Source organism: Tamandua tetradactyla, chromosome 26, assembly GCF_023851605.1.
Source record: "Tamandua tetradactyla isolate mTamTet1 chromosome 26, mTamTet1.pri, whole genome shotgun sequence".
NCBI lineage: Eukaryota > Metazoa > Chordata > Mammalia > Pilosa > Myrmecophagidae > Tamandua > Tamandua tetradactyla.
Genome location: NC_135352.1, coordinates 13,876,326 through 14,413,656, shown reverse-complemented (window position 1 = coordinate 14,413,656; position 537,331 = coordinate 13,876,326). Strand labels below are relative to the sequence as shown.

General features: G+C 40.6%; 5 long non-coding RNA genes, 1 other non-coding gene and 3 pseudogenes across 23 annotated transcripts; 4 read left to right on the top strand and 5 right to left on the bottom strand.

Moving 5' to 3' along the window:
- The first annotated feature begins 1,943 nt into the window (after window positions 1-1,943).
- LOC143670016 (nuclear receptor coactivator 4 pseudogene) lies at window positions 1,944-3,876 on the top strand (annotated as a pseudogene).
- A 46,486-nt stretch (window positions 3,877-50,362) lies between these two features.
- On the top strand, window positions 50,363-80,015 carry LOC143669989 (uncharacterized). Its single transcript, XR_013169198.1, has 3 exons — window positions 50,363-50,464; window positions 79,485-79,836; window positions 79,946-80,015. It is a non-coding gene; the product is annotated as an uncharacterized LOC143669989 (long non-coding RNA).
- A 12,652-nt stretch (window positions 80,016-92,667) lies between these two features.
- Window positions 92,668-317,152, top strand: LOC143669987 (uncharacterized). 15 transcript variants are annotated; one of them, XR_013169184.1, is made up of 6 exons: window positions 92,670-93,005; window positions 93,165-93,343; window positions 97,009-97,214; window positions 236,524-236,669; window positions 316,138-316,297; window positions 317,042-317,152. It is a non-coding gene; the product is annotated as an uncharacterized LOC143669987 (long non-coding RNA). The 15 variants fall into 15 exon arrangements; XR_013169182.1 differs by lacking the exons at window positions 316,138-316,297; window positions 317,042-317,152 and adding exons at window positions 265,086-265,208; window positions 278,288-278,868 and having other exon boundaries at window positions 92,674-93,005; XR_013169183.1 differs by lacking the exons at window positions 236,524-236,669; window positions 316,138-316,297; window positions 317,042-317,152 and adding exons at window positions 166,568-166,886; window positions 167,493-168,260 and having other exon boundaries at window positions 92,668-93,005.
- On the top strand, window positions 95,140-96,441 carry LOC143669569 (elongation factor 1-gamma pseudogene; annotated as a pseudogene).
- On the bottom strand, window positions 159,594-179,338 carry LOC143669986 (uncharacterized). Its single transcript, XR_013169180.1, has 4 exons — window positions 179,121-179,338; window positions 176,564-176,783; window positions 160,398-160,464; window positions 159,594-159,785 (listed from the first exon to the last, which is right to left on the bottom strand). It is a non-coding gene; the product is annotated as an uncharacterized LOC143669986 (long non-coding RNA).
- TRNAG-UCC (transfer RNA glycine (anticodon UCC)) lies at window positions 259,067-259,138 on the bottom strand. The gene has a single exon. It is a non-coding gene; the product is annotated as a tRNA-Gly (tRNA).
- LOC143669988 (uncharacterized) lies at window positions 259,232-266,385 on the bottom strand. Of its 2 annotated transcripts, none has more exons than XR_013169196.1 (5): window positions 266,270-266,385; window positions 265,063-265,192; window positions 264,260-264,381; window positions 259,500-259,552; window positions 259,232-259,313 (listed from the first exon to the last, which is right to left on the bottom strand). It is a non-coding gene; the product is annotated as an uncharacterized LOC143669988 (long non-coding RNA). The 2 variants fall into 2 exon arrangements; XR_013169197.1 differs by having other exon boundaries at window positions 265,063-265,189.
- LOC143669568 (transient receptor potential cation channel subfamily V member 5 pseudogene) lies at window positions 300,518-302,541 on the bottom strand (annotated as a pseudogene).
- A 65,702-nt stretch (window positions 317,153-382,854) lies between the features above and the next one.
- Window positions 382,855-411,819, bottom strand: LOC143669726 (uncharacterized). 3 transcript variants are annotated; one of them, XR_013169018.1, is made up of 4 exons: window positions 411,767-411,819; window positions 410,798-411,070; window positions 394,438-394,635; window positions 382,855-383,412 (listed from the first exon to the last, which is right to left on the bottom strand). It is a non-coding gene; the product is annotated as an uncharacterized LOC143669726 (long non-coding RNA). The 3 variants fall into 3 exon arrangements; XR_013169017.1 differs by lacking the exons at window positions 410,798-411,070; window positions 411,767-411,819 and adding an exon at window positions 408,926-409,116; XR_013169019.1 differs by lacking the exons at window positions 410,798-411,070; window positions 411,767-411,819 and adding an exon at window positions 400,906-401,014.
- Window positions 411,820-537,331: the final 125,512 nt, after the last annotated feature.

Genomic DNA, 537,331 nt, shown 5'->3' with positions numbered 1-537,331 from the left:
TGGCCATAGGGATTGGTAATTCAAATTCAGAAGGGCAGACTGCAAGTTGGAAAATCAGTGAAGGCGACAATGCATTCCCCAGGTCCACTAAAGCAGAGATAGAAATTCTTCTCTCTGACTGGTGAAATCATCAGTTCTCCCTTTAAGGACACTAAATGTTTAGATGAGAAGACTTCCCTCATTGCTGAAAGCAACCTCATTTATTGACTGTAAATGTAATCATCCATAGATGCAATCAGTGGAACTAATAATGATTTAGATTCACAGACTATCCTCTCAGTAACAATCAGCCCAGTGCCTGCTTGACCAGACAACTGAGCACCCTAACTTAACCAAGTTGACACATTAAATTAACCATTAATATATGACCCAACAATCTCCCTTCTATGTATTTACCTCCAAAATTAAAACATATGTCTATCCTAAGACCTGTATGCAATCATTTATCACAGCTTTATTCATAATATCCCCCAAATGGAAACAATGCAATTGTCCTTCAACTGGAAAATGAATGAAAAATTTGTGGTACATCCATATGATGAAATAGCTCTCAACAGCATGGATGAATCTAAAAGCATTATGCTAAGTGAAAGAAACCAGATCCAAGAGGCTATGTATTGTGATTCCATTTATATGACATTTTGGAAAAGGCAGAGCTAAAGGGACAGGAAACAGGAGACTGTTTGGGGAAAGGATTGATTGCAAAGGGGCACAAGGAAATGTTTTAAGGCGATGGATATGTTTTATATCTTGATTGTGGTGGTGGTTAGGTGATTACATAATTGTATACATTGTCAAAATTCATGAAACTACACATTTAAAAAGGATGAATTTTGTTCCATGCAAATTATTTCTCAATAAACTTGATTTTTTTAAAGAAGAGTTAAGTAGTTCCACATGCCTTCTTTCATAAACCAGTAGGTTCCAAAATTCCCACTTATTTCTCCCTCCCAGAAGTAGACACTTTCAAATGAACCAATTGTACTCCATATCACCAAATCATCTTAGAGTATCCCAACACCACAATGTTGTATTTCTGATTTTTAGTTGTGGGTTGTGGGCGTTATCAATTAAGTCCCCACTATGTAAGATGACCTCTTAGCTCTCTTTTGACTCCTGTCTCCAATTCGCTCCAGACATTTCCTGCCTCCCACCTTCTCTTAATAGTTACACATGATTTTGGTTAAGTTAGTATTCAGTGCTTACATTTATGTATCTAATGGATATTTGCTCATTCCTGAACCATGTAGGTTGCTCAATTACTTTTTCTTTCACGTGCAGTAATTCTCCTTGGAATTACCTTTTCTGTTTGCTCCATAATTTTCTATGTATTCACCAAACCCAAACTCCTTGCCACTTTTTGAAATATATACTCAATACCTGTTCAGAAGCATCAGGGATTTTATCACTTTTGCATTCCTGAATACATTTCTTTCAGTCTTCCAAATGCCTTCAGAATGGAGTGGCTGCCCTGTGTATTGGTCAAAACTGTTATCCTGAGTCTAGCTTCACCTCCATTAGAGAATTCCCTTACTTCTCTCCCTGGTTGGATTTTTTTTTTAAGTGAAAAAGTTTCTTTAATTAAAAAAAAAACCTATTATTAATCTAACACTTAAGGTACAGGTATAGGAGTATTCCAATTAAACTCAGGTGGAAATCAACCATAGCCATATAAACATTTGTGTTGATATTTTACTGGTGATCCTAGCCAAATCAACTAAAAGATTTGGAAAGAAAGAGCTAATTTATTCTTGTTCTCAAATTATACTTTTGTCTATCCAGGAAAACAAAATAATCTACAAATTGTAAACTAATAAAAGAGTGCGTGGATTTGCTGTATAAAATACAACATGGGAAACAACAACATGCCCTATACAAGCAGTAACAGCTTAGAACAAAATTATCCTACCTTTTCATATTAAAAAAACTATATAGAGCCCTAGAGGTGCTGTCAGGTGTCCTTGGAGGACACATCGAGCTGGAACAGTGAGCAGGATGAGTACACCCCAGGACCAGAGTGGCTGCTCCAGTAACAGAGAACCCCTTTTGAGGTGTTGTGATGCACGGAGGGATCTGGAGTTTGCTATTGGTGGAGTTCTCCAGGCTGAACAGCAAATTAAAGATAACTCACAAGAGGTCAAAGCTCAGATTCACAGCTGCATAAGCCATCACCTGGAATGCCTTCGAAGCCGCGAGGTGTGGCTATATGAGCAGGTTGATCTCATCTATCAGCTTAAAGAGGAGACACTTCAGCAGCAAGCCCAGCAGCTCTACTGGTTATTGGGTCTTATTCATCAGCTGGAGCGCACCCAAAATAAAGAGTTAGCCAATCAAGTTTCTGTGTGCCTGGAGAGATTAGGCAGTTTGACCCTCAAACCTGAAGACTCCACTGTCCTGCTCTTTGACGCAGATACAACTGCTCTGCGCCAGACCATCACCACATTTGGGTCCCTCAAGACCATCCAAATCCCTGAGTACTTGATGGCTCATGCTAGTTCATCAAATACTGGGCCTTTCCTGGAGAAAAGAGGTCATATCCCATTGCCAGAACAGAAGTCGTCGTCCAGCACCACAGCTGTCCCTCTCGGCGAGTGGCTCCTTGGAAGCAAACCTGTCAGTGATCACCAGGCTCCTCATGTGCCCAGCGCCAACCCCCAGGACTGGCTCTTCCCAAAGCGGACCTTGGAGCATAGTCAAACTGCCCCCAGAGCCTGCAATTTCTTCAGTAATGTCTGGGGCAACTTAAAGGGCTTGGAAAACTGGCTCCTCAAAAGTCAGCAGCAAGAAGTTCCTGAGAAACCAAGTAACCAAAAGTATAACAGCTATTCTACTGCCAGTTCTTTCTCCACTGAAGTTGAAAAGATCAGCGATCTAGAGCTTCTTGAAGATGAGATGGATCTTTCTGATTGGCTTGTGACTCCACAGGAATCCCATAAGCCGGAGAAGCCTGAGAGTGGCAGCTGTGAAACCAGTGAGAAGTTTAAGTTCTTGTTCCAGATTTTCCAGGAGTCCTATAGTGTGAGTGATTGACTTGTCAAACCAGATTCCTGTACCAATTGTCGGGGCAATCAGCCCAAGGTTGTGGAGATTGAAAACCTGGGCAATCTGAAGTGCCTGAATGACCACTTAGAGGCCAAGAAACCACTGTTCACCCCCAGCAAGATTACTGAGGATTGGCTTGTCCAGACACATCCAGAACCATATAAAGTAGCAGAAGTATGCAAAGCCAATGAGCCCTGCACAAGTTTTTCAGAGTGTGTGTGTGATGAAAATTGTGAGAAGGAAGCTCTGTGTAAGTGGCTTCTGAAGAAAGAAGGAAGGGATAAAAATGGAATGCCTGTGGATCCAAAATCTGAGTCTGAGAAGCTTAAAGATTCCCTGAATATGTGGCTCTGTCCTTCCAGAAAAGAGGCAACAGAACAGGCGAAGGCACCAAAAGCAATGGAACCTTCTAGAATCGATTCCTTCCAGGTCATAAGGAACAGTCCCTTGTCAGAATGGCTCATTAGATCTTCTTGCAAAGAAGGGAGTCCCAAGGAAGTGCCTGGTACCGAGGACAGAGCTGCCCAGGAAGCCGTATCCCCAAGCAAACAAATGTTTGTGAGCCCCACAACCACTTTCTGGTATCCTTTTAATACAGCTGGCTGGGTCATGCCAGGAGAGAAAACAGGAAATCTCAGCCAGTTCTCCTCTGGAGAAGACAAGTGGCTACTTCGAAAGAAAGCCCAGGAAGTATTACTTACTTCTCCCCTTCAGGAGGAACATAAGTTTTCCCCCGATTGTTATGGCCTTCCAGCAGTTTGTGATCTCTTTGCCTGTATGCAGCTTAAAGTTGATAAAGAAAAGTGGTTGTATCGGACTCCCCTACAAATGTGAAACATGGAATACTAAGAGTCTAGCAACTTTTCTACAAATTATTGCACATCCATGAGCCCAGTGACTGCGGCTTGCCAAATGATTGTTTCTGGGTTTGACCAGTCAGCTTTTTTCCTTTCCTGCCTAATTTTGAACCAGTGAAGTCTTCAATTATGAGTTACTGTATAAAAGAAAAAGGCTGTTTGTTAAATTGATGCTGAGGTGATTGTCCCTTCTTACAGAAGTATTCTTTAATTTACTCCTATAGTAGAAACACAGCATCTTGTTGGATAGGTGTTTTTCCTAAGCCTTCTTAGATTGGGTTGTTACTAGAAGTACATTAAAGCACTGTAGTTTTAAAAATGAAGTATTTCTGTGGAAAAGTATGTTGATGTATCATAAAACTACTAAGCTTTCCTTTCCAATGACCTTCTTTAGATGCTTCCATTGCTGTGGGTTTTCTTTCATTAGTGATCTGAAATGTTATGTTTTCACACAAATAATTAGCCTGGCTAATACAAGAAGGATTTTCTTCCTTACCAAAATGTGTATCAATAATCTTGGAAGTTTTTGACATTAATTACAAAGTATTTTAGCCTATTTGTCAATTTTACATTACTACAAAATTTCTCTTTATTCCGTTTTTAAAGTGTTTATTAAAGCGTCCAGTGAGTGCTTGGAAGGGTTCTGTATTATTTCAAGACCATATTCAATGTAGTCCTAGCCTCTTTCAAAATATTCTGCACATTTACAGGCAAAAGGGCCTTAATGTTAACTTAGCAAAAAAGTAAAGACATGGGAAATGTAGTACTTGAACTATTCACTCTTACAGGAATGGTTGGTGCATTCTGAGTAAATGGAAGACAAGTGCTGAGTATCACACCTGACGCTTTAACTAGGAATGCATTACATGTCCTCACTGCAAGCACAAAATGCACCTCCAAAAGTTTAAGGCAGTGATGTTGTTGTGAATAGGCTGTTTTAAACACTTGGGCCTTGGAGTATTTATTGAAGTTTTATGAAAACTACTGATGTGTTTTCTCCATCATCTTAAAGTCATGTCCATGCTTTTTAGCTTCTCTATAGGAGAGAAATAGGACTTGTTTTAAAATTCTCAAAAATGAGAAGATTCAGTTCTTTGCCAGGCTTTGAAACTATGAAGCCTCTCACCTGCCTCTGTATTTTGGAAATACTGTTAGATTTGTGTTGTGGTCATCTAGATTCTAGGCCTTCTGGGAAACTTTGTAATTCCCAGTGTTGTTGCCATGTAGCTACCCTACAATTGTTTGGACCACAGCTAAAAACAACCTCCTATTTTTTATCCCCTACCGCCACCCTGATATACCATTTGTGAACTATAATATAAAAGGTGTTTGGTAAAAATTTACAGAGCCTTTCTAATATCTTGAAGTGCAGGAAACTTTATGTAGTTTCTTTCTTTCTGCTCTATTTGTAAATTTACACCAATTGCTATGCTAATGAATATGTAGAACATTCTTCTGCATCGATGCATACTTTACATCCCCCTCGATTAAAAGCATAACAGTCAAAAAAAAAAAAAACTGAGAAAAAAATTATTTAAAAGATTATTGCAGTATCCCAAGGATAAAATGAATAAATGAGATAGTCCACATTCATGAATGAGAGAAATGTTAATTCTGATAAAATCAATGACCATGGTAAAAACAATGACAAAACAATAATACGAAGGCTATCATTTTTGTTGAACACTCTATGTGGCAAGCTCCGTTCCAAGTACTTTGCAAAAATTATCTCAATTGTTTTTTTTTGTTTTTTTTTTGCATGGGCAGACACCGGGAATCAAACCCAGGTCTCTGGCATGGGAGGTGAGAACTCTGCCTGCTGAGCCACCATGGCCTGCCCTCAATTCTTTTTTTATAGTTTCAAATTTTACTATTTTTTTTGCCTCTTTAATAAAATATTTGCTTCCCATATCAGGCATGTTCTGAGTAATATTTATTCTTTTTTTTCCTTCCCATAGCTTTTCTTTAAATGCAATTTTATTGAGATATATTCACATATCATATGATCATCAAAGTGTACAATCCGTGGTTCACAATATCATCATGAAGTTGTGCATTCATCACCACAATATATTTTTGAACATTTTTAATTTCTCCAAAATAAAAATAAAAATAAAAAAGAACACCCAGAACACTTGATACCCTTTATTCCTATCCCATCATTTATTTATTTTTGTCTTTATTTTCTACTCATCTGTCCTCAAGGTTTTCACAATCCCATGGTCACACTGTGAAAGCTATATAGTTATACAATTATCTTCAAGAATCAAGAATACTGGACTACAGTTCAACAGTTTCAGACACTTCCTTCTAGCTATACTAATATACTAAAATCAAAAAGGGATATCTATATAACGCATTAGAACAACCTCCAAAATGACCCCTCAGCTCTATATGAAATCTCAGAGCCACTAAAACTTTATTTTGTTTCATTTCTCTTCCCCCTTTTGCCCAGGAAGGCTTTCTCAATCCCACAATGTCAGGTCCAGGTTCAACTCTGGGAGTCATGCCTACATAAGGGGGGAGGGCAGCGAGTTTATCTGCAGAATTGGCTTAGAGAGAGAGGTCACAACTGAGCAACAAAAGAGGTTCTCTAGGGGTGACACTTAGGCATAATTATAATTAGGCTTAGCTTCTCCTTTTTTTTTAAATTTTTTTATTAATCAAAAAAAAGAAAAGAAATTAACACAACATTTAGAAATCATTCCATTCTACACATGCACTCAGTAATTCTTAGTATCATCACATAGATGTATGATCATCATTTCTTAGTACATTTGCATCGATTTAGGTAAAGAACTAGCAAAACAGCAGAAAAAGATATAGAATGTTAATATAGAGAAGAGAATTAAAATAATAATACTAATAAAAAATGTATATATAAAGGAAAAAGAAAAAACAAAAACAAAAGATACAAACAAACAAACAAAAAACTATATTTCAGGTGCAGCTTCATTCAGTGTTCCAACATAGTTATTTACACTTAGGTATTATTGTGCTGTCCATTTTTGAGTTTTTGTATCTAGTCCTGTTGCACAGTCTGTATCCCTTCAGCTCCAATTACCCATTATCTTACCCTGTTTCTGACTCCTGCTGGTCTCTGTTACCAATGATATATTCCAAGTTGATTCTCGAATGTCGGTTCACATCAGTGGGACCATATAGTATTTGTCCTTTAGTTTTTGGCTAGACTCACTCAGCATAATGTTCTCTAGGTCCATCCATGTTATTACATGCTTCATAAGTTTAGTCTGTCTTAAAGCTGCATAATATTCCATCGTAGGTATACGCCACAGTTTGTTTAGCCACTCGTCTGTTGATGGACATTTTGGCTGTTTCCATCTCTTTGCAATTGTAGATAATGCTGCTGTAAACACTGGTGTGCAAATGTCTGTCTGTGTCTTTGCCCTTAAGTCCTTTGAGTAGATACCTAGCAGTGGTATTGCTGGGTCGTAATCCATTCTGCCAGTCTATGTCTTTTGATTGGGAAATTCAGTCCATTAACTTTTAGTGTTATTACTGTTTGGATAATATTTTCCTCTACCATTTTGGCTTTTGTATTATATATATCATATCTGATTTTCCTTCTTTCTACACTTTACTCCATACCTCTCTCTTCTGTCTTTTTGTATCTGACTCTAGTGCTCCCTTTAGCATTTCTTGCAGAGCTGGTCTCTTGGTCACAAATTCAGTGACTTTTTGTCTATAAATGTTTTAATTTCTCCTTCATTTTTGAAGGACAATTTTGCTGGATATAGAAGTCTTGGTTGGCAGTTTTTCTCTTTTAGTAATTTAAATATATCATCCCACTGTCTTCTAGCTTCCATGGTTTCTGCTGAGAAATCTACACATAGTCTTATTGGGTTTCCCTTGTATGTGACAGATTGTTTTTCTCTTGCTGCTTTCAAGATCCTCTCTTTCTCTTTGACCTCTGACATTCTAACTAGTAAGTGTCTTGGAGAACGCCTATTTGGGTCTATTCTCTTTGGGGTGCGCTGCACTTCTTGGATCTGTAAATTTAGGTCTTTCATAAGAGTTGGGAAATTTTCAGTGACAATTTCTTCCATTAGTTTTTCTCCTCCTTTTCCCTTCTCTTCTCCTTCTGGGACACCCACAACACGTATATTTGTGCGCTTCATATCGTCATTCAGTTCCCTGATCCCCTGCTCAAGTTTTTCCATTGTTTTCCCTATAGTTTCTGTTTCTTTTTGGAATTCAGATGTTCCATCCTCCAGTTCACTAATTGTAGCTTCTGTCTCTTTAGATCTACCATTGTAGGTATCCATTGTTTTTTCCATTTTTTCTTCTTTGTCCTTTACTCCCATAAGTTCTGTGATTTGTTTTTTCAGATTTCCTATTTCTTCTTTTTGTTCAGCCCATGTCTTCTTCATGTCCTCCCTCAATTTATTGATTTGGTTTTTGAAGAGTTTTTCCATTTCTGTTCGTATATTCAGCATTAGTTGTCTCAGCTCCTGTATCTCACTTGAACTATTGGTTTGTTCCTTTGACTGGGCCATATCTTCAATTTTCCGAGCGTCATCCATTATTTTCTGCTGGTGTCTGGGTATTTGATCAGATTTCCCTGGGTGTGGGACCCGGCTGGTTGAAAGGTTTTTCTGTGAAATCTCTGGGCTCTGTTTTTCTTTTCCTGCCCAGTAGGTGGCGCTCATGGCGCTCGTCTGTCTGCAGGTCCCACCAGTAAAAGATGCTGTGGCTCCTTTAACTTGCCAATCCGAATCTCGCAGTCAGCCCAGGAAACCGTGTGGGGGGGGGTCGCCGGCCGCCGCGGCTTGGGGGAGTGCCTGTCCAAATTGCCCAGCTGGCCCGAGACGCCAAGCGTGGCGGGAGGGCCCCGCTATCCAACGTTCCCAGTCAGACCGGGGAGCCACGTGCATGGAGGGGACCCCAGTCGCCAGCCGCCCCGGCCGGGAAAACACGCACCCCTTGGGTGTCTCACCGCAGCGGATTCTCCCTGCCCGTTCAGCCATTCCAGAATGGGGTACGCTGTCTTTTTGGTCTCTGTCTTGGCTCCGGGAGCTGTTTCGTATTGTTTCTGTTTCTTTAGTTGCTGTTCTGGAGGAGGAACTAAGACCCGCGCGTCTTACTAAGCCACCATCTTCTCCGGAAGTCTCTTAGCTTCTCCTTTGAAGGAGCAAGTTTCTTAAGGGCAAGCTCCAAGATTGAGGGCTTGGTCTATTAAATTGGTAGTCCCCAATGCTTGTGAGAATATCAGGAATTCCCCAGGTGGGGAAGTTTAATATTTCCACATTTCCCCCATCCTTCAGTGGGACTTTGCAAATACTTTTTTATTTTCTGTCCAGATGACTTTAGGATGTATTGAAGTATCACCCTAATGTATACAAACCACCAAGATTTCACTCCCTATTCATGGATCCATGTAATTATGTTGTATCAATAAACTGACCATACAAGCTAATTTAGATAGTGCGCTGCAGAAAATATAAATTTGCACCAAATAAACATCTTTGGTCTTACACAGAAGTTGAAGTTTAAAACACAGTCAATATAATCCTTCACCTTTTAGTCTGATTTATTTTAGTCCTGACCAGATTAGCTTCATTCATATCTGTAATTGAAGTTTGATCTCTTTTTCAGCTTTTTAAACAGTTGCTGTGTGGGGTAATGCTGACTTATGCTGTTGCAGAACTCTGCTCTGAGTCTCAGGAGTCACACAGATAACTGAAGTTCCAGGGAACGACCAGGTTATACACAAAGAGCTCAGCATCTTAGAATTTAGAAATAACTCCTACAACTCAGGAAAGACTGACATCTTTCCCTGATGTTTTTTAATTCAATTCTCAAAGTTTGCACATTATAGTTAGTCTGTATTAGTGAGGTGCTATAATATTTGTCTTTTCATTTCTGGGTTATTTCACTCAACATACTGTTCTCAAGCTTCATTCACCTAGTTGCATGCCTCCCAATATGATTTCTTCTTGCAGCCACTCAATAAATAGTCCATCATGTGCATGTCTATCCATCTGCTGATGTACCGTTAGGCCACCACCATTCATTGCAAATTGTCGATAATGGCACCATAAACACCAGTGTACAAATATCCATTCATGTCCCTGCTTTCAGTTCTTCCAAGTATATACCTATACTTGGTTTCAGTTCTTCCAAGTATATAACCAGATTGCAGGATCATATGGCAACCCTATATGTAGCGTCCTTTGAAACTGTCCCACTGCTCTCCAGAAGTTTCCCTACTGTTCTAGTTTGCTAGCTGTCAGAATGCAACACAACAGAGGTGGATTGGCTTTTAATAAAAGGGTATTTATTTCATTAGTTCTTCAGAGGAAAGGCAGCTAACTTTCAACTGAGGTTCTTTCTTACATGGGAAGGCACAGGGTGATCTCTGCTGGCCTTCTCTCCAGGCCTCTGGGTTCCAGAAACTTTCCCTGGGATGATTCCTTTCTGCATCTCCAAAGACCTGGGCTGAGCTGCAAGTGCTGAAATGAGGTATGCTGAGCTGCTTGGGCTGTGCTATGTTGAGTCTCTCATTTAAGCACCAGCCAATTAAGTTAAATGTCATTCATTACAGCAGGCACACCTCCTAGCGGACTGCAGATGTAATGAGCAACAGGTGAGGTTCATGTACCATTAACTGATGGCCATAGCAACACAACTAGGTGCCTTCACCTGGCCAAGTTGACAGCTGAATCTAACTACCACACCTACCAACAGTGATTAGGTGTCTCTCTCTCTCTCTCCCCACATTTTCTCCAGTACTTGTATCTTTCTGTATGTTTTTTTAAACAGTTTTATTCATACACCATGCAATCCATCCTAAGGAAATAATTAGTGGCTCTGTGTATAATCACATAGTTATGCATTCATTACCACAATCTATATGAGAACTTTTCCAGTTCTTCCACAAAGAAAGAAGAGGAGAAAAAAGAATAATAAAAAATAAAATAAAAAGAAGAAATAACAATAAAAACACCAAGAATCCCATACCCCTCCCTTATATCCCCCTCTTATTGACATTTAGTTTGGTTTAAGGCCTTTGCTACATTTAATGGAAGCATAATACAATGTTACTGTTAACTATAGACTCTAGTTTGCATTGATTGCATTTTCTTCATATATCATTCCATTTTCAGCACCTTGCAATGTAGACATTCATTTGTTCTCCCTCCTGCAAAAACCTTATTATATTTGTACATTTAATCATCATCATTGTTCACTCTAGGCTTTGCTAAGTTATACATTCCCAGTCTTTATCTTCTATCTTTCCTTCTGGTGTCATACATGTCCCAAGACTTATTTCGACCATACTCACAATTCAGCCTTGTTCAGTGTATGTACAATATCGTGCTACCATCAGATGGTATTTTGCTATCCATTTCCGGATCTTTATAGTCAATCCTGTTGAACATTCTGTACTCTTTCAGCATCAAATGCCCAATTTTTACCCTCTTTCTATCTCCTGATAACCTGTGTTCTCAACTTTAACTCTCAAAGTTCATTCATTAATGTTAATTCACATAACTGAGATCATACAGTGTTTGTCCTTTTGTTTTTGGCTGACTTCACTCAACATAATGTTCTCAAGTTTCATCCATGTTACATGCATCATGATTTTATTCTGTCTTACAGCTGTATAATATTCCACCATATGTATATACCACAGGTTATCCACTCATCCATTCATAGACATTTGGGCTATTTTCATCTCTTGGCAATTGTGAATAATGCTACTATAAATATCAGTGTGTATTGTCCATTCATGTCTGTCTTCAGTTCCTCTGAATATGGGATTGCTGGATTACATTATACATATAGCTTCCTGAGGAATCACCAAGCTACCTTCCAGAGTGGTTGCATGATTTTAAATTTCTACCAACAGTGAATAAGTGTGTTTTTCTCCACATCCTCTCCAGAACTTGTACTTTTTTGCTTTCTTGATAATGGCCATTCTAGTAGGTGTGAGATGATATCTCATGGTGGTTTTAGTTTGCATTTTCCTAATAGCCAGTGAAGTTGAGCATCTTTTCATATGTCTTAAGCCATTTGTATTTCCTCTTTGGAAAACTTTTTGATGACTGATTTAATCTCTTTAGTTTTGACTGGTTTGTTGAGGTCACTTATTTCCTCTGGAGTCAACGTTGGTTGTTCATGCTTTTCTAGGAAGTTGTCCATTTCATCTATGTTGTCTAGTTTATTAGCATATAGTTGCTCAGCATATCTTCTAATTATTTCCCTTATTTCTGTGTAGTCAATAATAATGTCCCCTCTCCCATTACTGATTTTATTTATTTGCATCATTTTCTCTCTCTCTTTCTGTCAGCCTAGCCAAACTTTCATCAATTTCATTAAATTTCTCGAAGAACCAACTTCTGGTTATATTGAATCTCTCTATTGCTTTCAAGTTCTTATTTTCACTTATTTCTGCTCTAAACTTTGATATTTCTTTCTTCTTATTTGCTTTGGAGTTCGTTTGCCGTTCTTTCTCTAGTTCCTCCAGGGGAACGCTTAATTCCTCAATTTTTGCTCTTTTTTCTTTTTAAATTACTATTATTATTATTATTATTTCGCATGGGCAGGCACCGGGAATCGAACCCTGGTCTCTGGCATGGCAGGCAAGAATTCTGCCTGCTGAACCACCATCTCACTGCCCTCTTCTTTTTTAATGTAGGCATTTAAGGCAATAAATTTCTCTCTTAGCACCATCTTTGTTGCATCCCATAAGTTTTGATATGTTGTGCTTTCATTTTCATTTGCCTCAAGATATCTACTGATTTCTTTTGTAATTTCTTCCTTTACCCACTGATTGATTAAGAGTATGTTGTTTGGCCTCCACAAATTTGTGAATTTTCTAGTCTTTACCTGTTAACTGATTTTTAATTTTTGCCATTATGATCTGAGGAAGTGTTTTTTATAATTTCAGTCTTTTTAAAACTTATTGAGACTTGCTTTGTGACTCAACATGTGATCTATCCTGGAGAATGATCCATGAGCACTTAAGAAAAACCTGTATCTTGCTGCTGTGGGGTGTAATGTTCTGTAAAATATCTATTAACTCTAGTTCATTTATCATAGTATTCAAAACCTCTGTGTCCTTGTTGATTCTGTCTATATGTCCTATCCATTGATGAGAGTGGTAAACTGAAGGTTCAAACTATTATTGTAGTGTTATCTACTTCTCTTTTCAGTGTTGTCAGTGTGTACCTCATGAGTTTTGGGGCATTCTTGCTTGGTGTATAATATATATGCTTGTTATGTCTTCTTGATGAGTTGCCTCTTTTATTAATGATAATGTCCTTTGTTTTCCAGCACCCGGGGTCTGAATTCTCTGAATGAAGGCCACCACTTGAGCTGGGCCCCATTATCCTTTTTTGGGGGAAGATATGCCCTTTGGGGAGTTACCTCGTTCACTTGACTCATTACTTTGTGTCTCAGACCTATCTTAACTTCACCCTTGCCTGGGTCAGCACTGAGAATTGAAAATACCTGAAGCTTTATCTAATGAGCTGCTTAGAATAGTTTTATAAAGGAAAAAAGAAAAAAGAAATTCATTTTCTGAGCCAGTCCCCAGGCCTCAGGTTTCATAAGTCAAGAGCCAGAGTTCTTACCTGTATTCTGAGCTTGGCTGACTCCAAAAGCCTCTGCTTCTTTTGTTTGTTTGCATTTCCCATCAGCCCTGCCTCCTCTCAGTCTGGTGAGATCTCAGAGTTTCTTTCCTGCATGCTCTGGGTTTATTGAGGCTCGGAGCTTGTATTTATTAATTGAATTAATTATTAATTGAATTAATTATTAATTGAATTAATTATTAATTGAATTAATTATTAATTAAATTAATTTATTAATTAAACGAAAGTCCAAATTTGTTAATTAAAACTGCAATTGGAGTCAATGCAAGGGATGGGTAAGGGATATGGGATGTAATGGTTTTTTCTTTTGTCTTTTTATTTCTTTTTCTGGAGTGATGCAATTGTCCTAAAAATGATCATGATAATGAATACACGACTATGGGATAATATTGTGAGCCATTGCTTGTATACTTTGGGTGGACTGTGTGATGTGTAAAGATATTTCAATAAAAATATATTTTTTAAAAACTGTAAATTGGAACTTGGTTGAGCTATCTTCCCTTGCTCCTAGTGGAGACTACTTCTTTTCCTCCCAGGGAAGTGTCTCCAATAAAGCCTGCTGTGCCAGTGAGGAAGGGGTACCAGCCTCCATAGTTTGGGGCTTTACTTAGAGTTCTGTGCTTTGATCTCGGCCCTTCCACCCAACCCAGATGGTGTATGATGTGTGTTCAGTTATGAATGTCCCCCAAACGGTTGTTCCAGACAGTTCCTTGTTATTTACTAGCTATTCTAGGGAACTAACTAAGTTTCACACCTCTCATGATACCATCTTGTCCTACCTCTCTCAGGTTGGATCTTGCATTTCATTGATCTCATATTTTCTTTCCAGATTCACTGGCAAGTTTTGGTGGAGCATATTTTGAGAAAGGATGACTATAAGGTAGATTTTTAGAGACTTTGCATGTTTGAAAGTATTTTTATTCCACCTTCAAGTTTGAAAGTTAGGCTAAGTGAAAAATTACTGATTATAAATAGTTTTCTTTTAGAATTATGAAGGCATTTCTCCATTGTCTTCCAATTTTAGTGTTGCTCTATATTCTGATTCATGATCCTTTATATATAGCCTGTTTCATTATGGAAATTTTTTCCCCATCTCTACTTTATGTTTTTATATTCAGGAAAATTTTAGGGTCTTCTTTGTGCTCCAGATTTTACAACAATGGTCTGGGTATTTTCTCACCCCTTGTACTAGGCATTCCATGGGCCCCTTCAAACTATAAACTCATGTGTTTCATTTCTGGGAAGTTTTGTTGAAGTATTTCTTCACTTCCCCTGTGCCATATGTTTTTTTTTCCATATTCTTTCAGTAACACTGACTATTCAAAACTGGCCATCTGATTTTCTTATCTTTTTTCTCCTATTGTTCACTTCTTTGTGTTTTAGCTTTACTTTTTTGGGGGAAAGTTGCTCATTTTTAACTTCCTAACTTTCTGTTGACTTTTTCTTATCTGCTCACATGTTTTTAATTTCTAAGGGATCATTTTGTTCTCTGTGTGTTTTAGTTTACTAAAGCTGCTGGAATGCAATGTACCAGAAATAGATTGACTTTTATAAAAGGGATTTATTAAACTACAAGTTTATAGTTCAAAGGCCATAAAAATGTCCAAACTGAGGCATCCAGCTAAAGATACCTTGACTCAAGAAAGGCCGATGATGTCCAGAATGCCTCTGCCATCTAGGAATGTACATGGCTAGCAACTTCTGGTCCTTTTTCTTCTGGTTTCAGACTGCTTCCCCAGGAGCATTTTCTTTCTACATCTGCAAATATCTCTGTTGTGTTGGCTCTGAGCTTTTCCCAAAATTGTTCCCTCTGAAAGGTCTCCAGTAAGGATTAAGACCCACCATGAATGGGTGAAGACATAGCCCCATGGAAACCATCTAATCAAAAGTTCTCACTCATAACTGGGTGGGTCATATCTCCATGGAAACAACTTAATCAAAATTTCCATCCTACAATATTGAATCAGGAGTGAAATAACATGGCTTTTCTGGGGTACATCACAATTTCAAGCCAGCACACTATGTATTCTTTTTTTTAGTAGCATCTCTTTGTTTGGGTTTTATAGATGACATATTTCCTCATATTGCTTTGAAGTTATTAACAACTGTTAATTTTTCTTCTAATAGCAAAATCTCTGTTTCCAATGAATTATTTTTTATTAATTTTCCCTAATTGTTTTGGCCTTTATTGTATCAGAGGGTATGAACCATTTCATATGAGGAAGTACACAGACTTCGTACCATTTGTTATCAAGGGATACACTCACCTAGAATAATTTCCTATCAGGGGTACACTGACCTTGAGCCATTTCTTTTAGGGGTGCATTTCATACCAGGGGTGCACTGACATAACTTCCCTTGAGGCTCCCCTTAATGCCAACTCTTGAGCTCAGTTTCCCCAATTTTCAAAGCACTCAAGACTTTGTTACTTTGTGGCAATGCTAACTTAAGATACACATAGGTGCCTTCAGGGCAACTTCTCTCAATCCTTCTTCTAGTATGCATATATTACTTGTACTCAAAACTTGAGACTTAGATCTCTGGTTTTCTTCTGCTATTATTATTTTTTCGTGGAGAATTCCTTAACTTGCTTTTATGCCTTGAATACATTAGTATCATAACATTTTTTTTTTTACATGAAGGAATGAATTGTATCTTTGGGGATAGAGTTTAGAATATTTAGTCATCATATTGCTGCAGTCATCAATTTTTTTGTCCATCCACCTTCTTCTGTCATTTTGATTTAACTCTACTTCTTGTAAAACATATCTGGGTATACTGGTTTGAGACTGTTATGTACTTCAAAAAAGCCATATTCTCCTAATCCAATCTTGTGGGTGTAGACCTATTGTGAGTGAGACCTTTTGCTTAGGTTGTTTCCATGGAGATATGACCCACCCAATTCAAGATGGATCTTCATCCTTTTACTGGAGTTGTCTAAGAAGACAATAAAAGACAGAAAACATAGAGATAGCTCAGAACGATGCTTGGAGATAGAAAATGCCCCAAGATATACTAAGCTAAGAGATGAAATCCAGAGTTTGCCCCCAGAGAAGCTAAGAGAGGACCCACAGACACTGAGAAAGGAAAAGTACCCCAGGAGAGGCCAAAAGGACCCACAGGAGCTGAGAGAGCCATTTTGGAAACCAACCCAGGAGAGAAGGGCCAGCAGATATCACCTTGTGCCTTCCCATGGCATTTCTTGAGTAAAGGTATCCTCTTGTTGATGCCTTAATTCAGACTTTTTCATGGCCTTAGAGCTGTAAATTTGTAACCTAATAAATCCCCTTCTGTAAAAGCCAATCCCTTTCCAGTATATTGCATTCTGGCAGCTTTAGCACACCAAAAAACACTGGGTTTTTGTTTTAGCCTTTTTTTTTAATTTTTAATTTTTTTTAGAGTTTTTACTTTTAGTGAGTGAATTGATTCCATGATGATTGATGCTTTCTATTTTGTTCTGTATGGTGCTAAGAGGATGGCTCTTACCTTTTATTTTTCTGCTATGCTCAGACCTTTTTTTTCCTAAAAATGTGAACAAGTACAAATAGACATAAATATTGGCAGGTAATTAAATAGTCTTCTCAGTTTTCGGACAAAATTTGTCATAGGTGTGAGAAAACAATGCAGCTCTGAGAGTGAAAAGTATAATGCTTGTGAGACAGAGTCCTGAGCACTTGGCTGGGAAATAGGAAGACTTTGGCTCAGATTTGTCCCAATCAGCTGTAGAACCTGGAGCCAGTCACTTAGATTATAAAATGTACATAACCATATCTACTTCATAGTGATGCTTGAGGATTAATGGAGGCACAGTATTGCTCAATAAAGGGTAACATTATCATTTTACATTTCAGTGAAGGATCCCAAACACAACATATCTGCTTCAATAGAAATAAAGAGCTATGTTCTGGAATTTGCTCCCAATGGTCTCAACATTCCAGATTTCTGGTGGCAAAGCCCTTTTTCAACCATGTGCAGAATGTCCCTATACAGAATTAATTTGCTGTTGGTAAATGTGTTATTTTTTTATTTAAAAATCCATTTAGAATGATAATGCCCTTTTTACTTAAACGGATCTCCATGGAAAGCCCACCCTCAGTTTGGTGAAATTGTCCTGAGAGGAAAGAGACCTAGTGGGATTCATCACTCCTAATGGAACAATTAATAGAAGGTGTTTAAGACTAAGAGTGGGATGATTAAGAAAATTTTTTATCCAAATTACTGAAGATCAAATTTAAGTTTTCCAGAGAAGTGTCTGAGCTAAACTTCAGATTTTTAGTATTACATTATCAGTCTTTAGCAGGTGGAAGGGAGGGTGAGCAAAAAAGAAAGCAGGAACGAGGGCATGGTAAGACATGACAGGAAAACGCTAGAGAAAAGTCCATTTGAAAACAGAGGATGAAGAGTTAACTGACACTGATTTTCCTCTTTAAAAGGAAAACCAGGTGCCCTGATCCCCCAAGAATCAAAATATTAGGACTTTTCTACACAGAGTGGGATAAAAGGCAGGAATGGACATGACAAGGCACTTTCCACATGACTAATTCTTCCTTTGAAACTGGGAGTTCCCAGACAGTAGTTTTCCAGAAGGTCAGTTCTAAGTGGACATGCTAGGTCCCAAGGATTTGGAGAAGGAAGTCACTAGAGTTTGGAGAACTTGTTCAAGAGAGAAACAGATAATAAGTACAAAGGAATTATTCGTAATTTTGTTGAGTGTGATAATGGCACTATGGGTATGGTTTTGTTAAGTGAAATAACACTAACCAGGTCAGGACTTTTTGCAGATTTATGGTATGCAAGTAATGCCCACAATTTTAAGTGATGCACAGAAATATAAAACATCATAATGTCTTGGATTTGTTCTAAAAAATATGAAATAGACCAAATTTTAGAAGTCATTTTGCATTAACTGTGTGATTAGAAGTGATCCATCTATAGTCAGAAATATAAAAATAATTCATAAACAAGTATGTTATATGTTAGCGAATGAAAAACAAACTTATTTGCAAAACTGAAAAATGTATAAATATATATTTATAAGTATATTTTACATATATTATATATATATATATAAATGTACAGGATAAGGTGTTTCTCTTGGCTATATTGTTATCTAAGTGAAAGAAGAAAACATTTGATTGGGTAGTGTGATGGCTTTAAGCTATATGTACCCCCAAAAAATCATGTTCTTAAAGCTAATCCATTCCTGTATGGTATGGACCCATCATAAGTAGGGTCTTTTAGTGAGTAGGATCCTAAATTAAGTTGAGATGTGACTCATCTCACTTAGGGTGGGTCTTAATCCTCTTACTGGAGTCCTTTATAAGAGGATAAGAAACAGAGAAGACACAGAAGAAGCCACAGAGAAGCTGAGAGAGAAGGACACACAGAAAACAGAGAGAAGCCTGGGAGAGAAGGATCAGAGACACCAGCCATGTGCCTTGCCATGTGACAGAGGAGTCCCAGATCACCAGTAGCTGGTCTTTGGGTAGAAAGCATCATCTGTTGATGCTCTGATTTGGACATTTTTTATGGCCTAAGAATTCTAAGCTTGTAAGTTGACAAATCCCCATTGTAAAACCAACCATTTACGGTATATTGCATTTTGGCAACTTTAGCAAGCTAAACAGGTGGAGAGACATTTTTCTGTATTCTGCCTGCCAATTCAGAAGGAAAGAAGCTGATGCTGTGCAGGTGCATCAATAAGACCATAAAGGGGAATCCTGCATGCTGGTCGCAGGGCCTGGTTATTGTTAAGGGAAGCATTTGCTGCATAATGGGTTTCCCATCCTTCCCTTTTTCCTTACACTACTGCAGCCTTTGGACACGGGCATTCAGAGAATTCAGGGGGTACCCATTCTTTCCACAAATCACCATGCCGGGTGCAGAAGATGCAAAGATTCATTCATTTTGCAAACACTTAGTTTTTTAAGAATGAGCTCTGGGCATTTTCTTTTTGCACTGAGCCTTCAAAACTATGTAGCAAGTCCTGAGTGATGAAAAAAGCTGACATGAATCCTTGACCTCATGTAGCTTTTTTACTACCTTTGGGGCCTACCTTAGGGAATGTACAGTTCTATGGGAGGAGATGCAGGTATGTAAGCAAGTCCAGCAGACAGGAAGGGGGAGAAGGGGAGAAGAGGAGGGAAGAGCAAACACTCCCTGAAGGCTGGAGCAAATTTAACCTTAAATAAGATATAAATGTTTTCTATCAGAAGCCAGAGTGGGTAAGAGAAGATCAGAGCTTCTGGGGAAAGTGACACCATGAGTAGGCGCATGAGATGTAGGTGGGAAGCGTGTTGACTTGTGTTTGATAAGTTCGAACTCACAGTTACAGATGCAATGAGGTGAGGGATAAGACCCCATGAGGAGGCTCAGTCCTGGAGGAACTCACCTGCCATATAAAGGGTTAGAAGTTTATTTTTGGGTCGGTGGTTCTCAGCCCAGCTACTCATTAAAATCACGTGGGAAACTTAAACAGTATGCCAACCCCCTAATTCCAGTTTAATCAGAATTTCAGAGGTTAGGACTAAGGCACTGATATTTTCAAAAGCAACCCAGGAGATGTTAATATTTAGCCAGGATTAAGAATAGCAGACCTAGACAGTGGGGAGGCAAGATGCAGGTTATTATACTAATAAAGTCATACAAGTGTATGCAGGTTTGAAACTGTCATGTACCCAAGAAAAGCCATGCTCTTTAATCTGCATCCATACTGCTGGGTGGGATCTTTTTTTATTGTTTCCATGGAGATGTGACCCACCCAATTGTGAGTTGTAACTTTTGATTAGATGGTTTCCGTGGAGATGTGTCTCCATCCATTCAAGGTGGGGCTGTTTACTGGAGCCCTTTAAGAGGGGGCTATTTTTCAGAGTGCCGACAGAGCCCACACAGCCAGAGACCTTTGGAGATGTAGAAGGAAAACGCCCCCAGTGAAGCCTTATGAAATAAGAGAAAGCTAGCAAAATCACCAAATGTCTTTCCAGCTGACAGAGGTGTTCTGGACCCATCAGTTTTTTTTTGAAGATATCTTTCTCTGGATGTCTTAGTTTGGACATTTTCATGGGCTTAGAACAGTAAACTTTACTTAGAACAGTAAATTTCTCTTTTTAAAAGCTATTCCATTTCTAGTATATTGCATTCTGTCAGCTTTTACAAACTAAAACAAGGTGCAACTTGATAATAGCTCTATTTTAGATCTGAAGGAGTTGGAGGACGAGTTAAGGGTTGCTATCAGAAGGGAGTATCAGCAGTTCTCAAACTTTAATGTGTTTCTGAATCAACTGGGGATCTTATTAAAGTGTTCACTCTGGCATCTCAGGCTTGAGACAGGACCCAAAAGTCTACATTTCTAAGAAGCTCCCAGGTGAGGCTGATGCTGCTGGTCCGTAGACCACACTTTGATAGCAAGAAGCTGGGAGATGATCTTAGTTGTGGCAAGAGAGAATCAGGACTGATAAAAGGCCATATGCGTGTGTATGTGTGTGTGTGTGTGTGTGTGTGTGTGTGTGTTGGGGTGGGGGGAAGGAGAGGAGGGATGGGCAGGAAAAAGGTGAGGGAGGCAGAATCTAAGCCTTGGGGCCTGAGTATGTGGGAGAGGAAGTGGGGGAGACCTCCATGATAATTTCCAGATTTCTTGCTTGGGTGGTTGAGTAGAAGATGTAAAAGGAAATTTTTTCACTTACAGAAGCTCTTGCCCAGGAGATATCAAGACTGAGTGTTGCATTTCTTCGCTACTGATTCTGAGCAGAGGAAGCTGATTAGGGCCATGTACTTTGACTGACCCCATGAACCAGACCTTTAATCTCCTTACTGATTGCTAAATAATGAGTCTTGTTTCTAACCACTATTTACAGTCCTATTGACTGATTCCATCCAATCCAGAGTGGTCATTTTCAATCCTGAATGAAAACAATCATCATAATTTCCCCTTTAAAAAAGTTTTTTCCAGGAACCACTTTTTTTTTTCTTAAAACCCTAGTGATCTTCCTTTTTTCTTTTATCCTTTGAAAATACGGTGCCACTGAGTAGGAGGAAGAAAGAACACATTGTTGGGGCTAAAGCTGACAGAATGCAATATACCAGAAATGGAATGGCTTTTAAAAAGGAATTTATTAAGTTGCAAGTTTACAGTTCTAAGGCTATAAAAATGTCAAAACTAAGGCACAAGGGAGGGCAGTAGGTCTGGAACACCTCTGTCAGCTGGGAAGGCACATGGCTGGCATCTCCTAGGATCTTTGGTTTCTCATTTCAAATGGCTTCCTTGAGGACATTTTTTCCCTGTATCTCCAAATATCTCTGCCTGTGTCATTTCTGAAGCTTTTTGCCAAAGTGATTTCCTCTTAAAGGACTCTGTAAGTGGATTAAGACCAACACTGAATGGGTGGAGATACATCTTCATGGAAACCTCCTAATCAAAATGTCCCATCCACAATTGGGTAGGTCACATTTCCATGGAAACAATAAAAAGGATCCTTCCCAGCAATATTGAATTAGGATTAAACAACATGACTTCTCTGGGGTTCACGACAGTTTCAAACTGGTACAGTGGGGCAAGATGGGAGAATGTGGGAGGCGCCTAAGAACATAAGTTTGTTGTGCAATCTGCTAAAATTTGTGTTGCCCTTTGAATGTACAGATTTCATAAACAGTTGGATATGCACACGGGATGTACAAAGGACAGGTCTAGGATGGAGAAATGGATTTGGGAGCCATCAGGAGCATTGAAGACGTGAGAACAAAAGAGCCCTGCTGGTGGGGTGAGGTGGGAAGACCACGGAGAGGAGTAAGTGATCTCAACACCTAAGAAATGGGCTGAAGATGAAGAGCCAGCAAAGGACACCAACAGCTGCAGCTGAACCTAACTGCCCTTTTCTTTTATTTTTCTTTTTAAAAGCTGTTTTCACTGTTTTCAAAAAATGTTTTTACTGAGAAATATATACACACATATAGTCCAACCATATTATACAATCAATGGCACATAATATCATCATATAGTTGTATATTCGTCATCATGATCATCTGGAGAATATTTGTATCACTCTAAAAGAAGAAATTAAAAAAAAAAATCTCATACATCCCCTACCCCTTGCCCTTACCTCTCATCGATCCACAGTAGTTCAATCTACCCAATTTTTACCTTTTATCTCCCCCTATTATTTATTTGTTTCATATCCATATATATATATATATATATACATGTATTTACTAATCTGTCATTTCATTGGATCAAAGGAGCATCAGACACAAGTTTTGCACAATCACAGTCACGTTGTAAAAGTTATATCATTGTACAGTCTTCTTTAAGAATCAACCTACTAGAATACAACAGTTTCAGGTACTTCCCTCTAGCCACTCCAATATACCATAAACTAAAAAGAGATATCAATATAGTGCATAAGAATAACCTCCAGAATAACCTCTCGACTGTTCGAAATCTCTCAGTCACTGAGTCTTTATCTTGTCTCATTTCTCTCTTCCCCTTTTTGGTCAAGAAGCAGTTCTTATTCTCATTTATGATGCTAGGTCCCAGCTCAACCCCAGGAGTCAGGTCCCATGTTGCAAGGAGATTTACACCCCTTGGAATCATGTCCCATGTAGGGGGATGCCTAACTTCCCTTTTCTAAGGAGGTTTGGGAATGGTTTTTCTCCTTTTGCTCTGTGATCTCAGTTGGCCCATTTTCCCTGCATGGTCTTCTCCTCAGTGGAGAATGCCTGGAAGCCCAGGGGTGGCAGGACCAGGTCAGTTCCTCCTACCATTAGGCACTGTCTTCTTCCCTTAAGTTGTATTTTCTCTCACACACCTAAAATCATCCTTTTGGCTTCTGTCTGCTCCCCTCATCCCCAGTTGGGTAGTCTCTAAATGTGACTGAAAATGTCTGAGCCCTAAAGAATCCTAGCTCCCCTGCAAATCAGTGGAGGCAAGTGTGTAAATCCACATGCGAGGTGCATACAATCTTAGCTTCACCCCGTCTGGAATCCCCACTGCACAGTAAACCACTGAAGACCTCAACCCTGTGTGAAATGGCCGGGGAACGGGGACAATGGCCATGGACGAGTAGATCCCTTTAAGGCGATCCGGATTTTCTGGGAGGTGGGGAGCACAGGAAAGGAAGGAAATCAGGCCAGAAGAAGAGGGACTGAACTAGTGGTCACTGAACTGCCCCCAGAGTCATTCAAAAAGTGAAAATTATGGGAGAAAAACCCAAAGCAACAGCAATAAATGACAACACCTTCCCATCCTTACCAACATCATTAACAGCAACAAAACTCCAAGGACAGCATGGTTTCCCGGGTCATTAGAGTAGCTTTCATTTCAGATTCCGGTGGAAGCAGTGTTTGTTTTCATGATCTTCGAAACCTTCACAGCAGCTGTCTCTGGACCTTAGCAGTCGCTGGGTGAAGAAAGATCTAAGAAAATTGTAATCTTTTTTTTTTTTTTTTCCATGGGCAAGCACCAGGAACCGAACCCGGGTTCCCTGGCATGGCAGGCAAGCATCTTTGCCTGCTGAGCCACCGTGGCCCGCCCGGAAAATTAAAATCTTATACCTCATTATAGAATTCTCTGATCCTCACAGGCTCATCATGCTTTGGTGGGCACTTATGAATATATTTGATTAGTAGAATATAGGAAAAGTAAATTAGGGATGAATGCAGTTTTCTTAGAAACTCTTGAGAAATATGGTTTCCATGATGGAGGTGGGGGAGGCAAAAGTTTTGCGGGAGCACAGTTTGGAGGCCTCAGTATTGGACACCCAGTGTTCTAGAACCATATTTAACAGGTGTTAAATGTGATACCACATGCATTTTATGCTGATAGCATTTAATATTAAAAATCAGTCATGAACATTTTTAGCACTTCCATATATAGTCAAGGAAGATGTAGTTTCATCAAATTCTTTTTTTAAAAAAAAGTGAGTTGCACTTCTTCAGGGTTTGATTGAAGCCCCTCACTTCATGAATGACTCCTTTGAGGAAACACCAAGGTAGGCAAAGGAGAAGAAAAATTGCAGATTTAGAGTTTATTTGTTTTAAAATATTGTAACTTAAGAGTAATGATACCATACAATCCCCTTCACCTCATCTTAGGTATAAGGAGGGAATGAGTGACTGAGGAAAGCAAATATTCATTCACAAGCACATGAGTAACATTTCCTTGTCTTTTGTTTTTTAAACTCAAGACAAATTGATCAGTGTGTGTCTATATATATTCCATAACCTCTGGATGGTTATGTTATGAAAATTATGCTTATATAGGGATTATTTTATGAATTTTGTGTCAGTGTATGTCTTGGGTTTAATAAAACAACCACCCCTTAGAGAGAGCTGGGACCATATGATCAGACCAGAGCCAATGTGTGGTTTCCTACAGGTAATGACTTGTCTTTCATTTTATGAGAAATATTTAAAAAAATTAAATAGTTAATATTTTAAATATCCATTAGTACATACTGATTTTTAACAAAATGCTAACCATTTATTTGGTTAAAAATGTAAACATCGAATTTCTAACAGATTAAATTTAGATACATTTAACCTTAAAGGAAAGTCTTTTACAAAAGAAGCACTGGTATATACGTAGAATGATGGAATGATAGCTTAATGTTTTGTTGTTAATTTTTTTTAATTAATAAAAAGTAAAAAAAATTTTAAAAAAAAGAAGCACTGGGAAAATAAATGGTAAAAGAAAAAAAAAGAAGCACTGGGAAAATAAATGGTAAAAGAATTGTTGGGTACAAAGTTTTGAGTCATTCTTGCTGAGCTCTCATCAGCAATGAGGTTGGAAAATTTTTAACTCTGTCTTTATTTGAACTCAGATTTTACTATTACCTCTTCTCCTTTATGTAAACAGGGTTGACGAATCCCTTTCCTAACTTAATATATTGTTTGTAAAGAATGTTTAGTGTCTTTTCAGGCCAAGTGATATTTTACATAGTGGGGCTGGGACATTCTGAGAAGCTTTGCATCTCTAGATGATTAAAATTTGCTCATTAAACATTAAACATATGACCCAGAAATTACACTTCTAGTTAGATAGCCAAAAGAATTGAAAGCAAAGACTCAACTTTTTTTGCTCCCTGATGTTCATAGCAGCTTTATTCAAGCTAGCCAAAAGAAGAAAGCAACCTATGTTCATCAATTGATGAGTGGATAAAGAAAAGGTGTTTTTTTTCAAATATAAAAAAGGATGAAGTTCTGATGCATGTGACAAAATGAATGAACCTGGAAGGCATCACATTGTGTGAAATAAGCCAGTCACAAAAGGACAAATATTGTATAATTTCACTCATATGGAATAACCAGAATAGGCAAATTCATAGAGACAGAAAGTAGATTGCAGGTCATTAGGGTTGGTGAGAGAAGGAATGGGAGTTAATGCTTCATGGGTATAGAGTTTCTGTTTGGGGTAATTAAGTTTTGGTAATGGATGGTGATGATGATAGCACAAGGTCATGAATATGATTAAAACCACTGAACTGTACACATAAAAATGGCTAAAATGGGAAATTTGTATTTATGTGTGTTACCACAATAATTTTAAAAAAGCAAAACACCACAAATGTGCTCAGGGTTTTAGAGACAATGATTCTGCAGAACCAGGAAAGCATTTAGAGATGAATCAGTAAGCTGACTTTCTTACTTTGGAGGATAAAGAAAGGCTAAATGAACTAGAATTATTTAATGCTAAGAAGATTAGACTTTCAATAAAACAAATAGCCATTCATATTTTAAAACAGTAACAATCTCCCTCAGGCTATGTGTATTTTACTGGAGGTATGAAGACTTTCCAAATAATTATAGTAGAAATAAAAAAAAAAAAAGAGTCAAGTGTATGGGTGCTGGTGTGGGATATTATATTATGATCTGCTGAAAAATAAAAATCAGGTAAACTTACCAATAAAGGGAGGACTTCTTACCCTCTCAGTTGTCATGATGTCAAAACTGGCTATTACCCTGATAAATTACCACCCACATTGATTAACTGTCCAGTCTTACTAAATGTGGAGGTGGTTTCCAGGCAGAAAGGGCACCCTAGGGCTAATTGAGAAAATGTACTGTTTATAAAGAGGTCTTCAAAGAGGAGGAAGTAAGGTTTGTTTTCCCTATCATATCCTTCTTAGGAGGGTGGAATCAGTGGGACTCCTCAGATAAAAATAGCCCAGTATAGCAGGATTTGCTATGTTTTTAGGAAATGATAGTCCTTAAAAAGCTTGCCTGCTGAGAGCATTTCTTACCTATTAGTGTCTGTGTATAAAGTGATTCTTTCTCAGAAGCACACTTGTGTCTAAGAAATAAGTAGAGACTTGGAGGTATCAAGTCTGCCCATTGCCAGAAGAACTGGCAAGGTACCGAATCAAGTTAGTGTCCCTTAGCTGTCACCTTACCTCCATCGTGGATTCATCCAGCATTCTGTTCGAAAGAAAAAAATTTCAGTTGAGGGGATTTAAACTTTTACTGAATTAAAATAAAAATATACCAAATACTATGCTAAGAGAAATATATTCGTGCTTTCGTTTTCCTGATAGAAGCACTAGGCTAGTAACCAGTGATGATAGCAAGATGTTTCAAGCAGCCTCCAGAGGGGACTTTTTCCCCCTATCACATCCTAAATTATATTCTCTATCAGAGTAGAAGAAAATACTTTAAATAACCCTAGTATCCAATCAAATGAATGAGCCAATGTGGTGCAATTTTGCAGGCACTTCATGCTTCAGCTTGGTTCTCATCTGCCAAGAGGCAATCCATTGTTAGGTCAGTAGTGGATCTGAGAGCCTGTGTTATTCTTCTTAACATTGGTGAATGATATTCATTATGTGTACGATGGTTATGAGTATTGAGGTAAAAGTAGTTTTCCAGCTCATTTTGAAGGTTACTCCTGAAGACACATCTGAAAGTCCAATTTTCCAGCCTTTTTACCACTTCTCTAATTAAATCCCTTTATATTTAAAATATATAAAGTGGATTATATAAATAAGTGGATTGTTTTTTATGTCATTAAACGCCAAAGGCTTTTCAAATCTCTCTGAAGACAATGGTTTCTTAGAAAACCAATTGGCATCTACTTGAGGGGCAGAGAACATAGTAAACTTCCTATAGCAAGAGGATTGTCTGTCCTTTATGTGAAATCCCAGGAAGAGGAGCAGAAAACTATTTCTTTTGAGGGGGCTGCATGGTCCTGGAATCAAACCCGTGTGTCCCACGTGGAAGGCAAGCATTCTACCACTGAACCACTCGTGTAACTGAAAACTATTTTTATGTGCTCAGTTGACTGAGAGCCCACAGTCTGGGGACAGAGTCAACAACTGTCAGGTGGTCAGATAAGTGTTGCCATGGCTGACCTTGGCATTACACAAACCCGTGTTTGATCGCCAGCTCTCTATTTATTATTGTATGTCCTTGGGAAAATTACTTCCCTGGCCCCGTTTTTTCATCTAGAAAATTGGAGTAATAATAGTGTCTAATTCATGGGGGGTGTTATAAGCATGAAATAAAATAATGTTGAAAATGAGTTTAAGAAAGCCTGCATGTGCTATTGTGAAACATTCTAAATAACACTATTGGCAGGTGGTGGGGAGTGACCAGTTAGGATTCATGGGCAGGATTTGGTCAATAGGTACTCAGTGTTCATCCTCACCTCCTTCTAGCATGCCTTTCCTACTTCAGTGGGTAGAAAGCCAAAACCAACCATACTTTCCAGGATCTCTTTCAGCTAGAAAATTGCTTCCTTTAATTAGATATTCTTATCTTATATCTGCAAGGAGGAAATGACCATTTCATGCTGCTTTTGGCTATTTTCTGCAGGCAGGCTGGGTTATGGGATCCTAATATCTTCTGGATATTAGGATCTAGTTCGTAGGTGCTGAGAAGCAATGGCTTTCTAATCTTGGCTTCCAGATCCTAAATTGCATCTACGATATGTTCTTGAACTTAGTAGTTTTGGGAGCTACCTCCTGATTCCTCACTTTTCTTATTTTAGCAGAGAGAGTAGTTTCCCCTTGGTCAGGTCTATGGCATTTGGGGGGCTACTCCTTAAGGCACGTCTGAGAGTCCACTTTTCCAGCCTTTTTTTTTTTTTTAATCGCTTCTCTAATTAAATCCCTTTTGTGTTTAAAATAGAGTGGATTCTGTTTTGAGCATCGAATCTGAACTTAACTGGTAAGCAAGTCCCATGAGGAGAATGAAGAAAGGGAGAAGATAAAAGGGAAGGGTGTAGTGGGAAGTAGGAGGTGTGAGAGGCAAAGAGAAGAAAGAAATACCTTTAATTGAGTAATAAGGTAACATCCACAACTGATGACAGTCCAGATGGAATGTGAAAATCTCAAATGGAAGGAGCAAACTTGCCATGAGGTTTAGGTTCCATTAGTAGGTGGACACCAAGAATCACATTATTTATTCTGACAGGAACTTGGACAAACTCGAGAAGTTTGGTCAGCAGATTTATGTAAAGTCACCTAAAGGATTCAGTGTGGAGGGACCAAGTCTTTGATTAAATTCTTTGCATGGTATAAAAAGTTGTTCTACTGGCTTCTTTCTCAAGGAAATATAAAAAAAACAGCTAGCCCTCTTCAAAGAATTATTCCATAAACTGTTTGAATTTTATAGGTTGTCAGGAAATGGTTACTTTGGTGTCTGTCTTGATTAGACTTGAAATACATTGACTATATAAGCGTCACAGGATTGGGAAATCATTACTTGTTGGTGCTCTCCTACCTGAAGCTTGATGATTAAGCTACTCTCATCCCTGGGGCAGTGTTCCTATTTCAGAGGCTAATCCATCACAAATTTAAAGGGATTAAGTATTACAGAAGCATTCTAGGCTATTAAGCATAACACACTCTTGTGATGATGTTTGCATTCAACTGTAGCTTGGAATAATCACGGATATAAGAGCCCTTAAAAAACCCCTCTCATTAGCACATTTATCCACAGGTGTCTAGAACTAACAACTCTTAGTGAAATGTCGGCACGCTTCTTGGTCTTCTGCTAATGCTGGTTGATGAGCAAGGGCCCTGTGAAAAGGCACTTGAGTCTGAAGAAAGCAACCATTTCCCTAGCAATCTGTCATGGGTAGCAAATTGGGACCATTTTGCCTGCTCTTCACACAAGGTACTGGCAGGGAGCTTTGGAAAATGTTTGATGTGCCTGACCTCAGCAACAACCAGGGATGAAGTAATAAAGCTGCAGCTGCCTTACTGAAGTTGGAATCTTCTTTGGGAAAGATTTCAACTCCCATCCTGTTGAAAAGACTATAGGTAGAAGACTAAGCATCAGTAGAAGGAATGATTAAGTCGAATGGATTTTACTGAGGTGGTAGATTAAAAACGGCCACAAATTTTTTTGCAGCTCCTCCCATCAAAATATAAAATTTGTTTCCCAATTCCTTCAGGCTGGGCTGGTCTTGTGACTTGTTTTCACAATTAGAATGTTGGAGAAGTGAGGTTGTATGATTTGCAAACCAAGGCTACAAGAGGCTTTGCAAGTTTTATTCTCATCCCTGCCATTGTGTGAAAATGCTCAGGCTAGCCCACTAGAGAATGAAACTATGTGGAACAGAGATGAGCCATCCTTGCTTAGACTCCCTTCATCATCCAACCCCCAGCTGACCCATCAGAAATATAGCTTCATAAGTGTCTCCAGGTAATACTTGCAGAAGACACCCACAAAGCTGATCTCAACTCAAATTACTGACCCACAAAATTATGAGCAAAGAAAATGGTTTTTATTTTAAACCACTAAATTTTAGGGTGTTTTATGCAGTAATAGATATCAGACACATTGGTTACTAAAAAAATTAGTTACCCCTGTTTCATGTTGCATACACATCTGATGAGCACTTTGCATTTCAGTCATTAACTGTGAAACAGACAGGTCTTAATATAGAGTCAGCAGTGACAAACCTATTCATCTCTAATATGGATGAAACTTTTCATATTAAGTACTAAGCTACTATCTCAATACTTCTGAGTTTCGTGGTATGGAATTTAAGTGGTAATGGAAGGTAGAGAGGAAGAAGAATGATGGGACATTGTATTAGTTTTCTATGCTGTGTAACAAATTACCACAGACTTGGTGATTTAAAAACAATACATATTTAATATTATGAAGTTTCTATGAGTTGGGAGCTTAAGTATGACTTAGCTGGATTCTTTGCTCAGTTTCTCCCAAGATTGCAACCAAATTGTTGACCTGGCTGCATTTTTATCAGGAGGCTTGATTGGGGAAGAATCTGCATAGAACCTCATTTAAGTTGTTGGCAAAATTCATTTCCTTGTGACTATATGACTGAGGGCCCTAAGACCACTGCAGGTCTAGATGTCATATGCACTTCCCTGCACAAGTCATCAAGTCAGCAAAGAAAATTTCTTTAGTGTATGCTAACAAGATGGAGCTTTATATAAGTATAGTGTAAAGTAATTATGGATGTGATAACCCATCACCTTTGTCACATTCTGTTTGTTATAAGCAAGGCACAGTTTTCATCCATCTTCAAGAGAAGGGGATTATAGAGGACATGGACATGAGGGCCATGTCAGAGTCTGTCTGTGATGGGCGGGGTTTTCAGGAAATGCTTACACAGGATATCATTTTATCCTTTTGAAAGATGGAAAATAATGAGAGGCAAATGTGAGAGAAAGCATGAAAGCAAGAATGAACTTGGTAAGGGACATTCTGAATGAGAATGGAGAACAAGTTTGATAATGGTGAGAAATGATATTGGCTGATCTGTTTAAGACTGTTCCCTGGGAAATAATAGCACAGTTTCAAGTGCTGGCTTAACTAAATGGTGAGTTGGAACTGATGTATACATGTTCATAAGAGCTGATTGTTGAATTTTCAGGAATTTTACAAGCCAGTTGTTAAATATAGCCAATATCGGAAATTAAACAGTATAGATGTACAAAAAATGAACTATATTTAAAAAGGTAATAAATACCAAAAACCTCATCACTTTCTAATTATTTTACTATTATTTATGCTCTAAAGTTATTTATATCTCTTGTATCAGTATGACTGGCATACTATAAAATGGTGTGATATTGCACATTGCATCTCATTTTTTTATTCAATGATGTCATATTGGTGCTTGAAATCAGTCATAGTGGAAAAGTTTACACCAGAGAAAATAGAAAATGCAAAAACAGGGCTTTTCCCCCGGAAGAGCTGGCAGTTAATATTTGTCACTGCTTGAACTCAACAAATTTGTTTACTTTGATTTCTCATGCACCATGACACATGGGAAGCAGTAGTGGCTACTGCTGGTTCAGTTGCCCAAGGACATCAGGGATGAGGCCTCTGCAATCTCTTTTCTTCATGATTCCAAGGGGCCTCTGCAGTTATTAACATCCTGTTCAACCTCTAGGCAGGAAGAAGGAATGAACAAGGCAAAAGAGACAGTAGACATATTCAGAAAATCAGAATTTCCAAGATGTCTCCAGCAGACTTCTGAAATGCAAGGAGAGGTAGGAGATACAGTTTTTTAGTTAAGGACAATGTCTTCTCCTCTCCCAAATTGGGTCTCTGCTGGTAAATAAAAGAGAGAGATTTTAGGTAGCGATACCTGTCAATCTCTGCCTCTTGACGGATGGATAGATCATACCTCACAATTGTTTAGTGCTTTATCGTTCACATGTGCATATACATTACATCATTGTATTAATCACAGTTCTACAAAGTGGAACAGACCTTACTATCATCCAGTCTACACCAGAACAAATTGAGGCTTACAGAGAGTTTAGAGGTCACAGAGATATTATTTATTATAAAGTAACTTTATCAATAAGTAAAGTCAGTAATAAAACAAGTCTTCCCACATCAAGTCCAAACATTTGCCATTTTACCACATACCCTCAGACTTATATTATGAAGGATTTAGAAAACCAGCAACAAAGTTTATAATGAGTTTTTCTAAAAATTTAACAAAATTTGGAAGGACAGACAAAATATTAAAAATGTTAGGGCAGCAAAATGAAGTCTGGAGGAGATGTGTTAACACTTTGCTCTATTTTTGGCCCAAACACTTCATATTTGTAGCATCCTCTCTCACAGTTTCTTTCTGCTGGTAGAATTTGTTCTAGGTAGTTCAAGGGAATTATCTGGGTCTTTTTTCTATGTTACCTTTCTCAAGTTCTTTTTGATTCAGTTGATTTACTAATCTGATAGGTAAAAAAATGGTATTTGAATGTTATTTTAAATTATATTTCTTTTGCTATGAATGCAATTGAGCATATTTTCGTATAAGAGCCAGTGACATTTCCTTTTCTTATTTGCCAATTTTTTTTTCTATTGGATTGGATATTAAGCTCTACATGATGAATAATCCATGGATGTAAGGGGGGAAAATCACAAAGAAAGTTAGAAATATGTGAACAGATTGTTTTAATTGTACCCTTTAACTGGGTGATTTTTTTTATTTTTAATATTTTTTTGGCAGATTTTCACACACATACATGCCATACACGGTGTACAATCAGTGCCTCACAATGTCATCGCATAGATGTGTATTCATTACCATGATCATTTTTTAGAACATTTGCATTATTCCAGGAAAAGAAAAAGAAAAAAGAAAAAAACTCATACATCCCATACCCCTTACCCTCCCGTCTCGTTGACCACTTGTATTTTGATATACCCAATTTATTTTACCCCTTATCCCCCATTATTTATTTTTCATCCATGTTTTTTTTTTATTCATCTGTCCATACCCTGGTTAAAAGGATCATCAGACACAATCACACTGTCACACTGTAAATGTTATATCTTTATACAATTGTCCTCAAGAATCAAAACTGCTGGAACACAGCTCAACAGTTTCAGGTACTTCCCTCCAGCCACTCCAATACATCATAAACTAAAAGGGATATCCATATAATGCATAAGAATAACCTCCAGGATAAGCTCTCAACTCTGTTTGAAATCTCTCAGCCACTGAAACTTTATTTTGTTTCATTCCTCTCTTCCCCCTTTTGGTCAAGAAGACCTTCTCAATCCCTTGATGCACGGTCTAACTCATCCTGGGTGTTCTGTCCCATGTTGCTAGGGAGATTTACATCCCTGGGAGTCATGTCCCATGTAGGGGGTAGGGCAGTGAGTTCACCTGTTGCATTGGCTTAGAGAGAGAGGCTACATCTGAGCAACAAAAGAGGTTCTCTGGAGTGTCTCTTAGACCTTAATTGGGGAATTTTATGGCATGTGAGTTATATTTCAATAAAGCTGTTAAAACAAAGCAAAAACATCTTCTGACCAGTCCACTGCCCTATAACAAGCCCAGACTCCTCAGTTGTCCTTTGGGTCTCCCAGTTTGGAGCCCACCATGCTGATGGCCACCTCTTCTTCAGCACTTCCCACCTGGAGCCACCCTCTGTGGTGATAGAGACCTTGCCCAGGTTTTGTGAAGAGATTTATAATTCAAATGTATCAAAACTTGTAGGGTACCAAAAAGCAGTGTTTAGAAGAAAGTGTACAGCTTTAAATGCATATATTATCTGCAAGTCCAAGATCTAAGTTTGCATCTCACAAAGTTAGAAAAATAGCAGCAAATTTAAACCAAAGAAAGTAGGGAAAAGGAAATAATAAAGATAAGAGCAGAAATTAGTGAACAAGAAAACAGTATACAATACAGAGGATCAAGAAAGCCAGGAGAAGGGCCTTTAGAAAATACCAATAATATTAATTATTCCCTTGGCGAGACTGATCAAGAAAAAGAGAAGAGAAGGCCAAGATAAGTGTAGAGAATTTTTAAAAGGAAGTTATCGTATCATAAAGATTAAAAACTAAGAGAGAACATTATGAACAACTGTGTGCCAAAGCTTTAAGAAATATGTATGAAATGAATATTCCCAGAGAAACACTACTTATTAAAATGTACAGAAAAAAAGAGGATACACCTGTTAACTTGATACCAAAACCTTATAGGCATCTAACCAAAAAAAAAAGAAAAAGAAAAAAATGGAAAAAATATTGACCCATATCTCTCATGAATGTGAAAATAAATGCAAAAATCCCAAAATATATCAGAATTTACAAATCAAATTCACAAATATATAGTAAGGCTAATATGTCATGACCAAGTTGGATTTATTCTATGAGAGCAAAGAAAAATCAAGCAATATAATTAACCACATTACAGGAGAAAAATCATATGATCATCTTAATAGTTACAGGGAAAGCATTTGATAAAATTCAGTATCTACTTGAAATCAGAGTAACAATAGGAAGTGGATTAGTTATCTATTACTATACAGCAAAATATCCCAAAATGTAGTGGCTCAAAGCAACAATGAACATTATCTTTACATTTTCTTCAAATCAGGAATTTGGAAGCAGCCTAGCTGAGCAGTTCTGGCCCTGGAACTTATGTGAGGTTGTAATTAATTTGTTGGCTGGGACTGCAACTACATGAAGCCTTGACCTGGAGGTGCTGCTTGCAAGGGGGCTCATTCACCTGGCTAAGTTGATGTTGGTGGTTGGCAGTACGCATTATTCCTTCATATGTGGACCTCTTTAGAGTGCTGCTTGGGTGTTCTGTGACATGGTGGCTGACTTCTCCCAGGGTAGGTGATCCAAGAGAGAGTAAGGCAAAAATGCAAATGCCTGTTTGGAAATAACCCTGAAAGTCACACACCATCAATTCTGCCATATTCTATGGGACGCACAGGCCAGCCACGATTCAGTACAGGAGAGGCTGCAAAAAGACTGGAATACCAGGAGGCAAGAATCATTAGGGATCATTTTAGAATTTTAGTTCTAGGGCAGGGCACTTCCTTAATCTTATAAGGTATGGAGAAGGGAACTTTCTTAATCTTATATGATATATCTGTAAAAATCTTACAGCAAGCACGATATTGGATAGTGAAATACAGAAATTTGCCTTCGAAATTCAGACTGAGACAAAAATGCTCCGTGACATAATTTTTATTCAACATTGTACTGAAGTCTTAGCTGAGTGCAGCAAGCCAAAAAAAAAGAAAGAAAAATTAATATGAATAAATAAGAGGTATTAGGATTAGACAGGAAGGAAAAAATGTCTTCATTCATAGATGCCATTACATAGAAACTCCAAAAGAATCCTTAGATATACTTTTAAAAATATATTTTTATTGTAAATTATAACAATAAGCATACAAACATTCTACATATTATGTACAATAATGGCTCACAATATCATCACATAGTTGTGTATTCATCACCATGATCATTTTTTTGAACATTTGCATCACTCCAGCAAAAGAAATAAAAAAGAAAAAAGAAAAAACTCATACATACCATACCCCTTACCTCTCCCTCTCATTGAGCATTAGTATTTCAATTGTAGATATACTTTTAACCTTAGTGAATGAATTAAGCAAAGTCACTAGATACAAGATTCATATATAAACATTAATATATCCAAATACCAGCAATAAGTAATTAAAATGAAATTATAAAAATTAACATTTACAATAATATCAGAAAGCATCTACCTAGGAATAGATCTAATGGAAGATATGTAAAATATCCACACATCTCAACAACATTATTGAGAGAAATTAAAGAAGACCTAAATAAGTGGCAGGAAGACTAATATTGTAAAGATGTTGATTCTCCTCAAATTGTTATCTAGATTCAGTGTAACCCAACAGATTTATTTTGTGTGCATGAAAATTGTCAAGCTGATTCTAAAATTTATATGGAAATTCAATGGAATGAGAAGAGTCAAGAAAATTTGAAAAAAGAGAAAAGAAATTGGAAAACTTATACTAATGATGTCAAGACTTTGTATAGCTACATTAATTAATACAGCTTACCAGTGTGGTATGGATAAATAAGCCGATGTAATGAACTGTGTCCAAAAAGAACCACACATATACAAACACTAGATTTATGACAAAGAAACATTGCAGAACAAGGGAGAAATGAGAGACTTTTTAATAAACGATACTGGGTTAATTGGATATCCATACAGAAAAATTGAAATTTGACTCCTATCTCATATGCATAAAATAACTTTATGTGGATTGCATCTTTAAATGGGAATTGCGATTCAATACATCGTGTGGAATATAGCAGAATATCTTCATGACCTTGGAATAAGGATTTCTTAAGCAAGACACAAAGCGAACATTAAGCACGAAGATCTTATATTCATCACAGATACATTTCTGGGAGGGGAAGGGGCATTGACATTGCAGAAGAAGATATTTACAACACATATAACTGACAAATGACTCATATCCAGGACACAAATTATTGCTGACAAGTTGATTACAGAAGAAAGATAACCTAGTAGTTAAATGAGCAAAAGACTTAAAAAGTCACTTTATAGTAAAGAATAGCCAAATAACCAATTATATATACGAAAAGTTGTTCAGTTTCATCAGTTATCAGGCAAATGCTGACAATGTTTTATATATTGACTTGGTTGATGCTTACATGGATATGTTAACTTTGGGACAGTTTATCAAGATATATACTATGATTTGTGCCCCTTTCCATATTTTTGTGATACTAGAATACACATTATTTTAAAAATCCCCTATTCATCTGAATTCATCTTGGTGGACTTCGGTCATTTGCAATGCAAGGTGTACAGGACCATATATCTTCTACAGTGAAAGGAGTCATACACATATGACTGGAAAGTTAGGATTTAAGGGGTGATTTGGATTGTTGCATCATTATATAGATATTCCTTTTTGCTTTCTGGTATGTTGGAGTAGACAGAGGGAAATACCCGAAGTCTCTAAATTGTAATCCAGCTGCCTTGATCTGTGATAATGACTGTATAGCCTTTATCTTCTGCCTCTGTGATTATAAAAACCTTGTAACACCTTCATTTGTACCCAGTTATCCAGTTTTTCAACTTTAGACAGCCCCTAATGTTTATTAATGAAGGATCCTGGGTCAGCCCAGAACTAACCCATCCCAAGTCCAAAATTATCTTGGTAACTGAGACTGGATCTAACCAAAGTGGGCTCACCTGACATGTGCAGCCACTTAGACTTTACTTATACACGTTCTGTGACTAAGCATGTAAGCAATCTGCATATGCTCAATAATCAGATCATCTCTAATTTCATCAATTGGGGCCCATGTGCTCATTATCCTAAGCCCTGCTGTGGTACTTGGAGTTTGCAGAGTGAGAACCATGGAAGCTTGGGTCTGAAGCCTAGAAATAGCCAGGAGAGTGGACCCACCTATATACATGGAGAGGGTGAGTTTGCCCTGAAGGGTGAGGATGAGTCTCCCACCTCGTTGCAGTGGAAGAGTTGTGCAGCCTCAGGCCTTGAAGAAGGTACAGCATGCTTCTTGGGGAACTGGAGAGAGACTGGCTGCTGGGGAGAGCCTGGCTGCTATGACATGGAGGGGTTGAGCATGTGCCCCCCAGATGGCAGAGAGCCCAGGTGTGGCTCCAATACCTGGAGAGAGTGGAGCTGAGAAAAAGGTGGTCTCCTCAATGTCCCCCGAGGTTGATTTGGAAAGAGGCAGGCCACTGGATAGGCCCTTGGAAAGGTGGGACTGCTACTTTCTAAAGCCAAAGGATAAATGACTTTCAGACTTTGAAATCCAATGGTATTTTCCCTGCAGGTTTTACATCTGTGTTCCTTCCAATTCCTCCCTATGGAAATGAAAACCTGTATCCTGTGAATACCCTCCTTTGCATATTGGCACCGATATCTTGTTTTGAGATTCATAGGTCCCCAGCTAGAAGAGAATTTTTGTACCTTAATATTGTTTAAGGTGATGTGTGTAGCTGCCACATTGACAAGGGATGGACATGTGGTAGTTATATTCAGTTGTCAACTTGGCCAGGTGAAGGTGCCTAGATCTATTGCTGTGGACATGAGCCAAAGGCTTGTGAACCTCATCTGTTGCTGATTATATCTGCAGTCGGCTAGGAGGCATGCCTGCTGCAATGAATGATGTTTGATTTAATTGGCTGGTGCTTAAATGAGAGAGGTCAATGTGGCACAGACCAAGCAGCTCAGCATACTTCATCTCAGCACTCGCAGCTCAGCCCAGGCCTTTGGAGATGCAGAAAGAAATCATCCTGGGAAAAGTTGTTGGAACCCAGAGGCCTAGAGAAAAGGCCAGCAGAGATCACCCTGTGCCTTCCCATGTAAGAAAGAACCTCAGTTGAAAGTTAGCTGCCTTTCCTCTGAAGAACTAATGAAACAAATCCTCTTTTATTAAAAGCCAATCCATGTCTGGTGTGTTACATTCTGGCAGCTAGCAAACGAGAACACCTGCCTATCTTTTTGTTTGATAAAACTATCAGAATTACTGCAGTTCAGAGAGAGACAGATTTTGGGCCTATAGGTCATCTGACCTCATGCTTCGCATCTAGTAATAAACTTTGTCTCTTTTGAAACCCTGATGTCTCAGGAATTAGTCATTTGAGTGCATCGAGCAAAAGAATCCACCACCTTTCCCAGTAACACACAAGTCAGTGGTGTGTACTGATTAACTTGTCTTTCTGTAGGAGTGGGGACGAGCAATGCCAAGAGCCTTGGTTCTTTCCCGTGATAGATTTCTGAGGCTTTTATGGAAATACAGTGCATCCTCAGGCCAGAAATTCCACTAGACTCTCAGGAGGGGAAATTATTATCCCACTGGGAGCCCACAGGAAGCTCACCTAGCTGCTAGTTTCAACCAGCTGGAGTTTTGCTTCAGGATGATTGGCATTAAATTCAGCGAACTCCAAATCAGTTTCATTGTTCAGGCTTTGTAGATTGCAAACTCTCTTCTCCACCTCACAGGGATGATTTCAAAACTTTTTGGATCTTGGACATCTTTGGAAATCTGATGAGCTTTCTTGGCCCTTTCTCAAGGGGAAAAAATGCATATAGATGCTTTAAAAACAAAATTTTGCTTGCAGTTTGGAAGATGGGGATGGGAGGTGGGGCAGTAGAGTTAGATCCCAGGAAATTAAAATGGCAGGATTCCTGTAATTGGTTTCTCTCCTAGTCAGAGCTCAGTAGGGATTCCCTTTCTAAATTCTTTCCATCCTTTTTTTTTAAAAAAATCTTTTGGGTTGTAAATTAAGCAGTTATCAGTCAAGTTAGGCAACACAAAGAAAGCTTAATACTGTCATTAAAATGCAAACCCAAACCCCTAGTGTGTCCTGCTTAAAACTTTTAAATAAAATGGGAAATGGCTACTTGTGGCTGTTGGAAGCACTTTTCCATTAATCCAGAAATTAGAACAAAGAAAGAGCCCTGAGGCCTTTGTTTTTGTACTGGTCTCTAAAATTGGTATATTCTTGGGAAAACTCAAGTTTAATAGGGAGGAGTAGGAGATTTAAGAACTCAGATCGCCCCTTCTATAAATCCATGGTAGGCTCTCTTTGGAGACCAGTTCTGGTTTTACTAAACTACCGAGCCAAGGACCAGGGGTTCCTCTGCAACCTTGGCAGCTTGGAGTGGGCTGAGAAACCAACGCTGCCCCTCTTCCACCTGCTAGCTGAAGGGGAGATGAGGAATTTATTTGCCTGGAAAATTTGTATTTACATTTGACAACCAGTCTTTTTTTTTTTTCTACACAGCTTATGAGGAATTTTAGGAAAGGCAAACAAACAAAAAAACTTTTCAAATGATTTAAGGTAATACAGTAATCACATTTATCTTCCCTGAACTAACTTGTTTTGGGTGGTTTATACTTAAGAGCTGAATTTTAGAAACTACTTTTTCCCACCTCCCTGTTGGAGAGTGAATTATTACCTATGTCTAATATCTTAAAATTAAAATACCTGGAGAGAGTCAGTCACGGAGCAAACTGACAATTCTTGACACTGATTATAGCATATTTGGTTTCAAATTGTGTTTTGGTTTACCAGCTGTTGAAGCAAATGCCACACAATGGGATATGGGATGGCTTAAACAAGGGAATGTGTGGGTTCATGGTGCTGAGGCTAGGAAAAGTCCAAGGAGTCAGCAAGGCAATGCATTCTCCCTGAAGGCTTGGAGTTTTGCAGCTGGCTGCTGACAATACTTGGGGTTCCTTGGCTTTTCTGTCACATGGCAACGCACATGGCAGTGTCTTCTTTCTCTTCTGGGTTTTGTTGACTTCCTGCTTCTGGCTGCCCTGGTGGCTTCTCTCTCTGCAGCCTTCTTTATGAGACCTTCAGTAAAAGAATTAAGACCCATCCAGATTCATCTGGGCCACACCTTACCTGAAGTAACCTCATCAGAACATCCTATTTACCATGGGGTCACAGGAATGGATTAAAAATAACTTTTTTTCTGGGGTACAGGGCTCCCAGCCACCATGAATAGTGACTGTCATTATAAGCAGGTTCTCTACCTGAGGCTGAGGAAAGAGGCACTTGGACAATTAAGACACAAATCAGGTCTTAAAATATATAGGATGTTTCCAGTTTGTTTAGCCTTTCGCTGGCACTTCTCTTTCCTGGATACATGTCAATATTTGTACATCTAAAAAATCCAAAGAATCTTGAAATCCAAAGGCATCCTTCCTATGATGGTTAGGTTTTGGTGTCAACTTGGCCAAATGATTATGCCCAGTTGTCTGGTCAGGTAAGCTCTGATTTCTCTGCTGCTGCAAGGATATTTCATGGCTGGTTGATAAATGGGAAGGCTGCTGTATTAAATCATCAGTCAGGTGATTGCATCTGTAGCTGATTATATCTGGGATCAACTAAGGTGTGCCCCATGCAATGAAATAACTCAATCAATTGAGGTCTTTTAAGGAAGATGAGAGACTCTTTCACTACTTCTTCAGAGGCTTCTTCCAGCAAGCCTCTCTTGTGGAGCCTCTTCATTGGAAGAAGCTTGTGGACCCTTCGTTGGAGCTGCCAGCTTCACAGCCTGCCCTACAGATTTTGGACTCTTCCATTCCCATGGTTGCATGAGACACATTTATAAATCTCATATTTACAGATCTCTCTTATTCGTTCTGTTTCTCTAGAGAACCCTAACACATTTCCAAATTGATTTTAGGCTCCCAAAGACTTGAAGAAAATGCTTTTAAAAAAATCTTAGAAATGTTCTAAGACTGAGATAGACTTCTTTATATCTGCATTTTAGGATCAGAATAATATCATTTGCATGAGATCTCAGGTACATAGGAAGTGACTGACAAAGATTATGAAAATGAACAGTAACAACAACCAGACAAAAAATCTTTAATCACCAAAAAACATCCTCTGTCAGAATGACTTAGAGTCTTTCAGTCATACTAGTCATTATCATTCTCACAGAGAATAATTTTTTTGTTTGTTTTTCTTTGATTTGTAAATTACATAAGCTAAATAGATACCAATTTAGATATGGTAGAAATGCAAAGGACTTTGTTCTTAGTCACTCATTTGACTTAAAAAAAAAAAGTTATTTTCTCTATTTCTGTGACAAAGAGTCCAAGAAGAATTGATGACATGGTGAGAGCTCTCTTTTTAAACCTTTTAAACTGAACATTCATTCTGCTGCTCTTTGTGCATTATAGAACCAAACCCAAGTAATCCTGCGAAGTGCATTCTCGGCTTAGCATGAGGCCTCTCCTCTTCTTGCTCATGGTTCAAGCCAATGCAAATGAATTTCTCAGCTGCCAGGACCAATCCTTAACTCCTCTGAGTTGATAAAATAAAAATTTTCCATGCAGTTTAGGATCTCTCAGTTTTATCAAGTAATTCATGATGGGCAGCACACCATTCAAAAAGGAGAGGAGAGCCCCAGAAGGAGGTGGGAATAGGGATGTTCATTCTGGGCAAGCATGGAAGTGAGTAAGGAAATGCTCTGATTGATTGACATTGAGTTTCCATTTTACACAGTGGGGGCTATCTTAAAGAGCTCCAGGAAGAGGATCAAGACCCACTTGAGTGGGCGGGTTCACATCTCCACGGAAACAACTTCATCAATAGGTCCCACCCAAGCTGGTCTGCACTCACAAGAATTGGATTGAAAGAGCATGGCTTTTCTGGGGTACATAACGGTTTCAAACCAGTGTAGGGGGTCTTACAAAGTGGAGAGCAGATAGACATCGATTAGTATGGTATGTTTGTCCACTCTGAAAAGCAACTAGTTTTATCCCCAGGTGTTGCTTATTAACACCCCTGAAAGGTGTGTTTGGTTTTCTCCGAAAACCCTTACAGGTCAATTGTCTTTTGTTTACTGGACAAGCCCTTCTTGGAAAGAAGATCTTTTTTTCCTGGCAATGCCTGGGGCAAGTGGCCATTTTATTTCACTTAGCAGGGTGATGCCCAGTGTAACATGGAGGTTACAGAAAAGGAGCAAGGAAATTCCTCTTGAGCCAAGAATACAGGCTGAGAACCTCACTTTTCAAAGTGCGTTTGGAATTTGTGGTGTGGAGCCAATCCAGCTGCCTGAGACTCCAGGTGGAGTCGCATCAAAGTGTTTGTCCAGGACAGCCAAGAAAGGAAGAGGGCAAGATGGAGCAAGGATTTGTGTGTGATAGAGGCGAGGTGGAGGGCTCTAGCTGTAAACAATTGTATTTCAATCCTGATTCACATGCCTCCCTGTAGTGACCTTGTATGAGTCAGTTAAGCTCTCAGAGTCTCAGTTTCCTCGCCTGAACAACTAAGATGTTGATGATTGCCACACAGGATGGTTGTGATGAACAGAAGCGACAACGTCTAAGAAATACTGCTGTAGAAATAATAGGACTAGCAATTTAGTTTTTGTTTGTATTTCGGTAGGGAGGTAGAAAAGAGTCAGGGAGATGGATATGGATAGATTTTGTCTGTAAACATGTGCTTGTGAAATATGCATCAATGTAATTAAATGAGATAACTTGTTCTGTAAAATGTTTGTTTATTAGTAACTGGAAGTAATCTCTATTCCTCCTTTCTGTCAGTAATTAGATTGTGGGGCCAGATGTCTGTTTAGAGTATAACTAGGAATGTGCTTTATATACAAATAAGTATATAATGACCTGAAGTTATTTTTAGTTTTATAGGAAAATTCTTTCTCACCCATCCAACCCCTTTCCCTCAGTTTTGCCCAATTTTTCCTAACACCAGTCTTCACATAGTTGACCTTATTCTGGTATCTGGTAGATGATGTTGATTTATAGGAGAAAAATCTTGAGCCAAACCATCATGGAGTAAATAATAATACAAGTTGTAACTTTCGTTTTTCAGTCCCTTTAGCTAATACATGTGGATGAATCACTTAAGTTAAACTCTATGAAATTGGGGTGAATATTTTCATCTTGTTTATAGAATACATGATGGAATGGTCTCTGAAATCTACTTTAGACTTTGCCCAGCTATGTTTTTCATTGTCATTTGAATAAAGAATTATTTTTCTCAGATGAACTGACATATCAGGAATAGTGACTAGTTTATTGTCAGTGAAATAGGAACCTGGGGAGTTTGTAGGTGTTACCATTTGGTACATTTTCCCTTTTCTCATCTGAATCCAGTGTAATGAGAAAGACATGCAAGATGCGAGGTACAAATGCTTGGAGGTACAGATGTTGTGTGTGGATGAGACCATTCTCCAAATAAACCCCAAAGCCTTGATGTGTGTGCAGATTTCCATGGTGTAAATACTTCCATGATGGCCAGTTTCAAGCTCCCGTCAAGTTAATAATCGACTCTCCTGGACAGGGTTAAGCTGGCTCGAACACACCAATGAGGTCATAAGATTGAGTCAGACACCACTTTCATAAAAGGAAAGGCCAGCTGAAGAGGAGTGGGGACACTGGCTGTCTTTGATCTGGTTCTACATGCTAGAAGGATACATACGTAAGTCTTCACATTAATTCCAATAAATACTGCAGGGAAGGTCAGTGTAGGACCCTTTCTCCCATTTGTTCATTTCTTTTCTTCTTCATTATATCTTTTTAATCCTCAAAGAAATTAAAAAAAACACACAATTGTTTATTGGTCTGTATTTAATATTAATTATAAAGAGGTAATTTATCTTAATTTTTTTTAAACAGACTGTGTCATGTAGAGTGTATTTACCCCCTAGAAGAAGAGTTTGCAAATTTATTCTGTGAAGGGTCGGATGGTAAATATTTTAGGCTTTATAAGCCACATAGGTCTCTATTATATCTTCTCTTCTTCTCCCTTCTGCTTTCTCCTCCTTTTTCTACTTTTTCTTAAGTAATCTCTCAAACTGTAAAACCATTTTTATTTTGCCATCTGGGTTTAGAAGAAAGCAGTGGTTTACCAACACCTGCCCTAGAGACTTCCCCCTTTTATTTCTACCCCATCTACATTTTGTCCCTTTTATCTCTACATCTATCTATATTTTGAAGTGGGCATTTGTGATTCTTAACTCTTTCCATGCATTTTCCCTTAGAGTTTGCCATACTTACAAATAAGGCCATTTTGAAAACATAGGGTTGGGATTGAATCAGGTCTTCCACAAAAGGAATGTTTAGGTGCCAAGCTCTGGTCCTGTAGGTATGAACCCATTTGTTTTTAAATAGGACCTTTGAAGATGTTATTAGTACAGGTGTGCCCAAATGCAAGGAGGGTGGGCTTTCATCCAATATGGCTAAAATCCTTAAAAGCAAAGGAAATTGAACTCAGAAAGCAGCCATGGGGAGCAGCCAGAAGCTGGAAGTCAATGCAACCTGAAAGAGAAAGGAGAAGATGCCTCCAGGTGCACTGCCATGTGAGGAAGAAGCCAAGGAGCCCCAAAGATTGTCCACAGGCCAGAAGATACGACCCCAGGAAGAAACAAGCCTTCTAGCCTATGAAACCACGAGCCAACAAATTCTTGTTATTAAGCCAATCCATTGTATGATATTTGTTTTGGCACCTAGTAAACTATAAAACACATAGTAAGAAGAATGAAGAGGCAAGAATGAACTCATTTGCTGAGATAAAGGAAAGGGTGTTTATTGTTCTCAGGTCTTCACCTCCTCTTACCAAGACTCTGGAGATTCATCAATGAGAAAAAATATATTATAAATATTGGATTCTCCCAGTCCATGCTGAGAATACCTTATTCAAAAAAAAGTTTTTCATTAAAGTTATTTTCGTAGAAGCATTATAAAAAAAGATTAAAGAAAAATTTAGCAAAAATTGTGAAAAGATAGTTCCATACCCCTGAAAAAGTTTGTGTTGCATAATAATTTCATATTATATGCACATGCATATTTTTCCCATAGTGTATGTATTTCCTTGTATTCTGTTAGTTTTTACTTACTATTTACCATGCAAAAAGTTTCACATTTTTATGTAGTCATTTAAAAAATTATTTACTTTAATACATATTCTGTCATATTGAAATGTCATACTACATTAAGCAATTACCCTACTTTAGGCTTATTTACTGCTGTCATGAACATCCTCCTAACCATGTCCTTTTGTTCAGCTGAATAACTTTCTTAGAATAAATTCTTAGAAGTAGAAAAACCATATTAAATATGATTATAGTTACACTTCACTTTATATGTTTCCATTTTCCATAATGAACACTGTAATTTTTGGCTAATAAATTTAATATTAAATTTAGGAAAATGGTTGAGTATAAACTTAAGAATTTTCTCTGAGAATCATTTCTTTTTTTTAAATTTAAATGCAAGTATCTATTGAATGCTTGTCATGTACCAAAGATAAACAATGCTTATCTCTGCTCTCACAGTGGGAAGCAGGGCTGAGACTAGGATGCAAAATTTAAAGGACTCCAAAAAACTGCGTAATTAAAATTGATATTTTAATGCAATATTGAAAATCATGAAATGGGCCAACAACGGCTCCTGAGCCATCTGTTTCAGTAAATAAAGTTTGATTGGAGCCAGGACCGAGATTAGGAAGGGCTGAGTCAGGCAAGGTTGAGCAAGTGAATGGTTAGATCTTGTTGTTATTTGGTAATTTGACATTTGTTCATCATGGATTAAAAAAAAATTTTTTTTTGACAAACCTTCACATACATACAGTTTACACATGGTGCACAATCAATGGCTCACAATGTTATCACATGGTGTGTATTCATCACCATAATCATTTTTAGAACGTTTGCATCACTCCAGAAAAAGAAATAAAAAGAAAAAAGAAAAAACTCATATATCCTATACCCCTTACTGACCTTCTCATTGAACACTAGTATTTCAATCTACCCAATTTATTTTATTCTTTATCCCCCTCTGCTGTTTTGAGAGGATGTATGTACCCTAGAAAAGCCATGTTTTAATCTAAGTCCCATTTTGTAAAGGCAGAATAATCCTTATTCAATACTGTATGTTTGAAACTGTAATTAGATCATTTCCCTGGAGATGTAACCCAATCAAGAGTGGTTGTTAAGCTGGATTAGGTAACTACATGTCTCCATCCATTTGGGTAAGTCTTGATTAGTTTCTGAAGTCCTGTAAAAGAGGAAACATTTTGGAGAATGAAGGAGATCCAGAGAGAGCAGAACAACATAACCATGAGAAGCACAGTCTATCAGCCAGCGACCTTTGGAAATGAAGAAGAAAAAAGCCTCTTGGGGAGCTTCATGAACAGGAAGCCAGGAGAAGAAGCTAGCAGATGATGTCATATTCACCATGTGCCCTTCCAGATGAGAGAGGAACCCTGACTGTGTTCACCATGTGCCTTTCCACTTGAGAGAGAAACCCTAAACTTCATTAGCTTTCTTGAACCAAGGTACCTTTCCCTGGATGCCTTTGATTGGACATTTCTATAGACTTGCTTTAATTGAGACATTTTCTCAGCCTTAGAGCTGTAAACTAGCAACTTATTAAACTTCCCCTATTTAAAAGCCATTCTGTTTCTGGTATATTGCATTCTGGCAGCTAGCAAACTAGAACACCCCCCTATTATTTATTTATTTATTTTTTCCATATATATATATATATATATATTTTTATTCATCTGTCCATACCCTGGATAAAAGGAGCAACTGGCACAAGGTTTTCACAATCCCACAGTCACATTGTATAAGCTATATCATTATACAATTGTCTTCAAGAATCAAGACTACCAGAACACAGCTCAACAGTTTCAGATACTTCCCTCCAGCCACTCCAATACACCATAACCTAAATAGGAATCTCTATATAGTGCATAAGAATAACCTCCAGGATAACCTCTCAACTCTGTTTGAAATCTCTCAACCACTGGAACTTTATTTTGACTCATTTCTCTCTTTCCCCTTTTGGTCAAGCAGGCTTCCTCAATCTCATGATGCTGGGTCCTGAACCCTGGGAGTTCTGTCTCGCATTGCCAGGGAGATTTATACCCCTGAGAGTCATGTCCCACTTAGAGGGAGGGGGAGGGCCGTGAGTTCACCTGTTCAGTTGCTTTAGAGAGCAACAAAAGAGGCTCTCTGGGGGTGACTCTTAGGCATCATCATAAGTAGACTTTGCTTACTTCATGGATTTTTTTGCATTAAATTTGTTTTTTAAATATTATATTAAAATATTATTTATCTTGATTGTTGAAAAATTTGGCACCCTCTTAAATTTTGTGCCAAGGTGAATGCTTCACCCACTTACCTTAGTCCAGCCCTTGTGGGGGAAATAAGCCTAAACAGATCGTTGGAACTGCATTTAAAGAGATGACAGTGGATATTATGAAATGTGAATCTTTATTTTTATCCAGTGGTGATGGTTTGTATTTCATCACCCACAAGGACCGTGGTGCTAAGCAACATGTAATATTAGACACCCGCAGGTGAGATGTTGCATAGTCTAGAGTCACTGGAAAGGGCTCCAGGTCTCCTGAACATAGACTGACTGCAACCATGCTTACTTCTCTGTAGGAACAATTATGTACATTGAAAATCTAGGGCAGCTATTCTCATTTAGCAAGACCCATTCGTACTTTTTGATTGACTAGTTTGTATAATCTTTATTGTTCCTTAATGCATTAAACATATTATTATGTCTTTTAAAAGAAATACAATAGTGGGAATGACTCATGCTGAGTGTGCTTTTAAGAAGCTAGGTCAATAAAGTACTTGTAAGGCTTATCCTGTCCAAGATTACTGCCTGCCAAAGTATAATAAGAAAATCCTTTCTCTTGTCTAAAAATTGGTTTTGGAAATGGTTTCCAGATCAGCTAGAAAAATGAGCAATCTTTTTCAAAGTCCAGATATGGCAGACTCTAGGTTGGGTGATGACAGATATCTTGTCCTTCTTTAAATGCATTTCCCTTTCTAATTCTCACTTAATTTATGGTAAAATCAATGATAGGAAGTGCTGAAAAAAAATCATAAGTATAGCTGCTATTTCATTTTTTCTGACAGTCATGGGAGCATAAGACTATTAATAGCTAAGATGTTTCTAGAAAGACCTCAGCATTAACACATATTTTTAGGTCAATGTTCTAGAACTAAAACAATATTTAGTAATTGGATTATTGTTATTTTTCAGGTGTGTGGGATGGGTTTCTCAAAATCTGATAAACTCAATAAATGCATGACATTTGGGGCATAAGTCTGAGAGACGGAAATTGACACAGGCAAAAAACCCCATATCATCATCATAACGAAATACCTTTATTAAAGAAATACCCTAATTGCTTGAACAGATGTAAAAGAAAGTCATTTCAGAACTATTTTAAGATTTAGTCACATTTATATTACATTGGTGTAAATTCTTGCTGGGAAAGTGACTTCCCCCTTCGTGTTTCAGATGCCTGTATACTTTCAGCTGGCTCATAGAGGCTTGACTTGAATGGATGTAGTTGAATTAGAATGTCTATGGAGGGAGGTTCAGCTTTCCCCTTCCCCAGACAGGAAGTGGCAAGGAGATTAAAGATGCAGCAGTGTGGTTGCTGGGCTTCCCCCCAGGCTATCAAAACAAATAGAAGGCATCATTAATATTCTTCCTATAACTTGTGAAAGCCTTTAGGCAGAACATCGGTACTCATTTTACTTTCTATATTCAGGCTGCTTTTGACACATGATATTGATGCTAGACCACCCCAGGAGTTCTCTGAAAAATCAAGACTTCAACCAAGAGCTGGTGCATGAGGGTTCTTGACTCAGTCATAGGAAGGAATTCAAGGACTAGTCAATGTGTACAGCCAAAAAGTTTAATAAGCTCAATGCCGCAGAGCCCTGGGAGTTCTAGGCTGGATGCCTCAGAGCTCTAGGAATTCTCTGCTGGATGCTGGAGAGCCCTGGGAATTTTGGGTGAAATCAAGACCTTGACCAGGGACTAATGCCATGAAGGTTCTTGACTCAACCAAGAGCTAGTCAGTGTGTACAGCCAAAGAATTTAAAGAATAGCCAGGGTGTACAGCTCAAAACTCTAATGCTTCGGGAAAATGCACACTTGAAGGGAGATGAGTGTGGGCATTTTCCAAAGGTGGGAAAGCCCTCAGAGGCTGGGATCCTTGCACTATAAGGACTTGGAGGGGCCCTTCCCCCTCTGGCTATGCTAATAAGGAATTGATGAGCTGCACTTTTCATTGGTTCTTTTTAGGCTCCAACTTGAGTGAGGGCTAGGTGTGTGCAGGCCAGATGTGTGGGGGCCAAAGGGAACTTTTTTATGAGTCTTAGGGTCACTTCCCCATCCCTTCTCCCCAGTCTAATCTGTTTCAATATTTTGAGAAAGAGGGGGATCATCTGGGATCATTTGTAAACAATGTGAGTTTTCTAACAGGGAGAGAGTAAGTTGAGATTGTTCACAGTTTGGGCCAACCTGCTAATCCATAGGGATGTGATGAAAGGATCAGGGGTGGTGATTATTGGTGGAAGTAGGAAGGTGGTACTGGGAAAGGGAGGTCACTCAGGGGTGGTAGCCCACCAACTGTCCCCTCTATTCATAGCAGTTCAATGAATATCTTTTCTGCACTTACTGCAAGCCAAGTTCTTTGCTAGTATGGGGTGCAGAGACAAATAACACATGAACACTGCTAGGTTTATAACCTGATATATGCAGATAAGAAGGAAAAGAGTTTTCAGAGATCAGTTACAGCAGATTTCTGGAGCAACAGCCAAACCACCAAACTCAGACTTGCAAAGCGTATCCTGGCCTGCTTCATGGCACATCCAACTGTCAGTTCTGCCAGACTGAAGAAGTTTGTGGGTGGTGAGTCAAGCCCTATTCCTTCTAATTGTGTGTGCTCTGTAAATGTAAGAGGGAAAGGCACAGGTTTGACTTACCCCAAGGTTAAGTCAAGGTTAGTAAGCCATCGGAACCACTTTCCTGGTTCTGATTATTTCCTGGCTTTGTTAATGGAAGAGTAAACTATGACCTAAGTCCAGTTAGTGTTCACTTGCCAGCTCCTCCCACCCAACAGCTCTTTTTTCTTATACAATGATGAAGCATTAGCCTGGGCTGAACATTTCATCCTATTTACATTTTATGAAGGAAGTAGATTAACATAAGGGTATAACACTTATGCATAGTTTCCCCACATGTGTGTCTAAAGGATTAAGTAACATGTTAACAAAGTACTTTGCAGTTAGAATTAAGAAACTGGTTTCTGTGGTTTACTAGGGGAGACTTTAGGTCTTTTTGCTTCCTCTTTGCATTTGTAAGGTAAGAACAATAACAAAGAACAATATCCAGAAGCCTCATGAGTCCTTTCTTAGGTGGGTGGGGAAAGACCTCTCTGGTTCTTTTTGGCTGATCAGCAGTTGCTTCAGAATTCTGCAGTGTCTAGTTGTGTTATGGTGGACAGTGTCTATTTGATTTCAGAGTGGACTTAATTAGGTAGGCATATTAAGAATGTGTGTGTTTATTGGCATTCATCCTAGTAGATGATGCTAGATCAAGTTCCTAATATATGAGTCCCTTCATAGATTCAAGTCCCTTCTACCTCTAAAACTTGGTGAGCCTCTAATTCTATATGGGTTCCATAACATGCTCAACTTTTTTGGTGTGTGTGTGTGTGTGTGTGTGTGTGTGTGTAGGGGTGTTAAGTAAATATAAACAAAATTTAAGGGTTTACTATTTACCATCAGGAAACTTATTAAGTTGAAAAGGATAAACACATGTGAAACAACTATAACAGTACAAGTAGTTTATAATTGAATTGAGAATTGTTTAGAAGTTGTAAGAATTTCAGAGAATAAAGTATCCAGGGTATCTGGTGGTGACTGGGTGGCATTTTGTAGAGGACATGATCAGTGTATTAGTTACAGTTCTCCAGAGAAACGGAATCAACACGGAACACTCACAAATATAAAATTTATAAAAGTGTCTCACGTGACAGCAGGAACGCATAGTCCAAAATCTGCAGGGCAGGCTGTGAAGCCAACAACTCTGATGGAGGGTCTAGATGAACTCCAGAGGAGAGGCTCTTCAGCTGAAGCAGGAAGGAAGACAGCCTGTCTCTTCTGAATTCTCCTTAAAAGACTTCCAGTGATTAAATTGAACTTCACTCATTGCAGAAGACACTCCCTTTGGCTGATTACAAATGGAATCAGCTGTGGATGTAGCTGATGTGATCATGATTTAATTCTATGAAATGTCCTCATTGCAACAGACAAGCCAGCACTTGCCCAACCAGACAAACAGGTACCACCACCTGGCCAAGTTGACACATGAACCTGACCATGACAGTCAGGTAGGACTTTACTTGGGCAGAGAAGACTTGGATAGATGAATATTTGGCCATTCCAAATAAATAAATAAATAGATGGTACATATAAATATATATGAAAAATAATTATATGCATAATTTTTATATTTATTCATTTGGCTACTAGTCACTTATCTGTATATTTATATGAGGAGATACCAATGGCATATCATTTTTTATTAGAGAAGTATGCTTACAGAAAAATCATGCAGACAGTATAGAATTTCCATATTCCCTCCCCCCACACACATACAGTTTTCCCTATTAAAATTTTGCATTCATGTGGTAACTTTACTACAACTGATGAGACAATATTATTGTAATTATCTGCAAATGCTATGCCATTTGCAGAATTTTCTCTTTGGCACATTTAGGTTCACAACATGAATAAAAAAAATGGTGTAAATGTTGCAAGAAACATACAGAGCATATCCTGAAATGCAATGAATGGTTTAGGACTGTTTGTTACCTTTAGGACTGGAAAGAATGAAAAAACTTTTTTAATCTGCTGGGGAAAATTCCAAGACTTTGGTATAAAATGTTTCCTGTTGCGACTGTCTTTTCATCTTTACCACTTATCCTGATGATACTAGTCAAAAGTGGTAGGTTTTCACAAATATCCCTCAAGATTGGGAGAAGAATTAAAAGGGAGAGAGTGAAGTTGTAACAAAGAAGATAGAATTTAACAAATGATTGTGACTACTGAATTATTATTCATACTTCTCCATAAGACCAAACCAAAGCCTGCATGGGAGTGTCAAATTGGGACAGATTTTCTTGAGTGCATAAATTCAGACTTCATTTTAACTCAATCTTTAACTCTACATATGGAGGTAAGAAGCAGTAGCCACAGAGGTGGCTATGATCTCAGAGCCTGTTCAAATCAAATGTCTCCTGTTAAATAAAAGTGGCACACACTTACTGGCTGATACGTGGAAACTGAGACATACCAGTCGAAAGTGGTGGGTTTTCACAAATATCCCTCAAGATTGAGAGAAGAGTCAAAACAGAAAGAAGAGTTATAAGAGAGAAGATAGAATTTAACAAATGACTGTGACTACTGAATCATTATATTGATATTTCTTGTTAGTCTCTAGTATATTAGAGCAGCTAGAAGGAAATACCTGAAATTATGGAATTGAAGCCATACCACACTTTGAAATTTGCTCTATAACTACTTATTAAACTGTACTTTGAAAATTTTCACTGTTCTGCGTATGCTATATTTCACAATAAAAAATATATAAAAAAAGAAAAAGTAGTGGGTTCTCTGTCTGATGCACTCAAATGACTTATTCCTGAGACCAGTTTCAAAGAGAGAAAGAGTTTATGCTAAGCATGAAGCAGGAGAACAGATGGCCCATCAGCCTAAAACTCTGTCTCTCTGAATTCCAGTAACTGAGTTTTATAGTATTAAAAGATGGTAAGGGTTTAAGAAAATGAGCACAATGTCTCAAGATCAAGGTTAGATATGATCTAATTATTGAGCATGTGCAGGTTAATTACATGTTTAGTATGTAAGTAAGTGGTGGCTTTAATATGATGACAGGCATGATTTTTAGTATTATGATGAGGCACAGGTCACTTCTAAGTTAGAGTTTAAGCTACTGCACATGTCAGGTGAGCCCATTTTGGTTACAGCCAGCTTTCTCTAGCAAGACAGTTTTGGAATTGGAGCAGGTTAGTTTTGGGATGACCCAAGGCCCTTCATTAATAAACATCAGGGGCTGTCTTTAGTGATCATAAGATGCTAAAAAGTTGAAAAACAGGATAAGAGGGTGTAAGTGAGAGTCAGTCCCAAGGATTTTACAATCACAAGATGTAGACTGTACAATCATTAACAGAGATCAAGGCAGCTAGATTACAGTTCAGAAATTCCAGGCATTTCCCTCTGTCCAGTTTAATATATGTGAAAGTAAAAAGGAATATCTATATAATGATTCAGTAATCATAATCATCTCCTAAATCCTAACTTTTCAGTTATAAGACTTAACTGGGGTATAGAGAATGCTGCTAGGTTTTACAGAATGATTCATGAATAGGACACTCACTAGATGAAATGCGACACATTTCATGGCATGGAATACCATGCAGATGTTAAAAAGAATTAAGTAGTGGAGGAAGACTGTAGGAAGATGGGAGGGTAGGAAGCCCCAGGAATCAATCGCTCTACCAAAACAACTGACCTGAAACACCTGAATTAACTATTTGAGACTCTGGAGTCTAGTGGAATACTGTGTAGCATCCAAGGAAGAGCTGAAGTAAGACACTGGTAAGCAGCATTAAACATTGGTAAATTTCACCCTCCATACAGTGGCTACCATACCCCATCCCATAACCATGGGGCAGGCAGCTGTGAAGAGTGCAGTTTGAGCTCCTGGTTGCAATTGCTTGTGCTAGATTAGGCTCCAAAGACTTAGTCCTCCAAAACCCGTGTGTGTATGTGGTCTGATTGCTGATCATTGTGTTGGATTAGCTCTATCAGGTTACTGGGGGTTCTGCTCTGAGGTCGGCCATTGTACTAACCTCCCTCAGGCAGAAGTAGCAAAAGGGTCTTAAAGAGGCTATACCTCTGTTCTTCTCTTTTCTTTTTTTTATTCCCTCATTGGAGCAAAAATAGTCTGTAAAAGTCAGAAATTGATAGTCTCAGCCCCCAATAACAACTACAATAAAACCTAGTAATTTCTGCAGAGGAGTAAGAGAACTAGATTCCCACGGTTATGAAAACATAATCCTCAGAATGCCCAGTTCTCAATGAAAGTTTACAAAACAGCAAAGAAAGAGGAGAGTATGATTCACTCACAGGAAGAAAGAATTTGCCAGAAAGCATCCCTGATGAAACTCCCACCTTGGAGCTATTAGTCAAAGATTTTAAATCAACTCTCATAAATGTGTTCAATGAACTAAAGGAATACATATGCAAAGAACTAAAGAAAATTAGGAAAGCATTTGAACAAAATAAAGAAGGGGAAATTATAAAAAGGGATCAAGGGATGCTTGGGTTGTTCAATGGTAGAATGGTTACCTTTCATGCGGGAGACCCGGGTTCCATTCCCAGATCATGCACCTCCTCCCACCAAAAAAACAAAAAGAAAAAGAACCAAACCCAAACAGAAATTTTGGAGCTGCAAAGCACCAATGAAATTGATATGAAAAACTCATTGGATGGATTTAACAGCAGATTTGAACAAGCAGAATAAAGGATCAGTGAAGGCAAGACAGTCCAGGGTGAGAAATAGAAAGAAAAAATAATGAAGAAATAAGAACAGAGCCTGAAAGACCTATGAAACACCATTAACGTATCAAAATGTGCATCATTGGAATCCCAGAAGGATAAGAGAGAGAGAAAGGGGAGGAAAAACTACTGGAAGAAATAATGGCTGAAAGCTCCCCAAATCTGGGGAAAACCATGAATATACACATCCAGAAATCTCAATGAACTCCAAGCAAGATAGATTCTAAGAAACGACCAGCACATATTATGGCAAAATTGTCAAAATCTAAAGACAAAGAGAGAGTTTTGAAAGCAGCGAGAGAGAAGTGACTTGTCACATTGAAGGGATCACTGATTAGTGAATTTCTCATCAGAAGCCATGTAGGCCAGAAGACAGTGGAATGACATATTTAAAGTTCTTAAAAAATCTGACAATCAAGAATTCTATACCCAGAAAAATTATCTTTCAAAAAATGAAGGGCAAATTAAGACATTTACAGATAAACAAAAGCTGAGAGAGTTTATTACTGAACACCTGTCTGACAAGAAATGCTAGAAGGGATACTTTAGACTGAAACAAAGCCATGAGAAGAAATAAAGAACCTTGGTAAATGTAACTACATAGGTAAATATAAAATCCTGTATCATTGAAATTTTGGTTTGTAACTGCTTTCTCCTTTCCCCTTAAGACATCACAGGCAAATATGTAAAAAAATATTTAAAATCTATGTTAATAGGCATACAATGTATAAAGATAGAGACAATAAAAATTTAAAGGGGAAGGGAAGGAGATATATAGGAATAGAGAGCTTGTATACTACTGAAACTAGGCTGGTACTAGTCAAATGAGGTTGTTGTTATTGGTTTAAAATGTTAATTTAAATTACAAAAGTAACTATTAAAAATAATTTTTAAAATATAGAGAAAAAGAAAGAAGAAGGGAATCAAAATGGTACACTGCAAAAAAACAATGAAACACAAAAGAAGCCGTAATGAAGAAATTGCAATGGATTTTTAGATTTTACAGAAAAAGTACAAGCCACAAAAGAAAAAACAGATAAAATGAACTTCAAAAAAATTAAAAACATTTTCCAGTGGTTTTATTGAGATATATTTACATAACATACTATCTGTCCAGAGTGTACAATCAATGGTCCACAGTTAAAATGTGAAACCTTCATGCATTAAAAGATACTGTCTATAGTTAATAGTATAGTTAGAAAAATGTGCTTTCATCAGTTGTAACAAATATACCACACTAATACAAAGCTTTAATAATAAGGTGGCATATGGGAATCCTGTATTTTAAGACTGATTGTTCTGCAAGCATGCAACTTCTCTAGTAAAAAAAAAAAAGGGCACTGTTAAGAAAGTGAAAAGGTAATCTACAGAGTGGGAGAAAATATTTGGAAACTGTATACCTGATAAGAGTTTAATATCCAGAATTTCTATAACTCAACCACAAAAAGACAAACAACCCAATTGAAATATGGGATATGGATTTGAATAGACATTTCCCCAAAGATGATAATGAAATTGCCAATAAGTATATGAAAGGATGTTCAACATCGTTAACCATTAAAGAAATACAAATTAAAACTATAATGAGATACCACTCCACACCTACTAAGAAGGTTATTATTAAAACAAAAACCTGAAAATAACCAGTATGGCAAGGATGTTTAGAAATAGGTACCTTTGTACATTGTTGGCAGGAACATAAAATAGTGCAACCACTGTGGAAAACAGTTTGGCGGTTCCTCCGAAAGTTAACAGTATTACCGTATGACCCAGCAATCCCACTCTTAGGTATATACCACGGAGAACTGAAAGCAGAGACTTGGAAAAATATTTGTACACCAATTTTCATCACAGCATTATTCAAAATAGCCAGAAGCAGCTTAAGTGTCCATCAACAGATGAATGGATGAACAAAATGTGGCATATCCAGACAAAGAATATTATTCAACTGCAAAAGAAAAAGTGAAGTGCTACAGCATGGATGAGCTTTGAAGACACGTTGAGTGAAACAAGACTGACACAACAGGATAATAATACATGATTTCTCTTATATGTAATCATTAAGGTCACAGTGGCTCAGCAGGCAGAGTTCTCGTCTGCCATGCTGGAGAACCGGGTTCGATTCCTGGTGCTTGCCCACGCAAAAAAAATAAGCAAATTCATAGAGACAGAAAACAGCATAATAGTTGCCAGTGGTGGAGAATGGAGAGAACTGGGCTTTACTGCTAAATGAGTAGGGATTTTGGTTTGGGTTAATGAAAATAGCAGTGTAAGTTGCAGTGTAATAGCAGTGTCAATGTAGTATTGACAATGTGCTTGATATCAAAGAGTGGTCCACTTAAAATGGCTAAAATTATTTTTGTGTTGTGCCTATTTTAACCACAATTTAAAAAATAGACAAATATGCTATATGCGCTGATGTGTTAAGATAGCTAATTCCATTGTCAAGTGAAAAAAAATGTGTTTGCATAGGCGTAAAAATCTAGAGGCACTCGTGATCATTTGCAAGCAATGTTGCTCCCAGAAAATAGGATTGTGTGTTATATTACTGGAAGTTTTTCAGCATTTATTAACTTAAAACTACAAAGACCAGCCTTTACAAATAGGATATACTACTGGACTTTTTCTTTTAACCAGTAAGAACTTAATTTACATTTAAAAAGTGAGCCAATTAGAGAAAATTAGCTTATCCACAAGTCATCAGGACTGAATAAAGTGAAGCTCCCTGCACTTTGCAGTGAGTAATGTGTAGGAAGTAATGACCAAGGGGTCAGCTCCATCCTACAGCTTGGCTGGCAACAGGTGGATGGGGACCTCGGTTCTAATCCTGCTCATTTTGGGGAATAGTTACACAAGGACACCAGGATTGGCTTCTCCTTTGTAGAATTGGCTTCTCCTTTGATCAGTTCACAGATAATAGAATACAGACCAAGAGACTCTCACTCTCATTATCTGAGATAATGAGATAATAGTAGGGTACGGTAGACACAGTCTGAATTTCAGGGCCAGACAGGCTCAGATTTGAATCCCAGTTCTGCCACCTGCTAGCTATGGACCACAGAAATGCTTTAATCTTTTTGAGCCTCAATTTTCATTATTGTGTAATTTATACTACTTACCTGGTACTTCTAAGCAAAAATCAGATCTAAGGTAAACAAAATGCTTAATGAGTTCCTGGCATAGAAGTACTCAATAAATTGTAGTAACGATTAAAGCTATAGCTACAACCACATATTAATACTATAATTTTCTTAATTGTGAAAAGACTAATAAGAATAACAATAGCAAACACAAATAGCTCGATGTTTGAAGCACTAAGTTCTTTACATCTCTTAACTGGTTGACTCCTTATACTAATCCTATGAGGCACAGACTTTTAATACTATTTTCATGTTACAGATGAAACATCTGAGGCAAGTTAAGCAACTTGCGCATAATCGCATGGATAGTAAGGGAAAGAACTGGAATTTGAATCCAAGCAATCTAATCCAAGGTCTGTATTCTAAACCACTCCACTAAAAGACGTTTAATGGTGAATGTCCCAACTTCTGTTGATTCCATTGGAGTCCTTTTCTGTCTTTAATAATGTGCTTTGTATTCAGAGAAAAGGCTGCTGGTCCTGTTGCAGGGCAGGGTCTAGCAGCTGCTTTTCTCTCTGTGTGGACAGGACGGTGTGTCACCTGCTGTCCCTCATCAAGGAGTGTCTTCTATTACCCTGCAGTGAAGCCAAATAGACACTGTGGCCCCAGAACCTGCTGTCAACCCACAACCAGGCAAAACCCCTGGTGACCCTCAAAGCATCAGAGGTAAAGTCTTGCCCATGGGACATGTTCTTAATTTTAACAAATGCCACCTATAATTTAGCCATCACAATCAGCATTTTGTCATTTTCCTATCTAGTCTCTTCTCTCTGCATTTCCCTCTTCCTGTTCTCTTATTATTGAAATTTTAATATATAAGTAGTTTGAAATACTCCTCTTTTGTTTAACATATCACAAGCATTTTCCTTTGGTATTATAAATTATTCATAAACATAATTAAATTTTTTTTTACAAATAAAAGAACGGCAAGCCCATGGAAAATATTTCAAATAGTATGAAAGATATTTTGATGCATATACCAGCATATTCATGAGTGAATGTTTTCTGGTGTAAAAAATGGATCATATGCTATACAGTATTCCATGTCTTGCTTTTCTCTCTCTTTAGGTCCCTCTCAAAGCCTAGAGAAACATACTAATTTGCAAGTAACGTTTTTCTTTTCATCCAGTTTCTTTTATTGATGTTTTTCAATACAAAAGTAATGCTTGCTGTTGGTGGCTTGGAGCTTTGTAACCCAGAAAATCATGTTTTTAAACTCAGTCTGTTCCTGTGGGTGTGAACCCATTGTAGACAGGACCTTTTGATGAGGTTAGTACAGGTAAGGTGTGACTCAGCTCAATTAGGATGGGTCTCAATCCTATTACTAGAGTCTTTTATAAGCAGAATGAAATCCAGAGATAGAGTGAAAGCCACTGAGGGGACAGCCAGAAGTCAAAAGCCAACAGAACATAAATTAGAGAGGAGAAGTCAGGAGAGGATGCCATGTGCATTGCCATGTGACAGAAAAGTCAAGAACCAAGGATGACCAGCTGCCAAGCTCAGAATGCCACAGTCATCTGGGGAAAGCATCACCTTGATGACACCTTGATTTGGACTTCTAGCCTCAAAATTATGAGCTAATAATTTCCTGTAGCTTAAGGTAACCCATTTTATGGTATTTGTTTTAGCAGCCAGGATATTAAAACATATGCTTATGGTAACAATTGAAAGACATAAAGTACAAAGACATATAAAGTCAAAGGAAATCATCTGTGGCCCAATTTCAGTCCCACTCACTTGAGCTACCCGGGCAAACACTTGCTATGTACTTTCCATGCTTTTCCCCCTGCTCATTTAAATAGATGCAAATATGAATTTACATAGAGACAGATTCCTTTTTGGTTTGTTTGCAATCAAATATCAATAAACCCCTTAGTCTGTGTTCAGGTTCATGCGTCAACTTGGCCAGGTGGTGGTGCCATTTGTGTTGACGGGCAAGTGCTGGCCTGTTTGTTGCTATGAGGACATTTCATGGACTTAAATCATGATTACATTGGCTGCATCCACAGCTGATTGCATTTGTAATCAAGTAAGGGGAGCGTCTTCTGCAATAAGGGATGCTTAATCTAATCGCTGGAAGGCTTTTAAGGAGGATTCAGAAGAGACAGGCTCTTTTCCTACTTCAGCCGGCGAGCCTCTCCTGTGGAGTTTGTCCAGACCCTTCATCGGTGTCATCAGCTTCACAGCCTGCCCTACAGACCTTGGACCTTTACATTCCTTCAGTAACCCAGCCAGCCGCTCCTAAGAGTTCATTGTGGACCTTAATCAGAGTTACCAGCTTGCGGCTTGCCGTACAGACTTTGACTGTACATTCCCATGGTTGCATGAGACACTTTTATAAATTTTATATCTATGGATATTTCCTGCTGATTCTGTTTCACTAGAGAACCCTAGCTAATACAGTCTGCAACTTGTTTTTTTTCATTTCTCTCTATTGTCAGTATATCGGGTATAATCCTAACATTTCAATAGGTATGGCTCAATTATATGTTCCTTCTCTTCTAACTTCTCTCACTGTGTATGTGTACATACACATACACTTACACATATACACACACATACACACACTTACACACACACTTATGCATGCACATGCATACACATAGACACACATAAACACACACACACATGCACACACACTCTCACACATATACACTTACACACATGTACACACATACACTGACTCTTATACATACATATGCACACATACACTTGCAATACACACACTTACACATACACACACATACACATACACATAGATGGCCTGATGGTTTTTATTTGCAGTTGGCTTTGTTAGTTCCTCAGTGCCTTCTCCTTGTTAACACTCTGCTGATATTCCAGGTTGTTCTGAACTCTTAATTCTATGAGTTGTGGTAAATGGGGCCTTACCTAACTGATGCTTGAGAGAACCCCTTGCACCTGACCCCAGCCCCATGAAGGAAAAGAGAACAGGGGTCCTGTTGATCAGCAGCTTCTGCTCATTGAACACCACTGAGCACTTCTCAGATGAATAACTGGATCCAACTCTTTTCTCTCGAGCTTTTTAACCCAGTTTTTTAATGGGAAGGTTGTGGTTTAAAGATGATTAATGAAACCCATTTATTCTGTGCGTTCTGCATCAATCAAGAGAAAGAAATAGGAAGTAGAGGAAAATATCACCTATCTGATAAACAGGATTGAAGATGCAGCTTAGGACTCTTAGCACAATTGGCCTGAAAGACTTAATTCGCCCATCTAGAGCTGAGAAGTCTCCAGCCAGTTCATTCAGGGTATGGAGCTGCTGAGAAGGTGAGCTTTAGGGAACACAGCTCTCAAACCAGAGCTGTTCTAAGACAGAGAGCTAGGCTGGTTGGTCTTTCTTTCAGTCTCTCCACTCAGATAAACCAGGCTTCCTCTTTGGTGAGGAGTTCTCTTCCTCTCACTTCCAAAAGGAGCAAGTTCCGACTTTTATGACTGAGGTGGGAGGACAGTGTTGTGAGAGGGGGCCTCCCTACAGACTATATTAGTCAGGGGTCTCTAAAGAAACAGAACCAATGGGAGATATCTGTAAATATGAGATTTATAAAGGTGTCTTACACAGCTGTGGTAATGGAAGAATCCAAAATCTGCAGGAAAGGCTATGAAGCTGGCGGCTCTGATGAAGGCTCTGGATGAACTCCACAGGAGAGGATTGCTGGTTGAAGAAGTGAAAATTCTCCCTTCTTCCTTAAATGTCTTCAACTGATTGGATCAAATCCAACTGATTGGATGCTCTTCTTTGGGGAAAACACATCCTTAGTTGATGGTAGATGTAATTAGCCATAGCTGCAATCACCTGAATAACAATTTAATAAACCAGTCTTCTGGTTTATCAACCAGCCATGAAACATTCTTGCAGCAACAGTTTGGCCATTGTTCACCTGACCAGACAACGGGGCACCATCACCTAGCCAAGTTGACACCAGAACCTAACCATCATACAGATGGAACACCAAACAGTGAGCCATGCCTCAGGAGGTCCATTTATATTTGGATTTTTTGTTCACCAAATATATTTTCATCCTTTTGGTTCTCTAGAGCAGGTATTATGTTTTCACACCAAGATAACACGTTTTGAGAATACCTCTTATAGCCTTGGTGGCAGCTGTCCCTCCTCCAATAACATGTTTTTCCCTCTGAGGTTTCACTGGAAAGACCCAGAAGTTCTGGGTAACTGATGCACACTTATACCTCACAGAAGGATGGGTACAGGATGATGCATGGGTACAGAGAGCATCCACCCACAGATTAATTGACTCTTCTGTCAGAAGAGGAGGTTGAATTAAATAATCATTCTAAGGACCCTATTGGGCCAGCCCTCTGTGATTCTGAAAGACTGCCTCCTCCATAACTGCTGAAGACCACTGTGTCCATAAATAAAACTGGTGGGAGCTGTGCAAACTTGCTGCATTTCCAGGGACAGAGAGTACCAGAGAGTTCTGTCAGTCACGATTGAAGCCCAGGATTCTATTTGTAAGCCAGTAGACAACATTGGGACGCCTCCAGACCTGCAACAGTGACATCCTCTGTAGCTATAAAAGCCGCTTCTCTGGGAGTGTAAATTGGTGCTAGATTTTGAAAGTATTCATCAAAATTAAAAACTGACATAAACCCATTGATTCTGCAATTTTACTTCAAAGAATTTTCCTTATAAAAATAAATCACACAAGAGTTCAAGGATATATGTACAAAATACTTATTGCAGCATTATTTGTGATAGCAAAAAAACTGGAAATAACTTAAATGTCTATTAATAAAGGATGGATTAAATAGATTATGGTTCCTATGTAGGGTGGAATAATATGCAGCTATTAAAAAATAATAAGGCAAATCTTTAAGTGCTGACATAGAAAGTTGTCCAACCCAGAATACTGACTGAAAATAATAAAATGCCTACAGTGTGTTTGGTTTCATTAAAAAATTGTGTGCGTATGTGTGTGTGCATGTTCTTGAATGTACTTAGAAAATGGAAACATGTACCATTAACTCTTAACATGTCAATCTGGGAATGTCTTGATTGCCTGCTTCAAGGTGTGGGCTGTTGGAAAAACAGGGGACTTTTAATTTCTACTCTTTTACATTTCTATACTCTTAATTATTTTAAACAATAATCATTTATGATCTTCACAGCTTGTAAAAGAAAGCCTCCTTGAAGCCTAGCCTACATATAGGTATGCCTAAGAGTTACTTCTGGGGACCTCTTTTGTTGTCAGATGTGGCCTCCCTCTCTCTCTCTCTAAGCCCAACTCTGTAAGTGAATTCATTGCCCTCCCCCTACATGGGACATGACATCCAGTGGTGAAAATCTTTCTGGCGGTGTGGGAGATGACTCCTAGGGATGAGTCTGGCCCTGGTATCATGGGATCAACAATTCCATCCTGACCAAAATGTAGAAAAGAAGCATAATTAACAAAGTGTCATTGGCTGAGAGAGTTGAAATAGAATCAAGAGGCTATTCTGGAGATCACTCCTATACAAGCTTTAGTTAGACATTACTACCTATCATAACTTGACAAACCCCAATGAAAACCATTCCAGCCAATCTTAAAGAATACCTAGGATGTTATATAAGATTCTACAAAGGTTCCATGCACTAGAGTAACTTTCCAGAAACCTACAACTTCCAGATGGATCGTGACCAAATAAGTCTTAAACCCTAGAGGGGCCAGCCTCTCTAGAGCAACAGAGAGTTCCATCTCCCTACCCCATATTACTGACAGCTTCTTCCAACATGAAGAAGTTAGAATGAGCATAGCTGAAATACCCATAAAGAGTGGGAGAAACATCAAAGGTGATGGTGGAGTTATACACAGAAGGTCGGGTTTAACAAACGAGTATGATTGCTGAGTCATTATATTGATATTTCTTTTAGTCTCCAGTATGTTAGAGCAGCTAGAAATAAAAACCTAAAATTGTGGGATACCTATACCAAACTCTGAAATTTGTTCTACAACTAATTGTGATGTGCTTTGAATTATAATGCTTTTTTGTATAAATGTTATTTTTCACACAAAAATACCCTAAATGCTATGTAACACTTAAAATTTTTTTAAAAAGCAAAGTCATTGAAATATCAAAATAATAATAATAATAAAAGCCTCCTCCAACCTCAGAGCCTAGTTGAGGATGAAGAGTTAGCCAAACTGCTTTCATGTCACAGAATGTAGGACAGTGTTTGACTGACTCGGTGGAAGGAAATGCATTAAATCTAAAGCCATTAAAGCAGCAGCGTCTTGTGAAAAGACGTCAAGACAATCCTTGGATCACTGAGAGAACACAGATCTGTTCCAGGCTCCTGGGATTTGGGTGACCTGGAGGCCAGAGTCAATTCCAAAAGAGCTGGGTCCACACACATAAAAGTGCTGCTCCACTTAATGAGAGGAACCCCAAAATAGCAAATACCTTGTACTCCACATAGCCACAGAAGATGGTTATTTCAATCCCATGGCAGGATTCTGACTGAGCATCACTATTGCAGCAAACTACATTTTCTATGATGCCCTTGTTTAATGCTTGCTTGGGTTTACTTCTTTTATGGCTGTATTTGTGCCAAATCATGCATGGTGGTTCACAAAGGGAACTAAGGGACCCTCCCTTCTGTGAATGGTTGAGAAGCTATGCATTTAGTTTTTTGTGAGTGGACTTGACATTACCTGACTCCCTTAACCTCAAGAGAAAACAGATCACACTGCTATCCAGACCTGAATTTTGCTAGTTCTTTCCACCTTCCTGTCTTCAGGGCTCTAGATTCCTTCCGAGACCCATCTTTCCTCTCTCCTCCAGAATGCCAGAGTGTTCCCTGGAGGTCATTTTTAATGTAGACCATTTTCTTTGGCAGTTTCTTGTTCCACCTTCTTGCACTGGTCTTTTGACAATGGACCCTTTGGGATGCTCCACTGCCCCGTGGCATGAGCCACTGTTGGCTGCTCTCTGGGAGCTGCTACTTCCTGGTGCCCTGTCCACTCTGGCACCACTGCTGCTATTCTCCTGCTCTGTCCTGGGTCTGCCACTCCACTTGCACATGTTTACCTTTCAGAGCTACCCGTGGGCAATGCTCAAGGCTCTTTCTGCAGCTGAGCCCCAGATGGCTGGAATTTCTTGTTCTGCAAAATATACAGAGGCCTGGCTGACCTGCCTCTGTTCCACACAAGCTGTTGGGGTGACTGAACAAGGTCCCAAGAATAGTCCATTTGTTGTGCCAGGGACCACCGTCTCTTCAGCCTTATCTCTGAGTTTATTTTGTTAGTCTGTTGCTACCTTCCTGAAGTTTCTGCTCCTGTCGTTTTCAGTTTGGTTTCTGATAAATTCCTCAGGCCTCATCAACTTGCTGGACATACCTGTGGTTATCTGAACCTTATTCATGGACACATTTTAAATGGTTTTATATAATGCCTTTTAAAGGATATTCTCATCACAAAGAGGGGGTAAGAGTATGTAGCGAAAAAGCTGAACATTCAGCCACAAATTTTCACCCTACTCCCCCTTGTTTTGGCCACAGAGACCCAAGAATTCTTCTCTCTGGACTCATACATCCTTTCCTGGCAGCAGGCAGTTCCCACGGTGTGTTCTTGTCCCCTTTAGAACTGCTCTACGAGATGTGAGATGGAACCTGGTGACTTCTTCGTTCAAGAATTTGCAGACCGGCCTCCACTGCTGCACATTTCTAGACAAGAGCACTGTTTTAGTTTGCTGAAGCTGCTACAAATGCAATATATCAGAAATAGGTTGGCTTTTATCAAGGGGGTGTGCCAGTTTGAATCTGTTGTGGACCCCAAAAAGCCATGTCCTTTAATCCTCAATCAATATTGCTGGGTAGGAGCTTTTTGATCATTCCCATGGAGATGTGACCCACCCAATTGTGTGTGGTAACTTTTGTTTAGCTGGTGTCCATGGAGATGTGTCTCCACCCATTCAAGGTGGGGTTGCTTACTGGAGCCCTTTAAGAGGCAATCATTTTGGAAAAAGTTTTAGAGTCCACACAGCCAGAGACCTTTGGAAGTGAAACAGGAAAACACCCCAGGGAAATGTCAAGAAAGCTAACAGAGATCTCCATTTTGCTATGTGCCTTTTCAGCTGAGAGAGAAACCCCGAACTTCATTGGTCTTTCTTGAGTGAAGTTAACCACTTGTTGGTGCCTTAATTTGGACATTTTCATAGCCTTGCTCTAATTGGGGCATTTTCACAGCCTTAGAACTTTAAGTTGCAACTTAATAAATTCCCCTCTTTAAAAGCCATTCTGACTTACATGTCCCACTGACTCATACTAGAAATATGAATGAGTTCTTGTAAGAATTACTTCAAAGATATGATTCTTGTATAAAGAGTGTTTAAGTCCAGGGTACAGGGGGAAAACTGCTATTGCATGCTATGAGCTATGTTCAAAAGGAAACCATCAGCACTATCACAGCAACAGCAGAAGTAAATAATGGGGTGAGGGACAAGAGTTAAGAGGAGGTTTAGATCTCCTATTTGGTGAGGGTGTGTTTTCTGTCTCTTGGGAACAATGAAATTTTATAAAATTGAGAATTTTGATGGAATGTGGACTTTGGACCATCTACATGACGCCTGATGAATGCAGGTGGCTAAAAGATGCACTGATGGAGAAGTAGATTAACGAACGATAGTGTGTACTGATGAATGAAACCTATGCTATTGCAAAAAGAAACAATGTCACAAGGCATACAACTGTGTGAATGAATATGTGGGACATTTGGTGAGACAAAATAAGTCAGAAGCAAAAAAAGCAACAACAATGGTATGGTCACCTTTAGAAAATGCTTATAAGAAAACAGGGGCCTAGATTGTAAGCTTTTAGAGCAGCCACATTAAGTCTGGAGTGGTGATTATTATTTCTGGATTTTGAGAGGCTGTTATATATCTATAACCTGATATTTAGAGATAAGAATGAAGCCGAAGAGTCTGGAGTTAAAGTTATTCAAGACATAGGGTTAAGGAAGACAGTGTCTGTATTTTAGAACCACACATACTCTTTGGGACCAATGGAAGAAAGGTTTATTTGATCTGGAACTGAAACTTTCTTTAGCGCATAATTTAATTCAGCCTATCTGTATAGCTCATTTGAACAACTGAAACACAGAGAGCACAGTATGAGAAAGAGGTCCTTTAATCCTTTATAGAGTATTGTAATGCCTGGAAACATCCTAGAATATATTAACCAAATAATCAAAGAGTATTGACAAAGTCCCCTGAGGGAGGGAAGAAAGACTATGAAACTGTTTAATCTTACCATCAGGGAGTCCCCTGATACTCAAACTTTAGGGACACCCAAATCAATAGGCAATGCTCTCCATCATGAAGCTTACTCTTGTGAAACTTATGTAGGTAGCATAGAAGCTTAGGCTACCTATAGGTATGCCTAAGAGTTACTTCTGGAGGACCTCTGTTACTCAGATTCTCTCTAAGCCCAACTCTGCAAAGTGAAATCATTGCCCTCCCCCCTACATGGGACATGACATCCAAGGGTGAAAGTCTCTCTGGCAATGTGGGAGAGGACTCCCAGGGATGAATCCAGACCTGGAACCTTGGGATCAACAATTCCATCCTGACCAAACGGGGGAAAAGAAGTGTAATTAATAAAGTATCAGTGGCAGAGAGAGTTTAAATAGAGTCGAGAGGCTACTCTGGAGGTTGCTGTTATGCAATCTTCAGGTAGACCTTGCTACCTATCATAACCGGCCAACCCCCAACCAGGACCATTCCCGCCAATCCTAAAGAACACTTAAGGCAATTTATAAGATTCTACAGGGGTTCCAGGTACTAGAGTAACTTGACAGAAACCTAAAACCTCCAGATGGGTCCCTGGTCCAGATAAGTCCTGAAGCCTAGCCCAGCCTCTCCACAACATCAGATAGCTCCATCTCCCTACCCCATATTAGTGACAGGCCCTTCCAATATAAAAAATTAAGAAGTGCCATAGCCCAAACAACCCCAATGAGAGATATGGAAAGGTCAAAGGTAATGGTGGAACTATTCATAGAAGAAAATAAGACTTCACAAATGAATATGAATGCTGAATCATTAAATCGATGTCACTTTTAGGCTCCAGTATTTTAGAGCAGCTAGAAGTAAAAACCTAAAATTGTGAAATTGTAGCCCATATTAAAGTCTGAAATATGTTCTACAACTAATTGTGGTGCTGTGCTTGGAAATTTATAGCTTTTTTGTATATATGTTATTGTTCACAAAAGAAAAAACAAGGAAAAAAAGTCCATTGTGATGATAAAAATGTATTTAAGCCCTCTACCCTCCTATATTCTGGAGCAGCTAGAAGGAAAAATGTGAGAGGAGCATATGATAGTCCATGATGAACTTTGGGATCTATTCTATAACCACTTGTTGAAGAGTGCTTTGAAAACTATTGCTTTTTTATTTCTTTGCTTTGTATATATGCTATACATACAATAAAAAAAAGTTTTTTAAAAAAGCCATTCTGTTTCTGGTATACAGTGTTCCAGGAACTTGCAAACTAGAACGGGGGGCTATTAAGTTATAAGTCTACAGTTCTAAGTCCATAAAAATATCCAAACTAAGGCACCCAGAAAAAGATACCTTGACTCAAAGAAAGCCTATTCTGGGAAGGCACGTGGCTGGTGTCTGCTGGCCGTTTGGTTTCAAACAGCTTCCCTGGGGGCATTTTCTTTCTGCATCTCCAAATGTCTGTCTGAGCTTTTTCCAAAATGTTTCCCTCTTAAAGGACTCCAGTAAGCAGATTAAGACCCACCTTATATGAGCAGAGACACATCACCATGGAAATGACCTAATCTAAAGGTTCTACTCACAATTAAATGGGTCACATCTCCATGGAAACAACTTAATCAAAAAGACCCCCACAAAGAATAGGTGTGACCTCGCAGTATGGATTAGGATTGAAAGAACATAGCTTTTCTGAGATACAAAACAGTCTCAAACCAGCACAAGCACTAATTCCTAGCAACCCTGAGAAGTTGGACTTTAGCCTCTTCTTGAGTGGGGCTTTTATTCATAGAAAATGTTTTTGTAGGAAACCTGGGTTAGATGAAATTATTTAGCAATGATTCCATTACACCCTGAATTCTCTTCTCCACCAATGGCTTTTTGGCCAATGATCTCTGTAAGGCTCTTTATGAGAGGTTTCTAATAGGCCATGTACGCCATTCACTGGGCGGGGTGGTCTGCTCACATGCAGTCACAGTACTGGACTGCAGGTCCTATTTCTAGCATGCAGGGCAGATGAACCCACCCCTCTGGCATTTTGAGGGTCAGGGGCCATCTCATTTTCTGCTTGAAGCAGTGGCTTTCTTTCTTGTGATAACGTCCTCTTTGATTCCACTGAGTCCAGGTACATGGACAGATTCTGGAAGAACCAAGAGGAATTTGCTTTCACTTTACTTGTAGAAGAATTGCAAGGGCTAAATGCATTAACTTGTGAAAATTACATTGAAGAAAAATTGTTATAAAGGGAGCACTCAATAAATCTTAACATTAATACTGTCATTAATACCATAGACTATTGAATACCAATGACCCAAAGTTGGAAAGTAACAAAATTTAAAGAAAGGCCCCAGATATCATAATCTAAACTTAGAAAATGGGAAAACTGAGGCCCAGAGAGGAGATAAGACTTGCCTGAGGGCACAGAATTCACTAGTAGCATAAGTGGAAGTAGAATACAGGTAAACACTATTGAGTTAGACATTCTAGATCATTGAAGCTAGCTAATGTTTCCTGAAAATTTTTGAGACAATAAAATGGCAAGATAATTCCATGTCCCCCAGAGAAATTTTGGAGAAGTTCTCTCCCTCCCTCATGGCTTCTTTTCCCTTTGGCTTTTAAGATTCCTTTCACAAGACCCCAAGGAGACTATTTATTCTGGCTTTTGTGTCTTCAGAGACAGTTGGGCTAGAGCTGTATCTCAGGTTTATGGACAGCTGGGAATTCTTGTCACCATTGGGAGGGAGGAAGGTCTTTTATTGCAAGCTGGATCCCTCAGGTTGTAGAAGGCAATGTTTTTTCTTAATTTTTTTCATGAATTCTTCCTTTTCACAGTGACACTATTTCATAGAGGGATGGGATGATTTAGACAAGTAAGGACTCTGTGTTTCATTTATCTTGGAGTGTACTGGAGCCTAGCACAAGGCATGGCACACAGTGCTCTTAGAACATTCATTGAACTAATGAGCACACAGTTATCCTCATCGAATTTTACTGGGAGCTTCCAGATTAGCTTTTCATGAGGCATTAATTTCCCCCTGCCCCAAGATGTTGACTATCCTTGATGATACGGGAATGAGAAGAATCAGTAATCCCCAGTCCTTGGGGTAGCCAATTTAACGTCAGTGTCTTGCCACATGGGCATTTTCAGTCATGCTATTCCCATTAGTAAAACTGGCTGCCATTGACTTTTGTTGGTCCTGCCCTTGTGCCCAGCAGAAGGGACACTGTGCAAAGAATTGGTTTGAAAGCAGTGTCAGGGGAAAGAGGAAAAAGTGCCTGAATAACTGAGCTGGCTGCCCGCCTTGACTTCCTGTCTTGGGAATTCTCTTCCGCCTTTAACTTCTGTTGATAGCAGGGTAGGCTGACACATAAGCATCTGTGTGGCACTGGCCATGGAAAAGCTGCCCAGGCAGACAGGGAAGTTCTACAAATGTTTTAGTGACTGGGGAAAAGCCAGTTCTTAGGTATCGATGTCCCATCTGCAGGAATAGTAACTCCTTACAAATTAAACCTGGACCCAGAGGCCCAAGTAGTAAATCTGCTGTCAGTCCTTTATATTTCCCATTAGAATCATTCATGCACATAAACAACAGATGGAAGAGATTAATGAGACAAGTTATATGCAAGTAGAATATATTGCTCTGAAACGTGAATGTAGCACACTCATTTGGCAGCGTGCAGTATCGGCTGTAATGGAAGACTGCAGCTCGCTTCAAGGTGGCGTGGGCAGTTGTGGCAAAACTTTCTACAATCAGTGAGAGAGACTCAAGCTGGAAGGAAACCCATTTCAAACACCCGTACAGTTTCCACAAAATGCTAGAGCATCCAAACCACGCTCTTCAAGTTGTTTAAAAAACAGATGACTCCAAAGAAAGCAAAAGAGCCCATGACACAGGACCTACTCACTTGTTTATTTTTACACGGTTTGCTCAGTTGTGTTTTGAAGTGGGTGTGTTGGCCTGTGAGTGTGTGACTACATGGCCTTCTGGACTAAAACTAGGGAACAGATTTGGAGCCCCTTGGTTCTTCTGTTTGACTGGAAATTAATTTCCTCCTTGGACTCTAATTTGCAACGTTTAATGAAATAGAAACTATTGGGAGCTTGTTGATAGTTCATGTTAGAGAGGCTGCAGTAGGTGTCACAACAGCTCTTTGCCCAATCACTGGTTACCTACAGTAAATGGAGATGGACCACAGCATCTAGGCCCTTAGGTACAAGCCTTGGAGGCTCAGATGGAGGCCAAGACTCTGATGAATCTGAACGACCAGACCTTCCATACCTTAGAAGTAGACTCAAGGCCAGCACCACGGGGAAGACAAGGGACAGGACTCAGGATGCATCTGGGTATCTGTGCCTTTCTGATAAGCCCTGGAAAGCTTGGCTCTGTGCATCTTAAGGTCACTGTCCACTTCAGAGGACAGGGTAGTTGTTTGTCTCATGATGAATGTGTATTGCCAGGGCTGCCCTGCAATTAGGATGGGACTACGAACCGGACAGCACTTGTCTCTGGCCAGAACTTAAACCCTTTGTGGACTCCAAGTTGCCCCTGGGCAGGTGCCACTGATTAGGAGGATGTTCCATGAGTGGCTGGCCTGCTCCACTGCTTGTACAGTTTCAAATCATCTTTGATTCCTGGCTAAATATCCCAGGTGCTTCCCTCTGTTTCTTTTCTGACCTAGTTTGTGTCCACTGGCAGATCCTGTTCGCTGTTCACTAGTGTATCTGTGGTCACAACACGAATGTGGCACTTCACATGGAATCCAGCTCAGTTCCAGAGTCTTATTTTCCCACCCCTTCTGGTGCCATATTTCTGTGAATGCCCTTAAAGATCTTATTAGGTTAAAAAAATTTTATTATGAAAAATTTTTAGGTATAGAAGAGTACAAAGAATAATACAATAAACACTTATGTTCCTATTTAACAACTCTATCGAAATCTTTTTTTTTTGTGGGGGGCATAAGAGATACATAGGGTATCTCCTGGGCACTCCCATTTTCATGTCCTTCCCCCCACCCCTTGCATCCTCCCTCCTTTCTTCTCTCTCTCCCAAGAGGTGACCATTCCCTTGAGTATGGTGTTTTCAATCGCATGCATGTTTTTTTTAATACTATCACTGTATGTCTTTTAAATATATATCATTGTTTTGCACATTTAAAAACTTTATAGACATGCCATCATTCTGTATTATCCTTCCACAACTTGATTTTTATTCAATGCTTTGCTTTTGAATTTTTATCCATGTTGTTTCATTTTTTACAATACTGCTGTGTAGCATTCTATTTTATGACTATACCTTAATTTATTTACCTGCTATTAATTGATATTTCTCTCCCCCTCCTTTTTTGGTGCACTGTGGCAGTTTAAAGTTGTTACGTTCCCCAGAAGGTCATATTTTTTAATCCATACTTGTGAGTTTAGACCTATTGTGGGTGGGACCTTTTTTTTTTTAAACTTTTTTTATTGTATAGTATAACATACATATAAAGCAAAGAAATAAAAAAGCAATAGTTTTCAAACATTCTTCAACAAGTGGTTACAGGACAGATCCCAGAGTTTGTCATGGGCTACCATACGATCCTCTCATATATTTCCTTCTGGGTGCTCCAGAATGTAGGAGGCTAGAGGGCTTAAATACTTTTTTATCATCACAATAGACTTTTTTCCTTTTTTTTTTGTGAACAATAACATATATACAAAAAACGCTATAAATTTCCAAGCACAGCACCACAATTAGTTTTAGAATGTATTTTAGACTTTGATATGGGCTGCAATTTCACAATTTTAGGTTTTTACTTCTGGCTGCTCTGAAATACTGGAGACTAAAAGAGATATCAGTTTAATGATTCAGCATTCATATTCTTTTGTGAGGTCTTATCTTCTATGTATAATTCCACCATCACCTTTGATCTTTCCATGCCTCTCATTGGGGTTGTTTGGGCTATGGCAATTCTAAATTTTTGATATTGGAAGGGCCTGTCACTAATATGGGGTAGGCAGATGGAACTATCTGATCTTCTGGAGAGGCTGGGCTAGGTTTCAGGACCCATCTGGAGGTTATAGGTTTCTGGCAAGTTACTCTAGTACCTGGAACCCTTGTGGAGTCTTGTAAATTGCCCTAGGTGTTCTTAAGTTTGGCTGGAATGGTGGGTGGGACCTTTTTTAAAAATATTTTTATTGATAAATCTTTGCACTTCTACATTCCATACATGGTGTACAATAAATGACTCACAATATCATCACATAGTTGTGCATTCATCACCATGATCATTTTTAAGAGTATTTGCATCACTCCAGAAAAAGAAATAAAAAGAAAAACTCATACATACCATATCCTTTATCCCTCCTTCTCATTGACCACTAGTATTTCCATCTATCCAATTGATTTTGGGGTGGAACCTTTTGATTTGTTTATTTCAGTTGAGATGTGACCCACCCCATTCAAATGGGTCTTAATCCTCTTACTGTAGTGCTTTATAAGAGGATAGAGGACACATAGAAGAAGTCCAGGGAGCTCAGAGAAGCTAAGAGATGAATTTAAGAGACCTCATAGAGAAAATCCCTGGAGAAGCTATGAGAGGACCCACAAAAGCTCAAAGAGGAATCCACTGGAACCAGACGCTGACAGCAATGCAACCTGGAGTGACGGACCAACAGACACCAGCCATGTGCCTTCTCATGTGACAGAGATGTTCTGGATGTCAGCAGCCTGTCTTCAAATGCCTTGAGTTGGACATTTTAACAGTCTAAGAACTGTGAATTTTAAGCTAAAGTTTAAGTTAATAAATCTCCATTGCAAAAGTCAATCCATTTCTATTATATTGCATTCCAACAGCTTTAACAAACCAAAACAGACATTAATAAGTATTCTAGTACATGTATCCTAGTGTGCAGGTGTAAGTTTTTTTTTCTAAGGTGTACACCTGGAAGTAGAATTGCTAAGACTACTTATTCTGCCAAATTGCTGCCCAATATAGACACCTACCAACAGCATATGTGAGAATTGTTTCTCCACCTCCTCCCCACCTGTTGGTGATATCACATTAACATTTTTCACCAATCTAAGAGTGAAATTTGCATTTGTCTAATTGTGAGTGCTTTGAATGTGTTTTGCATATGCGTATTTTCCATGTTCCTCTTCTGTGGTTTGCCTTTTTCTATACTTTGTCTCTTTCCCTATAGATATGCTTTTGTCTTTTCCTTATTCATTTTCAGTCATTCTTTATAAATTTTGGACATAATCTTTCTCAGTTCTAAGTGTTGCCTTTTTCATGTGCTTTTATTTGCTTTCTAACTTTGTTTAAGTGTGTTTTGGTGAACAAAAGATTTATATTTTCATGTATGGAACATGGAGTCAGGAGACTGGGTCTATGCCTGGCTCTGTCACTAATCAGTCACTTCTGGCACTTCTTTGAGGTCTCAAGAAGCCCATCTTTAATTTAAAGGAAACACATTGGTTGTCCCTAAGGACTCTTCTAAGAGATCAGTGACCATTCTAGCATCATGTGAATGAAGTATGCTTTAGAACAGACTGAAGATCCAGGATGAGAGAAAGGGTTGTCTTTGGTTGCTTCTCCTCAACAAGGGCAGTAATGCCTGGACAAGATCAATGCTAGAGGAGGCTGTGAAATACAGAGAAAGGAGGATAGCAAGACAATTTCGGTCATAGTCAGCACTTTAGTTCAATCCCTCGAAAGCTCCTGAAAGAGTGAGTGGGTCTACTTAGTCAACCTAAACTTAATTCCATGAATATTAAATAAAAGGGAAAGGGTGAGGCCAAAAATATACTCAATCATTTTCTAGAAATGTCCTGTCCATTTGAGACCTGGAGGAGAAGATTAGCACAGAACCATGTTTGACAAGTCGGATGGGTTTCTGGGCTCGGGCTCTTCTTGATGAGCAGTGGGAGACTACCTCTCTGGAGCTGTCACTATTCACCATTTGGCTGAGTCTTCAGAAGCACAATCATTCACCATCCTGTTCCTTGCCTCATGGGAAACACCACGTATTGTTGGCAAGGCAAAGACAACATCAAGAGTGTTCAAATGAAAAAGGGAGGGAAATCCCAAAATAAAACAGAAGTGGGCACAATGACCTTTTCACTGCCCTTTAGCCCTGGCAAAACAACAGCTGCCTTGTTCTGAGCCCATCTAATCCTTCAGAATTTATGTTCCTTAATTCTCCTAGTTGGCCTCAATGCAGACAGAGAATGTCTATGGCCTTTGCCAAATCAGGCTTTACTATCCTGCCAATTAGTGGGCCTGACTCAACAAACAGAAGGCTCCAGTTCCTTCAGGCAGCTGCCCTATTACCTACTTGGGCACTTTGGACTCAGGCAGCAGGTAGGTTAAAAGTAAGTCTGTTTGGGAAAGTGGCACTTTCTTGAAGGTCTCAAGAGCTGGAAATTTCTCTTCTTAGGAGTCACTTGGATCCCTTGGCCTGACTAAAATTTCCTTCCACAGAATTAAAACACACAGACTATCTGATGCTCTAAGAAGTACTGTACAAATGTCTGCTGAAAGCAGCAGAAAGGCCACCCAAGCTTGTGTCAGAGAAAACTGGGAAGAAGATTCTCTCCCTGGGAGGTTAACCTGAACTACTCCACCAGCCCTGAAGCACCTCCAAAGATGGATACAGTGTTAAGCAACTCAGAACCTGTGAGCCCTCATTTAGGAGCATGTGGTCCAGAAAGGGTGCAGACTGGGTTGGGGTCATCTGGATACACTGTGAAGCAAACCTGACCCAGAAGCAGGTAATATACAAATGATCAGCATGCATCCTGAGCTGAATTTAAATAAATCACATCAAAGTGGCTGTTCTCTGGAGAACATAATGCTGAGTGAAATTAGTCAGACATGAAAGGACAGATATTATACAATGTCACTATAGGAACTAACTAGAGTATGTAAAGTTATAGTCATAAAACATAGAATATAGGTTACCTAGATATTGACAGTAGCTAGAGAATGGGGAGTGGTTTCTTAATATGTACAGATTTTTTTTTAATGAAGTTTAACTTAAATGTTTGGGAATAGATAGAGGTGAGGGCAGCTCGTTATTGGGATTATAAGTAATAGTGCTGAATTGCAGATGAATTTGGTTGAAAGGGGTTGTTTAGAACCATGTAAGTCACTGATGGACACTAAGAATAGTCTTAAGTTCGTGAATGAACAAGTACAAATGTATAATGACATCTGTGCAAAGAGTTAATAATAAGAGGTCTATGGAGAAAAATTACCTATTGCAAATTACAGTAATACCTAAGTATTCTTTCATCAACAGTAACAGGTGTACCAATGCTAGGGGTCAGTAAAAGGGGAATAATAAGGGGTAAGGTTTATTTTGGGCTTATTTGCTATTTTTTCTGTTTGAATTAATGACAACGGTCTAAATCGAGTGTGATGATGAGTACACAGCTAGTTATTGATACTGTGAAGTATTGCTTGTATGCTTTGGATGGATTATATGGTATGTGAATACATATCAATAAAATGTGCAGCTAAAAAATGTGCTGTTCTTCTGAGTGCTGAGTCTGTGTATTCTTTGGCCACCTCGGTGGAGTCCCACTAAGCTACTCGAGACCCCAAGGTCCAGGAATGTTAGGTGCAGAGTTTAAGAATTTCAGTGGGGGAGCAACTAAAGAGAAGCAAATTACTTCTCCTGAATGCCCAGACTTCTTGAACAAAGGGAATTCACTTTGTATAAATCAACACAGAATTGATAAGAGGGAACATATTTCTAAATCCTCCACCATTTTTGCTTTAAAATGATCATGTGATACCCCAATAAATCCCAGGGTAATTTGGGCAGTGAATAAAGAAGTATTTGCAAAGTGCCCTTGGGGGAATGGATTAAAAAAAAAAAAAAAAAAACCTCTAACAAACACTTCTGTATCCCAGAAAGAGAATCTGTTCCCAAATTCTTATTGGGTCCCGTATGTAATGCATGAGAGAGAGAGCCACTGGAATAATCTGGTCACTCAAATAATATTGACTCTTCCTTCCTCTGTACTCCTAACTCTCAAAATGTCTTGTTATTTAAACAATGCATTTTAATTAACAGCTAACGTATATTACTAGGTGATTGGGATACAATAACTAAACTGTTTTAAATCATGTTTTTAATAGATGAGCTTTGCTTAAGGATAATCTGAGCACCCATGGGTGAGGATGGAGGTATCCCTGGGACTCTCTCAGAGGACTTTTTAGGTCCTCCCTTCTGCAGCTACATATTCTTCATAGAATTCAACCCAAACAACATGTTGGAGCACATTGAATGAAAAAGCAGATATATGAATACTGTACTATAATATGTCTTATATTAAAGAGATTGGCAAAACTGTAAACAATGGCAATCTGCTCACACTTTTTTGGTTTTTGAAAATATAGTCACTGCAAACAAAACATATGCTATTTATTTTAATATGCAATGGGTTTATTATTTTTAAATGAGTTAATAATGAAATATCATTGAATATCTCAGTTTTAACTTCTAATATAATAAATGGAATATATTGTGATCCACCAAAAAAAAAAATAAACAGAGCTATGGAGAGAAAAAGTCACTTGTCCATAGTCACAGAGCAGGTTAGTAGCAGGTTCCTGGGCCCCAGGCCAAGCTCTTTCAGTTTCCCTTGCTAATGTGCAGCTTCAGGCTCAGAGTCAGGCCAGGGGTACGTTTTCAGCTTTGTTTATTAAAAAAAATAACATTTGTTTCCTTTTTTCTACCTATGAAAGGTGATTACTCTTAGTAGGAATTCCGAAAGAAACAGAAAAGCATGAAGAAGAAAATTTATGTTTACTACCACCCAGAGGAAACTATTATTAAAATCTGTCATATTTGCTGTCGTGCTTTTCCTATGCACACTAGACTATAAGACCCATGGTGGAAGGGATTGAATTAATCTTGTTTGTTTTATCCTCAGCCTGTAGCACTGTGTCTGGCATATAAACGACAATCAATCCATACTTTGAATAAATGAATACAAAAATATACATGCACATATATATTATATTGCATATGTTCATATTTACATAAATTTTAAAGTTGAAGTTATCCCATTATTCACAGTTCACTTAATGTTCTGTTTTACTTAATATTATATCAAGATTTTGCCATGTCAGTAAATATCTTCTTATGACAAGATCTTTAATAGTTCCTATAATATTACATTATATGGCTGAGCTATAATTTATGTACCCATCTCCAACCAAAGGACACTTAGGTTGTATCCAAATTATTTTGAATTATAAATAGTACTGTGATAAATATCTCTGGGCATGAATCCCTGTAAGACTCGATCTGTTGGAGGAATTGAGCCTTTACCTTCATTAGTTGGAGAACTTTGGTCAGTAAAGCAGTAGCAAGTTGATTACTTGGGATCATCTTATCAGCCCTAAATAGATCATTTAACTCAGCTTCCCTTACTAACCTACAAGGCTCAGGTCAGAACTTTCAGTCTTTGGTGGGAGGAGTTAGATTATTGACTTAATTTTATCTCAGTTATATCTTAACCTGAAAAAGTCATGCCATGAGGGTGATAAAGGTACCTTAACCAAAGGGCAATTTACAGGTGATTTCATCAGTCTCATTCTTAGCCAAAGAACACTGGAAAGAGAAGAGAGAAAGAAAGGGGGGGGGGGGGGAGAGAAAGAAAGGAGGAAGGGAGGGAATGACCTTCATTCCCCTAAACAAGTTCAAGTACTTATTCTACTAGGAAATTGACTGTAAACTCAAGAAAAATTGAATAGATCACCATATCTGAACCCAAGCAGCAAATTTGATTCTCTAATGAATCTTCATATATGTGTTTCCTGCACCACCCACACCAGGTTGAACAGTTTTTACAATTGTATATTACACACCCTCTGACTCAATAATGTAGGAGTTCAAGCTGCCCAATTAATTTTCCCTTTCAGCTACGGCAAAGAAGACCAAAACAGATACTTGTGTGGCCAGAAGTTCCTGTTCTCAGAAGCAAAAGAAATCTTCATGGCATCATTTAGTTCTACCCAGAGCACCAAGGGGGCAAAAGCAGCCAAGGAAGAAGCAGGCAGAGAAAGTTCCTTTCTCACCAACATCACGTGCTCTACTCTCCTGCAGTCCAAACTCTGCATAGCTCCTGGCCTGGGGAGAGGACACCTGATTCCAGGATTGGGTTGTTGTACAAAGCAAAGAAAGTAACACGCTTACTGTGACACGTGTTGGCATGGAGGTTCTGGATATAACTTCAGAATGCAAGCTGTTTAAGAACTGCTCAGATCCACCATGGTGTGCATTGTGGCCTTATGAGCCAAATTATGGCAAGATATGTAATGATTCTCTCAAATAAACCCCTAATAGGAATCCAACTAATGCTTGATACTGTGTTTCTTTTCAGTTCCCATCTTATAACACTGCTGAAGATTGAAGAAAGACCAACACAATAGCATATGCTTGTTCAGCTAGAGCCTCAATTTCTCCAATTGAAAAATAAAGCAGTTAGTTGGACAAGGGGAGCAAACATTTTTCATTTCATGAGCTAGTTCTTATAGAGCAGTAGTCACTTTCTGTAGTACTATCTGAGGGACGTCAGGCCTTGACCAGGGCTTAGAAGAAAAAAGCTTCAGAATCACAGAGCAGTGGGGTCTTGAAAGAAAATCTAGCATACCCAAACTCAAGTCCTGTGAACCCTGAGAGCAAGCATTAATCTGATTTGTCTTGTGACACTGGGTACATTATTCAAAGAATAAGTAAATACTAAAATCTGACCACAGGGTTTACTTTTCTTTAAGTTGTTGCCATTGGGCATAAAAGAAAGGAAATCACCCAATACAGGGAGAAGAAATAATTTAAACATATTGCCAATGCTTCAGAGACCAAAATTAATCCTAAAATGAAAACCACTCATCAGAGACAACTGAGGAGTCACAGGAGAGTGGAGATGTTTTTCCTTCTGGTGCTCAGCTAACAAGATGCTGAGAGTGGTCAACAGACAAAACCTGTGTCCCATTCCTGCTAGTGACAACAACCCTGAAGTTCACCAGCTGGAAGAAACAAGGACAACAGCACTGATGGTATTATCATCCTAGCCTTCTCCTTCCCAGCCCCTTTTATTCTGGTAGAGAACAACCTCATTTTAGAAGTCTGAAATGTTAGATTCTTAGGTTTACAGTCTCTCCCACAGTCAGAGCTTAAACATATGAGTGAATCTAGAGAGGCCTCCTCTCCAGTCAAGCACTGTTGTGTCCACAGATGAAGGCTGGAACTGTGGCCACCATCTTTCACCATGAGGGGGCTGTGCTGGTTTGAAAGGATGTATGTTCCCTAGGAAAGCCATGTTTTAATCTAAATTCCATTTTGCAAAGGTAGAATAATAATCCTTATTCAATACTGTATGTTTGAAACGCTAATCAGATCATCTCTCTGGAGATGTGATTTAATCAAGAATGGTTGTTAAGCTGCCTTAGGTGATGACATATCTCCACTCATTTGGGTGGGTCTTGATAAGTTTTTGGAGTCCTGTAAAAGAGGAAACATTTTGGAGAATGAAAGAGATTCAGAAAGAGCAGAGAATGCTGTAGCACCATGAAGCAGAGTCCACCAGCCAGCAACCCTTAGAGATGAATAAGGAAAATGCCTCCTGGGGAACTTCATGAAACAGGAAGCCAGGAGAGAAAATTAGCAGATGATGCCGTGTTCGCCATGTGCCCTTCCAGCTGAGAGAGAAACCTTGACTGTGTTCACTGTGAACCTTCTCACTTGAGAGAGAGAGACCCTGAACTTCATCAGCCTTCTTGAACCAAGGTATCTTTCCTTGGATGCCTTAGATTGGACATTTCTATAGACTTGCTTTAACTGGGCCATTTTCTCAGCCTTAGAACTGTACACTAGCAATTTATTAAATTCCCCCTTTTAAAAGCCATTCTGTTTCTTGTATATTGCATTCTGGCAGCTGGCAAACTAGAACAGGGGCCAACACAAAGATCCAGCCAACACAAAGAAGAAGATAGGGGAGGAAAATGGAGAAAACCACCTGGGTCCTTGTTAATATTGTTGAAGGTAGACATGATCTTGGAATGGCCTAATTAAGCACATTTTTTGTTAGGTCTTATTTTTAAATCTTATTTAATCTTATTATTTAGTGGGTTTGTTTGTTGCTGACTCTAAAAATGTCCTATTGGATACCCAAGTTTTATATCTGCAGAAAGGCTCTGATAGGAGTGACTCTAGGGTGGTATATGAAAACCTTGGATTTTATGGATAATTTTTCTACAAACCCACAACTTCTCTAATAAAAAAATACTCTAAATGAAGATTTTTCCTTAGAAGCAATTGCTACGCTTTCAGATTGGCTGGAGCAGTAAATTTCAGATTTTGAACGTAAAAGCCAGGATGAGGGAAGAAAATAGTTCTGGAGAGAAATCATCTATAAAAAAACTGGAGAAGAAATTTAAATTTGCATACCTCTCTATTTCCTGCTTTCTAGGAGACTTTTCTTGAGGCTATACAAAAATGAAAGTTCACCAAAGTAAAACAGAGTGCCTCTGCTCTATTTATAGCTTATAGGTGGCACCCTGTCAGCAATACCATTCTCATCTTTATTGTCTTTTCTAGCTACTATTTTTCTGAGTGAGTATTGTAACACAGTAAGTCGTCAGCAATTCCCATAGGCAAATGTGAAAACATTTCAGTGGAGAATAAAGACAAATTAGAAAAGCAGCAAAACAGTCAGTCTACAAAAGTAATGATGAAGGAAGGAAGGAAGGAGGAAAGAAGGGATGGAGGGAAGAAAAAGAAGGGGGAGGGAAAGGATCCCTTATTGTATTAGGCATTTTAGAACTAGAATGGGAAAATAAGGCTGGTGCCCCTGTCTAGTATTTGTGGTGCCCCCAGAATGATTTGATCATCAAAAAGACCAAATCACTCCATCTGAAGGAGGAAATGTGATATACTGGAAAGAGCACAGACTTTGAAGAGAGAACATACAGATGTGAGTCCCAGCTCTGCTGTTACTACTTGTGAAAATTTATCTTTGAGAATGATCCATGAGCACTTGAGAAAAAGGTATATCCTGCTGTTGTGGGTGTAATGTCCTATAAATGTCTGTTAAGTCTAGCTCATTTATTGTAATATTCAAATTCTCTGTTTCTTTATTGATCCTCTGTCTAGATGTTCTGTCCATTGATGAGAGTGGCAAATTGAAGTCTCCAACTATTATGGTAGATGTGTCTATTTCCCTTTTCAGTATTTGTAGTGTATTCCTCATGTATTTTGGGGAATTCTGATTTGGTGTGTAAATATTTATGATTTTTATGTCTTCTTGTTTAATTGTTCCTTTTATTAGTAGATAGTATCCTTCTTTGTCTCTTTTAACTGTTTTACATTTGAAGTTTAATTTGTTGGATATTAGTATAGTTACTTCTGCTCTTTTCTGGTTGTTATTTGCATGAAATATCTTTTCACAACCTTTCACTTTCAACCTATGTTTATCTTTGGGTCTAAAGATGTGTTTCCTGTAGACAGCATATAGAAGGATCCTGTTTTTTAATCCATTCTGCCAGTCTATGTCTTTTGATTGGGGAATTCAGTTCATTAACATTTAGTGTTATTACTGTTTGCGTAATACTTTCCTCTACCATTTTGCCTTTTGTATTATATATATCATATCTAATTTTCCTTCTTTCTACACTCTTCTCCACACCTCTCTCTTCTGTCTTTTCGTATCTGACTCTAGTGCTCCCTTTAGTATTTCTTGCAGAGCTGGTCTCTTGGTCACAAATTCTCTCAGTGACTTTTTGTCTGAAAATGTTTTAATTTCTCCCTCATTTTTTGAAAGACAATTTTGCTGGATATAGAATTCTTGGTTGGCAGTTTTTCTCTTTTAGTAATTTAAATATATCATCCCAATGTCTTCTTGCCTCCATGGTTTCTGCTGAGAAATCTACACATAGTCTTATTGGGTTTCCCTTGTATGTGATGGATTGTTTTTCTCTTGCTGCTTTCAAGATCCTCTCTTTCTCTTTGACCTCTGACATTCTAACTAGTAAGTGTCTTGGAGAACGCCTATTTGGGTCTCTTCTCTTTGGGGTGCGCTGCACTTCTTGGATCTGTAATTTTAGGTCTTTCATAAGAGTTGGGAAATTTTCAGTGATAATTTATTCCATTAGTTTTTCTCCTCCTTTTCCCTTCTCTTCTCCTTCTGGGATACCCACAACACGTATATTTGTGCACTTCATATTATCATTCAATTCCCTGATCCCCTGCTCATATTTTTCCGTTCTTTTCCATATAGTTTCTGTTTCTTTTTGGATTTCAGATGTTCCATCCTCCAGTTCACTAATTCTAGCCTCTGTCTCTTGAAATCTACCATTGTAGGTTTCCATTGTTTTTTTCATCTCTTCTACTGTATCTTTCATTCCCATAAGTTCTGTGATTTGTTTTTTCAGACTTTCCATTTCTTCTTTTTGTTCATCCCTTGCCTTCTTCATGTCCTCCCTCAATTGATTGATTTGGTTTTTGAAGAGGTTTTCCACTTCTGTTCTTATATTCAGAATTAGTTGTCTCAGCTCCTGTATCTCATTTGAACTATTGGTTTGTTCCTTTGACTGGGCCATATCTTCAATTTTCCTGGTGTGATTTGTTATTTTTTTCTGGTGTCTGGACATTTAATCAGATTTCCCTGAGTGTGAGACCCAGCAGGTTGAAAGACTTTCCTGTGAAGTCTCTGGGCTCTGTATTTTTATCCTGCCCATTATGTGGTGCTTGTCTGTCTGCGGGTCCCACCAGCAACAGACGTTGTGACTCCTTTATTAATGCCACTATTGGTGTTTGGTTGAACCTAGTCCCTGCCACTGTCGGAGACTCCCTCCTCTCCCTCTGGGCAGCTGCCTGTGGGGGAGGGGCGCTGGCTGCTGGCCACCATGGCTTGGGGAACTCGCTGATCCGAGACTCACCACCAGACCAGGAAGCCACCTGTGGGGGAGGGGCACCAGTCGCTGGCCGCCGCGGCTTGGGGAACTCACTGATCCGAGACTCGCCGCCGGACTGGGAAGCCGCCTGTGGGGGAGGGGCGCTGGCCACCAGCCGCTGCGGCTTAGGGAACTCGCTGATCCGAGACTCGCCGCCAGACCGGGAAGCCGCCTGTTGGGGAGGGGCACCGGTTGCCGGCCGCCGCAGCTTGGGGAACTTGCCTCTCCAACACTCTAAGCTGCTCTGGGAAGGAGGGAGGGAGAGGTGGTAGCCACCAGCTGCCACGGCCCAGGGAAGCGCGGAATCTCGCAGCCGATCCAGCCAGTCCAGACTGGGGTACGCTGTGTGTCCGGTCCCTGCCGTGGCCCCAGGAGCTGTTCTGCACTGTTTCTGATCACCTAGTAGTTGCTCTGGAGGAGGAACTAAGACGCGTGTACCTTACTGAGCCGCCATCTTGGCCCCTAGTTGTGAAAATTTAGACTAGAGGCCAGCAAACTACAGCCTACAGGTCAGTCACCTGTATCTGTACATAAAGTTTAATTGGAACACAGTCATGGTCATTTATTTGTGTACTATCTATGTAGGTTTTGAGATACAATGACAGAGTTGAGTAGTTGTGATAGAGATGGTATGAAGTGCAAACCTAAAATATTTACCATCTGGCTGTTTAAGTAATAATTTGCCTTCTAGAATTGCCTAACCTCTTTTGGACTGTTTCACCATCTGTAAAATAGAATAGAAATCAACAGCAGATTTGAAGAAATGATCAGTGACCTAAAGAAATTTCAATAGAAATTTTCAAACCTGAAAAACATTAAGTAAGCAAGATAAAAAAAAATGAACAGAGTCTCCCAGAGACCTGAGCAAAATATCAAGCAAACCAACAGACATGTCCTAGAAGTCCCAGAAAAAGAAGAGAGAGGAAGGGTCAAAATAAAGGTGTTCCAAACAAACAATAATTGAAAATTCCCCAAACTTAAAGAAAAGACATTACAAATCCAAGGAGCTCAAAGAACCCCAACAAAGAGATCCATAGTCAAACTGTTGAGGGCCAAAGAAAAGAGAAAATCTTATAAACAACAAGAGTAAGGGGATGTAAGGATATTTCAGTGGTAGAATTCTCACATGTGATGTGAGAGATCTGGGTTTGGTTCCCAGCCCAGCACTCCCCCAACAAAAAAATCAACAATTGGTGCTGCAATAATGGAATAGTCACAGGGAAAAAGAATGAAATGTGACCCCCACCATACAGCATACAAAACAACAACAAGAGTAATGCAAAATAATTAATGGCTAACTTCATGTAACAAAAAATGGAGGTCAGAAGGCAATGGACAACATATTCAAAGTGCTGAAAGAAAAAACTTTCAACCAATCATTTTATATCCAGAAAGACTATCCTTGAAAAATGAAGGCAAAGTAAAAATGTTTGCAGATAAACAAAAGCTGAAAGAACTGGTGTTTGCTGTTCTTCAGGCTAAAAAATATAATACCAAACAGTAATACCTTCCTGAATTTACAGGAAGGGCTAGAAAGCATCAGAAATAGTTAAGATATGGTAAATATAAAAAAATGTATAAAAGTCCTTTTTTTCTTTTATCTCCTAATTTCTTTTTAAAAACCTAAGAGTGTATAAAGCAATAATTATAATACTTTATTGTTGGGTGTATTACACATATAGATGTAATAATACAATTATAATAAACCATAATAGCACAGGCAGGGGTTGGGGGGAGTTATACCAGAGTAAAGTCACTAAATTTTACAAGAATTAAGTCAACATTAATCTGAAATAGATTGTGATTAGTTAAGAAAAAAGAAGAAAATAATTTTTAAAAATGGATCTTAAAAAGCCATCAAAAGAATTAAAAGGTATACTAAAAATATTTACCATGAAAGAAGGCAGTAAAGGAGGCACAAAAGAATAAAAAATGAGACATATGGAAAACAGAGAAGAAGATGACAGACATAAATCCAACTATATTAATGATTGCTTAAATGTGAATGGATTAAATATTCCAAAATGCAGAGATTGTCAGACTAGATAAAAATTAAATTCTCAGTTTATAGGGTTGGTGAGAGTTTTACAGTTCATGTTATCTATTATAATGTCTGATTCAGATCAATATGCTCCAAAAAATCTTAATACCTTTCTTTCTCACTTCTCCAACTGGTTTTGGAAGTAAGAGACCTTTCCCAGAATCAAAAACTGGTTACTGGTCTTGAAGCCTAATATATAGTTAGAAATTAAGAATATAGCTCTTCCTTCACAGATGTTTCTTCTTCATTACAGTGGGGTAGGACCTGTTTTTGTATCTACCACCATCATCCCACTCTCCAGAGTTTTGTTTTGTTTTTTCGTTTGTTTATTTCCAGAGTTTTTGATGAACTGCTTTCCATTTTTCAGATTTATGTTATTGACAAATTAATCTGTCAGAAACTAAAGAAAGCTACAAGGAGCACTACCACCATGAGCTTAATTTTGACCCATCTGTTCACTCGTGAAATGGAAGCAAAGAAAACTTTGGAAGAAATTTACCATATTATTTTAAATGTCATGATAAAGAAGACCGGATATTGTCTTTCAAACACCTAGAATTCAGGAAGGTGGGTTTTTAAAAGATGGGAGTGATCAGCCAACATGTAGAAGCCCCATAACTTAGTTGTTATACACAAATTCTGAAACCAGCCTATCTGTACTTGAAGCCTACCTCTTAGCACCAGTGTCACTTTAGCCAGGTTACTTCAAATCTCTGTGCTAAGAGGCTTAGTTCAGCACAGCTAGATCATCTGTAAAATGAGGTGCTAATAAGAGTATTAAATGAGTTAATATAGGTAAAGCTCTTAGAACATCATTGGCAGATAGGAGTGTCTTTGTTGTTGTCAGACATCACTGGAAAAGAGCTTACCTAGGAAGCTCTAGAGATTGCAAATCACAAGGTGTGGAAAGCTGTGAAGGGATCAGCAGCTATCAAAAGGAAACTGTGTGGTCACTCAAACAGAAACCTCTCTGGTAACCTCAGAATTCTTAAGAAAATGTAGCAATTGTTAGAGGAAGAAGAAAGAAGGAATGGAGAGGTCAAGGTGCTCAATCTAGAATAAACGACACCTGAAAGGTGCCTTGGAGTTTTGATTCAGAGAGACAACTTGCAGGAAGGTTTCAGATTCAACAAAAGCAGGCAGATTGGAGACAGAGCAGCCAGATAAGAGGTGACATGGAACTATCTGAGACGTGTCCTGAAAACAGAAGGACAGAGGGTGTGGAAGCCAAAGAAGCATGGGGTTTCAGAAGGGAGGAAGCTGCAAAGTTGGCAGGAAATTGGGCCTGGCAATTAAAAGCTCATGAATGACCTTCATGACCTTTGTCACATGGTTATAGTGGAGTAATGGGGGCGAGAAGTAGAAAAGGGTGATAAAGAAGAGGGGGCAACGAAAATAGGAGGGAACTGAAGCTTGAAGCTGATGATGTCAAGCTAACAAATGACAAAGCCAAAGACGACCTCCAAATATTGTTGATTTGCTTCTGCCTTCTGAGTGAACAGACGTTGATGTACTTGATGATAACTATGCAAAAGCTTTTCACATCAATTCTTTTATTCAAAACCCAGAAAAGAAAAAATTATCATGTCCTCTTGTAGAGATGGAGAAACTGAGCCAATAGGAGGAGTTGTGTATTCCTGAGGACACACAGTAGTGAGCAGCAGTCAAGATTACAGTCTTTTTTATTCTGCCATATGACAACTACTATCTCGGTCAAGTAAAAAGATCTTTGGTCGAAAACTGGAAATGTTAAGAGGGAGCTGAGGCTGAGGAAAATGGCTCAAAGGGAGCAGGGAAAAGCCCTGCCTGAATACAGCCTCCTGGCCCCAGTGAATTCTACCCAAAGGCCAGGAGAGGACACTACCCTGGAGAAGAAGACACTACAGGCTGGAGACGAGGTGGTGTCATTCTCATTTTATTCCCCTGGCTTTCTTCCCTCTGCTTCCAGAGCCCACTCAGGGCAGACTGACCTTGGCACATCTTCTGACTGATGTGACCCTGATCTTCACTTGACTGCGTTACCAGTGGGGTGGACTATTGGGTCTCAGAAGCAGGAAACAGGCTCTACCCTGTCAGCCTCACTTCATAGATGGGCAGGGAGGGCCACAATGCAACTTTGGCTAACTCCTCCCATGCACGATACATGGAGGCATGTCCTCCTCTTTGGGAAGAGAGAAACCCACCATTTTCCAATGTCTTTGCCTGAAGCTGGTGGAATAAGTTCAATTTCAAACGGGACACAGAAAACTCTACTACATTTTCAAATCAGTCTTTACTGAGTGATAATGGATCATTGCAAATAAACTGCTACTTTCATCAAGTCTTGGCTTTTTGTGTTTCCTACAGCATAAAGGGGAGAAAGCATCAGCCCTCTGAAGCTGTTCCCCCAGGAGATCTTTTAGATTCTACTTCATCACCCCTATCACCCCTGTGATATTCAATGACAGTGATGAATAACCATCCCAAATATGTCTCAAAATGTTTGCACATATGTTGCTTTATTTTATTCCTACAGGCAAATCAGTAGGATTTATACACAGCATACAGATTTTAAAAAGTGAAAACTTAGAAAGGATACTTTGTACAAGATCATACAGGCAGTGAGTAGCACAATGGGATCGAAAATCAAGTTCCTTGGATCCTAAAATCCATGCTCTTTCCAAGATACTGCCTCTCGTTGTTTCCCCAGATCTTGGTAAAGGTCTGCTAGCTACAACACCCATCAAATAAGAAAAATTCATTAGATACCATGGAATAGGACAGTATGTTGCCATGTAGTCTATCATAAGAAACTTTGTTCAATGTCTTAGGCTAGATGCTATCATAGTAGAAGGGAACACAACTGGCTGAGTGATCAAACTCCCCAGATGCTAACCTATGGACTGCTGAGTAAGCATCTAAAAAAAGTCACCTCAACTGTCTTAATACCTCTCCTATGTATCCTTGTTTCCCCATCTCCAGTCTTCTGCCTCCCCTTCTCTGGTTCCTAACCAGTCATCAGCCCTTCAGTCCTGCCTGCTATCCCTCTGCCTTTGGAGGATGGGATAGGAATGGGTGAGGCCAGGGATGGGGAGAACAGTTCACAAACCACTAGGCTTGAGACACAGCTGTAGAGTGAGTATAGAGAGGAGTGAAAGGTGCCAGAGAGCTTAAGGAGGTAGAATTGACCAGATTTCATGAGAAAGTGGATGTAAGGAAAGAAGGAAAGAGAGGGTTTAAGCTGATCTGGAGTTTCTCACTCACATGGCGATGGGGAGGCTAGGAGGGCAGCATTCTCCAGATAGTGAATGCAGAGGGTGTAGAGGTTTGTGGAGAGGGACCAGCACCCTCGCTCAAATGGGGTACACCTCACGTGGAGGTGCCTGGAAGCTGACCTCCTGGATGCCTGGTGGACAGTGGGCCACAAGGGAGAGTGCTCAGAGTTGGTGATTCGGATGTGGGCATCACTTGCAGGTAAATGAAGGGAAGCTTGTTACACAGATGAGAATGTCATGGAAGAGTGTGTAGGATAAGAGGAGAAAGAGGACCAAGGCCAGACAAGAGCAGGCAGGGTGGAGGCAGAGCAGCCAGATAAGAGGTGACATGGAACTATCTGAGACATGTCCTGAAAACAGAAGGACAGAGGGTGTGGAAGCCAAAGAAGCATGGGGTTTTAGAAGGGAGGAAGCCACAAAGATGGCAGGAAATTGGGCCTGGCAATTAAAAGTTCATGAATGACCTTCATGACTTTTGTCACGTGGTTATAGTGGAGCAATGGGGGCTGAGAAGTAGAAAAGGCTGATAAAGAAGAGGGGGCACTGAGTAAAGACTGCTCTCTTGAGAAGGCTGCTCCATAATGGAAAGGGACAAGTAGGGTGGTAGCCAGAAGGAGTGCTAGGTGTGAGGAGACTTCTTTTTTAAAAGGAGAGATACTTTGCCATGATAATATGATGAAATTTTAAAACCAGCAGTAAAATATAGGTTGCGTATATAGAGATGAAGGAGAAATTGATGAAATTGTTGAGGTGTTGACCAAGAGTAAGAATTAAGGAAGTTTGGGGCATGAGCTTTAGACAAACAGGAGGGACAGTAATTTCCTTGAGACAAAAGGTAGTAAGGGATGAGTGTGGGCACAGTTTAAAAGCATAAAGGGAACTGCAGGAGTTTAACCTGATGGCCCAGTCATAGAGATAGTGGTAATGACTGCACTCTTCTTATTAGAATTTTCTATGATGTAGAGGCCAGATCGTGGGCTGAGACCACAGGAGAGGAAGCCAGCCAGGCTTCTGCACAGATGCAGCAGGTCCTGCTGAGGCTAGAGACCTCGAATTTGCAGCCACACCCATCTGCATTTCCCCCAGCTAGGCTACCCCAAGAAGCAATCATTGTAACTGCCAGTATTTGCACCCAAAAACCACCATTCAAGTACAGGACGTTGGATATATTATTTTAGCAGCAGCCTGTGAGAAAAGGATATCAGAGTTTTTAACTGAGTGTCTTCCCATCTAAGTGAATGGTCTGGGCAAGATGGTGCCAAAAGTTCATGCTTCATCACATCCCCTCTATTCCTAAGACAAAAATATGAGAGAGAAAATATCAAAAGAGAAACCCAATAAAACATAGCTGGGCTCTGAAACCAGTTCAGCATCTCTGAGGACCAGAAACAGATGGAAATGAAAGCCATGGGTGGAACTGAAGCCTTCAGCCTGCTGGGCTTTGAGGCCAGTAACCTACAGTGGTGGCCAAGAGGTCCGCTGCTTCGAATAACAGGGACTAAAAGTGCCCCTGCTCGAGTCATAGAGAGCTGAGCTCATTTCTGGTTGCCCTCATACAAGGTAGCTGGGTAAAAAATGGCAGCCGCCTGCTACTGGGGCTGTGAGTTTTTGGAAAGCTGAGGCTTGAATGCCCAGAGAGGAAAAGACTCCTAACTGAGCCAGGAATGGAATCCGCTGCTGACTGAGAGGGAATCTGGGCCTGCTATAACCCAAATTCCCTTCAGAGCAGGAGGGAAGTCCCACCTGAAAAGCTCCCAACACAGGTGGAGGCCTCTCAACGCAACTCAACAGAGATGAGGGGACCACGGCAAATTGGGGGGTCTGCCTGCTTGAGTACAGAAGGGGCCCAGAGTGGAGGGAGCAGAGAAAATACGGGGGAGAGTGGCAGGGGATGAGGTTCAGAAGAAACAGGACCAGGTGTTGAAACTTTTGCTGAGGTTGTGACACCAATACAAATAATGAGAATTTGGGTCGGGTGGGGATGGTTTGTGGCCAAGGGAGGTGGGTCTAGACAAGCTGATGATGAAGTTAATATGGAAAAGCTCTAGAGCCAGGTGTATTTTGAAAATAGAGAACCAAAGGGGAGAATTAGCCCCCACTAAATTTTAAAATACAGAGGCATAAGAAATAAAACAAAACGATGTAATATGAATACCCAAATAAACAGACAGATGAAGATAAGACCAGAAATAAACTTAAATACATTTTTTAAAATTTAGTGTATAGCAAAGTGGCTATTAAATCAAGGGGAAAGGTATTTGCGGTTCATACCACACACAGAGGCTAACTTTACTAATACATAAAGAAAAACCAACAATTCAAAGGCAAGTAGGCAAACAGCATCATCGTTTCAACAGAAAGAGAAACCCAAGTGGATTTTAAATACATGAAAAGATATTCAAAGGAAATTAAAAAATAGAAACATATTGATAGGTCTTTTTTTTTTTTTTTGTCACCAGTTTGGCAAAAATATCAAAGCATTGGATGACACACCATATTAGGGACCTTGCAAGTCTTTGCTTATTTTGCTGTACAATCCATGTACAACTGTTTTCTGCCCTGGTGGGTACCAGACACCCTACCACCAAGAAACATCTGGTGGAACAGCCCACCAGGGGCTCAGTTATGCTCTAGCTGGGAGACCCACGCCCTGTGAGGTTGGGGTGCTGACCTGATGGGATGTAGAACATCCTTTGAACCAGGAACTATTTCTCCCACAGGCAGAGTACACTGGTCTTGGAATGAAAGTTAGAATAGTGACTTCTTTCACTGCATCTAATGACCCATTCACAGAGTTTTTGCTTCCAAGCCCTGCAACCTTGGGCCCTGATGTACTAGAAGATCTGATACACAAAAGAGGAATGCTTCCACCAAGGATGCAACTATGATTTCACAGAATTGCAAGTTGAGAACTCCATCTGGCTACTTTGGGCTTCTCATGCCACTGAAGGAATGGGCAGAAAAAAGAAGTTATCCTATTGGCTAAAGAGAATAATGACAATTACCCAAGGAACATTGGATTTATGACACACAATGAGGCAAGTAATCTCTCTCTGGAGCTGAAAAGATCACCGGGAATGCCTCTTAGTATATCATGACCAGTTATGGAAGTTAATGGAAGGTACTTCACCCAGTAAAGGCAGAACTATTAAGAAATCAGTCCCTTTGGGAAAACAGGTTGAGTCATTGTTGCAGGTAATGACTCCTAAATAGCCAAGTGTTGGCAGAGGTAGAAGAAGAAAATGATAAATAACCAAAGACGTGAAGACTGAACAGCTATGCCTAATTTTATATGTATATATTAATAAATTTTTTCCCTTTTTCTGTCTTATTCCTTGACTATTTTGTATAAAGGATATTGATGGTACTTAAATTTACAATCAGAAGAACCACATTCAAATTTGAAGGGGAGAACCACATATCACAACCAGGAGATCCTGTATTATTGAGATGCATATGGTGAATGACGGGACTTTATGTGACCCTACGTGGGAGAAATAGCTCGAGTGCCTGCAGCCTGCGGCTGTACAAAGGTCAGTTGTATTCTGTCAGGCAGAAAGCATGATGTTATTGTTCTATGGCAGTTAAATATGGGTAGAAGGGCGAGGATGGAGCTGAGTCATTGACTGTTTTACTCTAAGGTCCATTCCCACCCTTTTCAGCCATGGTATGTGTCATAGGGAAGTGTCTCTCCCAGGCTCTCTTGCTGCATTCAGGTAGTTTCCAGAAACAGGAGGCACTAGTAGAAAAAGGGAAGGCAAAATAAAGGGAGAATCAGGGTATTTCTTCCCCTTCCCTCTCTGTCTCATGGGTATCGCTGTCAGCAGCTGCTTCTCCTCCAGCTCCCTCTTCACAGCCCCTGCCTGGTCCTCTGGGGTTCCAGCATCCACTGGTGGCCCTGACCCCTGGGATCTAGTAACATGGTGGCTTTGGCCCTCCACCCTGGATGAAAGCACCTTCCAGCTAGCTCTTGCTCTGACTTGCCTCCATTCCTGGTTTGACTCCTCTTGCCCACCATCACCTCCCTAGTCAGTTCCCAGTTTTGAGTCCCCACTACCTAGAAACATACCTAGAGATGTTTCCGTTGTTTTTTTCTTGACTGGCCCCTGGCTGAAAAGATAAGAAAGTATGAAAACAAGTGGGTGGGAGTGTGAATTCAAACATACTTTGCTGGTGGGAGTGTAAACTGGGAAAGCTCTAAGGTGGGTGAATGGACAATATTTACACTGAATTAACCACCAGAATTACAAAAGCTACTGCCCTTTGTCCCAGCAATGTCACTTCTAAAAATTCATCCTATAGATATATTTGCACCTGTTTAGATAATGTTTGTAAAAATTGTTCATTGTGGCATTGTTTGTAATTGCAAAAGATTGGAAACTACCTAAAAATCCACTAAAGGGGATGGATTAAATAGATCAGGGTACATTCATAAAACAAACAAATATGCAGTCACACGCAAAAATGAGGAAGTTCTTTATGTATAGTTAAGGATAAATCCCTAAGAGATGATAAAAGCAAGATAGAGTACAGTGTATGTCAGACTACTATAAAGGACACATTTCTTTATATTCACAACGATTATCTTTAACCAGAAATTGACAATATTGGCTGCCTCTGGAAAGAGAGACAGAGAAGATGGGGAAAGAAGAATGAAGGAAATTTTCCACTATTACTCTTTCGCATCTATAGAATTTATTAATATGTGATTACATATAATCATATGCAGATATAAAATTTAAATGTAAAGAAATGTAGCCCTTGGTGGTCTCGAAAGACAAACCTGGAACACACATATGTGGGGAGAGAGAAAGGTTGGAAATAAATGGATGAATAATACAAAGAAAAACTAGTAAGATGCAACAGAATCCTGGGGAAGAAATATTAACCAGAAAAAAATATGAAGGAAGACAAAAACACAAAAGGAAACATTAAATTAAAAAATGAAAAAACTACTAATCATGAGGAGGTATATACCTAACAACATAGTTTCAAAGTATATAAAGTGAAAACTAAAATAATCACAGGGAAGAAACTGAATGTGCAAATAAAAAATTAAGAACATAGTTGACCATACAATAAAATCAGCATGCCTGATCTAATAGATATACAGAAAATTTTGCACCAAGAAATGGGGACTCTCCATCCTTTTGGAGCACATAAAAAATTGACTGTGGATTAAGAGACAAAAGAAACCTCAACACATTTCAAAGAATCCATGTCATTCAGGCCATGTACTCTGACTGCATGCAATTAAATTAGAAATCAATGATAGACTTCCTTGCAGAATGACCACAGCAGATGGGACACTGTGCACATATCCTATAAGATGCTCATCACTGCTGAGCTCCGTGGGAATCAAGTCTGTGAGCTCAGCATAGAACTCCATTTCCACTTTGGCCAAACCAACCACGCTCCTGAATTTCTCCACAGATTTCCTGCCAGCAAGGTCCCAGCACTTGGAGGTGACGATGGATTCCAGATGTTTGAAAGCAATGCCATGACCTACCATGTGAATACTCCAGAGGCAGCAGCCCAGTGGTAGAGTGGGTGAGCTTTGGTGACAGCAATATAGTACCCCAGCCAGTGTTTCCCACCTCGGGCATCACTTACCACAATAAGTAGGCCACAGAGTACACAAAGGAGGAAGTGAAGCAAATTCTAGGGCTTTGGATGTTCATATGAAGGCAAAGACTTTTTTGATGAGTGAGCCCATGACACTGACTGGCATCACAATTATCTGCACCCTGTTGTGGTTCAACAAATAGGTCCTAGAGTCTTCTTTCTGCCAGGCCTCCCCAATAGCAATCGCTGATTCCTTACTTCCATTAGTCAGTACCAGGTCTGGGCTGTGTTGGGGGAAATGAAACTTTGTGAGAAGATGGCCCAGTTTGAAGCTAAAAAGTCCGCAGAGAGCCAGCCTAAAAATAACAGTTCAGAGAAAAGCTCCACTGAACAGAAAGAGGAGGGATAGGCGGCTGCCCCTGCTCCTGAGTCGAAGATGGATGAATTATTATTTTTGAATGTAGTGCTGGGTGCTAAGCTGAATTCCAAAGACCCCTTTGCTCACCTGCCCAAGGGTACCTGTGTGTTGGATGAATTTAAGCACAGAGTCCAGTAAGGACACATATTCTGCGGCACTGCCTTATTTGGGGGAGCGTTTTGAAAAGGATGGTTACTCCCTGTGGTACTCTCAGTACTACCTCCTGAAGAGCTCACCCAAACCTTCATGAGATACAACCTCATCCCTGGAATGTTCCAACAATTGGACAAGTGGAGGAAGAATGCCTTTGCCAATGCCATCTTCTTTGGAAACAACAATGGTAGCTCCATTTCTGGAGTGCATGTCATCCAAAGCCAGGAGCTTGCTTTCTCACTGGCCAATTGGCAGGTGGGCTCTAAGTCATATGCATGACAAAAAATGACACTGGCAGTGGGGACACCCAGACACTGTCTCAAGTGTACTTTTCCTGAGAAGGGCCCTTCAAATACATGGGGGAAACCTTCAATCAGGGCAAGATCTTCAAGTGAATATCTTTTGCCATCACATAGCTGCCTGCACCTGCCCTTTAGGGAGATGGGAGAGGGAGTCATTGATGGCAACTAAATGTTGATTAAAAAAAAAACAACAATAAAGACATATTGTCTGGGAATTTAAAAATTCATTCTTTTTTTTTTTTTACAAATAACTTCTTTGTACTTTACTTATAGATGCAAAATATTGGAAATTAGCTGTCCAAAAGCAGGTTTACACAATGTAACACAATATAGTCCTGATATTTTCAGACACTTTAAAATATTGTCAAAAGGTCATATTACAAAATATACAATATGATCATAACTATACAAAAATACAAAATAAAAAGAAATATACTAATGGATAACTCTTTCAAATAGTGTGGGTTTAGGTAATGAAAAAATTCATTCTTAAGTAGCTCATGAACTTAAGTAGACATCACAGTGGAAATTACAAAATATTTGGAACCCAACATGGAAGAATTGTACATCAAAATCTGTGGAAAGACTATTTAGTGAGAAACTGATAACTTTGAATGTGTATATTATTTTAAAGAGATAAAGACTGAAACTAGATAAATAAACCATTCACCTCTCAAAAATAATAGTTTATAGAAAATGGAAGAAGGGATTTTAGGTTAGGATGCCAATTTGAACACATGCATCTAATTTCTCCCTCTAGAGACTCCACTAAAACAACAGTAAAGGAATTACTTGAAGGGGTGTAAATGCAAAAGCACAGAGAGAGCAGAACAGGAGAAAACAGCAATGAAATATGGAAGCTGGAATGCAGATGGATGAGTTATAACTGACTTGGCAGACCTGGGATAGCCAAATCCTAAGCCACATAGAGGCAACCTCAAAGACCCCAGACACTGGCAGAATCAGGTACCTCTGAAATTGGAAGGGAAGGGGGTACTAAATTAAGGAGGATTTAGTGAAAGCAGTTTGGGAAACAGTTAATCCTTAGAGACTTCCTGTACTCCACACACTATATATGGAGTATGTAAGTACCATCTCCCGCTCTGGTAGAACATCAGAGGGTCTTCTGGATTGGGGGAGAACTGGCCCAGTGGAGGGCGTGGGGATCCTGTCTGAGAGAGGGCGACTGGTGTCATAGGCAACTGGATGCTGAGAGCCTAGTCCTCTTCTTCCCCTTGGCTACAACAGAAGATTGATAGATTTTTCTCCAGAGAATCTGATAGCCCAAGAGGAAAAATCTAAACAGAATGACACTGGGAGTCTTCCCAAATAACAGCCCACCCAGATCGCTCTATATTGGAGAAAAGTGTTGACTATTTTCACCCATTCTCTCAATTCTTCCAACTAGCTTTTTAGTCTCCTACTTCTAAACCTCAGCAATTAATGAAGGGTTGCTTTCTCCAAAGGAGTTCTTACAAATTTTGAAGAAAGTTGAAGCCACACCATGACTAGAAGACTGTTTAGCTTATTTCCTCTGGCAGCGGAAATATTGCTCTTTCCTTACACAGCTAGGTTTGGGCTGGTATGCAATTTTCCAGAACTAAACCATGTACCTATTAGGGATATATACACAGGTTATAAATAAACTGGATGATGCATCTCTGGGAAAAGGATGGATGCAATGAGGTGGCTACATGCTGTGGGGAACTGGGTTGACTGCTCTCCATTTCACCCCATGCAGGTTCATTCTCTATCCCTCACTGCCATACTCTGACCCTACTCTGGGCCACAGGGAGGCCGACCCAACAAACTGCCTGACCAGGACCCCCTTATCTTCTGGCTTTTTTTTAGTTTGCCCAGTGGGAAATAACAGCAAAAGAATGGTAGGCAGAAGAGAGAGGTCAAGATATTTTTCACCAACATGAGGGTATTTCCATGGGGGGCTATGTCCATCTATGACTATAATTCCTATAGACAGCCTCCCTTCCTCAGTTTCCACCAACACCATCCCCTTCTACTGCCCCTAAGTCAGAACTGGGTCAAGATGGGAAAATGAGATTATGCAAAAAATGATCTCCGGTAACTGGTATTCTTTATGAAAATTCAGTAAAATTAGATCCCTACATCACACAAGACACACAAATCAATTTCAGGTCAACTAAAAATCTAAACTGGAGAAATTTTAGGTTGCATATGTATGTTACTAGAATAAAATTTTTTTTTAATGACCATTGGACTGTATGTGATGAATAAGGAACCCTAATGTAAACCATGGACTTTACTTAATAGTACAATTATAAGAATATTCCTTCATCAATTGTAACAAATGTACAGACAAATGCAAGGTGTTAGTAGGAGGAATATATATGAAGTCTATATTTTCTGTTTGACTTTCAGTAAACTTACAACTTTTCTTAAAAAATAAAAAAATAATTTGGGGTTAGCAGATGCTATAAAACTTACAGGAGAAAATATAGAATAATAGATTTATGACCTTTGGCTAGAAGCACAAAGATTTCCTTAAAAAGACAAAAAGTACAGTAAAACAATGACAAACCATGAAACTACCTTCTAGCAAGGCTCTTTCCATAGCATAGTCAAGTCTCGCCAATGCTGTTCCAGGGGAGTCTCCGGGGCCAGGGATGGAAGGTGCCAGAGGCATTAGGAGCCAGGATCCTGAAGTTCTATGTTTCTTAATAGCATTGTGAAGAATGTAGGTCAGATTTTACCTTCCTGGAAAAACAGCCGAGTATAGGAAGTCTATGGAAGGATGACGAGCAGCTTTTCCTCTTCTTGGAAAGCTTCCCTTGACACCCTGCAGAGCTGCCTGCTGTGGGGGCCTCTGCCCTCCCAGAAGCTTGTCATGACTTCCATCGACTGGTAGCTGCTCTTTGGCCTGTGAAAGTGGCCAGTATCTCTGAGCTGCTGAATGAGCAGCTGGGTAAGGTTCTTACTTTGTCTCAGAAGGAGGAGGCAAGAGGAGAGGAAACAGCATAATGAAATCTAAGACCTGAGAAAATTCTCCAGTTCATTTGACCCTTTAAGGCACTAGCACAGCACAGAGCCTATGTACAGATTGCTCTGCCTGAATGTTCATGGAGAGAATTGTTGATTCAGGCTACACAGGACCCTCATGGGTCAGGGCCGGTGGAGACTCTGCGAATATGTGTAAATGTGCAGGTGTGCACCAGAGAGCAAACGGAAATAGCAAAAGATTCCTAGTCCTGGCCTGAGTGGATAGGTGCATGTCAGCTTCATTGTTTGCAGTCTCAGCAAGGTGGCAGGAGGAAAAATGACTCTGGAGAGGAAAAACCCTGTTCTATTCAGGAGAGTTACCAGAGGAACTACCTGCGCATTCTGCCTTAATGAATCCCTGGTAGAATTCCACTGGCATCATTTAAACTTGTGTTAATGCATTGTGATGGTTGCAGGCTTTATGGACCCCACAAAATTATGTTCTTACAGTTAATCCACTCCTGTGGATGTGAACCTATTGAGGGTAGGACCTTTTGATTACGTTATTTCAGTTGAGGCATGCCCCAGGTAGGTCTTAATTCTTCTACTGGAGTCTTGTACAAGCAAGATGAAAAGAGAAAGACAGTGAAGAGCACAGAAGCTGAGGGAAAAAGCCACAGAAACAGAGAGGAAGTCACTGAAGCCAGAAGCTGGAAGCAATGAAATCTGGAACAGAATGGGGAGACTAACAGATGCTGCCTGTGCTTTGCCAGGTATCGTCTTGACAATGCCTTGCTCTTCACAGCCTCAGAACTGTGAGCATGTAAACTAATAAATTCCTATTGCTGAAAGCCAGTTCACTTCTGGTATATTGCATTTCAGCAGGGTTAAGTGAACTAAAACATGCATGACCTGTGTTACAGGATCAGGTAATATAGTATGTATTGGTCAGGTATGGACACAAAAGTTTAAATGGCTACTATGGATATTGACAGGCATTATGGAAATTCAAAATTTTGCCCTGGTTTTTCAAATGCCATGAATTTACCCAGCATACTGCTATATTGTGTCAATAAGGCCAAAGGATCAGAGCCCTACCTGATCTTGTTCTCTTAGTGATTTTAGAACACTTTTTGAAGCTTGGAACAATTCGAGTGAAGGAAGGTTGGACATGGGAGGCCACAAATGTCTGCCAGAACAGTGACAAGGTTAAATCCTCCCTGAGGAGACCAGGCAGACATGCAAGGGGAGGGTGTACTGGGCTCAGGGCTGTGCTTGTCTTTCCTTAATTCTAGGTGTGCAGAGCATTCATGGCCAACTGTTTTCTGTCCTCCAGGAAAGTTCAGTCCTGGGTTCAGTGAAGGTTATCCCCCTGTAAAATCTGAAATGCATTTATTAAATAGAAAGCACTCCTAATACCTCCCCAGTTTCTAAAGCTTAAATTGTATGATTGTGTTTGAAAATCATCTCCTGTGCGGCTCTGGATAAACCCTGTGTGGGTCTGGATAAAGGATTACCAGAAGGCTTTTATTTAGCTGGGGTTCACTCAAGGGATGAGATGCGATGGCTGACATAATTATTTCACTTAAATAACTAATATATAAGTAATTACCACAACGGCAATACTGATGATAGGAAAATCCATCATAGCAACTAATACCTATTTTGCCCTTACTATGTGCCAGAGACATTGTGCTAAATGATTTACAAACCTTATTTCACTTAGTCCTTGAGATGCATCAAGTGATTATCTGAGCAAAGAGGCAGCCAAAGAGCTCTCACCTCTGATATTTTTGACTTCTTAGCCCAATTGGTATAATTTTAAATCATGTACTCTAATGAGGTCAATATGTTAAGTCTCTCATCACTCTTTTCTCAATGGAAGAAATTGCTTGATTCCTCTGGAAGGCCATTGAAATCCATATTTCCCATTATCCATATTTTGGGTAATATCCATATTACCCAAAAGGATAAAAAGGCATTCAAAGACTGGCCCTACATTCATCATTTCTTGAACAAACATTTATTATGCATCTACTGTGTCAGGAACTTGTTTTGGGTGTTAGCACACTGCTGCTTAAATGCCTAGTTCAGAGATTTGGAGCTTTGTTAGGTTCTAGGATCTTCATCTTGAATCAAGGTAAATAATACTTAATAGAATGCTTCAGCTTCCTGGTTGCTAAAACAAATAGCATACAATGGGATAACTTAAGCAATGGGAATTTATTGACTCTTGGGTTTGAGGCTAGGAGAAGTCCAAAGTGGAGGCATCAGCATGGCAATGCTTTCTCCCTAAAGACTGCATTTCTGGGGCTGGCTGCAGGCGATCCTTGGTTGTTAGCTTTTCTGTCACTGGCAGTGAACATGGTGGCATCTTCTCCTTTTTCTTTTGAGTTCTGTTGACTTCCAGCTTCTGACTGTTCCCCATGTCTCCTCTCTCTGCAATTTTCTCTATGAGGTTTAAGACCCATCTTGTTTTACTTGGGTCACACCTTAACTGAAGTAACCTCACCAAAACGTCCTATTTACAATGGTTTCACACCAGAGGTATAGGGGTTGGGACCTGGACATGCCTTTTGTGGAGGACATCATTCAATCCCCAATGTGGAGTTTAACAGAAGAGGCTAAAAGCTATGGAAAAGAAGATGGCAAAATGGGCTCAGAGTCCCCCTTTTTCCATGAAGGATGTGTTGTTAAAGATGTACCACTGCTATCCTCCAAAGCTTGTCATCCTTCTTAGAAAATGTCTCTTAAGCACAGCCCAGATCCTTATAGAAGGCAAGGCAGTCATGATGGGTGGAATAATAGGACACAAAGGGCAGATATGTGGAAAAGTTGCAGATGGATACTCAGTCACAGTCACATTGTCTAAAACTCACTTAATTCAGCTTAACACATTTGTTGGGTTTCTACAGTTGATTTCTATTTTGCTCCCTGGCTTTCCATTTTCCTTTCCTTTCTGTCCCACATAAAATTTTTTCCTCAGTTTTCTTGTTCAATGAAGAAGGAAGATCTGTTCTGGCTGGTTTGCTCAAGCCTCACCTCAGAGGCCATTCTGCAACCCAAATGTGCTGAATCATAGGTGTTTCTTGGTCTCCACTGAGACAGTTCACTGAATGAGTCTTTCCTTACTGGGTTTTTGTCTCTGACCATTTTTTTTGAGTTGTTACTAATTTTTATCTTTATATTCCACTGCATCCTATGGCTAGAAAAATGGAATCATATACTTCTGTCTTTCGCAGTTTTCTGAAAAACTGCTTTACCACCTTTTTTTTTTTTTTTTTTAACCCTGTGCCTTTTGAGGCTGTTCAGGTGGTATGGTATGGTGACCCAATTTTTTTAAGGGACATGGATGGATTTTCAAAAATAATAACCTATCGGGATTTCTTAGCTAAGTTTCTAGAAAAAAAGAGCTTAATGCATAGCTGAAGTGCTAATGCCCTATAAAGAGGCATAATTCCCAGGTGGCCAGAATGAGGGGAAAGGAAAATAAGGCAGAGAAGGTGCATTACTAAACTGCCACTGCTTCATAAGAAACCCAGCAAGTTGCTTGTCTACATGGGATGATTTTAATCAGGACACAGAGAAATATCATGCTTCAGAGTAGTCCAGATGAAGGAGGAGAGGAGGAGTTTATTGGATGGCTGTCCTCCACCTTTTATCTCCCAGAGGGCAGAGCCTGTCCCATGGAGAGTTAAGTTCTTACACTCCCAGATTGCATATTTCCGCCTTGGGAAAGCTGGATTTTATACCCTGTGGTTTCGTGCTTCATCCCAATCCAGCAATGGAGGGAACAGCCAGAGGCTCCCAAGATTAGTCTAACATGGAACAAGAGGCTGACAATCTTGAGGCAGGTGAGGCCAATTAAATCTGACCTCCTAATTCTGGCATGGTCGCTGCCCAGTCTGAGGAGATGGGCAAGGTCTCGGTGAAGTGGCAGGGGAAAAAAACCGATTGAACTTCTTATGGTGGTCCAAAAAAGGTTTTAGGAGACAAAATTAGCTTTGTCATCTGAACCCCTTAGAGCAGGGGTCAACACATTTTTTTATTTTAAGGGCCAGATGGTGAATATTTTAGCCTTTGGAGATTATAGGGCAAAGAGGCAAAAATCAAGGCCATTATGTAGGTACTAATATGACCATTTAAAATACAACATTTAAAAATATAAAAATCACTCTCAACTCATGAGCTATAAAAAGACAAGCAGCTAGTCAAATTTGGCCCTAGGTGTGTCAATTTGCTAACTCTTGTGTTAGAGAACAGGGATCAAACTAGGAGTTCAACTTAGCTTCTGATAGGCACCAAACAATTGTTATCATTTAGAACTTTTGTAGGAGACAGGTCTTAGAGAGTGGGGATCATTTAGAATTGGTTGGTGGCCCAGTGAGGTTTGGACTCTGCCCTAGAGTTTTTTATTTATTTAAGTTTGCATGGACCTCTTCAATGGGGTGCTGGAGCTGGCTTGCACTGGCTTGCCAAAACTGATTCTGCACATCTCTTCCCAACTCCATATTCATTGATGTCACATCAGTAGCTTACCTTGGCCATAGTGGGAATATTTACACCATGGAAACTGGCAAATACTGCAAAGCAGGTCTTTGTGTTTTTTTTTTTGAGGGGGGTGGTGTAAGCAATTGTAAAACACTTACCAATATACCCCTGGCCATTTGCCTCGTTGCATTAACTTTTCCTAGTGAATTTTCCAGTGACAGTTATTTGTCACTTGGGGAGAAATATAAAGAGGTGATAAGAGAGCCAATTAACTGGGCTGGGAGTTTGGCCTGACAGGAGAGAAGGGAAATGGCCTGAAGGAGTTCCTGGCCTATTGGTCACTTGCCTACATGACAACTCCATTTGGATGTCAGAGGCTCCACAAACTTAACAGATCCAAGATGGCCCTAGAATCTTCCTTTGGGAGTCATTTGGCTCTCTCTCTCTTATTTACCCCTTCCTACTAAATAAAATCAACCCTCATGTCATGCTGACAAACCCTTCTGAATATCTGCAGGCTATGTTAATTCCTCTCTGTCTACAAAATTCCCATGCTCTCATCCTCACTGCCATTCTCACCTGCCTGACCTCCTAACTGGCCTCCTACTGCTGGGTCTACCCCCTTTCAATCCAGTCTCTGAATCAGAAAAATCTTTCTAGAATGAAAATTTTCTACTTAAAACCCCTCAGTTGTATGCTCTGGCCTCTAGAATAAGGCCTAAATTCTGTGGTTTACAAGGCTCATTTCTATCAGCTGAGGCTTTCCCTCTCCAACGTTATCTCTAACTCCGGAGCTTTCTCACCACCTTTTGACCATGTTGCATTTTATATTTTCAGGAATGACTATGTCCCTTCTCACATGCTGGCCTCTTCACCTAGAAACCCCACCTTCAGTTTTGTCTGGGGAATTCTTACTCATCCTTCACTTATTACTCTACTCACCCTTCCTTTCTTTGAGACATTTCCCTCACTTCCCTGCTTAGGCAGCAGAGCGGGTTGCATTATCTCCAGGGAGAAGCTGCCAGAATCTCCTCTGCCCCTTAGAGGAAGGGGCTGTTGGAGTCCATGGCATGTTTGCTCCAGAGCCTTATCTGTTGAGTTTATAGGACCCTATAAGCTTACAACCCAGCCCTGTCTATGGGACGCCTGTTTTTCTATCCTTCTGTGAACACCAAATATATACTATAAACTCTTTAAGCAGCACTACCATAAGACATCAAAAAACAAAACAAAACAACTTCTGCAATACCTAGTGGATCCCAGAGTGGAGTAGCAGGTAGATGCAGCTCTAGTTTTAGGAGATCCCTGGCTTCGAAACACAGTCTTCAGATTACTGTAACTGAAAGAATAACAAAGATGTACCATTTTTTTCCTGTCATTTTATGGCCATGGGAAATGGTGTCTGTCTTCTCCCAGCAGTCTGTGCATTGGGGGCTTACGGCTCAGGCCTTGTATGGAAATTGGTGATGATTATGATGATGAGTTTCTGAACATGGAACTTTGGGGTATTAATGTTGAATTTAGTGGTTATAAAAAGGATAACATTTGAGACTCATCTTTTTAAAGGATTAAGCTTGGATTGAAATGAGAATTCCAGTTCAGGTATAGCCAGAGAGCAGTTGTGCCAAAGAAACCTTGCAGCATTTCCCAGAACAGAGAAGAGGTGGGGCTGGATTAAGGACCGGGTGGGATTGTCAGAGCAGGCAGCCCCCCTACCTGGTGCTGCACTCTTCATCTGTCACCTCACAGTCCTCCCTCTAGTATTTAAGCCATTTCCAGTTGCAATCTCTTAAAATCAGGCAGAATATATTCACATCTGGTGACTTTCATGTCCCGGTTTATGCTTCGCTTTGGCCTTTACTTTAAAAAAAAAAACCCACTATTCTGTGGCTACATTGTGTTGGTCTGGAAGGGCTCTGGAACAAGTGCATGTGACTCTCTTTGATTGCATTGTGATTGCTTTTGCAAATACAGAATAAAGAGGAAATCTGAAGTCTGCTTTTTTTGTTCTGCGTCGGTGGGTACCGGCCCTGGCTACACATCAAAATCATCCGAGGAATTTTTCTTAAATACAGATTTCCGAGCCCTGCCCCAGACCTCCTGAACAGACTTCCTATGCATGGAGCTGGGCACTGATTTAAAAAAATTCCCCAGGTGATTCTGATGTGCAGCCAGGCACGCTAAGCCATCGGCCCCGGTGATTTGCAAACGTATCAGAAATTGTCAGTGTGGTCTATCTCGCACGAAGAAGTGTTTCTTCTGTGCTGGAAGCTGAAAATTTCTTTTTGAGTAGTAATAATGTTGAATTTACCATCTGAACCTCAAGAAGAACGGCCTGACAATATCAGTGTTTAAAGGGACTCCGTGGAGCAAAGTACAGTTATCGCTTCTGCATTGCAACTTTCCCCATCGTGGTTTTGATATCTTGCAGGTCAGCATAAGAAATTAAATTGGAATTCTCTGGGAGTTTTGCAGACAACATGCACAGGCCAGCAGATGACATGGAAATACTTTAGAAACTCAGAATGGCAGTAGGATGCCATTATTTGGTGAAGTCTGGCCTTTCCTGATTCTATGTGAAGCTTCTCCCGGATGCACCGACCACCCCCACACCCAGCCCTCTTCTCCTCTGGGCCCCCATTGCTCTCCTCCGAAGGGGTGCAAAAGGCTCTCAGGGAGTAGCTTGGCCAGTGGCCTTGGTATCTTCCAGGATTTTCTGCCTTCTAGCAGCTGCTAGAAGTTGGCAGCTGGACATGCTGCTGCTGGCAAACACTGATGACACAGTGTTTTCAGGCATGGCTTAGAAATGGCAGGACACTGTTTGCAGTCTGTCCTAGTGACAAGGCTTTAACTTCACAAAAAATGTCTTTGGTATTTGCTTGATTTCCCTGTTCATGGGCTGCCTCTTGAAAATAAAGGAACAAGAGTCTTTAACCCAAATTTTAAAATAAGATATGGTAAACACCCCATAAAAGAGAAAGAAAAGAATTCAGACTTCTCTTCTGGTACAAAGGAGGGCTAAAAAATGTTGCATGGATTTTTCACCTCGCTGGGGTCGCATCAATCACCCCTGTGATGTGAAAGTATAACTATATTTAATTGATTCATTTATATTGGTTCCTAAAAGTAGGAATAAGCAGGCTTCCTATTGGAAGTCTGTATGTTGACTTCTCTGTTCCAGTCAAAAAGGGAAGGGAATATATCAACTTTACAATTAGGCAGAGCTAGCTTTGAGTCCTGGCTCTACGAACTTCTTAGCTGGTATAACCTTAGCTTCCATAACTGTAAAATAGGCATAAAAATATTTTTGTTGCCAGGTTACAGTAATTTTTACATGCATGAGTCATGCCTGGCACATGATAGTTTAGGGTTACCCCTACTAGGTTCTGCATTTTACTAGTCCAGTTTTCCCATTTGATATTTTCCCCAAGCATTTCGAGATGGAAACAAAACACTTTTATCTTCTGGACAGTAACCACTCCCAGACAGTGTGGTTAACACACGTGAGTTTAACCAAAGCAAGCTTTAGGGTGAGGCTCTATTCTCCTCCCTCTCCTCTATACATAAAGTTAATCTTAGTTTTCTAGACTAGTCGGCACTGCCTCCCATACCTTCTGATCCTAATACAAACCTTTCTTCCCTCACCTATCTGACTCTTCAAATAAAATGATCAGTCAGTTCTCTCCTCTTCTTGCCTCAGCTCCCAGGCTTATTTTAACCATGTTTCTGAACTTAGGGAACGTTCTCTAACACAAAAGCCTTTTGAACAAAGCTCCTACTTTGCAAGAATTCTTACAGGAAAGGTATTACACACCTCTGCAGCTAAGTGAATTAAGTGTCTTGATTTTCTTTCCTTTGGCAGGGTAAAATCCCCCTCTGAGGAGGAGGGAAAAGTCTCCACTGATTAGCACATTCCCAATCGCGCATGAATTTACATTCATGAGTTATCATGTTAAACCATTTTTCTGGATCTTATTCAGAAAAGCTGCTACCTGGAATTATTCACATACCCCCACCACCCTAGCGTAAAGTGCATACTTGTTAGAGCGGTTGTGACGATGTCGCGGGCAGATGGAAATTTTGGAAGATAAGAGGCGTTTACCAGATGGGGTAGGTTGGAGGGGAGTGGGTGTATGGGGGAAAAAAAAATCTCCCCATGAGAACATTTTGGGTAGAATGTTAAAAATGTGGATGAAATTAACAAAAGCAAAGGGGGAAAAAGTCAGAGATCAGTAGGGCAGGAACAATCGTGGGCCTTGAAGTCACGGGTAGCTGACCATGGTTTGACCTGAGAACAGAGCCGTAAGCTGTATCAGAAAAGGGAAGTTTATTAAACCTGAGACTGCTTGGCCAGAGAGTGTTAGAGCATAAAGAATGAGGTGGTTTAAGAAGAGGAAGAACCCAAGAACCTGCTAGGGAAGGGAATTTACCTCTTCCAAAGGTAATTCCACAAAGGTGGATGTGACATAACACATTGGAATGAATTTTTGAAGAAGAGAAGAAATAATGAGTGAGACAGAAGAAGGAAGGGAGATAGAGATAGATACATAAATAGATAGAAATAAACAGAGAGATGTGAGTTTATGGATACTGCATTTCATTAAAAAATAAACAACTAAAAATATTGAAATACAGTGTTTGGGGAAATTTAGAGAGAAATCCAGAAAGAAGTTTTTACTGACACTCAATTGCATATCCAGATAACATATACATACTGTTTATATCACAGCCAGGAAATCTGTCTTCTCTGTGATGCTGTAGGAATAATAGAACCATCTGTCAGAAAGGAAGTGGGCACAGTCCTACTTGGTTGCAAAGAGATGATGAGATGAGTGGCAGTCAAGCACAGTAGAAAAACTCTGACTTACATCTCAGCTTTTCTGTAAATTCAAGTGCCTTTTTGTTTAGCAGGGATGGATGTACTTCCTACCTCCAAGGACTGCCGGGAAGGTGGACATGGATAAGAAGTGACTTGGCACTTGAGAGGCCCCAGGGTCTCACTCTGTATGCAAAGATATGTCCCTCAAACTGTCTCCAGGGTGAACCCACTGCACTCTCCCCCAAATGGGCACCAGATATTTGTCATATTTTCAACGTCCAGTTGTAGTGGGATTGCGGTTTTGCTATGAGCAAGCCCTTGCCAAAAAAAGATCTTCTGTTTACTGGGATATGTGAGAACTTTGCCTCCTGAGCTGTCAAGATGGTAAACACTTTCCAGCAGTGACTCAGAGTTGAAGGAGGTGGAGACCGGAATCGAGTAAATACTGTAAAAACCATGGACTCTTTAAAAAACAATGCGAAATGTTTGCAACGGTTGATAACGTGCTTCATGTTGGTTTATGTCGTTCTTTTTTGATGTTGCATCAAACGGTTTTATCAGAAAAGTGTAGAGACCTATGGCATAGCCAGTGCACAGTGATGGGAACCTTTTGACTTCACGGGGTTCCTCCCAATCTACCTAGATCAAAAATCATTTGGAACCCTGCATTCTGCTTTTGGTTTTCATTAACAACCTACGTAGCCAGAAAGCCCGCAGTGAGTTTTCCTGCCCTGAATCACTGTTATACTTAGCTTCTTTGCCTTTGACCTAGCACTTAGCGTTTATTGGGGGTGTTTTCAAGATATTTTCATGCTTGTTAGTCTACAGGACCTGCTGTTCAGCTTTGACTTTTCATTTTGCTTAGTTTGTGTGGGAGGCAGAATAATCAACCCCTTCCTTTCCCCCCCGCTGTACCCCCAGCGGTATTTATGTTCTAATCCCTGGAATCTATGAATGCTGTGTTACATGGCAAGGGGGAATTAAGGTTGCAGTTGCAATTAAATGTGCTAACCAGTTGGCCTTCAAATACAGAGATTGTCCTGGATTATGTGAGCCTAATCACAAGGGTTCTTAAAAGGGGAAGAGGGAGGCAGAAGATTAAGTGGCCAGAGTGTTCAGTGTGAGAAGGACTCCGTCTGCCCTTGCTGGTTTTGAAGATGGAGGAAAGGATCACGAACCGAGGGATGTGGACAGCTTCTAGAAGGTGGGAAAGACAAGGAAACAGATTTTTCCCTTCATGTTTCCAGAGAAATGCCACCCTGCTGACACCTGGATTTTAGCTCTGTGAGACCCATGCCAGACCTCCCAAATTGTAAGATAATACATTTGTATTGTTTAAGCCACTAAATTTGCAGTCATTTGTTGCAGAGGCCATCAGGAACTAATGAAATCTGCATTTCCCACAATGTGGGAATCAAGCGGAGGCAGTAAGCATGGGAATGAGCCTCTGCGGTCACAGTACCAGCTGGCCACTTGATGCCAGGACTGTCAGAGGTCATGGGTTGATGGGGAGAGGACCAAGCTTCCCCATGGAAACTTCCTCATCCTTCCACAGCATCCAGCACATTCTCTTCGACTGTCATGGCCTCACTTCCTGTTTTGGTCTTTTATTTTCTCCATTTCTGAGAACAGGTCCACTTGACCATACTGGAAAGAAGCCGTTCTGAAAATGTGTACCAGTGTTTCATTTTGAAAATTTTAATGTGAGAGCCGACGTGGGAAACCTGAGTTTACTAATGGTTTATGGCACTAAGTAAGTGTGAAATGTCCCAAGGGTACACTTTGCTTTCCAGAAACCAGTTTTTAAAATATCCCATCTAGTCTTCTCTCTAACAATGGAAGAGTAAATTATTTTGAAAAATTTTTATTGGCTTAAAACCTACTGTTCAGTGATATTTTTCCTTCTCGGACTCATTTTCATAGAAATGTTCTTCCTTAGTACCCTGTACCTGGTAGCTTTCCCTGCAGTTTATATTTGAAATGCTGAATCTTTCTGCCTTAAGGTTACTGAAGTGCAATCAACTGTGTGGGGGGGTTGTTCCTTTTAACTTATCAATTGCATCAGCTGGAGAGACCAATGGAAAAAGGCATTTCTAGGACCAGATCTAAGTGTGTAAAGGGGGATCCCAGCTTGTCCCTTAAAAAGGGTGCTGCCTGCTCATCTTTGGAGACTGGCAAGGGGGCATGACAAGAAATAGCCTTCAGGGTGCCTTAGCTTTCGGGTGAGTTGTTAAGTGGTAGACTTCAGTAAAAGCAGAATTTGAAAAAAGGTTAATATAACAAATAGAAGCCTGAAATGCATTCTAGATACTGGAGTGTATGGTAAGGGGAGGGACAGCTATCACAAAAGCCACTGTAATACAGTGATATAAATGCTATGATGTGAGAAATACAGCTTGCTTCCTCCCTCCCCCTCTCTCTCACTTTCTCTCTCTATTTCTCTCTCCTCTTCCCTTTGTCCCAATTTTGTTTCTATCCCACAGGGACCAAAAGCTGCTTGAGGACAAATGATGCATTTCACTTTCTTCCCTCCCTCCATCCCCATCAGTTTCTTGCCTTTTGCATACTCCATATATCTTTATTCTTTTATTCACAGCTGCTTGTATTTTAAGAAAGTATTTTGTTTTCTTCTTTGCATTGGGGGCAGGGTAACTACTTCACATGTTAGAAGGATTCCTGGAAACAGGGAAATACGTCTTTCGTTGGGGAATATTACGCACGCTAGCAGGTAAAGGGAGAGATTTGAGGGCCAGCCTTTGGGTCTCCTCCGATTACAACACCTAAGCTTATTTGTAAAGCCAGTGACAACATTTCCCAAGGCACAGAGAAGAATGCGAGACTTAAAAAGAAAGCCCTTTTCAGGTGTGTATTATGCGTCATAGTGAAAAAAAAAAAAGACAACATCTCAAAAGGAAGGCTTGGAAGTTAAGAACTATTTTGTTCCCTAGTGGAAAGCATTTCTTTTTTCTTATTGCTGGGAGCAGTAGCAGGCGCCACCAGGCAGTACAGGAAACATCCTTTGCTTGGAAAGCAGGATGTTACGATGCCAGCTTCACCAAGGAAAGAAACAATGGCTGTTTAATTTGTTTTTTATAGTAGAGCCCCTTGGAGGAGAAGGCAGACAGGAGGAGCTCAGAAGGGCTTCCTTTCCCTCAGGGGTGGCCCATCTGCTCCACTGAGCGGAGTGGGGGCCCGGTTCAGGAAGCTTTGCCAGCCAAGGGGGTTTACTCTGCCTTGGGCAAGACTCACTGGGATGCTGGCGCATGTGACCACTGCATAATTGTCATGCTCAGGGTACAGGGAGGCTTGTTAGGGTCTCCTTCCTGCGAGAGAAACAACTGACTTCTGTCCAGGGATTACTGAGACATATGTTCCGTGACCATCATAAATATCTTTCTCTAACAAAGCCTCTTTTGTTGGCTATTGTTGGGGGGAAAGAGAGTCAGTGAATGGTAAGGTAACTGAGGCTCACCCCCTTCAAGTGAAGAAACATTAATTTTTTTTTAATTAAAATATTTCAAAATGTCATCTTTTCTGCCTTTTAAAACAGAAAACAGGGGCAAAATACAAACATCCGTGAATGCCTTTGTGTCCTTAATAGGAGTATCAATTTTTAAATATAATGAATTAAGTCATCATAGCTATTTATTCATTTTGGTGTTTTAAATACCATTTTGAGGCTTGAAGCATGAGCCCAGCCAGCTATGAGCTGCTCTGCTTTTTTGAGCTCATGAGTCTTATTTTTCATCACGTTTCTGTTCTTTTTCTTGCTGCTTTGACATCTTTTTGGAATGAGTCTGGAAGTCCTTCCTTCTTTATCTTCCCTCCTTTTTACTGAAGTGATTAATTACTTTGTTCTAGTCATATGTAAAGGAAGAAGAAACAAGTTTTGGAAAGAACCTAATGAATGTCCTGTGACCTGAAGTGATGGCCCCTTAGGCTGCTCTAAGACCAACTTTTGTTTTATTCTTCCATCCTGGTTCCTGCTTATTCTGTTGAGGCTATCACGGCAGGGACCCTTAGATGATAAGGAAGACAGCTGTGACTTTGCAAGAGGATGAGACAGGGGTCTTTTCTGAATGTCTCTGATTAGGTTGAGGGTTTGAGGGCACAGGGAGGATCTAGATCAGAGAGGGGCCTCTCGGTGGGGCATGTGGTCAGTGAAGTTGGCCACACTGGAAGTTGTTGCTCTCTTCACTCCAAGGTGGCCTCATGTGTGGAGGTCACCTCCTCAAGGGAGGGACAAAAGCACTCAAGGTTCCCTAACATCTCCTCCTATTTTCACTCAGATGCAATGCACACACATCCAAGTGAATCTCTCTGCAAGATAAGGCTCTTTTCAATACCTTTGATGACATCATTTGTGAATTTGTTGAGTGACTACCAATCTTACAACTGTTGTTGACAAAGAAGAGATAGCAGAGTGAAAATATTTGTCATATGAGCCTCACTATTTTTCTTAATCATCTATGCTCTAACATGGTTGTGGAAGTAAAGTGTCCTCTTATGACTGTTTCAGACATTAGAGATGGAAAATTCGTAAGTCATTTAGTTTACCTTTTAAGACTCTTGTAGGTGCGTGGACTTCTACTGGTACTCTGGGTTGACTTCATCTCTACATGATTCTTTTTCAGGAGATGCAAAGCGATGGATGAATATTTCAGTATTGGAGAGATGTTTTCAAAGAGTAATGCCAGCTTGTGCCATTCCTATCTCATCTGGTTATACATCTTTAGTGGGTTGAGTCCTACCTAGGCTGCTGGACACTGCTTTTGGCTCTGATTCTCCTTGGAGCCTAGAGTAGGTCACTTAAAATTACTCTTGCTACTTTGGATGGTTTGTATGGTGTGTGAATATATCTCAATAAAATTGCTTTAAAAATATTCTTGTGCTTCGATTTTCCTTCTTTATCATGCCTTCCAATAGAAACAAATGTGGGCCCCATATGCAATTTCAAATGTCTTAGCACTTTTATTAAAATGTTCTAGGAGTTTCCATTTGAAAAGATAAATGAAAATTAATTTTAATAACACATTTTATGTAACCCAGTTTATTCAAATTGTCATTTCAAGACGTAATCAATTTAAAAATTAGTAATGAGATATTTTACATTCTTATTCTTCATACCAACTCTTTTAAAACTTGTGTGTTTTTTTCTACACTTATTATGTTTCATAATTCAGACTAGCCACATTTCAAATGCTCAATAGCTCTGCATGGCCAGTGCCTGGAGCACCTTTCTTTAATGGAGTATATGTTTATTGCTTTTTTGGTGACGAATGAATATCTGATTTGAACGATTTAATAGACACAGCTAAGGAATCATAATGGTATCAAGAAAAAATATGAACATTCTCTCTTCCCTGCATAGGCTGGAGATTCAGGTAAACTTCACAAGATCAGATTGGGGTCCTCTGAATCAGGACAAGACACTATTGAGGTGAGGACAACAGTAGGTCAGAACAGTCAGATATGGAAAATAGGTCCCTTAGCAAAATCAGCATGCCTTAGGACAGAAAAACCACGAGCCCATCCTACCACTTTGAGCCCACCCATTCTACTTTGAGAGATATTTTATCGATGAGACCAAGTAGCCCTTAGAAATTACAAAGAAGTACAGAAGTCTTACGAAGTGTCACGGTGATCGAGCTCGGTATTTAGAAACTGAGGCATGTTAGCAAAGATGTTGAAATGAAGAAAGGGTTTGTTATAATGACAAGTGCAAACAAGAAGGTGGTGGCTTGAAGGAGAGTTGACAAATCTATTATCTTTCTAGTTTCATCCAGGGTGGAGGGAATTCTCGCCAGATGATATGCTTGTCCCAGGCAGTTTGGTAGGTAGAAGCTTTTGGTGAAGAAGGGGGTGGGGGATGCTCAACCAGCAGCCTCAGCAAGTAAAAGCTCCTTCAGGGTGATACCATGCCCTTTGCTCAGACTGTGTAAGGAAAATACCTAGCCCTTGTCAAATACCTGCTATGCATTGAGCTCGTCAATGATTCTGGTGTAAAAGACATATTTCCCATCTTACAGATGAGAAAACTGAGGCCCAGCGAGGTCAAGTGAGTTGTTTCTGGCTCAAGAAGCCAGATAAAACTAGAATTTGGATTTTGATTCAGTATTCTTTATACTATGACTGCTTTGTCTCTTGAAACAAGATGATGTAATCCAGATATCACAGCCTAAGTCATTTAGGAAGGTAAGGTTTTCTCATTGCCTGCTAGGCTACCTGGGTGCTTCATGGAGGAGGTTGGAGGTGGGTGGGATGGGTGTCAGTGGAAGCAGCTTGCTTAGGAATTGGAATCAGGGATCTGGGGGTGAGTTTTGGCTCCATCCTGTGCTAGGAGTTTTTTCCAGGGTCAAGACCCACCCCCTCGAAGCTTATTTTGACTCATACTTATTAAGCATGAGATATCTGGCACTAAGTATATATTATCTCATTGCATATACTATTAATATATCCACTCTACAGTTGAGGAAAAGAGGCCAGAAAGGTTAAGTGACTAATCGATGGTCACACAGCCAAAAAGGACTAGAGGCAGAACTCAAACCCAGCTCTGTGGATTCCAAAACCTGTACCATTAACCATTACCCAAACCTAGGAATGGGACCTAGGATTACAAATCTTTTGCTTTTTTTTTGAGAGGCAAAAAGTGTGGATTTTGATGTTTTAAATGTTGACCAATTCACATTTCTTAAAAGCACTTAAGCAACCCACACAAAATACATGAGGGAACCTCAGGTTTATACTTTTAAGCCTCTTCCTTATGAATAAGGTTTTATGAGACAAGCCCAGAGATCCTTGTGTGTCCTACTAGTTTATGATTCTGATGCCATTTTGAATTTATGAAATAGATGTTAGTGGATGTGGTAGGGCCAGGAATGCTTTGGGGTCTAAGTGATTGGATTTGAATTGGGACCTTGAAACTCTGTAGCCATAAGAAGAGGCAAATTTCTTCACCTTGATGAGTCCCATTTTTCTTGTTTGTAAACTGGGAATTGTATTATCTACATTGCATGTTGATACAAAATTGAGATAACGCTTGCAAAGTGCCTGGTAGGTACCCGGTAGGTGTTGAGAAAATGGCAGCTCTATGACACATCTTTTCAAGTGGTCGTGGGTGTATGAATAGTGGGCCTGGGAGGCAATTTGAGGAGATGTAGGCAGAGCTCCCATCCTCACAGCTGGGATCTCTGACAGTTTGTTTTAAAACCTGCCAACCTCCCCCTTGGGAGGAATTGGTAATCGCTGATATTGGTGAATACCTTAGCAGGAATTAGTTGGCATTTATTCATTCAACAATTCACTTAGTGAATTCCTAACATGGCAAAAGAGAAATGCTTCCAACTCAAATCTGCATAGGAAATGCCTGGGGAGCTTGTTTTATAATAAAGGTCCTGAGATGCCACACCAGAGATTCCAATTTAGTCGGAGGGGGATGGGGCCTGGGAATCTGTATTTCACAGCTCTCTTGGGGATAAAGATGCAGGAGGTCCAGGGACTGTATATTGAGGATCCATGCAACTTCACTGCATGGAATGGCTCCCTAGAAGTGACCTCCCAAAGTGACCTAGCCCCTCGCAGGAGAAGTCTTTCATACAGGTACACACCTTGCCACACCTGGGCAAGCTACCACTTCAGGGTGGGCTTTGGGGGTCAGCCAGGCTTTTGGGGCAGAGCATGGGAGGAAGGCAGGAAGGAGAGTCTGTCTCAACTAAGGCCAAAGCCGAATCCCTTGCAGTGGAACCAGCCAGTTCATTCTTAGTAACTCTCAGTAATAAAACAGGACCATTTCAGTGTCCTAAAATGAGCAATAATTGCCAAGACAGGAATGTGATCTGCACGGACCTCCACACCCCCCGGTTATCATCTGCACACAGAGCCCACTGCACTAAGGCTGTCGCAGATGGGTCTTTTTGCTCACGGGAGGCCATCGGGAGGCGGGATACTTTGCCCGTAATGAAGTCTTTAGATTAAATGTGGCTGTGACGGGCCCAGCCGCAGGCAGTCATTTCTCGTCTCCCCACCCACGCGCCTCGGTGCAGCGGATATGTAGGTATCCCCTCTTCATTGCAGAATAAAGTCGCTCAAAGCTTCAAAGAGAGGATGTGGCGTAAAGCCGAAGCTGCCCCTGCGGCCCGGTACCTGGTTGGTTCAGAGAAACTGCTGCGCCCCTGTGCGGGAGCAGGGTGAGTGGGGTGGGGTGGGGGGTACCGAGCCGGCATGTGCGCTCTGACATTTGCTGCCCAGGTTTTTTTTTCCAGCAGCATCTGGAAGCGACTCTGGGAGGGTCAAAACAAACCACATGGTGTTTGCTGGGGGCTGAGCTGCAGCGTGGGCGGAAACAGCCTCAGGTTTCTCTCCTTTCCTCCTGCCTGAAACAGTCATCGAGCATACCACATTTCCCCCCTGCAGCGGTTAGACAAATGCGTGTCCTTCTCTCTACCCCAACACTCTCCCACCCCCCAGCCAAAGGAAGTGCTGGAGGAAGTAATGCATTAAAAGGATGGGGAGAGCGGCACTCCAAAGAAACTATAAGGTCAGGAGGAGGGAATCTTCTTTGCAGTTTTCCCCTTGGACTGAAGCCCTTGCAACCTTCTGCTCTAGCTGTTAACCCACGAGAGGCTGTGACTCAGTGGCACACCCACTTGGGGTTCATTATTTATCTCAGAAAACGGGTCTCTTGAAATATGAGCTACAAACGGATCAGCTGCAGTTTGTTTAACAAGTCAGCTCCAACTCCCTGGGGACACCAGCAACTCACAGGGCGGTTGCTCCTAATATTGAAAACACGAGAACTCTGCCAGCAGGGCACAGAGCAATGCTGACTGGAAGCCCTGGCAGTGATCCTTGTAATGAAGGATAAGAGGACAGAGGAGGTTCTGGGCTGGACCTTTCCTTTTACCTGGGGCGCACGACTGAGCTTGTCTTTGATGCTTTAATTGGTCCTGCACTCTTTTCTTTCCTCCATAAACCCAGTGAAATGATACATATGTAAGAGTTAGTCAAAACCTCAAATTAGACTATCTTTAGAAATGAGCCACTACAAAGAAAGCAATTAAATTATTGGCATGAAATAACAGGACATTGGAGGGTACTGCATGAGGAAACCAGCAGTAAAAGTGAAAGGCAACTACTTATGAGGATACCTGTGCTACAGTAACCTCAACTATGTATCTGTATATTTTCAAGCTTGAAAATACAGATCTGTGTATGTCATCAGGTGGGTTTCCCCAGACCCTTAGGTCCTCTGTATGTTCTGCCTCTGTTTGGCCTGGGTCATGGGGCTACCAAGGCACATCTTCACTTGGCTTTCCAGAAGGATCTTACTTGTGCCGAGCTTGTGTGTTTTAGTAGAACTTACTCAAAGTTTAGGGTATGCATGGAATGGGGTCTCCTTATGCAGCACTGGGACTTCTGCCATCCTCTGCTTCCTCTGGACCTCCCTTCTCTAATCTCTGGTCCTTGTTGGCTCCTCCTGAATTGACCCCTATTTGCTCCAAATTCTTTTTCCTGCTTTATTGCAGAGTAGGTGCCCCTTCCCCCAAGGGCTTGCTACAAGATGCTGACATCCTTTGGGGGCTCCGCTTCGGTCCCAACTTGTTTCCACAAACCCATTAAGAGCTTGGTAAAGTAAATGTCCTCCCTTTACCACCCTCTGCCCTTGTGAGAGTGCCCTTGGGAAGATGAAAAGCAAAATGTTCTCTACTGTTTATATAACCCATGGATCCCCCAAATTTTCTATGTCCCACTGCCATAGTCTGAACCCTCTCTTATGACTTTGTGGCAAATTCAGCCCCATCTCCTCATATTTTTGAAGTTCCCTCAAGGAGGGCTAAAAGGTGACAGCCACTCATTGTCTTGTTCCAGAAGGCCATTGGTGAGGACCTCTTGCTGGTCAGCTCTGCCCGTTTTGCAGTGGCCAGTATGTGCTGCTTGGCTCCCTCCAATCTGCTTCTTTCTGCAAGGACGGGCATGGGAACTCTCTCCCCATTTCCCAAAGAAGGCTCTTGTGTTTAATGTAAACCTCAGGCCCCGGAGGATAACCCAGGAGAATTATAATAGAAAATGTGCAGTATCCCTGCTTTTTGAGCCCTTCATTTGTGCCACCTCCTGATCACCCACTCCTGACCGCCTCCTACCATCGCGCTCGCTTGCCCCTGTCTTGGTCAGATCAGCTTGCTTCCTGGCCCAGAGTCTTTCCTCTGCATGTCCCTTACTCCTCCCTGTCTCCTAGCCCTAGCCAAAGGAAGCAAACATGCCTTGCTGCGTAAATAATGTTTTGATTTGCTAAAGCTGTGGAATGTAATATACCAGAAATGGATTGTCTGTTATAAAGGGCATTTATTAGGTTGCAAATGTACAATTCTAAGGTCATGAAATAATGTCCACATTAAGGCATCAACAAGAGGATACCTTGACTCAAGAAAGGTTGATTGCATTTGGGTTCCTCTGTCGTAGGGGAAGGTACATGGTTATAACTACTGGCCCTCTCTCTCCGCTTCTGATTTCAAACAGCTCTCTCACTCCTGTTTTCAGTGGCTTTCTCTCTAAGCCTCAGTGGGCCCTCACTTAGCTTCTCTGGGACAGACTCTGTCCAGAAGTCTGTACAGAGTTTCATCTCTTAGCTTAGCATCTCCCAGTGTCTGTATCTGGGTACATCTTGTGTCGATTCTTAGCTCTCTGTGTTTTCTGCCTTTTATTGGCTTTATATAGGACCCCAGTAAGTGGATTAAGACCTACCTTGAGTGGTCGGAGCCACATCTCCATGGAAACAACCTAATCAAAAGGTCCCTCCCAACAATAGGTCTGCCCCCACAAGATTGGATTAAATGAAATTTTTTTGAGGGGGTGGTAAATAACAGTTTCAACCCCACACAAGTAATCTCTCCAGAGATACCCTATCCACAATAAAGGTTGATTTTTATTTTAACACAACTTTGCATCTAGATTACTCCATTGATGTTTCCATAAACAAGCCTTGCTGGGAAAAAAGGGAGAGTCTCCTTCTCAAGCATAGATACTTGCTTCTACCCTGGAATGCAGAAATGACCATAGCCCCCTTTCCTAATATTTTATTTTTATAAGTTTTAGAATTATGGAAAAATGTTAGAATGGTATAATGAATGCCCACATTCTCTCTATCTATACACAGTTGCTAACATTTTGCCATGTTTGCTTTATCTACAGATATGTAACTCCTTGTGTTTGGCTGGATGTTTTAAAAGTAAATTGCAGACATCTTGGCAGTTTACACCTAATACTTCAGCTTCCCTGTCCTAAGAATAAGGACATTTTACAAACCACAACCCCATTAGCACACCTGAGGAAATGAACAGTATTTCCATAATACATTGTTGTTTCTGATTTTCTTCCATCATACTTTGGAACACTTAGTAGTATGTGTTGTTAGTTCTTGCTAATACCAGCTGGTTTGCCTGTCCAAATTGGGAAATATGATTGTTGAGAGTTAAACGTAAGATTCACTGATGATTAGAGCAGAGGTATGAAAAGTAGTTGTCTTAAAAGGTCTAACAGCTACCAGATCTTCATCAAATGACTGTGTCCAGATTGAATGTATTAACATACCTAAAAAAATACCTGTGTCAATCAGAAAGGGTAAGAAGAGTGGGGAGGGTAGCAAAGAGGAGCCCTGAAGGTGGATATTTCAACACTCCTCATAGCTGAGGCTCTGGGTCTCCTGGGTTGAACCAAACAGCAGGTATTAATTTTTCTTCTGAAAAAACAAAATACATGTTTTCAAAAGAAACCTGAGAAATGTCTCTAAATGCCAGGATGCTCCAAATGGAAGCTTAGGATTTCCTGATCTCTGGGTGGGAGGATAGGCACAAAATGAAGATTCCAACTTGCCAAAAATGTTCTGCCTATGGCTCCAAAGATGGAAGTGAAACTCTCTGCAGTGGTCTCTCGGTCATGCCGATATCAGGAAAGTCCATCCTTGCTGGGGCAAGGAGAATGGCAGTGCTGGATGTTGCTGAGGCTTCCAAATATAAACATTTTAGACAGAGCCCTTAAGTATTCTGATCAGTGCTTTGAAAAGCTGCTTGGAATTGCGTGTGGGTAGAGTATGTTCCTACAAACTACGTTTTTTCTTAATCTAAGATCTGGCAGTTTTTCCAGGAAGTTTTTGAAGGTGGTTTTGTGGGAGGGAGGGGGGCTGGGTTGGAGGGGAGAATCTTAATTATTTCCTTAATTAAGGATAGAGTTGCAGTTATCTGGGTTTTTTTTGGGGGGGTGGGTGGGTGTATGGTCCAGGAAGTAAACCTGGGTCTCCCACATGGTTGATGAGCATTCTACCACTGCACCACCCCTGCACTCTTATCTGGGTTTTTAACTGGATGTGTGTGATGGCTGTGGACCCTCCTTGGGTCATAGACCTGGTGGCAGATCTGTCTGGGATTCTTTTACTTTTGATCATACCTAAGAAGCAATCATTCTCACCACACCCTTCCAGAAGAAAGCCTAAATGGCTGGCCCTTACTTGCTGTCCCCCTTTACCTCCTGGTCCAGGACAGGGGAAAGGAGATACCTGGCCAAAGGACCTGCTCTCTTAATTGCCTGGTAGCAGTGAACGTTCACTTTTTGTGCTAGTTTGAAAATATTATGTACCCCAGAAGAGCCATGTTTTAATCCCGATCCAATCTTGTGGAAGCAGCCCTTTCTTTAAATCCCTGTTCAGCACTGTAGGCTGGAAACTTGATTAGATTATCTCTGAAATGTGGCATGCCCAATTTTGGGTGTGACCTTTGATTAGACAGAGATGTGACTCCACCTATTCCAGGTGGGTCTTGATTAGATTACTAGAGTCTTTAAAAGGGTAACATTTTGGAGAAACAACAGAAATGACAGAGCCTGGAGAAACAACAGAAGCCTCAGAGCCACAGAAACTTCGCAGCAGAGCTGATGGAGACGCAGACACACGGAGAACAGAGACATGGATGTTTGGAGATGCTTGGAGCCCAGCTGATGTTGCCATGAGATGTTAAGCAAGCCAGAACCTGGAGAGAGTCAAGGGAAGCAAGAGATGAAAGCCAGCCCTGGAGAAGTAAAGTGAGGAACCTCCACAAGAATAGAGGCTGAAAGTGGCAGAGTATAGGAGCAATGGACCAGTGCACCTCCCAGCTGGCAGAGGTGTTGCAGACACTTTGGCTTTCCTTGAATTAAGGTATCTTTCCCTGGATGCCTTAGTTTGGACAATTCTATAGGCTTAGAACTGTAAACTTGTAACTTATTAAATTGTCCTATCATAAAAGTTCTGGAATATCACATTCCAGAAGCTAGTAAACTAACAAACTCTTGGATAAAAAAGGGTAGGGAAGATGTTCTTGGCAGTTGAGTGTCCTTGGTTCATCTTATGGTTTAGAAGAATCAGCATATCCTTTGGTGAATCCAGCAATGATCACAGTCTCTAGAGCCAGAGGGCAAATCATGCTGTGTCCTGCTACCTGCAGAGAAGCTTTGAGGCTTTACCTGGGGAAAGCTGGTTCTAATCAGTGGCTACTAGAGGTGCCTGCCATTGTACTTTCCATTCAGTACAATCACTCAAATCCAAACTTCAAACCAACACTTAAATCCTTAAAACAAAATTGTCCACATATTTATTCTAAGGAGTCTTACTCATTTAGATAATAGTCTGTTGACCCTTAAAGGAAAACTCAAAGCCCAGTGAATAAGAGCTGTGGAACTGAAGCCGGGAATGACTTTTCTAGGATATTTGCCAGCTACAAAGCATTGCCAGAATATGGGTTTTATTTCCACAAAAAAAAAGAAAAGAAAAGAAAGGAAAGGAAATGCCAGTAAACACCTTACCTAACAGCATCTTTGTTTACTCTTGAGGCCTTGCTGGGCCTGTTTGCTGCTTGAAAATAGGAACCTGGGCTTCAGCAGGTGGAATTTCTATTAAACATTATTACATTTGACTCCATAATAATATCCAGGCAAAAGTGGGCTTTAGCTGATGGACTTCAAAAATTGCAATCCTATTTGAAAGATACACTGTTTAGTAAGAAGTGTGTGCAGGTTCTCAGGGTCTGATATCTTTAAACATGAGATTCCTTCTGATCCCCCTCATTCAGATCTGAGACCCAGAAAGCAACTCTCAGATTATGATGTAACCCTTAGATGTCCTCCTCCCAGGAAAGAATGCCTTGGTCCTACATGTTTTAAATATTCCAGTTTCTGTGTCAACAATGTCTCACAGTAAAAATTAGAAATCAAAATCAGAGAATAACTTATTTGGCTTCTGTGCTGGTTTGAAAGGAAGTATGCCCCCTAAGAAAAGCCATGTTTTAATGTAAATCCCATTTCTTAAAGGTAGAATAATCCCTATTCAATAGTGTATATATTGAAACTGTAATGAGATCATCTCCCTGGTTGATGTGATTTAGTTAAGAATGGTTGTTAAACTGGATTAGGGGATGACATGTCTCCACCCATTTGAGTGCGTCTTGATTAGTTTCTGAAGTCCTATAAAAGAGGAAACATTTTGGAGAATGAGAGATTCAGAGAGATTCAGAGAGAGCAACACTACAAAGCAGAGAGTCCACCAGCCAGCGACCTTTGGAGATGAAGAAGGAAGACGCCTCCCAGGGAGCTTCATGAAACAGGAAGCCAGGAGAGAAAGCTAGCAGATGATGCCATGTTCGCCATGTGCCCTTCCAGCTGAGAGAGAAGCCCTGACTGTGTTCGCTATGTGCCTTCTCACTTGAGAGAGAAACCCTGAACTTCATTGGCCTTCTTGAACCAAGGTATCTTTCCCTAGATGCCTTTGATTGGACATTTCTTTAGACTTGTTTTAATTGGAACATTTTCTTGGCCTTAGAACTGTAAACTAGCAACTCATTAAATTCCCCTTTTTAAAAGCCATTCCATTTCTGGTATATTGCATTCCAGCAGCTAGCAAACTAGAATAGCTTCCCATGTAGTTTGACTGTAGGACAATCACGTTTTGCTCATGTTGGCTAGGAACTTCCATTTCTGGAGAAAGTGGTCTCCCATCGTAAGTTAACATGTTGGCTTTCTGGTTTGATGAATCAATCTCATGATCCATCACTGAGACTCTGGCTATATGAAGATCAGCTACCTCTCTGTGCTAGCAAAACCAAGTTTCTGTATTTCTGAGTCTGAGGAATAGACTCAGGGCATATTTACCAAGATAATGACTATGAATCAAGGGAGCCCAAGGCAATTGAGCCGTCTGAGTCTTTCCCTGCTAACAACCCCAACCCCACATGGTTATGTGGCCAAATGTGAGAGCCGGGTTTTGTCTTATTTTGGATTTCTAAAATAATCTCATATAAGCTTTTGTTCTACATAAGGAATAAGCAACCCAAAGGGACCTTGGTCTCCTTGGTAAAAACAAAACTTCCAGCCACAGATAAAAAAGGAGTGAATTAAAACCAAGGATATCAGGCAAGCCATGATGGCTCAGCAGGTAAGAGTGCTTGCCTGCTATGCCCGAGGACCCGGGTTTGATTCCCGGTGCCTGCCCATGTAAAAAAAAAAAAAAAACCAAGGATATTTTCTAATCCTGTAAGAAAAGAGGATTTTAAAGGAAAATTTAGATGCTTGTTGGTATAGAAGATGAACCCAATACATCTGTCAAAAGAACCTCCATCCTGCCAATAACTGTCTTCAATCTCTGAAGGAATGAGATCAATTTTTAGTAGATTCATTCCAGGAAATGGCAGGATTTTCTTCTTCGAATTAAATCAATCAACTATTGAAGAAAGGCAGTATGAATGGATACATTTAATGGCTGGCAGTGAATCTGGCAACTTCTATGGGAAGAAAACTAAAAGGTGCCTCCTGTTCAGTGGGGGCAGAAAAAAATGTAATGGTGACATTATTTGTACTGGAGTGTAGATGGAATGGTAGGTGGTGCTTGAAAGGGAGGGCTGGACCTGTGAACTTGAACTCACTGGAGGTGAGGGGAAGTGGCTTAGTAAACTGGAGTCTAAAAGGCAGTGTGATTTGCCTGAAGGGTTTCACTGCAGGGGCAACCTGGAGGGAAAGGCAGAGTTTAGCTGACCAGGCTCAAGTCTCATATATCACTCAATGTTGGATATTGAGCAAGTCTCAGGGCAAGTGCACCCTTGAGTGTATACAAGAGAGTCACAAAGAGGACTTGTTAAAATGCGGATTGCTGCCCATCTCTGCATTTCTGGAGTCAGTAGTCTGGAGTACTACCTGTATATTTATTTGTGTTTTTATCAAGGTGATGCAAACTCTGCTGATCTGCAGACCCCATTCTAAGTAGGACTGTCTTAGAAAACACTTAAAAGCTGGACTTACTCCTTGGGTTAATTTTCCAAGGAAATGGCAAGTCTTTAGAGAGAAAACATTGGGAAAGAGCTGTTGGGTTATACATCAATTAGAATGCCTACTGTTCCTAATAATAAACATTTAAGAACCCAAAGTTAATCACACCTTGTAAGTATAAAGCTCCAAAGGGTTTCTTGGTACTTTCACAGCAGGGAAATGACTCCCAGAAGGGGATATGCCATGTGGTTTTTTTTTTTTTGTTTTTTTTTTTTTAATAATTTATTTCAAAATACCTTAAAATTTACAGGACAGCTACAAAAATAATACATGCAGAGAACTCCAACATACTTCTTCCTCCTCAGATGCCCAGATCCACCAATTTTAACATTTTGTCACATTTACTATGTGATTCATGCTTTTTCTTCCTTCCTTCCTTCCTTCCTTCCTTCCTTCCTTCCTTCCTTCCTTCCTTCCTTCCTTCCTTCTTTCTTTCCTTTCTTTCTTATCTATGTATCTATCTATCTATCTATCCACCCACTGTTTAGATAGCTACAAATTGATTATAATAAGCTGTGTGGGGGTCTATTTGGGTTTATCCTGTTTGGAGTTTGTTGAATATCTTGGATGTGTATATTAGTGTCCTTCATTAAATTTGGGAAATTTTCAGCCATTATTTCTTTAAATATTCTTTCTGCTTCTTTCTCTCTTCTCCTTCTAGGAGTCTCATAATGCATTAATTGGTAGATTTGATGGTGTCCTACAGGTTCCTCCGTTTCTGTTCACTTTTCTTCATTCTATTCCTCAGACTAAATGATTTCAGTCTTCCAGTTCTCTGATTCTTCTTCTGCCAACTCCAGTTTTCTGTTGTATTTAATTTCTGAGTTTTTAATTTCCCATAGTGTGGTTTTAAGTTCTGTTTGGATGCCTTTCATGATTTCCATCTCTATATTGACATTCTGTTTGTGTCCATCTATCATTTTCTTGATTTCCTTTAATTAGTTTTTCCATGTTTTCCTTTAGCTGTTTAAATATAGTTAGGGCCATTTTTAAAAAAGTATTTTTCTGGTATGTCTCAGTTCTGCTCCTCATCATTGATGGTTCCTAATGCTTTAATCTTCTCCTCTACCTGGACCACCACTTCCCATTTCTCTATATGTTTTGTAACCTTTTGTTGAAACCTGGATATTTTTATATTGTCATGTGTTTTCGCTAGAATTTAGACTCTGAGCCACCTGTCTTTAAGCTTGTATATAGCTAATAGTAGGGTAGAGATTTCTTTGATTACCAGGGGTTAAAAAAAAAAAAGGAGGAGGAAGAAATACCTTTCCTAGTCTTTGCAGATTGACCTGAGTGCTCTCCTTCAGAGTTTTTGCATACGATAAATTTAGAGAATAACTTCAGGCCACAGCATAGGGACCTCCCTGATCCTTTCTACCCAAGTGTGGGCATGAGCATGTGGCCTTAAGAATTTCCCCATTTACTCATTTCTAAATGTCCCCTCTTCCCTAGGAAAGTTTTCTTATGGTCATAGGCACTGCACTGTATGTCCAACAGCCAGTAGTCTCTTGCCCTTGGCAGCACAACTTGACTGCTCACCCACAGCATTCCGTAGGAGAGATTCATGAGTTGCCTTTAAAAAAAAAATTTTAAGTAACTTTTTATTGTGAAATATATATACAAAAAAGCAATGATTTTCAAAGTACATTGTAACAAGTAGTTATAGAACAGATTTCAAGTTTTGATATGGGATGCATTTCCACAATTTCAGGTTTTTACCTCTAGCTGCTCCAGGTGTCCTGGGCTACTCTTCTTGGGTCCCTTGAGTACATATCTCCATTATGGCAATTTTCTTATATATCAGTTTTTACTCTTTTGTTTTATGTCTCCTCACTGCAGTATAAGTTCCTTAAGATCAGAAACCATGCCTCTCATTGCTGTATCACATTACTTAACATTAGCCTGGCACATGTAAATACCCAATAATGGTGGATATTGGCACTGGATATGTTAATACATAACTTACTGTTTGAAGAATTTGAATAAATGGGAGAGAGGTAAAGAAGGCAGATTAAGCAAGAAACATGACACAAGTGAACGTCTAGGTGAAGGTGTAAGATATGTGCTAGAGAGAGCAGGGAGGTTAGGCTGATAGGAGGAAAGAGCAAGTTTTAGAATGCCAGGTCATATGGGTTCTGGACTGAAAGGAATAGAGACAGTACAAACGTGAAGTGATGTCTTTGAATCTAAGCTTCTACTGGAAGGAAGTAGGTCAAGAAAACTATTTAGCTGCAAGCATCATTTTACTTTTTTTGAAAAAAAAAGAAGGCAAAGCCAAGTGTCACAGTGAACAATTCCCAGATGTTAGTACTGAGCCCTGAGAAGGAAACTGGTAACATGAGCCTGGCTGGATTTCAGAATTGTTACGGACCAATGAATGCTGTGTGCCTCCATTTTACCTTGAATGAGAGTCTGTAGTGGTATCCTCTGCCTGTGCCATAATTGTATGTTTAGTTCATGAATCTTCATGGGTCTTCAGGCAGAGAAAGTCTCATCTGTCCTGACTGTATTTAGATAATACGATCTCAGGTTTCTGAGTTGATGCCACAGTGGGATGAAACTTGGATGTCTTGTGGGAGAGGTTGTACATTTTGCATGTGGGGTAAATATGACTTGCTGTGGTCAGAGAATAAGCTATGGCAGAATACATTTTTCAAAGATGCACCCACATTATATCCTATTCCACATGCCTTTCTTACAATGTGACTTTTATAGTCCTCCCATTCAGTGGTGGGGTCATTGTCTCTTTTGCTTGGACCTGAGTGGGCCCTTATGACTGCCTATAGCAGTGGATGATAGTGGAAGTGACACCATATGACTTCTAAGATGATGTCATAAAATGTCATGTACTTTTGTCTTCTTTTATTGAGTTGCTCACCCTTGGAAACCAACCACCATGCTAACAGTAAGTAAAGTATCCCATGGAGAAGTCTATGTGGAAGGTCACTGAGGCTGCCTGTCCTCAGCCCTGGCCAAGCTCCTATCCTACCTACAGAATCTACTATCCAGCATGGGAATGAACCATCTTGGAAGTGATCCTTCAGTCTTCAGTCAAGCTGCTTCAGTTAATACTGTCTGAAGCAGAGTAAGTCTTCCCTGCAAACCCTACTCAAATTTCACACTTATAGAACAAATAAATCATTGCTGTTTGAAGCCACTAGGTTTTGGAGTAGTCTTCTCACAGTAATAGACAACTCAAATGATAGAGGTTGGTTGGGTGAGGCTATGAAGGATCACGCAAGTTGTGGGTTAGAGGCTGAGTGATAGAATCCCTGGCATACTTTGAACTTGTCTCTCCTATACCCATGTGGGAGAAGTCGGCCTGAATTGGAGACCACTGAAGCAAAAATAAAGAGAAAGTGCATTCTTTGCTCTTATAATACAACATCAGCTTAAAGGGTCAGTAGCTCTTTCTGTGAACTCAGAAGCCATTTTCCCCCAAGACTGAATTAACTTAAAAGAGGAAGTCTGCTTGGATTCACTTGAAGTACATCTGCCAGAATGAATTCAATATTAAAAACAAGACTTGGGAAATGGTGACAGTGGAGGGAAGAGATCAATCTTGTGTGGGAGCTTGTGTTGCAATTTGGAAAACCATTTTGTAATCTGAATGAAACAACAGTGATGGTAAGCACTCGATGTCATCACTGGCAACTGAAGAGGCACATGATTGGGATGGCACTGACCCACGGGGGCTACTGGGGCCAGACGGGTGGCGAGAAAGCCAAGAATGTTTGCCAGAGATGGGCATTTCCTGGAATAGAGAGTGTTGATCACTAGGCAGAGAAGCAAATGGATATTACCTTCATCCAGTGACTATAGGCAGTAATGTGGAAAACTCTAAGTCTACTGAGATGTGGTCTAAGAGATATGATCCACTTCGATCAGCCAGAGACTCTCTTTATAATCTGCTTCATCCCCCCAAGCCAAAGACCTTTCAGCGTTAAGTAGTCTGGGTTCTAATCTAGTCTGTAATGCACAATGGCACAGATGCCCCCTCGGCCTCTGTCCTTCTGGTCTTCCTCTTGTTAAGGACCAGAATAATAGAGATGTTAGGACTGCTATTACCTCTATGTGTTGTGAGACCCTGAGGGCAGGGAAGGCATCTGATTCACATAGTAGAAGCCTGATTGTTGGTTATTGCTTGTTGATTGGATGGACGAATGCATGACTTTGGGAGTGAACAAAGCACCAGTACAGCAGAGCAAACAGGAAATAAGATAAGAAAAGGAGGGAGTAATAGGAGTGCATAGAAGGTTATCAGGTGGTTGTGGGTGCCGAGAGATCACATGTCAGGAAATGTAAGGCCTTGATTAAGTTAATTCTAAGTGAGAGGCAGGGAATCTAACTGGTCCTTTTCAACTTCCCTTGCCCTGCTCTGAGGGAGGTGCCAGTGAGCCAGGAAGGCCACAGGTGGAAGAGGAGGAGCTGCAGAAACCAAAAGAACTCTCCAACTGGAGTTTTAGGGGAGCCAGGCTGCCCTGAGGCTCTGCAGACTGAATTCCATGCACTTGGGAGCTGCCCCTTCCTTTTTTTCCATGCAGAGCCCATGGCCTGCTGTTTTGACAGCAACAGGGGCCTCAGCTGCTGGGAAGATGGCAGGGCAGCCTCTCACTCTGGTGGCCATGCCAGGGACCACTTGTCATATCCCAAGTCACTTACCTCTGGTTAGTGCTGGCAGAAACCCCCTAAATGCTACCCTGAGATTGGGACATTTTCAAGCTAAAAGTGACCTGGGCTATATAGTTGAAACTCTCTATTTTACAGCCAGAGAAAGCAGGGATCAGAAAGGTCAAACAACATGGCAGAGGAAGTGGCAGAGCAGGGCTGGAAAGCACAGTTTCTCACCCTTCTTTCTTCTACAATCCACATCCTTAAAGTCAGCCTGATTCAAAGTAGATCTAACAAGCTTGTGTCACAGAAAGCATTAAAGCAGAGTTCTAAAGGCAGCCCAGGAGCTCTTCTCCCCCCTTCAGCTTTGCTCATCCTCCCCAAGTGGAAGGAAGTGGTTTTTCTACCCTCTTTACCCCTTCGTTCATTTCCATCCCCTGCTGTGGTGGGGATGGAGTCTTTTAACATAATTACCCATCAAAGCTTTGCTAAGTGATATTATCCACTTGGCCAAAAAGGCTTATTTGAATAGTGGATCTTCCTCTTTGTAGAATGTGAGGATCCAAGGAAGCTGAGGCAGGGTGCAGCCAGGAGCTGTGGGCAGAGGGAGAGGAAAGGAAAAGAGCCTCCAGGGCACCAAGGAAGGGCTTTCAGGAGCCCATAGGAGGCAGGCCTGGCACTGACTAAGAAGTGAGCATGGGAAACAACAAAGAAATGTGTGGGCTGTCCTGGATTCCTTTCTGGTTATCAGTAGGCTGAGCCCACTTCCTTTCCAGCCATCATGGGGCTAGCATTGGGAGTCAAAGAATTAACTTTTAGAAATTAAGTCATTGGGGTTCTCTCTGGCTGGTCTCATCCCCTTTGAACTTGGTACCTTTTCATTCAGTAGCTGACAACTATCAAAAACTGTCCCTGGCCATTTCACCTGTGACTGGACTTGAGCTCTCTAAGGAAATGAACCTTGTTTTACCTGTCGCCATTCTCTGGACCCCTCTCAGCCCTGGAGCGAGCTCAACATATACAGGTCTTTCACTATACATTTACTAGTTGGTTTATTTAGTTTCATAATAGAAGTACATAATATGGTGTTTTATAGTGTGCTTTGTGTTAAACATTTCTGGCAGATCTATTTAGAATACAGTGATCTCTTTGTACCTCTGGGCAGAGGATAAGTCATGTGGCAAGCAGCTCCCAGTTCACGTCTCCTCAGCATCCTTAAACCTTAGACTGTTTTATCACTGAGCTTTGCAGAACCTTCCAGTTTGGGCTTTTCTCATTTGTGCTTTCGAAGTGTTTCTGTTTTTAGAAAACGCCATCTTGCTTTTTCTCCTTCTGACATCAACCCCCCACTCCCATCCCACTCACCTGGTTACTAACCTTCATTTAAACATGTATTTCTTTATTTTTGCTTCTATGTGGTTCAAAAAAGCAAGACACTCTAAGAAACTATACAGCAAAAAGCCTCACTACCTCCCAGTCCTCACCCTTCCCCTTCTTTGTCATAAGAGTGATAATTGTCATTTGATTCTTATTTATTTTTTCAGGGACTCTTATGCAGATGCCAACACATAAAAATATATATTCATATGCTCCCTCTATTTCTTACACAAAAGATAGCATACTATATTTTCTATTTGGCATCTTCCTTTTATTTTTCATGCTTATAGTACCATATGAGCTATAACTGATCTATGGCAAAATACACAAAGCATAAGTACACAGGCTGATGATTTTTTTTCATTTTTAAGGTTTAGTTTTCTTACATGACTTTTTAAAAAAATTTTATTAGGAAAGTTGTGAATTTACAGAACAATCGTGTATAAAATACAGGATTCCCACACACTTCCCCAGCCCCAACCTTTGCATTGGTGAGGAAAATTTGCTAAAGTTGATGATAGCACTTTTTTTTTGTAATTCCACCATTTTTTAACAGTAGCTACATTTCTTACAATTGATGAAAGATTGTTAAAATAGTACTATTAACTATTTTCCATTGTTTGCATAAGGGTATTTCCCTCCGTATTCCCAGCCTATTATTGTTATTTTTCATGCATGCCTTTATTTTATTACTCACCTACCCATACACTGGATAAAGGAGTGTCCGTCACAAGGTTTTCACAATCACACAGACACACAATAAAAGTGATATAGTTATACAATCATTATCAAGATCAGGGCTACTGGATTACAATTCCACAATTTCAGGTATTCCCTTCTGACTGTTCTATTACCCTAGAAACTAAAAAGAAATACCTATATATTGAGTCAGTAGTCATCATCCTTAGTTAAACCCTAACTTCTCAGTTACCCCTTCTCCCTCTCATTTGATTTTTCTCTCAATCTTCAGGGATATCTGGGTAATGACCATTTTAACTTCTTCATGCTGAAAAAGGGTATCAATATTATGGGATAGAGGAATGAAATTCTCTATCCCATAAAGAAATAGTAGCTCTGAGTTTCAGGGCTTATTTGGCATAGGAGCCATGTGGAGGCTTTTAAGTTTGAAGAAAATGGACTTAATAGGTAAAACTTTTATACAATCTATTCTAGTTTGCTAGCTGCCAGAATGCAATATACCAGAAACAGAATGGCTTTTAAAAGGGGGAATGTATTAAGTTGGAAATTTACATGTTCTAAGGCCATGAAAATGTCCAAATTAAAGCAAGTCTATAGAAATGTTCAATCTAAGGCATTCAGGGAAAGATACCTTGGCTCAAGAGGGCTGATGATGTTCAGGGTTTCTCTTTCAACTGGAAAGGCACATGGTGAACATGGTGACCTCTCCTAGCTTTCTCTCCCTGCTTCTTGTTTCATGAAACTCCCAAGGGAGGGCATTTTCCTTCTGCATCTCCAAAGGTCTCTGGCTGTGTGGGCTCTGTAGCTCTTTCCAAACTGGTTCCCTCTTAAAGGGCTCCAGTAAGCAACCCCACCTTGAATGAGTGGAGACACATCTCCATTGAAGTCATCTAAACAAAAGTTACCACCCACAAACTGGGTGAGTCACATGGGAACAGTCAAAAAGCTCCCAGCCAGCAATATTGAATGAGGGTTAAAGGTCATGGCTTTTGTGGGGTTCACCACAGATTTAAACTGGCACACAGTCTTTGATAGAGCCCAAGGTTATCTTTAGGGTTTTCGGGAATGTACTTGACTTTTTAAATGAGCTTTACTGGGATATAGTCCACATGTAAGAAGCTGTGCCTACGTATATACCCATGAGCTATTGCCACAGTCAAGACCGTGGGTCTCTCATCACCCTCTTAAATTTCTTTTTACCCCTGTGCTTACTTATTTGCTAGTAAAACTGAACAGCTTGATACATTGGGCTGAAGACATCTAGTATTACATCGCCCAGGTTCCTAGGAAGTAGTTAAAGTCTAAAATGTTACTACTCTTCTAAGTCTTCTTAATTACCTAAAGTTCTGATGATTAAACATTTGCCCTCAGAGGACTTTGATGAGATTAATTTGAACGTGTTTGCGGGAGAGAGTTAATTTCGTCACTTTGTAAAACTTCTGGTCTCAGAGCTTCAAGTCCTAGGCAATTTAACCCAAAGAATAAAGGACTCTTGGAAAAAGAAACAGAACCTGCAGGGAATGTCAGCGTTCTGTGTGTAAACGGTCATTCAGGGAGAAAGGAAATGAACACTTATTAAGCATTTGCTATGTTTCAGGTGCTTTATATAGTTAGGGAATTTAATCTTCATACTAACCTGCAACGTGGATGGGTGATCACCATTTTACAGAAAAGGAAAAGGATCTGAGGGTATCAGTAACTTGCCGAAGGTAATACAGTAAGTGACATGAGCTGGAGCTGAAACCTAGAGGCCTCTTATTTTAAAGTCTGTACTTTATCATGGTTCTATCCTCTCTCTCTCCTGACCCCTAGACAAATATTAGCAATGAATACACACACACACATATCTCAGTGTGTGCTACAATGTTACGTTTTATACTTTTCCAAAGGCCGGAGGGTAGAAAATTAAGTCTATAGCAGAACATGGACACAAACTGGTAATAAAATACATGGATGCATGTTTTACTACTTGATATAAATTTACATGCATTGATTTGTTCCCATTTTTTTTAGTTAACAAGTACCGGGAAGTTATTACGGCCCAAGAATTATGCTCTGTGCTTTGGTGGAGACAAAATAAAAAGGGAGATAGAGTACCTGCTGGCATAGGTTGTATCATGCTGTTGAAAGAGTGAGAAACGACATAGGAAATTATGTGTAGTGATTGTGGGACATGTGGTCCTGGGAAGGAGGGAGGAGAACTGCAGGACGTGAAATTGGATGTGTAGGTGAGGATCTGAATAGTCCAGAGCCTTATAAATCAGGGAAGTTCCATTGACTTCCTCAAGTTCACAGAGGAAACTAATAGCAGAAGTAGGACTAAGTCTCCGCTGACCTGACTTCCAACCTCTGTATTCTCTAAAACCTGAAATACATTATATTTCAAGAGCCACCCTCTGTTGACTGCATGTGAAGAGAAGGAGGACCATTCTATCAGTTAGAGTCCCACAGGGAACCAGGCACACTACAAAGGGAAGATTGAAGGAGTTCTGTGAAGGGGTCGTGTATGGAGGTGGTACAGGGTTAGAGAAAAGCAACCAGGAATGGTACAGTACCAGGAATGGCAAAAGCAGGACACCATTGCCTCCCCTCGGGGTGAAGGACATGCGGGTGGTGAGCAGTAGCCTGTGATACCAGGATGGTGCCAGCAGTAGCTGAAGGAGGTGCACTGTGCTTTAGGTCAGGGAATGTAGCTATGGCCAAATCAGGGCAATAAATACCTCATCCTCACTCTCCCCCATAAACCCCTCTTATCCTCCAATCACCTACCTAGTGCCTGCTACTGGTCAAAACCAACAGGAACCCAGAGGGGTCTGGGAGCTGCATGGCTGCAGTCCCTGGGGGCACCGTGCAGAGTGGAGAAGGATGGAGTGTGCATCTGAAAGGACAGAGGGGTGAGCATCCAACGCGAAACGTGTGCTGGGGCGAGAGGATCTGGGAAGGCTTTTCTGGGCAGCACATCAAAGGAGCTATTCCAGGTACCCTAGAATCTCAGCCTTTCGTATTTTCCACAATCCAACAGCTTGTCCTCATTCTCAGAACAGAAGCTCTCTAAACCCAGAGCCTAATTCTTATTGTAGTCATCATTTCCTGCAGAATATAGATAGAAATATCAGCGGTTTAGCCCTTACTGAAGAGGCGGGATGGGTTTATTCTTAGTGATCACATTGGGATGGGTTAGTGACTAGAAGTTCGAGGTAATGGGGGCCTAAATAATTCTGAACAGTGATGGTGTTTATTGGTTTGAAAGAAGTCTTCTTTATTAACTCATTATCTTGCTGGAGAGGCAGTTGCAGTTTGGCTCAGGCTTTTAAATGATAGTGGCTCTATTTCCGCCTTGCCTGGAAACTATTATTAACTATTATTCCAAACAATAGACTTGCATATTTAACAATCCGGAAACCAAATATAGCAGTGCAAATTATAGACAACTGCTCCCTTATGATGTTACTGTGGTGTCCCAATTTTTAAGAAATGGAAGATTAATAAAACTGGCTTTAAATGCTTAAAACAATATTTTATGTAAGAAATCACCACCCTGCTCTCTCTCCACCCCCCAAAGGTGCAGAGACCTGTTAAATATTCTCAAAGCTCTATGGAAGATAACTGATGCTTTGTTTAAAGCAAGGGCAAGTTGGGGAACATCAGATACACACAAAAGAATTTCAAAGCCGGAAGCACCATCAATTTACTAAGGAATTATGTTAAAACTAAGAGAAACTGAAGAGATAATTGAAATGATTTAAACACCATCCTTTTCCTCTGATTTAAACACAATCTTTTTCCTTTTCCTCAGCATCCTTGCTCCCACTTGTAAAGAAGGGACTCCTGACCTTTGAAAAATATTCTGCTTAGAATCATCCAAGTTTATTATTACTTCATGCTTGCAGATGAGAGAAATCAAGAACAATTTGGGTAATGGAGAAATAAGGCAAATACAGCTGGCTTCGAATCCCACTCTGGGTGACTTTGGGCAAGCTCCTTAACCTCTCTGAGCCTTAGTTTTCTCATCTCTAAAATGAAGACAAGAATACTATCCCCATGCTTATTGTAGACAGCAAATAAATTTGTACGTGAGCATGATGCCCACTGAACAAGCACTCAAGTGTTTTTCCTAAAAGTGCTTGTTTTCATGGAATACAATAAAACCATAGTAGTTTCCCAGCCTTCTTAGAGTTCAGGGCTCTGTGTGGGAATGCAATGTTGGCAGAGGACCTAGAAGACAAAGAGAGCATTGCCATGCATGTGGGACTCTGAAAAGCAGGCACTGGTTTCTGACAAACCCATCTAACATGTATGCATACCTGAGGGTGTTATGCATTCATTTTCCTTTGGGATACCACAACCAGCTTGCCTGGGATTACCTGACCAGGTAGCTCAGAGACCACAATAACTGAGGGAGCGATGGTAACAGACTTACTCTTTCTCCTGCAAAATGATTAGTATCTTGGTCTGCTGCCCAAACTTAGAAAAATGATGGTTACGGACATGGGGAGGATATTAGTATGCAATCGTGAACTTGCCTTGATGAAAGTTTCAAGATTTAAATAGCTTCAAATTACACAACAGTTTCAATTCAACAGTAGCTCCATACAACCAGGGTTTTAATTTCATTAGTCTTCAAACTTCTCTGCTCTACCCCAAAGATCTGTTATACATGGGCTTTTAGAGACAAGAGTAGTCTAGTCTTTATATTTTTCTGGTTTCTTATAAATCCTACACAATAGGTGTGTATTATTTTTATGATCATCAAAAATGTTTATTTATTAAAAGTCTTGCAAGTGGACTATTATTTTGAAAATAGTTTTGTAAATTGAAATTTATTATAATATATTTTATGTGCACTAAAATCATAGACTTTAATTGGAACATTAAATATAAGACAGAAGGTAAAATTGGAAGAAATTTTAGTGACCTATTGAAATATCTCACCTAAAGAGGCAATTTAGTGGTAAATTGCTTGGATTCTGGAGCTTTTTGCCTGAGTCCAAATCCTAACTTGACCACTTAAAGATTGTATGAATTGGGCAATAGCAGTTTTCTCCCTGTATCCTGGACTTAAACACTCTTTGTACAAGAATCACATCTATGAAGTAATTCTCACAAGAACTAATTCCTATTTCTAGTGTTAACCAGTGGGACACATAGGTCTCTACAACCCCTTTCAATCTTGTTCATCTCCAATATGGTAATATTAACTTCTAGACCTACTAGAGAACCACCTTCACTCCTATCTATTTCCTTACATTGGAGTACAACCTCATTAGCTAACGGTTCACCCATCTCTAGTTTCTATGTATCTCTAAGTCCCCTATATTCGGTGTTATAAGCCTCTGATTATACCTTTATGCTGGTCATAAAAGTGGAATTATATAGAATCTATCCTTTTGAGTCTGGCTAACTTCACTCAGCATTATGTCCTCAAGGCTTGTCCATCTTCTCATGTGCCTCAGGATGTCATTTTGTCTTACTGCTGCATAATATTCCATCATGTGTATATACCACATTTTGTTGATCCACTTGTCTGTTGATGGGCATTTGATTTGTTTCCATCTTTTGGTGATTGTGAATAATGCTGCTATGAACATCGGTGTGCAAATGTCTGTTTGTGTCATTGCTTTCAGCTCTTCTGGGAATATACCAAGTAGTGCTATTACTGGGTCAGAGGGCAACTTGCTATTTAGTTTCCTAAGGAACCACCAAATGGTCTTCTATAGTGGCTGCACCATTGTACATTCCCACCAGCAGTGCATAAGTGTCCCTGTTTCTCCACATCCTCGCCAACATTTAGTTTCCTGTTTGTTGGATAATAACCATTCTTATAGGTGTGTGGTGGTATCTCATTGTAGCCTTGATCTGCATTTCCCTTATAGCCAATGGAAATAAGCATCTCTTCATGTGCTTTTGAGCCATATGAATTTGCTCTTTAGAAAAATACCTATTCATATCTTTAGCCCATTTTATAATTGGGTTTGCTTGTTCTTTTGTTGTTGAGTTGTATGATTTCTTTGTATATGCAGGAAATCAAATCTTTGTCTGATATGTGATTTCCAAATATTTTCTTCCATTGAGTTGACTGCCTCTTCATCTTTTTGATAAAGTCTTTTGAGGTGCAGAAGCATTTGATTTTGAGGAGTTCCCATTTATCTATTTTTTCTTTTGTTGCTTGTGCTTTGGGTGAAGAGTTTAGGAAGGAACCTCCTACTAATAGGTCTTGAAGATGTTTCCCTACAGTTTCTTCCAGAAGCTTTATGATGTTAGTTCTTGTATTTAGGTGTTTGATCGGCTTTGAGTTAATATTTGTGTAGGGTGTAAGATAGGGGTCCTCTTTCATTCTCTTGGCTATTGATATCCAGTTCTTCCATGCCCAATTATTGAAAAAGACCATTTTGTCCCAGTTCAAAGGATTTGGGGGCCTTGTCAAAAATCAGTTGACCTAAGATTTGGTGGTCAATTCCATTCCATTGGTTAATGCTTCTGTCTTCGCGCCAGTTGTTGTGGGGCACGCCAAAAGAGAGACCACACAATTCAAAAAATCTGCAAGCCAATTTGGAGTCTTTATTAGCCAGTTGGTGACTGCCTCAGAAACCTCCAAGAAGGGAGATTCAGAGAGCAGCCTCGAGAGATTCTCAAGGGGGGGCTTATAAAGGCAAAAACCACAAGCTTATCCACAGAAGCAGGAAAGGGGTATCATCTTTTTAGAGCCACATCTTGATTTGCAGCTGTAGGCAAGCAAGCTTATCTACAGAAGCAGAAAAATGCTGTTAGCTCTTGCAAAAAAAATCCCATTCTTTTAGTTTCTTAACAATGATTATTGCTCAATTTTAAACTCTTGGGGACTTTCCGCCCTGAATCTTGTGACTCCAGATACCTTTTCCTTGCTAGGGCCTGATTTATTGCTCCTGACCTCCCACCCCAATACCATGCTGTTTTGACCGCTGTGGCATTATAATAGGTTTTAATGTCAGGGAGTGTTAATCCTCCCACTTTATTCTTCTTTTTAGGATGCTTTTAGCTATTTGGGGCTCTTTCCCATCCAGATGAATTTGGTAATTAGCTTTTCCAAATCTTCAAAGTTGGTTGTTTGAATTTTGATTGATACTGTGTTGAATCTGTAGATCAATCCGGAAAGAACTGACATCTTAACTATATTTAGCCTTCCTATCCATGAGCAGGGAATGCCTTTTCACCAATTTAGATTTCCTTTGATTTCTTTTAGCAATGTTGTCTTCTACTTTTCTTTTTTGTCTTTTGTTGCACTTTGTGGGATATTTTATCAAATTTATCTTTCAATCCCTTTGAAAGAACTTAAAAGTAGTAGTTTAGTTTTTAGAGGATAATATGTTTATGTTACAAAATTCAAAATTATGAGAGAGAATGTAAATAGAAGTAAGCTTCCCTTTGAGCCTTATTCCTCAGACATCCAGTTTTCTTCCTTGAAAGGGATATTGGGTACAACAGAAGGTGGAAGAGAGGCATGGGGCTGAAAAACGGGAATATTTTATGAAACTTTGCATTCTGAATGCTGGGAGTCCCATCTCTCTTTATCTATGTTGTCCCTGGAATGTGATCATCCAGGCATATCTGCTCCCAAATAAGAACTGGCTGGGTTACTGTGTTGGAGAACAGACATGTAGTTGTCAGTATCTTTGGGTCTTTTCTCTTGTGTTGAAAGGATTCCCCAAAATAGAACTTTCTAATATACTGCTTAGAGAATCTAAGCCTGGTTGCTAACCTTTTGAGAAAGAGATCTAAGTCATGGGATTTGCGCATGCAGTATGTAAATTTACAGTTAATCTTTCTGCTTTCAATATTGAGCCACCAACCTCCTTTATGTTTGGCCTCAGAATCCAGAAACTCTTCGTTTTACCCTCTCCAAGGAATTTACCTTTGGTCTTCTGCTGGGATAAGAAGGGTGGTCATCTGGCTAAATTGAGTAAGGGAAGGTATCTGTAGTTCTAACTGCTTATTTTGTCCTTTTTTTTTTTTGAATAATTTCTATTGATCTATTTTCTTATATACTGACAATTCTCTTTATTGTCTCCATCTTACTCTTGAGCCTATCTAGTGAATATTTTAATTCAGATATTATATATTTCAGTTCTAGAATTTCATTTGGTTAACATGGTTATTTTTTATAGTTTCTAAATCTCTTCTGAGATTCCCTACCTTTTCTTTAATTATAGTATATTTTCTTGTACAACCTGGAACACATACAACAAGTTACTTTAAAATTCTTAACTGCTACTTCAAGTATCTCAAGTTTCCACTGATTGTCGTTTTTCTTGAGAACAGGTCACCTTTACCTCTCCTTTATATGTTGAATAATTTTGGATTGTATTCTGGATGTTGTGAATGTTATGTTAAGGATAATTTGGAAGAGTGTTAATTTTTTCCTGTTTGTCTTAGAAGGAAATCAACTTGTTTGGATCAAATGGATATCTCTGATTTGGGGTGGAAGCTCAAATTTCCTTTTAGCTCTTTTATCTTTAGATAGGCTGTTAGTTTGCCCTGTTTATGTGTAGCTTGGGAGTTACCCAGGTGATTGGGCAGGGTTTACAGACAAAATTTGTGGTTCCCCTTTCTAACCCTTTCCTTTCCAAGATGACCTCTTTACTTGGCAATGGCTGCGGTTACCCTGAACTTTGTTCTCTGGTTCTTCAGGCCAAAAAGTGCAGATTTTCTTCTGAAGTTTTAGACACACAACCTTGCTACTTTCCCTCAGTCCAAGAGCCAAAAATATAAGAACCAAAAAAAAAAAAAAGAGAGAAACTCGTTCTGTCATGCCCGAAGCCATTCCCTTCATCCAAATGTCAACTCCCTTCCAGAACCTGGGTGCTTTTGTGTACCCTACAGCACCTTCAAATATGTATATCAATTATGTCCAGAGCTTTTAGTTGTTCTCTGTAGGAGGGTAGCTTCAGTAGGCACTTATCCTGTTATACTAAAAGTTGGACTCCTTCTAACAACCTTTCAACAATTCTATTTTCAGTCATTAACTTCATTTTTCCATAGTAACCTGGCGCTACCACTTTCTGAGCTTTTGGGAGGTTCTGTGGTACAATTGGTCACTCTTATATGCAACTCTAAGAACTGTTTTAGTGAGCATTAGATATACTGTAAACAAAGTGGGAGGTAATAGAAGTTTCTGTCGTGGAATACTCTAGATCAGGAGCCCATCTGCTCTTTCACTTAGTCTCAGAGTAGTAGTCTTAGGTTTTTTAGCCTCATGTGGGGCCGAAATAAGGGCATTCTTTTAAATCAGAATTTCAAAACAATGTGGCAAGGACTGCCAAAAGCAAAATCATCTGGGGCGCTTGCTAAATATGCAGATTTGGAGGCCAAACTTAATTCTTCAAAATAAGCATATGGGGGTCCAAGAATTTGCAGCTAGCAAGTCCAAGAATTTGCAGCTAGCAAGTGTTACACAAGTGCGGTCTACTGTTGTCTCAAGCTGGTAATGGCCAAATGACTTTCCAGGTACCAAGCTGCAGGAAGGGATGCTGCTTATTGTAGATGGGCTATTATTATTAGTCAGACACAGCATCTGATTTTAAGACAGTAAATATGTTTCAGGAAGCATACTTTATAATAGGAAACCAGTTATTTTTTTCTTTTCCTGGGGTCAGTTTGGAAGAGGTTTTGGAATGAGACTTTAGTGCTGAAAGTTTGAGATGCTCCTAACATTATACCTTGTAAATGTCTTCAAAAATGAATAGCAAAAATGACCCCTTTGTTATAAAGAGCTGACCTTGTCCCCTATTTGCTCTGCTTTCCTCTCACTTGCATTCAGTATAGAACAGAAATACCATCAACACTATTGCGCTGTATGATAAGAATTTCGTAGAATATCCTACATACACTGAAAAGCTTTGTGAAGGTTATCTTGTTTATCTTGGGCAGTTACTTCTTACCTTTACCTTGCTAAAAACTCAGGAGCACAGAGAAAGTGCAGTTGGTCTGTTAGATCAATTTAATTCTTATTTAATTAAGAATGGACTTTATTCTTAATTCATGATACTCGAGTCAATCAACTTAGTTTCCAATACGTTTGTTCTAGAAAGGTTACTGTCTTTGTGGGGAGAATGTTTCAAAGATGTAAGACATAATCCCTTCCCCAGGGAATTTAAAAACTAGTTGGGTTGTAGCAGCAGTACCTCTAGATGGCATATTGACTTTCTGGATGTGAAAATTATGGGTAACTGTTAATATATGTAGCTATAAGTGCAATAGAATTTCTGCAAAATGAGAGAGCTTTTGGGCCTAGATCAGCAGAAAGGATTACATAGAGAAATTGGGATCTATCCAAGTCCACAAGGAAAGACTAGGATTTGTAGAGGGGTAGAGTGGTGGGAGTGGCATTGCAGACAGGGGCAATTTAGGATGGACACAGAGGTAGAGAAGATTGGAGTGTTGACAAACATAGGGAAGAGCAGGTCCTGGCAGGATTAGAGGGTGTGCTGGAGAGTTTTGAGACCCAAAATTTGCTGGAGCAAGGCCAGATTTTAGATCTGTAGATTTTTTCAAGCATAGGGGGCTGGGCTCTATGTTGGACATTAACTGAGAGGAGTAATTGGAAAGTGATGCTAACTAACTGCTCATATTTGTTCCTTAGTGTTGTTTACATTCATCATCCTGACTAATTCAGATAATAACTAACTGACTGCAAACCAGCAAGTCACCAAGGACAGCATAGCACAGAGATTATAAACAAATAACACTTTTCTGCAAGGAGATTCCTCTAGAGAAGAGATGGAGGGCAGAAATAGTGGCCTTTTGGGGTATGTTTTAGCTTCTTAGCTTCTAAAACAAACATCACACAATGGGAAGTCTTAAACTATGGGGATAAATTTGCTCTTGGTTTTGAGCTAGGAGATTTTCAAAGTCAAGGCATCAGCAAGGAAAAATTTTCTCCTTGAAGACTAGCATTTTGGGGCTGGCTGCTGGTGATCCTTGGTCCTTGGCTTTTCCATCACATGACAATGTACATGGCAGCATCTTTCCTTTCTCTTCCACAATCCATTGTCTTCCAGTTTCTGACTGTTCCCCTTGGTTTCTTCCCTGTGGCCTGCTCTATAAGGCTCAAGTAATAGGATTGAGACCCATCCTGATTCAGTTGGGCCTATTACATCATAGGCTAGAGAAAACCTTCTTGACCAAAAGAGGGAAGAGAGAAATGAGACAAAATAAAGTTTCAGTGGCTGAGAGATTTCAAACAGAGTCAAGAGATTATCCTGGAGGTTATTCTTATGCATTATACGGATATCCCTTTTTAGTTTATGGTGTATCAGAGTGACTAGAGGGAAATACCTGAAACTGCTGAATTGTGTTCCAGTAGCCTTGATTCTTGAGGGTGATTGTATAGCTATATAGCTTTTACAGTGTGACTCTATGATTGTGAAAAACCTTGTGGCTGATGCTCCCTTTACCCTTTGTGTGGGCAGATGAGTGAAAAAATAAGGATGAAAAATAATTGAATATTGGGGGTGAGTGGATAATGAGTAAAAAAGTGAGTAGATTGTAATACTAGTGGTCAATGAGAAGGAGGGGTAAGGGGTATGGGATGTATGAATTTTTTCTTTTTATTTCTTTTTCTAGAGTGATGCATATGTTCTAAAAAATGATCATGGTGATGAATATTATGTGATGAAAAATTGAATGTGGTGATGTACAATGCGATGATACTGTGAGCCATTGACTGTACACTTTGGATGGATTGTATAATGTGTGAATATATCTCAATAAAATTACATTTTTTTCAAAAGATCCTACTTATAATGGGTTCACACCCTCAGGAATAGATTAACATTAAGAACGTTTTTCTGGGGTGCATCACTGCAAGCCACCACAGACTATCACATCTTGTTGGGATAGCCTTGCTTCTTTGGGTTGAAATGCATGTGTACCCAGCTCCTTCAGTGCCTAATTCTTCATGAGGTTAGAGGAGTTAATGCCAAGGGTGATGCAAATCTTTGGGAAAATAAAGTTTCTGTGTTTGAATTTATTGTTTTCTGGACCTGGTTTTGATATTTTGTTTATTTGCACAAGAATGCACAAGCATAACTTGGGATTCAACTCAAGAGGGGCTTTTATAAAAATCTGAAGTTGGAGGAGGTTATTAGCTATGTGAGTAGGCTTTTGAAAGGCTATCTTTAGATACAAACTTAGAGGCTCTATTTCACAGCAAAAGTCACCCCAAAACGGTTTTGATAAGACAAAGAGGAAGAGGAGGAGGAAGAGGAGGTAAAAGAGGAGGAAGAGGTGGTGGTGGGGAGGGAAAAATGACGACATAACAAATTTTCCTCTCCAGTAGAAATAAAATGTGACTTTCTTTAGGGCTTGAGTCAAAACTTTTGACTTTGTTCACTCATCCAAACTTCAGAAGAATTTCTTTCTTTGGTCCTGTACCTTCTTCTGAAGATTATTGATTTCAAAACACTTGAAATAGAGCTAATGTAGTCATGTTGAATTTTTTGAATTCTTTAATTCTTGAAACAGGTTGAGTTTGTCTGTGAGTCAGAAGAAGTGATGAACAATTAACATCACAAACTTTTCTCTGACCTCAGAGTACCCAAATTGTTTTCTTCCTGTAGCAATGATGTTTAGCCATGATACATGATGTACAGATTTTTCAATGGCTCTCTCTCTCTCTCTCTCTCTCTCTCTCTCTCTCTCTCTTTCTTTCTTTCCCTTCCTTCCTTCTATCTTTCTTCCTTCCTCTTTCTCTCTTTCATCTGTAAATTATTCCCACTTTCCAGATGCAGAAATTGAAATACTGGAAAGGTAAGCATTATGCTCATGTCTTGATCACACATTCTTTTTCTTGGGTGCAAAGGCAGAAATAAAATGTAGGTCTACCTTTCCACTCCAGAGCTATATAATTCTACCATTGGGTCCTTTATAAGGCTTTAAGTCAGTGATTCACAGCCTGGGGTACCTAGGCCCTTAGAGGGTCTTTGAAGGAGGCAGCAGGAATTTTGAGTTATTTTCACTGTTTCAAAGAGTCCAACAGAAATTGCACATTCCCCAAAATAAGACTGCATGAATTAACCATAATATCATGATATTTTTGCTTTTGATTACAGTTAAACTAATTCAGTTTGATAACATTTATTATCATGCTGATTTGAAGCTGTGATTATGGTTGTATAAGTCTTAGATGATTAAAATGTGAAAATAGGTCAATTATATCTTAATAAATGCAGTTTATATGATAGGCAGAGTTTTATAAAACCTGAAACTAGTCAGGGAACAATATGACAAACTTTAGGAACTCTTATTCCTACATGTATCTAAAACAGACAGAGTGTCAAGACACAGGATATTCTGAATATTGATTTCAAAAATTCTTCTGTCATCACGATTCCATATGTTTGTTCTTTCTGGTTGTTTTAACATGAACAACCTAAATTAAAATTGCTCTTTCTTTTACGTTTGACACTAGTTATAGCTAAAGTCCATCAACCCAGCTAATGTCCATTATTGATAGCTATTTAGTATTAATTATGTTTTTAACTTTTCTAATTTCGACTTAACTCACTAAATACATGTGGGTGCTGATAGTGTATTTAAAAGAATGCAATTGAAAGCAACAATACAACAATTATATTGAGAAGCAAAAAGAAAGGGTGAATATAATTTATCATTCTGCTAACACTCGATAAATACTGTTTTCATGAATACTTCATAAGGTTAGTTAAAGTAGTTTGGAAAGTATAAATAGAAGTGCAACGTATTTTCTGATCTCTTGTGAATCACTGGGCTTGTCAAAAGACATTTCTTTGAGGAAGTACTCCACTCATTTCCTCGAGCTAAGTCTGCAGGTTGGGGTTTTGGTAATCCTGCTCCATTCGCTGTGCCTTTGGGCATCGCTTTTCTGACTCACCTGGCTCAGGCTGCCTTAGATACTCAGTCTAGAGTTCACATTACTGAAGGGCAATGACTGGGTGATTGTCTCCCCAGGGCATGCCCTTTAAAGGTTAAGTCAGTGGGGAGCTGGGGCGGGCTCTGGGGCTAAGGAACATGTGACTTGCTAAATTTAGGCTATTTATTTCTTGGGTATATTCTGGTTCCAGAGATCATCAAGGAGTGTTTTTTTGGCCTTCAGGAAAGGTCAGACCTCACCTTCAATGGTGCCTCCACATGGTGACTTTGCATTTTGAGGCAACACCAGCATTTGCTGCATTGTTGAATCAATCACATGGGCTGTTTGCATAATCATTGCATATCTATTGGGGCACTGTAAGCAAAAAACATGTGACATAGTGACAGAAACTTAATCTGTGCAATTTTCTCATGTGCAAAGTAGTGGTAGAGGAGATGATGGCTAAGGACGTCCAACTTTCTGTCACTCTTAACTTCCTTGAATGGTCAACCTCAGATTAAGGATTATCCTGGTTAGAAACTCTTGACCAAGTTGATGGAAGATGGCAGTTTACATGTGGCTGGGACTCTGATTTAGGGATGGGGAAAGCTAGGCTGAGTCAAGGTACATGACTCAAAGGACGTATTTTAACATTAAAAAACCCTGAAGTTACATATATGGAAGCCTACCCTTTTCCTTTCACTTCTTCATGCCAGTATAGAAAACTATCAGTTGGTTACATGTGAACACCTGCACTGAAACCTCTTCTCCCAGGGACTTGAAGGGTTAGTGATAAGATTTTAATTGTATAATTTTCTGTGTTCCCACACATGTCTTTAAAGTTCTTAACTTTCTTTTTGTCTTTCATCCAAAACTATCTTTCCTTCACTAGACTTGTGGGGTTAGCATCTGTGAGCCTTCTAACAAGAATTTTTTTTTGTATGCTGTATGGTGGGGTCACATTTCATTATTTTTCCATGTGAGTATCCTGCTGTTGCAGCATCATTTACTGATTTTTTGTTTTTTGTTTGTTTTGCTAGGGGTTTTTTTGTGGGAGGGGGAGGGTAGTGCATGGATGGGGAATTGAACTCTAAAATTTTTTTTAATAATTCCAGCTGTCATTTATTTAGAATTCACTCCATGCCAGGCTCCACATACCAAGCATTGTTCTAAGACTACCTTGTTTAATCCTCACAATAGCTCAAGAGTTATTCTTATACTTATTTTAAAGATGAAAGAAAAGAGATTTCTGAGTGGTTGAGTAATTTGCCTAACGTCATAAATGTGGAAAAACAAGACTCAGACTAAAGTTAATTTGGGCTGAGAGATTGCATTCTTAATCACTTTGCTATATTGTTCTCCTTACTTTGGTTGAAAGGATGAATAGTGTGTGCTCTTTCACTTTGTGCCGTGTAGTTTTAGGAGGTCTCCCTAGCTTGTAAACATCTCCAGTGGTGGAAAAGAAGGGGTTTGGGTGTGGAGGGTTCTCTTGCTAGCTTCATCAGCTAAATAGGATTATACAGCTCAATACATTCACATAATTTAAAAATATGTACACACAAAGCAAACATCCATATTTTACAAGAGCATATTCCAGTAAAATGACATATATTAAACCAATTTTTTTTAATGGCTTCTGTTGGAGAGTGGAGAATGTGAGCAGGAAGTAGGGTAAAAAGCTGCTAGATAAATACATACAAAAATAAAATACACAAAGAGACCTTATAATTATATGCTGATAATGTGGTGTGAACAGCAAAAGATAATTAGCTCAAGCCTTTGTACTTGAGATCCACAAAATAAAAAGCCATAAGATAGGAGCCAGGGCAAGGGAAAAGTAGATCAAATTAAGAGAAGTTTGGAAAGGTAAGGAAGCCCTGAATGAGTGCCCTCCTACCCACATTCATGAGTCATTTATTTTGACCTAGAATCAAGGGACATTAATGTAAACATCCGCTACATGTCATAAGGTTGGCCCCATCAGCTCTTACTTTTTTTCAGAGGGTAAAAGGTACAAGGTCCCAATGTCCAAACATTAAAGGAGAAACAGGCTCAGAATGTGCAAGCTTGAAAGGACATTGAGATTTATGTCAGGGAAGAAAACCACAGTTCAGAGAGGTTGAAAGACTGGCCTAAGATGGCACAGCAGGTTTGGGACAAATCCCAAACAACAATCCAGGTCTCCCCCCCACTTCACCGCATGTGGGCTCTAGGTGGTCCTGGCACAGTCATAACTCTCAGTTTCTCTTGTTGAACTAGAGATGGATTTGTTTGACCAATTTTTTCCCTTTTATTACCTTGACTCAGAACAGCCTTGTCTATGGCAGGTGTTCAATATTAAGAAAGAAGTTCTTTGACTCTTCAAACACCTTAGTAATGAAATTAGTTTTGTTCTGCTTGTTCTGGATTGTGGTGGCTTTTCACTTTATTCTAGTTGCAATTCTCCTGTTAACTGGTTGTATGAATGTGAACCTGTCACGCTTATCTCAACTTTAGTATCTTCATTTATACAAAAGAGGCTTTGATATTCTTCAAAGAACCTTCTGTCATCAAGGTATCCTTGCTTGAGGCTCTTCTGGGACTCCAGAACTAGCAGTCCTCGTAAAGTCAGGCATGAGCGCTTGGGCTCACAGGTAACCTTTGTAGCTCTTTTGAACATCAGCTGCTCAGCCTTGTAGGACTCTAGAGTCATATCATCCAGAATGGAGGAAGAGTAAGAATAAATTAATGCCAAACCAGAGCGAGATGTAAAAATGCTGTGGATGCTTAGAGGGCATTAGATCTGGCTGTGACGGATAAGAGACAGCATCTCAGAAGAAGAAAAATGTATGTTGGACTCTGATGGGGGGCAAGAGTCTAATAGCAAAGGTGGTGAGTGCAGAAAGAAAGGGAAAAATTACAAACAAACCAAGACACAGACCAGGGGGCCCAAGGCTTGGAACTAACTAGAGCAGATGCTGATGTTCAAATCTCAGCTTCCAGATGAGTGTTAACTATGGAGGTGACCAGCTGAACACATTATTTATAAAATAGTTTTGTCAGTAGGCATTTGTGTGAGTATCTGAGATCGAATGCATGATACTGCGAATTAACAGAGGTGTTTGGAGTGGACCAAAAGCAGAGAAGACACACAAACTCGGTGCCTCCTTGGTGTATTTTCTAGCTGCCTGATCATTGGAATGTGGATGCAAACTTACCAGAAGCTGAAACAAAGACAGAAAAGGGACATTGAGCCCATGGATAGATGACATAAAACTGAAGAGTAGAATTATGAGGCAGGTGGAAATTGTTAAGCAGTTTAAGAAGTCAGTTCAAAATGCAAGTTTTCTAAAAAAGATATAATGACCACATGAGAAGATAAATCTGCCAAGAGCTGTCTCTGCCCATGCTGAAAGTATATGTATAATATCTGAACAAGTATGTTTGGCATCTGAATATATTTGTATGGTTGTTAGAGTCAAAGAATGCATAAATCAATATACTTGTGTCAGATACACTTTAAATCAGTGTGTTCCCCCGAACTTGGAATTCCCTCCCATGTAATTATATTGTTAGGTTAGACAGATAGATGATAGATAGACAGACAGATGGATAGATAGTTGTATTGGGGAAAAGTTAGATTAGAGCACATTGTGGGGAACTTTTCAGACCTGGTTAAGGCATTGGGGCTTTCTCCTTTGGACAACACAAAACCATTGTTGTGGTGTTTGAGTGAGGATTTTTCTAGATTTAGCTCCTGTTTTGTGAAAGCTAAGGGGAAATTATTAATCTTAAAATAGAAAGAGTGTAGTTGTTGAAAGTCCTTTACCAGACCAGATGAGCCTATATGGGTCTTTAAAATAGTCTCTTCTAGTTTAAAGGCTTTGCTCCAGGGAGTGGATGAGCCCAGGACTCAGCATGCAGGTTAAGGGAAGTCTTTGCTGCTACTCCCCTGGAAGGGCTGTGGGTAACCTCAATGCAGTGTTGGCATGGAATTCGCCTCTGGGCTTCTTTCCCTTGCCTCATGGTTCTCTCTCCTACAGGTCTCTTTGCCTCTAGTATGAGAAAAGAGGGCAGACTTTTGGAAAGAAAGAAAGTCAAGTCCAGGTTGTTTTAGCAACATGCTTAATAATAAATAACATTTATATGATGCTCTTCAGTTGACAGTAGATGCAAGCAGGATGCTTAGACTCTTAACAAAATTTTCAAATCATTGCCCAGCTCTTGGCTGGGCTGTCTTCTATTTGGCACGTAGTTACTTTTTTTTTTTTACTTCTGCAGGAGGGAACTGGTAGGATACAAATAGAATCACAATTAGACTACTTGGATTTTCTAAATATACTGTTCTGGAGACTATAATAGCTACAATGGAAGGAAAATCTTACATTTGTGATGCTGCTAGGCAGCTTAAAGCATGGTTTCAAATATATTGTATCTTTGGAACCTCATAGTAGTACTTTGAGGTCATCAAGGCAGGTACTGTTACTTCATTGACAAATGAGAAAACTGAGGCTCAGAGAGCATGAGTGGGAGCTCACGTCCAATAAGTTGCAGAGGTGTGATTGAAATCACAACTGTGTGACCCTGAGTCCAGTGCTTTTTTCCTTTCTCCCGTGGAAAAGACAATCTAGATTTTGACTCTACGTTAGTAATGTGTTTTTGTTTTTGTTTTTTTCTGGTAGCTCATTCTTTTCCGCAGGTCCCGAGATGCTGCTGACCTCCAACAGGCCAAGATGTGACCTAATTTCCCCTTCGGTCAAAGGGCACACTACCTCACTTACACATTCTTGTTTGCACAGAGAGGATTGTCTTACAGGGTCATCTTTTTTCCAATCCATGCTTCCATGTTCATTGTATTCATAGAGAACTGTGTTTGGATTTGCAAAGGCCATCTGAGCGTTTCCTTTGTTTCATCGCTGGCATTTTTATTTTTAATCCATGAGTATACCCCGTTTTAAAAATTTGAATGAGCTGGAAACATGTTAAGGTTGAGTGTTTCCCTTAGGGAAAGATACCCTGATGATGTCACTGTATCAGCTCCTTTGTTTATTGAGAATGGAACTGAGCTTTTGGGAAGAAGTGAGAGACAGTCTGACAGACAGAGAGAAATCTGCTTGAAGGTAGAGACCCTGAACTATTTATCTTTTCAGTCTGCCCCAGTCCCTAACCTAGCATCTAGGATGGCGCTGCCACATAGAAGGCACTTAGTACATTGGTATCCTCATGAGTGGTTAAGAACTCCAGAACCCTGCTTGCTTGTCTCATGTGTTGCTGAGTCCCACTCCTATTGGTGGTTTGTGACTTTAAATAGCTTTGAATCATCCTCATAGTTTGAATTTAGACCTGCCAATCCAAACAAAGTCACAGAATGGAGTCTCTTCTCCTATGAAGCAGCTCCAGGGGAGGCATAAGTATTGTTATATTTAGAAGCAGATCTGTTAATAGCTTTATTTTCTAAGGTTTCTCTGCTTGTAGAAAAAAGCCTTTCAAATATTTTTAATTCTGTGCTCTCTCTTTGGCACCTGGTGCCTCACTTGACCTGTGAAATGCCCACCGCAGTTATCTTGCAGATGTAGTGACACCCGGAGATGCTGGGTGGTTGTGTACTGAAGGAACTGGCATGCAGGAGGCCAGGAAATGAATGGCCTCCATTCCTGGGCCCAGAATCATCCTGCTATCACCAGAGAAGAGAGGGTTAGTGCTACCCTATAAGTTTTCCATAATCATGATTCCTTTATCAAGGATTTTTCTGGAGCAGCACTTGCCAAAGTATAACCTGTGGTGTTAAAAAGACTGTTTCTTCATTTGTCAGAGCTTTGTTTTGTTTTATATTTGTAAAACATGGATGATAGAATCTGATAAGGTTGTTTTGAGAATTAAATAAAATAACACGTGTAAAAAAAACCTGCTTAGGTTTTGGCTTCCAGTAACTGTTGGTTCCTTTTGTGATCACCTCCTTAATCTTCTCAACAACTGGACAGATAGAACAAATCTTGAGTTCCTGTAATCGCTTTCCATCCTCTTTTCTACCTAGTTGGTTCCTTTGCTTTCAAAGCCCCGTCCTACCTCCTCTGTGAGACTTCCCTGAACACTGTGCTTTGCTGGTCCCTGCGTAACTGTCAGGGTTCTTGGAACAGATTGGTCCTGGCTGAGCTTAAACTGAGAACAGGCATGTGAAGCCCTAGGTGTCCCCAAGTGAGTTGCCTTGAATGGGGCAGGGGGAGCAGAAGTGATCCTGGAGTAGGAAGTTTGAGAGAGAGTAAGGCACCTGGGGGCAGAGGAAAGCGATGGCTGCAGTGGAGGGGTGTCCAGCTCAACCCCTTTGGGAAGTGGCAGCATCATCCACGGTTCTGTATTTCTGTGGGGAGACAGCCTAGCTCTGGCAGAGTGAGGGCTGGGAGAAGGTGGCACTTCTGTGTAGCAACAGGATAGTAGATTTGAGGATACAGAAGACATGCCCTAGGAGGGACAGCCTTTCCCCGGTGCAGACAAGGTAATGTCTAGTAGAAGTCCCATGAGTGAACGGGCCCAGGATTGTCCACAGATATGAAAAACATCCCCAGGGGGCTCCAAGAAATTCATGTTTGGGAAAGATTTTGAGAGAGTTTTACATAGACAAGAGGGGTGATGAGACAGCAGAATTTCTGACCTCATTCACACTCACCAGCTGTCTGTGCTTCTAAATATTGCAAACTGCCCCACTGCATAGCATAAACTTACCAGGTAGAGGAGCTGATCCCGCATATAGACGTAGGTGCTTCCTGCTCCATTTAGTTTGGGGTCTGGAACTTCCATTCTTTGCCTTTGGTAAGTTTAGCTCTTGTTGCTTGATATTCAAAGTCAAATGGAGGAAGACAACAATTTCCTATTTATGCCAACAGATCCCATTCCTCAAATCCCTACTCACATGGCCCAAGTCATTTTTCTTTCCTTATCTCCACCCTGCTTTATTTAATGATTGTGAGAGGGTTTCTGCAGAAATGGGTTAATTTAGTAAGTGTGCTGGAAAAAAAGCAATGGCGGGGTTCCCATATGTCTAAGACAGAGTTTTAACTTGGCTGCATCTAACCAAAGAGAACTAAAACTAAGGTGATAGTGAAGACCAAGCATTATTACTTTTACCCATATTTGTGGGGTTTTTTAGCTTTTTTATTATATAATATAACATATATACAAAGCCAAGAAAGGAAAAAGCAATAGTATTCAAAGCACTCTCCACCAAGTAAGTTACAGGACAGATTTCAGACTTTTTCTTCTAGCTGCTCCAGAACACAGGAGGCTAGAGGGAATAAATACTTTTTTATCATCACAATCAACTTTTTATGTGAAAAATAGCATACATACAAAAAAGCAATAAATTTCAAAGGACAGCACCACATTTGATTGTAGAACATATTTCAGGGTTTGGCATGGGTTACAACTCCACTATTTTAGGTTTTTACTTCTAATTGCTCTAAGACACTGAAGACTGAAAGAGATATCAATATCATATTCATTTGTTAAATCCTATCTTCTCTGTATAACTCCACCATCCCCTTTGATCTTTCTATCCATCTGTTTAGGGGTATTTGGGCTATAGCCATTTTAACTTTTTCATATTGGAAGGGTCTGTCAACAATATTAGCTATATTTGTGTTTTGATTATTTTTTTTTGTCTTGATGTTTTCTTGATTTAGTAAGGCCATTCCTGCTAAAATAAGAGTTAGTGGGTCTAATTTTTTTACATAAATGATGAATATTTCCTTGAATGTCTTGATTCCAATTCCATCATTTTGTAGGATGCCGAAGTGCCAAGTCATCATTTCCAGAGCTTGCAGATTGTCTAACTGCTTCCCCAAGGTCCTTGCTGGTCAAGAAGTCATCTGTGCAACCTTGCTGAGTCCTGGGGCTGGTGTCTGTCATAGCCCACCTTTGCTGGTGGTTTGGAGAGCTCGCAGATTGGCCACAGAGAATGGGCAGGGCTTGCTCGATGGTGGCAGGAGGGGCTCCTACCTGGCAGGCATCCACTTCCAGTTTCAAAGCACATAGGTGGCAGGACACTGCCTGCCTTTAAATACTCAGTACAGGGGAGGCTACCCCTTCCTTTTCTCTCTTGAGGTAATTACATAGTGATCCCTCCCCACAGAGAGCCTAACTCACTTGTCTCCCAACCTTTTAAATGCAAATACGGAGGATATTCGGCCTCTGGGGATGGAGCTCTTTGCCTCTAAAGCTGTCTCCTGTTACCCAGGTGCACGGACTGGCTTGCATTCAACACCCTATGCTCCTGGCATACAAAGGATCTTAGTGTGGTCTGATGGACCGAGCTGGCTTCCTGCTTGTGTAAGTGCTACAATGGCAAGATATTTCCGCTGCCTAGGAGGTAGTCAATGCCCCCTGGCTGAGGCTTGAGATGCCCTTTTGTTCCTTACCACTTGGCCCTGGAAACAATTGTCCTCTGACCAACTTATCATGCAGAATGTGTTCTCATGGCTCCTTGGCTCTTGCCAAAGAAATGGTAGTGACCTGTTCTTTCCCAAAGTCTTTCTCACTCTAGAGAGCCCCATGTGAAGCCCACAGGGAGCAAATCAATAAATGTTTGTTGAGTGAATGGATACATGGAACAGCTTCTGGACCACTCACCCACTTAAAAAATTTTCCATGTGGTGGCAAGTCTGGCATCAATAGAAGCTACAATGAGAGTATACTACTCTAGAGCTTAGAAACCTTTCTTGATTTGTGGTCCCAGCATGGTGGACATGTGTTTGGGAGGTTGGATGGGATGGAACCATCTGACAGAGCACTGGGGAGTGGGGGATGTTAGGGAAGTACCCAAATAACATTTTCTTTTCAACACTTCCTGTGTACCAGGCTCTGGAATAAGCACTTTATGAAAATTCATGCATTTGCTCTACCTCTTAAGAAAGCAATATTGCCCTGCTTTAATGATGAGGAAATTGAGGTTCAGGTGGGAAAGTCAACTGCTCAAGTTCATCCGGTTAGCAAAGAATAGGGCCAAAGTTAAGTCATTTGTCTTATATCAGCATCTCATGGTTTCCAGGCTCAGGGGGACATCAAGTTGAGCCAGGCCCTTCAAGGACTCCTGACTCTGAAGGCTTCAGAGAAAAGATGCAAGTTACACTTATCGGATGCAAGCCTTATGTTTGTGTAGCACTCCAACAATTACAGACCGTTTCACATCCACTACTTGATTCGCATCTCACAGCAACTTATTAGTTCCCTTTCACCAATGAGAAACTGAGGTACAAAGAGAAAAAGAGCATCTGGTTTAAGCACTCAGGGTGCCTGATTGTGAATCTGGAGCTCTTTTCACTGAGCTTCAGGGAACATAGGGCGATGTTGACAGATATTGTAGAAAACAATTCAATACACCTTTGGCGTTAAATACAAAAGATTAGATTGGAAACTCCTTAAGCCAGGAACTACATACTATCTTCTTTTGTGTTCCCAATGCCTAGCCCAGACTGGGACTTATGGCAGATACTCTTTCAGTGTGTGCTGAATGAATCAATATCCTCTGATAATTATGATTCATGGGTCCACTAAGCAATAAGCCAGATTCCTTGAACCTCACAGTCCAGTTTCCTAGCTCCAGAGTCGTTCTTTAACAGTTCTTCTGAATGCCTCCCTCATTTTTAGGACATCGGTTCGTAATTAGAACGGCGATTTTAAAAGACAAAAATCTTAGGCAGAATCTCAACATGGTAAATGGGTTCCAAAAAATGGTGCATTGTGCAATTTATATCTTCAGCATTTGAGGGAAAATATCTCAGTGGGAAACCAGACTGTGTTCTCCTCAGTTTCAAGTCATACAGTCTGAAGATCGCTAAATGAAAACATTATATTCACCTGAGCACTGTTTATTCCTTAACCTTGCCAAGCATTAAGATTCTGTGTAGCCGGTAGGCATGAGGAAAAGAATGGATGAGGAAAGAATGGCGTGTTTCATTCTTCTAGATGTCAAGAGTCACAGAAAAATTTGGAGAAAGTTGAGAAGTTTGGTAGAAAGAATTAGCAAACTGTGTCAAATTTTGGTAGAAATTTTGGAGAAATTTGGTAGAAAGAGTTAGAGAGGTGGGGCAAACTCAGGGATGTGTGGCAAGTATTCTACCAGTTACAAAGGATTTTAGATGTAGCAACAGAATCCACTGTAGCTAATTTCAAGGGATTTATAAAAAGGCATGTGTATCTTGTAGAATTATGGGGAAGGCTGAAGTACACCTTCCAGTCTAGGCAAACTTCCAGTAATGTCTCCCCAAACCACACTGCAGAACTGGGCTGCCGAGGGAGCGGTGGCCTCTGCTTGAGGTGGTGCCTTGTTCCAGAATTACGTTGACTTTGGCAGGGTCATGGAGTCACCAGGTCAGGAAGCCAGATTAGAAAGCCATCACTATAGCTTCTAGTTTCAGAAACATGCCTTCCTTCCCTAATCCACATGGGAAAAACAGCTGCCTCTGCCTTTCTTTCCACATAACTATGTTCACAATTGAAGACTAATACAAAAATGCATCAATTGACTGATAAAGCCTTCAATCACATCCAGAATTTTAAGTAGTAGGGATCTTCCGCAGGCCAAAAGGGTGTGGGAGTGTGTGTTGAGCCAGCCAATTTCCAGCAATGCTACAGTTCCCCATTTTGGATGAAACATACATACACACCTTTTCCTATATTTAAATTTTCAAACAACAATGACGCCAGCAGATGCTCCTGCCTAACCTAATGTATTAGGTTGAATTTTATGAAAATGCTAATGCTTGACTATTTTTTACATGAAAATGTCAAATTCATATGTCATCTGAATTAGCTAATTGCTGGCTCATGTTTACAATAAAACACACCCGCATTTACTTTCTCCCCCAAAGTGTCATTGGTCAGGGCATTCATCTCTGAGTAATAGTCTTTCTTCCTGCAGTTCATTTACAATCCAATTTTGTTGTCCTATAACCTATGAATGAAATTAGAAAGACAATCATCACAATCACATTAGTAGAGGAAAGAGAGGGAGGGATAAATAAAAAAAATATGGTACATAGTTATGGATATGGGCAAAGGAAAGAGAGAGAATGGAAGAATATATGAGGAGTTATTACAGTCCTCATTTCTGTAAATGGTCAACAAAGGTTCAAATTGGTATTTATAGCTTCCTCCCTTTACTACCAATTCCATTATCCTTTGCCCTCAGTCAATACTTTGGGAAGTGCCCTAAGCATTTTGCCTGACAAGTTCAGCCCTTGTTGACCTTGCCTTTATGGGGTTGCCATAGAGTTTACTTATTGTTACCATAGATGTATCCATTTCATTTAGTCACCCAGAGAATTTCCTATACTCTAGACATTTCTCCCTGCCCTTAATGTGTGGCAACAAACTTCTTCTATCTTCATCACCAAGACCAATTATGCCGGCTATGCAACAACTCCTTTTCTTTGCATATTTTTCTGATAGCACCAAGAATCCAAAGTAGCTAAATGGTAGCCTCAACTTTTAGTTTAATGGATCCATTATTGTGGACCCTGGGAAATTATGACTTCTAAACCTGCAGAGCTGAAAGTTGCAAATGGGTCACTAGGTAATATCCTGTTTCTCTCCTTGTAAAGATGGAGTGGAGAAATTGCTAAGTATATGTATGGTTTTGAGTTTAACCAAAACTCAAAACCATACATATAGGTGCATAATTGGGGAACCCATCATCTCAGCTGGGCCTTGAGTGATGGGCCAACAATTCTCTTTATATACTCAGTCAACCCTTTCTCCCATTCACTTATGAATCACTACTTTTGAGAAAATCATCACCACTTTTTCTCAGACTTGCTACCCAGCCCTTTCCCCTTCTTTCTCAGAAGATGACCTTTTATGTCCTTCTTCAGGAAAGGCACTGTAGTTCTCAGATCAGCATCCCTACATATCGAATTACCCACATCTGCTTTTATTTTAGATTTAAAGAAATATGTTTAAGGCTAAAAATTCCACAAATATTCTTGATTCTCATCTATGCTAGATTCTTGCTCTATCAACTGTCCCCTTCAGAATTATCAACATTGCCATGTCTATAGAATTATTGCTCCTAGATTATGAATATGCTCAAGTTTAACCCATTTTAAAACAACAGAAACAATAAAGACCATGAAGGAAACAAAACAAAACTGGGGAAATCTCCTTTAATCCTATATTGCCCTGTAGATCTCACCTGGCTTCTTCAATGTAGTTAAAATTTTTCAGAAGAAGGAAATGTAACCAATGTGTGCTTTCTCACCTTTCTTTCACTCCTCAGCCTACATAAATTAGGCTACTGATTCTTCTTTTTGGGAAACACCCTAGGTCACAAATTTCAGGCCCACAGTGTAGTTGACAAAGTCAATGGACATTTTTATCCTTATAGCATTTGCTCTCTCTGCAGTGACCAATGTTGAGGACTCCTTCCTTTCTCCTCCTGTTACTTCCATGACACCACATCCATCTGTTTTTTTCTCCTATTTCTCTGGATCATTCCCTTAGAGGTTGTGACTCTTCAGAGTTGTGGTTCTCAGTCCTTCTTTCTTCTTCCTCTTGAACTCCCTGAGCAAACTCCATTTACTCCAGAGTCTTTTGCTTTGCTTTCTTTTTAACTATAGCTACATGTTGCTGAATCTTAAATCTGCCTTAGCCTCTGGCCTCATTCCAGAATTTCAGACCCACACATCCAATTGCCTATCAGATATCTCCAGATTAATACCTACAGGCACCCCAAACTCAGTAAATCTCAAATCCAAACCACCTTCCTTAAATTTAGCTCCCTACCTTGACACTGGAGGTTGACTCATGCCCCCCACAAGAAAGATGTTCAAATCCTATCCTATGAAGTCAAACTTGTGAATGGGATTTTCAAAGTCCCTATTAAGATGAGGCCAAACTGAATCAGGATAAGCCTTAATCCAATATGACTGAAGTCCTTCCATGCAAAGGAAATTAGAATATAGGAGTAGGCCACAGAGATGCAGATTGCCATGTGGCAGAGGTAGAGTAGGCCACAGAGAGACAGATTGCCATGCGGCAGAGGTAGAGATTGATTGCTGGCAAGCCTCCACCAAAACATGACAGATTTTAGAGAGAGCATGGCCTGCCAACCTTGATTTTAGAGTTCTAGCCTCCAAGGCTGTGAGACAATAAATTCCACTGTTTCGGCCAACCGACTTGTGGTATTTGTTTATAGCAGCTCTGGCTAGCAGAGACACCTACTAATGACTATTGATATGTCTGGGAGAGCCAAGTTACATTATATAGTGAGGTGGTAGAAAGTATGTAGGGGGAAGAAAACAAGATGACGGTGGTTTATTTACAGAGAAACAGTAGTCTAGTGGGCACAGACTGGAGGACACAGAAATGTTGTAAGTCAGGGGATCTTCCTAGAAGAGAGGGAGGCCTAGGTCACAGCAGAGAATTAGACTATAAGGAAAAGAGCATAAGAGAGGCTCTATACTTTGAGCAGTGGTGGTTATTTTAGTAGGTTGAAGAAGCAGTGCCCAGGACGTCATTTGGCAGAATGGAGCATGGGATGTTTAGGGAGGGGGTAGCACTGTGGAGTACTAAGAAGGGTACATGAGTATACAAAACCAACCCACTCAGGGTTCCAGTTAAGTTCAATGGTGGAAACACCAAAGACTCAGGAAGCTGGGCCCTTTTTACTGAAACCTTCTGAGATGGGCCAGGCCAATGGAAAGGACTGTTGAAACTCATCAGATGCTGCAATCATTTTATATGTCGGAGCCTTGGCTTTCTAATGGGGGAGGGCGGGTACAAGGGCATTTGGGTTTTTTGTAGCTATGTTAGCACCTAATAGCCAGACACATCAAGGATCCTCAGTAAATAACATCTGAAAAGGGCTAACCAAAGAATTGGGTCTGTTGTACCCCTAATACCTGCTGTCTTTCATCTCTTTGGTTCTTTTCATTGAGTCAGTTAAATCTGCCATCAGAACTGGGGAAAGGTAGGGGGTAGGGGAAAAGAGGAAAGGAAATATCATATTTAATATTTGAGAATATTTTGGAGGGTAAAACTTATTGAAAGGTATTAAATGGATTTTTATTGGAGAATTAAAAAAATGGAAAAGTACATGTAACTATTTCTGTGTTTTATTTGCAGTGCTAGAATCTTAGAGCAGACAAAGCTAGCAAGGAAAATCCTAGCACCTCTACTTAGTATCAGATAAATCATCCTGGGGACCCCATGAGGGGAGAAGTTATAACCTTTTGAGTCACCTTTATTGTCACCATTTGAAGGGTGTTTCAGCCTCCTTGGGGCACAGATGGCATCAGCTTCTACATGAGCAGCACAGAATGTCATTGTTTTCAGTCCTTGTTGCTAGGTTGACATCACTTTATGGGTGGTGCATCAGCCTGCTCTTGTTCTGCCCAGAGCAATTGGCATAACTCTGTCAAAGGTGAGATTAGTTTCTGATTTTTATCTCTAAATTTGTAAGGAGAATTGACAATAAAGATCCAAATGTCCCTCCACCAAATGTGTGTTAAATGCACAATGAGGTGAGCCAAATTTCATTTGATAAATTGTGGGGCAAAGGACATAAACAACAGAATGGGGGTGGGGCAGGGATAGTGGTAACATGTAAAATGAGTTGGCAATGTACTGTCCAGTTCAGAGTTAACTTCTCCCTCATCTTCTCTGTGGCCTATTTCCTTCCTCCAATGCTTTCCCCAGGCTGAGCTGTCTCCACTCTTCCCCAACTCCTCGCTGTCATGTGGACTGCTTCTAGAGAACAATGGTGTTGGCACTGACACCTGAATAAATGGGGAGGTGGGCATAGTTTGTCTTGCCTCAGAAGGTTTGGGTGCTCAGGACACTTGTGACCTCTCTCACAAATCCTGCTGAGGAACTTCATATGGAACCCCACCCCAGGAGAGCTGCACTGTGACACCATCAAACCTGGAGCCCAGAGAGACTAAGTCCCAAAGAGAGATTAAGCAAAAAATAGATGGGGGAAGGGGAGCTCTTCCAGCATCCCAAAGCCATACAAGATAATTCTTACCTTATTTACTTGGGCTGCAAAATATCCAACTGTAAAATCTCTTCAGTTTAGGCAAAACATATATACCCTAATATGTGACAGAAAGGAAAAGATGAGTACTTTTGAAGTCTCAGCTTTTTGGTGAAAGAGAAATTGTGAAGAATAATTAACGAAATCACAGTTAATGGATAATCTGTGTTATTACCAGACATGTAAGCTAGAGAGCTATGGGACTTAAAGGGATGGTGGCATTTTGGTTTGAGGTGTCTGTGCAGGCATCATAGAGGCAGTGACATTTAAGAGATGAATAGGATTGTTTTAAGCCTGCAACGGGGGAGGGGGCTGTCAGTCCAGCAAAGGGCATTACAAACCATAGAGTATCTGTGCTCATGGAGTTTGTCATCTATAGTGAGACTGACACACACACTTGGTTTATCATTCTGAAAAGCAGAAGATGGTCCTCAGCCAGGGGTGGGCCAGACACAAAGATAGATGCCTGTCATGGGAAGGAGGAGGCCTACAGTTCCAAACAACTGAGGGAGATTATGACCCATCCATCAAGACAAGTGCATTAAAAGATGATGGGAGCACTAACGAATGGGGAATATATATTAACTGTGGGAAGAAGATCTCTTTAGACAGCATTAAAGAATGAGTGAGACTTCAAAAGTCAAAGAAAGGGGAAGGACAACCATCCTTCCATCCATGCCTACCAAGAACCCTTCTATTTCTTGGAGTCATACTTTATCTCTTGCACTTGTCTCCTCAAGGTGACAGAGATCTGAACATTTCCTTTCCAAAAGTGAAAGAGATTATGTCCTTGGATGGGAGAATCATGCAGAGAACTGCCCAGATCTTTTCCCTGTTGTGGCTCCTACTGGCTTTCTGTGTTGCTCAAGCTCATTAAGAAGCTCCTTTGTGTCCAGAGGATACAAAGCTCAAAACGATAAGCACAATATAATAAGAATACTAAAAGGATAATGCTGTCTTTAGAGATACGAAGGCAGAACTCCCAAAGGACTGTTTATTGATAGTGTAAAGTGATAGCACAGGAAAACCCAGATAGTGCCTTGGCATTTGTGGGAATATTGGAATCAGTCCAATATTTCCAACCATCAAATGTTTATTGTGCACCATGGGTTTTGTGTAAAGAGCTATAAGCTCCTTCTCTCCAAGAATTTATGAGTAGGTCCAAAAGTAAAGAGGTAAATACATGAAAAAATAAATAGCAGTACAAGATATAAACTGAGATCTCACAGACTAAGTATCAAGTGAGTGGTAGAATGTTCTGTGAAATGGAATAAAGGGTAAGTATGGATTAAATGCTTTCTCAAGACCCTGTTTTAAAATCCATTAGTTATGCATCTGACAATAACTGCTTTCAGGTGAGAATTTTATCACTGAAACTGGTTTTCTTCTCTTTCTCTGATTGCATTAACATCAGAAATAAAATAATAGCTCTGTTTTATTACTTGCGTCTTATATGCAGGGGACATTGTGTTGAGAACAGTGACTAGTGAATTTATGGACTGTATTGCAAATCTTCTCTTTACAAATAGGCTGAGTTCTTCAGGTCATTCTCAAAACTATTTGCAAATTCAATGTGTCTCTAAACAAGCGACATTTGGCATTGCCTCACAGCTATGAATTTTTTTGTTAATTTCTAATTTTGTTTCCATAGTAGTTCAGTCCTTTTTTTCTAGGACCTTCAACTCTTAATAATTTTTATTATATTAGATATGATGGAGTTAATCAGTTCCTGGCTTTTTCCTCTCTTAATGGTTATTTCAGGATCCTCATAGATGAGCTTCTCAGTGCCCTGCGTCTCAGTGCCTTCACCTTCTCTCCTCCAATTCCTTGGTCTTCCATTCAACCTCAGCTCATCATTCCTAGATCTGATGATCACCAATGGCTGTAACTCCTCTGTGTTTAAAGATTATAAGTCCTGCTCTCAGGCCACCACATCCTATCTGTCCAACAGAATCTCTCCAGTACCCTGACTGCAAGAATTCACAGCTCCACTAGAACTTCCCATTCACTTTATCTGACTTTTTTTTCTCCTGTTCTGTACCCTCTTGGGCCTTCTTTTCCCTCCTTACCTAACTTATGTCCCTGGGTTCTTCTTTACAGTTACTTCCTTGCAAAAACCCTCAGGTCTTTGACCTCCCTTTTGCACAATCCTGGTTTAGCAAAACCACAACCTTGGTGATTCCTGCTCTTCACTTACCTCACATCTGTACTTGTGCAGCTGAACATGGCTGGAGAAAAACACGCAGGCTCATTTTACAGTCGTGACTATAATCCTCAGGCCTTTATTGCTGTCAGGAAAATAATGTACAGGACGCTCCTATTCACTCCCTCATTAAACAATTACTTCATTACTTCTTGTCTCTCTTCAACCTTCCCCACCCTTCCTGTCTTGTCTGGCTCCTGGTCTTGACAATGCTATTGAGTCTGAAATCATGACTGCCCCCTTGTTCATCCCACCCTCTTTGCTTCTCCTGTTTGGTTTTTGTAGCACTTCATTTTAACCTAATAATTTAGTATTTATCATGGCAATTATTTGGTATTTGTCTCCCATTTCCTACCAGCACCCTTTGCCTAAGTTACAACTTTACAAGGGCAGAAATTTTGGTCAGGATCCTTTACTGAGATCTCCTGTGTATCTAGAATAGCATCTGGCATGTAGTGCATGCTCAATGAATCTTTGTTGAGTGAGTGAAAATAAGCAAATTATATTACATTCTAAGCCAATGGCAGAGAATGAAAAAACTGTACATGTCCATGGATGCCATCTGTTGGTAGCATGCAAAGTGATGTCACTCAAGGGACAGTTTGGACATCAGTGTTTGAACAAAAGTTTGTAAGTAGAAGAGCTTCTGTGTTTCCTTTAGATGAAGTTCAGTGAATTCAGCCTCAAATTCATTGAGAAGAGAAGGGTTTAACTCCCTTTCCTTATGTTCATTGAAAGTGATGAACAACATATTGTTCTTGAGCCTTTTAATGCTCCCAGGCATTTATGAGACACTTACTGTGAACCATGTAGAATGCCAAGCATTGTACTATGGTCTCAAAGTTCTGACCCATGGCAAGTGATGGCAGTGACTATCTCCTTTCCTGACCTTGTCCAGGGACAGAATGCATGGATATGATGGTTGACTCAGAGAAGTGGGTTATGGATCTGGTTGAATCTTGTGGGCTGATGAAGAAGCAAAAGAGTGGAGCCAATTTGCTCCTCCTAGACATTGTTTATGGTCTGTTTCAGCTCCAAGCAAGTGGCTAAACCTGTTCCAGTGGCCTGAGCATATGACCTGTAGAACTTCAGATTAATGATTTACCTTTGTTTGTATGTCTCTCTTGACTCCCTCTTTATATTTGGCTGTGGTGATTGAATGATGTGATTCACTCAACAGGTAACCTGTATAGACTAATCCACAGAATTCTTTAGCTTAGATTACAGTCACTCTCTTGATAAAATGGAGAATACATCAGGTCAGTCTTTTGGGAACAGGGAGAAGGATTTTGGGAAATTGGGAATGGAATGGAAGAAAGGAAGGAAGTTGTGCATGGAATCAAACAGATATTCCTGGCAATAACCATTGTGGACAGGAAGTAGGGTGTTGGGCCCACCCAGTCCTGGGTAGCTGGTGCCTGTTTTGCTGTGAGAACCAGAAAGCCCTATTTTCAGAGATAGAGCAGGCAAGAAGAGGAGGGAGTGGTTCTAACAGCTGATGCTTACAGTCAACACGGCCACCAAGGAAAGTAGGGAGGAAAGAGAAGGCACATTCACTGCCTGGGCTCTGACCCCCGGACCCATAGAGATTTTCAGATTGCCTGTGAAAGAATCTTTTGGAGAAAGTGTTAAAAATTTGGAGCCCTAAACCTTAAATTCTGATCCTGTATGGGTTATAACCAAGGAAATTTGCATGTACCAGCCTCTCTGGTGATTCTTTCATATGGCAAAGTTTAAGAGGAGTGTTAAGGCTGTGGATCACCCTTCCTTCCAGGAGGTGGCTCAGCCCTGCTCTTCCCTTGCAGGCTGTCCTTGCAGGTCACACCAGTGTCAGTGATTGCCTCTGGAGGATGGCTCCGGAGTCTTTCCCGGGCAGCTCTGGCTTCCCCCAAGTCCACGCACTCCCAACCCACCTGGCTAGGCCCAAACCATCTAAACTCAATGTACCTCAAACTGAATTCCTCCAAACCCAGCTTCACTTACTGACAACCTCATTCTTTTGCCCAAACAACCAGGCTTGAAAACTCCGAAATGTTCTTAAATGTTTCTTGTCCATTATCCCTCTCTTCATCTAATCGGTAGATCATCCTTCACAGCATCTCTGTTTTATCTTCCTAGCTCTTCTCCTGCCATTTCCTATAACCTAGTTCGAGTTCCTTCTTCCCTCATGCTGATCAGGTGACCAACTGTTCTGATTTGTCTGGAACTGAGGGATGCAGGACCTGCCATGCTAAAGCTGGGAGGGTCACTGGTAAACAAGGACGCATTGGCTGTCCTATGCCTGGGGCACTGCAGTAGCCTCCTTCTTGGTCTCCTAACTCACAGTCTGTTCTTTCTATAAACCATGCACACGCTATCTCAGATTTCTTTCCCACACATAATTCTGAATAAGTCATTGTTTCTGCTCCCAGAACCTTCAACCTTAAAGGACGTAAGTTGTTTTCTAATTAATTTAAATTTATTACTGCAGCATTCAAGGACCCCCAAAATCTGATCCTAATCTGCCTTCTTAGTTATACCTTCCATTATTCCTTTACATGTAGCCTTTCTCAAACTGAATCAGCACTTCCTGATAGAATATTCTCACTTTAGGCCTTGTCCACGTTGTCATTTTGCTCTAATCACCTTCCGGCCCAAATCTTGGCCCTTAGAAATCTTACCCTTGATTTAGGTCCCAGCCCCCATGCCTCCACCTCTGAGACACCACAATTCTGATCATCCAACCAAAAGCAATGCCCTTCCTCTCAACTCCCATGAAGCCTCCCTTACACCCTCCAGTGGGATTTGTCACCTTGATATGTACTTACTTGCTACCTACCTTCCTCTTCTACGTGACACTAAGCTCCTGCAAAAGAGGAATCTTTCATATTCATTTTCTCAGCCTTCAAAGTTCATGAAACTTTGCACATGGCAGATGACTGGAAAACACACATTTGGTAGCAAGCACAAATGGGGAAGTTTTCGTTACATTCTACTAGACTGGAAAGGTTTGCTCATGAAAGGGAAGGCATCTCTGTGGGCCACCCAGCACTGGGGGCATGTCCCAGCTATCAGAGGCACATGTGGTTTAAAACAGACAAGTGTATCATTGGGATACCATATGGGATTATGCCTGTAAGGAATAGAAATTGCTAATACTCATTGAGCAGTTACTCTTTGCAGGCACTTCTCCATGTGCCTTATTCATGCTAGAGAACTAACTCACTTAACCTCACAATGTCCCCATAATGCAGTCCAGAACTGGGATTAAGAGTATGGGCACAAAAGTCAGAATGACAGAGTCTGAAATCCAGCTCCACCACCTTATAGTTGGGTTCCCCTGGGCAATTTGTTGCTTAACTTGTCTGCCATGCTTTCTTAATTTGTTAAAAAAGGATAAGAATTGTACCCAGTTCAGTGGAGTATTTAAAAACTTTCATAATTCATTGACCCCGAGATGTCATCTCTTGAAATCTGAGCACCATGGATTGTTGGAGGCAACCCGAAGACACAGGTGTTAAAATGTGGAAAATTTTAGAGTCAATGAGATGTAGTAAATGATTTAAATGAGTAATGACATCTTAATAAAACTCTCTAAACGGACAGGACTGTCTGAGCAGGAGATCTGTGGGCCCACCCTCAGTTGCCTTTTTGTATTCAATGAACCCAATAAGGTAGACCTCTCCTTCTATTTGGGTCTCTGAGGCATTCATGGAGAAGCCAACCTTCCACTTGGGACATAAGAGCTATATGTGAAATATCACCATTAGCATTTGGCCTCTCTTTAAAAAAAAAAATTAATTTTTAAGGCATAGGGGGAAAGTGTGAGAAGCTGAAGTCCATGGTCTAGGCTTAGCTCAGACCCTCTTTAGCAAAACTGACAGTAGGTATTTGACATTAAAAAGGCTTATAGCAGCAGACTGTCATGATTAATTAGATTTTAAAATGGGACTGACACCCCCTCTCATTTTTTTTCTAGAGTGGTTTGACATTTGTGCATAGTATGAAGAAAGAGCATTAAGACTGAAATGCAGCTGCTAAGAGGCTTCAGCTCATGTTTGCTAATCTCCTGTATGTGAAACACTGGCACCCAGACAAACCCTCATTCACATCAGAACAAAGTGCTAGTTATGTGTGTTGAAATTCCTTAAAGAAAATGTCTTGCAGGCTATTGGGGAGCACACGAATGCTGGAAATACTTCACCAAAGTATTGCTCAATGTCCTGGGAAGATGGTCTGTAGGCATTTGGAAGTTCACCTTCGAGAAAAACTGCAGGACTTTGGGGATCATGGGTCTGGTGAGGACAGAAGGAGCGTGGGTGGATGCATGGGTGGAGATGGGTTTGGATGTTTGCTCTGTAATTGTCCCAGGCCAAGCAGGAGCCAGCTCCAGACTACTCACTTTATTATTACATTGAGAGAATCTAACGTCAAGGCTGCCACTTTTCCTACTTGGGGCCAGAGATTCCTATTTTCTGCTTATAAGCCCTAGTCCCTTGGGTTTCCTCAGCTTTATAAGTAAGAGGGTGGAGAAATGGAGGAAAGCCTTGTGATCAGCACCAAAGGTATGAAATACTTAGGTGGGAGTTTACGGGGGTAGAATGGAGACTAACTCAATCATGCCTCCAGTGTTGGGAGATAGCTTCAACAGAAGGATTGAGTAAGACCATAAGGGTGCAAAGGAAGGAGGATGGTAAAGTGGAAGTGGTGACAGGGGAACCGTAAGAAGTAAATACCAGTACAAGAGCCAGCAAAATGCAGCTAAGTGGTTTGCATTGTGGTTCCTAGACCTGCAGTATCAGAATCTCCTGAGAACTTGTTAAACATGAAGATTACCTAGCCCTACCCGAGGCCTACTGAATCAGAAACACTGAGGTGAAGTCCAGCTATTTGTGCTTTAACAGGTCTTCCTGCTGATTCTGATGCACACTAAAATTTGAGAACCAGAGAGACACCTGCCAAGGAACTGCAAGAGAGGAATTAGAGGCACTTCAGAAATGAAGAAGAAATAGTTCTAGCAGCATTGGAAGCGGGGAGAGAATGGAATCAAAATGAAAGTGGTGAGGGCTGCTGAAATCAAAGAAGGATGTGAATCAAGCCACCAGCAGCTTGAGGTCGCCTGGATTCTTGGCTAGCACGTTGCTGAAACTGCACTCATGCAGTTTGAAGAAGAGATCCAACTAACAAGGGGAAAAGAACAAACATGGGTGAAAATCACTCTTGGAAATTAGACAAGGGGAATTACTTTGTGGAAATTCCTGTAGGTCCTAGTGTGACTCATTTATTATGTCTTCATTCCACTCTAGCCAGGTGCAGTGGATTGAATGGTGGGCCCCCAAAAGATGTGTCCACATCTTGACTCCAGTGAATTTAACCTTCTTTGGACAAAGGTTTTTCACAGATGGAATTAAAGCTCTTGAGATGAGGAGGTCATCTTGGATTATCTGGCTGGGCCCTAAATCCAATGACAATTGCCCTTATAACTGAAGAGACAGACACCCAGAGACAAACCACGTGGCGATGGGGCATAGATTGGATGAGGTTGTTACAAGCCAAGGAACCCCTGGGGCCACCAGAAGTGGAAGAGGCCAGGAAGGAGCCTCCCTCGGAACCTTGGGAAGGAGTGTGGTCCTACTGAGCCCGGAACTGTGAGAGAATAAATTTTTGTTGATTTAAGCCAGATTTGTAATAATTTTTTGTTACAACCCTAGGAAATGTATATACATGACTTAAAGGAGAAGTACATGGGTTTTCCAATCAGACAGAACTGTGTCTTAAATTTTTGTTTTGAAATTTTTTTTGATTTTCCTTGTGTAGGATATAAACTCTCAGTCAAGTTGTCCCCAGCTGGCTTGCATAGCTTATTAGCTATCTGCTTCTTATAAGCATTTGTGTTTGTTTCCTCTGGATTAGATCCTCTCTTCAGTCTTTTTCCATCTTTGATATTCTAGCAAGGGAGTGTTGGGTCAATAACCCAATTATTTTTTAATTGTGAAAAATAACATATATACAAAGCACACCACAACAATTAGTTGTAGAATAGATTTCAGACTTTGGTATGGGTTACAGTTCCACAATTTTAGATTTTTCCTTCTGGCTGCTCCAAGACACTGGAGATGAAAAGAAGTACCAATATAATGATTCAGGAGTCATACTCATTTGTTAAATTCTATCTTCTCTTTTATAACGCTACCTTCTCCTTTGATCTTTTTTAAAACTATTTTTTATTGATTTATATTATATACTCACATACCATATAATCATCTGAAGTGTACAATCAATGGTTCACAATATCATTATATAGCTATGCATTTATCACAATTGACTCCTTTTTTCTTTTTTGTGAAAAATAAAATATATACAAAAAAGCAACACATTTCAAAGCACATCACAACAATTAGTTGTAGAACAGATTTTAGAATTTGGTGTGGGTTACAATTACCCAATTTTAGATTTTTCCTTCTAGTTGCTCTAAGATACTGGAAACTAAAAGAAATATCAATATATTGATTCAGCAATCATACTCATTTGTTAAACCCTACCTTCTCTGTATAACTCCACCAAAACCTTTGATCTTTCTCCCATTCTTTAAGGGTATTTGGGTTATGCCCATTCTAACTTTTTCTTGTTGGCAGGGGCTGTTTATAATATGGAATAAAGGGATGGAACTAGTTGATGTTTTGGAGAGGCTGGCCCCTCTGCATTTCAGGACTTATCTGGTCCAGGGACCCATCTGGAGGTTGTAAATTTCTGAAAAGTTATTCTAGTGCATGGAACCTTTGTAGAATCTTATTAACACCCTAGGTGTTCTTTAGGATTGGCAGGAATGGTTTCGGTTGGGATTTGGCAAGCTATGATATGTAACAATGTCTAACTGAGGCATGCGAAAGAATGACCTCCAAAACAGCCTCTTGACTCTATTTGAACTCTCTCAGTCACTGATTACTTATTTGCTACACTTCTTTTCCCCTTTTGGTCAAGGTGGCATTGCTGATCCCACAGGGCCAGGGCCAGACTCATCCCTGGGAGTCATCTCCCACACTGCCAGGGAGACTTTCACCCTTGGATGTCATGTCCCACATAGGGGAGAAGACAATGATTTCACTTACAGAGTTGGGCTTAGAGTGAGGCCACATCTGAACAACAAAAGAGGTCTTCTGGAGGTAACTCTGAGGCACACCTATAGGAAGGCTATGCTTCTCCACTACATATATAAGCTCCACAAAAGCAAGCCTCAAGATCTAAGACTTGGCCTATTGATTTGGTCCCTAATGTTTGACACAGTATCAGGGGTTTTCCCGGTGGTAAAGTTTAATAGTTTCATATTTTTTCTCCCATCCCTCAAGGGACTTTGTCAATACATTTTTATTATCTGCTTAATATACTCTGAGATGTATCCAGGTATTACATTAAACTAAACAGGAATAAAGGCCCTCATTGTTATTCTGGGTTCCCTACGTTTGGATGGTTTAAAAGATCTGTCCAGACAGGTTGAGTTAGATTATGTGCCACAGAAACTTTAGGTTCTGGACAAAATAAACCTTTCTTCCTTTGGTCTCAAAGAGTAGATGAGGTTCTAAAATATAAACAATGTTTTCCTTACCCCTGTATTCTGAATTACCTTAATCCCGACCGGATTGGCTTCCTTCTTATCTCTAAGAACAGAGATAAGAGTTCAGCCTCTCAAGATCCAGAAATAACAATTACCACTCCAGACTACATGTGACTGCTATAAGAGCTTGCAATCTGGGCCCCTGTTTTCTTATATGTATTTTCTAAATGAGACCATACAATATTTGCTCTTTTGTTTCTGGGTTATTCTGCCTCACCAGATGTCCCACAGCTTCCTTCACAATGTTGCACACCTCACAACTTCTAAATAGCCCAATTTTTTGGAGAGTGTTTGGAGATGACATTAGCCACCATCCTTTGAAAATCTATTGATTTCCCATGGAGAATGAAGAGAACTTCTTTCTGAAATGAGGCATGATGCCTTTTCCAGAACTGTGTGCTCAGGTAATTTTCATAAAGACGTGAAAAGGATGGTCTCCTGATTGGGTCTCAACCATTCCTTCCTGAGTGGGAGGGCGTGCCTCTGTTAAATTAGCATGAATTGACTGTGGGTGAAAAGGGGTTTCACCACAGACAAAAGAAACAACAAACACAGGCCTACAGAAGGAATGTTCTATGGCTAGATCAGCTACTACCCGTGTGTGAGGCACATGGGGTTGTTTGGAATTGTTCTCAAGCTCACCAGAGAAAAATATAAAATCTGAAGTAAGCCTCTCACAGACACTGTGTGATGTTCAAGGACATGTCATTCTAGCATTAACTACTTCAGCAGAGAATTTTATATTGGACATCTCCATCCAAGAAGATTGATTTCTGGAAAACCAGAAGATACTCCACTTATCAGGTCCCAAGCTGTGCTTCTGGGGCCAGCTGGCATCATGGGGATCCATTGTTCTGTGTTTCCCGCCAGTTCTGCCTCCCTCTCCGATAAGTGTCAGTAAGAGAGGCCAGTGGATTAGACACTTTGTGTGAAGCATTCCTCTTTGGGTTTGAATCTAGAGTGAGGAGAGATGTTCCAAGGAGAACTGAGCCAAGGCAAAACCGCAAGAGACAAAGTTGGTCTTTGGTAGTTCACCCCACCTGACTTTCCCCATCCCAGAAACCCACCACTGAGGTGATACTCAGATTTTATACTTTTATTTTCTTTTGCTTCTCTATCAAAGCACAGCTGTCCTTTGCCTCAACCCTCTAAAATTTGGATCTGTTGATTTTAAAAGTCCTAATAGCTATTTATTAACATCTTACCATTTCAGGTAAGTCATATGCATTTTAATGGCTTTCTCTAGGGTATCTCAGCCCACAAGAGAGGCTCTAATGGTGGGAATTTCAGACCCACCGTGGAGCTGGGCAGTGGGAAAAGTGTTCCAGAGAGCCTCTCAAATCACAGGACCTACATGGGCACTGATGACACCTATGGACCAACATATAAAATGAATTTATTTATTTATGTCAACAAAGATTTTCCTGCCTTACCTCAGAAATCAGTCCCAGAGAGAGAGATATTTGCTCCAGCTTCCCCTCAGGAAGGCACTCCCATGGAGAGCAGGAAGGACAATGGACTGTAGGGTGCAGCCAAGAGAGCCGGGCTCCCTGCTGCTGGGGCTGGTTCTGCCATGAACTGGGTGTGTGATTATTGGCTCTTCCCTTAAATTCTCTGCAGAGTTTTCTTCCTCTATAAAATTTTGTGATAAATCAGGTGGAATTAGATCAGTGTCTGACCACAAGGATTACCTGGACCAACTGTTAAAACCCTGGGAATCTATGCTTTTAATAAGCACCTCTGTAATAGAAAAGTTCTGGCAAGTGTGGGAAACACTCAGGTAACTCTCAAGCCTTTCAGCCTCATGCTGCTGTGACATTCTCCAAAAGGGCAGTATGGTTATGGTTGTCAGCAAGTGTTCAGAACCAGACAGCCTGAGTTAGAAACTCAGCCTTGATTTGCCAGCAGTGTGCCCTTGTCATGTTATACCTCAGTTTACTCCTCAGTGCAATGAATAAAATAATAGCAACAGTACCTATTGCGTAGGGTTGTTGATGATAAATGAAGTCAAATGAACACAGTGTTTAGAACAGTGATGGGCATGTAGGAAAGACTCAAATTATGTTAGCTTGCTTGAAACTACATGGGCAGGGCAGGGCAGGAAAAGGCAGTTGGCAGAGCCATAGAACTCACCTCAATATCACCCTTGTTTTAGTTTGCTGAAGCTGCCAGAATGCAATATACCAGAAATGGAATGGTTTTTATAAAGGAAATACATTAACTTGAAAGTTTGCAGTTCTAAGGCCATGGAAATGTACAAACTAAGGCAACCAGGGAACCATACCTTGACTCCAAAGAAAGGCCCATGGGTCCAGAACACCTTTGTCATCTGGGAAGGCATGTGACTGGTATCTGCTGGGGTCTTTGGCTTTTTCTTTCAAGCAGCTTCCCAGGGGGCATTTTCCTTCTGCATCGCCAAATGCCTGGGTCTTGTATTGGCTCTTTTAGCTCTGAAGCTTTTTCCAAGATGGTCCCCTTTTGAAGGACTCAAATAAGCAATTCTACCTTGAATGGGTAGAGACACATCTCCATTGAAACCATCTAATCAAAAGTTACCACCCATAGCTGGGTGGGTCACAATTCCATGGAAACTACTTAATCCAAAAGGTCCCAGCCAAGAATATTGAATGAAGACTAAAGAATATGGCTTTTCTGGGGTACACAACAGTTTCAAACCAGCACACCCCCTTTTTATAGTCTTCTCTGGGTCTCTGAGCTAACTGCAGCTCCTTCCTTCTGCCTTCCTTACAGTCCTCAACACACATGGCATGTGGCATTGTTTTGACTTTGTGAATGTGTCCAAATCAAACTCCATTCTGAGCTCCCTGAGGGTAGGCCAGGGAGCTGGCCAACAGGAGGCCCTTGTCAACTGGCCTCTCTGGCTTTCAACTTTCTCTGTGGAATTCCTCTCTCTCTCTCTCTCTCTCTCTCTCTCTCTCTCTCTCTCTCTCTCTCTCTCTCTCTCTCTCTCTCTCTCTCTCTCTCTCTCCCCCTCTGTCTCTCTCCCTCTCCCTCTCCCTCTCCCTCTCCTTCTCCCTCTCCCTCTGTCTTGCTGTTCCTTCAGTCTCTGTGTCCCTGGAATGGAATGCCAGTGTTCTGACTGGAACCTGTTCCATAATGGGAAGGTAAGTTTCCATCACCTTCCTTCCTGGAATGTGCAGTGTGGTGACAGGGTCAGAGTTTCTCTACTCGTGCTGAAGCAAGGTGGCCTCTTGGAAGTAAGGGTGGGAGAACCCAGCATCAGGACCACTCCTGACTCCCACATGAAAACTGTAGGTGAGCAGTAGCTGGAAGCAGTGTTGTCCAAGGAAGACAGCCCATTTCCCATTCTGACTCTGGGTGCTGTTCTCCTGTTCATTATCCTGTGCCTTAGGGATTCAGGTCAGGTGGCTGGAGGAAATACTGTTGTAGCCATCTTTGAAAAACACAACCTGCCCCAACCTCAGAGGAACCAAGCACCACCTCAATGGCATTGAGCCAAGCACATACCCTTTTGGCTTTTCTAAGGGATGTCATTACCAGCAGAAATGGGAACAAGACTCAGGCAAAGAGTCTTCTTCCATAGGCCCCCATATCTTTCTTGATTATGGTTTGTACGCAAAAGAGCCCAGAACGATGAGTTGTGGGAGCATGGCCATTTTGGAGGAAAGCCCCCTTGGGGTAAGGCCCCTGAGCCCTTGTGGGTGGCAGGCTCTCAGGTGGGGGTGTGCTGAGTGAGCTGGGAATGAAATGAAGGGGAAGCAGGGGCCTGCTGAGGGTGTCTGTGGGAGTGAGACCAGGACTGAACAGGGCAAAGGCCCAGTGTGGGGCTATGGGAAGAAACATTTCTTCTCTTTGCCCTTCCACCTTCCCTCCACCTCTGTGGCAAAACAAAGAAAAGGAAAAAAAAAAAAAAAAACTAGGCTAGATCAGAATAAGCAAAGAATGGCATTAATATTTGTTGAGTTCCGTTTATGTGCCAGGCATTGTGCTTGTCCCTTTCAAAACATTATTTCATCATTGCCCTCCCCCCTACATGGGATTTGACATCCAGGCGTGAAAGTCTCCTTGGAGACGTGGGACATGACCCCTAGAGATGACTCCAGACCTGGCACTGTGGGATCAATAATTCCATCCTGATCAAAAGGGGGAAAAGAAATGTAATTAATTATCAGTAACAGAGAGAGTTCAAATAGAGTGGAGAGGCTAGTTTGGAGGCTGTTCTTATGCAAGCTTCAGGTACACCTTGCTACCTATCATAACCTGCCAACCTCCAACCAGGACCATTCCAGCCAATCCTAAAGGATACCTAGGGCAATTTATAAGATTCCATAAGGGTTCCAGGCATTAGAGTAACTTGCCAGAAACCTACAACCTCCATATGGGTCCCTGGTCCAGATAAGTTCTGAAACGTAGCCCAGCCTCTCCAGAACATCAGGTAGTTCCATCTCCCTACCCCATATTAGTGACAGACCCTTCCAATATCAAAATTTAGAATTGCCATAGTCCAAAGAACCCCAAAGAGAGAAATAGAAAGATCAAAAGTGATGGTGGAACTATACATAGACTATAGGACTCAACAAATGAATATGAATGCTGAATCATTAAATTGATGTATTTTTTAGTCTCCAGTATTTTAGAACAGCTAGAAGTAAAACCTGAAGTTGTGAAATTGTAACCCATGTCAAAGTCTGATATATGTTCTACAACTAATTGTGGTGCTGTGCTTGGAAATTTATAGCTTTTTTGTATATATGTTATTGTTCACAAAAAAAGAAGGAAAAGAAAAGTCGATTGTGATGATTAAAAAGTATGTGAGCCCTCTAGCCTCCTATATTCTGGAGCCGCTAGAAGGAAAAATATGAGAGGATCGTACGGTAGCCCATGACAAACTCTAGGATCTGTCCTGAAACCACTTGTTGAAGAGTGCTTTGAAAACGTTGCTTTTTAATTTCTTTGCTTTGTATATATGTTATGCTATACAATAAAAAAAAGTAAAGAAAATCCACATTATTTCATTTAATTATCACAAAACCTCTGAGAGGTGTATATTATCAATTTTACTTTATAAGCAAACACACTGAGAGAGAGAAATTAGATAATTAGGCCATGATCATACAGCCAGTAAGTGATATAGAAGGGATTCAGATGATGTCTCTCTGGCCCTGAAACTTATAGTCATTCCACTACTCCCTGTAATCAGGGATAGGCAACAGAGAAGTAGAAAGTGAGGTCAATATTAGGAAGCAGCAAGATGGGAGTTAAGGATATGAAAAGGGACCCGCCAAATTTCCTTCCTGCATTTCATAGTGGCTGTTCACATGTAGGGGATGCAGCTTGATTCCACAAATAACAATGGATTGGGGTAGGAGATGGTCTTGCTGAGAAAAATGTGGAAAGATGCCTGCTCATGTTAAAGGATAAATAAAAACATCAGAGCCAAGGAAGGGCTAGCAATGGGTGGCTTCTTCTCAGAGAGAAGCACAGTGTGATGGATGATTGATTTCTTATTCCTGCCCTCAAAATAATTTCCTGGGAGAAGGTGAGATACAATGGATATAAGAAGCTGTGGATTGGGAAGAGCTTTGTTTTTGGCTTGGTCACTTGTTGTTTTTTGTTTGTTTGTCAGTTTTTTTGCATGGGCAGGCACCAGGAATCAAACCCAGGTCTCCGGCATGGCAGGCGAGAACACTGCCTGCAGAGCCACCATGGCCCATGTTTGGTTACTTGTAATTGGTCTTCTAAGCAAGTTATTTCTCTCTGGGTCTTTAGTGACAAGATGGTTGCAAGCTTCCTTCCAGCTCTGAAGGGTACAACCCTATTCAAACCCTGGGCCTCGTATAGACTAAGTACTCAAATATGCTGAAGTATTAAATATGTTGAACTGACTCTTCGGTTGCTCTGTGGCAAAGTAAGGACCTTGTTCTGTGAGAGGCCAAGCAATCTAAACCCAGATGAGTGATCCCAGTCCTCCTTTATTTCTTGGCATGGGGCCCAGGCTCATTCTCAGGCCATGAGCATCCTCCCTGGGGCAGGTCACACCACAGCTCTAGCAACCTCAGGTCTCATATATAACTGTGACTCCTAAGTCACTTGTCTATAATTTCCTGTGGCCAACTCAACCCATGGACTTGCATTGGAACATTCTCCTCTTTTGGCTTTCCTTTTGCTCCATCCCTCCTTCATGCCACTGTGGAAAGGTGTTGTGGGACTGAGCTTCCCAGGGAGCTCTGGGAGCCACAGAGAAGCCCTGGAGGGACCGAAGAGCATCCATACCATCTCATGTACTCAGGGTCTAGTCAAGCTGCAGTCCTTCTTGCCTTGGCTCTTCTCAGGCTCTCCCCCTTGTTGGTCACTGCCCCTCCACTCCCAGACCCTACTCACACATCATGCTTCAGTGTCATGCCCCTATTCATTGACTGTTTGGCTGTGGGCTCCATCATCCTTAGGGAGTTGGTCCTTTCTGTTAAGCTTTCACTCTGCTCCTCACTCCATGTCAGTCAGTCTTTGAGGGTGTGAGGAGGTTGGAGGAGTTAGGGTTTAGCAAACAGCAGGTGAGTCATCTCCACAGGTTGACGTAAGGAGCAAAGAATGGGTAGATGTGCTGGTAGGAAAAAAAATGATACTTAAGTTACATGTGCAGATGAATCAAGCATTACTCACTGAACCCAGGAGAGAAGACTGCCTTCTCTGATTGAGGCTGTGGGTGTGTGCGGAGGGTGATAAAGGGGCTCTTCTTAGGAGGTCTGAGTAAGTAATGGGACCTACCACCTAATGGGACCATTTATTTTTGAAGTATAGTCTGAGAGCAAAGTATGGATCATTTAGAGTCATGAGAGTTAACCAATTAAACATCAGTGAGGTCCTACCATGTGGGAAGCTCTGTGCTGGTTGCCCCACAGCTCATTTATGGTATTGGTGAATGGCTTTCTGTAGATTACTTAGGAAGGGGCTAAAATTTGCAGCTGGGGGGAGTGGCATTAGATTTTGTGGTGGAAGGAGCATGTCTCTCTCTAAAACCTTTTTCAAAAAGAGCATGGGCACCTATGTTTCTAAAACGATCAAAAGCTAATTTGAAGGTGAAGATGGAACTGGCTTAGCTGGTATAGTCCTTGAAGACATGTCCACTGTGGCCTCTCAGCTCATCATCTGAGGACAGGAGGACATAGTCCTTGAGAGGTTGAGTTTTCAGTGCTAGAAGAAGGTTTAGCTCTTTCATTGTCAATCCATCTTACTGCTCATTCTCCTTTCCCCCCTCAACCTAGCTCTCTCAATCTACTGTGACTATCAATATTTCTGTTAAAAATGCCATTCCTCTCCTGTCCCTAGGCCCAAACCCAGAAAACACCTTGGATTTTGTAAAGTCACTGAGCACCCTTTTATTCATTCCCTAAAATCAATCCTTCCCCAATTCCACTGTTCTTTTCTCAACCCTCTCTTGTTTTATTTTCTGCTGCAGTTACACAGCTTTGGACATTCATAACATCACACATGATCCCCTGCCAGTGCTTCTCTCTTTGACCTCCCTGAGTCCTGTTGGGACAATGAGGTGATACTACTTGTGCACCAAAAATCCATGTTCTTCTTTTGGACACATGGCTAGATGGTGCTTTCCCGTTCTCCCATGTGTTTCAATGTAGCATATAATTAAGCTCTAGCCAATGGAATGTAAGCAATATAGCCAACACTTTTATAGAACACCAGCTACATGCAGATAACAATGAGATTTAGGGGATGGTAGCATCGGAAATGGAAGGTGCCTGGGTTCCTGAATTATGGTGAGGAGGAAAGCCATCAATGAGGGAGCTACAGCAAGATGCAGCTGCCTTGGATTGCTGCATCAGCAAGAAATAAACTTGCATTGTGTTTGAGAATATTTGGATTTATTTATTATGACAGCCTAGCCTAGCCCAATAAAAGTCATTTCAAGTCTAAGTTCTTTTACCTGACTTTTAACATCTTCATACGTTGCGTCTTTCTCTGTCTGACTTTATTTCCCATGACTCCCAACTCTGTCCTGTCCCTTCTAATGTTCCTGGTCTCTAGGTCTACCCCAAGCACAACCACTCCTACTTTCCTTCTTGTGGATGCCTTTCTTTTGACCTCTGCTTTCTTTCCTTTGCTTGTCTCATGCTCAAGCTCTTTTGAGAGGTGTCTTGGACAATTCCATCCCAAACTCATCACTCTCTTCCCTAAATTGATAAGTCAATAATTGTGTCACCTGTGCTCATTTTCTCTTCTTCCTCAAGCACAAGACCTGTTTTTGCATTTGCTCCTCAGTGTGAAGGATAAAGTAGGAGTTAAATAAATTTTTTTAATGAATTGGCTGCAGTCTTGGACACTCAGACTTCATTCCTTGACGTGAATAATGTGGACTATGTTCTCTGGTGGATCATTTGTTCATTCAACAAAAGATTTACTGTGTGTCATTGTTATAAAGAGCTGTTGTGAAAGCTACAGGGAACTCATTAAGAAGTAGCCCCGCCTTTGGCATATATGTCAAAATATGAGACTATCGTTCAATGATGTCTCTTTCTTGATTAGTCCCTGAGGCGGCTGATTTAGTTTCTCTTTCCCCTGAAGTCCTTTGTTTCCTGTCAACATTGTGCCTTCAACCCTGAACCACAGGGGCTGAATGTACCCAGGGAAGTTGATGGCAAGGCAAGACCCCTGGAATGAGGAATCACTACTTCTCTACTTGGCTCAGTCTCAAAGCTGACTTTCTTGGCCCATTTAGCAGGAAACCTGCCTCCCATAGTCATGAGAGGCAGGTTTTGTGGAAAAGTGGAAATTTTTCTACAGCATAAATATTTCTCTTCTGCATATTAGGTACCAGACCCTGCTTACTCTATCAAAGAGTAATGATGAGAACAAATATCCCTCAGCTCTCCCTATCCCATCCCTGGGAAGGGCATGTGTTTTGAACAGGGGAAATACTTACCAAAGAGGAAGACAGGGTGAAAGACCAACAGCTTTTGGCTCTCTGAAATGTGGGAAGGTCATGGATTTGAAATTAGTATGCCCAGACTTCCTCTTTAAGGAGAGGGAGATGCTAGATTGAGAGAGAAACTGAAATGATAGATGTTTTTCCTCCACTTCCCTCTGGGAGAAGGAGACCACCTCTCATCATGTCCCCTCCACTGTCATGGTGACCTGGAATGTCGGCTGCACCAAGGCAGAGATCTTTGTTTTGTCACAGATCCACACACCTACAACAGTGCCTGGAATATAGTAGCTGCTCAGAACATATTTCTGGGGTGACTATATTGCAGTAAAATTGGTGATAAGTTGCTGTTGGGCAGAGCACTCCCACTTGACTTGGAAAAAACCTGGAAGTACCTGTGAGCCTTGTGGGAGCATACAAGGCAGCTGTGGGGGTTAGATGGGGAGCTTACACTGGGGTGTTGTCACCATGGAGGCTGTAGGGAGGACCTCTTGGGGATTCTCAGGCAGGCTCATGGGGACACTGAGCACCAGCAAGAACCCAGAGGGTGCTGGACCAGAAGAGGGAAGCGAGGGTACCCCATGCACCACCGGGCACAAAGCAGCACGAGGCCACCACGTGAGCCAGGGACTACTTCTGCAAGCACAAGGACACAGAAACCCCCTCAAATATGCCCTAGAGGCCATCTGGGGAGGAAGAACAGAGCAGGACAAAACTGAGCAATTCCTTGAAAAAGACTGTTGTATACTCGAAAGGAGACTGTTTAAGTAGGAAGAGACTCAGACATTGCTTATTAGCTTATCTCATTTTCCTTTCTATTCTTTAAATTGGAGATGATTATTGAGAGGACTAAATAAATATTTATAATGCATTTAGATGGTTGTGTTGCTGCTGCTGCTGCTTCTGTTCCCTCTGTCATTACCTAAAGAGGTGGGGGCTCCTGGGAAGATTAGGTTAGTTATGAATGAAAAGATGTTAAATTCATTTTGCACAACTAAGTGTAGTGTGAACAATTTTTGTTACCTTAACACTTAGTAATGATGCTATTTGAGTAAGGATTTGTGGCTTACCAAGCACTTTCAAATATTGTCCCCTTGAATCTGCTCAACAGTGTCACAGAGGGAAGATATTTCTACCCTGATTTTGCATATCTAGAACCTAGAGCTCACCTTTAGTTCAACAAACCTGCCAAGGTCAGAATAGGAAATGGTGAAGCCAACTCCGAAATCATGGATTCCTGACTCCGAATCCCCTTTACTTTCAATTCGATCTCTTTTTGTAACTGGGCCCAGTTCCATGGGAAGGGCAGGACCCTCCACCTACGTCTTGGGTCGTGAGGTTCCCATCCTACAACAGGGTTTTGTTTAGCTGGGTTGGAGTGCTGGGGAAGGAAGGGAATAACAGAGGGGCTCAAACATGTGGTGGTGGAAGAATAGACTGAGGGGCCACTTAATAAGTGGTTGGTTCATTTACACAACAAACTCACATACGTGAAATGCCTTTCAATAAGATGAATAGTCCCATCATGACCACGTGGGCAAGTGACCCATCTGCAAATTTAGAGACAACAGTGACCAGGCAACCCTCTCAGGCCATGGACTCAGAGGCAGCCTCAGAAATGAGGAGTTCCAGTCACCAAACACGGAGGTGGCTGATGGAGGAGACCAAGACCAGAATGAAGGAGGTGAATTCAAGGTTTCAGACCCCCAGGGGGACCTACACCTTTATCTTCAAGAAGACACTTTTGGTGGCAAAGGACAGAAGCTCTGTTCAAAGTCACTTCAACAATGAACAGGGTTTATTTGTCCTAAGGGCCCAGAGGTGTCTCACTCCCAGGGAGCAACCTAGAAGCCAGGACTGGAAAAGCACAGGACCATGCCCTATCCCTGGCATGGTGCGGTCTCCTTTCAACTCTGACTTCCCTTGCACATTGTCCCATTCTTCTCTCTTTGTGAACTGGCTGGCTTCCTTTTCTCCAGGCTCATAACCTGCAGCTCCAGACTTTGCTTCAACCTCAGTTCTGGTCATAAGTAGTGGCCAAGGCTAACTTCTCTTGTTTGCAATTCCAAATTCTTAGCAGAAGGAATTTGATTGGCCTGGGTGATAGCCAATCAGCTAGTCCTGTGCTCCTCTCTCTAAGTTTGGGTGATGGGCTATGCTACTTGGCCCAGGGAGAAAGGGGGTCACTGCCACTGGCAGCACCACCCTTTCCCTCACCCCTCACCCCCTCCCTCAGGGTCCCACACACTGGATGGCTGAATTGGCTTCTGACCTCTCTACCCATTGAGTTGCCTTTCCCAAGCCTGCCCTCCAGCCTAAGCAGTGGCCTTTTGATCAAAATGCAGAAACAAAAGAAAAAGCTGACTGCCGTGGAGGAGGGTTGGTTTATTCTGTTCCCTATTTTGCATTTCAGAAGAAATAAATTTCTCCTTTCCTTTTAGCCTCTTCCTGCTCTTGTCCAGGCAGGGAGGTGGATGCTTTATGGAAGAGGCAGAAATCATTTTTTGATGAAACTGCCTCCCTACCACTCCAAAGTGTCCTATTTCCTCCAAGTGTTAGAACAGTCATCCAGTCATCTGTGAGGGGATGGTGGCAAAGACAGCTGGTGACAGGTCCCCTCAACCTCTAGACACATATAGAATTCTGATTATATTCTTTGCCTCCTTTCACCTCCACTTTTGTCACTTTGCAGAGGTTAGTTCTTCTGACCCCATTGATTCTCAGTCTGGGATTTCAACTGCTGAAGAAGCCAAATTAGGAAGATGTGGACCAATTTCATTTTGGGTGGAGGGTTATACTATCCTTGAGTGGATGGTTGCTTGTAAGAAAGAAAATTGAGTTTGTCTCCCTCCGAACACAGGTCTCCCACATTTAATTTAGGTAATGAATAACAAAATAATAACAGTACTCTGAGTGGGAACTCAGTTCTCTGGGAAGTAAAAAAATAAAAAATTATGTGTGGCATTGAGAAACTGAAATGATCTTTTCCTAGAAATAGAGTCAGCCAGGTGTTTCTCAGGTCAGACCAGCTTCATGGAAGTATAAGGGAAGCTCAGTGGGGCCTCTGGCTCAAGACCTACCAGCTTAGACACCAGAACCCAGACCCTGGACCCCACAGGTTGCCAGTCTCCCAAGAGAACAGAGTTCCTGGAGCGGCTCCCATCTCCCCCTGAGAACATGTTGCAATGCTCTTTTTTTGTGCCGTGCCACTCCTGCTCCTTTGCACCTCAGGTACTATGTTGCTTGCTGGTCCCTGTCCTGGTCCTATGGCTGCCTTGGCGATGCCCTTCCTCTTACACATTAAGGCTATCCTTCTGACTTGGGATGGTAGATTGAAGCTGTGATGGACCTCAGAAAAATATGTTTTTCAGTTAATCCATTGCTGTAGGTGCAGACTTATTGTAGAGGGGACTTTTTAAAAAATATTATTATTGATACAACAACATACAAACATACATTCTTAATATATAAACATTCTATACATGGTGTACAATCAGTGACTTACAACATCATCACATAGTTGCGTATTCATAACCATGATCATTTTTTTGAACATTTACATCACTCCAGAAAAATAAAGAAAAAAGAAAAAAACTCATACTTACCATACCCTTTATCCCCCTCTCTCATTGGCAACTATTATTTCCATCCACCCAATTTATTTTAACCTTTGATCCCCCTATTATTTTTTATCCATATTTATCTGTCCATATGGGTGGGACCTTTTGATTAGGTCATTTCAATTGAGATGTAACCCACCTGATTCAAGGTGGATCTTAATTCTCTTACTGCAGTCCTTTATAAGAGGTTAAAACACATATAGAAGATAAAAGATGAAATAAAGAGAAGTTCAGAAAAGGGCACCAGAGAACCTGAGAGGAAGCTATTGAAGCCAGAAACTGAAAACAATGAAACCTGGAAGAAAAGGACCAGCAGATGCCAGCCATGCTCTTTCCCATATGACAGAGGAACCCAAGCTTACCAGTTGCCTGTCTCCAGAGAAGGCATCATCCTGTTGATGCCTGAATTTGGACATTTTTCATGCCCTAGGAACCGTAAGCTTGTAACTTAATAAAATTCCATTGTAAAAGTCAGCCTATTTCTCGGGTATTGCTTTTCATCAGCTTTTGCAAACCAAAACACCTGGTCCTGGCCTTGTCTCTGCATTATTAAGCACAACACAGGGAGGCCGGGGGTGAGGGGGGACTTTGCCCCCATGCGGCTAGACATCTATTATTAAGGCATAGAATTGGACAGCCCTATCTACCATTCCATTCGGCAACCCTAGTGATTTTACTTCTTGAATGGATGCTGTCTCTGGTTAATTATAACTTCCCTCCTGAGAAAAAGTTATTGTGAGAGAAAAGGGAGGGTGACAGTTATGATCTGTGGCTGGAGGATTTTTTATAATTGTGAAAAATAACATATATACAAAAAAGCAATAAATTTCAAAGCATACTGCAACAATTAGTTATAGAACAGATTCAGAGTTTGTTATGGGTTACTGTTCCACAATTTTAGGTGCTTCGTTCTAGCTGCTCCAAGACACTGGAGACTAAAAGAAATATCAATATAATGATTCAGCAGTCATACTCATTTGTTAAGTCTTATCTTCTCTATACAACCCCACCTTCTTCTTTGATCCTTCTCCCAATCTTTAGGGGTATTTGGACTATGCCCATTCTAACATTTTTGTATTGGAAAGGGAAAGGGTGCCAATAATAATGTAAAAGGGGATGGAACTAGTTGATGTTCTTTAGAGAGGCTGGCCTCTCTGGGTTTCAGGACTTATCTGACTTAGGAAACCATCTGGAGGTCATAGATTTCTGGAAAGTAATCATTGTGTGGAACTTTTGTAGAAACTCAGAGTCTGAGGTGTTCTTTAGGATTAACAAGAATGGTTTTGGCTGGGATTTGGCAGACCATGGCAATTAGCAAATTAGCAATATTGGGCTGAAGCTTGTGGCTTGAGCTTTGTGTCATCACACAGAGGGTAGCCTCTGTGATTGCTCTTTCCAAGCATGCTTTGGTGCCATCTTCATCAATGTGACGAGGCCAAGGCCAGGAGCAGCAATTGTCTTGACCAATAGCACCACTGTTTTTCTGCTTGGCCACTTCTCTCTGGTGTCCTTATGCTAGGGGGAGCATCTGCTCTAGAAACTTCTAGGTAGCATGGTAGATTAATCGAGAGACAACCAGGTGAGAGACACGATGACTCTCAGATGACTTGATTTGCCGACAGTGCCTTTGTCACAGTCTCTGTCTTGTGCAATTGAAGAGGCAAAGAACAACAGATGTTTTCTAACACACCTTTATTTTTGTAGAAATTACCCCAGGCTGGCCCACCTTATCACTGTGGTATGAAACTCGAGGAACTTGGAGGAAGCAAAATACACAGATATACAGAACGACCATGGCCCACCCAAATTCACCCAATAATCGCCACATGCACATAATAACCATCAGGCAAACCCTTTCCTCCTTGCCTCCTCCATATAGTAACAAGAGGGCAAGCAAACACACACTTCTGTTCCCAGCACTGGGATAAATCTTTTGTGTGTATTATTGGGCAACTTTTCATGCCTTTTTCTTGTGTGGTGGATTTTATGATTTTTCCACTGTAGAGCTAAAGACCGTGAGGCTCCTACTTGTTTCTCATACTGGGTTTTTCTGGCACCAAAGTCATGCAGTAGATGAGCAGAGAGATGTGACGTTTCTTCAGCAAGGCTTAATGATGTTCTCATAGCTTCAGGGGGAGGAGTAAGGAGCTTCAGGCAAAACTGTGAAATTGCTACCTCCTCCCTAGTCCTGGCACTCAGCAACAAGTGCTTTTCCTGAGTCTTTCTGCCCCCACCTCTCACCCCCAGCCCTACAGTCCATTAATCCTAGAAAGCTGAGAAGGCTAAAGGTATTTTCTTGTGGAGTTCAAGAATAATAGGCCTCAGTCTCAAATGAGCCTCTCTTTGAGGAACTTCACGGTCTATGATGGGTGCTGTAGGTGGCTCTTTGGGGCAGAACCCTTCCTTATATACCACCTTCTATCACAGTCTCAATCCCACCCTCTTCTCCAAAAGCCCAGAAGAAACTATCGGGAGAGCTACTTACATATGGTTACTTATCTATGTGGACATGGGCAGGAGGCTCCCAAGCTGGGGTAGGTGGGATCCCCGCCCTGCCCCACCTGTCTTCATCCCAAGGCTGCCACAATCCCTGCTGCCCAGGGAGGCCATTTCCACCTGGGCATACTCATGGACCCCTGTACATGCCACAGGAGACCCTGGAAACCAAAAAGGAGGCACAGAGCCAGGGACAGGCTTAGGCCTGGCACCTGCCATGGAATTGCCCAAGAAAGCATTTTTATTCCTGGAAAACAAACAAAATGATCTGGGTTCTCCTCATTGGAAGTTAGAGGCTTTGAGAACAGTCTTTGTCTCCTAAGATGGTGTTCACTGAATGGAACTAGGCTTTTCAGTGTCATTTGCACAGTGCAACTACCTTGTATCTACCTTCAGACTCTTGTTGATTCATTGAAACCATTGGAAATGGTGTTGTGTGAGAGGTGAAGCATTCTCACCCAAATTGGAGACAAAACACTGTCCCAGGTACCATTACTTTATTTAGCATCACTCTAAGAGTGTTAGACAATGCAATTAAGCAAAAGAATGAAGTAAGAAATATTATATAAATAATTTTAAAGTAACTCATTTTTCTGCCCATGGCCTGATCACAAAGTCAAAAAGCACAAGAAAATAAAATGTTGTTGGAAATACTGGGTTCAATAAGGAGGCCAGATTAAAAACATGCAAAATCAATATCTTTAGACAGGAATAATAACCATTTAGAAAATATAATGGAATAAAAGACTCTTATTCATAAAAGTTGTTACTACAATAAAATGAAATAAAATACCTAGGATAAACATTGAAGAAGTATGTGCATGACATATGAACAGGCTAGCAACCCAAACAAGAGACGTAAAGGAAAACCTGACTTTTCCTCAGGAAGCTAAGTATAGAGCTACCTTACAACAGGACAATCCCACTACTTGGGATATATTCAGAAGATCTGCAGGCAAGGATGCAAACAGACATTTATCTATCAATGTTCATAGTAGCATTTTTCATAATCACCCAAAGCTGGAAACAACCCAAGTGTCCATCAACAGATGAATAGATAATATGTGGTAAGTATATACAATTGAATATTATTCAGCAGTAAGAAGGAATGAAGTCCTGAAACACATGGCAACATGGATGAACCTTGAGGACATTATGTTAAGTGAAATCAGTGAGACACAAAGGTATAAACATTTTATGATTTCACTAAAACGAACTAATTGCAATATGTAAACTCATTGACATAAAGTATAGAATATAGGTTACCAGGCTATAGAATGAAACTGAAGAATGGGGAGCGATTGCTGAATATGTGTAGAATGTTTAATTAGGGTAAACTGTCCATTTGTTAATGGATAGAGATGATGGTAGCATGTTATTTTGAGAATAATCAACAGTGCTAAATGGTGTGCGGGTGTGGTGGAAATGGGAAGTTTAGAGTCATGTATGTCACCATAAGGAAAGTTGAGGTTAAAACACGGGAAGTATAGCACAATGAATCTTGTGGTGGATAATGTCCATGATTAACTGTACAAATATAAAAAAGTTCTTTCATGAACTAGAGCAGATGTACAGCACTATTTGTTAATAATAGAGTGGTATGTGGGGAAAAATGTACTTATCACAAAGTATGGACTATAGTTAACAGTAGTATTTTAATACTCTTTTCATCAACAATAACAAAAGCACTACACTAGTACTATGGCTCAATAATATGGAGACATGAGGATTATGAGAGTGTAAGTGTTTTTCTTTTAATTTTGATTTATTTTCTGGAGTAATGAAAATGTTCTAGATTTTGTCATGGAGTTGTATACACAACTATATGATGATACTGTGAGCCAGTGATTGTGTACTTCGGATAGTTTCTATGCTATGTGAATATATCTCAATAAAATTGCACGAAAAAGAAAGTTTGAGTAAATGATGAGGTAATTTGGTCTCATCATTTGTGTGCAACCTAATGTAGTTTGATTTCTAAATATTTGGGAATTTCCAAATATCTTTCTGGTATTGATTTACAGTCTAATTCCATTGCTGTCAGCAAGCGTGCTTTGGGCATGTTTTAGTTTTCTAGGCTGCTTAAGCAAATACCATGAAATAGGTGGGTTAAACAGTGGGAATTTATTCACTCATGGTTCTGAGGCTGGGAAAATGTCCAAATCAAAGCATCATGAAGGTGATGCTTTTTTCCCTGAAGACTGTGACATGCTAGGACTGGCTGTTGGTGATCCTTGGCTCCTCTGTCACATGACAAGGCACATGGCGGCATCTCCTGGTCTCTCCTTTCTCTTCCAGGTTTCATTTCAGCTTCTTGCTCCCTGTGACTTTTTTCTCTGTCTGAATTTCACTCCACTTATAAAAGGCTCCAAAAATAGGATTAAGACCCATCATGATTAAGGGGGGCCACATCTTAACTGAATTAGCCTCATTAAAAAGGCTTTCAAAAAGACCCCCATAAGAATGGATTAAATTTTAAGAATATTCTTTTCTGGGATACACACAGCTTCAAATCATTACAATGTCATTTCAGTTCTTTTAAGTTTGTTCTTTGTGTACTTGAAAAGAATGTGTATTCTGCTCTTGTTGGGTAGAATATTCTGCAAATGTCAAATCGAATTATTCAAGACTCCTACATCTTTATTGATTTTATGTCTACGTGTTCTAACAATTATTAAAGAGGAATGTTGGCTCCAACTATAATTGTGGATTTAATTTCTTCATTCAATTCTGTTACTTTTTGCTTCATGTATTTTGAAGTTCTGTTGTTTGGTGTTTCACCAAGAAGATATAACAATCCTAAATGTGTATGTACCTAACAATGGTGCTTCAAAATCTATTCTATCTTCCTGGTGAGTTGACCTCTTTATCGTCCTGAGATTTACTTTGTAGGTTTCTTTTTGGTTGCTTGTATGGAATTCCATACAAGCAATGCTGCTTCCTCCTGTGCCACAGGTGAGACAATTTGTTCCTCTCCTCTCCTCTTGACAGAGCTTGTTCCTTTTCGGAATTCAGGTTACTTCATTGTCTTGCAAATTCAGCTCTCTGGAGGGTTAATAAAATTAATGATTGTGTGGTTTAACTGTCTTCTTTCGGTTGTTAGAATGGGAGTGAAAGTCTTCGCAACTTTCTATGTTGTAACCAGAAGTTGAAATTGAGATGACCCAATAATGTAAAGATGTCAATTAGACTTAAATTAACCTATAAGTACCTGTTTGTTTCTTGTTTGTTTGTTAAAAACTTAACAAAATAATCTCCAAATCTATATAGTCACATGAATATGTGAGGATAGTCTGGAAAATCTTGAAAAAGGAGAATAATGGAGGGGAGATTGCCCTACCAAATATTAAAATGAATTTTAGAGGTATGAAAATGAAAACATTGTGGTTCTGGCAGAGGCATGAACAGATTAGTGGCATCAAATAAGGGGTTCAGGAATGAATTTTGCACGGAAATTTATTATATGACAAAAATGGAAACATAAAATTGATTTATATTAAATTTATATCGATTTAAAAAAGACATTTTTAATAGTGACTGGGTCAACTTGCCAACAATTTGTAATAAAGCTGGATACTTGCTTCACTCAAAGATTTGCATAAAGAAAAACATAAAACTGTAAAAATACTAGATGGAAATATGGATGAGTATTTTTTTAATTGATGCGGTAAAAATCTTTAGAAGCATTACATAAAATTCAGAAATCAAGGATAGTATTGACAATTTTTAACACATTAAAACTTAAACTTCTATTTAGCAAATATCAAAATAAAAGGCCATATATTGGATAGAAATCTAACAATAATACAAGGAAAAATGTGTCTTTTATATGCCAAACAAAAATGCTTAGGGACAATATCTATATTATATCTATAATAAAGAATTCCAAAACAACAATAAGAAAAGATACAAAGTACAATAAAAAATGGACAGAATATACAAAAAGCAACCCCAGAATCCCAGAAATGAAAAGAAAGCAAATAAACCTTGAAAATTTGCCTTTATTAGATAGAATGCTAATAAAAAAGGAGACGTCCTTTTCTTTTTTTTTAAACCCTCTTGGATGGGCAAAAATCCAACTATCCCCACCACCACCAATATTCAATGTTGAAGAGGCATTAGGAAAACAGGCTTTCTCAGGTCCTTTTTGTGAGGCTTTTCAAAATGATAAACTTTAGTAGTTTTAGGTTTATAGAAAAATTGCACATAAGGTACAGAGGTTCTCAGCTACACCTCCCTCATACCTAGTTTCCCCGGTTATTGTCTTATATCAGCCTGATACATCTGTTGCAATTGATGAACCAATATTGATAAGTCATTAGTAATTAAAGTCTGTAATTTAAATTAAGGCTCACTTTTGTGTTGTACAGTCCTATGGGTTTTCACGATTGCATAATGTCATGTATCCACCATTACATTGCCATGTAGAATAGTTTATTTTCCTTAAAATTGCCCTTTGTTCACCTCCCTTTCTCTTTCTGCACCTCTGGCAACCACTGATCTTTTTACTTTCTCTCTAGTTTTGTCTTTTTCAGAATGTCATGTATTTGGAACCAGCATATAGCTTTTCAGACTGGCTTCTTTCACTTAGCAATGTGCATTTAAAGTTCCTCCATGTCTTTCCGTGACTTAATAGCCCATTTCTTTTTAATGATGATGAATACTCCATTGTAGGGAGGGTTCACAGTTTCTTTATCCCTGCCTTTATTGAAGAACAACTTGGTTGCTTACAATTTTTAGCAATGATGCATACAACGGCTATAAACATTCATGTACAGGTTTATTATAGGGATCTAAATTTTTAACCCCTTTGGATAAATACCTAAGAGCATGATTGCTAGATCATAAGGTAAGCCAATGTTAATTTGGTTAGAAACTGTTTTCCAAGGTTCCTGTGCCATTTTGCATTACCACGTTTTGTGAGTTTGTAAACTGACAATCTCTTTGTAAATGGCCAGTTAGCACAGTGTATAAAAACTTAAAATATTTTATACCTTACCTTCACCCAGCATGTTGGGAGGCAACATGATGGGGTGATTGCGCCCACGGGATTTAATGTCAGACTTATGTGGGCTCTACCACTTACTTGCTGTGTGATACCAAGCACTGTATATAATGTCTTTGTTTTACTTTCGTCATCTGTAAAATGAGAATGTTAAATACCTACCTCATTGGGTCGTTGTAGGGATTTCGTGAGTTAATAAAGCAATGAGAGTAGTAAATGGTGCCGGGTGAGTCTACGCCAGAGTCTGTTTGCACGTATCAAGGGAGTTCTTCAGAAATATCTTCTGACCACCCAAGCAAAAATCACAAAGTAAAGGAAGACCTTTTCTTTTGGCCACCAGATGAATGCCTAAATTAGTTGAACCCATAGGGTTCTAAATTATAAGAGAAATGAGGTGATACTGTGAGCATTTAACACTTTGAGTTTTATCAGCATGCTTGACATTTAGAAGACTGATGATTTACGTATGTCATAGCCTATAAACTCCTAGACACTTTACCAAAGAGCCATGATGATTCCAGTTTATGCAAAAAATTAAAGAGCCACCAGGTCCTGCCTCAAGGCCAATGCGATGTGAGAGGCCATACCTTCCATTCTGGTCCACTGCTATCACACTTGCTGAAACGAGGTGAATGAGGCAATTCAGGATGTCTCAGTGGCATGTAGGTAATGGCCAGGTGACCAGAGAAAGATAATCCGTTCTCGGCTGCACTTTTGGAACTAAGAAATTCTTCTTTTACTATTGAATCATTAGGCAGCTCCACTTTTAGAAGTTGTCTGAAGGAGATACTAATGAGTACATAAAGAGGTGGTAAAAATTTGGAAACATCCCAAGTGTCCATCAATGGTTAATCATTTAAATAAACCATGATTCATCTATACAATCGAATGCACAGGCATTAAAGATGAAGCAGTGGATCTATATTTTTCCAAAATAGAACGATGTCCATGTTGCCGGGTAGATTGCAATGCTTGAATTGATAGTATGACCATTCGTTTACTTTCCTCATAGCACAGATGTTCATTTGAAATGACATTACACAGTTTTGTTTGCTTATTGTCTATCACCCTTACTAGCATCAGGTTAGAGAATTTTAGATTTGTTGCTGTACCCCTAGAGGTTTGAACACTATTGGTATTTAAAAATGTTTGTTGAATGAATAAATAAATTTCACTTCTGCCTATTATATATCTCATTCCTAAATGTACCTTTAAATAGAGGCAGTGATCTAGAAGGACAGTAATTCACTCAAATGCTGGCAGTGGTTGACTCTACGTGATGGGATTCTCTTTCTCCCTCTCCCCTTCCACCACTTACTCCTCATTTATATATACATAATACAAAAAATAATATATCAATATATTCCCAGTGTATAAATAGTCCACAATATGTAAATATATAGCTAAAAAGCATTAAGATCTCCACTATTATCAGTTTTACGTGTATTCTTCCAGACTTAAAAAAAAATACATACACACATGTACATGGACACAGTTTTGCATGTGTGTGCTCTTAAATGAAATGGGATTAGTCTGTACATATCATTTTGCAATTTGTGTTTTTTTCCTTTAACAACCTATAGTGACATTTTCCCATAGACAAAAGACTGTCTCGTTCTTTGTAGCTGCTGCACCATAATCTGTAAAATGCATGGATAACCTAGTATGACTGTCTTCTGGGTTATTTTATCACTCCCAGATTAATAGACAGTTTAGGTCCAGTCTTTTGCTATCACAAATCACCCTACTAGACTGAATACCAGGTTGAGTTCCCTGTGTGAATATTGCAAATGTTTTCTGGGATAAATGTTTTGGAGTTTAATTGCCCTATGAAAAAATGTCTGCATTTAAAATACTGATAGCTTTTACCAAATTGTCTTTCACAAGGGTGACACTAATTCCCCCACTCATTTTAGGTGAGAATGCCATTCTCTACCCTCTTGTCGGTGCTGATTTATATTACAATCTTCCACTGTTTTTCTGGTTTGTAAGGAAAATATGTCTTTATATTGTTTTATATTTCATTTCCCTATGACGGGACAGATTGAGACTCTTTACCTGTTCATTGGACATTAATGCTGGGAAATTGATGTTTATTTTCTTTGCTCATTTTCTTATTGCTTATTTTCCTTTAGTTAATGACTTTAAGATTTTTTTTAACAATATATATGCTGGTTATTGATACTTTGTAACATATTTAAAGATCTTCTCTTTCTCAAGATCAGAAAAATAGGTCCCTATATGTTCTTCTAATGGATTTCGTTGTGTTGCTTTTTATATTTAACACTATAATGATCTGGTATTTATTGAGGTTTTGGTTTGAGATAAAGATTTAACTAAAGCATTTCTCAAATGAATATCCAATTTCTCGAACACCATTGATGGAATGCATCATCCTTTTCTTCATATGAAATACCACATTTGTCAAGCAAAAATTGATGACATTTTTCCTTGAATCTGTTATATATGTTTTTATTTTTGACTTGTTTACACAAAGCATGAATTATTTTTAAATTGGAAAACAGTGGTTATTTTTGATTTGGAAAAATAATAATAAATAATACCTATATAAAATTAATGATATATAACTTTAAAATTCAACTGATACTATTTTATCATTTTATTATGGATAATTAATATATAATATAAATTATATGAATGTATATCTCTATATGCCTAGAGAAAAGGAGAAGTAGAAAATATGAGTAAAATGCTAACTGCTATACCTTGGTCTGATGGAATTAAGAATGGTTTATATTTTCTTCTTGGTGCTTTTTAAAATATATTTTCCACATTTTAAGCAGTAGACATGCGTTATCTTTATTGTAAGAGAATAGCCAATTTACTTTAGAAACACTTGGCAATTTACTATAAGGTATTTTTGCTCTTCGAAATCAGGAATATAGAAATTTCCCTGTGATAGCAGTTGATAAGTAGCCAGTAGAAAACCAAAATTCTGATTTAATAGCTTTTATCTTTCTTATGCTAGTACTTTCTTTTCTTTTACCCCCAACCTACTTGTTTTAGATCTCATTCTAATGCATCTGTGCTAATATGTAAGCTCACTTTACCTTTATTTATATTTATTCTTTCAGCCATAGAAATGTGCTTCTCACCTCAACATTTCTGAGGTTTCCTTTGCTATCACATTCAATATTTTCCCTCCTAAACCAGATACAAATGAAGCCATGCTTTCACCTACACAAACTGCCATCCTAGTCTTTGTAGTTAGACAATATGAGGGAGTGGAAGGAGTCCTGAAAGAATGATAGCCCAGGAGTCCTAATTTCCTGCTATGGATAAATATCCTAGCGACTGATCAGAACTCTGCCTCCAAAAGCTCATGGGAACATGGCAGTTTCAACTTCTGCAAATTTGTAATCAACCAACTGGACTCAAAATAAGGACCAAGCCCTTTCCAACTGAACCCCACTGCAACGGTTGAGTGGCAAGATTAAGACAAGGCATTGTGGGAAGTTTCCCACCCCTTTGGACAGGAGCCAGCCTGGGTAACGGCTCAGGTTGCTGGAGATGATGACCTCCAGTTGCTCCTGTTTCAGAATGTTCCTATGATGTTCCTACAATTGGAGGATGGAGGGAGGGACGGGGGTAACTATTAGGTGATTCTGCAGTATGCCAGCCATCACACTCATGCAAAGCTCTCTGAGGGCATGCTTGAGACTTAGGATGAGTCCCCAGCAAATCTTCTTGGGATGTGCAAGCTAATCTTTGAGAAATTATTGTAAGGTAGCTACCTGAGACTACCTTCTTTCCCACTTGTAACTATCCTCAAACCTCCGACATATTTTTTTGAAGGTCAGTAGCCAATCCCATTCCTATTGAATCAGGCAACTATCACTCTCCTTAATGGATGCTTGACCTAGGAGGTAGAGTTCAGGAAGATGGCTGAAGACCTGTTTGGTCTATGTTGGCCAGAGGTGTGAGTGACCACATCAGTAGATAGGCAGTGCCTGAAATATTAGCTCAGGAGCTCTGAATATTTTTCTCTTTTGTCTTCATGACTTTTTTTTTTTTTTTTTTTTTACCTCAATGCCTTTCTCTTGTCAGTGTTTCCAGTCAATACCCATTAGATTCCAATTTCAATTCTACTTTGAGGACTTAGTTGGTGTTCTTTCCTCCTGTGCAAAGTTGACTCTGATTTTTAAATCTGATTTTGGATTACATGAGAAGTGGTTATATTAATGTGTACTCAGAATGACTGGTGTTATATTACTGTGTACTCAGAATGACTGGCAATACAGGAATGCGGATGAACTTATCAGGGCAGAGAAAACAGGAGAAGGAACTAAGAATCTTTTTGAGCATCCACTTTGTTACAGGCACCTGCGCTAAGTGCTTTACATTATTTTGTATAGCTTTTCCAAATAATCCCTTGAATAAAATGCTTTAGTCTCCATTTTCCATGCGCGCAAAGGTTGACTCAGTGTCACCAAAGTTAAGTAACTTACCTTAGGTTGCACAGCTAACATAAGGCATTGCAGGGATTTGTACCCAGGTCTGTCTGTACCCAAAACCCACTATCTCTTGCTCTTCACCAGGCAGGCTGTTGGGATGGGGATGACAAAACTAAGAGCCTGACATTTGGACCAGGTTTTATCCAAATGTGAACTGGTTGCACCACTACCACAGCACACTTTCTGCTTTCTATGAAAGGCCATGGACATGAGGCAGAGGTTGGTGCATGTCCCAAAAGAAGACAGAGTCCCTAGAAAGGGAGGGTCAGAACCTGGCCATGCTTCTTATTAACTGGCTCTAAGTAAGCCATTGGGAATCCTTCTCCTGTTCTCCAGTCTTCCTGGTTTTCAATCATGGCCCCATGTCCCAGAAGGTAGACAGTCTGATTCAGTAAATTAGGAATCAACTGAAGAAGATGTCTTGCATTTACATACAGCAGCTTCTTCAAATTTAGCATTCAAGGCTAATGCTCAGTGAACAAAATGTCATTGTTCATTAAGAGTGCCACTACTTCTTTCTCAAGAAAGAGAGCATGGCCCATGGTTTGAAGGCATTGCCTTCTCTGCTCCAGGATATATAAAAATAAATATAGTATGTTTAATCATCACTATGGATCAGGAGATACCTAAGTTTGTGGTTCTGGGATAGCTCTTCCTTTGAGTTAGTGCCAGGATATGAATTGAACTGCCCTAAATGCAGTATCCTAATGTAGGTTACTCTTATCAAACCCACCCCTTCTTTCTAAGGATTGGGATAGAAAGAATTAATGGAAATTGTGGAAAGTAAGGTCCAAAAGGCTTGATTCTTAGCAATTGTTTGCCCTTCATACTTGACCTTTTATATTTAGGCCTTTTATTCTGACACATTATTCTTTCTGAGCTTGAACTTTTGTTAAGGCTATAGGACTATTGTTGGCTTACTGGGAAACAATAGTTCCAAGCATGCTAGATTCCCTGCCTTTCCTCACACTGTTTACTTTGCCTGGAATGTGCTTCCTTCCATGTCTACATATCCAAATGCCACCCACTCTCTTTAAGGCTCTGTGTAAATATGCCCTCCTTTCTGAAAGCTTCCATGGGTCCCTCTAGCTCTGAGTTGCAACACTATACTGTGCTGGCTGAGAACAAGATTTCTAGGACAAATCTGCCTCAGTTCACATCCCAGCTCTGCCATTTCCTAGGCACAGGACTTTGCTCAAATGTCTTTCTAGCTCTGTGCCTCAGTTTCTCCATCTGTAAAATGGACATAATAATAGTATTCACCTCATAAGTTTCTAGGGGTATTACTTGAGTTACCATATGATAAATACTTAGAAAAATGCCTGGCACGTGGTAAATACTATTTGTTAAATTAGATAATATTTCCTCCTCTGAACTATTAATAACACTTGAATGATATCTTCTGTAATGCAAATGTACTCCTTTGTTAGACTGAAAGCTCTGGATGAAAACTTGTGCTCATTTCACTTCTATGTCTTTCACACTTCCTTGCACATGGTAGGACACTACATAAATACCTATTGAATGACTTACATGGGAATTGCTGTGGTTTGATTCTCCCACTGTAAATGACTAAACTATAACCCACAGACAGCATGATGCATCTTCCCTATCCATACAATTTTTCCTTTTTCTCAATCATCTCCTTGGATAATGCTCTAGAAAATGTACTTCCTCTTAGAGAAAACACATTGGAATGTACTTCCTGCCAAGGGTCTATTCATCCCATGGACATAGGGAACTTGGCATTGGAGTGAGGAAGTATGCAGGGTTAGCTTCCCAGGATGCCTGCTTCCTGGTAGCACTGCCACAAGATTTAGAAACCTCTGTCAGCTCACCCAGGGGTGATCCATTTGCTTACAGGGCCAGGTTCATTCATGCCCCACTTATGTTTCCTGATAATGGCAAATCATCCATTTTCATTGATAAATAGGTCTTCCAAATGGCACTTAAGAGCTGATTTTGGTAGGTTAGCACATCCCATTTCCCATATGAACATTTATTTTGAGAAGCCAAATCAATATCAAAATATTGCCTAGTAGGTTTAGAGTTTGTTAAGAAGTTAGGCATTCAAGTTTATGATTGATGGACTCATTTCTATGACAGGGAACTCAGAGTAGAATGTCAGGGTCTCCTGCCCTTGACAACACTGGAGACACACCAACAAATTTAGACAATTATTTTCTCCCTTTATGGTAATCCTGGTCAGTCATCAAAATTTCTGCTTTGGCCTTGCTTCCTCATGATGTATGTCTCAGTTTCCAAGATTACAACTTGCTTTCATCTTATAGTCTAGGTGAAGTCCTTCCTTTTGGGGAGGTATTCTAAGTCTTTGGCTAATATTTAGAAAATGCTCTGATTTCATTAGCAACATATTTATAACAGTCTTTAATGTGCAATTGTTTTGGGGAAGATGGCAAATATCATCCAATTTTACATAGACTCTCGTTAGTTTTGAGTCTGATGGTGACATTTTCTAACCTCCATCCCAAATCCACCCCATGTGGATATCACAGCTTCAATACCCCTGAATATAGCTGGCACCTTAATTTCACTGGTAGGCAAATGCCTCCCATTCAACTAGCTATTTTCATCTTTTGAATCTTGTTCTAGTTCATACCATCAATAGCTTCTATAGCTCAAGAGGCCATTTCTATAGTTTTGGCACATGCACCTACAATTTTCTCTATAAACTGAAAACATTGTGCAGTTACATGATAGCGTTTAGTTTAATTTTTGTCTTCTTATTTATTTGCTTTGATTTAGATATATCTGAACTCCTTGGGGAATAGTAGAATTGGGATAACGTGTCTTGAGTCCAGAGCTTGCTAGTAGGCTATCCACTCCAATCCATTTTTGTGGTTCTTAAAGGTTCTAGAGAACAGAAAGGCACAATCACAGCTTCCCTACTTCTCTTACGTAATCAAATAACATCTACCAGTTCTATTCTCCCTATACCCTCACCCACTTCCATATCACATCATTCCCTGAGAGGGAGTCCTGCATTCTCTTAGATAGTTGGGCTCAACATTTATTTGAATGACAAAAAGAAAGTGTTTTTTCAGGGTGGTATTTCATAAGAGAAGATTCCAAAAGTGTTAGTCTTTACAGTTGCGTTAATAATTCTGGGTGCAGACTTTGCCTTAGGCTTCAGCAAATAAGTGAAGAATCGTAGATGAGGATGGCAATGAGCATTCAATACAATTTTGAAATTTCCACATTTTACAGATGAGAAAACTGAGTCCCAAATAAGTGAGGTAACTTACCCATGTTACAGAGCTCCTTAGTGGCCAGAAACTGGATTTGGTCCTAGGATTTATGTCTCGAAATTTCTTGTTTTCTCAATTAGACTTCACATAACAGAAATTGCAGGTGCTTGATAATTTAATTGGCATTTAGCCACTAACTTCCTGAGCATCTTGTAGAACTTTTTCCTGCTTATGTTAGAAAGTATATGCAGTGTAATTTTGGTAGATATTTTTCACTTAACTGTACAGCAAATATTTCTTCAGTGATTACTATATGCCACATCCTATATGCCAGTGTGTTCAACAAAGGGACTAAGACAAGGAAGAAAACAAATGCAGATTTGCCTTCTTGGAGCTTGTAACAAGAGGAGAACTTAAAGATGAGTTGTGATGAGGAAAGGAGCTCCCAAGAGGTGGTTGGAGAGGGCAACTGGAAGGAAGTGCTATCTAAACTAAAACCTGAAGGATGAGTAAGGAGGAGCCAGACAAGGAAGAGGGGGGAGGGTACTCCAGTCTCACACATGCTTTCATGCTGGGTCATGCTTCTCTGGGTTAGCATGTACTGTTTCCTCTCCTGGAATGTCCTCCATACCCTGCCCTACCCACACTCTCACCCCACTTTGCCTGTTGAACTCTGAATCATCTTTTATTCTAGGAGCAAATATCATCCCTTTCAGAAGTTCTCCCTCAACCAAGAGGAGGCAAAAAGTCTTTAGTCTGTGCCCCTATAATGTTCATTTATCCTGTATTATGGCAATTATCATATACTACAGCTATATAATTACCTATTTGTCTTCTCCAGTAGATTTCAAACTGTTAGGAAATAGGGTCTCTGTCCTACTCATCTATTCATGTACATAGTGCATGGTATAAGATAAGTATTAAATAAATCTTGGTACTTTGAATGAATTGATGAATGGTATCAGGGTTACTGGACAGTTCTCTTAATGCTTCTGCAAAAGCCTCTGAACCAAATTTTCTTCCTCATATTATATATATGAGGCCTGTCATTTCTGAAAGTTTCCCAGGAGAATGGGAAAGCCAATCTATTGAGAAAGGTGGGCAGTCACCACCAGTGGGAGGATGCTGCTTTGCTGAGGTCCAGAGCTGCAGCTCCAGCTATACCTCCATCTCTTCCAGGTTGCTGAAGTACTAGAGTTTCAGTTGCCCCAGCAAGTCCCAATGCCCACAGTCCTGCCTGGGAAAAAACCTGACTACCCAAGCTATAACCTTGGAAAATAATGGATGGTGAGAATCAACTTCCCTTGCACTTCTCCCAGAGACTTATCTGTGAACTGAAGACTTTTCTAGAGAAGCTGCAGGTCAAAATGAGAAGTTCTTTGAAAATCTGGAACTAGAAAAACATTTTCAGTTATAGTGAGAAGAAATCGATGAACTGTTGAGGTGGGATCAAGGGCGATTATACGTGCCTGATGTGGTTGTGTGGTGTAGGTGTAGGTGGCGTTGGTAGAAGTGGTAGTGGAAGTGTTAATGGAGGTGGTGATGGTGGAAGTGGAGATGTTTGTAGTGGAGGTGGAGGTGGAGGTAGTGAAACTGGGGTGGAAGTGGTGAAGGTGGTGGATGTGGTGGTGATAGAGATAGTGGTAAGGAGGGAGGTAGAAATGGAGGTAGTAGTGGTGGTTGAAGTGGTGGCGGTGGACGTGTACTGGTGGAGATGGAAGTGGAGGTGCTGATTATGGTGGAGATGGTGGTGTAGGTGGGGAGCTGGTGGTGGTAGTGGAGGTGGTGGTATGAGTGGAGGCGGACATGGAAATGGAAGTGATGGTGGTGACAGTGGCAGAGGCAGCCATCTTTGAAATAAGAGACAGCACCTGGGAGCCTTTGTGTTTCTGGTTTGACTGTTCTATTAGCTAAGTCAGGTGTATTTTTTAAAGCTTATTTTCATCCCTTCACTGGTACATTACAGTAGTTTTATTCATCTAGAAATTTTTCTAATTCCCAAAGAGCTGATGTTCTTGTTGGATGTATCAATTTCCATCACATTAATTTTCTACTCGTATGTAAAGCATTAGAATTTCTTTCCATTTGAAAAAGATCTACTCTGAAGCAACAGCCCAGGACTGATAAACCCAAATGGCAGTTGGAGAGTGTCTGCTTTTGTCCCCTGCATTTTGCCTGGGGTAGAGAGGCAGGAATCTACCCTCTTTCTGGGTGGATCTTCTATCTGCCCTACTCAAGTTCTAACGCTGCCCTACTTAGACCCTCAATCATTTCAGCAAACGTGCTCATCATCAACAGCTTTAAAATTTAAAGACTAGATGCAGTAAGTAAGCTGAGTGTTGGAAAGCATGGGAGCTATCTGGTGAATGGTTTATATTAATGTTGCAAATGCATTTTCTTTCCTAACTACTCTGAGTCTCAACGTCCTCATCTATAAAATGAAGGTGGTGACCTCAAGAGTGATTTTCAAGCTCTTACCGGTGAGTCTAAGGTTTACATGGTCACACACAGCACTTGCTGTTAGAATGGGTGCAGTTCTTGGTGTGGGGACTTGAGGGACCGAAGGCTCCCCTGACTCAGAACTGTGCATGCTGTGGCCCAGACCACGTGCCCTACTGCACCAGGGAAGGGGCCCATTGCCCAGGAAGTGAGAATGGGGTTCTACCTCTTCCTGCAGCTGTCTCTTACACATTCTCCCCAGTCCAGCACTTGGACACGGGAGGGACCATCTTTTGGGAATGGGTTCCCCACTGCCCTTCTAGCTCCCCTCACACACAACCAGTCCCTCTAAGGGCAAGTGCTCCTAAAGGGGGGATTGAGCCAGTTGGGCCTGCAGGGCAAGGAAGTGGCTGTGCAGTCAAAAGGTTATTAAGGGGAAGCCAGCTGAGCCCCTTTCTGGGACTTCTGTTACCCAAGCAGTTCATGGCCCATTCAGTATCTGAGACACAAACAGAGAGGATGCAAATAGGTGACTTTGAAAGTGTGAGACATGACTCAGTGAGTGCTTGTAGTAAAGAGTGAAGAAAGATGGGTGCTTATGCATAGTTTGCCTTCTCTCCTAGTGTGGTGAAACTGGGCCATATTGGGGCAAAGGGTCTGCTCCTGAGTTTTGCCCTCAGGACCAGAACGGGATTCCAGGAAGGATAGTAGAGTTGGAGTGGTTGGCAGTTCTCCCTGTGCTTTTCCCTCTGCCTCCCTCAGCCGCCAAAGAAGCCGAGGGGGTGAGTCAGCCTCAGAGACTCCCATGCTTAACTGAAACTTAAGTGACGCTTTAACTCAGAAGAAGCAAAAATGTGATGATTAAGTACTAGGAGGGGAATTTTTAATACATTTCCAAATTCCCAAGGCTGAAATATTTTATTTACAGTTATTGCTAAATAACTACTCAACAAAATTAATTCTCAAAAAAACATTATTGAGTGCCTACTGTATGCTTGGAAAAACCATCAAACTGCTTATCAAAAAGTTTTTCTACATACCAAAAAGTATGCCTTCTGGCTCTGCCTGCCTGATCGTACTTCATTAAAATTCCAGATGTCAGAAGAAGGCTATGCCCCATCCCTGTGATTTAAGGCCCTTCTTTGTTAGTTCAAAGCGACCTAGGCCACCTTGGTGCAAAGTGCAAGTTTCATGTCCTCAGCTACACTTCAGCAGAGAAGGATGCAGGTGCACCTGCCTCCACAGGCAGATGTTTTTTCCTTAAAACAAGGGGTACTTTGGCATACTTGCCCCCTTATCCCAAGTATGTGTGGATCTTCAGAAAATGTGCATTTTTCCTGAAGGCATTTTTCTGTAATTTCTGCTAGGTGAAAGGAAGGAAGGGGGGAGGGAAAAGGAAAAGAAGGAAAGGAAAGGAAGGGGAAGAAGAAGAGGGAGAAGGAGAGAGAAAGAGAGAGAGAGAAAGAGAAAAGATAAGTCCCCTCTTCCAGGTCCACCAGCAGTGGGTCGCACAGCTTGGGGCCTGGGTGGAATTGCTTCCTGTTCAGTCTCTGGGCTGTCCCTGTTCTCGGTACAGCCTGAATGCCCCCACCCATTTTCCACAAAACAGGAACTGTGCACTCCTCCCCACCCCAACCCCCCCACACCTTAGTCACTCGATGGCTCTTTTTTGGCTGCATGTCCACTCATCCCTGGGGAAGGGTATGCTGGCAGAAGTCATCAGAGTCTCCAGGTCAGCACTGGCCCTCCTTGCACCATGCACACATCCCAGAAGGACTTCAAAAGGATGTCCCCAGCACATGCCCTGGGGATGTGGACATCCCCAGGCAGAGGGGGCATTCTGCGCTTTGGCCAGCCATTATGCAGGGAGTGAAATAGCAGAGGGAAGGCATTCCAGGACCTGGAAAGAGGGTGAGGCCCTTCCCCAGCATTACAGGAGAAGGGAGTGGGGTTGTGACACTGGCCAGTGCCATATCTCTAAGGAGGAAATATCAAAGTTTGTAAAGGATGGATCATCGTTCTGCTGTTAGGTCTATCCTTTATCCTGTTTTTCCAAAACTCCCAAACCTATTGATTTTCTATTACTACTGATGGATGCATTTGCTAATTTGCTAATAACATTCATTGCCTTCAGCTGACAGGAAGGAAATTGTGTTTGGTTACTTGATTTTGTTTGGGATGGCAGACCTGTGGGAGGTGGGGGCATCTGGACATTGATTAATGAGATATTTTCTTGGTAAAGAGTGGGGCTCCTTCTCACTTACCTCTGAGCTTTCTCTTTTGTTTGCTCACTGCCACCTCCTGAGACTTGCTTCTGAGATGGACTTGCTGGGTGTTTTGTGACAATTGCTTAAAGAACTCTTGCTTGCTTGCCATGCTCATCTAAGCCTCCACGCTCTACCTGAAAGGAAAGGTCTGTGCTATTTCTATATAACTCAGTGTTGGGATTCTTTGAAGGAAAATGCAGGGAGGGAAAGAAGAGAGCTCTTTTTTGGTTGCATACTGGCTTTATCGGATTTAAATTGTGCTGGGGGAAGAGTGAGTCATGGAATGGTACCAGAAGTTGAGATGTAGAAACATTTAGATAGTGAAGGTGGGAGTCCTTTTCTAGAAGTGAGGAGAAGGAATCCCTAAAGTGAAAGGAACTTTTTTTTCTAGGGAAGCAAAAGTTATTCTACAAATTGGGATGGGATAAAGATAAATTGGGTGAGGCAACTTAGTGCAATGGAACGAGCTCTGAACTTGGGTTTTAATTCCCAGTTCTGCTACTTACTAGCTTTGTGACTCTGGCAAATAACTTCCTTGTGTTTCAGTGTCTCATTTATCCAGTAGGAATAATAATATATCAGCTATGGTTTTTACTTACAAAAAACCCTGAATTCTCAACTCAACTGTGGCTTATAGACTAGGGAATTGCCTCATGGCTACTAAAAAGTCCTGACATGGCACATGTTTCAGACATGGCTTTTTTTCTTTTACATGGGCAGGCACTGGCAATCGAACACGGGTCCTCTGGCCTGGCAGGCAAGCATTCTTGCCCGCTGAGCCACTGTGGCCTGCCCTCAGACATGGCTTTTGATCAGGGTTCCAGATGCATTTATCTTTGAATCTTGTGTTTCTGTTCTTTTTCATTCACTTTACTCCTAGGAGTAAAAGGGTGGCAGCAGCTCCAAGCTGCCCAGCTGTATATCACATAGCCCAAAGGAGAGATCTGTAAATATGAGATTTATAAAGGTGTCTCACATAACCGTGAGAATGGAAGAGTCCCATATCCATAGAGCAGGCTGTGAAGCTGGCAGCTCTGATGAAGGGTCTCAACGAATAGGAGAGGCTTGTTGGCTGAAGAAGCAGTGAAAAGTCTTTCTTCCTCCTTGAAGGTCTTCAACTGATTGGATCAAATCCAGTTGATTGCCCTTAGTTGATCACAGATATAATCAGCCACAGATGCAATCAACTGACTGATGATTTAATCTACCAGCCTTCTGGTTCATCAATCAGCCAACAGCAACGGTCAGGCCAGTGCTTGTCTGACCAGACAACTGAGCATCATCACCTGGCCAAGTGACACCAGAACCCAACCGTAGCAGATATCAAGCACTAATTGGAATAGGCCTGGATCTACTGTGCTTCTCTATACCAATCATCAAGGCTTAGAATGAGACTTTTGAGACTATCATTGAAATAGCATAACTGCTTCATGGTAAAGAAGGAATATGCTGGTGAAGTCAAATAAATGTAAAGACACCCATAAAGGATTAAAGAGAAAATTGAATAATTTAGCATAGCCCTAGCCCTAGCCCTAGCACATAGGAGATGCCTAAACATTAGGTGAATCTGAATTTGTGCTTAACTGTCCTGTGTTTTTCTCCTATTGCTGTATAACAGTTTACCACAAATATATAGCAGCTTAAAAAAAACACCGATTTACTAAGTCACAATCCTATAGGTCAGAAATCTGGGCAGAGTAGGGCTGGGTTCTCTGCACAGAGAATGATGAGACCACAAATCAAGATGCCAGGCAGGCTGCATTCTAATCTGAAGGTCAGAGGCTTAATCCAAGCTCATGAAGGCTATTGATGGAATTCAATTCTTTATAGTTATAGGATTAAGGTCCTTCGTTCTATACTGGCTATAAGCTCAGGGCTTCTCTTAGCTCCTTTAGGCTGCTTTGAAGTTGCTTTCCATCTTTAAAACCATAAATAGAGAATCTCCCTCTAATTGAATCCCTTTTCCATTTTGAATCTCTGACTTCTATTTCTGACCTTTAAACCCAGATTTAAAGAGCCCGCAAGATTAGGTCAGGCTCACCCAAATAAGCTCCCCTTGAATTAACTCAAAGTCAGCTGACTGGTGGCCTTAGTTACATCTGCAAAATCTCTTTTGCCATGTGACATAACATTTTCAGTTACAGGGGAGTGTTATTCCATCATATCCTTAAGTTTCACCCACACCCAAGAGCAGAGACTGTACAAGCTATACCAGAGGGTAAAAATCTCAGGCCCATCTCAGAATTCTGGCTACTGCATGCTCTTAGAAAAAGACCCACTTATTTTAACATGTTTTGGTCACCATCCATGGCATTATAGGAGCACAATAAATATTTGTTGAATAAATTAATGCACATGGTTCAGGAGGCCATCCTCAATGGCCAATTCTCGTTTTCTGCCAGCTCTTCCCCAGCACACACAAAGGTCCACACTCCCTGGCCATCCCCACCAGGCCATTGAATCTCAGCTGTCCTGGCTTCCTTTTACCCCAGGCTTGGGCCAAGTAGCCTGTGCCAAAAGCTGTCATAAGCACATGTATTTTCCTTATCAGAGTATTTATTACAGGACGGTATGAATGATTTTAACCATTTTCGCTCCCACTCCAGACTCTCAAGGCAAGCGGGAGCTCATAGAAGTGGAGTACTTTGGCATGTGATCAGCCATGAATGTCTGGCATGGAGTTCCAAAGAGTTAGATGCTGTAACATCACCCATACCCTTAAGTCAAGAACCCCTTAACCCTGTGCAAAGGACATGGCTTTAGACTCTGTTTGGCTTCAAAATTCTGCTTTCATTTACTTTCTTATCAGGTAAGAAGAATTTAGATTATGCCAAGTTGTAAACTGCAAAATGCCACATGACTGCTATTTGGACTTGATCTGAGGCAATGCCAGGGGCCAGTGTTTCTCAACCAGGTCTTAGATGTACTACATATATGCTCTCTCCCTTTTGCTATACCACTTGCCATTTTCCCTGTAACAAAAGTAGCTGTTGGGTTGACAATGAATTAAAGTGTACATCTTACCAGTCTCTTTCTTACGACTCTTACGAGTCTTATGAATCTTTCTCTTTGTCTATAAGTCCATTTCTATTTCATAGAAAAGATACTATTGGGAAGCAATATGCCACTCCTGTTGGAAGCCTGTGCAGTGGGGTGAAATGTGGGTCAGGGCTCAGCAGTAAGCCCTGAACTATACTCTCTGTTTTAGTGGATTTATGAATTTGGACAAGCTCATCCTCGGTCTTACACACCGTACTAGGCATTGGGGATGGCTTAAAAAAAAGAAGGAACAGTTCCTACTTGGAGGAGCTGTCACTCTGGCAGCAGAGACAGAAATGAAAGCAGGAAAGTGCATGTATTTTAACACACATTATAACACAAGTTTTTAGTACAGAGGAAGGAGTCAGGGAGACATTTTTATTCACTGTTCAAATTCCTCTGGGATTTATAGGGGCATCACACTGGACAAACCTACAAAATCTCATGCCCTACTCAAGGTTCCATGTACTTATGGTGTTCAATTAAGCTATCTATATAAATTATATTAGGAACTGCCTTAGTCAATGTATAAATGATTTAGTGAAATATATTATTAAGATAAACTTTACCTTTTCCAAATGGAGATGAGCTGGGAGTATAAAATGCAACCAGATTTTGAGAACTTACTATAAAAAAGGAAATGTAAAATATCTCAATAATTTTTATGTGGATTACATGTAAGAATGTATTTGGACTATATTGCATTAAGTAAAGTATATTGTTAAAACTACCTTTTTAAATATAGCTACCAAACAATTTAAGATTGCATTTGCAGGTCACATTATCTATCTGTTGGACAGCACTGATCTAGAAGCTGGCTCAGATTGTTAGCAACAATTCCTTGCCCGGGTGTTTCAACCAGAAATTGTGATTGCATCCATGCTTTTGTGGGTTCTTTCATGTGGCTCACACTCCCTCGAAAGCTGCCCAAGTTATTTGGGTGTCAGTAAGGACTAGAGCCAAGACCATTTTCTGGTAAGGGATTAGAGCCTGTGACCAGTTCTGATCACAGCCCACACTGGCATGGGAAGGCAGCTGCAAAGCAGGTCACTGAGTATGCTGTAAATTATGTAGCTTCCCACTAGTGGAACAGAACAAAATGCCAACATCATTCACATTGCTGAACTATAGTTGTAACTCCAGCCTTGAGCAGAAAATGTCCTCATCAGAAATGGAAGGAGTTTTTCCCCCAACTTTCCCTTCCATTTAGTCAGAAAGAATTTTGTTCTATTTTCATCTTTTGGTGACTTGCAGAGTTACGAGTTCCAGTCACAGTTAAATCAGTGGGTTAATAGAGTTACCTCTCAAAGCAGTGTAAAATTTAATCTTTAGGGTAATTTGCATTTAGATCATATGTTTTCTCCTCTGATTCATATTTTCCCTAATGAACCATGTACTTATATATTCTAATCTACCAAATAAATAGCTCATTTCATATTCTTCCCCTTGTGCTCTAACAATAAATATTTAGGTCTTCTTATTTGTATTTCATCACGCCCCTTTCCTGGTAGTGGCAGAACCAGTTATCTTGGGGTCTGGTACCTTCCCTGAGTGCACTTTTTTTTTAACCTACACTCTGTCATTTTACTCACCCTTTGTTCCTGGCTATTATGAAGGCGAGTGATAGAAAGATAATACCCTAAAGTGATGAAAACTAAACGGTTTGTGATAGAGCTAAAGATTATCCTGTAAAAGTTTCAGAGTTAGTGACAGCCCTGAGCTGTGCTTTTTATTGTGTACTGGAAAAGAATGTATATTCGGCTATTATTGGGTGAGTAGTCTATAAGTTTCAACTAGGGAAGTTTAGTTGATAATTTTGTTCAAATCTTCTATATGCTAACTGATTTTACATCTATATGTACCATCAGTTACTGAGAGGGGCTGTTGAAATATCCAACCGTAGTGGTAATTTGTCTATTTTTGTTTTTAGTTTATCAATTTTGCTTTATGTGTTTTGAAGCCCTGTTATTAGGAGCATAAAAATTTTGGATTGCTATATCTTTTTAATTATTTTTTTAGTAGAGTAGTTTCAGGTTTACAGAAAAACTATGCAGAAAGTACGAAGTTCCTAAAACCCCCCTCACACACACAGTTTTCTCTATTATTGGCATTTTAAATTAGTATGGCACTTTGCTACAATTGGCGTGCTGGTTTGAAAGGATGTATGTACCCTAGAAAAGCCATGTTTTAATCCTAATCCCATTTTGTAAAGGCAGCCATTTCTTTTAATCCCTATTCAGCATTGTTTGTTTGAAACTGTAATTAGGTCATGTCCCTGGAGATGTGATTTAATCAAGAGTGGTTGTTAAACTGGATTAGGTAGAGGCATGTCTCCATCCATGTGGGTGGGTCTTGATTAGTTTACTGGAGTTCTATGAAAGAGGAAACATTTTGCAGAAAGAGAGATTCTGAGAGAGCAGAGAATGCTGCAGCACCACAAAGCAGAGAGTCCATGAGCCAGCAACCTTTGGAGATGAAGGAAAGTGCCTCCCTGGGAGCTTCATGAAACCAGAAACCAGGAGAGAAAGCTAGCAGATGATGCCGTACTTGCCATGCGCCCTTCCAGCCGAGAGAGAAGCCCTGACTGTGTTCACCATGTGCCGTCTCACTTGAGAGAGAGACCCTGAACTTCATCGGCCTTCTTGAACCAAGGTATCTTTCCCCGGATGCCTTTGATTGGACATTTCTATAGACTTGTTTTAATTGGGACATTTTCTCGGCCTTAGATCTGTAAACTAGCAACTCATTAAATTCCCCTTGTTAAAAGCCAAAAAAAAAAAAAAAAATAAGAGAAGACGATGCGTGTGTGTATGTTTTAAATAAAGGAATAGCACAATCCTATTTTATTTGTCTTTTTTTAATTGTTGCAACAATTTAAATAGCTCAAAATGAAATAGGCACATAAGGAATATTTTCCCTCCTATTACTAACTAACCCCAGCTGTCTCCAGAGGGAGTGGACATTATCAGTTCCTTGATTATCCTTCCAGGGATATTCAGTGTAGATATAAGCAAATAATGGAGAAGGTTGGCATAGTAATCGCATCTTGATTTTTACAACTTGGAAACGTATTTTTTTTATTGTTTCATCTCTGTACATAAAGAGATTTTCTATTTTTTTTTTTTTTTTTTTTGCATGAGCAGGCACCAAGAATCAAACTTGAGTCTCCGGCATGACAAGCGAGAACTCTGTCTGCTAAGGCACCGTGGCCCGCCCTCTATTTGTTTTTAAACAGCTACACAGTATTCCACTGATTGTATTCACTGTAATTTCTTCTAAAAGACCCCCAATGATGGGCATTTGGATTATTTCCAATGTTTTGCTGTAAAAATGACTATATAAATATTCACATCATTTCACCCATACTTAGATAAATTCCCAGATAGTGAAATTTCTAAGTCAAAGGGCATGTGTGTTTGTAATTTTGATAAATCTTGCCAAATTGCCTTCCAAGGAGGTTGCACCAATTTATAATCCTGCTATCAATGTCTGACACTGATTCTTTCTCAACATTCTTGCTAACACAGTGTGCTGGAAAACTTTGGATCTTTGCCAATCTTTTTTGGTGGAAAAGTGATTTGGGTAAAGTTTTATTTTCATTTCTTTTATTGAATAATAATTGAGCATTCTTTTTTAAGTTCAAGAGTCATTTTTTTTTGTCCATTTCCTGGAATTTTCTTTTAATTCCTTGCCCAGTTTTCTATTACGTTCTTGGCCATTTTTTAAAGTAGTTTTAGGAAATAATACACTATGCAGGTTTTTGTTGTTTTTTTTTTAAGAAAATAGTAACAATAGTCATGAGGATGGTATGAAATGGGAATGAGGTGACAGAGACTGGAAGGTGAGAGAAAGAACCATTTCGCAGGTTCAAATGATAAAGTTTGGTGATTTTGCTGAAATGTGTGAGATAAGGGGAGAAAGGAATCAAGTCTGAGTTTGAAAAATCTAACTGGGAAAACTGAGTGGACAGTGACTCTATAAATAATGATAGAGAAAATCACCAAAGAAGCATCTGGGGGAGTGTTTTACAATAAACATTATTATATAGATAGGTATGTGTGTGTGTGTATATATATATAGTGTATATATGTGTATGTGTGTATATATATGAGTCAGTGTGTCTTCTCTATCTACACTCTCTCGCTAGATCAGCAGTCAGCAAACTTCTTAACAAGCTAGATAATAAATATTTTAGGCTTCAGGAGCATATGGTCTCTGTTGCAACTACTCAATTCTGTGGTTGTAGTGTGAAAGCAACTGGGGGTAATATGTGAACAAATGGCATATCTGTGTTCTAATAAAATCTTATTTTCAAAAGCAGACAACGGGCAGTAGTTTTCTGGCTCTGCCTTGGCAGAAGGGATCCAGCCCCATGGATCTAAACACTGTCTCTATGCTGATAATTGCCGAATCCAGAGCTCTAATCTGGACCTTGTCCTGTAACTCTAGACTGGTGTCACTAACAGCAGACGCGACATCTTCTCTTAGATATCTAAAATAATGCTGTTCTAGTTTGCTGGCTGCAGAATGCAATATACCAGAAACAGAACGGCTTTTAAAAAGGGGAATTTAATAAGTTGCGAGTTTATAGTTTTTAGGCCCTGGAAATGTCCCAATTAAGGCAAGTCTATAGAAATGTCCAATCTAAGGCATCCAGGGAAAGATACTTTGGTTTAAGAAGGCCGATGAGGTTCAGGGTTTCGCTCTCAACTGGAAGGGCACATGGTGAACATGGCGACATCTTCTAGTTTCCTTTCCAGGCTTCTTGCTTCATGAAGCTCCCTGGAGCCTTCTCCTTCCTCATCTCCAAAGATGGCTGGCTGGTGAACTCTGCAGTTCTCATTCTTATGACTGTGCTCTGTTGCTCTCCTGTTATTCTCCTCGTTCTCTCATCACTCTCCTGCTGTTCTCAGAAAGCGTCTTTTCCAAAAATGTCTCCTCTTTTATAGGATCCCAGTAACCTAATCAAGACTCACGTAGAAGGGGTGGAAACACATCTCCATCTAATCAAGTTTAATACCCACAACTGATTGAGTTACAGCTCTGTGGAGATGGGCTAATCAAGTTTCCAATCAACTGAAGTGAATAGGGATTAGAAGAAACCGTTGCTCTCACAAGACTGATTAGGATTAAAACCTGGCTTTTCTAGGGTACATAAATCCTTTCAAACCGACACAGATGCCAAGTTCCAAACAGAACTGATTCTCCCCCCTTCCCAGTCTTCCCCACCCCCTTCCCCATCTCAGTAAAGGGCATGTTGTTCTTTCAACCACTCTTAGGCTAAGACCTGGGTCATCTTTAACTCTTCCCTTTCCTTTCTCCCGTCTCCCACAATCCAATATATCAGCAAGTTCCATTGGCTCTACCTTCCAAAAATATCCAGAATCTGAACACCCCCATTGTATATGGACTAGCCCACTGCTGTATGTTCTAACTAGGCTCCAGCCTTCTACTCTTGCTTACCTATCTACTCTCCATACCGTGGCCAGAGGAATCTTTTATTTTTGATGCTGTAAGGTGGGGGTCACATTTCATTATTTTTCCATGTGATATCTCATTATGGCAGCATCATTTGCTGAATTTTTGTTTGTTTGTTTGCTTGTTTGCTTTGTTTTGGGGCAAGTGCATGGACCAGGAATTGAACCTGGGTCTCCCGCATGGCAGGTGAGAATTCTGCCACTGAGCTACCCTTGCATCCCCTGACAGAGGACTCTTTTTAAAAGCAGAAGTCAGATCCCATCAGTTCCTTGCTCAAAACTTCCAGTGCTTAAAAATAGTTCCAAATTCTTTCCCTTGACTTATCAGGCCCCATGATCTGGCTCTGCCCATTTTTCCAACTTCATTGCTTACCACTCTTCACTCATTCATGTCACTTGAGTCACTAGCTTTCCTGCTTTTCCTTGAACACAGCAAGTATTATAGGGCTCTGCACTCATTGTTCCTTCTGACTGTTTTTCTTCCCAGTCATCAGAGGGCCCTTGTCTTTATGTCAATCAGGTGTTGGTCAAATAACACCTCCACCTAATGGCCTCCTATGATCGCTTGGTCTGAAATAGTGCTTACCTCATCCTATAACTGTTTGTCCTGGTTTCCTTAGCTTCACAGCCCTGACACCTGGAAATGTGTTCTGTGTCTCTTTATTTGCCTATTATTTGTGTCCCTTGCTAGAATGTCAAGAGCTTTATCTGTCTTGTTTACTGCTGATACTCAGCACATGAGTGAATGGATAAAAACAAATGAAACAGTGGTTCTGAGAGCTTCAGTCTCAGGAGAGCATTCACATGTGCTCTGCCTGTTCTCATCCACGTGGGTTCAAACTAGAAAAGTGTCCACATTACATGTCCGCAGGGCTCCGATCAAGCCCACAGGGCTGTGCAGGGGACTGGCCACCGTTGCTCCCTATTCCTTCTTTCTGGGCTCCAGGTATGCCTGTAGGAAACATCTTCCTGAAGCTTTTTCCCACCCCTTGAAAAACACTAGTGAAAATAAAAGCCTGAGGGACTGCCCTTTCCCATATAATTTCAGCTCAGGTTCAGCGGGGTCTGCAACCCTTGGTGCATTTCTTAGGTAGGTTCTGATCTGAGATGCTGTCAACTGGGGTGTCATGCATCCTTTAAGCAAGCAGGGAGCCTAAACACCTCACATGGATGAGTCCCCACCATCAGCAAGGAAGTGAGCAATGATCCTCTGGATTCAAAACCACACAGTGACAGTGGTGCAGAATGCCATCTCCAAGATGGGGACACACTCGAGGGCAAGAGACATAGAGGATTCAACACAGTTGAGGAACAGCATTCAAAGGAAAACTAAAGCCAATGATGACTGAGGGCCAAGAAGCAGGTAGCTAACTCTTACTGTGGCCCTACTACATGCAAGGAACTTTGGAGATGCTGTTTTATTTAATCTTCAAAATGATTACGTGATTGGAATTATTGTCCCCCATTTTCCAGGTGAGAAAGAAATCAAGATGCAGAGAGTTCCCCAAACCTGCCTAAGGCCATTTAACTAGCAATTGCTAGGGCCAGGAGAGCCCAAAGCCATCTGTCTCAGAAGGTCCTTTTGGGTCCACTCAGGGTTCTTGCCAACAGCCAGACCCTTTGCTTAGACATGGGTTCTGCAAACTGGATCAGAGGGAGCCATGGGGTAAGCAGCAGAAAGGAAAGTCTATACCTTCTCTACAAAATGAAGGCAAGGAAGAGAAAGACTCCCACTTGGTACCGCAAAAGCAGTTGGCAGTGTAGGAACACAATGGGAATTACTGTGGTAGTAGCACACAAGGTGTTCTCAAATGGCCCGGTCTTGGTTTCCTTCATGTGGTCTTAACTTCCTCAACATCTTTTCCTCTGTTCACCTCCACCTTGTCTAGGTACAGTAGTCAGCCCCAGGCTTTATGCCAGCTGGGTTTTCAGCACCCCTTTGAGAGTAGCCTTCAGAGCTTAGAAACTTTGTCAAACGGATGAGCCTCAGGAACTCTACCCAAAGAAGACGAGCGAGGAGATCCCAAAAGCCCCACACTGTGTAACCCAGTGAGAATGGATAAGGTGGTTTGCCTCGGCATTGCACTGGGAACATTTTTTAGGGCTTAGCTTCAGATTCACTACAAGGAGATAAGCATGTAGAGCCACCTGGTTCTGAAAACTTGTTCAAGTTCACAATTGTCACATATTGCTGTATCACAGCTCCTCTGGGTGGCCTGACTTTATGTTTGATGGAAGTTTGAATGTTTCTTCAGGGATCTATAGGAGGGAGCCTCTGGGATGATGTATTATCACCAAAACCAATCTTGATTTCTGACCAGGCAAGATTAAAAACCTGTGCACAATATTTTAAAATTATCATCCACCTACAATAAGATCTATGAATCATACCAATTGTCTTTGGGGGTATGATTTATCCTACACTTTGTAAAGCATAAACTGATTCTACATTGCTATTCACATTCTACTAACATCCCCCAAACATCTACTCTGATCCAGCTGTTATATCAGGCGCCACTCTTAGTTACAGCTCATAACAACCTAGACAAAGCTCTTTTCTTTTAATAAGTGATGAGAAGGAGACTTAGAAAGATTAAATGATTCAATCAAGGTTAAACAGATCATAAATAGCAGAGACAGGACTTGAACTCACATTTCCAGATTTTAAGTCTAATATGCATTTTTTCATGGGTTCCTATGAAGTGTAGGAGTCACTTGAGGGATTATGTTATTTAGGGTCTCCACAAAAGTCATTTCATTCATCAAATGCCACCAGCCCCTGATTGGTATTTGACTCCTCACAGAAGATCTCATTCTCTTTTTCTGCCTTTGAATAACAGAAAATGGCCACTCCTACCTCCTACACCCAGTTATATCATCAGGGCACATGGTTGCTAACTAGAGATAACATTTCCTAACTTTCCTTTTAATGGGATTTGACAATGAAACTACCTTATTGCCAGTGAGATGTGAGTGGAAGTGATTTGTGCCACTTTTGGATCTTGTCCTCAAAAACCTGTTAAGCATGCCCTCCCTTTGGTCTTTCCTCCCTCCTTCTTGCTGGAAAATGATGACAACAGGAGGGACTTCCTTGAACCCAATGATGGAAACCATGGTTGATGGTAGAAGACCCATGCTGCTGCCCATGGACCAATGGCCTCTGGGCTGCTATGTAAGAGTGTATCAATTGGTAATTGCTGTGTAACAAACTACCTCAAAACTTAGTGGTTTAAAATAATAACCACTTATTATTTCTCATGATGAGGCATGCTAATCTGTACTGGGCTCGGATGCTGGGCATGTACACACATTTCTGATTGAACAACTGGTAGATCAACTGGGGGCTGGCTCATCTAAGATGATCTTGTCTGGGATGATTTGTTCTTATTCCACACAATCACTTTTCCTCCAGCAGGTCATTCCAGGCTTGTTCTCATAGATAAAGCAGAGGAACAAGAGAGGGCATTGAAGTATGCATGGTCTCTTGAGACCTATTCTTGGACTTAGCACATTCTTGTTGGCCAAAACAATTCAAAAGGCCAACCCAGTGTCAATGATTGGAGAAAGACTCCACTTTTGATGTATGGACCTGCAAGTCATATTGAACATAGGAAAGGGTGGAGAATTGGGGTCAACTTTTCAATGAGTATACGTCATCCACACTCTGGACATAAGTATTCACATGCAGTATATACTCATAATCCCAAAGACCTCCAAGAGTTTCATCTAATCATAATGCTGGCTGTTGCTTGAAGTCAGGTTCATGTAGTTCCTTCTGATCAAAAGACCTGTGAATTAAAAACATAAGTTATCCCCACTCCACCCCATCTCAAACCTGTCATGGTGAAACAGGCCCAGGGTAACCACAGTAAACACCTCATTTGAAGAGGGAGGGGCTGGAGATGGGAGGTCCTAAAGACCCTCTCTGCAAATATTATCAGGACCTGGATGAGGTCTCCATTCCGCTCCTGGTAATGTTTCTCCAGTTCATTGTTCTCCATGGTTTTGGCTCTGTCTTCTGGAAAATCCTTCTCTCTCTGCTACCTTCCATAGTCACTTCTGAAGAGAACAACATTCAGGCTGCTATGGAACCTGAATAGTCTTTAACGTTCCTAGAAGCCCTTATCTCCAGTTGAAAGAGTATACCAATCACTGCCTAATCCTTCTTGTTGTCCTACCACTGGTTCTTATAACCATCAGCTTGGTTTGGGCTTTACTCAAAGGTTCTGTCTTTCTTGAAGTGCTCTGAATTTGGTTCTTCACTGGTTTGAGCCACTGGAGATGAGAAAATTTTAATTTCCATTCTAGCTGGTTCTTTACCCAGTATATTCCTTGTAAATTCAGCTTGCAAATGAGCCAGCTGTTCCTTTAGCAGTAGACGCTTTCAAAGTCTGCCTGGAAATCTCATTGCTCAAATCTTAAAGTTCATGAGGTACATTTTCTATCTTCCAACTTACTACAGGAGATGTTGTAATTTACAATTTACTGATTGTTTTGCACTACCTAATATGGGCCACCAGTTTTCAAGCCTCCTATAACTTTGCCATTTTTCAGGCCTCTGCTTATTGTCTGTTGCCTAAGCTAATGCCTCATATTTTAGGATATTGTAGCTGCAGCACCTACTTATACTACCAATTTTTGTTTCAGTTAGCTAATGCTACATAACAAACCACCTCAAAACTTAAGTTCTTAAAACAAACATTTTTTTTCTAGCTCATGATTCTGCAAATCAGAAATTTGAGCTGGGCTCAGTTGAGAAGTTCTTCTTATCTTGGATGACCTCATTCATAAATCTTTGGTGAGTAGGTGTCTCTGTGTTCTAGTTTGCTAGCTGCCAGAATGCAACACACCAAAGATGGATTGGCTTTTAATAAAAGGGGATTTATTTTGTTGGTTCTTCAAAGGAAAGGCAGCTAACTTTCCACTGAGGTTCTTTCTTACGTGAAAGGCATAGGATGGTCTCTGCTGGTCTTCTCTCCAGGCCCCTGGGTTCCAACAACTTTCCCCGGGGTGACTTCTTTCCGCATTTCCAAAGGCCTGGGCTGAGCTGCGAGTGCTGAGATGAGGAATGCTGAGCTGCTAGGCTTGCTACATTGCGTTCTCTCATTTAAGCACCAGCCAATTAAGTCAAACGTCACTCATTGCAGCAGACACGCCTCCTAGCTGACTGCAGATGTAATTAGCAACAGATGAGGTTCACGTGCCATTGGCTTATGTCCGCAGCAACAGAACTAGGTATGCTCACCTAGCCAAGTTGACAACTGAATCTAACTAACACACTCTGCTTCTAGAATTATCTGATGGTTGGATGGGCACCTTGGCTCTCCTCCATGCATCTCATTCTCCATGTGTCTTTCATATCCACCAGTGTACTAACTGGGTTTGTTTTATAGCAAGGCCAAGGTGCAGATGTTAGAAAGCTCAATTGTGTAAAAGAACAAATGGAAGTGCAGAAAGCCTCCTGGGACTTAGTCTTGGAACTATTACACTGTCACTTCTGCCACATTCTATTGCACAAGGTAAGTCACAAGCCAGACCATTCAGATGGGTGAGACTGTAATGTTAAAGGCCAAAGGTCATGGTAAAACAGGATGGTCGTTATTTGGGGCCATTAGTGCCAGTCAATAAGCCTCAGACAGTGAAAGAATCTATTTTATTTGAGCCATTGTGCTTAGTCCATAATCTGGCAGTGTACCTGTGGCCTTGCTCCTTTTTCAAAATTTAAAGGAAGATGCCTTTGCCTCCAGGGAAACATATACCCACTTCTGTCAAGCCTGTACTCTTTTCCAACTTGGGCCCAGTCTTTGGTGGATAAAAGGCAAACATCATTCTCAGTCATGACATACATACTATATACAGCCTATAGACTGAGGGAAGTGTGGCATTTCAGAGATTTCAAAGCAAAACCAAAAACCAGTGTATTCTGCAATTGATAATGTGATTTTCAAAAAGCAATAACTCATCTTCCAAAGACTCTTAAATGGACTTTCTGCCCAAAGCCAAGTGAGGGTGCTCCTACCATGCCCAAACCAAAGAAAATTTAAAGCACTTGATATTTTAAGAAAAACTTTGCTTATACCCTCTGAAGATGTTTACAAATTTGGAACTCAGGCTTGGATAAATGGCTTACTTTGATGCTCTCAAGTTTCCTTGTTGAAGTAGATAGCAAAGCTTACTAATAGTCATAAAATTCATCAAGTCTAATATTTGCTAAAAGTGTCACGTGTATTTTTTCCTTTTGTCCTGCAACAACCCAATGAGATAAGAATTGTATTATACCTATTTTATAGATGAGGGAACTGAACTGAGGCTTAGGGAGGCTAAGTGGCGTGCTCCATATCTCCCACCTGTAAGAAGCAGAACTGGGATTTGACCTCTCTCTGCTGGAAAAGGCCTAGGCTTTGAAGTCAGATGGATTGGGGTTCAAATCTTTGTTCTCTAAATTACCAACTGTGATACCTTGGGTAGTTTACTTAACTACCCTGAACCTTACTGTCCCCATCTATAAAATGGTCAAACTAATACATAGTTACTGTGATAGTTGAATGGGATAACCCATGACTATTAAATGTTTTGAGAGGCCGAGGACAATTCCTATTACTTATCAAGGGTTCGATGCTTAATGTGTTGAAACACAAGGGTTTGCCTTTGTGTTTTAAGGTGACATCAGGCCAGAAGCTGTATAAGCATCTCTCAGACAAACCCTGTCAGTATTTCAGGGGCAGAGGCCAAGGCTGTTTCCTGCATTACATTTTTTTCCAGTTCCTTGTCGCATCTGGTCTTACGTTTCCTCGAAGGATGTGACCTTTACCCATGGCCTCATATTGTCAATGGGGAGGTCAGGAAAGGTCTCACGCAGACTGAAGACGATCAAGATGCAGCACAAACAACTGCACAAAGAAAGGCCACCTTGTACATCTTCTAAATGATTTGCTGGGCCTACAGACTTAATTGAAGTGTGATAATTTGAAGAATTGGTCTTGTTTAAAGTTATGATTTGGAAGATGTTGCTTTCAGTTGACAAGATTTTATCAAGCTTGAGTAGATGGCAAAGGGCTGGGCTCATTGGGGGAGGTAAACTCCACAGATGCACAGCCCAAGAGCAAAGGCTAAGTGCCTTAAAAGGGTAAAACCAGCTGAGGGTTTAGGGATGGAGAAGTAATTCTTGGACTGGAAAGCACAAAGGTTCTGTGGAAAGGATAACATATGGGTAGGTCTTGAGGGAAGGGAAGAGGGGGACGGTTTTTTCACCCAGGTGCACATTCTACTTTCAACCTGACTGTACACTGAGGCATGTGGGTCTATTTTTTTTTTTTTTTTCGCATAAGCAGACACCAGGAAACAAACCTGGGTCTCTGGCATGGCAGGCGAGAACTCTACCTGTGGGTCTATTTTTAACTAATAGTATAGAAGAGCTAAATTCCAGGTATTTATAAGGAAGTATAGTGTCTAACATTACTAATTAATATGTAAAAAATTTGGCAGAAAGAGGCTATGCTAGGGAGAATTGTTGAAAGTTAAGCAGTTCTTTAATCCTTTTGGCTCTTTTAAGACCTTCCCTGGGGTTAAGCCTCATGGGCCCAGAGCTGGCCAAGTAGTTTCCCCCAGAGATGCTTTGGAGGGATGAACAGCACATCCTGTCCGTGGGATCTCTTGGGGCTGCCTGTCAGTTGATAGATCCCAGCCAGCTTAGTGAGGGCCTGTGTCTTCTCTGGTCCCAGGATCTAGTATGGTTGAACTTTCTTTGAGCAACTGAAGTTCTAGATGTATGGATCTGCTTTTGTTTTTAGGGTTAGTTCTGAGAAAGCTTGGAGTCAAATTTGTGGCTCACTTGCTGAAGGGTACGGATCATAATGAAATGTGGTTTTAAAAAATTTCTTTCTTGATTCCATTGAAATCCCTGTCCTTGTTTTTATGTTTTCGTAAGCTCTTCCATTTGATGTATGTCATCTTGTTCCATTTTCTGTATCTTTGTGAGCTGGCTTTCAGTCTCTTATGGAAAGAGGTGTCGTTGAACCATGCTGGCCATCCATTTCTTCCAATCCTGCAGACCTTGACACCTGAGGTTTCTTTGCCCCCTACATTCTTTCTTCCCCTTGACATCCCTAGAACCCTTGCTCTGTTTTACTTCTCTGTTTAGATATCATTTGCTCTAGGGGTTAGAGACCCCTCCGTATGTTCGCTTAGCAGGGAGCACCCATTTACCCCCACCACCATCACAAAGTACTCTTTACTCTCTATGCAATTGACTGTTAATGTGCCCAAATCCCCAGCTAGACCATATACTTTGTGAAGTTTGAATCTATATTAAATTTTTCAAAATTGACTCCCCAGGACCTGACATGCTGCTTGACACATATTAGACACCCAACAAACATTTATTATGTGGATGAGAGAAGTCATTTTTATGATCCTTAGTTCTCTGATATGTAAAAAAAAAAAAAAAAGACATTATTAGTCCATCTTGTAGGAGGGTTGTGAGAATTAAATGGAATGAGTTATGTAAAATCCCAGGACAAAATCTGCCATAGATTAAGATGTCTTCTCACTTGCAACACTACTCCCCATCAGTGGTTCATTTCTTAGCATATAAGAAATTTAAGTATTCAAATCCTTCTTAGGGGCACTGCACAGTTTGTCTTGAGGAAGAAATATAAAAATATATAGAAAACTAGAAAATAGCAAACCCAGTGATTAGGAGGGATTTTTTTGTAGACGGGGAATTTTGTGGCAGCATTTATAGGAGGTAAGACTTGGGGCAATAGTTAGTCTGGAATATAGGAGATGGGAAATGGGCCATGGAAGTTCTGAAAAGACACTCGCCCGCAGCCCCAGTGCTTCCATTCCAGGTCTCTGCTCTGATCTCCATGAGGCAGTCAATAGATGACTTCTCAGCCTCATGGAGGTCTCGCCGACCCTCCATGACATCCAGGAAAATTCAGTCACATGACTGATGCACTGGACTTCGGGTTCAGCATTAGAACATTAGGCATTTCCAGGAGGCTGTGAACACACTCTGTGTCTTATTCATCTTTGTGGTCCCAGAATCTAACATATTGCCTTGTTCAATGCCTGCGGAACACAATTCTCTAAACCACTTCTTCCCTTAGTCTTCCATTCAACCAATAACATAGTATAAAGTATGTATTTGCTCCTAAAACACCTTTCTCTCCCCTTTGGTTCCCAAATAGTGTAGAAGAGTTTCCAGGGAGTGCAAAGGTCATCTTCACAAGCATCTCTGAAATCCCTGTATAGTGGATGGAGGAAGTTGTACCTTTCCACTCATGGGAAGCATTGTTCCTTCCACAGGCATGGGTTGAATCCCTACTGAAGGCCAGGCACTATGAATAGAGGTGTCCACAGGTGGGTGACTTGGCCAATTATCCCCAAGCCAGCAGGAAAATCTGTGGTATCAGTTCTAAGAAGCAGACTTAGTCCCTTTAATTCCCCCATAATCTCAGTTACATATCTCTTGCCCCAGCAATCACCTCCAACAGATGATTCCAGTACACACCGTAGGTTCACCACACAATTGCAGCTTCAGAATACATGGGTCTCCTGATCACTGCTCAGAATCCCTACTACAGGAAAATTCTGGAGTGGCTGCTTAAGGATCTGGGAAGGGAAAGAAAGCCAGACCAGCTCCAGGAGTGGACGGTGGAAGGTCTCCATTCCTTTCTGGGGCCTTAATATGTCAAAGGCTCACTCTTTCTACATGCCAACAGAAGCTAGAATAAGGCATGACGAGATTTCCACCCTGCCACCATATTTGCTTTCCTGCTTCTTTTTAATAAGATGAAACTCTAAATAGTTTTATATGACTATTTTTAATGCTTGTTGCATTTGAAAACATGCTAGCTATTCCCATAGAACCCTGGCTCAGGGCTGTGGACCTAGAAAGGCCTCAGTAAATATATATTTCTTGCTTATAAATCCCTGCTTCCCTAGAACCAAATGTGATGTGAATTGGGATCCTTAGGCATGGAGAAGAGAGGCTCTGTGCAACAACCTCAGAAGGAGGGAAAATATTTTTATGGCCAAAATGAATTACAAAAGAGCTTTGGGAGGAGGCTATTCTTATATTCCTGACAGTGCCCAAGATCTGCTTTTTCCATATGGAAAATGGAGAATATGCAGGTACCAAAAAAATTATGCCTTGAACCCGCTGCCCAAGACCAGCTGAACAAGCAAGAAACAGGCTGGAAAACTCCTACTTCATTCATTAAAACAACAGCTCCTTAGGACACTATAGAATTTCACTAATAACTGGCTGAATATATGTTTAAGCCCAGTAATAACGGCTAGCAAACTAAGAGGTACTTACCCTTAATTATACCTCCAGCATGCAGGTTGGCACAGAGGGATGCCTTAATTATCAATGTGCTATGCCCCTGCTTTACATGTAACAAATGGCTTTAATGCAGCTATTCATGTTATAGTTTAAACATCTCGGTAATTAGGAAGTGGAAAATAGGTGTAATGGAGGGAGTAGCCAGTTTCCTGTACTCTATATGTGACCTTTTGTGCTGGGTACTTCCCTGAGCTGAGGCTCTCAGCTGGGGGAGACAGAACCAGCCTTAAGCCAGAAGATAGCTTAAGGAATATGGTGAGCAGCCAAGAAAATGCAGCTGAGGGGAGAGTTACTCATGAAATTACGTCTATTATTTGACAAATCTTGATTGAGCACCTACTATGTACTGAGAACTGTTCTAAGCACCAGTGCCATCTGTAAACAAAATAGCCTTTGTGAAGCTTATTTTGGAGGCTGGTTGAATGAATGAACCCAAAGAGCTGACACCCAGCTTGACAGTAGTCACAAATAGTAGCCTTGTCTTCTACCTTGTGATATCCAGTGCTTCTGTGACAACTTGGATGAAGACCTCAAAGACATGTGATTAAATCTGCAGAGAGTAGTACTTGGGCAATTGGTTCTCAAAGGAAGCAGGTATGCTTCCAGCGAGCACAAAGGCCATCTGCACAAGCATCTCTGAAATCCCTGTGCAACTGGGAGCCAAGCAGTTGCCTTCCCCGATTTGTCATCCTCACCACCATCCTGAGGCAAGTATCATCATCACCTTCATTTTAGGGTGCAGAAGATTGAAGGACTTACCCAGATGTCACATTGGAGTTGGCTTCCCTCCCTCTGAAGATGCAAGGTTGATGATGACAAAACTAATATGTTGGGTGATAGAATGAGGGTTTGAAAAGTTTTTATCATCTGAATGGATGAGCTCAAACTAACAGTTCGTACTGGGGGTGTAATAAAAGCAATAGGCTCTGAAACAGAGCCTTCAGAGACTTGAATTCTGTTGGCACTATTTTTTTTTTTCAGAATCACCACTTTTTTTTAATTTATTTTTTATTTTTTTATTAATTAAAAAAAATTAACAAAACATTTAGAAATCATTCCATTCTACATGTACAATCAGTAATCCTTAATATCATCACATAGTTGCATATTCATCATTTCTTAGTACATTTGCATCGATTTAGAAAAAGAAATAAAAAGACAACAGAATAAGAAATAAAACGATAATAGAGAGAAAAAAAAAAGCCTATACCTCACATGCAACTTCATTCAATGTTTTAACATAATTGCATTACAATTAGGTAGTATTGTGCTGTCCATTTCTGAGTTTTTATATCCAGTCCTGTTGCACAGTCTGTATCTCTTCAGCTCCAATTACCCCTTCTCTTTTTTTTTTTTTTAAATTAACGGAAAAAAGAAATTAACCCAACATTTAGAAATCATACCATTGTACATACGCAATCAGTAATTCTTAACATCATCACATAGATGCATGATCATCGTTTCTTAGTACATTTGCATCGGTTTAGAAGAACTAGCAACACAACCGAAAAAGATATAGAATGTTAATATAGAGAAAAAAATAAAAGTAATAATAGTAAAAACAAAACAAAACAAAACAAAAACCTATAGCTCGGATGCAGCTTCATTCAGTGTTTTAACATGATTACTTTACAATTAGGTATTATTGTGCTGTCCATTTTTGAGTTTTTGTATCTAGTCCTGTTGCACAGTCTGTATCCCATCAGCTCCAATCACCCATTATCTTACCCTGTTTCTAACTCCTGCTGGACTCTGTTACCAATGACATATTCCAAGTTTATTCTCGAATGTCGATTCACATCATTGGGACCATACAGTATTTGTCTTTTAGTTTTTGGCTAGACTCACTCAGCATAGTGTTCTCTAGGTCCATCCATGTTATTACATGCTTCATAAGTTTATCCTGTCTTAAAGCTGCATAATATTCCATCGTATGTATATACCACAGTTTGTTTAGCCACTCGTCTGTTGATGGACATTTTGGCTGTTTCCATCTCTTTGCAATTGTAAATAACGCTGCTATAAACATTGGTGTGCAAATGTCCGTTTGAGTTTTTGCCCTTAATTCCTTTGAGTAGATTCCCAGCAATGGTATTGCTGGGTCGTATGACAATTCTAAATTCAGCTTTTTGAGGAACCGCCAAACTGCCTTCCACAGTGGTTGCACCATTTGACATTCCCACCAACAGTGGATAAGTGTGTTGGCACTATTTTTGATGCATTATCTATTTCTTTGATTACTTCCTGTAGTTTACGAGATCTCTACTTTTCCCTGGTACTCCAGAGGAAGCTGTCACTTAAATGCAAGATTAATAAATTTAATAGCCATATTTAAGGAATAAGAAAAGTTAGTGTTAATGCTAACCTTGGGCAGAAGCAGCCATGGCCAAGGTGACTTCGGGTCTATTTCTCTTCCAGTTCACTCCTGCTATGCAATAAACCAACACCAAACTCAGTGGCATAAAATAACCATCATTTTATTACACTTATGAATTCTGTGAGTCAGGAATTTGGACCAGGCACAGTGGGGATAATTTGTGGCTACCCCACAATATCTGGGGTGACATCTGGGAGGATGGAATGGCTGGGGCTGATACAGATGCCCGGGGCTAGAATCATTTGAAGTCTCTCACTCATGTGTTCACTGCCTTGGCTGGGATGATGAGAAGGCTGGGCTCAGCTGGACTTGTGGTTTGAACTTCCTCACAGGATAGTTGGATTTCCTCTACAGCAGCTTGAAACACCAAAGAGCCAGTGTTCTAGCAAATAAAATGGAAGGTGCATGGAGTCAGTTCATCATATCCTATTGGCCAAAGCGATCACAACCCAGATTCAAGGGAAAGAAACAAAGACCCCATCTTATGATAAGAGATAGGTCAAAGAATCTGTAGCCATATTTTTAAATCACCACATCCCCAAAGGTCATCTCCTCCCTAACGGTTTTTAGCTCAATTCATGCTGCCAGAGCAGAGTAGAAGAAAATCCTGGGGAAGGAGGATGTGACTGTTGTCTTCGGCTCTTTGGAAGGCAAGAGAGAATAGATTTAACTCATCGGGCTTCAGATACAGATCTAAGAACTGGGGAGAAATGTAAGAGAACTTACTAATATTTAGCATTGTCTCTCAGTGGGTTGGCCCGGCTAAAGAGATAATGAATTCCTTGATTTTGAAACTATTGATAGAACACAAATTCAGAAATGCCATCTGGGAGATCGGATTAGACGACTTCATTAGGAAAGCAAGGGATGTGAATGACTACAGGTCAGAAACATCACAATAGATCTAGGAATTGAAGAGTAATAGTTCAAGGCTTGTATTCCCTTTTTTTCAAGTCTTTCCTAAATGGGATGTTGAAAAGATCTAGTGCTACCTTCCCTATAACACTCCTCTTTTACATCTGTGGATGAAATCCAACAATAAGAGATTAATTCTTTTAATTTGAGCCTATGATTCCTGTTAAAATATCATATCCTGGGAGAGGTGAGAGCCAAAGCTCTTTTCAGCGATTTATAGTTTAATATGAATGTGTTTGAAATCCTATTCTGTGAGAATCCTTTGGCAAGAGAAGACAGGGCACTGAGTTTCCAAAAAGGATGAAGAAGAAACGCTACAAAGTGGGGAAGGGGTGATGTAGCGATGGGAGAAGATACCCAAAAAGAGCTAAAGGCTTTCCATTGGGACCCTGGGGGAAGGTTGATTTCTTCAACTTAACGGAAAAGGATAAGAAACAGTAAATTTTCTGAGCAAGCTGGTAGAAAGTTGGTGTCATATCCACTTTCTTTTCTGCATTTGAAAAATGCAGCTATTGGGCTCAGCTCAGAGAAGACAGTGCAACTCCTCTGTCTTGTATGCAGCTGTGGAGAGAGATTTGGCTCTCTCATCTCACCCTTTCCCATTTATTCCTGTTCTCCACACTCTGCTAGGACAGAGGTGCTCCGAGCCCTAACTCATTTCCAGAAAAGTCATGTCATCCTCTGCATAAACAAAGTGAAAATCTTAAACGGAAGTCTGCAATGCAAGTGAGAAGTATGGAAGGCAGAGCCAATCCAAGGGGAAAATGCCTCAGGTTGTACTTTAGACCTGGTCATTTAGAAATGACCTCTTTCAAAAGGCCGGGGAGAGCAGAGATCCAATTTATTGTATAAACAGAGCACTACATCCAGAGAAGAAAAAGTAACTGACCAACTCCTACACCCTCCCTCTCTAGCTCCCCTCCCCCATACTGCCCACACACCCGAAAGAATTTCTGAAAAGAGAACAGCAAATTAACTGTATCAACCCTCTATGGAGGACCTCAACTTCCAGTCTGCCCCAGCAAAACCAGCTGTCAGGAAAGCATTTGATGTCATCCATTTGAGGATCCATGGGCTATAATGAAGTGGGGTTGCCTCTCACAGCATATTTCACTTTTTTTTTTTTCTTTTTTTTGGCATGGACAGGCACTGGGAATCAAACCTAAGTCTCCAGCATGGCAGACAAGAGCTCTGCCTGCTGAGCCACCATGACCCGCCCAGCATATTTCAAGTTTAAGTCTGGTCTTTAAAGGTAGAGTGAAAAACCGTCCTTTGAGGAAACTCAAGCTTTGAGGAAGCAATTGAGTAGATAATATGGGGGAAGGGGAAGTGGCAGCAGAGAGTTTAGTGGGCAGCCTCCATTTCCATTTAGATGCAAAGACTACAGGTGGACTTTGGGGTGTGCTCAGTCCTTGAAGCCTGGAAGCTCGGAGGAGGCTGCCCTCCTTGCGAGCACCCACGGGGTGGGAGCTCAAGCTGTGGTCAGGAGAGTTGATATGTCCGCCATCTCAGTCATTTTCCTGTGGTCCATAAAGGAACCGGCTCACCGGGGCTCCGCGCTGCACCAGCAGCTGGAGGCAGGAAAGCACAACTGCAGAAATTTTAATTGGGTTGTAAATAGATAACCATGAGACCAGAGGAGAAATCTTTCAATTGGAGACTGCGTTCTTAGTATTCCAGAATCATGGAGATCTGAGGATAAAAAGTGCCAAAGTAACAGCACGTACTATTTATTTTCACCAGTATATACACACACACACACACACACACACACACACAACTGAGCCTTGACTCTGTTATGTACTACCAATGAGCAGCATTCCAGTATCAAAGGTACATCAATGATCTCTAAGTCCCTATAAGGCTATTTTCCCAACATCGCACAACCTCCAAATCATAGATGTCACAGGGCTGTGCCAGTGGTGGATGAATATCATCCCATTATTAGAAGATAGAAAGTAAATTCGATATACAAGGTAAATGGAGTCTTTTTTTCATTCTTTCTTTTTATTTTTTTATTTTTGGAGTTACTGAACCAGCAGATTTGGGTTATAAGGAGCTTTTGAACTTTCACAAGCATGATTATGTGATGCTGAAAAAAATCTATTTGAAAGGGACGACTTTATAGGATTAGGGAAAAGAACCAGTGGCTCTGAAAATTCATTTAGCATAGATCTTGTCCAAAGAAAGGAAAAGTCTTGGAACTCAATATGAGTAAAATGTAAATGTGACTCAGGAGAGAGAGCAGCTTCTATACATGAATTTGTGAAACCAGCAGCGAGAAATAGGACTTGTACTATAGATGGCCAATAAGCAGGAATGAGAGCCTGAAATAGCAGCACACACTGAGAACTGACTCAGACAGCCAATATCCCACTCAATGAGAGAATAACCCTTTACTGTTTTCCACACACATAACGATTCGAACTGGTTAGATAAGGTGCAGTGTAGAATTCTGCAATGGCATATTAATCTGGGCTTACATTTCCCTGACATTGAGAAAAACTAAAACTACTTACTCATTTTTGGAGAAAAGACTCAGTCTCTCACATATGCCTCAGTTTATCATATCATAAAGGGTCTTAGCCATGCGATTTTCCTTTAAGATTTGTCATAAATGCTTTATGTTAAAAATAGGGCCACAACTCCAGCCTGAGTCTAAAATAAGAATATTTATCGGGTCTATAATCTCAGTATTTCTGCTGGGAGCTCTGGATATAGAGGTCTCTTATTCTTTAAATTATTTTCTTTTCTTGTAGCAATTGGAGAAAAGATTGATCAGTCATTCAAAGAGTATCATGGCTCCGTGACCTGCTAAGAGGGAAACTCCAGTGAATAAAAATGGCATTTATAGGGAATATATTTGTGGTTGGGATATTTCTTTGATGCAATGCTAGCCTGCAATGACGCTACCAGGCAAGCTGCCCAGAGGTCATGGAGCAGAAAGGCTGAGAGCAAATTAATATGCTTAAATACAGTTTATTGAATCCATTTAAAACACACAGTGAGAAGCAAGAGGGGACGGAGGAGATTGAGGAATACATTTAGGGAAAGGTGCACGTCAGATGAAAGTCCACAGTACCCAAAACCTCGGTCACACAATTTTCAAATGGACTTTCTCTGCTGCATCAGCCTTCTCCTGTGATGGTGGGGTTATGCAGTTGAAGTTTCAGCAAGGGAACTTGGCAGATGGAAGGTGACTGGAACCAACACAAGTTTGCTCTAATCAGAGAGATGCAGAGGCAAGTCCCCAGGCCAGTAGCTGTAGCTTGCCAATTAATTAGTCTGATGAGGAGCTCTGGATTTTATGTGCATTTTTTGGGCAGAGAACACACAAGACTAGAAGGAGAATCATCAATGGGTGGCCAATTTAAGACCTCATGAATATTAAGAGGCTCATATGTCTCGTGTATATTTAGAAGTTCATGAATATTTGTTGCCTCTTGGTCCTGTGCTGTTTATATTCAGCATATACATGCTCTACTAACTTTATTTTATATCAAACCTGTCCTGTTGTATAAGTAATTGCTTATATTTACTTATCTATACCTAAGACTAAATTATATCTAAATTACTAATTTACTTATCTATACCTAACACACATTATGAATTCTGTTTGTCTCAAGAGCTACTTGCTTATCATTACCTATATTTAATGCATCTTATGAGTTGCACCCATTTTATTTGTTTTCCTGTCTTACATAGAATTGCATATTCTCAAAGAACACAGGAAACACACATTAAAGCATTCATCGTCTATGTGTTATTCCCTTAAGTTTGAGAAGGCATGCACCCATTCACCCCTTCATATTATCGTCCATACATACAGCAAATATCGAGCACCTGCTAGAAAATTGCAGGCACCAGTCTCGGCTGTAGAAATATGAAGATGAAGAAGAGATGATTCAGCCTTGGAGCGGCTTATAGTTTAGTACTGAAGAGAGGCATAAAACAAAATGCCAACAATGAAGTGGCATTTGTAATAAACATGTGTGTAGGGAATGGAGGGACAAAAGAATCACGTGGTCGATTCTGCAGTGTGAATGGGGTACGGGCAGTAGGAGGGACCATGACGTGGCTTTATAGAGGACATGGTGCTAGAGGTGAGTCTTGAAAGATGCCAGGCAGCGGAGGAGAGCAGGTGAGGTAGAGGAAGCAGCGAGAGCACAGTCTTGAGGGATTGAAGGACACACTGAGGCATCACATGCCAGGAAGGGGTGGCAGAGAGAGGCCAGAGGGTGTGATACCTCCAATCCTAAGAGAATGTGAGGAGAGACTGCTCCATTAAGTACTTAACCTCCAATCCTTCATAGGATGAAGATATAATCCCATTGGTCCCTCTATGAATTACCTGACTTCTTTTTTGCAACTGTGAAATGGAAAATGGTAACGTTACGTTGTGAGGTTCTTGTAAAGATTGGGAGATCACTGACTGAAGTTTTTAGCCTTGTGTCTGGCACCTAGAAAGCGTCCAATAGACTATAACCACCTTAATGTAATCAGCATTCTGGTTTTCAATGCTTTCAATTGGGCTAAGTGAGATATAATGGGGTTTCAGTCTCTCAGTGATCAAGATCATTTATGGAATACCTGGTGACATTCAGAAGAGCACTCAAACGTAACATCTGCTCCTGTGAGAACAAAACCGACTTACATTTGGAACCTGGACAGGTAACAGCTTCCCATGCTTTGTTCATGAATCTTGAAGGTCCCTGAAAATAATAATGGAGATAATGTTCTGTGATTTCATTATCCTGTTGAAAATGTTGAAAGATGCAGTTGATTTAATCTTATGGCATTTCAAACAGCAGGGACATTTGAAACATATATTTCTAAATGAAATTGGAAATGCTTATCTCAAAAATGATTTACCTGGGTCAGGGCACTGTGGAACAAAGCTGCAAGATCTCAGAAGCCCATCTTGGTCAAGGTTGGGGAGATGGGGTCTTGCATTTGTTTGGGGCTGAGAGAGGGACAAAGGGGAAAGGTCTGAATACAATTTATGTGGCTGGCCTCTTCAAAAATGGGAGCCGATGAAGGGAAATGCATTATCCTGGGCAGGGCTGGTGGTGCAAGGAAATGATGATTCAGTTCATCGCTTTGACCCATGCGGTGCTTTGTTTAAAATTGTGCTGGGCAGTTCCTTCAGTATCAGGAAAAGAAACAACATTTGTCAATAAATTATAGCGGATGTGGGGAAATCACTCCCAGGGTGAGGTCTGCGATGGAATGCGTCTTGGAAGGTCAGTGCCCACAAAAGGCCAAATTTACATTTTTCCATTTGCCCTCTGCTTCAGAGAGGATATAAATCCACTTACTGCAGCCGTAAAGCCCCCCTGCTCTGCCTGCCTACAGGCTACACACTGAAATAAAGGATGGGGCAGGAGAACCTGCAACCCTGAGGGGTTTGACTGTGCCCGTCAAATGCAGAACCGGCTTATCATAGCCAGCCTCCTTTGACACCATATCTAGTTTCTGGAACTCTCTGGAAAATGTCAACCTTATCAGAAATAATTAATTCATACTTAGCACCCAAACTATGTTGTGAGCAAAAATATTTAAATATATACTTAATTTTTAATGATAAAAATAATATTCCCACTTTTGTAAACATTTGTGCAGGACTTTGGTGTTGACAAAATAAAGTGAAAGTCTTTCCTCCCTGTTTCCCCTCCAAATTCATTTCCCCAGAGGTAACTGCTATTAATTTGGTATGTATTCAGACCTTTTTACTCTGCCCAGAATGTTGAAGTTCCGATTCTGAGATCAGACTGCCTAGCTTTGAACCTGGCTCTGTCACTTACCAGCTGTGTTACCTTGGAAAAATTTCTTAACCTTTCTGTGCCTCAGTTTCATCATCTGTGAAATGGGGATATTAATAGTATCTACCTCATAGATTGTCATGAGGATTAAATAGATTTAAATACACACATCAAGTATTTACACCTGATACTTAAGCAGTCAGTATACATATTTGCAAAAATGGGACTATATTAAGGGAAATGTTGAAAGAAGACCTTCCTTTAGGACTTTGTTTCCACCAGGTGATACAATACAAGAGTATATTAGTTTGTTGGAACAGGATGAGTTCAGCTCTCAGTTTTTGAGTTTCTGTCTCTAAGAGGTATTTATCTTTCAAAAGAGGCAGTTTCTTATTCTTCCTCAGTAAAAATATGCACCTTGGGGAGACTTTGGAGTCAGACAAACAACGACTTTACTTATTAGTGTTATGTAATGGCAGGTTACCTAACGACTTCTCAGAGCCTCACTGTCTGTGTCTACATAGAAGGCACAATAATTTTGTTCAAGGATTCTATGAGCTGCTGCATGTGAGTGATTTTGCCTGCTCAGAGTACACACTCAAATGGTGGCTATAGTAGGTAGTGAAGCACTTAATGCTTCTTTTTCCTATTTCTCCCGTAGAGAGGCGTGGAAGCCCAGGGCTTGCACCATTCTCTGAGGAAGCAGAGAGTTGAGGGCTTGACTTTGGTTTTGCTGGAGGTGGCTGATTCACACACCGATTTTTTTCCAATGGCCTTTGGCATTCCAGTTTCCTTATTATTTGAATAGAATCTTCTAGTTTACAAAGTGCTTTCAAGTGGATTCACTTGGTCATGACTGTGGGAAGTAGACAGGTCAGGGAAGGTGTCATTTGCACTGGATTAGCCTTGCTTTCTGGATGAGAAAACCGAGGCTCAGAGAAGATAAGATACTTAGCCAAGGTCACAGAGCCTGAGGCAGAGCCAGAACTGGCAGCTCAGAGCTGTGACTGGTCTTCCCCACCCATTCCCTGAGAAGGCCAACAGGAGGTCCTCTTGCAGTGTGCAGAGCACCTCAAACCACCCAGATAAACTAAGGGCTCTGGGGCCAGGTTCAGGCACAGAGCAGGCCCTAGAAAAACTGGTTGCTGTTATTATGAAACCATCTGTAGGTATCACCACCATAGACTTCATCTCAGTCCAGGGTTGTTTTCCTGGGCCTGGTATAGCTAACGAAGCTAATAATACAGACCTAAAATGAGTATAAAAACCAAGACAAAAAGAATTGTTTTTCCTACCAGGATGCTCTATATTTGGGGAAGTGTGACTCTTCCCCTCCTACATCTCACTTGCATATGTTGAATCAGGAGTAATTTTGCCTGAGAAGCACAGACAGGACAATTTCATCTATAACCGCACTGGAAGGAAGAGGATAATGGAAATTTTAATGAAAACGCCGACGCAATGAGAATAAGGATCAGTTCTTTTGCAATAGGAAGCAGCAACTTTGCTCAATAGGCTACAAAACCTTTCGTTTGTGTTCATGAAAATTATCATTGTCTTCCAGCTCCACTGAGATTTAACGGAGAATAAAAAAGAACTTTAAAGTTCAGACGCAGTTCACTCGGAAGTTTGTCTCCAGTCTTTGGGAACATTTCAGTTCTTCAAAAGGGCATGCAAAGAAAGGGGCTGGATTCTTTACAAAAGAACAGAGAATCTCTAGAGCATAAAGTACTGTAGGAGACAGTGTGTGGCTAGCCTGCCGGTACTTTGCATCCAGATTAGCAGATGAACAGTAGCATGCTGGGTTTACTATAACTCAGCCCCAGGACCTGTGCCACAAATGGGACTGCACTGCAGTGGCAACTCTCTCTTCCATTAAGATCCGATACATGTGTTGTGACCCTGCCTGGGATCTAGCTGGAGGAGGGAGAGTTAGAGGTGAGGCATGGGCTGTGTGTATTTGAGAGGTAGAGAGATTGAGCTTCACCCACTGTGACGCCTTAGTCTGTCTGATAGACCAGTGGGGCAACTGATAGAGCCTGTCTCAGTTTCCTGGCTGGGATTCTGACAACAGGAATTTACTGGCTCATGGTTTCAGAGGCTGGAAGGCTTACTTCCTCCTGGGATTGGTCACATTCTGACTGATCGGCAATGATCCTTGGATTCCTTGACTATTCTATCAAGGTTCCGTGGACTTCCATCTTCTGTGTCTTTCCCTAGGATATTTATCCTTGGCTCCTCTGTCACATGGTGGGGCACATGGCATTGTCTACTGGTCTCGACCTTCCCTTCCGGGTCTCGCTGATCTCAGCTTCTTGCTTCCATGGCTTTCTCCCTCTGTCTAGATTTCATTCTCTTACAAAGGACTCCAGTAATAGGCTGAAGACCCCTCATGATGCAGTTAGCCACACCTTGACTAAAAGCAGCATCTTCAAATGACCTATTTACAGTGGATTCACACCTGTAGGAATGGATTCAGACTGGGAACATGCTTCATTCTGAGGCACGTAACTCAGACTGCCACATGCCTTAAGAAGAGTTTGCACAGTAGCAAAGCCTTTGCCACTGAGTGGTAGGAGGACACAATGGGGTCTGTCCCTCAGAATTGCCCTCTGGCCCAGGCTTCCTTGGAAAAGAAAACAAAATGCAATTTCACAGAAGCAGCTCTATTACAAGTTCTTCATATCAAGTGTGGCAGACATTGCTGATATCCACCCCAATTCCCAATCCCCCCACTCCTTACATTACAGAGGACTATAATTTTGTTCTAGGAGGAAGAATAGCTCAGATAAAAATCTACATTCCATAATCTCTCTTGCCATTAGAGGTGATCATATGACAAACTGCAGCTATGACCAATGAGAAGTAGTGCTGAGATGGCTTGGGATTCCTGGGAAGCTTTTGCTCTCCTAATTTGGTGTCTCTTCATTGTGGTTCCAAGGATGACCTCAAGGTCTTCCCAGAAATTACCTTTGTAGTTGACTTTGTAACTCCTCTTACTAAGAAGCAGAGGTTATTTCCCTACTCTTTGATTCTGTCACAGAACTTGCTTTGGGAAGTGGTTCAATAGCAAGCAAGATGCAAAAAAGAAACAGAAAAGTGCTTGTATTATAGGGCTTGCCCTGTGTACTGCATTTGGAAGCCTGAGATTGTCATGTGAAGACCCCAGGACTAGCCGTCTGGATGATAAGGCACACATGGCCCAGGTATTTCTGTGGTTCCAGCCAGCAGCCTACCAAGACTCATAAATAAGGCCATCCTAGATCATCCAGCTACCAGCTAACCGCCAACTGACTGCAGATGCATGAATGAGCCCAAGAGAAATCAGCTGAGCTACCCCAGGCCTGAGGAATCACTCCACCTACTACAGATGGACAAGTGAAATAAATTGTTGTGTTAAGTCATTAGGTTTTGGAGTTTATTTTCCAGTAAGCAAAAACAGATATATTCCTCTCCTGGTTATTTTTTTCCTCCTTCCCAGAATGCAAACATGAGGCAAAAGGTGGAGCAGCACCCTTGCAACTATGAGGCAATTATAAGGATGGATATACAGATGCTATTGAACAAAACAGAAGGAGTCTGGCCAACAGATGACACTGTCAAGTCAATTGCTACACCATCCCAGGGTTATCTGCCTCCAGACTTCATGTTTTGTGAGAAAAATTAAGTCGTGTGTGGTTAAGCCACGTGTATCATCCAGTTCTTAGCTGCAGACCATGAGAATCTACTTCAGGTGGTTAAACTAGAAAGGAATTTATTAAAATGTGTTAGTTTATAGAGCCTCTAGAAATTCAGACAGCCAGTCTTGAATTCTATCTAGCTGGGAAAAGGGTAGCCAGATACAATAGAGGCAGGAAAGATGCCCACTATGCCATAGGACTGTTCTAGTGGAAATGCCAATGCTGCCACCTCCCTCTGTCCCCCACATCCTGCATTATGTTATTAGGGAACAGACACCAAAGCCTAACAGATGTTCTGTCTCTGTACCCCTCACATGTAGCTCTCCCCTGTGCCACTGACTTCTGCTTCAAAATCTCATGCACAAGCATCTCTTTGGGAGAACTCTGTCTCAACTCATCACCCTAGCTAGAAGGGGGTCTGGGAAATGTCGTTTTAGCTTTCTGCTCTTTAACTCAGAAAGGCAAACTAAAGGGGTTGGAATGGGCGGTGAGTGAGCAACCACCTATTTGGTATTTAATGACCACATGTTCCTGATCTCCATATTTAAACTTTTAAATAACATCAACAGCAAGACATTATGTTCTTACCTAATGTAATGTAACTTTGACTTATATACAAATGAATATGTGCTTACCCACTTCCCCAAAAGGAGAGTCTCAAAGTGTCATTCATTGGTCAGTGTTTCCATCTCTGGCTGATATTTATTCCTTCTTCAGCGCAGTCACAATCATACCTAGATAACCAATAGCTATAAGTCATATACACATATCAGAGAAAGGATAACCAATAGCTTATAAGTCATATCCACATATCAGAGAAAGGAAGAAAATGCAGGTACAACTACAGTAAGGAACACTGGCAAGTGGCATAATAGTCTGCAGTAGGAGTGGCAGCAGTCCCTGGCCAACCAGTATGGTGCCAAATGGACACGGCACTGTCTAGGGAGACCCAGAGCAGAGGAAGGAGAAAAGGATAATGAATAGGTGGTCTGTGAGCACATGTGAGACCTCCCCAGGCTTCTGGAAATAACAGAGGGAATGGGAGGTCTTTGCACATCTCTGGGGCGTCTGCATTCATAAGACAAAGAATCAGTAAAATACAGGTTCAAGAAACTCAAGACACAATGCTACAAACACAAAAGCAAACAGTTAACATCCAGATGCAAAGAAAATTATTCAATTGCACAAAACATCCAGATACAAAGAAAATTATTCAATGCACAAAACACTTCCAGAAGAAAAACATAGTATGAGATGAAGGATGTTTAGCTCTGTAAGAAGTACTGAGAAGAGAAAAGAAGGAAGGAAGGGGCTGGGCTCATGTGAGTCTGTCAGGGGAAGACAACGATTTGTGGTGGCTTCCAGTGGTCTGCCCAGGGCTCAGCTGTCATCTCCCAAGAACTGCTAAGGCCTAGAGAAGCTAAGTGACTTGCTGGAGGCCACACAGGTAGAGAGTAGCAGGAAAGTATCCTACAATAGAGGACACTAGAGCAAACCATAATGGAGCAACTTCTAGGAAATAATTCTTTTGTTGGTTTCCCCATGCCCTTTTCACTTCCCTGGCAGTCAAAGAAAACAGCTACTGTTTACTTTTGATTAGGTCACTTGATGTCCTTGGGTCTCCAGTAGGCAAACTTTCCCACCCATTCATCTGTTTCTCAGCTGAACTTCTTTGGCTAAGGGAATAAGAAAAAAAAAGTCCTTTCTATTCTAATAGTATCTTGGGTGCTATGCAATGGAAAGGGCCTGATAACTGGAAGTCAGGAGACCTGGGCTCTTCTCTTGGCTCTGCCAGCATTCATCTGGGGGATTTTGAGCAAGTCATTTCATCCCATGAAGCTTCAGTTGCTTCATCTATGATCCTGCTCAGCTTTATAAAATGGGGTTCCTGGACTAAAACAAAAGCATCTACAAGATTGCCAAGGTGCAAACAATGTGTGAATCCAAGACATTTGTTTGATGGTTCTAAAGATGGCTCCAGGGTGGGCCACAGTGGCTCAGCAGGTAAGACTGCTTGCCTGCCATGCCCAAGGACCTGGGTTCGATTCCTGGTGCCTGCCCATGTAAAAAATAAATAAATAAATAAAAAGACTAAAGATAGCTCTATGCCCACATGCTTCGGGTGAGTAAAATTTTGGATGGACTGAAAATAAAGAATGCTGGATCGATTTCCGGAGTTTTTCTGAATGGCACAGAGAGAGTGGACTGAGAAAAAAAAATGCTTGGTGAGTTGGGACTTATTTTGTTTTTCTGCCAAGATTTATTCCATAAGCATGTTTTGTCCTTAGGAACAGCAATTCTTATGTGAGTACTGTTTTGTTGGATGGACATCTGCCTTGAGGACACAAATTGCAAGATTCTTACAAGCTGAGAGCCCATCACGTCCAGCATGGAGATAAATCGTCAGAATCTTCTAAAGAAGTCAGTGGGAAAGGTGAGACTTCAGTGTTCTTTGTTTATTCCTCTAAAATCTTGGCTATATTAGGAATTTAAATATTTAGGCATTTTATAAATATCCGATCACTGTGACAATGATGAAAACAACTACAACAAACAATATTTTAAAGAGAGTTTCTAGGTAAGTGAATCTACCCACCATTAGTCCAGAATAACCATTAAATGATTATAATAAAGAAGCAGTAAGAAAGCCAAGATGTTCAAGTTACACTGCTTGATACTAAAGAAAAATTGCTGCACAGGCTGAGACTTTTGGCTAATTAAAGAAAAACAGTGATACATGGGACGCAAAGTAAAATGTAAGGAATGATATATGAAATCAATATAATTGGATTTTTTTCTTTTTTGGTTTACAGATGAGCAAGCAGAGGGCACTATTAGGGATGTCATTGAATATACGAAGGTTTTTTAAAAAATTAAATCCTTCATGATAATTTCTTGTATTCCTTAAAAGAACAAGGAAGAAATGGGCTTAAAGTTAGAAGAAGTGATCTTGACTTGTTAATGGAAGTGACTTGAGATGAAATTTTCTTCTTTTTTTTTTTTGGTAATAAAACACTAGCATGGTCCAAATAAGGTCATCCTCAGATCTCTTGCCCTCATCTGTCTTGGACATTTGCCCATTTAAAGGCAAATGACTGGAGAACAGGACCTTTATGATCTTTGTAATTGAATATGGAACACATATGTAGACACAAGGTGGTAGAATTATTATCAGGATATCACACTGGTAAAGTGTTTGATGCTCTTCAGAACCATTTAATCTATGTGGCAGCATTTCCACTGAGGAGGGGAGAGGACTGAAACACAGGGACTCAAATGGATGACATGAGCAGAGGTTAGGAAAAGCCCCTCTCTTCTGGCCTGCCATAGGTTCCCTGGTATGGCAGAGTGAACTTTGTCGGAATGCAGGGTTTGAAAAGGTGCTAGGAGAAGGAAGAAGGCATGACTGCCCAGCAGCTTCTAAGGGGAAGATTCTTACCTCAGAGAATCAACAGACTTTGGGATCTGGCTTTCACTTCTCAGGTCCACAAACTTGCTAAGGCTCCCTCTCATTAACTCACAACCACATCACCAATTTATTTATTTAGAACAGGAATGATCCTTTTCCTCGTGATTGGAATGGCCATGTCCACATGGGACTGATGGGATGTGTGTAAGAAGGTAGAAACTGGAGACATATTACTGGGGCCAGCAGGCTGGGAAAGGACCCAGCAGGACTTGATTATGCTGCCAATTTACATAAATCCCCTGGGAAGACTTTTAGTGGTCTGTCCCTACTGCTCCCAGATCTTACGTCTTTCCTGGTGGCTGAACAAGCTCTCAGAGGTCCTTTACATGTGCCCACAGTCTATTCCTAGAATCAAAGTGTCCGGTCACTGAAGTATTTATAAGAAGATTATTTGGTGACTATAGAATCAGCTCAAGTTTCAATGAATATTTCACAGAAAGCCTTATAATATTGCCCTACACCCCTGCTCTAGTCTTCTGGTGTTTTTACAGGTAGACCTTAGAGATGTCGTGGGTTCACTCCAGACTGCAATAAAACGAACAGAGTCACATGGATTTTTTGGTTTACCAGTGCACATAAAAGCTCTGTTTACACTATATTGTAGTGTATTAAGAGTGCAAAAGCATTATAACTAAAGAACAGTGTACGTACCCTAATTAAAATGTGGCACAGAGACAGAGGCATGAAGTAAGCACCAGATGTGCTGGATGCAGGAATTGCCACAAACCTTCAATTTGTAAACACCACAGTATCTGTGAGGTGCAGTAAAGTGAAGCCCAATAAAACGGGATATGCCTGTACCTGTTAGCAGCCTTCAGATACCATCTCCCTCTTCCCTGGAGAGAACCGAAGGTATCAGAATTCTGTACCTTGAACTCTAAATTCTAGTGCTGGCCAGAACTGCCCTCTCATTTTAAATGGCCCGCTGTTTCTATAGGTGCATTAATATTATTCTGTAATTATTATATATATTTCCTGTTCAGTCCAGGACATTTGGGAGATCTAACTGGTGTCACTCTCAGTTTTATGGGGCCTGTAAGTGAGTCTGAGGACTGTATGAGAGAATTGTGTAACAGCAAGGACACCCAGAGGAGCTAAAATCTCTCCTCAAATGGTTCCGAAACAAATGTGGGAGACAAACAACAAAAAGAGGTGACTCTGTGTTCCTTCACATCTGATTTTCCTGGCACATTCAGTTTTCCTTTGAACAAAGTGAGAGAGCCACGTTGCCTCCCTGTCCTTTCCCCCATCTTCCTCACCATCAGCAGAGTCCTAAAAGAATCAGGGCATATGAAGGTGACTGCTGGAGAACACAATTCATACTTTCTGTTTTTCTTCTCTTCTTTCCCGCTCGTGGCTCTCTTGGTTTGACCTTAATATGATGATTTCCGCCCTTCCCATCCCACCTGCTGAAGAGGGTGTGAGACGCGACAGCACCTCAAAAATCTCTGCCAACTCTAGATTCTCAAAAGGATCCCTCAGAAAAAAAAACATCCGAATTAAGTACATTTACATTGACTTTGCTTCTGTTTTTATTATACACATAATATATGCGCTTAATGAGGGATTGGTCTCTGTAACTATCCCCAGGCATAAATGTCCTTTTAGTTCGTAGAAGCTTGGCAACCAACATCCAAGTATCCTAATTAAAAATGTGCATTCTGAGAAAAATTTGAAGTTGCACGCTCAAACAGGGGAAGAAAGTATTTCTGTTAAACTCTCCACAGAGGCAAGAGTGAGGTCTCTTTGTTAGAGAAACACCCAATCTACTGATGCTCATTCTGAACTTCAGAATCCACCCCAGCCACTGGAGCGCCTGATTCCTAGCCTCTGTGTGGTATGTACTGCCCTCTACCTCCCTCCTATTGGAGCCTTCACATAGGACCCCATTCAGTTAACACACCCTGGCCTGCTTTGTGTCTAGCCCAGAGCTCAGTCACTGAGGACCCCAAGGTAGGGAGGGGGTATACACTCAGGCTCAGAGTGAATTCGGAATTTGGGGGTTGTGCTGGTTTGAAAGGATGTATGGACCCTAGAAACGCCATGTTTTAATCAAAATCCCATTTCATAAAGGCAGAATAATCCTTATTCAATACTGTATGTTTGAAACTGTAATCTGATCATCTCCCTGGTGATGTGATTTAATCAAGAGTTGTTGTTAAACTGGATTTGGTGACGACATGTCTCCACCCATTTGGGTGGGTCTTGAGAACTTTCTGGAGTCTTATTAAAGAGGAAACATTTTGGAGAATGAAGGAGATTCAGAGAGAGCAGAGAATGCTGCAGCACCTCGAAGCAAAGAGCTCACAAGCCAGTGATCTTTGGAGATGAAGGAAAACGCCTCCCAGGGAGCTTCATGAAATAGAAAGCCAGGAGAGAAAGCTAGCAGATGACACTGTGTTTGCCACGTGCCCTTCCAGATGAGAGAGGAACCCTGACTGTGTTCTCAATGTACCTTCTCACTTGAGAGAGAAATCCTAAACTTCATCGACCTTTTTGAACCAAGGTATCTTTACCTGGATGCCTTAGATTGGACATTTCTATAGACTTATTTTAATTGGGACATTTTCTTGGCCTTAGAACTGTAAACTAGCAACTTATTAAATAGCCATTTTTAAAAGTCATTCTATATCTGGTATATTGCATTCTGGCAGCTGGCAAACTAGAACAGGGGTCCAGGTTTTACAGCATCCTAGCTCTGTGACCTCTTTGCCTCAATGGCCCCATCTACCAAACAGGTGGGTAGCTGTGAGGATTAATGAGATAATGTATGCTATGCATCAGCACAAGGACTGGCTCCTTGTAAATCCTTAGCCTATGATAGCTACTGTCCTGATTAAAGAAGGGAAAATAACAGGTTCATTCATTCAACAGGCATTAACCGAACATCTTTTATGTTGCTGATGTGGTGCTGGACACTGGATGTGCATTGGTAAACAAAGCAGGTATAAGCACTGTTCTCACAGACCTTACAATCTAGTGGAAGATGCAAAAATGGACCTATAAATCACAACCAGCCTTGGTAGGTGCTATGAAGGAAATGAGTTGGGGCCTTAAGCTGCTTGGAAAGACAAAGTGGGAAGAAGGATGTGGGCTTGAAAGAGAAGGAAGCAGACTCAGAGTGAGGAAATACTCTTGCGGGGTGGGGGTCCTCAGGATGGGTTGTCATAGGAGAAGAACCCAGAAGAAAGAAATACATTTAACAGGAGAAGCGTGTGTTTTGTTCCATTACTAGTTGACAACACTTTGAAGTCTGAGACTTTATCATAAATTGTCCAGTCCACATCTTTTATTTTACAGACAGGAAAACTGAAGCATGGAGAAGTGAGTGGCCACTGGTCTTAAAGCCAGTTAATGAAAGAGCAGGCATTAAAACCCTAGTTTTGTTTCTTATCACTATCTCTTCTTTCTTTAAGTATATCAGGATTTTTTAAACCAGGATATTAAAAATGTGGTTTCTTCCATTACTAAAAAAAAAAACCCTTCTTGAAATTTCTAGGAGGGAAAAAGACATGAGACTGAGATCCTGTAAGAATCCTGCAAAATTTTAAATGATTTAAGCTAGAGTAAGTTCCTACTTACCCCCAAAACACTCCCTTCCCTTTTGGGTGCTCCTTTTGAGCCTATCTTTTGACACTTGGGTTATGTTAGACTCACATTTTCATCTAATTCTGTGAGTCACTGGGTAAAGGCCCAGAGCTTGGAGCCAGCTCTGCAAAATCAGGGACCCCACCTGCCATGCCCCAACCCCACGCCATGCAACCCACAGAACACTGTACGAACTCCTACAGGACCACTTGCTACCCTCAAGTCTGATGGGGTCCTTGCCATGAAGCATGGGGCCTGGCTACCATCATCAGCATGCAGATGAAAGATAACATGTGTAAGATTCCCAGCAGCTCTGCGTGAGGCAGGTGTCATTGATGGAAACAGCATGGGTTTTGAGTTGGACGGACCCAGGTTGGAATTCCAGCTCTGCCACTGATTAACTGGGGAACCCTGGGCAAGTTATTTAATCTCTCAGAACCTCAGTTTCAGTAAGTATAAAACAAGAATTGGACCCACTCTCAGGCTTGTTGTGAGGAAATGAAATAAGTTAGCAGGTATAAAGTACCTATTAGGCTAGCGTGGCAGGTGGCAGTGGCACGTGGTTCTCAGTAAACATACATTCTCTTTATTTACTTAATAAATATATGCATAGATAGCACATACTATGGAACAAGCACTGGTCTAAGAGCTTTAGAAATATTAACTCTGTCCCCTTCTACCGTCTTTATGAGGAAGAATATATTGATAACAAGGGGGGCTTCTTATGGCAGTCGACTATATAAGAAGGCCTTTGGAAATAGGAATTATCTTTCATCCCTTATCTTGGATGAAAACCATCCACCCAGTTTCCCAAGCAGGCAGCTGAGGGCTTCACTAAACTCCTAACTGCTACATGCTAGCCTAATAATGATGATTAATAAGATAGAGATTTGCTTGGTATGCAATAGCAACTCACTCTTCAGAGTCATCTCTTCTTGTGCCTCTTGACTCTTTCTTTACAGCAAATACACTTGGGGTCATGTTAGTCAGGCAAAGCTACTTGCAACTCCAAAGGCCCTGCTGTCCCATATCTCTGTGATTTTTGCCTGCACCACTTCCCCTTTGCCTGCAATGGCTTTCTTTGCATGTTTGCTGACAATAGTCTTTAAAGTCTCATTTTCATCAGTAAATTTCCTCTTAGTCTTTCCAGGTAGTACAGACAGTTCTCTTCTGTGGGCACTGCTACACCCTGTCCATGGTCAGACTTGAAGAGTTTTATCAGGGTGGTGACTCTTATCATATTCAACTTTGTTTCCCCAGCACCTAGTCCAGTGGCCCATAGAAAAGAAGGAAGGGAGGGAGGAAAGGAAGAGGAAGAGGAAGAAAAGAAAAAAGGAGAATGAAACAAAGGAGGGAGTCAGGGAGGGAGGAAGAAAGGAAGACATGAGTTAATTAGCCAATGACAGCATTAAAGCAGCTTTCCCATTACCGGTCACCTTTATCAACTCTCACTGCCTCCACCAGGTAGAAACTGGACATGTGGGAAGGGCAAGATCAGATTCAAATTGGTCCCCATGTGTTGACAATAAAATGGCCATTTTTCAGGTTTTATAGAAGATTAATATTCTATTTAACATGAAATTTTGTGTTCTTATTTTTTTGAAAAATGAATAAGAAAAACATTGTAAGAGCTGGATATAAGGCTGATGAGCTTGGAAGCACAGGACTACCTAGACACCCTACTCTTCTAATGCTCAGAGGCAGTGGCAGTGGGAGCTGGGAGGGACAGGTAAGAGTCCCTGAGGAAATATAGACCAGATGGGGCTTCCTGCAACTGGGGGCCCTAGATTCTCTACCCACCATTAAAAGCATCTACCCTCCATTCCTGACATTGCCTTGTATACTGGGGTAAATAGTGTTGCCCCAATTTTCATATCCAACCAGTACCTTAAAATGTGGCCTTATTTGGAAATAGTATCTTCACAGATTCAAATAACATGAGGTCATAGTGGATTAGGGTGTGCCTTAATCCAATGACTAGTGTCCTTATAAGAAAAAAAAATAGACACAGAGACACACATTAGGAGAGGATGTCATGTGAAGACAGATTCAGAGATTGGAATGATGCCAAGAAACAAGCTAAAAAACACCAAAGAACCCAAGAATTGCCTGCAACCACCAGATGCTAGTAGAGAAGCATGGAACAGGTTCTCCCTCAGAGCCTTCAGAAGAGATCAATTCTGCCAATATCTTGATTTCAGACTTCTAGCTTCTAGAACTGTGACAGTATAAGTTTCTGTTGTTTTAAACCACTCAATTTGTGGTAGTTTCTTATGGCAGTCCTTGGAAGTGAATATTCCCTGCCTGGCATTCAGCATTCCCACACATTGTGATGTTCCTGCCTGACGTGGTGCTGGTGAGACCAATGGGGAGCCCCTCATCTATATTAGGAAAGTGGTTGGGATGGAGTGAGCATGGAAGCAAACTGAGAGCAGGAAGCCTTCATTCACCCATTCACCCATTCACTCAACAGATGTCCCTGGAGTGATTAATATGTGTTGGAGATCCATAGATGCCAGACAAAGGCCTTACTGAAAAGGAGCTCAAAATCTCTCCCCATCTCTGTGTGTTGGGTTCTCATCTATGAGAAGCTTGGTTACTTTTGGAGTCAGAGTCCCTTTGAGAATTCAATGAGTTCTCCTCTTCTTAAAAAAGCAAACTGAAACAATTTCACCTATTGGTTCAGGATGTTTATAAACATAGTGAAGCCCATTCATAAATACCAGGTTAAGTACCCTTGGCTAAGATATTGTAGGGTCTACCTACCCAAAATTTCTTGATTCTACACACACACACACACACACACACACACACACACACACACACACACACACACACACACACAAAGTAGACATTTTATATCTAAGCAATGCAAGAGAACAAACTGGGTAAGACGAAAATCAAGCACCGTAATTGCCTCAGCTCATCACCTCCTCCTCCCACCGCCAGGCTCAGCCTTGCTCTAGCAAAGGGGACACAAGAAATCCTATGTCTGTAGCTCATTTGGCTTCACAACGAGTCAGTCTGGTTGCAGATCCTTCTCTGACCATCAAAGCTCAGAACTTAGAGCCTGGATTCCAGCCTCAGGAATTCTGTTTTTGTCATTTACTGCTGGACCATCCTTTCCAACGCTGCTTTTCTACCCAGATCTGTATGCCCCTTGTTTTACCATTGCCTCATCCAGATCCCAGACTTTGGACTTCAGCCAAAGACACCCACAGCCAAAAGGCCCCCAGTGGCAGGTCAGCAGAAGTCCATACACCGGCATATGTCAGTTGCCAGAGCAGAAGGGCCCTGGATATTTGGGTGTTAGCTCTCCCCATAAACCCCTCATTCAGTCTGAACTACCCCTCTCTATCATACTATCCCTCACCCATCTTGCTTCCTTCCATGCCCACCTAGGACCCTTTGGAAGCCAGGTAGGAGATGAGGTGCAGGGCCAGAATTGGGGTAAGGCAAGTGAGGTCCCTATGGCATAAAATCTAAGAAGACACTCATAGTCAATGCCAACCCTACCCTGGCATGGCCCTATGAATGAGCACCTCCTTAGATTTCACCCTACTCCCCTCTCTTGCCTCACCCTTGTCTCAGTGAGGACATCTCTAAAACAGACTGTACTTAAGGCCCTCTCTAGACCTGAGTTTCTTTAATTTTGTTTTTAATTTCTGGGCAGGACCACACAATAATATATATATATATATATATATATATATATATATATATATATATATATATATGAAATTCTATTGCTGAGTGGGGAAATTCATGAGGAAGAGGAAAACATTTTATCAAATGCAGCAGGTTTCATGGCTGGTGATTAATGCCTTTATGAAAAATGGCAATTTTAACATTGACATGACTAATCATACCTTTTCTTTCCGTAGTAGTTTAGCATTTCCTGCTATAATAATTCAAGCCAAATATCTCATTCAAGGAAGCAGAAGTGTCAGCATGCTATTAGCTTTCTCTACATTGACCCATTTGTTTCTTCATAAACCCAGTCTGAATTTATCACTATATTGGCGTACATTAGTGATTCATGGTAGACGTCAACTGAGATTCTAAAAGTGCATCGCCAAGAAGGACCTCCCCACAAAGGATAATTCCTCAACTTGTGACAACTCAGTGACCCAGCAACCCGGCCATGAGTCTCTTGAGCTGTGAGGTCCCTGCTTTTAAATGCTTGAGGAAGATGGAGCAAAGGAAAAATTCCTGGACCAAGGATCCAGTGTCTTGGGTCCTTGTCCCAATTTTGCTGTCTAACTTTGCTAAACTTCTTAACTTCCCTGGGCTTTGGTTCCCTCAATTGGACAAAGAAAAGAATGGCTGAGAGTTAAATCAGCAAAGGCAGTTTTAGGCTTAGAAATTATATGGAGCTACCTGCTGTGACTGTCAGGATACTAAGTCTTGAGAGTTCCTTACACTCTCTCCTGTCTTTATTTTCTGGATGGCTTTGACCATAGTGGTGTGAGCCTAACTTCATGTCCATTCTATCATTCTGGTTTGCCAAGGTGGTTGAGGAAGGCAGAAAGGCTGTGCTGCCCTGTAATCTCACAACCTGTTCTTGAAGCCCTTTCCCTTCATTCCTCGGGGTATCTCCCCCTACAGGATCTTCATGCCACCTTCCCCACTACTGGAGCAGCCAACTCATGCCTCCCTAAAAGAAGCCTCTAAGACAGCTCACTGTCACCATCTCTTTGCTGCCATGGTGTCTGACTCAAAGCTGCAGTGTAACGTGAGGCACATCCAGAGAAGAATGCAACTTGCAAACTGCAATGGGGGTTGCTTCTCTGCTCTGCCCCTTCCGGATTCCAGGAATTGCATTCTTCCCAGGTTAGAGAGTCACATTTAACTATACCTGGAAGAGTTCCTTAACTCAGAACTTTAGGTTTTTCCCCCTTTCATATATGTGTTTCACAGGAGTCAAACATGACTAATATTTGCTGCACTGTTTCAATTCTATCAGCGCTATGAGTTCGCTCATGTGTGAGTGTTTAAACATCATTGAGATTCTGAACTTCTCCTCTGGAAAATGTTTGGAATCAATTGTGACGTTTTTCTCTGGACGTGATTCTTCTGACTACTTTGGAACACAACAAAGTGGATCGGACTGGATTGGCAAATAGGTTTTATCTTGTCTGCCAACAACAATTAAATTATAGAGTCTTCCCTGTGGCTATGTTGAAAAGGCTCATGAGACGGTGACTCAGCAGGAGGAAGTGCCTGTTGGAAGGGCACTGTCTGCCCTGGTGAAGAGGGAACCTGGGAACATGTGGCCTCTTAATGTCATCACTTAGAGACTCGACTTTACCCTCTAACTTGATACCAGAGAGCAAAGCATGCTTTCCAACTAACACGATCGTCATCCATATTGGAGGAAAGTCACACAGAAGGTTATCATTTCATTGATAAGCACCAAATTAGAGAATAAATCACTACTGTCTTATTAGGAGATCTTACCATCACATCAACATGCATTGATGAATTCATTCCAAAATGAAGTCATTTTAGTGGAGAGTAAAAAGATTTAATTGGTATGTCATAATGATCATTATAAGGTTGACGGAGAAAGCCAGAAGAAAGGCTGAAGCCATGAGACAAGCTGCAACATGGAAGAAACTTGAAAACATCTGCCTGGCGAAAGAAACATGACACATAAGGACAAATATGGTGTGAAGTCATTTATAAAAAATGTCTTGAAATAGCAAATTTGTGGGGACTGAAAGTAAAATTAGAGGTTACCAGGACATGGGAGGAGAGGGGAAGCGGGAGTGTGTGTTTGATGAATATGGGGTGTTAGCAATAAAATTTTCAAAAACACAAGTAGGAAGGGAGGAAAAAGGAATGAAGGAAGGAAGGGAGGGAGGGTAAACAGCAAACAAAAAATCTTCCGGTCTATACTGTGTATCTTATTTAGATTTCTTTATCCTGGTTTACCCTCTTTTCCTACCAGTACTTTTTCTGCTAGAACAGGTTCTTCCTAGTAGGGCCTACAGGGTACTAAATGGTGAGGCCTCTGTTTCTTCATCTGTTCTAGGTTTAGACTTTAAGGGGAAAGTCCTTACCAACTGTGTTTACTTGGCTCTAGAGAGTTGCCTTTATGATTTTTAATTGCTTGGAATTTAAAGAGAATTCTGCTGGCTCCGATGCAGATAAGTATCTCCAACCCCTTCTCCACTTCCCCAAATCTTGGCAATGCATTCATTTTAGTATTATCACAGTGCTTTCTGATTCTACTCTGATCACTGTGTGGCTTTCTTGTCCTGTGACTCTGGGAGAGATTTCACTGGGAGAGAAACAACATTTTTTTCTAATGCAAATTTATTGAGATATATTCACACTTCATACAAACCATGGAAGTATACAATCACTAGCTCATAGTATCATCACATAGTTGTGCATACAGCCCCATGATCAGTCTTAGAACATTTTCATTACTCCAGACAAGAAAAAAAAAGAAAAATGAAAAGCAAAATCCTCCCATACACCTTATTCCCCATATTATTGACCCACAATGTTGGTATAGTACATTTGTTACTACTGATGAAAGGATATTAAAATATTATTACTAGCTATAGTCCATAGTTTGCAATAGTTGCATTTTCCCCATGTAACCCTCTATTATTAACTCTGTGCAATTGTGACATATTTGTTCTAGTTCATGAAAGAACTTTTAATATTTGTACAGTTAATCATGGACAATGTCCACCACAAAATTCACTGTTGTTATACATACCTCCAACTTTCCTTCTGGTGATATACATGACTCTAAATATTCTCTTTCCATCACATTCATATACCTTTCTGCACTGTTAATTATTCTCACAATAACATGCTACCATCACCCCTGTCCATATTCAAACTTAAGTTCACCCTATTTAAACATTTTGCCCATGTTAAGCACTGCTCCCATTTCTTTAGTCTCATTTTATATTCTGGTCACCCATAGGAGACAGAGATAGAACATTTTAAGTTGAATATGAACCAAAAAAGACCCTAAAATGTACGGATTAAGTAATATTTTCTTGGGGTCAACATTAAATGCTCTGCCCTCTCTCCCCCAGCAGTGATATATTCTACTATTTAACAATAGGTGGAATTTAAATCCTCAGGTTATTATGGTCTCACACGGCAGTTGCCTTCCTTCCAAGAGTTCTTGAGCCACAAGCCCAAGCAGAGCTGACAAGCTACTCCAATAGGGAGGACAATAGCAGGTGTGATGGGTCTGTGGGCTTTTCTAAGCATTCAAGAGGTAGATGTACACTCACAATGGAAAGTGGATAAGAACCAGAAACTATTTCAGTAGGCCTCATGGAAAACAGGAAGTCCATTGGATCTACAATTCATTACTAGCAACTTGGAATTCTTCTCCTTCCTCAAAAGTTGCTGTTCATTGATGCTATAAATCATCACTGCATTAACTCAGCTACTGCCATGCTTTTGTTCTTCCACTGCCATCTACTCACATTTCTCAGAGTGACCTGAGGGGAGGTCAGTCAACAGATATGAGCTGATTGGTTTGGCCTGTCAGCATCCGGGATGGAACATCCCCATGGGACAAAATTCACTTTTTTCATGGAAAGCCCCCTAGTCAACTCAATAGCCTTTGACCTATTGCAGTCAACTGAGACTAGTCAAATAGCACTGATTTAGCTTGCTAGCTGCCAGACTGTGATATACCCAAAACAGAATGGCTTTTAAAAGGTGGAATTTATTAAAGTTGCAAGTTTACAGTTCTAAGGCCATGAAAATGTCCCAACTAAAGCAACGCTATAGGAATGTCCAATCTAAGGTATCCAGGTAAAGATACCTTGGTTCAAGACAGCTGATAATTTTCAGGGTTTCTCTCTCAACTGGAAAGGCACATGGCAAACATGGCAACATCTGCTAGCTTTCTCTCCAGGCTTCTTGTTTCACGCAGCTCCCCCCGGGGGCGTTTTCATTCTTCTTCTCCCAAGGTCTCTGGCTGCATGAACTCTGCTGGTTCTCATAGCTCTGCTGTTTCTGGTGGCTCTCATGGTTCTCGTGTCTCTCTTCAAAATGTTTCCTCTTTTAAAGGATTCCAGTAACGAATCAAGGCCCACCTGGAATGAGTGGAGTCACATCTCCCTCTAATCAAAGGTTAATACCCACAATTGGGTGTGTCACATGTCCATGAATATAATCTAATCAAGTTTACAACCTACAATACTGAATAGGCGTTAAAAGAAATGGCTACTTCCACAAGATGGATCAAGATTAAAACATGGCTTTTCTAGGGCACATAATCCTTTCAGATCGACACAGGCACAAAGCCTGATGACCTGTGTAAAATGACCCCCTCCAGAAAGAGCTGTGCACATGGTAGACAGCTCTGGTGCCTTAGACCAGGCTCTGTCTTGTTGTCCTATTCTAGCTGGGTGACTTTTATTACCTCACTGCTACCCTCCTTATTTTGTTTTTCTATCTCATTGTGCATTTTCTGGAATGTAGTCCTCTTTTGTACCTCACCATAGTGCTGAATGATGCTGCACAAAAGCAGCCAAAGCTACCTCTTTGGAGGGTGTTTTGGAAGGATGCTGTGCGGACCCAAAAAACTGCTTAGCCTTAGTCCCCCCTAAGAATTGTTCTGTTTACTATTCTCTGCCTATTCTTTTCCTTGTTGTTGTTCCCTGCTTTGATTTATTTAGTTTCAGTTCCTTTTAAGCTTGGGTTAGTCAACCCCACCTCCTATATGCTAAATTGATTAGTCATGAGGTGGTGGTTACACCATTTATTAACTCTGTTATCTAACACTGTTCTAAAGTGCATAGCAAGTTAAACGACCAAAAACATGCCAACCCTCATGCCTCCTTACCCCCAAACTGGAGGGGCAAATGACTTGAACTAATAGGTACTGATCTATCTCAGAATAATTGCAAATGCTCAGCACAAGGCCTGGCCCATTTTAGGTGTTGTGCAACATGTTTGTTGGACAAATGGATGACTACTTGATCACGCACAGGTGTGATGAAAGTCGAATGGCAAAATCAGGGAGGCAGGAAAGGAACATGCTGAATGTTGTGTTAGGATGTACCTGGGTGATCTGAAAGGTGGTTGAAGAGCAGGCTAAAAGGGAACCATTCAATTCTCTAGATGAAAGCTGCTTCTCTGATTTAGCTATCATGGTGAGGACTGCAACTACCATTGCGGCTAATTCTACTCTAAAGAAAGATTTAGAACTGTCTCAATGAGCACCAGAGAGAGACTTATTCATCATGGCCACCCAATGTCATCACATACTTTAAGTACACCCCCAGCCACTCTGTGAATTGCTCAGCATCTGGTTACCACTCATCATTTGGGCATTTAGATTTGAAAACTGAGGCACCAAGGAAGACATATGATCCTAAAATAAAAGGAACTTTACACACACTCTCTTTCTCCCTCAAATTGGATGTTTTCAATTGTATATCATAAAGACTTTAGATGTAAAATGACAATTCATTCATTTGACAAATAACTATATACTATTAAGGCTGTGGGCAACAATGAGTGAGGGAAGACATGCAGTAAGTAACTAATTACAGTTCATTATAATTGTGATAAGTGCTGCAAAGGAACAGGGGGCTGTGCTAAAGAGCATATATTGGAGAGCTGACCTAATTTGGGGCAAAAAAAGTTTTCCTTGAGTATTTGATATTTAGAAGGATAAGAAAGAGCTAGACAAAGAGTTGGTGATTTGGAGGAAGTGATGCAGTGTTGACTGACTGGGAGGAGGACATTTTTTCCCACTTTGAAGTGCACATTTTAATAAGTTGCCACTCCTTGCAATAAAGTCTTTTGGCTATTTTTGACCCTTGAGGGGCTGGCTAAGCAGGTAATAATGACTATAAACATCTGAGGATTGACCATGGGATTCTAGGAATCACAGTGCTCCCATCTGATGCTCTTTCTTTATCATTTAGAGTTGGGTTGAAAGTACACACACACACACACACACACACACACACACACACACACAAGACAGTGGGTGTTCAAATCTATTCTACAGCTATTTCTTGAACATTTTCTTGCTCAAAGTTCTGTGTATGACTGACCCTTATATGTATTGAAAGTTCTCACAGCAATCTCACTTCTTGTCTCTTTGGGACCTACTTATCCCCCAGTTCTCTTTCCAAGCAGTTGCATACCAGGGTTCCTTTTCATCTTTCACCACCACCACCATCACCTCCGTGTTTACTTTTTAACACATGGACATTGCAATCGTTGATGCGAATGCTTCACTGTACAGTAGGTGATGAAGCCAGTGGAGCCATCATTGGTATCTCTGTTTTCTCAAAGCTAGGGACCTGAACTTGAACTTCAGAAGAATTGAGAAGAGTCAAGAGATCTGAAATATGATTATAACTGGCCTACTGCGAACAAAGGGATGAGGGTTGTTTCTTAAATGGATTTTACAGGCTCCATTCTGAGGACATCACAGATGCAGCTTAGAATTGGGCAGGGTAGAGGGGTGGGGAAGTCATGGGACTTTTGTTACAGGCATCTAATATTCATGGTTATGAAAGTAATATGGCCACATGATTCTCTCTCATGTAATAGTAAAATGTCCCCCAAAAGTAAACTGTGAAAGTAAGACTGGTAAGTGAAGACTGCCCTTCTGCATGGAGAGGATTCTTAGGTAGTACTGTTTTCTTCTCATGTGGAGCTTTATGCTCATATTACTTAGGAAACTTCTGTCCAATTATCCAGGATTAACCAGAAAAGAATTTCACAGATGCTATGTATAGAAGACAGAGATCAGCCCTAGAAATGAGGTTGGACTTGACCTTCTGGGATTTTAAGCAAAATGTTAATATGCTCTAGGCCTCTATTCTCTTCTCTGCAAAATGGGAACAGTGATTTCACACTCCTAAAAGAAGGGCGAAGTGCTTTGTGACCCTTGAGAGAAGACGACAAGGCTGTATTTTTACAGTGACACATATAGAAAGTTACTATTTAACCAAAGAAGGGGAACTAGGAGAATGCAGGCCTGGTCAATTTGACATTTCAGTCCAGCTGAAAATGGAATACATTCCACTCTCAGGTATTTTACTTGTTAAGAACAAAAATATGTGCTGAAGTTGGACATTATTATGAACATTTAAGCAAAGCACAGTGCTTTCGGACTATCCGTTAATATTTTTGAATCCCTGATGTCTTCTTGGAAACTGTGGCTCTTAAGGAACAGAAATGAGAGTATATCTTAGGAGAAGACTATTCTGGAAGGAATCACTTTGGTGTTGGGAACACTATGAGGTTACAGATGCATTCCTATGAATGATGCCTCTGGAACTGGACAAGACACAAAAGCAGAGCACTGCGGCTCTGGGTGAGCCTCCCTGGATGCATAGATCTAAGTCAGGAAACTATTTAATGCCTTATTTTACTTTACCATAGTAAAACAATCCAAATGCAAGTCTTCAGACAGAGATGTTAAATATCTTATCTGATAATATAAATGCTCTTTTGGGGAAAGGTTATCTTTGGAAAGAAACTCTGTGTGTGCACTTGTGAGAGTGCACATAAAAGGATTGAAAAGTGTTCCCCCTGGGAGTGCAAAGGTAGTTCAGTGGTAGAGTTCTCACCTGCCATGCCATAGACCTGGGTTCAATTTCTGGTCCAGGCACATCCCCAAAAAACAAACAAACAAGCAAAGCAAACAAGCAAGCAAACAAACAAAATATTCAACAAATGGTGCTGCAATAACGGGATACTCACATGGAAAAATAATGAAATGTGACGCTACCATATAGCATACAAAAAAAATGCATTTTTCCTGAGAAATTGAAGAGGCAGGAGTTTGAGTTCCTGGAACTTGGGGGTGCAGAGAGGCAGCAGGAGAGGAGATGAATTCATGAGGGTGCCTCAAGGCCAACGTAAGACAGCTATCAGGGATTACTGAAAAATTACGGTCAATGTATTAAGTTCACAATTTTTCCTTCTCTACATTGAAACTCCTCTGAGAAAGTCTGGGGAATAGAAGCGGATGTATTTCTTCTTGGCTGAGCAATGGAAACAGCCTGAACAATGGGAGAGATGCACAAGTGGAAAAAATGACCTGAACCAGCAAGAGATCTTACACTGCCTGGGGATCTTGAGAAAACTGTGGTTAGAGAGGGAAGAGGGATAAAGGCGCAATACTGAATTTGTATAGTGTTGGGACGAGTGTCATATGAATGTGGAAGAACTCAGAGATATGATTTGGCCACCTTTTTGCAGAAGGCTCTCTTTCTTGAATCCTGTTCAGGCATTTACAGAATGATTCCCAAAGAATATTGACTAGAAGTGTTTTACCCTTTCCAGACATCTATATTTTAGGGTAACCAGATTTTTCAAATTCAACATGAAGACACATGGCCTGACAAAGGATGTTTTGTTCCCACTAAGTTTATTTACACCATACCAACGTGTCTGATGCCTGTCAGCATTTCATGCTAAAGGGTCACATGCATCTCCACACTAGGAATCCTTTTTTCAATTCTGACTCCAGTTCTGCCCAATAGGATTTTTTTTTATTTTTATTTTTGCATGGACAGGCACCGGGAATCGAACCGGGGTCTCTGGCATGGCAGATGAGAACTCTGCCTGCTGAGCCACTGTGGCCCATTCTGCCCGATAGGATTTTGAGAACTCTTTGCATGGAGAGAACTCTGATCTGGCAGGAAGAGTACAGCCCACAAAGAAAACCAGAAGTTCAGGTCACAGAGGGAGAGATGACACCTCTGGCTGCCATTTCCAGGGACGACTGAGAAAGACACCCCCAGTCAGGTGAAGAGCATATGTGGGGAATAAAGCATCTGTAAAAGGTAATTAATTGACCCTGTTCTAAACCCCTCTGCTCTGAGCACAGGTAATGAAATGATGGGAAATGATCTGAGATTACCAAAGCCAGCCTGAAATCAGGGCTGACATTTTGGTCCAGATAACTAGGGATAATACTATCAAGGGACATCAGAAGAAGATCCATGCACACCAGAATGATGCTTATAGTTATTAGCCTTATGACTGTCACCACTTCATTAGTGCCAAGGAGCCAGGATTGCTGTTAGGATCAGCTGTCCAGCCTTTTCATGGTTCCTCGGTATAACTCAACAGTTTTTGCTATACAGAATAGACTCTTTTCCTTCTCATTGAATCCTTTGTCCTCTCCTGTGCACCCTTTCTCAAGAAGCTACTGGAGGATGTGATCCTCCAAAAGTAAGGAATGAACTAACAGGGAGAAAGATATGGGACTTAAAAGACCAAGGCTCCTGCAAGGGGTGATGGTGAGGGAAGCTGGAAGGACACAAATGAAGCAGGATCCCCAGGAAGCAACAAGTCTGGCAGGGGTTTGGGAGCTTTAGAAGGATGTCTTCAAGAAAAGAAAAAAAAAAAAAAAAAAAAAACCTGACACAGCGTACATATAAATGTATCAAAAGATTTAAACTTGTGGCAGAGTTTTGGGATGAATTTTTGATAGTTTTGGAAACGGGGCAAGAAAAGAAAAATGGGGAACAATGATTAACTCCAGGACTAACAAAAAACAGTTGAACAAGAAAAGGAATAATGTCATCATGATGTGTTAAATGGCTCATTTATAAATAAATCAATCTCTCATTCATGAGAATGTTTACATGGTCATAATAATGTCATCCCTGGATATTGATACAGGCTTTAATGGATTGAATGGTGCAGCCCACTTTGGACGTGTTCTTGGTCTTGGTGCCCAGTCTGGTGGCTATGGACCCACTTTAATAAGCAAGAGCTCTTCCAGATGTTACTTTAGTGAAGGTGTGATCTGATCGAGTCAGGTTGGGCTTTAATCTGGATTACTGGACTCTTTATTAGCAGAGGGAAAGTCAAATGGAGGGAGAAGCCACAGGGAGTAGCCAGAAGCCAAAAGTCAATGGAATCTGAGAGAGAAAGGAGAAGACATTGCCGTGGGCATTGTCATGTGATGGGAAAGCCAAGGAGCACCACAGACTGCAGGGCATCGAGAAGATACTGACCCCAGGAGGAAGCCAGTCCCCTAGTCTCTGAAACCGTGAGCCAGTAAATGACTGCTGTTGAGCCAACCTATTACATAGTATTTGTTTTAGCATGTTTAGAAACTGAAACACAGCCACAATTCACTAAGTGATTTTGGGAAGTTGGAAGCATGAGTGTGCATGCACAAGCATTTGTGTGTGTGTCAGTGTGTGTGTGTGTGTGTGTGTGTGTGTGTGTCTTGGCCCAGGACAATATGCAGATATATAAGGAAGTGAAATTCTTGATTTCCATACTATGAAATCAGTAGATATTATCTGAAACTGAGAAATCCAGAAAAGCAATGTGCACATACGACGTAGAGATCAAGAGGGAAATAGCAGAAGGAAAGAGCTGACGTGGTGGTCTCTAGAGAGTGGATGCTGGGGAAGGAAGGGGTAGGGAAAACACTCTTTTAAATATGGACATGTATTCTTTGGCTAGAAATTAGAAATAACCTAAAATAGAACTCAGGCACATGTCACTCAGGGTCCTTTGCAAGATGTACACCACAGTATAACTTCACCTTTTTAAAGGTTAAATGAAACGTCTTGCCACAGACTCCCTGTGAGCACTTTCCACAGACCTGATAGCCTGCACGTATGCAGGCTGGACCCTCTGTGCGTTCTATTCCCTTTACCTGGCATTGCCTTTACTCCCTCCCTCTACTTGGCCAGCTTTCTGTTGTTCTCTCCGGCCTTTTTAAAGGTTAAATGAAACGTCTTGCCACAGACGTTTCTGTGTCTACCCACTGTTTCTGTTATGGGACAGTAGTTGATAGCTGGTATGTCATCCTTGAAGCTCATGGCGGGGCATGTCTAATGAGTGCCCTTATTTCCTCAGCCCTACACAATGCCTGACACTTAGTAACTCTTCAGTATGTACCTACTGTATGCACAAGGAGCTCCTCCTTCCTTGCTGAGCAAAAAGCGAAAAATCATGAAATCCTGAGTGATCATCTGATTGCAAAGTGGCACTGGAGTCAATCGGAGGAGCCTGCGCATCTGTAGACTATGCAGGGACAGAGGCTGCTGACCAGATGTAGGGAACACAGAGGCGCCAGGGGAGAAGCAGAAGTCCTGCCGAGGGATGTCCTGACTGCGGCCTTCCCTCGGTGACCCGGTCAGGAGGGCAAGGGGAAGAGGGGGAAGAGAAGGTTCTGGGCTCTGAGTCACAGTGTGCCCAAACACAGAGCCTCGGGGATGCCCGCTTGTAGCTTTAGCATTACACTTGTAGACTTGGTCCTGCTTTCCCTCTTTTTCAACTGAAAGGGCCAGCAATATTGATACTTTAGACTATTTGACTTTCCCCATCTCCTGTTTCCTTACATTCTGCCCTCTCCACTCCCACAGTGGACTCTTCTTTTGGCTTGCTGGACTATAGACTCCATTTACCAAGAGACATTGTGCGCTAACTCTTCTCCTGCCTGGGCCCCCAGCACCCTGGGGGTCACCCAGCTTTGCCCTCCCTGTGCTGCACTGTGTGGGTTTTGTTTCTCTGCTCGGCTGTGAGTTCCTTGGGATGGAAACCATGTCTCACCCCGAGCCCTCATGCCTGCAACCTGTGTCTAATAGATGGTGGCTGAGAGAAAGGGTGCATAGCTTTTAAATTCCTCCTACCCTATGTCAGATTATGAGAGTATGAGAACTTGACTTTGAGCATCACCAGGAGCAAGTTCCTTTGCGCCTCTGGGCTCCATCGTTCATCTGTCTGGGAGGCGGGGGTGTCACTAGAATTTGAGCGACTCTGATGGCTGGACCAATCCCAGGAAGGAAGGTGTGAAGGGTCAGAAAGGAAGGAATTTTACATGTCCTCTCAGATTTCAGGTGACAGGACTACACATAAGCCCTAGATATTTGCAGAGTTGCCCTGCCTAGGGCAAGGGCTGAGTGGGCTCCATTTCTCTGTAAAGTTTCACAATGTCTCCTGCTCCAGGATTCTGAGCTGGGGAGACGCTCTCCTGAGAGGATGGGATTCTTCACCCAAAGCTGACCCCAGTCTCAGAATTTTAAGTATTTTGTTTTTTTCAGGGACCTCATGGAATAGAGATACCAGAGAGAAATCGGTGGGTGCCCCAGGGCACTGACCCCTGGTATTGTCGATTTATTGGCCTCCCACCATCATTTCTGCCACAGAGAGGGCAGCAATCCAGAAATAACTCATCAAGGGAGCTCACGGTGTAGGGATGGGGGCGGGCAAGGAAAAGCTGTGACTGTAGCCTGGCAGCTCAACCCACACACGAGAAAGCCCTCGCCTTAGTCCGGGGCAGATTAACAAGGTTTGAAGTGACTCATTCTGTGAGTCAGACAGGGGAAGAAAAACAAGCACGTCAAAGTCTAACTTTCGGATGTGTAAAGATTTAGCCGTCTGATCTGTGACCAAGTGGTTGATTTGAAGAGCTGGAAAGGAAACTGCCAAGTTCTTTCTCCTTTCATTGTTCAGGGGCTGAGCTTTCTGGGGACTGGCTTTGAAAAGGCTCAGGTGACAGAACAGAGAATCCAGACAATCCCCGGCCACCGCCGCAATAGGAAATACTAGGGAAGAAGATAACTGGCCAAGGCCTAGAGTGGAGGCTGGGAGCCTCCTTTATGCTGCTCCGGGATCCCCTTCATATCCTGCTTTTTCCCTTCAGGCAATAATGTTCCTTCTGCATTTCCGGATGTCACTCGCCTGGTGGGTTCCTACACCCTTCGTTATGTGGTTCTCAAACTCGGCTGCACTATTGGGATCTTTTTGGGAGATTTAGGAAATACCGATGCCTCGATTCGACCCCCAAGGCACAGATACAGAGATTTCTGAAAGCTGTGGAGGTGATTCCAGTGTGCAGCCAAGGTCGCTCATCCTCACCTTCTTCCAATTTATAAACTCTCCATGGGAATTTGGAGCTTAATCTTTTCTCTAATTGTCTAATAAGATGTTCTGTCCTAGATAAAACAATTTCTTTCTGTTATCTGGGGAGATATTTCCATGGGATGTGAAGTCATCTCCTCTACCACAAACGAAGTCCATTGCATGTGATATTGGTACTAAACAGAAACCAGTTATAGTGGACTTAGGTTATTTTAGGTCTGAAAACAGAGTGGAGGGCACAAGGCAGCCTACTCTCTCTCTCTCTCTCTCTCTCTCTCTCTCTCTCTCTCTCTCTCTCTCGTGCGCGCGCGCGTGCCCTCTTCCTTCTCTTAACCCTCAATCTTCCCCTCTCATCCTTCTTCCCCAAGACACCCAAATGCCAGAAATTCAGAGCCCATTCTAATTGGTCTTTCTTTTCCTTCCTCCCCACTCCCTTAACATTTCCCTACTTATTCTGTAACCCAGAACAAAGGTACACAGGAATCTTCCACCAGTGACTCCTACCACATGGTCCAGAAGAATTCTTCCAAACTCCTCATTCCGCAGAGTGCACCAGCTGCTCAAGGAACTTACGTTCTAGGCAAGGGTGAGGCCAAGGAGACGCTGCTTCTCTGGGACCGGGATCCCTCAGGAAGTGAATATAGAGCAGCAGTTCTCATGCATTTTGGTGTCAGGACACTTAACAGTCCTTAAAATTATTGAGGACCCCAGAAGGCTTTTGTTTCAGTGATTTTTACTTATTGACATTGACAGCATTAAAAATTAAAACAAATGAAAAAATATATTTATACCCATAATTTATTTTAAAAATAACAGTAGCAAACCCATTCCATGGCTACATAGATTATATATATATACATATATGTATATATATATATATATATGTATATATATGTATATATATATTTTTTTTTGGTTGCATGGTCCAGGAATTGAACCTGGGTCTCCTGCATGGAAGGCAGGCATTCTAACCACTAAACTATCCATGCACCCCCTAATATATTTTATTTTAAAAAATAACTATATTTCCCAAACAAAAATATAAAACAGTTAGTAAAAAGAGTGGCATTGTTTTACATTTATGCAAATCTATTTTTTAATGTCTTCTGTTTTATTCAGTCAATTGTGATTCACACATCATGCAGCTGCCACTGGAAAACCACACTGTAAATTTAAGAGAGAATTAGAATGAAAAAGGCAAACAATGTCTTAGTATTACTTGAAAATTGTTCTGACATTGGGGACTCCCTAAAAGGGCTTCAGGGACCCCCGGAAGTCCTCGGACCATGCCTTGAGAACTGCTGGTGTAGATGGTTATGTATTAGTGGATGGGATGATAATTAAACCCACCTGATACCAGACGTAGCCAGCCACAGGGCACTTGAGTGTAGATCCCAGAGACCCTACAAAATGAGAGAAAATTAAGTAACAATTGATTTGACTGAGTACAAGCAAGGCATATTGCTAATGTCACATATATGTCTTCCTTATCAATTTTTAAATGTCTAAGCAACCTACTCTATTTCAGATGAATTTGGTTATGATGCTTATATGATTGGGATGTTGAACATGCATGTTGCTGGCAGGGCCAGAGATTTTTACTCATGCAACATGTTGGCTAAAAGAGTTTAGTGGCCAGAACATCAGACATTCTAGAAACCCTGGGTCCCAGCCCTGCCATGAGCTATGAAACCTTGGGAAAAACACATATTTCTTTCGCTTTGAGTTTCATTATCTGTAAAAGATTATATAACTGACTTCCAAAACCTATTCTATCTTTAAGAAGTTATCTATTTACAACTTTTTAAAAAAGTTTTTAAAGATGGGTTAAAGAATTGAAGTCTTAATCATATAACAGAAAAATAAGAAGGAAATAAAAGTGAATGTTTACCATATTCTGGTTAGGAGGTGGCTTTTAAACGTATTTCAATATGTTTAAATGTATTTTTAAATATTGATAAAATGTGAAAGATATCAAGAAGAAAGTAAAATTCACCAACTGTATTTTTGTATATTTTACTTCTGTGCACCCTTTCCAAATCACACTGTACCCGGAATTTTATATTCTGATTATTTTAGGTAAATATTGTCACTAAGTATTTGCAAAAAAAAAAAAAGTCTAGGTAATTCTATTTAAATGCATAAGATTTAACTATATGGGCATATCACATTTTCCTTAATTCCCCTTATTTTTGAATATTCAAGTAACTGTGTTGAGATTATGGAACTGTGAGTGATCTTGTTTCTATTTTGTTTTACATTGTTTTCTGATGGAGTTCAACCTTACTTTTATTATTAAAAATTATTCTAAGGTAAGAACATACTTTAGCATACTATATTATCTAGAAGAAATGGTGGCAATATGTGATTGTATATGCCAAGGTTACCACATTCTTTGAAGACTCCCAGTGCAGATTTTTCTTGCCTCTCGGCAGGCCCTCAGACCTGACAGGACTGCAGTGCCAAAGGTGTAGCTGGAATTCCAAATATGATCAGCATGTGATTTACCTCCCTGTGATTCAGGCTATATTCATTAATGATCCCATCTCCATCCAATAATCAGCAATTTGTCATTTCACCACAACCCAGCCCTGAATATGTAGCAACCACCATGGAATTCACTTTTCCTGAGTCTTTTGTGCCCCTCCCCAGTTCCAGGAAGCTAATGCAGAGATGACTTTCTGCCTTTTCTCCCCCAGCACTGTTAAAGGGGGGCCCATGAGAAGCAGCAAAACCCAATAGGAGCCAGAGAAGCCACAGTACTGGACCCTCTGTTTGTCTGTTTGTCTTTAAGAACATGTCCAGTGTCATAAGGAATATTGCGTTTGACTCTCTGAGGAGGTGAAGATGGACTGAGTTGCTGAAAAATGAAAACCTTGTGGAACTAAAGGTTCTATATAACTGAGATTTAACTGAGGAAACAGAAAAGGTGTGGAAGTGAGCCAGAAAAAGAGTACCCACTGCTGAAAGGGTGCCCACAGCCACACCTTGCCCACAGGTACCAAACCTGGCCACGCTTAGCTCCAGTGAGCTACTTTCATGGCTCCTTTCCAGTTCCAGGATTCATGTAACCCCATAATTGTCTTGGTGGGACTTGGACATTTTGATGGAACTGAGCTTTCCCTACACCAATTTCCTTTAGAGAGAAAGTCCACTATTGCACGCAAACCTTAGGAAACAGAGCTGGACTGCAGAGCTTCAGCCATTGGTTTTCCAGGCCCATATTTTCTCAGGAGAATGACAAGTTTTGGGACTAGTGGCGTTTCAGTGGGAAGCAGATTTTCCTTCATATTGATAGTGTGAAGTGGTAGGTTTAGCTCTAAATTAAGAGCGATGAAATGCCCAGAATTGTATTTGGGCTATTTCAAGAAAGTGTGACCCAGTATGGGCCATGGAAAGAGCTTGAGATCTGAGGATGTTTTCACTCACAGATCCTAAAATAGCAGGTTAATTTTTCTCTTCAGAGTCTGCGGAAGGCAGTGCTTTAGGATGAGGCAAGCCTGTGGCTAAAACACTGCTGAACATGCTGCTGGAGGGATAACCCCAGGAGAACTCCATCGCCTGATGCCACCAGTCCTCATGGAGGTTGGGGGGTGGGGAGGGGTGGTGCATGATAGATGGGAAAGCTCCATGGCTGGGCAGCAGCCTCCCCTTCCCTTCCAGAAACACCGAGATGGTGCATGGGCTAAGTGAGTCCTATCTACAAATGGTGGCTCCTAACATAGGATTAAAATAACCTTGCTATGTGACTCGAGAGCCCTCATGTGCTATCCTGCTGTGATGTGACTAATGCAAGCCCATTACTTCTCTCAGAGCAGACTCTATAACTACAACTCTATTTTAATTTCTAACTGTATTATTTCCCTATGTTTAAAAGTAGCTCATGTTCAATATAGAAAATGTAAGAGGTGTCCCATTTCTTATTTTCATCAACATGTCTGTTAAATAATACAAATGTGAGCGGCATGAAATAACACAGGCAAGGAAATCTAATATCCACTGATGTCTCCTATATGTCTGGGCATTGTACCAGGAAAAGCACAATGTTATGACATTTTATCCTTACAAAACTCCTGCAACTGTTTGCATTATATCTGTTTTATAGGTGAGCAGCTGAAATCTCAGAGCAGTGTGCTGCCAGCCAGCCTCCACATACACTGTGGTCATTTAAAATCCAGATTTCAGCTCATCTTTGGAAGAACAATTCCCTGGGAAACTCTAGCCAACGGTTTTCCTTTCCCAGGACCCCTTTACCTTTAAATGCACCATTTCCACATGCCCACGTGCACTTTAAATGTTTTCTTTTTTACTATTTATTACTCTCTCTGTTGCAACTGAAAATTTTCAAGTGCAGGGAGCATCTACTTCACCATGTCCTGAAAATAACAAAACATTAAGTAGCTGTCAAACAAAATGCTGAGCTGACTTTACCCAGGGGATGTTTATCTTGAAGGATTTGTGCCAGATTTGTTTCTGCAATGGTCTTGAAGGTCAGAGGCACACAGTGGATAGAAGATCTGACCCTTATGGTTGTAATCTTCCCTCCTCATTGGCAGGCTTGATTTGGGGAAGAAAGCTGGACTTCATAGAGAGGCTACAGTGGCATGGGCGTGTGTGAATCATCAAATAGATGTTGAATGCAGCCTGCCCTGGGATTTTCATTGCATTCAAAAGGGACAGGTGAACTGAGTGAAACTACCCCTTGTAAAAGTCCTGGCCTTCTGGAAAAAGGTGAGCTCGGTCCCGCTCCCCTAGCATTTCTCTTTACTGGGTGTGCCAGTTCGAAAGTGTTATATAAGCCTTGTTTTACATAGAAAAGCCATGCTTTAGTCATGATCAGTCTTGTGGGGGCAGCCTTTTCTTTTAATCCCTTGTTCCACACTGTAGGTTGGAAATTTGATTAGATCATCTCCACGGAGATGTGACTTGCCCGATTGTAGATATTAACCTTTGATTAGATGGAGATGTGACTCCACTCATTCCAAGTAGGTCTTGATTAGTTTAGTGGAATCCTTTAAAAGAGGAAACATTTTGGAGAGAGAACCGAGAACCATGAGAGCCCACGCACCCAGAGACCTTCGGTGATGAAGAAGGAATATGCCCCTGGGGGACCTTCATGAAACAAGAAACCTGGAGAGAAAGCTAGAGATGTTGTCATGTTTACCACGTGCCTTTCCAATTGAGAGAAAAACCTTGAACTACATCGGCCTTTCTTGAGTGAAGGTAACCTTTTGTTGGTGCCTTAATTTGGACATTTCCACAGGCTTAGAACTGTTAACTTGCAACTTAATAAATTCTCCTTTTGAAAAGTCATTCCGTTTCTGCTATATCACATTCCGGCAGCTCGTAAGCTAGAACGTTGGGTGTACAGGGCAAGGGACAGTCCCTGCAAGCAGACTCCCCAACTTGACAGCAGAATCTGTGCCCCATTCATGTCTGTGTGCCCAGTGCCTACGAACATGTCTGGCACATGGTAAGCGTTCAATAAATGTTTTGTTGAATTAATAGATGAGTGATTTTTTTTAATCCCTTGTGAAATATTGCCCCAAGACCCAGGGCTTAGGAGGGAGGGGGATCGCCTAACTGTCTATTTGTCATGTGAACTGTTACCTATCCTCTCCCTGGATTCCATCCTCTGGGCCTGTACTAATTTGCTTGATTGGTTTATCCATCAATAGTGCTGATGGGAAAAAGCACAGGATGTTTTCTAGCAGGATTTCATTTTCTCAATTATTTTGGCATGAAGTTCCATTCAAGTCTGATTTAGTAGTATTGTGGTGTATTTGTTGAATAAACTGATGCATAATTACAAGGTGATCCATTAGAAGCCCCTGATTGCAATTTTGTATACGAAGGCATACAACAATTTAGGAAAAGGTCAGAGCACAAAGCAAAAGACACCCAGACAACCTCCCCTTCCCCACATCCTTCCATCGGCCCATACCCAAAGAAAAATATGAAAAGTTGCAAACTCTTCCCACCCATCTCCTCATTATTCCCTTACATTTCTTTGTCCCACCCTCTCCCAGACAGTCAAGATTGGAAAACTAGAATTTGCAAATCCTCAATGCTTCATTTGTTTCTCATCTGTTTCCTAGATATATCTGTACCTTTAGATTTTTAAAACTGTCTGCCTCTCAGCCCCAGAGGTGGGTGACAGCATTAGATCAAGCAATTATAAATGTCTTCTTTTGTGTTGCATCTGCCCCACAACTGGATCTCGTTGATTTATCTGTAGTGAAAAGGACAGTAATCAGAAGAGAATTAGAGTACATTCTGGAGCCACCCAGGGAGGAAAGTAAACCAAGTGCCAAGAGGGTATTATATGGCAGAGCTATCTGCCAGAGCAGAATGAGCTCAGAGAGGGAGAAAGGGACCATTTTCCAGGGCAGATCCCTGTACTTCTTAGATCTGGAATTTTATCAGAAGCTTGACAATTCTTTTCTACTGTAGGCAATTTACAGCTACATATGGTTTAGTAGGTTTTGTTTATAATGGGTGTCCTTGAAATACTGTTTTTTTTGATGACATCACTCTTTTTGAGGCACCCTAAGCTCTGAAAAATGTATATTTTAAATTGCTTCTTTATGTACAGACTATGTATGGGCAGTGTGGGTGGATTGGCCCAAAGCCACAGAATATGGAACATTTTCTTTGAATGTAAATTGTGCTTGACCTTTTGGGAAAGAAATATCATTTTTATTGAACAAATGCATATTTATCATGGGCATTTTTTTGCATGAATAAAAAAAAAGCGAGATGTCGAATAATTGTTAACACTAGTGGCAGCTGCTTCAAGTCAGCAGATTTTCTCCTTCCCTCCGCCCCTGGGACCTCTGCTAAGTGCGTCTCCAAGAAAAGAAAATTGAGAAACCTCTGCCATGTGTATTTGCACATTGATCAAGAGACTTACTGTGCAATTTTTACCATCTGTAGTTATCATCTCTACTGTGGAATTTCAAAGGGACGATTACTTGGGTCCTGTTATACTTTTCTTCACTGTTTTCCTCTCTTCTGGCCAACCCTCCAAGCCTGTTATTCTGCTGGATTCAAGGAAAGGTAATCAAACAAAACAATAAGATCTAATGTGTGGCATATGATTCATGCCTTCTCCCATTCCCCCAATTTTTGTAACACTCCCCCAAAGGACTGCATTCTCTGTAGTGAGTCATGGGTGATGGACCTGGGAAAGGCCTGCCCAAACTTAGGTGGAGAAATCAGGAGAATGGAACCTAAGTAGGTGGTGGAGATAAGTCAGGAAAAGATCAAAATTCAATTTGTTGTGTCTTTGTAAAAGATTCATGAAAAGAGTGATCTAAAAGAACTTAGAATACTGGATATGATTCATACTATACAATGTAAAGAACTGGAAAGTTTTTTTTCAGAGACTCGGTAAAGAATGTGGAAAATTAAAAGTATGCCTTAAATTTTGAGGCAGAATGGTTTGTTGAAAAGAGTTCAGTTTGGGGGCTGGACAGATTTAGATTTAAGCCCTGTCTATGCCATTTATTTGTTGTGGTACAGAACAAGCTACCTCATCTTTCTCCCCCTTAATGTCCTCATTTGTAAAGCAAGGATAACACATTAACTTTGAGGTTTAAAGCTAATATATGTGAACTATCTGACATATAGCATTCATTAATGTAGTCTTTGTTGTAGTGCTCTATTTCTGTGGGATAAATTACCCCAAAACTTAGTGGCTTCAAACAGCAAACATTTACTATCTCAGAGTTTTGATGGGTCAGAAATCTGGGTGCCTCTAGCTCAAGGTCTCTTCCAACGCCAAAGTGAAGTTGTTGGGCAGGGGCTACCTTCTCATTCGAAGGCTTGACTGAAGGAGGATATGCTTTGAAGCTCAGTTGCCTGTGGTTGGCAAGCCTCAGTTCCTCACTGGCTATTGGCTGGAGATATCAGTTCCTTGCCATGTGGGCCTCCCTGTAGCTTTCCTCAAAATGCCAAGCAAGAGACAAAGCGAAAGCCCACAAGACAAAACCACCGTCTCTTTGTAATCTAGTCTTGAAAGTCTTAGCTCATAATTCTCATCACATTCTGTTCATTAGACGAAAGTCTCTAGGTCTAGCCCACACTCAAGGGGAGGGGGTTACACAAAGCAGGCATACCTGAAGGTGGGGTCACAGGGGGCCAACGCGGAGGGTGTCTACCACACTTCGATTTGCCTCCAACAAATATTTATTGAGGTCTCTTGTTTGCCAGACACTGTTCTAGGTGTTGAAATCTATACTAGGGAGTAAAAGGAGGCATGGGCCCTGCCCCTATGTAGCTCATAAAGAGGAAGACAGGCATCAATTCATGTAAAATTGTGACTCAATTCCTGTAAAATTGTGACTCATGGTACCCAGCAGCCGGTGAGCATTTTCCCGAGCATGTGATGCATGTGCCCAGATCTTACAGCAAATAGGAGCAGACAAGGTAAAAGGGGAGGAAACATCATCCAGGCAGAAGGAAGAGCAGGTCCAAAGTCCCCAGTTTTTTTTTAAATGGATTTTTATTAATAATAAAATCAATCAACATACAATATGAACATTCTTAACATATGAACACTCCATACTCGGTATGTAATCAACGGCAATATCATCACATAGTTGTATATTCATCACTGTGATCATTTCTCAGAACATTTGCATCACTCCAGAAAAAGAAATAAAAAAAAAAAGAAAAAACTCATACATACCATACCCCTTACCTCTCCCTCTCATTGACCACTAGTGTTTCCATCTACCCAATTTATTTTAACATTTGTTCCCCCTATTATTTATTTCTTTTTAATCCATATGTTTTACTCATCTCTCCATACCGTTGATAAAAGGTGCATCAGAACAAGATTTTTACACTAACACAGTCACTTGCGCAAGCTATATCATTATACAATCATCTTAAAGAAATATGAAGGGCCCCAATTTGACATGATCTTCTTAAAATTGTAATCCCGAATTAATTTATGGCCTTGGATCAACCTGGAAAAAAATATTTACTTCATGTAGCCATTTCATTTCGCCTCCATCAATAGCAATGCGTCTCACAGTCAACAGCATATAGTGGGAGGAGGCTTGTGTGGGGGTCTGTGTCTCACTCTCATTTTGAAGTGGCTGACCTAGCTGGCCTGGCATGTGATGTGATGAGATTGGGGAGGGGCAGTGCCAGGGTGGGACAGAACATCAATACTCACTATCCACAGTGATGCAACTCACAGAGAGATTTGTTCTAGGGCTGCATAGGTAACTCAGAAGGGTTACCTACAAACTAGAGAAGACTTTATCAGAGCTTTTCTTGGGTGTGCGGAAAGAATAAAAACAGCTCAACATATGTAAGTATTTCAGGACAATCTAGAAAAGAAAACCTTAGCTTCTGGAGGAAATTTTCTTACTTACTTGATACTGTACATGTCCTAGACTCCTCATACTCTCCTCGACCTATTTCAACACCAGTGCTGTCAGTGGCCTGGTGAGCATCCTAACAGCGTACAACAGCCACATCACTGGTTCAGTTGTTCCACAGGCATTTATTGACCAGCCGCTAGGTGACTAACACTGAATTGGTTACAGCCACGTTAAGTAAGACACAGTTTCTGTCATGCTTTTCAAATGCTAATGTCCATGTACATCTCATCACTGTCTGGTTAAAATGGAGATCCTGATTCCAAAGATTCAGCTTTGCCACTCAGTTTATGAATCCAAGATCAGCAGTACCGACTTCACCTGGGACCTTGGTAGAAAGCACTTGAATGTTCTGGGCTCCACCCCCAGAGGTGCTGATTCAGTTGGTTTGGGTGGGGCTCAAGAATTTGCATTTCTAACATAACAGCAGGACATGATGGTGCTTCCACCACACTGCTCTAGACTCTCAGAGCTCAAACTATACGCAGAGACCTTCCAGGAAAGACTTTCAGTGGAGGCTCCTAGTAGGAAAGAACTTAAGGAAATGTATCTTCTGCTGGGAGAAAGTAGGAAGACTCAGCCCCTCTCCTCTCTAGTTAAATCCTGGATAGGGGGAGTAAGAACAAGTGGAAAGGAAGCTGACTATACCGCCAAGGTATAACTCCCCAGGGAAACACAGGCAGTGTATTTCTTTCCGGAGACCTCCAGGACCACCACGCCCTGGGTGATCAGGAGATTATAGGCAATGCAGTGTTGAGATCCGAGAACTTGACTTAGATTTAAGGACCTACAAATAATCCTCAGCTCTGTAACTCAACTAGATGTGAGACTCTGGATAAGACATTAAGACTTCAATACTAGTTTCCTCATCTTTAAGAGGAGACTAGTACCAGCTTCAACGGGCTAACAGGATGGTTGTAAGAATCAGTGTGTTGTTGCTGCTTACTTCTTCCATATTCTCCTTCCTATTCCATTCCCTTCACTCCACTACCTGCCCCCTTCCCCCCAAGCATCTATGTGAGAAGGGATCAGGAGAGTCTCCTGGTGAGGAGAGGGTGGCCTGGTTCAAGGTGAGGAGGGCTTGGAGGCATTTTAGAGTCTGGGAAGAGTGAGCAGGGCATCTGCATGCAGTAGAGGTGGGAGTAGCCCCAATGACAGAAAATTGTCTGCCTAGAGTGAAATTGGTCAATTAAGTATATAAATTAAAGATAATGGGAACCAGGTTCTCTCTGTTGGAGAAAAGAGCTACTAATATGGAAAGGGAGAAAATTAGAATGAACCCTGTGGTGTTAGATTAGACTTGTTTATAGATAGATGCAGAAACAAATATAGATGGTGTTTGTGTATGTGATCCCTGGTTCTGTCCATTAAGAGGTTCAAGGGCCAACAGTACCTCAATAGCCCAAAGAACACCTAGCATTCAGATCATCCTACTGCTACCTTTCTGCTTCCTTGCCTCAGTAATGCTAGGTCCTGAGTTTTCTTCTTTTCTGAAAGATTCCTGTTCATCCTTCACAATCCAGTTCAAATGTCACCTCTTCTATGAAGCCTTCCCTGATTTCCATCCTTCTACTGCAGGCAAAGTGAACAACTCCTTCCTTTAGGCTCCAATAACTCTTTGTCTCTTTGTACAAGTCTATTTGTACAAATCTCTCTTCATGATAACCATGATTGTAATGTGATTCTTTACTTTGTTATAGTTGTCCCTCAATAAGCCATGAGGCCTTGAAGGGCAGAAACTGTGTCTTACTTAACGTGGCCGTAACCAATTCAGTGTCTGGCACCTGGTTGCTGGTCAATAAATGCCTGTGGAACAACTGAACCAGTGATGTGGCTGTGGCATGCTGTTAGGATGCTCACCAGGCCACTGAAAGCACTGGTGTTGAAATAGTTCGAGGAGAGTATGAGAAGTCTAGGACATGCACAGTATCAAGTAAGTAAGAAAATTTCCCCCAAAAGCTAAGGTTTTCTTTTCTAGATTGTCCTGAAATACTTACATATGTTGAGTTGTTTTTATTCTTTCCCCACATCCAAGAAAAGCTCTGATAAAGTCTTCTCTAGTTTACTCTACTGCAAAGTGGGGAGATCCTGGCCTGGCAGGGGGTCTGTGATGGACAGCTGATATCTGCAATGGACACCACTTATCCTTGTCATGGAGGATGCTTTGTAGGAGGCTGAGGTCTAAAATGCTGGTCAGAGAGCCAGGTCCTGCCCCAAATCTGACAGGAGCCAGAGGCAGGCCAAACCCAAAAGTTTGGAGGGAAGGAAATGAGGCTGAGCCTCTGCAGAGTGGAGGAAGGGAGCACCATAGGGGGTCGACGTCAGATTCAGCTGGCATATGATCTCAGGATTTCTGGGCCATTAGGACACCGTGGGTGGGAGGATGAATTGGTGGATTCACTTAAAGGGTGTAGAGTGTGTCAGATGACAATGAACCATTGGTTGTCAAGGCTTCTTATAGCATCACAAATATTTATTTTTTCAGTTTATGCCAAAGCCTCCCTTGCTTTTTGTGGCATGTCTGTGCTCAGTGAGATGCATCTATCTGGGAAAATCCTAAAGCGATCCTTGTGCTGGGATGATAAAGCCCTGCTGAGCCTGCCAAGCAAGGCAGGAATGAATCATCTAAGGCATCATGTCTCAGCTCAGCTGAGGTCCACTGAAACTCGCCATATATCCATGATAAAATCAATTGGAATGTTTTTCTAATAAACTTTATGTTATGCAGGTATATCTATCCTTAAGCTAAGACAAAGGAAATTAGGGAATGATTCATTCCATTTTACAAAAAAAAAAAAATATTCACAATAGAAAATTCTTTTATAGAGCAAGCTGCCTACATATATTTAAAAAGAGCTGGGAGTAGAGAAGCATGACTGATGGAACACATCTATAGAAGTCGATTATATCCATTCCACATGTCTGGGAAAGAGAACTGACACATTCTCACAAAATCAAACAGTTCAACAATTGAAGTTCACAAAGGAAGAGAAGCATCGATCCCAAACTTGTGATTGAGGAGTACAATTCTGGAGGATTTCTTAAAATCTTCATTTTTGTTTCACTATCTCAGTATTTACTGAGCACCTACTTCTTTGCTTGGCACTGAAGACATAACAGTGAAGAAGGTAGAAACAATCCTTAATCTTATCCAATCTTCCTTGAGTAGGGAAGACAGACAAAATACAAATAAATAGGCAAATAATTTTAAAAGCTGCAAAGTGTGGTGAATGTTGGGGAGAAGACAGCCAGGTAGCTGAGGGTTTGTGTTGGAGAGGGGCTGGTGAGGTACCATTTTAGAATGAATGGCCCGGAAAGCCTATTGGTGAAGTAACATATGAGCTGAGATAAGACAGATGGTCCAGAGTCAGCATGGGATAAGTCGGAGAGTTCCAGGCTGCAGGGATGGCTTGTGTGAAGTTGTTGGGTCAAAGAAAGGACTTGGCCAGTTGGAGCAGCTGAAAGGAGACAGAACACAGCGCCTGGAGCTTAGTGAGCAAAGGAGTGTCATGGGATGTGATTGAATCAGCTGGAGGAGGCAGATCACACAGGGCAATGGGGAACCACTGCAGGGTTTTAAGCAAATGAATGCTGTCAATTTGATTGACATTTAAGAAAGTTAGCCTGGATGGCAGGCAGCAGAATCAGGCTGGAGGTGAGGAGACCGTTAGCCACTGAACAAGAAATACTGATGACCTGGACTAAGATGACAGACAAGAAGGAGGCAGTGGATGGGTTTGAGATACTATCTGGAAATAGAATTGACAAACTCTGCTGATTGCTTAGATAGGGACTAGAGGTAAAGGTAAAATCAAGACTGACTTCTAGGCTTCTAGTTGAGTAACCAGCTGGTGCCATTTCTTGAGATGAGGAACGTGCACAGAAAAGCAGCTTAGGACATGCCCCAAGACTGAGGACTTGACCCATCAAATTTCTGCCTATTCTTTGATGAGGTGCTTTATTCATTCAATGTATAAAATAGTGATAACTGTTCTAATAAAGATTAAGTCCCTCTTATGTCCCAGAGACCATGCTTACAATTTACATATATTATTTCATTCATTTTTTACAATAAGTTTGCCAGGTATGTACAGTCGCCCCATTTTACAGAAGGAGAAATTGAAGCTCAGAGACATTCCAAGGTAACACAAATAATAAGTGACAGAGCTGAGCTCTGATCTGCACTCTCTAGACCGTTTCATTATTCTCACATAGTTTTCTTGACCGGTAGATCAGATTTCTTACTTGGCATTCCTTTTCTCTTCTCTTTAAAACCTTAGCAAATTTAATTGTGTGTTTCAGCCAAGGCCCTGACTTTTGTTAGCTTGCCATATTTTGTTGCTCATTAGACATCTTAGAGGGCAAATAGAAAGGGGACTTCCAGAGGCTTCCAGAGGCCCCATCAGCAAACGACTTCCTCAGAAAGAGTGCTTTCTCATTTCTGGGAATGTTTCTGTGAAAACTGGAGCTTTGTTTATCTTTGTAGCGTGACAAACCACCTCAAGTCTTAGAGGCTTAAAACAGACAACCGTTATATTATCTTCCACGAATGCAAGCTTGGACTGCTCAGCTGAGCAGCTCTTCTGGTCTTCCTCAGGGGATCTCTTATGCAGTTTCAGTCATCTGAAGATTCCACTGAGATTCTGGGGCCTTTGGGCCCCTCTCCACCTCCACGTGGCCTCAGGGTCTCTCTTCTCCTCATGGCCCCCGCATGTGGTCTGTGTGTGTGATCTCTCCAGCAAAATAGCCAAACAGCTTATAGAGCAGCCCAGGCTCCAAAAGGGCAGAATAGGAAGCTGCTGGGCCTTCCAGAAGGAGCAGAGAATTCCTCCTGCAATGTTCTATGGTTTAGAGGGAGGCCCCGGGCCAGCCCCGAGTCCACATGGGAGGGACGAGGCAAGGGCCTAAGTACTAGAAAGTGCAGTTCGTTGGGGGCTACCTTTGAAAGCTAGCTTTCACACGGGAAAACTTAGGACAGAATTTTATCTCACCCTTTGAAAAGGATTCTCCTAATATACTTGGGAAAATTTTTCACGACAGTCTATGTAAGAGATCAAATCATGTAAGAGATCAAACTGACAATAACAACAATCAGTGGTCAAAGACGAGTTAGTCAATTTAGGATTCTCAAGGTAAATATTTTCTCCCTGGTTCTATCTGCTCAGCTCCTTACTTTCACCATTAGAAGAATTCTCTCTTAAAGCCTCCTCAAGGGTTAATTTTGTTTCAGTTTTGGAGTCCACATCACAGGTGACAATCGTAGAAGTCTTATAACTTTATTTCAAAATTGGATTCTAATCAACTGAGAGACAATGTTCGATTCCAGCCTTTAGGATCAGCCAAATAATTCGTCTTCCCTCTTGAGAAAAATCACAACTCAGAAATATTTCTGTCATTGTAGGAAGTACTTTTAGTTCTTCCAAAGCCATAGGAGGGATCTTTTTTTTTAATTTTAAATTTATCATATTTTTAGGATAAGTAATGTAGTTTCATAGTTCAAAATACAACCCCAGCTCTTGGACTGGCAGTTTCTCTCTAGTATCAGTTTCTCATTTTCTTCCAGAGATAATTGTATTTTTTCCAGAGTTATTATATGCATATATAAGCAAATATGCATATATATTCTTTTTTTTCCATTTTCTACACAAATGTAATCACCCTCTACATACTAACCTGCTCCTTTATGTTTTTTACTTAGCAATTTTGAACATTCTATATCAAAATATAAGGTTTACTTATTGTTTTCTTTTTTAGAGCTGCATAGTTTTCCACTGTGTGTATGGACCATATTATATTTAAGCAGTTCCCTGTTGAGGGGCAGTTAGATTCTTTTTGACAGTTTGTTATTATTAACAAAACTGCAAAGAATAAAATTATATATGCATAATTTCTTACATATGTGGGTTTATCTGTGGCACAGATTCTTAGGGCTGGAGTTTCTGGGTCAAAGAGTGAGTACTAATAAAGGAAAATGTAGTTTGATTTTTATGAGTGAAATTGACTATCTCTTCTTATGTTCACTTGCATTTCCTTCACTTTTGTGGTGATTTAAAGCTGTACGTACCCCAGAAAAACATCTTCTTAAATCTAATTCATTTTTGTGGGTGTGAAGGTATTGTAGGTAAAACCTTTGGATGAGGTTTCTTCAGTTAAGATGTGACCCAGCCAAATTGGAATGAGTCTTATTCTTATTACTGAACTCTTTTATAAATGAAATGAATTCAGACATGAGGAAGCCATGGAAGTAGAAAAGCTAAAATCAATGAAAACTGGAAGAGAAGGGAGAGACCAGCAGATGCTGCCTTGAGCCTTATCGTGTGATAAGCCAAGGACCGAGGATCACCAGCAGCCTGTCCCAGAATGTCACAGTCTTGGGGAGAAAGTGTCACCTAAAAGATATCTTGATTTGGATTTTCTTTTAGCCTCAAAACTGTGAGTGAATAAATTCCCATTGTTTAACCTGATCCATTTCATGGAATTTTCTTGAACTGCCTAGAAAACTACAATTGTGAACTATATGTTTAAATGCTTTTGTTCATTTTCATTTTTGGTGCACTTTTTTCTTTAATTGTAGGAGCTCTTTTTATATGCAGGAAATTAGCCCTTTCTTTAAGATACTAGCTGAAATACTTTTTCTCACATATTCGTCTTTTTTCTTTCTTAAAGTGCTTTTGCCACTTGAAAATTTAATCCTTATTTTTAGGTAGGCAAATTCATCAATGTGAAGTTCTTATATAATTTTTAGAATGGCCTCCATACTCTGAGGGGAAAAATTCAATTAGTTTCTTATAATAACTTTATGATTTCATTTATTAAATGTAAATCTTTTATTTTTGCTGAATTTATTTTGGTGCAAATGTGAAGCATGGAGCCATCTTTATTTTTTTCCAGATGTTTATGTATTGTCTTAACACCACTTATTAAATCATTCATCCCCTTTCCTTTGATTTGATGTACCATGTATTTGGATATTGACTCTTCCTACTCAACATATATTATGCTTTTTTGTTGTTTGAATCTTTTGTACTTTCCCTCAAAGTGCTTGAATTATTTTTTCCTATAAAATCTGTATGATTATTATTAAAAATTTCCCTGGATAATGGCAAATATATCCCCTAAGAATCTACTGGTGATCTATTAATCAATCTACTCACTTGTAATTGTTTCTTTATATGAATAATATTGATTTCTGCATTTTAATTATATATATATTGTTTCTGGAGGAATGCACCTTCATCCTAAGCTTCAAAAAATTCTCACAATCTTCTAAGCAATATAAGCTTTTCAAAGTAAAAAATTACTATGTGTATAAGGAAGTACAGTATCAGAGTAAGAACCAGGAGACACAAAGATTATACCAATAGACTATCAAAGCTTTACCTATTGGAGGTATTAGACACTATATAGGAAATTATGCCTATGTCATTCAGAAAATAAAAAGAAGCTTATATATATCTGTATGGAGCAGGAGCTACAAAGGCTAATCTAGTAGCTTTGAAAATGCCCCAAATAGAACATCTAGACATGAAAATAAAATAATTAAAATACAAAGTTTAAAGGGCAGATTTAAAAGAAGATTGGTTCAGCTTAAGAGAAACATAGTGATATATGAAAGCTAGACCAGGAGAAATTATCCAGAATGCAGCCCAGAAAGAAAAAAAGACACAGCTACCACAAATATGTAGTAGAGTGTTTAAGATGTATGGAGGGTAGATTGAGAAAGCCTAACCCATATATCATCAGAGTTCCAGAAAGAGAGATGAATGAGTGAGAACAGACTTTGAGACCATCTTTGAAAAGATGATTGCAAAGTTTTCAGAATCAATGAAAAACATCAAAGTACAGATTCTAGAAAGAATCCTGAGCAGGCTAAAAAAAAAAAAAAAAAAAAAAAAATCCACACCCATACATCCTAGTGAAAACGCAGAATAGCAGAGACAAAGAAAAATATATTAAAAGTCATCAGTGAAAAAAAAAAAGCAAACAATTAAGCTGAAGGATAACTTCTCAACGGTAATAAAAGAAGCCAGAAACCAATGTTATAGTATCGTCAGCGTGCTGAGAGACTACACTTGCCAACCTAGAATTCTACACTTGGTGAAATTATCTTTAAAGAATGAGGGCGAAGTAAACAGATTTTCAGGAACAAAGCAGAAAATGCCTACCAACAGCAGTACCTCTCTAAAGGAAATGTTAAAGAAGGAATTTCAGGCAGAAAGAAAGTAACACTGAATGGAATCTAAAATGCAAGGAGGAATGAATAATAAACAGGAAACATGAACAGAAGTTTCTCAGAAGAAATGTAGACAAAAAAGATAAGAGAAGATATTCAACATCATTAGAGATTTCATCTATTCAATTATTACAACTTAAGAAGACTGACAATACCAACTTTTAAAGGGCTGAAGAATCAACAGGCTTTCTTTCATGTGGATGATGGGAATATATTGGAAAATCGTTTAGCATTTTCTCGTAAGTTTAATCTTAACATTTTTGTAATCCAGCAATTCTACTCTAGGTTTATATTGAAGAGAAGTAAAAAGAAATTCTTGCTAATGAATGGGAGGCATGTTCAAACAATATTCATAGCAGCTTGATTTAGCAAAAAACATGGACATGATCCCAAGTACCATCAGTGGGAGAGTTACTGAAAAAAAAACGGCGATATAGTCACACAAAGGGGTTTTTATGTAGCAGTCAAAACAAATGAATTAAAATAGTATATGGTTAATTGGGAAATTAAGTCTCGGTGGATTATATGCAGCATGATATCCTTTCATCAAAGTTAAAGACAACTGAAATTGCATATATATGCACTAAATCTATGTAAGGAGGAAAGCAATGGAATGATAAATTTGGGACTCAAAATGAGGACTGCCTGGGGTGGGGGAAAGCAGGAGGATGGGATAGGGAAAACTAACGTGGGTAGATGAGGCTGTTGTCAAAATCCTGGGGTTGGTTTTAGGGAGGTAGATTTATGGGTGTCTCTAACATTATTTAAACTAACCAAACAAGTAAAAGAGGGCCATGAAAAGGTCAATATTAAGAATGTGCCATGATCAAAATTGGATTCAGTTTAATTAAATTCTGGATACCTTGTCTACAGAAAGAAAAATTAAATTAAAATACAAGCTAACAGTCAAAGAGTGGAAAGCAAAGTTAGGGTTGTAAGAACAGAAACAGTACATATCTTCCAAACTAGTACGGGAAAAAGTGGTATGATGAAAAGAAAATCAAATGAGAAAGGAAAGAAAATAAAACATAGATAACAGGAGGGAAAAATATCATGTCAATCATAGATAAAAATACAATTAGATAAATAATTACAGTGTAAAGGAATACATGCACCAGTTAAAAGCCAAAGATTGTCAAACTGGATCAATAAAGCAAAGCTATTACCCAGAATCTAAATACTGTGGGGAATGAATGTGATTGCAACAGAAGGTATATAGTCTGTAAAAATAATAAAGATGGAAGTTGTGAAAATGGCAATGCATTTTTTCCCTCTGGGCTTAACTTTGAAAGATACAATTTTGTACCTAATCTTTGTTCATACTCCTACTTGCTGTGTCATCCCCCACCCCCCATCCCCTACCACTGTGATAACGCCTTAATAGGTCTTGGGTAACTATAAATAATTATGACTATCTTATAAGAGACGAAAATTTGCAATAATCATGCACATTCCTTCTGGGAAGAATCTGACTCAGATAACGTGCTTTGATAAGGGGAGCCAGGGAAGGTGCTGGGTTATTTGAAACTAGGGGAATAAGATTTACGAGCCTTAGAGGTTCTCGATTCTGGCTGCCAGGAGTGTGGGATGCTGATGGCTTACAGCTGAGTCCCTTCCTGGAAATTGTCCTTGGCCAAAGTTTATGCCCACTCCCTGGGGGTCAGTGTGGGAGTAAAAAGGCTCAGCCCTCTTGCCTCAATTCGGGATATCTCAGAAGGGCCAGTTCCCTTCTTTCGACAGCATCTACCTTTGCCCAGTCCTGCTTCCCTCGTGCTCTTACAGGTGTTGCTGACAGCACTTCTGTTGAAACTGCTGTACACAAAGCTCTGCCCTGAGCTCCTTTTCCAGGAAGCCTGATCTAAGACAGCTCTTGTGGAGGTGTTTCTAGGAAATGCAAGAGCTCATTCCATCCCCCATGGGCTGTATTCTCTCGAAAGGGTTGGGGGTTTGGGACTAAGGGCTCAGCCTGCCCTGGGTCAGGCTCTGTCCACCCAGCCTAGGCTAGTCCCTTTGTGATCACTCACCAGGCCCAGTGCTGGAAGCCTGGTGACAGTGGTCTAGCTTGGAGCTGCTTGATACTCAAAACAGCCCTGGGACCTGGGATTGTCCTGAATGGATTAATTTTAGCTACCAACCAAAAGAAAAGGAGTACTGGGTCATGGGCCCTCTTATATTCCAGCCTATCTAAATACCAAAGAAGAAAGAGTGAAAGAGTTGCTGATTCATTCTATTCTGCTGGCCACTTTATCTGAGGGTCTCTGGGAGTTGTGCACATTTCTTTATTATTTTTTAATGCAATTGTATTAAGATAAATTCACACACCATTCAGTACATCCTGAGTATATAATCAATGGCTCGCAGTATCGTCACATGGCTGGGCATTCTTCACTAGAATCATTTTTAGAACACTTTCGTTGCTCCAGGAAAGGAAAAAAGATAGGGACAAAACCCAAAACATCCCATGGCAGTTATTTATTTATTTTTCTGGATTTTTTCTCTTTCCCTTTTAGCTCTCAAATGGTTGCCAAACAAACGAACATATGAAAAACCCAGTTACCCTTAGGGACAAAAGGAAAATCCGAAGAGCATTCAGTAGTTTGCCTGGTCGGCCACCGCCCCGCAACGTGCTGCAGTGCCAAGCAGAGACTGTCAAATGAAGAACTGCTGCCAGCTGGTGTAACATTTAATACATGAGTCTGTCCTGAATTCCAACTACCATTAAATGCAATTACACTCCACTCTGGCTCTCCAACCCAGGCTTCCCAAATTTCCATCTGTGGTGCCCTACTTACATACTACCCATTTATTTCAGACACCTCATCCTCTACATGTCAAAAAGCATAAAGCCATCTCCACAAGAGTTTCCTTCTCTTCCCTCTAGGCAGTCATCTAGACCAAAGCTGTGGGATCACTTAGTGTCACCTTTGGCTCCTATTCTTTCTCCTGGCTCCTGCTCCTGTATCAGTCACCACGCTCTGTCAATTTAAGCTCCTAAATATTTCCCACGATGTCCCTCCTCTCCATTCCTGCCACCTCTGCCTTAATGCCTGTATTTCTGATCTTGCTATGAAGCTGGAGGAAAATGCTTCACTTGTTTTCCTCCCACCACTTCTGTCTTTTTCAAATCTTTCTCTATACTGATTTGAGAGTGATGCTTTTGAAATACAGATCCTATAACTTTCCCTTTCATCCTTATTTTTTCCATTAAAAACATTATAAAATCTTCCATTAAAAAGTTAAACAATGCAGAGGTATGTACATGTATATATTTAGTAATAAGTAAAGTTTCTGTAGGGAACAGATTCCCTGCCCCCCCGCCCCACCCCACTTCTGTCCAACGTCCCTGTCAACCTTCCTTTCTTCCAGGAATTGCCCCTCCTCCAACTCCATAAATGAAATTCTCCTCTGGAGCCACCATTTTCTTCATTGTCCTCTCCACTTAGGCCATGGCTAATTGGTCCACATGGAAGAGGGTCTTTTCTTTGATTTTTTTTTTTTGTATTCAGGCTTAAATAATCAATTGACCTCTCTTTATGAAGTGGAGATGTAGACGCAAATTTGCTAAGTTTGGTGGTCAGACTTCTCACCCTGCTGAGTGGAGAAGCCAAGGTAGCCAGTTGGAAGAGAAGAAGGAAGAACAGTGCTGACACACAGAGAGAAGGAGAGATGAGAGAAAGAGAGAAAAAGGATCCTACACTGTTCTTCCTTACACAAATGAAACCATACCCTTTAAGCTGTTCTTTCATCCTTTTTCTCATTTAACCGTATATGTTGGAGCTCTTCCCATGTCATTCCTTATGACTCTAACTACTTCTAGTTTGTACTTAGTAGTCTGAACGTTCCATTGTTTAGTAAATTACAACCAATAGGTTGCTTGTTCTCAAGCTTTTATCGTTACAAAGAACGCTATGATAAGTAATCTTCACAGATATACAGTTCTGTAGGACCGACTCTAAAAAGGAGAATAATTACTCCCATTTTCAAAACCTTTCAAAATTCCCCAGTGAGTCTAGGATAAAATTTATACTTCTTGAAAGGGCAGGCAACACTACCAGCCCATTTCTCACCACTGCCAGCTTCCCACTCTACCTCCAGCAACACAAACTGCTTGAGGTTTCCTGCATGTACACCAGACTTTTTCCTTACCTTATGTGTTCCTTTGCTCTTGCTGTGTCTGGAATGACCTCTCCACCCTTCTCTGCTCAACTAATTCCTGCTCATTCTTCATCGCTCAGTTCAGATGTCAGACCCTCCAGGGAACAGCCCCTCACCACTTTCATTATAGGTGTTACATTGTGCCAGAATTCTTTGGTTATATACTCATTTTATCCACTGGATTATCAGGTCCTTCAAGTCAGGGATGGAGGACCGTAATTGTGGTGCATTGCTTTTATATCCCAAATGCTTTGCAAAGTGTCTGGAACAAAACCTGTGGTCAGTCACAGGTGAATGAATGAAGTCTGCCCACAAAGATTTATCAGATCACATACTTTCACCCACATGCACATTTGTTCATTTGGAAAGTTAATAAATCTAGCAGATTTCTCTTTCTCTAATCAAAATAACTATACAACATACTTGTATACACACATACCCTTATACAGCACAGTGTATACATGTCTACATGATATCAGTCATCTAAAGATTTCAAAGTACATTTTTCAATAGAATCTTATTCATTCATTCATTGTGCTCAGTTATTTTGTTCATAGAATTTGCTAGGAAAAAGTTCATGTCCATCCTAACATTAAGCAATGAGTGGGGTGAGTAGAGAAGAGAACTAGTGAGCTAATAGGGAAGCCAACAAAAGTGGCACCTGCCCACACATGTCTTTGCTTCTTTCCTGCCCTAACGAGTCCAGGGCTCCTCTGAAACAACAAAATGCAAGGGAAGCATTTCCCTAGTAATCAAATTTCTCAATGTTAAGATACACGTATTGTGTGGTGGCAAAGCAATACCACAAAGCTAAGGCATCACTTTTTCAGAACTGAATGGCTGACAGGCAAGGACTGAACCTCTGCTTTTCAGAGTCGATAACCATCCTGATAATTCCAAAGAAAAAGGGATCCACTGTCTCTGCACCCATCTAAGGTGGAGAGAAAGCCTTCAGGCCTTCATCTAGGATACTATTCAAATGAAGCACTTTTGTCCTAAAGGAATTGCTATGGGAGAAAATCTTTTCCCTTGTCTGTCAGAATCTGATTCCTACTATGCAGAATTCCAGATGAAGCTTTTTTCAATCTGATTTAATTTCTTGATAAATGACTCCAAAATATGCATCGCAATGAAAAGATGGTTATTTTCTACAATAGCAAGGAACACTGCAACTAAAAGGTGTCCAAAGCTGGAAAGAAAATTATACAATTAATACACTGTTTCAGTCTTTTGTGTTTTCTTATCAAGTAAATTGTCTTAGTTAAAGTCTTTGTTTTTGAAGACAATCCTAATGATAATGTAGCTATCGCTTATGGTGCCCTGGCTTGTGCCAAGCCCTGGATAACATGATTTACTGGATTGTATCTGGTGCTTCCGGTTCTGAAGTGTAGGAAACCATTACCTCTGTTTCAAAAGGACCTGAGAGTTTCACACCTTCTCCAGGATTATATAATTTTTAAAAAAAGAAAACCCAGACTTGTAAGAACCAAACACCCATCTTTTTTTCCTAATCAAGTTCTGTCATATGTGTTTTTGACCCATAAAAGGACTGCTGACTTGGGCTCCCCAGTATAAAATTTAAGATCCACACATTGAGCCTTAGTTGGGAATTGCAAACCCACTTTCGTTTATTGCTGCTATAATCAAAGAAGTTTTTACTTAAATATTGAGGTTTGAGTTTAGAAGCATAAATAGATACAGTTAATGAATATCCTAATTGTTCTTCTGTCACTTTTTGCATTAACTTGCAGTAAGTTTTTAGCTGGGCCATGACCCCGAGTGCTAATTTCCCACAATAACTCCCTATGGTTCCATGTTACCCCTAAGATAATACAAGCAAAGCACACACAACATCTCCCTCTCAGATTGTTTGCACTTTCCTTTTCACAATTGCATTTTTCTAAGCTGAAGTGACACACTAAGTTGTACCCATCTCAAAAGGGATTTCAATATATATGTGTGCTATGTCAAACATAAATCATATTTATCAAAGAAGTATATTTTAATGCAATTTTATTGTGATATATTCACATACCATATAATCATCCAGTGTACAATCAATGGTTCACAATATCTTATAGTTGTGTATTCATCACCACAATTTTTGAACATTTTCATTACTTCAAAAATACATATAAGAATGAAAATAAAAAACTGAAAAAGAGCACCCAAAATATCCCATGCCCCTTATTCCTACCTATCATTTATTTATTTGTCCTTATTTTTTTTTACTCATCTGTCCATACACTGGATAAAGGGAATGTAAGCCAAAAGGTTTTCATATCATGGTCACATTGTAAAAGCTATATAATTATGCAATCATCTTCAAGAATCAAGGCTACTGGATTACAGCTGAACAGTTTCAGGTATTTCCTTCTATCTATTCTAATACACTAAAAACTAAAAAGGAACATCTGTATCCGACATAAGAATACCTGCAGAATGACTTCTCAACTCTATTTGAAATCCCTCAACCACTGAAACTTTGTTTCCCTTCTCTTCCCCCTTTTGGTCAAAAAGTCTTTCTCAATCTCACAATGCCAGGTCCAGGCTCAAAGAAGTGTATTTTGAAATGGTATAATTTCTATGGTTAAACACATCAGCTGTGGAAGCAGTTAAATGTGTAATCTAGTAGATGTGTGATTTTGAGCAAATTACTTGATTTTTCTGAGTCTCAGTTTTCTCTTCTCTGTCAGTGTAAGTTTTTTGATACATGATAAACTTTCAGGCCTAAAAAAGACTGTGTATTGTTATTTAGGATTTTAAATTAATATTCAATTTGTTCAAGATATGGATTCAAAACCTAGGTTTATTTAGTCCTTGAATTCAACTTAAAATTTTCTTATGATTCTATATTTAAATACAGAAAATTTCGACATTCATCTTCAAAATGACCTTTGCTTAATGTTTTATCAATTCAAGTTAGACCAAATATATTCAAATTATCACTACCATTTACAACTTGGTTAATTAAATCCTTTAAACACCTTTAACTCTATTTATAAATTTAATATATCCAAGTTCCTTTCCAAGCACTTCAAATGTCTATCCTTTCAGTCAAAATCTTGTGAATTTAATACTTGAAATTTATAAACATAGGGAATTTCAAGTTATCTTTAAGCATTATGTATAATAAATACACAGGTTATTTTAATTTTCCTAGACCTAACAAAAAGTAATAATACTATTGTTTTATTTACTTCATCTCCTCTAAATTTAATTTTAAACCCTTCTGGAGTTAAAGGATTCTGAGTTTCATGAACAGGAGTCTCAGGCAAATGGTATTAACTGCTCCAAAAGAATTCGGGGTTACCATCTCAAATAAATTAAAGTGACTTCATGGCTAAAGATCTAAAGCCAGGAAAAGAAATCTGGTGGCTTTGTATACCCAGGAATATCCTCCCACACACTGGATCCACCTTTCTCATTGCAGTAATAAACGATTCAAAGTCCTTACCATTCAGGTGGGCCACCGTGGCTCAGCGGCAGAGTTCTCGCCTGCCGTGGCAGATACCCGGGTTTGATTCCCGGTGCCTGCCCATGTAAAAAATAAAGAAAGAAAATACAAAATCAAAAACAAAAAAAATCCTTACCCTTCAAGGAGGGTTGGTTTTACCAATGTCTTCTGGGTTCAAGGTACACCATTACCTACTTAATTCATCTACACTGTTTGCATCTAACTTCTTTCAACATTCTCTTTACTGTCTGTTTGAATGCTGCTTTATTTATTTATTGTTGGATATTGAATTATGTCCCCCATAAAGGTATGTTTAAGTTTTAATCCACATTCCTGTGAGTGTGAACCTACTTGCGAATGAGATCGTTAAATATATTATTAATAGTCAAGGGGTGGACTCATTTATGAATAGCATCTTCTAAGATCTCATTTAGCAAAGGTCAAATTGAATCAGAATGGACCTTAATCCAAATGACTGGAGACTAAGGCAGAAGAAATTCAGTCTGCATCAGTCAGAAGAAGTCAAAATTCAGAAGAAGTCAGAAGTCATAAGAAGCCAGAAATCAGAGGAACAGACATGAAAGTGAAAAAGAACCAAGCGATGAAGGATTGCTGAAATGCTACAAATGCCCAAAGAAAGCAAGTTCTGGCAATGAATTAATATGGGACTTCTAGCCTACAAAACTGTGAGATAAATTTCTATTGTTTAATACAATCCAGTGTGGTATTTGTCATAGCAACCCTGGCAAACTAAGACATTTATTTACTTAAAATTTTATTTCAACCTTCCTTTTACTGGATCCTACATATTTCCCATGCTTCATTCATGAAAGCCAAAGACATGTTAATAATAATCTGATAATTTCAGTACCACCCTTATAAGGCTATTTGTGAGGATCAACTAAGCCAGATGAATGTTACAATACTTAGCACAGTGCTTGAAATATGATAGTCACTTGACAATCTATTACGGTTTGGGGCTATTTCACTTAAACGGAATTTTATCCAGTTTTTTGAATGTTAGGTAGAACAGCATATAATTGTAGTTTAAAAATCATGTATCATATATCATCTATTTCATGCCAAAGTCTTATTAAAGCAATAGCAGAAAAATGTTTAAAGCAGCTTATTGTTATACACACAGAAAAACAGTAAATAACATAATGGCAACAAAAATGTGGAAACTAAGACACTAAAAGAATTGAAGCTTAAGCAGATGTTAAAAAAAAAAAAAAAGCTGAAAAGCAACTCAATGTATACCGAAGATTCCTGGAAGGCTCAAGTATGAGCAGCAGTGGTTTCCTCTAGAAGTTGGGATAATAGTGGAACACTGGCAAGGGCCTTAATTCAAAATTATCTTTAAAAATCACTTAAATCCTTAGATTGTCTCACATCCTATGCAGGTGGATAACAGTTCTCTTCATCTGGAAGAAGACCAAATGTTTACTATCAAGAGGTAAAAACTGAACTGTGATCTAGGGCTAACTGCTACAGTTGAAGGCATGGGGACCCTACCAAAATAGGGAGATGAGCAAAAGCTTAAACACAAATATTGAGAGCCCCTCCCTAGCCTTCTTACCCTTTGTGGTAAAGTTTGGAGCTATTATGTACCCCAGAAAAGGCCATGTTCTTTTAATCCATTCTTGTGGGTACAGACTTATTTTAGGTGGGACATTTAGGTTATTTCCATTGAGATGTGACCCAGCCCATTCAAGGTGAGTCTTAATCCTTTACTGGAGTCTTTTGTGAGAGGATAAAAGAGAGGGAAACCCCCAGAGGGGAGAGAGAGGAATTGAAACCAGAACACACAGGAGAGAAGAACTGGCAGAGGTCGCCATGTGCCTTCCCATGTGACTGAGGAACACTGCATGCCAGCAGCCTTTCTTCAGAGAAGGTATCTTCCTCTTGATCCCTTAATTTGGACATTTTTATGACCTAAGAACTGTAAATTTGTAAACTAAGAAATCCCCAATCTAGGGCCAACCCATTTCTGGTATATTGCATTCTGGCAGTTTTAGCAAACTGAAATGCCTTCCAGGCATGAAGTCACAAGAGTCTTCTCTGGGGTACCTGACCAGTCCAAAAGAAAAACCTGAAGATTAGGACATCTTAGATTCCCCAATGCAAGGGCTTAGGCATAACCTTAAAGGAAAGAATGTAGTTGACAAGCCCAACTCACGTGCTCAGAGCTTCCAATCAGCTTTTTAAGGTTGAGTGGGCAGCCAAGAAATCTCATACATTCACGAAAAGCCCTTAGCCTGAAATTCAAAAGCTAACATAAGCAGAAAAAAACACCTAGGAAGAAAGAAACAAATTATGCAAATGAAAGAAAATATAAAAGAACACTCTTTATTACCTTCACAAAGAAAAGCACTGCTAACTAAGCAAGATGCAATTGTTGCTTTTAATTGGAATATACAGATGATGGAAAAAGAACTTTTCAAAATCTAAAATATGATAACAAAAAGTAAAACTTGATAGAAAGTTTGGTAGATAAAAAGAAAAAAACCTCCTTGCAAGTAGTACTCTGCCAAAAGGAATAAATCAATGAAGTAGAGAAGTGAAAGCCAGGTAAAAGGGAAGCCAATGCAAAAGGCATGGAGGCAATGCCTACCATAATGGCCAAAGAAGATTCCAAAACAACAGTTATGCAGCAAGCTTCGAGGTCATCCAGCCAAGATCAAGCAGATGAAATGTTCCCAAAGAGGTTTCCTCAAAAAATATTGAAATTGATAAAAAATACTAAATGTTCTAAAATATGGTGAAGAGACTTATATAACTGGCAGGTGAGGAGAATTCATGACAAGCCCTAGAAAACATAACATTTTTTTCAGGCCAAGGAGAGTAGGAGGCTGCACAAAGAAAGACAAAGCAGTTAAAGTATGTATACTATTGGCACAGCTGTGACAAGATTTTTCACAACTATAATATGTGAAACTATAACTCTGAAAACTGACCAAACTAAAATACCTATAAAGCAACACTGGGTGGACGTGAAGAGAGAAATATTGTATGGTGTATGTGTGTGTGTGTGTGTTTATGTGTGTGTGTGCATGTGTGTGTGTGAAAGAGAGAGAGAGAGAATGCAATAAAAACAAAGATGAAATATAGCTGAATTCTTATCTTTCATAATAAGTAGTCAATAGGTAATGTCTAAAATTGACAAAAAAATTCATAACTGGAAACAAGATATCTTATGAATCTTACAGTTGGAGGCGGTTTTATGGACCTTAAACCTAAACCAAGAGCACTGAAGAAAGAAAGAAATAAATGGGAGCTCCTCAAAATTAAACACTTTTGTGCATCAAAGAACTTCATCAAGAAAATAGAAAGACAGCCTACACAATGGGAGATAATATTTGGAAATGACATATCAGATAAAGGTCTAGTATACAGAATTTATAAAGAGATTGTTCAACTCAACAACAAAAAGACAGCCAACCCAATTACAAAATGGGAAAAAGACTTGAACAGACACCTACCAGAAGAAGAAATACGGATGGCCAAGAGGCACATGAAGAGATGCTCAATGTCCCTGGCCATTAGAGAAATGCAAATCAAAACCACAATGAGATATCATCTCACACCCACCAGAATGGACATTATCAACAAAACAGAAAATGACAAGTGCTGGAGAGGATGCGGAGAAAGAGGCACACTTATCCACTGTTGGTGGGAATGTCAAAGGGTGCAACCACTGTGGAAGGCAGTTTGGCGGTTCCTCAAAAAGCTGAATATAGAATTGCCATACGACCCAGCAATACCATTGCTAGGTATCTACTCAAAGGACTTAAGGGCAAAGACACAAACGGACATTTGCACACCAATGTTTATAGCAGCGTTATTTACAATTGCAAAGAGATGGAAACAGCCAAAATGTCCATCAACAGAAGAATGGCTAAACAAACTGTGGTATATACATACGATGGAATATTATGCAGCTTTAAGACAAGATAAACTTATGAACCATGTAATAACATGGATGGACCTAGAGAATATTATGCTGAGTGAATCCAGCCAAAAACTAAAGGACAAATACTGTATGGTCCCACTGATGTGAACGGACATTCGAGAATAAACTTGAAATATGTCATTGGTAACAGAGTTCAGCAGGAGTTAGAAACAGGGTAAGACAATGGGTAATTGAAGCTGAAGGGATACAGACTGTGCAACAGGACTAGATACAAAAACTCAAAAATGGACAGCACAATAATACCTAATTGTAAAGTAATCATGTTAAAACACTGAATGAAGCTGCATCTGAGCTATAGGGTTTTTTTTGTTTGTTTGTTTTTTGTTTGTTTGTTTTTTTGTTTTTTTAGGGTTTTTTTGTTTGTTTGTGTGTTTTTTTTTACTATTATTACTACTTTTATTTCTTTTCTCTATATTAACATTTTATATCTTTTTCTGTTGTGTTGCTAGTTCCTCTAAACCGATGCAAATGTACTAAGAAACGATGATCATGCATCTATGTGATGATGTTAAGAATTACTGAGTGCATATGTAGAATGGTATGATTTCTAAATGTTGTGTTAATTTCTTTTTTTTCTTTCCGTTAATAAAAAAATTTTAAAAATTAAAAAAATAAAAATAAAAAAACTACCAAGGTTCAGTCAATAAAGAAATAGTGTGAATAGTCTTATATTTATTAAGTGTAATGCATCAATATTTTAAAGCCTCTCCAGAAAGCAAACTCCAGATCAAGATGGCTTTATTAGTGAATTCTATGAAACATGTAAACATGAAAGAATACAAACTCTATAAGGCTCTTTTGGAAAGCTCTTTCCAACTTATTGTATGAAGCCAGTATTACTCTAATACCAAATGTCCTTCAAAAAATTTTTTTTCAAGAAGAATAAAACTAAAACTAGTATACATCTTTAGCAAATTAAATCCAATAGTATGTAAAAAAGGATAATAAACCATGACCAAGTGGGTTCTATTCCAGGAAAACAAGATTGGATCAATATTTGAAAATTCATCAATGTTATTCACTTCAATGGACAAAAACAAGAAAAACCAAATCACTGTCTCAATAGATGCAGAAAAAGCATTTGACAAAATGCAACATTCATTTGTGATGAAAACTATTAGCACACAAAGTATAAAAGGGAACTTTCCACAATCTGATAATGGGTATCTATGAAAAGGATAGTCTTATTAACAGATGATGCTTAAGCAACTGGATGTCCATTTGCAAAATAAATGAACTTTAACCCATCCCTCTTCCCTATGAAAAATTAACCTCATGTGGCTCATAGACATAAGCATAAGAGCTAAAACTAAAAACTATTTAGAGGAAAATCTCTGTAACCCAGAGTAAGATGACAAATTCTAGATGAAATACAGAAATCATAAATTATAAAAAACTGACAAAAATCAACATCAACACTTTAAATTTCTGCTTTACAAAAGACGCTATAAAGAAAATTAAAAGATTAAAGGGCATGCCATAGTCTGAGCAAAAATGTTTGCAAAATAGATAACTGATGAAGGATTATATCCAGAACATGTAAATAACACTTTGAGCTCAATAAAAAGAAGATAAGTAACATAATTTATAAATGGGTAATAGATTTGAACAGCTACTTCACCAGAGAAGAAATGCAAACAGCCAATAAGCACAATGAGAGATACTCAACAACATGAGTCATTAGGGTAATGCAAAGTAAACCTATAATATAATATTCTTTATCATCTAGTATATTGTCTACTTTTTTTTAAGTGACAATATCAATCGTGGTGACAACATGCAGCACTTGGAACTCTCATACAATACTAACGGATTAAAAATCTTTCAACCACTTTAAAACAGCTTGAAAGTTTTGTGCACAGGCAAACATACTCTTACTATACAACTCAGTGATTTCACTGTTATGTATTTACCTAAGAGAAGCAAAGCCACATAAAACCTTAATGCATATATCCTTAGTTGTTTTATTCAAAATTAACCAAGCAGTGACAACAACTCAAAATCCCTCCAATCAGTGAATGGATAAACTGTGAGATATCTGTAGAATGGAATACTACTCAGCAGTAAAGAAAAATGAACTACTAATACAGGAAACAACTTGCATGAAAATCAAAAGTATTTCATTAAGCGAAAGGAGCTAGACACAAAATACTATATACTATATGATTCATTTGTACAACATTCTAGAGAAGGCAAAAGAGAGAAAATGTATCAATGTTTGTCAAGGACTCAGGTTAGAAGGGGAGTATTGACTGGAAAGGAAACATGAGGGAACTTTTGGGGACTGATGAATATGTTCTATAAGCTGATTGTAGTGATTTACATAGCGGCATACATTGTCAAAATGCATCTGTTATACATTTATGATGAATTTCATATAGCATCTCAATAAACCTGATTTTTAAATTGCATTTAAGAAACTATGTCTGGGAGTATTTAAAAACCTGGTAGATTGGATAGGTGTGTTATCTCTGTTCTCTCTTGAACATTGCAGATGTGGGGTGGTAAAACTTTTTAGAAAGACTCAAAGTGGTTGTGCCATTGGTAACTAATCTAGCAGAGCAGAGAAAGCTAACATCTAACTTCCAGCAGATAGGGATGACAATGAAAAGTAATTAATATCCTCATTAGAATCCTAGGAGGACTCAAAAGTGAGAGGTGCTGTTTGGTCCTCAGAAGAGTGGTGAGAAGTGGGCTGGGTAGGAAGATTCTGGTTTAAAGGTAGGCTTCCGGATCCCCTGACTTACCCTATGTATTCAGGTAACAACCCCTCACCCAATCCAGCTGGAGATAGGGGGTTTATCCATCTGACAAGCTCTGGACTTGGGGGCATCAGAGCCAGCTGAGGGGAGGAGAAACGTAGAGGGCAAAACAAGGGATTGGATGAAATGCATAAGGAGTGGCAAATGAATGAATATGTGAATAATAAATGATGAGGCACTCATCCCCAACCCTCTCCATCATCTACTTTCCTTAATCAGTTCTCAGAATGCTGGCAGCCAGGTCTATATCCAGCCCAGGTAGGTGGTTTTGTATTTCTTCTCCAGATCAATAGACCTGAGATGTGAGAGAAAATAACATAGAGACACTGAGATATCTACATCTAAAAAATGAAGGGACTGTCCATCAGTAAAACCTACTAGTGAACAAGTCCCACTCCCAGGGTGTTTTTATGCTTCATTCTTAAGATGGATGAGCAGCTTAGAATAGCCAGACATTTGAGGAAAACTTCATACTTGAAAGAAAGAGACCAAAATATTTAAACCAGAAAAAATTACTCGGAATAAATAGAGGTGTTGAAAAAAAAAAACCACACAATAAAAGCAGAATAAAAACTTCAAAGGAGGAAGAGACCCTAAAGTATCTTCAAAGAAATGAAACAAGGTATTCCATCCATTAACAAATAAGAAAATAGCATAGTAAAATTTAAGAGAGAGAAAAAGAGAAAGTTGGGAAGATAAAATTAATGGAATGTCCCAAGAAATAGATCAAAAGGCCCAAGAGATGTAAAATAAAAGAGACTCAAAAGGAGAATATCTAGTCCAACAATCATATAGCGTTACAGAAGAAAGAACAGGGAAAATTAAAAGAGGAGCATATGAAGTAAATAATAAAGGAAAAATCTGAGAACTGAGGGATATGGGTTTTCCAGATTAATAGCCCTTGAAAAAGGCTCATCAAGGCAACTCATTATGAAACTTCAGAAATTTGCCAATAGAGCAGTTCCTAAAGGCATTAAAGGAGGAAAACAAACAAAAATGACAAAAAAAAAAAAAAAAAAACAGGTATTAGCATGAAAAGGGACTTTTGCACAGCAACATTTCTAAGTAATGCTGGAAAGCAAAGGAGAAGTTCCTTCAAAATTCTGAGGGATAATGATTTCCAAATGAGAATTTTATGGTCGGCCAATCTATCAATCAACAATATTTTGATATATACGAGGACTTTAAAAATGTACTTCCCATACGCCTTTTGTTAGGCAACTACTGCAGATGTTCCCTGCCAAAGCACAAGAATGAACCAAGAGAAAGAATCAAGGAAACAAAGGATTGGGTGCAGGAGAGGGGAACTGAGATGGGCACTGGAGTAAAACAATCTTTCCAAAATAGAACAGGACAGGGAGCTCCAGAAGAAAATGGAATCAATAGGATTCTGGATGTATTAAGCATGTAGAAAATAGTAAGATTTAGTAGGTTTTTATGATTCTGATAAAAAGTTTGTAAGACCCTGCAGGAATCTGAAGATCTTGTTTTTGTACTTGCTTAACTTTTTTATATTCTTATCACTGATCATTAAGTCCAGGAGAAACAAAAATTTGTAAAAGGAAATGATCTGTGTCTTAAAAGTGAACAATAGTTACATAGCTATAATGGTATGTACCTTAATACTGATTTAACCAAAAATTCCTAAGCCTACATAGGAAAGGTAGAAGGAGGTATATATAGGATATAACAAATTGCAAGACGCCATTGCATCATTTTAACAACATAAACAAGATGCATCTGCTACAGATTCATAATTTCAATAAATGCATTAGGGAATTGAGGACCCAGGTAAATCTGAATGAACCAAAATTCAGAAACTAACAAGTCTTTTATAGTAAAAAGACGTATTCTTGCTTTCCTTCCTGGGAGAGAGTTAGAAGAGGAGATAATCCACCATAGACAGGAATCGGAAGGAACCAGCTGAACTGTTAATAATGAATGGCCTAGAGTGGACTGCCATAACAGATTAGAATCCTGAGGATTTCCAGTTGAAGGCAAGGCAGGAGCTCTGAGAGAGAGAGCTCCCCTGAGGCCTTGAGTCTGCCTCCAAAGGAAGGCCTGGCTGCTAAAAGCTAGAGATGGGGAATGAGGAACCCAATTTAAGTACATATACACACATAGACTAAAAGGAAAAGGGTGAAAAAAATATATGCATATCAGCCCTCATCAAAACCAAGCTGGAGTGATTGTATTAATATCAGATGAAATAGGCTTCAGAATAAAAATTATTACCAGGGATAAAGGAGGTCATTTCAGAATGACTAAAGGATCAAGTCATCATTATCATTCCTAAATGTTTATATGCTTAAAAGCAGAGCTTCAGTACATATAAAACTGAAAATGATAGAACTATAAGGAGAAATAGAAAATCTATAATTATAATTGAAATTTTCAACACTCATTTGTCAAATAGGGATAGAGCAAGTAGACAGAAAATCTGTAAGGAGAGAGAAGATCTGAACAACATTAGCAACTGACCTGACCTAACTGGCATTTATAGAACACTTCACCCAAAATAGCATATACATTAGTTTTCAAGTGCACATGGAACCATTACCAAGGCAGACCACATGTGGGGCCACAAAACTAGTTCTAATAAATGTAAAAAGTCATCTCTTGCCACAATGGAATTAAACTAGAAATCAATAAGAAAGTCTGGGAAATCCCCAATTATTAGGAAACAAAATCCCCAATTATTAGGAAGCAAATATTATTATCTAAATAGTGCATGAGTCAAAGATAAAATAAAAAAGAAAATTAGGAAATGTAATAAAAACAAAAATTTACCAAATTTGTGGGATATACCTAAAGTAGTATTTAGGGGGAAATTTATAGCTTTAAATGTTTATATTAGAAAAATATAAACTCAGTAGTTCTAAGCTCCCTTAGAAACTAGAATAAAAGAACTTAAGCCCACTGTAAGGAGAAAATGGATAATAAAAATAAGCAATTATCAATGAAATTGAAAATGGATAGACAATAGAGGAAAATGAACAAAGTAAATAGTTGTGTATGTGTGTGTTTTGTACATTTTTTTGTATGCTGTATGGCAGGTTCACCATTCATTATTTTTCCATGTAAGTATCCCATTATTGGAGCACCATTTCTTGAATTTTTGTTCATTTTTTGTATTTTATTTGTTTGTTTTGCTTGTTTGTTTGTTTTTGGGGAAGTGCATGGACCAGGAATTGAACCTGGTCTCCTGCACAGCAAACAAAAATTCTACCACTGAACCATCCTTGCACCTCAATAGTTGTGTTTTTAATTGATAAAATTGGTCAGCTCTTAGCTAGACTAATAAAGAAAAAAAGAGAAAGAATACAAATTACCAATATTATAAAAGAAAAAGGCATCAGTTTAATGAAAGAAAAAGAAAAAGGATCTGCAGTTTCCCCAGATATTTAAAGGATAACAAGGGGGATATTACGAACAATTTTATACAAATAATTCAACAATTAGATGAAAATTAAAAATTTCTTGAAAACCACATCTTATCAAAATAGATACCAGAAGATCTAAAAACCTTAAATAATTCTAAAACTATTGTAAAGAAATTGGATTTGTAATAGAATATCTCCTCACAGAAAAGCTGTAAACTCAAATTATTTCACCAGTGAATTCTATCAAACATTTCAAGAAGAAATAGTGTCAATCTTAAGCAAACTCTTTCAGAAATCAGAGGAATCAGGGATACTCCCCAATATAGTTTATGAGGCCAGCATAACCCTGATAATAAAACCTGGCAAAGATATTACAGGAAAAGAAAACTGAGGCCAGTATTCTACATGAACATAGAAACAAAACTTCTTGCAGAATATTAACAATCCAAACCCAGAATACATAAAAAGGATCTTACACCATGGCTTATAGGTCCTTATCCCAGACAATGGAAGGTAGTTTAACATTCAAAAATTAATTAATACTGGATGAGCCACAGTGGCTCAGCAGGTAGAGTTCTTGCCTGTCATGCTGGAGACCCGGGTTCAATTCCCAGTGCCTGCCCATGCAAAATAATAATAATAATAATAATAATAATAATAATAATAATAAATACAACAAAATTAAAAATAAATAAAAATTTAAAAATCAATTAATGTTATTCACTACATCAATAGTCTAAAATAGAAAAGACATATGGTCATTTCAATAGATGTAGAGAAAAAATTTTCATTCAATTCAATACCCATTTGTAATTAAAAACAAAGCAAAAGCAAACTCAGCAAACCAGGAAGCAAGCAGAATTTCCTAAACCTGATAAAGAGAATTTATAAAACCCTAAAGTTAACATCCTACATCATGAAGAAAAGTCTGAACCCTTTTCCTCTAAGGTCAAAAACAAGGCACAATCCTTTCAACCACAAGTAGGAAGTCCTAACTAGTGAAATAAGCCAAGAATAAGAAATAGTAAAGGAAGAAGTCAAACTGTTTTTATTTTGAAGTCAACAAATAATTGCTGAAATGGAGAAAAAAATTTTAATAGCACTTCAAGTATACTTATAGTATAGACAATAGAAATGTGGGTATAAATTCAAGAAGAAAACAAACAAGACATTAAATAATTCAGGATTGTGAAGTCATGGAGTAATGAACTGCTTTTTGCATCATAAGCCTTGAAGTATTTTGTGATTTTTTTAAAAATGTCTCTCTTTTACTTTGATAAGATCATAAATTAAATTTAACAGAAAAAGTCTTCAGCAGGCTCTAAGTACATTTATTGAACTCCTACTATTCAACGCATTTTTTAATTTAATAATGCATTCTCCCTTGACTCTTCCCCTAGTAAACTGAAGTATCAAGTGAGCTTTGCCCTCTTTGAAAACAAAGTTTTTGTAATCCAGAAGTACTTAAAAATGCAAGCACAGTTTCATTTATTAATAGACTGCAATCAAGGCTTGGAATAAAAATAAAAATGTAAATTTTAAGCATAATTAATAAGTTTTTAAATTGTTTTTTTCCTATAGCAAGTATTAATAGTTTAAAGCTGTTAGCCCCAAGTGCAAGCCTCTACGCTAACACAAGTGTTGGTCAATAGTACCTGTGTACATAAATGCACATATATTTCCATGATTATTTGCATAAATATCATTTATGTGTGTGCTTTTATGTCCATCAGCTACCTATTCAGCTAAAAGACAATTTTATAGATATTTATAGTTTAAGAATTCGTTTTTCAAACTTCCTCTAGCCAGACAAATTCTATGTTGGCTGTGCACCGATGCCACCTACATCCATTTTCAGTACCAATTGTCTCTTTAAATGGGCAGGGACAGCTCAAACATCTTTCTGAGCACAGACATTCAGCTCATTCAATCTTAGGCCAAAGGAAAAAACAAAGAAAGGGAAGAAAAAACACTTTTAAATTAAGGGATCACCTTTAAATTAAGTGACACCTTGGGTCACTTCCTCAGTTCCTCTGAGTTGCCCTGCTGCTTTACACGGTGAATAAATATATTTCTGCATCTGATGGACGTACCCCATCGTCGTTGTTATTATTCTTTGTATCAACATAGATTAACAAGGCACTCCTAAAATAACTTAAAATCATTCATTTGTGCAAAGAAGCAAATAGGTGACAGTTACTCCAACACCTACCAAGATTTCAAGAGAGATTACATTAATGAGGAGCAGAAGTGGATGTAAAATTCATGGACTGTTTTTCAAGACCAAAGGATAGAAATGCAGAATTGCAGTGTAGGCATATTTTGAAAGACCAGCACCCTCTTCAAGAGTGTTGACCATTGAACAGGGGGACCATTGTGAGCAGAAGATGTGTAATGGTCAGCATAGTAAGTGCTACTGAGGTGGAACTTTGAGTGGTTGAACATGATGGCTCTTTGACCCAGTTAACAAAGGAAATTTTCAGCTTAACTATCTTCGCCTCAGAGACTACTCTGTCTGTTATTCTGGATCCCTGCACCCTGTCTGGTCTCTACCTAGGATTTACCATTATCTACTATTATTTATGTATTTGGGTGTGTCTCCCACACTAGCATATAAAGTTCTGTGAGTGCAGAGACTTTGTCTTGCTCACCACTCCATGCCCAGTACCTGATATAGGCTATCCCTCACCCAGAAGATGCAACAGAAAAAATATGGCCTGGAAATCTACTATTTAGAATAAATGAATTATTATTAGAATAAATTTCATTATTTTATATTCATAAGATAGACTTATTTTTTAAAGGAAACTTTTAGGGAAGGGTTTGTAAAGAAGCCAGTTGTCTATAAAATTGTTTTGTACTACACCTGAGAGGGAATAGAGGCTCAAGTAATCATTTCCTTGCCTGATAATCTCAACTAGTATATTCCAACAAGCCCTGTCTGTGCCAGAATTGTCCTTAAACTCAGAAATTGGAAGCTATTAAGCAGATGCATACAGCATGTGATTCACTCATTTAGCCATTGCTTCACTTTTGCATTCATTCATTCAATCATTCCTTCATCCATTCATGTCAATTATTTGTTCATTTTACTTTTATTAAGCATTCTTCAGTGCCTTGTGCTGTGTCAATGTGAAACCAATGTGATGGAACAAGAATAGTTCAGTAGCCCCCCAAAGCTCTTTGTGAACAGTCACTGCCTAAAATATTTTTTCCCCAAGTTAGGTTCTTAGTGTGCTGATTCTCCCTAAAATGACCTACTTTTATAGAAATATTCTATTACTATCAATTAGGATATTTTCAGACTTAAAATATATCATTGATGCTATCTGAAATGACTTCCAATCAGTCAGTGACACATAAGGAGTAACAATGGTTTGGAGCAGCTTTTGCCAGGATGAAGCATTAAATGCCATAAGTAAATAACTCTGCTTAAATGTTATTTACTTCAGTTAATAAATATTTATTACATACTACATTGTACTGGAATGGTGCAAGGCACAGTGATGAGCCTCATCTAATTTCCAATCTGTTTGGGACACAGACATTTAATCAAATAATTGAAGTGACATGCAGGAAGTATAATAAATGTACAAGGTAGTCTAAAAATATAAAGCATCTGGACCCTAACCTAGCCTTTGAGTGAAAATTCCCCTTACCTCACAAAACACATACCACCATGTGTGATTATTAAGCTGAGACTTATAGAATGAATAGAATTTGTGAAGATGGAAGAGGGAATGGATGCATAAGGGTAGAAAGGCCCAAAGATTGTGGAGACCTGGAGGAAAGAGAATATGGTAATCTCCAGAGATTAAAGAAATAATAATGCAGATTAATAAAATAGAGAACAAGTGGAGAAATGGGCGAGAGGGGCCAGGACTGAGTTTATGGAAGGGCTTCAGAGAAGACAGTATTTTGAGGTAGGAGTTGCAATTTTCCAAGACAATTTTTGCTACAGTGTGGACTATGGATTGAAGAAGAGCAAAACAACATGTAAAGAGAGGAGTTAGACACCTACTTCTGTAATGCAGGAGGGAAAGAATGGCAGACCATTCTAGATGAACAGCAGAACTGGGAGGGGCAGGCACAAAGAGAAGTTTGTTTTAATATTGTATTGGTATGGGACTTACTGTTATATTGGTGTAGGACAGTCTTCAAAATGTTTTACCAACTGAAAAAAGCAAAAAGTGTTTTTTTTTTTCTGGTATCTAATATAGATTTTTTTTCTAATATCATATAGGCTTAAATATTCATAAAGCATTTTGTAATGATAAATAATAAAATTTTATTACTGAATGTCCCCGAGGAGAACACCTGGGGAATGGGGTAAAGGTAGAATACCTTAATTTCCTTGTTTATTATGTGTGCTTTTTGAATTTCTACCATGTAATAATTACCTAACGAAAACTAGGCATTTTTCAAAGGAGATGTTTAGATAATAGAATCCACATACTTGAGATTTACATGATGTGAGAGTTGAGACAGAAGGGTTGAGGATGACATCCAAGATCTTGGGTGAGGCAGTGACTTGTGAAAACAGGAAGAGCAGGTTTGGTGAGTAGGAACAGCTGTTCTGTTTGGGACATGTTGAATCTGCATATCTGTAAGATATCCAGTTAAAGCCGCCCACAACAGATAGGTGTCTCAGCTCTTCATTCCTGGAGCTCAACAGGTGAGGAGACTGAACATGGGATTACACACATGTGTGTGGTTAATAGGATCTATAGATGTGGGTGGGACTGCCCAGGAGGTGAGGGAAACACAGAGTTGTGGTCAGAACCTTGTCGACTAATAATATTTAAGAGATCCACAGAAAAAGAGAAGTGGCCAGAGTGGCAGCGGTGCTAGATATGCTGAGAAGTTGTGAATGTTCAACTTTTTCTGAAAGCTACAGAAAGGTCATGCAAAAGGAAGACTGTTCAGTACATTTATCTACAGGTAGATAACCTTAACAAGAGGTTGGAGAACACAAGGTCAAATCCCAATGGGTTAAGCAATGAGTGGGTGGTAAGCAAAAAATGTAGCGTACTCAAGAAGTTTGGCTCTAAATGGGGAGTTAGAAGAGCAGTAGCTGAAAGGAGAGGTGAAGTTCAGAAAGAATTTGTAATTTCTTTAAAGACAGAAAAGAATAGAGCATGTTTATTTGCTGACAGTGCTGGTGGCAAAGGAAAGGTTGAAGACACAAATGTGAAAAGTTAGAGGAGACAGTGTGGACACAGGAATCTGAAGAGCCAGAATGCCAGATCTGAATATAGATGTAAGTTTAGCTTACAAAGCAGTGAAAGCACTTCCATTGGGAAAGAACATAAAGAAGAATCTTGACTGTGTGGGTGCATGATTGTATGATCCCTCAGTGTTCAATACTCAGCATTGCATATGTGTGGGTGTCTAAATGAAGTTTTCTATGGGTCAAAAGTCCCACTTATCTCTTTACTATTTCAGACCACAGTCCTCTTAAACTATGTTCTGGCCTGTGGCAAGGGTGATGATAGAGACAAGAGAAGTAAAGGGCTGGGAACAAAGAGGGTGTGCCGTTTGAAAGGATGTATGTACCCTAGAAAAGCCATGTTTTAATCCTAATGCCATTTTGTAAAGGCAGTCATTTCTTCTAATCCCTATTCAGTACTGTGTGTTTGAAACTTTAATTAGATCATCTCCCTGGAGATGTGACTCAATAAGAGTGGGTATTAAACTTGATTAGATAAAGGCTTGTCTCCACCCATTCAGGTGGGTCTTGATTAGTTTACTAGAATCCTATAAAAGAAGAAACATTTTGGAGAATGAGGAGATTCTGAGAGAGCATAATGACATAGCCATGAGAAGCAGAGAGTCCACCAGCCAGCACCTTTAGAGATGAAGAAGAAAAATGCCTCCTGGGGAGCTTCATGAAACAGGAAGCCCGGAGAGAAAGCTAGCAGATGATGCTGTGTTTGCCATGTGGCTTCTCACTTGAGAGAGAAACCCTGAACTTCATCAGTCTTCTTGAACCAAGGTATCTTTCCCTGGATGCCTTAGGTTGGACATTCCTATAGACTTGTTTTAATTGGAACATTTTTTCGGCCTTAGAACTATAAGCTAACAACTTATTAAATTCCCGTGTTAAAAAGCCATGCTGTTTCTGGTATATTGCATTCCAGCAGCTAGCAAACTAGAACAGAGGATGATTCTTTGTAAGCCATTATAACGGGTACCTTGGATATCTGATTCCCAATTTCTCTTCTGGAGATAGATGGCCTATTCTTCCTTATTGCCATTCATCCCACAACTTGGCACAAAGGCAAAGAGAGATGGAGGGTGGAGAAATGGCTGTGGCAGGAGACATAGCCAGAAAACTGCATAGAGATAATTAATTTCTAATGAGCTACATGAATAATGGAGAATGAAGGGTTCTATAGAAAAATAATTAGACCAGTCAAGCATAGAAAGGCAAAAGTTACCTCACGTATTTTAAAACACATCAGAATGAAAACGAAATGCAAACGCTTTCAGACTCTGAACCTTCTAAAGCATGGATAAGGAATTTTGCTTCTTGTAGTGTTCAAGGTGGGGGGTGGGTTGGCAAGAAAGTCCTACAGAGGAGTAGGAAAAAAAGAAAGGGTCACAATATCTTTACCATCTTTCTCTGAAGGTGGCCTCTACCAGATTACTACTTTCTAGTACCCACATGAGGTAGAATGAGAAATCATCTGAAATTAGTCTCATATCCCCACTTCATGTCTTTAATTGCCTAGTCCAACTTTGTTCCAAAAGATACCTTCATTTCCCCCAAGATATGAAACTTACAAAAATTCAGAGGATATGTAGAAACATGGATGTCCATTGCCCACCTCCAGAAATGCTGATGCGAAGGATGGCACATGACCTTTTAGGAACTATTCTTGCCATAACTTCTTATAATTAATGGGCATAAAAATTAGATGCTTCATTGATGTCTCCCTCTCTACTCACCCCACACCCCCATCTGGAGTCAGGTCAAGAGTTTCTGGAGACATGTTAAAGTGATAAAGTCAAAAGTGATAGACTCTCTCTTCTCCATTTCCCTCACCAAGGTCCAATCCAAGGTTTAGGAGCCCCAATGTGTTGTGCTGAATTTTCTCCCAGCCCCAGTGACTGCTACTGCTGTGGGACATGATCCAGGACAGGGAGGGAGTAGGCTTTGGTTAGCGTCCCACTTTCAGCCACAGAGGGCAGTTTCTCCAAAAGATTTTCTTTTCCATCCTTTTTGTTTGAGCCCTTGAAATCTTCCACATAGTGAAGCACTTGCAAAGGAGTCTGATCATGATGGTTTTCAATCTGCAGGGACTAGCAGTTCCCTAGCCTGTATTTGTGTCCACAGATCCCACAGGCTGTGAGACATTTTCCACTCCAGCATCACCATGGGCTCTCCAGAGCTCAACCCTCTCATGGGCCACATGCTAGTGTGTGTCACCCATCATGGCAATGAACAGGTTGAGCATAAGCAGTGTGGCAATGATGAATAAAGCAAAGTAGACCACTCCAAACATGAAGGGCAAGTTTACATAGTAGTTGATGGACCCATCAATAACAGTAAGGAAAAGTTAGAAGGTGCTGAACAATGCCATGAGATAGTCACAGAATTGACCCAGAGTCATTGAATCTGCTGTCTAGAAAGCGTTATGGAATTCTGAGGCAAAGCCCAATATTGTCATAGCCATCAATCAGCAGGAAAGCATCACACCTCCAAAAATCATTTTCTGGATCATGATGGTGAAGGGGTCCAACATCTGAAATTCTCAGGCAAAGTACATGACACTGAACCAGGGCAAAGGACACTGGCACTATCAGCCACCAGTGATGGTGCAGAGCCACATTACCAGGCAAGCATAGGTGATGATTATGGTATGGAATGGACTGCCCAAGTACTGTCTGTTCAAAATAACAAGTGGCACCAACCATATAGATGTCCTCAATTTCTAGAAGCAGGTTGATCACAGGCCCTATTATGGTCACCAGCTCATGCACAGTTGGATTTCAACCTGAGAAGTCACATGGGCCTCCTGGAGTAGTTTCTTTTGGAGTATGGTGTTATCCTGAGAATCTGTATGGTTATCATCACGAAACTTGAGTGAGTGGTAGACACAGCACATGGTGAAGCAGATTATATATAACGTGTACAAGGCGCTAGAATTCAGAAGTATGGTCATCCGTATCATTTCCACATCAGAATAACCAGCTCCTTCACTGGGGTCTGATCCAGAATCTGCCAAGCTTCTTGCTTTTTGGAGGAGACCATAAGCTCCAGATAGGGCAGCTCCTCTCCTTGGGAGTCGATCTCTGTGAGGTCACAGAGAGTGGAGGTCAATGGGCCATATGTTCGCTTCTGTATCAGATGCTGAAATGTCACAGTATTGCCGTCCACTCCGACCAGCTTGAAGGGGATGAGACTGTGGTGATTGGCCCAGGGACTTCAGGTGGTCCCCACATCCATCATAAAACAGCAGCAGGTTGTACATCTGACAAACAAATGTCTTTGGGGGCTGCAGGATGAGGATATGTAGTACCGTGTCTCCTGATGAAAGTTCTGTGCTTGGATGTCAGCTCCATATTCAATGAGCAGCCACACAATCTCCTCATTGCAGCAAAGGACAAAGGATATTCCCCAAGGTTGATGAGGTTTCTAGGGCTGTGGCAGAAGATCACTCCTGTACATCTTGCAGAGATGGCTGGCTCAGGGGGCAAGCAGGACTTGCATCAAGTTCATATTTTGATTCACTATAGCTATGTGCAATGCGCATGTGAGCTCCTTGACTAGGTATGGGGCAGCCTCCATCATAACCAGGGAAGCTTCAAGATTGTCATGAAGAGCATCTATGTAGTGCTGTTTCCCAAGAGTTCCTATTTGTTTAATGTCACAGGTTCTTTCAAGAAGAAGTTTCTTAAGGGCACAAAGGTCATTTTCTGTTGGCTGCCCAAACCAGTGAAGACTCCTGAATCCTCTTCTGTTGTAGCATGTGTTCCTCTTCTGTATGCCCCAGTCTTGTTCTCTGACAAGCCAAGAAGTCAGACACATCTGGAGATATGTCTGGAACCCTTGTTCCTTGGGTAGAGGAGGCCCTCTGCCTTCTCCTTTGAGGCACTGGGAAATTATAGGAATTGCTAAAAGTTGAGGGTCTAGGGCAAAGTGGGCATTAATGGAAAGGTAGGATCTGTTTGGGGGTGGGGCTTTGAGTGAGTATATCTTCCACGTGACTTCTATGTGCAGAGTGCATTTTGTGGTTGTGATGTATATGTGTGTGTGCAGTGGGGGGACTCTTAAGTGTTTTTAAAAATCTAAGTTCTTGATTAAGGCAGGAATGTAACTCGAAGAAGGAGCTCTCTATCAGTAAACCATTATGAAATTTGCAGATACCCAGGGGCAACAACAAATGATAGGAAATACTATCACATTTAAGCTTCTAGGGGAAAATAGCAGCTGAAAATACCTGTTAGAGAGAGAGAGAGAGAAAGAGAGAGAGAGAGAGAGAGAGAGAGAGAGAGAGAGAGAGAGAGAGAGAGAGAGAGAGAGAGATATAACACTCTCTAAGAAGAGCAAACAGAAATTATCCTTCTAAAATAGGAAAAACTGAGGAAATAAACTGTTAGCATGAAGCCCTAAATTGACAACCATACAGTTGCCTCCTATGGCCACATATTTAGAGGATACATGAAACTAGGAGGAAAGAAAAGAAGACTGATAGTCGAGGTGGGGGCTAAGGTTCTCCTACTAATCTACAACCTAGTTCTCACATAAGATGCTTCATTAAGAAGTACTCGAGTTGGTGAAGGTAGTCCACATCCATGAAGGAAACAGAGAAATTTGAGTTCTAAGCCAAGTTGAAGATGTTGATGCCCAAAGTGGTAGAAAGTGGAAAAGAAGTAGAAGGTTTTTTCTTTGAAACTATGAAAAAATGTAGGAAAGATTAAGTAACTTTACACAAATGATAATTATTAAAGAACAGTACCTTAAATATTTATTTAAGATCAGTATCAGAAGATGATAAACTATTCATTGTTATTTCAATTCATCATATAGGCAGAGAGAACCTTTAATGGGTCAGGTTTACCTAATAGACATTGTTCTCCTGCTTTCATGAAGCTATAGTCCGTGGGAGAAAGATACTGAACAAACTCTGAAAGGGGGAGAGGGTAAATCTCATAAATGAAACATCCAATAAAAACTACACCAACTGCCAGATTTTCATAATCTGTCACAGATGACAAGTGACCATTGGTGCCCTTAGGTGGTTCACATCCCCGTGAATTTGCTCTGATCCCAATCAGTAAACTCAAGTCTGGCTGGTTGTTTGTACCTTATGTGAAAAGAAATTATCTTTGGGAAGCTTGCAACACATCTCTCACTTTCCCTTTGGACTACATACTAACCCATCAAACTCTTTGCTTTGTTTTTTTCACCAAAAGAAGTTCTTTAGAATAATGTTCCCAAGGCCTTCCATTTCTGAGAAGATGGAATAAGTGTTCCTTTTATTATTCCCCCATGAAATGCGACTAAAAAGTTTTGACATTATCTATAAAATGAACATAAGGAGACTAACAGGTGGAGAGAAGGCAGATCATCCATGGACTTCAGTATCCAAGGAACAATAAGGTCAAGTGAGTTCCCTGGGGTTTTGTTTGTTTACTCTTTTTTTTTTTTTTCCTTATACATTCAGACTTGGAGCTGAAGATTCTGGCGACCCAGAAATGCCAGTGGTTGCAAACACAAGAGACACTCACAAGAGTCTACTTTCTCTAGTCAAAGACCCACATTAAGGGCAGGTTAGCAAGACAGAAAGCTTTTAGACAATAACCACTCCAATCCAGCCAACAAACACTGAAAAATCTGTGTTCCCACCAACACCCACATACCAGAAAAGGTCAACTGGGAAATCTACAGTTCTTTTGTTATAGACTTGTAGTGAGATGCTCCCAAAGCCTCAGCAAAGTGGTATCAGAAAAAAACCAAGTAGGGAGCTCAGACTTTTATCCCTGCCAGGTAGTAAGGAGCCCTTTTCACTGGTAGTATCAAAGAGGACCATGCAGGGAACCTGTACTTTCACATTAACTGTCGGTAATAAGACACCTTTTCCTTTCTGCTGGAGTGGTGTTAGAGGATACCTAGTGGAAAGTCAGCACTCACGATCACCCAGCAGTAACAAGGCCAGTCCCCTCCTGTGTTATCAATGAATGTCATGTGGGAAGTGGTAATAAGGCACTCCTACCCCTCCCAGTTAGAGAGGTGGCAGTGGAGGACTAGTGGGAAGCTGGATCTGCCCAGTAGTAAATAGGAGTCTTTTCCTAACCATGGTTGTCAATGGAGGCTGAGTGTGTAGCCTAGTTATCTACCACTACTTGGTAGTAATGAAGTACCCTCCCCACCCCTGCTTCCCCTTTGATAGCAGTGTCAGAGCTAAACAGGAGGCTTAAATAATATTCATAACATAATACCCAAAATGTATAGGTTTCAATAGAAATCTCTAATCATACCATGAACAAGAAAGATCTTTAACTGAATGTAAAAAATCATAAATAGATGTCACATTGAGATGACAAAGATGTTAGGATCATCTCATAGAGATTTTAAAGCAGCCATTACAAAAATGGTTCAGTAAGCAATTACAAGCATGCTTGAAACAAATGGAAGACCCTTAAGGAGAAGAAGGGTGAAGTTCAGGCCTTCTGGCCAAGTGTCCCTCTCATCTGCATTGGGAGACACTGAGATTGGAACAGTGTCAATGATGAGAGCTAGTTTGAAAGGATTACATGCCTTAGAAAAGCCATGTTTTAATCCTGATCCATCTTGTGGAGGCAAACATATCTTTTAATCCCTATTCAGTACTGTAGGTAGAAGCTAGATTACATTATCTCCATGGAGGTGCGGCATGCCCAATTGTGGGTATTAACTTTTGGTTAGAGGAAGATGTGACTCCACCCATTCCACTTGGGTCTTGATTAGTTTACTAGAATCCTTTAAAAGAGGAATCATTTTGGAAAAAATTTGAGAGCCACAAGGACCATGAGTGTCCACGCAGCCAGAGACTTTTGGAGATGAAGAAGGAATATGCCCCCAGTGGATCTTCATGAAACAAGAAAGCTAACAAATGTCGCCATGTTCATCATGTGCCTTTCCAGTTGAGAGAGAAACCCTGAACATCATTGGCCTTCTTGAAACAAGGTATTTTTCCCTGGATGCCTTAGATTGGACATTTCTATAGTATAGCCTTGCTTTAATTTGGACATTTTCATGGCTTTAGAACTATAAACTTGCAACTTAATATTAATTTCCCTTTTTAAAAGCCATCCCATTTCTGGTATATCACATTCCGGCAGCTTGCAAACTAGAACATCTCTCAAGATGACTTTGGGATATGAATCTCTCAGGTAGGATACTACCATCAGAGAAGTGCATGAAGAATACTTATTCCTGCACACATGAGAAAAACCTCTTGGGACACACAGAACTATTTGCAAAATCATTGGGAGTTTGTGAACCAACAGAAATTATAGATGTGGACTGATATGTTTACATTTTCCCCCATCATTTTCCTCATGAATAAAGACTTGAACTTGTGGGTAGATTGTCCAGAGTTTGTGGTATTTAAGTAAAACATAAATGAGACTCATGTCATTGAATTTTCCCTAATCCTAGCTCGGTGGTGCCAAGAAGGGGCTGAACAGAGAATTCAGTCAAGCATTCCAAAAATCAAGTCCAGATTCCCTCCTTCACCTTCTATCTTTGCCTCTGTTCAACTCCACCATGTACACCGCTGCCTATATACAATTTGCTTCCATGCCCCTGTGACCACCTGCTTTCACTCTGACAAGACTGCTTATTCTCTGGTTCACTTACTGGTCCCTTAGCTTTCAGCTAGAAGGGTTGGATGTCTTCTTTTTCCACACCTCTCTTCTTGTTTTGGCTTCCCTGACATTGACTCCAAACTTCTTTAGCATGCTGAATCTCCCTGCTCCCTGTGCGGTGATTCCAAGAATCCTTGGCTTTTGGGTGTCTGGAAATGACCTGAGCAATGACAAATGGCCTTTCTTGGCAAGATGGCTTTCAAGAACTTGACTGTTCCCCTGCATGCTAGCATGTTCTTGTGCCTACATGACTAGGAGGTGGTCCCCGCCCTCCCTCAGGTTCTCTGTTGGGCACTCCCTTAGGACCACAGCCAGCTTAACTTCCCCCTCAACTCTGAAGGCCATGCTTCTCCTTCATGGAAGAGGACACATGGGTACCCCCTCTATAACCCATGGTCTACAAGCTTTGGGATCACATTGTCACATCTACAAAGCAATTTTAAACATGCATTCTCAGTAAATAAATTGTTAGACAAACAAGTATTTTATAACAGTATCAAAGAACGACAATTTAAAAAGACAAGATGAGAGGAAGAACAGAAATTCTAAATCCTTTTCTTTCACCTGAATGGATCATTTTGTATATACACACTTTGGATACCATGATTCTAACCTACTAAGACTAGTGGTAAAGCACCATGAAGTCTTTCCATATGGACACCAAAAATGTGCCACATGGATAATAACCTTTATCCTAAGGAAGAACTTCTGTGGTATAAATAACCCAACTCCCCACCTTCAGGATTGTAAACCTAACTCTCTTCAGTTGTAAAATTAGCATCTGGATGGGATGGTGTGATGCTAAGTTCATGTGTCAACTTGGCCAGGTTATAATGCCCAGTTGTTTAGTCAAGCAAGCACTGGCCTGATTATGACTGTGAAGGTATTTCATGGACTTAAATCATTAGTAAGTTGATTGCATCTATGGCTGATTTCATCTACAGTCAACTGAGGAGACTGCCTTCAATAATGAGAACTGTCTGATCTAATCAACTGAAGCCCTTAAAAAGAGAAGTGATGATTTTAGCAGTCAGAAGAGAGAATTTTTATCTCTACTTCAGCCAGCCAACTTCTGGGGAATTCATCAAAAACCTTCATCAGAGTTCCCAGCTTGTGGTCTGCCCTTCAGAAATTGGATTTGCCCAGTCCCACAATCACAAGAACAAATTCCTCTAATAAATCTCATTATATTTACGTCATATTACATTTATATATATATATATCCTGTAGATTCTGTTTCCCTGGAGAACCCCAACTAATACAAATGGTTTTAAAGATGCTTTCCATGACTAATATTCATTATGTTTCTGCATATCTGTTAAGGAACACTTAAAAGTTTTGGGAGAAATATAGAACTTAATAATCTGCATACAAAACCTTGGTTTACCAAGAAGGAACTTAAAAAACCAGAGAAGATATTGGCTCTGCGCAGGGTTTTCATAGGCTGGGACCTGTGCCTAATGATTGTGTAGCCCATCTGGCAGATGGTAATAGAGATGCGGACAGAGATGGGGACAGAGTATGAGCTATAAACGGCGGCAGAGAAAGATAGTGTTCCCAGAGAGCTAAATAATATTAATTCTCAGCTCTAGTTTCTCCTTAATACATATGATGTTTCATGTATATTTTCCAGGAACCCATAACCCAAAGGAAGGACTTGCCTGTGCTAATAATTTTTTTGAACATTTGCTTCCTTGATGAGTGGCCATTGTATCTCATTGTTTCTTTAATGTGTATTCCCTTTCATATCCGTGCATTGAAATTTTTTCATGAGTTTTTGTCCTTTGTAGTCCCTCTTTTGCAAATCATCTTTTATGTCCTTTGCTCCATTGTCTATTGGAGTCTCGATATTTTTCTTATCAATTTGTGGTGATTGAAATTTTATATAATGAGGATATTAAGATGTAACAATTGATATAAGATCCTACAAATTTTCAAGCTAAATAGCTATTCTATTTTGGCCTGGAGGGAAAAAAATCAAGCCAAGATAGGCTTTTAAACTCAGCTTCATTTCCAGCAGAAAGGAAAGCTGGAATTGTAAAGTTGCTGAACAAGAGCAATTTTCTTTCTCTCTAGGTTTGAATGAGTTTTTTTTTCCTCTCATGAAATAGGAACTTCTTTTTTGTTTATTCAGACAGTTGCTATCAACAATAATAATGAAACTCTATTGAAAAGCAACTGTGCACTAGGAGCTGAAGCACTTCAAATGGGGACAATAAGGCCAATATTGGTTTAGACTGTTCCCTCAATTCTGTTTAGAAATACACTTTCAATAATTTTGATGAAAAGGGTGACAGCATTTGCTGCATCTTCTGGGACTTGGTATGACACTGCCTGCAAGTCTCATTGTCTTCCGTTGATTAAACTGAGCTGGTTGAGAATTATTTTCCTATACCTATGGTTCTGCCTGGGTGAACACAGGCAGTAAGCAAGATCCTATTAAATTCCTAAGCAAGCCACAGCCACATCAGAAAGCAAGATTCTGTTAAGTTTCCTCTTTGCTTAGACTGGCTCCACTGGGTGGAACAGAGCTCCAGCACAGGCGGAGGCAGAAGGAAAGAGTTTCATCAGTAAGAGAACTGAGGGCAGAAGGAAGGAAAAAAAAAAAATAGCACAACCCAGACAGGAAATATTGGGAGTGGGGCAAGTGGGAGCTGGAATTGGATCGTCTGGGAGCACACAGAAGAGAGGAGAAAGAATTCTGAAGCTGGTCCACACTGCAGGAATGCAAGTTGTTGGAAACAGGAAGGCTGGAGTTCATCTCAACCATCTCATTTTTCAATTGAGGAAACAACCTGCTTAAAATCAGGCAGCTAGTGTGTGGGCCACATCCCCTGGTAACACCACGCTGCTTCTCAAATATCATATTCTTTTTCTTAAACCATTTCCTTTTCTCCTTCTCTTCATGGTTTCAAATGAGAACGTCAAGTTTCAGAGCCAGCAAGACCTGCTGAGCTTATTGATTGAGTGAAGTTCTCTTCCCATGGTTAAGAGTAAAAGTTTCAAACCACAAAGATCCAGCTCTAATTTCTAGATTTAATGAGTATCAGGTGTATGATCTTGGGGGACTTCTCTGAGCCTCAGTTTCCTCTTCTGTAAAATGGGGATGACAATAATAGCATTTAACTCAGAAGATGGTTTAGAGGAATATGATATTATACCTAAAATCTCTGGCTCAACATATGTTACTGTGCTACCCACTCACTAGCTCTTACAGCAAAGGAAATGAAGGAAGCCCAAAGAAAATGCAGTAATTAAATAATTTTGCCCAAAGAAAGTCTCTGGCTACTGACATCAGTGTCCCTTTCATTCTCCTATACTGTCTTCTATTCATTATGGCTCATTCTCAAAGAGCCCGGTGAGTCATTAACTTAGAACTCAATTTCTGTGAATTATTATATTAAAAAAAATTGTAGTAACCTGAGGTATACACAACAAGCTCCTTTAGCCTAAAGCCTATTGTAAAATATCACGTGGTCTGAGTTACAGTGAATCCTGACAGATCAGGCAAGACTGTAAAAAAAAAATCCTGTTGATAAAAGACATCATTAAAACTGGAAGGCATTTGTAAGGCAGACACAGATGTATAAGGATTGGAGAAATTGGAAATAGTATCAGAAGGCCTACCTCGTGGCCCACTGAGAGCTGTGTGTTTAGACAAACATTCCCTCTCCCTGGGCCACTTCCCAGTTTGTGTAATGCAGGGTTAGGATTAGATAGAAGCTGAGATCTCACCCAGCTTAAAATGAATGAAAAGAAAATGAAAGCTAGGATTACTCCTGTACAGGTGAAAAGCCCAGGAAGGACTCAGTGACATGATTGGGAAGGATCCCTGGACTCCAGGGTTGGATACAAGGAAAGAAACTTGCTGACTGACCACTGAGATAGGAAAGGATCTTATCAAAGTAGCAACCACCGGTGAGGCTGTTAATTGACACTGTGTACGATATTGGAGTGAATTTCCTGCTACAACCATGTGTTTTGTTTGCAACCGGCTTCGTACACTCAATGAGCTCTTCCCCAAAGCTGTGTTCAGTAGCGACTATTTCCAAAAGGAAGCCAGCATTTCTGTAGTTGCTATTTCACTATTTGCTTCTAGCTGATAGAACTTTTGACATTTGAAGGGAAGCATGCCCCCTAGTGGAAGTATAACCCAAACTGGCAACCACAGCCACCATTAAAAGCTGTTGGATATATTGTTCGTGTTCGAGAAACATTTCCTATAACTTTCCTCACACCTCCAATTTTGAAAAGTCATTTGCGTCACCACAAAATGTACATTAGGCTTGAGGTTCTACCCAGGAAGGGAGCAAAATATACCCGACAATGATTAATAAAAAGATAGAAACTAGATGCATAGTTTGAGGGTAGGGTGAAGGTAGGACAGATGGAGCAAGAAAAGGATCAAGAGTTAGGAAAGGATTCCTGGCCCATGCACTTCCCCCAGAAACAAACAAACAAAAAACTAAAACAAACAAAAATTCAACAAACGGTGCCGCAATAATGGGATATTTATATGGAAAAAGAATGAAATGTGAACCCCACCATACAGCAAACAAAAAAAGAAAAGAAAAGAAAGAGTTAGGAACGGATAAGAGATCAGCCTGGAAAAGGAGTGGGCAGAGAACAGAGCACAGACAAGGGAAAAGGGTGACAGGAAAATACTTATTTCTCCTTGGTGTTTTTCCTCCTTGATTTTATTTAACTTTGTATTTGAAACAAAATGCTTTAAATGAAGGAGAATGCCTTATTCTAGAATAATCTCCACTGGAGACTCTGTTTTAAATGGGGAATGCTTGTATTAAGTTAGATGGGCAATGACTACATTTTTAATGAAGCAAATCACCAAGAACCAACACCTGATCTAACAAAGAGCAGACGGTTCTAATTCTAGTCCACTTTGTGCTCAAGGCCTTTAAAAATGGAAAAAATGCGTCTGATGCCAAATGAGGGCCTTGACAAGCTGTGCATTGAGTGAGTGAGGGGGAGGCATTGATGAATTACAGAAATACAAAGCCAGATGCCTTCTGTGGCTTCCTTCTAAGTGACGTCTGTGTTCTCGGAGACTGTTGTACCCATCAAGGTGCAGCAAAACGATTTCGGAGGTAGATGGATGAAGAGTTTCTATTTCAGTAGTCATGTTCTCATAATAACGTCTGTTAAAAACGTGTTAGAACAACTAGCATATCGAATCCATGATTTTTAAGGCTGCTGTTTTTAGCATGAAGTTGAATACAAAGTAAAAGTGATTTAATCTAAAGATATGTTTCAAATAAATAATAAAATAGGTAGGAAGAAGAGGTGGCAAAATCACGAGAGTGCTTACAACACAGGTTCAGAAAATGGTTCTGAATAAGCAGATGCTATGCAAATGCTCTTTTCCTCTTCTTTTCTGGAGAGACACTAGACTGGTTCTTGCTTGCATTTATTTTGTCTGTCTTGTTTCTTGAGTTTGCATTGCTTCTGTCTTTGCTTGACACATTCATAGTTCTCTGAATCAATTACAATGTCAATGCGTAGGACAGTTGTTCTCCAGTCCTATTCAGCAGCTGTTATGAAAGCAAAGTCCAGTTAAAGAGGCTTCTCCAGATTTTCCCCAGTGGCCTCTGATGAAGAGATGGTGTCCATATCAGACATACTCCCTGGATCTTCCTGTCTTGTCCTTTCCCCCACTCCTACCACCCCCCGGTGACCCTCAACTCCTTCCCTGACCCACCTCGGAGGGCAATGACCACATGCAATCATGAGCTGCCAGCAGTGGGAGAGATGGATTCCACTATGAAGAGAGAAAGAAAGTCACCACTTCAATCTTGAAGCCTCTTCTTTTCTTCAGACGGACTCTCTGAGACAATTCTGCTGTCTACACCATTGCTAGGCAGAGGGGAAAAGGGTTACACTGAGAAATTCCTCTGAGCTGCAATAAGAAGGACCTTTCTTCTCCGCTAACTCTGTTGAGCCTTCCGCTCGCCAGCACCCTGCCAGCGTGGGCCTGTCCTCCAGGGTTCATTCCAAACCAGTTAAAAAGCATTCCTCATTCTATGGCATGATTTAAGAATGGGTTCCTATGTCATTCTCCCCTCAAAATGTCATTGCAAGAACGTAATTTGATACCTAATTTACAGTATCTCATAACCACTGACAGCCTCCTTTGTGTGTAGCTGACCTTTTCCATAGTCTGTGTTTTGACTGGCCACCATTCTTCCACTCTAATGCTGGGGTGAACTTCTGATGAGAGAGCTAATCAAACCTCAGAACGCTGAAAAGGTCAGCAAATCACTGGGCATGAATTGTATATAGAGTTTCACCGTCCAGCTTCCCAATCAAAATGGAAAAGACTCAAAATTGACAACAGATTAGCCCATTTTGAATTATGTATTGAAATGAATGCTTTCACTCCTCCTTGCCCCAGAATTTTAGGGGCATATACTCAGAGATGTGCTGGTAAACTTTAACATCTAGGTCTGGGGGTGGGGGATGAAAAGCCATGGTTTGTAGTCGTTGCCAATTTCAGTGGTGTAAATACTCTCATCGATACCAATTTCAAGTCACCAACATGTGATGTCAACCAACTCGCAAAATTTCTGAAAATGTCAGCTTTTGCAAGTCTAAGCTTGCTGCAGCACACCACTGCATAGATCCCCTAAGCAGACAGAGAATTCTTTACACCATGGGACACTGAGTTTTGGGGAACACTTTTATCTCTTTTGACTGTTGCCAGGATCCTTGGCCTATTCCTTCCTCTTTCCTTGTGTTATTTCTTTCCCCACTACCCTTTCTCAATTTTTAAAAACTTTCTCACGATCTCTCTTCTTTCTCCCATTTTGTACATACCGTCAGACCATGGGAATCTGAAACCAGACTTTTTCTTACACTATGTGGCTGACTCTGTGATAACTGAAGTATGGGCAAGGCTGGAAAGAAGCAAGTTGGAGACTAAAGAGTCCACAGTTGCTACAGGCACAGCTCAACTATAAACAAATCATTTAGGGCTAATATCATATTTAGAGACTCGAAGTTGAATAAGACACAGTCTTTGCCTTCTAAAAATTCACAGACCATGAGACGGTGACAAATAATGTCTGCATGGCAGCATGAATGATCAACCACAGAGTTGGTGTGACATGTCTTTGTCTTCATTCAGGGGCCCAGGCAACCCCTACTCTTTAATCACAGATGACATGCAAAATTAAATGCATTTGCCATCCCTGGCCTAGTTAGTTTACAAGCATTAAGTGCAGGAGAGAAAAGAGAGGAAAAATGTGAAAGAATTAAGGGAATACATGGTAGCACCATAGACAAGCTCAATTGTTATTTATACCTTGTTATGGATTGAATGGTGCCCCCCCAAAAACATTTTCAAGTCTTGGTTCTGCAAATGTGACCTTACTGAAGTCCTTTATAAGAGGATAAAGGACACACAGAAAAAGTCCAGGAATCTCATAGAGGCCCCAGAGAAGCTGAGAGACACCCACAGAAGTTGAGAGAGGAAGTCACTTACAGCTAGAAGCTGTACGCAACAAAACCTAGAGAGAAGGACCAGCAGACAGCAGCCATATGCTTTCCCATGTGACAGAGGTATCCCAGATACCAGTAGCCTGTCTTCAGAGTCCAGGAATCACCCTGCTGATCCCTTGTGTTGGACATTTTCATGACCTAAGAACTGTACATTTGTAAGCTAATAAATCCCCATTGTAAAACCAACCTATTTCTAGTATATTGCATTCTGGCAGCTTTAGCAAAACAAAACAAGGACTGTAAGTCAATAAATATCCATTGTTTTAAGCCAACCAGATTGTGATACTTTGTTAGAGCAGCCCTAAGAAACCAAGACAAACCTAAAGGTGGTGCTGTCTGTGGATGGAACTCCCAAGTGAACACCATCTCAAGGTCACCCTGAAAAACATGCATCAGTGCCTGGGGCATCATCCACACAGAAAGCAGTGAGAGGATGCAGGTGTGCTTGAGTCCATAGTGTGTGTGGAAGGAAGGAATGGGCTTTTAGAGTGAGAGAGGATGGCGCCCTCACATTGGCAGGGAACACCAGAGGAAGTGACTTCCTCACAGGGGGTTGGTGTTTGTGATTAGAATGAGTCATAAGAATGGGGTGGGGGGCTCCTAAATCTCCCTGGCAACAAGGGACCTGACTCCTGGGGATGAGCCAGGACCCGATACCATGGGATTGAGAAAGCTTTCTTGACGGGGGAAGATAAAATGAGACAAAGTAAAGTTTCAGTGGCTGAGAGATTTCAAGTATAGTCAAGAGGTTATCCTGGAGGTTATTCCTATGCATTATATGGATATTCCTTTTCAGTTTATGGTGTATTGGAGTGGCTAGAGGGAAGGACCTGTAACTGTTGCGCTGTGTTCCAGTAGCCTTGATCTTAAAGAAGACTGTATAACTATATAGTTTTTAAAAGGTGACTTTATGATTGTGAAAACCTTGTGTCTGATGTTCCTTTTATCCGGGGTATGAACAGATGAGTAAAAAAAAGGTAAAAAAAAAATAAATAAATAATATGGGGAGATAAAGGGTAAAAACTGAGTAGAATGAAATACTGTGGAAAGGGAGGGGTATGGGGTATGGGATGTATGAGTTCTTTTTTTCTTTTTATTTCTTTTTCTGGAGTAATCCAAATGTTCTAAAAGCGATCACGGTGAAGAATACACAACTATGTGATGATATTGTGAGTCACTGATTATTTAATATGGTTGTGCTATACATATGTGAATATTTCCCAGTAAATAAATGAATATATATATACATATATATATATAAAAGAATGGCACAACAGTGTGGATTCCAGCCATGATCCACTCCCTTTAAAGGTAGGTGCCTGGCTGCTCCGGGGGAACTTAAAAAAGGGGATCCACATCAAGCCTATACAATTACTCCTGGAATTGTGTGCCCAAATGTGGTCTCAGCAGCTATAGTTGACTGTACAGGTAAGATGAGTTCTTTGCAATAGAAGCAAACAGAGTTGATTTTTAATATAAACTCCATCTTGAGTATCCATTCTAATCACAAATATCAATCCCCTGTGAGGAAAAAGGGTCCTCTGATGCTCATTGCCAGAGTAAGGATGCCATCCTCTCTCTTCCCTCCTCACACACCATGGATTCAGGTATGTCTGAGCCCTCTCACTTCTTCTGTCCATGGGTGGTGCCCAGTGATAAATGAGCAATCAGAACAAGAGTGCAGGCACTCCTAGGACCTCGGCCTGGCGTCCTGGCTGGTGCACCCTGACTTCCAAGATCCTGGACACTTCTTGTCACAACCTCCTGAACTTAATGAGTCTCCTAACTCCCATACCTCTAACCTAGAGCACCATAGTCATGCCACACATTAGTTAAAATCTGTGTGGCCCTTTCTAAAACTTTACATTCTTTGGGAAGAATCTTTTGAAAGGCATCAGTGAGAGGAAGATCATAGAATGGATCTTTAATGGCAAAATCCATGTTCTGCAATTCTTCTGTCATAACATTGCCTTAAAGATGCCCTCTGCTCAAAGAGTGACTTTATCTATAGGATGGATGTGTAGAAAAGGTCCAAGGGGTAGAAAGGAAAGCTCAACATGAAATGACCCAGCTGTCATTAAGAAATGTAAGTCCTCATGCCTCATGGTGAGTTGTTGCCTTACTAGATTCTGATTAGAAAGGAACAAATCCACTGCCTCCGTATTTTTCTGGTACAGCCATCACTCAATCACAGCATCCCTGGGAAATGGGGGAGGAACTTGTATCTAACCCTTGTTATTTTTATTTTTGGAGACAGTCAGCTTGGGAGGAAGTCACGAAAGACTTGCTGAATCAGATGGCATTTCATCCACCATCACAGGCCAGATGACTTGTGCTATCATCCACCAAATCAAAGAGTTCTCCAGACTTGCTATGTGACACACGACATGGCCTTATGCAGCTTGAGAATGGAAAATGTAAGTACTATGGTTCACACCAAGCTGCAGATATAGGCTCCACTACAAAGGGCCTCGGCTTTCTTGAAGGGAATATGGGGGAACAATAGATACCTGGTGCCAGCCAGCACCCCAAAGTGCCAAGGTTCTAGCACCAGCAGAAAGAAGTATGGATGTGACATGTTTTCCCCTCAAAGTTGGAGTCAGGTCTGGTGGGCAGAGGGTAGGTGGAGGGAGGATGCCCATGAACCAGAGGAGCCCATGTCCTCTACCCCTGCCCCCAACCACATATACACACTCTAACCCATCCCTTTATTCCTTTATCCCATTTTCTGTCTCTTGACATCCAATCCCAGATTCTCATTCCAGCTCTTCCTCTAATGCTGTGCAACCTAGGCAAATAACTTCTCAATATCCCTAGTCTCAATTCCTTATGTCCCAAATATTCATACCTCTTTGAGGACGCTGGCTGTGCCTTCTACCCCTTTATTTCCCTCCACATCTAGCCCCATCCTTGGAATATAATACATATTTGATACAGATGTTTTGATTTGATCCATTCACATGCAATTAACTCCAATGCCAAAATGGATCCTTCTTTCCATCAAGGATTCCCAATGATTATTGTCACAAACTAGGTGTTTTGGGGCAGCTTGAAAAAAAATGTATGACAGATCCTTTGATTGAATACACCCACAGAGAAAGTCTCACTGTTTTGAACAACAGCCGACTCCATTAATGAAAAATTCTTATTTTAATTCTTAGGTGAACCCCCTCCAAGACACGTGGTCATCCTGCATCAAGTGAAACTCTCCGGGTCCTGGGAACTTACTCCATCAAGAAGCAGCCCATCTTTTCCTTTGACTTTTATGCAACTAGACATTTCTACTTTATCAAGTGCTGAAATATATTACCTTATAAGAAATTTCCATTGATATTATTCCACTCTTTGGGGACATTCAAGTAAGATGATTCCTTTCCTACCTCATGGGTCTTTAAATATAAGAACAAGAGATGGGGTAGGGAATACCTTCTCCTTTTTTTTTTCCTCGTTTTTCTCAAAGAAGGGAGCTTCTGCTCCTCTCCTAAAGGAGGACGTCCAGCTAATCTTCCTTGTGAGACTCTGACATTTATTGGGCGTGCTTTGCTTGTGGGTGTGATTACTGAGCTTGTGAGGCAGCATCTGGCTGGGGTCTCCTCTGAGTACTCAGGGGCTTGGGACTCCTGCTGGCTCTTGGCACTTCCCACATTTACACGTACTGAGTCCCCTGTGGCACCAGCCTCCATGTGGGAAGGAGTTCAGGTAGGGTTTGGAACACCAGCCCATCAACCATGGTCTGTTGTTTTGGGAGCTGGTTGTAGAGGGCTGGCCTGCTGTCTTCAACTATTGTTTGGGCAACTGGACTTGGGCTTTGCTTTGTAGGTCTAGTTCTCTCTCTCTCTCTCTCTCTCTCTCTCTCTCTGTCTCTCTAAACTTACCTAAATGTATAGCATGGGGAGCACTAACCACAATCCATATCTGCAATTTTGAAATCAAAAAGATTCTGAAAACTGAAAAATTTGAGACAGACTCATTTGGCAGTAAAACCTTATGTGAACTGACAAACATGACGCTACTCAACAGTCTTTATTTATCTCACTTGGTGTGAATATCCATACATTTTTGCAGTGGAAATATGAATGTATCTGATTACAGGATGTTGCCCCTAACCCTACCAGGATCTAAATGCAGTATAACCTTTCTAAAATTAAAAAAATCTGAATTCCAAGGTTATGTCATTTTCCTGAAGCAGTTTTAAGTTTTTAATTTTGCCTTTGAATTTTGCATAGCATGGATGGCTGATTCACGATATGGTACACCTGTTCTCATTTAGCTGGTAATCCCTGCCATTATACTCCCATTAGCAAGAAACTGGAGGAGAAAAGAGAAATAATGGTAGGACAGGGACACTCACATCCTAAACGCTGCCTTGTTTCCCTTTTCTGAGCATGTTCCATCTATCACTCATTCCTCATGTTGTTTCAAGTTCTACCCCACACAGCCCCATTCTCCTGCAGCTTCCAAAACTTGCTCCCACCATCGAGAAGGCTCTCAGCAGTGCAAGGCAGTAGGTGACAAAGATCTCTGGTCTCATGGGGAACTTGCTGTGATGGTTTGGTTCTGTTGTCAACTTGGTGATGATGCCCAATTGTCTGGTCAGGCAAGCACTGACCTGACCATTGCTGCAAGGATATTTCATGGCTGCTTGATAAACTGGAAGGCTGGTGTATTAAATCATCAGTCAGTTGATTGCAGTTGTGGCTGATCACATCTGCAATAAACTAAGGCAAGCCTCTCACCAAGATAGTCCAATCAGTTACATTTTTTTGTTTGTTTGTTTGTTTAAGGAAGAAGAGAGATTTTTTTCACCGATTCTTGAGCCAGTGAGTCTCTCTTGTGGAATTCATTCAGTCCTCTCATCAGAGCTGCCATCTTCACAGCTTGCTGAATGGATTTTGAACTCTTCCATTCCCACAATTGTGTGAGACACCTTTATAAATCTCATATTTACAGATCGCTCCTGTCAGTTCTGTTTCTCTAGAGAACCCTGACTAATGCACTTGCTTTGGAGAGAGGTGCAGCTCAGGAGCCTATTCTTAGCAGCTCACTGGCTCCCATGATGCCTACTAAGTTTTCCTAAGCAGTGTTACTACCCCACTACCCCTCCCTCAAGCTCTTCTGGTATGGTTGTTTGGACTAGAGCTCAGGATTCAATATTTATTCCGTGTAAATTCCCTCTGGTTTTCTCTTACAAGAGGTGGGACAACCAAATCAATAGGCTGAGCCCCCATTCTCAAGGTTCACCCCTACAAAACTTATTCCTGCAAAAGACAGGCTAAGCCTACTTAAAATTAGACCTAATAGTCACCCCCCAGAGAACCTCTTTTGTTGCTCAGATGGGGTCTATCTCTCTAAGTCGACACAGCAAGTGAAATCACTGCCCTCCCCATTTATGTGGAACATGACTCCCATGGGTGTGAATTTCCTTGGAAATGTGGAACAGAAATCCCAGGATAAGTTGGGACTCAGCATCAAGGGATTGAGAAAACTTCTTGACCAAAAGGGGGAAGAGAGAAATGATACAAAATAAAGTCTCACTGGCTGAGAGATTTCAAGTAGAGTCGAGAGGATATCCTGGAGGTTATTCTTATGCATCAGAGAGATAAACCTTTTCAGTTTATGGTGTATTTAAGTGGCTAAATGGAAGTACCTGGAACTGTAGAGCTGTGCTCCAGTATCCTTGTTTATTGAAGATGGTTGTATGAAGATATAACGTCTATGATGTGACTGTGTAATTGTGAAAACCTTGTGTTTGATGTTCCTTTTATCTAAGATATGGATAGATAAGTAAAAAATATGGATAAAAAATAAACAAATAATAGGGGGAACAAAGGTTAAAATATATTGGGTAGATGGAAATACTAGTGGTCAATGAGAGGGAGGGGTAAGGGGTATGTTATGTTTGAGTTTTTTCTTTTTATTTCTTTTTCTGGAGTGATGCAAATGTTCTAAGAAATGGTCATGGTGATGAATATATAGCTATGTGATGATGTTGTGAACCATTGATTGTACATTATGTATGGGATGTTTGTATGTTAAAATGTTTGTGGGGCAGTGCAACCGTGGTTCAGTGATAGAATTCTTGCCTGCCATGCCAGAGACCCGGGTTAGATTCCTGGTGTCTGCCCATACCAAATAAATAAATAAATAAAAGTTTGTATTTGTATGTTGTTTTGTCAATAAAATATATATATATTTTAAAAATTCCCTCTGGCCAGATAAGTTCTTCCATTCAGGCTCAGATAGAGGCTCCATGAGTTAGATCCTTTTATTTATGGTCATTTAGCAAATTAATCAACCACCTGATTAGTCATGAGGAAATCTTATCAAAAGCTTTGCAAAGATCTTGTCACACTATTTCCCCTAAATTTGCTGATATACCACCAAAGAACAAGGCTCATCATCACCGCTTCCTATGTGATGTATTCACAGACCCACCCCAAATTCTTTTCCTCTTGGAACTTTCACCCTTTCCACCTTAAATAAAATAAATGTAAACATTACAGCATTTTAACAATCTATAAAATTAAATACAATGAATCCAATTCTTCTACTAAGTACTATGTTTTCTATATTGAAAATAGCCACCAATTCTTCCCATGTATTCCCAATTTGAATCCCTTTTTAGGTAGTAAAAAAAAAAATAGACAATAGATGAAAGAATGGCTAAAGTTTTTTATTCTTTTGTCAATTCTAGGTTCAGGAACTCTTCCTTACCATACAAGGCATTTGATCTGGTTTGTCTTTTGAGTCTACCATCCTCTCAGTCACGGGCATACAAGGGGACTTGGGATAAATCAATACTTAATTTTTCATTCAGGTTTTTCATTGATAAAAACAAGGTAATGACAACCTATTATCCTGTGGTCTCTGAAATACATGGCACAGCCCATGTCAGGTTCTCAAGGTACTCTAAGAAAGAAGACTGAATTACGATCAGAAGACCCGACCCTCCATGAGCCAATGCAGAGACTTGATATGAATCTGCGAGCTAATTGCCTATAAATAATGACCATCAATGAAGGGTCATATGTTACATTTTTACTACATGCCAGGCACTTCTGTAAGCACTTTACATAAATTAGGACATTTAGTCTTCAACACTAGGTGGTAGGTACTGTTATTATCCCTTATCTAGAGCTAGAACAAAGAGGCACAAAGAAGCCAAGGTATCGCTGAGGCTGAGTATCTAGAAAGTGTCAGAGGCAGCCCGTGAGCCTATAGTCTGGCTCCACTGTCCATGCTCCTAATCTGTCTATTCCCCTGGGAACTGGTCACAAAGACTACTCTAGAGATTCACAGCAAATCATGTTCTCAAACATGCATACAAACGGGAGAGGGAGGTGTATATTAACATCAGTCTTCGCATCTTTTTAATTTGGCTTATCCTCTGGTGTGATCATTCACAAGAATAAGAAGAAGGTAGCAGGGATGGATGGGGGAAACCAACTAAATAGTGACCTATTACCCCCCATGAGAGATGAAGGCTGAAAAGATGCTGAAGATGGTCCCAAACAACAAGCCCGGCTTAAAAATAATTCCCTCAATAACCTGGTGTGAAACCACCTTTTGTCCCCACCTTCGCATGGTCTTAGAAATGCAGAGGCAGAATCAGCTTCCACAGCTGACTCAGGCAATGGTGCTTCACCTCTTGCCCAAGACCTCTGCATAGAGGCTCAGTTATCCTCAGACCCCATTAGGGTTCAGACAAAGGCTCCAGTGTTCTTCTGTGATAGAACCTAAAGATAGAGACTCCAGGCTCTCACCAAATCCTGAAGGGTGTGAAGTATAAGGACTAAAGGGATCACAGAATTGTGTTTGTCTCTTTTTATAGGGAATAAAAACAAGTTCAGAGAGGTTAAGTCACTTACATTAGGTCACACAGTGTTCTAGTTTCTTAAATGCTGCCAGAATGTGATATACCAGGAACGGCATGACTTTTTAAAGGGGGAATTTATTAAGTTGCAAATTAACAGGTCTAAGGCTGTGAAAATGTCCAAATTAAGGCACCAACAAAAGGTTTCCTTCACTCAAGAAAGGCTGATGAAGTTTGGGCTTTCTCTCTCAGCTGGGAGGGCCAATGGTGAACATGGCGATGTCTGCTAGCTTTTTCTCTCAGCTTCTTGTTTCACAAAGCAACCCCAGGGGTGTTTTCTTTCTCCATCTCCAAAGATCTCTGGCTGTGTGGACTCTGTTGGCACTAAAGCTTTTTCCAAAATAGTTTCCTCTTAAAGGAAACCATCTAATCAAAAGTTACCACCCACCATTGGGTGGGTCATAGCTCCCTGGAAACAATGAAAAAGATTCCAGCCAGCAATATTGAATGAGATTAAAGGACATGGATTCTCTGGGGTACATAATAGCTTTAAACTGGCACACACAGCTAGGTAATACCTTACTCATCTTTGTTTCTCCAGAAGCTGAGCATAGAGCGTAGATGGCAAATGTTTATCTGTGCGAGTTTAGGAATATACTTGACTTCACTGCTCCCAATTTTATTAGCTATGAAATATGGAAAAGAATACTTGCTAATTCTTTCTCCACAACCTGCTCTACAAACAAAATCACTGACAAGCAAGGAAAAAGGCACGTTGTCATCCTTCTCCCTATCCTCACAGACTTGGAAACAAAAGAGTGTGGTGACTTAGCCAAGAGCAGACATCGACTAGGCTGGGAGAGGAAACCAGAGAGAGGAAAACCAGGTGGAGATTTGGTGGATTTTTGGTTTTGTTGTCTTTTTTTTTTTTTTTCTCAGTCAACTGAATTTTGTTCCTGGAATAGGGAAAAGATGTGAGTATAAAATAGTCATAGTCTATTAAGGCATCTTAGAGATTACCTGGATCCATCATTTTAGACATGAGGCCCTGAAACTACAAGAGGAACGTTTCCCAGGTCCCTCTGCTGGTTAGGATTAGGTCTCTTGGCTCCAGTTTCTCGTTAAATGACCACCTTTCTAAGTAGCTTCCAGAAGGGACGATATTGTCCTTGGCAGGCCTCAGACCTGCTCTAAAGCTGTTGTTATCTATAGTTATTGAATGCTTAGTCCTATCTGGGCAATTGATTAACTTTTGGACTCAGGCATCCTCTCCATTACTTGATTGTCTATCTTTGCATTTCTTTAAAGAGGAAGCCTCAAAGTTCTGCATGACCTCTTCATTACAAATCCAGCAACCTTGATCCTGGCCTCCACCTGGCTCAACTGGCCAACCCATCCTTGTCTAAAGGCTCACTCTCTTTGATGCCTGTGATACTCCACTGTCCCCTTTTCTTACACCTCTCTGACCACTCTTTCCCTGAAGCTCCTTCTTCCTCCCACTCTAGATAGAGGCGGAGAATCCAATGGCTTTAGAAATAATCCCTAGGCAGTGGATGCCTTTACTTTAGCTCCAGCTCTGCCCTGTCTTCTGAGCTCTAAATATGCATTTTCACATTAATATCCCTCTACCAACTCTCACCCTCAAACCCAGTTGTCCAAATGAACCCACATCTTCACACCCCAGCACTCCTTCCTTGACTTCCCATTTCTACACTGGCACCATCAGCTTTTCAGTTACCTGACCTAAAAACCTCACACTCATCTTCACTCTTGCCTCAACTTTGACCCCCAACTCCAATTAGTTTCAAAGTCCTTCCTGTAGGTTTCACCTTAATTATGCTTCTTGATGTGTCCTATTCTCTCCATTCTTGCTGCCACAATTCTATTTCTGGCATCATAGCCATAACCTTCCTGAATTCAAACATCCCCCCACTCAATCCATTCTGCATACTGTTCTTGTGGGAACTACTGCAAAGGTATGATTCATGTACAAAGAGTGTTTAAGTCCAGGGTACAAGGGGAAACTGCCATTGCATGCTATGGGCTATGTTTAACAGGAAAACATCATGTTTAACTAAAGCCCAGGTATGACCGTGCACTCTATTGGTCACTAACCATCAATGACTCCACATTGCTTATCAAAGCCAATCCAAATTTGTGAGCCTGGCATTGTAGAAATTTTAGATGTCCTCATAAACCATGATGGGTTTACTAAACACTCACCATGTGCCAGGCACTGTGCTAGATGCTTTCACATTACATGTGCGCTGATTCGTGAACAGAAATTGTAATATCTATGGATTCTGATATTCTAACCCAAAGCAAAGTGAACCCATAACTAAGTGGATTTTTAAAGTTGCATATTTAAAAGAAACATTAAATGGTTAGGAAATGTATACAGATTATGGGAATTATTATAACAGTTTTGAGCACTTACTGCATTCCAGTAAGCAGGTTAAGTGTTTACAAGCATTGACTTGCTCAAATTTCACAAGAAACCCATGAGTCATGATTATTACCATTTTACAAAAGTCAAATAGAGGGCTTGAGACGTTAAAGTGATTTATCTAATAGCAGAGACTAGAGAATAGTGAAGCTCAACACTATTGGCCCGTCTGAATTTCAAGTCCCAGACCTTAACCTTTTCACTCAACTGCCTTAGTACAAACAGCTTCCAAGAGGTGTTGGGGAGTGTATTACTCTATCTCCTTCATGCCTTACAACTTCATTTCTCCTGGTCGTGTGAGGGAAGGGGATTGAGAAATCACACACTTTAAGTATAATACATGGGGTTCTTATTTAAAACTCTAAATTTTGTTTTGACAGTGTTGATGTAAAATGCTGTAAATTGCATGGCAAGACATGCCAAAGCCCAGCATTTTGATGTTCTGGTACTGGCAGGGATTCAAATTAGACTGAAATGACAGTAATGGACCATGCTGGCATATCACATCTCCTATCACAAAGCACTTTCCGGTTCTAGTTCTCCAAATCCTCACCATGACCCAGAGCTCTGCTGGTCTACAGGTTTTAGTTCCAAAATGGGGCATGCTTCCACCAGGAGAAACAACAATGATTCCAGTGAACTGGAATCTAAGACTGCCACCTGGTCACTTTGGGCCACTCATGCCACTGGATCAACAAACCAAGAAGGGGATTACATTATTGTCTGGGGTGATTGACCCTGACTATCAGGGGGAAGTAAGTAGCAACTATATAATGGAGGTAAAGAAGAGTTTTCTTGGAATATAGGAGATCCTCTAGGGCATCTTTTAGTACTACCATGCCTTGTGATTAAAATCAATGGAAAACGGTAACAACTGAATACAGGCAGGAATACCAATGGCTCTGAAACTTCAGGAATGAAGGTTTGGGTCACCCCACCAAGCAGAGAACTATGGCCAGCTGGAGTGCTTGCTGAGGGTAAAGGGAACATGGAATGGGTAGTGGAAGAAGGTAGTGATAAATATGAATTTAGACCATGTGATCAGTTACAGAAACGAGGACTGCAATGCTGTTTTGTTCATGTTATACTGTTTAATTCATAAGATATCAAGTTTAAGAATGAATATTACCCAAAGACTTGTACCCTATTCTGGGGAGATTTACTGTGTTTCCATTTATATGCAGGACAGTTGAGTATTGTTAGGTGAAAGAAAAAATGTGTGTTTTATTGAGAAATTAGGTATGGTTTAAGTGGGTATGTATAGCTGCCAAGTCGACAAGGGGTGGACTGTCAAGGTCAGGTTCATATGTAAATTTGGCCAAGTGGTAGTACCTGTTTGTCTGGTTGGGCAAGTGCTGGCCTGTCTGTTGCAATGAGGATATTTCATAGAATTAAATCATGATCATGTCAGATGCATCCACGACTGATTCCATTTGTAATCAACCAAGGGAAGTATCTTCTACAACGAGTGATGCTTAATCTGATCTCTGGAAGCCTTTTAAGGAGGATTCAGAAGAGACTGTCTCTCTTTCTACTTCAGCTGGCGAGCCTCTCCTGTGGAGTTCATCCAGACCCTCCATGGGAATCATCAGCTTCACAGCCTTCCCTGTGGATTTTGGACTCTGCATTTCCACAGTCACATAAGACACTTTTATAAATTTTATATTTGCGAGTGTTCCCTGTTGATTCTGTTTCTCTAGAGAACTCTAACTAATATACTGTCTTTGTTGCTTACAATAAATAAACTAAGGTTCACAGAGTTAGGGAGACTTTCCCAAGGTCATGCAGCTTCTAGTGTTGATCCAGGATTTCTAGTCTGTCACTCTTTTGATGGCTCCACGTGGCACTTATTCTTGGATACAAGGCATTCTTGGACAAATCTCACTTTACAGAGATTTTCTAGTCTAGTTACGAGACTAGAACCACATTAAATGGTCTCTGCACAGCATCATTCATTGCAGAGAATTCACTGAACCCAGAGGTCTTCCCAGGATAGAGAACAGCTTTGCTAAGGCATTTCTGCATGAAAGAATTTGCTGTAATGTCATTTTACCTGAATGTTTAACCATTACTGCAAATTCTGTTGCAAAAGAGGGTCTTTTCTCCACTTTTATGACCTTATAATACAGGACACAGGGAACTTAGAGATACATAGGAGCTAGAGATGGGTGAACAGTTAGCTAATGAGGTTGAACTCAAATATAAGGGAATAGATAGAAATGAAGACGGTTTTCTAGTGAGGTCTATAAGCAATATTTCCATATTGAAGGTGAACAAGATTGAAAGGGGTTATATAGACCTAGGTGTCCCACTGATTCACACTAGAAATATAAATACGTTCTTGTGGGAACTACTGCAAAGGTATGATTCATGTACAAAGAGTGTTTAAGTCCAGGGTACAAGGGGAAACTGCCATTGCATGCTATGGGCTATGTTTAACAGGAAAACATCAGCACTCCCACAGCAAAAGCAGGGGTAAAAATTGGTGGAGGGACAAGAATTAAGAGGAGGTTCAGATTTCCTATTTGGTGTGGCTGTGTTTATTGGTTTTCTTTCTCTAGGAAATAATGAAATTATCTGAAATTGAGAGTGTTGATGGACTGTGGACTTTGGGCATTATACATGATGCCTGATGAATGCAGGTGGCTGAAGGATGCACTGACTGAGAAGTAGATTGGTGAACGATAGTGTATACATATGATCGAATATTGTGCTGCTATACAAAGGAATGAAATCGTGAGGCCTGCAATGATGTGAATGAACCTGTGGGACATTTGGTGAGGCAAAATAAGCCAGAAAAGAAAGAACAATCATTGTATGGTCTCCTTTAGAAAATGCTTCTAAGAGAACAGGAGCCTAGATTGTAAGCTCTTGTAGCAGACACATTTAGTCTGGAGTGGTAATTATTATTTCTGGATTTTGAGAGGCTGTTTTATATATCTATAACCTGGTATTTAGAGATAAGAATGATGCTGATCAGGTCGGGATTAAGGTAATTCAGAACACAGGGGTAAGGAAGACATTGTCTACATTTTAGAACCACATCTACTCTTTGAGACCAAAAGAAGAAAGGTTTATTTTGTCTGGAACTTAAATTTTCTGTAGTACATAATCTAACTCAATCTGTCTGGATAGCTCATATGAACAACTGAAACACAGGGAACACAGAATAAGAATGAGGGCCTTTAACTCTGCATAGCTTAATATAATGCCTGGATACATCATAAACTATATGAAGCAGATAATCAAAAAGTATTGGGAAAGTCCTTTGAGGGATGGGAGAAAAAATACAGAACTATTAAACTTTACCATCAGGGAATCCTCTGATACTGTGCCATTAGGGACACCCAAATCAATAGGCCAAGTCCTTGATCTGGAGGCTTACTCTTGTGAAGCTTATGTAGGTAGCAGAGAAGCTTAGCCTACCTATAGGTATGCCTGAAAAAAAGGCATTAATTAGGAGTTAATTCTGGAAGACCTCTTTTGTTGCTCAGATGTGGCCTCACTCTCTCTAAGCCCAATTCTGTAAGTAAAATCATTGCCCTCTCTCTACATGGGATATGACATCCAGGGGTGAAAGCCTCCCTGGCAGCATGAGAGATGACTCCCAGGGATGAGTCTGGTCCTGGCACCATGGGATCAATAATTCCATCCTGACCAAAAGGGGGGAAAGAAGTGTAACTATAAAGTACCAGTGGCTGAGAGAGTTCAAATAGAGTCGAGAGGCTACTCTGGAGGTCACTCTTATGCAAGCTTCAGTGAGACATTGCTACCTATAATAACTTGCCAAACCTCAAGCAAAACCATTCCAGCCAATCCTAAAGAACATCTATGGCAATATATAAGATGCTAAAAAGTTTCCATGCACTAGGATAACTTTACAGAAACCAACCTCCAGATGGGTCCCTGGATCAGATAAGTCCTGAATCCTAGAGAGCCCAGCCTCTCCAGAACATCAGATAGTTCCATCTCCTTATCCCATATTATTGCCAGCCCATTCCAACATGAAAAAGTTAGATGGGCATAGCCCAAATACCCCTAAAGAGTGGGAGAAAGATCAAAAATGATGGTGGAGTTATATAGCGAAGGTAGGGTTTAACAAAGGAATATGGTTGCTGAATCATTAAATTGATATTTCTTTTAGTTTCCAATATCTTGGAGCAGCTAGAAGTAAAAACCTAAAATTATGGAATTGTTACCCATACCAAACTCTGAAACCTGTTCTACAACTAATTGTTGTGCTCTGCTTTGAAATTTATTGCTTTTTTTGTATATATGTTATTTTTCACACAAAAAAAGTAGATTGTGATGATTAAAAAAAAAAAAGCTAGAAGGAAAAATCTGAAAGGATGGTATGGTAACTCATGGCAAACTCTCGGAACTGTCCTGTAACTACTTGGTGAAGAGTGCTCTGAAAATTAGTGCTTTTTTTCTTTCTTTGCTTTGTATATGTATTATATTACAGAATTTTAAAAAGTAAAAAAAGAGGGTCTAGTTTAACAAAAACGACTATCACAGCTGTGTCTCTGCAGCTGGTTTTCCAGAGCAAACCAGAGCTGAAGGAGTTTCTCTTTGGATTTAGAGATAAAAAAAGGCAGGCTAGGGACCCACACATTAATCTATCCATGCTTCCACAAATGAGGCTGTCGTGTGAGAGAGGCAGCCTCTGCTATTTCAGATTAAATAGATCCACATGTGCCTGCCATAACATGAGACCTGGGAGGTCAGACCAAACTTCACAAGATCAAAACCACCCTGGGGCAGCAGTGGCCCTCATTTGATGGGGACAATACATAGCCTCTGCGCTGGCTTGAGACTGTTGTGTACCCCAGAAAAGCCATGTTCTGTAACCCCAAGTCAGTATTGCTGGATGGAATCTTTTGATTAAATTGTTTCAATGGAGATATGACCCACTCAATTGTGGGTGGGACCTTTTGATTAAGTGGTTTCCATGGAAATGTGTCTCCACTCATTCAAGGTAGGATTGCTTATTGGAGCACTTTAAGAGGGAACCATTTTGGAAAAAGCTTCAGCACCCACACAGCCAGAGACCTTTGGAGATGAACAAGGAAAACGCTCCTGGGGAAATTTTAAGAAACGAGGAGAGAAAGCTAACCGAGGTTACCATTTGCCTTCACAGTTGATAGAGGTGTTCCAGTTGGCATCAGCCTTTCTTAGGTGAAGGTAACCTCTTGCTGGTGCCTTTATTTGGACATTTTCATGACCTTAGAACTGAAAACCTGCAACTTAATAAATTCCCTTTTTAAAAGCTGTTCCATTTTTGGCATTTTACATTTTTTGCAACTTTAACAAACTAAAACAGCCCCCACTAGGAAAGGTGAAGAGGAGATGGGGGGAACAGGAAATAGAGATCATAGCCCAAGTGCCCTTGGATAAACTGCAGACATGGGTCCATCCAAACAGCTCACTCAGAGAAAATGATCAATGGCAAGTGGCTGTGGTTAGACCACATGATAGCAAATGATTCCAGGTGCAAAAGAGCAATAGCTGTATAAGCAGAGTCAGCTCACACACAGCACTCAGAGGCATGGGATGAAGATGCAAAAAGGATTCTCTACAACACACACACAAAAACACATGCACAAACATTCTTCTTATGTCATGGTTACCAAGGCAACCCAACACTAGTCATCAAATATCGAGGAGGATTAGCAGAACAAGAGAAAGGCTTTTGCTTGTTTAAAGCTTTTTCCTTTCTTTCCTCTTAATAGCATGGTCTGATGTTGGCAACATCCAAGTACCTCACTTACCCTCAGAAATACTAAAATTTCTGTGTTAGCTCATTTAATCTTAGAAATGAATGAACTTTTTTTTCCTATATTGGTTTAGAGCAGGGAAGCCAGGACTTGGCTATCATGCCACAATATGCAGGGATTTGAAATAATTACTAAAACTTAGTTAAGGTGATGACTTAGAAATTATATCCCCTCCACTCAAAGGTAAACACCACACTTCAAAAAGTCCACCCCTGAGAGGTACCTGGACTTCTCAGAGAAGTCCGCTCTCCTAGCCCCACTCCCACAGCATCTGAGCCAGAGGGTACTTTTTGGGCACAAAATATCCTCTTAGGAGAGAAAGAGTACCTATAGGCTTTCTATTTTTGATCCTGAAAATGCTGTGTGACTCATTGGCAGTGCAGACTGAACAGGGAGGTCCTCCCAGAAGGACCATATACCGGAAGACCTCATCAAGAGCAGAAATAAGTCAGAGGGGAAAATGAGATGGCAAGTCACAGGGGCAAAGCACAATGTTGAAAATTAAGTCCCCTCTCCTGGCCGGAGATTAGAAGACTCTCCTTTCAGGAGATGCTACCTGGATCGTCTCACAATACCCTTGAGAGGCTTCCAGCAACTGATTTTGAGGTGAGCCCTTTTCTGAGTGGGAAAGGCAGGCAGGAGTTACTGGATTTGCCCTGTATAACCAGCCTCATCCTCAATAGGTAAGGTAATGCTTTCAAATCACTTCGTGGTGATCAATTAGCAAGTGAAAGCAAGTGAGCGCAGGGAAAGAAGGAAGATTGCTTCCAGTGATCCCAACTTTTGCCTTTTCATTCTTCTTAGCTCAAAGTTCTCCTGGTTCCTCCACTCATATCCTAACAGGGTCAGAGTCAGGTATTGTTAAAGAGGTGGCGCTTGACCTGCTAAAGTTCACCAGAAGGTAACTACTGTTGATGGTAAGACAAAGAAGTACAAACAAATCCATTTCAGCTCACCTCTCCCCACCTACAATGTAAACTGCAGCTGTCAAGGCTTTTCATCATCAACTATTGTGAAAAAGCCTGATCGGGATCAGAAACAGGCTTCTTGAGCAGGATGGTTCCTGCTATGGGACCTATCGTCTCCGGTGTAGCCACGGTGGGACTGCAGTGGCTTTTGGCCCTTGCTTGATTATTTCCATACTGTTGGAGAGAGGGGCGGGCTTTGTTTTAGAGAAAAATTTCAACACACTATCATTTTCATAACCTTTTATTTCTAGCTCCCTAAAGTATAAGATGCCAGCAAATACCCCATTAAGCCCATGTTGAGCAAAACTACTTCCTACCGTACTTGAATTCATTTCCCATTCCCGCCATCGTGATGATGAGTGAAGGCAATAAATTTGCTCACATCAGTGTCCCTGTCTAAAATCCCTGCTTCCAATCACCTTCCATGTATGTCGGGCTGGAGTGCTGGGCTCTGTATTGCTTCCAATAGTTTCCTCTGCCCCACCTTTGTCCAACTCCTTTAGATCCAAATTGCAAAGTGACTGCTTACCTCCTGAGCTGTTCTGTGGGATTAGACAGAAGGCATGCTATTGGGCCTGGCTCCTTGTGAATTACTTACAGGTAATTCATAGCATTGAGGAGATTTTTAAAAGGGAGCTTTAGAGATCATCCCATTCACTTCATTTTAGATGAGGAAAAGGAGCCCAGGGAGGTGAAATGACTTGTCTAAGGTCACACAGCATCCTAATGACAGAGAGCTTCCTGGCCCTAAATCCAGAGTTCTCTCCACTACAACTCAGTGAGACTCCCTCAAATCCCCTTTAGGTACTGGATATAAGCATTGTCTTCTCTTTCTGATTATTATAAACTGTAATGACAAAAGATATATCTGGGAAGAAGAGAGCAATACTTTAAATCATCAAAACTTTAGTATGAATTTCTTGATCTTTGTCAACTCCATGAATGGAGAGCCTCTGTATAGTGGGAGAGGCCAGAATACAGGGGTAGGAGTGGTCCTAAAAGGGGACAAAAGAGAAAGGGCTAAGAATCCCAAAGGAAAATATCATTTATATCATGACTAGTTTCCCAATTTTGAGTGAAGGAACTGTTGGAAAAATCCAGAGCTCATGGTTAGATGATATTCATCGGTCCACCTACTTATCAACAAGAGTTGTAGCAGCCCAAATCTGTTTTGCCCCCACCAGTTCAGGACACAATCTGTCTTAGCAGTGATTTTGACCAATTCTCCAGGAAGTGTGAACTGTAGAATTTTTGGTATGCTGAAAAGCTCTCTCCTACTCCTGTGGAGGGAAATTAGATGACTTTAGCCTTTTGAGATTATCTGCTCATGCTGTTGGCTCAATTCTGTTTCATTTACACTGTTTCCTGTGTCCTGACATTTTTCCATTCACAGTTGTCTCACCAGCCTCATTTCCTACCTCTTTTAAAAGGTCTCCATAACGATACCTCTGAATCAAAAATAAAAATGCCAGTTATAGTTATCCTACCATGGCTAAATTCTCCGTAAATCTGGGCTCTGTCATCTGAAGCTTTGAATATGTAGATTTTTGTTGTTATTGCATTCAATTTTTAAAACAGAAGCCATTTAGTCTTGTGGGAAAGTTTGAAATATTTTGCTCTGCAAAATACTGATGAAACCAAAAAATAATGTCTCCCTTCCCACCCATGTCAGAATCATAACTAAAGTGCTTCCAGTTCCACTAATAAAAAACCCCAGTTTTCCAGGGCCAAGTTTTCTTGGCTACTAAAATTCTCAGCTCACTGGCAGTGTCCTTGACATTGATATAACTGGAAGAGTTCCAACAGGGAGGTTCCCTGGTCGGGTATCTTGCTTCCAGTTGCAGTGGGTGTGATTTCCTTGCCTTGCCCTTCTCTCTAGCTTTCCTGCTTCAAATCTTTCACTATTATGTTTAGAATTTGTACCTAGCACAGATATTCTTAGCTTCGCCCATGGTTCATCCTACCTTACATAATTGATCTCGCTTTTGTGGATTCCTGTAACTTTCAACTGCTTTTTCTCTTCTGTACCTTTAGGTGCTTTTTCTCCTGCTGAAACTGCATTCAGGCTGCTTCTGGAATTTCTTTTTCAGCCCTATCCTCCAGCAGGCTGATTAGCGATTCCTTCCCAAACTGCAACTCAGCTAAGGACTCCTTTGTAAAGCCTCCCTCACGAACTCAAGGCTGAAGCGTGGGGACTTTTTAACAATGCTCATGGGGATTTGGGGAGCAAAGAAAGGGCCTCCAAGTAGTTATTGAAGCTTCCCGAAAAGGTTGAATGAAGCTAAGTTAGTTCCCGAAGGAAGGAAAGTTGTGGTGCTATGTGCTGGATTAGGAAATAGTTGTAGTGTCACTATCTCAGTGTTTCTGTGCTCTGTAGTAGGCTGGCATCACAGGCTCCTTTCAGTAACACAGCTTCTGCTTCCAGAAGGTTCCCCACCAGCCAGCAATGTACCTAAGCGCAGACAGCAGTTCATGAAGCATGCCTCCTCTCTGAAATTGGGCCATGCAAATGCATCTTTGTATGCACTAGCTAGGATTTTTAATAGATAATCATACATTCAACTTTTTTTTTTTTAATTTTTTGTTTTAACATGGGTAGGCACCAGGAATCGAACCCTTCCGATGGGGTTCTTGCCTCCTGAGCCACCATGGCCCACATTCAACTTTTGAACAAGTGGAAGGCAATGGAGTAGGTAGTAAAGTGGGCAGGCTTTAGAATCAGCTTAAAGCAGGTTCAAATTCTATCTTGGACACCTATCATATGAATGTGTGACCTCAGACAAATGATTTTAATTCTCTAAAACATTCATTTCTTCATGAGTAAAGTGGGGATAAAAATAACATCTGATTTATAGGTTTGTGTGGGTTAATTGGAAGCTAGCAATTAATTTTACAAAATTGGAGTTAACACTGAAGGAGCACTCATTTTGTGCCAGGCTGTACTTTTAAGCACTTTACGTGTATTAAATCACTTCTTCTACTAACAACTACGGGTTGGCGCTATTATTACCCCATTTTACAGATGAGGAAACTGAGTTGCAGAGAGATTAAAGGAACTTGCCCAAGGTTCAGCAACAGCCTTATACCCTAGGAAGTACAGTACCTGCTGTGTGCCCCTAGCTCAGACTTCCCATGCCTGAGATCAAATGGAGAGGCAGTAGGGCCTGGTAGGGGAGAGGTCCTACTCCTCACTCCTCTTTGATCCTACCCATTGGTGGGGAGACCAGATGCCTGAGGTCTGGTCTATTGTCTATAACCACCTGTGCCTATGGGGTTATCCCAGGGCCCCACCAGCTGGCCAGCAAGGGATCTCTTTCACAGGATTGGGTGAGACACTAGAATGGTGCTGAGTCCATGATTTTAGGTGACTCAAATTTTATTTTCCCAGGGCCACATGCCCTCAAGCAGCCCTGCCAAAACCCCCATGTGCAGGGCCGGGGTTGGATCTCTTGCCCCAGTGCTCTCCATATACGGAACTGACTCACAGCAAACACTAAATAAAATGGAGTGATTATTAGATTCTAAATGTCCTGTGGAGCTTGGGCTATAAAGGAATTCCACTCTGTACTAGTTAGGGTTCTCCAGAGGAAGAAACCAGCAGGATATTCACATATGCATAAATAAATAATAATAGTAAATTTTTTTTATTATTGTTAATATGAAAGATTTGTTATAAGAATCGGCTCATATGACCACAAGGATTTGGCAAATCCAAATTCCTTAGGGCAAGCTGCAAGTTGGAAACTCTGATGAGAGTTTCAGTGAATTCCCCAAGAGAATTTGACAGGCCAAAGTAGAGAGAAATTCTTCTTTCTCACTGCCTTCAAGTTATAGGATAAGACTTCTTTCATTGCTGAAGGTAATCTTTGTTGATTGTAGATACAACCAGCCATAGATGCAATTGACTGACTAATCAATAAAATCTACAAAATGTCTTCATAATAACAACCAGTTCTTGGTGGTTGGACCAAACAACTGGGCACCATCACCTAGACAAGTCAACATGCAAACGTCACCATCACACATGGAAAAGCAAATTTGTAAAGCAAAATGTGATGGTGCCTGTGTTTTTAAGTCATAATACAAATTTTGTAAAAGGAAACCCACTTGTAAATGATTAAGGATAAGAGCCAATGACTGAAGCTGGAGCCCTACTTCCCAGGCTGACCTGCTTTTCACTGAAAAGGGAAAGGCTGGAAAGAGGACATCAGGGCTCTCTCAGGCCAGGGAAGGGCTGGAAAGGGCAGTGAGGCAGCCTGGCTCATGTTTTATGGCCGAAGATCCCGTCCTTCCATCTTGGTCTTATCAGGCATAGTCCTCTACTTTCCATTCAGCTTCATTCCACTGCCACAGCTTAGATACCATGTATGAAATGGAGCAGTGTTCACTAAAAACCCTCTAAGCTTTTTTCTTATGCAGAGACCTCAGTTATGATCAGGTAACAAATGGAGAAAAAAAATGCAAGCAGATTAAATGGTCACAATGATACATCTCATATCTGTGTTTATTCTCTCTACTATGGCCCTCAAATATCTTGCACATGTCTCCTCAAGCCACTTTACATAGAATGGAATCTTTTCCTCCCAAGTTTGGATTGGGGTGGTTCTCTCTGGTGAGTTTGTTGGCCCTCAGAGGCGTGTGGTGAAGGGGAAAGGGCCTCGAAGTGGAGACCCCTGTCCAGAGTCCCAGTTACCTTGGTTGCTATGTGCCCCCTCGAAGGCCAGCAGGCAAGGTGAGGCCAAACTGTCCCCATTCTACTCACCCAGGCTTAGATCTTCAAGCCAAGTTGGAGGATAAGCTCAATGGTCCTAGTTTGCTGGCTGCTGGAACGCAATATACCAGAAACAGAATGGCTTTTTAAAAGGCAGAATTTAATAAGTTATAAGTTTACAGTTGTAAGGCCATGAAAATGTCCCAATTAAAGCAAGGGTATAGAAATGTCCAATCTAAGGTATCGAGGAAAAGATACCTTGATTCAAGAAGGCCGATGACTTTCAGGGCTTCTCTCTCGTCTGGAAGGGCACATGGCGAACACAGCATCATCTGCTAGCTTCCTCTCCAGACCTCTTGCTTCATGACGCTCCTCCCGGGGCATTCTCCTTCATCTCCCAAGGTCACCGGCTGGTGGAGTCTGGTTCTCTTGGCCTCGTGGCTCTGCTCGGCTCTGCTGTGGCTTTCTCATCATTTTCAAAAGGCATTTTCTCCAAAAATGTCTCCTCTTTTATAGGATCCCAGTAAACTAATCAAGACCCACATAGAATGGGTGGAGACATGCCTCCATCTAATCAAGTTTAATACCCACAATTGATGGAGTCACATCTCTGTGGGGATAACCTAATCAAGTTTCCCACCTATAGCACTGACTAGGGATTAGAAGAAACTATTGTTCTCACAAAATAGATTAGAATTAAAACACGGCTTTTCTAGAGTACATAAATCCTTTCAATCCAGCACACCCAATGAACCAGGCCAGCAGAAGGTGGCAATCTGAAGGACACACAGATGCCACAGGTCACCCCAGGTGCCCATGGCAGCACATGAAATCCACGTCTCACCACCATTAGCTCTGGGTTTCTCACAGGTGCCTAGCTGGGCTCACATCTATTGGAAGGGGCTTCAGCATGTCCTGCTGGGTGAGCCTGCACAGGCAGGTTCAACAGGAGGGTCTAAGCACTGGAATCTCTACCTCACAAGTCATCCTATCCATTGCTGCACTTTATGAGTTTTGGCATTTTGACACTCAAAACTTAGTGGTTGACATTAATCAACTGAAACAATTTGAATGAATCTAAAAGGTAAGAGAGCACATAGGGAGTTTCTAAGGAGCCAAGCCATAATGCTGCCTCATAGCTCTGGGTTCATAAGGCAAAAAGTAATAAAGGGGGAAAAACCTCAGTCTCTCTTTCACCCCCCTCCTCCTTCCTTCAACACTCTCCCATCTGACTCATCACTACTGTAGTTCTTTTTAAAAACTATTATTTCTTCCACGTTGTTTTCCAATATATCAAACAATCCAGAGAACTGAATTCTTCAAATATTCCTTTGAAGCCCACTACATACTTATATTTGCTAGCATTAGTGGTGACAGTAAGTATTAATTAAACTGAACACGGGTTGTGGATTGTCCCATAGGTTAGTATTTACAATGAGCAGATCACACTAAAATGTTACCACAGCATCAAATTTGGGTCAAATGGACACAATCTCAATGTCCTTGTTCTACAAATCTATGTCCGTTGTGAAGGCAAACCTACATCCAGCAGAAATTAGGGAAGAGAAAGAGGTGAACACGAGCTGCTAGAGAGCAAATGTCATAAGTGCTACTGGCTATATCGACTGGATGATGATAAAAAGATCTGGTCTGATTCCAAAAAAGAAGCCACTCAGAGGAAGTAGAAGGCAAAAGGAGTACTTAATTTTTATGAACCTGTTGGCTGATGCTTGCTATTAATATTTCACCTTGTCAATCTTGTCTTTTTTTATTTTAAACTCAGAATGAAGAGCCATAACGGGCTCTTGACTATATCCCAGGAAGCACATGCAGCATTTCCAATCTTGGATCCTTCCCCCATATTCTTCTACTTAATAACAGCACAACATTTGTTGAACAGTCTTCTGATCCTGTCAAGAAGTTACAAGTTGGATTTTGGAAACATGTAATAATTACAAGGATTTTTTTTTTTTTTAAATCTTCTCACTAGTACGTATCAGCCCTCACTTTCTCATGCAACAGCTTGTTGGGTCTCACTTTGGAGCCATAAATAAATCTGGACTACAGCTCTGCCTAAAGCGATCTTGTTGTTTCCCTCTTTATTCTTCCTTGCCACCTCCTGTTTCTCTGTTGAGCTTACAATTTGGTTGCTAGGTCAGCAGAAGGTGAACGGTTTCCTGTGTGGGTGAGGCAGAGTGGTTGCAAACTGTGTATCTTGCCTCAACTCAGCAAATGGTGCCCCAGCTGTCAGAGGGATGCAGCATATTGGAGACTGTGATTGCGGAAGGAGCACGAGGTGAATTACATTGTCAAGCATGGTATCAAATGGCTAAGGCTCTCCCCAGCTCCTTCCCCATCCTCTTTTCTTCCAGAAGTGAATCTATTCTGTTGGCAAGCACAAGATTGAGGGTTACCTAATAGAATCATAGAGTGGTAAGTTGGAAGCAGCCATTTTTTCCCAACTCTTATTCCCTGCAGATGAGGTCCTGGTGTCCACAGTATAAAGGTCAGTGGTTTGGAAGAGGTGGGAGTAGTGTGGGGGAGTGAAGAGGAGCCTAATCTGGCCAGTGAACTACAGTTAACAGTTTCCAAGAAAATGGCTAATTGAATCATGAATGCAAAACAGGAACAGTTCTTATGCTACGTGAGGAAAAAATTTTAAATCTGATAGTCCTAACATCTAAAGAAATCGTCAGTGTTGAAACAGCTTTGACTAGTTCCTCCAATGATGAAACTATGCTCCACCAGTCATAAAGCAGTGTATCGGGTTGGGGATCAACCCTTCCAGCCTGGAAACTTGTAACCCTAGTTCATCTTGAACCATATGCAATCATTAATTCATTCTCCACTTGCTTCCTAGCAATGGAAGCTAGGGACCCAAGGATGAAAGAAACATTTTTTTGCTACCTTTGGGAACTTCCAAACATACAAAATTTTCTCAGTGCAAGGGATTCAAACTAATTTATTATAAGGCCAACAAGGCAAACTGTGGTTTCTACATATAGCCCAGTATATTACTTCTATGTTTGGTAAGAGTGAGCAGCCATCAAAATAGATAAAATTATAATAAATGGTCGACATTTATTTTCAGACATTAAATGATGGAAAGTAGTAGTAAGTATCATTCATGTAGCATTTTATGTGTGCAAAGTGCTTTGCCATCATGTTTTATGATTTGTTCTACATAATAGTCATGTGTGAGATGGGCTGGAACAGCCTCTATTTTAGAATTAAGAAACTGCAGCAATCACCATATATATCAGCATCTTCAAATGTTACTTGCCTTGGAGGTTGAAAAAAGCCATACATTTTATATTTCTTGGCATTTGCATTCCACGTGTTTAGATTTGGTTCATTGTGTCTTTTTATGATGGTTCAGATTCAATACTCAAATTCTGAAATATGCCGGCCACATCCATGTGCAGCTTGTCAAGATGAGCCATGGCAGACGCGACCCAACCCTTTTAGCCTTCCTCATGATCAATAGCTGTTCCCATAGCCCCACTGAAATCTCATTTCATTCTTCCCATCACTTACCTTCCAAGGTCACAGAAATAGTCCCTTCTGTCTCCCTCTCCCTTTCCTTCCAAGTAAGTGATTCTTGGGGTGATCCTTGTTTCCCATCACTACCTACTCTTTCACTCCATTTCTCAGGTATCAGAGACACAAAGGACACACCATGGACCAGCTTCAGCAAAGAAGATCCCCTCTCCTACTTTCTTTTGACCACCCATGAATGGGCTTTGGGGAGGCAGGGATAAAGATCTTGTAAGATCCCATTAAGTCTTTTGTTTCCACTTTCCATTCCATCAGCAAGTTCTTGAGGACTGTGAGCACTCTGGAGAATAAGTTGGTGCTCATGAGTTGATGAGTCCATGAGAAGCACACTGTCAAGTGGGGAACTCAAGAGGGACACAAGCAACTAGCAAACAAGGCTCTTGGTATGAGAGTATAGGAAGCTATGGAGCATAAGGTGGGGGACTCTTGCTTCAGGTTTGGGGGTTCAAGAAGGCCTCCCCAGAGGAAGTAGCCTCAGGGCTCTATGCTTTGGAGCCAGTGTGCCTTTTGGAAAGGCCAGTGTGCCTTTTGCTTAGGAGAGACTTAGAGTCTAGGGAGTCTAGACCCAGGGAAAGGAGAGCAGGGGTAAGCTATTTAGTACTGTCTTTAAGCTATAGGCATTAAAATGGGAAGAGAGGTTAGGCTTCCTTGTGTTTTACCATGACCATGACCCAGGCAGAAGTCATATTTAGGGATAAGAGATTCCTTTGGGTCATCTCCTGCAGCATGAATTTCTTGACATAGGACAGGCAACTGTACAAAGTACAAATGAGGCAAAAACACCTCCCCCCAAAAAGGCTTTAAAGGGCTGGAAGAGCTCCTTTTTAAATTACTGTTGACAATTACATGCCTACCTCTTAATGTTGAAAGTAGAATGACTCAGGAAAGGCAATCAGGAAACACTCTTTGTTTAATAGGTGTGTGCCTCAGTCAGTCATTTGACCACTGTAGGCCTCACTGCCTCATTTAACTTTAAGAATTAATAGCACTTCCCTACTCAGCAAACACAATTGAGGGGCCATAAATTCAAGTGTTAAATACAAAAAGTTAAAGATATATGAAAATAAAACCCACGATTATGTCCGATATCATGTCAATATGTTCATTAACTTCTGCTTCCTATTCCACTGATTTTCCTGCATTTCACCCTTATTTACCAAACCACCTACCAGACATTGCCTCCCTTAGCCATTCCCCAGTCATCATCCCACATTACTTGAACAACAAATGCTAATCCTATGGCCATGGCTGAATCTTTCTGAGCAGTGGCCCATGTCATCATTGATGCCATCAAAACATTTAAATGGCTCCTTCATTTTAATGCCCCTAAGCCCATATTCCAAAAGTTTATTCTGAGTTCAAGGCCGGTGGGGTGTGCTCTCCAACAATGGCCCAAAGAGGAAGTCTTTATATCTGGAGACCATAGTCTTGCTATTCACTGTGCCTGGCAGCATTCTTCTACTTGGAGCACACATTTCTTCTCTCATGAAGGTTTTCTCCTGGTACACCTACTGCACATGCTTGGGGCTATTTGGGCAATAGTGATTGAAGCACTGTCCCACTTCATCCATGATCTCTCATCTGTCCCTGGTCAGGCATAGGAATGGAGTCTAAACCAACCGAGCTGTCATGACGAATATGCCCTGCACTGTGCCCTGGCTAGCCAAGCTAACTGGTTTGCTCGTACTGAGTGCTCAGTAAATACTATTTAAGAAAGTGTTCTGGTTTGCAAGCTGACAGAATGCAATATACCAGAAACAGAATGGCTTTCAAAAGGGGAAATTTATTAAGTTGCAATTTTACTGCTCTAAGGCTTTGAAAAATGTCCCAGTTAAAACAAGGCTATAGAAATGCTCAATCTAAGGCATCCAGGGAAAGATACCTTGGTTCAAGAAGGCTGATGATGTTCAGGGATTCTCTCTCAACTGGAAAGGGACATGGCAAACATTGTGGAGTCTGCTAGCTTTCTCTCCAGGCTTCTTGTTTCATGAAGCTCCCCCAGGGGCATTTTCCTCCATTTTCAAAGGTCTCTGGCTGCCTGGGCTCTTGTGGTTCTCATGGCTCTTTCCTGGCTCTGCTGCTCTCAAGCTTTTTCCAAAGTGTTTCCTCTTTTAAAGGATTCTAGTAAACTAATCAAGACCCACTTGGAATGGGTGGTGTCACATGTCCCTCTAATTAAAGATTAATACCCACAATAGGGCATGTCACATCTCTGTAGAGATAATCCAATCAAGTTTCCAGTCTGCAGTACTGAATGGGGATTAAAAGATGGATCAGGAACAAAACATGACTTTTCTAGGACACATAATCCTTTCAACCTGGCATAAAGTGAATAAAAATAACAAGCTCACCATACACCAGCAGTTATTTGAGATCTGGAACCCCAGGCTTCACCAGTAAGCAAATGATTTGACCACACTGGGGCTCTGATGGAAAACTGTGTTTGGATCTACATTGTCTCTTGGAGAGTCCTCCAGAAGCCCTCAGAAATAACTGACCAAAAGGGTAGAAAGCACAGACTTTCACAGTAGAAAGGAAGGTACATTTTCTAGATACTTGTAAGATCTCTCTGTGACAAATTAGCAGATATTATTTCTTCATTTCTCAGAAAGGTGACTTGGATGGGACAATCAATCTATAGTAAATTTAGAATAGTCCATGGCTGTCGATCCTCATTCCTTCCCTTTTCTCATCTTGACCCCTGGCTTTTCAGCAGATGGCAAACCTCATAGTATGTGCAGGTGTGTTTCAGTTTGCTAATGCTGCCAGAATGCAATATACCAGAAATGGATTGATTTTTATAAAGGGAATTTATTAAGTTAAAAGCTTTGATTCTAAGGCCATGAAAATGTTCATACTAAGGCACCAACAAGAGGATACCTTCTCGGAGGAAAAGCAGCATCCAGGTTCCTCCATCACGTGGGAAGGCATATTGCGACTTCTGCTGGCCCTTCTGGGCTGGTTTCAAAATGGATCTCTCAATGCCTGTGGGTCATTCTGGCTTCTTCTAGAGGGCTTTCCTTCTGCATCTCCAAACATCTGTTTCTGGGTGTCTGTTCTCTGTATAGCTCTCCAAGCTTCTGAGTACCCTCACTTAGCTTCTCCAGGGCAAGCTCCGGATTTTGTCTTTTAGCTTCCTTTGGGCTCTCCCCAGGTTCTGGCTCTTTCTGTGAGCCCTTGCTTAGCACCCAGGGTATTTCTGTATGACTCCTCTTGGCATGAGTGAACTCTCTTAAAGGACTTTGGTAAATGGATTAAGACCCACCTTGAACAGGCAGAGTCACAGCTCCATGGAAACAATCTAATCAAAAGGTCACACCTAAACAATAGGCCTACCCCTCACAAGATTGGATTAGAATTAAAAGAGCATGGCTTTTCTGGGATACATAACAGTTTCAAACCACCTTCTGGACTCCAAAGAAAACATGCTCTTTCCATATACAAAATACATTCATTTCATCACAGTGTTACAAAAGCCTTAAACCATTCCAGCAGCAACACAAATACAAATACAGTACAAAGTCAAAAACAGTACAAAATCTCAACAAAGTCAGTTACAGGCATGGTTTGTCCTAAGGCAAAATCCTCCTCCGGATTTGGACCTGTGAAACTCAGAACAAGTTATCTGCTGTCAATATACAAAGGAGGGACATCATGGGGTAAACATTTCCGTTTTCAAAAGGAAAACAGGGGTCACCAGACAAACAATTCTGAAAGCCTGCAGGGCATACTCCATTAGATTTCAAAGTCTGAGAGCCATTTATAGAATAACTCTTCTTCTTCAGGGCTTGAAAGAGCAGCAGCCCCACCCTTTCCAAAAGTTTACACAGAAGCACTTCTCTTTTCAAACACTGGGGTGAATGTTTTAACATATCCAAGCATTGGGGAGACCACCTTGTTCTTGGCTTCACCCTCTCCAGGTATCGGGGCAGCACCAGGACTCTTTGCCATCTCCAGGGCACATGCTCAACCTCTTCAGAACAATGGGATGGCCACCAGGCTCCCCCAAATCCCCGAATGCCTCAATGCTTGGATATGTTAAAACATTCACCCCAGTGTTTGAAAAGAGAAGTGCTTCTGTGTAAACTTTTGGAAAGGGTGGGGCTGCTGCTCTTTCAAGCCCTGAAGAAGAGTTATTCTATAAATGGCTCTCAGACTTTGAAATCTAATGGAGTATGCCCTGCAGGCTTTCAGAATTGTTTGTCTGGTGACCCCTGTTTTCCTTTTGAAAACGGAAATGTTTACCCCATGATGTCCCTCCTTTGTATATTGACAGCAGATAACTTGTTCTGAGTTTCACAGGTCCAAATCCGGAGGAGGATTTTGCCTTAGGACAAACCATGCCTGTAACTGACTTTGTTGAGATTTTGTACTGTTTTTGACTTTGTATTGTATTTGTATTTGTATTGCTACTGGAATGGTTTAAGGCTTTTGTAACATTGTAATGAAATGAATGTATTTTGTATATGGAGAGGATGGGTATGTGTTCCATCCTCTCTGAGGCCTGAGGCATTAGAACTCTTCCTGAACATCAAGGCGAAAAGCCTGCTGTCTGCCTTCGGGGCAAATTCACTCTCTCCATGTGCATGGGTGGATCTGCTCTCTCAGCCTGAGATTTCCTGGCTCCAGATCTTAGCTTTTATGGTTCTACCTTTGAAATAATTTTTCCTTAATTTGTCCCTTTTAGTCCAGACTGGCAGTAGTTCCATTCATACAGCTCTCACAAGAAATTTATCAGCTTTCCATGTTACATCCAGAGATTATAACCATCAGACAATAGTTTTCCCACAGATCCTTTCTGGATAACTCCATCTCCAATCTTGGCTTGTCCTGTAAAGGCTGACTGGTTCCATGTTTGGTTAAATCCTCATGTGGTGCAATATTCTGTGGGGACTCATATTCCAAAAGCTCAGAATTTTCCAAATTATCAGTTTCTGGTTTCTTTGTATCCAGGAGTTCAATTCTCAGTTTATCCCTTTCCTGTCACATTTTACTATAAGCTGCAAGAAGATGCTAGACTGCATTTTCCACATTTAGTTTTGAAATTTCTTCAGCTAGATATCCAAGCTCATCGCCTTCAAATTTTACTTTCCATCCAAAACCAGAGCTCACTTTAGACAAATTCTCTGCCACTTTAAAACAAGGGTCACTTTTATTCCAGTGTGCAACAACACATTCATTATTTCTGTCTAAAGCTTTGTTGGCAGAAACTTTAGGGTCCATATTTTTGTTAACACTCTCTTGAAAGCAAACCAGGCCTTTCCTATTCATCTTCTCATAATAATTCCAGAAGCTTCCCTTTATCCATGTGAAAATCCATTCCAATGTGTTTGGTATTTGCAAACCATGGCACTTCACTTCTCTGGAACCAAAATCTGTTTTGATTTGCTAAAGCTGCCAGAATGCAACATACCAGAAATGGATTGGCTTGTATAAAGGGGATTTATTAAGTTACAAGTTACAATTCTAAGGCCATGACAGTGTCCATATTAAGGCACCAGTAACAGGATAATTTCTCAGAGGAAAGGCAGCATCTGGGTTCCTCTGTCACATGGGAAAGCATGTGGCAATGTCTGCTGGCCCTCCTTGATTGGTTTCAAAATGGCTCTTCCAGTGCCTGTTGGACCCTCTGGCTTCTGCTGGGGGTCTTTCTTTCTGCATCTCCAAACATCTGTGTCTAGGCATCTGTTCTCTGTATCAGCTCTCCAAGTTTCTGTGGACCCTCACTTAGCACCTCCAGGGTAAACTCTGGATTTTATCTCTTAACTTCCCTTGGTTCTCCTCAGGCTCTGGCTATTCTTGTGAGTTCTTGCTTAGCACCTGGGGTATTTCTATCTAGCTCCTCTCAGCTACAAGTGAGGTCTCTTAAAGACTCTGGTAAATGGAGTAAGACCCACCTTGATGGGCAGGGTCATGTCTCCATGGAAACAATCCAATCAAAATGTCGCACTGAAAACAATAGGTCTACCCCCACAAGATTGGATGATGATTAAAGGAGCATGGCTTTTCTGGGGTACCTAGCAGTTTCAAACCAGCACAAAATATATACAGATATTTGAAAAAGAGGGGGAGGTTTTGAGAGAAAAGCCAATATTTAACAATAGAAAAATATCACGAAAGCATCTTTGCCTATGCAGCCTTAGTAGCTGTGACAAAAACTGAAAGCTCATTAATTATGCCATGCCTCTCCATACAACTCTGCTTCTGGATTAAAGAGAAGTAAAGCTATAACAAGTATCAAACAGACTGTCCTGGGGAGCCCAGGTGACAGAATGAGGCAAGCATGTCTAGGAGATGATCAGAGCAAGAACTCAGACCCTATGGGCTCAAGGCTCTGCTCTGTCCTGACATATGAGTCCCACAGCAGTGCTCCCCACTGCACACAGGATGCAGTGCCTGTGGTGACCACCTGTCTGCCTCCTCCTGGCCCCTCTCTCACAGCAAGGGTGCCAAAGTGCTCCCTGCAGTGCCTGCCCAAACATGCCCTGACCAGTGGCCTCCTTGTTTTCTCTTCAGAGCCCACTTGCCCTCTTCTGCCCTCCATTTATCCCACTGCTAAGGGTCCCCTTTGTGTAGGGCTGTAAAGAGATCAAGTCCAGTCCTCCGAGGTTAGCAATGGGGGAGGATTCCCACACAGGTAGGAAAGACCAGACCCCATGGCTCCTCTCCCTGGTTCCTACTGCCCCTCTCAACCCTGGCCCCCCACCTGGTTTCCCTACTTCTATGTTACCTGCAGTCCTCTGTGCAGCCCACAGTGACCCCCAAATCAGACTGTGGCTGTCCTCTGGCCAAAACCCTCCAGCAGATTCCCATGCCACTCAGTAGCTTACATGACCCTGCCCATCCTAACTCTCCATTTTCTTTTTGGCTCCATCTCCTATGGTCCTCTCCCTTCCCGCTCTGGTTCCACCACACTAGTAGCCTCTCTGTTCCTTGAATGGTCTCAGCATGCCCCTGCACTTGCTGTTCTCTCTGCCCCAAAACACTGGTTTGCCAGTAGCCATGTGACTTCCTTCTTCACCGCCTTCCAGTCTTTGCTCAAATTCACATCCTCATGAGGCATTTTCTGGCCCCCACTATTTTTTTTTGTTAATTTTTAAATTTTTTTTAAAAAGATGACAAGAAAGAAGCACAAACATTCTTAACATATGATCATTCCATTCTACATATATAATCAATAATTCACAATATCATCATATAGTTGCATATTCATCATCATGATCATTTGTAAGAACATTTGCATCAATTCAGAAAAAGAAATAAAAAGACAACAGACAAAGAAATAAAATGAAAACAGAAAAAAAAATTATACACACCATACCCTTACCCCTCCCTTCATTGATCACTAGCATTTCAAACTAAATTTATTTTAACATTTATTCCCCCTATTATTTATTTTTATTCCATACTCATCTGTTGACAAGGTAGGGAAAAGGAGCATCAGACACAAGGTTTTCACAATCACACAGTCACATTGTGAGAGCTATATCATTATACAATCACCATTAAGGAACATGGCTACTGGAACACAGCTCTACATTTTCAGGCAGTTCCCTCCATCCTCTCCACTACATCTTGAATAACAAAGTGATATCTACTTAATGTGTAAGAATAACCTCCAGGATAACCTCTCGACTCTGGAATCTCTCTGCCATTGACACTTTGTCTCATTTCACTCTTCCCTCTTTTGGTCGAGAAGGTTTCCTCAATCCCTTGGTGCTGAGTCTCAGCTCATTCTAGGGGGTTTTCTCAATCCCTTGAGTCTGAGTCTCAGCTCGTTCTAAGATTTCTGTCCCACGTTGCTAGGAATGTCCACACCCCTGTGAGTCATGTCCCACGTAGACAGTGGGAGGGTGGTGAGTTTGCTTGTTATGTTGACTGGATAGAGAAGTCACATCTGAGCAACAAAAGAGGCTTTCTTGGGGGTGACTCTTAGGCCTAATTTTAAGCGGGCTTGACTTATCCTTTGTGGGGTTAACTTTCATATGAACACATCCCAAGATTGGTGGCTCAGCCTATAGCTTTGGTTGTCCACACTGCTTGTGAGAATATCAAGAATTCAACTTGGGGAGGTTGAATTTTCCCCCGTTCTCACCATTCCCGGAAGGGGACTTTGCAAATACTTTTCCACTCATTGATCAAATCACTCTGGGATTCATCAGTGCATCACTCTGGACAAACCAACAAAATCTCATGTCCCCACTGTTTAAACACTTCACCCCTCATCCCTGGCACCCCCAATCTCCTTGCCCATTTTATTTTTTCCATTATACACATTACCATCTGACATACCAAATATTTATTTAATTTTGCCTCTCTTGACTGGAAGGTAAGCGCTAAGAGGAGAGGACGCTCTTCTGCTTTGTCAGAGTGGCACCAGAACCTAAACAATGTGTGACGTTTGTTGAAAGAATGAATGCATTCAAAGCGCAGCTGGTTAATTGAAAATCTAATTCATGATGGCAGAGTAATTATGGGAATGGATTCATGTGTGCTTTCCTCAGTGACTTATTTGCGTTTAAATATCTTAACTCAAAGTAATGAGTGGTTTGCTGCTCTTTCCCAACCACAGGTAGATATGCCCCCAGCACTCACCCAGCTCACCTCACTCTTTTTTCCCAACTCTCCAGAGGAGTGGCTTCCAGTTGGCGGCTGAGGACATCGGCACATGAAGACTAGTGTGGTCTGCCATGGATGCTGCAAATCAGGGAGGGTAAAATGCAAAGCATCGGCTTGCCTCTCTCACCCCCAATTACTGGTATATTTTAACACATAGCCATTATTACCTCTGCAAAAAAAAAATGTTTTTTAAGATGATATTTTGCTTGTTTTTGTTATTTTTTCAAAGATAGGGAATATGCTGGCATTCTTGAACTTACACTGTTTGAGGTTAACAAACAGAAAGTGAGGTGGATCCTGTTTTGTAGTTTCTGTGTGTGTGTGCATGCATATATGTGTGTGCTCGTATCCATGTATATATTGTATATAATGTATGATTTATATAATATGTTATGTATGTATGCATTTATATGTGCATGTGTATATACATATACAAATATAAGAGAAAAGAAAAATATATCAATAAACTAATATTTGGAGTTGGTGAGGATAATATGATTTTTATTTAACTATATTTTCCAAAATGAGTATATACTATGTAGATAATAAGAAAAACATGAATAATTTTTTTTTAAATAAGAAAAAAAAAAGTACCTGTAGTTCTTGGACACTTGCTTACGGCTAAAGATCAGTTCCCCATTCAAGAAAACACCAAACCCATCCTTCTGAGGTGTGATTTTTCTGTTGCTTTGTGATTTTAGCTTTCATCTCTGATTTAACAGACTAAATAAAGGCAGAATGAAACAGTTCAGGGTTCTCAGGTTTCAGTTTACACTGGCTATAAGCCAATGCCTCAGGCTCACATGGGCATGATTGACTCATGATGCCAGGTTGTGTCATCCCCTCCTTGAGATATTGTTTATGGCCTCAAAGCTGTCAGTAGAGTCCTAGAAATCCTGTGATAGTGGATCACCTGCCTTGGCATAGTCACAATTCCCTTCATCGCTTTTTTTTCTTCCTCCTCCAGCAATCTTATGTCTATGTGGCCAACCACCCCTCCTCCAGGCTCCTTTCTCCTTTGCCTATGAAGTCTGGGCCCACATCCTCCTGGATGTTCTTTAAGCAATGTCCACTTCTCTAGACCACTAATCTAATCCTTAAGATCAGCGTACAGCAGTGTCCTTGAACCACCTTTTTCTCCTAACGTGCTTCATCTTTTGTCTGAAAAGTCTCTATTTCCTTTGTCTTGCTCTCTGTTTATGCACTGGTTTAGGAGATTATGGGATTGATTATGGACACCACAATGTGTTGGGGCCAACTCTCCAATAGTGAGTGCCTCGCTGGTGCCCTGACTGGTCCTCCCTGTAAGTAATAGGATGGGTTCTTCATTCTGGAAGTCCCCTTATAGAGCACAGTTTTCAACATAGGAAACTTCTCCTCATGGAACAAATAGCCCTTGAGAACCCACCAACATCTGGTCCCTGACCATCTTTTCAGACTAACTTGCCATCAGTATCCTATGAGTTCTCCCCAGGAGCAAGATTGTTTATTGAACTCTGACCCCAACTTGCATATTTGCATCTCAATGCTTTTTGCCCAACTCAGATGTCTCCTCTCTAATCTACTGGATCCCATCCATTTCTCAAGTCCTAACTCAGCTATTACTTATAGTGTGAGTTCCTGTGACCATTCCAGCTCACATAATTTGAATATATGCAGACATAAAAAATATGGATCTCATGCATCCAAGGTAAGAAGAGATTAATCCAGATATCTGGCATCCTGCTTTTTATACCCTGATGAATATGACAAAAGGAATATAAAAATGGAAAGAAATTTTCATAGTGACTGTAACATAGGGGTAGATGCTATTTGCATGCCAAAAAACCATACGGACAGTGTAATTAGAATATCCATCAGATATGGTATAGGTTCACTGACAAACCAAAGAAAGGCCACCTCATACCTCCCCTTCACAAGTCAGGAAGGAGCCTTGGAGAAGTAAGTGGATGAGACTTTAGTGGAAACTCTTATTAGAAAGAGTCAGAGCTGGCAATAATATAAATTTTTATCAATCATCTCTTTTGAGAATTGAGAGGAAGTTTCTGAGAGTAACCAGGTGGGGAGAATTCATCGATTCTGTTCAAGGAGGAAAAACAAAAACCAATGTTTAGTCAAGGAAAGAATTTTGCAACAAAGTACAATATGATCCTCAAAATAGACATCCATCCAGATGATAACTTTAGGAAAAGAGTTTTGCCACAGGAAGCAACTAAATTTCAGAAAAAATCTGCTAGCACCCACGCAGCCATACCGGTTCTCCTATTTGTGCAGTTATGTAGGAAAGAACCTCTTATTTTTGCTTGTGTAGGTTGGGAAAAGGCAAATGAATGATCTGTTCCACCTACAGCCTTTCAGCCAATCCCCTGTTTTCTGCCCCTGACCTCACTTCATCCTTGGATGCATCTGCCCTCTCCTGGTCCAGGAATTCTCCGGCCCATGTCAGTTCCATGCTGACACATCGATCAGACTGCAGCATCAGCTTCTTTAAGCTTCCCATTCTCCAGGAATTTGTTGTAATTTCACATCCTTTGTTTTCCCCTTCCATTATCTGAATTGCTGTGAGCTGTAACTTTCCTACTCCTTTACTGTGATTTATTAGAGCATCAGAAGTGAAAATAGATGAGTGTGTGTGTTCAGGCTATCAGTTTCATCTGGCAGCCTTTTGATGTCCTTTCTGCATTACTTGGTCAATTTAATGAAATTTCAATCAAATTACAAATGGAATATTTTGGAACTTAAATGAAAATTTTGAAACACATGAATTATGGGAAAATGAGCTCATATGAACAGATATCAGAATATGTTATGTGGCAGAATAAAGAGATAACCAGGATGATTTTAGTGGACTGACAGATCAATGCAACAGAAAACCAAAGCATAAGCCTAAGTATATTTAAGAATTTAAGATAAGATAAAGATATTATTTCTAACTAGAAGGGGGTAGGATTAAGTTATATAAAAAAGGATGATGATGGCAAAATTTGGCTAATGGCATGGAATAAAGATAAAATCAAACTTTTACTTTTTATATCATACACCAGAATACAGTCCAAATAGACTAAAGAATTTAGTGTTTAAGAATGAATGAGAAACAGTAAAAGAGCAAGACAAAAATATAAATGGAAAGTTCACCAATAAGGTGTGACACAAAGGAAAAACTAGGAGCACTGATTGTGCAAAAATGTAAAACTGCAAGCTTAAAAAACGTTTAAAAAGATATATGACATAAAAAAAAGACAAGACATATGACAAACTTGGCAAAGTGTTTGTAAAATATATGAAACAAAAGGGGATAATAGTATGAGTACACAGAGTCTTTTTTAAAAACATTTCTGAATTGTGAAATATAACATACTTACAAAAAAGAAATAAATTTCCAAGTACATTTTAACAAGTTGTTATAGAACAGATTTTAAAGTTTCGTATGGGTTACAGTTCCACAATATTTTGTTTTTTCTTCTAGCTGCTCCAAGACACTGGATACCAAAAGAAGTATTAATATAAGGAGTCAGCAGTTATAGTTAGTACTTTATTAAATCCTATCTTCTCTGCCCCTCGCATGCTGCCCCTCCCCTACACTCCCCCTCCCCGCACACTTCCCCCTCCCCGCATGCTGCCCCTCCCCTACACTCCCCCCTCCCTGAACGCTGCCCCCCCCAAAAAAGAAAAAAAATCCTATCTTCTCTGCTATACTCCTCTTTTTTTCCTTTTTTGTGATAAATAACATATATGCAAAAAAGCAATAAATTTCAAAGCACATAGCAACAATTGGTTGTGGAACAGATTTCAGAGTTTGGTGTGGGTTATATCAATAAAATGATACACAGAGCCTTTTAAATCAATAAGAAAAGTATGAACTTCACAAGAGCAACAAAGACGTGAAAACACAATTCACAAAACAAGAAAGAGGAATGAGCAATGCACAGGAAACCCGGTGTTATAGGTTGAATTGCATCCCCCAAAAGATATGTTGAAATCCCAACATCCAGTAGGTGAGAATGGGATCCTATTGGGAACAGGGTTGTTGCAGATGGAATTAGTTAAATGTAGCCACAATGGAGTAGGGTGTACCCTTAATTCAATATGACTGGTGACCTTTTAAAAGGGAAAGAGACACAGAGTCAGGGACACACAGGAGAGAAGGTCAAGAGAGATGGAGGCAGAGCCTGGAGTTAGGTAGGTACAAACCAACAAATGCCAAGGATGGTCAACTACCATCAGGAGCTAGAAAGAGGCAAGAAAGTGGTCTTCCCTCGAGCCATGTCGGCATGGCGGGGCCAACGCTTTGATTTCAGACCCCCTAGTCTCTAGAACTGGGAGAGAATAAAACTGTTCTTTTTTTAAGCCACTTAGTCTGTGGTTATTTGAATGGCAGCGCTAGAAAAGTACTATACCCCACACAACCTCTCTAGTAAGCAAAGAAACAAAAATTAAAACAAGATACCATTTTTAACCATCAAATTGGCAAACATCTTAAAAATGATGATATACTGAATTGGTTACAGATGGAGTAATAGGTACTCTCATTGTTGATTTTATTTGTGCAAATTTTTACAGTTCTTTGAAGAGCATTTGGCCATGTGTCTCTTTTTAAATCCTTTAATATATTCATATTTTTTCAGCCCATTAAATCCACATCTAGGAATTTTTCCTGGCAAGGTATTTATAGATATATGCAAAAATTATGCACAAAGATATGCACTGCATATCAGTTTCAATCAGCATGATGCCCAAAAAAGATTTGTTAAATTAATCACTGCATAGCCAAATGATGGTATACTTCATATCCATAAGATACTTTTAAATAATAATTAATGACTTTGAGGAATGTTATCACTATAGTAAGTGAGAAGGCACATTTAAATGTGTGCAATACGATCGCAGTTTCGTAAAAAGAAATGTAAACACATACACATTCAGAAAAACTACACCAAATGTCAATGCTAGTCATACCCAGTGGTGGTGTATGGGTAAGTTAAATTTTGTTCTTATGTTTTTAACATATTTTCCAAATTTCCTACAATGAACATATGTCACTGTCGTGGTTTAGAGCTATGTACTCCAGAAAACATGCTCTTTGGTCAAACAAGATGTGGCCAAAATGAATCAGGTTGAGATTTATTCCAGATTAATGGAGTCCTTTATAAGCAAAGTGAAAGTCAGACACAAAAGCCAGAGAGGGCAGCCAGAAGCTGAAAGTCAATGGACACCAGAAGAGATGGGGGTGGGGGGCCAGGAGAGGCTGTCATGTGACAAAGGAGCCAAGGACAAAAGCTCACTGACCACCAGCTCCAAAATGTCAGTCTTTGAGAAGAAAGCATTGCCTTGTTGTCACTTTGATTTTGGACTTCTCCTAGCCCCAAACCGTGAGCCCATAAATTCCCATCGTTTAAGCTAACCCATTGCGTGGTATCTACTTTAGCAACAAGGAACCTAAAACCTTTAAAAATAGAATTAAGCAATATATAATGATCTTCTTAACTAGACTTTAATTTCCTCAAAGGCAATTTTTTATTGAGCATATCATGTATAGCATCCCAATTCCTACAGGGTTTGGGTCCAGTATATTATCTTAAATATAGTAGACAATAAAAAAATTTTGTCTGGGTAAAAAAATTTCCCTCTTGATTTTTATGTTTCCTTTTCAAAAGAGTATTTGGTATAATTTTTTAAATAATGGGTCATCATATAAAACCTGTTTTTCATGTGGGTGTGTGTAAATGTTGCTGCCTGCTCCATTGGTAGCAGAGGGCAAACCCTTGCCTGAAAGGGTTAACACTGGGCACGGCTGGCCACCTGTTCAGCATCTGCCACATGGCCTTCATCTCAAAGGCCACCGACCCAGGAAAGGGATTTTGCTTTGCAGTCGATAAATACACAAAGACAGGGCCAATGCAAATAAGAAATTCCCGGTTCACAAATAAACATTTCTTAGGCAACCCAGTCAATGAAATGGATGATAGCCTTTTCTCCCAAAACTTTTTTTCTAATTGCATTTTAATTGAATTCTCAGAGGAAATGAAAAAAAAAAGGCTAATGCATAACTGACTAAAGAAATAAAGGTAATAAACCAAGCCAGAAAAAGTCTTGAGGAAATGTGCATATAAAGGTATAACAACTTTGATATGAACTGCCTATTACGTTATGTTGAAGTCATCTAATTACCTGCACAGACAATTTTTGCTGGTGAAGAGCTGGGCAAGGTACTGGGAATTGGAGCCCTGTGGGGAAAGAAGAGGCCTCTTCCCAGATCTGTGTGTCCTCCAGGTATTTTAAGTTCCAAATTTAAAAAGCATGCCAGTTATCAGGACTAAAAATTCTGAAATCTACATGGAGAACTCTGCAGGAAGAAGTTGTGTGTATATGGATTTTTTTTTGTATGTTGTACTGTGTATTTATATATTTTTTTTGTTGGCTGTGCAGCTCACGTTTCATTATTTTTCCATCTGAATATCCTGTTACCGCAGCCCCATTTGTGTGGGGCGGGAATCAAACCCAGGTATCCAGCATGGCAGGCAAGAATTCTACCACTGAGCTACCGTTGCACCTGTTGTGTATGTATCTTAACAAGGCATTTGACAGGGTTCATGATATTCTCATAGCTCAGCTGATTGGTATAATCTCCAAAGGATCAGTAGATGGAGGCTGGTCTGGAGTGAAGTAGTTAGTGATATGCCATTGTGTTTTCAACATAATCGATGTAGTTTGCATCAGCAACTCTAAGAAACTAATCAGTATTAGGACCGGGGTGGAGGATCAAGATGATGGTGTTTCAAATTGCATATGCCCCATGACCTAATATTTGGGTGTTCCTGCTACTCACCCTCTACGCATTTGTACCCTGAATCATCAGCTAGTGTTAATTGATGGGAGAATATCATAATCCCCAGATGTAGATGGGGGTGGGTTAGAGAAAAAGGTTAAGAACCTCTGACCTTTATAAAAAGAGATAAGGTAAGCTCTTCCAATCTGTGGGTAAATGGTAGCTAATAATAATCACGTTCTGAAACTGAGATCCTGACAGGTTGAAATGATGAGATGACTATAACATGAAACTATTTACCAGGGGGAAATGTTATGTTCCACCCTTGGGTCCGAAGCATCATTGCCTGAGCACAGGGGGTGGCTATAGCTAAGTAGTAGACCTTGAGGAAAGTGCTGAGGGGACTCAGGTACCACCATGAGGATCAACCAGGTATTCAGTCCTAAGTGATATTTGTAGATTTACAGACTCTGGAATGAAGAGATTATCATACTCTCTCTTAAAAAAAAGGTTTTATTCATACATCATATAATCCAGTGGTTCTTGGTGTAATCATGTAGTTGTGCATTCATCACTGCAATAAATTTGAGAACATTTTCATTGCTCCAAAAAGAAAACTCCCACATCCCTTATATTCTCCTATTATTGACACTTAGCAATTGGTGTTATACTTTCTTTTGCCCTGTTCAGATCACACCCAGGTGGATGCGTCCAGTTCTCTGGGTGCTGCATTTAAGGAGGATAGAGAACAATAGGAGTGAGTCCAGAAGAGAATAAGAGAATGCTGATGATCATGAACCAGAGCATAGGAGCAATGGAATGTTAAACCCAAAGAAGGAATAACCTGGAGGAGGTAGGAGGGCATGCACTGCTTCAAAGATTGGAAAAACAGGGAGAATCCCCATCCAGGCTGCTTGGGTCTCTTCTCTGTACTTTCATAGCACTGAGTGCATATCTTTAATATGGTAGAAATTTATCTGTTTTAATTGCCACCCATGAGACTGCCAGCTCTGTGGGACTGTGCCGTACTTTCTTTGTCTCCTCAGCATATAGAAGGTTCTCAGTTCATTGCTTGTTGACCAGAAGAAAGAGGAATTAAGCTTATCCCTATCTCCTAGATTTGGGTAGCACTCTATCCAATAGATGGGAGCTGTAGCAAGACAGATTACAGTTCAATATAAAGAATTTCTAAGCAATGAAGTTGAAGATGAAATAGCCTACCTTGGGAAGCAATGCCTTCAGACCAAACTGAATGGCCACTTAGCAAGCTAAAAGGACTTCAAAATTCAAATGGGCAGTTGGAATGCATGAACTTTGAGAGGGTACTTCCCAAGCCTATGATTTGTGATTCTATCCAAAGAGACCCACAATTATTCTTAAAAAGAAAACATCCTGGGCAGGCCACAGTGGCTCAGAAGGTAGAGTTCTTGCCTGCCATGCCAGAGGCCTGGGTTCATTTCCCAGTGCTTGCCCATGCAAAAAAAAATGGAAACATCCTGCTAAGAAAAATTTAAGTGCCCTGTTCTCATTTGCTAGCTGCCAGAATGCAATATATCAGAAATAGAATGGCTTTTAAAAAGGGGAATTTAATAAGTTGCTAGTTAACAGTTCTAAGGCCGAGAAAATATCTCAATTAAAGCAAGTCTATAGAAATGTCCAATCTAAGGCATCCGGGGAAAGATACCCTGGTTCAAGGAGGCCGATGAAGTTCAGGGTTTCTCTCTCTCAAGTGAGAAGACACATGGCAAACAAAGTCAGGCTTTCTCTCTTTCCTAGAAGGGCACATGGCGAACACAGCGTCATCTACTAGCTTTCTCTCCTGGTGTTCTGTTTCATGAAGCTCCCTGGGGGGCATTTTCCTTCTTCATCTTCAACGGTTACTTGCTGGTGGACCCTGCTTCGTGGTGCTACAGCATTCTCTGCTCTCTCCAAATCTTTTCTCCGAAATGTTTCCTCTTGTATAGGACTCCAGAAACTAATCAAGACCCACCCAATGGGTAGGGACACACCTCCACCTAATCCAGCTTAACAACCACTCTTGATTAAATTACATCTATAGGGAGATGATCTAATTACAGTTTCAAGCATACAACGCTGAATAGAGATTAGAAGAAACAGCTGCTTTTACAAAATGGGATTAGGATTAAAACATGGCTTTTCTAGGGTACATACATCATTTCAAACCAGCACATGCTCCAAGAGGCAGATGAAGGCCATTTCTGCCTTCCTTTGGCAGCACTTAATGAAGAAGCCACAGGCAGGTGAGGCTCAGATTTCAGGTTGGATGGAAAATGTACTATCATGTAATTAAGACGATGTAGCAATGCATCTCTCTCTCTTGGTTTATAGGTCTTATTTCCACCAGGCAATCCTCCCACCTCTCCCTTTGATTTCATGTGTTCCTGACTCAAATTGCCTCACTCACTCTGAGGTCAGTTCTCTTCCTTTACTTGGGCCACATTGCAGAATTTCTGTGACTGGGCTGCTGACTCAGTCTTGATTTCTGACTCTTCTCTGCCAGCTTGAAGTTTCCATTCAGGGTGCTGCATAGGGCCTCACAGAGTGGGTCATGATGGGAAGGTCACTGGGGCACTTCCCTTGGCACTCTGGCCTCACACATGTGGTTGTGTGTGCTGGAAGTGGCCCTGACAGATGGAAGGTGGGATGTGGAACTCAGCTCCCAGACAATTCCAGGGGGCACCTGTTTCAGTTTGCTAATGATGCCAGAATGCAATATACCAGAAATCGGTTGGCTTTTTCAATGGGGATTCAGTAGGTTACAAATTTACAATTGTAAGACCATGAAAATGTCTAAATTAAGACACCAAGAGGAGGATACCTTCCCTAATGAATGATACCTTCTCTGAGGAAGGGCTGCTGGCATCTGGAGTTCCTGTGTCACAGGGGAAAGTACATGATGACATCTGCTGGCCCTTTTCTCCTGGATTCTGGTGTCAGTAGTTCTCTCTAAATGTCTCTGGACATTTTTTTCTCTCTTATTCTCTTAAAGGATCCCAGTAAAGGGATTATGACCCACCCTGAATGGGCTGCGTCACATCTCAATTGAACCAAAAGGCCCCATCCACAATAGGTCATTTGCCACAGGGATGGATTAAAAGAACGTGGCTTTTTGTGGGGTATATAACAGCTCCCAACCAGCCCAGTGCTACTGTGTGCACAATCTGTGTGGCTTTGTGTGGAGCAGTCACCCCAATGGGAAAGAATAGGGGGAGTCCCTGGTGTAGACAGGGCATCAGATGGCATGAGAGGCTTCCCAAACAGCATCCGGGCCCTAACAGTTCCCTCAGGGACATGCTGTTTTTCCTCAGTGGGTTCCTGGCCTTGAGTCTCACTAGGCTGCACCCCATGCTCTAAAGGGAAACAGAAATATTACAAGGAATTGTAGCAATTATAGAAAGCCTACCCCATGGGTGCAGGGCCTAAGAAAGCCAAAACCTAAAATGACCCCCCAGTCATCTCCCTTCCATCATGTCCACTCTGGACTTCTGAGACAGGCAAGGTATGTCAGGAGGGCTGTTGGCAAGCCAGGGTCCCAGTCTGGAGCTTTTGTTTTATTTTTTAATGCAATTTTATTGAGATATAGTCACATACCATCTAATCATCCAAAGTGTACAGTGTTTCACAGCATCATCAAATAGCTGTGCATACATCACCACAATCAATTTTTGAACATTTTAATTACTCCAAAAGAAAAAGAAAAATTAAAAAGAACACCCTGAACATCCCATAACCCTTATCCCCCTTATTATATATTGATTTTTTGTCTTTATTTTCTTACTCATCTGTCCATATCCTAGATAAAGTGTGCGTCAGACTCAAGGTTTTCACAGTCACATGGTCACACTGCAAAAGCTATATAGTTATGCAATCATCTTCAAGACTCAAGGCTACTGGATTACAGTTCAGCCATTTCAGGTATTTTCTTCTAGCTATTCTAATGCACCAGAAACTGAAAAGGGATATCTATATAATGCACAAGAATAATCTCTCAGCCACAGAAACTGTATTTAGTCTCAATTTCTCTCTTCCCCCTTTTGGTCAAGAAGACTTTCTCAATCCCACAATACCAGGCTCATTCTTGGCCACTCAGGGACTTTTAGATCATTTGCTATGCCAAGCAAGGTTTGGAAACCTTATGCACAAAATAAGAGATGAGTGCTGGCTGAAGGAAAAATCGATAGATTAGCTGGAAAGAGAGTTTACAGGCCAGGGGTATGAGCAGGATCAAAATTAATTGCTCCATTCTCTCAAGGAAATGCCATCAGTTAACTTCTAAAGACATCTAGTCTCTCTGCCTAGAGCTGTTTAAAAAAATCCTATTACTTAATTCCTGAATGGCCTATTTGCTTCTTGATCAGTTCACGGAACACTAACTTTCTCCTTCTCCATATCAACTACCACACCAATGGGCTGCTTCAGGCTCAAGTGGAAGGCAGAGATAAACCCTAGCCCATTTTAAATGGGAAACTGGGGCTTTCACAAATGAACAGAAGCCAGACATAGGGCAGTGTGTGTGTATGTGTGTGTGTGTGTGTGTGTGTGTGTGTGTGTGTGTGTTGGCAAATTGCAGCTAGCACAAATGGAACAGCAGCCTGCAGGAGTTGGGGCAGGGGACATTGAGAATTTCTAAAATAATATACCAAACCATTTCTTGTGAGTCTATTGTGCTCCCCAAACAGCGGCTACTGGAGGCAGGACAGCTTCCATTCTCTGAGTTCATGCACCTGGTAACCATTCTTTCAAGGGGTTGCATGGAATGGTTAGAAGGCAGATGGATACCATTGGGCTATTACTCACTGAAGGAAGGAGTTTGTGTCTTTCCTCTGACTTCTAGAGTTGTTGATACTATTATGAAACAGCCGCTTAATTACCCCACCCATCCTATCACATGTATGCAGGCCCACACAGGCCCCAGCTGTAGCGCGTGATGCAAAGGGAACTTGGGCTTAAGAGTTCAACAGCCCAGCTCTGTAACTGATGCAAAGTAGCCATGGCAATGCCTGTCTCCCAAGGGCACCATATATATGAGATGATATGTACAGCCCAGGGCACACAGTAAAACACCCCCCTTCCACAGTATTTCTCCCACTTTCAGGATGGGGACAGATCCCATAGGTCTATTCCCATTTTTGGAATAATTCCTCTTTAGGGAATCTGAGAAAATGTGGTTCTCCTTCCTTCTCAACTCGTCTCAAGTTTAATTGAAGCAACTTCTGTCTCCTGCTGAGAACTGATCTGAGCTCTACAATGCAATTCTTAGTCTTAGGGTATAATAATGGAAGCAAATGAAACTAATGATTTTTGTGTCCATTTTTGGTTACTGGGATTATTTTACGTACTTCTGTACACTTTCCATTATTTAGACTCATCGGCCCAGAAATCCATATAGATTTCTCTCAGCCATGCATTTCTCTTTCTTAATTGTAAATCTGACTTTATTCTAGATTAGCCTTAAAGAAAGAATAGCTCGTTCATTCATTCGTTTGCTCATGCATTCATTGACTGAACACACAGCCACTGAGGAGCTGCCTTTCGCCAGGCCTGATCAAGCACTGGCAATGCAAAGACAGATCAGAAGCTCTCTGCCTCCCAGGGGATGTGGGCAGACGTGTATGGCAACGTACTAAGCGCTTTGGCAGAGATAGGGGCACAGGGTTATTAGGAAAGCAGAGCACTGAACTCTTCCTGGAGGCGTTAGGGAAAACCACAATGAAGAAATATGAGAGCTAAGCCACAAAGGTCCAAGTTGGTGCTGGGCAGGCGAAGGCCATCTCTGCAGCCCCTGGGCAAAGTCACAGAAGCATGAAAATACACAAGGATACAGGAAACATTCCATGCATTTTCAGGCATGAATAGAAGGGGGCTTCCAAATTCATGTCCAGGAATCTGAAATAGCCAACAGTGTTGGCTTCCTTAAGAAACAGTGTGGGTGGTGAGAGGGTAATTCAGTGGTAGAATTCTCACCTGCATGCGGGAGACCTAGGTTCAATTCCTGGTCTATGCAATTCCAAAAACAAACAAACAAACAAACAACGAGCAAACAAAAAACAAACAAATAAAAGTTCAACAAATGGTGCTGCAATAACAGAATAATCACATGGAAAAGTAATGAAATGTGACCCCACTATAAGCATACAAAAAAACCAAACACACAAACAAACAAAGAAAAGAAACACTGTGGAAAATAAACCCATCTTAATAGGCCTTCTAATAGATTTTTCACATTTGCATTAACATAGAATTAAAAGTCAAGAATGACTTTAAGGAAAACCCTGAAATAAATCTACTACAAAGCCAGCAAGTATTTCAAAATCCCAGGGGTTGGCTAGACGTGACTGGCTTCAAATCCTGGAAGATCTTGCATGTGGCATCTCATCGGGATTTATGAGATGAGTAGAGGTAGATCCACAGAGCAAAAATAAAAAGGAACATGAGCCCAGAGTACAACAGCATCCTATCACAGGTGCAGAAGCAAAGTCAAGAGAAGTAAAGAGATTTATGCAAGTTTACCTGGCAAAACTAGGACTAAGGCCAAATGCTTCTTATTTTCTATCCCCTTGGATGGGGAATCAAGAGGAGTAACAATGTTTGACAAGGTTATCTATGATGCATCTCTACTTGTCCAGATTCCTCTTGTGTCACCCATCTACACACTCATTATTCTCAACAACTTGTGATTTTCAGAAGATGACATTCTCTCTTTCTCCTTGTCTTAGTCTGCTAGTACTACTATGACAAATACCCACATGCTGGTTGACTTATACAACAGGAATGTATTGTGTGTCAACAGAACTTGCTTTCTTCCAGAATCTGTAGCATTCTGGTGGTGCCTTACCACCATCTTTGGCATTCCTTGGCATCTTGGCCACCACCTGTAAATTTCTCTCTCCTCTGGCTTCTATTGATTGACTGCATTCAAATTTCCTCTGCTTCTAAGGACTTCAGACATATTGGACTAAAGCTCAGTCTGATTCAGTTTGGTCTTAACATCTCCCTTGTCTTTTAGCTTACAGTTCCACTTATATAAGCTGAAAGATCCTATTTACAAATGAGTTCATACTTACAGGATTGGGGGTTAGGACTTGAACATATCTTTGTGGGGGTTGTGATTCGTCAACCACACTACCCCTGGCTCCCCTTGCCTGGAATGTCCTCCTCCAACTCTCCCAACCTTCCACTTGGCTAGTGTCCACCCATTTCTACATTCAAATTCAATACCACCTCCTCCAGGAAGCCTTCCCTGACCTTCCAAGGCTGTCAAGTGCTCCCTTCGGTGGGCTCACACAGCACCCCCGCTACCCCTAGCATAGCAGTTAGCACCCAAAGCTCAGAATGGCAAATGCCAGGTCCCTGTTCTGTCTCTCCAAGTACAAAGTCAACTCCTATTCCTTTCCCCTCTTTGTTTTCTGAACAGCTAGCAGAACATCTAGAGCAGTCTCTCAATGAGCATGTGTTGCCACAATGACTGAATCCTCTCAACCCATATTGCAAAACTAGTGTTAAAAAAGCAACCCATATACTTCTAATCTCATCCTCTCATCTGAAGATGGCCGTTGAGCAGAAATAGCTCAAGTGTACCCTGTATTTATACACTATAATACAACAACATGTCGTGCAGCCACTATGGAATAGTCACTTAGAATGTGCCAGACAAGCAATTAGTGGATCACTTAGGTCCACCACAAACTTGTGGACTAGCTATTATCCCCATTTTACAGCTGCCTTTCTGCAGAGTTAGGCTCTTTCAAACCCCACGTTCTCCCTAGTGCCTTACCTACTGCCCTGCTGAAGCAGGTGCTCACCATTTGCCTTTGTGCTGTCTCTGAAATGCAGGTTTTTCTGCTTATGTAAGCTGACGGCAGAACACATGGCTTTCAGCAAAATACCTATGTGGTTCTGCTCTACAATGCCAAGGTGAATTGAACAGCATTTGGGTTGCTCAGACCGAAGCAGAGAAGGTTCAAACAGGCTTCTTATGGGCAGAGGAAAAATGTACCATTTTCAATAATTAACCTCAAAGAGCAACTTTTGAATGACAATTAAATTCCCATCAAAACAACACATTTCTCATGGAAATCATCCCCTCTTAGGTTTCCCACAGAGCAAACCAGCTATGTGGTGAGAACGTTTGGACAAGGTGTCTTTGAAAACAGAGCAAAAAGAACTCTAAAAGGATTACCTTCAACTTAAATATACCCCTAGACCAAGAAAGGTCTGCACATCTCTCAAGGTTAACTGCCAGATTCAGAGTTTGTCCTTTACTTCTCAGGGCCATGGAGAGAACAGATGGGGCATATTTATTCAGTATATAATTGCAGGTCATGGAACTGGAGAGAAACCCTGCACAACTAGGTAGGCAATGATTGTATCTCTAAGCTGGTGGTTGAGATGCTAGGGAACAAATATGGGTGGGTAAGAGCCGAAAGTTCACAAACAACCCAGAAGGTCATATCTTAGGACGTTTCAGAAACATTTGACTGTTTAGTCATGATAAGACCCAGATGAAAAAAGTCAGGAGAGGTCACTAGCTGTGCTATCAGTATTGGTAGATGGTCCATCTTGACAATGAAGGCCCAATATTCACATGGAGACCAATGGGGAGAGAAAATCCAGTCACAGCTGAAGAAAACTCTCAGAAGTAGGAGGTTTCTAGAGGAAATGATGCCAGAGCGAATAGGAAATGGTAGTTACAACACTTTCATAACTCAGACTCACCTGGGGCCCCCTGATCCCATGAGGACTACATAAGTCTGATTAGGACACTACCCTGACCTGTGGAACAGCCAAGCCATCCGAAATATTTTAGAGAATTCCTGGAAGGCTTACATTCTCATGGCACCTCTGTCTGGGTGTCCCTGCTTTCGTGGTATACTGGACGTTCTTTGACCATCCTTCCAGATCAATGCCTCCTCCCTCTGCGCTCGGTTCTGTCCCCTAAGTGGCTGGCAGGTATGGGCTACATTAGAGGGCTCCCTTGTCTTTTGGCTTACAATTGTGTTTGGTCAATGAGAGGGATTAGCAGGGGACCAGAGGGTGGAGAGAAGGTAGAGGTCACAGCATTTCCCTCTCTCTCTTTCTGCCAGGCCTCAGGCTGGCGGTGGCCAACAACACACAGGTGCAGTTGCAGCCCTCTAATTCCAGGTACTACACCCTCCCTTTACCGCTTCAGGCTTAGGGGAGGAAACAGCTCCCCGATGTTTCTGGTTCCAGGGTACTTCGTCATCCTCCACTGGTTTCCCTCAACTCTGCTCAACTCCTTGATATGGTTCCCTTTGTTAAACTCTCTTCCATTACCTGGTTTGAGTGGGTCATCCATTTCCCATCAAAGAAACTTAAGGGATGCTTGTGACATTGTCTCTATATGTAAAACCCAGTTGTTCTTTGATTTCTGTAAGAAACCTGTACTCACATAAAGCAGTTATCCATGTAGAAGACTTTGTTGATTTGAGAGTCACCCCACACATTGCCCATGGTATTCTTGCTCACCTCGCGAATTGCCAAGAGAGTTAGCCACTGCTCCTTTCTTCTTCCCTTCTCTTCCCCAACCCTTACCTTAACAACTTCTTATACAGACCTGGTTAATTACAGTTTAAGCACAGTCTTGTATCTTTGAGCTTCTGGTGACATTCTTCTCTCACCTTTTTAACTTCTATTTCAAGATATTTTCCTAAAGATCCTAAGAGTCTTCATTTAGGAAAATACATTGATAAATCACTGGTATATTATCAAGTAGTTGATCTCTCCCTAAGAGACCTTCTCTAGTGCCACGCCTTAAAATAGTAAGTATGGAAAAGTAGTTGTATAGTATTTGATAGGTCATTTTACAGATGGCCTAGACTAGCACATGGCAGAACTTCAGATCCCTAATTCTAGTCACAGACCAAAGCATAAGCCTGATCACAAAACTTAGATTTGCAAACCAAGGCACAGGAAGCCCAATCCCTGAAAAGTACTGTCAAGGGGGCACTGTGCAAACTATGTGGGAATCCAGTAGTCAAGGCATCACAGCTTTGTTCTGGCCAGATGCCCAGAGAGTGACATGGCACCTAGCAGGGGCCCTGCAAGTAACTGAGTCACAGTAGGTCCGAAGAACTGAGTGGGGAGCTTTGAGCCTGCTGATGGGTCACCCATTGTAACAAGATGAAGGAAGTGAAGGTGGGGAGATGCACAGCACCCCTGAAAACAGATGGGAACTGTGTAAGTTCACGTTATCAAAGAAACCAAATTATATAACCTAAGACTCAAGTGAGAATCAATCATGATCAAAATGTATTTTACACAAGCAGTCAGGGAGTGTGGGGGAAGAAAAAGCTTTGAAATTAATAATACATTTCCCAAGTTTCCATTTTAACATTGCCTGAATGCACAAGAAAGAAAAAGAAGGGAAGTGCATTCCTTCCTTTGAAAACTATAGTTGAAGGAAAACTTCCTGGGGGTGTTAATAATATTGAGAGTGACAAAAACAGACATGTGTATAGCACCTTACATTTTCCAAAATACTTTCATAACTATGACCTCATTTGGTCATAGAGAATTTTACAGAGGCAGAATCAAGGATTGAAGAGGTTAAGGGGCTCACTTAAAGCACAAAAAAATAAGAAGCGGTATCACGAGGATAAACATCCCAGTATTCTGACTCCTAGGCTTTGCCTTTACCACTGAATCCCAGACCACCCAGGTGGGAGTGAAAGCTCATGAAACTAGGCACTCATTGAATCCTGCTTTGGGGGAGGGGGGGCAGAAACAAGGTAGAGCTGCTCTCCTCTCCTCCCCGGGTCCTGCCTCCAATCCTTTTTGGCCTTTCTCAGTAGAATCACCTGCAGTTATGGCAGAAATTACTCCAAATCCTAAGGAATTGGACTAGGGTAATGTATCACCCATGATTAACCTACTGGTTGATGATGGTATAATTTACTTATCAAACTTACCACCAGAAAAAAAGAAAGACTTGAATTAATACTTTCACTATTTAATATTAATTCTCAGCCTTCAAAATCAACTAAACCAAGTGAGTTATTATTTTCATACATCTAGATAACATCCTAACCTGTTCGACCTTTCCAAATTTAAATAATACCAATGATAGACTCTTGGTGACTTTAGGGAAGAAATTGGTACCCATTAATCTCTAACTCGATCACAGATAACTAAATAAAATAATGTTGTACAATGTATACACCATCTTTTACATTGTTCAACTCTCCAAATAAGAGGAGGGTTGGTAAATACTCAGATAATGAACGTAATCAAGTTGTCATTTTTCTTCCACTTTAGAGCTATACTCCTTTATCATGAAATTTGTCTGAACCAACCCTGAACTTCAGCTTGGTAGGCAGCTGGAGTTTGATAGCCTGAAACCAATGACTGCATTGGTCTAAGGCTCTTGGAATTATCTAAGGAGTGGTCAAACAGCTTTACCTAGGAGCATAGTGGATTCCTAGGAGAAAAGAGCCTGAGAGCCCAAACATTTCTTTTTAGAACTCAAAATGACTGAGTCTGTCACAGTGATGTAATTCTCACCCAGGCTAGACATGAGGAAAAGGCTGTGTGAAGTCACTTTGATGGTGTGCTTGCTTGAATTTTGTTCAGCAAAGATTCACTCCTCATCCCCTTCCACCATGGTAGCAGTATACTGCCCCTTGCCAGTGCTGCTAGATTTGGCTTTGATCGTTGCTTTGGTGAATGCAATATTAACAGAGCCCAGAAATGTGGTCCCCCACTTGGGCTTGCCTCCTGCATTCCTCCGTTAGATCATGCCCGGTTGACCATCTGGCCCCAGAATAATGTCATGTAGGACAGACCAAAACCAACCTGCACCCTGGAGCCTAGCCCAGTTGAGCCAAGCCTAGATCAGGCAAACCACAGCTGATCTTCAGACTATGAACAATCAGTAAATCCCTAGGGTTATATGGCACTGATATTTTGTGGTTGGTTGTTATACAACAATAGTTTTCTATAAAAGAAATAATTCACCATGGGGAAAAGAAGGAGACAGGACCTGTGAATCTCAAGGACCAAACATTGAAAGAGGATGGCAATTCTGGGGTTTAAGACCTTCGGCACCTGAATCTGTCCCCAGTAACCTGCCTTCAGGGAGGCAGTTTTACACCCCTAGGAATCAGCTGAGTGAGCAAAATATAAGACCTGCAAACCTATAGAGCTGTAACACTGAGATCCCACACATTTGTGAGGCTCATCCTCGGCTGATCAACAGACAGGATATTATAGATCTAGAGGCACCACTGAGGCTGAGCAGGACAGTTGCCTGAGCTGAGAGCAGAACAAGCCACATCTTTTCCTCAAGCAGGATAGCAGCGCCTTCTAAAGGCAAAACAATGTTCTGGCACCAACCAGAAAGTGAGAACAGCTATGTTTTGGGACACCAGTACCCAGCCTGAGAAATCTAGAATATGCCATGGAGGAAGATCTAAGGATGGGGGTGGGAGAGGGGAAGGGTTTAAAAATGGGTCTCCTGCTCATCTGGGAGTCTGAGAGGGTTAGGACTTGTTGTTTTACTACCTTGGAGTTGCTACCTTGGAATGACCTTTTGTTCCAAGGTGGTGGTGGGTCAGGAAAAGTTGTAATTCTGATCAGAGGGGTTGTGATGAAGGCTCTGACAGAGCACCTGGACACCAACTCTGGACTCCTGTTCTTCCTCTGCCCCAAATCCCCTGCCCTAGAGGGGCACTGCACATGCTCAATCACCACTTGTCTGACTTCCTATTGTGTAGAGAGTATTTATGAGTGTACTACTCAATAGACTTACTGCTAAGGCTCTCTATATACACACAGTCCTCAAATACTGGGAGACAGGGTTTCCTCTGGGAATTCACTAGACTGTGACCTGGAGTTTTGAGTTTTAGCCAATCATTAGAAACCTTGTATTGATGAAGTATCTGATCTGAATGTCGTCACCAAGGAGGAAAGGTCTCCTTACAAATTTTCTCTTCCAGTGTGATGTCCAATTCTCAGGGGAATACATTTCTCGAGAACTGGAAGTGCCTTTTTCACAAAGAAGCTGCTACTCGAAATTTGCTAAAATTGTTCATTTTTTGTTTTCATTTCCTGTGGCAAATAGTGTGGAAATGATTTTTAGAATCATCTGTAGCTGCGGAACCCAATACGTTATGTGCTGAGCCACCAAGAAGTGAGCTTTGTGTTTCCTTAAATATATCTTTTACTTGATTGGAAGCAAAAGATACATTTTGAAAAAATAATAAAATTGAAAAAACGCTACATAATCTGATCTAAAATATGATATGCTGTAATGAAAAACTTTCCATATCATGCATACAATTTTCATGTATTTTGTTTTATTAAAGGCATCCAGCTTTTTGTTGAAATAATCTGACAATTTTTAAAAATGCATATTGTGTTACTTACACAGGAGAACCCATGTATGTTCTCACAAACACAAGTTTGTTCATAATAGTTCATTATAAATCTCCCACATTACAAAACCTCGAATTAAAGAAGTCATGGCAATACCAAAATGAGACCTACACTTTGATAATATCAGGAAAAACATTTCTTACAGGAACTCCAAGTCGCTGGGAAGACAACCACATTCTTTAACACCTTGCGTGATTCCTAGGACAGAAATGGTTCCAACGTGATTCAATAAGCTCTCAGATTTGGGGGGGAAATGTAATCACTTTATCAAATGGTGAAAATGGTACAGTGTCGATTGAGAAGGAACCATTAGAGAATCTGGCAGGCAAAGGACAGCGTCTGATTTAAGCACTAGCTGAATTAAGCACAATTCTCCCTGACTCGGCAGAAGCCATTTCTCTCCAAGTTCTGGAGTCTGGCCACATCTGAGTGAGCATACCAGGCTGCCACTCACCTGCTCTCTCATCTTGAGCAGCAAATGTTCTCTTAGTCTCACCTTCCTCTTCCACAAAATGGAGACAATAATGCCTACTTCTCAGGGTTCTTGAGGCGTTGAAGGACACAATTTATGAAAGTGACTAACATAGTTCCAGGGACAAAATAAGAATTCAATAAATGCTAGCTATCAATCATTTTATTTTGCCCTTATAAGATATTAATTGCTCAGACATATGGGCAAGCAGGAGAGGAAAAGCATCATTATTTCACCTACAGCACTGATAGTGCAAAATCAAATAACACTGATGCTGTTAATTGAAGATGAGTCACCGAGCCGGCATCTGTTAGCAATTGCAATTTCCTCTCAGGTATCTTGCCTGTGGTGGGGACGTGCCAGCACTTCCTAAGTAGTGGAACCTTGCTGATCACCCAGGTGGGTTACACGGCAGTGGTGATACAGTGAAGAAAATGATCACATGCTTTTCTACCTAATTACTTTTTTACACACAAAATAAAGATAGTTAAACATAGGGTCTTCAACGAATGGAATTAATAGTTCCACTAAAGAGTATGTGAAAACAACACAGGTGAAGTATGATTTGAAGAAATAAACACATAAAAACAACTTTGCTGGTAGAATGCTCATCTTCCATGCAGGAGACCTGGGTTCGATTCCCGGACCATGCACCATACACACACACACACAAAAAAACAACTTTGCACCATTCTTATCAACCCTTATGCTTAATCTCTTGAGCTGATTTCTCATCTGACATGATCACAGCACCTGATTCCAACTCTCTGATACTCATGACAGCCAAGGCTTCCCAGGATGGTGCTGGGATTTCAGCCAGCTGCTTCCCATTTTCCTGAAATGTGGTTTATGTACACTTTGTTCTCGACACGTTCTACCAGTTTATCGAATTAACTAAAAGACAGCTTTGTTTTGCTTATCCTTCAGACTCCCTATGATCCAAGAGAAGGAGAAGGAAAAATGTTAGAGCAGCAAAATTTAGCAAAGACTTTTTCATTCAGAAAGAAATCATTTTCAACTTCCCAAAGGAGTTAGGAAACCCCTCCAAACAAGAAGAATCTACTGGTAGTTTTGTCCTGCTATATGGTGGGTTGAATTATGTGCCTGAGGAAAAAAACAAGCAAACATGTGTTTTAATTTTGATCCATTCCTGTAGGTATAAACCTATTGTAAATAGAACCTTTTGAAGAGGTTATTTCAGGTAAGGTGGGCCCCAACGGAATGAGGTGGGGGCTTAATCCTATTGCTGGACACTTTATGAAGAGGAAGATACCTGCAAGAGGGAGAAACTGGAATTCAAGAGAACCTAGCAGAGAAAGGAGAGGCCATCACCATGTGCATCGACATGTGACAGAAGAGCCAAGGACCCAAGAATGAGAGCGAGACCTGTAACAATTTGGTCTTAGGGGAGAAGGCATCGCCTTGCTGATGCCTCAGTCTTGGACTTCTAGCCTCAAAACCATACAGAACATAAGTTTATCCAATTGAAAATTAGGTGCTAAAGCAAAAGTATCTTCTCACAGGCCAAGATATCCCAAAGCACAATGATAGAATTTCACAGCTAAAATCTGGTCATTGTGGCCTATAGGCATTGCAGAAGGATTCTGCAGGGTTGAAAGGAAAGGACACTAGACCGTTGACCAAAGCTGCATGAATAAAAGATCTCTAACAATGCAGCAAAAACCAGTCTGCTAGCAAAAGGCAGCAGAATATGACACAATGCATCACCGGAGTGGCATTCCATCACCTTTTCCATTCTATTGCATTCTATTGGCTAATTGCAAGTCACAGGTTCTATCCACACTCAAAGGGGAAGAGATTACACATGGGTGTGAACACCAAAGGGCAGCGAGCATGGAAACCACCTTAGATTCTGTCCACCACTCAAAAGAGATCTCAAAGAAAATGACTTTTAAAAATATCCTTTTAGATGAACTTTGCATCCTTATAACCAATTTCTACAAGATGCAACTCACCACTTAACATAACACATTGCAATATACAACCCTAACAGAACTGTAAAGTAATTTTTCATTCATTTCACCTCTCTGTGACCCACATAGCAAATTAAGGTTCAACAAATATTTATTGTGTACCTATGAGGTGGCAGACGCTACCATCGGACATCACATTTAGGTTTTATTTGATTCAAATGAAGTGGATTTTCACCAATGAAAACAAATAGGAACCTTCAAAGTCTCACTTTCTTGCTCCTAAAACCCAGCTATTAGAATGATAGGTGATGGAGCAATGTTTGAGATTTCTGGAAGAGAAATAGGCCCAGAGAACCGAGGCTAATCACAATTGTCTTAAGTTAATGGTTTTCATAAAGAACTAGCTCTGGGTCATGAAGCCTGGAGTTGAAAAAGTGTCTTCCACTCAAGTAAAATGAAGGGTGGAAGTCCCCCCTCTGCCCCCTGCCCCACCCAAGGGAGGCCCTAACTCATGATCACTGAGAACTTGAGTCACAGGAATGGCCCAATGGTGCTTCTATTTCCCAAGGTCTGAAGAGCCTCGTGGAGGGAGAGACTTGACCATGTTCTTTGGGGCTGGGGGCAGGGACAGACACCTAACAGGGAGGCGCCGCTCGTCACAGGTACCCGGAGCCAATGAGCCTAAGCTGGGACCTGGAAGACAGGACCCAAAAGGGGGATAGATGCTGAGGGCAGCAGAGCCATGCCATGCAGGTTCTCCTGGGTCCCCTCACTAGGAAGCTAGTGCCAGAACCCTCCAGAGAAAGAAGGGAGGTGGGAAAAATGGACAGAAAGTGTCTTGATGAAGGAGAAGTTCCTCCATGGGCACTCGGCTTCATCACCTAGGACTCCAGTGCATCTTGGGAAAGGCAAAGATGTTCTATTGAAGAAGACCCCAAAGCAGCTACAACCTCATCGACGGTCAGCCTGGGTCGGAGGACAAGGAGAGGGGAAGTGGCTCCAGCAGCTCTAGGGCCAGGAGAGGGCACTAGGAGCTGAGAAGGGCTGGGTACCCCAGGGGGACCACCAGAAGAACTGCCACTGGGACCCCCACGAGACACAAATGAAGCCACGGGGGACTCTCCAACCAGAAGGGAAGGACTCAAGGTGCCTGGGGTGGTAATTCCAGAGTTCTTGCTGTCGGAGGTAAGCCAAACATGAATGCTTTGTTTCTGTTTTGTTTTACCCATGTTCCTTAACTCTTAGTCCAAGCCAATGAAGTCTGAGGAAGCAGTAAACGGACAAAGGAGACCAGGACCAGCAAGAACCCTATCTGGCTTTAGGAGGATTTATGGGGACAGAAGTCTGAACAGAATGAAGGTTTTTCTTTAACTGTCCCTTGCTCCAGCCTGTCGTTCCTCGCAGTGGTAAAGCTGAAGTCACTGAACTATGAGGTCCTTGGGGATGTGCCCTATCAGTACATCCAAATAACCTGGGAGGTTCCTGGTAGGATTGTAGTGAGAAAAACAAACGAGCAAGACCTCGAATCATAGAACAGTGGATTTCCTGTTTGTCTAAGATTGTCCCTTATCTCAGTACCTTGCCCTGTTTTCTTGCACCCCTGTTTCCTGGTTCAGCAGATGAGGAAGTCCGTTTCTACAGCTGAATTAAAGGGAGGCAGTTGGCAATTAATCTGGCAAGCCCTGCCAGCCTGATTGTTACTGGAAGGTCTTCCTGCCTCCTGTTCTCCCAGGCCTCCCCCCAGCTCCCCACCCCGCCCCCCGCCCAAGAAGCTCACAGCGGAGATTATCAGTTGGTGGGGAGGGCACAAGAGAAAGCAGCTGGGACAGCTGTTTACCGGTCTCGGCAACCCCAACCCATCTGTTCTGCCTGCAGTCAGAGGAGGGGCATCTGAGGCCTCTCCACGGTGGGCGATCACAGAGCAGGTGGGCAGATGCAGGAGGGCAGTGACACAGGCCTAGGAAGAGGAGGCCTGGACAGGGAAAGGGGGTGGCAGCTAGGGCAGGGGCAGGGTCTGGAGGAGAGGGGCTGCCTGCTGGACCCTGTCACAGTGGATAGAGCCCATGCCCTGGGTTGGTTTATCACAGCCTATCAAAGACCCCGAGCCTCGAGGGGTCTGCAAAGGGTGGGGAGGGGTGATTCTTGCTTTTTTTTAGGTGCATGGTTCAGGAATCGAACCCGGGTTTCCCGTGTGGAAGGTGAGCATTCTAGCACTGAACCACCCGTGCACCCTGATTCTTGCTTTTGAGAGGAAGGTAATCAAAAAAGCCACAGGCACGTGAGAGAAGGTTGTGCCAACCAACGTCCCTCTTTTTCATCTGAGTGACATTCACTTTTTATGCCACCCTCTCTTATTTACACCCAATCCCCTACAGGGCCACACCCTCTTTACAGGGTCCCCATGCTGAAGAACTCCTTCCCACTGAGTCACAGTTAACCTCCTCTGGCCTCAGTGTTGGGAAAGCTGTCAGATGGTGGTTAAGTGCATCCCATTGCTTTAGAGTCCAATTGGAGCTGAGCTGAATAACAGTAATAGTCCACCCACTGCAGCCCCTAGAGACGAAAGGGGAAGGAATGCTTGTGGCTGGGGGCCACACAGCCAGAGTTCTGGGGGCTTGGTTGAGCTGGAGGAAGGGTTGTGGTTACAGCTGGAGGCAGAAGTGAAAAAAGAAGGCCATTTCTTGCCCCTGGTCGTGCACAAGGCCCCGTGCAGGTGGTTTGTATGCATTATCCCCCTTAAACAGATGAAGAAACTGGAGCCCAGGGACCATGAATGACTTTGGGGGTCACATAGCCAGTTAGTGGAATGCGTGGAACCAAGATCTGAACCCTAGTTTGTCTGGTCCCAAAGCTATGGCCTCCACGTGCTGCCCTGTGGTTTGCAGACTGACACAGGGGACACACACACACAGGGGTCCCCGGGTAGCTCAGCTGAGATGTCCACTCTCCTGGCATTGGGGTCAGTAAACGGAGGGCCCTGGGATTAGCACAGCTTGAAAGGGAACTTGCAGAAACCAATCCTAGGGTCCGAGCAAGGGCAGGAAGGCAGGTGGGGCACACCTTCCCTCTACCCTACTGTAAGGGATGAAGTATAGCCTCATCGTCCATACTCCAAGTTCCTCCAACCCCCAAGACCCTACTGCCACCAGAGGTGCCAGGCTGGCTGTGGAAGCCAAGCTTATTACCACTATGTTTGAGCTGCTTGTTCTAAAACATGTGCACAGAAACAATTCTGTAATGTCATTCAATCCATTTATATATATATATATATATACAGAGAGAGAGACTTCAAAAGTAAGCTCTGCTCAGCAATGCTCTCTCCCATCCTAGCTTGTGGGTCATGAATGTGGCCACCAGCTAACAACTTGTTAAAAATCAGGAGCACCGAGTTGGGTGAGTAGGGAGCAGAATCCAGAGTCAACAAGGAGCACAAATGGCCCAGAGGGCAGGATGGCTCAGGCAGAGGCACTCAAGATGGGAAAGTCAGGGGAAAATGAAAGAAGGAGGCCAGAAAGGATCAGACTTTGCAGAGAGAGAGAAAGAAACAGAGAAAAAGAGAGAGAAACACAGAGAAAGAGAGAGAGAGAGGCACAGACACAGAGTCAGACAGAGACAGAGAAAGAGGAGAGAGAAAGAAGAGAGTGAGCCTGCAGAGAGGAATCTCCGTCATGGGAATAAAGGTGCTTCTCTGACTTCTGCTTGCCCCAGGCACCTTCTGAGAGCCTCTTTAGAAGCGGAGGGCCTGGGGTTCTTGGGAGCACAGATGTGAAGTGGGTGTTCAGGTGTTGCTTTCACGGGGCAGCTTGGGGCAGCTAAGGAAACAGAGACTCTGCCCCTAATGTTGAGAATTAACCCAGAAATTGAAAAACAGCACAAAGCCTCCATCTGGTCTCTGTGTGGGCTGCAAGGCACCCCCCCTAGGCTTCGAACCTGGCTATGTAGGAAGGATGGGCTAGCTCAGCCCATCCCTGGCCAGCCCGGCCAGTGTTCATGGGGTGCAGGAGATTTTCCGAGGACTGCTGGTCTCAACCTGGCCCGGCTCCCTATTCAGTCCCCAGATCAGTGCCTGTCCTCTAGCACCAGCACCTGCATCTCTATCTCCTCGGTGAGCCTCTGGAACTGCAGGTAATGGAAATGAGCCCTGAGGACCAGCACAAGTACCTCCCTAGGTGAGCAGGGGAGCATGACCTTGGCCAGCAGCTCCCATTGCAAAATTAATTTACCGAGTGGAAATTGGCCCTAAAAAGGGGAGGGGTTCCCTCAACCCCTTAAACAGTGCCTCTTAGAAGCAAGCTGCAAAAGAGAATGGCTCATAGTACAATTTCATGTTTGGAGTTCAGGGTAAGCTGGAATACAATCCCTGACCTGGGTTCTTGGGGGCAGAAGGATAAGAAGAGAGAAGGTTCCATTTTCTTTGTTTTTACAATGGCATTTTTTGTTCTTATTTCTGGTGAGTCCCACTTTGAAAATCTAAACTTAGAGGAATGGACATAATATGCAACACTTAGTCATCTTATAAAATGATACTTTTTTATGCACAATCATTTAGGCAGGATCTCTTCAACTCCAAGTGCCCATTGAGAGAGTCCTCTGCAGCCCAGGTGAGCCAGCTTTGAAATACAAAGTAGTAGATCCTGCTGTCAGAAAAGAAATTGGAGAGGAATAGATATCAGCTGTCACTCCATCCCTGGAGATTTACATAAAATTAACCTCAGCTCCCCAGGCCACATCCTATGGGGAGGTCTGTGCCCTCCAGTTTCTGTATATTTCCAAAGCTCTTTGTCTTAGGGCTCCTTTTGGCTTATATGGAGCCCTTAGCCTCACACGCATTCCACCTCCACATGGGTGGGCGCTGACCCACACGCAGAAGTCCTATGACTAGGGGAATGTTAGCTGCTAAGGGGGGAGATGTCTACACCTTTCAGAAATCAAATTTATTTTTCTCACAAGGAATACTCTAGTGTGGATGTTCCTGGTTGGCTGGCAGCTTTCCTCCATGTGATGATATAAGATTCCTTTCCTCTCTCAAGTTCAAGCATCCAGTTGGCAGAAGGGTAGAGGGGTAGCCACACCTGCTTCTTAGCTGCCTTAGGAATTAACACACATCACTTTTGTTCACATTCCATTGGTAAAAAGCAGCCATGTGGCCCCACCTCGCTGCAAGAGGGGCTGCAAAAAGCTGCTTCCCAGTGATGGAAGAGCCAGCCTGGGTTTTGTTGGGTTCTCCATCTTTCCCCAAAAGACATCACTACTTTTACTTGACTTCCCCTCTCACAGAAAGGCTTAGAGTGGTAGAAGCCTTTACAGAGGGTTGGATGGTAAAACGTTTCTACTATCATGACAGAGCACCTTTATCAGATATGCCTACTCTTAAAAATTCTTCGGCTCAAGATCCATCAGGGATTTCTGGCTGGCCACCTTTAGTTGCAAGTTTTTCTAATCTCTTCTCTCACTATTCACCCAGCCCCCCCTAATTTTTGTTAACTTCTTGGGCAAAGCAATCAAGGACCAGAGCCATGCACGTGCAGCTCAGGATTGAGCCAGGAGTTCATACACAACTTTCTAGGATCTTTTTCTTGAGCTCCCTCTTCTCTGCCCTTTCCCTCCCCCACCAGCTCCAAGGTACCCCATTCCCTCAGCCAGTGACTAGAAATCCAGATCTCTAATTTCTCCCATTCTGTTGTGCTCTTCCTACAACTGCATCTGCTCACCATTCTGTGCTGCTTGGAGTTCTGGCTTCTCTTTCCAATCTGCCCGCTATTGTTTTATTTTTCCATGTCTTCCACTAGCTGCTCTGAGTATTCCATCCAGGGATTTTAGTTGCAGGCAGTGGTTGAGCCAGGATGGTGTGTGCTTAATACATCTTTATTGCAACCAAAATGCACTAAAGGTTTTTAAGCAACCAAGTGGCACGTAACTCTATTTGGGAAAGCTCTCTTTGGCTGAAATGAAGTTAAGGGATGGATTGAAGGCAGCGATACTAGGGACAAGGAATGCAGAGAGCAGGTGAGAGCTGGTAGAGCAACCTCAGAAGCAGATGCTATAGTTCAGGCCTAAGGCAATGGCGGTTGAGGTGGAAAGGGGAGGGCAGATTCAAGAGTTACTGAAAGGTCAGGTCTGCATGATCCAATGTCCAATGATATATGGAGCCTGAGATATATGTAAGCATCTAGAATGGCTCTTTTGGAGAGGAACACATCAATCCATGCATGTCAGTCATTGAACAAATTCATTAGCAGATACTCGTCTCTTAGGTCAGAATGGACAGATTTTAAATTTCTCCTGATTCATCCTCTCTGCATGCTGGGATCATTTGTCTTTGTGATATCAGCTGTGCCAAGATACTCTTCATTCTGCAAAAAAAATAAAAGCACCTGAGTCAGCTTGAAGCATTGGAAAGTTTGTTATTGGCCTGTTTGCCATTTTTAGTGGAACAATTTGTAAATGGGTTTTATTTGCATAACAAACCACCACCTTCAATTGTGAAATGATCGTAGGCAGAGTTTTTATGCTGTGTATTTGGCATCCTGGTACATCTTTTTGCCATTTGTTTCTATGATTTATTAGCAAAATATTGTTGGGTGACATTTCAAATAAATGAAACATTTTTAAAGCAATCAAGAAAACCTCAATTTGCACAGATTGTTAAAGAAGTTAGCTGCAGTGCTAGTGTAGCTATAGAAAGCATAATGTTTTAGTGATTTTTTGCAAAAGTAAATACACCTATATATGTCATATCTACACCACACACAGAGACCGCATATTGCCTCATTGCTGATGCATAATGCAGTATTTCAGCTCCATGCAAATTCCACAGCACATCCTCCATTATTTCTCACAGTTAAGAGGCAATTAATCACTCCAACTACGGATAATTCACCTCTTTACCTAGCATAAATATATTTTCACCAGCTGAGAATGCTTACAAAATGCCAGGCCTAGGACCCAGGCATCTTGCTTACAGTGCTTGGGTGGTGGTCTACTGTCCCATCAGTGCAATCTTCCTGTCACTGCAAAACAGTGCTCAACTTTAGAGAAAAAAAAACACAAAAACTGAAAAGACTGAGAAAGAGAGCCATTACATTTGAGACAAAATTAGATTCTTTCTTGGAAAGGCGTTTGAGAAAGGAATCTGTGGGCAGAAGGAGAAGGAAGTTTCTTTTGTGTTGCTTACTGCAAGTTGACAGAGGAAATAAAAGGAGACCAAGTTTTGTAGATTTGCTACCAAAAAAGTCCTTAAATCTGGCTGAATCTCCTGGGCTTTGAAGGGGCTTCGGATAGCATTCTTATAGTACTGGTGCCAGGTAACAACTTTCCTCTCTTTTGCCAGTGGACAGTTGTTTCTTCTGCCCTGGATCTATGATCATGCTGGATCAGAAGGCTTAGTTTGGACATTTAGGAAAGGATGAGTTGGGGTCATTTGCTTTTTTATTCCCCCCAGGCTCAGGCAGAAAAAAGTCAGACACTTTGCTATTGTGTTGCTTCACAAAAATATCCTTTATCTGCACAAGACAGGGCATTGGGCAGAAAATTCAACATTGTTCAGGAACTCTGGACAATGCTTTTAATCACAGTTCTGCTACCTTCCTCCAATTAAAATGTTTCTGAGAGAAAATAGAGAGATTCTTCAACTCAACAACAAAAAGACAAACAACCCAATTAAAAAATGGGCGAAAGACATGAACAGACACTTCTCAGAAGAGGAAATACAAATGGCTAAAAGGCATATGAAAATATGCTCAATTTCACTGGCTATTAGAGAAATGCAAATCAAAACCACAATGAGATATCATCTCACACCCACTAGAATGGCCATTATCAAAAAAAAAAAGAAAACAAGTGCTGGAGAGAATGAGGAGGAAGAGGCATGCTTATCCACTGTTGATGGGAATGTAAAATGGTACAGCTGCTCTGGAAGGCATTTTGGCAGTGTCTCAGGAAGCTACGTACAGAATTTCTATATGATTCAGCAATACCATTACTAGGTATATATTGAAGGCAAGGAAACAAACGGACATTTGTACAGCAATGTTTATAGCAGCATTATTTACGATTGCCAAGAAATAGAAACAGCCCAAATGTCCATCAACAGACAAGTGGCTAAACAAGCTGTGGTATATACATATGATGGAATATTATACAGCTGTAAACTAGAATGAAGTCATGAAGCATGTAACAACATGGATGAAACTTGAGGATATTATGCCGAGTGAAATTAGCGAGAAACAAAATGACAAATACTATATGGTCTCTCTTATATGAACTAACATTAATGAGTGAACTTTGAGAGTTGAAATTAAGAATACAGGTTATCAGGAGATAGAAATAGGACAGAGATTGGGCATTTGGTGCTGAAGGAATGCAGTTTGGACAACAGGACTGATTGTAAAAATTCAGAAATGGATAGCACAATACCACGTGATTGTAGTACAATAAGTACACTGAACAAAGATGAATGTGACTATGATTGAAGAAGAAGGGCTGGAGGCATGTATGAAACCAGAAGGAAAGATAGAGAAAAAAGACTGAGATGGTTTAACTTAGGAATGCCTAGAGTGGATAATGATGGTGAGTAAATGTACAAATATAAAAACTTTTTTATATGAGGGAGAACAAAGGAACATTGCAAGGTATTGAAAATGGATGATATATAGGAAAAAGTGCAATCAATGCAAGCTAGGGTGTGTAGTCAACAGTAACATTGTAAAATGCTACCACTGAATGTAACACAGCATTATGCCAGAACTAAATGTCAACAGGTGGGGACATGGCGGGTGGGGCGGGGGTGGTGGTGGTGGTGGATATGGATTCTTTGTGAAAGGAAAGGAAATGTCTTCATATAGATTATGGTGATGAAGACATGTCTACTTAGGTTGGATTATATGATGTATGAATAAAACTTTAAAAATGAAGAGAGAGAAACAAGTGCCAGAGAAAATGCAGAGAAAAAAATGTGCTATTCGCTGTCAGTGGGGAAGCTGAGAGGTCCAACCCCTCTGGAGAGCAGTGTGGTGGTTCCACAGGAGGCTAGGGGTGGAGTTGTCATATGATCCTACAACCTTGTTGCTCAGTATATACCTGAAGGAGCTGAGTGTGGGGACAGGAATGGACATTTGCCCACTGGTGTTTATGGCAGGAGTGTTTGTGATTCACAATGGATAGAGGTGGCCTAAGGGCACAATGACTGAGGGAAGAAAGGGGAAATTGGTAAATACACACAAGGGATTACTAAGTGGCTGAGCTGACCTCAAGAAGGAATGGAGCTGTGAAGCATGCAACTAGGTGAATGAACCTTAAAGACTGTATATTGAATAAAATGGCAGAAACAAAAATGCAAATGTTATCAAGCCTCACTCATAGTGACTAACTGTAATATAAAAACTCTGTGAATTAAAGCCAAGAGCATGGGTTATTAGGTTGGGGCCTATTATAAAGGGTCTTAGATTGTAAGCCCTTATAACAGTCACATATATTCAGGAATTGCAACTGTTATTTCTATTCTGAGATACTGAGCTGTTTGTATGTCATCAGGTCATTCCCAAACACTTTGGGTATTTATGTAACACCTGAGACTCAGATTTAGAGCTCTGAAGCTTTGAAAGTCAACATTACCCCACATAGGAACTGTTTAAAAAGTTGAAAAAGGGATCAGACTTCGACTAGAGATAAGAATGAAGCTGATCTGGATAGGACTGGCGTAGATCAGAATACAGAGAAAAGGATGATATCGTCCATATTATAAAACTTCAGCTTCTGTATGAGACCAAAGGGAGAGATATTTATTTGTGCAAAATTTATATTTTGGGTAGTGCATTTCCTGATTCAACTTGTATAGTCAATTTAGTTAAATACCATAAGTACATGGAATCATGAATAAGGCATGAGATCTTGTTGGTTTGTCAGGTTAGTGTGATGCCCCAATATATATATATATATTTGGGATTTGGGTAGCGAATAAAAAAGTACTTGCAAAGTCCCTTTGGGGGACTGGGGAGGAAGGAAGAAATATTCAACTTGCTCGTTTGGCGAATTCCTGATATTCTCACAAGCAGTGAGGACAGCCAAATCAATAGGCTGAGCCCTCAATCTGGGGTTCACTGCTGTGAAGCTCATTCTTACAAAGGAGGAGCTAAAGCTACTCCTAATTATGCTTTTGAGTCACCCCATAAAACCTCTTTTGTTGCTCAGATGTGTCCTTTTTCTCTAAGTCAACTTGGCAGGTGAACTCACTGCCCTCCCCCCATATGGGACATGACTTCCTAGGGTGTAAATTTCCCTAGCAACATGAGACAAAACTCCCAGGATGTGCTGGGACCCAGCATTATGGGATTGAAAAAGTCTTCTTGACCAAAAGGGGGAAGAGAGAAATGAGACAAAATAAAGTTTCAGTGGCTGAGAGATTTCAAACAGAGTCGAGAGGTTATCCTTATGCATTATATAGATATCCCTTTTTAGTTTATGGTGTATTATAGTGGCTGGAGGGAAGTACCTGAAATTGTTGAGCTGTGTTCCAATAGGCTTGATACTTGAAAACAACTGTGTAACAATAGAGCTTTTACAATGTGACTGTGTGATTGTGAAAACCTTGTGTGTCTGATGCTTCTTTTATCCAGGGGATGGATAGATAAGTTAAAATATATATGGATAAATAAATAAAAATAATAGTGGGAATAAGCAATAAATCGGATAGATGGAAATACTGGTGGTCAGTGAGAAGGAGGGGTAAGGAGTATGAAATGTATGAGCTTTTTCTTTTTTCTTTTTTTCTGGAGAGATGCAAATATTACAAAAATGATCATGGTGATGAATACACAACTATGTGATGATATTATGAACCACTGATTGTACACCACGTGTGGACTGTATGTGTGTGAAGATTTGTCAATAAAAATATTTTTTAAAAATGTTTCTGGGAGTCCACTTATTGCATCAGAAGCATTTTATTTTTGTGGCTCACCCACTAATAGGGATTTCTGGTGACTGTGGGATATGGCAATCCTGAACCCGGTAAGTTCTTTGGTCAAAGTTTTGAGAAAGGTGTGGTCAGCTTAGCCCAGGCTGGAGAATACACTGGGAAAGGGGGCTGAGATGGGGAGTCAGCTGGATTTAAGTGCTTTGGAAAACACATGCAAGGATTTGTTAATAAACTACAGTTGGTCAATTGAAAACATTTTCAAATACCCCTGGGTGTTGATGTAAAAGCTAAGCATAGGAATAAATTCCACATGTGAAAGAACTCTAAATAGCATCAAACAAGAGACTCAGAAATATTTGGAATAGGCTCTGTCTGCAAATCTCACCCAACAAAAGGCAAAAAAAAAAAACAAAAACAATCTCCAGTGGACTTTGGATTAGTTCCAGACTCAGACACCTCAGTTGATTGCTGCAATGAATGTGTTCATTATGAAAATGATTTAGATTTGGTCCATTTATTCATGACTACTCATTGGCTAGTTCATTTCTATGGTTTCATCATCCAAAATGCTGCCAAAACATTTTGCCATGGAAAAAGGCTAAGCAGCCATGAAGAAGGTTGGCGATGAGCTAGTGTGAGAACAGAATCAGATTTCCGGTGTCTGAAAAAACTCAGTACTTAGACCTGTGCTAACTCACAAGCTAAGGTGGAAAGGGTCATGGAGCCACAGGACACGTGTCAGAACCAGAAGTGTGTGTCCACAGCCAGTAGGAGAACCAGATCCATGGAGGCAGTTTCATGTTTACAGCACGATTTCTGCCATAGCAGTACTGAGTACTGATGACGAATTTGCTAACATTTATTGAGCAGTTATTATATTTATCTTGTCCAAGCCCTAGCTGGGGCATGGCAGAGCTGAGCTTCAAAGCCAAAATCTCTCATCCAGAGCCCTGGCTCTTTAACCATCAATCCAACAGCCAGGCCAATGGGGATCCTGGGTTTCCTTGGCAACAGTGAAAACACTGGGAAACATTTTGCATTTAGACTTCTGGTTACAAACATGCTATCAACGGGCCAGTTTGCTTGGGTGTGAAGATGTGTGTTGAACAACTGTAGGGGATGCCATTCACTTCACAGCATACCTGACTGCCACCTGCACTCAAAACTGTGCCAGGGTAAGCAGCCAACTGTATACCGCATCTCTGCCATTCCTAGTCTTCTGCTTTGACAAATGAGATACCTGAACCACAGAGAGACAAGGTCTCTGTTCCAAAGTCATCAACTTTGGAGAAAAGTCAGAACTGGCCTGCAGAGGATATCTCTAACCCTTGGCCATCCCAATGCAAGGAGTTCTGCCCAGTGCCCTATGTCATGACCAGCCACTCACAGCTGATAAATAAATTGAACATGTACTCAGGATTCCTGGGAGGGACAGGCCAGCAGCTTGCTTTTAAGAAAGCATCTGGTCTACCCCTTTCTTCCCTACAAAGGCCAAGGAATGAGGTTGTCTTCAGCATAGATGAGGCTTCTAACCTCTCTGCTGTCCCAGAAGCAGAGGAAAGGGAAAATATTTTGAAGCAAATGATACTCAAGAAGCCATTTATTAGTGCTGTGGGAAGACTAGAAATGCTGTCGTTAGGAAAATGAAATCGGCACAGGTTTGGAATCATGCCTCACGAAGGAGACTTAAATGCTACTCTTCTATGGACAGAGCTTCGACTGTGAACTGTGAGGCCATCTGTGGATGCCTGTCCCCAGGACGTGTGCGAGGGTCAGAGAAAGCTTTCTCAGCTGCTGCAGGCCTCTTGCGGACATTGCCTTCAGTTCCTATTTTGAGTCTGGAAGCTGAGCCAAGGACTCTGGGGGCAGCCTCTATTGTCTGCCTTTGAGGAAGGCAGGAACTCTCTGGGGCCCTTCAGAAACATGCAAATAAGGTCCTGCCACCGGCTGGCTCATGAAGTGGATTTTCATTTCCCAGCTGTCCTCACAGCTGGTTTGCAGACAAGAGGAAGGAGCCTTTATAAATCTGTTCCAGGCAGCACCAGATCAGGAATGGAGACAAGCTTGCTTAGCCCCACATCGGACACTGGCTTTCTAGCATAGCTTGGACTAGTCCTTTCACCTCTCAGGGTTTCCCCACCTGTAAAATGGGAGAGGGGAAGGTTAGACTTAACTTTTTTCTTTTCCCTTCCAGCTCAAAATCTGTAAATCCCAAACCAGAGATAAGTTTGAGAGGACTGCTGACTGGCTCTCCACAGCAAAACCATCTTTATTATTTATGTCATTAGAAGAATGCCAACCTAATCATTGTCATCTCTGATGAAATCAAAAAACTAAATAAACCCTTTGTCCCTCTGAACAATTTTAGAAATCAAACAAATTAGGGACCAGTGAAGAGCCTAGGCCAAAACAGGAGGTTTTAGGTCTATTAGAAATAGAGAATTCTCATTCCTTGTCCCAGATTTAATTCCAAATTCCTATTTCAATTCGTACTTGCTTCCTGAGTGATTATATAGGCACAGCCCAGTGTGTGGGGAAGCAGTGGAAAAGAAGTCAGGAAATCTGGTTCTGGGCCCAGCCTTGTCACTGCAGTAGATATGCTGGCTTGATATCCCTGCCCTGCCAATGTCCACCTCTGAGGAAATCTGCTCCACGGTTCCTGCTGAGTGGCAGAGACAGAATGTTCCATGAGCTGGAAAAGCTTGAATTCAGAGCTCCTCACCAGTACAGACCCCATACAAGTGCTGGAGGTTATCAAGTTCTAGGTGAATTTCTGTGCAAGCATTTCTCTAAAAGGGCCTCAAGAAATCTCAGAAGAAAGCATCCTAATTTTCAAGACTCCGATAACTTATTGGCATTTCTCATTGTAAATAAATATTCACTTTGGTGTCAAATTTTGTATTCAATGTTTTATATCAACTCTTAAAGTAGGTTCTCTAAACTGTGTAGGTTTTGGCCCCACAAAAGCTGGATCTGGCCCTGGTTGGACATAGGCCCTGCTAAGTGCAGCTAACTGGACAACGGAGGGGTCCCTGACCCTGGGGTAGCCGGTCGGAGCCTCATATGCAGGAAGCAGTCATTAGGGCCCAGCCAGTGGAGCCCTATCATCTCTGCAGGGCATCAACATAGAAGACATGCCAGGCACAGGGTGCATCTCCCATCATGCATATGGGGAGGCAGGAGCCAGACTGCTAGGAAAAAGGAAACTATAGCACACGAACAGAGAGGACACATGTGAGAGACCATGGAGAGAGAGACAGAGACAGAGAGAGAGGAAAGGCAGGGGAGAAGCGGAAGGGAAAGAAGAAGGAAGGAAGGAAGGGAGGGAGGGAGGGAGGAAGGAAGGAAGGGAAGGAGGGAGGGAGGGAGGGAGGGAGGAAGGAAGGAAGGAAGGAAGGAAGGGAGGGAGGGAGGGAGGGAGGGAGGGAGGGAGGGAGGAAGGAAGGAAGGAGTGAAGGAGGGAAGAAGCCTCAGTTTTAAAGGTTTAAGGTTCAAGACCCTTCTGAGGACTTTGGCACTTCCAACCCCAAGGCCTTGGCCTTAACCTTAACCCTGACCTTGTTTGAGTGGGTTCTCTTATATGTAACCAAATAATTCCTAATAATTGTTGCACAACTTTGTGTAAATGACTGTCTCTTGGTGCCTTCAGTTTCCTCACCTGTAAAACATAGCAGCTAGCACACACATTTTCTTTCTTTTCTAGACCTCAGAGTGCATGAAATGCTTCCACCAAGCCAAGTAGGATTAAGCCAGAATGACCAACTCTGGGTCCATAACCAAACCATCTTAGCCAACATAAACAGCCCCAAGAGCAGTCATCTCAGAAGATGCTACAGTCCCTACCAGGAAACCAGGGGTGTGGGATGGAAATATGAACCTCAGACTCCCATGATATAAATTCAATACTTGAGCATGCAGTCCTGCCAAGGATGAGTCAGGGAGCTGCCCAGGCCAGAGCTCATCTACAACATAGCCATGGTGGTCATTTCGTTTAGGCACAGCTCTGGTGTGTCTGGGGGGAATTAAAGGTGAGGCTCCAAAAGTGCCCTGACTTTGGGGGTCTTTCTTTCACCCCATCTTCTTGTCCCCTGGAAGTAGGTAGGATGTTAGTGACTATATGGAATTTCAGTTGGAGTTTCTATTGCACGTGGATCCTCAGACCATCTGTTCCTGCTTCTAACGCATGTGGCATTTCACAAGTGCCATTGTCTGCTGCAAAGGAATGCTGCATGGGTGGCCAGGAGAGTGTCTCTTTATAGCCACTGAACTACAAGGAAAAAACAGAATAAACTGCAGCTGTAAGGAAGTACATTAGACAACAAAACCTCCTTTAGGGTGGTACAACAGTGGTGAATATTAGAAGGGACGATATGTTAACAAAATCTCAGGCTATTTTTAGAAAGAGCAGACAGTTTCTTCTGGGATATGGTTGGAAATTCAGTCCTGCTTAGAGGCCCAGGAATAGAACTGATGAAACCTCAGCATCCCTTCTAGGAAAGGCTGATGACAGGGTCTCCATAAAAACATCTGCTGCCCCAACCATACCAAATCCCTATCAATTTCATCAAGTTACTAGCCATTATCCTATAATTACCTGAAGAAGGTCATATTTTAGGCAGCAATAAGTACTCTTTCTCATCCAGTTGCCACTACTGATGCTTTCCACCACCAGTCCCCATTCACTTAGGAAGGGAAGGTTATCTGCAAGAATCTGAATAATGTGAACTAATAGGGGGATCTCTTCCAGAGGTGGAGCTGGCTGCTCTCTGCACGGCTGAGGTATTTGACCCCTTGCTCCCCAGTCAAGGTGTCTCCATCTCCTACCCTGCCCACCTTTTTATAAGGTACCCTAAAGGTGCCTTAGATGAACAAAAAACAAAGGCTTCCTGAGAAGCAGTCCTTTGGCTTGACTTCCCACCCGCAGTAGGAAACTACTGAGTAATAGATAAACCAACCCCCGGTCTATGACTCCACAGGAAACTTAGCCTGTGATATCCAGTACCCATGTCGCTCCTGGCTTCATTCACAAAGAAAACAAGCTTGTCCCCTTGGTGTCCTGTGGAAAGTTTGAATTTTAAAGATCTTTTGGATAGGGAGGAGAAGACATGGGACAGAGTTATTGTACTACTTTGTCCTACGAGAGGAGCAATTATCAGTAAGTCGGTTAGCATTCCCAGAAGATTCTGCATCAGACACTAAATAGTCACTCATTAAGTATTCATATACTACAAAATACCTCTTCTAACCACCTTCTTTTTTAATAGTGTGTGTTTTTAATGAATTTTATTGAAATATATTTCCATACCATATAATCCATGTAAAGTATACAACCAACGACTCATAGTATCATTATATAGTTGTGCATTCATCACCACAATCAATTTTTGAACATTTTCATTACTCCAGAAAAGAAAGGAAAAGAAAAAAGAGAGGGTGCAAGGGTAGTTCAGTTGTAAAATTCTCACCTGCCATGCAAGAGATCTAGGTTTGATTCCCAGCCCAGGCACTTCCCAAAGAAACAAACAAATGAGAAAACAAAAAATGAAAAACCAAACAAACAGAAATTCAGCAAATGGTGCTGCAATAAAGAGATATGCACATGGAAAAAGAATGAAATGTGACCCCCCCCCCCACTATACAACATACAAAAAAGTTAAAAATAAAAAAATATAAAAGAACACCTAAAACATCCCATATCCCTTATACTCCCCCCATTATTTATTTATATTTGTCTTTGTTTCATTATTCATCTGCCTACACACTGGATAAAGGAAATGTCACAAGGTTTTCACAATCACCCAGTTACACAATAAAAGCAATAAAGTTATATAATCATCAGCAAGAAACAAATCTATTGCATTACAGTTCAACAGCTTCAGGTATTTCTCTCTATATTCTAATGCCTTAGAGACTAAAAAGGAATATCTATACAATGCATAAGAATAACCTCCAGGATAACTTTTCAACATTGTTTGAAATCTCTCAGCCACTGAAGCTTTATTTTGTTCCATTTCTTTTCTTCCTTTTGGTCCAGAAGGCATTCTGCTACCCAACTTCTCTTCATTCCTATGGGCATTTCTCTCAGCGAGGAAAGAGGAACCAAATGACACTAACATTTCTTGGTGCCAAGCACTGTGTTTTATGAACGTCATGTACATTATCTTGTATGAATGTTTCTTAGATTTCTGCCGCAGCATCCTGAATGGTCTCCCAGCCTCCATATATTACCCTCTCCATCCAAACTCCACACTGATGGCAGAGTGTCTTTCTAAAATATGCTCCCTGCTTGAAAATGTTGGTCACTCCCCATTGCCTTCTGGATGAAATTGAAAAGGTGTAGCCCTCCTCTGGCCTCTCCTTTAAGCATCTTCTCCAACCATTTTCTACAAAGACCCCGTGGAAGAACTTTGCTGCACACCCTGAACTCAATGTATTTCTATGCCCCATGGGCTTTGCCCACACTGGACCACTTGCTTAAACTTTCTTCTCATCCTTCTCGCTTGGAAAACTACTCCTTGTTCCTCAAAATTCACCTTAAATATAATCTCCTCTCTCTACCTCTCCCTAACTTTCCCAGGCATAAATTAATTGGCTTTGCCCCTCTTATAACACCTTTTATGAACTCCACTTAAAGCACAGCTCACACTATATTATAGATTCATAATGTGTTGCTACACAGTGTAGGCCAAATGCCATGACAAATAGCTCAAACATTTCCGGGACTTGACACAACAAAAGTTTATCTTTTGCTCATGCAATGGTCTATACTGGTGTTCCTTCTGGATGGTCCCCTCCAAGTGGTGACTCAAGGATTCAGGCTCCTTCTATCTTGCTTCTCTTTCAAGCCCTAAATGTTGGAGTCCTTCACTTCCAGTCATATAGACAGTAAAAAATGAGCATGGAAGACAAGTGGAAGGTCATTAAAAGTCAAGTATGAGCCAATCACCAGTCACCACTCCAGGACAGTGGGCCTTCAATCATATCCACTAATTGGACTTCCCACAGCACTCTCAGCCTATCACCACTGATTTTGTGCCTAGGAATATCTTCACCGGGAAGACAATAGACATCTAGTGTTCCACTGAGCCTTTGCATCATTCAGTGGACCACTTTTCCCAAGGGAGACAATTGTAGGATTTGTGTACCAGCAAAAGGTTTTATATTATTGACCAGCTGGTATGAGATAGCTGGCATGTGTCCACAGTTTACATTTTTGCCTCTTAATACTCAATTACTCACCGCAGTGACAATCTGGGAAATTAAGTTAATAGAGAAATTGAAAAGTAAATACAGTCATCATATTTACATTAAACATATGGAATGCATCCAATTGCCAGAACTTCTAAAACTCTAAGAGATTTTTGGTCACCTCCCTTGACACTACAGCACACTCGTTGAAAGAATGCTCTTTACTGCACCTATTAATCATTTTTTTAAAGAATATTTTTCTTCTCTTCCACATCAGCCCATGGATTATTCAAAAAATACAATTTTTAAAAAGCAAATAAATAAGCTGCCAGTCATTAATTAGGTATTTGGCATTGTCTCCTATCCATCCAAGGTCACACTAGAAGATAAGTAAAGACTTCCTATTTCTGACCAGTTTGGAAAAGGGACAAATCCTTTTTAATACATACCAAAACAAAATTAGACCAAAAGTCTTCTTAAGGAACAAGGGCAGACATATTTTAAAAGGGGAAATTTCTTTAAAATAATCGGCACTTCAAGTTTTCATTTCTAAAGATCTATTTTTCATTAGCCCTAGGTTATAGCCCACAGTACTGATAAAAGAAACTGAGGCACAGGATTAAATTATTAATCATTGGTCACACTGCAAATCATAGTTTTTTCTGGGAATTGTTTCTGCTTCCCAGCCAAGGGTACATTCCATGAATTGATGCACAAACCAAGACAGTTGGCACCAATTTTGCAACAACTAGGAAACCACAAACTTTCAAAATACTTAGGACTCATTCTCCCTGACCATCAGCAACATATGGGTTCTGTTCCAAGTAGAATAATAAATAGCTCATTCAAACAACTGGCACATCATTCTTGCTCTGGTCATTTGCTCATTCACAGTTCATCTTATACCTTGATGCAGAGACACTTGCCCACCCCGACCGATTTTTCAACTTTTATAGGCTTTTACATGCTGAAACAATTAAATGTGAGTTTTGTAAAGCTTCTTTCTGAAGTGTCCTGGTTTAGGGCATTTAAAAAATATATTTTTATTGAGAGATCTTTTCACACACCCAGTCCATCCATAGTATTCAATCAATGGCTCACAACATCACCACACAGTTGTGTATTCATCACCATGATCATTTTTAGAACATTTGCATCACTCCAGAGAAAAAAATAAAAAGAAAAAAGAAAAAAAACTCATACATCCATATCCCTTACCCCTCCCCCTCACTGACCACTAGTATTTCAATATACCAGTTTTACTCTTTATCCTCCCCTATTATTTATTTATTTATTATCCTTAGTTTTTCACTCATCTGTCCATACCCTAGATACAAGGAGCATCAGACACAAGGTTTTCACAATCACATGGTCGCACTGAGGAAGCTATACTGTTATACAATCATCTACAAGAATCAAAGCTACTGGAAAACAGGTCAACAGTTTCAGGTATTTCCCTCTAGTTGGGCATTTCTTTTAAGCAAGCGTATCATCCCACAACCTAGAGATGTGGGAGAAAAGCATGCATTTTTCATTGTTGTAGTGATCACCACTCCATTTTGCACTGTCAGATTATTTTTGCTGCCTCCCTTAATTGAACGGTGAAGGCTTGGGGACATATTATCCATCTCTGTAATCACAGAAGCTCACACAGTACCACACACAAAATAAATGTTTGTAAATATTTACTAAGTGGATATCAGAGCAGAATGCACGTTCCCACAGAAGATCACTGCCCCTCCTATCTAAGACCATTGTCTCACCAGACATCTGGAGCCTCTTCCCTTCCATCTCTCAGAAATATCACCATTGAGGATCACATTTCTCTCTTTTACTTTCAACCTGGATTTCTACATCCCACTGACATTTACACCTATTCAAGTCCAAATTCTTACCCATCTCCCACCTCTCACAGTCAAATTCTTGAAGGTTTCTTTTCTCTCTCTCCTTTTCCTCACCTCCCACTCATTTCTCATCCCACTCCCAGCTGACTTCCCTCCTGTCTCTCCACTGATGCTAAACTTATTAAGTGATCTTCATGTCACTAAATCCAATCCTTGCCTTACCTAATCTGTAAACAAGGTTTGACTCAGAAGACTGCTGTTTTCTTCTGAAACAACATTTTCCTTGGCTTCAATCACACAGCTCCTTCATGGCTCCTCCTCCTCACTAGCTATCCTTTCTCTGTCTCCTTCTCTTTGCCTGCTCATCTTTATTTTACTCAAGACTCCAACCTAGATTCTCCTCTCTTCTTTTTCTGTACTATTTTCTATCTTGTCCATGCTCACAGCTTTAACACCACTCATTCAAAAGTGAGTTTCAAATCTTCTATCTCCACCTAATACTCTCCACTGAGTTTCGGACTTGCAGTATATATCCACCTCTTCTTCCAGATGCCTCAAACATACTAGATATAATACTAAATCCTCTCTCCCTACCCCAGTCCTGGTCCACTTTCACTGTCCTTCCTATCCCAGTGAATGGCACTGCCATTGGTCCAGTTGTACAATTTAAGAGACCTTGAGTCATTCCTGATGCCTCTTTCTCCCTCACACCCCACATTTGATCCATTAACAAATCCAGTCCATTTTACATCCCACTCATCTTTCAGTTATGGCCACTTGTCTTCTATGCCCCACATCCCTAACTCCAACCACCATCACTCCTGACTATGTCACTCCCAAAAGCATTTCACAGTGTTTCTATACCCACGTGTCATGGTCAGATTCATGTTTCAACTTGACCAGGTGGCTGTGCCTAGCTGTCTGGCTTGTCTGTTGCTATGAGGACATTTGATGGACTTAAATCATGATCACATTGACTGCATCCACAGCTGATTGCATTTGCAATTATTTGTAATCAGCTAAGTGGAATGTCTTCTGCAATAAGTGATGCTTGATCTAATCACCAGAAGGCTTTTAAGGAGTATTCAGAAGAAACAATCACTCTTTCTGTTTCAGCCAGCCAGCTTCTCCTGAGAGTTCATTGAGAATCTTCATGGGAGTTGCCAGTTTGTGGCCTGCCATACAGACTTGGACTCTACATCCCCATGAGTACATGAGACAGTTTTATAAATTTTGTAGTTACAGATATCTCCTGCTGATTCGGTTTCTCTAGAGAACCTAGCTAATACACCATTTTTGCTATCTTCCAGTCTATTCTTCACACTGCAGCCAAAAAGATGTCTTCGAAATATTTTCTAATTGTGATTCCCACTACCTCTTCTCCCTATTCTACCCAAATCTTTCAATGTTTCTCAGTGTTCTTAGGAAAAGACTAAATTCTCATCATCAATAAATAATCCTTGTGCCCTCTAACTCCCTCCTCATTTCACATCATGATTCCCACTGCTCTCCAGTTTCTGACTACATTCCTCTTCATTCAAGTCCTTAACCATCCCAACTGTGAAAAATTCAGCTAGTTCTCCTCAGTTAAATATCCTCACAGCACCATGTGCTTTTCCTTCATAGGACTTATTAGACCAGTAATTTTATGTTTTTATGCATTTATGTGTTTCTCTGCCAACATCTGTCTTTCTCAGCAGAATATAAACTTAATGAGGATAGGACCATGTTTATTTTTGGTCATCATAGTATCTACAGCACCAATCACAGTGCCTGGAGCATACTAACATTCAATTAAATGAGTCCTATAAATAGCAAAATCAACATATCAATTAGGTAATTAATCAATAAGTAAATGAGGTTTAGGATTATATGTATTCATCACATTAGATTACTCATCATATGAGGCAGTTTTTACTTCTATTTACACTATGTTCATATTTTTTTATACAAGACGACCAAATTCTGATGCCTAAAGAAATGACAATACATTTGAGGAGATGAGAGAGCCAGAGAAGATCATATTGAAATAGGAAGGTACCTTAATGAGGGCTCTGAGTTAGGACTAGTGCCAGCTCTGCCCCTATCCTGAAGCTTGATCACAAAGAAATCACTTCCTTCCCTGGACCTCTGGTTGTTCATCCAAGAAATGAGAGGGTTGTTCTAAACAGGGAGGCTTCCCCCTCGAACATGTGATATGATCCATGAGAAGGGTCACCCCATTGCCTGTCACCACCCTCTAAAACTACAATTCTCTCTATAGGGAAAGGAAAAGGGGTTTTTTCAAAGGCAGAGGATTTCCTTCTCTGTAGCTAAAGTAGTCCTGGTAGATCTTGATGGGCCACCCAAATGGAAATGTACCAAGAAAAATAACACTAAGTCTCAGTAGGGTACATTTTTATCTTTCTACCAGATCAGATCCAAGGAAAGGGAAGACTGTGTCTAATTCACCAATACCCCATTTCCAGAAATGATTTAAGTAGAAATAGCAGGTGCCATATTCTGGTGGTGCATTATAGAAGGAGAACTGTGAGGTGCAAAGTCAGGACCCATGTTCTCCATCAATGGCTATGAGTTTTGAGCACAATCATTTGACTCCTCCAAGCTTCAGTTTTTTGAATTTGAAAATATATACAGCAGATTCTCATTATATGTGGATTCCATATTTTCAAATTCACCTATTCTCCAAAATGTACTTCCAACCACAAAATCAATACTTGCAGTGCTTTCCTGATCATTCCTGGACATGTGCAGAATCATGAAAATTTTAAGTCTCCTGACATCCAACAAGGCCACACTTAATCTTGTTTCAGTTTTCATTCTGTAAACAAGGGTCCTTTTTACTGTATATTTAGTGCCACATTTTTGTGCTGTTTATTATAATATTGTTGTCTAAAATGACCCCCAAGCCTAGTGCCAAAGTGTTGTCTGGTGTCCCCAAACACACAAAGGCTGTGATGTGTCTTAAGGAGAAAATACATGTGCTAGATAAGCTTCGTTCTGGCATGAGTTACAGTGCTGTTGACCTTTAATTCAATATTAATGAGTCCACAATGTTGATTAAATAAACAGAAGTGAACTTCAAACCAGATTGATCAGTTGATGAAATCGTTGTGACCAGAGGCTCATAGGAAACTATTTCCAACTATTTCCCCTAGAACTAACAGCTCAGCACTCGCTAATTCAGTGTCCATGGCAACTTCATAGAATATAACTGCCGTGAATAATTAGAATCAACTGTACCTAACTGGCTTACTTCATAGGGTGGTCATTGTGTTCACATGAAACAGCACTGTGAAAATAATTTGAAAACTTTAAAGTGCTATAAACATGGGTTTTCAGATGCCCAGAAGATGCCCCCAAGGAATAAAAGCAAATAGAGTCATCGTGACACCAATTTCATAGTAATTACTCTCCAGCGGCCACTTGGTGTCAACTCCCAGTAGACCAAGACATTAGTTGTTCATTCCTCCTTCTATACAGTTCAAGATCACAGGGTTTGAAAAGCCCTAGACTGCTCCAAGTACTCATCTGAGAATTTCAGGATTATTTAGTGAAAAGTAATTAGTCACCTTGCAGAATGATAAAGGTTTTAAACCCACATGTTTAGGAAAATGACAGCACCATCAACAAGTAAATATCAATAACAAGCAGATAAAAGTATGTTAGAAGGGGTGCAAGGGTAGTTCAGTGGTAGAATTCTCACATGCCATGTGGGAGACCAGGGTGCGAGTCCCAGCACTTCCCAAGAAACAAACAAATAAGCAAAAAAAAAAGAAAAAAATTCAACAAATGGTGCTGCAATAACAGGAAAAATAATGAAATGTGATGCCACCATACAGCACACAAAAAAATATATGTATGTTAGAGATAGTCTATTTCATAGTATTAAATAGAATGAAAAAATAGTAGTTGCCAGAGAAAATCTACTTGCTGTTTCTGATTAATTAATAACTTTTCAACCCTTACTAGTTCCTCCAAACTAAATGAAGTTCAAAAATAGAATGCAGGCCCTGATGCCATGGAAATTTGTTTTTTATGTCATTTGTCATAGATGGCAAGTACATTCCATTCACTTAACAGGTCTTAAAATCTACAAACAGAAGGCAGAATGGAAGGAAAAGAGCCAGAACCTGAATTTCCCAGTGCTTCCTGCAACTCATTGATTGAAGATTCTAAGTAATGAGTCAGTTTTCCTCTTTCTCCCTTTCAAATACTTTTCGTGATAGCAAATGAGGACGTCAAGCTTCAGCACCTTCACATCTCAGGATAAATGAGATGTCACCTCGGGCTGCCATCACTGTCTAGATCCACACAGCAAAAACTAGAGCCTGAAACAAAGTCAATGAGTTTGGTGAGTCAGAGAAAAGAGACTTGCTTCTCTGGACTTACACAGCCTGCTCAAACTGCAGGGTGGTAATTAGGGATTGCAGAGGGGAGGTGACTCCGGGAGGGGAGAAAGAGGAGGAGGAAGAGGTACTTCAATAATGGCCATTTCCTTCTGCCTTGTCACAGGAAAACCCTCCAAAGTTCCTACAAAGAAGAGTTAGTCTGGGGAAGCTAAGAATGGGGGCTCTGGAGTCAGAGAACTTGGCTGCAATCCTCATTGACCATTCATTCACCACAAGACCTGGGACTGTTTGATTCAACTTACTGTGCCTTGATTTCTTTACCTGTAGGCATGGAGGTAATACTATAGAGGACCTACTTGTTGGGCGATTGTGAAGGTTGTGAAGTGCTTGGCACAGGGCCTAGCACAAAATAAAGGCTTTGTCAATGTCAGTTACTGTTATCAGAGAACATGGTAAAGACCCAAAGGTACAAGTAAGGGTAACAGGGCTGAGAGAACAGAAGAACCCATTTCTTTGGGAGAATATTGTGCATGTATATGATTTTTTTTATGACTTTCTATTCAATGTACAAGGTCATGCTAATATTAGCCTGAAAGGCTTTAACCAAATTGCTTCTTAACTTCCCTCCAATAATGTTCCCTCCAGGAATGGAGCTACTTGACAGGTAGAAAGTGTCCATCACTTAAAATCAGAGTTTTGTGGGAGTGTACTCTTTTCGTATCAATTACCCACATGTTAGAAACAAGAACTGCATTTGAGCTCGCCAGGATCAAGTTAAAGCAGCTAGAAGATGATTAGGTATTCTCCAGATCTCTTCCTATTCTATGGTCAGGGACTCACACATCCCACCTTGTTTCAAGCCGTGATGGACTTTTCTTTGTTTCTCTGCCTCATGCCTGACACTGAGATAAATATCCCTTTTCTTCTCTTCTTGAGTGGGCAAAATTGAGTCTATGGCCCTTCTCAGGAACCCCCTTCTTTGAAAAGGTGCCAGTCAGCCTCTTCTCAGGAGGGCACATACCTCTTCCATTTCCTTGATCAGGACAACTGAAGGTGCATACAGTGTGGCCAAAGTCTGATTAAATGCTAAGTAAAGAAGCCAGAGGAAAAACCAGAGCTCCCTTTGTAATCTTGGGAAATTCCTGAAATTTCCTGAAAGAATCAGGAATTTAGTAATCCAAGAAAAATGTGAACTAGAAGCCATTAATATTCATTAGAATCATGTGGGAAAAGATAGTGAGAAAGCAGATGTAAAGACAGGTTTCATGACAATGTAGTAACCACAAAGCTCCACTATCTCACCAAATCCACCATTAACCCCATCTATCTCCAATGAATGAAGACATCTAAACCTCAATGCTAACAGTTGTACTAGAAATGGTTCTCATCTTCGAACTCAGGAGCACAGCTCCCACTTCCATGGCAGAGCAGCAGCCATGGCAGTTATAAGGCAGGGTTACAATACAGATGCCCACAAACAATATGATGGCCCTCAAAATTTGGAATCATGACCACCTCAGACTCCAGAGACCCACTGCTTTCATGACAAGTTTCTGCTTTCAAAGAAAGGTTTGGGCTGGGGGCATAATGCCGCAAACGTGAATAATTAAGTGTCAACATTCTGCATTTGCCTTATTGAACTCAATGATCTGTTTTGATTAGCAAGAGCTATCTTTATTTAGGCTTCCTTTCACTTCCCCATAGTGTGTGTTGGGTAGGGAAATGGTGAAGGGAAAGAGGACTTGGCTATGGAGACAAGTATGAAGGAGGAGCAAGACATGCTAAATTGGACATCAGTGACATAAAAGAAAAAGACACTGGAGAGAAAAATGTTTCTTCTAAATTTTTCCATTTCTTCATTGCCATATAGACTTCCAAGCATTAGAATATTTCCAAGTACTTCCAACATGCTTTTCGTCTTCATTTGATGAATGTAGTCCAGCGGTTTGTGAAAAGGAGAACCGAATACATTTTAAAGATGCCAATTCTTCCCCAATCACAATTAAAATACCAAGGGATATCCTTTTGGAACGTAGCAAAACAGTTTGAAATTTATCTGGAAAAATAAATAATAGATACATAGAAGACAAATTTGGCAAAACAAAAGTGACAAGAGGATACTACCCCATCAGAAATGAAAATACATTGTAAAATTGTAATATTCAAACAGCATGGTTCTTAGCGTAGCTAGAAGTAAAAACTTAAAATTGTGGAAATATAACTCATAGCAAACTCTGAAATCTGTTCTACCACTAATTGTTGTGATATGTTTTAAAATTTATTGCTTTTTTTGTATATATTATTTTTCACAAAAAAGAAATTAAAAAGTTGATTGTAATGAACAACAACAACAAAAAAAATGCAGCGTGGTATTGGCTCCAGAATTGACAGATAAATAAAAGAAAACAGACAAACCAGAAATAAATCTTGATGTCTATAATGATTTAATTAATTTAAATTATTTTAAATTTGATTTTAAAAAATTATTTTAAATTTGATTTAAAAAACAGTATCGCAAATTAGTAGGTAAAAGTAGGACTGCTCAATAAATGGTTTTGGTGCAGTTGGCAACATATTTTCAAGGCCAGCTCTTACTAGATAATTGTTCTAAGTCACCCTTTCTCGAGTGCCCCCAACTCTTTCTGAGTGCTCTGTGTCACCAGAGCTCAGAAAGAGTTGTCTTGCATTCTTCCATTCTGGTCTTCCCATACTGGTCTCCCAACATTCTCTCTGCTGCCCATGACCTTCCTGAGATCACAACTTTGATGGGCATCATTATCATCCATTGCCAGCACCACTCTTGGGGGGAGGACTATTCTACCCTCCCAAATATTTCTTAGGACAAAATATGGTCACAGGTTTCCTTAACTTTCATAGCTCATTCAGGACCAGGGCAATTTTGAAGATCAGAGATAAAAAGGAAATATGATGTTGAACAACTCCTGATATGGTTCAGTAGCAAGATCGGTCCTGCTCAGTTCTTCACCAAGAAAGAAATTTCAAACCAGATTACCAGTTTTGGCACCCAACTGGTCCCTAGGAGATCAGTCATCTTTGCCATGCCAAACAATGAAAATGTCACTGTTTCACGCATGTTCCCTCTTCTCAACCCTATCACCTCTCTCTACTTCTCCTCTGTTCCTGTTGTGGACACTGAATTGACCATCCAAGAGCCATCCACGACCCCCTCTTGCTTACTCTAAGTATAACTGCAGGGAATGGAAAAGATTCTGGGAAATCTTTTAAAGGCCACAGACTGACCTTGAACCTTTTGGTCCTTTTCCCTTTATCATGCTTGAAATTTGGATGCAATAATGTCTAGAGCAGCTGTCCTCATCATGAGGATGAGAGTCGAGAGGCAAGGACAGCAGAGTGGTAGGAGAGAGACCTTGGGATATTGATGACATCATGGACTCCAAAGTGTCTCTCCCCAATTTTTTTTTCCTAAAACAAATAAATTCCTTATTCGCTTAGGCCTCTGATGGTTGAGTTTTGTTACTTTCAGTCAAACATTATGTCAGTTGATAAACTTCCTTACTAACTGAATAGGCACAAAGAGCAAATCAGCAATCCTGCCGCATAAACCAAATATTCACCTGAGATGCAAGGGCCTCTAATTATTGTAATGGTTTTAAGTGTAAAAGCATTTTCTTTTGACAGCACTTCCCACTAGGCCAAAATTCATAATTACAATGATTCCCTCCCCTCTCCCCTTCCCAGAGTTCTACTTTTATAAATAAGGAATGGTGTTAAGGGATGTTAATTTTGGCAGGATAGTTTATGCCATTAAAAATGTTTTAATATATTTAAGAACAAGTACTTCAGGCTATTTATTGCCTCTGAGGAAAGACTACTGAGTAATCATAGTTTAAACCACTAGTGGTTTAAATGAGTTCACTCTGCTCAAAAACAGGTAATACAAAAATAAGTTGTATTACTTCCTGACCCCATTAGTATTGGGTTTGGTCAAGGGGCTCAATTTGGTCAATGGCATGTGAGCAGACATGATGGGAATTTAACTTCAAACATGTTTGCTGGCTTGGCTTTCCCTCTTCCCCTTTTGCTCTCAGCCATAATAAAAACAAGTTCTGATAGTCAATGATCTCAGAAAGAAGAGGCAAATGGAACAGTCAAGAACACAACCTATAGCCTGAAGCACAAAACCATGAGCAAGTCATAAAGTTTGATCTACTAAATCATTAAAAATTTGAAGATTTTTGTTATGCAGTGTCTGGCAGTAATAGCTAACAAACACACCTCCAAATGCTTTCCATCTCACTTTGAGTAAAAAGCCAAAGTTGTCTCAGTAAGCTGAAAAGATCCTCAGATTCTAACTCCCTTTGCCTTGCTGACCTCATCTTCAACTACCTTCCTCCTTTCTGACTCGGCTCCAAATACCCCAGCCTCATTGTTCCTCCTCTAACATGTAACGTGCCAGACAGATTTCTGCCTTAAGATTTTGCACTTGCTGTTCCTTCTGGCTGGAACAGTTTCTCCAGCTACTTGCATGGTTCATTGTACATTTTCTCCAGCTACATGCATGGCTCATTGTACATTTCCCTCTGATCTTCATGAAGTCCTCATCTCATTGAGGACTTATCTAGCCAACCGATTTTAAACTGAGCTCCCCAGTTCTCTCTTTGCCTTTCCTTGCTCTACTTTTCTCTGCAATATTTATCTATGTATCTGTCCTTCTCTCACCACCACACCAGAAGGCAGCTACGTCTGTGCATTTTGTTCACTGCAGTAGTCCCAGCATCTATCTAGAACAGTGCCTAGCATATAGAAGGAAAGTAATAATTATTCATGAATTAATAATTATTTATGAGTGAATAACAATTTACTCACTCATTGACACATGAATTAATTAAAACCCCAAAATAAAGATAAAAGATATAAATGACATTTCATAAAAGAGGAGATATAGATAGCTAAAAGAAGAAATTTGGAAGATCCTCACTGTAGTCAAAAGGCTAGGAATTAATATTATAGAGAGTTGTGTTTTCCCCTTGCAAATTAGCAAATGTTTTAAAGGATTATAGTACTTATGTTGGCAAGTAGTCTCTTTTATTGGCACAGATATCCTCACACATTGAGGATGGAATTACGTAGAGATTCAGCCTTTTGAGGAAGCAATCAAGTGTCTTTAAAGTTCACATCTCATTTAGTAATTTCCTTTCTAGGAATCCTTCCCAAAGAAATAATTAGTATTTAACACAAAGAATTGTACATTGACAAATTCCTTGTAGCGTTATTCATAATGTTACAAACTTAGAACAACCTAAGCATTCAACAATAGAACGGTTAAATGAATCACGGTGCTTTGAAGTTTACTACATGACATTTGCAAATACTGTTTCAATGATAGGAGAAGTTGCTCACAAAATAATATTAAGTGGAAAAGCAGAAAATAGAATTGCATACATAGTATATTACCAATAATGTAAGTAAAAGAACATACATAAGAGTGAAAAGACTGGGAACAATCTATCAAAATATTAGTGGCTATCTCTTTGACCTGTAGTTATGGCTGACTTTCACTTTCTTCAACATGTTTCCTAGCCTTTCAAGATTCTCTATGATGATCACATATTGTATTAAAATTTATTTTAGGTAAAAGAAAGTACGATGGACATTTGAGCCCAGTCTCTATGGTAAGAGAAAACCAACCCAGGATCCCAGGAAATGATGCTGCTGAATGCCAGAGCCTTTCTTTCCATATTTTAATTCTAAAATATTTTACTTTAGAGGGAAGAAGAAATAAAATCCCTGTTTGTTCCAACTTTCACATGTTTCATATAGCACTATTTTTTTCTCCAATAGTTTGTAGCTCCTTCAGGGCCGAAGCTGTACGTACTCTTTTAGGGTCCCCCAGGTTCAACCTGGGCTTGACACACTGTGCAGGGAGCAGAGGAGCACATAGGAAGACTGAAGTATAGGTGAGGAACACAGAAAAACAGGAGCAGTAGAAATGAGGGTGGGAAAGTTGGAGAGGAGAAAGTTGCTGAAGGGTGGCAGAGTGGAGGCATAGAACATATGGAAGGATGGGAGAGTCAACCAAAAAGGAAAATAGAGGCTGAAAAAGCAAGGAGAGGCATAGGACCTGGGAGGGAGAGAAGCATCCATGAGATGGTTAGCCAAGGCAAATGCCAATATCACATTCTGTGAAAACTGAATTCTAAAACCATCCTCTTTTATGACATTGAGCTAAGTCCAATCTAAAGATGACCCAAAGTGGAAAGTTCTCACCTGTTCTGCATCAGCTCCAGAAGACTCCTGAGAAGACCACAACATGCCACTACAGGAGTCCTTGACTCAGCTGGATCACAACCAGCACTGAGTGACTCACCACCACCACATAATTTGGAAAAACACAGACACAGTAAGAGCTGACTCAGGGGCACATGGGGTATCCAAGGCCCATTGTGGTCACTCTCCAATTAACAGACAGTTGGGTAGAGGAGCGGATACATGGGTGGGCGGGACATGTACATGATACAGCTGGGCCATAAGACGCGGAGAGACAAGTCACTCCAGTTGGCAATCTCAATATTCCTATTCTCCTTAGTCCAAAGAAGGCACATTTTTATCTTGAAACGGGGTAGAAGGTAGTGGTGGCAAGAAGCAAGGACGTGTGGCTATCAGTCATTCAGTCTCCAATGCATCATTTCCTCATTCAACATCTCCACACCTTTGTCTATTGGGAAGCCCCACCTGGCCTGTGTGTGCTTCTCAGTTGTCTTCACTAGTTCCCCCACCACCTCTCCTACAAGGGCATTGGCATAGATGTTCCATGAGCCAGCAGCCCAGAGCCAAGCCCATCTTACTCCTTTCTGGTGGCTTTGTGAAGTTCTCACCATGGGGTGGTGGGTAGGGATGTTTAGCATCTTCTCTCTTTCCTAGAGTGAGGATGAAAGCTTCACTCCAAAGGATGAAGGGAGGTCCAGGGAGAGGCCAAACACAACCTGTTGAAGAAGCTTTATAAGCAGATAGAGCACCTGGGCAAGATGACCAATAGGGGGACAGAAAGTAAATACTCTGGGACACTAATGGGTGAGCAGGTCCTGACTCCGGGGTGATAGTGGATAACTTGGCAAACTATCATCCATATGCCAGAACTGATAAAAAATACCACAAGTCATGGATAATTCCCGAGGATCAGTCCTTATGCCCAGTCAGAGATTTCATAAACACATTAATCTGTGTCTCCCACTGGAAATGGAGATCCAAGTGGTGGGCATGATAGGTAGGTAGGTATAGCAGAAATCTGCTCGTGCCAAGTGTGGGATCAGTGTGCTCAGTCCCTCAAAGAGTACAATCCAATGTCAACTTCTTGGCCATCTAGGAAGTCAATCAAATGTTCTGGGATTATGTTTCCTAATCCAGCCTGGGAGATGTAAGAATCAGAGGCTATCTGAATTGACAGAGCACTTGACCCAAAATCAGAACTTGGAAAAGGTGGTTGTTATTATTAAGGGGCTATTTTAAGTTAGGAAGGATAAAAAGGGGGGTAAAAAATATTTCCTTCTTCCAGAATTGATAATCCAAACACAGGTAATAAGATGAATGCACAATAACCATGATACGGAATAGGATTACAGGAAAGGTGTATATTTCTATGCAAGTTCAGAAGTTACAACCCCCGGTGACTGGAGGTAAAGGTACTGGATTAGAAGGAGCCAGTAGGAAAACCTTTCTAGAATGATGGGCTTTCTGCCAAGCATTGAGGCAGAGGAAGCAGCAGAAACAAAGGTCCAAGGCAGAAGAACAAGGGTCTATTGAGGAACAGCTGAGTTATAAAGTTCAAGCATGAGAAAATGAGATTAATTAAAAGGGTGGTCTTGGGACCAAGTGGTAAAGGACCTGAAATCCAAGCTAAGGAGTTGGTACTTAATCTGGTGGTCCATGGAGAGCTATTGGAGGCTATTGAGCGGGAGAGTTGCTTTCTTTATAGCTGTTCCTGGCTAAATTAGGCATAAGTAGTACATTAGAGTTGGAAAGAGAAGACCCAAAAATAGCTCTTGACTCAGAAACAGGCATAGGGAGAGGTAATGAGAAACAGGGCTCTGATCAAAGCAGAGGGGTTAATTAAATATCTAATTATTGTGAAAGTCCATTTAAAACTCTAATTCACTAGGGGTAACCACTGTGGAAGGAACTTGAAAGCTGAGTACTTCTCTTAACTCTTTGACAGATGCAAAAAAAGTGTATCTTGGCTTTCTGTGGAGGAGAAATGCTAAAGATATTTAGTAGATACCCACACATACATGTGTGTGTCTTCTCGTGTAGATCTACCCCCATGCACAGTACTCTACAACATTATGTCAGTAACTCGCCAAAAAGATATTACACAGGAAAGGATAGGTTTCTAATTTTGATTCCTTATCCAGGGGACAGATGCTGAGATAATTCAACTTGCTCCATCTGGCTAAGGTTTACCAGGTATTTTTAAAATTATTCCTGTTATGAAGTTTCACATAATTATTTGAATAATTGGTAATCAACTAATATGTCATTTTTACCATTGACAACTGGGAATTAGTGAGCAGCTGGCCATGGGCGTAATTGGTGGCATTGGTCTTAAATCCCATTATCACTTGAGGCAGTAACTGTGTACACAGCAGGGTAATAGATATTAGAGCAAAACAAAACTACCTCCTTCGTGTTGTAGATTGTTTTGTGATTTAAAAAATATTTTCACCTCTCCTACATCATTTGAGATACAAATTTTGTTCCTCTTAGGTGGCTGAAAAGCAGGCTCAGAACAAGTAAGAGGTGCATCCACACACATACCCTTACTATCAGGAAAAGTTAGAGCTCAGATCTAACTCCTAGCTCAGTGCTCTTTCCACTGTGCCAAAGTGTGTGCAGGTAGACATTATGGTCCCTGTCCTCACAAAAGTAAGGAACTACAACCTGGCTCATAAGAGAAAATGAGCAAGGAAATAAGGTGAAAATGAATAAGCACCAGATTTTGTGGTCATGGTGAGAGTTGAAAGAAGGGAATAGCAAAGAAGACTCCCGAAGGAGGTGTATAGTTCTCCTTCAATAATAGAGAGTCAAATTTTAAAAATCTTAAGCAAGACACACTTCCTTCCCATGTTGTAAGCATTCAAGACTGATATAACAGGAGCTCATATGACCACTTCATGGTGTTAGGGATCAGGACGGCATCCCTCTTTGTGGTTCTGCAATTTTAGTGTACATCCACACAGTCTGAAATAGATCATCACCGTGTCTACATCCCAACCGGTAGAAGGGGACAAGGAAAGAGCATGGCCTTCTCTTTAAGAAGTTGCACAAACCCATAGGTGAGAACTTGTTCATCTGATCAAACTTCACTATGAGAGAAATTGGGACATATGGTCTTTGCTCTAGGTAGCCATAGTTCTAGCTGAAATTCTTTTACTGTAGAAGAGGAGCGAAGGAGTGTTGGAGAATATTTAGCAATCTCTGCCATAAGGGGGAGGCTCATCTGGGCCTTGAAGGATGAATAGGAGTTTGGAGGGAGGCAGCATCAATGACACAGGTGGATAAAGGGAAGAAAGAAAGGGCATCCTAAGCAAACAGGACTATATTATCCAAGCTGGGAAGTAAGAATGAGCATGGTGGATTCTAGACATCAACCTTTCAGAAGACGCAGCCAAAAAAAGGAGAATAAAGTCAGATGTGTTAGCTGCAGCCAGATATAAAATGGACTTCCAAAATCCTGCTGAGTGGTTTGAATTTGAGCTATTATAGATTCTTAGGGGGGAAATGTTTGAAGAAAAGTTGTTGTTCCAGATTATACAGAACGAATTAGATGAAGATGAGAGCCAGGAAGACCTGGTAAAGACCCTGCCCAAAGCAAAAGCCCTGGCTCTAGAATAGGGGTGGCGTGAGATGTGTTTCATGGAAGAATAATAGGGCTTGGGTGGGACTGTCAGGATAGAGTCACAGAGACCTCAGAAGGTTCCAGATTGGAGGCTGCCTCCCTCACAAGTGTTCTTTAGTATTCACAGGTAACCATTCACCCTTTCTGTCTGCTCTGGGGGCACATGATGCCAGAACTGCATTCAACAACAAATATTTAATCATAAGCTTCTTGCGGGCACAGTACCTGGCACATGGCAGGTACATAATAAATATTCATTGAATGCATGAATAAGTAAAATGTAGGCACAGAACATGTTGGCCACTGCACCCAGCTGAGGCCATTGAAATCTTCTGAGTAAAATTCTGGATTTTACACAGAAAAGAGCTTACAAGGAATATTCTCTGCAAACTGTCATAGCAACTGTGGCAATTTGTGACATCATAGAGAGAACAGGGACATTAAAATATGCTCTGAGCCAAAATATCTCTTCAGTTCAAACCCAGAAAAGAAAATGCAGACACCAGCTAAGCTGGTTGCATATATTCTCCTCCTTGTTCCCTTTTCTTGTAAGTCCCCTAATTTCCAGAACTAGCTAAATGTTCAACCATTATTTCTGGTTCTTTCTTAATACCGTTCCATGAATGAATCAAAAGGAGGTTGCCATGACAACCACTCGCCTTTCTCTAATCAAGCGCCCTGAATGGCCTTGAGTGCTTCATTGAGATATAAGCCCACCTAGCGCCTGGGCCAGGGACCTCCGACAGTGCACAGCAGCTGAGAAGCTCACCTGACACATGCTGCTGTGGATAAAAACCAGTGAAACATTTCCTTCACATCTCCTTGCACTCTTGTGCCTGCAGCCACTCGCGTGGGCAGGGAGGCACTAGAAGCGATTCTGCAAAAGAGAAACTGCATTAAGAGCCTCTTTTGCAATGGGCCATGAACTGTTTTTTTCCAGCTAACTAATGGCATTCCTGTCTGCTTATACCTAGACAAGCATCCTGATCGAGGAACCAGAGATCTTACTTTGTAGTCCTCAGATATTCTGTACTAGACCAGACAGACAGCTGGGATTTCCATACGGCTTTGAGATGCCCAGGCTTTGAATGTAAGACTCTACTAATTAAAACAGCAAAATAAAAAGCCCAAAGCAAACTCCAGTATTGCATTTCTTATAGACCCACAGTATACGCAAAAGTTTAAAAAAAAAAGTTATGAACCTAAACGAATTCTATATATTTACTAAAATAATTTAGACCGAATAAGACTGGATCAAGATAGTCTCCAAACCAAACCAAGATTTCATTTCATTCATATTTTTCAAAGACCTGAAAGATGGATTCATAGTTAAAATTGCCAAAATTTCCTTGAATGGCATTACCTCTTTTAAGCAGCGCTGAATTACAGGGGTGAAAGTTTTAGACATCATCATCATTATTATTATTACACATTTATTCTGTGATTAGTATGTCCCAACCCCTGCACTTCTCATGCACAATTTCATTTAATTCTAATAGCCACTACATGGTCTTAATATCCCTGTATTACAGATAAGGAAATGGTTAGAGCTTGTTTAAACTTCTTAAGGTCCCACAGGCAGCCAAGATGGGATTTGAACCCAGGATTATAATGCTGTCCTCATATCCACATCATGTTATGTATAAGAGAGGGAAGGAAAGGGAAGGGGGACTGGGGGAGAAAGAAGAGAGAGGGAAGAAGTGGAGTGGAAAATAGGGACAGCGTGGAAGTGAAGCCAGATGATGACCTGACTAATTCAGAGGCAAGAAGGATGCCTCTGTCTTCCTACTGGCAGGGGGGGGGCTTTGGGAATGAAGAGAAAGAACGAGATGGATATCAAAGACAAGCCTGATTGACACAGGTTTCCTGCTTGTCACTGCCTGGGATTCTGGTCTTGAGAATTCCACTGTGTTTAGGCTCACCAAGGATGCTGCTTTGCCTCCTGAAATTCTAATCCAAAATGCATCTAAGCTTTATGTGAAGAGGTTGACGGGAAGATATTGAATTCTGTGGTCCCCAGGTTGATCTCATATATTTTTAGATAGAAAATAGCACTTAGGGTACAGGTAAAAGAAATTTCACTTTCTAAAACCAAACCTTATGCCAGAATGGCAGTCCCTAACTGTAGTAGCAGGTACCCTAAACATGATGCTACATATATAAAAGGATTCTAATTCCCAGTTTAACTCTGATTTATTTAAAATGAAAACACAGGGTATATACGGGATGGTAGGAAAGTGAAACAGGCAAGATACTCTGCTTTTATGCTTACAGATTGTACGACTTACTTTTCTTTGCAAGTATTTTGCAGATAAGTCTTAACTGAACATTTCTAAGAGCTTTTAGAGCTGGTAAACAAATCTATATATCTCAAAAGTAACAGAATAACATCTGAATTTAGACTAACTGTTATACAGAAATGTAGATTTGCAGGCATTAAAAACTGGTTTGGCTACCTGGAGCCCTCAGAAAAAAAAAAGCTAATAATTATCATTATTCCTCTCCATACAAAGTGAGACCAAGGAAGGAGATTTTTTTAAAGGTGAAATGGAATATCTGATGTGTTTGAAAGTATTGAGGGATTTGCAACTGGAGAGAACTCTGAGGTTGACTTACTAATAGAAAATTAAGTATACATACACTCAACCCAAGCTAATTATGAACTCCAGTAAATGAAAAATTGTGCAGCAAAGGAAAATAATCATTTTGTATTACATGGCTCAATTGTGTAGAATGTGTACATAACCATAAAATGCAAAAGGAGACTCATATCACTCAAAATTATAATGAAACCGTTTTATGAGAATGGGAGAAACAGGACATGGTGGCGGTGGTGGTGAGTGTGTGTCTCTTGGAGGCAAGGGAATAAAAGGCAACCAAATCCTCATTTTATAGAGTCAGAAGTCCAGATAAATTAAGTAATAATATGTGAACATACAGGGGTAAGTAACCAAAGATTCAGTAAAAGACTTGAAAATGGCTGCTTCTGAAACCTGGGAATTTTCCAGTGAATGGGGACGGATACTTTTCCTGCCAAACCTTGGAGAATAATTGAACTTTTTAAACCATGTGCATGTATAACTTTGATAGGAAAAAATAAAAAACCTTTATCTTAAAGACTTGTTCACATATGATGTTGATGGACAATTTTTGTTCCACAATTTAGAGCAAAATAAATGTGATCTATCATTATTAATAATGAACCATGGAGACGTTAACATCTTTAAAATGGAACCAATAAACAAGTGATTCCATCACTCAAAGTATCTCAAACCCATGGCTGAACTATTTGAAGAGCCCAAATACTCAGAGCACTTCTCTCTGTCATGACCCATGACAGGCCCTGAGAACGTAGCAGTGTACAATCAGACTCAGCTCTTTCTGTTCCAAGTTCAGTCAAGTGGGGAAGACGAAGCAGTCAAGAGTCACCAGCATTTAGTAGTGTAAGTGGGGAAAGGGCTTGTATTAGTTAGGGTTCTCTAGAGAAACAGAATCAACAGGGAACACTCGCAAATATAAAATTTATAAAAGTGCCTCACGTGACTGCAGGAACGCAGACTTCAAAATCTGCAAGGCAGGCTGTGAAGCTGACAATTCCGATGGAGGGTCTGGACAAACTCCACAGGAGAGGCTCACCAACTGAGGCAAGAAGGAAGCCTGTCTCTTCTGAATCCTCCTTAAAAGGCTTCCAGTGATTAGATTAAGCATCACTTATTACAGGAGACACTCCCCTTTGGCTGATTACAAATGGAATCAGCTGTGGATGCAGCTGACATGATTATGATTTAATTCTATGAAATGTCCTCATTGCAACAGACAGGCCAGCACTTGCCCAACCAGACAAACAGGTACCACCACTTGGCCAAGTTGACACATGAAACTGACCATGACAGGGCTCTACTCAGACTTGGGGTTGGTCAAAGAAGTCTTCCTAGGAAAGAGCAGGCCACTTTGGGGACCAAGCCCAGCAATTATATCCACCTCTCTTTTGACTGAGGCTACATGCCAACCTCTGAGCCGGGCACTGTGATGCGATATAAGATAGAAGGTGACATTTGCTGTCAAAGAACTTCCCATCTAGCTAAGGAGACTACCAAACCCAAGATCAAATGCTCCTATAGGGACAGTCTGGAGAAGAGAAGAAGGTCCAAGAAAAGCACAGCCAGAAAAAACACTCCAACAAAGAAACTCAGACACGAAAGAAGCACCACCCAAACAAATTATTCAGATTCCAACTCAGCACTAAGCTACTCTGTCATTTTTTCTCCAGTGATCCATCCATTTCCAGTAGTACCAATGCCATGTCATTTATTAGGAACAGATTGGGTCATAAATCCTTCCCTTTCTGTAAAATGCTTCTGATTGTGTTGCATATGAGATTTAAACTATACGCACCATCACCACTGGCTGGTCCTCCCCTACTGCCCTGAATGTTACATGGCCCAGCTTTCAGGCCAAAGGTCAGCTGAGCTTCCAAAAACCAAATTCCTCAGACAAGCCCAGTAACTCCTGATGTGTGCGTTCATTATGTGGTTGATAGTCATCGAAAGTCCTCCAAGAATAAATGACCTGCTGATAGGAGCTGAGAAGGTATAAGGAAGGAATTGTGGTTGTGACTGGGAATTGTGACCTAATGGTGACTGGCAAACCCAGAATAGATCCATGGAAATTGAGAGAGTAGAGGTTACCAAGATTTTCCCAATTGGTTTTAGAAGCTTCACTCCACTAAAATGTATTAAAACTCCTTTTTCTCATTTTTTCCATAGAGAATCTCATTCTAAATGCTGAGGACATTTTTTTTTAATCTGTATGCTTGCTTCCTTCTTTATCTGTTTTTAATCACAGACCAAAACTGATGGAATTATCTGTTTGATTCAGTCCAGAGGATATTTTGGTGTGCAAATTAAATAGTGTTCAAAAATGTAAAGAAGTCATTCTGGTGCTATCTAGAGCGGCTTGTTTTTATTCTTAAAAATACACATTTGGTTCTTGGTTTCTAAATTGAGGGTTGTTTTGTTTTGTTTTTTTTAATGTAATTTGGGAGCTGCACACTCAGTTCAATTTATCCAAATTTCTGGCACCAAATTTGGTTTGAGTCCTGGCTTTCTACTCCAGTTAGCTGGCACTGAGGGGATGGCTTGGTTGATTCTGCAAGTTCTTGGCAATAAGAAGTGGGCCAGGTGCAGCACGGCTCTTAAACTGGCTGTGGTTAACCAAGGAGAAACCCAGTCACGGGGCTCAAAATGCTAGAGCTGGAAGAACCCTCTGTGACCATGTACTCCAGTGCTCACATTCAGAGAGGAGGAAACCAGGGACAGAGAGATTGTCCAAGGGGCATCACTAAACGGTACCCAGGGAAAACTGTAAGTCAGACTTCTCAATTGCCTTTTACCCATCTAGACCCTTGAATTGATGGTCCAGGAACTAAAGCAAAATATCATGGCTACCCCCAAGTCCAAAGTCTCAGTCCCCGAGCCTATGCCCAGGTCCAGACTGTGGGAACATCTCCCAGGCCCCAGCAGTGACTCAGGAAAGCACAGGGTGGGTGGAGAAGCCAGCAAGTATTTAAAAAGACCTGAGGTACTCACGAAACTGAGCCTATGCATTCTACAGCCAACCCCGTTGCCAAGGCAATGCAGGTGAGCCTGGAGCTGACGCTCAGGCAAGAAACCCCCCACCTCCTCTCTCCACATTTCCTGAGTAGAATGGGGCTTTTTATGACAGCCTGCCTCTGGTTACTCACTTAATCCAGGCTGCTCATTTTATCCAGATTCCAGCTTTGTGAGAATATTCTGAGCTGTGTAGAAGAGCCCACAGTGTAATTGCCCTGTGCCCTGAACACCCCTTAAGACATGCGCCTGTCCCAAACCCACGTCCTCAGAAACTCCAAGACTTTTGAACCGCAGCCCATCCCCCCACTTCCATCCACCTACTCATATTCACAAGTGCAGAGCCTCCATTGCTCATCTATCAGGTACACCTCCGAGGACTTCCCCATGACAATGTGCCTTCCAAACTGTGTCACCCACCAAAGCCAGTATGAAAGGCATGGGAGACCAACCCCACGTCATCTTTTTTTTTTTAGAAAGAACAGAATGGTCACAATTATGAAAAGAGAAAGCGAGCTCAGTTTCCACTGCAAAGATACCACTTCTGCTTTCAAGCAGGGGCTAAGCCACATTTTGACTCCGTTTCTGTTGATTTTTCCCCAAAGGGTTCCATGACGTGGCTAAAGCTCCCCTCCCCCACCCGGCGGCACACAGATACCTTCTTATTCCTAAGGCAGCTGTCGTTATTAGCATCGGCAGCCCGGCCATATGGCACCCCTGGCTGGGCTCCATCAGGCAGCATCAAGCTCACATGAAGAGTATTTACTGCACACTTCTCTGACATACAAACTCTGCTGCCCCAAGCGCTACCTTTGCCTGGGCGGAACTTCTTCAAGAGCTCATGTGTCAATGGAGGATGTATGGAGATGCCTTATGACTTCAAGTCTTGAATGGGTCCCTCCAAAGATCAGCCTAGAGAGGCAGGTAGGAGCTAAAATAGGACAGGGGAAAGGTCTGCTCTTAACATTACCTGATGTTCTCACTGGCCTGACTGTTATGCCTAATTGGTTACTGAGTGCATCCATGTATCCTGGCTGAGAGCCAAGGACGTCGTTTGAACCCAGATGTAGTCTGCGTATCTGCTGTAGGGTGGGCAGAGGGAATAGCCACAAGCACCAGACAGACCTGCAAGGCAGACTGAGCCTCAGGGTCAAAGAGAGGAACCAAGTCTGGGCAGAAAACCTGAACATGAACTCAAGTCTCTCCTACTCTTGCCCCACTCTACTGTGGTAGCTTTGTACTTGAAAGAGCCTGAAATTACCCTTTATATATTACCCTCACACCCTCTTCCTATACCCTAAAAACCACCAGTAGGCAAATTCAGGGAAGAGTTTTGTTCTTGAGTCTATTCCTCCGAGGAAGTAGGTACAGCCCTCAGCCAGAGGTGACCCTATTTATACCCCAAAGTAGACACTTTCTGCCCCATGAAGGAACTGAATGAGCTGGAAATCAAAGAAATATCTAGAAGGCTAAGGGCTATGAATAAACTTTCAAAATTTGAGTGTGTAGATTTCTTTAGTATTTGTGGGACACAACTTAGAAACTGTCTTAATGTAATGTCCTTATTTAAGGTATAGCCATGTACATATGTGTATGTTGGAATATACAAATGAAATAAATCACTAACCCAAACACTTTACTTTTTAGAGACCATGTGTAGGGTGTGGATTAGACTCTCTGTAGCCTCTGAATGATCAGGGGAATGGTACCAGATCTTCTAAACCATCGTGGCTTGGTTCAATTGTGAAGTGAATATAGCATCATCACCCCTGAAGTGTGAGCAGAGCAAATAAATGATGTATGTATTTATTGAGTACACCATAGGTGCTCAATAAATGTTCGTTCTTTCCTCCTTGCCTCCTTTTCTTCCCAAATTGTAGACTTGTGATGTTGGCGTCCATACTCTGCAGCCCCAGAAGAGTGAAGAGATTTTAAAAAAATAGCAAGAACCTGCTAATTTACCTTGATTTGTTTGGGTGGGGATGAGGGAGACCAATATTTTGCTATCTTAGGATGAATGTCATGAAATGACCTCTACTTGGTCTAAAAGTGACCCATTTCCAAGTTTTCTAACAGAGGGCTAAGTGTCTTAAGTGTATGACTCTCCCTTCTTGTCCTTCTTGGACAAAGAAAAAAACAGACACAACAAATCAGTATGGAGGTCATTGAAACCTGTCTTTACAAGCTATCTAGAGAATTTTATGCCTATTCCTCACTGTCTAGTGAATACTATTTCATGCAATATGAATATCTGACTACAACTGTCAAAACAAAACTCTGCCACTCCAGAGTTAAAACATGCCAGCTCTGGGCTCTTTGCAAAAGGAGGTTTTGAAAATCTTAAAATGGTTCCATCAGCCAGGGTCACCCACCGAGCTGTGTCTGTGCCTGTGTGGTCTGTGAACACGGTGGAGAAGGGGATGATTCATTGTCAGGGGTCTCCACCGAGAGCCCTGAAAGAGTGCAGACAAGGAGAAGTGCATTCAGAGACAGCCAGGCACGGGGATTTTCCAGTTTGCCTTCCCAGGACTGCCTGTGACAACACAGCTCCACGCATCAGGCGGAAGAATCCCATTCACGAAACTGTACGTGATTCCTCAATTCATTGAGAGACACAGAAATATTTGTGTCGCAGTTTGATTGTGAGTTAATCCCATCTAACCCGAAACATCCTTCCCTGTGCACAGAGGAGCCTGGAATTCTGTGTTGCGGGTGTGAGTCACAATGGCTTTGTCGCTAGGCAGAAATCCATCTAGGCTCAAGTGAGAGAGACAAGACAGAAAACTGTGCAGGAAAGAACTTCTTATCCAGCCCTCATGACTGCAGTTAGTGCCTGGGGGCTTTTATGGCAACCACCCCAAGGCAAGCAGAGGCAACATTTGGATTACAACATCTGTGTGTAAACAACCAAATCTCAAAAAGGTCATTTTCACTTTCTTCCATCCTCTCTCTCAGAAATCTACACTGTACACTGTTTCCTGGCCTTTCCAGCAAGGAGACAGTCAACAACAGTGGGGCAGTTGCCATATTGGGGGAATCAATTTCGAAAGCAAATGAGGTTAAAATGTTCCTTAATGAGGCTTAACTCTGCAGGGGCCATTCAATATCAGAGAGTAATACACATATTTGAATGGATGAATAATCTTATGTACTCTAATAACAATCCATAAAGCTCCAGACATACAGAAAGATGCATTTTAATAATTGATCAATGAAAATAATCAGGAGTGACAGTTCAGCTCACAAATTGGAAAAAACGTTAAATCCATTGAGAAATAAAACCAAAACACAAAGGCCATGAAACAGTCCATTAGAGTCCTAGAAAAAGCATTTGTGATCTTAGGGTGTGAAATCCCAATACCTCAGCACGAATTCACCACAAGAAAGGCTGCCTTCCCTGACTGAGATAGGAAAATGGGAGTAAGAATTTCATCAGCAATATGCATTGCTCCCAAATTATAAAACTCTGGGCTTATAGTAAGGAAGAATTCCGCCTGCAATAACGGCCAGGAAGAATGACCGGTTTTACATCACAGAAACTTATAAAAGGAACAATGCCGAAGAGGGGAAAAGAAGACTCACAAAGTCCAGGAGCAAAAATTCAGAGCGTCCTGCTGTTTAATAGCGTACACTCAGCTGAGATAAGGCAAATTTATGGGTAAAAGAAGGTTACCTGCCTAAACTAAGACTTTTGTTGTAGTCATCCTGAAAAACATTAAAAAAAAAAAAAACACTAAAAACATTCATCTGGTAAAGTCATTGAACTAGTTGCCTGGAGATTCACCTTCTTATGGGCTGTAATTTGTACTACCACAAGTCAGTGTGGCAACGGAGCTACGAGTACACTTCATTCAGTACTTACGCTTCAAGGTATGTCAATAAATGGATGAAGACAATAAAGTTTTATAAGTACAAACCCAGGAATATATTTTTAATGACTGCTATGAAATATGCTGGAACAGGGCCAGTATAATAAAGCTAATTCTGGCCAACGCATCCGACGTCAGGCTATTTGAGAGATGTAATAAGGGCAGGGAACTCACCAGCACTCTGGTCCTAGGTTAATTCACTTTTGCAAACATGAATGAATGATCACGGTGAGCCCCCACTGTGCCAAGCACGTGAGGTGTAAAGGTGAGAAATTTCTTAAGTTGCCCACAGTTGTTCACGAAACAAAACACAACAATTCAGAAGGGGACTAGGAACTCCTTCTAAGAAGGTGGGGAAGCCGTTATGATAGCAATGTGATCAAATTATAGTTATACTTTGTGATCAAATTATGTGATCCAATTAAGATAGAAACAGAAGTCTGGTTTTTATTTTCTCTGGAGAGGCCGTGCATGGGGCCTTTGAAAGGCTTTGTTTTCCTGATAAAGAGGGAAAAACTCGACTGCTCCAGCCCTCCCCACAGTCACTCGTTTTTGTCTCCTATAGAGACAGGAGTTGCAGCAGCTACTTTGCAATCATGAGGGAAAAGCCAAGAGAATCACAGAACGAACCCTTAGGTCACCTAACTGCTAAACCAACAACAGCAACAGCCACCAACTGCCATCTTGTTAAACAGGAAAATATGCTCCTGTTGTTTAAGCCATTGTGGTCAGCCCAGCCAAATGCGTTCCTAATGGATTCACTTTCTAAGGAGCCTTTCTCAGGCTGTAATTCCACTGCTTGAAGGTTTGCATTGGTCCCTTTTTGCTGATGAAGTCCAGACTCCCTTGTCTTCATTTGAGATCCTTTTTAGCCTGCTTTCTCCCTTCCTTTCAGCCTTCCTGCCTCCAGCTCCCAGCATGAGGGCCCCTTATGTAGTCAGGCTGGCCTCTTCAGCCTAGTTCCAGCTCACAAACCAACTTTCCCCCTTGGAAACTCCCACTGCCCTTGGTGTACCACACAATGATACACTGCTCTATTTCCATCTGCTCACCCCACTATGGTAGATTGAGTTATACATCCCAGGGGGAAAAAAAAAAAAGCAAAAACATAACATGCTCTTCATTTTAATCTGACTCCTGGAGGTCTTATAAAGAGAACCAGAAAGCCACAGAGATGTGAGAAAGGAGAACGCTACCTCCGGGTGGCTGGAGGCAACAATAAAAGCCAAGGAACCCCAAGCAAGGCCAGCAGCCAGTGCTAGAACACTACAGATTTGGGGAAGAAAGCATCACTTTACCAATGCCTTGATTGCAGATTCCTTCTGGCCTCAACACCATGAGCCAATAAATTCCTGTTGTTTAAATCAACCCATCATGTGGTATTTGTCCTAGCAGCTGGCAAGCTAAGACACCAATGCTGGGAGCTCTGGGAGAGCACGTGCTTGGTTATTCAGGTACTCCATGACAAATAGCTTACTATTGGGCTCAATTTGGGAAAGAATAACAGAATGCCAGGCAGGAGTAGGGTAGATCCCTTGGGTTTGATCAGACAACTGAGACCCAAAGGAGGAAAGGGACACGCTCAGAGCTACACATCAAATTATTAATAGACCCAGAGCTGGAACCCCAAGCTGTTCACTCCTCAATGAGCATATTTTCTGCTGTTTCTCATTGTCAACGAGAAAAGTGCCAATTAGAGGAACAAAAAGTAACAAAGCTGGTGATGAGTATAATGGATGATTACGTCTTTTCAGAGGGCCTATAAAAGAGAAGCTGAGCAGAGGCTGCTGTGAAGGCACTTCTTCAGTATATAATTAACTGCTGCCGTCTTTGTATTGTTCCAGTAATGAACTCGGCAATGATCTGCAGCACAACCTTGCCTGCAGGGGTGAGGCGAGTGGTGCCAGCCTCCCAAGAAGATGGCTCAGGGATGGGGATTCTTGGCAGGTTCTGAGTCACAGAGGACATTTCTCACTCACGTGCATTGACGATGATGCTACAGAGCAGTTGGTTTCTTGCTGCAGGCTAGTCACCACAGGCCAAAGAGGCTGTACTGGCAGCTGTAGGATTCCCTACATGCCCCGACCTCCAGCTGAGACTGGGTGCACAGTCTGATGTGGATTTCAACACAAAGGTGCTCCAAATTGCTGTGGGGTAGGGAGCTTGCATTTGGAAGGCTGAGAGCCCCAAAACAGCTGAACTGGCCATCTCCGAGAAGATGGAAGTTGTAGATTCAGTGGAGAAATCTAAAATTTTCCTTGTCCAACCTCTTTATTTTAAAGATGAGGAAAATGGGCCCAGAGAGGGCAATGACTGTTGGTAGTCACACAGTAAGGGGTGAAAGAACTTCTCTTAGCCACTCACATTCCCTGTCCTTCTGCTACTATCTGGAGTCACCCATTCCCCATTCTGCCTCTTGAGTCTCAGCTCTTTGTCTTAGAGCATTGAATATCTTTCTCAGACCCTTGACTTGCAGTGCTGCTTACTGGAAAGATGGGTTAATTCCTAAGACGTTGATCAAGGCCATTTTTATTTCTATGTTCCCTCATCAATATCTGGGCACCACTTTAAACATCATCTAAAAAGCAGTTTCATGAATGAGTGAGGATTTGGCAGCCATCATAGACCCTTGTCACTAACATCTTCCATGTAAATGAAAATAGACAGGCAGACTGACAGAACAACCCCAAATGATGTCATTTGTCTCAGCATCCAATATAAGCATTTGAAAACCTCTAAGTTAGTAGAATCACAAAGAAAGTTAGAGCTAAAAGGGAACTGAAAGTGATGCAAAGCCCTTTCCACACTGGAGGAAACTAAGAACCTGAGATGTTAGTTATTTGTCCAGATTCAGATACTTAAATAGCAACAGAACAAGTATTAATACAGAATGAAAACCCTGGACAAGCTAACACACCAAGTTATTAAAAGACTATGAGAAGACTTCCGGAAAAGATGGCGGCTTAGTAAGACTCACGGGTCTTAGTTCCTCCTCCAGAAAAGCAACTAAAGAAACAGAAACAATACGAAACAGCTCCCGGAGTCACGACAGAGACCAAAAAGACAGCGTACCCCATTCTGGAACGGCTGAACGGGCAGAGAGAATCTGCTGCGGTGAGATACCCAAAGGGCGCACGTTTTCCCGGCCGGGGCGGCTGGCGACTGGGGTCCCCTCCACGCACGTGGCTCCCCAGTCTGACTGGGAACGTTGGATAGCGGGGCCCTCCGGTCACGCTTGGCGTTTCGGGCCAGCTGGGCAATTAGGACCGGCACTCTCCCAAGCCGCGGCGGCCAGCGACCCCCGCCTCCACGCGCGGTTTCCCGGGCCGACTGCCGTGCAGACAGACGAGCACCACGAGCGCCACCTACTGGGCAGGAAAAGAAAAACAGAGCCCAGAGATTTCACAGAAAAAGCTTTCAACCAGCTGGGTCCCACACCCAGGGAAATCTGATCAAATGCCCAGACACCAGCAGAAAATAATGGATGACGCTCGGAAAATTGAAGATATGGCCCAGTCAAAGGAACAAACCAATAGTTCAAATAAGATACAGGAGCTGAGACAACTAATGCTGAATATACGAACAGAAATGGAAAAACTCTTCAAAAACCAAATCAATAAATTGAGGGAGGACATGAAGAAGACATGGGCTGAACAAAAAGAAGAAATAGAAAATCTGAAAAAACAAATCACAGAACTTATGGGAGTGAAGGACAAAGAAGAAAAAATGGAAAAAACAATGGATACCTACAATGGTAGATCTAAAGAGACAGAAGCTACAATTAGTGAACTGGAGGATGGAACATCTGAATTCCAAAAAGAAACAGAAACTATAGGGAAAAGAATGGAAAAACTTGAGCAGGGGATCAGGGAACTGAATGACAATATGAAGCGCACAAATATACATGTTGTGGGTGTCCCAGAAGGAGAAGAGAAGGGAAAAGGAGGAGAAAAACTAATGGAAGAAATTATCACTGAAAATTTCCCAACTCTTATGAAAGACCTAAATTTGCAGATCCAAGAAGTGCAGCGCACCCCAAAGAGAATAGACCCAAATAGGCGTTCTCCAAGACACTTACTAGTTAGAATGTCAGAGGTCAAAGAGAAAGAGAGGATCTTGAAAGCAGCAAGAGAAAAACAATCTGTCACATACAAGGGAAACCCAATAAGACTATGTGTAGATTTCTCAGCAGAAACCATGGAAGCTAGAAGACAGTGGGATGATATATTTAAATTACTAAAAGAGAAAAACTGCCAACCAAGACTCCTATATCCAGCAAAATTGTCCTTCAAAAATGAAGGAGAAATTAAAACATTCTCAGACAAAAAGTCACTGAGAGAATTTGTGACCAAGAGACCAGCTCTGCAAGAAATACTAAAGGGAGCACTAGAGTCAGATACGAAAAGACAGAAGAGAGAGGTATGGAGTAAAGTGTAGAAAGAAGGAAAATCAGATATGATATATATAATACAAAAGCCAAAATGGTAGAGGAAAATATTATCCAAACAGTAATAATACTAAAAGTTAGTTAATGGACTGAATTTCCCAATCAAAAGACATAGAATGGCAGAATGGATTACGACCCAGCAATACCACTGCTAGGTATCTACTCAAAGGACTTAGGGGCAAAGACACAGACGGACATTTGCACACCAGTGTTTATAGCAGCATTATCTACAATTGCAAAGAGATGGAAACAGCCAAAATGTTCATCAACAGACGAGTGGCTAAACAAACTGTGGCGTATACCTACGATGGAATATGATGCAGCTTTAAGACAGACTAAACTTATGAAGCAAGTAATAACATGGATGGACCTAGAGAACATTATGCTGAGTGAGTCTAGCCCAAAACTAAAGGACAAATACTGTAAGGTCCCACTGATGTGAACCGACATTCGAGAATCAGCTTGGAATATATCATTGGTAACAGAGACCAGCAGGAGTTAGAAACAGGGTAAGATAATGGGTAATTGGAGCTGAAGGGATACAGACTGTGCAACAGAACTAGATACAAAAACTCAAAAATGGACAGCACAATAATACCTAAGTGTAATGTAACTAGGTTGGAACACTGAATGAAGCTGCACCTGAAATATGGTTTTTTGTTTGTTTGTTTGTGTGTTTGTATCTTTTGTTTTTGTTTTTTTCTTTTTCCTTTATATATATATATATTATTAGTATTATTATTTCAATTCTCTTCTCTATATTAACATTCTATATCTTTTTCTGCTGTTTTGCTAGTTCTTTTCCTAAATCGATGCAAATGTACTAAGAAATGATGATCATACATCTATGTGATGATACTAAGAATTACTGAGTGCATTTGTAGAATGGAATGATTTCCAAATGTTGTGTTAATTTCTTTTCTTTTTTTTGATTAATAAAAAAAATTTAAAAAAAAAAAGACTATGAGGCACTTTAAAAGGTATATATATATATATATATATATATATATATACACACAGGGAGAGAGAGAGAGAAAGAGACAGAGAGCGAGACAGGGAGAGATAGAGAGAGAAAACTCTTAAATTATAAACTCAAGCTGCTCTGATCTTCCTGGTATTCCAGCCCTATAGTTTTCCAGTGCTCATGCTGTGTGCTGGTTTGAAGGGATTTATGTACCCTAGAAAAGCCATGTTTTCATCCTAATCAATCTTGTGTGGACAATCTTTTCTTCTAATCCCTATTCAGTACTATAGGTTGGAAACTTGATTAGGTTATCTCCATGGAGATGTGACTCACCCAATTGTGGGCATGAACTGTATAACAGAGGGAGATGTGATGCCACCCGTTCCCGGTGAGTCTTGATTACTCTACTGGAATCCTTTAAAAGAGGAGGCATTTTGGAGAAAGTTTGAGAACGATGAGAGCAGCAGAGACAAGAGAACTACAGAGTCCACCAGCCAGAGATCTTTGGAGATGAAGGAGAAAGCCCCTGAGGGAGCTTCATGAAGCAGGAAGCCTGGAGAGGAAGCTAGCAGACATTGCCATGTTCACCATGTGCCTTTCCAGTGGAGAGAGGAAATCCAGAACTTCATCGGCTTTTCTTGAGTGAAGGTAACCTCTTGTTGGTGCCTTAATTTGGACATTTTTATAGGCTTGCTTTAATTGGGACATTTTCTCAGCCTTAGAACTGTAAATTTGCAACTTATTAAATTCCCTTTTTAAAAGCCATTCTGTTTCTGGTATATTGCATTCTGGCAGCTAGCAAGCTAGAACACGCCGGCAGCCTCATAGGTGAGCTACTGGTTCAGTTGCACAGGGCTTAAAGCTCTGTGGTTGTCATCTTGAAAGTCTTCATTCTATCTTTGAATTGGTGTTCTGTAATGGAAGCCCAGTGGGGAAGCAGAACATGCATGGGGGCCTTGGCACCCCACCTCCCACCACCTCCCACTTCCCTGGGATGGGTTTCTGGCTGCCTTTTGTCCTGGTGCCCAGAGCCCACCCAGCATCCCCACCCCCACCCTGCAACTGCAGCTACTCTTTGTCTAGAGTGGCAAGTGAGTCACGTTGGATGAGGAGGTGGGGTGGAAGGAGAGAGGGAGACCCTCATTTTGCCATCACCTTGGTCTTCACTTGGGATCTGGGCACGGGCACAGATATGGTGAGGTTTGAGTTTGCATCTGGGGACAGGTGTGATGGTACCCATCCCTGTCCAGGGCTGGCAGCACCATGGCAAGGATAAACCTCCCGCCTGCACCTGCTCCAGGTACCAAGGACATCCCTACAGGGAGGCTGTAATCCCTTTGAGGTCACCAGCCCATGCTGAGTTGGGGCTGTGAGCCTGGAGAAGGGAGATGGACTTCCCTATCTCAGCTTCCATGGCACATGGGTCTTGTGGCTTATAGGAGGGAATCCTGGAAGCTGAGGGGCCATGCTGCCGAGTTTCAGGGCCAGAGGTCTCCAGGCACTTGTGAGAGTCTGTGCTGACCTTACAAGTATCCCCCTGCCCGAGGGAGTACAAATAAAGAGCAAAGTATGTAGCTTGTCTTCCCTTAATTTAGTTCAGATCCAGATCCTGCAACTTAGCAGACCCGTAAAGGTATTCCAGGACAAAATGGCTCAATACCATATTCATGACACACTAATCTTATCTCGAATGTGCCGTCTGGTCTTGTTCTTCCTGCCCTGCCTCACGCCCCAGTGTCATATTACTAAGATCCTGCCTTAATCTCTTTGTCTCACTCCCTTTCTGGCGTCTTCTCCAGAACCTTGATCCCTGAGATCTGCCACCTGCCTGCCAGAACTTCCAGGGTCTTCTCCTGTAAGAACTTCGCAGAGATCTTGTCCCCAGCCAATTGGACCACTGAGGAAAGATGAGAGAGCTTGTTACATGCCTATGAAATGCCAGCTCTTCACCTAAATTGAGTCCTCAATTCCTATTTGAGATGATCTTAACCCCAGCTATGACATAAGAAGATGACACACTCAGCTTCATGAAGTGGTTCCTTCATCTGGTTTCTTTGCTAATTCCGCATGATCAGAAATTACAAGTAATACTATCACCACAAAGAAAACGTACATTGAGTTGGTAGTGTTTGATCTGATGGAGAATGTTTTGAAGACTGATGCTATGTGGTTGATATTTCCTAAAGGATGATGGCAATTCTTTTTTCCATTGATCACAAAAGGTAGAGCAAAAGGAGATAGATTCAACTGTTATCTAGGAGGGATTTAATTCAAAAAGAAAGTTCCAAAAACTAGGGGTTATATGGTGGAAGAGTTTACTGCAGCTATACAGAAACTGGGCCCAGATGTCTATAAAGAGATTTGGGTTTGAATTCACTCACTAGGCTTGTGAGCTTGACCAACTTACCTTGCTTGAGTACCACCTTTAAAATGGAGATATTATTAATAATAATAATATTGTCCAGTACTCAGTGTTCAATAACTTCTGTTTTGAATTTTAGTTGGAAACATCATGGCATAGAGCACGGATTTTGGAATCTGGCAGCTCTGAGCTGGAATTCCAGATCTGCCACTTACTGAGTTACCTTCAGAAAGAGCTTTAATCTCTTTAAGACCCAGTTGTGTCATGTAAAAAATGAGATAATACAATTAAAAATGCAGAATCATTTTGAAATAATTTTGAAATTAAAGCATTTCTGGCCTGCAGTCACCAACAACAAATGTTTACTTTCTCCCTTCCATCACTCCAGTTTTTTTCCCAAAATGACTTTAATCAGTAATAGAAAGTGAAATGTTGACTAATCCTAATTCACCTTTTTTGCAAGATATGTGAAAGCCAAACACACCTGTGGAAATTTTAAGTTTTTATTTATTCCCAGACAATACTGACTTTGAGGAAAACAAAATATCTAACATAAAAGTCAATGATTTACTTCATAACATAAGTATAAACTTAGCCAAAAATGACGATCTTAGTAAATATGATTTCCCTGCCTTAGACAGTGGCTGCATATGGACTTAAATTTGACCTGAGCCTCCAAATTCTGATTCCTTGCAGAAGGCACACTTGAATAGAAGCTTCCGAACACAAGCATCGCTCTAGGTTCAACAAACCAAGACCTTCCTGTCAATGTGCTTGCATTCTCTCTTATTTCTCTCAGGGAATGAAATGTTGATTCACTCTCTATATATTTTATAAAGGCAAATTTAAGTTTTAAATTGCATTGTAAAATAAATTCTCCTAGGACATGGACCCACTAGGGAGCTAGTTACAAATGGTTTTAGTGGTATACATTTAATAAACATTTAACTAAAGAAAGAAAATTGCTGGTATGCATGATTTCTTTCTCTTTTTTTTAACTGCTGATAACTATAAATCCTATCTGTCATTTCTTTTTAACTACATTTGCCATAAAAGCACTTATTTTATGGCTGCCATGACATAAGCACTGCTGTTTCACCCTATGATTAATAAAGTAATTAGCACCAGTTCTAATAGTCCCAGGAAAAGGGCTGCATTTTAGATATTTCTGTTGCATTAATAGGTTTTCTAAAACAATGTGGTACACAAGGAAGACTGCCTGCTGGGGCCTGCAGAACGCGTTTTCTAATGTACATCATGAAGATCAGTTGATAAATTACGTCAGTCTGAGTTAGTCATCATACAGAAAATATCATTAGAGATGAAAAAGGAATAAAAGGATATGGGGAGGGGTAATTTGTTTTTCATTGTTGATTTATGTTATGGAACTATTCATGCAGTCCAAGGTACAAAATGCTGGGGGAAGGGGGGATATAAAACCTTTAAATGAGCGACACCTACGACAGAGAGGTATGTGATAAACAGTCAAGAATGACAACTCTTCTGAAAGCAGCATCCCATGGAGTCAACTGGAAATCTTATTTCTGTGTGCACATTAAACTATCCTTGGGGCTATGCCAAATGCAGAATTGGGCCCTAGGATCTCTTACAGCCTTCCTTCCAAAATGTGTTTCCTTAGTGTGTCTTTGAGGAAAACCCCAGGGGTACAGGTCACAGCAAGGGTGGGCTTGGAAGAGAAGCCACTGTGGTCCAAGGAATCACAGGGTTGGTTCCTCTTGGAAGCTTCAGGATGCTGAGCTCAGTCACAAGGGAAGCTCAGTGCCCTTGTGGTTTTCCAAAATTAAAATTTTAAAAAATGCTTTTATACATGGGCATTGATGAAGAACAGACCCTCTCTGTTTTCAGGGCTTGCCTTGGAAATCTATTAGAGAAATTTGATTCTTGGGACAGGATATAAATTTTCTTACCAGGCTTAACAATCACTGACTTCACTGCCTTCCCATAATCCATTCATTCATCCATGAGCACCTATGATGTTTCAGGCTATAAGCTTGGCCCTGGGGAGATGAAGATTCTTGTTAAACTTGCTCACAGAGTGTTGTAGATAGTGGTTTGGATTCTGGAGGCAGACAAACCTGGATCCAGGTGTCACCACTTTTTAGCTAAGTGACCTGGAACAAGCTACTTGCCTAAGCTTAAAATCCTCCAGGTCTAAAATGGAGGTATAATTGTACCTGCCTCCAGGTCTAAAATGGAGGTATAATTATACCTGGAGGTATAATCCTCCAGGTCTAAAACGGAGGTTGCTGTGAGGATTAAATGAAGGACTGTTCTCTAAAGAGCTGAAGACAGGGTCAGACTCTTTATGGGTATTCAAAAAAATAAGTTATCACCACTATTGACTAGTGCTGCTGACTCATGATGAGGTAGAGATACATATTGAGCTGTGACTCTGGTGTTGAGAGTGAATTTGCATGGAGCCATCTCAGTTCTCTCCCTGGGGTTCCTATGGGATCTAAAGTGCCTATCTGCAAATAATTTTCTCAAACCAGAGAATATGGGCAATTGACAGAGATTGAATAAGAAACCTCAGATTCATCAGCCCAGGAATCCAGCAACCAAATTGCTCAACCTAGACAAACTCCATTAGGGGCACTGATGCTTTTATTACCCTCCTCACCTCCCTATTCCCCATCTCCTCACTCTCTCTTTCTTTGTCTCCCTTCCTCCTTCCCTCGCTCTCTCTCATTCTCACTCTCTCTCTCTCTCTCTAGTTTCCCATTTGGCATGCACTTAGACCTCATTCCATTTTCCATAAGGAAAGGAGGGGGTGTTTTATGGTTCTGAATTATATCTATCATTTCTAAGGAGTGAAGCCAGAGTCAGTTCTCAGAAGAAAAGCAAGTATAACTCATAGATCCAAACTTCTCAGAGCTGGAAGAAGCCTCAGAGATCGTCTTCAGATGAGCAAGGTGTCTTAGTTCCCCAGAGCTGCCAAAACAAAGGACCACAAACTGGGGGCCCTAAAACAACAGAAAATGTATCATTTCACAGTTCTGGGACTTGGAAGTCCAAAATCAAGGTGTCGGCAGGGCCATACTTCCTCTGAACTCTGTAGGGGTCTGGTGGTGGCTTGCCCACAATCCATGACCATCGTTGACCTGTGGCATAACTCAACCTCTGCCTTTTCTCTATCTGTCTGTGTACAGATCTCCTCTTTTTATAAGAATGCCATTCATATTGATTGAAGGGCCCATTCTACTCCACTATGACTCATTTCAACAGGCCTAAATTCCATCTGCAATGACCCTATTTCCAAAAAAGATCACATTTCAAGGTGCAGGGGATTGAGACATCAATATATCTTTTAGGTGAACACAATCCAATCTGTAATACAAGGCTTCATTTCCATTCTCAGATGGGTCTGACATGGGTGAAAGGTCTACCAAAAGCCTTATGGGGCAGGAGGTAGAGATGGGATGAATCTCATCCTGAGGACCTGCCAGGAGCAAGCCTTGGTAGAAGGGCTGGCCTAGTCTCTGGGAAAGCCCATCTCATTGCCCACACAGCCACTTAATCTGCCCAAAGAAGTTCTCAGCTGCCATGTACTTCTGTGTCTGACTTCCCCAGTTTGACCCATAAACTCCTGACCAGACGCTTTTGTTCGTCACTCATTTTGGCAAGAGGGCCTAAATGAAGTGCCTGGGAACAGAAAGAGAGGGACATGACTAAATATTTTGGAACTTTCTACTGCCAGTACCCCTGTTGCCACCCCCACTCTTGCTTCAAGACATAACAAACATAATCCCATCACCCAAAACAAGGCAGTTTTTAAATTAAGCTTGAATTGAGCATACTTTTCTGATCCTCCACTCACTTCCACCCAGCCAGAATTGGCAGTCTGGCCAAACCCTCTGCCTGATGGTATCGTTTGGAGTAGAAGCCCCCAGACATGAAGAGATTTAACCCCTCACAGACTCACACAGACACACACACACACACACTCCTTTGTCAGCTCAGCCAAAGGGAAATCACCATGCGTAACAGCCTAAAGTCAGAAACATAGCAATCAAAATAAAGGCTCTCTAAAATCAATAGGGACAGCAGATTCCCCTAGACCACCTGGAGAAGGGACTGGCTCTTACCTAGCCTCATCTTCCTTTAAAAGTGTATGCAAGAATGAGCTGAGTCTCAGCATCAAGGGATTAAGAAAACCTTCTTGACCAAAAGGGGAAGAGGGAAATGAGACAAAATAAAGTGTCAATGGCTGAGAGATTCCAAACAGAGTTGAGAGGTTATCTTGGAGGTTATTCTTATGCATTAAGTAGATATCACCTTTTAGTCAAGATGTAATGGAGAGGCTGGAGGGAACTGCCTGAAAATGTAGAGCTGTGTTCCAGTAGCCATGTTTCTTGATGATGATTGTATAATGATATAGCTTTCACAATGTGACTGTGTGATTGTGAAAACCTTCTGTCTGATGCTCCTTTTATCTACCTTGTCAACAGACAAGTAGAACATATGGAATAAAAATAAATAATAGGGGGAACAAAAATAAAAATTGTATGGGAAGGGGTGACTGGGTGGTTCCATGGTAGGATGCTCACCTTCCATGCAGGAGACTGGTTTGATGCCTGGACAATACATGCCCTGCCCCCCCCCAAAAAATAAAAAGAGTATGGGAAGCCCATGCTGGCAGATTCTTTCTCCAAGTCTCATTAAATTCTGGCCTAACCCCAGAGGACAGAAGGTCAGCTCTAGCTAGCTAAACAGCTGGGGTGCCAGTGATCACTCTCTTGCCCTGGCCACAGATGATTAAGGTTACGGTTAGGGTCTTCTACCCAAGAAAGTCTATGGTGGCTGTAGTGCTAGGGGATCTGAGAGTGCAGGGACACCTAGGTGCCCATTCTAAAAGGAGACATCCCAATTTCAAATCTAAATCTGAACCAAGACCATTGGCTCCTTAAAAAAGATTGAAGAGGCAAACCCCAAGATCAAGAGTTCAGCCTGTTGATTTGGTTGTCCCCACTGCTTGCAAGAATGTCAGGAATTCTTCAAATGAGAAATTTGCCATTGGGGGTTGTTCCTGTGGACATTATTCCTGCAAAAGATACACTAAGCCTACTCAAAATTATGCCTAACAGTCACCCCCAGAGAACCTCTTTTGTTGCTTAGATGTGGCTTCTCTCTCTGGGCCAGTTTGGTGGGTGGGCTCACTGCCCTCCCTCCTGCATAGGACATGATTCTCAGAGTGTGGGCCTCCCTGGTGGCATGGGACAGGGCTCCTGGGATTCACTGGGCCTGGCATCTTGGGATTGGGAAAGCCTTCTTGACCAGGATGGGGGTGGGAGGCAGGAGGAAAGAAATAAGGCAAGATAGAGTTTTGGTGGCTGGGAAGTTTCCAGCAGAGCCAGGGAGGTTGTTCTTGTGGATTGTATGGTTGTCTCTTTTTTGTTTGTAGTGTGTTGACGTGCCTGTTGGGCTGTGTTCCAGTGTCCTTGGTTCTTGGGAACAATTGTATAGCGATGTAGCTTTTCTGGTGTGGTTATGATTATAAAGACCTGGTGTCTGGTGCTCCTTTTGTTTGGGGTATGGACAGAAGAGTGGAAAAATATGGACGGGAATGGGTAGATGGTGAGGGGGGTGGGAGGACAGAATGGGTTGGGTGGGTTGGGGTGCTGGTGGTCAGTGGGAGAGAGGGGTGGGGGTGAGGGATGTATGCAGCGTTTTTTTCTTTTTTCTTTTTGTTCCTTTTTCTGGAGTGATGCAGGTGTTCTGAGAGTGGTAGCAGTGATGGGTGCAGAGCTGTGTGTTGGTCTTGTGGGTCATTGTTTGTGCACCATGTGTGGACTGTGTGTGTGTGAGGATTTGTCAATAGAAATATTTGAAAAAAGAAAGATAAAAGAAAGGAATAAAAAGAAGAGAAGAATGAAGATCAACAGTGAGTCTGTGTAATGAGCAGCGATGGCCCAAACCACAGCCTTCCAACTCTGGCCTCAGCTGTAGGGTCATAGGCAGCTTGCCAAGGGACCCTTTCTGAGCCTTTGTAGACCACTGTGCCAATTTGAAAGAATTATGTACCCCAGAAAAGCCATGTTTTAATCCTGATCCAATCTGTGGAAGCAGCTGTTTCTTTTAATCCTGATCCAGCACTGAAGGCTGGAAACTTGATTAGATTATCTCCATGGAGATGTGACCCACCCAATTGTGGGTATTAACCTTTGATTAGATAGAGATGTGACTTCTCCACTGATTCCAGGTGGGTCTTGATTAGTTTACTGGAATTCTTTAAAAGACAAAACAGTTTGGAGAAACAACAGAGCTGACAGAAATGACAGAAGCCTCAGAGTGGACAGAAACTTCACAGCAGAGCTGACAGAGATGCAGACACGTGGGGAGCAGAGACATGGATGTTTGGAGATGCTTGGAGCCCAGCAGATGTTACCATGAGATGTTAAGCAAGCCAGAACCTGGAGAGAGCCAAGGGAAGGGAAGAGACGAAAGCCAGCCCCAGAGAAGCAAATTGAGGAACCCCCAAAGGACCAGAGTTTGAAAGCAATGGAGCTCAGGAGCAAGGGACCAGCAGATGCCAGCTATGTGATTATCCAGTTGACAGAGGTGTTCCTGACCCATCGGCCTTTCTTGAGTGAAGGTAACTTCTTGTTGGTGCCTTAATCTGGACACCTTCACTTCTTTAGAACTATAGACTTGTAACTTATTAATTTCCCCTTTACAGAAGCCATTCTAGTTCTAGTATATTACATTTTAGCAGCTGTCACACTAATACAACCTCCCAGTGACTACACCCCACTAATTCACCCTATACCCTCTCCTCTCTTTTACCCCTTCCAATTGCTTGTTTTCGTTTTCTAATAACAAGCCAAGATGGTGGGTGAAGGACAGTATGTGTTTAAGAGGTTGATAGTGACATCTGAGAAACTAATAGCTTTCAATACCAGGTCAGAAAACTCTTGTGAGACAACAAAATGTGCAGCTTATCTGGGATGTACCAGGGCTTTCCTCATTCCCCTGAGCCTGGGCTCTGCCCTACTCTGAGCTGTGCAGGTCTCTTTAATCTCAGCTCATTATCAATCTACTCAGGTTGTTCAGGCCCCCAGAATCACAAAACAAATAAAGTCCTAAAAATCCTTCCCTTTTCCCACCATTACACACTCACACACACATTCACGAACACACATGCACACAGCTTTTCTCATTCTCCTTCAATATTTGAGTCAAATACGCCAAAGCCTCCCCTGTTCTCCAGCTATGATGAATCTCCTTCTCACCTTCCCTTCCATGGCACTTCCCTCCTACCTTTCTTAGAGCAACTTCACTTGCTGCCTCACTAGAGTTAACTGGCCTGGCTGGTCCCTGCAGCTTGGAAACTTTCTTGTTCATATCCATGTACTTTATGGACTTTGCTCAGAGTCCTCTATGATCTCAAGCTCAGTAACCATTCACCAAACTAGAAACGAAGCACAAAGTCTCCCCAGGAAATGCTGAGATGAGCACCATCATTGTCCCCACCTCAGAAAATGGAGCTGATTTTAGACATAGGGGTGCATTACCAGCCCCCAAGTCTCCCACTGTGTACCCAAGGTGCAGCTCACTGACACCACTCAAAAGCCATCCCATGGATACAGCCTCTATTCATGTCCTCATGGTAAGACTTCCTGTCTCTTGATGGAAGTTCTTGTCTGACCTTAATACTTAAGGAAAGTTATCACTCTTCAGAGCAATTGCCTGTTTTAATTTTGTAGGGCATGTGAATTCCGTGGTGGACCACTGGGTGAGGCCAACCCATGTAAGTTTGAGATGGTGGCAGGTAGTCTTAGCCTCCATTTTCACCCTGCCTTTTGGTCTTCATTTCCTAAACTTCGAATTTATGTCAGTGGATCAAGTTTTATGCATCTTTATAAGCTGCCTGGGACGCTTTCTGGAATAAAAGAGTATTAATTGTGCTGGACTCTTTACTGTCAGTGCACTACTACCTTTCTCTTCTAAGACCAAAAACTAAACTTCCCAAGATCCCCTTCTCCATATGGTTCTGGGTTTGAGTTATCTAACAAGGGGGACTCATGTGAGGTTTGGAAAGCAGAAAGGAAATGGGAGCATTATTCTTCAGAGGCTGTTAGGGCTAGATGTGTGAACAGATGAGATTCCTAGAGTCTTCTGGGTAAACTCTTCATCACTGCAGACCGAGACAGTCAGGGAGCTTCTTAGAGACTCTCAATAATTCCAGGCACGCTTTTGAGAAACAGGTACTTTGGGCCTCGGGCTGAAGTTCAACTTAGTGTCAACTCCTTTGATTTTCCATGACATCTCCCCCAAACCTTTGGCATTAGCTTCTCTGACTCCCTTCCTTAGATCTTCAAACTTACAGGTAAGCGCCTAATTCTATTTTAAGCCCTTTATAACTGGAACATCTAGAGTGGCTTGTTTTCCTAAACAAATCTTGTCTGATACATGCATGAATAAATAAAAAATAAGCCACATGACAGCAGCAGACTCCCAGACATGTCCTGTGTGTAGACAAATCTGTTTTGTCACAGATCATCCCCATCTAGAGAGCAAGGACACAGTTTATATACAAGTCACCAAGAGCATGTCTATAGAGAGGAAGGAAGAGTCCCTTTTTATACAGCTTCGGGAGAAATTCCTACTGAGAATGCTTAGTTTGGATTCTCCCATTCTAGACCCCAAGTCCAAAATCCCTACTCTGAAGCTTCCTTAACTGACAGATTCAAAAATTCTTCCTTCCCCAGTAGCTGAGACCCTTTTTTCCTTTGGGCACCCCTGTCTTAGCACCCCATGCCAGCCACCTCTCTCTAACCAACCTCAATCCTAAACCCAGCTTGCATAGCCTCCTGAGGTTCAGAGAAGTATATTGCATCTGTTCTCTGGGTGTTTATGAGACTAAAACCCTTTTCTTTACTAGTACCCAGACTCTCATACAGACATTTACTTTCCTCTTTAAACTACTAAGCTCTCGTTTATAACGCCATTGGTCTAGACATAATAAACTCCCTAGTTTACTAATAAACCATGTATGTGCATGCTCACCTCGCCCCACACAATTCATTATCCTAATTAAACCAAAGACTACATTCACTATAACCATTGTTCAGAACTATGGCCCAATAAAACTTGGCCTCAATGCTTCAGGGTTTACATGCAACTGGCCAATGTATTAAATCCTAACCCTTTCAGAGTATTCTCCAGTTGTATACCTGAATTCTACCCCTTTGTTTCAGTTTTAATATCATATTCCCATATATGTCTGTGTCTTAAATATAAATAAGCCCTTAACTTTTACATGACTGTGAAGGTGACAGCCGAGTTCTTATTTGCATTGGGGGCACTGTTACAACCATCTTCAGGATTAGGGGGTCTTGGTTTTCTTGATTTTCTACTAACCTACTTTATGAACTTAAACATGTCCCTCTCTAAGCCTGAGTCATCTCATATTTTTTCAAAAGGGGTTGAGAGGTGGGCCACTGTGGCTCAGTGGCAGAGTTTTTGCCTGCCATGACAGAGACCCAGGTTTGATTCCTGGTGCCTATGTATGCAAAAAAAAGGGGGGGGGGGGGGGGGGGGAGAATGTGAACTGATGAATTATTCGGTTCTTTCCAGGTCAAGGAGCTTTTTATATGGTGTTCTAGTTTGCTAGCTGCCGGAATGCAACACACCAGAGACAGACTGGCTTTTAATAAAAGGGGATTTATTTCATTAGTTCTTCAGAGGAAAGGCAGCTTACTTCCATCTGAGGTTCTCTCTTACATGGGAAGGCACAGGGTGATCTCTGCTGGCCGTCTCTCTAGGCCTTTGGGTTACAACAGCTTTCCCTGGGGTAATTTCTTTCTGCACCTCCTAAGGCCTGGGCTGAGCTGCAAGTGCTGAGATGAGGTATATTGAGCTGCTTGGGCTGTGCTATGTTGAGCTCTCTCATTTAAGCACCAGCCAATGAAATCAAACATCATTCATTACAGCAGGCACGCCTCTTAGCCAACTGCAGATGTAATGAGCAACAGATGAGGTTCATGTACCATTGGCTCAGGTCCACAGCAACAAGACTAGGTACCTTCACCTGGCCAAGTTGACAACTGAATCTAACTACCACATATGGCCAAAGCAAATCTTGGATTGCCCCTGATGCATAGGCCTCTTGGTTTCAGCTACCCCTTGAGCTGTAGAAGCATTCTCAGCATAAGGAAAGACAGCTACCACAGAGGGCCCCAACTGGGGGACCCTGCAAATGGGATCCCTCGGCACAGAGAGGTCAGAGGACCTCATCTGAGTCTGCAAGCTGAGAATCAGGAGGCTCCAGCTGCCCCTTGAGATCACAGCCTTTTTGTCTGACCACCTGGCTTGCCCACCTCAAGTATTTTTAGCTCTAGAAGCATGTAGCTTGCTTTCATTACATAATTTCATGATGGGGCAGCTCTCTATTTTGTATACAGAATCCTTGATTTACAAAGAAGCCTAATTACATGAACCGCCATAGAGACAAACACCCGCTTTGTGGTGTAATTACATAACAGGGAGAAGCCCAAGAAGCTAAGGAAGAATCCTTGTTGGCTATCGGCTGCTGAACGTGGCAGTGCGCTAGTGCTCAGACCTCATCCTGGGCAGATTCCTTCTCCCCTCACCCTCTCCACTCATCCTCCCTCTAATAACAAAATCTACAGTCCAGATGGCCTCTCAACACAGTTGTCTTCCAAAATTAAATATTGTTCATAATTCCATTATCCTCCTAAGAGAAGATGTATGGTCCACTTTCCTTCTCTCCAAGGCTCACCCCTGACTTGTACATAAGTTTTCCTGGATGCATTTTTCCTACACTTCCAACTGCCTGCTTCCTGATCCTGACACTATTAAACTACATGGCATTTCAGGGTGCATGGGTGGTTCAGTGGTAGAATGCTCGCCTTCCATGCAGGAGACCCAAGTTCAATTCCTGGACCATGCACCACCAACCCCCACAAATACATGGCATTTGGGGCTGTGCTATTTAGGGTTGGGTCAGTGAATGGTTTTCTACTCACCTCGCCCCAGCCTGATTACACATTGTAAAAGAGGAATTTGTGTGATGAAGTCCATCCTAATTACCTCTGTCTTCTGGATTGTGAAGCAATTTGCAAAATCCCTGAGATCCTCCTCCCCTGCCTTCCCTGGAGGAACCAAGAGGCCCACACTTGAACTTACGCTTCTCGCAGTCAGGATTGGAACGTGGAGCCAGGCTTCTGTCTCAGTAACCCCACCACCCCATGCGGAAACAGGCTGTCTACTCTGGGTCTCAGTTCCATCAGCTATAACACAAGAGCTAAAGTGAAACTTCTACAGCCCTTAATTTAGTTAAGAATCTGTCTGGCTGCTGAAGCAGATCCACTATGACCATGGTTTCCCACACCAAAGCTGAGGCTGGGTGTAATGGCTCTGACCCATAATGTCCCAGGGGCTCAGATATCTGGCACTTGTTTTATGGCTCTGCCATCCCTAGAGTTTTGTCCTCACCCACTGGTATTCCCAAAGAGGAAGTAGAGGCCATGCTCTTTCTCTTCAAGGAAATGAAACCCCTGTCCCAGAACTTGGATATGGGGCCACAACTTCCAGAGAGGGTGTCTGGGAATACAGTCTTTGGCAGGGACAACATGTGACCAGCTAAGATATTCCATGACCTAGGAAGAAGAGGAGAATGAACACTGGGGACCACCTGGAAGCATCTGCTACAGACCTGTCAAGTGGTGTCTCTCTGCATCCATGAGATGTGGGGCAGGGGCAGGCGCTGCAGGCTTCTCCAGGAACAGTGACTCCAATTCCAATTTGTGTGTGTAAAATAATAAGACTTTCAAATGAGGATGCATATTAAATAGAACCCTGGTTAACACAGCATACAGGTATGCACTTAGCTTTGGCAACCTACCCTACATTTTTTTGCTACAGGATCAGAGTGAAGTTTTTTAGTTCATGTCAACAAATATCTATTGGCATCTTCTGTGCCCCAGGCACTACACTGCAGTACCGAAACAGAAATACTCAATATAAGGTACTATGGTAGAGGTGAAATCTGAAACTGCACCCTCTAATTGAGGAGAGAAACTTAAAAATCAACTAGAAAACAACCCAGGCAGGAAACAACCAGATGCTAACGCTTGTCAAAGACAGTTCAGTTCTATGAGGTTTGATCAGGAAGGAGTGAAAACATTACAGTTTGAATACAAAGAGCCTTATTTGACAGGGTGGACTTTAAAAGGAAAGTAAGACTGGAGTGGGAAAAAGAGAAGGTAGTGGTAACTCATCATAAAGATCTTGCCTCAATTTTTTAAGTGGAAACACCAAAGAGACTCTAGTGTGAAACAGAATTGAAAGAAAGAGAAAACTTCCTGAGTCCTAACCCTTAGTGTAAAAATCTGGAGGTCAAAGTAAAACTCTTCAAATAACTCTCATGATCCATTTAGTCAGTTTTCCTCATAACGTGGTGTTTCATAGCCTCACACTAACCCTTTGAGGAAGGGAGGAAGGGAAGAAGTAAGAGAGCTTGGAGCTCCAAGATGAGGAGAAGACCTTGGGAATGTGTTCCAGAAAAGGCAGAGGCAGAGCCTAAGCTCACAAGTTCTAGCTTTCAACAATGGATCAGACCAGTCTTAAAATGGAAAAAATTTGAGATTCAAGTGATCTGAGCAGAAGGAAGGGAATTCCCACCACCCCAAATGAGATTGGACCCAGACAGTGGCCATGGAGGATTTGTGAGCAAGACCACCCCACATAAGGGCCTACCTCAGTTGGCTCGTACCCCACTGTAGAGTGCTCACAGCCTCAAGCTGGAATTTCAAGACCACCCTCTACATATTAGAGCCATCTTCAAGCTGCAAATGACCAAAGGAAATACAGAAAGAAATTCTAGACTTGAAGGTGGTGAAGTCCCTGGAAAGGATTTTTATGGGGGGTTGTTAAATTCCAGTTGACACTTTACAACCTCCCAGCTTTAGGTGACAGTGGAGGAGTCAGATGATGGGACAGGATGCCTCTTGAATTCCCTTATGCCCTGGGATAACACGAGCCCACGGCCATGTTGTTGCTGGAGAAGACTCTACCCATTGTCTCTTAGACCAGATGCTCACAGAAGTAGTTTACAGGGCACTTTCTCTTGAATCCACAAGAAAAAGCAAGATGACGAGTCTGTGGGCAGATCTCCAATTTTTACAAGGATTTCAACGGATACAAATTGTTTCCTGGATAAGGGCTAATGACAGCTAATAGGCCCGGGGCTGGGTACCAGGCAAATGACCCAGCAGCAGTTTCCTATTTCTGTTGGCCATAATCACAACTTCCATCAGCTATTTTCATCCTCCTCCCATGTTAGGGGTGGCACTAGGCACATTTTCACACTCCTACTTCTCCCAAAGGACGTCAGTATTTTTTACATAGGTACACAAAAATATAAAAACAAATGCCGCACAAGTATCAGCTTAATATCCAACCCAACTGTTCAAATATATTGCACCATCCAGTTTGGTTTATTCCAAAGGAAAGGAAATGAAGTTGCTTTAAATTTATGAACTGACAGGTTGTGAGTAACGGTGAATCACTGCTCGATATTTCACTTAAACCTTGGATGATGAGCTGGCTCCTGCTGCAGCTTTTTCTGGTTCATAAGAATTCATGAGATGGTCACTCACTGCCCTGCACCCTGAGTGGAAGATGGAGAGCTGGACAGGACCAAAGTCAAGGTCAGCTGTGCCCATGGAAAGAAGTTGCTGTGTTTCTAAAAGACACTTCAGAGGGGAGGGACATTAGCACAAGTGTTGGTAAAGCAATGAAAATTGGGGGGAGAATATTTCTGAGAAAAAGGAAAATAGAACAAAAATTCTTGCTTGACCAGTCATGAATGCTATTGAGAGACTCCACATTCAGCCCTGGAACAGAAATCATCTTGGGGTTGCAGCCTAGGAGTCCTCTTTTCATCCCATTATCATATTGTCCCATCTCCATGGGATATTCTCCCCACCTTTAGCCCTTTGTGTACCTGACAAACTTCAATTCATGATTCAAGAACCTGGACAATTCCTTAGGATTCCTGCCTCAGCTTCCCCAGAAGAGTCCATGTGAGGCTCAACTTTTGCCATAATATGTTATGAAAGTTGATTTTTATTTCTCTCTCCCCTACTAGAAAGTGATGATCTCAAGAGCCAGGAATGGTTCTCATTTATCTTTCTACTCCTAAAAATTAGCATAGTGTTTAATCAATATGGGGAGATATGAGTGAATAAATAGAAGAGGGAAGAAAAAAAGGGAAGAAGGGAGAAAGAGAAGGAGGGTTTTGCTTTCAACTCAACAAGTTCCCATCTTAAATCAAACAAGATGCTGAAGTCTGGATTGTCCTATGAGAGAGAGTAGTTCCTTTTTTTTTTTTTTTTTGACTGACAAATAAAAGGAACCGGTAAAAGGTTTTAACAAAATGCTTTAAAAATGGGATGATCTCGTCTTAGATAATTTACTTCTCTGAAACCATAGCTGTGTGTCTGCTCTATGATGTTCAATCTTTTCTCTGTCAGTCCTAGTCAACCAGGGTAGAAAGGAAGGGTGCCATTTTTCTTACCCCTTTGATTCCTCAGGGGTTCTGGGAAGCTTCTCAAGTCAGAGGTTTCTGAGGAATCTTGACATATTTCCAACCAACTCCACCATTGCTGCCAGGTTTAGCTCAGACCTTCCCAGAGAGTTAAAGGAAGACATAACATAGTTTGGAAGACAGTACTAAAACTCTTTGCAAAGCAAGTAAATGCAAGATAGGCATGTAGAATATCACTGCCCTTTCCATTTGGAAGACTTTTCCTCCTCTGAGCTTGAATGAGCTTGCCCCTTCTCTCCACATTTGGTTGGTATGAGGGGCATACAGAAGGCATTTCTACCCCCAAATCCTACAGCAAACACAGGTGACTGACTGCATGTGCAGCTGGAGAAGCCAAGGTAAGTCTTGTGAAAGTATCTCACTTTGTTTGATAGCCATGAAGCAGGGGTACAGGTCAAGATGAAGGGAGGGTCATTGGCTCACTTTGGGATTCATGCATACCTAGGGGATTTGGGAGGAGGAGTGAGGGGTAAACTTGTTAGGTGTCTATTTACCTAAGAGACAAAGGAAAGCTGGAGGAAACCCTCATCCAGGGAAAAGAATAGTGTGGCCTCAGAGTTCAATTCAAGGACCATGGACCAGCCTTAGAAGGGAGGGATGATCCAGCAATGTCACAGCCTCCCAGACAAGGGAACTTCAGGAAAAGACAGAGTGAAAACAGAAAGCACTCCTAGCTTCTTTCTCAAGGGAACAACGTCATCATTGTCGATAGCTTTCGTATCAACCCAGGCAATGTAATGAGATGAGGTGTCAGGAGCCTCAGAGGCTGGGCCTTCACGCTTGACACCAGATCAAGAGATGTCTCCATGAGTAGCTAAGATGAAAATAGAGAAGAAGGATGCCACAGGCTCTTGGGTCCTCAGAGCCCATGAGTAAAGCTAGAGCACTTGGGCAGAACCTTGGGGGGTCTGTCCTTCATTCAGGCAGAGTACGACTGAACAGAGTCAAAGATCTGTTTGTCAGTAAGCATGATAACCTGGAGCTTATCCCAGGCTGGAGCAGACCAGGAATCATGAATTGTACATAGAATTTTAGAAATTGTATCAGGGGAGGTTATGAGGTATCTACTCAAAGCTAAATGCATTGCAAAATGTCTCTACTACAAGATTCCCACCTTCTTATATTTCCCCTTTCCTTCCTGAATTTCAATCTTGGTATAAATTTCATAGAATGATAAGTATAGGTCAGAGATGGTATCATAAAAATAAGAGAAGAGAAGGCTTTATGTGTCTCATTGCTTGTTAATGAAATAATGCCACAATACCTCTATGAAATTGCCACAGGGCTCAGCCCACACAATATCCCAGCCAGCCAGTGGAAGTATAAATGTTAATTTGGGTGGAGACTTGTCAAAATTGATATGTAGTCTCATGTAAAAAAAAAAAAAAAGGTGTTTTGTAGTGACAGCTCATTGTACAGAAGTTGATGAAATATCCAATTTAAATGAACATCTGTTTGGACGCATTTCCTTTCCGTATAATTTGCTTTGAAGGTCTGATGGAGGAGCATGTGTATTCTCTCTTTAGTCCCTAACTAAGGCCTTCGAAGAACAAAATAGTGCCCAAGGAACCTCTCTGCCCTTCTATAAAATCACATACGCCAGGGGCGGTAATATTTATTTATAAACTAAGATGCTAACAAGCCTTCCAGGAACATCAGCCTGATTCAAGCAAACAGGGCTGAATCAAGCCTTAAAGCAAACACGGGGTCCCAAGGGTGAGGGGGATGGGAGCCAGGTCCCTACTCAAGGAAACTCCCCTCATACCCCCCACCCCCCACCCCACCCCACCCCACCCCCTCCTCCACTTGCTCTGTGGATCACTTTGTACAGCCTCAGATGAGAGGCAATCCCTCCTTGGCACTCTGACTTTGCTATTTACCCATGACTTGACAGTTTGTGTGCTGGCTTGAAAGGATTATGTACCCTAGAAAAGCCATGGTTTAATCCTGATCCAACCTTCTGGAAGCAAGCATTTCTTTTAATCCCTATTCAGCACTATAGTTTGTGGATTTGATTAGATTATCTCCTTGGAGATTTGACTCACCCAATTGTGGGTATTAAACTTGATTAGATGGAGATGTGACTCCACCTTCCCCAGATGGTTCTTGATTATTTTACTGGAATCCCTTAAAAGAGGAAACATTTTAGAGAAAGTCCCTTTTTAGAGCCATGAAACCAGGAGAACCATGCAGCCAGAGACCTTTGGAGATGAAAGAATACATCTCCGGGGGAGCTTCATGAAACAAGAAGCCTGGAGAGAAAGCTAGCAGATGTCACCATGTTCACCATGTGCCTTTCCAGTTGGGAGAGAAAACTTGAACTTCATCAGCCTTACTTGAGTGAAGGTAACCTGGTGTTGGAGACTTAATTTAGGCATATTTATAGACTTGCTTCAACTGGGACATTTTCTCAGCCTTAGAACTTAACAAATTCTCCTTTTTAAAAACCATTATGTTTCTGGTATATTATGTTCTGGCAACTAGCAAATTAAAAAAGTTTATTAGGCTCAGACCAGTGATTTTCTGGGCTCAGAATTTTGTGGTTAAACACGGCCACTTAAAAAAAATCAATTATATAAACTAACAAATAAATAATATTAAAAACAAAGGTACAAATGCTCAAAACTCAGCACTGCTCAATTATTTTGTTACATCTTATGCTTATCTATGTCCTAGAGGCTCTTTATATCTACTACGTGTATATGTTGGAAATACTGTGCAATAACCTACTAAAATGCACCCCTGTCCAATGCAACAATCAAAAGTCTCATTGCTGCCTGGAAATCAGTCACAGCAGATATATTTACACCATAGAAATCAGCAAATGTCACAGATCAGGGTAAGAGGGAGGAAAGTGTTAAAATTGCAGATGAGGGCGGGCCATGGTGGCTCAGCAGGCAGAATTCTCACCTGCCATGCTGGAAGACCCGGGTTCAATTCTCAGTGCCTACCCATGCAAAAAAAAAAAAAAAAAAAATTGCAGCTGAAACTTAAAAGCATTCTGTCTCCAGCCATCATATCACAAATAGCACAAGACACTGAAGAAAAATTATTCCAGGATTTGAAAAGGCTTATCTGATTCAGCAAAACAAGTTGCTGAAGTCATTGACAATTTCCAACTTAAACCTCAGTTGTTTCACTTTTATCTTACTCCTTAATGTAAATGAGAAACGTTTAGTTACAAGAATGCTGGAGCTATCCAATTCATTGACTGCAACCAGAGGTAAGCTAAGGATTCAAGAGTTTGGTAAAAATAAATGAACGCATTCTAGAAGAATCAATTACCTATAAGGAATTTATAATAAACAGTACTATAAATTGTGTATTATAGTTCCTTTATATCTAAAATTTACAATAAACTTACACACACACACACATTCCTCCCCCCACCCCCACCTTGAAGAAGCCAAGTTAAACATTTCCCAGCACACCAATGGTTTCTACCCTGCAATGCTAAGCCTCAGTTTCCATGTTGATAAACTAAGGGGATTCTTTTGGATAAAGTTTTAGAACTTTATGTTTCCTTTCAATTGTAATTGCATAACCTGGGATTACTCTCGTGCAATAGTTTAAAAAAAGTTCTCCTACTCGCAATTGCCAGCTGCATAGGAAATGAACTGATGACTCATTTCTGAAAAGGAGATTTGAGTAAGAGTGAAGGGAATGGCTATCTTCTCAAGGTCTCAGTATAAAGAGGGCACACGACCCCATAGCCCTGTGCCTAGAGACCTGCCTGCTTGGAATGCCTTCCCAGAGTTCACTGTCATGGCTTCTCCATCGAAAGAGCACAGCACCTAATGGGAATCAGGCAGCAGAACCAGCCAATAAGCAGCTATTTGTTGAGCACTAATAAGTCAGGTGCATTTCTGGGCACTGGGCCTGCAGCCGTAGGATACATAGCTTCATGGAGATTACAGTTCAACAAGAAGAGCAGACAAATATGTGTTTAAATATTTATGGGTGCATTATTACAAAAGACGCATACAGGATACTATGGAAGCCACACAGAATAAGAAGATATTCTTTTAATCTAGGCCAGAGTTTGGCAAAAGTCTTCTACACAGGGACAGACAGTAAATATTTTAGGTTTTGCAGGCCATTCCATCTCTGACACACAAACTCTGCCATTGGTGCATGAAAGCAGCTATAAACAATGCAAAAGGAAATGGGCCTGGTTGTGTTCCAATAAAACTTTATTTACAAAACCAGGAAGTGCTGGAGACTGACTGGGACCTGGGCTGTCATTTACTGACACCTGATCTCAGAGGCCAATATGTTGTCCTAAGAACATGAAGTCTAAACTGGGTAGGAGTTAGCCAAGCAGAGGGGAAGAGGAGCATGTCACTGGGCTAAGAAAGGGAGGAAAAGACAGATCTTGAAGGGCTTGGGGAACTTCCAACAGTGTATATGTTTCCATGGAAGATGGCTTAGCCACCTTTTCCTCTGGCACAAAGCCCCAGGAGCAGGACAGTGACACTGGGCTCTCAGCCCTTGAAGATCACAGCCCATACCAGGCTGCCCTCCCACACAGACCCTGTCCTCACTCCTCTCTGTTCCGATACCCTGTACTGAGATGCCCTCCCCATGCCCTGCCACACACATGGCCCCCTCACTTGTCCAGGGGCTCAAAGCCCTGCTCTGGGTCACATGCTTCCCCACCCCCTGAGGATGCAACCTTCCTCACCCCATTTAGTGGCTTTTGGATTACATTTTTCAGGAAGGGAATGGATGAGAAAGCACCAACGTACTACTTTCACACCCAAGAAAGGTGCACAACCATGTTGATACAATAGTATTTCTTCTATATTCAGTCCCTATTACAATTTCCAGCTGTCTTCAAAATGCCCTTTATGGCTGTTTTGATTTCATTCCACTTTTGTTTTTACAATCCAAGATCTGATCAAGAGTGGCACCGTGCATTTGGCAGTCATATCTCTTCAGCCTCCTTGAAGCTAGACAAGTCCCCTTCTCTGATCTCGTATTTTGTGACCTTGACATTTTTTAAAAGCACCAACCACTTGTCTCACAAAATGGCCTTAATCTGGATTTTTCCAATTGTTTCTTCAGGATTCGATTTGGGTTAAACCTCTCCTAGTGAGAGCATCTCACAGGTGATGTTCTGTACTTGTCATTGCATCATTTCGGAAGTTAGAGAATGTTACTGTGTCCCATCACTGCTCTCTTCTTCAATTGTGAGCTGCGGATTCTGGGAGCAACATTAATTTGTTGGACAAAGGCCAGTCACTGCTATATTCCTTTTAAGTTGCTATTTACTTGGGCCCACTATTCTGTGCTGTTGTCGTTTTCTCTGCTCTCCCAATGGCCCACCGTCGGGTGCGGGGGCCCAAGTAGGGTGAGGTGGTGTCCTGGCACAGGATGTGGGAGATCGAGCAGGATAAAGAGAGCATCCCAGTGGGAGGGAAGCCCAGGACGGGGTGTTGGTGCTCAATCAGATGAAGAGGGAGTCACCACACAAGGGGTCAGAATTCAAGCCTGGGGAGGAAGGCATTTGTGCAAAGGCAGCCTGGTGCCAGGTGTCAGAACCCAAGTGGGTGAGGAAGCTCTCCTGGCACAGGGCATCTAAGCCCAAGCAAGGAGAGAAGGACATCAAAGGCAGGGGCAGCTGGTGCAAGCAGTGAGGCCTGAGCAGGCTGAGGGGCACATGAGAAGGCAGGGTGTCTCGGCGTGTTGGAGCCCAAGCAAAGGGAAGAAGGCATCTTTTCTATGGGGGAGCCACCAGGCACAAGGTGGTAGGGTCTGAGCTGAGTGAAGAGGAAACCCCCATAAGAGCAGGCTGCAAGAGCATGCAGCTGATGAGCTACAGTGGGAGTTTGATGAAATAATAATATAGGTTAAGGAAAATGTTTGGGTTTCTCATGGTCAGAAAAGGGAGTTACAAATATGGAAAGGGAGAAAGTTGGAATGAACCCTGTGTGTTGGGTTGAATTAGAGAGGTCAGTATGAATTTATGTTTTTATATATTTATATACACACACACATACATAGGCATAGAAATAAATATAATGTATATATGTGTATGACTATGTTTATATTTATATTTATCTGTGTCCTGGATCTGTCTACTGAGAGGTCCTGGGAGCAGTGACTAAACAAGGGCATTTAGCACACATAGTGCTAAATTTTGGTTCTAAAATGCCATGCTTTGCTAAAAAGAAGCAAGGACTCCTTGGAAAAATGACCAATTTTAGGTAAAGTAATCCTGGAAAATCTTCCTCTGAGAGAAGAAGATGACAAAGACTAGAAGAGCACATCAAAAGCGTCCAGAAACCAGTCTGAAGGGGCTCCCTTAGCCAAATCTTGTACAATTTGAGCATCAAATGAGAGAATAGTAGTAAAATAAGAATCACGAGTCCATGCTGATATAAATAAATGAAGAAATTTTATGCTTGGTCAGGAATAGGATATTCACATAGTCTCAAAGTACCTCCCCATAACATCTTATTAATTACAAAGGGGAAAGCAATAAATCTAGGTCTGGAGACCTGGAAAACACCAGCCTAATGACATGATCAAAGTGAATGTCATAGTAATGGGACAAATTGAAATCATATGCCACCCAGTAGAGTGCTGTGGAAAGAGCACGCTACACTCTGCCATGACACAAAGCTTGAATGTAATCCTGAGGATGTTGTACAAAATAGGCTGCCATCATCTTCAAAAGTGCCAAGGTCAAGGAAAGTCAAGGAAAGAGTGAGCAGCTGTTCCAGACTGAAGGAAACTGAAATGACAACTAAACGTAGCATCAGTTCTGGTCTAGACTCTGTTCTATAGAGGACACTATTGGGACAACTGATGAAACTTGGATGGGACCTGAGTTTTAGATGATAGCAATACATGTATTAATTCCCTGATGTTTAAGCTTCGAGTGCGGTTGTGTAGAAGAATGCCCTTGTTTTTAGGAAATATATCTGAGGTGGTGAGGCATCATGTTGACAACTTATTCTCAAACGACTCAGAAAAAGTCTTTGTACCGTCCTTGGTTCTGTGGGTTAGAGCTTGTTTTACATACATATGTGCACACACACGCACGTAGTCATACCTGCAAACATAGGATTATGGTGATGTAGGAGAACGTGACCTCTTTTTGAGGATAAAGTATGCTGAAGTGTATAAGGGTGAAATGGCATTACTTCTTCAATTTGCATTCCAAGGATTGGGAAGAGACATCCAGCTCTTACATAGCTTAAGTCTGAAATTAAAAAGTGGTGTAGGGGGACAAATATCCAAATGAATGGCATGGTATAGATAATAAAGTTTCTAAGCCTTCTAGAGGGAACAAAAATGAATCAAAATTCAGGACTCAGGATCATGCTTTTAATGATCTGCTTGAGCTACTTTGTGACATGGAGAAATGTTTGACTTCTGCTCTCTTTCTAAACACATAATAGCAGCACAGGCAAAGTTTGTCCTTGTAGTACACAGAGCTTAGTGTACTCTGAGCTTCCATTCAACCAACTCCCATTCCCACTCGCTGTACGAGATGACAGCCAGGTCTGCACCCCATCCCCAGCACACAGAAAGCCACATACTTTTTTTTTTTTTTTTTTAACTTTTTCTATTGTATAATATAACCTATATACAAAGCAAAGAAAGAAAAGAGCAGTAGTTTTCAATGCCCTCTTCAACAAGTAAATACAGGGCAGATTCCAGAGTTTGTTATGGGCTATCTATCATGCCAGCATCTCAGATTTTTCCTTCTAGCTACTCCAGAACATAGGAGGCTAGAAGGAATACATATTTTTTTAATCAAGAAAACTGCATACTCTTCTTTCTCCAGCCCTCCTGGGGAAGCCGCATGGCAGGGCATCCCTGCAGCTCCCACCGCTTCTCCTTGTCCGTGGAGAGGGCCACAGGAGACCTGCAAAGAGGGTGGCTCCTAGGGGAAGGCCTAGGCTCGGTGATGGAAGCAAAGCTGTTTTCTCCTCTAGGCACCATCACCACTGTGCCACCAGCATGGAAACCTTTCGGGGGCCCACAAAATGTTTGAGACCTGCTGAACAATTTTAGCTTAAAGGAAGAGGATGGTAGCCTCTGACACCCAGGAGCTGGCCTCCTGTTTGAACACAATTTCACAGAACATCAGTGGTTGGACAAGGCTGTTGTGTAAATGGGGTAGATCGAGACAAAAATAAGGCCTCTCTGTCATCACGGCTGAACGCAGACAAACACAAACATTGTCCAAGTCACAGAATACCAGCATCCCCCTATCCTGGCTAACAGGAGTGCCTGCTGCTTCTTTACCAGTTATAACTTTAGCCTCTGCCTAGTCTGCCCTCTTCTAGGTAAGGTCTATTAAGACATCTAATCGCAGAATTATCCTACTTATTGGACAGCATCCAATCCAGGGGAAAGTCCCACTTACTTGAGCCCTCCCCCAAGTTACTTAACACAAGCCCAAGTCCTATGTCAGGTCCTTTCTAACACCCTCTTTTTTTTTTCTAATTTATTTTATTTATTAAGCATACCAACATATAAGCACAAACATTCTTACCATATGATCATTCCATTCTACATATATAATCAGTAACTCACAATATCATCAAGTAGTTGTATATTCATAAAAGATCATTTCTTAGAACATTTCCATCAATTCAGAAGAAGAAATAAAAAGAAAACAGAAAACAATTCATACATATCAAACCCTTACCCCCTCCCTTTCATTGATCACTTAGCATTTCAATCTACTAAATTTATGTTAACATTTGTTCCCCCTATTATTTATTTATTTTTAATCCATATGTTTTACTCATCTGTCGATAAGATAGATAAAAGGAGCATCAGACACAAGGTTTTCACAATCACACAGTCACATTGTGAAAGCTATATCCTTATACAATCATCTTCAAGAAATATGGCTACTGGTACACAGATCTACATTTCCAGGCAGTTCCCTCCAGCCACTCCATTACACCTTAACTAAATAGCTGATATCTATATTATGTATAAGAATAACTTCCAGGATAACTTCTTGACTCTGTTTGGATTGTCTCAGTCATTGAAACACTTTATTTTGTCTCATTTCACTCTTTCCCCTTTTGGTCAAGAAGGTTTTCTCAATCCCTTGATGCTGAGTCCCAGCTCACTCTAGGATTTCTGTCCCACGTTGCCAGGAAGGTCCACACCCCTGGGAGTCATGTCCCATGTAGAGAGGGGGAAGGCGGTGAGTTTGCTTGTCGTGTTGGCTGAGAGAGAGAGGCCACGCCACATCTGAGCAACAGAAGAGGTTCTCTTGGCGGTGGCTCTTGGGCCTAATTTTAAGTAGGCTTACCTATTCTTTGTAAGGGGTTAAGTTTCATATGAAGATTGGGGGCTCAGCCTACTGCTTTGGTTGTCCCCACTACTTATGAGAACATCAAGAATTCTCTACTTGGGGAAGTTGAATTTTCCCCTTTTCTCACCACTCCCCCAAGGGGACTTTAACACCTTCTTTCTGAGACACCAGTGGTCCCTTTTGGTATGTGTTCTCCCTTACTGCAATGAGGAGTAACCCAGACTTGCTGAAATGAAATACACGTGTGTGCCTGATGTTCTTTGGTTGAAGGGCATCAACAAGTTCCATACGCTAAAGAACACTTGACCCCCAGAACACTTAAAGGACACAAATTGGTAAATACTCAGTAAAATGATACCATGTCAACTTCCTAGATGGTTGAATTTATAATACATAAAATTCTTTGACCTTCAGAAACAATTTATACATTAGATTAGATATCCCCTCTGCACAAGAATTCCCAACTATGCCTGTTGATTACTGAGCAATCATAGCCAATTGTAAATTAAATGAGTAGCCAATTTCCAAAGCATGAGTTGTTATAATATTTTTGAAAGAAACCAAAAGTTAGTGCCTGAGTCCTATAAAGGTTTTAAATACCCTGGAAAGACAGGGCAAATGTGCACAGTTTGCTTGCAAACAGAAATGGCTGAATGAGAGAGAGGGGTGAATACCACCAGCTTATGATCAATGAATTAGGCAACCAGGGAACAATCCCAACCTATCAAAGAGTATGCTCTGCCCCTAGGATGGAAACTGGCTTGCCAAGAGAGTGGATCCATGTCCACTCTACAGTCAGCTGTTTTCAGAAATGATCTCCTGCAATGCCTACAGGACAGACCTTCTCTCGACTGGCTGTTGGTTGGGTCAGACAGAATGGAGCAGCTAAAGCAGTTCAGCACTTTGTCATCCTCATCTTTATCCTTCCCAAACTCTTGGTGCCTGGGCCCTGTCCTTGCTGACTCATCGGCTCCCTCACTCATAGGGTCTTCTAGTTCTCGTCAACTGGCTGGCCCTTCCTCTGCCATATTCTTTTGCCTTGCTTTTCCCACTGCCACCTGCTACCCTGGCTTCCCACATAAATGTGTGGGTTGTTCTCTGACTCTTTACCTTCACCCCTTCAAGCTACTGCCAGGGCAAGCCTCTGCTAAATGCAAACCTACCTTAACTGTCATCCTTCCTTCCAGTCTCCACTCGTATCTTCCACCAAAACACAAGAAAGGAAATATACCAGCCAGAACATGATGGAAGCTACCTGCAGCAGAGAAATTTCCATCTTAAGCAAAGCCTCCTGGATGAACTTCCCTTTTTCATTAAACAGATGCATTCCTGCAAAAAATAAAATCTAGAACCAGAGATTATGAGACTTTGGGAGGTAGAAATTTAACTTGGAAATGATGGGGTTCAATCCCTTCGTTTTTCAGATGAGAAAACTGAATTCCAAGTGGTTAGACATTTTTCCTGCAAGGAAGGTAAGCCTGATTTTGCCTTTTCCTCTTAAGCCTACTGGTTTTATGATTTAGTTGAAGGAGAAATTTTTCCTTTCCATGGTCAAACTTGAAAAAAAAAAATACAACTGTGAAATGGTACATGGCTTGCTATTTTAAAGCCCCCGCAAAAGGCAGTGCAGTATGAATTATATCTTTGTCAGTACAGGTTATGAAATTACTCTAGAGAGTCATTTCTATAGAGACTGGCTGTGCAAAGACTGTAAGTCAATGGAACACAATTCCACTTAGAGCTCCCAGAATGTAATTGATGGAAGGAAGCAACATAAATTACCTTAGCATTCTTCACAGATAATGTCTCTATTTCCCACACAATCTCATTTTGCACACAAAACAAACAAAACCAAATTCAATCTTCCAAATTGTGTGGCTCCACTGCTTTGCTTTTTAAAAAAATCATTCAGCCCACGTCGCCCACTGCCTCAGCTCGCCTGCTGGGCAAATTAAATCCAATGTTGGCAACATATCTGACCTCCATCCCCCATCTTTCTCCTGTGTCCTGAATTCCCAGCCCTTCTTTGTTTCAGATAGATCATCTGTTTGGGATCATAACAAAAGCATAAGATTTAAACTTTACCAAGAAAAAGATCAGCAACTTGGCCTTGATTTTCATTTTCCATGTAATTTTACAGAATGACAAATTCCTTTGTTTCCCTGAAACACTTGAGCAAAAATGATTAATGATTGTGGTGGTTTGAAGCTGAATGTACCCCAGAAAAGAGCATGTTCTTTTAATCCATTCCTGTAATTGTAGACCTATTGTAGGTTGGACCTTTTGAATTAGGTTGTTTCAATTGAGATGTGACCTACCTTATTCAAGGTGAGTTTTAATCCTCTCACTGGCATCTTTTATAAGAAAGAAGCCCCAGAGAAGTTTAGAGAAAAGCTCTGAGGAGAAGCTAAAAGAAAGAAACACAGAGAACCTCAGAGAGAAAGCCACTGAAGCCAGCAGCTGCAAGCAATGAAACCTGGGTGAGAAGGACCCACAGATGTGGCCATGTGCCTTGTTATCTGACAAAGAAGCCCAAGTTCACTGGCAGCTGGTCTTCAGGGAGAAGGTATCGCCCTATTGATGCCTTAATTTGGATATTTTCATGGCCTCAGAACTGTAAACTTGTAAGTTAATAGATCCTCATTATAAAAGCCAATCCATTTCTGGTATATTGCATTTCATCAGCTTTAGCAAACCAAAATAGTGATTAAAAATTTTTTTTAAGTTATCCGAGTTGACAAGAAAAATGGAGCATCATTCACTGAAACAGTACATAATCAAAATATCTCATTTAACTATTGGTTTCTCCCAACCCAAACAGATAACAGCTACCACAGTGCACACAAATTTGGCCAGGAGACCTGCAGGGATGAATGAGACAGAAGAACCCATTTGTGTGGGTTTGCATGAGGTCCTGATCCAACTGTGTGGCTGACCCCTGAAAGAGTGACCACCAATCCATTTACAATATTCAAGGTGATGTGACAACTTGGCTGAGTACCAATTATACCCATAGTTGGAGATCCTGGACAGTACCCTGACAAGTGGCTAAATGATTAACAAGCTCTGGGCTCCCAGGGAGCCCATTTTCTCTGAAACATGACTTCAGGCCATGGAGAGAAGGACAGGGTCAGGTCTAGGGGTCCAGGATGAGGAGAATGGCAAGGTCTAAGTAAGTGCTTTAGGGATGCTGCCAACTGCATTGGGGTTGGGCTCCATGATTAAAGCAAGACTGAGATACCAGGGACCAAAAATCCAACAGAAGGTTGAAGACAGGTCCCTGAGTAGAGGGGATATACAGAGCTCCTAGTTTGATCCACTAGAGGGGTTGATATCTGCAAATTGGTAGCTCAGGACTGAACATGCAATTTCAGGTCTCCATTACTTCTTATGTATGATTTGGGCAGTCAGGAGCTGAAATAAACAACTAACATGAAACTACATGGGTATATCTGAGTCTCCTTTCCCTTTTCTGTGAATCTGGAAAAGCAAAACATGAAACAGATTATTTTTGAACCCGTTAGCTAGACTCAGGCAGCCCTGCTTAGAAAATTAGATTTGGGGATCTGTAATCTCTGCCAACCATAAATTCCTGCTCCACATGTTCCTCTCACTACAAATCCCCAGGTATTTAGCTTGGCCTATCTTGGATTTTGTGTTCCACTGAGTAAAATTTAAGAGGCCCAATCTCTCTCTGAGCCAACACGGCAAGTTAACTCACTGCCCGCCTCTCTCTACATGGGCTATGACTCCTAGGGGTGTAAACCTCCCTGGCAACGTGGAACAGATATCCTAAAATGAGCTGGGACTCAGCATCAAGGGACTGAGAAAACCTTCTCAACCAAAATGGGGAAGAGAGAAATGAGACAAAATAAAATGTCAGTGGCTGAGAGATTCCAAGCAGGGTCGAGAGGTTATCCTGGAGGTTATTCTTATGCATTATATAAATATCCCCTTTTAAGTTTATGGTATATTGGCATAGCTGGAGGGAAGTACCTGAAACTGTAGAGCTGTGTTCCAATAGCCATGTTTCTTGAAGATGATTGTATAATGATATAGCATTCGCAATGTGACTGTGTGATTGTGAAAACCTTGTGTCTGATGCCCCTTTTATCTATGGTATCGACAGATGAGTAAAAAGTATGGATAATAAATAAATAACAGGGGGAACAAAGGTTAAAATGAATTGAGTAGATTGAAATACTACTGGTCAATGAAAGGGAGTTGTAAGGAGTATGGCACGTGTGAGTTTTTTCTTTTTCTTTTCTTTAGCTGGAGAGTTGCAAATGTTCAAAAAAATGATCATGGTGATGAATACACAACTATGTGATGATACTGTGAGCCACTGATGGTAACCATGTCAAGAATGTTTGTATATCAAGAATGTTTTGTACGTTTGTTCATTGTTTATAATAAAAATATAAAAAAAAAATTTAAGAGGTCCAAGGATTTGGGCTCCAGGAGAAGGGCTTCTAGTCAATTTCAGGTGTTTGGTTTTTTCTAAAGCTGAAGTCCATAAAACGAATTTATAATTAAAAGATATCCCAGTGGATGCTGACACAGGATTGAGAACTCAAGCTCAGGAAGGTTGATTCAAGTGCCTCTGAAGATAATGCTAAAAGCAACTTGAATCTGCAGTGAAATTTCCTTCTACAGAACCTAAGAGTGGGTGAAAATCCATCTTTGATTTTAATTAGCTGGTTTACACTGCAGGGATTAATTCCCCTCTTCCTACTCCCACTCTGGTTTAAAGACAGTCGTTTCTGTCTCACAAGAAGGTCACGTCCCCTTTAAGAGGGCAGGGCCTAAGGCCGATTCCAGAAATGACCATCTGGGAGAACAAATCTCCTAAGTGTTTTTGGTGTCCTTAGACTGATGGAGCTTAGCAGTTACAGGGTAAAAGAAATGCATAGAGCACTTTAGAAAGGAACAGCCTTATCCCATTTTGTTGGTGGTGTACAACTTCAACAGAGACAGAAGTAGAAAATTCATTTGTTATTACCTGTTAGTTCTTCCAAAAAAGGGGGCCTTGTATGTTCCAGGTAAAGTGCTGGTGATTAAAAGGCAAAACTCGGGTCTGCCCAGGAGGAGTCCACAGTTGAGGGGTGTGGGAAGGAAGTGGGGAGGGGACCCCCCAGTTGAAAACTTAGAGCATCCCTGGAGGAGGGCACGCTTGGAAGGAAGTATGGCACAGTGGCAGCATACGGGAAGGTGCTGCTGATTTTCCGGAGGACCAAGAATACAATTTATTTTTCTCAAAGAGTGAACATAGTAGCCAGCACAAGCTGAGGGCAAAGACGGGCTAGTTAGGACTAAAGATAAACTGGAAGAGCCACTGAGGGAATGAGTCCCCACATTTGCATTTAATTGGGCATTTCTTTGATCTCTGAGAGTCATGATAATTTGAATTTTCCAACTGATAAATTAAATCTTCTACTGATACAGTAGCTCTTGTTTGGTTTTCAGTCTTTGTGGGGGTGGTGCCCTCTGGCTCAGCAGCCCTTCTCTCGACCCTCATCTCCCAGGTGCCCCCGCTGTCCTGGGAGGTAAAAATGAGCCTCACTGGACATCCCCAAAGCTACAAGCTTTTCTTTAGATGACCTCCTATCACACCCTGTTGGGCCCTGGCATCTGCAGATACCAAATTTTCAATCCTTCCATTACTGCGGCTTTTGAGAGACCACTGGGTTACTGACACCAAAAAAGAAGAGTTCGTGTGCAGGACTAATGTTGCAGGGATATCTCACCAGCCTGTGAGTATATAAAACTGCAGTTATAGTTACAGATATCAGGACAGATATACTTTCCAAGAATTAAATTGAGATATATGTATGTGTCTGTGCGTGTATGTGTATAATCAATATGAGTCAATTCCATTCTGGGCCTGTTTGTTCACACGCCATTTCCCCAGTCCCCAAGAACTCTCAGAAAACTAGTGTCATGTAAACCAACAGGATGCCAAGATGCCAGTGCTGTCACTTCTTACACTCCTGTAGCACTTCTCTGCTAGCTTCTTCCCTGGGGCTCCTGCAGAAAGTATTCAGGTGCTAAATATTAATCTTTTTAACAGACATGTTCCCAAGTCATTTTTATCCCCTCCTTCATTTTTAGTTTTCATCTCCCACACCCTTCTGTGAAAATAAAAGAGTGATGGTGTGATATGAATTCAGCCTTGGGTCCCTGAACCTGCTGGCACTCGGGAGGGGGATGGAGGGGTTGGGCCTCTTGGGTAGAGAATGGTCTGGAATGCTCCTCTCTCTCCATTACTCCCGGGAACTGGACGGTGACACTGAACTTCAGAACCACTCCTTCTCACTATGCCCATTGGGGGCCATACCTTGCTTCTAAGATAAAGTACAGGTAGGTAACTTTTCCTGGGAAATAGGGCAGAGGGCAGGGTAGAGCATAGCAGCTGCTAGGAGATGAGCTGGGGAGATGGGGAGGTCCCTGGATGGTTGGATGAGAAGACAGTGAGGGACTAATTGATAGGATGCAATCACCAAAAATAGTGTCTCTCATAAACATGTTGTGCTTCCACTGTGTCACATCCTGTGTCTGCAAGGTGTAGATCAGACTATAATTTTATCTTACTGTGGCATAAATACAGTGGCTGACTCAGTCCTGTTTTTTTTTTAAAGTTGTGTGTCTCTTCCTTTGTAGTCTTTCTAATGGTACTTCTGCCATCATATGCCCCTCCAGCTTCACAGACTAGTGCATGATCCCTAACACCTCTGCCACTTCCCAGGGCATGGTTGATGCCAATACCCTCCCCATACAAGCTAGCACTGGCAATATATGAGGACCTCCCATCATGGACAAGCCTGCCCCTCTACAGCCCCAGACCTGAGTCCCTGTTCTGCCTCTTCCCTCTTGTGTGATTGTGAGAAAAATACCCAACTCTCCTTAGCCTCATGTTTCCCATTAAACCACAGTTTCAAACAGAAGTTTTGTAAAGACTTAGTGAGAGCACCCATTTTACATTGCTTACCACAATGCCTAGCTTAAAGCCGGAGCTCAAAATACACCACCCATTTTGGATATGCTGCACCTGTAGCAATTCCCCCTTTCCAGGGAAATTGTCAGAGGCAATGCCTGGAAATGGGTCTTCATGGTCAGGAACTTTGCTTTACAGGAGAACTTGGGGACCAAAATACCCCCACTGGGGCAGCCTTTCCAAAATGGAAAAAGTGGATATTTGAAATGAAAGGACAACAAAAGAAACTAAAGTATCTTCTGTACAGAAAAAATACGAAGCAAAGGGGTGGTTGTGGTTTATACCAGACAAGCCCAGAGCAAACAATCAGTGGTCACATCACGATCATCTTGCTGGGCCTGGGCAGACATTCTTAAAGGGCAGTAAGCTGGAACACATCAGCAAGCTAAATAATTGCCATGACATGCAGTGGTCAGACCCTATTCCATAAATCACTTATTTAAATAGGATCTAGGAAAGATGGTTCAACACCCCAAAACAGACCAAACCAAATCGTTGAGGCAAAGCCCATGGCTCATTAGTCTGGATTTAGGCCAGATTGTCAAACTCAAACTGAGTTCAAAAGCTGAAAAAAGAATACAACAATTTAGATGAAATGGGCAGGTTCCTGGAAAGACATGAACAACCAACTTTGACTCAAGAAGAAATAGATGACCTCAACAAACCAATCACAAGTAAAGAGATTGAATTAGTTATTCAAAAGCTCCCTAAAAAGAAAAGTCCAGGACCAGACGGCTTCACATGTGAATTCTATCAAACATTCCAGAAAGAATTAGTACCTACTCTCCTCAAACTCTTCAACATAATTGAAGTGGAGGGAAAACTACCTAATTCATTCTATGAAGCCAACATCACCCTCATACCAAAACCAGGCAAAGATATTACAAAAAAAGAAAACTACAGACCAATCTCTCTAATGAATACAGATGCAAAAATCCTCAATAAAATTCTAGCAAATCGTATCCAACAACACATTAAAAGAATTATACATCATGACCAAGTAGGATTCATCCCAGGTATGCAAGGATGGTTCAACATAAGAAAATCAATTAATGTAATACACCATATCAACAAATCAAAGCAGAAAAATCACATGATCATCTCAATTGATGCAGAGAAGGCATTTGACAAGATTCAACATCCTTTCCTGCTGAAAACACTTCAAAAGATAGGAATACAAGGGAACTTCCTTAAAATGATAGAGGGAATATATGAAAAACCCACAGCTAATATCATCCTCAATGGGGAAAAATTGAAAACTTTCCCCCTAAGATCAGGAACAAGACAAGGATGTCCACTATCACCACTATTATTCAACATTGTGTTGGAAGTTCTAGCCAGAGCAATTAGGCAAGAAAAAGAAATACAAGGCATCAAAATTGGAAAGGAAGAAGTAAAACTATCACTGTTTGCAGACGATATGATACTATACATAGAAAACCCAGAAAAATCCACAAAAAATTACTAGAGCTAATAAATGAGTACAGCAAAGTAGCAGGCTACAAGATCAACATTCAAAAATCTGTAGCTTTTCTATACACTAGTAATGAACAAGCTGAGGCGGAAATCAAGAAACAAATCCCATTTACAATCGCAACTAAAAGAATAAAATACCTAGGAATAAATTTAACCAAAGAGACAAAAAACCTATATAAAGAAAACTACAAAAAACTGCTAAAAGAAATCACAGAAGACCTAAATAGATGGAATGGCACACCGTGTTCATGGATTGGAAGACTAAATATAATTAAGATGTCAATCCTACCTAAACTCATCTACAGATTCAATGCAATACCAATCAAAATCCCAACAATCTATTTTTCAGAATTAGAAAAAACAATAAGCAAATTTATCTGGAAGGGCAGGTTGCCCCGAATTGCTAAAAACATCTTGAAGAAAAAAAACGAAGCTGGAGGTCTAGCGATGCCGGACTTTAAGGCATATTATGAAGCCACAGTGTTCAAAACAGCATGGTATTGGCATAAAGATAGATATATCGACCAATGGAATCGAATAGAGTGCTCAGATATAGACCCTCTCATCTATGGACATTTGATCTTTGATAAGGCAGTCAAGCCAACTCACCTGGGACAGAACAGTCTCTTCAATAAATGGTGCCTAGAGAACTGGATATCCATAAGTAAAAGAATGAAAGAAGACCCGTATCTCACACCTTATACAAAAATTAACTCAAAATGGATCAAAGATCTAAACATTAGGTCTAAGACCATAAAACACTTAGAGGAAAATGTAGGGAGATATCTTACGAATCTTACAACTGGAGGCAGTTTTATGGACCTTAAACCTAAAGCAAGAGCACTGAAGAAAGAAATAAATAAATGGGAGCTCCTCAAAATTAAACACTTTTGTGCATCAAAGAACTTCATCAAGAAAGTAGAAAGACAGCCTACACAATGGGAGACAATATTTGGAAATGACATATCAGATAAAGGTCTAGTATCCAGAATTTATAAAGAGATTGTTCAACTCAACAACAAAAAGACAGCCAACCCAATTACAAAATGGGAAAAAGACTTAAACAGACACCTACCAGAAGAAGAAATACGGATGGCCAAGAGGCACATGAAGAGATGCTCAATGTCCCTGGCCATTAGAGAAATGCAAATCAAAACCACAATGAGATATCATCTCACACCCACCAGAATGGCCATTATCAACAAAACAGAAAATGACAAGTGCTGGAGAGGATGTGGAGAAAGAGGCACACTTATCCACTGTTGGTGGGAATGTCAAAGGGTGCAACCACTGTGGAAGGCAGTTTGGCGGTTCCTCAAAAAGCTGAATATAGAATTGCCATACGACCCAGCAATACCATTGCTAGGTATCTACTCAAAGGACTTAAGGGCAAAGACACAAACGGACATTTGCACACCAATGTTTATAGCAGCGTTATTTACAATTGCAAAGAGATGGAAACAGCCAAAATGTCCATCAACAGAAGAATGGCTAAACAAACTGTGGTATATACATACAATGGAATATTATGCAGCTTTAAGACAAGATAAACTTATGAACCATGTAATAACATGGATGGACCTAGAGAATATTATGCTGAGTGAATCCAGCCAAAAACTAAAGGATAAATACTGTATGGTCCCACTGATGTGAACGGACATTCGAGAATAAACTTGAAATATGTCATTGGTAACAGAGTTCAGCAGGAGTTAGAAACAGGGTAAGATAATGGGTAATTGAAGCTGAAGGGATACAGACTGTGCAACAGGACTAGATACAAAAACTCAAAAATGGACAGCACAATAATACCTAATTGTAAAGTAATCATGTTAAAACACTGAATGAAGCTGCATCTGAGCTATAGGGTTTTTTTGTTTTTGTTTGCTTGTTCGTTTGTTTGTTTGTTGTTTTTTTTACTATTATTACTACTTTTATTTCTTTTCTCTATATTAACATTTTATATCTTTTTCTGTTGTGTTGCTAGTTCCTCTAAACCGATGCAAATGTACTAAGAAACGATGATCATGCATCTATGTGATGATGTTAAGAATTACTGAGTGCATATGTAGAACGGTATGATTTCTAAATGTTGTGTTAATTTCTTTTTTTTTCTTTCCGTTAATAAAAAAATTTAAAAAAAAAATTAAAAAAAAAAAAAAAAACTGAGAAAAGAATGGAGTTGCCCTGCTTTGTAACAGTGACAGTCTTAGATAAATGTTCATCAGAAACCGTGGGGCGGTGGTGGTCAGTTGAACATCCCAGACACCATCAGCCCGTGAAGTCATGTTATCTGTGACTGCCACAAATTTCAGTGGCTTTGAATGTCACCCTATCTGGCTGCATGAAATCTGGTATTTCACCCAGTTTCCATTTCCAGTTATTTCTGGGACATTCTCCAACACCACCAGGGATTTTCTTATGTTCCATAAATGAGTCTCGGTGGGACTCATCGGTGACCTCTCATGTGGCCCTGGGACACTGGGCTTCTGCTGCAAATCACCCTGGCACTTCCGCTGCTCTCACCTGACCTCACTGCCCCATGAATGAACAGACACCCTTACCTTAGCTCCCCACAGTGATTAACTGAGACCTGATTGAAATTTTGTACAAGATTTGACTAACAGTTTTGAGGCTAACGGGGGAGAAATATAAGAGATATTTGCAACAAAACTACAAAGGGAAGCCAGACCAGCCTTACATGAAAGGGAACCCAGTTCCAGCCTTGGAACTTCCTGCTGAGTTTCCAATCTGCTACAATCTTCCAAAGAAAGAAGTGTGTCCCCACTCCTCCTCTCCCTCTGTCCCCTCCCAAAAGCTACAAATTCGGAGGCTAAAATCTACCTTAATCATACCCTAACATAAACACTTCCAAGCAGATTATTGTCTCTCGATATACACCATCTGCATTTAGATTCCCCGCCCCCCCAGCACACCCTCAAACAGCAGTTACCAATTTTTAATCCAAGGGCCCATTCTGAGGCTTTCAGAAAGCAGTGATGCCTTCACAAGTGGTTAGCAGCTTTTAAACATCTTTCTTACTTTCAATTCATCGAGACAGCAAAACCTTAGAGCCTGGTTTCATCCAGAACACTGTTTATAAAAAGGAACTGCTCTATAACTTAAATCTCTTAAAAACAAAAAACCAAATTCAGAGGATCCAGGTCTCCATCCAAGGGTCCTGATTAACATCCTACAAAGGGCCATTTGGCCACAAGGACCAACCCTCTTTGCATAGAAGTGCTGGGTTCTTTGTGTCTCCCCTCTCACTCCTGGCTCGGCAGAGCTGCTCTCAAAGCCTCTTTGTGTCCTGCATAATTGCCACAACTTGAGAACTGATGATTCACCCATCACCACTTCTTGTTTTTCCTTCTTGCCTTGCATCAGCTAACGTTAGTCAATATAAAGTTAGTTACTATAATGTTCAGGATACTGTAAAGAAAAGCTTTTTTAAAAAAAAAACTTAGGTTTGGCTGGGCTTAAAAAAAAATAACTGGAATGCATGAGTATTTTCCCCTAGTTCAGGCACTCTCTAGCTGTTCCCATTTGTGTTTCAGATATTTGGCCATTGGATAGCTGACGACACATGTTTAGATGTCCAAACGTACTTCTAACCCATAATCGGATCCTTTTGCTAGACCCCATTCTTGAGTAGCTCTAGAAGAGACCACCTTCTGAGTTCCAGTTGGAGATGTTCTGGAATATCTCCCAGCCCCTGCCTCCCTCCTGCCAGGGCTCTAAGTCCTCCAGCCAGTGGCCTTCCTCTTGGAGAGCTCAGAGTCCCCGTGTAGATGTGACTCCACCACAGATGAACTTGAAGTGAGACACATCAAACGATCTGAGGAGGTAAAAATGAGATTTATATACAGGCAGGAGGACAATGGAATCTTCCCAAATCTTCCTCGCCCATAGTGATTTTTCAATTGGCTTTTAACACAGGAGAAACAAAGAAAGATAAGTATCTTGGGTAACAGGTAACAGGGGTCTGGAGAACTTCATTATTTGATATCTCAGTTATTTACTACTTCCTTTAGGATTGACATCTTCTGTGATACCTGGGAATGGTGCCTCCAAATCTGGGTGACAGGTGAAGACTTCTTCATATCTGGGTACAGATTTCATGTTTACATATTGCTCCTCTGAGAGACAATACACAGCTTGCTTACAGTTTTAAGGTTCCATTTAAAAGGCTACGACTACACTGGAAGCAGAAGTGGGGTTGTGGGGGGCAGATCCTGGGCTCCCAGGTTTCCTGGTAGCAGTAAAGAAAGAGCCAGGTTGTGTATGGGAGAGATCAAACATCAAAAGTATGTGAATATTTGCATAATCTTGCCTAAATCGCTTAATTGGAGAATTAGCGTTGACATCTTACATAAGCAAACTGAACATCACAACCGTCTCCCTGCAGTGAACAAAGCCTAATCAATTGCTTCCAGTGTGCCCAGGTGTATGGAGATATCTGAGACCGCCTCTGCCTCTCCCAAAGCACCCAGGCTGCGGGATGCACGTACCAGCAAAGGACAATGACACTTGGCGTAGTCCAGGTCGGTAGACCTGGCTATTGAACAAGCAGGATACGCTGGAGCCAGCCAGGTTTGGGAAGGGTTTCCTCAGTCCTGAGTATTGAGTGAGTTCAGTCAATGTCTACTCCCAAACACCTTTCCACCAATACCAACTTACCCAAGCCCAGCTTCCATATAACAAGCTTTTTTTCACAGTAATAGAATTTTGTGAATTTGGTTTAATAACAAAACCAACCCACGCTGACCCCCAAGGCCACTGCAGGTGGTAATGGCTCTGGGTATGGAATCCAGTCTTACTGCAAAGCCTGTGGGGCAGCAGCATTTGCACACAATGTTAGCTGCTCCAGGCTGGTTCCCCAGCCCATCTCCCTGCTGCTGACCTGCTCGCCTGTACCCGAACACACACACACACACATACACACACACACACACAGAGGCACCGGAATTAGAGGTGCATGCACTTAATGCATTTTGTTCCGCAGCAGGTGAAGCTGCCCAATCCAATTCCTGACTCATAGATCAGAGTGGGAAGCAGCTTTCCAGTGAAGGCATACCCTCCTCTCTCTGCGAACTTCTGTATTCAGCCAGAAGCCCAGGGCAGGAGACAGCAAGGCTCTGATTAGCAGATTCGTGGGCAGGGTGGGAATCTCAGCCCATAATTGGAAAAACTGAGCAGTAGATTCGTGTTTGCCAAAGAGAAGTCTCCTTTGTTCTAAAACAGCAGTTTGGTGTTTAGTAAAAAGAGGGGCCATGGTGACCCCTAATGAGACTTAGCGGGTTGCTTTATGCTTTTAATAGGAGCTGCAGCTCTGACTCATTTTAAATTACTACTAAGTTTCATTTCCCGGTGCCAGCCCATGCAAAGAAAAAAAATTATTAATAAGGTGTTATATGGGTTTGGGGCTTCTTCAAGGGGGCAAAAATCAATCTTAAGAGGAAAAACTATTCCTTAGCAACGAAGAAAAAAGGAAGAAGGCAGTTGCTGTAATGTAGCCTGAGGTGGAATCCAGCTCAGCACAGCCAGAGCAGAAATATGTCATATGTGGTCAAGATTTCTTGCTCCATTTCAAGAGGACCTGCCCTTGGGGTGCTTAAAATGACAGCCAGCAACCTCAGCGTGGAATCCAGAGAGGCAAGAACAGGGAGCTTCAAGCATCATGCAGCAAGGACGTTAAGAGACAGTAATTTAGTCAATGCATACTGTTTTGGGGGCATCCATGGTCTGGGAATCGAGCTGGTTCTCCCACTTGGAAGGCGAGCATTCTACCACTGAAGCACCCGTGCACCCCCAATGCATACTTTTAATCACACTCTTTTTCCAAGTACAATAAACCTCACGGGAAAGCAGTTTTGGCAGTTTGCGTAGCAATAAAATTAACTGACCACCATGACATTGGTTATTGCACCTGCAGAATATGGTTGCAATTGAGTGCAAGTACTTGGTTACATGTGCTGCATCCTGAAAGATTAGAATCTTTATAACTTATGAAGATTCTTTTAACTTGATTAGAATCAGGTTGTAAAAATGCACAATGACCCTACAGATGAAAAATAAATGAGGAAAAATGGAGGAGGGTAAAATGAGTAAAATCTGTAGGACAAAATCAGGGGGCAGAGTGTGTATCTCAAACCCTCGGCTGTGAGAATGTTCAACAATGTTAATATGTCAAACACACGCACACGCTGCGAATGCATTTACGTATGTGCAACACACAAGACCCTCAGTCTTGGAACAGCAGCGATTGTGATTCAAGAATGTAGTTTTGCATGTAGTTCAAATGCCATCACTTTTTTTTTCTGCCTGCCTTAATGTGAGACTCAGTGAAACGCTGCCTTCTCCAGAATCTACTCACGTCAAAACAAGAGTGAAATTTACATTTTACTGAAACTTTTATAGGGGAGTTAAAGGAGGGTTTTATGTCTCATAGACCACAGCAAACTCTCAGAATGTCCCTTTAATATTTGATTGCAGTCTTCACTTAATGGGTCCCCCTTCCTGTGGATCAGAACCCTAGCTTCTCAGCTCCAGTTTTTCTCTGGGTCTCACTATCTCACCCCTTTTCTCAGCTACTGACTACAAACTCACAGAACTCCTTGCCCAGTGCTCAGCAAACAAAAGATCCAGGACCTGCCCATTTTAGGAAGTGGGGGCCATATATGAATATTAACAAAATATTTTTTTAATCAAACTCCCCAGGAAGGATACAGTTTGGAAGTAACACCAAACAAAGCAATAGCCTACAGTTAAGCCCATATCTTGACAGTTATGTGCTTCAAGGGAGCAACTCAAATGGGGCAAAATCTTAAAAGTTGGTAAATCTGGGTAGGAGCGTGGTATATTGGAGTTCTCTGTATTGGTTTTGTATTGTTTTTTTGCAACTTTCCTTTACGCTTGAAATTATTTCAAAATAGAAAGTTTTTAAAAAAAAAAAAAAAACCTGCAATCGTACCTGTAAGAGGTACTATTTATTATTATCCCCTTTCTTCTGAGCTTGACCTTGAGCCCAGCAGTCTGGTTCCAGCTTCGGCTCTTAAGCACTTTGCATGAGTCCCAAACTGCCTGGATGTGTTGGGAGAAAAGGCTGAGGTTATTCAAGGAAAGTAACCCCATAGCCTGATCATAAACAAACAGAAAACAGTGGATTACTACCTCACTGTGGTTGTCATTTTCTCTTTTTTTTTATTTTATCTTATTTTTTTACTTTTTACATGGGCAGGCACCAGGAATCGAACCTGGGTCCTCCGGCATGGCAGGCAAGCGTTCTTGCCACTGAGCCACCGTGGCCCACCCTGTTGTTTTCCTGTCCAATTCAGTGTGTGTCGACGGCAGGGCCGAGGGCAGGGATCTCTTTCCTCAGAGACTTCCTCCGGCCTCATTTCAAGCCAGATCTTCTATCAATTCAACTATCGGATCTTTTACTCCCACCTAGAAGTAGGACACGTCCCTTTTTCTCTGGCACAAGCTTAAAGAGTAAGAAAGGCTGCCATTCCGTCATGCTTCACGCTGAGGTTCTGAAGGGAATGAAAATGTTTCCTTCTAGACCTTTGAAATTTCCATTAGAAGATTAAAATGTAAAATCACCTAAGGCCCTGCCTTGACAGACAGTCAGTCTGTGTGACTCAGCCAACTGATCTTCCTGAGCCTGAAGGAAGAATAAATTTCTTGCCCTCCATTCAGGTAGAGAATGCATTTTCTCGAAACACGTCATCAGTGCAGTGAAGTTTTTGAATGGAATCGTTCCTGACATCTGTATTTGGTGGCAGTGTTTCTGCAATGTTATTATTCATCCTTGAGGCAGCAATCTTAGGTCATATTCTTGGTCTTTCCCTGGACAACAATACTTTGAAGAGACAGGAGAGGAGACCCGAACTGTGCTTTCTCAAAGATGTGCAAGTACATAATGGGGTGAACTCTCCCTTCACGCTGGGTAGCCCCCAAAGCACTGGGGCAAGGGAGAGTTGGAATCATACGAATATGAACACACACAGCTCACCCATTTCCTTTCTTCCACAAAATGAAAGATTGTATTCAAACAACAGAATTGTATTAAATGCAAACAACTGATGTTCGTGTTTTAAATACAGGAAGATGAAAGTTGGGACCAGAAGAAAAGAAAGACTACATGTGAGTTCTGATGTACCTACATCTATCCAATCCTTGGGGACAGCCAGTGGAGGCGGATGAAGCCGAAATGTCCATGTCCGATGGACTAGAGTGTAAACCCTGAGCAGGTCTACTTCACTATGTGACCGTAGGAACGTCACTCAGTTTCTCTGAGCCTGGGTTTCCTCACCTAGTAAAATAAAATCCTCTTCTGAGGTGATGATGTCAAGTCCTTCCACACCAGTTGACACTCAACAAGCATTATTTTTCTTTCATCCTTGATCTTCAAATGGGCTGTGCTTTGTTTCTTAGAACTAGAGCGCCTCCTAGATTTTGTGACTAGTGCAATCCTTCTGCACACCTTTTATTTTTTCTTTCAATTTTATTGTGGTGACATCTATACATCTCAAAATTTCCCCATTTTAACCACTCTTATGCATATGGTTCAGTGATATCAATTGCATTCCCAAGACGGGGCCACCATCAACATCATCCATTACCAAAACTTCTATATCATCCCAAAAAGGAAACCCTATACCCATTAAGCAATAACTCCCCATCCTACAGCCAGCCCCTGGAAACTTGTAATCTACTTTCTTTCTCTATGAATTTTCCAACTCTAGATGTTTCATGTAAGTCTGCACTCACTTTTAACTACAGAGAGTGTTATCAGAGGACCCCACCCCAGCTTATTTGCCTGCTTCTCTTCTAGAGGATCCAAGAAAACACTTCCCCCTAAGAGAGATGGTAACAGCCTTAGAGTGCTTGCTCTCCTTTCTCCTTTTGTAGTTGAAATCCAAAAATTTTAAAAAGTGCTTAAAAAGAGCAGAGCTCTCCCATTTTATCTTCATTGGTATCCAGAGAAAGAACTCATCAGTATTTTCTTTCCTGTTTTCTCTTTCTCCTCCCACTTCCAGCCATCCTCCACCAACTTTTTAGTTTCTCTTGGTTGTCCATCTTCAGAGCTGGCAGTGACAGGAGCTAGGAGAAGATGTAATGAGTACATATGTATAAGTGCAGGCTGCCGGTATCCAGCCCACAGTCCTCTGCCCCAGATGAAACTTTCCTTCCGCTCAATAAGTCTGAGCCACACCACATTCTCCCTGACTTCCACCACCATCTGCTCCCATGCCTACCCATGACCATTCCCTCACTCTCACCCCATACCACATTGCCACCCTCTCACCATTTCCTGAGGTGAACAAACCTGTGAGATAAGAAATTCCATAATTATCTACCCATTCCATGGGTGAGGGTATTGAGACTTAAATAACTTAACTCAAGAGTAACAAAAGAGGGCCTTGAAACCCAAGTCTCTGGTGCTTTTATAAATCACTTTTATCATCACATACCATGGCACTGGGACCACAGCAGACTTAGAAAACAGATCTAACGGATCAAAGCCCTAGGCCTTGGTCCCATCCTCCCTGCCTTCCTCCCACTCAAAGGAAAAATCCACTTGGTCTTTCTAGGAGAGATCCTTCCAAATGATACGGTAAGCAACAATTCAAAGGCACCTAAAAGAAATGAAGGATCTCTATGGATATTTGACATAATCAATCCGTTTCTCTGTGCAAACACTGAGAGCACTGGAGAGCATATCTCAGTACAAACAGAAAGAGGACTTATTCCTTCTAGGCAATTACTTAAGTGAACATCATCTTAAGAGTAATCATCTCAAGAGTACCCCTTCTCTATTTGCTTTTCAAAAATTTCGTACACTTCTAGAAGGATAATGCATGCTTGCTCTTCCTAAAACATATGAACCAGGATTATGTCCTGTGGCCTCATATCCATCATGTTCTCCCTTTTCACAGGGCTCCCAGGTGGCCCTCAAATCAATTGGAAATCCTGAACAGGAGGCTCAACAATCATCCTGCATGTCAGCACATCCCTTCTCTCCTGGCTCTTACATATGACACTATAGTGTTAGCGTCCTGACAGTTCTCCCAGCTCATGCTGCCCTGCAGCCTGTGCCCCTCACAGCACCAGAGTGACCTAAATGCATGTGTCAAATCATGTCTTTGCCTGTTTAAAATCCTTCTCTGGCTGCCTTTTGGCTCTCAGAGTAAAATCCAAGTTCTGTCCTATAGTCCTATAAGACCTTATCAAATCAGCTTCTGCCCTCTTCTCTGATCTCACTGACCTCTTTTCTCATCTCCATCCCTGGGTGCAAATAGCCTTTGGGTCCTCAGCCTGGAGTGTGTTCCCCTTCATTGTCACAGAACACGTGTTTTCATAATGGTCATGTCTCAGCCTAAATGTCACCCCTCCAGAGAGGCTTTCCACGGCCACGCTACCCAGAATAGCAGCCCCCATGCCCATAATACTCCTTCTATGCACTATTTGAAATCTTACACATTCATTCATTTATGTTTGATCTCTGTCTTCCCCTCCTCCTACTAAAATATAAGCTCCAAGACTTTGTCAGTTTCTCCAACCGCCCAGAATAGCGATTGGAAGAGTAGGCATTCAATATATATTTGTTGAATGAGTGTCAAATGAAGAGGCATAAATACCATCTAGATTTGCATTGTCCAACTTTGTAGCTACTAGCAACCTGTGGTTAATGAGCAGTTAAAATGGTGTGAGTCCAAACTAAGCTGTGTTGTAAGTGTGTCTTAAATACATACTAGATCTGGAAAACTGAATTGAATAAAAAAGGAATGTGAAATATCTCATAACTAGTTTTTATATTGATTGCATGTTGAAATGGTAGTACTTTAGATATGTTGGTTAAACAGAATATATTACTAAAATCAATGTCTTTCCTTCTGTTTCCTTTATTTAATTTGGTGACTAGAAAATTTAGAAATACATACTTGACTTGGGTTTGTGGATTCCATCATATTTCTATTGGAGAGCCCTGCTTTAGACCTCAAGACCACTGGGCCTGTTGAGTGAAGATGCTTTGAACACCAGCTACTTGCAGATTTAGACCCCAACACACTCCTTTCTCCACCTTCTCTCTCAGGCCCAGCAGAAGTTAGGTTTGTCAGAGTGATTCTTTTGCATCCTTTTCACTAGAAAAATAAGATCCACTAAAACAAGGCATCCTTCATAATAAAGACACATAGTCTTGCCTGTTTCATAGAATTGTTGTGGTTTTATCTTTGTTGTTATTATTTAACTCTGGACTAATCATCCAGTCTATTATAAGCCACTCAAGGAAGGGTATCACTTTTTTTATCTTCATTTATAACTTGTCAAGTCTAGAATCCCTTCCCTTTACTGCTGTTTTAAAAGTAAATGACTGATTAATCAGCAACTCTCCATCAGAGTAGCTCCAGGGCAAAGCTAAAGAGAATGGACTCAGCCTTAAAATGTCAAATGAATCATGATGCCAAAGTGATGTATATCCACCTTGGACAACAGTTAATTTAGTCCACCACAACGGGCTTGCCTTTGCCCTCCTCAGAGTCTGAGATCACATTTCTTTTAACCTGAGAAGGAAACTGGATATCGAGAGCACTCGGTTACCTCTTGGGGTGAGAGAGCTCTCAAGAGTTTGAGTGAGTCTCCACGTCCTCCCTGACAGTGAGGACTGGACAAGGAACTTCCACAGGAAGGCTTTGGGGAGCCATGGCATCCCTTTGGAGATGGGGATCAGGAGGAGGAGACTGACCTGAAGAGCAGATCGGTGTACAAAGGCTGTCTGTATTCATCACAGTTCCTTTCATGAAGATTTGCACCAAGCTGGGAAGTTCAATTAAAAAAGATTTCTCTGGATACCCACATCCATCTGCCATAATCACTCATATTGTATTCTTCAGCTTCCTCTGTCCATGAAATCTTTAATCCCTGACTTCTTCCTGTTTACTTGACTCTCAGGATTGTACATCCTTCTGCCTTGGAGGGAATGCTGAGTCCCTCCTCATTCACAGTCATTCAAACAAAGTGGTGACCTTCAGTGAGTTTTCCAGAAGCAGGAGCTTTCAAATTCATCTTAGAGGATAAAATATTCCTTACTGTCATTTATCAATGTTGACATCTAAGATAGACTGGGCCAGGTGAACTGGTTCTCTGTAGCTAGTAGGAATTAAATCCAAGGGGTCACAACTCTCAACTTGCCAGTTCTCTTTTTCCAAAACTCTGCTTGCCTGCAGGTAGGTTTCTTGCCATCATATCACAAAATTAACTGATCTGGATCTGAAGAGTCCCTGACTTCATTAAAAGATCTAAATGCTCTCTTCTCTCCATTTTAGAAGGGCAAGTAATGGACCTGATGCTGCCACAATCAGAGAGGCAGTTTTGAAGGGAATATCCTAGATTCTTCCTTAGCAACTGGTCTGTGTTAATCCTATTACCAGAAGGATGCAGGGAGCTTAAAGGAACTTTGTAGGTTGATCATTCTTCCCTTTTAGCCAACATCTTGTACTCCACCTCTCTGCCCTTCATGGAACATGAGTATCAGAGTTGAAACTGTATGAAGTCAAATAGAGAATTTGAAAAACTAATTACCTCTCAGGCTAAGTTGTCCATAGAAGGTTGGCATCAAGGCTGCACTATCTTACACCTTTCTTTCCTTAGCCTAACTAAGAAATCTTCAAGCAAAACCCATCTCACTAGTCTAAACCTCTAGCCAAAACAATAATTCCAATTGAACAATTCATTGTGTGGAATCAACCAGAAAATGCATTTCAAATAAATTATTTTAAAAAGAAGAAAAACCACAAGGGAAAAAAAAATGTTCACTCTCAATAGCAATCAAAGAATGCATATATGTCAGGTTTTTTTTCAAATTAGCAAATATGAAATGTGATAATATCCATTGTTGGCCAAAGTAGGAGAATTTAGACATTTTCATGTACAGCTTATGGGAATAAAAGATCTGTACAAGCTCTGGGAGGGCAATTTATATCACAGTGAGCAATTAATAGTGACATGTCAAAAGGACACAGGAGTCAGCTTGAAAGTCCTCCCACCAGTCAAATCTGGGACAACTTGAATATCAGAATAAATAATAACAGTAATGGATTACAACTCAGTAAATAAAATAAGGATCCACACTGGTATAAATAATGGCTGAATGAATGAAAAACTAAATACATTTTCCATATAATGCAAGAGCATCTAGAAATATAGAAGAAAAAAATGGAGTTAGAAAATCACCAGTTGATGCCTAACTAGCAGCCTTTTGTTGTTACTCTTTGTTGTTGTTACTCTGTTGTTGTTACTTTGTTTTGTTGTTACTTTGTTGTTGTTACTTTGTTTTGTTGTTACTCTTTTGTTGTTAGCCTTTTGTTGTTACTCTTGTAAATAGGTTAGCATTACATGGCAAAGGGAATTAAGGTGCAGGTGGAACTCAGATTGCTTATCATCTGGCCTTAAAATAAGAAGTGTTCTGGATCACCCAAGCAGGCTCAGTGTGAACACAGGAAAGGAAGGCAGAAGAGTGGGTCAGAGGATTTGAGAAGGATTTCACCCACTATCGTTGCCTTTGAAAATGGAGAAAAGGAGCCATTGACCAAGGAATACAATGACTTCCAGAAGCTGAAAATGGCCCTCAGCTTACAGCCAGCAACAACAACCAAAAAGCCAGGGAACCTAACCGAGCTAAATTCTACCTACAACTCAAATGAGTAGGAAACAGATTTTCCCTTAGAACCTCCAAAAAAGAATGCAGGCTTATGACATCTTGATTTTATATGATGAGACTAGACCAGACACATGGCCTGTAAGATACTTGTGATGCCATGTTTTATGACACTAAGTCTGTGGTAATTTGCTATGGCAGCAGTAAAAAATTAATACAAGGCTCAGAAAGCTTTACTGCTGCATTATATCAGATATTTAGGAAGAAATAACATTAAACATACAAAAGTCTTTCAAAAATTAGAAGAAATCCTTCTCGATTTGTTTATGAATCCAGCATAAATGTGACTCCAAGACCTTAAAAGGACATTATATGAAAAGAAAATTATAGATCAATACCATTCATCACATATGTATTATATATATACTACAAATATATATACACACTACAAATACATATATATTTTGTATTTATATGAAAGATAATAGAAAATGACAGGGCATTAATCCCAGGAATGCAAGATTGGTTCAACAATAAAAAATCAATCAATTTAATTCACCACATTTACAGCATAAACAAAAAAAGCACATGATCATCTCAATAGGTCCAGAAAAATCATTGACAAAGTCCACAATTCATTCCTAATAGAAAATGTTTAGAAAACTAGGAATAGAAGAAAACTTTTTCATACTGACAAAGGGTACCTATGAAAAACAGAGATAAATATCACACTTACTGGTAAAATATTGAATGTTCCTCTTAAGATTGGAAATAAGTCAAGCATAAGTTTTAAAATCCATTTGTATTTATAAATGTATTGGTATACCCTCCAAATAATTTCCATTTGATTTAACAATTATTGAGTTATACTTAATACGTGCAAACACTCTGTCAGGTGTGGGAAACTAAAAAAAAACTGTTGTTTTTAGGAGGGGCCAAGATGGCAGCTTAGCAATGTGCGTGTTTTAGTTCGTCCTCCAGAACAACTACTAAATAATCAAAAACAGTACAGAACAGCTCCTGGAGCCACGTCAGTGACCAGACACACAGCGTACCCCAGTCTGGAGCAGCGGGACCGGCTGCAAGCCTCCCCAAAACCGTGAGTTCCCCAAGCAACGGCGGCCGGTGCTTGGCACCCCTCCCCCACAGGCGGCTTCCCAGAGGGAAAGGAAAGAGACTCTAAACCTGGTCAAGGAGGAGTTAGCTCATTGGGCTCATGGAAAAAGAGGAAACGGGAGGAAACGGAGGTTTTAGTGGCTATGTTTCTACAGAGACTTGGCAGCCTCTGGATTCAGCGGCAGGACTTCTCGGGCTGCAACTGCCCAGGCATAGGCAGAAATGGGCTGCTTTCAGGGCTGTCTCCCACCTGTGCCTTCCCCAGGGGAGGGGTGAAGCAAAACTCAGGTGGAATCCCTCTCTCAAGGAATTCAGACTCCAAGGCTTGGCAATTTGAAGCCATTAAAACCAGCCTACATCCTCTCCTCTGTCTCCAACATGCCCCCAGCAGGGAGAGTCTTCCAAAGTTAAAAGTGCCGCAACATCTTTTGCTGGTGCGACCCGCAGGCAGACGCATCACATACTGGGCAGGATAAGAAAAACAGAGCCCAGAGACTTCACAGGAAAGTCTTTTAAACTGCTGGGTCTCACCCTCAGGGAAAACTGACCCAGGTGACTCCTTCCCCCTGATAGGAGGTCAGTTTAGTCTGGGAAAACCCAGCTGAAGTCTATAATACCTATGTAGACCCTCCTAAGGGTGGGGAGGGAAAAGGCACCATACAAGCAGGGCAAGAAGCAAGAAAACAAAAACTGAAAAATTAACCCCTGTAAAACAAAACCTAAGCTAGAGGTCCAGAAAAAGCTGAACTGAAGGTCAAAGAACAGATAGACAACAAATTCATCTAGCAAGAAAACCCTAGGTAAGAGAAGTGAAAGCAATTTCCAGAATAAACTAATTAAGGTAATTAAATATCTAGACACCAGCAAAAAATAACAAATCACACCAGGAAAATTGAAGATATGGCCCAGTCAAAGGAACAAACCAATAGTTCAAATGAGATACAAGAGCTGAAACAACTAATTCAGAATATACAAACAGACATGGAAAACCTCATCAAAAACCAAATCAATGAATTAAGGGAGGATATGAAGAAGGCAAGGAATGAACAAAAAGAAGAAATGGAAAGTCTGAAAAAACAAATCATGGAACTTATGGGGATGAAAGGTACAGTAGAACAGATGGAAAAAACAATGGAAACCTACAATGGTAGATGTCAAGAGACAGAGGTTAGGATTAGTGAACTGGAGGACGGAACATCTGAAATCCAACAAGATACAGAAACTATAGGGAAAAAAATGGAAAAATATGAGCAGGGACCCAGGGAACTGAATGATAATATGAAGCACACAAATATACATGTTGTGCGTGTCCCGGAAGGAGATGAGAAGGGAAAAGGAGGAGAAAAACTAATGGAAGAAATTATCACTGAAAATTTCCCAACTCTTATGAAAGACCTAAAATTACAGATCCAAGAAGTGCAGCATACTCCACAGAGAATCGATCCAAATAGATGTTCTCCAAGACACTTACTAGTCAGAATGTCAGAGGTCAAAGAGAAAGAGAGGACCTTGAAAGCAGCAAGAGAAAAGCAATCCATCACATACAAGGGAAACCCAATAAGACTATGTGTAGATTTCTCAGCAGAAGCCATGGAGGCAAGAAGACAGTGGATGAAATATTTAAATTACTAAAAGAGAAAAACTGCCAACCAAGAATTCTATACCTAGCAAAATTGTCCTTCAAAAATCAGGGAGAAATTAAAACATTTTCAGACAAAAAATCACTGAGAGAATTTGTGAAGAAGAGACCAGCTCTGCAAGAAATACTAAGGGGAACACTAGAGACAGATATGAAAAGACAGAACAGAGAGGTGTGGAGAAGAGTGTAGAAAGAAGGAAAATTAGATATGGCATATAAAATACAAAAGGCAAAATGGTAGAGGGAAGTACTACCCAAACAGTAATAACACTAAATGTTAATGGATTGAACTCCTCAATCAAAAGACATAGACTGGCAGAATGGATTAAAAAACAGCATCCTTCTATATGCTGTCTACAGGAAACACATCTTAGACCCAAAGATAAACATAGGTTGAAAGTGAAAGGTTCGGAAAAGATATTTCATGCAAATAACAACCAGAAAAGAGCAGGAGTGGCTATACTAATATCCAACAAATTAGACTTCAAATGTAAAACAGTTAGAAGAGACAAAGAAGGATACTATATACTAATAAAAGGAACAATTCAACATGAAGATATAACAATCATAAATACTTATGCACCAAACCAGAATGCCTCAAAATACGTGGGGCAAACACTGAAAAGGGAAACAGACATATCTACCATAATAGTTGGAGACTTCAATTCCCCACTCTCATCAATGGACAGAATATCTAGACAGAGGATCAACAAAGAAACAGAGAATTTGAATATTGCAATAAATGAGCTAGACTTAACAGACATTTATAGGACATTACACCCCGCAACAGCAGGATACACATTTTTCTCAAGTGCTCATGGATCATTCTCAAAGATAGACCATATGCTGGGTCACAAAGCAAGTCTCAACAAATTTAAAAAGATTGAAATCATACAAAACACTTTCTCAGATCATAAGGGAATGAAGTTGGAAATCAATAATAGGCAAAGTGCCAGAAAATTCACAAATATGTGGAGGCTCAACAACACACTCTTAAACAACCAGTGGGTCAAGGAAGAAATTACAAGAGAAATCAGTAAATATCTCGAGGCAAAAGAAAATGAAAACACAACATATCAAAACTTATGGGATGCAGCAAAGGCAGTGCTAAGAGGGAAATTTATTGCCCTAAATGACTACATCAAAAAAGAAGAAAGGGCAAAATTACAGGAATTAACTGTCCACTTGGAAGAACTGGAGAAAGAACAGCAAACTAACCCCAAAACAAGTAAAAGGAAAGAAATAACAAAGATTAGAGCAGAAATAAGTGAAATTGAGAACATGAAAACAATTGAGAAAATCAATAAAACCAGAAGTTGGTTCTATGAGAAAATCAATAAGATTGATGGGCCCTTAGCAAGATTGACAAAAAGGGGAGAGAGGATGCAAATAAATAAGATCAGAAATGAAAGAGGAGACATAACCACTGACCCCAAAGAAATAAAGGAGGTAATAACAGGATACTATGAACAACGTTATGCCAATAATTACAATGATGTAGATGAAATGGATAACTTCCTAGAAAGGCATGAACAACCAACTTTGACTCAAGAAGAAATAGATGACCTCAACAAATCAATCACAAGTAAAGAAATTGAATCAGTCATTAAAAAGCTTCCCAAAAAGAAATGTCCAGGACCAGACGGCTTCACATGTGAATTCTACCCAACATTCCAGAAAGAATTAGTACCAATCCTGCTCAAACTCTTCAAAAAAAGTTGAAGTGGAGGGAAAGCTACCTAATTCATTCTATGAAGCCAACATCACCCTCATACCAAAACCAGGCAAAGATATTACAAAAAAGAAAACTAAAGACCAATCTCTCTAATGAATATAGATGCAAAAATCTTCAACAAAATTCTAGCAAATCGAATCCAGCAACACATTAAAAGAATTATACATCATGACCAAGTAGGATTCATCCCAGGTATGCAAGGATGGTTCAACATAAGAAAATCAATTAATGTAATACACCATATCAACAAATCAAAGCAGAAAATTCACATGATCATCTCAATTGATGCAGAGAAGGCATTTGACAAAATTCAACATCCTTTCCTTTTGAAAACACTTCAAAAGATAGGAATACAAGGGAATTTCCTTAAAATGATAAAAGGAATATATGAAAAACCCACAGCTAATATCGTCCTCAATGGGGAAAAACTGAAACCTTTCCCCCTAAGATCAGGAAAAAGACAAGGATGTCCACTATCACCACTGTTATTCAACATTGTATTGGAAGTTCTAGCCAAAGCAATTAGACAAGAAAAAGAAATACAAGGCATCAAAACTAGAAAGGAAGAAGTAAAACTATCACTGTTTGCAGATGATATGATACTATATGTCAAAAACCCTGAAAAATCCACAGCAAAACTACTAGAGTTAATAGACAAGTACAGTAAAGTGGCAGGTTACAAGATCAACATTCAAAAATCTGTAGTGTTTCTATACACTAGTAATGAACTATCTGAGGGGGAAATTAAGAAACGAATTCTATTTAAAATTGCAACTAAAAGGATAAAATACTTAGGAATAAATTTAACTAAAGAGACAAAAGACCTATACAAAGAAAACTACAAAAAACTGTTAAATCACAGAAGACCTAAATAGATGGAAGGGCATACCGTGTTCATGGATTGGAAGACTAAATATAGTTAAGATGTCTATTCTACCTAAATTGATTTACAGATTCAATGAAATACCAATCAAAATTCCAACAACTTACTTTTCAGAAACAGAAAAAACAATAAGCAAATTTATCTGGAAGGGCAGGGTGCCCCGAATTGCTAAAAGTATCTTGACGAAAAAAAAATGAAGCTGGAGGTCTCACGCTGCCTGAGTTTAAGACATATTATGAAGCCACAGTGGTCCAAACAGCATGGTACTGGCATAAAGATAGATATATTGACCAATGGAATCGAATAGAGTGTTCAGATATAGACCCTCTCATCTATGGACATTTGATCTTTGATAAGGCAGTCAAACCAACTCACCTGGGAGAGAACAGTCTCTTCAATAAATGGTGCCTAGAGAACTGGATATCCATATGCAAAAGAATGAAAGAGGACCCCTATCTCACACCCTATACAAAAGTTAACTCAAAATGGATCAAAGATCTAAACATCAGGTCTAAGACCATAAAACAGAAGAAAATGCAGGGAAATATCTTATAAATCTTATAATTGGAGGCGGTTTTATAGACCTTACACCTAAAGCAAGAGCACTGAAGAAATAAATAAATAAATGGAAACTCCTCAAAATTAAACACTTTTGTGCATCAAAGAACTTCATCAAGAAAGTAGAAAGACAGCCTACACAATGGGAGAAAATATTTGGAAATGACATATCAGATAAAGGTCTAGTATCCAGAATTTATAAAGACATTGTTCAACTCAACAACAAAAAGACAGCCAATCCAATTACAAAATGGAAAAAAGACTTGAACAGACAACTCTCAGAAGAGGAAATACAAATGGCCAAAAGGCACATGAAGAGATGCTCAATGTCCCTGGCCATTAGGGAAATGCAAATCAAAACCACAATGAGATATCATCTCACACCCACCAGAATGGCCATTATCAACAAAACAGAAAATGACAAGTACTGGAGAGGATGTGGAGAAAGAGGCACACTTATTCACTGTTGGTGGGAATGTCAAATGGTGCAACCACTGTGGAAGGCAGTTTGGTGGTTCCTCAAAAAGCTGAATATAGAATTGCCATATGGCCCAGCAATACCATTGCTAGGTATATACTCAGAGGACATAAGGGCAAAGACACAAACGGACATTTGCACACCAGTGTTTATAGCAGTATTATTTACAATTGCAAGGAGATGGAAACAGCCAAAATGTCCATCAACAGACGAGTGGCTAAACAAACTGTGGTATATACATACGATGGAATATTATGCAGCTTTAAGACAGAATAAACTTATGAAGTATGTAACAACATGGATGGACCTTGAGAACATTATGCTGAGTGAGACTAATCAAAAACTAAAGGACAAATACTGTATGGTCTCATTGATATGAACTGACATTAGTGAATAAACCTGGAATATTTTGTTCATAATAGAGAACATCAGGAGATAGAAATAGGGTAAGATATTGGGTAACTGGAGCTGAAGGGATACAGACTGTGCAACAGGACTGGATACAAAAACTCAGAAATGGACAGCACAATACTACCTAACTGTAATATAATTATGTTAAAACACTGAATGAAGCTGCATGTGAGAACGTTAGAGGGAGGAGGGCTGGGGATATAAATGAAATCAGAAAGAAAGATAGATGTTAAAGATTGAGATGGTATAATCTAGGAATGCCTAGAATGTATAATAATAGTGAAATGTACAAGGTACAACTTTAAAAATGTTTTTTGCATGAGGAAGAACAAAGGAATGTCATTATTTCAGGGTACTAAAAATAGATGATAATTAATATTTTAAAATGTCACCTTCTGTGTGAGACTAAAGCAAAAAATATTTATTAGTTACAAAATTTACATTTTGACTAGTGCATTTCCTAATATAACTTATGTAGATAGTTTGATTGAACACCATAAGTACTTGGAATCTCAGGTAGGACATGAGATTTTGCTGGTTTGTCCAGAGTGATGCCCCAATGAATCCCAGAGTGATTCGATCAGTGAGTGGAAAAGTATCTGTAAAGCCCCCTTCGGGGAGTGGTGAGAATGGGGAGAAATTCAACTTCCCCAAGTTAAATTCTTGATATTCTCACAGCAGTATGGACAACCAAAACTATAGGCAGAGCTCCCATCTTGGGGTTTGTTCATATGAAACTTAACCCCACAAAGGATAGGTCAAGTCTACTTAAAATTTAGTCCTAAGAGTCACCCCCAAGAGAGCCTCTTTTGTTGCTCAGATGTGGCCCCTCTCTCCAGCCAACACAACGAGCAGTCTCACCACCCTACCCCTCTCTGCGTGGGACATGACTCCCAGGGGTGTGGACCTTCCTGGCAACGTGGGACAGAGATCTTGGAATAAGCAGAGACTCAGCATCAAGGGATTGAGAAAAACCCTAGAATGAGCTAAGACTTAGCATCAAGGGATTGAGAAAACCTTCTCAACCAAAAGGGGGAAGAGGGAAATGAGACAAAGTGTCAATGGCTGAGAGATTCCAAACAGAGTTGAGAGGTTATCCTGGAGGTTATTCTTATGAATCAAGTAGATATCATCTTGTTATTCAAGATGAATGGAGAGGCTGGAGGGAACTGCCTGAAAATGTAGAGCTGTGTTCCAGTAGCCATGTTTCTTGAGGATGACTGAATAATGATACAGCTGTCACAATATGACTGTGTGATTGTGAAAACCTTGTGTCTGATGCTCCTTTTATCTACCTTGTCAACAAAGGAGTAGAACATATGGAATAAAAATAAATAATAGGGGGAACAAATGCCAAAATAAATTTAGTTTGAAATGCTAGTGATCAATGAAAGCAAGGGGTAAGGGGTATGGTAGGTATAATCTTTTTTTTTCTTTCCTGTGTTCGTTTTATTTCTTTTTCTATCGTCTTTTTATTTCTCTTTCTGAATTAATGCAAATGTTCTAAGGAATGATGAATATGCAACTAAGTGATGATATTGTGAATTACTGATTATGTATGTTGTTTTATTTTGTTTCTTTATTTTTTTAATTAATAAATAAATTTTTTTTAAAAATTGTTAAGAAACCATCCATCAGTCAAGGAAATTTTAAATAAATTTCAAAGTAAGCCAGATACTTATTAATAACAAAAGCACAGTTTAATATATGCAGAGGACCAGCTGAGGTGATAAATGATACATAACTGAGACATTTAGAATTAAGATTGTGTAGAGTGTGGCATATTAAGGAGTTTAAATTTTATTCTATAAACTATGGGGCTTTATCTAAGCCCCTGTTTTAGATCTTGGAACAGAGGAATGGCATAATAAAATGTTTCTAAAATTGGCAACATCAATATCACACTTTGGAAATATGTCAAAGAAGGGCTTGGATCCAAGGATCTGAGCCTTTATTCTCTTTGTATTAACAAAGCAATTGATAATCATAGAGGTTCACTGATTTTTTCAAGCTACAAAGTAAATAAATAGGAACGGAACATAAGAAGTTAGTGTGAAGATAAAACAGAATCCAATTTTCCTTCCACTATTGTCCCAGTGGTTTGTTATCTTGAAGCGTAGATGATTGGAAATAGGAGTCACTTTTTATTTCTGACAGTTCAGTAGTTCAGAAATATCTAACACTGAAAATCTATTTTCAGACAATGGTAACCAGGGAAGTAGGGGGAGAGGAGGAAGGGGAGAAAGAGTTTAAAATGGCTACAGGGAACAGATGGTCTTCTCTCTGCACTCCCACCTTCCTTTCTCTCTTTCCTACACCCACCCACCCATCAAGCACACACACACACACACACACACACACACACATGCACACACTTCATGAACTGCCTGCTGTTTGGTGACTCAGTCTTGACAACTAGCCCAGTGATAAGGAAATCTGCCTCCTTCCCATTTTTAATGGTTAATTGGAAGGCCATCTACTGGCATGAGTCTAAACACGCAGAAATTAATAACTATGTGAGTAAAAAGAGATAGCAAGCTGGTGAAAATGAGCGGTGATGAAGGAAGGGGTAGGAGGGATGGCACTTTGAGGCTTTCAGTAAGCAGGTTCCAGAACTGGGATACTAATCCTAAAAGGTGAATTCTATGACCTTCAGGAAACTAAGGTCAGGCCAATTGGGGAAACAAAGTGATTGACTCATAACAAGTAGGCAATATATGAATGATTGCCCCTGCCTCATTTATTGTAGCAGAGAAAAATTCATGCTAAACTCTACACAGAAGGGTAGAATCTTAGCCTAAGGGGAAAATAATCAAAGGGTCATATATATGTGACCCAGCCTGCCTCAGACTATACCAGTTTTAGCAATGAAAGCTCCATGTCATGAGAAACCCCCTAAGTCTCGGGTAAACCAGGATAGTTGGTTATTCTAGCTTAGGAAATCTCATTAACACCAAAGCTGGAGGTCAAGGTAATAAGTTGCTAGGCTCCACTGCAGCATACCAGAGCTTGTTCAGCTGCACTAGCCAAGGAATGAGGTGATTCCACATCCTTCCCCTTGAGTCATTACAGTGGAAGAGCCCTGGAATATCATTATTGAAGTATTAATTGATGCATTGCTTTTCCCTTCCAGGAGTTCATGCTTTCCCTCCTTCACCCTCCTCTCCTGACTTTTCCCATTCTTCAGGGAGGGGCTGCAACAGAGGGAAGAGCAAGGGAAAAAATCATCTCTTCCTGGCTTGGATTTCCAAAAACTGAGGCCGTGGATGGAAAGGAGGGCAGGAGGGCAAGGCCTTGTATCCTGCCTCTCAGTGAGTCTTCAGGTGGCAGCAAGATACCACCAGAAGGAAAATGAATCCATAGAGCATCTAGGCAGACAAGAGCAGAACAGATTCTGAGCGATTCCAGGCTCCAGCCTGAGACACATGTACGACCAAGAGAGCTAAAGAGGTCACGGTGACAGGAATAGGGACAATCTGCACGAACAGACGATTAAGAAGTAAACAGAAAGACGGATGCCTTAGAAGACACCTAGTCAGATAAAAGCCATCAAGCACTGCAGGTCTCCTTTACACCCAGGGACCAGGCACAGGTAAGCTCTCAGAACTGGGGGCTACCCCAAAGGTAAGAGCCACTCATAATTTGTCTAAAATAGAATTTCTGCCACAACTGATGTCTGAAATAGTTATTACTTTATAGCCAAGAAAAAGAAGAGAGAGGTGCATTTTTGTTTGCATACCTGAATCTATAAACTGAGATTCACCCATGACACAGCATTGCACAGAGGAAAGAACACAGGATTTGGACTCTGAGACTTGGCTTTGAATCCTGACTCTGCCACCTCAAAGTTGTATTAATTTGGGGGAAAGTCTTCCTCACGTCTCACAGAATTTCTCTGAATTCATTTGTTCTCATTCTGTCTCCATGAAAAGGAAAGACAGCTGATACCATCCCCCATACTCTCCAAAAGCCAAATCCTCCTACAACCTTTTTAAGATCAAACAATGCTGCTCGTTTAAAAAACTACAGATAATAGTATAATTTTAATAATACTTTCATCAATTGTAACAAAGGTACCATGGGGTGGGGGAGGCAGAATATGATTTTTATGTAATTCCTCAAGTAAAAAATATATATAAATAAAACCACTCTCACCATTTTAGCATGCATTTGTCCACTGTATTCAAGGATCACAAGTTGAATGGGTAGTGGCATCCTGATCGCAAACCTGACAAGAGCCCCTTTCATCCCAGGAAAAACTCTTATTCTAGCAAGCAGCCACAGTAGGCACAGATGACCTCTGTGTGCTCTGCCCTTTAGGTGTTCACACAGTAAATATTTTTTAGCTCCCCGACCCACCCCTGCCCGACAGCAAACTCTGAGCACCTGGACAATCTGCCTGGTGACAAAATGAGGGGATCAAGTGTGAATCCACCTGTGAAGGTGCAGCCTCAATCAGGATTTCCTAAGCAAGGGCCCAGAGCACCAGTTCTTCTGGGATAATGCTAAATAATGTTCTAGTCTGCTAGCTGCCGGAATGCACTATTACCTGAAACGGAATGGCTTCTAAAAAGGTGAATTTAAAGAGTTGCTAGTTTACAGTTCTAAGGCTGAGAAAATGTCCAAATTAAAACAAGTCTATAGAAATGTCCAATCAAAGGCATCCAGGGAAAGATATCTTGGTTCAAGAAGGCCGATGAAGTTCAGGGTTTCTCTCTCATCTGGAAAGGCACGTGGTGAACACGGTCAGGGTTCCTCTCTCATCTGGAAGGGCACATGGCGAACACGGCATCATCTTCTAGCATCTTCCCTCCTGGCTTCCTGTTTTGTGAAGCTCCCTGGGAGGCATTTTCCTTCTTCATCTCCAAAGGTCGCTGGCTGGTGGACTCTGCTTCTCGTGGCTATGTCATTCTGCTCTCTCTGAATCTCTTATTCTCCAAAATATTTCCTCTTTTATAGGACTCCAATAAACCAATCAAGACCCACCCAAATGGGTGGAGACATGTCATCACCTAATCCCGTTTAACAACCACTCTTGACTAAATCACATCATCCAGGGAGATGATCTGATTACAGTTTCAAACATACAGTATTGAATAGGGATTATTCAAGGTCCCAGAGCACCAGTTCTTCTGGGATAATGGATGCTATGAAAAATAGCTGAGGCCTAAGACGGCCAAATATGCTTGGGAAAATTCTGGGATAAGTAAACTTAAGGGGTTTCTTTAGCATAGGACTTCCCAGAGTCTTGTAAAGGTCACTGTGCATTGTGACTCTCACAAGGGGGAAATATGGAATACAGAGTTTTCCAAGCTCCTTTTCAAACTGATACAGAGCCTGTGCTTTCCAGACCATAATGAATGTGCCACGCAAGGTGGGTGCAACGTGCGGTGCTTCCCCTTGGGCCTGCCACATCTGCTGCTGCCCCTTGATTTGCCAGGGCATCTCATCCTGAGAGAATGGACTGTACTCAAACAGTGCTACCCAAGTGCCTTTTCTAAGAATTAGTGGACAGATGAACATGGCTACAGCTCTCTGCTTCCGGGTGATGGCAGTAGATGACACTCACCAAACACTTACTATGGCCTACAATCCACCTTGGGAACTCATGATAATCACATCAGGAGTTATAAAAATTCTGATGCCCAGGCCACACACCAGACTAACTTTAACAATCCCAATCTCTGGAGATGAGGCTCAGGTAATTAATTCCAGGTAATTCCAATGTGCAGCCAATGTTGAGAACTGAATTCTATGAACTTTGCTTGCATTGTTCACATTAGTCCTCATAATAAATTTGTAGGGTACTATTATTAATCCCATGTCATAAATGAGGTATTTGAGACAGAGAGGTCAAAATAACCTTACCTATGATTACACAGGTAAAAAGTAATAAGATAGCCAGCATCGTACTCAATGGAGAAAGACTGAAAGCCTTCCCCCTAAGATCAGGAACAAGACAAGGATGCCCACTGTCACCACTATTATTCAACACTGTGCTAGAAGTTTTAGCTAGAGCAATCAGGCAGGACAAAGAAATAAAAGGCATCCAAATTGGAAAGGAAGAAGTAAAACTCTCATTATTTGCAAATGATATAACACTGTACTTGGAAATCCTGAGAAATCTACAGCAGTTACTTGAGCTAATAAACAAATTCAGCAAGGTGGCAGGATGTAAAATTAATGTGCAAAAATCAGTAACATTTCTATACACAAGCAATGAGTCAGTTAAGGAAAAAATTCCATTCAAAATAGCAACTAAAAGAATCAAGTACTTAGGAATGAATTTAACTAGAGACATGAAGGACTTGTACACAGAAAACTATATAACAATGCTAAAAGAAATCAAAGGGTATCTGTTCTAGTTTGCTAGCTGCCAGAATGCAATATACCAGAACAGAATGGCTTTTAAAAGGGGGAATTTAATAAGTTGCTAGTTTATAGTTCCAAGGCCAAGAAAATGTCCCAGTTACAACAAGTCTATAGAAATGTCCAATCTAAGGCACCCAAGGAAAGATAACTTGGTTCAAGAAGGTCAATGAAGTTCAGCGTTTCTCTCTCAAGCAAGAAGGCACAGGGCAAACACATCAGGGTTTCTCTCTCATCTGGAAGGATATGTGGTGAACACAGCATCATCTGCTAGCTTTCTCTCCTGGCTTCCTGTTTCATGAAGCTCCCCAGGAGACATTTTCCTTCTTCATCTCCAAAGGTCGCTGGCTGGTGGACTCTCTGCTTCTCATGTCTACATCATTCTGCTCTCTCAGAATCTTCTGCTTTCTCCAAAATGTTTCCTCTTTTATAGGATTCCAGTAAACTAATCAAGACCCACTTGGAATGGGTGGAGACACATTTCCACCTAGTCCAGCTGAACAACTACTCTTGATTGAGTTACATATCCAGAGAGATTATCTAATTAAAATTTCAAACATACATTACTGAATAGGGATTAGAAGAAATGGCTGCCTTTACAAAATGGGATCAGGATTAAAACATGGCTTTTCTAGGGTACATACATCTTTTCAAACCAGCACATTCCACCCTCCAGACCCGAAAAAAGACATGTTTTCCCATATACAAAATGCATTCATTCCATAACAATATCAGAGAACTTTAACCATTTCAGTAACAATATAAATACAAGGTTAAAACCAGTACAAAGTCAATTATGTGCACGGTCTGTCCTAAACCAAAATTCTGCTCTGGCTCTGGACCTGTAAAGACTCAAGACAAGTTATTTGTTGCCAACATACAAAGGAGGAACAGTCATAGGATACATATACCTGTTTCCATAATGAGGAAGGAAAACAGGGGTCACTGGACCCAAGAAGTTTTGAAAACCCTCAGGGCAAAGTCCATTAGACTTGAAAGTCTGAGAGTCCTTCATCTCTGGGGCTTTAGAAACAGACAGTCTCATCCTTTCCAAGGGCCTACCCAGAGGCCTGCCTCTCTCTGAATACAACCTTGAAAGTACTGGGGAGACCACATTTTTCTCAGCTCCACCTTCTCCAAGCACTGAGGCCACACTTGGGCTCTTTGCCATCCCCAGGTCACACACTGAACCCCGCCATGTGGTGGCAGCCAGGCTCTCCCCAAACCCCAAGAAATGTGCTTCACCCTCTCCAAGGCCTGAGGCAGCATGACTCTTCCACTGCAATGAGGTAGAAGGCCCATCCTCTGCCTTTGGCATAAACTCACCCTCTCCATGGGCTTTGGTGGGTCCACTCTCCTGGCCCAAGGCTTCTTGACTTCACACCAAGGCCTCCATGGTTTTGCCTCTGAAGTTATTTTTCCTCCAATGTGTCCCTTCTCTGTTCCTCTCAGTCCTGACTGGCAGTGGTTCTCTTTATACAGATCCCACAGCACTCTCATTGGCTTTCATGCAGTAGCCTTGGATCATGCCCATCAGACATAAGGAGTTTCCTGGCTTTCACTGAAATGCCTGGCTGGTTTCAGATTTGGTTAAATCCTCACACAGGGCACTATTCTCTGGGGTATCCCTTTTGGGAGGACCAGAATTTTCCAGAACTTAAAAATTTTGAATTGCCATAGCCCAAACACCCCTAAACAGAGGGATGGAAAGATCAAAGGTGATGGTGGAGTTATACAGAGAAGATAGGATTTAATGGATGAATATGAATGCTGAATCATTAAATTGACATTTATTTTAGTCTCCAGTATTGTAGAGCAGCTAGAAGTAAAAACCTAAAATTGTGAAATTGTAATCCATGTCAAAGTCTGAAATATGTTCTACAACTAATTGTGGTACTGTGCTTTGAAATTTACAGGGTTTTTTTGTATATATGTTATTTTTCACCAAAAAAAGAAGGAAAAAAGTCGATTATGATGATAAAGAAATATTTAAGCCCTCTAGCCTCTTATATTCTGGAACAGCTAGAAGGAAAAATCTGAGAGGATCATATGGTAGCCCATGACAAACTCGGAATCTGTCCTAAAACTACTTGCTGAAGAGTGCTTTGAAAACTATTGATTTTTTATTTCTTTGTTTTGTATATATGTTATACTATACCATAAAAAAGTTAAAAATAAAAATTATCCATTAATAATGTAAAAATAAGACAATACTTCTCAGTAAAATTTTTTTTGAAAATATGGCTCTGTTTTTGTAAAAATGTTATTTATGTTAGCATATCTTGGGCTTAATGTCATTATTAAATGGATGAATGATGTATATTTAAAAATATATGTGGAGGGGCAGTGCGACGGTGGCTCAGTGGCAGAATTCTCACCTGCCATGCCAGAGACTCGGGTTCAATTACCAGTGCCTGCCCATGCAAAAAATATATAGAGAGATAAGTATATATGTGGAAATCCCTCTTTTTCAGCATTTACTTCCTTTCTCTTTATGCTAAGGCCTACTACATGTAAAAAAAATAAAGTAATTCCTGTGTATTTTCATTTTCAAAAAAAAAAAACGCAACTTTATTTTCATCTCTCACTATCTGATTAAAATATATTGATGGAGAAATCGGATCACTCATACATTGCTAATGAGGATGTGAAATGGTATGAAAAAAGTTTTGCAATTTCTTAAAAAACTAAATGTGCACCTTCCATAGGACTCACTCCTACAGGATTTGTCCCAGAGAAATGAAGACTTACATTCTCACAAAAACCTGCATGTGAATATCTTTAACTACTTTCTGGTAATAGCCAACAAATGAAAACAACCCACATGCCCTTCGATGGGTGAATGGTTAAACAAACTGTGGCACATCCATACATGGAAATCTACTCAGAAATAAAAAAAGAACAAACTATCAAGACAAACAACAACTTGGATAAATAACATGAGTGAAAAAAAAAAACAGTCCCAAAACGTTCCCTACTATATGATTACATTTATATAACATTCCTGAAATGGCAAAAAAAAAAAAAAAAAGAAAGAAAGAAATAGAACCAAAGAGCAGATCAGTTAGTTTCCAGGAGCCAAGGTGGGATAGGAATGGGCTGGAGGTATGACAGTGAGAGGGCAGCATGAGGGGTTGCATGGTGATAGAACCACTCTGTAGGTTCTGTACTGTCACTGTTTCAATGTCAATATCAAGGTCATGATAGTGCACCATAGTTTTTTTATTTTTTATTTTTTTATTTTTTTATTAACGGAAAGAAAAAAAAAAAGAAATTAACACAACATTTAGAAATCATACCATTCTACATATGCACTCAGTAATTCTTAACATCATCACATAGATGCAAGGACAAATACTGCACCATAGTTTTATAAGATGCTATCTATTGGGGGAAACTGGATAAAGCATCTCAGGAGCTCTCTGTATTCTTTCTCACAAATGCATGTGAATCTACAATGATCTCAAAACAGTTATTTTTTTTCACCTTTTTTTTTTTTTTTTTTTTTTTTTTTTAAAGGAAAGACAGAGAGAAGGAAGGAAGGAAGGAAGAAAGGGAAACATCTTTAAACATTTTCTTGTTTTATTGTATTCTGTTTCTCCGTTTTTGTTACATGGGCTGGGGCCGGGAATCGAACCGAGGTCCTCCGGCATAGCAGGCAAGCACTTTGCCCGCTGAGCCACCGCGGCCCACCCTTTTTTCACCTTTTAAACAACATATAATTAGTGAATTAAGTTGCTCTTATCCCTGAATGAAAACTCTTATAGGCCCCAAGATCTCCCTGCTTACTCGTAGTCCTGGAGTTATGATGTAGGGAAACATGGTGTCAGCTTAGCAATTAAAATGCTCATTCCCAGCAATAAGAGAACCCTCAGAACCAATTTAGAGCTGGACACCCTCTCTTCCCTCAGGTAGGGCCAGTTCAGGCTGGCCTCTTGTTGCATGGGGCAACTGCAGCCAGATTCTCCACTCTTGCTCACTCTCTTCCAACCTGGGTCCTCCAGGGTCGTAGCATGGGGAAGGAGGAAGGGGAAAGCACCACTCCAAGGTGCTTTCACTGCTTCTCTGGAGGCTTCCTTGCTGGGCAGTTCAGACACGGACTCCCATACTCCTTGGTCAGGCATGGAGTGTTCAGCATGGACCCCTTTGGTGCCTGTTCCCATCCCAGGCCATCCTTGGGAAACAACCTCCCACCTGTTCAGCCCCTGTCCTTTGTCCTGTCAGGCTCTGGGACTGCAGGCCCTTCCCAACCAGAAGCAGTTCTCTACCGCCAAAACAGAGAGCCCATTTCTCCCTTTCTCCTCCTCTAGCTGTTCCACAGGGAGTCAAACAGAGGTCCATATCCCGCTCCCTACGGGAGGCCCATATTGGGTTCTCCTTGTAACCCTGTAAGAAGCCTTCTCGTGAGACAAACATCCTGGAGAGGGCCCAGCACAACTTTCCCCAAAGAAAACTTCTTCCCAAAATGCATACCTCACCCCCATGTGCTCAACTTCCTGTCCTCCCTATGGCTTTTGGGCCCTATATCCAGGCTACATTCACTTCCTTTGAATTGATCCAAACTTCCAAGATGGAGACACCCTGTTGCCTAAATGACAATGGACAGCTGGAGGGAAGGGAAGATAGAAAGGAGGTGAGAAGAGAAGGAAATACTTAATGGTCAGCAGAGGAAATTAGTAGGTGTGCCCTATAATCAAGAAATAGTAATGGATGAAGGCAACTGTGCCAAAAACTGACTGGAAACTGACTATCTCCAAAGTGGGATGGGGGCAGGAGGATGGGACTGCTCTCGTGAGCCCCTCAACTCTATATAACAGCTTTCCTGTGTGTGTGCGTGTGTGTGTTACATTAAAGGAAAAACACATTTAGTTATTTTTAAAATTGGGGACAAAATATGTAACTCATGTAACTCCCAAATGATGAAATGAGATAATATGTGGAAGAAGCACAGTATGAAACCCATCCCAAATCTGCCTTCTATGAACACCACAGCCTCATAGCTCACCTTGGAGCCGTCCCTGTCTACTCTTCCTCCCTCCCACAGCCCCAGCATGAGAAGTAAAAATCAAAGTAAAGGACAATTATCTCATAGACTTCTACTTTTTTTTTCTTTCTATTTCCACCCTGCCCCATACCTACATCCTCTCATACCTGAGTCACTGTAACAAGTTCTAGGCTACTCTCCTGGGCTCCAATTTATTCTCCAATCAGGGACTGGAAGAATCCCATGTCAACATCAGACTCATCACATCCTTCCATGGCATAAAACCTAGACCAGGTTTCCCCTCGCCATCCTCAGAGCTCAGGGTACCTGAGAAGGGGGTTGAGGGAACCTCTATTCCCTATTTTAGCCATGAGAAGCCCGAGGCTCCAGATGACAGGAGCTTCTCCAGGTCACACAACTCATCAGGGACCGTTTGAAGGGTGCTTTGGTTTGCTAAAGCTGTTGGAATGCAATGTACCAGAAATGGGTTGGCTTTTACAACAGGGATTTATTAAGATACAATTTACAGTTCTTAGGCCATGAAAATGTCCAACTCAAGGCATCAGCAGGGCGATACCTAGACTCCGAAGGCAGGCTGCTGGCATCAGGGACACGTTTGCCACATGGAAAGGCACATGGCCAGCATCTACTGGCCCTTCTCTCCCGTGTTTCACTGCCTTCAAGTTCTGACGCCAGAGGCTTCTTCCCTCAGCTCCTGTGGGTCCTTCTTGCTTCTCTGCATGTTTCTCTCTCTGTTCTCTCAGGTTTTTCTGTCTTCTAGTCTCTCACAAAGGACTCCAGTGAAGGATTAAGACCCACGCTGAGTGGGATGGGTCACATCTCAATTGAAACAACCTCATCAAAATGTCCCATCACAATAGGTCTGCACTCACAGGAATGGGCTAAAAGAACACGGCCTTTTCTGCGGACATAACCAGCACAAGGGGCACCTCTTGATTTCTACGCTGAAGCTGTTCTCACAAGCCTATGCCCACCGTTTAAATTGCAGTCCTGTCCATCTCACCAACTCTACTTCCCTCACTTCTCTTTCTTTTCTTGAATGTTTATAGCTAACTTTGCCTTCAAAATCCCATCCCAATCTGGACTCTTAAGAAAATTTCTCTGGTTAAATATGACTGACCTGACTCTAATCACTTCCTTGTTACGTATTACCTCGGAACTCCTATAACACGTTGGGACTGTACTGGTCTCAGTCACATAATAAATATTTTAATTTTTGTGTTCTGTCTCTAAGTTTAATTTCCAGGTTTTCTGTATCCTTGGTATCTTTTCCCACCCTATTGGGTCCATAATCCCCATCACACACACACATGCCCACACACACACACACACACACAAGCATGCACACACAAAGATACCTGCACATTATGGATGATGTTTACTAAATGCTGTTGACTAATGTAGCGCCATGAACTACAGTCAGATGCATCGGGGCTGATAACGTGCATGAAAACTTCATGCACTACTAACGTAATGAAGGTATATTTTTCTTGGAAATCGTCAATATGTTTTTCTTCTGGATTTCTGAATACATGACCATTGTCCTAGATTGCCAAAGGCACTGAGAGACTCTAATCTATCTAGAAAAGCAGGGTTTTTGCAGAAACAAAAACTGCAAAAAGAAAGGCAAGAGTAATTTTCCATTTATGTTATTCAGAAACATAAGCCTTGAAGCCAGGCTACTGTCCTAAAAGCAGATCTTCCCAATTTTACCCTCACCCAGTCAACCCACCTCTGATCCCTTTAAAATATCAAGAACCAAGATTGTGTGACACCATAAAAATTCTAATGTAGCTTACATTATATGCCCCTACACTGGGACAGGTAGACCAGAATGCTGTCTGCCCCAAGGAAGAAGGAAACTCTGAGAAAGAACAGTAGAGGAAAAGCCTTTCTCTTTTCCAGCTTGTGGAATGTGGGAAGAGAAGAGAGCAAAGCTATGAGAATAAAGCTATTGGACCTCTTCGAGGTTTGGCATTGAATTAGGGAACCTAACACACAGAGGAGGGCACAGCCCTGCTCCCTATATAGGCTTCTGAAAAGAGAAAGAATCTCAAGCTGCCCATCACCAGCCTAAGGCCAGACTTCATCAAGCACGTGATGGAACAAGGAGGGTTGGAGATCTGCTTTTCCAAGCCATCTTCAGTTTCAGCCTGGCATTGACGGTGATTTGAGAGCCAAGGCCCTACTGGGACCTACCCTGGGTCGGGTAGGAGGTATCAGATGACAGTTTAGTGTCAGTGGTGCTCCTGCGAACCCCTGACCAGGCCCAGGTGACACCAGCCAAGCTCGAAGCACACTGTGGCCCCATGCCTGGTCGCAAGTGAGGGCACGGGCACCAATCCAGAAGTTTCCTCTGGAGGTCCTGGAGCCACAGCCCTTCCCCCAGACACCCGATGCCATTTTAGGGAGAGAAGCACGAGGAGGGCAGAGGCAATCTGAGGTTCATCTTTATTTTTCCCTAGAGAGACTGAGTATTCCTTGAAAGCACTGTTTAAACGATCAAATCAGACATTTGCTCAAACCAGATTAGACATTGAGTTATTTTTTTCCACTGTGAGGAGGAACCAGAAATTAAACTAAAACATCTATAAACAAAACATAGAAATTACATTTTCTCTGCAAATCCAAATGCAGTGTGAGTTAAATTTTTTCAAAACCATCACATCAGCCTGCTCTTTTTTCCAGGAGGCCAACAGCTCTGAGCTCATGTCTGAACCTGCAAAATACCTAGATAAAAAATGCAGGACAGAAATTCTTCCCCCGCCCCACGGAGAAGTGCGTTACCTTGCAACGGGTCACTGATTTTTCATATCAGCTGTATGCAAATTGAATTTTAAAACTCCCATTGATTTCCTTTCCAGTCACTAAATATCCGGGTGGCTTGCTGCTTTAATTAGGATTGACATGGGGGTTAATCATCTCATCCTCTGCCCTCCACCTTTTCAAAACTCAACACCTGGATATGCCTGCTGGTAGAGACTGGGAAGGGGGAAGGGCAGGCGAGGGCATGGATCAGGAAGTGGGGCCTGATGAGTCGTCCAGGGAATTAATTTTCGCAGCCTCCTCCCCTCATGCCTGAGCAGAGTCTGTTATCACATGGGCAGCCAGCAGCAGGTGCACTGGAGCAAGACAATGGGGCAAAGTGGAAATCAAGGAATGCCCATCTCCCTCAACACTGCCCGGTGCAGACTTTATGCTGACAGCAAACAGCCTCCGAGTCAGAATAAAGCTCCAGCCACAGGCTAAAAGTTATCCCAGGAAGGGGTTAGTAGCCCTGCCAGGAGGCTGGGGTAAGAGCCAGCTTGGGTACCAGTGATACTGAGTAGACAGATGGCTCGCCAATGTATTAAATTCCTACAGAAAGACAGTCATCAGATCCCCTCATCAGAAGGTGCCTTGTGCATCAGGCTTTGCTCCAGATGTTCTTCTGAATGGCACACATGGGGTTAACTGTTACATTTCCCCCCACACACACACACACACACAGCAGCTTCTCTGAGCAGGCAGGCAGAGCTGTGTTTGGGGAAGGGTTTGAAAATAAAGTTGCTGAAACCATTTGTGCAAATTAGGTGAGAAAATGTTCCTTCTTTCATCAGCTCCCTGGTGCTATTGAATTCTCTTCCAAATGTTCTTTTTTAGACTAGGCACGTAATATTTGACAGAAATTCATCGCAGGACAATAGATGCTTTGCACTTACCTACTTGGATCTGGATTCAAATGGGTCTGCAGGTGGGCACAGCACCGTGGCAGCTCAGAGAGAGTGCAGGCTCATCCCCAGTCCCTGACTTAGCTAAGGCATAAAGTGTTCACTATAACACTCTTAAAATGGCCCCAGGATGCATTTCCCACTCGAAACAATGGTGGGAAGGATCCCAAGTTCACCCAAGAGCCCAGAGAATTGAGGAGGAGATTGAGACATGGTGGAAACCTCACCTGAGCATATGCAGACCTGTGACGGAGCTTCTGTTCAGCCTCCTTCTAACTCCACTGCCCTGGATGATTCACGTCTCTGGGTCTTAAATTTAGGTTCACGTTAATATCTGGCAAGGCTACCTCAATTCGATGAACTGTGTGTGTCAAGAACTGCAGGAGGAGTTGAAGGTTTCATGTTGGAAGACCTGGGAATCCAGCAGGCCTGGCTCTCACCTTCTCTAACTGGGTACCCTTTGGCAAATTTCTATACCTTAAAATTCCATAACAATGGGAGACAGATCACCCAAATAGGCTCTGGAGTCAGACCAATTTTGGAAAATCCCAGCTGTGCCATTTACTATCTGACAACTTTCGATAAGTTATTATCCTTTCCTTCTGTTACAAAAAGAAAATAAGGAATCATAATCTTGGTTTCATAAGATTGCTGTGAATATTAAATGAGAATATAATCCCTTAGTACACTGCCTGGAACAAAGGATTCAATACAGGTAATTTTGTTATGTTGTTGTTTTTTATTTTTTATAAAAAAAAGCAAATTATGGTAAGAAGAATAGCTAATGTGTTCCACGAATGGTACTTAGAAGGTGCTAAATAATTACTTGTCTTTTATCAGCAGGAATCTTTAAGGACCAAGGGATACAGACCCTTAAACAGAGAATTAAAATAAAATGTGGTAAGTCCAAGTGCATGCATGCATAGCAGGTTATGGGACACAAAGAAAGGGACAGTTCTATCTGGGGGAGACTAGGCTTCAAGGAGGTGACACTGGGCTTAGGAGAGGAAAGAACAAGGTGATTTCAGACAATGGAAGAATGTGAGTCAAGGCTTAGAACCTGAGTTGTACATGGCAGGTATGGCCATTGTGGTAGTTAGATTCAGTTGTCAACTTGGCCAGGTGAAGGCACCTAGTTTTGTTGCTGCGGACATGAGCCAATGGTACGTGAACCTTAAGTGTTGCTAATTATATCTGCAGTTGGCTAGGAGGCATGCCTGCTGCAATGAATGACGTTTGACTTAATTGGCTGGTGCTTAAATGAGAGAGCTCAATGTAGCACAGACCAAGCAGCTCGGCATACCTCATCTCAGCACTCACAGCTCAGCCCAGACCTTTGGAGATGTAGAAAGGAACCACCCCGGGGAAAGTTGTTGGAGCCCAGAGGCCTGGAGAGAAGGCCAGCAGAGATTACTCTGAGCCTTCCCATGTAAGAAAGAACCTCAAATGAAAGTTAGCTGCCTTTCCTCTGAAGAACTAACAAAATAAATCCCCTTTTATTAAAAGCCAATCCATCTCTGGTGTGTTGCATTCCGGCAGCTAACAAACTAGAACAGCCATGTATGGGGGAAAATAAAAATTTTGAAATGGTTAGTGCCCAGGGAGTAGGGGTGAGGAATCCTTACTAGAGAGAAGCTAATGAAAGCAGAAATAGGTTGGCATCAAACGGTAATGGCCTTGGACACATGCTAAGGATCTGGGTCTCACCCTTGGGCCAGTGTTTCTCACATTAGAACAGCCTAGGCTGTTTGTTTAAAAAGCAGATCCCTAGGCCCCACCTGGGACTGTTTGAATCATAATCTCTGGGAGAGATGTCCAAGGATCTGCACATTTACAAGTTCCCCCAAGTAATTCTGATGCACACTGAGGTTTGGAGATTGTCTCTATAGACGGTGGGAAGCGGTTGAAGATGACAGTCAAAGCTGTGATTGAGAAATAGGAGGACAGGTGTGTGAGGATGCCCCTGGGAGGGTAGGGCCTGGAGGCAGGGAGGCAAGCTAAGAGTGCTCTGGACTTGAGTTGGACCTCAGCAGAGGCTCTGAGGCCAGGAAGGCAGGCCAAAACATGAGGGTTCCTACTAAAGGGAGGTGGTGTGCTCAGGTCATCACAGTTAGGGTCAAATGCCAAGTGTGGGTGGTTGGGGGAAGAGCCTGGAAATCTGTAGTCCCTCCTGGAAGAACTGAAAGAGAGAATGAGCATAGTTTGACTCCAAGAAGGGATAACTAACTTGGGGCAGATTGAAGAGTGGAAGTTAAGAAATCTTTTCAAAACCTTTGCTTTCTGAGAACTTACAGGGGGCACATGGTAGATATTATGTTCTTTCAAGAGGTGGAAGCTGCCAAGGTCCATGACAACAGTCCCGCTTCCTTTATTTGTCCTGCAGAGAATCCATTAGAAATCCCATCCACAGACCTGTCAGACCAAACAACAGGGAAATCAATGTGCCCCTCATCTTCGGACCCAGATAAAGAAAGAGGGAAGACTGTGACCCAAAGGTAGACAAAGCCCATTTGACCCAATAATATAATATATCCAAGGAACAGCCAGCTAGGTGTTTCTACAAGAAAAATAATAAAGAAAAAAAGGTACTCTTCCTAAGGTAAGACAGGCCATGGTGAAAGCTAGAAAAGGCAGGGCAATGGGACAAAGCAGCCCTTTTCTATTTCCTCCTCCTCCTCCATTCTTCTTGAATTCTTACCACTTTTTCCAGTCACCCAGCTATAAGCGTGTATTTCATTAGAATATGAATGAGAAGCCCTTTGGGAGAATTTTATGCTGTCATGGCAACAGTCACCATGGCGACTGTTAATTAATTGGATGCTGATGAAGTGGAGGAAGAAAAAAAGCCAACCAGAACGGATACAACTCTAGAGGAAGTCATGGTGTGTAGTGATTATATGAATTTCATTCAGCAAAGGCATGCAGCAGGTCAGAAATGCAAATATCTTCCCCGCAGCCACCACCTACCAGGGAGGCCTGCTTTCAGATCAGGCAAATGTGAATGAATGGCTCTCCTTGTCCATTCAAACAAACATATATGGCTGCCCTAAAGGAGGTAGATTCTCCGAAGAGATAAATTCTCATTCTGGTATGGGAGTAGCTTGATTCTACTGAGAGTGGCCAGGCTCAGCAGCTCTAACCGATAATTATTGTTGCCTTTGTGCCCTCTTTCTAGGAAATGGTACCAACCTGGGAGGAAAATAACAACAGGTGAACCTGCTGAGCTGTTCAAAATGGGAAGTATCTTCTGATCGAGGGGAAGGACATGTGGTTTGTCACCCCCTTCTCGAACTGTCGCCGTGGCTCCTACACACCCAGGTGACTCACAGTTCCAAAAGAAGGCCAGGCTCAAAGGAGGATCAAATAGGAGAGGCCCTGAAAGAAGGGCTCACATGTCAGCTTTGTATTAAGAAAGCAAAGTGGAGAAGGGAAGCAACTGCTTCAAGGTGTTTCTATGGTATTTATTGTCTTCCCACCCTCACCCCACCTACCTCAAGCCTTTTCCCCTCAATTAGTCAAACTATATGCAGACACCAGGGAATTGAGGATTTGTTTTCATGAATGCTTTCTCCAATTCTCCGTTTCACCTTGTGCTTTGGAGTTACACTAGGAACTAGTTAGGAAATGTTTACCCTAATTAACAAGCCGTCCTACCACACCCCTCCTTCCTGGCTCTAGCCAAGAATATTGGCAGATGGTACTCTAAAGATGGTGACTTTTGTACTTGCAGGCAAACTCAGAGTCTCAACTCCAAAGTCTGTTGAGCTTTCTGCACTCCTCCCCTTATAGCCATTATTTACAAGTTGTACAACCCAAGTCTTTGGAGATACGATTCTGAAGCAACTCCTAAACCTTCAGATTCAGCCGTGGTCTGGTATAGGGGACAATGGAATGCCATCTCAGAGAGCAAGATCATTTTCTCATCTTGACAACAGCCCGAAAATCCCATGCCCTCCTCTCAATCCCGTAAATGCTCAAAAAGCACTGATAATTATTGTCTTTATTAATATTATTAATACAATCACTATTATTTTGCAAAAGCACTGTATCCCATGTATCACTAGAGAAGGTACCATCCACACATACACCTTAATTCTGCCTTCAAGAAACTAAGACCGGTAGAAACAGGGTAAGATAATGGCCAATTGGAGTTGAAGGGATACAGACAGTGTAACAGGACTAGATACAAAAACTCAAAAATGGACAGCACAATAATACCTAATTGTAAAGTAATCATGTTAAAACACTGAATGAAGCTGCATCTGAGCTATAGGTTTTTGTTTTGTATTGTTTTGTTTTGTTTTGATTTTACTATTATTACTTTTATTTTTTTCTCTATATCAACATTCTATATCTTTTTCAGTTATGTTGCTAGTTCTTCTAAACCGATGCAAATGTACTAAGAAATGATGATCATGCATCTATGTGATGATGTTAAGAATTACTGATTGCATATGTAGAATGGTATGATTTCTAAATGTTGGGTTAATTTCTTTTTTTCCGTTAATTAAAAAAAAAAAAGAAAAGAGAAGGGGTAATTGGAGCTGAAGGGATACAGACTGTACAACGGGACTGGATATAAAAACTCAGAAATGGACAGCACAATACTACCCAATTGTAATGCAATTATGTTAAAACACTGAATGAAGCTGCATGTGAGGTACAGGTTTTTTGGTTTTTTTTTTTCTTTCTATTATTGTTTTAATTCTTATTCTGTTGTCTTTTTATTTCTTTTTCTAAATCGATGCAAATGTACTAAGAAATGATGAATATGCAACTATGTGATGTTATTAAGAATTACTGATTGTACATGTAGAATGGAATGATTTCTAATTGTTTTGTTAATTCTTTTTTTAATTAATAAAAAAAAAACCAAAAAAGAAAAAGAATAACACCCAGAAAAAAAAAAAAAGAAACTAAGACCAATCTAAGACTAAAATGACCTATTATCATACTGTATTCATAAAGATATTTTTAAGAAAAAAAAAAATAGAGACACCCAAAACCTGAGACTTACGTAGAACTTCTAAGCCACAAAAGTAAATTCAAATTCTCTTCATTATCAGCATCCCCATCACACACTATTCAAAAGCTAATATTTTCAATATGAGCCCAGAACAAAGCACACACATGGTCATTTAAAAGAGGAGGGCCTGGCTTCTTATTTACTCAATCAACCATTTCAAGAGAGTCAATTTCCCTTTTTATCCAGATAACCAATTACTATTTCTGCCAATAGAACTAAAGAAAAGAGTGGAAGAAGGAAAAAAGCAGAAAGGCACCCGTGAATCAATGATCTGTTTCCAATAATAATCCATGCCATCTGGTCTGACTTTCCTGCCTTATAAATACCCAAAGGACCTAGGAGAAGTGAACATAAAAACCAGATTCCTATGTGATAATATACATAATATACGTAATTTGTTGCTTAAATGATTGACTGAAAAAGTCAATTTAGTCTGTGATAAAGGAAACCATAAATGCCCCTCTCCTGACCTCTGGAATATTTAAAATTACTGTGAAGATTACCTCATTCTTGTTTCGGAAATCATTAAGGGTTCACCATACAATTTGCAGAATGTCAGGGTTTCTAAGTGGTAATAAAATCTGCAGTAGATTGAGGAAGGGGATTGAATTGGAATGCAAGTGAATGCAGATGCAGCATCCCTGCTCCATCAGCTCCTAAACCATTGCACAAAACATGCAGAACTGAAAGACAATGCATTCAGGGATCTTAGAGTAAAAGATTACATTTCCCTTAAAACAAGCCAATTTTTTTTTTATAGAATGCATTCAAAAGAGGCCATCCTGGCCAAGAGGCACATGAAGAGATGCTCAATGTCCCTGGCCATTAGAGAAATGCAAATCAAAACCACAATGAGATATCATCTCACACCCACCAGAATGGCCATTATCAACAAAACAGAAAATGACAAGTGCTGGAGAGGATGCGGAGAAAGAGGCACACTTATCCACTGTTGGTGGGAATGTCAAAGGGTGCAACCACTGTGGAAGGCAGTTTGGCGGTTCCTCAAAAAGCTGAATATAGAATTGCCATACGACCCAGCAATACCATTGCTAGGTATCTACTCAAAGGACTTAAGGGCAAAGACACAAACGGACATTTGCACACCAATGTTTATAGCAGCATTATTTACAATTGCAAAGAGATGGAAACAGCCAAAATGTCCATCAACAGACGAGTGGCTAAACAAACTGTGGTATATACATACGATGGAATATTATGCAGCTTTAAGACAAGATAAACTTATGAACCATGTAATAACATGGATGGACCTAGAGAATATTATGCTGAGTGAATCCAGCCAAAAACTAAAGGACAAATACTGTATGGTCCCACTGATGTGAACGGACATTCGAGAATAAACTTGAAATATGTCATTGGTAACAGAGTTCAGCAGGAGTTAGTAACAGGGTAAGACAATGGGTAATTGAAGCTGAAGGGATACAGACTGTGCAACAGGACTAGATACAAAAACTCAAAAATGGACAGCACAATAATACCTAATTGTAAAGTAATCATGTTAAAACACTGAATGAAGCTGCATCTGAGCTATAGGTTTTTGTTTTATTTTGTTTTGTTTTGTTTTGTTTTGATTTTACTATTATTACTTTTATTTTTTTCTCTATATTAACATTCTATATCTTTTTCGGTTATGTTGCTAGTTCTTCTAAACCAATGCAAATGTACTAAGAAATGATGATCATGCATCTATGTGATGATGTTAAGAATTAATGATTGCATGTGTAGAATGGTATGATCTCTAAATGTTGGGTTAATTTCTTTTTTTCCGTTAATTAAAAAAAAAAAAAAAAAGAGAAGGGATAATTGGAGATGAAGGGATACAGACTGTACAACGGGACTGGATATAAAAACTCAGAAATGGACAGCACAATACTACCCAATTGTAATGCAATTATGTTAAAACACTGAATGAAGCTGCATTTGAGGTATAGGTTTTTTGTTTTTGTTTTTTTTGTTTTTTTTTCTTTCTATTATTGTTTTAATTCTTATTCTGTTGTCTTTTTATTTCTTTTTCTAAATTGATGCAAATGTACTAAGAAATGATGAATATGCAACTATGTGATGTTATTAAGAATTACTGATTGTACATGTAGATTGGAATGATTTCTAATTGTTTTGTTAATTCTTTTTTTAATTAATAAAAAAAAAAAAAAAAAGAGGCCATCCTGCAGAATCTTTCCTTTTATTAATATTACTTTGATTTTTTTCAAAGTGAACCACTTTTGGCATGTCAGAAAGTGGCAAACTGTCCTGATTAATTTGTAATGACGCATAGTGTGGTTTAAGTGTTCACAACAGTTTATAGCATCTTCAGGCAGAATGATGATTTGGAGGACCAATTTCTATCACTTTTTCCTAGTCAAGCACAGATATTCCTAGTCAAGTACAGATACTAGGGAGATTTTTAAAAACGAAAAAAAAAGAGAGGGGATATTATGGGTTTTTTTGTGTTTTTTTTTATTATTAACGGAAAGAAAAAAAAAAGAAATTAACACAACATTTAGAAATCATACCGTTCTACATATGCAATCAGTAATTCTTAACATCATCACATAGATGCATGATCATTGTTTCTTAGTACATTTGCATCGGTTTAGAGGAACTAGCAACACAACAGAAAAAGATATAAAATGTTAATATAAAGAAAAGAAATAAAAGTAGTAATAATAGTAAAAAAAAAAACAACAGCAAACAAACAAACAAACAAGCAAACAAAAACAAAAAAAAACCCTATAGCTCAGATGCAGCTTCATTCAGTGTTTTAACATGATTACTTTACAATTAGGTATTATTGTGCTGTCCATTATTGAGTTTTTGTATCTAGTCCTGTTGCACAGTCTGTATCCCTTCAGCTTCAATTACCCATTGTCTTACCCTGTTACTAACTCCTGCTGAACTCTGTTACCAATGACATATTTCAAGTTTATTCTCGAATGTCCGTTCACATCAGTGGGACCATACAGTATTTGTCCTTTAGTTTTTGGCTGGATTCACTCAGCATAATATTCTCTAGTTCCATCCATGTTATTACATGGTTCATAAGTTTATCTTGTCTTAAAGCTGCATAATATTCCATCGTATGTATATACCACAGTTTGTTTAGCCATTCTTCTGTTGATGGACATTTTGGCTGTTTCCATCTCTTTGCAATTGTAAATAACGCTGCTATAAACATTGGTGTGCAAATGTCCGTTTGTGTCTTTGCCCTTAAGTCCTTTGAGTAGATACCTAGCAATGGTATTGCTGGGTCGTGTGGCAATTCTATATTCAGCTTTTTGAGGAACCGCCAAACTGCCTTCAACAGTGGTTGCACCCTTTGACATTCCCACCAACAGTGGATAAGTGTGCCTCTTTCTCCGCATCCTCTCCAGCACTTGTCATTTTCTGTTTTGTTGATAATGGCCATTCTGGTGGGTGTGAGATGATATCTCATTGTGGTTTTGATTTGCATTTCTCTAATGGCCAGGGACATTGAGCATCTCTTCATGTGCCTCTTGGCCATCCGTATTTCCTCTTCTGGTAGGTGTCTGTTCAAGTCTTTTTCCCATTTTGTAATTGGGTTGGCTGTCTTTTTGTTGTTGAGTTGAACAATCTCTTTATAAATTCTGGATACTAGACCTTTATCTGATATGTCATTTCCAAATATTGTCTCCCATTGTGTAGGCTGTCTTTCTACTTTCTTGATGATGTTCTTTGATGCACAAAAGTGTTTAATTTTGAGGAGCTCCCATTTATTTATTTCTTTCTTCAGTGCTCTTGCTTTAGGTTTAAGGTCCATAAAACCGCCTCCAGTTGTAAGCTTCGTAAGATATCTCCCTACATTTTCCTCTAACTGTTTTATGGTCTTAGACCTAATGTTTAGATTTTTGATCCATTTTGAGTTAATTTTTGTATAAGGTGTGAGATACAGGTCTTCTTTCATTCTTTTACTTATGGATATCCAGTTCTCTAGGCACCATTTATTGAAGAGACTGTTCTGTCCCAGGTGAGTTGGCTTGACTGCCTTATCAAAGATCAAATGTCCATAGATGAGAGGGTCTATATCTGAGCACTCTATTCGATTCCATTGGTCGATATATCTATCTTTATGCCAATACCATGCTGTTTTGACCACTGTGGCTTCATAATATGCCTTAAAGTCCGGCATCGTTAGACCTCCAGCTTCGTTTTTTTTCTTCAAGATGTTTTTAGCAATTCGGGGCAACCTGCCCTTCCAGATAAATTTGCTTATTGTTTTTTCTAATTCTGAAAAATAGGTTGTTGGGATTTTGATTGGTATTGCATTGAATCTGTAGATGAGTTTAGGTAGGATTGACATCTTAATTATATTTAGTCTTCCAATCCATGAACACAGTATGCCCTTCCATCTGTTTAGGTCTTCTGTGATTTCTTTTAGCAGTTTTTTGTAGTTTTCTTTATATAGGTTTTTTGTCTCTTTGGTTAAATTTATTCCTAGGTATTTTATTCTTTTAGTTGCGATTGTAAATGGGATTTGTTTCTTGATTTCCGCCTCAGCTTGTTCATTACTAGTGTATAGAAAAGCTACAGATTTTTGAATGTTGATCTTGTAGCCTGCTACTTTGCTGTACTCATTTATTAGCTCTAGTAATTTTGTTGTGGATTTTTCTGGGTTTTCTACGTATAGTATCATATCGTCTGCAAACAGTGATAGTTTTACTTCTTCCTTTCCAATTTTGATGCCTTGTATTTCTTTTTCTTGCCTAATTGCTCTGGCTAGAACTTCCAACACAATGTTGAATAATAGTGGTGATAGTGGACATCCTTGTCTTGTTCCTGATCTTAGGGGGAAAGTTTTCAATTTTTCCCCATTGAGGATGATATTAGCTGTGGGTTTTTCATATATTCCCGCTATCATTTTAAGGAAGTTCCCTTGTATTCCTATCTTTTGAAGTGTTTTCAGCAGGAAAGGATGTTGAATCTTGTCAAATGCCTTCTCTGCATCAATTGAGATGATCATGTGATTTTTCTGCTTTGATTTGTTGATATGGTGTATTACATTAATTGATTTTCTTATGTTGAACCATCCTTGCATACCTGGGATGAATCCTACTTGGTCATGATGTATAATTCTTTTAATGTGTTGTTGGATACGATTTGCTAGAATTTTATTGAGGATTTTTGCATCTGTATTCATTAGAGAGATTGGTCTGTAGTTTTCTTTTTTTGTAATATCTTTGCCTGGTTTTGGTATGAGGGTGATGTTGGCTTCATAGAATGAATTAGGTAGTTTTCCCTCCACTTCGATTATGTTGAAGAGTTTGAGGAGAGTTGGTACTAATTCTTCCTGGAATGTTTGATAGAATTCACATGTGAAGCCGTCTGGTCCTGGACTTTTCTTTTTAGGGAGCTTTTGAATAACTAATTCAATTTCTTTACTTGTGATTGGTTTGTTGAGGTCATCTATTTCTTCTTGAGTCAAAGTTGGTTGTTCATGTCTTTCCAGGAACCCGTCCATTTCATCTAAATTGTTGTATTTATTAGCGTAAAGTTGTTCATAATATCCTGTTATTACCTCCTTTATTTCTGTGAGGTCAGTAGTTATGTCTCCTCTTCCATTTCTGATCTTATTTATTTGCATCCTCTCTCTTCTTCTTTTTGTCAATCTTGATAAGGGCCCATCAATCTTGTTGATTTTCTCATAGAACCAACTTCTGGTCTTATTGATTTTCTCTATTGTTTTCATGTTTTCAATTTCATTTATTTCTGCTCTAATCTTTGTTATTTCTTTCCTTTTGCTTGCTTTGGGATTAGTTTGCTGTTCTTTCTCCAGTTCTTCCAAGTGGACAGTTAATTCCTGCATTTTTGCCTTTTCTTCTTTTCTGATAAAGGCATTTAGGGCAATAAATTTCCCTCTTAGCACTGCCTTTGCTGCGTTCCATAAGTTTTGATATGTTGTGTCTTCATTTTCATTCACCTCTAGGTATTTACTAATTTCTCTTGCAATTTCTTCTTTGACCCACTTGTTGTTTAAGAGTGTGTTGTTGAGCCTCCATGTATTTATGAATTTTCTGGCACTCCGCCTATTATTGATTTCCAACTTCATTCCTTTATGATCCAAGAAAGTGTTGTGTATGATTTCAATCTTTTTAAATTTGTTAAGACTTGCTTTGTTACCCAGCATATGGTCTATCTTTGAGAATGATCCATGAGCACTTGAAAAAAAGGTGTATCCTGCTGTTGTGGGATGTAATGTCCTATAAATGTCTGTTAAGTCAAGCTCATTTATAGTAATATTCAGATTCTCTATTTCTTTATTGATCCTCTGTCTAGATGTTCTGTCCATTGATGAGAGTGGTGAATTGAAGTCTCCAACTATTATGGTATATGTGTCTATTTCCCTTTTCAGTGTTTGCAGTGTATTCCTCATGTATTTTGGGGCATTCTGGTTCAGTGCATAAATATTTATGATTGTTATGTCTTCTTGCTTAATTGTTCCTTTTAATAGTATATAGTGTCCTTCTTTGTCTCTTTTAACTGTTTTACATTTGAAGTCTAATTTGTTGGATATTAGTATAGCCACTCCTGCTCTTTTCTGGTTGTTATTTGCATGAAATATCTTTTCCCAACCTTTCACTTTCAACCTATATTTATCCTTGGGTCTAAGATGTGTTTCCTGTAGACAGCATATAGAAGGATCCTGTTTTTTAATCCATTCTGCCAGTCTATGTCTTTTGATTGGGGAATTCAGCCCATTAACATTTAGTGTTATTACTGTTTGGATAATATTTTCCTCTACCATTTTGCCTTTTGTATTATATATATCATATCTGACTTTCCTTCTTTCTACACTTTTCTCCATGCCTCTCTTTTCTGTCTTTTTGTATCTGACTCTAGTGCTTCCTTTAGTATTTCTTGCAGAGCTGGTCTCTTGGTTACAAATTCTCTCAGTGACTTTTTGTTTGAGAATGTTTTAATTTCTCCCTCATTTTTGAAGGACAATTTTGCTGGATATAGGAATCTTGGTTGGCAGTTTTTCTCTTTTAGTAATTTAAATATATCATCCCACTGTCTTCTAGCTTCCATGGTTTCTGCTGAGAAATCTACACATAGTCTTATTGGGTTTCCCTTGTATGTGATGGATTGCTTCTCTCTCGCTGCTTTCAAGATCCTCTCTTTCTCTTTGACCTCTGACATTCTAACTAGTAAGTGTCTTGGGGAACGCCTATTTGTGTCTAATCTCTTTGGGGTGCGCTGCACTTCTTGGATCTGTAATTTTAGGTCTTTCATAAGAGTTGGGAAATATTCAGTGATAATTTCTTCCATTAGTTTTTCTCCTCCTTTTCCCTTCTCTTCTCCTTCTGGGACACCCACAACACGTATATTTGTACGGTTCACATTGTCCTTGAGTTCCCTGATACCTTGTTCAAATTTTTCCATTCTTTTCCGGATAATTTCTGTTTCTTTTTGGAATTCAGATGTTTCATCCTCCAAATCACTAATTCTATCTTCTGTCTCTTTAAATCTGTCATTGTAGGTATCCATTGTTTTTTCCATCTTTTCTACTTTATCCTTCACTTCCATAAGTTCTGTGATTTGTTTTTTCAGTTTTTCTATTTCTTCTTTATGTTCGGCCCATGTCTTCTTCATGTCCTCCCTCAATTTATCGATTTCGTTTTTGAAGAGGTTTTCCATTTCTGTTCGTATATTCAGCATTAGTTGTCTCAGCTCCTGTATCTCATTTGAACTATTGGTTTGTTCGTTTGACTGGGCCATATGTTCAATTTTCTGAGCGTGATCCGTTATCTTCTGCTGGCGTCTGGGCATTTAGTCAGATTTCCCTGGGTGTTGGACCCCACAGGTTGAAAGATTTTTCTGTGCAATCTCTGGGTTCTGTTTTTCTTATCCTGCCCAGTAGGTGGCGCTTGTGGCACACGTTTGTCTACGGGTTCCACCAGTGAAAGTTGCTGTGGGTCCTTTAACTCTGGAAAATTCTCGCCGTAGGGGAGGTTCGGCAGCCGAAGCGTCTTGAAAGAGTGGCAGCCAGCCTGGGGTTCCGAATGCGGGGAGGGTCGCCGGCCGCCTCAGCACGGGAGAGCGTCCAGCCGAATTAGCTAGTCGGCCCGGGGCGCCAAGCGTGGCGGGAGGGCGCCAGCTGTCGCAGCCCGGGAGAGTGCACTGTTCCCAGCCGGACGGGGGAGTCACGTGTTTGGAAGGGATCCCCCGGTCACTGTTCTCCGCAGTCTGGGGATTTCCGACCCAACTCTCTCAGTTGGTCCGGGGGCCTCGCATGGTGGGGGCACCAGCCGCCGCGGCCTAAGGGGACCGCCTGTCCAATTCTACCAGCTGGCCTGGGAAGGTGGAAGGGAGGGACTCCGGCCGCTTGCCGTCCCACCCAGGAAAGCCCGTGCCCCTTGGTGATCTCACCGGAGCTGGTTCTCCCAGACAGTCAGCCGTTCCAGGATGGGGTACGCCGTCCCTTTGATCTCCGTCATGGCTCCGGGAGCTGCTCTGTATTATCTCCACTCCCCCAGTAGCTGTTCTGGAGGAGGAAAGGTGAGGGTGGCAAGGCTGTCGAGGCTGGTGGCGGAGGAGCCGGTGAAGGCGGAAGAGGGGAGAGGAGGGCGGGAAGAGGGGAGAGGAGGGCGGGCGGGTCCGCTGCTGCGGGGCGTGGGCGCCGCGCGGCGGGCTGGCGGACAAAAAGACTATGGGTTTTTTTAATTTTAGTGTTACTTTGAAATATACTGCAGCATACTATTAAAAAATCAGGGTCCTAGTCCATATAAAATATAACCCACTGAAGCAGTATGTTTCTTCTAAATCCATGCATTCATCATTTACATGTGTGTGCTTTCTTGTGGATGAGTCAGAAAACCCAGGTTCGAATCCTGGCTCCACCACCCCCTTCACCCTCAGACAAGACACTTAGCCTGGTTAAGTCTCAGTTTCCCTATCTCTAAATGAGGTATCATATTTAGATGACTTGCACAATATTTAGAAACTCAATTAACATCATATATACATATATATGTGTGTATATATATATTTGTATACACACATGTGCACACCTAAGCATAGACACACTCCCTCCCACACATATATGCAGGTATACTATGTAAATATTGGCATTAAGCACTGCAGTGATACAGAGGTAGAGAAAGCACAGTCCCTGCCTGAAAGGAGCTTACAATTTAGTGAGATCCTTCTTTTGTGTACTCTTTTTCTTATCTATATTTTTTGTCTTTTTCATTTTAGCCATTCTGGTGCATATACTAGTATTTCATTGTGATTTTAATTAGCATTTCCCTGATGACTAATGACATTGAGCAGATATTCACATTTATTGACATTTTAGCTATCCTCTTTGTAAAGTTCCTGTTCACCTATTTGCCCATTTTTTTCTATTGTGTTTCTGTCTTTTTCTCAATGATTTGTTAGAGTTCTTTTTCTATTCTGGTTATGAGTTCTTTGTCAAATATATTTATGGCAAATATCTTTTATCACTCTTTTCACTTATCTTTTCATTCTTTTTGTATCTTTTGATGAATAGAAATTCTTGATCTAAATATAATCCAATTTATTTTCTTTTAACCATTTCTTATCATTTTTGTGTTCAGTGTAAAAATTCTTTTCCTACCCCAAGATCATATGATGGTTACCTACAGTTTCTTCTAAAAGCCTTATTGTTATACCTTTCACAGTTAGGTCAGGAATTGATGTATTTGCTTTTGGATCCCTAGCACCTAATAAAGCACCTAGAATTCAGTTAATCTTTAATAAATACTCTCAGAATTGGTAAACGAGATAGCATTTGGGAGACAGGGAAGGAAAAAACTGGGCATCAGGACTTTGTTGTGGTATCATAAATTTTTCCTGAGTATGTCACATGTTTTGGATTTTTCTCCTCTTGTTGCTGCTAAATGACCAACTTCTAACAGTTCTACATCCAGTCCTTAATCTTCAACCAAAAGCCAAAACTTGAGAATTCTTGTTCAAGCCACTGTGAGTAAAGGCATGGGATCTTGGAAAAACTAGAGCCACTTTACATTCCAACATACACATTTAGGGACTAAAAAACTTCCAAAAATCCAAAAGTATCATTAAGTACAAAAACAGACTGTCTGGGAAGTAAAACAGTACTTCAAACCTTTTTTTTGAAGAGGTCATTTTTATCAAAATGAAGATGATAAGGTGCTATAAATAGAAAGCAAACTGATTTTCACTTTCTAGAGATTCCTTTGAAGAAATTTAGAAAAGATACATAATTAAATTCATGCCCCCAGACTAGAAAAGAAATTTCCAGCCACTGTGGGTGGGTCCTGCTTTATTATTAACATGCTCCCATTTTTTCTCCCTGTCTGCCCAAGGTGTTTCCATAGATTCACATTTCTTTCTCTCTGAGACTGAAAGATATTGAAATGCAATATAAAAAGTGATGAGAGAAGAAGAGGAGTGTGATAAAATCTTATACTTGATCCAAAAGGGAATGGAAAAACACCTTTAGGCCTGATGAAAAAGATGCTACTGTCAGATCAATGGCAGAGAAAATTATTTTGTGAGTGGCAGGAAAGGTTGCTGGTAAAAACTGTGAGAGCCCAGGAGAGAAACGATAAAGTCCCAGTCTAAAGCAGTGACCTGAGAAAGAGAAGAAAGGTCAATGCCTGATTCATTGTTTAAGAAGAACCTGAATTTACAAGTTCTATGTACAAAACAAAGGACACAGAAAAACAAACATCCCTGAGGGGTTCCTGGCTTGAGGCTGTGGAAAAGTAATAGTTCTGACCACTGAGAAGCAATAGGGCCCAGGTGAGAGTTGAGGGAGAAAGAGGAGCAGCTCTGTCTTCCATATTTTCCCTCTGAGCTGACAGCAGGTCACATACACAAAGGGGTCTGCAAGGCAGGTACACATGGAACCAGAATGAGTCACCTTGGAGACTGAGACCTTTATTTGGGAACCAAGGGAAACCAGACTCAACCCAGGGTTCTCCCACCCACTGAAGAAAATAAAGGAACAAACACATCAGTACTGCATGGTGTTAGCTGCTCCTCCTGGGACACCCAAGTACCTGACAATGTGACAAAGGGACTTAGGTGGCAGGGAAAACTGATCATCTAGTCTGTTAAATATTTATGAACTCTTCTTGCAGGCAGGTCTGTCAATGGGCTAAACCTGGGTTCAATCAATTTGCCTCAAACTTTTCAACCATCAGAAGATCTGGACTCAAGTCCAAGCTCAGTCCCTGAGTAGCTGTAGGACCTGTGTCAAGTTGTCAATTTCTTTAAGCTTCAGTTTTCTCATCTTTAAAAATAAAGCTTTGAATTAAAGGCCTGAACTCACTCCAGCTCCAAACCTCTGTGGACATTTACCTTCCATAGGGATCCAGTTAATCAGCTCACACCATCCATCATTTCTCTGTCTGAACTCTTATTTTCTTAATCAGATTCTGGTAAATTTTCAGCCTCTCTCTGTCTCATACTTCTAAACCAATAAAAGCTATATGCATTTGTTTTGGATTTCATTTAATAACATTATTCATTCTACAGTCACTGCCCAATCATTTTCCTGCTGTAGCATAATTAGCTATTAAAGAGTTACAGTGATATAGTTTTCAATTTTGCATCCTCTTTTTCTTAGATGGATCAATTCTAAAGTGATTAAAATGTCTCAGAATTTCAAATACAATTTATAAAATAAAACAGAGTCTCAGGACTCCATCTTGACTATGCCATGCCATGGGGGTTGCTAACTCTTGCTGACTACCAAACAATTCAAATAAATAAACCCAACGGTGATTTTGACAAGGAAGGTGAATGCCCAGTTCTTAGTATGAGAAAGCCACCCTCAACTGTTGACTTCTAATGCATTCTTGAGGGATGAGGGATGAGTCCCAAGATTTCCCCCAAAAGAAGAGAGCAGCTTCTTGGACCCCTCTTCTCAGTAGATAAGAATCACTTGTCATTTTCCTTTGCTTCACATGCACCCATCCTTTTGATAAAGATACATTCCTTCCCTCTTCTAAAACTCTGCTAAAGTTTACTGCCTCAGTGAAATCCTTCATTGAGGGATCTCTCCAGTTTTTGACCCAGATTCCACCCCTCAACCTCCTTGCCTATAATCCTGGACTCCATGCTTCGATCCTTACATCAGTGGACTTTTGTTCTAACCTGCAGATGTCTTCCACCTGCACCAGGACTATCACCCATAAGACAATACAAACTCAATGTGGTTCGTACCACCACCACCAGACCTGCTGACACCCAGACACCACCAGGAGCTTGGAATTATCCATTCAAAGCTCTTGGATAATCCCTATAAAGGCCGATAAAATAAACCAAAGGACTACTGTGTTGTACTCCTTGTGGATCCCTCAGAACCGGGAATATCTGCAGAGTCTAATGTCATCATGGGACTAGATGGAGATGCTCCTCCACTGATGTGCCAGGCACTGGACTCCACTAATCAAGTGACCTGCTGGCACAACCAGGAACAAAGTGAAGAGCATCAAATTCATACAGAATAATGAGTGTCTGCTCTTTGATTTCATGCTTTTGGAATGTGTTTATCTTGTCTCTCTCTCTCTTTTAAATTGCAAGACTCAAGCTAAAAACCATGTGTATTCCCTTTCAATCCCATGATGGAATCCATCCTCATTGTGATTCATCAACCATTGTTACCATGTTAATTATGAAAATGCCAAAACAGGAGAAGGTTACCAGATTACAGGGAGGTTAATATGTATCAGGGATCTGGATTTCATGACTCCAACCAAGATCCCAATCAGGATCACATTCAGCTCCTACTGGATAAAGGATCCATCTCTGCCAACCAGCCTCTCCAGTCAAGTCTCAGGAATAGAATTCCCCTTGGCTGATGGAATGAACTTCCCACCATCACTACACAAGTCAGGCTGGTGATCAGCAAAATTTCTAAGGCAATGGATCTGACCTTAGATCTGTAGGTCAACACTTCTGTTTGGAGAAATGTCCCCCATAGCTTAGAGGTTTTTCCCTGACCTGGCATAAAATTAATTGGAATGCTTGTGTCCTAAAAGGAAAAGAACACAGTTTTTGCTTCCCTTATGTTTCCAGAAGTGAGATTTCATTATTAGGCTTGTAACTATTTCTCACTTTAAGGGGGATGAGATTCATACTGCAAATCTCAGTGATTTCCTAATAGCAGCTCAGCCAGGAAAAGCCTAAACTGAATCTTCTCTCTTTGGCATCAAAATCTTCCTATTCAGTAAACAAGTAGTTATTGAAAATTGTATAGGGCACTTTATTCTCTCCAAGGTACCGTTAGCCCTTGGGAAGCTCACAGTCCAAGGTGAGGCCACAGATAGACCCAAAAATTTCAAGAGATCCAGCATGCTCCATGCTCCATATCTATGAATCATGCACACCAAGTGCTCCAGAAGTTCAAAGCTGAGTGGTCCTGGCTTTTAAGGATTGGGAAGATTCTAAAACAAAGATATAGGGAGGAGCCATTCCAGGCAGAGGAAAAGGCAGAAGCAGGAGTAAGGAAGGGTAATGTGTATCAGTGAATAGCAAATAAATTCAATTTATTCGTAGTATACTGCGGGAGAGGGAAAATACTGGGAAATCAGAATTCCTGGAGACTTGTTCCATCCTGAATGGGTGTTCATTAAACCTTTGTAGACAGCAATTACGACAGATTCACTGCCTATGAGGATGAAGGAACTATAGTTGTTGGAAGACCTCTTAATGTTCTTCAAAAGCTGTGATCCATCTTGACCTAATGATGGTTCCTTTTCCCTGTTTCTCTTTCAGGTCATTGCATTGTCATTTTTTTATTATGGGTATCTCTTTCTTACTAGACTATGAGCTTACTGAGGGAGTGACTAGTTTTCATTTAGTCCTGGGCACAGTGCTCAGAATATAGTGAGGGCTCAGTGTTGATGTAATTAATTAATAATTAACAGAAGTGCTCTTGCATCCTTACTCTTCTTGGACACCAGCATTATGCAAAAGGCACTGGACAACAATCACATTTCATAAAGCAAAACATTTCATCTCATGGCAAATGCGGCGCTGGTGAGAGCAGCAGGAGAATTTGTCATTCCATGGGGTAGTAGTGACAAGCAATGGCAGTCCCCTTTCTGATACCAAGAATTGCTGGAATAGGACACCAAAATCATGAAAAACCCAAAAGCCCAAGTTGAAGACTTCTTGCTAAAGACTGTGTGAAGCATAGCCTATCCTTTCAAGACCACCTCTCAAATGGCTTTGAAGCCAAACACTGGGTTTTGTAAATTACCATCACAGCAAAGCAAATTGATCATCTGGAATTTGTAGTTGGCTTGTTAGATTGTATCCAGGGAAAGGGGGATAGCAGGTTTGGCTCAGCTGCCTATAATTTTAAGTGCTTAATGGGATGATAATTTGCTCTTCAGTATGTTCATTTTGAAAAGCTTCCCTCATTCAGAGAGAAAAATGAATAAAACCAAGCCTTTTTTGCTCCAAATCTGTGTGAAAACATCAATATCCTTCATTCGAGAAAACAGGTGGTTAAGAAGATATGGAAGTTTGGAAGAGACTACCAGTGCCCAGTAGGAAAATATGCTTGCTGTGCAGTTGATTGTATTAATTCATCATGACACTTTTCCATTAGTAAGAGCTAAAATTCTAGTTTTTCTACCCTGTAAGTCCAAATCCTTAAAAGTGCCGCAGGAGATTTCATTTTGAAAAATATATAAATGAACAGATGTAGTTTGTGTGTGTGTATTTGTTTGCACATACATGTGAATCAAGTTATTGGGACTGATATTTCCTGTTAAGAAATGATGTAGAATATTGGTCTAGAATATTTTCCATTCAAATTAGATGAAAAACAGTTTCTAATGAAGTTAATTTAATTGATTTCTTCCTTGATACATCACACACCTTCACACCTATTCATCTTCCTTTCTTTTTTGCATCTGAAACAAACTCTGTAAGAATTTTTATATACATTGTAAATTCCTCCAGGTATAGCATCTTTCTATACTGCATATATAAAAAGCCTAAAGATGTCTAAACATTATCCTTTTGTGAGAACTGGACTTAAACACATGCTCTTATTCCACATGACAGAAAAATGACAAAACTGGGGAAATTATTCTTGGTAAAAGACCCAGATATTTTTTTTATTCCCCAACTCATCAAACTTTTAAAGAGTCCCTATTAAGTACAGTGAAGAATTTTTTAAAAAATTAATAAAACACAATCCCTGCCATTCATTCATTCTTTCACCGTTTGAGTTTTTATGTATCTTAAGCTGGGCACTATTATTAGCTAAAAATGCAAAATGAATAGGAAAACCTCCAAGGACACACTCACCAGAGGCCCTCATCCCAAAGACTGCAAATCATCATGTGCTTAATTTTGCCCAGAAAAAGAAGAGAGGTAGTTTTAGCTATGTCAATAATGTTTATTTCTTTCTAAAATCTAATACAAAGAATATTAACATTTGCTAAATATAAGGTCACTTATCTGAGTATTTGATATATTATTTTTCCCGTTCTTTTGTATAAGTTAGAAATAGTACATAGTTAAATATTGTTTTGAAAGTTAGGTAATGCTGCTGATGACAACGATGATGATAAAAATATGGTTAAAAGCAATGTTAGAAATATGTAGGCTATTGTGGGAGTGCATAGAAGGGGCATATAATCTAGTTTGGGTTGAGAAGGGCAAGTTATGGAAAACTTCTCTAAGAGATTCAGAACTGAAATATTCCCCAGGGGTCTGAGTAAATATCTTCGTCCCAAAATCTAACTGGGCAGACCAATAAGGCAGGAAGGCTGGCAGAGAAGCAGGGCAAGACCTCAAGTAGGCAATTCTAGCCTTGCTGCCCCAAAGTTCTTGGGTGAACCCCTACAAGCATGGCTTGACCCCTACACTCCCCAGTGGGCTCAGTCCTACTGGATCAACTTCTGTGAATTCCTGGTTTCCTCCTGGTTTTCAATTCCCTGCCCAAAGTCAGAATCTTCCCTGAACCCAGACTATTTATAAGGGCCATGATTAACAGCTCCATTCCTGATTGCAGGGCCCTGCTCCCATCAATACCTGGAATCTTGCTTCCTCTAGATGCTCGTTTTCCATTCCCACCCAACCAAGAAACCATGACTCAGCAGCCTGCCCACCAAGCTTGATTCTGTACCAAAGCCCAGAGGCTTTATCTTACCCACCAAATGTTAGGTACCCACCCCAGCCTGGGGTGTGCCCACACTCATCACTCCCCCTTGGCATTTTACTTGAGCTCCAGAATCCTCCTAAGAACCTGCCCTTAGTCTGTTCCACACCTCCTTCTGACTTACTCTATTCCTCTGTGGTTGGGTCCCTAAGAAAGTGTGCAGGATAAGACATTAAGGAATCCCCAGAATATCAACCAATAAGTGAACACCACTTACAAAATACCCACAATGGCAGAAAACACCACAGGACAGTGTTTTACCACCTTCCATTCTGGAGTTCACTGCAAATTCACCACAGTAAGGTTTGGGCCCTAACCTAAGAGCAGAGTAGGGCCAAACTCAAGCTCAACAACTTGGGGCAGAGTTCCTGTCCAAGCCCACAGCCATGCCATGTGATAGGTCAGGCCCCAAAGCAACTGGTCAGAATGAAAGCCCTAAGCCTGTGGTCATTTCAGAGTTAGGGACAGGCCTGGACCCAGACTGTACCCAGAGCTAACAGCATCCCAGACAATAGAGCCAGGATAATACAAAACTTAATAACCACTCAGGCTGGGTGAAGGCTCAGCACCAAGTAAACTGAGCACACAAGCCCAGACTTCAAAGACTCTTTACCCTTGTAGAGAACACATATGGCACACATATGAGAGATGATAAAGTCAATCAAGGACTTCAAACCGTGAAACAAAAAATTGGAATGAACTATGCTTATATGCCAAAACTGAAATATCAACTGCAGATTCTGAATAATAAAAGGAACTAAAGCTTTTGGGGGGCATGTGGGGGACAAGTGGTATGGTGGGGGGTAGGAGGGATTGGTTGTCTTTGAGTAACCAGAGTAATTGTTTGAACCAGAACTAAATTTGAACCAACAAAATGTTCTCTTAGGTTAGGCAAAATTGCTCCGAGTTCAGGTCACAGGAAAAAAAAAACAAAATTAAAGGGAAAAAAGGAAAAGTACAAGATAACACAGGATTGATTGAAGAATTTTTCTTAATAAAGCCCAAATGAAAACAACCGAAAAGACTATAAAAATTTTTTTAATTCAACTTTTACACAAAAAGAAATAAGAAACTAATAATGAAATGAACAGACCAGAGGAATATTCCTATCAATTATGGCTAATGTCTAAAAGGCTCACTCAAATTTTTAAAAATCAATGCCCCAATAGACCCCATTTATTCATAAAAAGAACTGCAATTGGTCAGTAATATATGGAAAGTGGTTACCTTTGTTAGTAACTTCAGAAATGACAAGAAAAAATATTATATTATGTATGATATTATAATATAATATTAATTTACATGCATTATAGTTAATACCCAGTCTGGCATCATTCTGGCAGACATCACACATTTGAACATTGTTTTTTGGTAATTTATGCTGATATAATCCCTCAAAGAAAACAATATGTCAATATATATTAAGACATAAAAATACTCATATCTCCTGACTCATCCTCTGAAACTGCTGAAGGAAGTTATTCAAAAGAAGAAAAAAGCTATACACACAAAAAACTATTCATTGTAGGGTTTTTTATAACAAGTATTGAAAATGTTAAACAATGAGGGATGGTTAACTTAATCGTGGCACATCAGCTCTGAAATATCATGATACCACAGCTAGAAAATAGTACTGATGAAGAAAAACAACATGGACAGTGTTTATTATAGAAAGGGAAGTGAAAAAAATATACAATACAAAATTCTATGCAAACACTGATTATAATTACACTAAAATGTGTCTGCAGGTGGATAAAGACCCCCCAACACTGAAAACAGTTGTGCTTGGGTGGTGGGTTTGTAAGATTTGTACTTTAATAGTTTTTCCTGTAATATTCTCAGAGTTTTGTTACAATAGCCAGAATTGGGGCAGAGAGAGCCCATCATAGAGACAAACTACAGTTCCCACTCCCCAGTGCAAGCATTTAACAGGAAGCTCCCACACAAAGAATCAGATCCCAGGCAAATTGCATCCCTGCCTCAGAGGCGCTGTCCTTGGCTCCTGCACTGCAAAGATTTTTCCAATTCCCTCTCAGTCACCTCATTCATGCTGAAGGAAGAAATCACAGCTACCAGACAGGGTGACAACAGATGTCCAGGCTCAGAGCCATCCTGTAACTGTTATTTTTCATTTGCATGGGCATGTGCCGGATCTGGCAGATGAGAACCAGACTTACCCCCTTCGCCCGGGTTTTGTTTTGTTGGTTTTTTTTTTTCCTACTGCTGCTGCTGTTAGCAACTAAGTGCCAATTATCTCCCAAGCGTGAAAGCAAATATTGTGATAGCCCAACAAGCTCTACAAATGTCAGAGGACACTGAGGTGGCCTATGTGTCTTTCCTAGCCTAGCTATTTCTTTTTTTAAGGGTAACAGCTCTGGTTAAAGGAGGACCTGGAAGGAGCAATACTCTGTGCTAGCACCTTCGGCACTTTACATTCTTTTGTTTTCTCATTTCTCTCTTGGCATTTTGTCTCTGACCCCTCCTGGATCTAGAGGTAAGTTGGCTTTTATTTGGCCAGAGAAATTTCCATCAAATGATCCACCTGTTCTCAGGACCCAACTTAATACGGGGAGGGGTGAAAACTCTCTTCTGTGGCACTCCTGGCACTCCAAGAGTTAGACCAGTGGTTAGAAAGTACAAGGATGCACATTTTGCCAGCTGGTGGAGTTTTTTAAAAAAGTCAACACGGCTCACTTGTGAAGTAATGTCCGCTTTTGGCCCAGGAGTGTTCAAACTGATGCTAGATAATCACCCATTAGGAATGTTGCAAAGAAGATGACTTGACTGCATAGGAAGTTGGGATGTAGGATCTGTAATGGTCTCTAAATACCCTTAAGATTCTAACATTCTATTATTGTGTGATTAATTCAGTTCATTCATTGAGACCACTTTTAATGATAAAGATTTTAAAATATTATATCATTCAGCCCTTCCCTCCCTGTTTTACGGCTAAAAGAAATTGAGACTTGATATTAAATGGGTTGCCTTAGGTCTTTAACTCAGGTGCAGTCTCCCAGAGCAGTGATCCTTCCAAGACTGAGATGCCAAGGAGATATTGCAAGACAGTCATTGGTCACACACCTTAAATTCTTAAAAGCCACTTTAAGCTTACCCCTGCCCTATTCATCAATCAAAAATTTGGCTTTGATCTAAAGTACCCTCTGAGTTATAGAAACATCTCCACTCAAGAAAAAACATCTCCATTTTTTCTTGAGTATAAAACATCTGCAAGATTAACTAACTGTGATCTTGCTAATATTGGCCACCTCTCACTGAACAACTTCAAAGAGTAACAACACCAATAAAATCTCTCTTTATTCTGTCTTCCCAAGACAAGGATACCTGCTTCTGGGAGGAGGGAAGGAGGAGTAGGAAAGAGGGCAGTGAAGGTGGAAGGAATTCCATCCCACCACGTAGTTATCAATTTCCCTCAGGCACCGAGGATAGTCATAAGTTGGCAGTTGAGTATTTGGGCATTTGAAACTCAGACCCCATCACTTTCCAAAAAAACATGACTAATAGCAGTGACATCACCAGAGACCAGAATCAAGTTGGATCTGTGACAATTTTAGCCTCCTCCAATACAGAAAATGTAAGTGAAGACTCTTTAACACTAAAAGACACAAACACCAATATACCACTTGCAGCCCCACTGCCTCCTACCAGAGTCCCCTTCTTGTCACAATCCTACCTCCAAAGATCCCTCCGGGCGATGCAGTGGCAACTCAATGCAGCTAGCAAAGACATTTCCTTAATAACTGATTTTCTTATTCACTGCTCTTTTGTTGGAGAAAAAAAGGTTTGCCTTTATACTTCATGGTGCCTTTAGCCCGTTGAAAGCATTTCTGCCACATTTCCCTTTGTAGTTTTTAAAAAAGAAGTAATTATATAATGGCTGACTTCTTTTAGTTATGTGGGGAATCAACATCTCAGTTACTTCCTCAGACATGCTTAATAAAAAAGCTATTAGGAAGGCAAAAGAGAACTCTGTCATTATTTTCTGGTTTCCTCCTTAATTATAGACGATCATTCTGATAGAGGGGGGACAGTTTTGTGACAAAAGTCTAGTATTTAACAGAACAATTTAGAACCAGATTGAATGGATCAACATTATGTCAACTTGCAGATGCTCCACAAAAACCGCTTAAGGGGTGCTGGAATAGCATTAAAAGCTAATCCAGTCGCTTCTCCTTTTCCCTTGCTCAGAAAGTAGCGTGTTTTGTGGTGGTGGGTTTTTTTCTCTCTGCTTAGGAAGATTCAGGTGGATCCATCTTAAAGACTCTTTTTAAAGCAAGATACGTCCCCAAATTCATTCTTTTTTCCTTTGTAGCACAAGCATTCTCACAATTAGAAAAGCCACTGGCATTTTTTCCTACTTGCATCTTCCCTCCTCCTGCTCCTAAGGCCAGAAAATGAATGCAAATGTCCAGGTGACACATCTGATGAATAGTACAGCCAGCATTCTAACAAATCCTTAACAGCACTGAGAACTTTTGCTCTCCAACATTAGTCCATCTCTCTTTGAAAATGAAAGAGGGTGAACCTACCCCAGTGGGTTGGGCCTAGGACATTACCTAAAGCCTCTTATCATATCTTAATATGTCCCTCCCCAATCTCTCAACATCATACAAAGGGGAATACCTAAAAAATGAGGTAGGCACTCATTTCTTTATGGATATTTTAAAAAATATTTTATAAATTTAATTTGATAACTCAAACAGTAGAGAAGGGAATAAAATATGCAGGAGTAACATGCCTTCTGCAAATCTCCAATCTTCCTCCATCCTTTTTTGTTTTTACATGGGCAGTTACCAGGAATCGAACCCGGGTCTCCAGCATGGCAGGCAAGAACTCTGCCATTGAGCCACCATCGCCTACCCCCTCCACCCTCTTTTTATCCCCCACCCTAAGCTACCATCCTATACCATCAAGGTAATCACTGCTAACAGCTTCATATATTATGTATATTCTCAATACTTCTTAACACAAATAGGATTGTTCTATACATACTATTCTGCAACTTTTAAAAATTTAATGTATGTTAAACAGCTTTCCATATTAATACATATATAGCTACCCATTTTAATTGCTGTGTAATTAATGTAACATAATGACTTTACATTGCCACCTTCTCATAGTCAATTAGTATTTCTCAGTGTCTGCTTATTTTGGCTATTATTAGAAAGCAGTAGGGAATATCCTGTACATGTATCTTTGCAAATTTCACATGAGCTTATCTATGAGATAAATTCATAAAAGTAGAATTAATGAGTCAAAGAAACTGTGTTTTAAATTTTGATAGATATTGACAAATTCATCATCAAAAGCTTATGCCAATTTGTGAAGCAAAATAAGCCAGAAACAAAAGAGTAATTACTGTCTGGTCTCATTTAGAAAATACTTATAAGAAAACAGGGGCCTAGATTGTAAACTCTTATAGCAATCACATTTAGTCTGGAGTGGTAATGATTATTTCTGGATTTTGAAAGGCTGTTTTATATATGTATAACTTGGTATTTAGAGATAAGAATGAAACTGATCAGGTTGGTATTAAGGTAATTCAGAATATAGGGGTAAGGAAGACATTGCCTAAATTTTAGAACCTCATCTATCCTTTAAGACCAAAGAAAGAAAGGTTTATTTTGTCCACTATCTAAATGTTCTGTAGCACATAATCTAACTCAATCTGTCTGGATAGATTATTTAAACAATCCAAACACAGGAAATCCAGAATAAGAATGAGGGCCTTTAATTCTGTATAGCTCAAAGTAATGCCTGGATACATCCCATAGTATATTAACCAGGATAATTCAAAAGTATTGGCAAAGTCCCTTGAGGGATGGGAGAAAAAATATGGAACTATTAAACTTTACCACCAGGGAAATTCCTGATACTGTGTCAAACATTAGGGTATTGATTACCCAAATCAATAGGCCAAGCCCTTGATCATGAGGCTTACTCTTGTGAAGCTGATAGTGGAGAAGATTAGCCTTCCTATACGTATGCCTAAGAGTTACTTCTGAGGACCTCTTTTGTTGCTCAGATGTGGCCTCAGTCTCTCTAAGCCCAACTCTGCCAGTGAAACCATTGCCCTCCCTGCTACATGGGACATGACATCCAGGGATGAAAGTCTCCCTGGTGACGTGGGAGATGACTTCCATGGATGACTCCTGCCCTGGCACTGCAGAATCAACAAAAGGGGGAAAAGAAGTGTAACAAATAAGGTATCAGTGGCTGAGATAGTTCAAACAGAGTTGAAAGGCTACTCTGGAGGTCACTATTATGCAAGCTTCTGTTAGACCTTGCTACCTATTATACTTGTAAAACCCCAACCAGGACCATTCCAGCCAATCCTAAAGAACACCTAGGGCATTATATAAGATTCTATAAAGGTTCCATGCACTAGGGTAACTTTCCAGAAATCTACAACCTCCAAATGGTTCATTGGACCAGATAAATCCTGAAATGCAGAGTCGTCAGCCTCTCCAGAACATCAACTAGTTCCATCCCCCTATCCCATATTATTGGCAGCCCCTTCCAGTATAAAAAAGTTAGACTGGCCATAGCCCAAATTCCCCTAAGTAGTGGGAGAAAGATCAAAGGTGAAAGTGGAGTTATACGGAGAAGGTAGGGTTTAACAAACAAGTAAGATTGCTGAATCATTCATTATATTGATATATCTTTTAGTCTCCAGTATCTTAGAGCAGCTGAAAGCAAAAACCCAAAATTGTGGAACTGTAGCCCCTACCAAACTCTGAAATCTGTTCCACAACTAATTGTTCCAATGTTCTAGGAAGTATATTGCTATTTTGTATATATTTTTCACAGGCAAAAAGAAAAAGTATATTTCTTCTAGCCTCCAGTGTTTTGGAGCAGCTAGAAGGAAAAATCTGAAACAGTGGAATGGTAACCCATAACAAACTCCGAAATCTGTTCTGTAAATACATGTTGAAGTGTACTTTGAAATCACTGCTTTTTTAAAAAATCATTGCTTTTTATTTCTTTTGTTTGTATATATGTTGTATTTAACAATATTAAATGTTTTTTGAAAAAAAAGCTTGGACTAATTTGTTCTCCCACAAACAATAGTATAATAGAGATTGTCAAGCTTTTTCATCTTTGCCAGCCCAGTGGGAAGAAATGCTAATCTGTCTGTTTATTTTGTATTTCTTTCATTATCGGTGAGCCTGGGTCTCTTTTCACTTATTTAATAGACAGATTCGTTCTTTTTACGTGCTCTCCATTTTTATGTCCTATGCCTATTTCTCCCGGAATTTTTGGTCATTCTCTTTTCTGTTTATAGGAGCACTTTTGTTACAATTGTTGCAATTATGTTTTTCTAGGTTGTCTTTGCCTTTTGACTGTCCTGGTATTTTTTCAAGTAGAACTTTTTATTTTTATATAGACAAATCTGTCTACCCTCTCATTTATGTTCTAAGTTTTATATCATGCTTAGAAGGGCCATATCCATTCCAATATCATTTTTTTAGTTCGTAAATGTTTTATTCTAGTGTTTTTATACTTTCATATTGAAATATTTATTTGTTCTGGAAATTATTTTGGTGTAAAACAGGAAGTATGTATTAAGCTTTACCAGATACAACAGGTACTCTTACCGAGAAGTCATACTTAGTTTAAATAACAAAAAATATTATGTTGCATATTTATCATATATGTGGGGACTGTGCACCCTGCCATGCTTTCCTGGGCCTCTGCAGACTTTGAGAACCCTTTGCTTTGCCTACTGGATGACCTCGACATGTGTGCCACTTGCTGATTCCAGCCTCAGTTTCTCTGCTGGCATGGAATCTAGTGCCATCCGTGATCTCAGTACCTCTTTATTCAGTTGTTTCCTAACTCTTTTTGTGCCATGGACCTCTTTGGAAAATAGTGTTTTAAAAATACATAGGATTACAAAAGAAAGAAATTACAGATACAGTTCTATCCACGGACCCCTTGGACAATAAAGCCCAGGTTACTTGGGAATTTTTTTCTTCCCTTGACCTTCTAAGTATACCACTTTTCAGAGGCAAACACAAAACCCTCTCCAGTGGACAGACTCTCCCTGAGGCTACCAGCTGTTCTCTCTGAACTGTGTGCTCTCATCTGCCTCAATTACTCTTTCTGTAGTTACTGATGCACACTAAGCTAGTTTGTAATCCACTACTTCACATCAAATGAATCATTGTCAAGCCCCTAGAAGGTGGGTTATGTTAAAGAAAGTGAACTCATAAAACAGTATCTCCATGCTTTGTTCTCTTTTGTTTCCAGCCTTACTCTTCATCTCTCCCCTCACCTTATGCCAGCATCTCTTGTTCTATTGCTTTCTACGAGACTTATCTCTAACTACTTGATCATCAATATCTCTATATGTATTACATGAACATAGTACAGTACTGTTACACATATGCAATATATATATATACATACATTATAAATACATAGGCATATGTTCTTACAAGTATGTGTCTTCCATGAATTTGGATGTCATTTGTTCCTAAATAAGCATGTTTTTCTCCATACCCCCAAATTAGAAGTCTCCAGATTCCTGATTTGAGGAATGAGTTGACATCAGGAGGTCATCAATGATAAATGTCAGCTGAGAATTTTTTGAGAGAAGGACAAGGAGTTGTTTGATGAGAGGAGACTTCATGAATGAGGAATGACTCGAATTGGGCCTCACACAAAGGGAAAATCTCACCTTGCCATCACCAGGAAATCTAAAAAGTGATTCCATGTGGTTTTTCCATGATATGTAACATGACTGGATCATTAGCCTTTGACTCTGCTTAAATTCTCCTCTAGCATCCGGATCTAAGATGATGGTGCCCTTGAGGGCATCACCATATCAACAATTTTGTAGCCCACGTGGGAGAACAACCTAAAGCACATTTCACCTTCAACTTTGAAAGGCTAAAAGAAAATCAAGAAGCAGCACTTTGGCTCTTTAGTAACTAAACAATCCATAAGCCCCCCAAACCTTCATCTTTATCTCTCCCTACCAACTCTATGCTGAAAGAGTACCTGAAAGAAAAAATAAGTGGTAAACTCTTTGACAAAACCAATGGTCTTAACAAGAAATTCAACTTTTCTCTCAGATGGACCACTTAGACTGTAACCACATGCACCAAAAAAAGAATTTTAAGCCCTAAGCAACAAAATTTTCACTGAACTGCTTCATTAAAAAGAGATTGCAGACACGAAAACATATTTGTAAAAAATTTTAAAGGTTAGTCAGGTAAAGGCACAATTATCATTAATGGCAGCTTTCTTCACTGAACGTGGATCAAAATCATAAAAATTTCTGTTTATGGACCTCAGAAAATTTATTTTAGACCTCTTTTTGTCTGATGTAAGATTAGTCATTCCTGTAAGCTCAACGCAAGGCCAAGAGGCAGTCACAGAGATGATTTAGTCTAACCCCCTCCTACAAATGAGAAAAGAGAGACCGGAAATGTTAAGTGAAATACTCAAGGTCACAGTGAGTCAGTGCAAGGCTGGGACAAAAATACAGGTCTATTAACTCAGTAATCTTTATAATGACCCTATACTACCTATCAGAAACAAATTTATAAAGTTACATCGTCTGCATAAAATCTCTTGCTAGACTGACTGTTTTTCCTTTGCCCCATAGATCCTCCATCCAGCCTTCCCCTCTTTGTTCCCTGCCCCAGGAGGTTGACTTGTATGGACTACCTCAACTGACTCCCTTGTCCTCTGCCTTCCAGGTTGACTGAAGGGAGCGCCATTGGGAGAAGGAAGGGATAGGGGAGAGAGAGTTCAGAGTTTTTATTCTCTAGGCTCCTTTAGGTGCAGATGTCATCCTGAGATTACAATTCCATGCAGCTTTTTCCATCTCCCTCCATTCACCCATTCAGGTTTTGGGGTACACAGAAACAGTGTGCTGCTTTTACTAGCTCCAGGGTGCTGCATTGTCCCTTGTGGTTTACAGATACTCTATGTACACTTCCATAAATAGTTTCTTTATTAAACTCTCTTGGAGTTCTGCTTTCATTTGGGTTACAAAAAGGCACAAGAGAATGTTACTTCCATCCTAACAATGAAAACAAAAACAAATAATCTATAAAATTTCAAGTGTTCTTAAAGAGCAGTGATTGCAAGTCAACAAAGTGAATCAAATTTAATGAGTGACAAGCCCCTCAAAGGAGAGATGAGACACCCAAACTGTTTTCCTTTAGGCACAGCACAAAAGGAAGAGGCGGATACCATAAAAGTGGGTAAGAAAAAAACATAACTTTAAGAAATTCCTAAAGGTCAAATGTGGGCTCGAGAGATGGTATAGAATCCATGAGCTTTGACCCACTCACAGTCCTAGTCCATGAATGTTCACTGGGTAGTCTTGAGAAAGATTGGGGGCAGGACAGAAAACTTGAGTGAGCCCCCCTTAACTGGTGCTGATATCCTGGTTGTGAACATCTGCTGCTGCAATGGCATAAGGACAAAGCCTTGCCCACTTGCCAGACTCTTCTTTCATATTAAGGAGAAGCTTAAGTTGCTGGAGTAAAAGCAGGAAACACTCCCACTTTCAGGGTCCTGGCAAGATACTTTCAGGGAAAGGAAAGGAAGCCAAAGTTGTCTGTGCTGGTGGAGATGCAAGAAACTCTTTCTAACCCAAAATCTTGCAGTGACATAAAGCATTGTTCTGTCACCACTAGGGACAGGGCAGAAATAACTGCCCCACAAAAGAACTTCCATATAACACAAGGCAGAGTTTAGATGCAATCAGGAGAAAGGGAGGAATACTGCAAAAGTACCACCAGTGAGGCCCACCTAAGCCTGAGGCTAGCAAAGGAGAATCAAGAACTTTCCATGCTAGCACCACAATCCTTGCACCAAATAAAAAGCAACAACAATCGTTTTCTGAGAAGAGGAGAGCAAGAGAAAAACAAAAGCAAACTAAAACTAAAGCAAGCAGAAGGAAGGAAATCTCAAAGATCAGAGCTGAGATAAATGAAATAAAGAATAAAAACCAATACAGAGAATCAACAACCAAAAGCTTTAGCAAAGCTAAATAGCCAAATACTAAAATCAGGAATGAGAAGGGGGACATTACTACTAATCCCGCAAAAATATAAAGGTTTCAACAGGATATTATGAACAAATGAATGCCAATAAATTAGATAATTTAGATGAAATGGACAAATTCCTAGAAGCATACAAACTACTACACTGACTCAAGAAGAAATAGAATATCTCAGCAGACCAATAACAAGGGTAGGGCCTGAATCAATAAACAAAAACTTCCCAATTAAAAAAAGACCAGGATGAGATGGTCTCACGGGTTAATTCTATCAAACACTCCAAGAACAATTAACACCAGTATTGTTCAAACTCTTCCCAAAACTTGAAGAGGAGGAACACTTCCCAACTCATTTTATGATGGCTGCATCACTCTAATACTAAGTCCAGATAAAGATATCACAAGAAAATAAAATTACAGACCAGCATCCTCATGAATACAGTCGCAAAAATCCTCAACAGAATACTAGCAAATCCAATCCAACAGAACAATATAAAAATGATTACATCATGGTCAAGTGGAATTTATCCCAGATATGCAAGGATGGCTCAACATAACAAAATCCATTAATGTAATGCATTAATTAATAGAATAAAGGGGAAAAAAACACGATCATCTCAACTGTTGCAGAAAAGCCATTTGACAAAATTCAATGTCCCTTCCTGATAAAAACACTTAGAAAACAAGGAATAGAAGGAAACATCCTCAACAGATAAAGGACATATATGTGAAAAACTCACAGCTAACATCTTACTCAATGGTAGAAGACTGAACGTATTCCCCCTAAGAACAGGAAAAAGACAAGAATGCCCACTCTCACCACTGTTAGTCAACATTGTACTGAAAGTTCTATTCAGAGCAATTATGCAAGAAAAAGAAATATAAGGCATCCAAATTGGAAAGTAAGAAGTAAAATTCTCCCTAGTCGCAGATGCCATGATTCTATACATAGAGAATCCTGAAAATTCCACAATAAAGCTATAAGAGCTAATAAACGAATTCAACAAAGAGGCAGGGTAAAAAAAAAAAAACACACAAAATTCAATGGTTTTTATATACACTAGCAATGGACAATCCAAAGAAGAAATAAAGAAAAAAAAATACAATTTACTGTTGCAACTAAAAGTATAAAATATCTAGGAGATATTTGAAATATTACCAAGGATGTAAAGGACTTGTATATGGAAAACTACAAAAGATTCCTGAAAGAAATTAAAGACCAAAATAAATGGAAGGACATTCCAAGTTTATGGATTGGAAACTAAATATTAAGATGTCACATTTTTACCCAAAGCAATTTACAGTTTCAACACATTTCTAATCAAAATTCCAACAGACTTTGATCAATCATCAAATACATATGGAAGGGGCGGTGCGACGGTGGCTCAGTGGCAGAATTCTCACCTGCCATGCAGGAGACCTGGGTACGATTCCCGGTGCCTGCCCATGCAAAAAAAAAAAAAGCATATGGAGGGTTGATTGACCCCAAACAGCCAGAACCATCTTGAAAAAGAAAAAATTGGAAAAAGAAAAGCTTCCCAATTGTGCTGGGTTGAAAGGATTATGTACCCTAGAAAAGCCTTGTTTTAATCCTGATCCATGTTATAGAGGCAGCCATTTCTTTTAATCTCTATCCCATACCAAAGGTTGGAAACTTGGTTAGATTATCTCCACAGAGCTGTGACTTACCCACTTGTAGGTATTAACCTTTGAGTAGAGGGAGATGTGACTCCACCCGTTCCACTTGGGTCTTGATTAGTTTACTGTAATCCTTTAAAAGAGGAAATATTTTGGAGAGAGCAGAGCAAAGCCACAAGGCTGAGAGCCCATGCAGCCAGAGACCTTTGGAGATGAAGAGGAAAACACCCCTGGGAGACCTTCATGAAACAAAAATCCTGGAGAGAAAGCTAGCAGATGTTGTCGTGTTCACCACATGCTTTTCCAGTTGAGAGAGAAACCCTGAATGTCATAGGCCTTCTTGAACCAAGGTGTCTCTCCCTGGATACCTTAGATTGGACATTTCTAGAGCCTTGCTTGAATTTGGACATTTTCACAGCTTTAGAACTATAAACTTGCAACTTAATAAATTCCCCTTTTTAAAAGCTCTTCTGTTTCTGGTATATCACATTCTGGCAGCTAGCAAACTAGAACAGCAATTTTAAAACTTATTACGAAGCCACTGTTATCAAAATAGCATGGTACTGGCACAAGGACAGACATATACACAAATAGAACCAAATTTCAGAAACAAACTTTCATCTCATTGGCCAATTTATCTTAGACAAGGGTCTAAGTCCACTCAATAGGGAAAGAATGGTCTCTTCTACAAATGGTGCTGAGGTAACTAAACAGCCATTTGAAAAGAATAAAAGTGGGTCCCTACCTCATATCATATGCAAAAATTAATTCAAAATGGAGCAAAAACATAAGTAAAATAACTAAAACTATAAAACTCATAGGAGAAAACATTAGGAAAAATCTTCCGAACCATGTGTTAGGTGGTAGTTTCTTAGATTTTACACCTAAAGCATGGGCAACAAAAGAAAGAAACAGATAAATGGGACCCAATCAAAATGAAAAACTTTTTTACATCCAAGGACGTCATCATGAAAGTATAAAGAAAACCTACAGAATGGGAGAAAATATTTGCAAACCATTTGTCTAAGTTTAATATCTAAAATATACAGAGAACTCCTACAATTCAACAACAAAAAGACACACAATTGAGCAAAAGACTTGAGTAGACATTTCTCCAAAGAAGGTATACAAATGGGCAATAAATACAGAAAAAGATACGAAATGCTGCTAGTCATTAGGGAAATGCAAATCAAAACCACAATGAGAGACCATCTCACACCAACTAAAAATGGTTACTATTTTAAAAATGGAAAATTACAAGTGTTGGAGAGGATGTGAAGAAATAAGAATATGTGGTTCGTCGGAATGTAAAATGGTGTAGCTGCTCTCAAAAGAGTTTGGCAGCTCCTCCTACAGTTAAGTATAGAACTACCATATGACCTGGCATCCCACTACTGGGATTATACTCAGAGGAACTGAGAGCAGGGACTCAAACAGATATTTGCACATTAATGTTCATAATGGCTCAATTCACAATTTCTAAAAGGTTAATGTAACCCAACCATCCATCAGCTGATGACTGTATAAACAAAATGTGCTATATACATAAAATAGAATATTATCTAGTCATAAAAAGGAATGAAGTTCTGACACTTGTAACAGTATGAATAAACAAACCTCTAAGACAATATGTTGGGTGAAATAAGCCAGACACAAAAGGACAAATACCATATGATCTCATTTATATGAAATAAACAGTTTATGACTGCTATTGTTTATTGACTTCAATTCATAAAGTCAAAAACTAGAATACAGGTTGGCAAGGGCATGGAATACGGAATTAATTTTTGCTGTTGTTCTAGTTTGTTAGCTGCCGGAATGCAATACACCAGAAATGGAATGGCTTTTAACAAGGGGAATTTAATGAGTTGCTAGTTTATAGTTCTAAGGCCAAGAAAATGTCCAAATTAAAACAAGTCTGTAGAAACGTCCAATCAAAGGCATCCAGGGAAAGATACCTTGGTTCAAGAAGGCCGATGAAGTTCAGGGTTTCTCTCTCATCTGGAACCAGGCACACGGTGAACATGGTCAGGGTTCCTCTCTCATCTGGAAGGGCACATGGCGAACACGGTGTCATCTGCTAGCGTCTTCTCCTGGCTTCCTGTTTCGTGAAGCTCCCCGGGGGGCATTTTCCTTCTTCATCTCCAAAGGTCGCTGGCTGGTGGACTCTGCTTCTTGTGGCTATGTCGTTCTGCTCTCTCTGAATCTCTTTCTCCAAAACATTTCCTCTTTTATAGGACTCCAGTAAACCAATCAAGACCCACTCAAATAGGTGGAGACATGTCATCCCCTAATCCAGTTTAACAACCATTCTTGACTAAATCACATCATCCAGGGAAATGATCTCATTACAGTTTCAAACATACAGTATTGAATAGAGATTATTCTAACTTTATGAAATGGGATTTATATTAAAACATGGCTTTTCTTAGGGGGCACACTTTCTTTCAAACCAGCACAGTTGTTAAAGAGTTTCTGTTTGGGGTCATGGAAAAGTTTTGGCAGAGGGTGGTGATGATGGTAGCACAGCATTATGAACATAATTAACAGCACCAAATTATATATTGGATTGTGGTTAAGAGATAAATTTTAGGTTGTATATATGTTCCTATAATAAATTTTTTTTAAAATGTAACTATACAACAGAAACAGAGAGCCCTAATGTAAACCATGAACTAGAGATAAGAGTACAAATATAATAATATTCTTTCATTAATTATAACAAATATACCACACTAAGGCAAGGTGTTAATAATTGGGGGGTGGGTTGGAAGTATATGGGAACTCTGTATTTCCTACATGATTTTTCTTAAACTTAATTTCTCTAATCAAAAAAAAGAAACAAAATTAAAATAAAGATGCTTTCTGAGAAACAAAGTTGAGAGAATTCATTACCAGTAGACCTGCACGAAAAGAAAATTTAGTTCTGCAGACTAAAGGAGGATAATCACAGATAGAAATTTGCATCCACAGCAAGAAATAAAGGACACAATGAAAAGGATAAAAATTAGAGTAATTATACAAATATTATTATCTTATTTTTAATGTCTTTAAAAGAAAATTCCCTAAAGGAAAATAGTAACAGTATATTGTGGAGTTTATAGCATAAATAGAAGTAAAATGTATGACAAAAATAGCACAAAGGATGAGAGAGAGAAAATAAAAGTATATGGTTGTAAGTTTCTTATACTATACAGGAAGTAGTATAATATTATTTAAAGGTAGACTGTTTTAAGATGTATATTGTAACCCTATATCAACCACTAAAGATAAAGGGGCATAACTAATTATCCAATAGTGAAATCATAAAACATATTCAAATAACCCTAAATAAGGCAGAAGAGAAAAAAGGAAACAAAACCTGATAGCATTAGCAAACAAGTAGATTTAAACCCACTTATATCAATAATTAATTGATGGTCTAACTGCTCTCATTAGAAGACAGCGATTACCAAATCAGAAAAATGGCACGACCCAACTACATGTGGTTTATAAGAAATCCACTGTAATTATGAAAACAAAGAAATTTTAAAAGAAAAAGGATGAAAAGATATAGCAGGATAACACTAATCAAAAGAAAACTGGAGCCAACAGGATAGACTTCAAAACAAGCCATGTTACCAACATAAAAATGGATATTATCTAATGATAAAGGGGTCAAGCCTCCAAGAAGATACAACAATCCTAAAAGTATATGCACTCAACAAAAGAGTTTCAAAATACATGAAGCAAAAACAGATAGGCTTCAAATGAGAAATAATCAAATTCACAATTTGATATTGAAGTTGGAGAATTCAACATTTCTCTATCAGTAACTGATAGAACAAGTACACATAAAAATGTGATGGATATGGAAAATCTGAACAATTCTATAAACCACGTTGGACCCACTGACATTTATATTACACTCTACCAACAATAACATAATACACAATCTTTTCAAATACACATAAAATGTTCCCAAAGAGAGATCTCATACTCAGTCATAAAAGATCTCAACAAATTTAAGAGTATTAAAATACACATAAGGTATGTTTATAATTACAGAAAAATTAAACTAGAAATCAGTCACAGAAAGATGGCTAGAAAATCCCCAAATATCTGGAAATTCAAAAATACAATTTCAGGTAAGAAAACCACAAGTACAGTTAGAAAGTATTGTGTATTGGATGAAAATGCAAAAAAAAAATCAGAATTAGTGGGATAGAGGTCAAACAGTGTCCAGAGGGAAATTTATAGCATTGAATGCTTATATTAGAACAGAAGAAAGGTCTTAAATCAATGATCTAAGTGTATTCCTTAAGGAACCAGAAAAAAGGAGAACAAATTACATCCAAAACAAGAAGAAAAAAAGAGGAAATAAATAATAAAGACAAAAGCACAAATCAATAAAAAAGAAGAGACAACACCAAACCATTTCTTTGGGGTCCTAAGAACAATGGAGCATATAAAAGATGATACTTGTTTGAGTTTTTAAGTTATTAAATACATGAAGCTAAAATAATCTAAGCCACCATTTGTACAACTCCAGTCAATTTTTACAGAGTGCTTCCATAGTGATTCTTTGGGGTAAAGTAGTGGGAAATCTTCATAAATGGCCCCAATTTATAGGTGAGATAGCCACTGTAAGTGATTTGCCAAAGACTGAGCCAACATATTGTTTCACATCTTCCGATTCCATACCAGATTATCTCCGCATTGTCCTCCCTGACTCCTTACACTAGACACTGGAAATTTTATAAAGGGCTAAAGCATCTTATTCCTGATATCAGGGTGAACCCAGGAGTGAAGTACATCAGAAGCAAAGTTCAAAATCATTTAGTTAGGCAAGGCTAGGCTATTGACTTCAGAAATTTTTCCTAATATTTGAAAAAACATTTGTTCTCACCAATGTTCACACATTTCAAAGAGGGCAACTTCCTAAGCATTCCAAAATATCAACCTTTGGCTGGAAATTGGCTATTTTATATTTGTAACTTCACAGAAAGATCTTTTCAACAGATAGCTCAACTTTCCCCATTGGACCTAATAAATCTCAAATTATGTCTACAAAATATCACAGTTAGAAAGTAATTGGGATCAACTCTCTTTTCCATTTTGGATAAGTAGTTACCCAACTTCTCTTTGAACACAGCCAGAATTCCAAACTTATTTCAGAAAGGCAGTGCATTGTATTTTCAGAAAACAGTAATGAATAGAAAAGCTTTCCTTTATTATACGCAGTCCAACTGTACCTCCACATACCTTATGCTTATAATGATAATAGAGGAGTATTTTAATGAAAATAATGATTCAAATTTAATTAATCTGGAAATACCATGGTCAGGATGTCCTTTTCCATGAAAATTCGCCTATATAATCACTTACATAGCTATTAAACTGTACTATGTGGGACTCAGGATCAGCTATTTATTCGGTTAATACCATAAATTAAGCATCTACTAGACACTTTATAGAGATGCTCTCATTTAATTCTCATAATAATCTTTTATACGGGTATTAGTACTCCCCATTTTGAAGAAATGAAGTTTCAAAGAAGTTAAATAATTTGTCTGAGGCCACAGAGTTTATAAACAAAAACGTAGGGCTTTTAGCACATCTGTTAAGCTCCAAAGCAGACCATCATATTCATTGTGTCATAGTGCCTTGAATGATCAAAAACAGAACATGAGCTAGGCAGCAATGAGAAATGGACACATTTTTTATCTCTCAATTCTCTTTCCCCCATTCCACTCTCAGCACCCCCCCCCCAGCACCCTATTGTGATCCATAGTCAACCAAGGCTTCCAAACACCATCTGGCCCCTGTCTGTCCTTCCCAGACTTGCCCCTGCTCCAGCCTGAGACCTCAGATTGTCCTCCTTCCCCTTGGTCTCACTTCTTCAAGTCCTGGTTTGCAAAATTCTGAGAAATTAATTCATACTGTAGTTTTAATCACTTGCTCTAAGTACTCCTGAATGAGTAGCATTTAAGAGGATTCCTAAGAAGTTCGAGAATGAGGAAAACAGGACATTTCCAAACTAAAGCCTAATGATCTGATCTGACCATAGTAGCAATCCAAACCAACATTCTTTTCCATAAACACATTCCCATTACTTTCCATCTGCTACCTGGAAATGCTCTTTCGCTTACAAGGTGAACTGGGATTACACTTGACACTGCCAGTACCTTTAGCGCACAATTCATGACTTAGTCATCTTTTCATTCCTGATGTGTAGTCTAATCCCTGGCACATGGAAAGGCTCAAAACCTCTCTGTTGAGTGAATGAAGGAAGGAAAGGACAAAATAGGGGATTGAAAGGCTAAGACACTGGCTCCAGAGCAGTCAACTCAGCTAATCTATCTCTCTGGCCACATTCCTAGGAAAGCAATGACATTAGACATAACAAAAACATTCATTGCCATGTCTTTTTCATAGAAAAACAGTCTGAATAAATAGGCTAGGAACTCTGATAATAAGGCGATGTCATTCCAATGAGGGAGAATGTCAACTTCTATCTAAATGTTCAGGGGATACTGAACATTCAGAACTTAAAAAAACTACATCTCAACTTCTGGGGTCATTAAATCCTGAATCCATTCCTTTGTTCATTATTAAATCCCAGCTTTGGGAGATTTTGGACCCAGTATGTTTTAATGCATACGAATAGCTCTACCAACCTAGGATACAAATTCAATTATATCTTTTATTTTTTCAATTAATATCTCAAGTCATTATCTCAGCCTTGAGGTTCTTTCCATCCCAAACCCTTATGGATTTATATAATGATGTGCTGAAGCCAGTTCCTGTGAACTTATGAGGGCCAATTGATAAATTTACAGGAATTTTGGTAAGACAATTGTTAAAAACAATCATTTTTATTAAATTGAATGATATAAAAGAACAAATAAATTATATAAGTCAAAGATAATTAATACTCAAAACTCATCACTTCCTAATTGTACTACATTTTACAGTTTTATTTTCTTTTTGGGGGGAGGGTGCATAGTCTGGGAATCAAACTGTCATATTTGCTTTTGAAGTTATTTACATCTATTATATCTGTATGGTAGAAATACTATGTAAAGATGGTTACTGCACATCTCTCTCTTCCTAACTCTATGTTCAGTGCCTCAGTAGTGGGGAATAATTAGCATGACTCCAGACCTTCCTAACAAATTACAAAAGCAAGATCCAAAAGGATCAAACTGTTTCTTAAGTTACTTACCTACATCACAGAACAAAGATCAAGGAGATTTACAGGAATACAAAAAGATCCATTGTTGCCTTGTTTTATATGTTGGCTTTGAAAGTCTGATGTTACTCTAAATCTTTTGTCTTTGTAAGTAACTTCATCTTTTGGCTTGAAGACCTAGAGGATTTTATCTTTATTTTTGAGACTTAATAGCTATGAGAATTGATTTTTCTGGGTTAATTTTGCCAGATATGTGATGAACTCTTAAGATGTGTAGATTTACCTTCTGAAATGATTCCTGGATCATGGTTTTAAATATTACCTCTGCTCTGTTACTTTACTTTTCTTCTTCAGGGACTCGAATAATAGGAATACTGTTCTTTCTTTGCCTGTCTTCCATTTTCACTAATTTCTGATTCTTTTACTTTTTTCTTTATCTCATCTTCATTCTCTTGGTTGTCATTTTCTTTTCCTGCCCCTTATTAAATTTTGATTTATTCCTCCTTGTGTACCTTATAATTTATTATTCATTCCCGAGATAGTTTTGTCTTTTTCTTTCATTTCTTCTCTGAGTTTAATTACCTTGTTTTCCATTTCTCTCTTTTTTTTCCTTTTCTGCTCTTAACTTTTGAATTTCAGACTTAAAGTACTTTTCATATCTTTTAATACTGTTTTCAGCATACTTATTTTTGTTTTTATTTTTATTTTTTTGGAGTTTAGACTTACAGTTCCTCATGCTTCATTGTTGCTTTTCAGGAAAGCATTTTTTCTCATTTGATATGCATGCAAATTCATTTCCTGATTTTCTGGAATATTTTCCTCTAACCTTTCCTTTTGTTCATTTTGTCGACTGGAGTGCTTTAAAAGATTTTTAATTCCTTTTTTGTCAATCTAGAAATGTCCATATATTTAACTGGATTTTTTTTTTTGTTTGATTGTTTTTTTTTTTACCTTCTTTTGGTGGTGGGAGAAGGGGTATGAGGATTCCAGTTTTTTGGTTCTCTTTTATCTTATAGGATACAAAATTTCACCTTTTTTTTCTTTTCCCCTCCCAACTGCCAGAGGGTTTGTCTTCCTTACTTTCTGCTTTTTACTTCTCCAGAGATTCCTATCCCCACCCCCACCCATATCCCTTACTACCCACATCACTCTCCAGAAGACTATGTCTTTAAATCATGCCTACCCTTTTATATCAGGCTTTCCCTTTTAACATAGTGCCTGTCCATTCAAATTGCATGTTTGGTTCTTTTTTTACGAGATCTTGTCCTGTGAGACTTGAACACTTAGAAATCACTTCCCTGCTTTCATACTACGATCTCCCCAATTACCTTGTTAGCATTTCCATTGGATTTCATCTTTCTGGTGGTTGCTCCAACTCACCCTCAAGCCCCTTCACTAATTTCTCCTTTGTTTCCCTCACAATTTTTCTCAATCTTCCTTTGCTTGCCACAAAAATCCCATGATGTAAGAAAGGAGCATGGGTGGGTGGGGCAAACATTGGTATTTGCTGACTTTTTTGGTCACAGTTATTTTACTATTTCAGCATTTCCTGGCTTTAACATTGAGAGGTGGCTTCCATAGAAATTTCATACATGTAAAATTATTTCATATAATTATGGGGAGATCATTTAATATACAGATGCACAGTCTCAGTCACCCAAAGTTCCTATTTTAAAATTTTTTATTTAAGTATAATATACGCACAAAAAGTGTACATATCCTAGGTGTACAGCTCGATAAATTTTCACAAATTGAACACAGCTGGGCATCAAGTCCCAAGACCAAGGAGAATAACTTACCAGCCTCACAGAACTCCCTGGGCTCCCTCCACTAAGGGTGGCCAGAGTAAAGCTTAGTTTCACATGTTTTCATACATTAAAGAAATGAAATTGGGGGAGTCCAAGATGGCGTCTTAGTAAGGTACATGCATCTTAGTTCCTCCGACTCCAAATCAACTAATAGGTGAACAGAAACAGTACAGAACAGCTCCCGGGGCTACAGCAGGGAATGGACACACAGCGTAACCCAGTCTGGGCTGGTTAGTCTGACTGCGAAACTCGGCTGCGGTGAGTGAGATCCCTGAGCGGCGGGCGATTTCCCGAGCAGCCGCAGCTGCGGCAGTCCGAGCTAATCCCTCCCTCCTTCCCGGGCTGGCTGAGGGGCGCGGAGAGACAAGCTTCCCAGCCAAGGCAGCCGGCGCCACACTTTTGCGGGCGGCTTCGAGTCTCGGCTTCGAGTCCGCGACTACGAGTCTCGCATCAGAGGGCTATCCAAAGTCTGGGCTGGCAAGTCTGATTGCGAGACTTGGCGGCGGCGAGACCCCCGAGCAGCCACAGCTGCGGCGGTCCCAGCTAATCCCTCCCTCCTCCCCGGGCTGGCTGAGAGACTCGGAGAGACAAGCTTCCCAGCCAAGGCGGCCGGCGCCACACTTTTGCGGGCAGCTTCGAGTCTCGGCTTCGAGTCCGCAGCTACGAGTCTCGGATCAGAGGGCTATACAAAGTCTGGGCTGGCAAGTCTGACTGCGACTCTTGGCTGCGGCGAGACCACCGAGCAGCGCGTGATTTGCCGAGCAGCCGCAGCTGCGGCGGTCCGAGCTAATCCCTCCCTCCTTCCTGGGCCGGCTGAGAGTATCGGAGAAGCAAGTTTCCCAAGCCGAGGCAGGCGGTGCCCTTCTTCTGCGGGCGGCTTCGAGTCTCGGCTTTGAGTCCGCGGCTACGAATCTCAGATCAGAGGGCTATCCAAAGTCTGGGCTGGCTAGACTGACTGCAAGACTCGGCTGCGGTGAGACCCCCGAGCGGCGCGTGATTTCCCGATCAGCAGCAGCTGCGGTGGTCCGAGCTACTCCCTCCCTCCTTTCCGGGCCGGCTGAGAGTATTGGAGAAGCAAGTTTCCCAAGCCGAGGCAGGCGGCACCCCTCTTTTGCGGGCGGCTTCAAGTCTCTGCTTCGAGTCCGCAGATACGAGTCTCGGATAGGAGGGCTATCCAAGCAGCGGTAGCCCCCCCCCCACGGGAGGCTTCCTGGTCCGGTGGGGAATCCCCCAGGCCCGCTGCGGCCCGCAACCAGCCACAGGGTCCCCTCAAGCCGCGGCAGCTGACGCCCCCACCACGTGCGGCCCCTGAACCAACGGAGAGAATTGGATCCGAAATCCCCAGGCCATGGAGATCGGTGACTGGGGGAGACCCATTCCAAACACCTGAGACAAACGTGTGCCACGTGCGCCACATACTGGGCAAGATAAGAAAAACAGATCCCAGAGATTTCACAGAAAAATATTACAACCTTGCTGGGTCCAACACCAAGAGAAATCTGAATAAATGCCCAGACGCCAGCAGCAGAAGATAACTGTCCACGCTCAAAAGATTGAGAATATGGCTCAGTCAAAGGAACAAACCAATAGCTCAAATGAGACACAAGAGCTGAGACAACTAATGCTGAATATACGAACAGAAATGGAAAACCTCTTCAAAAATGAAATCGATAAATTGAGGGAGGACATGAAGAGGACATGGGCTGAACATAAAGAAGAAATAGAAAAACTGAAAAAACAAATCGCAGAACTTATGGAAGTGAAGGATAAAGTAGCAAACATAGAAAAAATAATGGATAGCTACAATGATAGATTTAAAGAGACAGAAGATAGAATTAGTGAATTGGAGGATGAAACATCTGAATTCCAAAAAGAAACAGAAACTATCCGGAAAAGAATGGAAAAATTTGAACAGGGTATCAGGGAACTCAAGGACAATATGAACCGCACAAATATACGTGTTGTGGGTGTCCCAGAAGGAGAAGAGAAGGGAAAAGGAGGAGAAAAACTAATGGAAGAAATTATCACTGAAAATTTCCCAACTCTTATGAAAGACCTAAAATTACAGATCCAAGAAGTGCAGCGCACCCCAAAGAGATTAGACCCAAATAGGCGTTCTCCAAGACACTTACTAGTTAGAATGTCAGAGGTCAAAGAGAAAGAGAAGATCTTGAAAGCAGCAAGAGAAAAACAATCCATTACATACAAGGGAAACCCAATAAGACTTTGTGTAGATTTCTCAGCAGAAACCATGGAAGCTAGAAGACAGTGGGATGATATATTTAAAATACTAAAAGAGAAAAACTGCCAACCAAGATTCCTATATCCAGCAAAATTATCCTTCAAAAATGAGGGAGAAATCAAAACATTCTCAGACAAAAAGTCACTGAAAGAATTTGTGACCAAGAGACCAGCTCTGCAAGAAATACTAAAGGGAGCACTAGAGTCAGATACAAAAAGACAGAAGAGAGAGATATGGAAAAGAGTGTAGAAAGAAGGAAAATCAGATATGATATATATAATACAAAAGGCAAAATGGTAGAGGAAAATATTATCCAAACAGTAATAACACTAAATGTCAATGGACTGAATTCCCCAATCAAAAGACATAGATTGGCAGAATGGATTAAAAAACAGGATCCTTCTATATGCTGTCTACAGGAAACACATCTTAGACCCAAAGATAAACATAGGTTGAAAGTGAAAGGTTGGGAAAAGATATTTCATGCAAATAACAACCAGAAAAGAGCAGGAGTGGCTATACTAATATCCAACAAGTTAGACTTCAAATGTAAAACAGTTAAAAGAGACAAAGAAGGACACTATATATTAATAAAAGGAACAATTAAACAAGAAGACATAACAATCATAAATATTTACACACCGAATCAGAATGCCCCAAAATACGTGAGGAATATACTGCAAACACTGAAAAGGGAAATAGACTCATATACCATAATAGTTGGAGACTTCAACTCACCACTCTCATCAATGGACAGAACATCTAGACAGAGGATCAACAAAGAAATAGAGAATCTGAATATTACTATAAATGAACTAGACTTAATAGACATTTATAGGACATTACATCCCACAACAGCAGGATACACCTTTTTCTCAAGTGCTCATGGATCATTCTCAAAGATAGACCATAGGCTGGGTCACAAAGCAAGTCTTAACAAATTTAAAAAGATTGAAATCTTACACAACACTTTCTTGGACCATAAAGGAATGATGTTGGAAATCAATAATAGGCAGAGTGCCAGAAAATTCACAAATACGTGGAGGCTCAACAACACACTCCTAAACAACGACTGGGTCAAAGAAGAAATTGCTAGAGAAATTAGCAAATACCTCGAGGCGAATGAAAATGAAAACACAACATATCAAAACTTATGGGACGCAGCAAAGGCAGTGCTAAGAGGGAAATTTATTGCTCTAAATGCCTATATCAGAAAAGAAGAAAAGGCAAAAATTCAGGAATTAACTATCCATTTGGAAGAACTGGAGAAAGAACAGCAAGCTAACCCCAAAGCAAGCAAAAGGAAAGAAATAACAAAGATTAGAGCACAAATAAATGAAATCGAAAACATGAAAACAATAGAGAAAATCAATAAGACCAGAAGTTGGTTCTATGAGAAAATCAATAAGATTGATGGGCCCTTAGCAAGATTGACAAAAAGAAGAAGAGAGAGGATGCAAATAAATAAGATCAGAAATGGAAGAGGAGACATAACTACTGACCTCACAGAAATAAAGGAGGTAATAACAGGATACTATGAACAACTTTACGCTAATAAATACAACAATTTAGAGGAAATGGACGGGTTCCTGGAAAGACATGAACAACCAACTTTGACTCAAGAAGACATAGATGACCTCAACAAACCAATCACAAGTAAAGAAATTGAAGCAGTCATTCAAAAGCTTCCTAAAAAGAAAAGTCCAGGACCAGACGGCTTCACATGTGAATTCTATCAAACATTCCAGAAAGAATTAGTACCAACTCTCCTCAAACTCTTCAAAAAAATCGAAGTGGAGGGAAAACTACCTAATTCATTCTATGACGCCAACATTACCCTCATACCAAAACCAGGCAAAGATATTACAAGAAAAGAAAACTACAGGCCGATCTCTCTAATGAATATAGATGCAAAAATCCTCAATAAAATTCTAGCAAATCGTATCCAACAACACATTAAAAGAATTATTCATCATGACCAAGTAGGATTCATCCCAGGTATGCAAGGATGGTTCAACATAAGAAAATCAATTAATGTAATACACCATATCAACAAATCAAAGCAGAAAAATCACATGATCATCTCAATTGATGCAGAGAAGGCATTTGACAAGATTCAACATCCTTTCCTGTTGAAAACACTTCAAAGGATAGGAATACAAGGGAACTTCCTTAAAATGATAGAGGGAATATATGAAAAACCCACAGCTAATATCATCCTTAATGGGGAAAAATTGAAAACGTTCCCCCTAAAATCAGGAACAAGACAAGGATGTCCACTATCACCACTATTATTCAACATTGTGTTGGAGGTTCTAGCCAGAGCAATTAGACAAGAAAAAGAAATACAAGGCATCAAAATTGGAAAGGAAGAAGTAAAACTATCACTGTTTGCAGATGATATGATACTATACGTCGAAAACCCGGAAAAATCCACAACAAAACTACTAGAGCTAATAAATGAGTACAGCAAAGTAGCAGGTTACAAGATCAACATTCAAAAATCTGTAGCATTTCTATACACTAGCAAT